At 50.0% G+C, this 549,977-nt stretch overlaps 32 protein-coding genes, 6 long non-coding RNA genes, 11 other non-coding genes and 1 pseudogene across 91 annotated transcripts; 13 read left to right on the plus strand and 37 right to left on the minus strand.

Annotated features, from left to right (window-relative positions):
* Positions 1-3,312: 3,312 nt before the first annotated feature.
* LOC131488008 (uncharacterized) lies at positions 3,313-37,684 on the minus strand. Its single transcript, XR_009250048.1, has 3 exons — positions 35,984-37,684; positions 35,108-35,259; positions 3,313-3,644 (listed from the first exon to the last, which is right to left on the minus strand). It is a non-coding gene; the product is annotated as an uncharacterized LOC131488008 (long non-coding RNA).
* Positions 37,685-48,769: 11,085 nt separating this feature from the next.
* On the minus strand, positions 48,770-60,350 carry LOC131488009 (uncharacterized). Its single transcript, XR_009250049.1, has 3 exons — positions 59,119-60,350; positions 58,925-59,045; positions 48,770-48,869 (listed from the first exon to the last, which is right to left on the minus strand). It is a non-coding gene; the product is annotated as an uncharacterized LOC131488009 (long non-coding RNA).
* Positions 60,351-69,158: 8,808 nt separating this feature from the next.
* Positions 69,159-105,561, minus strand: AHNAK (AHNAK nucleoprotein). 3 transcript variants are annotated; one of them, XM_058689294.1, is made up of 6 exons: positions 99,757-99,923; positions 89,316-89,415; positions 88,852-89,008; positions 88,287-88,474; positions 79,360-87,333; positions 69,159-78,975 (listed from the first exon to the last, which is right to left on the minus strand). In XM_058689294.1, exons 3-6 carry the CDS (start codon positions 89,006-89,008, stop codon positions 70,048-70,050), a joined length of 17,247 nt encoding a protein of 5,748 aa, XP_058545277.1. In that variant the 5' UTR covers positions 89,316-89,415; positions 99,757-99,923; the 3' UTR covers positions 69,159-70,047. The 3 variants fall into 3 exon arrangements, with proteins under 3 accessions (XP_058545277.1, XP_058545276.1, XP_058545275.1); XM_058689293.1 differs by lacking the exon at positions 99,757-99,923 and adding an exon at positions 105,543-105,561 and having other exon boundaries at positions 69,159-87,333; XM_058689292.1 differs by having other exon boundaries at positions 69,159-87,333.
* A 5,344-nt stretch (positions 105,562-110,905) lies between these two features.
* EEF1G (eukaryotic translation elongation factor 1 gamma) lies at positions 110,906-121,556 on the minus strand. Its single transcript, XM_058689297.1, has 10 exons — positions 121,408-121,556; positions 120,177-120,335; positions 119,401-119,464; positions 119,104-119,246; positions 118,413-118,556; positions 116,184-116,313; positions 115,589-115,793; positions 111,616-111,788; positions 111,402-111,526; positions 110,906-111,148 (listed from the first exon to the last, which is right to left on the minus strand). Exons 1-10 carry the CDS (start codon positions 121,417-121,419, stop codon positions 110,990-110,992), a joined length of 1,314 nt encoding a protein of 437 aa, XP_058545280.1. The 5' UTR covers positions 121,420-121,556; the 3' UTR covers positions 110,906-110,989.
* A 971-nt stretch (positions 121,557-122,527) lies between these two features.
* TUT1 (terminal uridylyl transferase 1, U6 snRNA-specific) lies at positions 122,528-133,274 on the minus strand. Its single transcript, XM_058689296.1, has 9 exons — positions 133,117-133,274; positions 131,628-131,818; positions 127,485-127,800; positions 127,207-127,307; positions 125,351-125,817; positions 124,644-124,753; positions 124,386-124,496; positions 124,135-124,227; positions 122,528-123,719 (listed from the first exon to the last, which is right to left on the minus strand). Exons 1-9 carry the CDS (start codon positions 133,196-133,198, stop codon positions 122,572-122,574), a joined length of 2,619 nt encoding a protein of 872 aa, XP_058545279.1. The 5' UTR covers positions 133,199-133,274; the 3' UTR covers positions 122,528-122,571.
* Positions 133,275-134,905: 1,631 nt separating this feature from the next.
* On the minus strand, positions 134,906-143,788 carry MTA2 (metastasis associated 1 family member 2). Of its 2 annotated transcripts, none has more exons than XM_058689302.1 (18): positions 143,114-143,788; positions 142,309-142,376; positions 141,549-141,642; positions 139,821-139,938; positions 139,617-139,680; positions 139,342-139,459; positions 138,941-139,043; positions 138,664-138,763; positions 138,337-138,525; positions 138,159-138,233; positions 137,975-138,033; positions 137,655-137,752; positions 137,396-137,535; positions 136,908-137,136; positions 136,615-136,704; positions 136,209-136,327; positions 135,951-136,099; positions 134,906-135,731 (listed from the first exon to the last, which is right to left on the minus strand). In XM_058689302.1, exons 1-18 carry the CDS (start codon positions 143,139-143,141, stop codon positions 135,566-135,568), a joined length of 2,007 nt encoding a protein of 668 aa, XP_058545285.1. In that variant the 5' UTR covers positions 143,142-143,788; the 3' UTR covers positions 134,906-135,565. The 2 variants fall into 2 exon arrangements, with proteins under 2 accessions (XP_058545285.1, XP_058545286.1); XM_058689303.1 differs by lacking the exon at positions 143,114-143,788 and adding an exon at positions 142,840-142,966.
* Positions 143,789-143,915: 127 nt separating this feature from the next.
* Positions 143,916-153,268, minus strand: EML3 (EMAP like 3). 4 transcript variants are annotated; one of them, XM_058689301.1, is made up of 22 exons: positions 152,965-153,268; positions 151,969-152,140; positions 151,643-151,894; positions 151,432-151,545; positions 150,326-150,393; positions 150,037-150,160; positions 149,641-149,811; positions 149,374-149,443; positions 149,177-149,287; positions 148,836-148,931; positions 148,295-148,450; positions 147,998-148,139; positions 147,429-147,580; positions 147,221-147,346; positions 147,006-147,137; positions 146,471-146,538; positions 145,878-145,966; positions 145,709-145,806; positions 145,492-145,579; positions 144,876-144,974; positions 144,450-144,470; positions 143,916-144,355 (listed from the first exon to the last, which is right to left on the minus strand). In XM_058689301.1, exons 1-22 carry the CDS (start codon positions 152,984-152,986, stop codon positions 143,943-143,945), a joined length of 2,784 nt encoding a protein of 927 aa, XP_058545284.1. In that variant the 5' UTR covers positions 152,987-153,268; the 3' UTR covers positions 143,916-143,942. The 4 variants fall into 4 exon arrangements, with proteins under 4 accessions (XP_058545284.1, XP_058545283.1, XP_058545281.1 ...); XM_058689300.1 differs by having other exon boundaries at positions 151,643-151,897; XM_058689298.1 differs by having other exon boundaries at positions 144,450-144,580; positions 151,643-151,897; positions 152,965-153,263.
* Positions 153,269-153,663: 395 nt separating this feature from the next.
* ROM1 (retinal outer segment membrane protein 1) lies at positions 153,664-155,662 on the plus strand. The gene is made up of 3 exons (XM_058689304.1): positions 153,664-154,394; positions 154,787-155,033; positions 155,151-155,662. Exons 1-3 carry the CDS (start codon positions 153,805-153,807, stop codon positions 155,367-155,369), a joined length of 1,056 nt encoding a protein of 351 aa, XP_058545287.1. The 5' UTR covers positions 153,664-153,804; the 3' UTR covers positions 155,370-155,662.
* A 149-nt stretch (positions 155,663-155,811) lies between these two features.
* B3GAT3 (beta-1,3-glucuronyltransferase 3) lies at positions 155,812-160,540 on the minus strand. Its single transcript, XM_058689305.1, has 5 exons — positions 160,270-160,540; positions 158,973-159,147; positions 157,174-157,534; positions 156,674-156,964; positions 155,812-156,316 (listed from the first exon to the last, which is right to left on the minus strand). Exons 1-5 carry the CDS (start codon positions 160,349-160,351, stop codon positions 156,218-156,220), a joined length of 1,008 nt encoding a protein of 335 aa, XP_058545288.1. The 5' UTR covers positions 160,352-160,540; the 3' UTR covers positions 155,812-156,217.
* Positions 160,541-162,522: 1,982 nt separating this feature from the next.
* GANAB (glucosidase II alpha subunit) lies at positions 162,523-178,228 on the minus strand. Of its 4 annotated transcripts, none has more exons than XM_058689307.1 (25): positions 178,128-178,228; positions 175,360-175,464; positions 175,107-175,215; positions 174,766-174,893; positions 170,839-171,018; positions 170,258-170,323; positions 169,384-169,453; positions 169,128-169,215; positions 168,944-169,040; positions 168,511-168,691; positions 167,757-167,910; positions 167,306-167,541; positions 167,097-167,223; positions 166,912-166,991; positions 166,539-166,682; positions 166,341-166,437; positions 165,911-166,012; positions 165,490-165,733; positions 164,597-164,661; positions 164,327-164,403; positions 164,140-164,214; positions 163,851-163,964; positions 163,617-163,729; positions 163,353-163,453; positions 162,523-163,214 (listed from the first exon to the last, which is right to left on the minus strand). In XM_058689307.1, exons 1-25 carry the CDS (start codon positions 178,163-178,165, stop codon positions 163,105-163,107), a joined length of 2,901 nt encoding a protein of 966 aa, XP_058545290.1. In that variant the 5' UTR covers positions 178,166-178,228; the 3' UTR covers positions 162,523-163,104. The 4 variants fall into 4 exon arrangements, with proteins under 4 accessions (XP_058545290.1, XP_058545291.1, XP_058545292.1 ...); XM_058689308.1 differs by having other exon boundaries at positions 169,128-169,211; positions 169,380-169,453; XM_058689309.1 differs by lacking the exon at positions 170,258-170,323.
* Positions 178,229-178,428: 200 nt separating this feature from the next.
* Positions 178,429-183,016, minus strand: INTS5 (integrator complex subunit 5). The gene is made up of 2 exons (XM_058689306.1): positions 182,879-183,016; positions 178,429-181,581 (listed from the first exon to the last, which is right to left on the minus strand). The coding sequence occupies exons 1-2, from the start codon at positions 182,956-182,958 to the stop codon at positions 178,602-178,604; spliced, it is 3,060 nt and encodes a 1,019-aa protein (XP_058545289.1). The 5' UTR covers positions 182,959-183,016; the 3' UTR covers positions 178,429-178,601.
* A 5,596-nt stretch (positions 183,017-188,612) lies between these two features.
* On the minus strand, positions 188,613-195,865 carry LBHD1 (LBH domain containing 1). 2 transcript variants are annotated; one of them, XM_058689321.1, is made up of 6 exons: positions 195,156-195,865; positions 194,917-195,076; positions 193,131-193,358; positions 190,682-190,806; positions 189,044-189,141; positions 188,613-188,959 (listed from the first exon to the last, which is right to left on the minus strand). In XM_058689321.1, the coding sequence occupies exons 1-6, from the start codon at positions 195,303-195,305 to the stop codon at positions 188,929-188,931; spliced, it is 792 nt and encodes a 263-aa protein (XP_058545304.1). In that variant the 5' UTR covers positions 195,306-195,865; the 3' UTR covers positions 188,613-188,928. The 2 variants fall into 2 exon arrangements, with proteins under 2 accessions (XP_058545304.1, XP_058545305.1); XM_058689322.1 differs by having other exon boundaries at positions 194,917-195,061; positions 195,156-195,864.
* CSKMT (citrate synthase lysine methyltransferase) lies at positions 190,805-192,632 on the plus strand. Of its 6 annotated transcripts, none has more exons than XM_058689323.1 (4): positions 191,058-191,175; positions 191,453-191,542; positions 191,636-191,777; positions 191,958-192,632. In XM_058689323.1, exons 3-4 carry the CDS (start codon positions 191,702-191,704, stop codon positions 192,611-192,613), a joined length of 732 nt encoding a protein of 243 aa, XP_058545306.1. In that variant the 5' UTR covers positions 191,058-191,175; positions 191,453-191,542; positions 191,636-191,701; the 3' UTR covers positions 192,614-192,632. The 6 variants fall into 6 exon arrangements, 4 of the variants coding, with proteins under 4 accessions (XP_058545307.1, XP_058545306.1, XP_058545309.1 ...); XM_058689326.1 differs by having other exon boundaries at positions 191,063-191,175; positions 191,636-191,768; XM_058689325.1 differs by having other exon boundaries at positions 191,152-191,167.
* LOC131488955 (small nucleolar RNA SNORA57) lies at positions 191,229-191,376 on the plus strand. Its single transcript, XR_009250332.1, has one exon. It is a non-coding gene; the product is annotated as a small nucleolar RNA SNORA57 (small nucleolar RNA).
* Positions 194,999-198,285, plus strand: LOC131488029 (ubiquinol-cytochrome-c reductase complex assembly factor 3). The gene is made up of 4 exons (XM_058689335.1): positions 194,999-195,139; positions 195,784-195,863; positions 196,066-196,691; positions 196,783-198,285. Exons 3-4 carry the CDS (start codon positions 196,572-196,574, stop codon positions 196,930-196,932), a joined length of 270 nt encoding a protein of 89 aa, XP_058545318.1. The 5' UTR covers positions 194,999-195,139; positions 195,784-195,863; positions 196,066-196,571; the 3' UTR covers positions 196,933-198,285.
* Positions 198,286-199,363: 1,078 nt separating this feature from the next.
* UBXN1 (UBX domain protein 1) lies at positions 199,364-202,061 on the minus strand. Its single transcript, XM_058689320.1, has 10 exons — positions 201,938-202,061; positions 201,743-201,830; positions 201,550-201,603; positions 201,355-201,461; positions 201,202-201,271; positions 200,771-200,962; positions 200,625-200,676; positions 200,370-200,483; positions 199,673-199,865; positions 199,364-199,506 (listed from the first exon to the last, which is right to left on the minus strand). Exons 2-10 carry the CDS (start codon positions 201,799-201,801, stop codon positions 199,457-199,459), a joined length of 891 nt encoding a protein of 296 aa, XP_058545303.1. The 5' UTR covers positions 201,802-201,830; positions 201,938-202,061; the 3' UTR covers positions 199,364-199,456.
* A 1,974-nt stretch (positions 202,062-204,035) lies between these two features.
* Positions 204,036-206,282, minus strand: LRRN4CL (LRRN4 C-terminal like). The gene is made up of 2 exons (XM_058689327.1): positions 206,097-206,282; positions 204,036-205,518 (listed from the first exon to the last, which is right to left on the minus strand). The coding sequence occupies exon 2, from the start codon at positions 205,511-205,513 to the stop codon at positions 204,791-204,793; it is 723 nt and encodes a 240-aa protein (XP_058545310.1). The 5' UTR covers positions 205,514-205,518; positions 206,097-206,282; the 3' UTR covers positions 204,036-204,790.
* Positions 206,283-206,951: 669 nt separating this feature from the next.
* BSCL2 (BSCL2 lipid droplet biogenesis associated, seipin) lies at positions 206,952-219,553 on the minus strand. Of its 7 annotated transcripts, none has more exons than XM_058689315.1 (12): positions 219,412-219,553; positions 216,984-217,189; positions 215,237-215,553; positions 213,740-213,821; positions 209,756-209,899; positions 208,592-208,726; positions 208,311-208,408; positions 208,016-208,157; positions 207,793-207,859; positions 207,539-207,628; positions 207,355-207,435; positions 206,952-207,217 (listed from the first exon to the last, which is right to left on the minus strand). In XM_058689315.1, the coding sequence occupies exons 2-12, from the start codon at positions 217,089-217,091 to the stop codon at positions 207,045-207,047; spliced, it is 1,437 nt and encodes a 478-aa protein (XP_058545298.1). In that variant the 5' UTR covers positions 217,092-217,189; positions 219,412-219,553; the 3' UTR covers positions 206,952-207,044. The 7 variants fall into 7 exon arrangements, with proteins under 7 accessions (XP_058545298.1, XP_058545299.1, XP_058545300.1 ...); XM_058689316.1 differs by lacking the exon at positions 219,412-219,553 and adding an exon at positions 219,070-219,400; XM_058689317.1 differs by lacking the exon at positions 219,412-219,553 and having other exon boundaries at positions 207,539-207,622; positions 216,984-217,122.
* On the plus strand, positions 217,100-219,129 carry GNG3 (G protein subunit gamma 3). Of its 2 annotated transcripts, XM_058689337.1 has the most exons (4): positions 217,100-217,212; positions 217,584-217,805; positions 218,229-218,328; positions 218,604-219,129. In XM_058689337.1, the coding sequence occupies exons 3-4, from the start codon at positions 218,230-218,232 to the stop codon at positions 218,730-218,732; spliced, it is 228 nt and encodes a 75-aa protein (XP_058545320.1). In that variant the 5' UTR covers positions 217,100-217,212; positions 217,584-217,805; position 218,229; the 3' UTR covers positions 218,733-219,129. The 2 variants fall into 2 exon arrangements, with proteins under 2 accessions (XP_058545320.1, XP_058545319.1); XM_058689336.1 differs by lacking the exon at positions 217,100-217,212 and having other exon boundaries at positions 217,485-217,805.
* A 2,409-nt stretch (positions 219,554-221,962) lies between the features above and the next one.
* Positions 221,963-234,798, minus strand: HNRNPUL2 (heterogeneous nuclear ribonucleoprotein U like 2). 2 transcript variants are annotated; one of them, XM_058689311.1, is made up of 14 exons: positions 233,968-234,796; positions 231,795-231,930; positions 231,428-231,504; positions 231,089-231,228; positions 230,695-230,785; positions 230,485-230,597; positions 229,766-230,029; positions 229,481-229,603; positions 228,989-229,117; positions 228,271-228,439; positions 226,380-226,580; positions 225,228-225,301; positions 224,865-224,972; positions 221,963-224,751 (listed from the first exon to the last, which is right to left on the minus strand). In XM_058689311.1, the coding sequence occupies exons 1-14, from the start codon at positions 234,506-234,508 to the stop codon at positions 224,674-224,676; spliced, it is 2,244 nt and encodes a 747-aa protein (XP_058545294.1). In that variant the 5' UTR covers positions 234,509-234,796; the 3' UTR covers positions 221,963-224,673. The 2 variants fall into 2 exon arrangements, with proteins under 2 accessions (XP_058545294.1, XP_058545295.1); XM_058689312.1 differs by lacking the exons at positions 221,963-224,751; positions 225,228-225,301 and having other exon boundaries at positions 224,898-224,972; positions 233,968-234,798.
* Positions 234,799-235,500: 702 nt separating this feature from the next.
* Positions 235,501-244,685, plus strand: TTC9C (tetratricopeptide repeat domain 9C). 7 transcript variants are annotated; one of them, XM_058689332.1, is made up of 4 exons: positions 235,501-235,630; positions 236,189-236,483; positions 239,869-240,051; positions 242,455-244,685. In XM_058689332.1, the coding sequence occupies exons 2-4, from the start codon at positions 236,246-236,248 to the stop codon at positions 242,547-242,549; spliced, it is 516 nt and encodes a 171-aa protein (XP_058545315.1). In that variant the 5' UTR covers positions 235,501-235,630; positions 236,189-236,245; the 3' UTR covers positions 242,550-244,685. The 7 variants fall into 7 exon arrangements, with proteins under 7 accessions (XP_058545315.1, XP_058545314.1, XP_058545316.1 ...); XM_058689331.1 differs by having other exon boundaries at positions 235,594-235,713; XM_058689328.1 differs by lacking the exon at positions 235,501-235,630 and adding an exon at positions 235,807-236,054.
* Positions 244,686-249,972: 5,287 nt separating this feature from the next.
* ZBTB3 (zinc finger and BTB domain containing 3) lies at positions 249,973-252,596 on the minus strand. 2 transcript variants are annotated; one of them, XM_058689340.1, is made up of 2 exons: positions 252,341-252,596; positions 249,973-251,857 (listed from the first exon to the last, which is right to left on the minus strand). In XM_058689340.1, the coding sequence occupies exon 2, from the start codon at positions 251,804-251,806 to the stop codon at positions 250,256-250,258; it is 1,551 nt and encodes a 516-aa protein (XP_058545323.1). In that variant the 5' UTR covers positions 251,807-251,857; positions 252,341-252,596; the 3' UTR covers positions 249,973-250,255. The 2 variants fall into 2 exon arrangements, with proteins under 2 accessions (XP_058545323.1, XP_058545321.1); XM_058689338.1 differs by lacking the exon at positions 252,341-252,596 and adding an exon at positions 252,163-252,332.
* Positions 252,597-261,714: 9,118 nt separating this feature from the next.
* Positions 261,715-265,360, plus strand: POLR2G (RNA polymerase II subunit G). Its single transcript, XM_058689353.1, has 8 exons — positions 261,715-261,851; positions 261,985-262,094; positions 262,979-263,138; positions 264,343-264,393; positions 264,499-264,564; positions 264,661-264,732; positions 264,925-264,958; positions 265,182-265,360. The coding sequence occupies exons 1-8, from the start codon at positions 261,840-261,842 to the stop codon at positions 265,193-265,195; spliced, it is 519 nt and encodes a 172-aa protein (XP_058545336.1). The 5' UTR covers positions 261,715-261,839; the 3' UTR covers positions 265,196-265,360.
* A 2,855-nt stretch (positions 265,361-268,215) lies between these two features.
* On the plus strand, positions 268,216-282,042 carry TAF6L (TATA-box binding protein associated factor 6 like). 5 transcript variants are annotated; one of them, XM_058689343.1, is made up of 12 exons: positions 268,216-268,538; positions 270,379-270,438; positions 272,662-272,821; positions 273,269-273,355; positions 274,741-274,891; positions 275,037-275,087; positions 275,828-275,922; positions 278,004-278,129; positions 278,274-278,494; positions 278,825-278,957; positions 280,949-281,077; positions 281,209-282,042. In XM_058689343.1, exons 1-12 carry the CDS (start codon positions 268,420-268,422, stop codon positions 281,977-281,979), a joined length of 2,103 nt encoding a protein of 700 aa, XP_058545326.1. In that variant the 5' UTR covers positions 268,216-268,419; the 3' UTR covers positions 281,980-282,042. The 5 variants fall into 5 exon arrangements, with proteins under 5 accessions (XP_058545326.1, XP_058545327.1, XP_058545324.1 ...); XM_058689344.1 differs by lacking the exon at positions 268,216-268,538 and adding an exon at positions 269,527-269,639; XM_058689341.1 differs by lacking the exon at positions 268,216-268,538 and adding an exon at positions 269,762-269,854 and having other exon boundaries at positions 272,504-272,821.
* Positions 282,043-282,071: 29 nt separating this feature from the next.
* Positions 282,072-284,304, plus strand: TMEM179B (transmembrane protein 179B). Of its 2 annotated transcripts, none has more exons than XM_058689354.1 (5): positions 282,072-282,224; positions 283,118-283,305; positions 283,388-283,522; positions 283,666-283,744; positions 283,949-284,304. In XM_058689354.1, the coding sequence occupies exons 1-5, from the start codon at positions 282,129-282,131 to the stop codon at positions 284,108-284,110; spliced, it is 660 nt and encodes a 219-aa protein (XP_058545337.1). In that variant the 5' UTR covers positions 282,072-282,128; the 3' UTR covers positions 284,111-284,304. The 2 variants fall into 2 exon arrangements, with proteins under 2 accessions (XP_058545337.1, XP_058545338.1); XM_058689355.1 differs by having other exon boundaries at positions 283,666-283,771; positions 283,949-284,079.
* TMEM223 (transmembrane protein 223) lies at positions 284,079-285,610 on the minus strand. The gene is made up of 2 exons (XM_058689356.1): positions 285,230-285,610; positions 284,079-284,828 (listed from the first exon to the last, which is right to left on the minus strand). Exons 1-2 carry the CDS (start codon positions 285,543-285,545, stop codon positions 284,536-284,538), a joined length of 609 nt encoding a protein of 202 aa, XP_058545339.1. The 5' UTR covers positions 285,546-285,610; the 3' UTR covers positions 284,079-284,535.
* A 134-nt stretch (positions 285,611-285,744) lies between these two features.
* On the minus strand, positions 285,745-296,270 carry NXF1 (nuclear RNA export factor 1). Its single transcript, XM_058689346.1, has 21 exons — positions 296,093-296,270; positions 294,081-294,264; positions 293,707-293,860; positions 293,031-293,114; positions 292,818-292,922; positions 292,641-292,721; positions 292,452-292,521; positions 292,216-292,304; positions 291,981-292,088; positions 291,739-291,848; positions 289,681-289,717; positions 289,303-289,371; positions 289,168-289,223; positions 288,925-289,032; positions 288,760-288,818; positions 288,540-288,655; positions 288,373-288,415; positions 287,712-287,784; positions 287,003-287,185; positions 286,235-286,295; positions 285,745-286,116 (listed from the first exon to the last, which is right to left on the minus strand). Exons 1-21 carry the CDS (start codon positions 296,118-296,120, stop codon positions 286,078-286,080), a joined length of 1,857 nt encoding a protein of 618 aa, XP_058545329.1. The 5' UTR covers positions 296,121-296,270; the 3' UTR covers positions 285,745-286,077.
* Positions 296,271-297,689: 1,419 nt separating this feature from the next.
* Positions 297,690-318,517, minus strand: STX5 (syntaxin 5). 4 transcript variants are annotated; one of them, XM_058689349.1, is made up of 11 exons: positions 318,383-318,517; positions 317,437-317,680; positions 316,376-316,446; positions 316,165-316,220; positions 315,980-316,050; positions 311,586-311,702; positions 311,443-311,499; positions 311,187-311,268; positions 310,380-310,486; positions 310,088-310,209; positions 297,690-298,442 (listed from the first exon to the last, which is right to left on the minus strand). In XM_058689349.1, exons 2-11 carry the CDS (start codon positions 317,659-317,661, stop codon positions 298,283-298,285), a joined length of 1,068 nt encoding a protein of 355 aa, XP_058545332.1. In that variant the 5' UTR covers positions 317,662-317,680; positions 318,383-318,517; the 3' UTR covers positions 297,690-298,282. The 4 variants fall into 4 exon arrangements, with proteins under 4 accessions (XP_058545332.1, XP_058545335.1, XP_058545334.1 ...); XM_058689352.1 differs by having other exon boundaries at positions 317,437-317,528; positions 318,383-318,500; XM_058689351.1 differs by having other exon boundaries at positions 317,437-317,595; positions 318,383-318,500.
* A 25-nt stretch (positions 318,518-318,542) lies between these two features.
* On the plus strand, positions 318,543-321,779 carry LOC131488041 (uncharacterized). 2 transcript variants are annotated; one of them, XR_009250057.1, is made up of 3 exons: positions 318,543-318,757; positions 320,319-320,582; positions 320,700-321,779. It is a non-coding gene; the product is annotated as an uncharacterized LOC131488041 (long non-coding RNA). The 2 variants fall into 2 exon arrangements; XR_009250058.1 differs by lacking the exon at positions 318,543-318,757 and adding an exon at positions 319,288-319,369.
* TEX54 (testis expressed 54) lies at positions 318,759-319,292 on the minus strand. Its single transcript, XM_058689358.1, has 2 exons — positions 319,145-319,292; positions 318,759-319,020 (listed from the first exon to the last, which is right to left on the minus strand). Exons 1-2 carry the CDS (start codon positions 319,290-319,292, stop codon positions 318,815-318,817), a joined length of 354 nt encoding a protein of 117 aa, XP_058545341.1. The 3' UTR covers positions 318,759-318,814.
* On the minus strand, positions 319,371-325,516 carry WDR74 (WD repeat domain 74). The gene is made up of 11 exons (XM_058689347.1): positions 325,060-325,516; positions 324,863-324,969; positions 324,651-324,772; positions 323,132-323,207; positions 322,191-322,337; positions 321,949-322,050; positions 320,652-320,752; positions 320,509-320,564; positions 320,033-320,178; positions 319,893-319,949; positions 319,371-319,591 (listed from the first exon to the last, which is right to left on the minus strand). Exons 1-11 carry the CDS (start codon positions 325,121-325,123, stop codon positions 319,412-319,414), a joined length of 1,158 nt encoding a protein of 385 aa, XP_058545330.1. The 5' UTR covers positions 325,124-325,516; the 3' UTR covers positions 319,371-319,411.
* Positions 325,517-326,886: 1,370 nt separating this feature from the next.
* LOC131488042 (uncharacterized) lies at positions 326,887-328,361 on the plus strand. Its single transcript, XR_009250059.1, has 2 exons — positions 326,887-327,438; positions 327,694-328,361. It is a non-coding gene; the product is annotated as an uncharacterized LOC131488042 (long non-coding RNA).
* Positions 326,890-327,080, minus strand: LOC131488990 (U2 spliceosomal RNA). Its single transcript, XR_009250366.1, has one exon. It is a non-coding gene; the product is annotated as a U2 spliceosomal RNA (small nuclear RNA).
* Positions 328,362-333,358: 4,997 nt separating the features above from the next.
* On the minus strand, positions 333,359-338,127 carry LOC131488043 (uncharacterized). Its single transcript, XR_009250060.1, has 11 exons — positions 337,707-338,127; positions 337,371-337,455; positions 337,094-337,144; positions 336,714-336,751; positions 336,472-336,520; positions 336,132-336,178; positions 335,915-335,949; positions 335,665-335,701; positions 335,230-335,272; positions 334,950-334,990; positions 333,359-333,576 (listed from the first exon to the last, which is right to left on the minus strand). It is a non-coding gene; the product is annotated as an uncharacterized LOC131488043 (long non-coding RNA).
* LOC131488950 (small nucleolar RNA SNORD22) lies at positions 335,066-335,190 on the minus strand. Its single transcript, XR_009250328.1, has one exon. It is a non-coding gene; the product is annotated as a small nucleolar RNA SNORD22 (small nucleolar RNA).
* LOC131488949 (small nucleolar RNA SNORD31) lies at positions 335,433-335,501 on the minus strand. The gene has a single exon (XR_009250327.1). It is a non-coding gene; the product is annotated as a small nucleolar RNA SNORD31 (small nucleolar RNA).
* LOC131488948 (small nucleolar RNA SNORD30) lies at positions 335,779-335,847 on the minus strand. The gene has a single exon (XR_009250326.1). It is a non-coding gene; the product is annotated as a small nucleolar RNA SNORD30 (small nucleolar RNA).
* Positions 336,022-336,087, minus strand: LOC131488944 (small nucleolar RNA SNORD29). Its single transcript, XR_009250322.1, has one exon. It is a non-coding gene; the product is annotated as a small nucleolar RNA SNORD29 (small nucleolar RNA).
* LOC131488951 (small nucleolar RNA SNORD22) lies at positions 336,299-336,425 on the minus strand. The gene has a single exon (XR_009250329.1). It is a non-coding gene; the product is annotated as a small nucleolar RNA SNORD22 (small nucleolar RNA).
* LOC131488945 (small nucleolar RNA SNORD28) lies at positions 336,821-336,895 on the minus strand. The gene has a single exon (XR_009250323.1). It is a non-coding gene; the product is annotated as a small nucleolar RNA SNORD28 (small nucleolar RNA).
* Positions 337,217-337,289, minus strand: LOC131488946 (small nucleolar RNA SNORD27). The gene has a single exon (XR_009250324.1). It is a non-coding gene; the product is annotated as a small nucleolar RNA SNORD27 (small nucleolar RNA).
* Positions 337,562-337,637, minus strand: LOC131488947 (small nucleolar RNA SNORD26). The gene has a single exon (XR_009250325.1). It is a non-coding gene; the product is annotated as a small nucleolar RNA SNORD26 (small nucleolar RNA).
* Positions 338,128-340,738: 2,611 nt separating the features above from the next.
* On the plus strand, positions 340,739-340,920 carry LOC131488996 (U2 spliceosomal RNA). The gene has a single exon (XR_009250368.1). It is a non-coding gene; the product is annotated as a U2 spliceosomal RNA (small nuclear RNA).
* A 16,855-nt stretch (positions 340,921-357,775) lies between these two features.
* SLC3A2 (solute carrier family 3 member 2) lies at positions 357,776-364,843 on the plus strand. Its single transcript, XM_058689359.1, has 9 exons — positions 357,776-358,543; positions 359,223-359,396; positions 359,999-360,093; positions 362,121-362,189; positions 362,292-362,350; positions 362,512-362,692; positions 362,806-362,949; positions 364,165-364,248; positions 364,361-364,843. The coding sequence occupies exons 1-9, from the start codon at positions 358,111-358,113 to the stop codon at positions 364,706-364,708; spliced, it is 1,587 nt and encodes a 528-aa protein (XP_058545342.1). The 5' UTR covers positions 357,776-358,110; the 3' UTR covers positions 364,709-364,843.
* Positions 364,844-380,784: 15,941 nt separating this feature from the next.
* Positions 380,785-394,724, minus strand: CHRM1 (cholinergic receptor muscarinic 1). 2 transcript variants are annotated; one of them, XM_058689360.1, is made up of 3 exons: positions 394,097-394,724; positions 393,552-393,644; positions 380,785-383,256 (listed from the first exon to the last, which is right to left on the minus strand). In XM_058689360.1, exon 3 carries the CDS (start codon positions 383,178-383,180, stop codon positions 381,798-381,800), a length of 1,383 nt encoding a protein of 460 aa, XP_058545343.1. In that variant the 5' UTR covers positions 383,181-383,256; positions 393,552-393,644; positions 394,097-394,724; the 3' UTR covers positions 380,785-381,797. The 2 variants fall into 2 exon arrangements, with proteins under 2 accessions (XP_058545343.1, XP_058545344.1); XM_058689361.1 differs by lacking the exon at positions 393,552-393,644.
* A 2,531-nt stretch (positions 394,725-397,255) lies between these two features.
* Positions 397,256-404,868, minus strand: LOC131488893 (uncharacterized). The gene is made up of 2 exons (XR_009250288.1): positions 404,630-404,868; positions 397,256-397,428 (listed from the first exon to the last, which is right to left on the minus strand). It is a non-coding gene; the product is annotated as an uncharacterized LOC131488893 (long non-coding RNA).
* A 30,929-nt stretch (positions 404,869-435,797) lies between these two features.
* Positions 435,798-443,539, minus strand: SLC22A6 (solute carrier family 22 member 6). 3 transcript variants are annotated; one of them, XM_058689362.1, is made up of 10 exons: positions 442,808-443,517; positions 442,328-442,431; positions 441,936-442,090; positions 440,521-440,689; positions 439,955-440,078; positions 439,682-439,797; positions 438,406-438,620; positions 438,197-438,305; positions 436,264-436,467; positions 435,798-436,073 (listed from the first exon to the last, which is right to left on the minus strand). In XM_058689362.1, exons 1-10 carry the CDS (start codon positions 443,174-443,176, stop codon positions 435,986-435,988), a joined length of 1,653 nt encoding a protein of 550 aa, XP_058545345.1. In that variant the 5' UTR covers positions 443,177-443,517; the 3' UTR covers positions 435,798-435,985. The 3 variants fall into 3 exon arrangements, with proteins under 3 accessions (XP_058545345.1, XP_058545347.1, XP_058545348.1); XM_058689364.1 differs by lacking the exon at positions 436,264-436,467 and having other exon boundaries at positions 442,808-443,522; XM_058689365.1 differs by lacking the exons at positions 435,798-436,073; positions 436,264-436,467; positions 438,197-438,305; positions 438,406-438,620; positions 439,682-439,797 and adding an exon at positions 438,630-439,420 and having other exon boundaries at positions 442,808-443,539.
* Positions 443,540-450,452: 6,913 nt separating this feature from the next.
* SLC22A8 (solute carrier family 22 member 8) lies at positions 450,453-460,213 on the minus strand. Its single transcript, XM_058686583.1, is given in 12 exon segments — positions 450,453-451,589; positions 451,674-451,884; positions 452,011-452,075; positions 452,077-452,117; positions 452,822-453,036; positions 453,966-454,081; positions 454,274-454,397; positions 457,088-457,256; positions 458,406-458,438; positions 458,441-458,565; positions 459,104-459,207; positions 460,181-460,213. Coding segments are annotated over 12 exon segments (1,335 nt in total). The 3' UTR covers positions 450,453-451,490.
* Positions 460,214-523,997: 63,784 nt separating this feature from the next.
* On the minus strand, positions 523,998-524,781 carry LOC131488048 (nascent polypeptide-associated complex subunit alpha-like). Its single transcript, XM_058689366.1, has one exon. It carries the CDS (start codon positions 524,747-524,749, stop codon positions 524,102-524,104), a length of 648 nt encoding a protein of 215 aa, XP_058545349.1. The 5' UTR covers positions 524,750-524,781; the 3' UTR covers positions 523,998-524,101.
* An 11,670-nt stretch (positions 524,782-536,451) lies between these two features.
* LOC131486699 (steroid transmembrane transporter SLC22A24-like) lies at positions 536,452-538,438 on the minus strand (annotated as a pseudogene).
* Between the last annotated feature and the right edge of the window lie 11,539 nt (positions 538,439-549,977).

Genomic DNA, 549,977 nt, shown 5'->3' on the forward strand with positions numbered 1-549,977 from the left:
ATCTCCCTCTCTCTGACCCTCCCCTGTTCATGCTTTGTCTCTCTCTGTCTCAAAAATAAAATAAACGTTAAAAAAAAAAATTTTTTTTAAATCCTTCTCTGCTACCGGTCACCTGTGGGATAAAGCCCAGACTCCTCACCAGGCCCGGGGGGCCCTCCTTGGAGACTGGTGCTGCCCATGGCTCTGACCTCAAGTCCCGCTGCTTTCCCCCTTCTACACTGGGGGTGCGGCAACAGACCAGGCCTGGAAATAAGGTGGCCCTTCCAGTCAGGCTGGCAGATTCACACACAGTGGCTGCAGAGAGACCAAGAGATTGTCTCTAACCACAAGAAAAGATTCTGCCACATCCTGTACTCCACCAAGGTGATGAGGGAGTCACGTGAGGGGGCAGGGCTAGAATGTGGGTGTCGTCTAGGACGTGCAAACCTAACCCGAGGTACTGTGCCCCGCTGGGTGAACAGAAAGGGCTGGCGTGCCAAAGAGGAGGGATAGGCAACGGAGCCAGAGAGACAGGTGGGTCCTGAGCAGGAAGAAGGGGCAACGGAGGAATATTCCGGCTTCTGCCGGCGACGAGCTTTGACTGGGTCATGGTCCCTTCGGCCGGGCCCTTCGTACACTCTCTGCTCACCACCCAGCCTTTGTAACTTGTCCCCAGGGGGGGAGAATATGCTTGTCTAGTCTACTAGACCTTTCTCCCAGCAAATTAATGAATATGCTTCTGGTTGCAGCTGTGGGTCGGAAGGCTGAGGGTGCAGCCTCTTCTGAGAGACGGGACCCTTTTCGTGTTGTCCCCTCAAACAGGTTCTAAGGCCGCAAAGCCATGAGAAAGACCCAGGTTCCCCTCCTCATCTGTTCCCCGGCCAGCCTCTAGGGTGTGATGGATGGAAGACAGACAAATGGAAGGAAGGGACAGCAAAAGGGGAATCGGATGCCGCCAGCCCAGAACAGAGGACCTTCCTGGCGGGCAGACCTCCTTCCTCAGGGGACACTTACCTGCGTTACTGCGTTCCTGTTTCTATCTGAAACAGGCAACCCACTCCACACTGTTCACATCTCCACACCTTTGCAGGCAGTTCTCACTGACCGAAGTCACCTGTTCCTCTCCCCCAAAGCCACCTGAAGACCCACACTCCTCCCTTCATGACCTAGGCAATATCTGGGCCATAGGATACTTAAATTCCAGTTTAACTGGGCATCCTGTATTTTTATCTGTTACATCTAGCACATGTACACTTCCTTCAAGACTCAGCTCTTGGGGGGCGCCTGGGTGGCCCAGTCGGTTAAGCGTCCAACTTGGGCTCAGGTCATGATCTCACGATTCGTGGGTTCTAGCCCCCTGTCGGGATCTGTGCTGACAGCTCAGAGCCTGAAGCCTGCTTGGGACTCTGTGTCTCCCTCTCTGCCCCTCCTCCACTCACACTCTGCCTGCCCCTCTCTCTCTCTCTCTCTCTCTCTCTCGCTCTTGCTCTCTCAATCTCTCAAAAATAAATAAACGTTAAAAAAAATTAAAAACAGGGGCGCCTGGGTGGCGCAGTCGGTTAAGCGTCCGACTTCAGCCAGGTCACGATCTCGCGGTCCGTGAGTTCGAGCCCCGCGTCAGGCTCTGGGCTGATGGCTCGGAGCCTGGAGCCTGTTTCCGATTCTGTGTCTCCCTCTCTCTCTGCCCCTCCCCCGTTCATGCTCTGTCTCTCTCTGTCCCAAAAATAAAAAAAATAAAAAAATAAAAAAAACGTTGGAAAAAAAAAAATTAAAAACAAAAACAAAAAAGAGGGGCACCTGGGTGGTTCCGTCAGTTGAGCATCCGACTTTGACTCAGGTCACGATCTCGCGGTCCGTGGGTTCGAGCCCCGCGTCGGGCTCTGGGCTGACGGCTCGGAGCCCAGAGCCTGCTTCCGATTCTGTGTCTCCCTCTCTCTCTGCCCCTCCCCAATTCGTGCTCTCTCTCCGTCTCAAAAATAAACATTAAAAAATAAAAAAAATAAAAAAGACTCACTCTTGGACTCTTCCCACCCTGCCCCTGATGCTCCCAGGCCCAGGGGTTCTCCCCACCACCGTCACATCTCATCTAGACACTGTCATACACATATCGCACTAGAGCATGTTCCCTTGTATCTGCTTTCCTCTCTGCAACATGAGCCCCAGGAGGGGCATGATCCAAATGTGTGTTCTCTTGCCAGGCATGGACGAAATGAGAAAACCCAGGTAAATAAAAGGGAAATAAATTCACTCAAATAGGAATCTGCATCCTGTAATCCAGTATAGCGGGGCCCTACTTTTGAGCCTCTAGTGAAACAGTTGAAACGAATGTGGAAGCGAAGACAGTAGGTGAAGCACGTTATAGGCAGAGAGACCCTTTTTATCCCCACCTCTCTTCTTCCAGGTGGGACCACATCAGTAACCAAGTGGTCCCTGAGAGATAACCCTGATTCCCAAAGAAGGTCTGCCATCACTCTTTGGCCAACCCATTGGAAGAATGCACACGTTCGTGGGCAGCCAGCTCTAACCAAAGTCTATGCATTCCAAAAAGTTTGAGATTCATTGTTTCCCCTTGCTCCCATCTTTCTTGCTTCCAGCAGAGATGAGATCAGCTTATGGAACTGGAATCTCTCTAAACCACAAATCTATCTGAAATGGATTCATTTCACACGTGATGGAATTTCAAGACCTGATTATTTTGCAGTTATATCAATGTTGATAAATGTCAAGTATTAACCAGATAACCAAAAATATTAGTTTTTAAGTTTGTTTTTTTTTTTTAACACTTATTTATTGTTGAGAGAGAGAGTGTGAGCAGGGAAGGGGCACAGAATGCGGAGCGGGCTCCAGGCTGTGAGCTGTTAGCACAGAGCCCGACGTGGGGCTTGAACCCACGAACCGTGAGATCGTGACCTGAGCCAAAGTCGGACACTCAACCAACCAAGCCACCCAGGTGCCCCCCAAAAATTACCTTTTGACGTCTCACACCTAGAACAAGAATTTCTGTACGTAGTCCCATAACTGGAAAGTTTGAAAAATCATATGTGTAAAGAAATGTATTGACTGACATGTTGAGAATAGCGTTTTTTATTTTTGTAGATCAATAGAGTAGAATGAGAAAGGAGGGAGAGGGGGAAAGGAGAAAGAAGAGGAAGGAGAGAATGCGCTGGGGGGTTCTCGCTAGCTGCCCATCATTTAGAGGCGGAAGTCGTGCACTGACTCTGAAAATTGACAAAAAGTAACCAGAAAGCCACCTGCCTGCGGCCAATTCTCTGGGTGATTTGTAACAAGGCCAGAGAAGGGAGTAGTGAAATCCATCAACACTGACCCAACGGAGATGCTCGATAGATGTTTATTGAGTGAATGAGTCAAAGACAAAGCCCCCGGAGCCCCGTAGTCGCCAAAGCCCACCCTGGTTACGAATGGAGAAGCACCCGATCCCCTTAAAAGTGAAGAAAGCACCAAGTGAAACTTGTGTAACAGCCCCGCGTCCAGAACTGGCTGGGGCTCTGAGAGCCACCTCGTGGAAGGTATTCCTTTAAGTGCAGGTGTTTGTTTCCTTTGGCACGGCAATATGTAATTTCCCATTTTTAGAACAATGCTCCAAAGAACAGTCACCAAAACAACTTTCAGAGGGGGCGGTTTTCTTCCTGGCCACTGCTACAGCCCTGTAAAACAACAATAACCAAGGGATATTTATTCCAAACACGGTTTGCGTCTCTCCATAAAATCAGGAGGCCGTTCCTTAGCTTTGCACAGGCTGCCGAAAGACCCTTCCGACCCCTCGGCAGAGCATCCAGCCAAACTCTTGTGTCTCTGGGAGGGGGAGACTGGGAAACGGTTCTGCTGTTGGCGCAGTTTTGGTCTTGACACACCTCCCTCCGTGTGGTTCCCAGGCGGCGAGGGTGGAAAGGAAGTTTGTAGAAAGGCTGTGTCCGTTCTTTGGGTGTCCCGTACTAAGCCTGAACCCGGAAGAGGGCAGTGTGTTCTTGGGGACGTGCAAATAGCAGACTTTGAAGGTGAGGGCCCGGGAAGGGATGAGATGCATCCCCCCCCCCCCACCCCGGTGGTGGAACCGTTGAGAAATCCCTTTCATTGGCATCCCCGCCCCAACCTTCTCTCTGCTTCATATACTCAAGAAACTGGCTCCAAGACTTCAGGAGTCCATCCCCGCTCCTCCCCATCTACTTACCCTTTCATTTCCATCCCGCTGCTTCTGCCCAGATCACATAGAACTCCTTCCCACCTGAACCTGCATGTTTCCCCTCCTCCATGGCCTCCTGGCCCAGGTCACGTTGACCTCCCCTGTGGGTCTGCACATCCCGGCTTCATCTTGTACCTTCCCTGCTCAGCAATGGTCAGCGACTCCTCTTCCTGTAGAAAACGTCTGGGTTCCCTGGCAGGGGGGGAATCTCACCTGAGCCAGTCTTCCTTTCCAACCTTATCTTCCACTAGATCCTCCATAAATCTTAGGCGTCATCTCAAAATGGCCTGCTCACCATTCCCAGACTCCACCTTTGCCCTCCGGGTACCACCTCCCTCCCCCAACCCCCAAATTTGAATGACCTTCCTGGTCCTCTCTCTGTGACAAAAATCTTACGCATTGCTGACAGTCCCACCGGCTTTAACACCTCTCTCTGCCCAGTCCAGCTGAAAATGACCTCCCTCCCCCACACCTTACTGAAGCACTGAGACTCCGCCCCATCCACAAAATGGCTCTACTTTGCGGAGATAACATTAGCGTAACTTTTTTTCAAACGTGTGCTAAATCGTTTCGAGGAGAAAGGTGCTGAGCCTCTTTAAGAGACCTAGGTAGAATCAGTTCAGTGTTGGCTTTGCCATTGCTACCCAGTCCTTTACTGGGCACTTGCTATGACCCGGGTGCTGAGCTGAGTGCTTCTTAGGTATGACCTCATTCAACCCTCGCGATGAAACTCTAAGGTTAAGTACCACAGTCGCCTTTTTACAGACAAGGAAACAAAGGCTTTGAGAAGTTAAATAACTTCCCGAGAGCCTCCCAATTTCAGAGGAGCAGGGATGGGGCCCAGGCTTGGCTCACGATATCCACTGCTGTGGCCAATGCTCAGTATTTCCTTCTCAGAGAACTTACAACCCAGAACAGTTAGGATGAGCAGGTGAATGGGAAACCACAGGTCGTCTCCCAACTAGAACAAATTCATGGGAAGTTTCCCCATTCAGTGTTTCGTTTTGTTTTGTTCTTTAGAGAGAGAGAGGGAACAAGCGCACGTGCACACAAGCAGGGGGGAGGGGCAGAGAGAGAAAAGGAAAGAGAGAATCTCAAGCAGGCCCCAGGCTCAGCCGGGAGCCCGACTCCAGGGCTCAACCCCACAACCGTGAGATCATGACCTGAGCCAAAATCAAGAGTTGGACGCTCAACCGACGGAGCCACCCAGGTCGTCCTTTTCATTTTTTCAAATCGAAGTATAACACAAATACAGTAGAGGGCAGGAGGAATGCACTTGTGACGAGCATCCTATCTCTTGGACACATGTACCCAGGAGGGGCATGACTGAGTTATGGAACAGACATATCGTTAGCTGGAACAGAATCTACCAAACACTTTTTCTCCGTGATTGTGCATTTCAACACTCCCCACAGCAAGGTGTGATAGTTCCAATGGCTCCGCATTTCAGTCACACCTGGTATTGTCACTCTTTTCTTTTTAGCCATCCTGGTGGGTGTGTAGTGATATTTCCTTGTGGTTTTGATGCGCGTTTTCCCCATGAGTAATGAATGATGTTGCTTACCTTTTTATAGTTTGTTTGGTCACCTGGATATACTATCTTATGAGTGTCTGTTAAGCCTCTTGCCCAATTTTTATGGGGTCATTGTCTTTTTCTTACTGATTTACAGTTGTTCTTTATATATCCTGAAAACAAATACTTGGTTGGATATATGTGTTACAGATTTCTTCTTCCAGGTCTGAGGCTCGCCTTTTCGTGGTTTGTTTTTTTTTTTTTTTAACGGTTTATTTATTTATTTTGAGAAAGAGAGCGAGAGAGAGAACACGGGTGGGGGGCGGGGGCAGAGAAAGAGGGAGAGAGAGAATCTTAAGCAGGCTCCATGCTCAGTCCGGAGCCGGACTCAGGGCTCGATCCCACGAACTGGGAGATCACGACCTGAGCCAAAGCCAAGAGTCGGATGCTGAACCGACTGAGCCACCCAGGCATCCTGCCTTTCCATGTTTTTAACAGTACTTCTTGACGAAGAGAGGTGGTAATTTTTCATAAAATGCTATCAATTTTCTTCTGTGGTTAGTGCTCTGGGTGTTCTGTTTTAGACATCTTTGCCCACCCCAAGGTCATGAAGACATCCTCTCTATGTTAATTTCTTTTACTCTCGCTTTCTAAGTATCTTCCCCTAGACTTGGAGACAACCAGTTGGCTGCTATTTCGATAAGGAGCACAGGTCGCATGGAAAAACGCACCATGACTGGCTCACGTATTGTTACTCACGGGATGATGTCCACCTGTCTTCGGGCCATCTAGCCCGTTATCCTAAGGCCGCCTTAGAGCATCCACAGACGCCATTACGCACTGACTGCATTGCTGTAATTCCAGAGGAGGCACCCCTAATGAGGGGAAGGGGCATCTTCCAAAATGACCTGGAAAGGAGAAGGGAGGCCATCTGTCCCCCCAACCCTGTTGACACTCTCCAGCCGGCAGCCTACTCCCACAACCCGAGCTGTGATCACTGTGCAACACATTCTTCCCATCCTAGCAACTCTCGCGGTCCCTCTTTATAAACCCTTCCCCTGAGCGTGTTCTTTTCTCCCCGGATTTGCCCTTTTATCATCATTTATTTGCCTAGCCACTTGCCATCTCTAGGGCACTTACTATGACACCTTTGCTTTCTCCTCCCTTCGCCCCTTCCTCCCCTCACGCAGGCTTATCCCAGCCTCAGTGCCTTGGATTTGGGGGCTGGAAAAGCCTGTGCGGTGGGCCCATCCATTATGCTGGAGGACACCCTCCCGGCTCTTCAGCTTCCTGGCTCTTCTGGTTCCTCCTGTTTCCTGCCCACCTTCCTTCTGTCAATCAAGAGGCCTGAGGGAACAGTGAGGGAGTGGGAGGCAAATCATAGCTTTTTCAAGCTTAAAGGAGCCTTAGATACGATCTAGTGCAACCCCCTCATTTTACAGATGAGGAAACGGATCCCGAGAGGGGAGGGAGAGGATGTGCCAGAGCCAAATATGTGGGGGAACAAAGCCAGGCCAAACAGGAAGTCCAAATTCCAGGGCTTGAGGCAGAATTTCCAGTCCCACCAGGGAACCTGGGACTGCTTCCCACAGCAACTTTCTCCCTCCAAGCCACACATCCCATTCCAGAAACAACCAGGGCTGCTCAGACAGAGCAGCAGACGCAGATCCGACAAGCCCCCAGCATGTGCACACCAGCGGTCATCCCTGAGAGTCCATTCCGGAGCCTCCAGGGGACACAGACGACCACCCATCCCAACAGGGGAGTTTCGCGATGACTAATGCCATGACCACATCTTCGTTTTAATTCTCTAATCATGAGGGAACTGATGGGCATCCCGCCTGGCGGCACCTGTTCCAACGGGGGAGTTGGAGAGCAAGAGAGATGGGTGGAGAGCGGGAGGGGCCTGGAGATCACGTCTGTCCCCGCCCCTGTCACCCAGCCTGCGGCTGAGGGGACCCCCCCGACCCAGGGCAGCCCCTAGCTGGGATCTCCCAAGTCATGGCAGCTGTTAGCACTTAACTGAGCGCTTACTATGCACTAGGCACTGTTCACACCACCTTAGATGAATTCAGTCCAACCTCGCCCAGCCTCTGAAGGACACACTGCGTTTCCCCCACGTTGAAGATGCTGACACGTTGCCGGGGGGCCTCTGGTCGAGGAGCAGGGATGCCTTCCCGAAACGTCTTTGATGGGGTCACCAGTCGGCACGAATCACCCTGCTCGTTGCATCTTGCCAACGTCAAGCTCACCCCCAACATCACCACCAGACACCCACGGAGACCACCAGGAACATACACAAAGCCCAAGATTTTAGCAGCTCCGTGATGAATATTTGCATTTTCACCGTGACGAACTTGTGTCGACAATTACTAGACATTTTGTGGGATTTCATTTATGGTAGTGACCATAATTAAAAAGATTTCTTTTTAATTAAATGTGAGGATTTTTTTTTTTTTAATAAATCTACTTCAAGAGGATGATGAAATGAACAGGGCACGGAGGGCATGTGGATGTGCAGCGAGGGTGACGGTGGCACCGGATGGACTTAAGCGTGGGCGACCCACCCGGTCTGGTCCCAGCTCAGAGGCGACCTCGCTGCTGGAGCCCTTTTGCCTCCGATTCCCACCTGCCGCCCCCACAGCACCTCCCGCAGCAAAGCCCTGCGGATCGGGAGAACCTAGTCAGCCCTCCGGCCTCCTCTGGCCCCATTCCACATGAAGGTCACTCAATTCTGGGTTCTCTCCACTTTCCGGAGAAACCCGGTGAGGCCGATAAACGTACTGAGACCCACAAACAAGAGGCCAAGTATGAAGACAGAAAGGAATGAGGAAACCCCGCCCTTTCTTTGGACCCAGTCCTGGGTCTTCTGCCTCCACAAAATTTGCACATCACTGGCTGGGGGGGTGGGGAATGTCCGCCCAGGACCCTCTGCTGAGGATCCCTCCCAGGCGCCGGGCTGTGAGCTGGCCCTGGCCAGGGCAATGCTGTCAAGGACCCAACACCACCCCCTCCTGCTGGGGTACATGGCCCAGCCTGGTGGCCCTGGAAGGTGATACAGGGAGGACTGTCCTTCCTTGGCAAATAGGGACAGTTTAAAAACAATACTCATAAATGAGATGGGGTGGGGGGGGGTGTCTAGGCGAGGGCAGAGGACTCGCTCAAAGCCCCAGGGATCTAACAGCAAACAAGAGGCTGGGATTCGTCATCCCCAGCACTCTCAGAGGACAGGAGTCAAAGGCCCTCTGCCCTTGGAGTGCCCACCATCGCATTCTCTTGGGCGCCGCCTCCCCCACAGCAGGGCGGTGCCTGGCCAAGGAAGCCGGAGCCTTGTTCAGGGCATTGTTCTCCGTCAGAAGAGGATCTCGAAAGCAGAAGGAAATTAGAAACAACCACACAATGAATACCAGATTCTCCTTTCTCCTGGCTTTGGCTGCCAGGAGAGTAAGCAGGGCTGGGCCGACAGCACACCCCACCCAGCAGTTGCTGGCCCTCCAGGATGTCCAGGCCGCGGGGAAAGGCAGGGCTTGGAGGCTGCACTGGTTCTCCACTGATTCCCACCAGGTCCGTGTTCTTTCTCCAGCTAGATGCTGATTCCTAGACACAGAGCCGCCCTCTGGGGCTTCCTTTCCCACGAGGCACAGCCGACAAGCTACGGGCACTCTATGTTTGTCGGTTGACTAACTGATACCATCTGGGCGCTTTCCTAGACGTTTTACAGGTGTAGATGGAACCCCCACAGCCACCCCACGAGGGAGACGCCACCGCTAGTCACGTTTTAGTCGTGACGAAGGGGGGGTCCAGGCGACCGAGCGCCGGGCCAGACTGATCTGACTGGGGCAGTTTTGTCGGGACTAAAATGATCCCGCTCCGCGCTTCTTACGAACATCAGCCTCCCCTACGACACCGTGAGACATGCGCAGAGCCCTCCTGGAGTCACCCCCATGTGTCAGATAAAAAGAGTGACCCGAGAGACGATGTGTCCCCTTCAGAACTTGCACCCCGAGACACAGGACACCATGGGGACGGACGCTAACGCGCTGTCGGAGGGGAGACACGCAGAGCCGATGTCAATCTTACCAACTTAGCATCTGAATGTTCCCGCTGAGATTTTTTTCTTAAAAATGCACTTTTTTTCTTCCCCCTGTTGGGGCTATTCTTCCTTTTAACATAATGTTGTGTTTTATGCTGCCTACGTAAGTAGGCACCAGCTTCAAATGTTGTGGAATATTGAGCTCATATATCTAGTCAAACTTCTGCTTGCTTTTTGCTGCCTCCATGGCTACCATGAGGATAAATAGAGGAGAAAGGTTTGGCTCTCAATCGTCCTAGCTGGGCCCTCTGCCATCATTCCCAAAAACAAAGGGGAAAAGATGCCAGCAGTGAGGGACCAGGGTGAGTGGTGAAAGAAAACACCGTCCTGTTCCAACGGGTACTGAGCAGAGTCAAAACTCCCCAGTGAGGGCTGGTGGAGGGGGCAGGAAGGCATTCCCCTAATTCCCTGTAAGGAGCATGTGCGTTATAAACCTGCGGGCAGAGGAGGGAGAAGACGAGCTGTCACCCTCCAACCCTCTGCAGATGGGGTTGCAGGCTTGGAGGACACCAGTGAACCCCAGCTTGTAAGTGGTCCGCCTGGACCTGGGACCCAAGTCCTCTGTGCCCTACTTCATGTGCCCCACCCCCTCCACCCTGCTGCCCATCCGCTGAAGGATCTGGAAGCTCTGCGTGGTCTGTTAAGTGACCTGCAGTCTCTGGACAGCATGATGGAATGACCACTCCCCTGACCGTGTGCTGTGAGGCTGTCTGAACAAGAAAACCCAAGGATCAGGCTTCGTCCTTGGACTTCCCAGTGGAGGACCACACAAATGGATTGGGTTTTGGGGGTGGAGGTTGTTTCTGTTTTTGTTTTTGTTTAGTCTGTTATATCCGATTGTTAAAACAAAAGTGCTGGAAAGGTCAAGTTCACAGGTTCACTCTCTAAATGAACCCGTTGTCCCACAAAGGAGAGTGAAGGGAATCTTCATCCCTCCTGGGCATCTTCACCATCCTGCCACCCTTCTCCCATCTCAGGAGGCATCTGAGTCTCCAGAAAAGCCTCTCTGCTCTGCCCAGTAACAGCTACCGCCTCCTGTGCACTTGACCCCATCCCTGTGCCTCTTTCAGGGACAAGGGAATCAACTACGCCATCTTGCTTCCCCCTCTCTCCCACTGGCTTCCTTGGCTCGTCCAATAAACATCTTCAAGTTTGCCCCAAACTGGGAAAACCCCCTTGTGTCTGCCTCCTGTGGCCAGAGACCGTCCCATCCTTCCTCTTACCTTTAACACCAAACTTCCCGGTGGTCTACCTTGCTCTCCGCGACTTCTCCCGCTAATTCCTAAGCCCCCACAGAGGGCAGCCCAAACCAGTGGGAGATGCTCTCTCAAGGGCCACACATGGTCTTTAAGCATCAACTCTGGCAGCCACTGCTCAATACCCATCCTGTCTGACCTCCCTGCATCAGTTACACCAACAGAAAAAAACCCTCCTTGTGAAATGTGCTTAGGGCAAGCGCTTTGCATTGTTTTCTCAAAAGCCATTCCCCTTCTCCTTAGCTGGCACGAGCCCAACTTTGTTCAAGGACAGGAAAGAGATTCTTTTATTTCAGCAAGATGGGCACCGGCCCTGGTCCAAGGGCAGGCAGGCCTGCGTCCCTTCTGACCAGTGGAATATAGAGGGACGTCGGTTGGGATCTTCTGGGGACAGCCCCTCCGCCACCCCCACCCCCCACCAATAAGAGAAAGACATGTACAACAGTAAGACAGAAGATGTCTGTCCCATGCTGCTCCTTGTTTCCTGTCTTTGAACTCAGTTGTGTGAGGATGTGATGCTGGAGGCTGACGGAAGGCCAGGAACACCTCAGCAACACCGGCCCAGAGCTTGGCCGCTGAACTTTCCGACCGTGAAAAAGTTCATCTGTGTCTAGATACCACTGGACACGTTTGCCGTTACCTGCAGCCAAAAGCATCCCCAGCCGAGTTGTCACTCTTTTCTTGGTTATTGGCATTTCCCTCCTGGCTCTCATTCTCAAGTCTCCTTGACTCCTTGGCAGGCCCTCTGCCCACCCCTTGAATATCCCTGTCCTCCATATCCATGGAGGGCCATGCTCCTGGGTGGGTGTGCCCTCTTTATCTACCTGTTGGCTAACTCCACAAATACCCACTGGCAACTTCTATGTGCTAGGCTGGCCTCCTAGATTTGACACTCTAGCAGGGGACACAATGAACAAATAGAAAGTTACAAGTTATGGGGGTGCCTGGGCGGCTCAGTCGGTTGAGTGCCTGACTCTTGATTTCAGCTCAGGTCATGATCTCACGGTTCGTGAGTTTGAGCCCTGTATCAGTCTCCATGCTGACAGCTCAGAGCCTATTTGGGGTTCTCTCTCTCTCTCTCTCAATAAATAAACTTAAAAAGAGAGAGAGAGAGAGAGAGAGAGAGAGAGTGAGTGAAGGGGAGGGGAGTCCAATGAAGCTGAGATCCTTGCAGAACCCAGTAAGCCTTAGGAAGGTGCTGGCTGTTCTGCTAAGTGCAGTTGGAAGTCATCAGGTAAGATGATTAACCATGGAATTTGTGTTCCTTAAAGATCACTGAGGCTGGAATTTGGAGCCAGAGTGGAAGCGGGGAGGCAGTGTGGACTCGCAGTCACCCCGTTGAGAGATGGGGGTGGCCTGGCCCAAGATGGCGGCAGTGCAGATGGAGAGAGCGGACGTGCTTCCCTTGTGATGTATCCCCCAGGTAGAAATTATGGGACTAGCTGCTGAGGGGGCTCCCAGGGGTGAAGAAAGGGGGAGACACCAAAGATGATCCCATATTTTCTAGCTTGAACACAGGGGAGAGTCGTACCATTGAGGGAGATGGGAAGCAGGTTCACGGGTGAGGCAGGCAGATCGTTTTTGGAGTTCTGTTTTGGAGATGTTGTGTTTGAAATGCCTGAGAGCCATCCAAGTGAAGAGAGCAAGAGACAGCTAAGTACTCCAGGCTGGAACTCAGGGAATTGGGAATTTGGAGATTATCAGCCTGGAAACGCATGTAAAGCCACGGGGATGGATGAGATCCACTGAGCACAGCATGAAAAGGGAATACAATGGCCATTTAAGTGAGAGACAGCCTTTATCTTTCCGTCTCCCTTTGTCTTCTCCTCATCATCATATCAGTTGAAACCCAGAATATTCCCCCAAACTGCCTTCCATTCCCATGGCTGTGGCCTTCCAGCCTTCACCTCATCTCCCCTGGAGATTTTCACCAGCCCCCTGGGCGGTGGTCCCTCCCATGCATCAACCATTCTGCCACCCGTGGGGTCGGTCCCTGCTCAGCTGTAGCAAAACTGAAACCAGAGGGCGTAGCAGAAAGCCTCAGAGAAGCCGTCGTGGCACGATCCCAGGTGGGAACGGGGTCACCCGGACCTGAGCTGGAGAGGCACCCGCGACAGAGAGAACGAGATGCCCAGGTCGGTGACCACACAGCAACGGGGGTGGGTGCAGGCAGACTGCGGCCTTGAACCCTGGTCAGCACCCTGCTCTGGAAGGAGTGGCTTTATTAGCTCAGTTTACTCACGCCAGCCCATGTGGTTTCCAACCCAAAGGTACCACCCAGCACCTGGCATGCCCGCAGCCACTCTCTGCAACAGATAATAGCAACAATAACAAAAACAAGAGTGACCAACGTTTCCTGAGCACTTACAACATGCCAGGCACTGTGGCAAGTGCCAACCATCCTCCCCAAGTTACGAAGACAACCCTGTGAGGGAGGTATTATAGATGAGGACTCCGAGGTTCAAGAAGGTTGAGGAGCAGTTAATAGCAAGGCCTTTGGTGTTGGATAGACATGGGTTTGTCTGCTGCTACGTGATTGGGCTTTGTGGACCCTCCCAGCCTCGTCTGCAAAGGGGGCTTAAACGAGAGAATTTGGCAAAGCACTTAGCTAATGCCTATCCCAAGACAGTGCTCAATACCGATCGTTGTGATGGCTGTTGTAATTATAAGAAAACCAAAAGCCAGCTCCTGTCATTTCCCCGTATTAACACCTCCAGTGGCTCCCACCTCCCCAAAGATTAGGACTCCCTGGCCCACCCACGCCACCCACTCCTCCCAACTGGGGCCACCCATGTCCCGAAGGCCACCCATTTCCTGAAGGCACCTTGCTGTCCGCACGAGCAGAACACCCTCCTCGCCCTTGTCCACCAGGCAGGAGACCGGAAGTTGTCAGCAGAGAGGCCCAGAACTTCCAGCCAGCCCTAGCTAGGCTCACTGGACTTACAGACCGGGACATCTCTCCCCTATTTGCATTCCGGGAGCTTAGCACAGCAGCGGCCACCCGGCGACACTGACTGAAGTAAATATCAAAAGCTCATCACATTTCCAAAAAGCAGTCATGGGGAAGGTTGGTGGAGAGGTCAGTTCGGATTCCAGGAAGAGCCAACATCTCAGCCAGCCCTTCTAGCTGTGGGCCAGCGCCACCACCTCCGTGTTCTAAGGACGGGTCTCAACCCATCTCTCCTCCACCGAAACTCGGAACAATCCTGGAGGCGAGACAATCCTGGGGGCGAGACTTCGGTTTAAATAACTTGCGTGGTTTGGGGAACACAGCCCAGGGCAAAATGTCGGGTCAGAGAAAGGTTGTTCTCTGGTCCACTGTCTCCTCCAGGGCCCTCCACAGCCCCAGACCCTCACCCTGGGCCCACCCCAGGTCCTTGCCCAGCCAACCACCTGGCAGGACAGTTGCTAGATGGCTTAGAACAATTGCTTATTTATAAGACTCTCTAGGGGATGCCTGGCTGGCTCAGTTGGGGGCCTGTACAGCTTTTGATCTCAGGGTTGTGAGTTGCAGCCCCACGTTGGGTGTATAGATTACTTAAAAATAAAATCTTAAAAAAAAAAAAAAATAAGGCTCTAGGGGCACCTGGGTGGTTCAGTCGGTTAAGCATCTAACTTCAGCTCAGGTCATGATCTCGAGGTTCCTGAGTTCGAGCCCCAAGTCAGGGTCTGTACTAACAGGTACAGAGCCTGCTTGGGATTCTCTCTCTCCCTCTCTCTCTCTGTTCCCCCCTCACAACTTGAGCTCTCTCTCTCTCTCTCAAAATAAAGAATAAAGAATAAAGAATAAATAAACTTAAAAAAAAATAAGGCTCTCTAGAAGACTAAAAGCCTTTAGTCTCAAAAATAATAATAATAATCACCTCATAGGATGGCTGTGGGCAGATCGCAAATCCCACCCCAAAGAGTGTAAGAACAGTAACAGATAACATTTCTTCCTACTTGCCCAGTATTTCACATTTATAATCTCATCTCTCTTTTTTTAAGTTTATTGATTTATTTTGAGAGAGAGAGAAAGTGTGCATGCACACGCAAGATGGGGAGAGGCAGAGACAGAGAGAGGATCCCAAGTAGGCTCCACGCTGTCAGCACAGAGCCTGACGTGGGGCTAGGACTCAGGAGCTGTGAGATCGTGACCTGAGCCGAAGTCAGATGCTTAACCAACTGAGCCACCCAGGCACCCCTCTACTCTCATCTTATCCATGTGACAGTGCTATGATGTGCATGGTTTTATTGTCCCTCTTTCTAGGAGGGGGAAACAGAGATTAATTAAGAATGGCGTGGGGCGCCTGGGTGGCTCAGTCGGTTAAGCGTCCGACTTCAGCTCAGGTCACGATCCGTGAGTTCTCGAACGGTCCGTGAGTTCGAGCCCCGCGTCGGGCTCTGGGCTGATGGCTCAGAGCCTGGAGCCTGCTTCCGATTCTGTGTCTCCCTCTCTCTCTGCCCCTCCCCCGTTCATGCTCTGTCTCTCTCTGTCTCAAAAATAAATAAACGTTAAAAAAAAAATTAAAAAAAAAAAAAAAGAATGGCTTGTAAGGTGGGGAGCCGGATTTGGAAGCAACCCCCCTTGGAGCCTGCAGTTCTGCCTACCATGCCTGTTCCAGAGGGGGCTCCGATCCCACGTGATGGTGGATTGGGGAGGTCGGTTGGAATCCTGTCGTTTCCTACCAGCTGCTTTTATTTGGAAGGTGGGGAAGGCAGGCAGGCAGTGTCAGAGCGGTCACCAGTGCCTTCACAGTCGGTCCCCGCCATGGTGCTATTTGACCTCCACCTAAGACTTCCCACGCTGAGGGGTGACAGAGATCAAAGACAGCAGGTGACTTGGACAACCCCCATCCCCGGAGTCTGAGCTCTCCCCAGGGCTCACATGATGGGACGTGTGAAGTCGTAAAAGGGGTTTCAGCAAATTTTGCAAGAATAGTAGGAAAACCCTAGGCCCGTCAGTGACCCAAAACAAAGTCAGATGTCCCAGGAGCATCCCGTCTCCAAACCCCCATCCATATCTAGGTACTGCATCCAGAAGAGCGAACAGCGTTATCCTGACATGTCGGAAGGAGTGCTTAAGATATATTACACCTGTCTCCACTTTCTCCCACGGTTCAGATCGCTCTTTCATCAAGTGATGCCTCAGAGCTGGCTGTTATCGCTCTTGTCCAGCTCGTCTCTCGGCTTCCCCGATGACCAGCGTGGCCCCAGGGCAGTTACTTATCCTCCTTCCAGGGAAAACCGCTATATTCAATGCCATTTGGGCTGAGGACGTGGAACGGGTGGTAACAATAATAAAAATAAAATCAGCCATGATTTCTGAGCACTTAATGTGTGTCAGGAACAAAGAAACAGACTCAGAAACACCCCAGGAGACCCCGCTCATCAACGGCAGAGCCGGGATTCGAACCCAGGACTTGCACCTGGCATCACACCGCTGCCTTCCAAGAAGGTTACAAGCTGGTGTTCCAGGGTGTCTCTGCTCCCCCAGAGGAGGGGGTGGCTTGAGGAGAGCCTTTAAGTAGGCGATACAGTCTGAATTCCAGACTGGATTCAGGAGCTCTGCCCCAGGAACACATCTCTGTAAGAAGACTGCATCCAGAGACCCTCTGCCGTGCACACGGTCAGAAACTCTAAGCCAGTTCCGAGGCAGCCAAATGTTTGGAAAGAATGCTATCTTCAACCTCCAGCCCGCTCAGGACGACTGTGAGCAGAGAGACTATCAAAACCCAAGCCATTTAAATAATACAAGACGTGAGTAAGAGGATCAAGGTGAGAGAGCTGGGATGTTGGTCGTGACAGCAGGAACTGCCCACCCTCACTCCAGCAACAGGCTGCTCCATCCTGGGGGGGGGGGGGTGCCTCTGGCCAAAATCAAATCCCGATGGCAGGCAAAGGGATGCTGAGTCCAGGAATCCGGGCTTTCGTGATCCACAGGGACAGATCTGCCAGGATGATGGGGATGTCCACAAAATAGCTCGGGGGGGTGGGGGGGAACCCTTGTGGCAGAGAAATGTGGGAGGGGAGAGGTGGGGGCTTGACAAGTGACCCTCACAAGCTCATCCTGGGGTTGAAATTTAGTGGACTGACACCTGCCCGCATGCTGGGCTCCAGGCCTGTCCTTAAAAAGGCTCCGAGAAGTTAAAGACCTACAGCTGGTTCTCTGCTGAAGCTCAAATTTGCACTTCAGAAGAAAATGCATGGATGCCTATACTGGACCACTTATCACATTGGCTTCTTTAAAAGGGTTTCCTGACCCCACTGAAAGCAAGCAAGAGTTTTATGGACCCTAAAGAGCTGGGCCGGGGGCCCAGGGCCCCCAACCTTGGCTTTGTTTTGTCTCCCAATTCCCAAGGATGTGATCTTCCTGTTTCTTCGAGAGCCACTGTCTGCTCTCCCTTCCATATCCCCACACTCACCTCCTCACTCCACCCATGGAGCTGACCTCAACCACACCTGCCAGGCTGGAGCCCAGGCAAACCCAGCCATCCACCATAATCCTAAATACACTGCACTTAGCAGCATGGCCCGATAGGATGGGTTGTCTGGGCGACCACAGCGCGGGCCCCCAGACAAGCTTGGGCCTCACTCTCACGTCTGGCTCCCTAGAGGGGGCCTTTTGTGTCTGACCCTCAGATATCCTGGCCCTGAGACTGGCCCTTGTTATGGGCTGAATTGTGTCCCTAAATCCGTATGTTGAAGCCCTAACCCCCATCACCTCAAAATGTGACTCTGTTTGGAGACAAGGCCTTTAAAGAGGTGATTAAGTTACAATAAGCCCATTAGGGTGGGCCCTAATCCAGCCTGATCCGTGTCTTCGTAAGAAGAGGAAACTTGCACCCACAAAGAGACACACAGGACGACCATGCATGGAGGAAAGACCGTGTGAGGACGGGGCGGGAAGGCGGCCATCGGCGAGCCAAAGAAAGAGAGCTCAGAAGCACTCAGACCTGCCGACACCAACATCTTGGGCTTCCAGCCTCCAGAACTGTGAGACGATGATTTTCTGTTGTTTAAACCATACAACCTATGGTATTTGGTTATGGGAACCTGAGCAAATGAATACAGACCTCATTCCGGGTCTTTGCCACTTTCTGTCACTAATTACAAGAAAGCTTAGGTTTCATTGTGCGTCAGGCACCGTGCTAAGCCGTCTGCAGGCTTCTCTCATTCCAGCCTCTCAACAGCACAGGGAACCTTACTCCATTTTACAAATAGGAAAACTGCCACCCAGAGAGGTCAGTGACTTCCCCAAGGTCATCCCAGCTGATAAGTGACCGACTGATACGGGATTCGACCCAAGGAGGGCGACTCCAGAGCTGGCGCTCACAGCCATCACACCCCACAACTAGGGATGCCCAGGCCACCAGCCCCTGGAAGGATGCTGCAAAGGACTGAATGTTTGTGTCCCCCACCGCCCAAATTCATCTGTTGAAACCCTACCTGCCCCCCACCACAACATGATGATATTAGGAGGTGGGGCCTTTGGGAAGTGATTAGGAATGAGGGTGAGATCCTTGTGACGGAATTAGCCCTCTTATGTAAGGGACCTCCGAGAACTCCCTCACCTTTTTCCAATGCGTAAGGGCACAGGGAGAAGTGGGCAGGCTACAACCCAGAAGAGGGCTCTCGCCAGAACCCAATTGTGCTGGCGCCCTGACCTCAGGCTTCCAGAGCTACAAAGAATACATGTCTGTGGCTGATAAGCTGCCCGGTCCATACTATCCTCTCATAGCCGCCCAAACAGACTAAGACAGCCGCCCTCAGCTCAGCTCCCAGACCAGCTTGATGAGTCAGCATGGCCAGTGGTGACCCTCGGCCCCACAGCTCCAGGCTGCCGTGGACGCTGGCCTTCCTGGAGCCCCAGCGGTGACATGTCCTTCCAAGACCCCAAGAACCTCGTGTCCCTCATCTGAAGGCCTGTGGAACTGTCGCTCTGCTCCTCTCCCCTCTGAGGGACGCCTCCGCCATTTTGTTCTGTGGCAGCAGGGACTGAGGGAACCCACCGGAACCCAGAGAATAAGCTTGCCCTTTACAGGCCATCTCGGGTCCTCTTCAAATCATCCCCATGACTAAGTGCCCTCGGGGACTCTAGCTCATCAATTCACCTTAGAAAAAGGGGCAGCTCGTAAGCAACAGAAATGACAGCTGCCCTACCAAGAACAAGAACGAGGCTGCTTTTCCTCACCCGCCCTCCATGCCGGAAGGTCAGGGCCACAGTGGGCCGTGGAGACGGTCCCCTTTAGAGGTGGTCCCCTCGCGCTTTTGCCAGAGGGTCACGCGGTGCAGCGGACAGAGCAGGGGTAGTTCTGGGACGGGAGAGTCGGCCGTCAACTGCAGGGAATGGTCATCTCTGGCAACTCACGCAAACTCCCTGCGGGCCCCCTGCCGAAAAATGCCAAGTCCACCCTCTTCATGAACAAAGCCGAGCTTTGTGAGCACTGGATTACTTGGGAGGGTGGGAGGAGGAATAAGAATCTTGGTCCTCGTGCTACTCATGTTACAGTGTCCATTATATTCTACCACACGGGAGCTGAGTTCCCTGCTGGGGCTTCTGCCCATGTTACAAGCAACATGAGGGCAGGAGCCAACCCTGTTCCCCGCATTACCCCAAGCACCGTGTGTGTCCCAAGGTGCGGTACTGATCCACCTACACCAGACTCACCTGGAAGCCTCTAAATGCGCATTCGCAGTCCCCCCCCCCCCCCCCCGCCCCAGATCTACCGGAAGAGACTCTCCAGAGTGGGGCCCAGGAATCCGCATCCACCAAGCCTTCCGGCTGATTCTGAGTCTCCCTGCCCCGCTGGGTCCTTTACTTACCCCGCTCAGGAAGTGAGCCAGGCCCTGACAGGGCAGAGCAGTAGGGGAACCGACCGTCCCCGGTGTGCCCTGTGGGGGTTCCTGGGACACGGGACAGTCCAGGGCAAGCCAGGATGGCTAGTCATTCTAGCCCCCCTTCAAAGTCACACACAAGGACAAGGAACAGGGGTTTCCGAGGTCATCTCCAAATGGCTCTTACTTGGTGTTGGAACGCGCCCCAAATGTACTCAGGGTTGAGAGTGGGCGTGGGTGATGTTCTGGGATTTCACAACACTCCCAATGAAAAAATGAAGTCAGACCAAGAGGAGCTGACTCAGGGACTCTAGAGAAGGGTCCAGCTTCCCTGGTTTGTCCCCTGCCCCAAACCTACTATCACCACCACCCTGTGCTAAAAGCAGCAAATGCCCAGAGCTCACGGTTCCCTTATGATCAGAGGGGTCACCCCTAGGTAGGAGGAGGTCAGGAGAATCATGGGGTGTCAGAACCGGAAAGTCTCCTGGAGATCAAAGAGTCCTGGTCCTTCATTTCTTGCATGAAAAAACAGGTCCAGAAAGGCCACGTGATTGGCAGGGTCACACAGCTAGTCAGCCCAAAGGTGACCCTAGCTCTCTGATGTCTTGATGTCTGCACCTCGACATTTTTCTGCTGGACAAAAAAAAAAAAAAAAAAAGACAACAGCAGGAAAAGAAACAAGAAATATGAATTCAGGAAGAGGAGGCTAGACACAGAGATGAGTTAGAGGAAAGAGTGCTTGAGGCCCATGGTGTCCTAACTCCCCAAGTTACAGATGAGGAAACTGAGGAACACAGAGCTCAAATATATTTCCCAGGGCTACACACAGGAAACCTCTCTTGCAGGTCACTTAAATCCTATCCACAGGGGGTCCCGCCAACAAATCTGAAGACGTGCTGTGTCTGAAACGAGAGACCCTCATGACAATGTCCAACAGAAAGGAGGGACCAGCGCTCCCAGGGCTAGAACTGGAGCCCTGAATCCACGGACACAGTCCTGAAGCCTTCAGCCTGGGGAGTTTCCCCAGAGAGGGTAGGGGCCACTCTGGAAAAGCAGTGGGGGTGACTTTTACTTTTCATTTTAAGCAGTTTTGAGTTATTTGGGGCTCTGGGTGGCTCAGTCGATTAAGCGTTCAACTCTCGGCTTCGACTCAGGGCACGATCTCACAGTCTGTGAATTCGAGCCCTGCATCCGTCTCTGCACTGAAAGCACGGAGCCTGCTTGGGATTGTCTCTCCTTCTCTCTGCCCCTCCTCCTCTTGTTCTCTATTTCTCTCTCAGAAGAAAACCAAACGAAACAAAAAAACAAACCAAAAAAACGCCTATAGACGGTTTTGAGTTATTTGAAATAACTGGTAAGAATTTGCTTTTGTGGTATCTTTTTAAAAAGATTAAAGGAGGGGTGCATCTGGCTGGCTCGGTTGATGGAGTGTGTGACTCTTGATCTTTGGGTTATGAGTTCGAGCCCCATGTCCGGGGTAGAGTTTACTTTAAAAATAAATAAAAATAGATAGATAGATAGATAGATAGATAGATAAAATTAAAGAGGGGAAATAAATAAAATTAAAGAGGGGATAAAAGTTCTTTAGTGGCTGGTGAGAGAGGAGCAGGAGACCAAGCCCTGAGCTTGGGAAAGCAGAGAGATGAAAATAATGGGATTTTGAAGACAGAGGCTGAGATCAAGGAAAGAAGACCAGAGGACCCCCTCGGTAACTGGAGGTAAGTTGGATTTCCTGGAGGGGAGGTGTCTGTATGGTGGTAGAATTGGACGTGAACTTGCTTTTTTAAGCACATTAAAAGTAACTAATTTAGGGGCTGGCTGGCTCAGTTGATTAAGCGTCTGACTCTCGATTTTGGCTCAGGTCATGATCTCATGGTTTGTGAGTTTGAATCCCACATCAGGCCCATAGCAGAGTCTGGAGCCTGCTTGAGGTTCTCTCTCTCTCTTCCTCTCTCTCTCTCTTTCTCTCTCTCTCTGCCCCTCCCCTGCTCGTGCTCACTCTCTTTCTCTCTCTCTCTCTCTCTCTCTCTCAAAATAAATAAAGAAACATTAAAAAAAATTTTAGGGGCACCTGGGTGGTTCAGTCGGTTAAGCAGCTAATTTCGGCTCAGGTCATGATCTCACAGCTTGTGAGTTGGAGCCCCGTGTCTGGCTCTGTGCTGACAGCTCAGAGCCTGGAGCCTGCTTTGGATTCTGTCTCTCTCTCTCTCTCTCTCTCTCTCTCTCTGCCCCTCTGCCGCTCACACTCTGCCTCTCTCTCTCTCTCAAAAATAAACATTTAAAAATTTTTTTTAATTTTTAAATAACAAGTAACAAATCTAGAGATGATAAAGCATTTCTACTTGTCATAGTCATAGGACACAGCACCTAAGGATTTAAGAGCTAATTTCTAAAAAGTATTTCGAGTTCTCCGTAATTGGGTGTTCAAAAATATTACCTCCAAGTTATAGCCCATGACAAAATGGAAACAATCTTCCAGGAATTGATGTCTCTGCGGTTGACCCAGTAAAACCCTGGCTGTGCAGAATCCTTAGGGAATGAATGAGTCACTTTATAGAGTAGAATTTCCTGAATAGCTGAAGGCGAAAACTTTAAGTGACGGACGTGTAAACTTTTAAATACAACTCTTTCCAAACCGGCCTCATCGCAGCCTGCATTCTGAAACAGAGGACCCGGGACATTATTTCTATAATCCCATTTTAAGGCGGCCCCTAGGGCTCCACACCCAGTATCTTACAACCAGAAGTTTCCCTCTTGCCACAATCCCCACCCCACACCCGTGCCTCACTCCCTCCACCCCTACTCTACACTCACTTCATCCCTGGTCCCTAGTCCAGCGCCTCATTCCTGACGGTCATCAGGAGCTTAGCCACCACGCCCAGGGGATCGGCAGTTTTCTCTGTCCCTATTATTAAAGCTGCAGAATTGAAATCTACCAAAGAAAGGCACAGAACCACACCGCAAACAATCAGAGCAATAGCCAACCTATGTGTGACACACGACACTTTCCTTCACAGAGTTTACGAAGCAGCAGGCACAGGTAGGTTTAGCCACATTTTTATGACGAAACTGAGGCTGGCAGGTTAGAGGCGCTTCAGAAGGTCACCTGCCCAAAATCCAGTACGTGGATAACTCAAATCCGGGTGTTGTAACTCCCAAATCCTTATGCTTTGCTACTTTCTGAATTACCCGCGCTGATTAAATGCCTAAAATCTGCCAAAAGAAGAGGCAGCATGAACCAAAACCGGCAATCCGGCCGGACTCCTTTAACACGAAGATCGGTGAAATCACGCCGGGCAGTAACTTTTTATTTCCGTTCGTGTTAAGCTGTTGCTTCTGCAGATCATCGTAACTGCAAATTGCAAAGAAGTATTTGGTATGAGCAAGCCACTGGGGTGTCTCGGCAGGAGAGGAGAGGAAGGGTGCCATGCTTACAAAGGGTGTGGACAACGTGACCGGGTCTGCACTACAATTATGAACAGCCCCTATGGGAAGAAATCAAAGGTCTGAGTGAAAGTGTTGCTAATCTACTCTCAGGAGAGTTGGCTGCGGCTCTGTTTTCATCTGGAAGTCCTACAGACCAGGAATGTGTTTCTGCTGACGTACCCCTTTCCACCATGTTCCAGGACAACGCAATTAGCGTCCTGTGTTCCAACAAATCGCTTGTGACAGAACGTTAGCCATTTGGAGTTTTGCAGTGTATACACCCCACTGCCGCTCTGCCTGCTATCACGTGACGTGGGTGACCACAGATCACAAGTTGCCACCCAGCACTGCCCAGAAATGCTACTCTATTTCTTAGCGAGCTCCCTTTCCCCCCTCCCAAGATGGCTGTCCTACAACTTTTCCTCTCCCTTCCAGCCTCCCTCCCTGTCTTTGCTCTCAGTTCATGATCTCAGCCCTTATGTCACCCAGAAAATAGAAGCCAAAGATTAAAGACTACCTCATCTTCCCTCCAACAAGCCCCTTGGCCTCCCAGCATCCAACTCTCCCTTCAAACCTGACCTGGTTTGCCTGGGACTGGGAGAGGGGAGTGGCCCTGGGACATGGAACTTTCTGTTTTAAAGCTTTCCCAGGACAGGGGACTTTCAGCTAAAACTGGGGAAGTCGCTCCAAATACAGATGTGCTCCCCCTGCTCCTTCCCATCAGGAGCCCACCCTCCAGGGGACACCGGATGCCATCTCCTCTCACCAGGCTACGGGCTCCGGTCCTGACCACCCTCTCTTCTGCCTCATCCCCCTCTCCCTTCCGCTGAGCATGCAGACGAGGTCTGAGATCCCTCATCTTAAAGAATAAGAAATACCTCCCTTGATCCCACTTTTCCCTCCTCCTGCCAACCCGATTCGCTGCCCTCCAGAGCGAAGTTCTATCCATACTCACCAAATCCTTTCACACCTGCTATTCTTTTATTTTTATGTTTATTTATTTATTTCTGAGAGAGAAAGAGAGAGCGCAGGGGAGGGACAGAAAGAGAGGGAGAGAGAGAAACCCAAGCAGGCTCCGTGCTGTCAGTGCACAGCCTGAAGCAGGGCTCCATCTTACGAACTGTGAGATCGTGACCTGAGCCAAAATCAAGGCCACGCAGGCGCCCCTCACACCTGCCATTCTTGGCGAACCACTTCCACTCAGGCTCCCTCCCCTTCATCCAACAAAACCTCCATGGTCAAGACCACCCACACTTGCCAAATCCAAGGTGAAGTCTGAGCTCCTATCTTACTCAACTGGTGGCGAGGGAGGGAGGTTTTTAATTTTTTATTTCCTATTGATTACAGACCAATACTGTTGAGAAAGAGAAAACAGATGGATAGCTGCAAGAATGAACCTGTGCTTGGGGGATTCGGCTATAAAAGTTGCTGAATGCCTACTCGGAGTTTCTGTAATACATCTCCCCATGAACCAGGCACTGCTCCGGATCCCATACTCTCCTGGTTTAGGGTGGGCCCTCATCCAACAATTGGGGTTCTTCTAAGAGGGCAATTTGGACAAAGAGACACAGACACGTACAGAGGAAAGATGGCCATGTGTGTGAAGAGGCAGAAATGGAATAGTATATAGTACAGCTGTAAACCAAGGAATGACAAGCCTTGTCAGCAACCACCAGAAGCCAGGAAGAGGCAAGGAAAGAGTCCTCCCTAGAACCTTCCGAGGGCACGTGGCCCGGACGACACTTTGATTCTGGGCTTCCAGCCTCCAGAACCGGGAGACAATGCATTTCTGTTATTTTAAGGCAGCCTGAGAAAGCCATGCGACCCCCAATTTGTATCTCCAGCCCAGACTGCTCCCCTGAACACCAGACCTCTGCACGACCATCTGTGCCCCTGACATCCCCCCTGATGTCTGAACTTTGGGGTTTTCTTTCCCAGATCCATTTCTCCCTGCTTCCCCCAGCTCAGTACACGGCAGGGGCATTCTGCCAGTTGTTCAGGCCAAAAATTTAGGAGTCATCCTTGATCCCTCTCTCACCACCTCCCCCACATATCCAATCCATCAGCAGTTTCTGTCAGCTCTACAGAGCAGATATTTCCTCCTTTTCTGCCAGCCATCCTCACGCCTGGCCTCACTAGAATGTTCCAAGAGGGCAAGGATTCGGTTTGTTCATTGCTATCCGTGGTGCCTGGAACATAATAGGCATTCAGTGAATACTTGTGAGATCAGTGAATGAAACAAAACTGTATTAATTCAAACACTCCCCTGATCGAGCATTTGTGATCATGTAAACAGAGGCTACTAAGCGCACTCACAGTACAAGGAAGGTAAGGAAGCATTTTAACTATGCGGTACAATAAGCAATAAGTCTACAAGCAACATGCCTGTTAATTAGGAATCATTTGCATACTCATGATGGCCCTCAGGTTTCTCTTTTAAATTTTTTTTTTCAACGTTTTTTATTTATTTTTGGGACAGAGAGAGACAGAGCATGAACGGGGGAGGGGCAGAGAGAGAGGGAGACACAGAATCGGAAACAGGCTCCAGGCTCCGAGCCATCAGCCCAGAGCCTGACGCGGGGCTCGAACTCACGGACCGCGAGATCGTGACCTGGCTGAAGTCGGACGCTTAACCGACTGCGCCACCCAGGCGCCCCATCGGGTTTCTCTTTTATTTTTTTTATTTATTTTTTTTTTAATTTTTTTTTTCAACGTTTTTTATTTATTTTTGGGACAGAGAGAGACAGAGCATGAACGGGGGAGGGGCAGAGAGAGGGAGGCACAGAAGCGGAAACAGGCTCCAGGCTCTGAGCCATCAGCCCAGAGCCTGACGCAGGGCTCGAACTCACGGACCGCGAGATCGTGACCTGGCTGAAGTCGGACGCTTAACCGACTGCGCCACCCAGGCGCCCCCAGGTTTCTCTTTTAAACGACCTGGTTCATAGGCCACCAGGGTGGCTCAGTCGGTTGAGCGTCCAACTCTTGCTGGCAGCTCAGGTCATGATCTCACGGTTCGTAGGTTCAAGCCCTGCATCGGGCTCTGTGCTGGCAGCATGGAGCCTGCTTGGGATTCTCTCTCTCTCTCTCTCTCTCTCTCACTCTCTCTCCCTCTCTCCCTCTCTCTGCCCCTCCCCTGTTCTCTCTCTCTCTCTCTCTCAAAATAAATAAACGTTTTTTTAAATGACCTGGTTTACTTGGTGGTTATACAAAGCCTAGGTCCTTCTTCACAGTCTAGTTCAATACATTTAAGTATGGCCTTCCAACTAGTATCATTGCATTTCCTTAAAAGAAAATGCATATTCTCCAATTCAAAATCTGCAGAATGTCAGAGAGCACACGCATCCTAGAAATACCCTAGCTTCTTGATGTTTCCACCACGGTTCGCCCAGCATTCCAAAAATGCATCTTGAAATACTCAAGCCTTTTGATACTGAGCAAAGCATGTTAGAAGCTGTAATTGCTTTGAAAAAGAGAGACGGCCACTCTCAGGCAACTTCCCAACACACCCTGCTAAACTTCCAGCAGTGCCTTCCTTCTGTACGCGATGTATTCAGTGACCCAAGTTTGCCATTTTAAACTGCGAAACTGACGCAAACAGTTCACTCTTTTGAAGTTCAGCTCAGCTCAGCAAACACTTCCTGAAGCCTGATCTTGGGTCAGACACAGTGCCAGTGTCAAGGGCTCAAAGATGAGTAAACAACATGTGGTCCCTACCCTCCAGAATCTTCCACTGTGGGATAATTATATTAGCTATATTAATTACCTTGGGATTATATTCACATAACCAGACTGTAGTAAAAGCTTGGTCGAGGGCTGTTTAAGGTGCTGTGTAGGTACAAGGGGTAACTCCATGAGGGTGAGAGATATCAGGCACAGAGTAGGTGGCTTGAGAGATGGCCTGAGTTCACAAAGTGGACAACGCAGGGAAAGCAGGCAGCACACCTCACTCATGTATGAGCACCAGATCACAAACCAAAATTACATGGAAAAATCTCCTAGCATTTAAAGAATAACTCCTGTAAGTAAAACTCTGATTCCCAGTCACCAAAACCACAAAAGTTAAGAGGTTCAAAACTCAGCTAATTGTCCAAATGCTTTGTCACACAGCCGCTGGATGAGGCTTCGGTGTTGATTAAAGGGTCCAATGGGTGGTCATCCCAGGTGGGCAAGGTCAACAGTTTTGTGAATGACCGCTGACTTCAGATCATCACCTCCCATAAAGCTTCATCTCTCATCTCTTTATTTGCAAGAATCCTATGCCCAGATCCTTTCAATAGACGCAGAAAATACATTTGAGAAAATACAGCATCTTTCTTGATAAAAACCCTCAAGAAAGTAGGGATAGAGACAACATACCTCAAGATCATAAAGGCCATCTATGAAAGACCCACAGCTAATATGGGTCCTCAATGGGGAAAAACTGAGAGCTTTTCCCCTAAGGTCAGGAACACGACAGGGATGTTCACTCTCACCACTGTTGTTCAACATAGTGTTGGAAGTCCTGCCTCAGCAATCAGGCAACAAAAAGAAATAAAAGAGATCCAAACTGGCAAGAAAGAAGTCAAACTTCCACGCTTCACAGACATGATACTATACATGGAAAACCTGAAAGACTCCACCAAAAAACTGCTGGAAGTGATCCATGAATTCAGCAAAGTCACAGGATACAAAATTAATGTACAGAAATAGGTTGCATTTCTATACACCAATAATGAAGCAGCAGAAGGAGAAATCAAGGAATTGATCCCATTCACAGTTGTACCAAAAACCATAAAATACCTTGGAATAAACCTAACCAAAGAGGCGAAAAATCTATACACTGAAAACTATAGAAAGCTTATGAAAGAAATTGAAGACGACACACAAGAAAATGGAAAAATATTCCATGCTCAATGAGTTGGAAGAACAAATACTGTTAAAATGTCGATACTACGAAAGCAATCTACATATTCAATGCAATCTCTAACAAAATAACACCAGCATTCTTCACAGAGCTAGAACAAGCAATCCTAAAATTTGATTGGAAACAGAAAAGACCCCCAAATAGCCAAAGCAATGTTGAAAAAAGAAAACCAGGGGCACCTGGGTGGCTCAGTCCGTTAGGCATCCGACTTTGGCTCAGGTCATGATCTCACGGTTCATGAGTTGAAGCCCCGCATGGGCTCTGTGCTAACAGCTCGGAGCCTGGAGCCTGCTTTGGATTCTGTGTCTCCTTCACTCACACTCTCTCTCTCTCTCTCTCTCTCTCTCTCTCTCTCTCTCTCTCAAAAATAAATAAAAATTAAAAAAAAAAAAAAAAAGAAAACCAGAGCTGGAGGCATCACAATTCAAGCTGTAATCATCAAAACAGTATGGTACTGGCACAAAAACAGACACACAGATCAATGGAACAGAACAGAGAACCCAGAAATGGATCTACCAATGTATGGCCAACTAATCTTCAACAAAGCAGGAAAGAATATCCAATGGAAAAAGACAGTCTCTTCAGCAAACGGTTCTGGGAAAACTGGACAGCAACGTGCAGAAAACTGGACCACTTTCTTACACCAGACACAAAAACAAACTCAAAATGGATGAAAGACCTAAAAGTAAGACAGGAAACCACCAAAATCCTACAGGATAAAACAGGCAGCAACCTCTTTGACCTCAGCCTCAGCAACTTCTTATTAGACATGTCTCCCGAGTCAAGGAAAACAAATGAACAAGGAAAACCAAAAATGAACTCATCAAGATAAAAAGCTTCTGATGGTGAAGAAAACCATCAGCAAAACTAAAGGACAGTCTGAAGAATGGGAGAAGATATTTGCAAATGACATATCAGGTAAAGGGTTAGTATCCAACATCTATAAAGAACTTATCAAACTCAACACCCAAAAAAACAAATAATCCAGTGAAGAAATGGGCAAAAGATATGAACAGACACTTTTCCAAAGACACCCAGATGGCTAACAGACACATGAAAAGATGCTCAACATCACTCATCATCCTGGAGATACAAATCAAAACCACAATGAGATACCGCCCTGAAATCTATCAGTATGGCTAAAATTAAGCAACTCCAGAAATAACAGATGTTGGTGAGGATGAGGAGAAAAGGGAATTGTTTTGCACTGTTGGTGGGAGTGCAAACTGGTGCAGCCACTCTGGAAAACAATATGGAGGTTCCTCAAAAAAATTAAAAATCGGGGTGCCTGGGTGGCTCATTCAGTTAAGCATCTAACTCTTGATTTCGGCTTAGGTCCTGATCTCATGATTCATGAGTTCAAGCCCTGCGGTGGGCTCCTCACTGTCTGTGTGGAGCCTGCTTGGGATTCTCTCTCTCTCTGCCCATCTCCTGCTTGCTCTTTCTCTCTCTCTCTCTCTCAAAATAAATAAATAAACTTAAAAATACATATGTGAAAAAAGAAAAATTATTTTAAAAAATTAAAATACGACCTAGCAATTGCACTACTAGGTATTTATCCAAAGGATACAAAAATAGTGATTTGAAGGGGCACATGCACCTCAATGCTGACAGCGGCACTATCGTGGAAAGAGCAATGTCCATCGAGTGACGAACAAATAAAGAAGATGTGGTATACATACACAATGGAATATTACTCAGTGATCAAAAAGAATGAAATCTTGCCATTTGCAACAATGTGGATGGAACTAAAGTGTACTATGCTAAGCAAAATAAGTCAGTCAGAGAAAGGTAAATATCGTGTGATTTCACTCATCTGTGGAGTATGAGAAATAAAACAGATGAACATAATGGAAGGGAAGGAAAAATAAGATGAAAACAGAGAGGAAGACAAACCGTAAGAGACTCTTAAATACAAAGAACAAACTGAGGGGTGATGGAGGGGAGGTGGGTGGGGGATGGGCTAGATGGGTGATGGGCATTAAGGAGGGCACTTGCTGGGATGAGCACTGGGTGTCATATGTAAGTGAATCGCTAAATCCTACTCCTAAAACCATTACTACGCTATATGTTAACTAGCTTGGATTCAAATAAAATCTTTAAAAAATAATTAATTAAAAAAAAAAAAAAGAATCTCATGCCCTCCCAGCTGGTACATTTCAATGGAATAAATAAACAATACAAGTTGCTGGGCTAATCCAGATCCCTCCAGAGCTAACCCTTCCTGCTGTTCAACCCAGATGCCTCCTCCACCTGTGATCACCCCTGCAAGTTAAGAGACCTTCTGATTTTATTTATACCAATATGGGAGAAGGCTCTGGGAGGGACTTTTGTCGGACAAGAGCTTCCGCCTCCTGCAGCCCCAGGGATAAAGACAGAGAGGTGTGGTTCTTGGGGGGGGGGGGGGGGGGGGGGGGGGGACGTGTTTGCTGATTGCAAACACAGTTCAAGCAGCCCAGAGCAGAGTTTCTTTCTCAGCAGCAACACTTGAAACATTTTGCACTGGATAATTCTTTGTTGTGGGAGGCTGTTCTGTGCGCCACAGGATGCTTAGCGGTATGCCTGGTGTCTGAGCTCCGGGCTGCAAGGACGAAGATACTCCAGCTGGGTGGCTCAAACTATAGAAATTTATCTCAGAGTTCTGGAAGCTGCAAGTCTGCCATCAGAGCGCCAGCAGGGTGGGTTCTAGGAAAGTCCTCTTCCTGGCTTGCCCATGGCCACTGTTTTGCTGTATCTTTATTATTCTTATTCTTATTCTTATTGAGTTTTTTCTTTTAATTCCAGTATAGTTAACATACCCTTGCTATATCCTCACAAGGCAGAGGCAAAGATCTCTGCAGCTCTTCTTATAAAGCACTAATCTCATCATGAGGGCCCCACCCTCGTGACCTCATTACCTCCCAAAGGCCCTACCTGCAAAAACCATCACATTGTCACATTGGGCTTTAGGGTTTCAACCATAATCCCAATGAACCTGGGAGAGACACACACATTCAGTCCATGACACCTATTTCTACCCACTACAGCCAGTAGGACCCCCACCCCCAGCAAGCTGTGACAACCCAAGCTGTGTCTGAAAATCATCGCATGGCCCTTGGGAGGCAATCCTTCCCCCCCCCTCCCATTTGAGAACTACTGCCTTAGAGGACAGAGCAGGGACAAAGGCAGGAAGAAGCCCAGTGGGAATTGGACACTGGGGAATATAGAGTTGGGACAGGGTGGGGACGAGGGGTGGGGCCAGGGTGCCCGTGGTATACACCACGCAGGGTGCTAGAAAGCCCTGTGATGACCCAGCCAGGGAGAGGGATTAAGGGAAGGAGGGTTCCTCCAAGCCCCTCCTTGAGAGAGGGTCACTGCACTTAGCCTGGAGGAGAAAACATTAATAAAATCAAGCTCCACACCCGCAGGGAAGAAAGGAAAGGTCTCATGAAGTTCAAAAGCAGCTTACACCTCCCGTGTTGACAAGAGAGAGAAACAATTTTCAGTAGGAAGGGGAACATTATCTTTTATTAATAAATGTGTGACCTGTGTTTGCCTGGGCCACCCCACATGGACTTAAGGTGGGGCTATTTTGACAGTGATGATGTGGGTGTCACTGACTCTTCCTCCAACAGTTATGGTGGTGGGGTCTCGGCCTCCTCCAACACCTACCACCGTTTACACAAACACACACACACACACACACACACACACACACACACACACAATTACTCTGGGAAATCCTCGCACAGCTGCTTACATGTCCTCCTAAGCAGACCCAGTCTGCTCCCACGAAGGGTCTGCCACGAATTCTACCTCAGTGTCTCCCTCCACGGAGGGCCACACCCCCACTCTTTGCCAAGTTGACCCTAGGGTCCCCACACCGGCCACCAGCCACCCTAGCTGGGTACCTCCTCCACCTGCAAGGGGGCCACCACACCGCTGGGCACTGTGCTGTCGCCCCAAGGCACTGTGCTGCTGTGACCGTGCGTGAAGGCCCAAGGCCACACTGTATTTCCTCGGTCCTCAGTGCGACAAAGACACCCCATCCTTCGTGCCCATTTGGGCAAAACGCCTCTTCCTTCTGCCTCAGACTGATGAGCACGAAGGCATCATCCTTCCATGTTCTGACTCAGCCCCCTTGTCTCCACAGGACTCAAGGGTGAGACACAGGAAGACATATTCGAGGGTCCCACCTCAGGCCGCACGTCGAACCATCTGGCAACCTCCAACAGCTGAGGCCTAAATCTTTCTTCCCTTAAAGGAATTTGTTTATCAGAAAACCCCTCCGTCCCTCAAGCAAGCCGACTTCCAGCGGCTTCCCCGCTCCCCGCAAGATATGGCAGAAATCCTGCAGAGCGGGGGAGCTCGGCTCAAGCTGTCTCAGCCACCACTCACCCACTGCCCGCTGCCCATGCTGTCCACGTCCGTACACGCGGCGCCTGGAGGTCCTGGGCCTCCTCTCGAAGTCTCTGTTGCATTACGTGGGAAAAATAATAATAAGTCAAGGAAAGTCACACCCTACCAGAAACTTCTGTGAGTTCTGACAGATATTTATTAACTGCCAGCTGCGCCAAGCACGGCTCTGAGCCCGTTACCTGAGTTCTCCCATCTAATCCCTAAGACCGACCTCTGCCGTCGGTGCTGTTTCCGTGCACGTCCTAAGAGGGGAAAGTGAGGTGCCGGGCAGACGTAGGAGGCAAAGCGGTGCGCCAGCTCTGTGCAGGGCCCTCGGGACAAGGAGGAATTAAGAGGAAAGGGGGGAGCGGAGGCAGATGGGGTGGGAGAGGGTGGAAAGGCGGAGAAAGACACCCCTGAGCTAGCTGTCTGTGGTGGAGCGTTGGGGGGGGGGGGGGGTTGCCGACCTTGCCGCTCCCACGTCCTGGGAGCGCCCTCAGGGTCACACTGCCCCGAACCCGAACCCGGGCACCTCCTCAGCAGGAAGTCTGCGCAATCTCCTGACTGAGGCAAAGGGTTGGCCCCATGTCAAACCTCTCTCTTGTGCCCACAGGCCCGCTTGCCCAGACCTGATGACCCTACTTTTTTGCCTCTAGGCCTAGGGTGGGATCTGGGCCCTGCTTCTCAAGGGCGCCCCCGCTTGGGTTGACCTTCGTGGCTCTGACACCACCACCCGCCCCTCCGGTTTTTCTCATGGCCCCACCCCAGCCTTATTGGCACCTCGCCCTGGCCTGTGACCCACAGCCTGTGGACCCTCCCTGACCTGACCGGTCCACACACCTCTCCTTCCACGGGCTTCTCTGCCCTGAGTTCCTTGGTCAACACCCTGCCCTGAGCACTACCTGCCAGAAACCAGCCGCTGCCCACCCCAGGGCCCCTCTGTCACCATCCCCCTCACCGCTCCCCCTTTCTGCCTCTCAGCCCACACCCCCTGACCCCTTCCTGCCTCACCCCATGTAAATTCAGCCCTCCAAGCCTGTGCCAGGACGCTTCTCCCACCCCTCCTCCCTGCCGCGACCAGAATTTCTCAGAGCAGTCCAGACTCCTAGGCGAGCATTACCAGGGGCCCTTGTTTAAAACGCTGCTGACAGTGACATAAGCCAGACACAAGAGGACACATGCTGTATGATTCCACTTATCGGAGGTCCCTAGTCAATCCATAGAGACAGAAAAAAGACGGGTGGGTGGCTGCCAAGGGCTGGGGGAAGGGGAGCAGGGAGTTAGTGTTTCATGGGGACAGTTTCTGTCTGGAAAGATGAAAAAGTGCTGGAGATGGATGGTGGCGATGGTTGCATGACCGTGTCAATGTCCTTAATGCCACCAAACTGTGCACTTTAAAAATGATTCAAGGGGGGCGCCTGGCTGGCTCAGTCGGTTGAGCGTCCGACTTCGGCTCAGGTCATGATCTCACAGCTCGTGAGTTCGAGCCCCGCGTCGGGCTCTGTGCTGACAGCCCGGAGCCTGGAGCCTGCTTCTGCTTCTGTGTCTCCCTCTCTCTCTGCCCCTAACCCACTCACATTCTGTCTCTGTCTCTCTCAAAAATAAATAAACATTAAAAAAAAATAAAAATAAAAAATTTTTAAAAATAAATAAATAAAAATGATTCAAGGGCCGCCTGGGTGGCTCAGGTGGTTAAGCATCCGACCCTTGGTTTTGGCTCAGGTCATGATCTCACGGTTTGTGGGTTCGAGCCCCGCATCGGGCTCTGAGCTGACAGCTCAGAGCCTGGAACCTGCTTCAGATTCTGTGTCTCTTTCTCTTGCCTCCTCCCCTGCTCCCTCTCTCTCTCTCTCTCTCTCAAAAATAAACATTTAAAAAAAATTTGTTTAGTAATAATAATAATAAATAAGGGGTGCCTGGGTGGCTCAGTCGGTTAAGCATCTAGCTCTTGGTTTCGGCTCAGGTCATGATCTCACGGTTTGTGAGGCCGAGCCCCTCATTGGGCTCCGTGCTAACGGTGCAGAGCCTGCTTGGGATTCTCTCTCTCCCTCTCTCTCTCTGCCCCACCCCGCTCACTCTATCTCTCTCAGAAGTAAATAAATAAACTTAAAAAAAAAAAAAAAACACAAAATTTTTTAATTAAAAATTAAAAAAAAAACAAAAACAAAAAGCCATGACACAGAATCTTGAGAGCCAGGCAAGGAAGCTATGTTTTTAACCAGCTCCCCAGAGGGTCTCGGGCACCCTAAGTGTGAGAACTGGGAACCATGACCCCTTCGGAGCTGTGTAGCCCGAGTCCAATCACGGGGCCTGCTGAGCCCCACCTTCCTCATCCGGAAGTGGATGCTACACCCCCCCTTCACGGGGGAGACGGCAGGGGTCTCCCTTCTTCCACCCTCACACCCCCAAAGGACTACCTCCAGGCACAGACACGTGGCAACACGCAAGGGACTCGCTGACTTCTTGGAGGCTGGGGTTATAACGTGGCGAAGGAGAGGAAGAGTCACAGAGACCAGGGGCAGGGAGCTGGGACAACGCGTACCAGGGGACCTCAGGCTTTCCTGAGGGGTGAAGGCTGTCAACATCCGGAGGGATAATGGGCTCAGGGAGCGGTCGGGGCACTCCTGGCCGAAGGAATTACACGCGCAAAGGCCCTGAGGCCTCCAATACGTGTGAAAAGAGCAGGAAGGCCGGCTGGGGAATGTATACAAGAGCAAAGGAAAACCTGGTCAGAGGGTTTCACTCAGTCTGGGTCCCCCAGAAGCAGCCTGGAATCTCAGTTGCTCTGCTCCGAGGACCTCCCCCTCTACAGGAGAGGGTGTTATCTTAAGAGCACAAAGCACTTGGTCTCTTTATCTCCTCACACTGTTCCCTGTGGTTTCTGGGGATGGCCTCTTGCCTCCCACAGCCTCGGCCAGGCGGGTCTGGTCAGCACGGCATTCCATTCTCCCAGCTGCATCTGGGGCTGGGGGGGGGCTTGGCCCTGAGGCCTCCCCAGACTAAAACTGGACCCCTCCGGTCCCTGCCGGTGCTCCCCACAGACGCTGCAGGGAGTTAGCGGCCCTCGCTGGGGCCACTGTAACCCTTTTCCAGACCCCAGGAGAGCACTGGTGGAAGAGAGCCTCTTCTTTTTTCCTTTTTTTTTCTCCTCCTTTGCTTTTCCCAAATTGGCCACCCCTGGCCGTGGTTAGAAAGCAGGAAAGTTCACACCACACAAAATCACTTGAAAAAATACACTTGAAAAAAATATGTAAATTATATTCTACTATATATAAATTATATATATATATATATATATATATATGTATATATATATATATATATATATATATATATATATATATATATTAGACCTGCCAGGCCTTGGTGCACAAGAGTTTCACTAAGGTAGACAGTGAAGATTAGAAAATATACCTACTTCACGGGTGCCTGGGTGGCTCAGCGGGTTAAGCATCCGACTTCGGCTCAGGTTATGATTTCGCAGTTCATGAGTTCAAGCCCGACCAGTTCAGAGCCTGGAGCCTGCTTCGGATTCTGTGTCTCCCTCCCTCCCTCTCTCTCTCCCTCTCTCTCTCTCTGCCCCTCCCCCACTCACACCTTGTCTGTCTCTCTCTTTCTGAAAAATAAATAAACATAAAAAAATAAACTGCACCTACTTCAGCACTTACTGTAATAAGATAGTTGGACAAATTTTAGATGGCTTTATTTCTTTTCAAGACCCCCATTCTCGGGTAGCGTGGGGTCTGTGAAGTGGTAAATGCACTAGGAAATTACCTAAATAGTTTTGCCAGGCCTGCCTTTTTGTCTCAGGTACAAGGAGGGTTGGAAGGCTGCCAGACCGCTCATGACCCGTTTACTAAGCTGTCCCCCTGACAGCCTGTCACTGTGCACAGGGGGACCTCCTGGACAGGTAGCAGGCCTCTGTCCCCTCCGCCCCAACGCTGCCCACTCCCTTCTTCCTCTGCGCGTGAAGCCCCTCGCGCGAAATCAAAGTCCTCTTTCTAGAACCGGCTCTCCAAGTGGGTGATCCAGCCCTTTGTGCAATCTTGTCCTTTCGCCTGTTTCGCTGTGAAACTATTCTTGAACGTATTCCAAAGTGGCTCCAGGGAATATTCATATCTCCACTGTTTTTCACTTCAGCAAAAAGTGATGGCGAACTTGGCTGGGGCCAGCGAGCTGGAAACCCGAGGAGAGAGCAGTAAGATGCCAGGTACCTTTCTGGTTTGATTCCAGATTTGCAGAAGGGTATCACACCCCCCTCTCCCTATTTCTAGCAGGACAGCAGTAGGGAAGCCTCGCCCAGACCCTGCTTCCCGCCAGGGGGCTCAGGCAAGCCCCAGTGGCCAGCTGTCCTGGGAAGCAAGAGCCACCGAACCCTCTCCTTGCTATGCCTGCCCCAGCCCCTTTCTAAATCCCCCAGGAGTCTGATGGTTTAGGGACGAGAGAAAATAAAGCTCAAGGGTTAAATTACATTCTTGGGTTGTGTCAAAGTTCATTCTAGGTACATCAGTTCAGAGACTAATCAAGCAGACTTGGGATTAGCAGAGGAGGGCCTGACCCTTTCTGAAGGGCCCCTGACCTCTGTCCCCAAACAGGGCCTTCCTTCCTGAGCTCTCTGCTATGCAAGGGATTCTGTAGACAGTTAAAAAAAAAAAAAAAAAAAAAAAAAAAAATTCCCCCTGGATTTGCTGCTTTCTGATCTGACCAAGTCGGAATGTGTGGCGCAGAGGAGGAACACCCCTTGCCTGGGCGAAGACAGCCTCGCACAGGAAAACAGGCCTCAGAAAATAACGTCCCTGACCTTCCCAAAAAAGCCCAGAGGCTGCCTTCCATGAGTAGCCAGAGGTAAGAGCTGGAGCCGTCGGTATAGCTGTGGGGCTGATCCTTCACCATGAGATTAAGTAGGATGAGAAAGGAAGTGTGAGGGGCGCCTGGGTGGCTCAGTCGGTTGAGCGTCCGACTTCGGCTCAGGTCATGATCTCACGGTCCGTGAGTTCGAGCCCCGCGTCGGGCTCTGGGCTGATGGCTCAGAGCCTGGAGCCTGTTTCCGATTCTGTGTCTCCCTCTCTCTCTGCCCCTCCCCCGTTCATGCTCTATCTCTCTCTGTCTCAAAAATAAATAAACGTTAAAAAAAATTAAAAAAAAAAAAAAGTGTGAGAGGCTGAACCGTACCCTCAAAAAATTCATATGGAGAAATCCTAATTTCCGGCACCCCAGAATGGGACTGTATTTCAAGACGGGTCCTTAAAGAAGAGATGAAAGTAAGGTCATCAGAGGGGGCCGAATCCAATATGACTGGTGTCCTTACTCGCAAGAGGACCTAAGCACACGGGCAGTTATAGAAGGAAGACCCTGTGGAGACCCAGGGAGAAGACCAGCATCTACCAGCCGAGGAGAGAGGCCTCAAGACACCAACCCTGCCGAGACCTTGATCTTGGACTTCAGCCTCCAGAACCGTGAGACGAGAAGTCTCTGCGGTTCGAGCCACCTGGTCAATGGCACCTCGTTCCAGAGGCCCTAGGAGGCGAATGCAGAAGACACGGCTGCAGGAAACCTCCCGCCACCGGTGTACGTGATGAGGCCAACAGAAAGATTAAAGAAAAGTGAATCTGCCTTGTATGTGGACAAGGACAGTGTGGCTACATTTCCCAGAAGGCGCAAGTGAAGCACCGCCATTTTGTTCTGCTCTAAAGGTGGTGGAGGGCAGACGCACCCCCACGCACCCCACGCTGGCGGTTCCAGTCTATCCCTTTGCTTCCATCGTCCCTCCCTGAGCCGGCCCAGATAAGACAGAAGGACAACACCTTCTACAGACTTCAGACCCACCTCCCACCTGGAGCTCTGCCCCGCATGATAAAGCCCCTCTTCTCTATAGCTCACAGGGGTTCTACTTCTCTGATCAAATCCTGACTGACACAATCAATAGGAAAAATTCTCAGTAGCCTTTTAAGACCAATAACCTGATTATGTCCTATCTGTTTAATTCTCTGTGATAGCACTTTGGGTGAGTAAGCAGTGAGCTCTCAGCCCATGGAGTCAACACTGTGCCTCCTGCCAGACTCAGAACCTCAAAGCCAGCAGAACGTGGAGCTTCTTTTCCCACCTCTGTTCCCGTCCGTGAATTCTCTCACACTGTGCTCCCTTGCTTCCAGGCCTCTTGCATCATCCTAGGCTAGACCCTCAACGCTTCATTCCTGCCTCCACACCTCCTACCCTCAGACCTGTCGCTGCCACCCAAACCTCTGCTTCTAGAAAGCCACCTTGTAACACACTTCAAAGGAGATCTCAAGACCAAACCCTCTCTGCCTAGATGTTAAGACCTTTTATCATCTGTCCCCACTCTACTGCCTCGCCATCCTCCCCACTGCTCTTCAGCACGTGCCCTCTCCCAAGTGAGGTCAGTCTCTCCTTCCCTGTTGGGGCCTGCCATGCCTACTCCATCCCTGGGCCACCTCTCAGCTTGTCCCCGTGCTGCAGGACCTCACGTGCTTCAAGGCTCCAGGCCCACCTCCTTCACAAAGCCATCAGCAAGACCATCACCAAGCCATCAGCATTCTAGAGAAATGACTCTGGAGCTGGCCAGTCTGGATCCAAACCTTGGCTCTGCCCCTCCCAGCTCTCTATCACTTTGGGCAAATTACTCGATCTTTCTGTGTCTCACACTCCTCCACTGTAAAATAGGGATACGAGTGCACCTGCGTCTTAGGGTTTTCGTGGGGATTTTTAGGTCACATAAAGCGTTTGCATCACGCCTGACGTCTAGAAAGTGCTTGATAAAGGTCAGTTCTTGTGTTATTTTTGTTTTTATTATTACCTGACCATTCTGACCATCTCCAATACTCTTTTCCCCTGAATTTCTGCACCTAGTATCATAGAGACCACATCACTCAAGCACATAATTATAGTCGATCTTGCACCGTTCGCCGCCGTTTCCCGTTCAACAAAGAGGAACAAGGACATTTTCTCTGTAATCGGAACATCAATAGGCAATAGCTTACTCATGAACGTCAAATATTCCTCATTCCTCATGTGCAGAGTAAGCCGGGGAACTTGCCCTGCCTCTTCCTGATAGCATTTAACCCCTAGGAGGCCTGGGAGGAAAAAGATGAAGACAGCTAACGGTCAGGAGCGTGAAGATACAAAGATGCCCACATCATGGTCCTGGAGCTCATCCTGGTGCATCTGACCCCCCAAAAGGTGACATTTTGAAAGACGTGGTTTTCAGATGAAGAAGAAATGCCTGGAGGGCGGCCTGCTCAGAGGCAGGGACCTCAGCCAGCATCTGCTCCTACAGAAACTGAACAGCACCCAAGTTAGGGGAGACCCGAGAGGGCCACTAGATGGCGACAGACCAGGTGGGGTGGGTCGTGGCACTCCCTCCACGGGCCTTCTGGTTTACCGGTCAGACTGCTGAAGGCTCACGAATTTGCCAGTTTGTAGTTCAAGACATTATGGGAGTTGGGGCACCCAGGTGGCTCGGACGGTTAGGCGTCTGCCTTTGGCTCAGGTCATGATCTCGAGGTTAGCGAGATCAAGCCCCACATCCGGCTGGCATCAGAGCACAGCCTACCTCAGATCTTCTGTCTCCCGCTCTAAGCCCCTTCCCTACTTGCACTCTCTCTCAAAACTTAATAAACATTTTCAAAAAATAATAATAAAGTAAAATAAAATGAAGGGATGGGTGGAACCAGAGGAAAGCTAACGAGCCACCCAGTTCTGGAATGTTCTGCCCAGTGTTTTCTGTACAGCCAGAGCAAACAAAGGCAGCCAGGGAGGGCTCTGAGAGTTTGATTTTTGCCAACACTCCCCCAAACAACCTACAGAGAGGATGCCATCTCTATCAAAATCCCAATGACATTTTTCAGAGAAATAGAAAAAACAATCGAACACTTGTACGGAACCACAAAACAGCCAAAGCAATCCTGAGAGAGGCGAACAAGGCTGGAGGCATCACACTTCCTGATTTCAAACTATATTACGAAGCTACAATAATCAAAACAGTATGGTATTGGCATAACAACAGATATATGGGTCAATGGAACAGACTAAAGAGCCCAGTAATAAGCCCATGCATTTAGGGTCAATTAATTTATAACAAAGGAGCCAGGGATATACACAATGGGGAAAGTATAGCCTCTTCAATAAATGAGAGTTTGATTTTCCCTTTCCCCATGAACAGAGCAATATTAGAAAGAAGAGAGGGAAAACAGAGCCCTACCTGTGCCTTGATGCATTTGGTACTGGAGCCCTCCCATAGAGGTCCCAAAGCTAGGGGTGAATACTGCAAGGTGGACAACCTACCCGGGTTCAAGTCCCAGCTCTGACCCTTAGAGGTAAGTCATGAGACCCCAGTTTTCTCAGCCACTGCGTAAGGCTAATAATAATTCTTCCTTAATGCACGTACTGATTGAAGGGTAAAGCCCTTGGGACAGTACCCAAACCAAAGGAGGTGCTCAAATCATTAAGCTTTTCAGCAAATGTTGACTGGTGTCTCCAAAATGACAGGCAGTGTCCCAAGGTTCTGGGGCACAGTCTCAGGAAAGACTCCACCTTATAGAGTCAACCTTTAGAAGGAAAAGAGATAATAAGAAATGACCAAATAATAATGATAGTAAGAGTCAGATTTCGGGGCACCTGGGTGGCTCAGTCAGTTGAGCAACCGACTTCGGCTCAGGTCGTGATCTCACGGTCCGTGAGGTCGAGCCCCGCGTCGGGCTGTGTGCCGACAGCTCGGAGCCCGGAGCCTGCTTCGGATTCTGTGTCTCCCTCTCTCTCTGCCCCTCCCCTGCTCGTGCTTTGTCTCTCTCTGTCTCAGAAATAAATAAACATTAAAAAATTAAAAAAAAAAGAGTCAGATTTCCTCAAAAACATAGGAAAAGAATATGAAGAGAAATCGAACAGGATAAATGGGACAGAAATCAGGGTGTGATTTTAGGTAAAGTCCTCAGAAAAGGCCATTTGGAGAAAGCAAGACTTGAATAGGCACCCGTCAAATGTAGTCATTGTTAATCCTCATTGCCAGCGCCCTGGGCTCGGTACCAACAAAGTATTTCTCTTGGTGTTCAAATGGACATTGCTGCTCGACAGACCTCACAAAACCAGATGTCTGAGCTGGAAGAGAATTTAAAGATGAAGGACTGAGACCCAGAAAGGTGAGTTGACAAACCCAGGGCTGACAAACCTCAGAGCTGACAAACCCCAGGGACAGAGGCTGTTCCAGACTCTACAGCCAAGGTTCCTGCCTCTGTTTTTGTACCCCGTTGTCTCCGGCTGACTCAGACCCTTGTGAAACAACCACCTGGAGCCTGGAAGATTTCTATCCTGGTATCGCATCTCAGCCTTCACTCTAGCTCATGGTTAATGGCGGTGTAGTCCGAATACTTCTCATTCAGACACCTTTTACAGGAAAAACAAAATGATCACAGATTTGCAGGAAGACCTCCACGAACCAACGACCGCAGTTTAAATAATTAAGAATTAGTGGCCATTGCCTCAGGTGGTCACTGGGTACCGAGAGTAGCATCCACAGACAAAAGCGAACACCTCCCGCGAACCACTTATGTGGCACTCCTTGGCAGGAAGACAGTCATCAACAGACAAAAACACAAAAGTAAGTACGCTTCCATTCTTTCTCTTTTCACAGAGGGTCATCAAAATGTGAAAACAAAATTTCAAATTGTGGCGAATCCTCGGGCCCCTGAGAAGATACCCACAAGAGCCCCGTGTGAGGAACATCACGTGTGGGACACGTCTTTGAAGGGCTGTGTATTTTAGGAGAAATCCTTGCAGCCATCAGGGACATGCATGTTAAGAACCCACTGAGGCCAAAGGGAGCGGCAAATGCTGATCGACCAGTTTCACTTCATTTTGAAGCTGCCCTGGGCCAGAAGGATGACACTGAGGCCTTGACAGCAGCAGGATCTTGTCGCCTCTGCCCCATGGTCAGAGGCACAGAAACATCAGGGGTCCGTTAAGGTGGGGACCTCAAAGCACCGCCCATTCATTCAACTGATACGAACTGAGCACACTATGTGCTAGGCACTGAGGACACCACAGGAAACCAAACAGAGCCCCCGACAACATGAAGCTTACCTTCTAGTGAGGAAGAAGGAAGCGAGCAAATTAGGGTGTTAATCTACTCCAGGGAGCAATAGGGAAATGGGTAAATGGCGGTGCTTGAGGTCAGGGGAAGGAGGGCTTGTTACTTTATGTATCAAAGAAGGCTCTCCGGTGACACTGGAGGGCAAAGAGCTGATCGAGGGAAGAACGTTCCAGGCATAGTTCATGGCAAATGCAGGAGGCCTGAGGTGAAGGAGCAAGGAAACCCTTGTGGCCGGAGCTCAATAAAAGACGAGAGCTGAGGTCAGAAGAGTGGTGAGGGCCAGCAGACCTTCGCAAGCCCTTGAGATCTGCCCCGAGTCAGAGGGAGAGCAAGGGAAGGTTGTGAGTGAGGAATGACGTTATTTGACTCACGTTTTAAAAGGCTCCAACCTGTTGCCGGGCTAAGAGGAGACCAGAGGGTTCCCGGGGCAGAAACAGGCAGAGCGGGTTGGAAACAGGTGCCATACTGTTTCTGGCAGCGTTATTCACAATAGCCAAGATGTGGAAACAACCTGAATGTCCATAATGGATGGACGAATGGATAAACAAAATGCGGCATGCATATATACACGTACAAATGGAACATTATTCAGCCTTAAAAAGAAATGAAATTCTGGGGCGCCTGGGTGGCTCAGTTGGTTGGACGTCCGACTTCGGCTCAGGTCATGATCTCGCGGTCCGTGAGTTCGAGCCCCGCGTCGGGCTCTGTGCGGACAGCTCAGAGCCTGGAGCCTGTTTCGGATTCTGTGTCTCCCTCTCTCTCTCTGACCCTCCCCCGTTCATGCTCTGTCTCTCTCTGTCTCAAAAATGAATAAATGTTAAAAAATAAATAAATAAATAAATAAATAAATAAATAAATAAATGAAATTCTGACACCTGCTACAACCTGGCTGAACCATGAAGACAGTATGCTGAGTGAAATGAAGCCAGGCACAAAAGGACAAATATTGTATGGTTCCACTGATACAAGTGACCTAAGTAGTTAATTCATAGAGGCAAAAAACGAAATGGTGGGGCACCTGGGTGGCTCTGTCAGTCGAGCGTCCGACTCTTGAGTTCAGCTCAGGTCAGGATCTCACGGTTGGTGGGTTCAAGCCTGGGATCAGGCTCTGCACTGACAGTGTGGAGCCTGCTTGGGATTCCCTCTCTCCCTCTCTCTCTACCCCCTCCCCTACTCACACACTCTGTCTCTCCTTCCAAATAAGTAAATAAATGGGAAGGGAAGGGAAGGGAAGGGAAGGGAAGGGAAGGGAAGGGAAGGGAAGGGGAAGGGGAAAGGGGGAGGGGAGGGGAGGGGAGGGAAAGAAAAGGGGAGGGGAGGGGAGGGGAGGGGAGGGGAGGGAAGGGAAGGGAAGGGAAGGGAAGGGAAGGGAAGGGAAGGGAAGGGAAAGAAAGGGAAGGGAAGGGAAGAAAAGGAGAGGAGAGGAGAGGGGAGGGGAGGGAAGAGAAGGGAAGGGGAGGGGAGGGAAGGGAGAGGAGAGGGGAGGGGAGGGGAGGGAAGGGGAGGTAAGGGGAGGAGAGGGGAGGGGAGGGGAGGGGAAGGGAGGGGAGGGGAGGGGAGGGGAGGGAAGGGAAGGGAAGGGTAGGGAAAGGAAGGGAAGGGAAAGAAAGGGAAGGGAAAGAAAGGAAAGGGAAGGGAAGAAAAGGAGAGGAGAGGAGAGGGGAGGGAAGAGAAGGGGAGGGGAGGGGAGGGAAGGGAGAGGGGAGGGGAGGGAAGGGAGAGGGGAGGGGAGGGGAGGGGAGGGGGAGGGGAGGGAGAGGGGAGGGGAGGGGAGGGGAGGGAAGGGTAGGGAAAGGAAGGGAAAGGAAAGAAAGGGAAGGGAAAGAAAGGGAAGGGAAGGGAAGAAAAGGAGAGGAGAGGAGAGGGGAGGGAAGAGAAGAGAAGGGAAGGGGAGGGGAGGGGAGGGGAGGGGAGGGAAGGGAGAGGGGAGGGGAGGGGAGGGGAGGGAAGGGAGAGGGGAGGGGAGGGGAGGGGAGGGGAGGGGAGGGAGAGGGGAGGGGAGGGGAGGGGAGGGAAAGAGAACTTTTAGAAAATAGATGGTGATCTCACGGGTTAGTCCACCGGCAAGGGTTCTATAAGATTTACAAACACAAAGGCAAATGAAAAATTATCCTAGAGTTGTCCCACGGTTAGCCATGGGCACAGGAATGTCTGCATCCATTCCATCCAGAGGCTTTGGAATTGGGAGAGGGAGAGAACTGCGGGGGCGGGGGGGGGGCAGGCAGGGCCAAAACAGAAGCTTGTTGCAGGCAGCAAGGACAATACGGAAGAGGACAGGACTACAATAAGATGCTCAGAGAGGCAGAGAGCAAAGGGGACTCGAACGCCAGGCACAGGGACAGTGAGGTACGCAAACGGTGGGGGACAGCTGATGACAGCTTTGTTGACCTAGAGCAAGTGCCCACGGTGAACAGTCCCAGGCGAGGCCGATGAAAGGGCATGATGGCAACAGCTCACACTTACTATGTGTCTAAGCACCATCTAGGGACCAAGGGGCTCAATCCACACGGTCACCATGTAAGAGGAGTCGCCCAATCATCCCACCAGGATTTCACAAATGAGGACACTGGAACTTCCCAAGCTCAGAGTTTGGGCAGGAGCAAGGATTCGACCCCAAGCAGTGCAGTCCCAGAGCAGGGCTGCACGGCTCCTGGTGCAAGACAGCGTGACCTGCGACACTGTGGCCAATTTCCCAGGCTTCCACTTGAGCCCTTAGGACACTGTGTGACCGGGGAGATGCCTCGACTGAAAAGCCCCCTGGCTGAAACCTCACAGTCGTATCTCAAAGTGCAGCAGTGGCTTTCTGGTCACACCCACTGATCTGCTTCCCGAAACGCCTTTATGACAACAGTTGACAGCCGTGTTGCCGTGAGGAAGCAAACACAAGTTGTGTGCCGTTCAAACGTGTTTTTAACTATTAAGGGAAAGGGCAGAATCCTCTGGAGGAGTTGATTTAGAGAGAGCCGGAGGCTCCTGGCAGGGGCAGAAAAGGTTCATTTCCGGCATCCCAGTGAAGTCATGTTGACACAAAACTCAGCTTCAAAGTCCATGAAAGTGCGGGACATAGAAGTTGGTTTCTTTCTACCACCACCACCCCCCCCTTTTTTTTAAGTAGACTTCACACTCAGCATGGAGCCCAACGCGGGGCTTGAACTCACGACGCTGAGATCAAGACCTGAGCTGAGATCAAGAGTCAGATGCTCAACCAACTGAGCCACCCAGGATCGTGATCCGGGGAAAGCCTGTGACACGGTCTGTCGATGAGTCCCCGACAGATATAATTGTAATCTCTCCCTCTAGTTTAGACTAAGCCACAGCAAGACAAAAAGCCACAGCAAGTTCCTCTAAGCTGCACACACTTGATCTGAATCCCTGTTCTTGGCTGCTTTAAGTCCGCCTCCTTCCGCGCCGGCTCTCGATAAATGCTCATCGAACTGAATAGATATTAAGCATCAGAGTTTAACAAGTCCTTTGAGGAAGGATCCCGAACACCTTTAAATCTCAAGACACTTCATAAATGTCGACGAAGTACACCGTACAAGCAAAAAGTGCCGCGTGGGCAAGGCAAACGCTGTGAGAAGCTCGAATTCGCTCCCAAAGGGGCAAGAGAGGACTATCCGGCCATGTGCGGCCGGAAAGCCAGCCCGAAGCTCTTGCAATCATCTCTTTTATGCGCCTGGCACGCTGTGCCGGGGACCTTCCTGGTCCCCACTGGATGTGAAGTCTGGTGGAAGCCCCGTACTGTGGGAGCCGAAACAGGGATGCCCGGGCACCATGGGAGAACACAGAGAAGGGACACCGAGCCCAGAGGCTCAGGTGGGCCTGGGTTCGTGACTCAAATGCTCAGCAAAAACAGGAAGCAGGAGGCGTGTGGAAGGGCATCGTGAACACACAGGAGCTGGCACCGGCGCAGTGACTTTGGGCACCTGTGAGCACTTTGTTCAGCTGGCGTGAAAGATGTTAGGCTGGCCTCTACTTAAAGCTCACTCCAGCCGCGGAGGGGACAGATCTGTGACAGGCAGACCAGTTAGGAGGCGACTGCAGTAAGCAATGAAAATCTAAGACGTCAGGCCTGGCGCTCGGAAAAGCAGGCTTGAACCAGCAGGCCCCACGAGGTGACCCAGAGAGAGTCTAGAGTCAGTAAAATAAAGACCCCAGGCCAGGTCCCCGGGAAGTTCTGCCATTTGCAAGCTTGCGAAAAGAGAGCCCCCAGAGGGCCTGGGAAGGGAGGGGAGAGTCCCCCCTAACCACACAGACCTCAAGACAAGAGATGTGGGTCACATGGAGGACTCAGTCGGTTGACTGAGGCTCTTGGTTTCCGCTCAGGTCTTGATCTCACGATTCGTGGGTTCGAGCCCTGCACTGCTTGGGACTCTCTCTCTGCCTCTCTCTCCCTGCCCTTCCCCAGCTCGCACTCACTCGCTCACTCTCAAAATAAATCAATCAACTTAAAAAAAAAAAATCAAGAGATGTCACTAAGCAGAGGGAGGAGAAGCCTTCCAGGAGGGGGGGGACACACGGCACCAAGTGCCCAGGGACTGAGCTGCACAGAATATAAGGATAAGCAAGAACAACTTTAGTTGGGGGGAGGGGGGAGGGCAGGGGGGCGGTGGAGGGGGGGCACTAGGGTGAGTAGGAGGCAAGGAAGAGGCACCCTTTCTAGCAGGTTGGCTCCACAGGGACAGCGCCATAGCTAGCCGGAGGGGACTGTCTTTAAACAGGGAAGGGGGCGCACTCTGCTCCAGCTGACAGGTTCCATGAAGATGTTCACATTTCAAGGAAAGCCATATAGTCCCTATTTTCGGTGAAATCTCCAGATTTTTTTTTTAATTTTTTTCTGTTTATTTATTTTTGAGAGAGAGAGAGAGAGAGAGAGAGAGAGAGAGAGAGAGAGAGCATGAACGGGGGAGGGGCAGAGAGAGAGGGAGACACAGAATCCAAAGCAGGCTCCAGGCTCCGAGCCGTCAGCCCAGAGCCCGATGCGCGGCTCGAACTCACGGACTGCGAGATCGTGACCTGAGCTGAAGTCGGACGCTTAACTGACTGAGCCACCCAGGCGCGCCATCCAGATTTTTAAATGTGCCCAGTTACCTCAAAAAAAAAAAAAAAGAAAAAAAGTGCAATTGTGGGGCGCCTGGGTGGCTCAGTCAGTTAAGCGTCCAACTCTTGGTTTCAGCTCAGGTCATGATCTCACAGTTCGTGAGTTCAAGCCCTGTATCAGGTTCTGTGCTGGCAGCATGGAGCCTGCTTGGGATTCTCTCTCTCTGCCTCTCCTTCCTCTCTCTCTCAAAATAAGTAAGTAAACTTAAAAAAAAAAAAAAGTTTAATTGTTGTGCAGGCCCAAATCATGGCTACGGCCTGGACTGAGCCAACAGCCCTTGGTCGGTCCCCTATGATCCAGGACTTCCACTCTGCAGTTACTTGTTCCTCCGTCTCGCCCTTCACGTGGGTGCCTCCCCTCCAGGAGGCCTGAGAAAATATTTCCTTTATAGTTTTTCCTTAAACCCTGGTTGATCTTCAACTAGACCTGGATAGGAACCCTTTAATCGTAAATCTCTGGCCTCGGCCCCACCCTGAACTCTTCATTTAATAGACACTGTCCTATAGGGGGCACCTGGGTGGCTCAGCAGTTTAAGCATCCCACTCTTGATTTCAGCTCAGGTCACCGTCTCATGGTTTGTGAGTTCGAGCCCCGAGTCGACCTCTGCGCGGACAGCGTGGAGCCTGCCTGGGATTCTCTCTCCCTCTCTCTCTGCCCCTCCCCACCCCCGAAAAATAGACACCGTCCTATAAGCATGTAAACAATCCCCAGCAGCCCTCCTTTCAAAGGAAGCCCTCACTGTATGTAAACTAACTGGGGGGAAAAAAGGGAGGGGGGGCGCGGAGCAAGCCTTGAGAATCCTTCTGTAGCAAGTGCATTCTCCACACGCTTTTCCAGAAGCCGAAGCGGAAGGAAGACTTGAATTCCTAGCCCCCCGGGGAGGGAGAGACTTCTGCACCACCGGGGAAGGCATGGTCCTCTGCAGGCACTCCCATGAGCCCTCTGCTGGATGGAAGGTACCCTTCCCACAGCCATTCTTTCAGGCCCCCCTCCTTCTCTCACCTGCATTGGGGATGGAGATCGAAACTGCCCTGCTCGGTTGCCAGTTTCCTCGGGCTTAGTCTGGTCCTTGCATCCCAGTGCTGAAGGCTGTGGTGTGTTCTAACAAAGGATAAGGATTATCACAGGCCACTCTTCGGATCGTCCAACCGATTAACATGTCTCAACGGGTGCCTGAAAAACCCCGAGGCCCCAACTCTGCCCCCCACCACATCCCAGCCCGGCCTCCTCCTCCCTCACTTGGACGCTCTGCCTGTCGGAGAGATGACAGAATCTTAAAGGAGTTGGCAAAAACTGAAAGACATCCTTCTGTGAAAGTCCAGTGAACCTCCTACAAGGGGGGCAACGTTATCTAGGGTTCATCAGCTCAGCAGACCGGGTCCCCGTCCACGGGGATTTAAGGTACCATGTAACTCTGAGAACAAGTTGCTGTTGAGCAAAGGGGTGGAAAGGAGGGTTGCGAGTCACCGTCCGCTGAGCATCTTCTCTCTGTCCAGCACTGAGCTTGATGCTGTGGCACAGGAGTTCCAACCAGTGGACTCCACCGGAGGACTTCCTGAAACTTTCTGTGGGAGAGCTCCAACCCTGGGTAACCATCCTGGATGGGGGCTCCCATCGGGAAGGCAGGCCCACCTGGCCACAGGATTCCCTGGCCGATGCCAGGATTCCGTCTGGCGGCAACATGGAAACCAGTCCATGGAGAACACGATTGCTGTCAAACTGGTGAATCTTCTTATTCGTGCTTCCTTTTCATAGATGGTTTATCTCCCTTGCCCCAAGCTTTCAGAGGGATGTTGGGGGCACTTAAAGGGAAGGAAGAAGGGAAGGAGGGAGGGAGGAACAAAGGAAGGAAGGAAGGAAGGAAGGAAGGAAGGAAGGAAGGAAGGAAGGAAGGAAGGAAGGGAGAAAGGGAGAAAGGGAGGGAGGGAGGAAGGAATGAAGGGAGGAAGAAAAGAAGGAAGGAATGAAGGAAAGAATGAGGGAGGAAGGAAGAAAGGGAGGGAGGCAGGAAGGAAGAAAAGAAGGAAGGAATGAAGGAAGGGAGGGAGGAAGGAAGAAAGAAAAGAAGGAAGGAATGAAGGAAGGAATGAGGGAGGAAGGAAGAAAGGGAGGGAGGCAGGAAGGAAGAAAAGAAGGAAGGAATGAAGGAAGGGAGGGAGGAAGGAAGAAAGGAAGCAAGAAAGGGAGGGAAGGAAGGGAGGGAGGGAGGGAGGGAGGGAGGGAGGGAGGAAGGTTGTAATCGTTCAATAGAAGGAAGGAAGGGAGGAAGGAAGGGAGGGAGGAAGGGAGGGAAGAAGGGAGGGAGGGAGGGAGGAACAAAGGAAGGAAGGAAGGAAGGAAGGAAGGAAGGAAGGAAGGAAGGAAGGAAGGAAGGAAGGAAAGAAGGAAAGAAGGAAAGAAAGAAGGAAGGAAGAAATATTCTTTCTGCTGAATGATAACACCAGTGGCATGAAAACTTCCAAGGCTCCTAAAACCTACACATAGATTAATCCGACTGCACCGATTCTTCTTAGTCCACAAATTTTCAAAAATTCTAATAGATTAATCGGGTGTGAATTATTTTAGAGAAACAATCTTGCCTTTTCCATATAGGGTTTGGTTGAGTGAGCATGGAGTGATTCTTTCTATTTGAATTTGTTCAGTTCTCAATTATAAAATGAGACTCAGAAGCAGTCCAAAGAACCACAGAAGAAAGGAATGTTTTTTCTTTCAGAAAGGACTGCATAGTAACGGCAAACACATCAGCCCTTACCACGTGCCAACCACAATTTAAATTGTGTGTTAACCCCTTGTGGCCGCGGTGGAGACAGTAGCTACTCTTAACTTCGTTTTACACAAGAGAAAACAGGCTCAGAGAGTGTGAGTAACTTGCCCAAGGTCACACAGTTCAGAAGTGGCAGAGGTAGGGGGAAAATGTCCAAGCCAAAGTTATTAGAATATCCAAAATAAGGAGTGATCCCTGAAGAAAGTATGGTTCTTAGCTAAATATATAGATCACCTAGCAGCGTCCTGTTGGTGTACCTCGTGGCCAAAACTTGTGCGCTTTAGAAATAACAGAGTAAGGGGCACTTGGGTGGCTCGGTGGGTTAAGTGGCCGACTTTGGCTCAGGTCATGATCTCATGGTCTGTGAGTTCGAGCCCCACGTTGGGCTCTGTGCTGACAGCTCAGAGCCCGGAGTCTGCTTTGGATTCTGTTTTTGTCTCTCAAAAATGAATAAATATTTTTTTTAAAAAAGAAAGAACAAAGTAATATTACTAAAACCAGCAAAATAAAGATCCTGTAGTAGCTGGACTGGATGAAAGGGCAGAAAAGGAATCCCGTTCCAATGCACTTTAGAAAATGGAACAATCGGGGCGCCTGGGTGGCTTAGTCGGTTAAGCGTCCGACTTCGGCTCAGGTCATGATCTCGCGGTCTGTGAGTTCGAGCCCCGCATTGGGCTCTGTGCTGACCACTCAGAGCCTTGAACCTGTTTCAGATTCTGAGTCTCCCTCTCTCTCTGACCCTCCCCCGTTCATGCTCTGTCTCTCTCTGTCTCAAAAATAAATAAACGTGAAAAAAAAAAAATTGGGGGGCGCCTGGGTGGCTCAGTCTGTTGGGCGTCCGACTTCGGCTCAGGTCACAATCTCACGGTATGTGAGTTCGAGCCCCGCGTCGGGCTCTGTGCTGACTGCTCAGAGCCTGGAGCCTGTTTCAGATTCTGTGTCTCCCTCTCTCTCTGACCCTCCCCCGTTCATGCTCTGTCTCTCTCTGTCTCAAAAATAAATAAACGTTTAAAAAAAAAAAAAAAAGAAAATGGAACAATCAAATTTTCAAGTAAATGGCTTTCTGACACAAACTTGCAAAATTAATCTGAAACCATCAAAACAAGTCACAACCCTTAAAATCCTAATAAACCAAAGGAGGAAGCCATTATTCAATGCAGCCTTATTGGAGGCTGGTTCCAACTTGGTTGAAGAGTAATAGAAAAGTCAGTAAATGATTCTTTTTTTTTTTTTTTAATGTTTCTTTTTGAGAGAGAGAGAGAAAGACAGAGCGTGAGGTGGGGAGGAGCAGAGTGAGAGGGAAACACAGAATCCAAACCATGCTCCAGGCTCCAAGCTGTCAGCACAGAAGCTGACGCAGGGCTCAAACCCACCAACCATGAGATCATGACCTGAGCCAAAGTCAGACGCTTAACCGACTGAGCCACCCAGGTGCCCCAGAGTCACTAAATGATTCCAAGCTAGATGTTGTCAGTAACAAAGAACCAGGCCTAGAGAAAACTTACAGGGGGAAGAATCATTTATAGCTGCCATTTTTATATTATCTTGAATACAGAGGTTGAGAAGAATAGAGCAAAGAACACATGGAGTCAAGGTGGGAGTAAGGGAGGGAAATAGACACGAAATTTAAATAGTGTAAAATCCCAAATGCTCTCACAGCTTTTCCTCCTTTTAAAATGCACTTCTTGGGGCGCCTGGGTGGCGCAGTCGGTCAAGCGTCCGACTTCAGCCAGGTCACGATCTCGCGGTCCGTGAGTTCGAGCCCCGCGTCAGGCTCTGGGCTGATGGCTCAGAGCCTGGAGCCTGTTTCCGATTCTGTGTCTCCCTCTCTCTCTGCCCCTCCCCCGTTCATGCTCTGTCTCTCTCTGTCCCAAAAATAAATAAAAAACGTTGAAAAAAAAATTTAAAAAAAAATAAAATAAATAAAATAAAATGCACTTCTCACGATTCGTGGGTTCAAGCCCCGCATCAGGCTCTGTGCTGACAGCTCAGAGCCTGGAGCCTGCTTCGGATTCTCTCTCTCCCTCTCTCTCTGCCCCTCCCCTGCTCTCTCTCTCTCAAAAATAAGTAAACATTGGGGCGCCTGGGTGGCGCAGTCGGTTAAGCGTCCGACTTCAGCCAGGTCACGATCTCGCGGTCCGTGAGTTCGAGCCCCGCGTCAGGCTCCGGGCTGATGGCTCGGAGCCTGGAGCCTGTTTCCGATTCTGTGTCTCCCTCTCTCTCTGCCCCTCCCCCGTTCATGCTCTGTCTCTCTCTGTCCCAAAAATAAATAAAAAAAAAAAAATGTTGAAAAGAAAAAAAAAAAAAATAAGTAAACATTAATAAAAATGCACTTCTCTGTGGAAAACATTGTCCGAGGTGATGTGTGAGCTTGGACAAGATTAAGGTGGGATCCAGCCCATGACACAGCTTCTGATGTACCCGAAGATGGCCCTGATGATAACCTCAAAGTCAAGCAAAGGACAAAACCAGCTGACGTGTTCCGAACTGATTAAAGGAGAAACCCAGAGGCAGAGAACGTACTGCCGCTTGAGACGGACCATTTGACATGTCATTCCGGGACACAGCCGCTGTGCGGCAGGAAGGGACGTGAAGGAAGGCGAGGCTGTGGCACCAAAGAACTCACTGGAGCCGCTTTGAAGACAGATTAAGCATGGAGAAGTGGAGGTCTGCACCCTCCAAGACCCCAGATTCTTGTGTTTTACATCTAAAAGTCATGGGGCAGGGTGGGTACCTGAACGGCTCAGTTGGTTAAGCGTCTGACTTTTGATTTTGGTTCATCGTGATCTCGCAGTCCATAGGATTGAGCCCCATCTCAGGCTCTGTGCGGACCGCACAAAGCTTGCTTGGGATTCTCTCTCCCTCTCTCCCTACCCCTCCCCCACTCACGCTTGCACTCTCTCTCTTTCCAAATAAATATATTTTTTAATTTTCTTAATAAATTTTTTTATGTTTATTTAGTTTTGAGAGAGAGAGAGAGAGAGAAGTGAGCAGGGAAGGGGCAGAGAGAGAGGGAGACACAGAATCAGAAGCAGGCTCCAGGCTCCAACCTGTCAGCGCAGAGCCCGACGCGGGACTTGAACTCACGGACCGCAAGGTCATGATTTGAGCCGAAGTCAGCCGCTTAACCTACGGAGCCATCAAGGTGCCCCGAAAATTTTTTTTTTTTTTTAATTTTTTTTTTCAACGTTTTTTTTTTTTTTTTTTTTTTTTTTTTTAATTTTTTTTTTCAACGTTTTTAATTTATCTTTGGGACAGAGAGAGACAGAGCATGAACGGGGGAGGGGCAGAGAGAGAGGGAGACACAGAATCGGAAACAGGCTCCAGGCTCCGAGCCATCAGCCCAGAGCCTGACGCGGGGCTCGAACTCACGGACCGCGAGATCGTGACCTGGCTGAAGTCGGACGCTTAACCGACTGCGCCACCCAGGCGCCCCTTTTTCAACGTTTTTTATTTATTTTTGGGACAGAGAGAGACAGAGCATGAACGGGGGAGGGGCACAGAGAGAGGGAGACACAGAATCGGAAACAGGCTCCAGGCTCCGAGCCATCAGCCCAGAGCCCGACGCGGGGCTCGAACTCACGGACCGCGAGATCGTGACCTGGCTGAAGTCGGACGCTTAACCGACTGCGCCACCCAGGCGCCCCTTTTTCAACGTTTTTTATTTATTTTTGGGACAGAGAGAGACAGAGCATGAACGGGGGAGGGGCACAGAGAGAGGGAGACACAGAATCGGAAACAGGCTCCAGGCTCCGAGCCATCAGCCCAGAGCCCGACGCGGGGCTCGAACTCACGGACCGCGAGATCGTGACCTGGCTGAAGTCGGACGCTTAACCGACTGCGCCACCCAGGCGCCCCCGAAAATTTTTTTAAAAATAGAAATAAATAAAGGTCATGGTGGAATATGGGGAGAAAACTGATCTGTAACTATTCCTGATTATTACTCACTCCATGTAAAATAGTTACTAAGTAACAGAATACATAGCAATTAAATAGTATTATTACTATACATGTGGTTATGTTACTAATGTGAATCACTCACAATTTCCTGGCCAAGAGGATTGAGCCGAACATTTTTATTCTAACAATGAGATAATGGCTTTTGGCCAACAGATTGGGAAAAAATAAGAGATCTCTGAAAACCAATAAGAGTATTGCGACACCTGGGTGGCTCAATGGGTTAAGCGTCTGACTCTCGGTTTCAGCTCAGGTCATAATCTCAGAGTTTGTGAGTTCAAGCTCTGTATCAGGTTCTGTGCTGGCAGCATGGAGCCTGCTTGGGATTCTGTCTCCCTCTCTCTCTGCCCTCCCCGGCTTGCTCTCTACCTCTTCTCTCTCTCTCTCAAATAAATAAATTAAATTAAAAACCAGTAAGGGTATGGAGTGGGAATGTATGTGGATACAGCCTTTTGGGAAGGCAATTTTGAGTAGCTATTAACATGGGAGGGGCACCTGGGTGGCTCAGTTGAGCGTCCGCCTCCTGATTCTGGCTCAGGTCATGATCTCACAGTTCATGGGATCGAGCCCTGCATCGGGCTCCACAGTGAGTGTGGTGCTTGCTTAGGATTTTCTCTCTCCCTCTGCCCCTCTCCCCTGCTCATAAACTCTAGCGTGCATGCGCTCGCTCTCTCTCAAAACAAACAAACAGGGGCGCCTGGGTGGCGCAGTCGGTTGAGCGTCCGACTTCAGCCAGGTCACGATCTCGCGGTCCGTGAGTTCGAGCCCCGCGTCAGGCTCTGGGCCGATGGCTCGGAGCCTGGAGCCTGTTTCCGATTCTGTGTCTCCCTCTCTCTCTGCCCCTCCCCCGTTCATGCTCTGTCTCTCTCTGTCCCCCCCAAAAAAAAAACGTTGAAAAAAACAAACAAACAAACAAACAAGATAGAAAAAAGTGAAATTTTTGTGGGGAGATGGGCAAAATAAGGAAAAAAAATTAAATCTTTGGAAATGTTCTTCGAGCCCCGCGTCGGGCTCTGGGCTGACGGCTCAGAGCCCGGAGCCTGCTTCGGATTCTGTGTCTCCTTCTCTCTCTGCCCCTCCCCTGCTCGTGCTCTGTCTCTCTCTGTCTCTCAAGACTAAATAAATGTAAAAAAAAAAAAAAAAAAGTTTTGTTTTTTTTTTAAATACCTGCCTTGATGGAGCTTGCATTCCAGTGGAATTTAGGGCAGATCCACTTTGCAGGGAGGGAGGTGACTCTGGGAGAGAGGCGCGGGCCTCGTGGCAGGGCCATGGCATCGATAGGCTCCAGTCATCTCTTCCAGGCCCGGGAAAGAGGAAGAGGAGAGAATGGTTTAAGGCCTCAGGGCAGCCCCGCAGCCCCTGGCTGGCCCCTCACTGAGCACCCTCCACGCCCGCTTCAGCCAGCTGCCCGACTTGGGGTGTCTGTAGTTGGCAGCTGCGGGGCCCCCGCCTGGAGCCTCGTGGAGGGATTGAGACCCAAGTGCGGAAAGAGGAAAGGGTGCCCCCCACCCCGCTCTGGTCTGGCTCAGGAGCTTGTAGCGCCTCGGGGTAGCAGTGAGAGGCCCTCTTCTTCAGGGGGCCCCTTACCGCGAGGATGGCTGCCTGCGACAGAGTGGTTGGAAGGAGGGATAGCCCGGGTGCGGAGAGTGGGGGAAAGGAAGCCAGAGTAGCGAGGGAAGGAGCCCTGAAGGACTGACAGGGCTCCACCGCGGCCAAAAGCAGAGAGGACATTTCCCCTCGTGCGCCATCTGGAACCAGAGCACTGCGGCCGGCAGCCCTTACGGGGCCAGGAAGCCACGTGAGAGCCTGCTGGTCCTCAGCGCCCTCAGTCGCCTTCCTCCTCCCCTCTGTCCCCACACCAGGCCCCCTGGCTTCCAGCTCTGCTTCCTGTCTACACCGAACAACACAGGGAACAGCGTAGGTGAGGTGACTCGAGAGAGGCCTGAGATTTAGAAACTGGAACTAAGCTGATTGTGGGGATCACTTTGCAACGTATATAAATATCAAGTCATTGCGTGGCACACCTAAAACTAACACAAGGTTATGTGTCAATTATATCTCAATAAAGCTAGAAAGAGAAAAAATGGAACTGAGGTGGTGGTTTATCCAAGAGACTAACAGTAGAATTTAAGGGGGGAAGGTTAAGAATGTAAGGTCTATACCCCAGAGCAACCTGCATTTCAGAGGGACAGCGAGGAGAATGTCCATGGTAAACACAAAGGAATGACTCACTAACAGTGAAATTGCAGACATCCTTGATGAGCCAGTGGGAAGACATTTCAGGCCAGGGTGGGTCTTTCCTGAGGCCTTCAAATCACACCTTATAGACACTAGGCTGCCCCACCTGAACCCTGGCCCAGCCAGCTTCCCTGTCAAGCCAGTTCACACGGGCGCTGGAAGGCTGAGATAATCTGATTGGCCAGGAGATTCATGTTTGCTGTGGAAGCCTGGCTTTGTTAATGATCAAAGTCAGGTTTCAACCTGTTCCTCCCAAACCTACGTGCAGTCCCTCATAGAGCCCGACACAGGGCATGGTGAGCAGCTTTGCAGAGCCCTCATGGTTTATAAAATCCAAGTGAGTTTTAAACTGCTCAGTAGTGGATACTGGAAATCAGGCTGGCTAAAGAACCACCTCCATCTTGTCTATTTTCCACTTAAAATTTTTGTTTAATGTTTATTTATTTTTGAGAGAGAGAGAGAGAACAAGTAGGGGAGGGGCACAGAGAGAGGGAGACACAGAATCCGAAGCAGGCTCCAGGCTCTGAGCTGTCAGCACAGAGCCCGACGTGGGGCTCGAACCCACAAACTGAGATCATGACCTGAGCCACCCAGGCCCCCCTATTTTCCACTTTAAATTAGGAGAATCAGCTGGAGCGTTCCTAACCCACCAATTCACATATCCTCTCGCCCTCAGCTGGGGAGTCCTTCCTCCCTCCAGGGCCCTGCTGTCTGTAGGTAAGGAGCCAGCACAAACACCCAGTCAGCTGCCAAAGGACAAGTCTGTGTTGGGCTGGAAATGGGATCTCTTTCTTGACAAATGGCCATCGCTAAAACACGCTGCACCACACGAAAACACACAATTGCATACCACTTCCCCAGGAGGTTTCTGATCTCAACGCCTCAAAATCTACTTCCTAGAAGGGCTTTGCCCAAACCTGAGAAAGATAAACACGTTCACCACACTCCGGCCCTGCTGTCCTCGAAGGAGGCTCCGGAAGGCGTGCGTGTGAGCGCCGTGGGCAGGGGCACCGCAAACGCTTTTGTGCGCTCACATGCCTGGACGTCACAGCCAAGTGCTTCCCGGCAAAATACACAAGGGCTTTGTCTCATTCTGCAAAGGTCTGCACTGGCAACGGGGCCACTGCCGCTGTGTTTGTCCAGCTCAAAGGGGAGAACGGCAGGGTGGGGGTGACGCCGTTTGTCGCCACAAAGAGAAGGGCAGCCCCACCTTGCTTCAGGTGGAAAACACAACTCTCCACATCCTGGCTAGGCTTTCCGGTCAAAAATTTCACTAGGAAGGAAGGGAGGGAGGGACCAGAAGGAGGAGGGGGGGGGGGTGTGCAAAAGAAGGCGCTTTCTTTGTATTACTCTCTGAGTAAAACAAAGCCTGGTCGGAACGCTCAGAATCTCATCAGAAAGACATTTTTTTCTTTTTAATTAATAAAAACAGGAGCGCCTGGGTGGCTCAGGCAGTTAAGCATCTGACTTCAGCTCAGGTCACGATCTCACGGTTCATGGGTTCGAGCCCCGCGTCGGGCTCTGTGCTGACAGCTCAGAGCCTGGAGCCTGCTTCGGATTCTGTGCCTCCCTCCCTCTCTCTCTGCCCCGCCCTGTTCTGTCCCCCGCCTCTCAAAAATAAAATAAATATTATAAAAATAAATTAATTGGGGCACCTGGGTGGCGCAGTCGGTTAAGCGTCCGACTTCAGCCAGGTCACGATCTCGCGGTCCGTGAGTTCGAGCCCCGCGTCAGGCTCTGGGCTGATGGCTCGGAGCCTGGAGCCTGTTTCCGATTCTGTGTCTCCCTCTCTCTCTGACCCTCCCCCGTTCATGCTCTGTCTCTCTCTGTCCCAAAAATAAATAAAAAACGTTGAAAAAAAAATTTAAAAAAAAAAATTAAAAAAATAAAAGAAAAAAATAAATAAATTAATTAACTTTTTAAAAATAATCATTGGGAACAGAAAAATCAAAAGTCAATTCCCAGACTCAGGCAATGAGTCACGTTTCAGATGCCAGCCACCGGTTTTGGAGCAAAGTGATCAGATTTAGGGAGCCCCTCCTCCTCGCTTCAATTCTTGGTCATCAGATCCCCGCTGCAATTCTGGTGGGGGCCATCTGGAACCTCCCCCCAGCCCCACTCCTCCTCTCCAACCAACCCCCTGCAGGCCTCATCCGCATTCAGCATCCCCCTCTGCCCTCTGCAACCACTATCTCACCTCCTGGGTCTCCAGGCTTTTCTTTTACGTCCTTTCCCACCCCAAAGAGGCAGTCCCGCACACAGGCAAGGTGTGGATTTTGAAGTTTGCTGACTGACGGGCTCCACGCTTCCCATCCTTGCTGAAGTCAAATCAGACTCATCAACAGCTCAAGGAGAACAGCTGATTTGCAAAACCCCTTAGCAGTAACTTACCAGAGAACCAGTTCTGGTGTGTGTTTCTTTTGTTGATTTTCTAGGTTTTGTTTTGTTTGTTTTTGTTACCCGAGTAGAGGCTGATGGGTTGGAGATAGGGTGGAGATCGGGGAAATACACAAGAGTGGGCAGCCGAACAACTGGAGTTCATGTTGCTAAGGGGAAGTGTATGAAGTGACAAAATAGCGATAGAAGGGCTTACTGAGTTTCTGCCGTGTGTTGTGTGCCTGGCACTGTGCCGGAGCTGTGATGCTGAACAAGCAGGCTGCATCCCTCCCTCACAGAGCTGACAGTCTGACGGGGGAGGCAGACAGACAAGCAACTCGTCACCGGTAATTTAGTATGAATAATGCTGAGAACAGGAAGCTACAGACCAGCACGAATGCACAGGCACGTGGGGGGTGTGGGGTGGGGGCGGGGGGTAGGGAAGAAGAATCCCAGGAAGAAATGCCGCCTAAACTGAAATCCAACCGATGGGGAAGAGAAACCTGCTTAAAAGTCAGGGGGCTGGAGACAGCAGGGAATGTTAAAGAGCACTGGAAACAGCTGCGTGTGGCTCAGAGGCCAGCTTGAGGCTGCCGGGGTTGACAATGGCCAGAGTGAAAAGCAGGGGAGGGCTTGGGAGACCACGGAGCCAGAACACGGAAAGGCTGAGACAGACACAGTGCTCAGAGCCACCTCCAAGACCTTTTCCTACCTGCGTGAACCTGCCTGTGGCTCAGGCCGTCTCAATAAAGCATTCCTATTCACTCTTATTTAGTGAGAGCTCATCAGATACCCGTGAACACAGAGCAAGAGTCCAGTCCATGTCTGAACAGAGTAAGCAGGAGACACGCCCCGTTCCCCATGTTTTTTCCTGTACTTGCTTCTGCAACCAGAAAAAGACTAGCAAAGGTCCTCCGTGATGACGTAACAAGGATACGGCAAGCAAGCTTCGTGGGACACACAGGATCCAACCATTTCCCCTGCAGAAATGGTCAAACACCGAAAGTGAATGTGTTTGCAGGATGTAGTGTGCAGGCTTCCCACCCAGCTTGCAGGCAAGGTCGGGGATCGCTCTCTGGGGGCAAGAACCCTAGTCATCCAAGGTGTTTATTTCCTTTCGGTAAACAGTAATGTGTAATTTCCCATTTCTAGGGACAATGATTACTTCAAACAAAGGGCAGTCACCAAAAGCAGTATTTAGGAGGGAGCGGTTTTCCTCCATAAGAGGGACTGAAGTTCAGTGGGGATTAAAAAAAAAAAAAAAAAAAAAAGCCCTTGGCTAAAAAAAGTATTAATTTGTCTCTTAGATCTGATTCAAATGCAAGTGATTTTTGGAAACCCAGGGTGTCCAAATACAGAAAGAAGAGCAAAAAGCCACCTCCTCCCCGCCCGGGGCCTCCTGGATTACCAGCTCTGACCCCCTGCCCCGAGTGGGGTGTGCTCACCTTGGCACTCCTCCTTCCCCACAGCTAAATTCCTAGAATTTATTTTCTAGGAATTTAGACAATCTGCAATGGCTGCCTCCACTCTCTCACTTGACCTCCCTAATCTGCCTGAAGGGCCCACTTGAAATTCAAGTTGTGAACTGAGCTTGCACTGTTACAAGTAGAAAATGCCCGGTCATTATTCCATCCTGTCTGTTCTCATTCCAACCCTCCCCACCGCCTGGCCACTGGACACAGAGGATAGAGGCCAGGATGGCTGCCGTGCCCCCGGGGGAAACCACACACTCAGGTGAGGATACAGAGCCCAGGCCACAGGCTGAAAAGGCCAGAGGTTGTTAAAAGCCGGGCCAGGGGCGCCTGGGTGGCTCAGTCGGTTGAGTGTCCGACTTCGGCTCAGGTCACGATCTTGCGGTCCGTGAGTTCGAGCCCCGCGTCGGGCTCTGGGCTTATGGCTCAGAGCCTGGAGCCTGCTTCCGATTCTGTGTCTCCCTCTCTCTCTGCCCCTCCCCCGTTCATGCTCTGTCTCTCTCTGTCTCAAAATAAATAAATGTTAAAAAAAAAAAAAAAAAAATTAAAAAAAAAAAAAAAAGCCGGGCCAGAGTGGAGACCTCAAGACAGGTAGGGGTCAAATGCCCCCCTATGACCCTGAAAGCTGAGCGCTCAGGGCCCCAGTGGGGAAAACAAGACCTACCTCTGCTGCTTGTGAGGCTTTGCTAAAAGGCTCTCCTGTCCCCAAATACCTGGAGCTGGCCCGCCCATCGGTCTGAAATAAACACCTTAAGGGACCCATCCCTGGAGCCCAAAAGCCCCCTTTAAAAATTTTTTTTAATGTTTATTTGTTTTTTTAAAGAGAGCGCAAGCGGGGGAGGGGCAGAGAGAGAGGGGGACAGAGGATCTGAAGCAGGCTCCTCCCTGACAGCAGCGAGCCTGAGCCCCATGCGGGCGCTCAAACTCATGAACCGTGGTGAGATCACGACCGGAACCTAAGTCGGACGCTCAACCGACAGAGCCACCCAAGCGCCCCAGCCCTCTTTTTTTTTTAATTAAATTAAATTAAATTTAATTTAACTTAATTTTATTTTATTTCATTTTTTAATATAATTTATGGTCAAGTTGGCTAACATACAGTGTATAGAGTGTGCTCTTGGCTTGGGGGATAGATTCCCGTGATTCATCACTTACATACAACCCCCAGTGCTGATCCCAACAAGTGCCCTCCTCAATGCCCATCACTCATTTTCCCCGCCCCCCTCGCCCCCACCCAAGCAACGTTCAGTTTGTTCTCTGTGTTTAAAAGTCTCTTAGGGTTTGCCTCCCTCCCTCTCTGGAACTATTTTTTCCCCTTCCCTTCCTCCACGGTCTTCTGTTAAGTTGCTCAGGTTGCACATATGAGTGGAAACATACGATATCTGTCCTTCTCTGACTGACTCATTTCACTCAGCATAATACCCTCCAGTTCCATCCACGTTGCTGCAAATGGCAGGATTTCATTCTTTCTCATTGCCAAGTAGTACTCCATTGTATATATAAACCACATCTTTTTCATCCATTCATCAGTTGATGGGCCCAGCCCTCTTCTTAAATGTAAATATCCTAAGTATTAACATCTATGGCGCAGTCACTCTCCAACACAGCATTTCTTGAGGGAAGTCTGGCCTAAGGAAAGAGCTAGCGTCCCTCCGTCCCTCGTCCCTCCTCAACTGGGTAAGGAGGCCAGCTCTCCTGGAAGCCATTGGAGGTGTGGCCTTGGCCTCCAGTACCTTCCTTCTGAACAGCCCCTCCCCAGAGTCTTCTGTCCCCAATTTCCTACCAACGGTGCCCCTCCCCCAGTCCCAGCCAGCCACCATCGCCACCTTCGCAGCAGCCCTGAGGTGGGTAAAACTCAGCCTGGCAAAAGGTCCACGGACGGAGGATGGCCTGGTGACTGGCAAATCGACAGAACGGGGTGGGGTGGCAGATACTCCCTGGATCTGGCCCTCTCCCCTCTGCTTTCCTCCCTCTCTCCCCTCTACTGCTCTGGGATGCAGAGTTGCTTTGGGAGGCTTTTACTCTCTGGACACTGGCAGGCCCCGTGAGTACAGTATGGGGCGGGGGGGGGGGGGGGGGTGGAATGGGAGTTGGAGGGCTGAAGGGTGTCATATGGTTTGGGGCTGAAGCAAAAAACAGAAGTTAGGCTGGAGTTTGGGGGACAAAGTGACATTGCATGTTTGCTGTTTTTGAAGTTCTTTTGGGGAGCCAAGAGAGGCTTATGGAGATAGGAAGCGAGGCTAAGCTGCCCCTTTGCTTGCTCCCCGTGCGTTATCTCTTCTCACCTCCCCTCTACATGCACTTTCACGCTCCCTGCTGCTCATTCCAATCTCCCTCCTCCCCTCTCTCCTCCTAGCTCTTTGCTCCTCCCAGCTGCCTTCCGGCTCCAGGCCCCCCCCCCTCCCCCGGGCCCTGCTCTTCTGTTTTCCCTATAGATTTTTGCTTCCTTCTTCCCTTGAGCCCCCATCATCTCCAGAATAAAGGGCCAATGGTCCCAGTTGGTGGGGACCTCAGTTCCCTCCCCTGGGGTGGGGTGCGGGCGGCGGGTGGATGGGGCTGCTGCGTCTCACCCTGGAAGCAGGGAGGTCCTCACAGCGCAGACTGTTAGCAAGTCTCCGGTTCTAATTGGCCACAGCCCTGGAGCCATCAGGGCCAAAGAATAAAAAAGGGAGGCTCTCTCCACAGTCGAGAATTACTCTGTTCTGCCCCCAACTCTTCTCTGAACCCCCCTCACATTGCCTGGCCCACCCTCCCCTCCACGCCCCAGAGAGGGAGGTCAGCCCCACAGGGCCCCAGCTGGCCAGAGGGCTGTGCGCAGGCCTTGGCCTGCATTCCCACTGCTGTGGGGCAGCAAGGCCAAGGCCGCTGGCTGGAGCCAGCCCAGAGGTTTCCATGCTGCCAGGACAGCGATCAGGGACAGGGAGTGGGGCTACTTATAATGCAAATGCTTTGATTATAGTTACTCCCTTGTTTATCATCAGCCTGGAAGAGGGAAGACTCCGGAGAGGAAAAGACCCTGGGTAACACTGAGCAGGAGCCGGGCTGGCAGCAGCTGAGGGGGCTGAACCACTTTGCTTGAGGCCCGGAGTCTCCCTCCTGCTTCCAAAATGGGCAAATTGATTAAGAGCCTTTTCCTTTCCTTTCTGGGCTGGACCAGAAACCAGCTAAGCTCCGTGGTCTTGAATTTCGTTCCAAGTTCCCCACCCTTCTCTTGCTCCCCCCCCCAACCTCCCCACACACTTCACCTTCCACCTCTTCCTCCTGTTCCCTTTGCTGCACTGTGTACCCCACAATCCTCCCCAGACCTTGAAACAGTTATAGACTGTTTTTAACACATCTCTCCCATAATCAGAGCAAGCAGAAAGCACGGCCTTCTCGGTCAGACCAGACCCAGTTTGAATTCTGCTACATTCTAGCTGTGTGACCCTGAACACTTTGCTTAACCTCTCGGGGCCTCTGTCTGCCTGTAAGTAAGAAAAAGAGTACCCACTTCTTGGGGTTGTTGTTAGAAGTCAAAAGAGACAAAAAGCATGTACAATCATATAGAATGCCTAACACAAAGTATTCAAGAGTAATCACTAACACATAGTTTTTCCTTTATGCCAAACACATTGCAACGCTAGGAGAGAGAGGTACCATATCATCCCTATTTTATAGAGTAGGAAACTGAGGCACAGAGAGGTTTAATCCCTTGCCCAAGATCATACGGCCAGGAAGATAGCTATTATTATTATTATTCCCCTACGAGACAATAAGCTCACTGAGGAGAGAGGCTTTGCACATATGTATCTAATATCTACTTTAGGGATGTCGTTGAAAGGTCAAGGCCCTACAAATTTCAAGAGACATCTTCCATTTCCTAAAACCTCCCCAGAAAAAGATCCCCAGTTTCCACAGGGAAACAGCAATAGCATCATGGGAAAAGGTGGGTGGGGGGGGGGGGGGGGGAAACACAATTTTTTTTAAGTCAGAAGGTTTGCATTGACCTATCGGAGTCACATATTCCCAGCTCTGTGAGTTGAGACTGATGGCTTCACCTCCCCTAACCTCACCTTTTTTTATGCCTCCTTGCCCACAGAGCTGAGAGCCCGGTGTGAGATCTCAAGTGATAAGGCACTTTGTGGACTGGAATGTCCTGTCCAAAGAGAGGGGTTTTTCATTCTTAACCCTTCCCAGCCCTTGGCCCCCTTGCTGGGAAGCGGTTCCATTAAGGCCAGGCCTCTCGAGTGTGTGGTGGAAAATAACAGAGGTTTTTTAAAGGGAACTGAAACCGCACTCCTCAGCGGAATGTTCCCCACACATTCGCTGTGGCCCATGACGGAGTCTCTACATTCAGCTTTGAGAAGCGCTTGTGGGTCCCGGCTGCCGGCCACCGCAGGGCTATTCAGAGGCTGGTAAACAGCACATGGCATTCTCCGCCTATGGCAAGCATTCATGCACCGAATTCTTTGTCCTCGTGAGGAGAGACAGAGAGCTACTCTGTGCTGCAAAACCAGAACCCCGTTTGCAAAAGCCCCGGCCGGAGAGCACGCCAAGGCTGGGGCCCACATGCCACCAAGCCCTTGTGCGCTTGCGAAATAAACTTGCCCGAACTTGGACTTCTCTCAAAAAAAAAAACTTGGGTTAACTTGTTAATTCCAAAGGGAAAGCATGGCACTGTTACCATGGAGAAGCTTGGCCATCTGCTCCTTAATCAAGAGCTCCAAGTCCTGCGGGTCCTGAGAAGCGATCCCACACCGCTTCCGTGGTATTCCTGCCCCCAGTGCATAACCCGAATCTAACCAAGAGGGAAACAAACATCATCACACAAACCCAGGCCGAGGGATGTTTCTAGAGGACAACCAGCCCCGCATATTAAAAAAATATTAATGTCGCCCCCCACCCCCTGGGTGGCTCAGTCAGTTAAGCGTCTGACTCTTGGTTTCGGCTCAGGTCATGATCTTAGGGTTCATGAACATCATCGGCTCTGCCCTGACGGTGTGGAGCCTGCTTGGGATTCTCACTCTGTCCCTGTGTCTCTGCCCCTCCCCTGCTCTCTCTCTCTCTCTCTGGCTCTCTCTCAAGAATAAATAAATTAAAACTTAAAAAAATACATGAAAATCTTTTTTAAAAAATATCAGTGTCATGAAGGGCAACGAAAAGCTGAGCACCTGTTCCAGATTGAAGAAACCAGATGGGAGAGACCAGGAGAACTGAATGTCAGGTGGGATTGTGGACATGGGTTGAAACCAAAATGGGAATAAAGACCTTGGCAAAAGGCAATGGTTGGGCAGTTAATAAAACTTACAAATGGACTGTATGTCAGATAATATTTTACCAGTGTTTTCTTTTAATTTTTTTTAATGTTTATTTATTTTTGAAGGAGAGAGACAGAGCGTGAGCAGGGTAGGGACAAAGAGAGAGGGAGACACAGAATCCAAAGCAGGCTCCAGGCTCCAAACTGTCAGCACGGAGCCTGACGCAGGGCTTGAACCCACAAACCGCAAGATCATGACCTGAGCTGAAGTCGGACACTTAACCGACTGAGCCGCCCAGGTGCCCGTTATCAATGTTAAGTTTTCTGAATTTGCTGATTGTATTGCGTTATTAAACAGGATGTCCATGCATGCTAAAGTATTTGGGAGTAAAGGGTCGTGGCGTCTGCAATTTACTCTCAAACGATCCAGCAAACCTGATGCTACTGATAACCTGTACATAGAGAGATTAAAACAAACGAGGTAACATTGGTAAAAATCTAAGTGAAAGGCATATGGATTATCCTAGGTATCGCTCTTGCAAGGTCTCTGTAGGTTTAAAGTCAAAATAAATACACTTTAAAAAAGAAAAAAAAGGAACATCGGGGGCGCCTGACTGGCTCAGTTGGAGGAGCATGCGACTGCTATCTCAGGGTCGTGGGTTTGAGCCCCGCGTTGGGGGTAGAGACTGCTTAAAAACAAATTTTTTTTTTAAGTCAAATAAATAAACGAAAACGCCCCAACCGACAAAGAAATAAAGGAACATCAGTTACATGCACAGCTGCATCTCCCAGATACTAATTCACGTCAGCTAATGTGCAAGGGCAGGGCGATGAGAGCCAGCAACATGCTAAGTCCCAGTGGAACACTGGAGACATAGCAGAAATTCACTAAAGACATAGCAGTAATTCACTAACGCTGCTATTGCTGGAAACATTTGATCCAACCTACCAACCTCACTGGAAAATTAGTTACATTATATTATAATCACACCTTGCTTTTGACCCCAAACAGTTCCACGCACCTAATTAACCTTACTTCTGAAAGGATCATAAACAGCTAGAACTGGCAGCAGCCTTCAAGAATGCAAGCCTGAGCCATGTTACAAATGAGGAAACCAAGGCTGAGAGAGGAACCTTAATGTGCCCAAGGTCGCGGCTAATCCCATTTACTCCCAGGCCAGTACTGCTTTCCAGGCTCTGTCCTGAGAACCCTGGAGTATCTTCCCCCAACTTTTGGCTATTTGCAAAACTTCACGACAAGAAGACTTGTGTTTCCCCAAGGGGGAAAAAAAATTTTTTTTTAATGTATAGGTGACATTGGGAGCCTTTTGAAAAGAGAGGGAACAAATATATTTTTTTAATGTTTATTTTTGAGAGAGAGAGAGAGAGAGAGAGGCAGAGTATGAGCAGAGGAGGGGCGGAGAGAGAGAGAGGGAGACACAGAATCCGAAGCAGGCTCCAGGCTCTGAGCTGTCAGCACAGAGCCCAACGCGGGGCTGGAACCTACAAACTGCGAGATCATGACCTGAGCCGAAGTCAGACGCTTAACCCACTGAGCCATCCAGGTGCCCCTAAGTGTGTTCGTTTAAAACAAAAATTGTCCTAGTACTTTGTGATCAAATACATCCCATGTGATGAGGGCTAGTTTCAGAAACCTCAAAATACAGAAATTCAAACTTGCCTAACAGAAAAATGAGAGGATTGGGACATTGTCCTGATTATCCTTTACCTGTATCTCCCCCTTCAGAGCCCTTCTGCCTGCCCTCTGCCTCCCGGAGGTTCTGTGCCTCCAGGAGGCTGACCCCTTCACCTGCAACACCTAGACTCACTTACCCTCCAGGGAGAGGCACCATAAGGAGGAAAGGTCATCTTCCTGTTGCCCATGACCAGCACTTTCCAGCAAATGCTACGTCCTTTGTGACCACAGCTCCTGCCGGTGGACCCTCCTCTGCCTCCAGCTCACACTGGGTTCCAAGGAACACCATGTCTTCCCCAAGCCCCTCCAGGCCCCTGGGCGATACCAGCTTCCTGCTGTCCGTGTTCCCGTCACCCCCCGTTGGCTCCTCTGTTCCTGCCCACTATTCCTTGAACAGTCCCTTTTCTAATCCTCTATGATTGAACTAATCTTCAAGTGGAATTTTGTTTCCTGTAGGGACCCTGACAGATTGAGAAATGAGTTTGCGTGAAAGCAAAACATTTACTGCCATTTGTGAGCACGTGGTGCATTTCCAAGTCATTCTATTTTTGAAATGTCCCCTTGGCCAGTCTTTCCACCCACTGTCACACTGCCTAAAGCAAGGTACGAGGTGAGGCTGTGGTCCGCGGGGCGCTCGGTGCATCTCCGAGCAAGGACCTTGGGGAGACCAGCCCAGCCCCTCCCCGGTCTCCTGATGCCACCAACCTCCTCCCCCCCTTCTGAGTGTAAGACCTCCCGAAGGACCGTGCAGGACTTTGGGGACTCCGTGAAGCATCCTCATCAGGGACTGAGAGAGGGCAGGGGCGAGTGGCAATGAAGGTTTCCAGCAGAAGAGAGGGAGAGTGGGAAATGAGAGGCGCTGGCGGGCAGGCAAAGCAAAGCCAGATGAGATGGGTCCCCCGACATGTACCTCCAGCCCCCAGCACCTCCTCCACGCTGCCCCTTCTACTGTAACTGTCACCACAGGAGGGAGGGCTCCTGTTCCGAGGCCACCGCCTCCAGCCTGGGTCTGCCGTCAAAGAGGGCGGCTGAGAGGTTTCTCACGTTTCTTTTAAATGTCTTATTTATTTTGGGGGGTGCCTGGGCGGCTCAGTCGGTTGAGCATCCGACTTCAACTCAGGTCATGATCTCGAGGTTCCTGGGTTCGAGCCCCGCATCGGGCTCTGGGCCGACAGCTTGGAGCCGGCAGCCTGTTTCGGATTCTGTGTCTCCCTCTCTCTCTACCCCTCCCCTGCTCGTGCTCTGTCCCTCTCTTGTCTCTCAAAAATCCATACATTTAAAAAGACAAAAAAATAAAAAATAAAGAGATGGCAGGCCTGTAACTCAGAGCCAGAGAGAGCCCTTTCTACCACTCCAGTAGGTCTTATTTTCCATTCCCATTGGTATCTTCTTACCCATTCAGAACCATTTCTAAATCGTGTATTCGTATCTGAGGATGGAAAGCGGGTGGGTGGGTCCTGGAGCCCGGGCGGCCAACGTGCCAAGCCTCTCTTGATTACTCGCAGCCAGCCTCACCCGGAGAACCAGGCAACGAAGACTTCCCTCAGCCACTGATGAAACGAGCTAGTCCGCTGGATGGACTGAGTCTGAACTATCAGGGCTGGGTGTGCAGACTTCATACTCCCGACACAGAATGCAAAGGCACAAGGCATCAGGGTTAATAAACAGCTTTATTTGCCTTCGACAGCATCCATTTCCTTACATTCTCCATTAATTTGCCATTAAAGTGCGGGACATTTTCTTAATCACGATAACTTTTATTAAAAGAAATCAGAACTCGTTTCAGGAATGTGGCGGTCATGAAGATAAACATCTCTCCTACGATACACAGAATGGAAGCCCCTCACGTGGAGCTGGTGGGTTGGCCAATCTGCAAACAGATTGTAATTCCCTCTCACCATGAGCACCAAACTGGCTGGGACCGCCACCCATGGGGGGTGGGGGGGAGTGGGGGTGGGGGGGAGAAGTGATGCTACAGAGGTCGAGAAACACCCACACGCCCTGCCCTGCCCTGCCCTGCCCTGCCCGCCGGCTCCTCTCGGCCCTCACTGGGTGTTTGCTGTTTGAATAGATCCAATCTTAGGAGAAATGGAGGTCTGACCCTCCCTACTGCCTTCCACCCCACCCCACCCTTACTAACAAAAGCCCCAAAAGTCATTACAATGAAAAAGTGGGTTTCCATTGCCCCAACGCTAACAATGTTCAGTAAAAATGAGGATAATAAACACAGAAGCTTGCTTAGTAAACAGGAGCTCTCAGCGTTCAATGCAAAAAAAAAACAAAAAAAAAACTGAAATCTTAAGGCAAATACTGTTGACTCTGCACATGGGCTGGACGAACTTGGAACTCTTTACCTATCTGTAAAGCGCCGGCCGTGAGCTTAAGGGCGGTTGGCTTTTCAGCGCTTGCTACTGGCAGAGGCCAGAACTTTGCATTATGCTGAGGCTGTCTTTCGGCGTGTTTCTCTTTGGAGTTTATATACAAACACACCCAAGGCTGATGTATTTTTATACATATATGTACACCCACACAGAGACCTGCTACTCCTTCTTGGAAACCACTAGCTCCACCTCGGGAAGCTGGATGCCAACCTTAGTCCCGCTGTCATTGCTAGAAGAAGAGGACAGTCGGGACTTCTTAGAGGCCAGGGACACGCCACTGCCCTGTAACTTGCCTGCCTCGTCATCGCTCCCAGTCACCTCATAATGGCCTTTGCTCTTTGACCCCAATCCACCGAAGGTACCAAATTTCAGCTTTCCGTGTTTCCCTTTGACTTTCCCGCCTTCCAGTGACACTTCCCCACCTTCAAACTCCAAAGTCCCCGTCGGGGTGGAAGGCGCAGACAGCTCCCTTTCGTCACTGAAGGAATTTGAGCGGTGGCGCGGCTTCTTGCTTTTAAACAAAGAGAATTTGCCTTTGGGCGACGATGTTTCCGCCTCTGCTTCTCCTTCCAGAGAACCGAGGCTGGCCTTGGAGCTCTTCAGGTCGCCTTTGGACCCTGAAATGGATGCTTCTGGTGAGCCAGTGACACCACCTTTCCCTTTAGGTTTGGAAAAATTGAACTTGGGCATTTTGATTTTGGACTTTTTAAGTTTTACATCGGACTCTTCCCACTCGCCCTCTCCGGCACCAGCCTGGACAGTGGCCTCCACTTTCGGGAAGTTAATATCCACCCCCACTTCTCTGCCAACCAGCTCCCGGCCAGAGAAGGTGAATTTGGGGATCTTCATTTTGGGGAATGTTACTTTTCCAGATCTGCTTTCCAAGTGGCCTGGAGACCCAGACGCACTCAGCCCAGGACCCTGGAGTCCTTCCACCTTTGGTCCTGAGAAATGAAGTCCCCCGGCAAGCTTAGGCACATCCACGTTGAGAGCGGAGGAGGCCTGGGGTCCTTTCCACTCACCCCCAGAACCTTTGACACTCATATGCCCTTCTCCCAGACTGACAGCCGGGGCGCTGACAGCCCCTGATGCATCCACACCTCCTTTGATTTTCGGGCCCTTCAAGCTGACACCGAAATCTGCCTCAGGAGATGCCATATTAAATGAAGGCCCCTTCACGCTAATGTCAGGAACAGCACCCTGGAAACCTATTCCCGAACCTTTCAGATCGCCTTTGATTTCAGGACCAGAAATGTGCCCCGTTGGCAGTTTCACATTCACACCTGACAGCTCCACATCACATCCAGAGGCCTTAACCCCAGGCATCTGGAGGTTTCCTTCGAGGCCCTGCACGCTGATGCCCGGAAGGCCTCCTCCAACAGCGGGGCCTTTCACCTCACCAGTGGCCCCGAGGCTCCCTTTTATTTTTGGTCCTTCCAAGTTCAAGGCCATGTCTGGTGCTGAGATTTGAGGGCCAGAGATCTGAGGCCCTTTCAGGTTCAGGCCTCCGAGGTTCACATCCGCACCTGGCCCCTTTAGTTCTCCGGTCACTTGTGGCCCCTTGACACTGATGTCCAAGTCGGACCCTGGTGTGGAGATGCCAAACTGGGGCAGCTTCATTTTGGGAAGTTTAATGCCACTTTCAGGTGCCTCCAAGCTGAGATCAGGGGCACCTACTGATACCTTAGGGCATTTGATGTCACCAGAGACAGCCAAGTCTCCCTGCAGGCTTGGTCCCTTCAGGGTCACGTCTGGTGCGCCAAGGCCAAGGTTTAGCGCTGTGGCATCAATCCCCGGCATTTTCACACCATCTCCTTCCATCCTCACCTTTCCGCCGACACCTCTGAGGTCAAGCCCTGGGGCATGCACCTTCACGCTGGGAACAGAGGCATCCAGGTCTCCCTTCAAACTTGGTCCTTTCAAATTCAGCTCAAGGTCAGGTCCAGAGACTTTGGGCATAGAGAGGTTCACTGAAGGCAAGTCTACTCTTGGCCCCTTCAGAGACACATCAGTTCCTTCAAGATTAACATCAGGTGCACTCAAGCCTCCTTCAAGAGAAGGCAGCTGGGCGTGGACCTCAGCTCCTCCGCCTTCCATTTTCACACCAGGGACGCCGATCTTGGGCATTGAAAACTTGGGGAACTTGATTTTCGATTCTGGACCTTGCAGATCTATGTCTGGTCCTTCCAGTCCCGCACTGGAGACATCACCCTTTAACTTTGGTCCTTTCAAGTTAACGTTCACATCGGGGGTGGAGACCTGAGGGGCAGAAATGCCGAACGACGGTGCTTTGACTTTAGCATCTGGGCCTTCAATGTCGATGTCAGGTGCATCCAAGTTTGCCTGCACCCTGGGGCCTTTGAAGTCGCCCTCTGTTTTGGGGCCGGAAACATCCATACCTGGCACCTTCAACTTCGGAGCCTTCAGCTTGAGGTCAGGACCTTCCACATTAATCCCTGAAGAAATATCCAGATCAGGTGCCTGGATTTCACCCTCTATTTTGGGGCTAGGGAGGGGGGCCTCTGCTTTAAATTTAGGTGATTTAATGTCAAATTCTACATCGGGAAAGTACATCTTTCCAAACATAGGTTTCTTGGTTTTGGGGGATTTCACATCAACTTTAAGTGTGGCATCTGGCCCCACAACGTTGACATCTACGTCAGGAGTCTTGAGACTGGCGTCAACTTCACCCCCAGGAACATTCAAATCAAATCCCTGTTTTTTGGCCTTCATTTTAGGACCACTCATGTGAATCTTAGGCATTTTAAACTTACTTTTCTTGCCCTTGCCACCAACACTGATGTCAGGAGTCTCGACGTTCAGTTCTGCCTCGGGAACAGCCACATCCAAGGAAGCTGGCTTGAGGTCAGCTTTGGGACTTTTTGCCCCAAATCCAAACTTGGGTTTCTTAAATTTGGGAATTTTAATATCTGGCCCCTCAACATTGATATCTGGGCTCTCCATGTGTACATCCAAGCTTGGAGCTTCTAAATCAACTTTGGGCCCTTTGAGGTCCAGTTCACCACCTAACGTGGGACCAGAAACCCCAATTTTGGGTGTCTTGAGATGCAAATCAACATCAGGAACAGTTACTTTAGGGGCAGATATATCCAGCGATGGCATCTTTAAATTTGGGCCGCTAAGCTTGACATCAGGGCCTTCAATATCCACACCTGGACCTTTAAGGTCTACTTCTGGGCCTTTGAAAGTACCTTCAATCTTAGGGACAGACACATCAAAATCTCCTTTGACTTTGGGTCCTTTCAAATCCAAGTCAACATCAGGCATGGAGATTTTGGGAGCTTTGATATTTATCTCTGGCATCTTGAACTTAGGGCCCTTCAGTTTTGCATCTGGACCTTCAATATTCACATCTGGAACATCAATGTCCACCTTGGGTCCAGATATGTCAATGTCAGCCTTGGGCAGGTTCACATCCACTTCTGGGCCCTCGCCTTTGAAGCCTGGCATGCTGAACTTGGGCATTTTCACCTTGGGCATCTTCAGGTGCCAGTCTGGCCCATGCACATCCACATCTGGGACGTCAATGTCCACGTTGGGCCCTTTGATGTCAACTTCCGGGCCCTTGAGGTCACCTTCCACTTTAGGCAAAGACACATCCACATCACCCTTTACCTTGGGACCTTTCAGGTGTAAGTCAATATCAGGCATGGAGATCTTGGGAGCTTTGATGTTCATCTCTGGCATCTTGAACTTAGGGCCCTTCAGTTTTGCATCTGGACCTTCAATATGCACATCTGGAACTTCCACATCCACCTTGGGTCCAGAGACATCAATGTCAGCCTTGGGCAGGTTCACATCCACTTCTGGGCCCTCGCCTTTGAAGCCTGGCATGCTGAACTTGGGCATTTTCACCTTGGGCATCTTCAGGTGCCAGTCTGGCCCATGAACATCCACATCTGGGACGTCAATGTCCACTTTCGGGCCCTTGATGTCAACTTCCGGGCCCTTGAGGTCACCTTCCACTTTGGGCAGAGACACATCCACATCGCCCTTTACCTTGGGACCCTTCAGGTTCAGGTCCACTTCAGGCATGGAGATCTTGGGGGCCTTGAGGTGCAGGTCAGGCATTTTAAACTTGGGGCCCTTCAGTTTCCCTTCTGGGCCATGAATGTCAACATCAGGAGTGTCTATGTCTAGATTAGGGCCTTTAACATCCACTTTGGGGCCTTTCAGATCTCCTTCCAGTTTAGGAATGGAAATGTCCAAATCTCCCTTTATCTTCGGTCCTTTCAAGTTCAAATCGATGTCACTCATGGAGATTTGTGGGGTTTTGAAATGGACATCAGGCATTTTAAATTTGGGACCTTTGAGTTTCCCTTCAGGACCTTCAATGTCCACCTCTGGCCCTTTTAGATCACCTTCCACCTTAGGTAATGAAAGATCCACATCCCCCTTTACCTTTGGGCCTTTCAAATTTAAGTCAAAGTCAGGCATGGAGAGCTTGGGGGCTTTAATATGCATATCTGGCATCTTAAATTTGGGCCCCTTCAATTTTCCTTCTGGGCCTTCAATGTTGACATCAGGAGTGTCAATGTCCAATTTGGGGCCCTTTATGTCTATTTCAGGGCCCTTGAGGTCACCTTCCACCTTGGGCAGAGACACATCTACATCACCCTTCATTTTGGGGCCCTTCAGATTAAAGTCAAGGTCAGGCATGGAGATTTTGGGAGCTTTGATGTTCATCTCTGGCATCTTGAACTTAGGGCCCTTCAGTTTTGCATCTGGACCTTCAATATTCACATCTGGAACATCAATGTCTACCTTGGGTCCAGATATGTCAATGTCAGCCTTGGGCAGGTTCACATCCACTTCTGGGCCCTCGCCTTTGAAGCCTGGCATGCTGAACTTGGGCATTTTCACCTTGGGCATCTTCAGGTGCCAGTCTGGCCCATGCACATCCACATCTGGGACGTCAATGTCCACGTTGGGCCCTTTGATGTCAACTTCCGGGCCCTTGAGGTCACCTTCCACTTTAGGCAAAGACACATCCACATCACCCTTTACCTTGGGACCTTTCAGGTGTAAGTCAATATCAGGCATGGAGATCTTGGGAGCTTTGATGTTCATCTCTGGCATCTTGAACTTAGGGCCCTTCAGTTTTGCATCTGGACCTTCAATATGCACATCTGGAACTTCCACATCCACCTTGGGTCCAGAGACATCAATGTCAGCCTTGGGCAGGTTCACATCCACTTCTGGGCCCTCGCCTTTGAAGCCTGGCATGCTGAACTTGGGCATTTTCACCTTGGGCATCTTCAGGTGCCAGTCTGGCCCATGAACATCCACATCTGGGACGTCAATGTCCACTTTCGGGCCCTTGATGTCAACTTCCGGGCCCTTGAGGTCACCTTCCACTTTGGGCAGAGACACATCCACATCACCCTTTACCTTGGGACCCTTCAGGTTCAGGTCCACTTCAGGCATGGAGATCTTGGGGGCCTTGAGGTGCAGGTCAGGCATTTTAAACTTGGGGCCCTTCAGCTTCCCTTCTGGGCCCTCGAGGCTCACATCTGGGGCTTCAATGTCCACCTTGGGGCCAGAGACATCAATGTCAGCCTTGGGCAGGTTCACATCCACTTCTGGGCCCTCGCCTTTGAAGCCTGGCATGCTGAACTTGGGCATTTTCACCTTGGGCATCTTCAGGTGCCAGTCTGGCCCATGAACATCCACATCTGGGACATCAACGTCCACCTTCGGCCCTTTGATGTCAACTTCAGGGCCTTTTAGGTCACCTTCTACCTTAGGCAGGGAAACATCCACATCTCCCTTTACCTTGGGACCTTTCAGGTGCAAATCAAAGTCAGGCATGGAGATCTTGGGGGCTTTGATGTTCATCTCAGGCATCTTGAACTTGGGACCTTTCAACTTTCCCTCTGGTCCCTCAATGTTAACATCAGGGCCTTCAATGTCCACCTTGGGTGCTGATACATCAATGTCAGCCTTGGGCAGGTTCACATCCACTTCTGGGCCCTCGCCTTTGAAGCCTGGCATGCTGATCTTGGGCATTTTTATCTTGGGCATCTTCAGGTGCCAGTCTGGCCCATGCACATCCACATCTGGGACATCGACGTCCACCTTGGGCCCTTTGATGTCAACTTCAGGGCCTTTTAGGTCACCTTCCACCTTAGGCAGGGAAACATCCACATCTCCTTTGACCTTAGGACCTTTCAGGTGCAAATCAAAGTCAGGCATGGAGATCTTGGGGGCTTTGATGTTCATCTCAGGCATCTTGAACTTGGGACCTTTCAACTTTCCCTCTGGTCCCTCAATGTTAACATCAGGGCCTTCGATGTCCACCTTGGGTGCTGATACATCAATGTCGGCCTTGGGCAGGTTCACGTCCACATCTGGGCCCTCTCCTTTGAAGCCTGGCATGCTGATCTTGGGCATTTTTATCTTGGGCATTTTTAGGTGCCAGTCTGGTCCATGAACATCCACATCAGGGGCATCAATGTCCACCTTGGGACCTTTGAGGTCCACTTCAGGGCCTTTCAGATCCCCTTCAAGCTTGGGAAGGGAAACGTCCACATCACCCTTCACCTTGGGGCCCTTCAGGTTTAAATCAATGTCAGGCATGGAAATCTTTGGAGTCTTTAGGTGCATCTCTGGCATCTTGAATTTGGGCCCCTTCAATTTTCCCTCTGGGCCTTCAATGTTAATATCAGGAGTGTCAATGTCCAATTTGGGGCCCTTGATGTCCATCTCAGGGCCCTTTAAGTCACCTTCTACTTTTGGCAAAGACATATCCACATCACCTTTCATTTTGGGGCCCTTTAAGTTCAGATCAAAGTCAGGCATGGAGATTTTGGGAGCTTTGATGTTCATCTCAGGCATCTTGAACTTGGGGCCCTTCAGTTTTGCATCTGGACCTTCAATATTCACATCTGGGGCATCAATGTCCACTTTGGGGCCAGAAATATCAATGTCAGCCTTAGGGAGAGTAACATCCACGTCTGGGCCCTCACCTTTGAAACCTGGCATGCTAAACTTGGGCATTTTCACCTTGGGCATTTTCAGGTGCCAGTCTGGCCCATGCACATCCACGTCAGGGACATCAACGTCCACTTTAGGGCCTCTGATATCGATCTCTGGCCCTTTCAGATCCCCTTCAACTTTGGGCAAAGAAACATCAATATCACCTTTCACCTTGGGGCCCTTCAGGTTTAAATCAATGTCAGGCATGGAGATCTTGGGAGTTTTGATATTCATGTCAGGCATCTTGAGTTTGGGACCTTTTAAGCCTCCTTCTACACCTTCCACATTGATTTCTGGGCCCTCAATGTCCATTCTGGGACCCTCTATGTTGATATCTCCTTTGGGCAGATCCACAGCCATTTCTGGCCCTTCTGCTTTTAAGCCAGGCACACCAAACTTGGGCATTTTCATTTTGGGCATTTTCAAGTTCCAATCTGGACCATGCACATCCACATCGGGTGCATCAAGATGAACTTCTGGGGCCTTAATATCCACTTTGGGTCCTTTCAAGTCACCTTCTAAATTAGGAGCTGTAACATCCAAGTCTCCTTTGACTTTAGGGCCTTTCAGATTTAATTCCACATCAGGCATAGAAACTTTAGGAGATGAAATACTCAGGAAAGGCATTTTGAACTTGGATCCTTTCACTTTTCCTTGGACCTCAACATCAGGAGCATTAATATCAACTTTTGGACCTGTCACATCAATATCCGGCTTTTTAACTTTGGCATCCACCTCAGGTGTCTGAACTTTGGAGCCCGAAAAATTAAATTTAGGAAGCTTAAAACGTGATTTCTTTGACTTGCCTTCAAGACTGAGCTTAGGACCAGAAATGTCCACTTCTGGACCCTTTACATCCAACTTGGGAGCTTTAATGTCACCTTCTAATTTGGGCCCAGAAACATCAACATCTCCCTTAAGCTTTGGGCCTTTCAAATTCAGGTCAATTTCAGGCATGGAGATCTTAGGCATGTTCACATGCATGTCTGGCATCTTCAGTTTGGGACCTTTTAATTTGCCTTCAGGGCCATGGATGTCAATATCTGGAGCATCTACATCTATCTTTGGGCCCTTGGTGTCAAGAGTAGGTCCTTTCAAATCACCTTCTACGTTTGGAAGGGAAACATCCGCCTCTCCTTTCATTTTAGGGCCTTTGAGATTAATGTCCAAATCAGGCATGGAGATCTTGGGAGCTTTGATGTTCATCTCTGGCATCTTGAATTTGGGGCCCTTCAGTTTCGCATCTGGACCTTCAATATTGACATCTGGAACATCAATATCCACCTTGGGTCCAGAGACATCAATGTCAGCCTTGGGCAGGTTCACATCCACTTCTGGGCCCTCGCCTTTGAAGCCTGGCATGCTGATCTTGGGCATTTTTATCTTGGGCATCTTCAGGTGCCAGTCTGGGCCATGCACATCCACATCTGGGACATCAACGTCGACTTTAGGGCCTTTAATATCCACTTCAGGAACTTTAATCTCACCTTCCACTTTTGGTAAAGACACATCCACATCACCCTTCACTTTAGGGCCCTTCAGGTTAAGATCAATGTCAGGCATGGAGATCTTGGGGGCTTTGATGTTCATCTCAGGCATCTTGAACTTGGGACCTTTCAACTTTCCCTCTGGTCCCTCAATGTTAACATCAGGGCCTACAATGTCCACCTTGGGTCCAGCCACATCAACATCAGCCTTGGGCAGGTTCACATCCACTTCTGGGCCCTCGCCTTTAAAGCCTGGCATGCTGAACTTGGGCATTTTCACCTTGGGCATCTTCAGGTGCCAGTCTGGGCCATGTACATCCACATCTGGGACATCAACGTCCACCTTCGGCCCTTTGATGTCAACTTCAGGGCCTTTTAGGTCACCTTCTACCTTAGGCAGGGAAACATCCACATCTCCTTTGACCTTAGGACCTTTCAGGTGCAAATCAAAGTCAGGCATGGAGATCTTGGGGGCTTTGATGTTCATCTCAGGCATCTTGAACTTAGGACCTTTCAACTTTCCCTCTGGTCCCTCAATGTTAACATCAGGGCCTTCGATGTCCACCTTGGGTGCTGATACATCAATGTCGGCCTTGGGCAGGTTCACGTCCACATCGGGGCCTTCTCCTTTGAAGCCTGGCATGCTGAACTTGGGCATTTTCACCTTGGGCATCTTCAGGTGCCAGTCTGGTCCATGCACATCCACATCTGGGACATCAACGTCCACCTTGGGGCCTTTGATGTCAACCTCAGGGGCCTTCACGTCACCTTCCACCTTAGGCAGAGACACATCCACATCTCCCTTTACTTTGGGACCTTTCAGGTGCAAATCAAAGTCAGGCATGGAGATCTTGGGAGCTTTGATGTTCATCTCTGGCATCTTGAACTTGGAGCCCTTTAATTTTGCATCTGGACCTTCGATACTGACATCTGGAACATCAATGTCCACCTTGGGTCCAGAGACATCAATGTCAGCCTTGGGCAGGTTCACATCCACTTCTGGGCCCTCACCTTTGAACCCTGGCATGCTGAACTTGGGCATTTTCATCTTGGGCATCTTCAAGTGCCAGTCTGGGCCATGAACATCCACATCTGGGACATCAATGTCCACTTTAGGGCCTTTGAGGTCAACTTCGGGGCCTTTCAGGTCTCCCTCTAACTTAGGACCTGTGACATCCACATCTCCTTTTATTTTCGGACCTGACAGATTAAGGTCAATATCTGGCATAGATATCTTAGGAGTCTTAAAATGCATTTCAGGCATCTTAAACTTTGGACTTTTCCACTTTCCTTCAGGTCCTTCAATATTCACATCAGGGCATTCAACATCCACTTTGGGTCCTGAGACATCAATGTCAGCCTTGGGCAGGTTCACATCCACTTCTGGGCCCTCGCCTTTGAAGCCTGGCATGCTGATCTTGGGCATTTTTATCTTGGGCATCTTCAGGTGCCAGTCTGGCCCATGCACATCCATATCTGGGACATCGACGTCCACCTTGGGCCCTTTGATGTCAACTTCAGGGCCTTTTAGGTCACCTTCTACCTTAGGCAGGGAAACATCCACATCTCCTTTGACCTTAGGACCTTTCAGGTGCAAATCAAAGTCAGGCATGGAGATCTTGGGGGCTTTGATGTTCATCTCAGGCATCTTGAACTTGGGACCTTTCAACTTTCCCTCTGGTCCCTCAATGTTAACATCAGGGCCTTCGATGTCCACCTTGGGTGCTGATACATCAATGTCGGCCTTGGGCAGGTTCACGTCCACATCTGGGCCCTCTCCTTTGAAGCCTGGCATGCTGAACTTGGGCATTTTCATCTTGGGCATCTTCAGGTGCCAGTCTGGGCTTTGAATATCCACATCTGGGGCATCAATGTCCACTTTGGGGCCCTTTAGGTCACCTTCCACCTTAGGTAGGGAAACATCCACATCTCCTTTGACCTTAGGACCTTTCAAGTGTAAATCTACGTCTGGCATCGAGATCTTGGGAGCTTTGATGTTCATTTCTGGCATTTTAAATTTAGGCCCTTTGATCTTTCCCTCTGGACTCTCAATGCTCATATCTGGGACTTCAATGTCAACCTTGGGTCCTGAGACATCAATGTCAGCCTTGGGAAGATTCACATCTACTTCTGGGCCCTCTGTTTTAAAACCAGGCATGCTGAACTTGGGCATTTTCATTTTGGGCATCTTCAGGTGCCAGTCTGGGCCATGAACATCAGGAGCATTTATGTCTACTTTGGGGCCCTTGATGTTCACATCTGGTACTTTAATTTTACCTTCTACCTCAGGCACAGACACATCAACATCCCCCTTGACTTTGGGTCCTTTCAAATTTAAGTCCACATCAGGCATAGAAATATTTGGGGCTTTGAAATGCATGTCAGGCATCTTGAACTTGGGACCTTTCAATTTGCCCTCTGGTCCTTCAATGTCAATATCTGGCCCACTGATGTCACCTTTGAGATCTGGCCCTTTGAGGTCACCTTCCAATTTCGGAACATCAACATCCACGTCTCCCTTTATCTTGGGACTTTTTAAGTGTAAATCAACGTCTGGCATGGAGATTTTGGGAGCTTTAAAGTGCATGTCTGGCATCTTAAATTTAGGACTTTTCCATTTTCCATCTGGACCTTCCACAGCTACGTCTGGCATGTCAACATCCAATTTGGGGCCTTTCACATCCAGTTCTGGACCCTTTAACTCTCCCTCCAGCTTTGGGCCAGAAACATCAAAGTCTCCTTTGACTTTAGGCCCTTTTAAGTTGAAATCAACATCAGGCATGGAGATCTTAGGGGCATGAAAGTGCATTTCAGGCATCTTGAACTTAGGGCCTTTCAGCTTCCCTTCTGGACCTTCAAGGCTCACATCCGGGGCTTCAATGTCCACCTTAGGTCCAGAGATGTCAATGTCAGCCTTAGGCAGGTTCACATCCACATCTGGGCCCTCGCCTTTGAAGCCAGGCATGCTGAACTTGGGCATTTTCATCTTGGGCATCTTCAGGTGCCACTCCGGGCCATGAACATCCACATCTGGGGCATCAATGTCCACTTTGGGGCCTTTGATGTCCACATCTGGCACTTTCATTTCACCTTCTATCTTGGGCACAGACACATCCACATCCCCTTTCACTTTGGGGCCTTTTAAGTGTAAATCCACATCAGGCATGGAGAGCTTGGGGGTCTTGAAGTGCATGTCTGGCATCTTAAACTTAGGGCCTTTCAACTTTGCATCAGGACATTCCAGGTCAACATCAGGCATCTCCACATCCACACTGGGGCCTTTCAAATCTCCTTCCAATTTTGGCGCAGATACATCCACATCGCCCTTCAGTTTTGGCCCCTTAAGATTCAAGTTCACATCAGGCATGGACATCTTGGGAGCCTTGAAGTGCATCTCAGGCATCTTAAACTTGGGGCCCTTCAGCTTCCCTTCTGGGCCCTCAAGGCTCACATCTGGGGCTTCAATGTCCACCTTGGGGCCAGATACGTCAATGTCAGCCTTGGGCAGGTTCACATCCACTTCTGGGCCCTCGCCTTTGAAGCCAGGCACGCTAAATTTGGGCATTTTCATCTTGGGCATTTTCAAGTTCCAGTCTGGGCCATGAACATCCACATCTGGGACATCAATGTCCACTTTGGGGCCTTTGATGTCCACATCTGGCACTTTCATTTCACCTTCTATCTTGGGCACAGACACATCCACATCCCCTTTCACTTTGGGACCTTTCAAGTGTAAGTCCACATCAGGCATGGAGAGCTTGGGAGCCTTGAAGTGCATCTCGGGCATCTTAAACTTAAGGCCTTTCAACTTTGCATCAGGACATTCCAGGTCAACATCAGGCATCTCCACATCCACACCAGGACCTTTGATATCAACCTGTGGACCTCTGAGATCACCTTCTAGTTCAGGCACGGAAGCATCTATTTCTCCTTTCACTTTGGGTCCCTTCAAATTCAAGTCCACATCTGGCATGGATATCTTAGGAGCTTTGATATTCAACTTAGGCATCTTAAATTTAGAGCCCTTTAATTTTCCTTCTGGTCCTTCAATATCCAAATCAGGAGCATCAATGTCCACTTTGGGGCCAGACACATTAATGTCAGCCTTGGGCAGGTTCACATCCACTTCTGGGCCCTCACCCTTGAAGCCAGGCATGCTGAACTTGGGCATTTTCACCTTGGGCATCTTCAGGTGCCAGTCTGGGCCATGAACATCCACATCTGGGACATCGACGTCCACTTTGGGGCCTTTGATGTCCACATCTGGCACTTTCATTTCACCTTCTATCTTGGGCACAGACACATCCACATCCCCTTTCACTTTGGGACCTTTCAAGTGTAAGTCCACATCAGGCATGGAGAGCTTGGGGGTCTTGAAGTGCATCTCAGGCATCTTAAACTTAGGGCCCTTCAGCTTTCCTTCTGGACCTTCAATGTCAATATCACCAACATCCACATCCATCTTCGGGGCCTTCATGTCAACTTCAGGACCTTTCAAGTCTCCTTCCACTTTGGGAAGGGAAACATCGACATCCATTTTCAGTTTAGGGGCTTTCAGATTAAGTCCAACATCAGGCATAGAGATTTTGTGTGTCTGTATATTCATGCTTGGCATCTTAAACTTGGGACCCTTTAGTTTCCCCTCTGGACCTTCAATATTCACATCTGGAACATCAATGTCCACCTTGGGTCCAGAGACATCAATGTCAGCCTTGGGCAGGTTCACATCCACTTCTGGGCCCTCGCCTTTGAAGCCTGGCATGCTGAACTTGGGCATTTTCACCCTGGGCATCTTCAGGTGCCAGTCTGGGCCATGAACCCCCGCATCTGGTGCATTAATGTCCACTTTGGGCCCTTTGATGTCAACATCAGGAGCTTTTATCTCTCCTTCTACCTTTGGAGTTGTAACATCATAATCTCCTTTCATTTTAGGACCTTTCAAATGCAAACCAACATCTGGCATGGATATCTTCTGAGGCTTTATATTCATTTCTGGCATCTTAAATTTAAGACCTTTTACTTTTGCATCTGGACCATCAATATTCACATCTGGAACTTCAACATCCACTTTGGGTCCTGAGACATCAATGTCAGCCTTGGGCAGGTTCACATCCACTTCTGGGCCCTCTCCTTTGAAACCTGGCATGCTGATCTTGGGCATTTTTATCTTGGGCATCTTCAGGTGCCAGTCTGGCCCATGAACATCCACATCTGGAGCACTGATGTCAACTTTGGGCCCTTTAATGTCAACATCTGGCACTTTTATTTCACCTTCTACATCAGGCACAGACACGTCCACATCTCCCTTCAGTTTTGGCCCCTTAAGATTCAAGTTCACATCAGGCATGGACATCTTGGGAGCCTTGAAGTGCATCTCAGGCATCTTAAACTTGGGGCCCTTCAGCTTCCCTTCTGGGCCCTCAAGGCTCACATCTGGGGCTTCAATGTCCACCTTGGGGCCAGATACGTCAATGTCAGCCTTGGGCAGGTTCACATCCACTTCTGGGCCCTCGCCTTTGAAGCCAGGCACGCTAAATTTGGGCATTTTCATCTTGGGCATTTTCAAGTTCCAGTCTGGGCCATGAACATCCACATCTGGGACATCAATGTCCACTTTGGGGCCTTTGATGTCCACATCTGGCACTTTCATTTCACCTTCTATCTTGGGCACAGATACATCCACATCCCCTTTCACTTTGGGACCTTTCAAGTGTAAGTCCACATCAGGCATGGAGAGCTTGGGAGCCTTGAAGTGCATCTCGGGCATCTTAAACTTAGGGCCTTTCAGCTTCCCTTCTGGACCTTCAAGGCTCACGTCCGGGGCTTCAATGTCCACCTTGGGTCCAGAGATGTCAATGTCAGCCTTGGGCAGGTTCACATCCACTTCTGGGCCCTCCCCTTTGAGGCTGGGCATGCTGAACTTGGGCATTTTCATCTTGGGCATTTTCAGGCTCCAGTCTGCACCTTGGACTTCCACATCTGGTGCTTTAATGTCTACCTTAGGTCCTTTGATGTCCACATCTGGAACTTTCATTTCACCTTCTATTTTTGGTGCAGACATATCTAGATTTCCTTTCATTTTGGGTCCTTTAAGATCCAAGTCAACATCTGGCAGAGTCCTCTTAGGAGCTTTGAAGTGCATCTCAGGCATCTTAAACTTTGGACCCTTCAACTTTCCTTCTGGTCCTTCAAGGCTCAAGTCTGGAGCACCGATATCTATCTTGGGTGCCGAAATGTCCACATCAGCCTTTGGCAGGTTCACATCCACTTCTGGGCCCTCCCCTTTGAGGCTGGGCATGGTAAATTTGGGCATCTTCATCTTGGGCATCTTTAGGTTCCATTCAGGACTATGAACGTCCACATCGGGGACACTGACGTCTACTTTTGGCCCTTTGAGTTCCCCTTCCAGCTTTGGCACTGTAACATCATATTCTCCTTTTACCCTGGGACCTTTCATATGCAAATCTACATCAGGCACAGAGATCTTTGGGGCCTTAATATTCATTTCAGGCATCTTAAACTTGGGACCCTTCAGCTTTCCTTCGGGTCCCTCAATATTCACATCTGGAACTTCAATGTCCGCTGTGGGTCCTGAGATGTCAACGTCTGTCTTGGGCAGGTTCACGTCCACTTCTGGGCCCTCTGCTTTGAAGCCAGGCATGCTGAACTTGGGCATTTTCATTTTGGGCATCTTCAGGTGCCAATCTGGGCCGTGAGCATCAACATGTGGAGCATCAATATCCACTTTGGCACTTTTAAGTTCAACATCAGGAACTTTGATCTCACCTTCAACTTTTGGCACTGTGACATCGTATTCTCCTTTTACCTTAGGGCCTTTCAGATGTAAGTCCACATCTGGCATGGAGATCTTCGGGGCTTTGATATTCATCTCGGGCATCTTGAACTTAGGTCCCTTCAATTTCCCGTCTGGTCCCTCAATGCTCACATCTGGACCACTAACATCCACCTTGTGCCCAGAAATGTCCACATCAGCCTTGGGAAGATTCACATCCACTTCTGGGCCCTCCGCTTTGAGCCCTGGAACACTGAATTTGGGCATTTTCATCTTGGGCATCTTCAGATGCCAGTCTGGGCCATGAACATCCACATCCGGGGCATCAATGTCCATTTTGGGGCCTTTCAGTTCTCCTTCAAGTTTTGGGGATGTTACATCATATTCTCCTTTTACCTTTGGGCCTTTAACATGTAAATCTACATCAGGCATGGAGATCTTTGGTGTCTTGACACTGACTTCAGGCAGCTTAATATCAGGGGCTTTAAGTTTGCCTCCCAGGCCCCCTACGTTGACATTTGGGGCCTCCACGTTGACCTTGGGCCCTGAAATACTGACATCTCCTTTGGGTAGTTTCACATCTACATCTGGGCCTTCCCCTCCAACTCCTGGAGCGTTGAACTTGGGCACTTTCAGGTTCCATTCTGGGCCATGCACTTCCACATCTGGGGCCCTGACGTCCACTTTGGGTCCTTTGATGTCAACTTGAGGGACTTTGACTTTCCCTTCTACTTTTGGGAGTACAACATCCACACCCCCTTTCACTTTAGGGGCAGTCACATTTAAGTCTACATCTGCCATAGAGATCCCATAGGTGCCTGTTTTCCCAGAAGGACTACTAAGCTTGGGTCCTGTCAAAGTCCCCTCAAGGCTAGGTGTCTCTATGTCCACTTTGGCGCCTTTCACTGCCACTTGAGGGCCCTTAACATCACCGTGCACCCCAGGCGCAGAAACCTTAATATCTCCTTTCAGTTTAGGAGACCCAAGGCTCAGATCCACATCCTGCATGGAGATTTTAGGTTTTTGAATAATCATTTCAGGAGTCTTGACTTTCGTACCCTTCACCTTCCCTTCCAGCCCCCCGGCAGCAACTTCAGGCAGACTGACGTTCCCAGAGACCCCAGGAAGAGTCACTGCACCTGTCACATCAATGCCAGCTCCCTCTCCCTTAGAACCTAATACAGAGAATTTGGGAACTTTCATCTTGGGCATATTCAGTTTGCCCCCAGGCCCGTGAATATCAACGTCAGGGGCTTGAACTTCCACATTGGAGCCAGTGATGGTGCCCTCAATCTTGGGCACAGAGACATCCACCCCGATGCTCCCCTGTGACTTGGCACCTTTCAGGCCTAGACCAGTCTCAAGTGATGGCCCAGTGATTTGGGGGCCTTTCAGCTTCCCCTCAATACTGGCAGAAGGAGCACTGACTTCGAGCTGAGGGGTCTGGATGCTCCCACCAATGGTCAGGCCTGGCTTGCCTCCCTTGTGCCCCACAGAGAATTCAGGTGCGGAAACACTCAACTCTGCCACTGGCACCTGGCCCTCAGGCGCCGTTGGGACACCAAATTTTGGCACTTTCAGAGTGGGAATTTTAATTTTCCCATTACTGCCACTCGCAAGAGATGGGTCCTGCACCTCTACTGCCCCACCCCCAAGAGAAGACGAAATGTCCACTCCTGGAACTTGGGCCCCTCCTTTGCCACCCAAGTCCAAGCCCTTCGCACTGACGCTGACGCCTGGGCTTCCCACCTTTATCCCAGGCATGGTGACCTGGAGCTTCGAGGGGCCAGCACCTTGGAGCTCTGGTACCGAAGCGGAAACGGACCCCGCTCGGATGTCCGCGACAGAGCCTGTGGTCGGAGACACTGCCCCCGAGCCCGAGGGCAGTCTGATCACTGTCTTGCCAGGGTGGGTGTCCACATCCACAGTGGAGATTTCAGTCAGTTCATGCCGTGGAATCTTGATCTTGAACTCAGGGCTGCTGATGTCGATGTCCTTGGCACCTTCACGGCCTGTCACGTCGACAGTGTAGGCCGTGACCCTTCTAGTCACTGTGATGGTGCGGCTCTGGGTCTCCCCAGGATCCCCTTCTATGCCATCCTCCGACTTCAGCCGAGGCTTGATCTTCGTGGTGTAGATGCGCCGGTACTCCTCATCATCCCCGCTCTGCAGAAAGACACGCCCGGCAGAGGTTGAAGCAGGGTCTGCCCGAGTCACAGACGCCCGGCCACAGCCCAGCCGACAACATGGCTGCCTGTTTCCCAAAGAAGCTGGGACCAGAACGGAGACCCACGGAGCCTCCTGGGGCAGAGCAAAGGGGGCTGAAGAAAGGGGCTGACGGCCACCTCATAGGAGGAAAACTAATTATTCGGGGAAACTCCGGGAAGCAAAAGCCACGGGGAGAGGAGCGGGGTAGACGGCTGCGTTGTGTGGATGGAGGATTTACAATCCATTCTAGATTCAGATGGGCCTGTCAAGGGCCGGGGGTGCCTCCTGGGTGACCATCTCTGTGTGGACTTCACCCTTTAGGCTCCCGACTCTCGACTCACTCTGGCTTACTTAATCCTCTCGACTCACTGGCTTACTTAATCAGCAGGGGGAATTCTCTCAGGGACCTCTCAAGAAAGCATTTGTTGAGACTCAGTGTGCTGGGGTTAACACTGTCACTTCGAGGACCCATTACGTGTTAAATAAAGAAGCCGGCAGAAGGAGCAAAGAAACGTCCCTCAGGCACTTTGCCGCCCAGCCTCTGACTCACAGACGAGTCCAGGCCTCTGGAAGTTGAAAACTGCTGCCTGTGAGGCACCTGTGAGGCTATTTAGAAGATTCTTACAAAACAGCTGACCTTCCTCCTGGCATCTAGGACCAGACAGCGTGAGTGGGTTCCCACGCTGTGGGGCTCTGAAGAGTCTGACGGGAGACTTTCAGGGCAACATCAGCCGCACACCAGACACAAACAGGAACACACAGACTGGCTCATCAGAGAATGCACAAGAGAGAAAGTAGGGAAAGTCACCACAAGAGAGGTCCGGCAGGCAGGCACAAGGCTCAGGAAGTGGCCAGCAGGTCGGCATGGCCAGGGGGAACTCGGGGCGCAGAAAAGCCGCCGAGGCACTCACCAGAACCACCTCGGAGCTTCGGGAGCTGAAGACTTCGTGGGTCCAGGTCTGGCCAGGCTCAGGGGAGCGGTCGCCCTTGCGGTGAAGCTTCAGGCCCACGGTGTGGTGCCCCATGGTGTTCAGCAGCTGGGTCACCTCGCCTGATTGCAGGTTGTCAAAGTAGATGGTGGCACCCACAATCTGGTCCCCTGAGCAGGGAGGAGCGAGAAGCTGGTGAGACCCCCACCCAGGGTCTCAGGGAAACAGCACACAACCACCACGCACTGGGCCCTCGAACGGACTTAATTTAATGCATGTCCGACCGCCATAATACACGTTGCACAGATGAAGAAACTGAGGCTTAGGGAGGCCAACTGATTTGTCCGAAGTGAGAGAGCTCGTGAGCAGTGGAGTGAGGACTAGGGACTACGTCTCCACCGCCCTACGTCACCGCCTGCCCCAGTGGGGGCAGAGGAGGGCAGGGCTCGGGTACCGACCACCCTGATGCCACCGGGACGGTGCCCTTCCGTCCGCCACCCTCCTCCACCCCACTCCAGCACCCAGCCCACACCCTGAAGTGACTCACCCTCCTTGACCACCCCAGTGCGGGCCGCAGGGGAGTTCTGCATCACCTCCTGCACAAAGACGCCGTCGTCCCTCTGGGCAATGGTCAGCCCATGGGAGCCGCTGCCCTGCCAGTTGGGCAGCAACAGCTCCCGGGTCGTCTCCTCCTCCTTCTCCATCTGGGGTGAGGTAAGGAAACGGGGCTCAGGACAAGTGGGGGCTCAGGGGGTATGAGGAGATGAGAAAGCCAAAGATCTCTGGTGCTGGGAGCTCCCAGGGAGTGAAGCAGCGTCTCCGAGGGGCCCGTGTCCACTGTGGAATGTTCCCAAGGCACCGCAGAGGATACGGAAAGTGCACACTGGTGGCAACCGACTTCGGAGGTAGCCAGCCCCTCATCCCTTCCACCCAGGGCCCTGCCTCCCATGCCACACAGGGTCCCTCCCCTCCCCTGCCCATCCCCTCCATCACACCCTCCCTCTCACGGACCTTTTGCAGGACTCAGTTCAGGAGCGGATGCCTTGCCAGGAGCCCGCCCCTCCTTCCTGTCTTCTCAGTCTCTCGTCGTCGGGAATCTCGGTCACAGGGCCTAGGGAAAAGCGGACAAGGACACTCGCCCTCAACAACTGGCTTGCTCGGCACCCCGACCGTAAGAGATAGTGGAGTGTTCTGCTCTCTGGGCCAGACCAAAACCTTAACCTTCCCCACTGTCATCATTCCATTCCTACGTGGCTCTCCAGCCTGGGATCACAGAGAGGGGGATTAGGGGACGCCAGACTTAGCTATCAACCCTGGCTCTGCATCTTTCCCAGCTGTGTGTGTGACCCTGGCCAAGTCACTCAACTTCCCTGAACATCCATTTCCTCATCTGTGAAAATGGAGACGATATAGGATCTCCCGGAGGGCTGGAGGAGAGAGAGCGCGTGTGTGAAAAGTTCTGGTGCACACGAGCTCCACGATACACACCGTCCTCGGTGGGTTCTTTAGAACAGCTCCAGGAGGGAAATGTTACCGTCCCCGTTTTATAGATGGAGAGACTGAGATTGCGGGGGGGAGGGGGGAGGGCAGCGCGCCCGGAGTCCACAGCGACAGCACCACTCTGCTCGGGCTCTGAGTCCGCAACTCTCTCCCCCTACACCGCATTGGGTCTGCAGCGGTCACCCCTTCTCGGGGCCTCCAGCACTGGGGGCCAGTGGCGGCCCTGAAAACAGGAACAGTGGTGCCCTCCTTCCCCTGTGACAGTGACACTGGCTCACCGGTCTAACCCAGTCCTTAGGACCAGGGGAACCCTCACCAGCTGGGAGTTCCAGGCACAGCAGCTGAGAAAAAAGAAGCCCCAAACCCCCCTGGAGCCAGCCCACGCCCGAGAGGCCTGAATACAGCTAAGCCACCTCGGGGACACGGTGAGTCAGGGCTCATCTGGTTGCCCACACCGGGCGCTGAGCCAGGGCCCCATAGGTGCGGGCACTCAGGAGCAAAGATGCCCTCTGGCCACAGGATGAGCTGTCAGCTGCAGAGGTGCCCTGGGAAGACACGAGGCGGGCCTCTGGATACAGCCATGGCCCACAGCCACCCACACAGAATGGTGGTGGCAGCGTCACCCCGAAGCATGGTCTGTGAAACCAAGTTGGGGATGCTAAAAACCACTCAGAGCCTCACCCAAAGCCCCACCCTGAAGCTGTTTACATTCAGGAATTAGTCAACCAGTCGATAAATACACGCATACTGATAGCGTCTTGTAAGTGGAACACTGTACCAGACACGGCAGAGAAGACCAGCAAGGGACGGACAGCAGAGCCCCGCGCTCCACGCCGCATTAGATCGTTACCCAACTTCCCTCGCAGCTCCTCGCCACGTTCACTGAATGCGCTCCGTGTGCCAGATGGGGAGATTTAAAAGACTCAGTTCCTGTCCCGGATATAAATTATGAGCAAGGTGCTCTGGGTGTGACCCATTTAGCCTCAGAATGTTCCAGAAGGTTTATGAGCCTTCTCGGGGATTGGGGGATGAAATATAAAAGGAAAGAAAGGGGCAAAGTGAACCTATAATTTGCCAGCTTTTTTTTTTAATATTTATTTTTGAGAGAGAGAGAGAGACAGAGACAGAGACAGAGCGTGAGTGGGGGAGGCGCAGAGAGAGAGGAAGAGACAGAATCTGAAGCAGGCTCCAGGCTCCGAGCTGTCAGCACAGAGCCCGACGCGGGGCTCAAACTCACGAACCGTGAGATCATGACCTGAGCCGAAGTCGGATTCCCGGCCGACTGAGCCACCCAGGCGCCCCTTTACCAGCTTTCTTGAAAGTGTTAAGAGTTTGCCTCTGAGGACGGGATTGTGTCTCTTGGAAACTCCTGGGCACTTAGCAGTTGTGGTGTCAGGCAGATCACAGCACGGGGGGGGGGGGGGGGGGGGGGAGTAGACAACCACAGAGACCCCAGTCCTCCACCCCCTGAACTCATACAGGCAGTATTTATGACACGGGTGCCGCCTAGGAGGCGAGCAGAGCCACTGACAGTGAGTGGCCTGTGGGCACAGGTGTGAGCTGGGGAATCACCATCCCTCCAGAGGAGCAGAAATGCCAAACAGAGGAGCCACCACAGGAAGTCACGCGGAACAGCGAAGCTGCAACTTAAAGGTGCCTTTGCCCAGCGGCCAGCCCCAGGAAGCCAGCCCTGCAGACAGGGAGCCAGGGATGGGAAAGGCTTCCAGCCTGAGGGCTTCTCTGACCTCTGAAGCCACCAACCACCTTAGCACCCCGTTCTTCCTCCTCGAGCAGGGCCCCTTTTCTCTGCCCAGCATCCTGATGCTGAGCCAGCAGCCAGCGAAGGGGGGGGGGGGGGGGGGAACACGAGCCAGCTCACCCTGGCCCACAGCTCAGCCCCACCCTCCCTCCTTCCCCAGTGAGTCACTGGGGCCGAAACAGCTCCAGACATGCAAAGGGTCACGCCTAAAACCAGATAGACAAAATGCTTCGTTGGCCAGACCCCTGGGTGACAGAGGGGCCGGGGCTCCAGTGGAGACAGGCCAGGTGTCCCCAGAAGCACAGCTCAGAGGCTCAGGAGGGACCCTCTCTGCACCTCAGGCCTGGCGGCTAATGAGGGGAGAGAGCCATCTCGAAGGTGAAGCCTCCACAGCCCATGAGAACAGGAGCCGCTTGGACCCAGGGCTGTAGGCTGGCCCTGGCAGGGCACCCACTGACTACCCAGGCTCAGGGCTCTCCTTCTGGCACAGCCAGGACCAGCACCCTCCCCTCCCACCTGCCCTGGCCCATTCAGGTGGCTGGACATAGGGATGCTAGTGTGGGATTCGAGACCACGGTGGCAAGGGTCTGTTTTTTGCATTTGAGTCCCTGCTCCCAGTCTCTCCCACACCCCTGGAGCTTGTACCAAGCCCAGATAGATGGTCCCTTCTTTTCCCACACAAGTCAGGCAACGCCAGGCTTCCCCTGGGGCGCTGAGGGCCCTGCCCTGCGGTTACCCAAAGGAGGGTCTTTGGAACTTTGGGAAATTCTGCACATTCAGCAGAGATTCCTAAGTCTTTGGAGCTGGAAGACATCTGAAAGCCATGCTATCAATATGGTAGCTGCTTTAATTTAAATTATATTTAAATTAATTTAAATTAAGGGGCGCCTGGGTGGCCCAGTCAGTTAAGTGTCCAACTCTCACGGTTTGTGAGATCGAGCATCGGACTCTGTGCTCACAGCTTGGGATTCTCTCTCTCTCGCTCTCTCTCTCTCTGCTCCTCCCCCACACTCTCTCTCCCTCTCTCTCTCCCTCAAAAATAAAAAAATAAACGTTGAAAAAATTAATTTGGGTGCCTGGGTGGCTCCGTCGGTTAAGAGTGCGACTTCGGCTTGGGTCATGATCCCGAGGTTTGTGGGTTCGAGCCCCGCACTGGGCTCTGTGCTGACAGCTCGGAGCCTGGAGCCTGCTTTCAGATTCTATGTCTCCCTCTCTCTCTGTCCCTCCCCTGCTCGTGCTCTGTCTCTCTCTCTCTCAAAATAAATTAACATTAAAAACGTATTTTAACACTATATGCTAATTAATTTCGATGTAAATTTAAAAAGTAACATAAAAATATTTTAATAAAATAACATAATTAAACTAAATTAAAATTTTAGCTCATTGCTTGCAATAGTCACATTTCAAGAGCTCAACAACCACACAAGGGTCACCACGTTAGACAGGGCAGATGTGGAACACTTCCGGCACCGCCGGAAGTCCTGTGGGACAGCACCGGCTGGTATTTACAGATGGGGAAGGCGAGGTCCAGAGAGGTGAGAACGGGAGAGTGTTGGGGCCCCAGGACCCCCCATCTGCCAGCTCCCTACCCCGAGGCCCACCTGACACTGGCTTACAGTATCCTTCGTGATGGGAGGGACTGGAGTGGAGACCCGCTAAGGCAGTGGACTGCTTGGAAGTCAGAGAGAGATAAGTCTGCTCCATCTGTAAGGCTGAGAGATCATATATCTAAGGCTGCAGGGACACACGCACCATGACGCGGGCCAGAAGCAGCGAGAGAAGAACGAGGCTGTCCTGTCAATTCAAAACTGCAAAGAGGATGTGTAGCACCTCTGTGGATTGGGGACAAGACCCTGGCGGATCCAGGTAGCGGACTCCATGCCCAGGGCAGAGGGTCTCTGCAGGGGTGACATCCAGAGGAGCGTCCTTCCCCCACTGCCCTTAGGGAACAGAGCCTCTTCCTCCCAAAAGCCAGCATGAAGTCAGCCGTGGGGTGGGGGCGGGGGGGGGGGAGTCCAGCCTAATCGCTGCTACAGCCAAAAACAGCCTTGCCACCGGCGTCAATGTCAAGATGACAGGAACCATAAGACACACACTCCCCAAGATAGGTCCATGGGCCCTGATGCCTCCATGCACCAAACCTGAAGACAAGTTGCAAACCGGAAGGAGCGCAAGTTTGAGTATCTGTCCCCCAAAGGATGGACACCGGCGGTGGCACTCCCGCCCACTGTGGGGAGGACGCTAAGAGCAGTGGACCTTCTAGCCAGCCCAGCGGCATGCGCATTAGCGATCAGATGCACCATACACACAAGGCAGGGAGAGCCATTCCCCAAGCTACGAAGAACAGAACGAAATGACTCACACCCAAGGTAGAGACCTCTACCAGAGGGAAAGTCCCAAACACTGAAAATAGGATGAGGGGGTAGGATATGCAACAAAAAAAGAGACACACCCGGTGTGTGGGGGGGGGGGGGGGGATCTACGCTCCTAAACACTAAGCAGCCAAGAGGAAGAAAAAGCTCCGCGTAGAGCAAAAACCCCCAACAGAGCAGGGGAAAGAGAATTCTGCAGAGCTCCTGGGGTGTGCCAGGTTCCGTGCTGTGGTTCCACGCCTGGGGTCTCATTCGATCCCAGTCATGGCCCTGTGTGATTAATAATTAATTGTCCTGGTTTTAGAGACGCAGCAACAGGTCCCCAGAGGTAAGATGACTGCCCCAAGGATAAGCTAGAGTTGAGATGCAAGCCTGGGTTTCTAGAACTCTGTGACTCCAAAGCAAACGGTCTTTAGCGAGCCGGAGGGATGAAGGGCACAAAAAAATACACACACAGGATGAGAAACCACAGAGAAAGATGCACGACAGAGATACACACAAAACAGAGACCTGGGCTGGAGAAGGAGGGCCACAGGGACGCCCCCAGGAAGATGGAGAGGCCTCTCTGCACATCTAGAGGGACATGAGGTGCGAGGGGCATTACCCCCAAGAGAGGGAGGGACTGAGATTACTGGAGGGGACCCAGAGACCCAGGGAGCAGCGGGAGATTCGCCCAGACAGCAGTGACACCTTTCAGGTGGCTTTCAAGGGCCAGAAGCATAGGAGGGAGGGCGAGAGGCCACCAGCCTCCTTTGCCCACACACCGGCCACCTCCTGGCCAACAGCTTGGGGACAGCAAACTCAGATGGGCAGAGACCCAGGCATCCTACAGCCCAGGATCTGAGGGGCCTTTGGGTTCCGGGGCTCATTGAGGCCATGTCCCCACAAGTCAGCAATCCTGAGCTACACAGATCCAGCCCACCTATAGACTCTCCCGGGCCCCAGCAAGCAAAGGCCAAGAGAATCGTCCCCTCTGGGGCTTGGGCAGCCTAAGACCCACTCTAGAGAAAGGCACCAGTAAGGCAAGGCAAATATTTCCACTCACTGGGAACAGACACAACAGGCAGACCCTCATCCCAGAGGCACAAGGACAAACAGGGGTGGCATCTCTCCCAGGGCCCAAGCCTCCAAATGAGCCTCCGTGTATGCAGTTGCCACGTATGGAGAGACATTCCGAGGAAAACGAGGGTACGCACACAGCGCGTGTGCACACAGACGCTCATCAGCCCTGTTCTCCACCCTTCGCAGCCCTGAGCGGGGCCACAACCCCTGCCTTCACCCTCTCCCAGCAGACACCTGGTCTGGGAAGCCCCAGGCCCTGCCCATCACGGAGGGCACCTACACCTGTTACCCCGGTGCCCGGGAGTCTGTGTCTCCCTCTACGTGTGTGCCCCTGCCCATCTCCTTGCTCCCTTGCTCTCTGGGCCACTAGCCCAGCCCACGACTCCCACCAAGGAGGAAGTTCCTCCAACCTCATCACTCGAGCCCTCTCCTCCCTGTCAGCCCCTCACCACCATGGGGGGTTTTCTGCACCTCCCCGTCCAGGGCATCCCCACTCCTACCCCACCAGCCAGCTGCCCACTGGCTTCCCCCATGACACCTTTCTCCACTTCTCTCCCGGCCATCGGCCATCGGTGCGCTGCTTCCTCCCACCCACCCCCCAACTCCCCACCGAGCTCCAAGTTCTCACTTTCAGCGGGGAGGGAGATTCCCTCTTCCTCCCCTGACCCAGAGGGACTCTCCTCCTTGTGACGGGCCTGGGGCCAGGAGCACATTATCCAGCCCAAGTGCCCACACCTGGCCACACAGCCAGGGAAGAGAGAGCCTTTACCCAGGACTGCTGGGACAAAGACACCAACTCCAAGGGTGGCACCCTCCAGGGGGCAGGGGTGGTGAAGAACAGTCCGTCTCCCCCTGGAGGAAGGTTATAGCCGGGAGGGCGCAGAAACTCCCCGACCACAGGCGAGCTCTCCGCCCAGCGGTCAGGCCACGCTAGTGCAGGGGCGCAGGGCCAGGCCGGTCGGTTGGCTCTGCAGCCAAAGAGCCGCCCCCCATCCCAGCCAGGACACGAAGCCGGGATCAGCTCCAGGCACTTCCCCTTCCCCTAGAACCTCCGCTCTGGCCCCCAGGGACAGGGCAGGATGCCCCTCCCTGACCAGCCATGTGCAGTGCCTCGTCCGGCATCACTCAGCCTTACTCCCAGAGCTATCCTCACTCTCCCGAGGGCCTCTGGATGCAAACTCCAGGGCCCAGAACCTGTCCAGGATGGAGAAACTGACTCCAGTGCTTATCTGCAGCCCCTCCAGCCCCTATGAAACCTCCACTACCCGCGCAGAGTCCCACTGCTGTCCCCTGCCCTAAAAGTCCCACAGGCAAGCAAAGTGACACATCCAGGGCCACCATGCATAGCCAGAGGGCCATCTGCTCACAGGTAATAACACACACCTCCCCACTATGACATTAGTGGTCACTGGGACTCAAGGCCACAGTGAAACCTCCATGCTTGGGACGCAAGACCTCCAGCTACAACAGCCCAGCAGTCCCACAGGCGGGAAGTGAGGCCAGGGTGAGGAAGAGGGGCTCTCTCAAAACTCCTGTGTGCATACTCATTCCTGCTAAGCCCCACTGTGGCCCATCCACGCGGCCCCCACGCCAGGCATGGAAGAAAGCGACCTTGCTCCGGAAGGCCTGGGAGCCCAGCAGGGATGGGCAGAGACCAGGGACATGCCAGCTCCCCAAGGGGCCTGGATGAAGCCCATGGGGGACAAAGAAACACCAAAAGGCCCTAGACATTGGCTCCCACCCGACTGAAACGAGCACATTCTAAACCCTCCCCAGCAGCCGCCTGCCTTCCTCTCCTCGTGCACAGGGCATGCACAGGCTTACCACCTCCAGGGAGAGAAACCTGGGGGCGCTGGGGCGGGGGGGGGGGGGGGGGGGTAGGGAGAGCCAGCAGTGGGAGGGTTCCCATGAAAAGTAGGATTAGCTCTCCTGGTATGCCTCGGTCTGTCCCCAGGCGGTTCCCAAGTTCTGAGGAAGGTTAGTGACCACACCCCAGAGCCCCACACACCCCTCCGCCCCCACAGCTTTGCCCCAACCTCTCAAACCAGCTGCTCAGGCTCTGGGTAGCATGCTCCACCAGGGCCTGCCAGCCAATTCCGAGCTGAGCCAAGGAATCCAGCCTGGCAATGCCTGGGCTCCTCCACCCAGGGCCTCCCTGTTCAGGTGATCCCGGAGACCCCCATACCATTCCCTGCCCTTGTCTGCTGCTGGCCTTCCCCCACCCCCTCCCGTCTCCACGAGTCTCCCATGGTTTACTCTCTCTTGTCCCACCTTGGGCCCTGGACCTGTAGCCTCAGGACTCTGAACCAAGTCCGGCTGGTACGAGTCCTCAGCTCTGTGGGGTTAGCTCTTCAAGGAACTGCCCAGACCAGGACCCTGAGCCATTGCTAAGGGCCTCCATGCCAGCAGCACTAAGCCCCGCACGACTTACGTGGCTCCCTATGTGTCCTTGTTCAATGACCAGTGTCTCTGCATATAATTTCCTAAGGACAAGACTTTACAGAGGGGCTTAGAACACCCCCTGATCCCCATTTCGAACCCTGCAGACCCTGTGTCCTCTGCTAGCCCAGTTTTCAAGATCCCAAGTCCTCTCCTACCCCGCCCCACCCCCACCTCCTTCCAACCACAGCTCACAGCTCAGAGCAAGGAAGTGCCCCCTAAGCCTGGGGTGCCCTTCTGCTCCCCACTCTGCACACTCTGCCTACCAAGGGTTGGCCCAACCCATCAATCCCTTTGGGCCAAGTAGAAGGAAGCTTCCCCATTCAGCTTCGGAAAGGAAGTGAGGGCCACACCCAGCTCCAGGGATTTCCCTCCTGGGGGGCAGCGGAGAGAGGAAAATGAAAGCGGACCCTGCTCCCCCGGTTTTGGGGCAGCATAGGTGTGGAGGCCTGAAAATGCCTTCCAAGGCATCTTCAATCTCTTCCTCTTTCCCGCCGCCCCCCCCCCCACCCACCGTGCCTTCACCTGTCACTACAGCCCCACACTGTCACTATGCCTCACAACATCAACCCAGCCCCTACCAGTGCCGGGCAGTGCAAGGAAGGGCAGGTGAACCCTGTCATCGGAGGCTGGATTCTAAAGAAGGAACTGTTTCGAAACCAATTATTGGGAGCCCAGCGCTGTGCTGGGGACACAGAGGTAAATATCGTAGTCCTTCTTCCTCCAAAACGCCAGGTCATTCTCCAAGGACCCCACTGCCATGGGATGATCCCACCCTGCCTTTCCACAAATCCACTACACAGAGCAGGGCTCTCAGCGGCCACCGCGCAAACTCCCTCGGGGCACCTCACCACCACCCCTCTGCAGCCACACCCAGTGAAAGGCGAGAGCACACACACCACGCACACAATTCTCCGTGGCCACGTTGTGGGTGCAGGCGCCCAACCAGAGCCCTGAGTTGCCCCCTCTGCCCACTCGGCTCCCCTCCCACGCAAGGGGGGGCACAGCCAGGCCTGCTCAGACCCCACGTGTCCCTCGCGGCCAGCTCCGCCCAGGGCTGCGCCCCCACATCCCCGGCCCTGGCACTGCAGGGGGCGCCCAGCCCAGCCAGGGGAGGGCCAGGCCCTCACACACTGCACACCCTCTCCCTGCATGGGAAAGCCTTACATAACACCGCTCTCCGAACACACCCTAAGCACTCAGCCTTTCCAACTCCGTGGCAGGACCTCGTCCCCCAACCCTCTCTCCAAGAGCGCACCGCTGGAGTGGAGGGTCCAGAGAGCGCAGCGAAGCCCTCCTCCTACGCCGGGCCCCGCTCCTGCCCCCATCTCCCACACACAGCCCCTTCCCCTCCTCCCCTTTGCCCCTCACCACTCCTCCCCGAGTTCTGGTTTGAATTAGTCAGCGGCTCCAACCACCACATTCCTCAGGCTGCTGGCGCCGAGCCAGGCGCTGGGGCGGGGGCCATCCCGCCCCGACGAGTTTGGGAGTGGGGTGGGGGAGAGCGCACCGCCCCCGAAGGGGAAGGGGCGGTCCCGAGGGCCGGGCCGCCACACCGCCCCCCCCCTCCCCGCCCACCCCAGTGCTGGAATCTCCCTAATTACGCCCCCCACCCCCACTCCCACCCTTCCCGCCGGGGGGCGCGCTGCAAACGTCCAGGCAGCGCCGCCCCGGAGGAAGCAGGGAGTCTTCTGGAGCCGGGAACGCGGAGCGGCCAGACTAGGGCGGGGCAGCTGGAGGGGGGCTGAGAAAGGGAGAGGCCGGTGGTACAGAACTGGGTGGGGCCGGGAGGACTCCGGACGCGAAGTTAGAGGCGGAGGTGTGGGGAGCGGGAAGGGACAGCGGAGGGGGCGCGGGAGCGCGGGGGCTCCGGGAGGGGCCAAGGGGCCGCGGCGGCGACCTCGGAAACTTCTCCAGTAAACACGGAATAGGAGCTACAGCAGTGCGCTGAGCCACCGCCCCAAAGAGAAGGAGGGGATGGGACAGGGGCCCCCGGACCAGGAACAGGGCTCCCTGCCGAGCAGTAGAACTAACAATCAGCCCTCGAGAGAAATAAGGACTGGAGCAAAGCGCGCCTCGGAGCGATTTTCCAACTTTGCCCAACTTGCGCCCCACCTCCGGAGGCAGAGTTCGGCTCCCAGGGCGCGACGCGACGCGTCGCCTGCCCGCGCGACCCGGGGCTGTCTAGCTTGCTCCACGCCGTTTGAATCCTCGCAGCGCGCCTGGCCCAAGAGCGCGGCCCAAACCCTGCAGCCCACCTCCCCTCGCGCGTTCGCGGAGTCCTGTTCCCGCGGCGCCGCGGTGCGCCCCGTGCCCCTACCTGCGCGCTCAGCCCCAGGGCACAGCCATAGCCCGCGCGGGGCCCCAGGTCGCGGTGCTGCGGCTGCTGCAGGCGGCGAGCCCCGGTCGGGGCGGGTCCGGCAGGGCGGGCGGTGCAGTCCCCGCGGCGGAGCTGCTCCGAGTGGCCGGGCCCCCGCGCGCGGAGGCGGCTCTTGTAACTCCGGCTCCGGCGGGCGGGTCTGCCCCGAGCAGTGGGGAGAGGGCGGGGCCGGGCGGGGCCGGACTGGGGCTGGGACTGGCGAGCGGGGGCCGACCCTACTAGGACCCGGGAGCGGGCTGCCGGGGTGGGGGTGGGGGGGCCACTGGGGGTCGCAGGGACGTGGGGGCGCCGCACGTCCGAGGGGCTGCCTTACCCTGCCCCCATCTAATGCCCCCGGCCCTGGCGCGTGCCTGGATCTACCCCCAACGTATGCAGTGTGTGGTCTCCTCGGCCAGAAACTCCTCGAAGCTCCCCAAGGCTCATCCTCCCAGCTAGAACCGCGAATCAGCTCATTTTGCGGGAGCGGCTGGGGGGGCTTGAGTGATTCGGCCGCGACCTCCAGCCTGGCGCGGACCTTTTGAGTTTTCTCTCAGCCCAGGAACCTACACTTCAAATTCCAGGCCCCTGTCTCCTCCTCACTTAGTTCCTGAGCTCCAGGCAGCCGCGCCCATTTCTCGCCTCGCCCCTTTCGGAGGGCCCCCAGCCCCTCCCCCCACAAAGCCGGTCTGAAGACGCTGGCCCCACCCCTGGAGTTAGGGTGCCCACGTGGAGTCACCAGGGCCTCACGCACCACGGTGCTGCTCCGGCCGCTGCAGCGACATGGGAGTCAGGCCGGCAGCCTCCCCCCCCTGTCTGCAGACTCCTTGCAGGCCGGAGCGCCCGCCTTTCCTCTACCTACCATTTCTTATCCGAGTCCCTCCCCCACCTCCCCACTTGGAAGGACGCTGTTTCCAGATTTACTGCGATTTCCCACAGCCACTTCTAACTCCATGAGATTTTATTAACCGCTTAATGATGGGGTGCAGGGGGGCCTTCTGGCGCTACGCAGTCCCCTTCCACCTCCCATTCTCTTCTCCCCCGACGACTCCTCTTATCCTTCCTCCTAGGCGGCCACCCACTACCCGCATCGAGGAAGCTTTCCTTTCTTCCCGAATGCTGAGGAAGGGAGACCCCAGGCTGGGGGGTCCAGGAGAAGACCTGGCTCCAGGCAGGAGCTCCCTCCTCGCTGCAAGATCATGAGTGGGCTAGGGCTGAGACCTGCGGTCCTGTCCTCTGAAATGGCAAACATGTTTACAGGCTAAAAATACCCAACAGCCAACTCTGCTGCCAGCCCTGGGGGCTGTGTCCCAGGTCCAGTTACCAGCACAGGGTACAGGCGGTGGGGGAGGGAAGACATAGCAAAGGAGCCATAGCTGTGCAGACTCATACAATGGACACGGAAAGGTGGAGACACATGTGTAGACATTCAGACAGGCATCGACATGCAAAGACAGACAAAGCAGAGACTTGGGCACTAGCATTCTCTCTATGTCTGTGTCTATGTCTACTGTCTCTAACTTGCTCCTGTGTGCAAGAACGTTCTCTCTCTCTCTCTCTCTCTCTCTCTCTCTCTCACTCACACACACATACACACACGTAGATAGGGACTCAAACCCATGGCAGAGGCAGTCCCACCACACACATCACAAACACAGCCATAGACCCAGGATTTCTAAAGAAGCACCCTCTCCATTTTGTTCTGTACACCTTCCCTAGAACCTGCCTTATTTAAATGTTTGTTTATTCTTGAGAGAGTGTGAGCGGGGGAGGGGCAGAGAGAGGGGGCAGAGGATCAGAATTCAGCTCTGCGCTGACGGGAGCCCTATGAATGGGGCTGTCAAACTCACAAACCCTGAGATCATGACCTGAGCCAAAGAGGGAGGCTCAACCGACTGAGCCACCCAGGCGCCCCCCCCCCAACCTGCCTTATTAAAAAAGAAAAGGGGGGGTGCCTGGGTGGCTCAGTTGGTAAGCGTCGGACTTCAGCTCAGATCATGATGTCACGGTTTGTGAGTTTGAGCCCCGAATCCTGCATCGGGCTCTGTGCTGACAGCTCAGAGCCTGGAACCTGCTTTGGATTCTGTGTCTCCCTCTCTCTCTGCCCCATCCCTATTCATGCTCTGTCTCTCTGTGTCTTAAAAAATAAATAAAACATTAAAAAAAAAATTTTTAAGTTTATATATATATATGTGCACACACACATACATATGTATATATGTATACAAACTTTTCAACTTTGGGATGCTTTTAAAACACAAAAACCAAGAGCTACTATATTTCCTTTACCAATGGCTTTTAATTCATATTTCATTTTCAGAAACATTTATTCGGCTTTTCAAAAATGGACCAAGAATACAGATAAAGTGGCCCGTAAAGCTCCAAGTCAGATAATCCTTGTTGACATTTTTTAAATAAAATCAATGCCTCCATCTGGTGAAGAATGTAAACAATACAGAAAGGTAGGACAATAAAAAGTAAACATCTCCTTCCTCCCCTACTCAGGCCCTCTCCCCAAAAGTAACCTAACAGTGTACCAAAGGATATCTAACTTTATGAAATGAATCATCTGGTTCCTTGAAAGTGCAAGTTTTCCCAGGACATATTTTTTTAAAAAATTTGTAATGTTTATTTTTGAGAGAGAGAGACAGAGCGTGAGTGGGGGAGGGGCAGAGAGAGAGGGAGACACAGAATCAGAAACAGGCTCCAGGCTCTGAGCTGTCAGCACAGAGCCCATCGCCGGGCTCAACCTCACAGACTGTGAGATCATGACCGAGTCGAATTCGGACGCCCAACCGGCCAACCGACTGAGCCATCCAAGCGCCTCTACCCAGGACATATTTAAATGGGAGTGGATTTACCTAGGTTTTCAGAAGGATAGCTCGGATGATTTGCCACAAAGACACAGGCCATCTGCAGAAGGGCTCTGGGAGTTTGGAGGGAGGGGCTGGAGCAGGAAAGGAACAGCGGGGGAAGGGTGCGGGTGTTGTGCCCTCACTGCAGCCTGGGCTCCGTCAGCCCCCCAGGAGTGAAAGAGCAGAGGCTAGTGTCCTGGGCTCCAGGCCAACTTATCTGCTGCATTGTTTGTTCTGGCCACCCTCTTGGTCAACACAGAAGAAGCCAGGAGGGGCTGGGTTTGGAGCAGCTATAGAGCAGGGGTTACTGTCCAGGTACTTCATTCAGAGGTAAGAGTGTCAAGATCCCTGGTGGGGGATGGTCCTGGGGACTGGCCGTTGCCCCGCTCCAAGCAGGAGTGTAGAGAATGGGGTAACCCAGACTCTTGCCCCGTACAAAGCCACGATCGTGCCTGCTGGAGCTGGGATTTCCTAGGCCAGCTTCCACAGCGCAGGGGAAGGGAAATATATTCAACAATTTTCAATGATGTGATTGGAGACACACACACTCTTTTGGAAATTTCTGCCAACCCTTCTCCTTCTGCTCACGGCTGTGGCTTCCCCCCCCCCCCCCCCCCCGCCAAAGCTACTCTAATGGTGATTGTGTCTAATGCCACAGCAGGCACTATCATGTGTTAGCTCATTTAATCCTCACATGCTCTGGGAGGAATGGTCTGAGAGGGTTAGTGATTTACCTAAAGGCACAAAACCTTCAGAAGCAGGAGTCAAAACTCCCGCTGGCATCTAAGCTCCATGAGGGCAGGGAATTTTTTGTTCTTTGCTGTCTGTCCTGCGCCTAGAGCAGAGGCTGGCATATAACAGTCAATGAAGAACACTGTGTGGAATGAATGAGTGAAGGAAGGAATGAATGAATGAACCCCACAGCCCTTGTTCTTTTCACAACAGCATCCTGAACCCCACACTTCCCTTCAAGGTCAACCTCCAGGGAGCAATCACTCCACTTACAGACCTCACGTGCAGCTACACAAACAGTTATTGTGCGTCCAACACAAGGCCAGGGGCCCACGGTGGGGGTGGTGGTGCAGGGAATGGAGAACTTGACAGGATGCAATCCCTGCCCTCAAGGTGCTCTGTCCCGAAGGAAGTGTATTCTGAGTCCCCTGCAGATCCTATGCTTTGGGAAAATCGGACATTATCTTTTCGGCCAGGTCTTTTACACGGATACCTCACCCTCCCCCGCCCCCCCCCCCCCCCCCCCCGGCACACAGATACACACACTATTTCTTTAGTTATAAGGATTCCTGCGGTGTCAACTTTGCAAAGAAAACCTGTATCTTCGGGGAGGCTTCAGATTCGTCTGTCAAATTAAGGGCTACTCAGGGACCTGGGAGGACTTGAGCCCTCCTGCTGGCACTCCCATCATCTTTCAGAGGCATCCCACACCACAGTCCTGCAGATTCACTGGCAGAGCTAGGTGAGTTCTAGGACTCGTCATCACTGGGATACCCCAGCTTCCCCAGAAGTTTTGCTCCCTCCCCGCAGGGGGTTCCCTGATGTGTACACACAGTGTGTGTGATGAACCTTGGGCTCCTCGGTTGCCAGGCGACGTGCCTCTGTTTGGTTCCTATTATGCCCATTTCCATAGCAACCACAAAGGGAGCTCTGTGGGCAGGCCCCTGGCCAGGGGATTCCCCTTCCCCTCCCTCCTCACCACAGTCCCCTTCTCTAAAATCAGTGTATTACAGGGAAGACAAGACGCCGACTGCTCAAAAAGTAATCATGGCTTTTAAACTGTGATCCCAGAAAGGAAGTGAAGTGTGCAATCTGTTTGCAGTCTCTTTGAAAGCAGACTCCCTGCCCCTCCCATGAGGGCCCTCTGGCGTGTCAGCCTTAGAAGCAGAGAAATGACTGTTACCCCTCCTTTGAGCCATCTGGGATCTCCCAGACCCCACCTCCACCCCATACACACACACCCGGAGCTTAGCATCTCTGCCAAACATCAGGCCCTTCCCTGTTCCCTTTTCACTGCTTCCCAATCTGTCTTCCCCAGAGAACAACAGACCTAGTGGGTGATTCTGGGATCCACACATTAGGTGCTCAGCAATCGTCAAACCCCAAACTCCTCACCCGCACTCAAAATCTGAAGTCAAGTATTCCGTCTCCGTTCAAATCCCAGCCTGTATTTAAACCCCGGACTTCAAATAAGGAGTTCCTGAATCACTCAGAGCAGACAGCCGGGATACCGGAAACCCGCCCATTACACTCGGTCCTAATTGAAATCTTCAGGCCAAAGCAGACCCCAAGTTAAAGCTGATTAGAGAACAAGAGACGGCAGGCAGGGCTCTGAGTGCAGACTCTGGGAGGAAAGAAGGCACAGAAAGACCGTCCAGGCAAGAGAAAGGGGACGAAGTGAGCAGGGAGAGAGGGACAGGTGGACATACCTGTCACTGCCTGATTCCAAGCACAGTCAGAGACAGCCTAGAGGGCCGGGGGACGTGTGGGTGTGCAGATGCGGGGAGAGCAAGAAGATAAAGGAAATGTGGAGCCGAGATTAACGAAAACAGTGGCAAAGCATGATTGAATAGGCTGCAGAGGAGGGAGGTGGGGGGCGGGGAGGAAAGGGGAGCTCAGAACTGAGCTGGGGACCCGGCAGGCTGACTGTAAGTAAACAGGAGCCCAGGGAGGGAGCTGGAATGAGCAGCGGCCGCCCCAGCCAGCTCCCCTCCCCAGCAGGGAGCGGGGAGGGAGGGGAACACCAGCCTCCTCTCCCCTTTTTTGGAATCTGCCTTTCCGCCACCCTTTCCAACTTCCTCTGCCTTTCCCCCAGTTTGGGGGGTTGTGGGGGGGGGGCGGGGGAAGAGACCAGCCCGGGTTTCCCTCCCTCTTCTACTTAACACTTCCCTAGTCCAGTTGAAGGAGATCAGGCTGAGCCGTGAAGGAAAGGCCTAGGCTGCCCAGAGCCTGAGTCACCACATAGTTGAGGTTCCTGTCACTCGAAGTCCCGCCTCTGCTACACCCTGTGCCCTCTGCCCGCCCCAGGACTTGGAGCACCGGGGTTGACCTGCCCTGGGACTTGCTCCACTTCTGTGCTTCTCGCTCAGCCAGGGCTGCTGGCGGCTTCGGATACCACCTTCTCTCTGCCTCCCAAACCGAGCGTGCATCCTTCTCTCCCTGCAGCTTTGGGGGGAAGCGCCCTCCTGCTCTCAGGAGCAAAAGTGACTCAGTGAGTGGCTTCGAGAGCTGTGGAAAGGCTAACATGCCCCCTTGATAAGTCACTTCCCCTCTCTGGGGTCATTTCCTCCTGGGTGAAATAAAGGGACGACCTGATGTGGTCTCCCCGGCAATCCCAATCCTGAATAAGGTACATCCTGGACGTCTGAGTCAAAGAGATAGAGTGTAAGCATTGAGGAGGATGGCAGAAAGGGGTGTGTTTGCTAACCCCTGTCCGTCCTAACCGGAGTGGGTGGCATGAGGCACAGGCACCACCACCACAGGGCAGCCAACACCCTAGGTGACTGGGTGATTCAGGCCCCACATGGAGGCGGACTGGCAGGAAAGCACCCCGCGGCTTCCCTGTGACTCAGGGGAAATGCAGAGCTCCCTGAAGAATGACTGCCCAGGGTCCCGCTATAACCAACTCCTCTCCCTTACGCCTAGAAAGCTTCCGGTTGCATTGAAGGTCCCACCGCCTTTGATGGGCGCCCTAAGCTCATCATACTGCCTCCCTGGCCTACTCTACCCCTCCTACCTGGCCTTGGCAACCCCTCTTCCCTCGGCCTTCAACCCCATAGCCCTCCCGGCCCTGCCAGGTCCCCTCATTTACCCTTTGGCTCTGCCCATCCTCACTATCCACCCCCATCCCAGTGGAGCCAGCCAGATGATTGCAAAAGGGCTGAGCCAGCGGGAGAGGCCCTCACATGACAGCTGTTCCTGCTGCGGAGGGGAGGGGGCAGCTGGAAGCAGAGGGAAGCACATTCCATGGGAGATCCGATCAGAAATAGCCCCAAACCCTGACCATCCAGCCCCTGTTCTGCACATGGCCAGCCCATTGTGTAAACAAGGTAAGGTCAGTAGGCTTTCTTTGTAATCCTGACGATATCAGGGAAACAGGGGGCAGGGGGAGGTTCCCAAAGGGGAGGGGGCCACAAGAATGAAAAGAGCCAAGGAACATCTAGAGATCCAGGGTCACCAAGGGCACTTTGGCCATTTCAGCAGGTCCCACCTGCCCATGGCGTTCTCTCTCTTATGAGACGTTCAGTGCTAGGGTCCGGCAGCGGCCATTACCACCATTCCACCCATCCCTTGGGTGCTGAAGCACTGGGACACCCCAGTAATTCCACTGGAGTAAAACAACAGCCTCCTCCGGGAGCCATGCCAGCCTGATTAGAGCAAACAGACAGGAGCAGGTGGGAGTTTCTCTAACCTTTCAGGAGTGCCTATATTTCAGCTCCCCGGCATTAGGGGAGGCAGAGAGGAGAGGGTGAGGACCCCAGAATTGCGCTCAAACACACGGAGGACCAGGCCAAGCTGGGGAGATTACCCTGCACTGTAGGTACAGCTTGGTGGGGAGAGGCAGGGAAGCCAGAGTCACCCAGGAAGACCCATTTGATTGTGTGGAGGGAAAGTTCTGGGTTCTGGGGACAAAGAGTGCTGGTTGCCATGAAAACCACAGTATTAATTTCAGAAATGACTGGGTGGAGCCTCCGAAACACTTTATTCCTCTCCCTTCAACACTCTAGACCCTTCCCCCACCTTTCAAAAGGGGAAGTGGCACATTGGGGCATGTGGGCAGCTGGTGGGATGGGCCTGACCCAGTGTGCCGAGCAGCTGTCCAGCTCCAGCTCAAACAGGACATGAAAAAAAAAGAAGACAATCTAGGTCTTTCTTGGAAGAACTTTAAAGGCCTTCGACTTTTTAATAAGTGACTTAAGCAGAAGCGCCAACAAAGCTAAAATAAATAGCTGCTTATGAGCAGTATCTACCAGTTACCAATGGGAACTACCTGAATACATACAGGCGTTCCCATTCACACTCGGGGCTCTGGCAAGATTTCATCTGCAGCAAGGGCGGGGATAGTATCATGCTGAGCGAAATAAGCCAGTCAGAGGTAGACACATAGCATACGATTTCACTCCTATGTGGCCTTTAAGAAACAAAACAAACGAGCAAACAGAAAAGAGCGATAAACCAAGAAACAGACTTCGCTACGGAGCACCAACGGATGGTCACCAGAGGAGTGGAGGGGGGGGGGCTGGGTTGACACGGGGTTTGGGAACCAAGGAGCGCCCTGGTCTGATGAGCACCCCGCGATGATGTATGGAAGTGGTGAATCACTATACTGTGCACCTGAAACGAATGGGACACTGTAGGTCAACGATACTGGAATTCAAGTGAAAGAAAAGATTTCGTCTGCGGTCAACTGCACCCTTAAGCCCCGACGACCCCTCTCTAGTTTCTCCACCTCCCTTTAGGGATGCTCTAAGGTTTCGCCCAGTAGGTGGATAAAACAGCTTCCTCGGTCCATCTTACCCTAGTTCTCCAGGAACACGCCCTGTTCTCAGCCCCGACCCACTGGCAACACCCCCTTCCCTTTCCTGCCCGGGACCTCGGCCCCCGCCGGCAGGCGCCGCACGGTGGGCGCCGGGATGCCAGTTCTAGGTGGTGCGCGGGTGGCGCGGGCCTGCTGCCCCGCGTGTCAGGAAGAGGGCCCGGCAGAGACGTCCCCCCCCCTGGCGCGCAGGCGCTCACGGGGCCGCCTCGGGCGAGCCGGGCGGGGCCGGGGCCGGGAAGAGCGGAGGAGCCGGGCCGAGCTCCAGCCTGCGCGGGGCCCTGGCCTGGATCGGGGAGGGAGGGCGAGAGTCCCGAGCCCGGGGAGCCCGGGGCTGTGCGGTGACTCAGGCCTCCCCGGGGCAGGGCGGGACCCGACCAACTCCAGATGGACCTCCCCTCTTTCCCGCCCCACATCTGCCGCTAGAAACTCCTGCTGTTAACCTCTTTCTTGCCCACCCCGGCGGGAAGGGGCCCTTCAGTTTCTTCCCGCTTTGGAGGCCAACAGCGAGAGCCACCCGAGGCCTCGACACCCTCCCTTCGAGCTGCCCACCCCACCTCCGCTTGTGGGTACTGGCCCTCCCCCAAGCGCAGGCCCGGCCTCATCCAACAACCTGGCCGCCCTTCTCTGCACCAAACCGCCAGAGTTTGGGGCACAGGAGGCAGGACGTGAGGATGAGTCACGCTTCCTGCAGTCGGAGAGAGGCTGGGTCCACCAGACCCACCCAGTCCACATGGGGTGCCAGGCCTGCGGCAGCCGGTGCTCTAACCCACCCTGCAGAACCCCCCCCCCCCCCACCCACCCTTTTCCACAGTGAGGCCCCACGCCTGGGCCTCTTCTAAGTATTCAGCTCCTGGGAAGACAGGATACCGAGGCCCCACTCCGGGGCCTCTTCTGAGTAAATATTCAGCTCCCGGGAAGACTGGGGGTACCGGGAAGCAGGGGAAGATGACACAAGTGAAGGCCCAGGAAGGTGTGGCGTGGAGGGAGTCTGACAGGTTCGGCAAGGCCCCAGCACCCAGCGCAGGGCCCAGCCCCACCAGCAACTAGCACTTGTAGATCCTAACCAAGAGCAGCCCGGGAATGCTCGGAAGCAAGACAGGTGGCAAGTTTGGATCCGACTCAAGAGGATCTGCCAGGGAGCAAACTGGAGCAAGAACCGACCCATCCTCACCCAGCTGGATTCCAGACCACAGCCCTGCTTGGCCCATTCTTCCCAGAACCCCCACTGGAGTCCAGGTCCCCAGCTAGATTACAGCCTTACCCTCTCCCAAGCTACCAGACCCTGTCTGTACCTGGAAAGATCACCTTCTTCCTCTCCCGACCTAAGCCCTTCTTTCTCCCACTAAGAAGGTGGCAGAAAAAAACCCAACAAAAAACATAAAACCATAAACTAGAGACCAAAGGTTGAGTGGCGACTGTTTCTTCATATGCCTCAAAACACGAATCCAACTAGAGCTTTCCAGCTTCCCCTGAGCTGTTAACACACAGGGAGACCCTCAAAGCTCTTCAAAAAGAGAGTAGGAACAAGAACCTCTGAAAAGGGTGGAATAAAAATTAAGCTCAAAGGAGATAAAACAGTAACCACAGGTCTGAGCAGGGTTTTCAGATGGCAATCATGACTACTCTACATTCCAGGAAGCAGCAGGTCACATTAAGAGCACGGGCGTCAGTGACACCCACTGGGTTCAAAATCCTGTCTCCGTGGGCAAGTCACTTAAATCTCCGAAGCCCACTTCCTTGTTAGAGAGTAGAAATACCCCAGGGGTGCCTGCGTGGCTGTCGGTTAAGCATCCGACTTCCTTCGGCTCAGGTGGTATCTCACGGTTCATGGGTTCGAGCCCCGTGTCAGACTGTGCCGACAGCCCAGAGGCGGGGGCCTGCTTCAGATTCTGTGTCTCCTTCTCTCTCTGCCCCTCCCTGACTTGTGCGTGCACCTGCATGTGTGCAGCCTCTCGCTCTCAAAAATAAACCAAAAAAAAAAAAAAGAACACCCCATAGATGATCCACAGCCAGGTTAGGGCCAAGAGGGCCAGTGCCTGTTGTTGAGTACTCTGTGCCTGTATTCCCACCTGTCTGAAGAATTTAAACTATGACCCTTGGATGCCACCACCTACCTACCTTCCAGGGCATCTGTGAGAAATAACGCGAAGTTCCTTGACACCGTGCACTACTGTAGGTCAGTTCTTAGTACCATTTGCAGGCACTCTCTCCCTTCACTGGGCAATCTGGTCCTCAAGAATTAGGTAGCTACTTGGGGCGCCTGGGTGGCTCAGTTACAAGTCCCACTTCGGCTCAGGTCATGATCCCCCAGTTTGGGAGTTCGAGCCCCAAGGTGAGGCTCTGTGATGATAGCATGGAGCCCGGAGCCTGCGTCAGATTCTGTCTCCCCCTCTCTGCCCCTCCCCTGCTCACACTCTCTTAAAAAAAAAAAAAATAATAATAATAATAATAATAACAATAAAGTGGCTACAAAACTCCATGTCCCTACCCACCCTAACTATACCCAGTCTTTCCCAGCTAGGCTAGCAGTCGGTCATCATGGTAGAGGCAGGGTGAATAAAGTCAAAACTGAGCAGAGGCCTCTCTTTCTGCTCTTCCGAAGACTTCTCTCCTGCAAAGGGAGGTACCGCAGGCCCATAAAATACCTGCTTTAACGTATACTAGTCCCCTTGGAAGAAGCCATCACTCACAAAGGAGGCAGGACAGGTAAGGGTTCAATGTTCAGTTTCCTTTAATGACCCCCATCTCCCTGAAGGGCAGGTGCAGGCAGCTAGGTGACGGCAAGAGATGTTCACTTGAAGATCTTGCCCTGATTGAAGGCTTTGCCCACGTGCTGGAAGGCCCCCTCCCAGGAAAAGTACTCTCGAACCAGCGTCTGGGCCTCCTCACTGCCAGGATCCAGTTTCCGCCACGTATAAGACTCGTAGTCCACCTGCCAATCTGGACTCAGCTGGGGAAAAAAAGGCCAGGTTGAGAAGCATGTGGTCAGGTTATGAGATACTGTCCCACACCTGTTCCAGCTCATGTGTTCCAGCTCAGACACATGTCATCAGCTCCTAAAACTCCTGTGACTGTGACGGCTCCTTCCCGTACATGTTCCTTGAACTCTCCTGAATGCCTACAAGGCACAGGAATAAAAGTGTGTCTCCCATACCCTTGCCCCACCCTCAAGAGACAGACTCCTCCCCTACAACTTTCCTCACCGGAAAGGCAAGCTCCTGGCCTCGGAAGACCCAGACTCCAGAAATGGAGCTGCTATTGTTGGTTCCAAAGAGGATGACACTGGCAAAGGCATTCTTCCTCAGCTTGTCCAACCGCTGGAACATTCCTGAAGGGGTGAGAGAGAACACGCTGCCTTTAGGATCACATCACCCACTACCTTGTCCTCCCTTCTTCCTAGACCCACCCTCTGCTCACCGGTGATGAGGTTGCAGCTCATGAAGGTCTGGGTGAGCTCTTCGGGGAAGCGGTACTCGGAGTACCACAGAGACCAGCCATCCTTATCAAAATGCTCCCAAAAGTACGGCAGCGCCACAGAGAGGGTGTCCTCGTTGGAGTATTTGCGCTTAAATTCGTCCAACACGAAGGTACTGAGTGGAGGGAAAAAGCAAGGTCAATGTGGAGGTCCTACTGAGGCAACCAAGGGTGGTCAGGCTAAAAAAGAAGCTAAGGGCAATTTTCACTTAAAATGTACTGGTTTAAAGAGGTCACTGGACTGGCAAACGGGTACAACCTTACGAGGGAAGAGAGCTAAAGGGGTACGAACAAGGGGTCTAGGGCACTCCTTTGCTCCCTGCCTAAATCGGCTGGGATTGAGGAGGGCGGGACCTGCTGGGGGGCGGGGCGCGCCGGAAGGAGGCAGCCCCAAGAAAGGCACAGGGAACTGCTGCCCCCTGGCGGAGACCTAGAATGAACACTCCCTTTTCTTCCTGGCAGGCCCCTGGGGGAGGGGGGGGTGCTTTCCCATTGAGTCACACTTAAAAACTGACTCACCCAACTTTCTTCCCCCACCGTTGGCCTCTTCAGGTTACATACACTACAATGTGACAGCAATGTAAGCAGTGAACATCTTCAAAGGGACTCCACCCCAGACCTTACACCCGTGGCCTTAGTCACTGCCCAGGAACAAGTCCGGATGCTGAAAAGCCCTTAGGTTCAGATTATTTTTGAAGCGATCTGGCTCAGATCTGGCACACTGAGCAGAGAAGGCTCTGCCGCTACAGAGAGGTCCCTCTTCTCACGGTAGCAGTTCTACTTCTTTTCTTTGCAGTTATAAAACCCACGATGCCAGCAAACAAGACAACTAATATTTTTATACACTTGCCACTGGTGACTTCCCAAAGATGACGTATGTAGTTCTGTGCCTTGTACAATTTATTAATTTGATACTATATCACTCTATATCTGTATCTTTTTACAAATGTTTTAATGGCTGGAGCGCCTGGGTGGCTCAGATGGTTAAGCATCTGACTTGGTTTCGACTGAGGTCATGATCTCACAGTTCGTAGGTTCGAGCCCCGCGTTAGAGTCCCGCTATCAGCACAGAGCCTCCTTGGGCTTGTCTCCCTCTCTCTGCCCCTCTTCCCGCTCGTGCTCTATCACTATCTTTCAAAATAAATACACAAAAAAATTATTTAAAAAAAAAAGCCCTTACTAAATGTTTCATTGGTCCAATTATTCACTAACATAAATAACAGTAACAAACCCTGGAGTTAGAAACCATTAAGTGGTGCGGATCTGCCCACTGTGGCCTTACAGCAAAGTAGAGGCTGGACTTCAACCCTGGGTCCTATGTTCCTTCCCAAATACCCATCAGAGGCCTCCTCTGAGGAGCTTCCATCTCAACCACCCAAAAAAGGGACCGGGGATTTTTTTCTTCACACCTTCCCAAACTGTTGGAACTTTCTAATTTGTGACCACGTTGCATCCATTTCTCAACCAAATGACCACAGGCTCTCAACAGCTCCTGGAACAAGTTGAGCTGGAAGGCCTTAAAAGGACTAGAACTAACTCGAGACAAATAGTATTCATCTTTGAAGACATAACCTTGGTGATCTTAAAAATCCAGGGGAGGGGCACCTGGGTAGCTCAGTTAAGCGTCCAACTCTCGATTTCGGCTCAGGTCACCATCTCACTGTTTGGGAGATCGAACTCTGGGGCTCCACGGGGCTGCTTGGGATTCTCGCTCTCCCTGTCTCCACCCCTACCCCGCTCGAGCTCATGCTCACGTGTGTGTGCACACACACGTGGACATGTTCCCACGCTCTCTCAACATAAAAAAAAAAAAAAAAAAAAAAAAAAAAAAATCCAGGGGAAAAATCATCTAGGTAGGCAGCCCAGTAGAGCGTCATGGCAATACAACAAATTGGTATTAACCAACATTCCCCAAAAGAAGAAATGCAAAGTTTATTAAAGATTTTCAGTTTATTGATTTGTTTTCTGCCCAGAGTATACAGACCTAATATATGTGAAAATCTCTAAAAATTAACGGTGTCTATGTTACAACAGCATATGTAATTCGGGTTAGTTATCAGAGCATACTCACACACGCCAAGCCAAAAAGCCTATTCAACTCTTGACCTGCCCCTGTGCTAAGTTCAAAGTACGTCACTTCGGTTCAAAAAGAAATACATCTGTAAAGAACAGCTGCACCCGAAACCTTCCTTGGTCTTGTATGAGCTGCTAAGCCTAAGAGCTACACTCCAAGTTTCTCCCCAAACGGGGAAACAGCAGCTCCTAACGGTGACCACCCAGCACTAGGATGCTCGTCATTTAGAAGTCTCCACGCTCCTATCGTACCCTCCAGCAGTGTGCACCTTCATGCTGGGTTAACCCATAAAAAACCATTACAGGGCGCCTGAGTGGCTCAGTCGCTTAAGTGTCCGACTCTTGATTTCGGCTCAGGTCATGATCTCACAGTCTGTGGGTTCGAGCCCCACACTGGGCTCTGCGCTGCCAGCACGGGCTGCTTGGGATTGAGTCTCTCGCTCTCCCTCTGTCCTGTCCCTCCCCCGCTAGCACTCCCACTCTCAAAATAAGTAAACATAAAAATAATAAAAGAAAGAAAAGAAAACCAGTACAAAATAAGGGAGGCTGAACCCTGTTAAACACTAACAGAACTATTGAAAGGCCAGACAGCTTCGGGAAAGGCAGAGTGAGCAGGTGAGAAAAGCAGGGAAAAACAAGAACTACATATGTGAAGTGGCTACGGACAAGACCAGTATCATAACGCTTGCAATTTTTTTGAGAGAGAGAGAGAGAGACAGAGAGAGAGAGAGAGACAGAGAGAGAGAGGACGCGCGAGCAGCATGCGTGCAAGGGGCAGGGAGCAGAGGGAGACAGAGAATCCCAAGCAGGCTCCGTGCTCAGCGAGGAGCCCAACATGGGGCTCGATCCCACGACCCTGGGATCATGACCTAAGGTGAAATCAAGAGTCAGATGCTCAGTCAACTGAGCCACCCAGGCACCTCATAAGGCCTGCAATTCTAATGAATGACCTAGGGTAGTGACTGAGAACTTGAGTTTGGAGAAGCGGGCAAGTACTAGACGTCCCACCATTTTCACCCGAAAGTTTCCTCTGACCGCATTTTCTTCCAAGAACCCCAACCTTTACTGAAACGGTTGGAAGTGGGTGGGGTGACAACCATCCCATCTATTTCTTTCTCCTTGAGGGGTTTAACTCCCCCCCAAAAAATGAACCAGACAGGCACTATGGAGCCATGGTCACCCTCCTTTTTCTCAGTAAGAATTTTTACATTGTCTGTCCATCCAAACAGTAAAAATAACGATCAAACGACACTGACCTGGTGTCAGGGCTTCAGAGCCAGCCCAGCAGGGCAGACATGAGGCTCTCTGTATCCTCTCCCTGTTAGCTCTGGGGGCTCTCAAATCTGACCGAGCATGTTCGAGACCACTTTACCTCCACATCCAATGCTGTGCCCCGTCTATTTGCCAGAAAGGGAGTTCTTATCTTTTTCCCAAATGTAAGAAACGTACTTAGAATCTGCCTTCCACTTTTAAAATGGACCCAGTTCTTGGGGCGCCTGGGTGGCTCAGTCAGTTAAGCGTCTGACTTTGGCTCAGGTCATGATCTCACGGTTCTTGAGTTCGGGCCCCGCGTCAGGCTCTGTGCTGACAGCTCAGTCTGGAACCTGCTTCGGATTCTGTGTCTCCCTCTCCCCTCCCCCGCTCCCTCTCGAAGATAAACGTTAAAAAAAATTTGTAAAATTCACCCAATTCTTGAGAATAAACTCAGAAGTTGCTTTACTTGCAAACAAACATCCTTCACTCCTGCACGGACACCCTAAAACTCTGGGCCCTTGCTGTGTAAGGGGAACACGCACAGGGACGCACTGGCCTTCCTGGGTCCCTAACTCTCCAGTATCTTTACCTCTTGGGCAAGTGAGCAAAGGGGTCCTTGGCCTTCGGCTCCGCAGCCAGCGCCTGCTCACATTCATCCATCTCCTCCTCGGGAGCAGGAGCAGCGGCCTTTTTCTCCTCTTTCCGCTCAGCCTGGGGCTTCTGCTTCTCTTCCCGAGAACCTTTCTCTTTCCTTGGGGTGTCCTTTTTAGGCTGGCTCTCTGCAAACTTTTTAGCTGGTACAGAGGAAGGGAGAGAATTCAATGTCCTGCCTCTTTCCATGTGCCTCTAAAGCCAGGCAGTGAGCAGGGTAACAGAGGAAAACTGCTGGGTGGGACTACGAAGGGGCCTAGGCCCTGCGCTGCCATCAGTTCCCCATACGTCCCCAAGCCAAGAACACAACCCTCGGCAACAAACACGCACCACTGTTGCTAGACGTTAATACAAACAAGGGAGGGTACGTATGCTTATGAAACAAGTTTCCTGAAATATCGGTCACTATGTGGGATACCCTACATTCTGTGGGTCCACATAACCCAAAAGCCTGATGGAACATCAAAGGGTTGAGACTGAATGAACCAGCCCCTGCGTCAGGTCGCACGGCTCTTCCGCCTGCTCCGACCTACCGTCAAACTGGGCCATCTTCTCACAGAGTTTCACCTCCCCCAAGACAGCTCGGAACTGGGGCTGGTTGATGCAGGTGAGGAACCAGCGGTTGGTATTAGGGAAGGCCTGGCGGAAAGACGGCTCCAGGACCTGTCAGAACAGAAGGGTGGAAACCGCGTCAGTGGAGAGAAAGGTCCTGAAGAGTGTCAAGCCAGAGACCCTTGTTTCTTTCTAGATCAAAGCTCCACCTTCCTCTCAAGCCCCCAGTTGGCAGCTCCCTAGAGTCCCCTCTTACCTGGGGGGCTACTTCCTGCTTACCTTCCTCTTTTTCACAGTACAGTCCAATTTAACGGGTGCTTGATCCCACCCCTCATTTACTACAAATCTACCTAGCACAAATGTTTACACGGCACGTTACTCCTTTTTTTTTTTTTTTTTTTTATTAAAGCTTATTTATTTTGAGAGGGAGCAAGAGAGAGGAACTAGCAGGGGAGGGGCAGAGAAAGAGGGAGTGAGGGAATCCCAAGCAGGCTCTGCACTCTCAGTGCAGAGCCTGATGGAGGGCTGGAACTCACAAACCAAACTCATGAACCAAGAGATCATGATCTGAGCAAAAACTAAGAGTCAAAATAATAATAACAGTAACAACAACAACAACAACAACAACAAAAGAAACCGAAGAGTCAGACACTTAACAAAAACTGAGCCACCCAGGCGCCCCTGGCACCTTACTTCTTTTACAAAGCCAATTCACACCAACATATTCCAATCTTCAATTCAATAATTTTTTTTTAAAAAGGGAAAGGAAGGAAGGGAAAGAAGGGAAGGAAGGTAGGTAGGTGGAGGGGGGGAGGGGAAGATGCCTGGGTGGCTCAAATGGCTGAGCAACTGACTTTGGCTGAGGTCATGATCTTCTGGTTTGTGGGTTCAAGCCCCGCATAGTTCTTGCTGACAGCTCAGAGCCTGGAGCCTGCTTTGGATCCTGTGTCTCTGTCTCTCTGCTCCTCCCCGACTCATGCCGTGTGTGTGTGTGTGTGTGTGTGTGTGTGTGTGTGTCTCTCTCTCTCTCTCTCAAAAATAAACAAAAAAAAGGTGGGGCGCCTGGGTGGCTCAATCAGTTGGGAATTGAGCTTCCCAGCTTCAGCTTCGTCTCAGGTCATGATCTCACAGTGTGTGAGTTCGAGCCCCGTGTCGGGCTCTGTGCTGACAGCTCAGAGCCTGGAGCCTGCTTCAGATCCTGTGTCTCCCTCCCTATCTCTAAGTAAAAAACATTTAAAAAATTTAAAAAAAAAAAAAAAAAAAAGTGCAGACACACAGAGCTATCAATTACTCATTTTGCCAAATAAGTAAGATTAACAAATACCATCTATGTTAACCACAGGATCCAAACTTCAGAAACTAAAGAATGTTCAATAACAAAAATAAGTAAATAAAAATCCAAAAGCAAAGAAGTATTTCAATACATCACACGGTCCCTTAAACTAAACTCAGCTTCATAAACCAACTCATTTACCATCTTGTAGCTTCCTAAGACCAGAGGGAAAGTGACCTTGGCACAGAGATAGAACACAGCAGCCAGCAGTGTTGGTTCTGCAGTGCTGGGTTCAAATCCTTCACCATCTATCAGCTACGTGCCCTTGGACCAGGTGCGAATTTCTCCTCACCCGCAGAGCAGAGCAAGACTAAGATGATGCCTGCGAGGCCCCTGGCACCGTGTCTGACACAAAGTAGGTGCTTTTTTTCTTTACAATTACCACACTACTGCTCTGGACCAGCGTCCGTCCGAGAGCTGCTGCTCGGGACCCAGCAACATGTCATTTTCTTTGACCTGATAACCTCAAGAGTAATTACTACCACCCTGGTTTTATAGCTTACAGAGAAAAAAGGACTAAATGAATTCTCAGTCGCTCTCACTCACCTCTACCTACAACTTGTAAGTAACGAAGCCAAGAACCGAACCTAATTCTGCCTCCACAAGATCTTCTTGATGAAGCGACCAGCTCTGTCTTTACAACCAAGCACAGCTGGCTTTCCCAAGAAACATGGAAACAAAACGAAACATCTTAGCTGCCACAGAGAAATCAGGACAACAGAACATTACCAGACTTCTCAGAAAGGGGAAAAGCAGCATGGTACTCAAATCTGGAATTCCTAGAGTCGAGCTGTTACCTGAAATGACTCATCAGACTCATCCCTTAATTTCTAACCCCACCTACCCTCTGCCGACCCAGATTCTTTATAAACGTCACCTGTTTATAAAGCCACAACAGAGTGCAGACAACTGTGATGTCAGCCAGTGTCACACGTTCGCCCACCAGGAAAGTCCTCGTCTTCAGGTGAGCATCCAGCAGCCCCAGAATTCGCCTCACCTCCTCCTTTGCATTCTCTGTGGCCTATTGATTTCAAACGACCAAACTTAATAGTGGGTATCCCCCCCTTCCCTGCTCCCCTCCCCCAATGATCGAACTAAGATAACTATTTTACTTACTAAGTTCTGGCTCATCCCCAACCCTTTTGCAATGGAGTCAGACTCTAGGATCATTCCAAATGTTATCAGACATTGAAGCTCTCAATGTCAAATTTCTTCATGGTGCAGTCTGGCTTAATTTCCCACTATACTGACCACAGTCCTGTATTTTTGGATTTGAGAAGGAACCTCAGAGGTCACCCGGTTTAACCACCCTCCTGCCATTGGGTATAGCTTTTCTACAGCAGAAATCTCACTCATGACAGGCACCACCTCCACTGGGTCTATGTGACAAAACAACCCGGATACCATCAACAGCCCAGTGCTCCAAACTCACACCCAAGAGATTAGGTCTTTTATCATCCGTATGTTCTTAGCATCTCCTTTCCTCAATCTATTTCATTCCTTACTCCCGACACTCAGGAGCTGATGCCATCCCTGCCCCTGGCTTCTCCCCAAGTTCCAAGGCTTACCTGCTTGTTGTGGTGCATGATGCCCAAGGTCGGGAACACCCAGGTACTGGCTGGGGGCACTATGTCGCTATCAGCAAAGCTCACCCACTGCACCACCTGGGCTGCGGCCTCAGGAGTACTTCCCCGCAGCTCCTCATTGCTCACTGCAGAGGCAGAGCACAAAGGTCAGAACTTTGGGGTCATGCCAACACCAATCCAAGTCCATGAAAATGCCTCTCCTGTCACTCCAGCTCACCCTTATCCTCTCCTACCTCCTTCATTCCAGATCTTCCCATTCCCACTCCCACCGCAAATTACCATAGTAGGCAATGGCATTGCTCTCGAACACACAGAATCCATCGTCACCCTCAAACGCTGGAACCTGGGATAAAACAGTCAAGGAGGAGTGGGATGAAAAAAAAAAATAGTAAGTAAAGTACACAGTAATTTCTCACTAGCCAATCCCAGGCCCTAGAGTTGTTTGGGATGAAAGTTCTTTTATAAGGCTGATGAGCCTTACTAAGCAACTACTGACACAAACTATTGGTATTATCTGAAACCCCGGAACCAAAAATACTTAAGTTACCTGGTATCCCTGATATCTGAACTCACATGGAAAACCCAAAGATTTAGATATTATCAAACACTTATGTAAAATCCCTCAATTAAATAGGCGAAAGACCAGAAACTAAATGTTGTCTCTTTTCTCCATATTCTTGAAAGCAGGGCGGTACTCCCCACACTACACGGATCTCTTCTCTGTTTAGTATGGTTAGCTACCCATCTCTAAAAGCCACTCGGTCAGCTCATGGCAGATACCGGATACATTTGCACTAAAAACAGTCAAAACTCATTCTCTCTCCCACGAAAAAAGAAACCTGTGAATTTTACAACAGATTACTGAACAGGCTCTGCATTATTCCCAACTATGTGCAAATACACACTTGTCTCAAAATGAAAAACTTTTTAAGTCAATGCAATGTAAAAAAAACAAATAAATCGTAATATGGAAAGCGCCCTTTCAAAGATGGGGGCCATCTTCAGGCCTCCTTGGGTTCTCAGGACCGGAGACCCCTCTCCACCGTCCTACTCACCTTGCCGGCAGGAAATTTACGGAGAAATTCAGGTGTGCGGTTGGTTTGGCCAAAGTGGAAGTGGGGTGGTGCGGAGAGCACGCGGACCTGAGCCCCGCTGTACTGAGCAGCAATGAGAGCCTTGAAGGCCCTCCAGTTTTCAGGATATGTGTACAGGGTCTGTGGGGGGAGGGGAAGATGGAGAATATTAATGACAGAAGGGTCTGAGTTCTAAATGTCACCTCCAGGGATAAATTCCCTGAGTTATTCCCAATCCGTTCAACTCCCTCTGGTAAACCAAATTCTCTTCTATGTGTCATGTGTAACCAGAGTCCTCTGAAATACCGGGGACAGAACTACACAGCAACTGCTAAATAAAGCTTGTTGACAGGCTTGACCTTCCCTAAGGACAGCCCTAGAAGCACTCTCATCCCCTCAAACGTATCTTCAAGAAACCCAGAACTTCCAGCACCCGCAGACTCCACCTGCCGACAAACAGACACTCCTCCTTTCCCTGGTTTCATTCATTGATGGCTGGCGAGTACCTGCCTACTCCACCGCCGAGCCGCTCATCCCTTTAAAGCACCATCACTGTTTATCACACACACCGACCGTTTCCAAGTTCCCTTCAGAACAGCCAGGCGAAACCGAATGGCATCCTCTCCTCTCCCAAATCAACTCGGTCTCCCCAAAAGCCCGTTCCTTCTTGTCACGCTAACGTTCCCCCCCCACCCCCGCCCGTCCCGTCCCGCAGTGAGTTCCCTGGCAGTAGCTTCTCCTTCTCTTAACGGTCCAGCTGGGCTGACTCCACCGTCCGGGGATTCCTCTCACTCTCCAACCTCCCCGATGATGAACCCTTAACCGGAGACAGCCGTACCTGCCCACAAAGACCCTCGTCTTAACCCAGTCCCTGCTGGTGCCCCACAAAACGGTCACAAAAGTTGTCAACCTGCCCGGATACCACGTCTCGAAGCGGCAGTGAACCCGAACCCTTTTCTCAGGCCCCAGACGGCCAGGATCTGACATCTCTTTTCTCCACTACCCCAGACCCTTCCACCTCTTTGGCCTCCGAGCGCCCCAGCCTCAGTTCCCCTCCGGGGCCTGGAAGCCTTGCTCTCCCAACAGTACGATCTCTAGACCCCCCACCAGTTCCCCACTCGGCTCCAGAACTCCTCTGACCCCGGAGGGCCCCACTCGGGCAGAGGATGGCGTCGGATACCGTGACCTGGATCGCCAGAGCCGGCAAACTTACCCCGGCCGCCATGGTGATTCCGCAGAGAAAGGGGGTGGGGCTCTCGGCGCTGCCGCAAAGTAAGCCGTCCGGGAGAGAAGGGGGGGAAGGGGAGAGCCGTGGAGAAACAGCAGCCGCAAAGCGAGGACGGCATAGAAGGCATACGCACGACAGTTCGGTATCCCGCGGCGCTGAATTGGGAAAAGAGAGGGGTGGGGCCTGCCGGCCTGCGCGGAAAAGCCCGCGCCTGCGCAGTGGGACTCTCGACTGGCCCGCCCCTCAGGCACGGCCAATCCGAGTCCCGACGTGGAGGTAGAAGGCGCGGAGGCTAAGCTGTGAGAATGAGCCGCAATCCAGGGCCTCCTCTGGGCGGCGACGTGGCACGGCTGCCAACTCCGCGCCGCGCGGGGTCCCAGAAGCGTTCCCCTCCAGCTCAGGAACCCGCGGTGACTTGACGGGGATCCTGCCAGCCCCCTAACATCAGGATTGTGGGACACTCACTGCAGCGGAAACAACTCCTGCGTGGATAATTCCATTTGTTCCCGCTCTGGTTTTCTAGAGAGGATGAATGTCTATCCGGAGCCCAGGTCAGAAACCCTCTGCCGAAGTGAGGTTTCCTCGTATTAAATCACCATGCGGCTCCGGGATGCAGTTACTGCAGGAACGGCTCTGGTACTGGTCCTGCAGCAGGGGAGGGCCAAGAGAGAACACAGCGGATCCCTTCCGCTCGTCACCCTTAGGGGCAGTTTACCCACGATGGGCTGCCCTTTACCCACGCTCAGGTCGGAGAATGTTTTACCCATTTTAGTAAGAGCAGGATGAATTCGGTCAAGTGAGAGAACGGTTGTAGAACCCTGAACCCCAATTTCAGGCCGTCACCATATAAATCTGGGCAGCAAGGTAAACGTGGAGCCAAACTCGGTTCTTCTCACAGCTACTGCCCCAGCCCCCCCAGCCAGCACTCCAGCTGAGTGGGCCCCAGGTGCAGGAACACACCATCATCACGGGCACTCGCAAGTTGTGACAAATGGTATGATGGAACAGGCTGACACACGTTTTGGGGTGGCCAAAGGCACCTCTGAGAAGAGGCGGTAAGGTCTGGGGAGGGGAAGTACTGGGTGGAAATTAGAGGACACTGTAGTGCTTATTAACTAGCAGCTTTATTGCCCCTTAGGGTCCCTGGCTTCACTTGAGGAGGTTTCGAAGTGCTTGAGGGAGGAAAACCTGTAAGAAATGATGGAGGTCAGGGAACAGGCCTTGAGAATCCTGCAGTGGGGTCACAGTGAGAGTCTGGCCGGCCTGGGAGGCCGACGCCACGAAGGTCAGGAGCGGCTCGGCCGCCGGCTTCTGTGCAGCACTGCCGGGTCCTCTCAGCTCCCGGGTTACCTGAGCCTCCGTTGCCAGCCACTCTGCAGCGCCGGCACCGCCTCCGTCTCTGTCCTTGGTTTGCTGCTGCAAGCGTCGCCGGGCACGCCGCCGCCCCTGCCACACTCGGTGCCACAAGGCACAGCGCCAGCTCACTAAGGAGAGGGACATCCCCTTCCCTGCCTCACCCCGAGCCCCTTCTCCTGCTGCCTCAGGTCCTTTGGGCCCCTGCTCTGCCAGTGCCGCATGGCCTGACCGCCCCTCTTCTCCAGGGGCTAGATGCTGCCCGGTCACGTGGGGCGGCTCCCCTGGCCGCCCAGGGCTATGCACGGCCCAGTCCTGCACCGTCTCCCCAACCTCTATAACCATTTCCTCCACCCCATCTTCGCTGGGGTCTCCCGTGCATCCCTGCTGCTCCTCCCGTCCCTCCTCCCAGGTTTTTTCCTGTCCATCTCGTTTCAATCTTTTGCTGGTCCCTCCCTGGGGAGACTCCTCAGGCCCACCTCCCTCTGACCGCAGTCTCTTGGTCCCCTGTTCCATATGGCATCCCAGTGCTTCCCTGAACACCTGGGCCAGGGCAGCAGTGAGCCGGGTGAAGGGAGCAGGGGGTAAGGGGATGGGCGTTGCGGACAGCAAAGCACTGGGGGAGCTGGGCTGCACAAGAGGGAGCAGCCCCCAGTCCCGACCCCGGGAGGAACGGCGCTGGTACTGCAGGCTTCGGCAGTAATTGGCGGCCGCTCGGCAACAGTTCTGTAGCCTCCCGGCCACCCGGCTGGTCACATTGGCTGCCACATTGTGACTCAGGTCAAAGGGGTCCTGGAGATTCATGGGGCCAAGGCGCAGACCCTCCCAGCGATTAGAGGGCAGGCCCCCTGCCACAGGCAGTGCCTGACCCTCCCGCAGGGACAGCAGTGAGCCACGAAGATCCCAACACGAGACGCAGGAGAAGAACTGGGCTAGCAGAGAACCTGGAAGAGGAGGAAGGCCAGGCAGAAAGGGTTACTTAGACGCCAGAACCGAGACAGGCCTGCACTAGAGGCATTCTCTTAGAAGGACTTTCTTTTCCCTTCCGAGTAGCTCAGAAGAGCGTCAGAAGCCGGGCCCCTCTAGTCTCCATAGACAAGAGGTCCAGCCTCTCTCCCCGTGCCCCCAGCAACATCCTTCCCCAGATGCTGCTCCCTCCCCTTGCTAGCAGTGTAACCTTGAGCAGGCCACTTCATTGCTCCAGTGCACGGTTTCTTCATCTGTAAAATGGCAGTAATACTAGCTGTCCCACGAGGTGGTTGTGAGAACCGTGCCTGGCAAACAGCAACTGAGCTATGTCACATCTACGTTTGTGACTAACATCATTTATTAATCCTTTACCGGGCTCCCCAAACTCACTGAGGGGCTCCTTATTGGTGCTGGGCTCCAGTCTTGAGGCATCCCTGGGGAAACTACAGTCCCAGCCATCAACCTCCACCTGTTCGCCCTCGCCTGTGAAAGTGAAAAAGGTGAGGGTCAGCCTGGAAGCAGGAAGATTTGGGGGGGATAAGCAGAGATCTCATTCCTGGGGTAACTTTAGTGCATCTAAACGAGGTAAGAGGAAAGCTGATGCTACCAACATAAAGAAGGTGGAGGCCAGGCTGCCGTACCTGCTTTCTGGGTGAGCTGGGATACAGTGGGCAACACAGGAGGGTCCCTGGTCTGAAGGAAATAGATCACGAGCAAGGTCAGGGCGTAGTTACTGAGAAGGGGGCCACTCCCTGGGTAAATAACAATTCCAGTTAGATTGGGGATGCCATCTGACACCCTCCCTGGTTTTCTCAACCCTGGTTCCTGTACCTGCCTCCCCTTCCCTCCCTTTGCCCCAACAGCAGCTTTACCCCAAGTCTGTCCTGATCCATCCTCACCTGACAGCCCTCGACCCTGAGCCCAGCAGCGGAGGGTGTACACGAGGGGCCGTACTCGCCCATCCAGCTCAGAGCAGAGACTCAGGAAACGAGAGTTATGCAGGGCCAGCCTGGAACAAAGACCAGGGTGTCAGTGCTGGGGAACCCTGCTCTCATTCCCGGCTTGCGGAACGGGGGCCAGCTGGAAGAAAGCCAAAAGAGGGTTTCCCAAGTGTCCGCTAATACACTGGTCATGCCAAAGGGTATACGAAAAGCCATCAGTGTGTCTGGGGAAACACTACATCCTCTATGCCCCTCCTGGATAGGATATTCCAGAAGCGTGTAGTTACAAGACTGCTCAAAGCCTTTCATATGCAAAGAAACGAAGGGAGGGAGAAAGAGAGGCAAGGAGAAAGAGAAGGAAAGAGGAAGTGGAGGAGAGGGAGGAAAGGGAGACCTATTTGCATTTAACTTAGCATTTCCCAAACTTATTCAACCCTGGAACTCTTTTCTGAATCCCCTAAAAACAGTATTTCAAGGAACACCCTTTACATTCGTGAAAACGGATGCCAGACAGGTTACAGATGGCAGAAGGAGGGGATGGAACCCAACAAGGATAACCTCAATGCTCAGCAAGGCAGGAGCTTTCTGCACAGGGGTTCCCTCTGCACCACCCCAGAGTGCTCAGCTGCCCTTCCCCAACCACCCCACCCCCACGACAAAGGTACCGGTTACTGAGGGAGACGTCACCGTGGAGACCTGAAGGCCGATGGCAAAACTTGACCACAGGGCGTCGGGCAGAGGGCACAGTTTGGACTCGGTACACTCCAGGGACACAGCCCCGAAGAATGGATCCCACCAACTCCAGCATGGCCACCCCGTCTGTCTTCCCCTCTTTCAGGGCCTCTGCTAGTTCCAGGGCCTTCCCCAGGTCCCCCTCTCCCCGGTCCTCCTGCAGTGGGGAGGCTGGAGGCAGGGACTGGGGAGAGGCAAGGGTCTCAGAGGCCAAAGCAGAGTCCGGAGTCTGGGGTGCCAGGGAAGAGGAAGGCGTTTCAAAGTCCAGGGCTTCCGAGTCTTGGGGAGAAGGAGGCTGTGAGTCTGGAGGGGAAGCTGGGGTACAGGCCAGGGCTTGAGGATCCAGTGGGGATGCAAGGGCTGAATCCAAAGATGGAGACTCCGGAGCCTTTGGGGCTGGCTGTAGATAGAAATGAGTTGAATGAATAGTCGCCTCTCTTGCTGTTCCCCATGTGGGCAACATTCCTCAAAATCTATCTATTACTGCTTATGAGTTAGGCCCCACTCCAAGGGTTTTATATAAATTAACTCATTTAATCCTCACAATCCCTTTTCAAAATTAAAAATAACCTGGGGCGCCTGGGTGGCTCAGTCAGTTAAGCATCCGACTCTTGATTTCGGCTCAGGTCATGATCTCATGGTTCATGAGATCAAGCCCCGCATCGGGCTCGGTGCTGGCAGTGCAGAGCCTGCTTGGGATTCTCTCTCTCCCTCTCTCTCTGCCCTCCTCTGCTTGTGCACTCTCTTTCTCAAAATGCATAAACTCAAAAATAAATCAATTTAATTACATTAAAAATAACTTTTAATGCCACATAATAAATGGTCTGTAGTCTACCAAAATGTCACGGTCATGAAAGACAAAAGAAGGCAGAGGAACGGTAAAGGAGACTGAGTAAACAACGCTAGCCTGTTGGTGGGCAACTGATGAAGGTAGAGGACAGGCTGTAGACTAAAGTCTCATAACATTTTACACCTGCACCAGGTTAACATGTCCCTACTTGCTAACTGTCCTGCCGCTACACACTAGGACGCCTTTGTGCTTCCCTGATACACACTGGACTATTATGGGATTCAATGTATGCAACTTGCTCTCAAGAGATTTTCATGGGGCGTCTGGGTGGCTTAGTCGTTAAACATCCGACTTTGGCTCAGGTCATAATCTCACAGTTTGTGAGTTCGAGCCCCACGTCAGGCTCTGTGCTCACAGCTCAGAGCTTGGAGCCTGCTTTGGATTCTGTCTCCTCCTCACTCTCTCTCTGCTGCTCCACTGCCTACGCTCTCTCTCTCTCAAATAGACTTAAAAAAAAAAAAAAAAAAACTAGTTGAAAATAACCCTTTTTGTAAAGTAGGAAGAATATGAAAACTCTGTACTTTCTGCTAAGTTTTCCTGTGAACCCAAAACTGCTCTAAAAAACAAAATCTTTTACAAAAATACTAACAACCTTTCCTATTCCAAACGCAGAAACTGCACATTAGAGATTAGAAAATATAGATAAGCAAAAACATAACCCCAAAATTACTTTATTGTATGTCCTTTTATATATTTTTTCCCCAAATAGGGTATTATATACACTGTTTTGAAATCTGATTTTTTCATGTTACAAATGCCATGTATCCTATGTCAACTCCTATTCATTCTACCTAATACCCATCCACGTTCACGTTTCTCCAATTACAATAACCCTTTCAGGTAGCTTCTGTTATCCCCATTTCACAGATGAGGAACTAAACATGAGAGAGAGAGGACCATCGCTGCTGACTCTTCCTAGCTACCTCCCTGGTCACTCACCTGGGAGTCTTCCAAGTCACCCAGATCCAGGAAGAGGTCAAGATCACAGCCATGGACATCAAAGCTGTTTATGGAAGACCCAAAAGGATGGACCACACAGCCTGGGTGCCGGGCAGAAAATAAAGGCGGGGCAACATTAGAGAGGAGTATGGGGTGGAAGGACACGGGGGCACAAAGAAGGAAGAGCAGCCGGATAAATGCCTCTAGCTGAGGGAGAAGTGGGGGTGTGGACTTGAGGGAGGGAAGAACAGGGAGACACGGGAAGGGAGAGGACTCACCAGGGAAGAACTCTGTGAAGACCTCCTGCATCAGGGCCACGACGAGGCTCCGAAGCTGCCGCTCAGCCTCGGACAACTCCCTCAGCCCCACGAGCTTCACCATTTGTGCCCCGACGTCGGGGGCCTCGGCTAGTGCTTTGGCCAGCTGGTGACTGTCAGGGGCCGCTCCTTTGGGGGATTTGGAGGCAGGGCTCTGGAACTCTTTCTGCTCCCGTGGCCGGACCCGCAGGCGGTGTCCTCCCAGGCTGTGCTGGGGCTGTGACAAGACAGCTTCTCGGGTCCCTATGTCCCCCATCTCCACGATAGCAAAAACTCCCTGGCAAATCACAACAGGGGCAGTGATCATGGTTTTGGAACCAAGAATCCAAACGCGTGATTTGACAGTGGGTGACACTCTTTGAAACTGGGACCACCCTATAAATCAGGAATACCTGCTTAATGTTTCTGAACAGGGAATATACTCAGATAAACAATTCTCAGGGCACCTGCGTGGCCCAGTCGGTTAAGCATCCGACTTCAGCTCAGGTCATGATCTCATGGTTTCATGGGCTTGAACCCCATGTAGGGCTCAGCACTGACAGTGCAGAGCCTGCTTGGGATTCTCTGTCTCCCTCTCTTTCTGCCCCTCCCCCACTCACGCATGTGCTCTCTCTCTCTCTCTCAAAATAAATAAACTTCAAAAAGAAAAAAAAAAGATGAAGGGAATGGAACGGACACTCCAGAAATTAAACCCATACCTCTATGGTCAACTGATTATTTTTTTAATTTTTTTTTTAACGTTTATTTATTTTTGAGAGAGACAGAGATAGAATGCGAGTGGGTTAGGGGCAGAGAGAGAGGGAGACACAGAATCAGAGCAGGCTCCAGACTCGGAGCTGTCAGCACAGAGCCCGACGCGGGGCTCGAACTCACGGACCGTGAGATCGTGACCTGAGCCGAAGTCGGCCGCTCAACCGACTGAGCCACCCAGGCGCCCCATAGGATCAACAGATTTTTCACAAAGTTGTCAATACCATTCAATGAGGAAAGATGAGTCTTCTCGACGTGGGGCTGGGACAACTGGATAGCCAAATGCAAAAGAATGATACTGGACCTCACACCACATACACAAAATTAATGAAGCAGTGGGACAGGGGGAGCAGCCTCACCAGCACACGGGCCTGAATCAGAGGCAAGGGGTGATGAAAACATTCTGGAAGGATGGGTGAAGAACCTCGTAAATATACTAGCAACCACTGAATTGTGTACTTCAAAAGTGTGAATTTTACCACTCATCTCACTTCTGCCCTATGCCAAACACAGCAAAAATGTGAAACAAGGAAGAAACGCGGCCACTTGGACCGGGCCAGGCCAATCTTCCAACTCTGAGGAATCACACTACTCACCAGACTGCAGTTCAACACCAAGTTTGCGATCAAAGCCCCAGCTAGGAATTAGGTGTCTCTTTGCTTGGCCTTGTCTGCACACACATTTTTCTCAAGAACTCCACTGAAGGCATCAGGGAGGACAGGATTAGCAGATTCCGAAGGCTGTCTCCTGGCTATTTTTCTCTTCTCAATACCATCACCCCAAGCTAGTGTTCCCACTTACTGAGCTTATTATACTGAGGGCTTATTACAAACCAAGCAGTTCACATGAACTATCCCTGAGCCTCACAAGGCTCCTACACAGTATACATTCTTATTTCCATTTTAGAAATTAAGAAACTAAAAAGTAACTTGTGACTGCCTCCAAGTAAGGGGCTTAATCCCCCAAATCTCCAACTTCGCGGCGATGATCTCCCTCAAGGAACTGTTGTGGAAATTAAATGAGATATTGTTTGTAAACTACTTAGCACATGATTGGTGCATGATAATTATTCAATAAAAACTTTAGTCATTATTCTGGTAATAATTAAAAGCCTCAGAAACTTGAGGTTTAAGTTCAGAAAAAGGTCATTCTTTACAACTGAAGCAAATATGAACAAAAATGAAGGCACTGAGTTTTCTGAGGAAGTAGTCTGGGGCAGACACTGCCAAGTGCTCACCCAATAAATACACCTTCTCCCTTTTTTTTTTTTTTTTTTTTTTTGGAGAGACAGAGGGTGCAAGTGAGCAAGGGGCAGAGAGAGCGCGAGAGAGAAGCAGGGCTCACCAGAAGCGGGGCTCCAGTTTCTACCCAAAGGAGGGCTGCTGTTCACCTGAAGCAGGGCTTGTGCTCACCCAATGTAGGACTCACCTGATGTGGGACTCGAACTCAGGAACTGTGAGATCATGACCTTAGCCGAAGTCAGATGCTTAACAACGGAGCCACCCGGATGCCCTCTCCATTTCTTTCTTACTAACAGAACCCTGATTCTTGTTCAAAAGGGCAAGGTGCCCAGCTAAAAAAACATTTCCCAGTCTTGCCTGTAGCTAGGGGTAACCATGGGATAGAATTCAGGCCTATGAGATATACAAAGTCTAATGAAGAGGCGTGTGGAAAATTTTTCCTAGAAAATAAAGGAAATCAGAGGAGGGAAGCCTGGGTGGCTCAGTTGGTTAAGCTTCCAACTCTTGATTTCGGATCAGGTCATGATCTCACAATTTGTAAGATCATGTCAGCACGGAGCCCACTTGCGATTTTCTCTCTCCTCTCTCTCTCTCTCTCTCTCTCTCTCAAGGTAAATTTGCAAGCATTAAAAAAATAAAAGAAAAGCAGGGGAATAAAGTCAGGCTCATATGGCACAAGCCTTTTTAAACTGTCCTTCAGTCTTTCATTCATTCATTCATTCATTCATTCATTCATTTTGAGAGAGAGAGAGAGAGAGGGAGAATCCTAAGCAGGCCCCATGCTCAGCTCAGAGCCCAAAGCAGAATTCAATCCCCATGACCCTAGGATCATGACTTGAACCAAAACCAAGAGTCGGATGTTAAACCACCAACTGAGCCACCCAGGCACCCCAGCCTGCCCCTTTTCCTTACCTGAAGATGTGCAAGCAGCATTATCACAACTAAGAAGTGAGAGCCACTTGCCAATTAATGACAGAGCAGGAAAACAGTACAGTCCTAGACTGCCCAGGTCTGGACTTCTTGTTACAAAGAACAATTAGATGCACCTGGGTGGCTCAGTCGGTTGAGCATCTGACTTTGGCTCAGGTCATGATCTCACAGTTCAGGAGTTCGAGCCCAGCATCAGGCTGTCTGTTGTCTGCTGTTGGCACAGAGCCCGCCGTGGATCCTCTATCCCCCTCTCTCTTTGCCCCTCCCCTGCTTGCACTGTCTCTCTCAAATAAACTTAAAGGAGGAGGAGGAGGAGGAGGAGGAGGAGGAGGAGGAGAAGAAGAAGAAGAAGAAGAATTATTATTATTATTATTATTATTATTATTATTATTATTAAACCCCTTTTGTTTAAGCCACTGTGGGTCCATTGCTGAACGCAATCGCTAAGGAAAACACACCCCAGCCCGTCCTAAGAGAAGACATGGGCAGTCAAAGCCATGCCTGCATAACGAGAGCACAACCTCAGAACTATAATACAATGACACAACACAGCAGTACAATACTGAACTTTTTTCAAAGGACTAACGAGAAACTGACAAAAGGTCTGCCTGGAAGACAAAAAGGACCACAAAGAACAAGCCTGTTTGTCTAGCACTGTCCAGAGAACAGGGTATTTTGGCCAGCTAACATTAGTATCTCTCACTGGAAGTTAATAAAACTGCTAGCTGTTTTATCAACCAGTCTCTTGTGGGGTTAGGACAGATCCCCCAATGGTGTGGCCTCAAAGCACCTGCTTCGTTGTAATTACGTTATTCACAAAACTGTAAGCTCTGTGCCTGCAGAGATCAGATCTATCCTATTCATGACTGAAAATGCAGCTCTATGCATGGTGCCCAGTACAAAGTCAGCAGTTAATACTTGGCAAGTCAAATGAAGATTGACTGAATAAATAAATGACCAGTAAGTCCCCCAGTGACTAACTCTGGTGAACTGATAAACCCAAGCAGGGGCTGGGGCGGGGAAGCTCACAAAGCTGGACTGGCCCAAGTACTGTGGTATCCACGAAGGACAAGCCCACCAAAGATGAGGCACCAGCTGAAACAGGGCTGCTGGTTTCTCCCTCATTTCTTTTTGTACGTGGCACACCTGACTCGTTCTTTACGCCAATAGCCATTCACTCTACCTTGTCCTTGTCCATGACGACACTAGCCACGGGTCCGAATGCCTGGAAGTACTCAGAAAGCTGCGCAGAATCCACATCCCGGGGAAAGCCACTGACAAACACACTCCGAAGACCCTGGGCCTTTCGGGCAGCTCGTAGTTCTACCAGGTGCCGGTGCTTCCGGCCTCCCAAATGGGCATCTAGGCTGGGTCCTGCAAAGATAAACATGAAACAAAAACACCCAAATCACTCTTCGGTGGACTTAAATGCATACCTAAATCCTACTAATCCTTCCAAGCCATAGGAAGTGTGATCTTTGAATAAACAAAGTCCTAGCTCTTTTCACCTTCCTGTCTTGTCCATTTGTCTATATAATGCATTCTAAGTGGTTCCCCAGAGAGCTAGCTACCACTTTTTCTTAAACCATCTCTAAGTGCTAGAGCAACACCTGCAAATTGTAAAGAAATTAACGGGAAGCTTATCCAGGTCATATACAGAGGAACTAAATAAAACAGGACCCTAGACTATTCCCTCATGAATCATCCCTAGGTATGGTATAGAGATTGAAAGTGCAAGATCTGAAGTCACACTGCCCAAGTTTAATTCTCAGCTCCAGCAAGCTGTGTGAGATCTTGGGCAAGTTACTTAACCTCTCTGTGCATCTCTGTGCACACACAAAATTAAGATATTAACAGTACCACACAGTTATTATGCCTCTAAGAGTACTTGGCAGAGTCTGGTACATGTGGACCACGGGAAAAGTTTAGCTGCTATTATTATTATTTTTTTTTTTTTATTAAATTTTGGGTCAGCTGCTTATTGTCACCAATGTATATGTGGGGCCAGGGAAGACTATCTTGGATTTCTGGCTTGCCCTAGGGGACAAAGAGTGGTAATGTCATTCACAAAGAAAAAGAATGGAAGATCTGTTTAAGGAAGATCATGATTCCGGTTTAGGAAAGATCGCGATTCCAGACTTCAAAAGTGGAATTTGAGGTTTCATGGAGTCCCCTGCGCTGTCATACAAGAATCCTGTCGATTCTGCCAAATCCACTTTCTCATCACGCATGCCCTGCTACCCTGCTACCTCACCCATCTCTGCCTTTGCCTAGCTCCTCCGTAGGGCTACCCTGAGTTAAGTGCTACTTTCTCAGTGATCCTACAGCTGTCTAAACGTATCTCTAGAGCTCTGGAATTGTCTGCATCCCTAGATGGTGAGCTCCTTCACCTCTAAATCCCCTCACCCCACCCGAGAGCCCAGCCGAGTAACAGGCACAAAGGGGGCGTCCAACAGATGACGGTGATAGAGGGAATAAGATCATGACACTTCAGTTGTAGAGATTTCGGATACTAGGGATGAGGGGCCAAAGTGGTGGGGCTTTCCCCACTCTCCAATCCCTTCGTACAGGCGGAGTGAAAACCGAGGTGAGTGACCCTACCAACCGACTTGACAAAAACTAGGACCCGAAGACGAAAACTCACGACCACCCCCTCACAAGCCACCGCTTACGGTTGGCTGTAGTAACGTGGCAGAGGCAGCAGCGGAAACCCCCACGAGGCAGCGATTGGACATCCGAATCCACTGCCGCCATCGCGACTCTCCAGTACGGACAACACACAACCACTTCTGCCACCACCGGAACTCACGCCTACAAATCGCAGCGCGCTTGGAAGCAACTTCCGCCAGTCCAATAGGAAATGACGTAGCAAGGCCAATCGCGCAGGCACACTCCTCCGGAAACTGAGTCCCTAAGGCTCCGGGTTCCGTTTCCACCCGCCTTTAAGTCTTCACCCGCTTCTGGAAAAGCCGCCCATCTTTGATACTTATCTGCATGCGGTAAGCCGATTGGTGTGCTCTGAGCCACTTAGGCGTTGATTGGCCCAAGGCTTCATGAATATTCATAGAGTGGCCACAAAAACCGGCGCCGGCGGAGGTTTGAAGCCTGAGTGCTCTATCCTTGCTGGGAGCTCGGGAGTGTGCTGTTTGTACCTTCTTTCAAGAGGCGGTTAGAGACCCGCGGCGCTGCATCATCCTCTCTCCTTATTCACCTGGCGAATAAAGGCGGAGGATGAGCCGACTTCACAAAACTCAAGGCTGCCCCTGGACTCCCAAGTTCCTTAGGGCTGTTACTCTCTCCTTCTGCCCTCTGTCCTTCCCTAAAATGGGCGTTCAGGGACCACTTCCTAGCCCTGGTTGGGGAGCTCTGCCCCTGTGGGCACCCTCTAGACTCCACTCAGCCACAGCCAGATCGCTGCGGTCCCGGTGAGTCAGGCTTTCCTTCCGCAATAGTGGGCTGCGTGAAGTGTACTCACGAGGCGCCAGAGCCACCGGCCCCCTTCAAGGCAGGCGATGGAACCTACCATGTGACAGCTGAGTGGAGACATTGGAGGGAAAAAAATGCTTCTTTCCCCAGACTGGTAGAGTGGTCAGTTCCTCCCGATACTGCCGGGGTGTAAGCTCAGAATGGAGAGAGTAAAGGAGCTGGGGAGGCCCTGGGGACAGAGAACATGACATGGAGAAGACTCTCAGATGGGCTAAGCAGTTCCTGCTGCGGCTGTCAGCGCACAGCTTCGGACTGCGGAAAGCGCCCTGGACCTGAAGCAGACGTCTCAAGATCCGAAACCTTAAGCAAAGTCTCAACTGCTGAGTCTGTTCCCCTATCTATCTCTAAAGTGTGGAAGGAACACGTACAACAGGCTTAACCTCTTACTCACTCTCCGAAGGTGCTCCTCCTTTTGGGCCCTGCTCAGGCTTGTCTCCCAAACCCAAAAAGGCAGGAGACAGCACTAGAGTGGACCTCAGGCCAAGGCAGTTACTGAGGCTGGTCTTGGGAATCCTTGAAGTGGCAACTTGTGCAAATAAACCACAGAGCTGGGTGGTAAGATACTGCAGTACCCCCCCCCCCCAAGGTAGGCTACATCTTGCCCTGGCTTCCAGCAACTCCAAAGAATTTCCTGAGAGCTAAGGGTTGGGAAATAGAAGAAAAAGCACCTTCACGCCTCCCTTCCTGTGGAAGCCACCAACCAGAGTCAGCGGATTCTGTTTTGAGTGAATCTGTACCAAGATGGAGCTCGAGTTCCAGCACCACAGGGAGCTGGGGAGCAGTTTGGGTCCCCCAAGAAAGCTAGCAGGAACAGTCTGCCTGTCCATGCTGCCTATCTCAGAAAGCTGCTCCCAGGGCAAGCATCATCTGTATCTTCTTTCTTATCCCTTTGTCCTTTATTCCAACTGAAGACACCACCCTCCCCCCCCCACCCCCCCACCCCCCATGGCAGAGAACAGCTGAGCCGGGAGAAGCTGAAGAAAACGGCTTTTTATTTGTTACTATAAGAACCAATTACAGAATCCGAGGTTAAAAAAACGGACAAAAGATCTTTATTTCTGAGAATTGGCGTACAAAAGGCAGAGGGGACAAGGCGAGGGAAGGAAAAGAGAGAGCATGGGCTGGGGCTGATGCCAGCTTAGGGGCCTCAAACTCCAATTAGGAAAGTCCGGACACCGGACAGGAAGAGAAACCCCCATTAGAAAAAAAAAAGATACAGTCATGGCAGTGCACGCCCCCCTCCCCCAACCAGGTACCACCACCTCCTATCAATTTACTCTTCCCCTCCCCCATCCCCTTTCAAAAAGGGAGGCAAAATTTTTAAAAAATTAAAAAACCCTCCCCCCCAAAACTGTCCAAGACAACTGTGGGTCCTACCCCCCAAAACAGGCTAGGTTCCCACAATGGACCAAGTTCCTGCAGTGTGTCCTCCACCACCAGGCATGGAGAAGCATGGGAAGGGGACGAGCCTCGCAAGTGGTAACACCAGAGGGCGCCCGACCCCTCCAAGGACACACACTTGCTCCCTCCCTCCCTCACTCCTCATTCCCTGTGATACTAGAGGGAAGGGAGGGTGGGTGCCCTGGGCACCCACCCTCTAGCTTTCAGCCCACCTCCCTCCCTCCCCGCAGACGCTCAATCCTCCAGGACAATAGGCTCATTGGTGCTGGCAGGATGTGACGGTGCAGATAGTGGGACCGGGGGCCGCACTGCAATCAGTGGTGGCTTCACCTTCAGGGGCAAATTGGGCCGGCGAGCAGCTCGCCGCATTTCCAGATGGGTCAGAGCCTTCCGCAGGGCCCTGGCCAGGAAAAGAAGAGTGGAATGAAGGCCAGGACCCTCAAGGTAAACCCCCTTCCCCATTCCATGCCATAGTGTGCCTTCTGGCCCATTCTTTCCTGGCACCCCCACCCCGTACCCAGTCTCCTGGAGCTGGTCTTGTTCAGAATTCCTATTATCCTTACCCACCAACCTGGGTTATCAACCTCTCAGCCCCTCCTACGGTGGGTGGGCTCCCTACCTGGTATCCTTTGTGGCCACAAACACCACAGGATTGGGAGCATCAGCCGGGTTTAGTTTCTGACGCTTGGCTGCTGGCTGTGAGCTTGAACGAATCCCTGAGGCCAGAGGCCTTCCATTGGCAGAGAAGGGGACCCCGGCTCCTGACATCTGGAGAGGAGGGGTGGGTGCAGGCAGCACAATGAGAGAGGGCTCACAGATCCCTATCAGAAATAAAAGCCCGCCCAATTGGCCTGGCCCACTCCAGCTGTCAACTCACAGTCTCATAGGCCCGTTTCACCATAATGCCCCCCAGACCCCGGTTCTGGGTCAGCTGGTTTCTGTTGATCGGTGTCTTGGTACCCCGAGGTGTTTTTGGTTTCAGAGGTGCCTGGGCCACTGCCAAGAAAAAAACAGGAAAAAACTTGGAGAAATTTCGTGTTTTCTCTTCTGTATGTAGTTTCCCTGGGCATCCCCAAAAGCAGTCTGGCAACTACCACAGGAATGTGGCCTTAGCTCACTATGGTAATATTGGACAGTCTACGAAAATCATTATTAACCTACAGGAGTACAGTTTGTTAAACTAAATCTCTTTGGACTATGATAGTAAAAGGATGACGGAGACCCTGAAACCATCTAACTGGTTCCCCATCCCATACCCACAGTCTGGTTTCCCCATCCCATACCCAAATCTTTGACAATAGTTGCCAGGGGCAGCCGCACCAGAGGGTGAATCTTCAGTGGAGTTTTCGCAGCCTTAGGAAGTCGAATGGAGCCTGGAGAGCAAAGATGACAGCTTTTGAAGGGGCTTCGCTACTCAGGCCTCTCCTGCGGCCAGGAGCCACATCTAACCTCCTATCAAACCGCTGTGGCCTGCTGTCCCTGTGGTCATTAAACCTCCAGAGAAACACTGGTCTCTGCTCTGCTTTCTGGCCAGAGCACCCAGGCCTGCCACTAGCCCCACCGCTCCTGCCCTTACACTCTGCCTTGATGGCATTGGCATTGATAGGGGCATAGGGTCGTCGGGCAGCCCTCCTCGGCTGTAACAGGTCCCTGCACATGCGTCTGGCAAGACGGGTCAGCTTTGTGGTCTGAAGCAGGAATGTTTGCCTGTTCTTAGCCAGTAGCTTGGCCCGGTTGGCGCTGGTGGTATAGGGGGAGAGACTCTGGGCTTCAGGTCGAGACAAGTGACCCCTCGAGTGTGGCTCCTGGAAGAAAGACATAGGAAAAAGAGAGAACACGGATGGGCACTGAGGCTCCCTTGTTTCCTTCATTCTCTGCAAAAAGCAGTTTATTCCCGCCTGATCTTTTTACTACCATCCCACCCACCCGTCTCCCCAGCCACCACTAAGCACCACCTCCCCAACCCCACACACATCAAACCACCTTTTAAGGTTCTGGCCTTCACCTGAAGCTCACATCACTATGCTTACTGCTCTCCCCTGCCTATTCCCCATCAGTCCTTACTGTTGTGCCCCGGGCAGCCCCCTCAAGCTGGGTCGGGGTCTTCAGTCCCCCATACTTCTTCCAGTAGATCCAGCAGGAAGCACAGAGGCGGCACTGCATGTTGGGTGGGCCCCAGGCGTACCACTGGGCAGACTGCGTGGCTGTAGGAACACGGAGAAAAGGGGGAGTTTGGGACAAATATGCCACCTGAGCCCCTTAGGTCCTTGGCCCAGAGAAGACCTCACCCCCCTCAACATCCCTGCCCCTCCCTGAAACTCACTGTGGCAGCTCTCGCAAGTCAGGCCCTTCTGGAATCCAGCCCCATTCATGCCAGGTTTCGAGCCCACAGAGATGATCTGGTTAGGATTTGGCTTAGTACTGACAGGAACAGTGTGGGGAGAAACCAGGAACCGGTCAAGAAAGAGAATCCACGTCCACCTCCTCCCGATCATTTGACCCTCTGACCCTGACTCCTGCCGTGGTCACCACCAATCACTGAGAAAAGCATTGCTGGGGGTGGGGGTGGGGGGGCGCGGGGGCGGGGAGGGTGGGGAGGGAGAAAAAGAAAACATGCCAGCCTCCCCCACCTACCACACTTACTAGGTGGGGATATAGACTTGTTTCAGTTTGCTGTCTGCTTCAGCAGCTTTCAATCTTTTCTGCAAGAAGGGGAAAAAAGGAAGAAAGAGAAGGATCAGAGCACCTCCACAGGACGATGTCATCAACTTCGAAGGCAGGGGTGAGCAGGAGGCCCCTGGTCCAGCCTGCCCAGCCCAGCCCATACCTGCTGAATATAGCGGTCTGTGGTTTTCCACATGTAGTAAAACTGGACTATGCTGGCGAGTGACTTCCAAGGCAGCTAAGGAGGCAGAGGGAAGGAAGCTGAGCTGGCATCTGGCTCCGGGTCCCCGTTCCCTCACCTGTCGTCTCTTCCACCTCTCCTCCCAGCCCCGTCCACTTACAAAATCCTGGCGAATATCATTGAAATCCTTGCCGTACTTCTCCAGGGCCTCCTCAAACAGCATGGCCTCCGAGGCCGACCACTCCTCCATCTCGTCCCGACACAGCACTGGGCCTCCCTGGGGCACCAGGGTCGACATGGCCTTAGCCAAGTCGTAGCCGTTCCTCTGCAACGTATCCATGGCATGAAACTACCGGGAAGGTGGGAAACAATACGGATGCCCTGAGACCCTCCACACCGGGCTTCTCAGAGACCCTTCCTCTGTCCCCAGGCTCTGCAGGTCCCCACAGAGCCCAGCCTGCCCGACTTCCCAGCAACCTCTGCTCACCAGCGTGATATCTCGGGAGGCAGCAGCTGCACTCATGTGCAGGCTTGGCTGCCGAATGGAGCTGCTGCAATCTAGGGCTCTTGCGAAGGTCCCCACGGCCCTAAGGGAGATATTAAGAAGTCAAGAGAGAGAGAAGAAAGCATGAGTGAGCTGAGGAACCAAGCCAGATAAGGAAAACCACGCAGGCCAAAACAACCAGTCTAGTCCAGCTCTGAGAATTCGATGCAGAGCGTCCACACCGCCCCCAGCCCGTCTTGCCCGTCCACCCACCCCTCACCGGGCCACCACGAGAAACTGATCAATCTGCCGGTCTGTGAGAGGGTTGTCCGGGTCCCAGACCTTCATCTCCATCTTCTGTTGGTTCCGATTATCAGATTCTCCTGGGGAACAGGGCAATGGCAACATCAGGGAGAGGGAAAGGAGAACAACAGGTGCCTTGACACAACAGCACCTCGCTCCCCCCGTGCCTCTGGCGTGGATTCTATCAGCCACCTCAACTCTTGGACTTTTCTTCCCGACTGTGCCCACTGGCCCCTTGCAGGTTCCCAAGGTCCCAGCTTGTCAGGGCGATGGCACAGAGCCGTGAAGGCCGTGGAGCCTATGACTCCACAACACGCCATTCACAGCGACTACGACGTTACATGACTCCGGGGCCGCACGCTCCGTCCTGTTGCTTACCCTCTGCCAGGCGATCTGGGATCTCAGCTTGGTATTTGCAACCAACTCGGATCTCCCCCTGATCGGCTAAAAGCGTCTTCTGCACGGGGTCGAACACCAGTGAGTAAAAAAAGCAGTCCTGGAGCCAGGAAGAAAAAGTAAGCGGGCGGTGGGGAGCATCCAGCATTCCCATGACAGGCGGTCTGTGGACCTGAACCTCATTCCAGTCCTACTCTCCTCCTGCCTTCTGGGCACACCCACTCCCCTCCTTCTTTCCCCCCACACCTCTTTCTCACCTCCTTTTCCAAGTATTGGCTCAAGATGTCGGTCTCATTCAAGAGGGTCACGCTGCATTTCCCCCTACAGAAGAGAGGTCCGAAAACCCTAGGTGAGCTCCTCATTCCTTCTCCACAGCACTTCCATTATGCCACCACGCCCCTCCTCTCCATCTTCTAAAGAAGTGCACACCGGCCACAGTGGCCTCCCCGATTGTCCTATACCTTATGTGGGTGGCTGGTAACGATTCAAATTGCCGAGAAAGAAAAAGCTCCCGGTGCTTCAGTTGATGTCGCTGCTGCTCTGACACCCCTGGCTGCTTTGATTCCTCCTCAAACTCCCCTGGGAGATTAAGGAGGAAGAAGTCAAGTCAGAAACTAATTCAGAAAGAAGCCACCTTGGAAACTTTGACCCGGGGAAAACACTTCCTATCCCAGCTGGCTTTTTTTCACATTCCCCAGGCATCTGCCGTTTATACCTACAGCCACCAGCTTTCCCACTGAGCCCTCTCCCCCTAGCCCTCTCCGCTGTTCCGGGCCTCCCAGCCCCCCATCACCAGTGCCTTGGGAACAGCTGCTGAGAGTACAAAGAATGCCACAGAAACCCATCCCAAACCCAGGTACCAACGCTCAGATGCCACTCATAAAGCACAAATCTGCCCACACTAGGCCCAGCAGGAACATCACACTCGTCTCTCCTGCGAAACCAGCCTGAGGTTCAGAAACCCAATATGGTGAACAACTGTCACATAAGGTTGTGTTTACTAGTTTTTCTTTTCAGAGTTCAGGAGACTCTTTGCTCTTAAACATCAGGCTACCGTAACAATCCTTTGCTGTCCACTTGACTACTAAGTTTGTGGGGCTTCCGAGGACAGTATTTCCCAAGCCAGTGCCAACACCTTCCTTCCCAGGAGCTGCGACTTGCCCTGAAACCCTGGTGAGAAGGGTTAACTTGGCTGAGTGCCACCCAAAGTGGGAGGGGGCAGGAGAGCCACAGGCCCAGGCTCATTGGTGCATTGTTCCCAACCTCAGGGAGAAGGGGGGTGGGGGTGCAGCGGGCTCCACCCCTCGCCTGTGTGCTCCGGAAACCCTGTGCGAAACCCTGTGCTAAGGCAAGGGGGGGACCACACCCCCCACCCCTTCTGATTGGACAAGGCCAAGGTCAGCCCCTGCCAGATGGGGCTGGAAACCCCAGAGGGCCAGGGAACTTGGTAGGCCTAGCTCCGTGTTAACCCCTTCGTGCTCAAAGCAGCCTGAAATAAGGCAAATAATTTAAGAAGGAGGAACAAGAGAAAGAGGAAAGAAAGCCAAAGCAGGAAAGGGAAAATCAACTAAGGAAAACAGGAGGTAATTTTTTTTAAAAAAGATAAAATCATAAAGAGAAGGAAGAGGAGGCAAAAGGCAAAGATATAAAATGAGTTGGAGAAGGACGAAAGAGGTGGGAAAGAGCAAAACGGGCAAAGATAACTTTCCGAGCTTCCTATTCTGCCCTTTCAATGTATTCTCGCTACCTCGCGACCACAAAATTAGGCTGGTTCCCTGTCCTGCAAGCTTCTCAGTACAACCTCTTCCTCTTCACCTTGACCTTTACAATCACCACCCATTGTCCCAATGTACCCAAAACCGTCCCTCAAGGGTCCTGCTTCTCTACAGCTCTTCTTCCTCCCCTATTTAAATACTATCATCTCTTTTCCACCTATCGTTCAGATACACACACTCCCACACAAGTCATATTCTGGCTTTCCTTATCATCGTCTCTCCACCCTGCTTCCAACCCCAACGTGTAAAAACAGGCCTCCCTCTGGAGACCAGGCATTTCCCACCCCCAAACTCACACCCGGGCTTTGGGCATGCTACCAGGGGAAACACCTGCAAGGACATGCCCAGACCTCAGATCATGGGAAGGGGGAGGCAGGGAGGGTGGGGGTGGGGTGGGGGTACGAAGACACTCACTGGCATTGCTATCAGCCAGGCTGTTGAGGCTACTAGAAATGTCCCTTCGCCGGAAAAGGCACACAACCTTTGCCTCCACGTTTCCATTTGCTGTCTAAGGGGGAGGAGGAAAACTGCAGTTAAAACGGGTTGTTTTAAAGTGGAAACACATGAAGAAGAAACTAAGCATGAAGTAGTTTCTAAGGGGTGTAAATAGAAAAACCCAAGAAACTATGAGGGTTTTTTTTTTTGTTTTTTTTTTTTTATAATTTTCTTTTTTTAAGAGACAGAGAGCATGAGCTGGGGAGAGGGGAGGTGGGGAGAGAGAGAGAGAGAGAGAGAATGAGAATCTCAAGCAGACTCCATGCTCAGCATGGAGCCCAACTCAAGTCTCCATCCCACAACCCTGGAATCGTGACCTGAGCCAAAACTGAGTCGGACCCTCAACCCACTGAGCCACCCAGACACCCAAAGAAATTACAAATAAAGAGACTCGCATTTAAGGACAACTTCCAAACTTTTTTCCCCTAGACTTTCCCTTTCCTTAGCCCGCAAGAGAAGGAATAGGAAAGCTCCCACCTAGCTCTCAAAAGCCTTTCCTGAATACACTGAATGAATAAATGAATGAATGAATGAATATGAATGGGCACTTAGGATTAGGGCTGGTTTTTCTCTGGATCTCTCTCTCTTCCACCTAAAGTTAGTGACCTCAGAAAAAAAAAGACCCCCTGGAGGGAGGGAGGTACCCGAAGGGGCAGGGGTGGGACTCTGCTCCACTCACCTTGTTGAGCTCCTCAATCCGTCTAACCAGGTAAGGATTGCTGGAAGAGTTCTCAAAATAGACGTAATCTGTAGGAGGGGGTGGGGAAGCACCGGGAAGATCAGAGGAGGAGATGGGAAAGCCAGAGCACCAGGGTCTGAGAGAAAAGAGGCCTGAGGGGACCAAAAGAATAAGGGTCCAGGTAGAGAGAACGCTGAAATGTGGAAGTAGAGAGACTACGAGAAAATGAGGGATTTCCCCCCCGCCACCACCACCCCTGACCACCGAGTTCTAATATCAGATCTTTCGCTCAAAAGTGAGCCTCAACGAAGAGACAAGAAGCAGGGGGTCCCCCCTGCAGTCCCCACAATTCAGCGATGGAGTTGCACCCCGGCATCGGCAATTGTTCGCTCCAGTGCCCTCGCCTTTTCGAACCCAGGCGCACAATAACGCCCCGGGGGAGAGGAAACCTCCCGGCGGTCCCGCTCAGGCGGCAGAGCGGACGCCTCGGCCCTTGGTGCCCCCTGCCTGCCCTGTCAGCTCCTTCCGCACCACTTTCCCAGGCCCCACTCCCGACCCGGGGCCCCAGACGCAGCCCCGAGAGTGCCGTCGGGGCAGCCCGCAGGCTCTCCGGGGGGCCTCGGCGCCCGGCCGCGTCGCCGTCCCCGCACCCTCGCTCTCCGTGCTCCCGGTTCCGGTTCCGGTCCGCGCTCGGGACCACGCCGCCCCGGACGCGGCTCCCCGCGCTGCCGGGTGCCGAGCCTCTCCAGCCCCGGTCCCCGACTTCTCCCGCCCCGGGCCCCGCAGCCTCTTCCCCGGTACTCACCCCCCACCCGGTACATGTTGGCCGCCATGGCCGTTCCCGCCGCCGCCTCCGGCCGCACAAAGGGGTCCGGGAGGCTCGCGGGGGCAGGGCTCGGCTCGAGGCGAAGCCCCGAGCGCGGGGCTGGCGCTTCGCGGAAGTCTCGGTCGGGCCCGCGTAGCCGGCACCTCCGCTGCCTCAGCCGTCGCGGTTCATCCCGGCCCGCGCTGTCGCCGCCGCAGCTACCGCCTCACGCCCGGGACGCCGAGGCCAGCGCCGGTCCGCTCGGCCTCTTCCGGAACAAGCTCGGCTCCCGCCGGACCGGAGCCAGGTTCTGACTCTCCCCGCCCTCGCCGAGCCCCACCAGACGTTGGGATCTGCCGGCCGCGGGGAAGGCTTGCCCTGCCCGCCTCGGGTTTCGCCTCCTTCCGGAACACCTTCGGCCGATCCGGAGAACAAGGCCCGGCGCTCGGCTCAGGTCGGAGAGCGAGACCCCAGAGATCGGCTACTTCCGGAAAAGGTTCGGCTCCCTCCGGCCAACCGCGGCCCGGCGCTCGGTTATTTCCGTTGCAGCTCGGCCCCTCCTCCGAGGGCGGGAGAGGTGTTGGGCTTAACTCTCTCCTCGCCGGAGCCCCTCAACTCCGCCTGCGGCCGCGAAAAGACTCGCGCGCCTTTGCGCTCCGCCGGGTTATTTGCAAGCGGCTTTGCCTGTTATTTGCATGAGTGGCCTACGCTCCCCTACTCCTTCCAAACTCCTCTTTTCCTTCATCGCCACCCCCACAGGGCCCCGGAGGCGCCCAGCCGCGCCCCACAAAAGGACTGGGAGGCGACTTTGCTTTTGGTTTATTGCCCCTCAGCAGGCGGCAGGAGTCAGGGCCCAGGCTGGGGCTGCCCGGCTCAGCCAGCGGGTCTCTACAGTGTGTGCGGGGGTGCCGTTCGCCCCCTCCAGGGAAACGCGCGATCGGGAATGTCTCGAAGTCGAGGAAAAGTCGGCCCCTGGTCCTGGGGGTTTCGGGTGGGCGGGGCCGCGCCGCAGGGCCGGTGGCTCCCCTCCGGCAGCGGTCAGACATCGAGAGAGGAGGCGGGGGACAGGGAGGGGGTTCGAGAGGGCGTGGCGGGCGCCGGCCCCGCGCCCCCAGCGCCCAGCACTCGCCACTGGAAGATGCTGGCGTCCTTGCCGCCCAGCGAGATGAGGTGCGAGTCGTCGTGCGTGAACCGGACGCTGGTCACGTGGCTGCCGTGGCCGCCGTACACGAGGCTCGGAGCCTGGGCGGGAAAGAAGACCGAGCTGCGGCGGCCGGGGAGCCCTGGACCCGGCGGCCCCCGCCCGCCCGGCCCCAGAGGCCCCTGGAGGCCTCACCTTGGCGCGCGCGCACGGGTACTGGAACAGGTGCACTTTGCAGAAGTCGTCGGCCACGGCCACCACTCGCTCGTTGTGGGAGCGGCACAGGGAGTTGATGTCGGTGCCATCCGAGCCGTCTGGCCACACGCCTAGCACAGCAGCCGGCCTCAGTATGGCCTCCTCCCCGCGGCCACCCACGGCCCAGGCTCCGCACCGTTTCCGGCGGTCAGGCAGCCGAGGCCGCCCACCGGCCGCGTTCCAGGCAATCCTTCCCGGTCCCGGCAGCCACCGAGGGCCAGAGGGGCCTCTCCTGGGCCGGATCTGCCGGTTTCTTGACACCCACCTCTCTGACACATGCCCAGCATTCCGAGCCCAGTGCGGGCTCCACCTTACCCCGCACACCCCACCCCACCCCACCCCGCAAGGTTCGGAGGCCCTGCTCACCGTAGACATGGAAGCCCAGCACGCAGGTGTAGGTGGCCCACTCCCGGTCTCGGCTCTCATAGCGATTCCTCAGCAGCTTGCAGCCTCCAGCCACGTCCCCTGGGGGGGAGGGAGCCCACCCAACTCAGCTCTCCCCCTGCCCTCGGTTGGCAAGACACCGACCCACCGACCGGGAAGGATAGGTTGGAAAGACTAACTTGAGGTAATGGCATGTGATCTGGTCACCTTGGTAGCCCTCAGCCCAGGGCAAAACCCAGCCCCATGCACTTCCTGAATCCTGAAGTTCTGAAGTTCCCCTAACAGCTTCTCATCAGTTCTTCCTCCCTGGCTAAGTCAATTCCTCCACACCTGCTGAGAAACTTGTCCTAAACAATCTTTTCCTAGTACGTTCCTCAACTCCCTCAAGTCCTCGTGGGGAAAGGCATGGTGTAAAACCGTGTAGGGCTTTTCAATTCACAATATTTCTCCTACCTGAACAATTCCAACTCCACTTCAGCCCCATCTCTACCTGGAGCTGCCTACATACTCTTCGTCCCCTCCCAACCAGGAGCCTCCCACCCCGAAACAAAACCCAGCCGATTACCCATTCCCCATGCTCTCCCCTACAGCCACTCACAGTAAAGGATCTCATAGTCCCCAGAATTGGACATGATGAAATTCCCATCTTTGGACCAGTCAAGGTGAGTGATGAAGCTGGAGTGACCCTGGGAGCAAGGGTCAAGAGACTAAACATGTAGCTACCATTTCCCATCCCCAGGTCCCCCTTAGTGCATGAGAGCCCTTCCAGTTTACTTGCTATGACAATGCCCCACCCTCCACCCCGGCTTCCTCACCACACAGCGGCCAAAGCGGCTGGACTTGGCACCCTCACTGGAAACGCTATAGATGTAGATCATGTTGTCATGGGAACCGATGGCCAGGTACAACCCATCTATAAAGACAGTCACTCAGAGAGGGAAGGGCCAGGGACAGGTCTGGGTCCAGGGTGGGGGTGGCTCCCACCTGGGCTGTACCGGACCACTGAGAGCTGCTCATTGCCATCAGTGACATCAGACACGATCTCCCTGGTCTCTGTGTCCAAAACCAGCCACCTGGAAGGGAGGGGGTGGAAAGCAGGTGTGAGGTTACGTAGGGGTTGGCAACGTAGGGGTTGGCAAGTTGGAGAGCGTCAGAGACGCCAACAGAAAGGCTGTGATGTAGACAGGTTGCCGCTGCATTCTTATGCCAGGAAATTGGAAGACGCTAAGGAGAGAGAAAGAGTGAGGGGCTTCTGATGCCTCTAAGAAAAGAATACAGGAACCTTATGGAGTCTGTAAGCCTGTCACTTCCCTGTGTCAGTCTCTCCCATGTCCCTCCTATCCCCCACAGCTTTTCTATCCTAAGCTGCCACTCCCAGGCTCAGAGGGGAGAGTGGTTGGGTGTGATGACAGTTGCTACAAGCAGAGCAGGGGAGGCCCGGGCTGCAGAGAAAAGCACTGAGGAACGAGAAGGTGCGGTTGGGGCTCCTGAGCCACACTCCTCCCCTGCCACCCCATTACCAGGGGCCCTTCCCAAAGCTCCTGCTTTCCCCTCCCAGGAATCCTGGCTCCTCTCACCTCCCTGTGTTCAGTCCTACGGCCACAACTGCCCCGCTGGGGTGGAAGTCAGCACAGAGACCAGTCTCCTGGGAGGGGGGAGAAGGTGAATTCAAGAAGATGCCTTTCTAGTGAAGGTTCCCAGACAGACACCTCATCATGTTGGTAACACCAAAGCCTTCTCCTCCCAAGGATGAGACAGGGAGGAGAGGAACAGTAGACCTGGGGTGGAGGCAGGGTGTCACTGGAGCCTAAACTAGGCGATACTCAACATATTTAACAACCAGAACTGAGCTAGGAGGCTGTGCCAGAGATTAACCATTTGTTGCTGGATCAAAGGGAGGTCTGGGGGTTTGGGGGGAGGGGGGAGGGGACAGTGCCTAGGGGACACTGGAGGCATCTGCACAGAAGAATGCAGATTTTGGTAGCCAACACAGCCATACCAGTACAAAGTGGCTGCCCCTGGGGAGAAGGAAGAGGGATGCTGGGGAAGGAGTGGTGTCCACAGAAGCCATGGTGGGTGTGGCACTGGGGATCCAGGGACACGGGGCTCTACCTTGAGGTCAATGCTCCAGGCCAGCGCATGGCCCTCCCCATCCCACAGGCAGAGTTGTCGGTCATGGCCACAGGTGAGAAAACGGTTCTGGAAGGGATGTGTGCAGAGCCCCCAGAGCTCATCCGTGTGACCCTGCAGCAGATCATGGGCTGTTACCTCTGCCCCTCCTCAGTAGCACTTCCCACCCTCCTCCCTGGAGCCCTTGGCCCTCCAACCTGGATTACAGGGGAGAAGCCCTGCGCCAGATCTCCCCTCAGCAATGCATTCTTCGTGGTTCCCACCAGCAGCTCGGAGCCCAGCCCCTCAGCAATGGCCCGCACAGCCCCAAAGTGTTCAGGAATCTGCAGAACGGTGGCATGAAGTCAGGGGCCCCCTGGCCATTCCTCTCCCCACTCCCTCCTTCGACCCCAGGCTAGCCCTCACCTCAGCCTCCTGGAGAGCCACCAATCCCGGCCCCCACTGGACCAGCCGGCGGTCCCGTCCGCCACCACTCAGTACAGTCCCATCCCGCCGGAGACACAGGGCAAAGATGGAACCTTCGTGAGCATGGGCCTGGGCCACAATCCCATAGGTCTCTGTTGGCAAAGTCACGAGTGGGTCATGCTGTGGGGGTACAGGGAAGTGGGGAACAGAGGCAGCCTTGGCCGTCACAACACAATAATAACTCCTAGCCGCTGAGCACCTACCGAATGTGATCTCTGATCCTCAGCTATTATTTTACCCACTTTACAGACTGAACAACTGAGGCTCAAAGAAGTGAGGTAACTTCCTAAAGGCCACGCAACTAGTGGCAAAACTGGAATCTGAACCCAGATCTGGCAGACTCCAAAGCCCCAGCCGTGTCGCCCCTACCCTTCCAGCCGGCCTTTCTAGAGGGTCCACAGAGATCTATCAATTCTCATGGTTTAAAAAAAAAAAAAAAGGAAAATCCTCTGTTTCCCACAGACCCTCTGGGGTACTAGACTTCCCAGGTGCCACCCCCAACCACATACCTTTGGCCCCACCCCTGCCTGGGGTCCTGGCATCTGAGAGGCTCCGTCCCCAGGTGAGAATGTTCCCCTCTGAGTCCCCAGTAAGAATGTCCCCATCCGGGAGGAACACAAAGCAAGGGACAAACTTGGGTTTCTTGTATTTCTAGGGGAGAGAGCAGAGATCAAAGGGAAGGCCAAAGACTGAAAGTCACAGACCCTTGCCAGCTGGGTGGTATCAGGGTCTAAGGTATTCAGACCAATACTTCCATCCCCACTCTGTCCTCCCCCCGCCCCACCCCACACCCATCCACGCCTCACCCCAAAGACACCCTGTTTCCGGGTGAGAGTCCCGTTCCCAGGAACCCCTGCTCCTCCACTCCAGTTCCAGAAGTGGACATGCGATTTCCCACTGGTGACAATGCAGCTGCTGTCGCGAGGGCTGAAGCCAACGGCCAAGACTGAGTCATTTGTACTCTGAAGGGAAGATACCAGATTCAGCCACCCCAAGCCCTGAGCACCTTCACTTGACTTGACTCTTCAGTTTGCAGCCTGACAGCCGGTCTGCTGATATCCTGAAACCCGAGGACAAGCCTTCCTTCTGGACCCAGACCCTGGTCCCCTCAGGGCACCCCTCCCTGTCACTCACGATGCCAGAACCACCCTAATGCCTAAGACATTATCCCTCGGGAAGCCAGAACTTCTGAAATCCCCGTTTACAGCCTCAGAGAGGCTAGGGGGCTTCCTCCAGGTGACCCAGCCAGAAAGGAAGTCAACGTATGGGTAAGTCTGCAGCTCTCTATACTTCACTGCCCCCAGGCCCCTAACCACGGTGCCCCGCCAGGCCACCCGGACTCCTCACCTTGATCTCAGCCAGCTTTGTGCCCCGGCTGCAGTCCCACACGGACAGCATGTGCTCATTGGAATCATCCACCACACAAAGAAAAGCACCCTGATCCTGAGAATGGGGGACACATCGGAGGGGCCGGGTGAGGGCTAGAAGTCTGTGGGTTCATGGTCATTAGGCAAGGGCTGCCATCACAAGTTGAGCGGGCAGGAGAAGGGGACACCTGCTCCTTTCTCAGGAGAACCGGCGGAGTCAGGTTCAGGAAGGCCAGAACTTCTGAGGCTTCCCGGTGAAGTGCAAGAATGAGGTTCCTGGGCAAGGAAGATGGGGGTCTAGAGGCTTTGGGGTCAGCTCACCGCAACTGAAAAGGCCAGGGCTCCCACGCCCCGCTCGAAGGCCCCCAGTCCAATCTCCTGCAGCTTCAGCAGTGTCTCTGAGTCCCAGACGTGAACCACAGGCTGCAGGGGCTGGGAGAGGAGAAGGGGTCAGGGGTATGAAGGAAAGCCAGGCTGGAATTTCATCCTGTCTGCCTGGTGTTGGGCTTTGGTCTTACCTTTCCATCTTTATCCACTCCAGCTGTCTGTCCTGAGGCTACACGAACACCATCGGGGTGGACGGCCAGACTAAGTGGGGGGAGGAGACACTCTAGGGAAGGGGGTCGGTCTCTCAAGACCCTTCAGGACACCTTCTCCATGCTTGCAGAGCAGCAAGGCAACTCTACTCTCCTGCTCCTCCACACCGACCCAGACCCTGCTCCTGCCAAGCCCACCATCCCCACGCCTAGAGCCGCCCACCCACTCCCAGGTCCCAGGCCCCTCACCATCGAACACAGTCCGTGTGGCCCCGGTAATGTCGCTGGCCGCCACCTCCAGGACCCCCTGGGCCTCCCTCGGGCCGGTACAGCACCACCACACAGGCGATAAAGTAGACCACCTCCCCAGAGCGCAGCACAAACAGATTAGAGCGGGAGTCACGACCCCTGTACCCGTAACTGGAGTGGGGATCACAGTCAAGGAAAGGGTCAGATCAAGGGCAGAGTGAGGAAGAGGGGGCAACGGAAGCCCTTCTGGCTGGCAGCACCATTGGCAGAGGGTGGTAGGGGAGGATTCAGAGGGCTCCCTGATCCCGCAGGTCCAGGGGGAAACCATAAAGAAGGGGGGGGGGGGTTCCCGAGATGGTTAAGGTGGCTCCTGGGGGATTGGAGGGGGCAGGATACACCCAGTCAAGGCTGAGGGTCTCCGGGGGTGGGCCGCTGGGCAGCTCCTCAAGGCTGCGGATGCCAGACGGGATGTACATGGTAATGGGGCGGCCGCGAAGGAACATCTTCACTGAGATGCCTTCTACAGAGAAAAGGGGGGTGTCAACCACCACCCTGCAGCCTCCCTTCCAGGAAAGCCAGAGCAGAACTCTACCCACCACACCTCACAGGTCCCCCAAAATAGCTCTCAGGGCTGTCGCCCAAACCCTAACACTGTCATCCAAGTTATTCACTCCTCTGTACGTACCCAAATTGTAGTTGCTTCTCCGAGACCCAGGGCCCCCGGGGCTGGAGAGGGGGTCTTTCCCCCCACGGCTGTTGGGAAGAGAGAAAAGCATAGGGGTGGGGGTCAGGTCCCAAGACCTAAGTGGGGAAGGGCAGGACACAAGAAAGGAGGTTACTCCAGAGACCTACAGAGTCATCTCTGCAGGCTTTTAGTTTGCATTCGGAGCATTCGGGGCCCCAGAGTAGATGGGGACTCTCGGCTGCATGTTAAGAGATGAGAAGATTCAGGCCATAAAGCTTGTAAGAGCCAGTGCGGCCGCATGACAGGGGGGAGCCCTTTCCTCTAGACTACCAGGCTTCTGGTTGACCTTTTCATTTCTCCATCGGTAAAATGGGACCAAAGTGAATCCAGAATGTACACCAGCCCTGCCTTTCAGGGATCTGGGAGGTCAGCAAGAAAGTCTTTATCTCTCAAGGGGAAAGTAACAGGTGAATTCCACAGATAGCTGTCATTAGATCAAAAACGTAGTGACTTCTCTTCTGAGAATACAGGGGAAACCGAGGACATGGCTAGAATGAACACTCAGGTGTCCTGGGGCCTGTACAGACTCTGAGACAACTATGTTCAGCCACTAGAATTTCCCCCTTGCTCTGTAGAAATAAAGCGTGGTTGGGGGGGGGGTGGTGAGGGGCAGTGGGGAGAAAACTCCAAAAATGGTCATCCAGGAAAATCGCGAGAGCTTTTTGGGACCTCTCGGAATCCTGGAAGGTATGTGGTGATATGATGGAACTGAAGTCAGGGAGAGGAGGGTTCAGATCCTAGTTCTGGCTGTGTGACCCGAGACAAATGACTTACCCTCTCTGAGCCTGCTTCCTCGCCTGGACAATGAACACCATGAGACCACCTACCCCCCCAAGGATGTCGTGGGAACTGAATGAGATGGAGGAGGTCGAGGGTTTAGCACAGTGCCGGGTACACAGCAGGCGCCCCTGGGGGGCTTGTTCCTTCCTTCGTGTTGGGCGATGAGGTCCCCCCACCCCACCCAGGGAAGTGAGGTGAGGGATGTGGAAAGTCAAGAGCCTGGGCGTGGGGTGGGGCGGGTTGGGGGTGGCGGGAGCCTCGCCCACCTCTCTGTGCTCCCTGACCGCAATAACAGGTTGGCCGAGGAAGCTGCCTTCCGGGAGAGTTTCTGCCGAGGCCGCTCTGAGGGGGATGAGGAGGAGGAAGAATTTCTCCGTGGCCTGGTAGGAGCATAGTGAGCTGGTAAAGATCGTTCCCTCTCCTCACGCTTCCCAGTCCCTCCGCCGGCCCTCCTGGCCCCTGCCACAGGACACTTACGTGTCAACGCGCTGTGGGGGCTGCACAAGCCTGAGGATCCCTGGGGGGCCAGGGGAACCACTGCTGCTGCTGCCCCCTCCTTCAGACTGGGTCCCACTAGGCTCTTCACTGCCCCCCTGTGGGGCTGGGGGCCCATTGCTCAGGCCAGGGGGTCCAGGGGACGGCTGCATCTCAACCTCTGTCTCCGTCTGGGTGCCCCGGCTCACCAAGGAGGGGCTGCACGTGGGTGGCAGTCCTGGGGGGGCTGCAGGGCTGCTGGGGAGACAGTGAGTCAACCTGATGCCCCCAGAGGCCCTCGGAAGAAGAGGGCGTGACAACCTGCCTACCTGTCCCTTGTAGGAGCTGGGGCGCCAGGGTCCTGCAGGGAGTTCGGGGGCGCCTGCAGCCGCAGCAGGCGGAGGGCTTCTGCCAGGGCCGCCTTAACCAGCTCCATCTCCTTCTCCTGCACCTGAAGCCGCCGGCTCAAGGACTGCAGGGCCTCCTGAGCAGGGCCCTCACCTGGGAAAAGGGCAAGAAGCACTCAGAATGTACCCACCACCTGAAGAAAAGGGTTGAGGGGATTCTGACTTCCCTCCGACCTTGCATTCGTCCGATAGGACTACCCCCTTCAAGCAGTCCCGGGCTTGGAGGCTGGCCCGGAGGGGAGGAGGCGGGTGGTAGAGAATCAAGGGCCTCCTTCTGGCAGGGCAGGCGAGGAGCCTGGCAAGGCTCCCTTCCTGCTGCTGTCTCAACCTCCGCAAAGACAGGGAGTACCATGGAGTACCAGGGGGAAAATATGGAGTACTGCCCAGGAACGTGGGAACCACAGAGGGAGGCGCAGCGCCGGCGCGGGATGACGGCCCACCCCAGAGCAAAGCTCAGGTCTCCAAGGCAGGCAGAGAAACTGAGAAGGGGGCGCGAAAAGAAGAGGGCGCCCCGAAGAGTACAGTCATCTGAGGGCTCACAGGACCAGGGGGAGAGATCGAGAATGACAGGAGAGGGTATCGGTGGAGACGGAGTCACAGTGAAGGTCCCAGGGTAACGGGTCAGAAGTAAAACGACCCGAAATACCATGAGAAGAGGCCCGGAATAACATAGGGGGCAGAGAAACATCGAGGGGCCCAGAATAACATGGGGAATAGGATGACGTTGAGGAAGTTCGAAATGACAGTAGGAGATCCAAATAACTAGGGAGAGCGACCTGAGGAACAGTGGAGGATGCTCAGAACCCCTGAGGCCGAGGAGCACGCGGGGACGCCGCCAGACAGCCGTCGGGCACAGGCAGCGGCCGACCGGCCGGCGCTCCGGGAAGGGGCACGCCGCCCGCCCCGCCCCGTACTCACCGGGCCCCCCGGCCCCGTCCATCCGGCCCCCGGCTTGCTCCGAGCGGCGGCGGCGGAGGAGGCTTCTAAGCCGCCGGGGCCATGGCCAGGGAGAGGGGAAGGGGAAGCACCCCGGGGCGCGCGCGCAAGGGTGCCGTGCCACCCCCCGGGGGCGCTGTCGGGCGCGGGGAAAGGGCCTGGAGGGGGCGCTGTGGAGCGGGGGCGGCAGGCTCCAGGACCCGCCGGGGCCTCGGACTCTCCCGGGGCCGCTCTCGGCTCCCGGGGGTGGGGTGGCGGGGCCGTCCGGGGCCCCAGCGCCGCGGCACAAACAGGCGCCGGACGCGGAGCCGCCAGGAAGCGCGGGAGGGGGGGCGGGACGAGGGGGGGGGGCCGGGCCGCCTGGTAACCCCTCCCTGTCCGGGCCTCGCGGCTCAGTCCCCGGGCAGGGCTAACCCGCTGACCCCCGGACCCCCTCTGGGCCTCCGCCCTCCAGGCCCTTCCGGGATCCCCGCCCCCTGAATCCCTGGGGTCCTCTCTGGTCCCGGAGTCCCTGCCCCTAGCCCCTAGGGGCAGAGCCGACCGGCCCCTCCCCACTTCCGCGAGGGGGCAGGGGCGGGGTCATGAAATGGGCCCTTAGCCCGGGGGCGGGGCTTTTCCTAAGGGGCAAGGCCAAGGCATCTCGAATTGGGGCTGGCAGGGGCCAGGGCAGCGGGTTATTAAGGATGGGGGTGGGAGGATTCCCAGGGTATTGGGGTCAGGATGGCATTAGCCCAGCTCAAGCCCGGCTGGGCTGACTCAGCACCCTGCGCCGGCCAACCCTAGTCCCTGAGAGCTCTGCTTTCCCTTGGGCAGAGATGGGAGATGGCGCCGGTGTTGCCCCTGGTGCTGCCCCTCCAGCCCCGCATCCGTCTGGCACAGGGGCTCTGGCTCCTCTCCTGGCTGCTGGCGCTGGCCGGTGGCCTCACCCTCCTCTATAGCGGGCACCTCCAGGTCCAGCTGTGGCACCTCAGCACCTTCTTGGCTCCCTCCTGCCCATTTGCTGCCCTGCCCCGGGTTGCCCTGGCAGCTGGTGCGGTGGCTTTGGGCACAGGACTGGTGGGTGCAGGGACCAGCAGGGCCAGTCTGGACGCAGCTCAGTACCCTCCCTGGCGGAAGGTCCTAGGCCCGCTGCTCGTGGTTGGCACTGCCGGGGGCGGGGGTCTTCTGGTCCTGGCCCTGGGACTGGCCCTGGCTTTACCTGGGAGTCTGGACACAGGGCTGGAGGAGGGCCTGGGGACTGCCTTGGTTCACTACAAAGACACAGAGGTGCCCGGACACTGTCATGCCAAACGGCTGTTGGATGAGCTGCAACTGAGGCACCACTGCTGCGGGCGCCACGGGTACAAGGATTGGTTTGGGGTCCAGTGGGTCAGCAGCCGTTACTTGGATCCCAATGACCAGGACGTGGTGGAGTGAGTGTCTTATTCCCCCGCCCCCCTCCTCCTGGCCTCCTTCCCCTCCTTTTCCTCCTCCCCATCCCTTGAGACCCACCTTACCCAGATAGGAAGTAAATAGAGCCTAGCGATCGAGAGACTGGGTTACAGATCTGCTATCTATCAGGTGTGTGACCCAGGGCATGTTACCAAACAGCTCTGGGCCCATTTCCTCATCTGTAGAATGGAGCTAATGGGACCGATCTTACAGACTTATTGTGAGGATAAATGAATTATGCACGCCTGGCACACAGCAAACCAGTCAGTGAAGGTCTTTTTCCTGTTTCCCTTCTCCATTCCTGTGCCCGGCAGCCTTTCCTCCAGGCCTCGACTTCCAGACGCCCTAACTCCCCTGCCCCCTCCCTTTGCAGCCGCATCCAGAGCAACGTGGAGGGCCTGTATCTGATCGACGGTGTCCCTTTCTCCTGCTGCAACCCCCACTCACCCAGACCTTGCCTGCAAAACCGGCTCTCAGACCCCCATGCCCACCCGCTCTTTGATCCCCGTCAGCCCAACCTAAACCTCTGGGCGCAAGGATGCCACGGGGTGCTGCTGGGGCACCTGCAGGGTTTGGCGAGCACGCTGGGCAGCATGCTGGCTGTCACCTTCCTGCTGCAGGTGAGTCAGCCAAGTGTCTGAGGGCTGCCTCCACCTGGGCCTCCTCGCTGCCTCCAGCTCTGGCCCCTGGGGCGGTGGACCCTCACTGACCTCTTTCCCTTTGCTTTTCCCCCACAGACTCTGGTGCTCCTGGGCCTGCGGTACCTGCAGACAGCACTGGAGGGGCTCGGAGGAGTCATCGATGGGGAGGGAGAGACCCAGGGCTACCTCTTTCCCAGCGGGCTGAAGGACATGCTGCAAACAGCGTGGCGACAGGGAGGGGTTGCTCACAGGCCGGCACCTGAGGAGACCCCACCGGAAGAGGCACCTCCTAAGGAGGGTCCACCTGAGGCCTAGTGGCCTGATGGGGAATGGGAGGGGGGAAGGGGAGGGATGGACAAACACTGAAAACCTCACAACTCCATACCAAGGCTCCAGGTGGGGGAGGGGGGGGGGTCCCTGGGATTAGAGGGGTTAAGGATAGTCACCGAGCTGGACTGGGGGCGGCAGGAAAACTAGGTGGCCGGGGCTTAGCCCCTGCGGCTGGAACCAGTGGGGAACAGAGAAAACACAGGGTGATGGGAAAGCGACACGGGAAGGGCTGGCGACTGCTCCTGGCACAGAGACTCAATAAAGCTTTTTGCACTGAAGCCACCGATCTTCCTTTCAAGGGGGTTGGGGGGCCCTGGGAGAATTGATTTCTGTCTGATAGAGAAGCCAGGGCTCCTGGGTTTCGACTCTGGGAAGGATCTTAAATGCGAGAGCCAGAATGTGTGGAATGAAGGAAACCACAGGCCCCTCCAGCTTGAGATCTTTTATTCTGGAGGTAGGAGAGGGGGTCAGCATGCTCAGGTGGGGAGGGTCCAGCCCAGCTCCTCCAGCCCCCCAGGGCATGCCCAGCCCCAGGGAGTTGCCCGGTTGCTCAGCAGCCCTCCCTCCCGAGTGCCTGTCCTTCTGCTCCGCCCCAGACAGGGCTGACCTGGCTCAATACAAGGGCTGCTTGTCCCCAGCCTGTGGGCAGTGCCACATGGCAGGCTGGGGGAGGGGCGAAGCAGCTGGGCCATGCCCTGGGGCTGAGGGGGCAGAGGGGCCACCGCCCCCGGCTCTGAGGGGTCAGGACTAGGAAAACCGGATCCTGGGCAGGCCAGGGGCCCAGTCCGCCAGGTCTGTGCCTGAGGAGGTGGTAGTCAGGGTGGGGCCTGCCATCACACCTCGACAGCTGGGTCTGAGCCTCGGCCCTGCCGCTGCAACTGCTCCTCCTGCTTCATCTTGGGCTTCTCCGTCCGCGTATGCCACACCAGAACCTGTCCCAGGAGGCTTTCGGTTAGAACTGGGCCCTCTGTGTAGAGTGGACCCACTCACCCCCTCTACACACACAGCGTTGGCTCCAAGGCGTGAATGGCAGGAGGCTTTAGTGCCTCTAAAATAGAGGCCCCTCACCGGCTCTGTGCTACGTGGGTGCCCAGGGGACCACTTTCCTTCCCTGGCTCCCAGCTTCCCCTGCAGTAGTGCTGTCGGCAAGGTTGAGTCCGGGCCCTGGAAGGTCCCTCGTGGTTCAAACACCCACCCTGTGATCCTCCTCCCCAAGGCCTGACTCCACTTTCCCCCCCATCACCTTGCCGTATCCCAAAGCCGGAGTTCTGCCCGCCTTCACCCCTTACCCGAGTGCAGTTAGCAGCTCGCGGCTCCAGGTCCTTGGGATCCACGAGGTGGCTCAGGAGACTGCTCTCCAGGTGGCCCCGGGGAGCAGTAGCATCAAACTGGGCGTTGGGCTTTGCCAACAGCAAGGGCAGGGCAACAGCGAATCCTGCCATATCCACTGGAAAGGGCCTGTTGGGCTCCCATGCCGTGTGGAAGCCCACAACCCGGCCATCCTGTACCCGAGGGCCCTCAAATCGCAGGCCGCCTACCAGCCCCACAGGCCACACTGAGACACCACGGGTCCAGCGCATCTATGAGAGGTCAGAAGAGACGAAACAGACACGGGGTGGCCCAGGGACAAGGGAGCAGCAGGAAGGACCGCTGGGGTCACTCTGGCCCACTGCTCCCCCTTCTCACACAGCAGCCTAGAGCAACACTGGTAACCAGGGCAACAGGCAAAGCTGGCCCCGCCTGGCCTCTCTCCCGATTCCCCGCCCCCCCCCCCACCTCCGGTGCTCACCTCTTCAAAGAGCTCCCGGCTGTAGGTGTTGTCATCGTCAGCAAAGTATACGACTCCCCGGGTGCCGGCTGGGGGGGGGTCCTTCTCTCCCCCGACGGCGCCCCCTCCTCTCCGGAGCCAGTCCAGGGCCCTGTTCCGTTGTTCTACACCACGGGGCCGAACCCAGCCTGGCTCACCCTCCCTGAGCCGCTGGGCCTTGGGGGTGAGGACTGCCAGGTGTGTGAAGAGGAGGCCGGAGGCCGCCAGCAGCCCAGAGACCAGTGGGGTGGGGCCTTCAGCATCCTCCACCAGCAGCCAGTGCAGCCGGGGCACCAGGCTCAGCGTCTGGGACAGCCGCACCAGCTCTGCTTTTTGCACCAGCCTGCAGGGGGAGAGATGAAGAGGAGGGCGAGGGGTGGGCACCGTTTACTCACTCCAGCCAGTATACATAGCTTCTCCTGAGCCCCTTCTAGTATCCCCCGTGGTCTTTCCCCAGCCAATATCCACACTCCTTTTCTCGCTTGTCAATTTCACACTGCATTCATTCACCTCCCCTGTTCGTACAGCCCGTGTCTGTCACTCGCCTCAACCCAAGGGCTCTGGCTGTGGGAGACTACACGTTAAGGGGCACAGGCTTTGGAATCAGACAGCTCTGGGTTTGAATGCCAGTTCTGTTACTTATTAGGTAAGGCACTGGGGGGAAATGGGTCAGATCTCCCCAAACCTGTTTCCTCTGCTATCAAATGGGATGAACAGTACTTTACAACAATGTCATCTTGAAGATTAAATTATAATGACTTTCTAAAATACCCTTAGGACCAGGTCCTCTTCCTCCTGTGCTTGGGTTTCCAGATAGAGGTATTTAGAGGAGTCCTTTGCCTCCTTCCTCTCCAGGGAATTTTCCAGAGTTTAGACAAGAAACTGGGAAGGTGTGGCCCAGGTTATTCTTCCAGGCTTCTTGATCCTTCAGAACAGCCTGTCCGTCCCAGGGTTGGTGTTGCATGTGTGTAAGGGGACGGGGTTGACAGCTGGCTGTGCCTAGACGGGTCAGCTATCTGATTCCAGGGAGGAGTTAGTAGGCTCTTTAGCGACAGACCCAAAACCATGTTCCCCAGTTGGTTTGTATCAATAATAAAGCTATGTTTAATTTAAAAAAAATTTAAAAAGTAGGAGTGCCTGGGCGGCTCAGTCGGTTGAGCGACTGACTTCGGCTCAGGTCATGATCTCACGGTTTGTGAGTTCGAGCCCCGCGTTGGGCTCTGCGCTCACAGCTCAGAGCCTGGAGCCTGCTTCGGATTCTGTGTCTCCCTCTCTCTCTCTCTGCCCTTCCCCCACTCATGCTCTGTCTCTCTCTGTCTCAGAAATAAACATTAAAAATTAAAAAAAAAAGAAAGGAGAGCCCTTAGCACAGTGCCTGGTAGAGAGTAAACACACTGTAAATCACAGCTGGCGTAACTGGTATGACATAAGGCCAAGGCCTTTTCTATTTCAATTGAGTCAGGGGTGCTCAAGCTTTCTCCCCAAAGGATCCCTGAGAGAGAGTGAACTCGGGCAAGCTCAACGTTTCTTTGAAACTATATGGCTCTATCTCAAACTTTGGCAGGAGCTGTGTATTCTATTTCCCAGTGTACCCCTGTCCATTTCAATGGAAAAACAACCATTTTCTCACACATCTTTGAGGAAAGATGTGGCTCATTTATCCTGTCACTTGGCGTGCCCTAGTTTGAGAAACACCCCCTGGCCCGGTGACTCCCCAGACTCCTCCCCAACCCCCACCTCCTGGCCAGTGCCAGGCCTCCTGGGCGTACCAGAGCCCGTACCTGGCGTAGGTGGGGGTAACAACATAGATAGTAGGCAGGGCCTCAGGTTCAGGGGGCTGGGCAGGGGCAGGGGGTGGGCGACGGAGATCAGCCTGCAGCTGGGAAATCCTCAGATCCTTCTGCCGAAGCTGTTCTGCTGCTGCCCGCAGGGGAGGGAGGCAGTCACATGGCTGGCCTGGTCCCAGGAAGCAGGGATGGGGGCAGAGAACCACACACAGCATGTTGAGCATCCCAGAGGGGCATAACCTTCTCGTTCAACTCCTAGCCAGCGCAGCCATCTCCTGACAACTTCCCCAACAGCCTCTTCTACATCCCTGGTGGTCTCAATCAGCAGCCCTCTCCAACTTCAATACATTCCATCTGTTGCAGCTTTCATTCCGATATCGAGCTGATCATCTGCCTCCATCCCTTCTACCTGCTGGTCCTTAATGTTGCCTTCTGGAGCCATAAAGAAGTCAATCTCCTGAAACAGGGCGGTCTTTTAAATACCTGAGGATCAAGCCTGGTCCCTAAATCTCCGAGTAAGAGGCAACATTCAATCTGTTCCCTTGGCTCTATAACCAAAGACTCATAAAATTCATTGATTCCGTTATTGGATAAATATTTATTGAATGCTCCTCGTTAGAAGGCACAGCCTTAGGTGCTGGGGATACAGCAGGGAGTAAAACAGACATGGTCCCTGCCTTCACGGAGCTTTCAGTTTAGTGGAGGAGGCAGACACTGAGCAAAGAAACACATTAGTAAAATCATTACAAATTGTGATAAGGGCCACGAAGGAAACATTTAAGATAGAGAATAAAAGAGAATCCAGAAAAAGAAGAGTTAATCTAGCTAAGGTGGTCAGGGAAGGCCTCTCTGAGGCGGTGACATTTGAGCTGAGACCTGAAGGATGAGAAAGAGGCGGCCAGGAAAGAGCTGGGAGAAAAGCACTGCAGCCAGAAGGAACAGGTTAAGAGCTTGAGACAGCAATGAGCGTGGGCTTTTCGAGAAACTGTCATGCAGCTTGTGTGGCCGGAGCAGAGCGAGCGAGTGGGGAAGGAAATGGGGTTGGAAAGGAGGACGGCAACAGATCATGCGGGGCCTTGCGGACTCTGGGAAGGAGTCTGCATCTCATCCGAGGTGCGGTGGGAAGCCGCGGTGCGTTCTAGAGAGGGGAGTGCGCCCGGCGGCCGCAGAGGGCTGTCGGAGGGCCGAGCCGGCTGAATGGTGTCTGCGCGGGGGCTCATCCCCAGGGCGGGATGCAAGGCGGCTGGCGCCCTCGGACGGGCCCGCCGCACCCCCGCCCCGCCCCGCTCACCGAGCTGCACCAGCGCGTAGAGGAGGCCGGCGATCGACACCAGGAAGTAGGCGAGAAACACGTTCTTCAGCTTCAGCTTCATGGCCGTGCCGCCGCCGGCGCCCGGGCAGGCGGGGTCCCGGGGACACGAGGGGTCCCCGCCCCCCACCCGCCAGCCTGCAGACCCCGCCCCTGCAGCGGCCCCGCCCCGCGTCCCGCCTTCCTCACGCTCCTCTCCACCGGCTCCCGGGAGCTGGGGCCGACAGCGCCCGCCCGAGCCCACTTCCGGTCAGTCTGCACACCGCCCCCCGGGTTAATTTCCGGTCCCACAGCCTAGTTCTGGGAACCACGGGAGTGGGTGACGTCATATCCGGCGTGTCGCGCTCGCGTGGCGGGCAGTCAGAAGCCTGGTGGGAGCGACGTTGAAACCTTCCCCTTGAACGCCAGTCCCTGTGTCTAGATTTTCTTATTTTCATTCATTCATTTATCAGTCACAGCACCCAGTAACAGTTCAACAAACACTCGTCACACGAATGAATGAAATCTGGAACTTCTCACGTGCCAGGCCTGGGCTCTGGGTGTCTGTCATGCATTCCTCACTAGAATCCTGACATAGGTGGTATTGTCCCCATTTTACAGACAAGTAACCAAAGTTGACAAAAACTGCGAAATCGCCATGATGCAGTTTGCTGCCCCTTCTAGATCTGTACTGTTTCCTCTGACCATTTCTTAAACAGGTGACAATAGGGGGCAGGGTAGGGGGGAGTAGGGAGTGGGATGCAAGGCAGTGGGCCACCTCCCAAAAAACTGGAAATAGTTCTTGATGGTTAAGCGTCCAACTTTGGCTCAAGTCGTGATCTCACAGTTGGTGGTTTGAGCCCTGCCATGGGCTCTGGGCTGACAGTGTGGCCTGCTTGGGATTCTCTCCCTCTCTCTGCCCCTGTCCCACTTACGCTCTCTCTCAAAATAAATAAAAATATGTGTATTTCTTGAGCTGAGCATTCCAAGGACACATACCCTAACTATTGATAGGCACAAGCCTTCCTGAGGAGTCATTTTCCCTGAAAAAAACAAACAAACAAAAAAAACCCCTCTAGTTTCTTATAAAATAATCTGAGACTGGTCGTCAGTCTACAAAACGGAGAGAACTATTTCCCATCACTGAAACAATGGGGAATTCCTGAGAGCATCAGACTAAATAGCTGTTTCTATTCAAGAGGGACCCCATCAGCTCTGGTCACCACTATTTTTTTTTTATTATTATTATTTATTATTTATTTTTGAGAGAGTGCAAGCAAGGGAGGGGCAGAGAGAGAGGAAGATCTCAAAGAGGCTCTGTAGTGCCAGAGCTGAGCCCGACGCGGGGCTCGAATTCACAAACCAGATAATGACCTGAGCCAAAATCAAGTCGGACCCTCAACCGAGCCGCCCAGACGCCATTAAAAAAATATTTTTAATGTTTATTTTGAGTGAAAGAGTGCGAGTGGGGGAGGGGCAGAGACAGGGAGACAGAATCTGAAGCGGGCTCCAGTCTGAGCTGTCAGCACAAGAGCCTGACACGGGGCTCAAACCCATGAACCGCAAGATCACGACCTGAGAGGAAGTCAGATGCTTAACCGAAGAAGCCACCCAGGCGCCCCTCTGGTCACCACTATTAACTAGGCCTACTAAAATCTGATGACCTTGCCGGACTCCTCTGTGAAAATACTGGCCTCTGGCAAGTTGAAGACCACTTGCACTTGCTCATTTGGCTGAACTGATGAGGCTTATGCTGAAGCTAGATGAAAATCTCAGCCCCTCAGGCTTCTTCTAAGGGTCTGTGGCTCAGGCCAGAACTAGAATCCAGACACCAACAGTTATTTATGGTTTATCTCTTTATTGTTTCTCCTTTTATCAAAACCTGTCACAGCTGGGGGCCAAGAGGAAGTAAAAAAAATTGCCACAAATATTCCCCCTTGTCCCCAGTTAGTCCTGTCCCACCCCCCGCCCAGCGCTTCGGGCCAACCCTGGGCACACATGATCATCTCCCCCCACCCTCAGCCTTCTCGGAACAATAAATACAGGTGACCGTGATTCAATGAAACCACAACTGATTTCTCCATCTTGAATGCCCCTCAAGGGGACAAAAAGGGGGCCAAAGAAGTTTACTGCCCATCCCCTCTTAAAGAAGAGTGGACACTTCTTTCCCCTAAGGGACAGGGGAGACAGAACTGCCCCTGTCAGAACTGCAGCAGCTCTAGAAGCAATCAGGGAGAGGAAAGGTTGGGGTGACAGGGAAGAGGATGTTCTCCAGCAACCTCACTCCTTTGATCCATTCATCCCTTATCAGGTAAGGGGTGGTCCCAGTGTATCAGTGGGGCATAAAAAGGGGAGCGCTGACAGAGAAGAATCAGGAGGAAAAAATAAAAGGAGGGAGAGCAGTTTGGTGGGGAGAGGAAGGGAAGGAGAAAAGGAGCCCTAAAGCTCACTGCCCTCATCTTCTTCCAAGAAACGGCATCAACACACAAGAGGTATGAATGAAGAGGGTCTGGAGGGGATTCAGGGCCCCCAAAAGAAAGGAAGAAAAGAGAAAGCAAGGGCCTCGTGGTCCCCAGGTCTTCACAGGTGAATGTGCTCCAGTTAGAGCAACAGAGTGCTGGGGGAATGGAGGGAGACGGTGTCAGTGGGGTGGGAGAGGTCGGGAGATCACAAGAGGAAGTTAGAGCCCGGGGACAGCTTCTCATCCTGCCCAGATGTTGGCAGAATCTGGGTCTTCAGATAAGAAAGGTGAAGTGTGGGGAGGGTCACACTCCAAGGCAGAAGGAAGAGGAACTCTTATCACCGCCGCACCCCTCCCACCCCCCGGCATCCCTTGGGTTATCGCAGGTGAATACTCCAGTCAGATGCCACGCTGATGCCAGGCTTGCGCAGGATCAACACAGAGGTCTCAGGGTCATGCTGGAAGGACAGGCGGCTTTCGGGAGATCCTGGTGGAAAAAAAAGAAAGTTCCACACTTATAGCAACAGGTTATGGCACAGCAACTACTTTCCTATGGGCAAGGTGTCCCTGGCCCCGCCCCTACATCCCCTCTGTCCCCACCCCAGGGGCCAGCCTTGCTCTTCACCTTTTGTCTGGAGTACCACGGCTGCTGGCTTTCCGGCCCCTATTATCACCACCCGCTCAATCCAGATGGGTGTCTCAAAGTGGCCTCTGGGGTCTGCTGAGCTAGAGGGAGCAAAAGCAAATGCCCATCAGGGAGAAAGATGTCAGAGCAGAAGGAAGGACGAGACCTTAAACAAGGTCATACGCAAGGTCATAACACAAGAGAAGAGCACAATGTGCGGTGAGCATCCCCGAGGCTACCAAGGAAGAATGGGCACTTCGTTACCTGGAGACCAGGGTGTTGCCAGAGAATGAGAACCGACGTAGCAGGAACTCATGGCGAGTCTGATAGTTGAACGTGTGCCCATCATCTAGAAACAGCTCTCCTTGGGCGGTACCCTGAGCAGGAGGTAGGATGGATGAGAGCCTGGGCCCAAGAGGGAGTGAGGGGCACTCCGCGGGGGACTGAAGCCCAGTAAGGGAGCAGAGGGCTGAGGGGGCTCCCTGTCCATGTGCTCACCTGGGGACTGAGAGCAACGAAAAGAGTGATGGGGTCATCCTTCATGCAGTCGGAAGAGCGCCGCACCCGCATCCATCGGGGGATAATGGTCCCTCCACGCTGGAACACGGGGATCTAGGGCGAGAGCAGCGCTGGGATAAAGTTGCCCCACTGTCCAATCTTGGGCCCTGCAGTGTCTCTTGCTCTTCCCCATCTGTGCCCACTTAAGTCCTAGACCCTGAAGCACACACTCTCTCCTTCTGGAAACTTACAGACAGATGGAGCTGGCAGGTGGGCTGGGCATACTCACACTGCTTAGAGTGACAGGCAGGTACAGGGTCTGGGGACCATAGTGCTTCTGGTAGCTCTGAGTGTCATACCACACCTGTGGGTGGCAGGAGAGATATTTGGTCACTCACCACACAGGGCCCCCATCCCATTTACCCTCTTTGGCCTCTACCACCTTTCCCCACCACACCCTTTCTTCCTTAACTCACCTCCCCTTGGCCAGGCAGATAGACCTGCACGCCATGAGCCCCGGAGTCTGATACGGGGTGAACCAGTAACGCATCCCCTAAGACACACCAGAATCAACTGTGAACTGAGGGGGTCGGTTCCCAGACAGGGAGCACCAGAACGCCTGCCCAGCCTCACTCACTCCTCCCTCCCTGGGCGTCTACAGCCACCCCCACCCCCCCAAACCACCACAGGTGCTCACTGCTCAGCCCTATCCCAACCCACCATCATCTGCCCTCCCCGTTTCTTACCAAGCAGGAACTGATCATCTATACTGAAGGTGGTCACATCCTGAGGATAATGCACCCACAGGGGCCTAGGGAGGAAGCAAGACAAGAAAGGAAGACACCTGCTGTCTTGGCAGATGTCAAAGATGCTGCCCCAGGAACTGGAGGAAAGAACAGCACAACCCAGGAGCTTGCAACCAGACAGCCCAACTGACCTGAAGGCCTCAGCTATGCACCCTACCCTGGGGCTAGTCACTGAACTTGCTAACCCATCTCCTTGCCTCCTCCTCCCCTGTCCCATCTTGAAACATTCTCCCCGCAACTCTCCAGTGGCCATTTTGTCGTCCTGGGTCAGGTGAAATTTTCCTCTCCCATATCATCTTCTACCTCTCCCTCCGGTTCCTTACCCTGAGACACACAAGGCTTTCTATTCCTGGAACACAACAAACTCATTGCCACTGTACAATTTCTGCACTTGCAGCCTCCTCTGTGGGAACACTCTTCCTTGAGGTCACGGGCTATCTTCTTCATTAGTCAGGCCACCTCTCACATGCCCTTCTTCTTAAGAAGGCCATTTGGAGAAATTAATTCCATATCCCTGTTCTATTTTTTCAAAGACCACTGTTGGCAATTTTCTTATTTGTATATTTGCATACGTCCGTCTGTCTTGCTCCCAAGGACAGAAGGACTCGTCTGCCTTGGTTCAGCCTCTGGGGATAGAGATGAACAACGCCTGGCAGTAATGTTTACTGCTACTCATCCCCTTTATTCTTTTCTTACTCTTGACCTTGACACCAGAGTCTCCCTCTTTTATAAGGCCCTGGTGGGTGACAAGAGAGGCCCAGAGATGGAACCCAGTCCCCACTGTCCCTCAGCCACCTCGGCCCACTCTACACAGACCCAGCTGAATGCCTTACCTCATGACAGGAATGCCTTCGCGATGAGCCTGATAGAAGAGAGTGTACCAGAAGGGCAGCAAGGAATACCGCTGGCCCAAGGCATCTCGGATTATGTCATGGTACTGAGTAGGTAAGAGCCAGGGCTCTCGCCGCCCAGTGTCCAAGTGTGCGTGTGCCCGGAAGAATGGCTGGTAGGCACCCATCTGGTACCAGCGCACAAGGAGCTCTGGCTCTGGATTTTTGAAGAAACCGCCCACATCCGCTAAGAAAGGGGAGGGAGGAAGCAGGTTGGAAAAGTGGGTGAAGGAGGGCTGCTGCCTAAGGAGCTCCCCCGGGCCCCACCCTGGACCCTCAGCTTGCTCTGTTCGCGCCTGGGTCCCGCGCCCTCTACTTGCTCCTCTCCCACCAGACCAAGACCCCCAATTCCTCCCCCTCTCACCTCCGCAGAAGGAAAGTCCCACCAGCCCCAAGCTGAGACACATAGGGATAGAGATCTTCAAATGGTCCCATTCAGCAGTGTTGTCCCCTGTCCACACAGCTCCTAAGGAAGACAGGGAGATGGAGTTTGCAGACAGTGAAGGGCTCCGCTTTTCATACAGCTGACTCCTCCGACCTGCCACGTCCGCTCTAGGGCCCCCAGGGTCCTGTTGAGGAAGGCACGGCAAAATGCACAAAAGCACTTGAAAGGGGACAGGACCCCCGATCCCTGGTTCCCTTTGAGTGCCAGGGACAGCGGGGTGGGGGATGTGGTGCGCTGTTCTCAGAGGACAGCTGTGTGGACGGACTGCTCGGAGAAGCAGGCTTTGGCACGTCACTCTTCCAATCTGGCCTTCACACCCTCTGCCACAGCTCTGTTCTCTAAGTCTTACCGAAACGCTGGGAGCCGGCGAAGAAAGCCCTGCTCAGGACAAAGGGGCGCTCTAGGCCCCCAGAGCGCAGCACAAGCCCCTCCGCAGTCGCCATGTGCTGGGTGGAGACAGAAGAGGACGGGTGGTGAGGAGCAAAAAGCCTGCCGTCATCTGGTGCGAGTTCCCCGACCCTCAGGCCCTCCTCACTCAGCCTCTTACCACATAGAAGCCATAGATGTTATGCACGTCTCGGTGCTCCCAGCCCCCATAATGTTGCGCATCCTTGAGCATGGTAACCTCAGGACCATTGAACACAGATGGTTCGTTCATATCATTCCAGACATAGAGGTTGGGAGCTGAGCCCTAAGTACACAAGGTAGAAATAGGGTCAGAAAGACAAAGGAGAGAAAGATGACAAACTATGAAAGAACTCCTAGGAATGCAAAAAGAAGCCCTTCTCAGGTCCTCCCAGGATCAAGCCTCGGGATAGATACAGGCAGCCAACCACAGCAGGGCCGGCCAGCGGAGAATGACAAGACTCACGGAGGCAGGGTGGGAAAGACAGATGCGGGGAGGGGAGGGGCTGGCGTACCTCATAATTGTCAAAGCTGAACATGTTAGCCCACCAGGCCCTCATCGTGGGATTGGTAAAGTCAGGGTAACCAGCTGCGCCTGGGACAAGTTAAGGGTGGCTGTCAACCTCCAAGGGGCCAAAGGGCTACCATCCTAACTCCCTGGTTTCGCGACAGCCTCTCCCTCAACTCTAGGCCCACCTACCTGGCCAGCACCAGCCCTCGTAGTCAGAGCCATCCCGGGTTTTGACATACAGACCCCGGTTCTGCAACTCTTCGTGTACGCGGTAGCCGGAGTCCACCTTGATGTGGGGGTCCACGATGGTCACCAGCTGCGGGCAAGGAACATGGGCGCTCAGAGCTCTCCAGGGCTGCTGTGCCTGAGAAGACTAAGCATGGCCACAGTCCTCTCACCTTCCGCCTCTTGGAGGCCAAGTGTTCGAGCATGGTAAGGGGCTGGGGGAAACGGCTGGGATCCCAGGTGAAGTACCGCTTGCCATCAGCATGCTCGATGTCCAGCCAAATGACATCACAGGGCAGGTTGTGATCATCGAAGCCCTGATCGACTTCCAGCACATCGGCCTCATCCCGATAGTTCCAGCGGCTCTGGTGGTAGCCGAGGGAGAAGAGCGGGGGCAATGCCTGGGTCCCTGCAGGCACGGGGGTCACAGTGGGGTCAGGCCCAACCCGGGGCCAATGGGAACACCCAGAAATCGAGGGAAGTTTGTCAACTAGACAGAAAGCGAAGGGTGTGGAGCCAGGAAGTAGGCTGAGGCACAGCACTTTTGAAAATGCAGTCATCCCTTTCAAGAAGACAAGGGCCAGCAAAGGAGGCTGCTGGCTGGCAGAGAGGGGACGTGCGTACCTGTGAGGCTGGCATACTGCCGGAACACGTCAGACACGGAGGGCCCAAGCAGCAGGAAGACATCAATGATGCCACTCTCTGACATCCAGCGGACATCTGTCTGTGGGGTCTCCCCAGAGCCCTGCAGGTAGTCTAGCATCTTCCCAAACAGGGTCTACAGAGGGAACCACAGACACAGGTCTAACACCTACCCTCTTCTTCCTTGACCCGGCGACAAAGCCAGTGTTCTCAGAATCCTCACACAGCTGGCTCCTAACAAGTCACTCTGGGCTGAGGAGGTGAAGGGTCACCTCCTCAGTAAGGCTTTCCCAGACCACACCATAAAAGCAGCACTGTCCCCATCCCCAGCACGTGACCACTGCATTTCTTTCCCAGCACTTACCACCACTGAACTCCCCTGCCTTGTTACATGTCTAACGTCTGTCTTCCACCCTGACAGCGAGGATCTTTCCTACCTCAATGAGCAATACATTCCCAGCACCTAGAAAAGTATCTAGTACGTGACGTGGAGTCAATAAGAAATGTACCAACAATAAGTGCAGAAAGGGCAATACCTTCCCCATTAGTATGTGTTTTCTGGAAATTACTGGGGAATTCACATGCTGCTCCCAAGGCCAAGGGCCTCTTCTCCGTTGCAGTCCCCAAACAGGTACCCCTGTGGGCCTCCCGCCAGCCTCTTTAAAGCAAATGCCCTAGCACACTCGTTTGTCTCAGGCCTGATGATGCACTCATTGCTCCCCGCCCGCACGCTCACCTTCCCTGCAGTGTTAGAAGATATGTCAACCCAGGTCTCTGCGGCATTGAGCCAGAAGATGCCCAAGTCTCGGTGAGGGCTGTGTGCCAGGAGCACAGGCACAGACCCATACAAGGCCATGGGGTTGTAGAGCTCATACTGGAATACATCCAAATTGTAGAGGCGATACGGCTCCCCACCCCTGAAGGCAGACAGACAGACTGGCCTTAGGCTGTGGCACCCACTACCTCCACCCCACAGATATAGGTGAGTAATAAGAACTCGTTCCTCTACCCTTACTTGAAGAATTTTCTGATCACCAAGGAGATCTGGCCTCAGGAAGTGGTTCATGCTTGTCTGGAATATCCAGACTGCATGGACACCATCCCACAGCCTCAACTCCCGACCTCTCTCTCCCCTCCCCTCCATGTCCTGGTGTCACCATGGGACTCACTCAGTGACCTTCAGCCGCAGGTTTTCAGCATGCTCAGGGATCCCATACACATGCTCCATGCCTGGCAGAGAGAAGTCCAAACCCACAGACGTGGGGCCTGGAAGGAAAGCAAAAACTGGGCTCCAGAGCTCCCGTTTGACAAGGAGTCCCTGCATCCCTGTCCAAGGCTCTTGCAGTCCCTCACCATATGGCTTGCTGTCAGAGTGGGTTTTGAATGTCTCCTCCCAGGCTCCTGGCTCATCTTTCTCTGCCTTCCCCTGGGTCTCCTCTGGCTGTGAGGAGGAAAGCAGACCACCTCCAATCACACACAGCTCTCTCTTCCCCAACCCTTTTCTAAATTCCGTCTCCGATGAGGAGACTGAGCTCAAATTTCCTGTGGGCCTTTCCCCTCCAGCCTCCCGGCCAGCCCTGTGCCCCAACCACCTGGCCCACCGACTTGCCTTGTCACCGTCCCCAGGCGTTTCCTCGGGCTGGTCCCCACCACCCTCAGCTGGGTCTTTTGATCCTTGCCTGGAAGGTAGGAGAGCTGTCTGCTCCAATCCAGAGGGGGCAGGGACGAGGGGCTAGTGGAAGGAGGGGTAAGGGAATAGAGAGCCAAGGGTCCAAAGGAACGAAGGCATTGGAGGAAGGGACTGAATGTTAAAGCTTGGTGAGGGACCCCAGCGAGCAGATAAATGTGCCAAGGACGGGGAGAGAAATGAGGAAGGGAGATGAGTAAATGCCACCAGGAGGGGCCTTCCACACACAGGACCAAATCCCCAGCCTCTGCCCGCTTCCAGAAGAGACAGGCAGGATGGCTCCAGTGCCTGCATTGGGAATGCCAGTGCTGGCTATGCTGCCTCCGAGACTCTGGCCCCAACTACTGTCACCGGGCCTCTTGGCCTGACACCAGGGTTTTACAAAGGCAAGTGGGTCATACCATGGTCAAGCCTCTACGGATATATGCAGGGACTCAAACAAGAGGTTCTGCCAAAGAATGCTTTCAAGGGCAGCTGGCAAGCAGCTCTACCTAGAGCCTCAGTGCGCCCCAGCTGAGAGCCAGAAACCCCAGCAACAGGCAGTATCTCTCCACCCCTTGGCAAAGCAAGAAGCTGCCTACATTCCTCAAGGACTTCCAGCATTTCATCTTCCTTCTCCCAGGGGGCTCCCAGCCAAGGGAATAGGGAAGAGTGACCAGATACCCACATACCTGGGGAAAGAAGGGTGAGGGCAGGGTGGGGCATGGGAAGGTCTGGGGCACCTTCCCTTGGGGGCCAGAGTAAAGGGCAGGTAAGGGCAGAGGAACAGATACAGTACCAGTGGCCATGGATTTACCTAGAGAAAAGGTTCTTGATCTTATCCCAAATGCTACCGAGCGTGACACTAACTTTATCCGAGAAACTGGGGCAGGAGGAGATGGGTAGGGAAGGGGGAAAGGAGGCACAAAACCAACACAAAAACAGAAACATAAAAGTGAGTTTCAGTCGACAAACTTCCAGAGATGGGGGGGTGGGGGGAAAAGAAACAAAACAAAACAAAACAAAACAAAACAAAACAAAACAAAAAAAACAAAAACAAAAAAAACAAAAAAAGGAAGAAAATAAATCTGGGAAATGTGATGGTGTGAGAGGGGAAGGAGGAAAAGGCAGACCCAGGCAGGCCTCCCAGAGGAGGTGCCCAGGGTACAGCTCAGGGACAAAACTGACTTGCCTCCTGGTCTGTACAGGAAACGGAGAAAACTGTGACCCGGGTCTGCTTCCTACCCTCCCTGAGAGTCAGCTTCTCCCAGCCCCAGCCCCCGCCCCCTACCTGGTGGTCCTGCCACCCTGTCCCCTCCCAGGGAACCAGTGCCAAACCCACCACACCCCTAGGCTCTTTTACACCAGGTCCCTTCCGGTCCCAGGCCCCGTACTCACGGGACCCTGGGGGCCCTCTGGTGCTCAAAATCCAAGAGTCCTCGGGCATTGACACTGAGCAGAAGGCTGCGGTCCTCTAGCAGGTCAAGGCGGAACGGCCGCGCCGTCAAGATGATTTTATAGGGTCCCTCAGCCACAGTAAGCTCCACGCTGTTGTCGTCACGGCCAGAGACAGAAAGCCTGGGAAAGAGATCAGAAGGGATACAAGGAAGTGCAAAGGATCAAAAGTAGTCACGACACTTCAGAAGAGAGGGGACCTGCGAAGGGCTATAGGCGTGTGGGGACAGTGCCAAGGATGGACAAATCAAAGGAATCAAGTAAGCGCTGGGCAACGGAACCAAGCATACGTAGAAGTTCCAAATGTAACAGAGGTAGCATGGCAGTTCGGTGAGGAAAGGACTATCCGATAGTGAAGGAGGAAAAACATTTTGGGAATAGGAAGAAAATGGTACTATCTATATTCCTACCTCATACTAGATACTAATATCAACTCCAGACAGGTTATGATTCTTTAACTTTTTTTTTTTTTTTAACTTTTTTTTTTTTTTCAACGTTTTTTATTTATTTTTGGGACAGAGAGAGACAGAGCATGAACGGGGGAGGGGCAGAGAGAGAGGGAGACACAGAATCGGAAACAGGCTCCAGGCTCCGAGCCATCAGCCCAGAGCCTGACGCGGGGCTCGAACTCACGGACCGCGAGATCGTGACCTGGCTGAAGTCGGACGCTTAACCGACTGCGCCACCCAGGCGCCCCTAACTTTTTTTTAAAGTAATCCCTACACCCAACGTGGGGCTTGATCTCATGACTCTGAGATCAAGAGTCACATGCTCTACTGACTGAGCTCGCCAGGCACCCCTGAGGTAAGATTTTTAGAAGATGTAAACTTGAAAAAAAAAAAATTTTCCTTTTTTCTGACTTTGAAATAGAGAATTATTTAAACATACCTTAGGGGCACCTGGGTAGCTCAGTTGGTTAAGCATCTAACCTTGGCTCAGGTCATGATCTCACAGTTCATGAGCGTGAGCACCTCACTAGGTGAGCTTGAGCCCCGCTTCAGGTGGGGTCGAGCCCTGCATTGGGCAAGCTCAAGCCCCGCTTTGGGTGACCCCCACTTCCCTCTCCCTCTTTCTCTCTCTGCCCCTCACCCGAGCCCTCTCTCGCTCAAAAAAAAAAAAAAATATATATATATATATATAAAAAATAAACACAACTTAGAGGGCACCTGGGTGGCTCAATCAGTTATGCGTCCGACTTCGGCTCAGGTCATGATCTCACAGAGCCCACTTCAGATCCTCTGTCCCCCTCTCTCTCTGCCCCTCCCCTGCTTGCACACACTCTCTCTCAAAAATAAACATTAAAAAACAGAAAACACAACTTAGAAAGTGCTAACACCAGAAAGTAAAGATTGATATGCATGACAACATTTCAAATCCAGAATTCCTGCTTATCAAATCCAAATTTTCTCATTCAGATGTCATCAAACCAAGAAAAGTTTGAAAAACTGTCCCAGTCTAGAGAAGCCTAAGGAGACTTGACAACTAAATACGTTATCCTAGGTGGGATCCTGGAAAAAGGATAAAAACTATTAGATAAACTTTTATTAGATAAAAACTAGGGAAATCTGAATAAAACATAGACTTTAGTTAGTAACAATGATATCAAGCCATCAGGGATGACAAATGTACTGCATTAATACTAACAACAGGGGAAGAGGAGTGCAGGGTATACAAGAACTCTCGTAAGATCCTTGCACTACAGATCTAAAACTATTCTAAAATAAAAAATTTTTTTCAAGACACCTTTAGGAGAGTAAAAAGATAAGCTACAAACTGGAAAAGGATAGAGCTACAATACAGGTAAGTGAGAAAGGATCAAGACTAATGAATGGGGCGCCTGGGTGACTTAGTTAAGCATCCAATTCTTGATTTCGGCTCAGGGGATGATCTCATGGCTCATGGGATCGAGCCCCGCATCAAGCTCTATGCTGACATTGTAGAGCCTGCTTAAGATTGTCCCTCTCCCTCTCTCTGTTCTCCTTCCCCACTTTCGTGCGCATACACACACACACTCTCTCTCTCAAAATAAATAAATAAGCATAAAAAGAAAAAAAAAAAATGACTAATGAATTTCTGGGGCACCCGGCTGGCTCAGTCGGTGGAGTATGTGACTCTTGATCTTGGGGTTATGAGTTTGAGCCCACCTTGGGTGCAGAGATTACTTTAAAAAAAAAAAAAAGAAAAAAAAAAAACTAATGAATTTCTACAAATCAGTGAGGATGAACAACAGGAGAATGAGCAGAACTATGAACTAGCGTTTCACAGAATTATAAACCAGAACAGACAGACACGTGCAGCGGTGCTGTCTCACTAAAAAACTGGGAAAGACAACGAAGCCAAGAAAACCACACAGCATCGTTCTACAGCCATTCTACCAACCAAAATTCAGTCCAATAGTATTAAGGGTTGCAGAAGATGTGGGTCAAAGAGGCCTTTTCTATACTGCTGGTGGAAGTGTAAATTGTCAGTTGCTCCGGCTCTACCTTGGAAAACAGTATTTCCATATTCTACAACTCTGTGGCTCCTTTCCTAGCTCTGCCCCAAAGAGAAACTCGTGCACACGGACACAGGAGACATGGACAAGAGTGCTCACGCCAACACTCTGAATAGCAGAAATACTGGGAACCACCCAAGTGCCCCTTAGTGTAGAAAGGGATCAATGAGGGGGGATATATTCATACGTTAATAGTCTACAGCAGTAAACATGAATTTCTAAAGCTACATGCAACAGAGCTACATAAAGTTACGCAAAAAATGGAAATTCCAGGGGCAGCTGGGTGGATCAGTCAGTTGAGCACCCGACTCTTGATTTTGGCTCAGGTCGTGATCTCACAGTTTGTAAGATCAAGCCCCAAGCCAGGCTCCATACTGGCAGCACGGAGCCTGCTTGGGATTCTCTCTCTCCCTTTCTTTCTGCCCCTTCTCCTGCACATGTGCGCTTGCTCCCTCTCTCCCCAAAAATAAATAAATAGATGTTAAAAAAAAAAAAAAAAAAAAAAAGGAAATTCTAGAAGCCCACATTCACTAAGTTACTTGCCCTGTAACACTCAAAACCAAACACAACTACATAATTTATGGCTTAGGCACGTAAATACAAATATGTTTGTGTACATATGTTCTTACACATACACGATACAACTGTAAGAACAAAAAAACAAGGGAATGATAAACTTGAGAATAACAATCACCTGTGGGGGTGATCAGGGGCACAGGACAGGGAGAAGTATATGGTTGGGTTGGGTAAAGGGTATACAACGTGCAGGGTTCATCATATCGAATTGTAAATTAAGTACTTAATAGAAAGCCATGCACGGGGTGCCTGGCTGGCTCCGTCAGAAAAGCGTGGGACTCTTGATCTTGGGGTCATGGTTTTGAGCCCCACATTGGGCACAGAGATTACTGAAAAAAATAAATAAGCAAACTTAAAAAAAAAGAGAGAGCCATACACGGAATACTCATAATGACAGCGTGGCATGACTCAAGAATTTGAGTAATCCTATCCCGAGTATCTGAGGAGAAAGAAAGAAAAAAAGAAAAGTGATCGGAAGGAGAGCTAAGGGAGGAACCAACCACACAGACATAATGCTGGAGGGCAAGACCTGGGGCCTTGTTTATTTCCTCTCCCATCGTCAGCACCTAGCCCGGGCCTGGCACAGAAACGGAGGCAACAGCTGTTTGCAGAATGAAAGAAGACAAAAAGCGAAAGAGAAAATACATAAAGCAGAGGGAGAAATGGAGCAAGGTTGAGGAGAGTGGCAAGATGCTAGTGAGCTGTTACCCAAAAGCAGAAAAGAAAGTCAGTCAAATAAAGTTGCATCAAGAAGGAGAAAGAGGCTGCGGAAATGGATAGGTTTCTCAGGAAAAATTTACCGAGCTGTAGGGGGATCAGTCACCAACACATCTGACACCCGGTATCGGGGCCGCCGGGGCTCCAGTTCATCAATCCTGATCCGAGTCATGTTCTTTTGAAGCCCTTGGAGCTCCAGCACCAGCAACACCTGTGGGGGCAGAGGTCTGGATGTGGGGAAGGGAGAGGGCTACACCACAGAATGCCCTCTGAACTCACTCCCTCCTGAGGGGTCTCCTCCTTATTCCTCCTAAAATCCCCAGATAGTTGGGAAAGGATGTTAGCTGGCTACAGGTTCACCTTTCCCGAATTACCCCTTAGCCATTTCTCCACCCCCACCAGACTCCTCCTTTTCTCCCCTGACCTTGGTGACCTCGTTGATCAGATGGACTGTGAGGGCATCAGGACCAAGTTGCAGAGAATCCAGCAAGGCTCGGTACGGAGAGAGGCCTGGCCGTATGCTCCGTTGCCTCCTGCCAAGCGAAATGGGAAGGTGGCAGGGTTCCCCGATGTTCCTAGGTCCCTCTACCACCTCAAGTGTCCCCAGGCTACCCAATCTGCCACAGCACCTCCCACGTTACCCCAGTTTCCATCCCACTCTCCAAGAAATATCATACTTGCAGAAGGAGCTCTCTTCACAGGTCTTAAAGTTGCTTCTATCCACAGCAAGGGTAACTCCCAGACAGACACCTAAACAAGTGAGTACCAAACCTGTCCAAGACCTGAGGAGAAAGAAGACAAAGAGGGAACGATCAGCACAAAGGTCAGAAAGGGCTCCACCTCCTGAGGTAAAGGCCCCTTCCCACCACAACCCTAAAAGGGGAGAGAGACAGAGTCTGGTTAAATAGAAAAGAAGGCAGAGTGGACATGGGGTGAAGCGTCAGGCGTGAGGAGCTGGCTCGCTCACACCCTCCCTTCAAAAGGCACAGGAAGTGGACAAAGGATCTTTGGCCTTCAGAGGCCCTGGTGTTGACTCCGGTTACATCAGCCTCTCAGAGGAAAGGAGCAGTAACAGCCAGTCCCGGGGGAAGTGGTGGTACCGTGTGAGGAAAAGAGAAACAAAGCGAGCCAGGCCTTCCCACGGGCAAGGCCTCAGGGGGAGCTAGGGTGAAAATGTTAAGGATGTACCCTCAGCTAGCCTGCTATCACGATAGAGTCCTAACATCCCCAGCACCCTAGGCATACTGGTCCTCTGATGTCTACTCCTGTATCTTCAAAATAAGTCACCACTACCACTACCTAAGCCTGAAAAACAAAAAATAACAGCTACGTGTACGGAGCCCTAATGTTCCTCCAGGGGCCTGGCTAACTGCCTATATCCCTAGTTTTCAATTTTCCCTGCAGTTTTTAAAAGTGCCAACACCTGGGTCTCGCTCCCAGCGATTCTGACCGAAGTGGCACGAAGCCGGGCGTCAGTTTTTTTAAATTTCCCAAAACAACTCTAATGGGCAACCACCATTCAAAACCACTTCTTTATACACACTACCTCTTTTTCATTTTTTTCGTTATTGTCTTTGTGAATGTAGGGTTGGGGTTTTTCCCAGATGGGAAAATTGAGGCATAATAGGTTCGATGATCCATCCAAAACTGAAAAGCTAATAAGGGGTGACATTGAGACTGAACTCAGCTCTGCCTGACTCCGGGGCCCACATACTTCACGATACACAATACAGCACACAACTTATGAAAAGTGCCTGCGTCATTAAGGACCATTACCCCAAGGTTACCACAAATTGTCACTTCCCCAATGTGCTCTCAAATGACAGAAAAGGGACTAATAGGCTTATTTGAACAAGTTAGTTTGAAAGATATGTTCGCCCATTCTGAGTAAACCCTAAACAGAGGTTCTCAAACTTTATTGTCTGTTAAGAATTACCTGCAGGACTTATTAAGTGCATATCCCGGGAGTTCGGGAATCTGCATTTTAAACATCCTTTCCAGTGACTGATGCAGGTGTTCCAAATAGGGGAGAAAACACAACACATGATTCCTTTCTTCTCAGCCTTAAAAGTTTGCAACCTACTAGCTAACAAGGTAGCTAAAGGGTAGGGCTTACTATATACATTGTATCCAGCATTAGCCTCAATATTGGCTTGAAACCTAAACTAAGGAAAATCACCAGAAAGGAAATCACCCAACACAGTAAGCCCTCCAGTTCCAGAAGCATATGCAAAGGAAGTCAGGCCACACAGAAAAGTGAGGAAAACACCAGGCACTGTGGTTTGATAGGCCAACCAGGAATAATCAGTAGCAAAACCAGCAGAAGAAATGCTACCAGAAAATTCAATAGCAAGGTTTGGGGCCCAACTCTTGAGGAGTGACTGCAGCAGGCACACTACACCACTGACCCCAGGTCTACCTGCCCAGAGCAGCAGTAATCAGACTTAAATACCCTCTGGAGTACTATCTGCACAATCTATAAAATGGGCTTGGAGAAATGCCAATGAGGATAGGATTTCTAAAAGATCTTTCAAATGTGACCTGTTGGAAGGCTCTATGTACTCAGGGATGCCTTGAACGCCCCAGAGCAAGAGGCGGTCACAAGCCAAAGTCAGGAATGAGCCACAGGGTAAGATGCACCCGTTTATTGTTTCAGATCACAGGCTTCCAGAGAGTTGAGTTTACAGTCCAATCTTTTTTTCACTGCTGGTTGACAGTACATGCCTCTCCCACCCCGGTATATCCGTTAGGTCCGGGTAAACGCTTTGTGGCGCTGGTGATTGTTTTGAACCGTTTTTGTTTTTTGGTTTTTTTGTAATATAAACTCGAGAGCGCAGACCAAACCATTCGATTGCATGTTGTGTTTGAGCACCATCACCCAGGCAGGCCGTGAAGTTAACGTGCCCAGAGACCGTGAATACCGAACAAGCCAGGGTTGGTGTCCACGTGAAGACAAGGGCAGGGCAGGGTCCGGGACTCTGGGGGGGGTAGGGCAAGAAAGGTAGTGCAAGCCGGACAGCAAGCCGCGGTGCTTCCCGGCTGAGGGGCCCGCGGGGCAGCAGGCTGCGTTCCCGGAGGCCGGGCCGCGTCTCGTCCCCCGCCCCGATGGCCCCGCGCACTGCAGGAAGGAGGCGGCAGCGTTAACCGCCGCGAGCCGCCAAGCGAGGGGGGACGGCTGCGAGCGGCCAAAGCCAAGAAGAGCAAACGGCTGCAGCCCTCTTGAGCCGCCGGGCTGGAGCGGGAAGCCCCAGAAGCAAGGGCCCCCAACGCCGCGCGGATCTACCGCGAGGAAACTGGGGGCGCCTGAGGCCGCCTCCAGAGAGGCAAAGGGTGCTCACGAGGCCGTGAGTGACAGAGTTTTAGGAGGACATACAGGAAAGAGAGCTACGGGGCTTGGGGGGCCTGGGGGCGTCCCGGGCGTGCCCCGGGATTCCGGGCTCCTCACCGCCTCCTACGCGCCGCCACTGCCGCTACCGCCGCCATCTTGTGCCGGGTTTGCTCCTTGACCCCGAGCCTCCCCTCCCCCCGCGCGCGTTGAGCCACGTATCTTAGCGCCCGCCCCTTCCGGCCTCCTGATTGGCCCGGCCAGACAACGGCCGGGCGGCTACCCCATTGGCAGACCGCACACAGTAAATGCCCGCGGAAGGCGGGGCCGGGGGCGTGGCCTGGTGGCGGGGGCGGGATTGTTCAGAGCCAGGCGCTGTCCGACTTTGCCAGCTCTTAAGCATCAGACAGAGGCACTGGACTCTGCTTTTCTCAACTCGGTAAATTTTATTTAGAAAAAAAGGCGGGGGAGGAAAAAAGTGACACCGCTCTTTAGGCCAAGGTTTAGAAGAGAAGCCTCCACCTTTCTGCAGCACCTTAGCCCCCCCTCTCTCTCACTGCTTAACGTCCCTTGGCTTCCGAATCATGAAAAAGGCTATGTCCCCTGCCGAAGGAGAGTGGACGGTGAAGGTGCCTGGAAACGGCCAGAGAAAAGCCCCAAGCGGTCAATGTTGCGGTGGAGGACACTGTGCAGAACCGTGAGATGGGGTCCACCCTCACCCCCACCCTCCCTGGAGAAGTCCCGGATGAAGCGACCACGCTCTGACTGGAAGATGAATTTCTGGGGCAATGGCCCATGCTCCCGGAGAAAGCCCCAGACACTGAGCAGCAGCAGACGCACTTCGAAAGGTGCCAGTTGGCTAAATACCTCGTGCATATTCCCCAGGGCTGGTGGCAGGAGGCTTCCCTCAGCCATGACTGCTACCAGGGTGCAGGATGCCTCCAGGTGCCAAGGGGAGTGAGCTGTATCAGGGTGGCGAGAGGCTTCCCAATGACCCAAGAGGGCGGCCAGTAGCCCCCGCAGGAGCACGGAGCAGTAGCACAGGGCTGGGGGAGCAGCTGCTACCAGCTTTAACAGCTCAAAGAGCAGAGGCTGTTCCCGGAAGCGCCGGCCAATGCGGAGATCCCGCTCCACGGTGGCCCGGGCATGCTCCTCAGGGGGCCAGGCTAGCTCAGCACCAGCTGCATCAGGACACACACTCTCCACTAACGTCACTGCCACTGCTTTGGCTGCCTCCGGGCTCAGGGTGGGAGTCCCCCAGCAGCCCCCACATTCAGTCCCCCCGGGGGCACTGCAGCAGTGCACCAGGAGGCTGAGGAGGCTCTGGGTGTTATAGATCACTTCCTGCTGATCTCGCGACTGCACAAACTTGGGTGGCTTTAGGCCACGGCCGATGACTCCAGCGTGGAAAACTGACCAAATCCCTCCAGGACCTGGCACCGCTGCAGTGTGCCGCCGGTTTGTGTCCAACAGGGAGGCAGAAGCCAAAGGAGCGGAGACAACTGAAAGAGTCTCGTTGTCCCTATCCACTTCCCCTCCAAACAGTTCTGTGTTGCCCCGATGTAAGGCTCCCTCGACTAGCAGCTGCAAGACAGCCTTGAGCCCAGCTGGAGAGGTCTGAGAGAGGCGGGTAAGAAGCTGAGAGGCCGAAGCCACACCTGGGGGGCCATGCAGCCTCAGAGAGGCAAAGAAGCGATGCACTCCAGCTCTCACCAGTCCCAGGAGTTGGGAGGGGGACAGGGCTTCTTGAGGAAAGGGACAAATGGCCAGGAGGGAGGCAGCAGCTTCAGCTACTTCCTCCTCAGGATGTAGCAGGAGAGGAGCCAGGTCAGACAAATGGGCTGACGCAGACTCCCCAAACCGGGCCCCTAGGGCTGCAGGGCCCTCACCACCCTGCTGTTCCCACCCGACTAGCAGTGCCAAGTTGCGCAGGAACCGGGCAGTGAAGGGAGGCTGCAAAGTCCCTGCATGCACCCGAGCCAGGCAGCTTCGGAAAGCCAGAGGCAGGAGGCCAGACAGACTGACCACCAGCCCCGCATATAATTGGGTGGCCAGACTCAATTCTTCAGGGCTTCGGGCCCGGCTCAGGAGATGGCCTAAGGCCTCAGGTCCACAGCTAGGCCGAGTATAGACAGAGAGCAGGCCCAGGAGCTGGTGTTGCCAGAGGAAGCGTTTCCGTTCCAACCGTAATGTCTCTCCACACAGCTCTCCAACGTGGTTTCTTAGCGCATCTAGAAAGGGCACAGGGCGGGGGGGTGGGGGCGGACCCAGCACCCCTTCCCCAGGAGACCCTCCCCGGTGATGAACGAGTTTTTGCAAGTGCAGAAGCAGCAGCTGGATCAGCCGGTCACAGGCCTCACGCACAGTGTCTGGCACAGCCAGGCCTTGGGTGGTAATGACTGAGGCAGGCATGGCTGTGTCCACCAGGAACTGCAACAGGCGGTAGGCACCTGCCCCAGAGGCCTGGCTCACCAGGTGCACAGCCAGGTTCAGCATGTTGTCCAGCTCCTCCCGGGGGAATCCCTGCAGGTGCTGCTGCAGCTGGCTCAGCACGGCTGGGGGCTTAAGGCAGTCCACCAGCTCTCCAGAGACTGTGCCCAGCAAAGCTGGTGACATGACCGCCAGCTGCAGTAGGAAGGGAACTGTGGCCTGAAGGGAGGGGTCCCCACTCCGGCCCCCAGTGCCCCCTGCCAGGCTATCATGGAACATTCGCAGAAGCTCCCGTCGGATGCTGTCTCCGTGGCGGGAGGCCAGGTGCCCTAGGATGCCTACAACTGAGGCAATCTTGGGCACCCGTTTCTCCCCAGGGATAGCAGGAGATCCAGGAAAGGGGTCTATAGAGGGGGTTTGAGAAGAGCTTCCACCACTGCCACCAGCTCCACCTCCAGCCCCACCGTGAACACAGAAATCCTTAAGGCCACAGGAGAGAACTCGGGAGATGATGGTGCCAGGAAAAGAGGAGCCAATATGGGCCACAACCCAGTCGAAGTGTGGGGAATGCTGGACAGAGGTATCCAGCAAGGCATCCACGCAGGCATCTGGGCAACTACCAATGAGAGCTGAGAGACACTGAACATAGATGTCCATTAATGTGCGGGTGGCCCGGCAGCCCATCCACAGCTGCAGCAATTCGTTGAGGGAGCCAGTGGCATGGGGCACACGCTGGTGCTGGCCCGAGTATGTGCTGCTCAGCTGCCCCATGAGGTCAATGGACCACGCGCTAATCACAGGTGCCCAGGCCTTCGGGTTGGCCCGGATAAACTCAGACAGCACCTGCTGCACTTCCTGCACCACATCTTCTAGACCAGGTCCCCCAGCAGGGACGTGGGAGGGTGGGGGTGGACGGAGGTGAGGGGGGCCAGCCACAGGGCTTTCGTCCAAGGCAGCCAGGTGGGCCCGGACGCTCTCATCAAAGACGCCTCGCAAGTGGTCAAGCACGGCGGCCCGAGCCGGTGGCAAAGAGCGGAGCAGGAGAAGGCCACAGCGAGCATGTTCCCGGGCCGAGAGTTGGTGGCCCAGGATAGGGTCCACACCAGTCAGAAAAGCCTTGATTTCCTGGGACAGCTCTTGAGCACTGAAAAGAAAGCAAGAGAAGCAGACTTAGAGTGTTGGGAGATGGTGGGCACATTACATTCCCTCTGTGAGCTTTGGGTTTTTTCCACATAAAACAGGGATAACTGTGCTTCAAAAGATAATGTAAGTGAAGCACTGATGCACCATATCAAGTTTCCACTAATCAATCACCCAATAAACGCTACCTATTTTTCTTTCAATAATAACAATAATGTCTATGTTAGATAACTCATCTCAGGTACTCTTGAAGTACTTTATATGTATTATTTCAATCCAGCCAACAGCCCGATAAGGTAGGTACTATTATGTTCCCATTTTACAGATAAAGACACCAAGGTTAAGTAATCAGACTATAAGCTCCAAGAGGGCAGTAAACATTTCTGTGCTCTTCAACACCGAATACCCTTCAACTGAGGTGCCTGGTATATGGAAAGCACTCCATTAAGTATTCGTTTAATCGAGTAAGTATACCTTGTGTGGCTACAACATCTGCTTTAAAAACACCTTTCCAACTTTACTGCCCTTCCCCCAAAACACAAGCACCCTCGTTAAGGCCTCCTAGTACCTGTTTCCTCCCATATTCTGCAAGCATCCTAAGCACACACCACTTGGACCCCACATCAACAACCACCACCTTCCCAGCATTCTCAGTGTGCCTTGGAACCACGGTATCCCCAGGGTTCATACAAGGTAATAATGTCTGCCTTCCAGCCCCTTCCCCTCCCAAAACGTATGGCTTCAGTCGTAGAGGTTCGGAAGCCAGTGTTACGGGAGGAGGCAAAGTCCCCTTCCTCTTACTGCCTTTTCTGCCAAAGACCGCATCCTCTAGGGCTCCGACTGTGCCTTGATTTCTTAAATAAATGAATAAACCACCCTAAGGTAAGGGGGAGTATCTTAGTTGCAGGACAAGGGAAAGGCTAGAGGGAAGCATTTTGTGGGCCTGGGTTCTCAGGGAGACTCCATGAAGCCAGGGGACCCTGGGTTCTCTCGGCTCTAAAAGGGGCAGGACAGCTGGGTTCCCAAGAGTTCTGATATCCCCAACTCCTGTGAGAACAAGGCCGGGATCTGGGGTAACGGGGCGCTGCGGGTTAGGGGGAGGCACGACCGAGACCTTAGAAGGGCGGGCACTGGAGCCCAGAGTTTTGGCGCGGCAGCCCCTTGAGTTCTGGGAAGACCCGACCAGGAATCTCTGAGAACCCTGACGCGAGTTCTCGAGGTAGGATCCGGGTTTCTGCCGAGAAGGCTGGGGATCGGCGCAGGGCCGCGCGGTGGGGGAAGATGCCAGGGGCTCTGACTACCTGAGCGGCGCGGGACCGTGGGTGGCCGGGGCAGGCCCGGGAGGCCCTGGGGCCCCGGGAGGGTCGCACAACGCGGACATCCCGGAGCCCTAGCCCGAGCCCGAGGCGGGAGCGGCGAAGCGCAGGTAGCGCATGCGCGCTGACGGGAACCCTGAAAGGAACCAGCGACTAGGCTTCGCAGGAAAACCAGTCCGGCGACGTCCGCGACCCTCGTATGTTGGTTCCGGACCGGAGTCGGGCTCCCCGGAGCAGGACTGCGACTGTGACAGCAAGAAGCCGACCCGCCCGCAACAAAACCATTTCCCACCCAAAGGGCCTTTGACACACAAACTAAAGCAGGCTGCGGCTATTCACACTGGATTTAATTATTTTTGTCTAAAGCCAAAAATACAAAATATTCAACTCAAGAGGTTTTTAAAAAAGGAAGCACTGGGGCGCCTGGGTGGCTCAGTCGGTTGAGCGTCCGACTTCAGCCCAGGTCACGATCTCGCGGTCCGTGAGTTCGAGCCCCGCGTCGGGCTCTGGGCTGATGGCTCGGAGCCTGGAGCCTGCTTCCGATTCTGTGTCTCCCTCTCTCTCTGCCCCTCCCCCGTTCATGCTCTGTCTCTCTCTGTCTCAAAAATAAATAAACGTAAAAAAAAATTAAAAAAAAAAAAGGAAGCACTGGGAAATATTTTAATCAACAAACAGTGACAATATTAAACGAATAAACAAGTAGATAAGTAAATAGACCGTGACAATGGAGAAAGCAGTTAAAGGAGAGAAGGGAAGGGAAAAGCGAGGCGGGAGGCGGGGGGGGGGCGGGGGGTGGGGGTGGAGAACGAAAGAAGGGAGAGAAAATTCCCGAGAGGAAAAGGAAAGAGAGGGAGGAAGAGGAAGTCCGAAATAAATTGGGTTGTAGGTGTTCTTCCAGTCACAGGCTGGCTCTACAGTCATGTTAGTCTCCGTTCTTTAGGCTTTGCTCTCTCTCCCCAACCTGCCAACTCAGGGCCCTCCCTCTCCCTTGCGGAGAGGGAGCCTGGAAACTGTATGACGAACTCCTATGCATTCATCAATAGCCCCCAAAATGGCCAGTCTGTCTAGCTTAAGCTTCAGCTCTTCCACTTACTGGCTGTGTACTCTTCTTATCCTCCCTATGCCTGCTTCCTCCTAGGGAAATGAGAATGGTAACAGTACAACTACCTCCTAGGGTGTTGCGAAAATTGAAACCAGGGAATATGTTCACTGATCCTAAATGTTGGGATTCACGAGTGAACAGTCAAGAAAGAATTCTTGAGACGTCTTCGGTGCTAAAACGGGAACAGGACCTGTGGGCAAAAAGAGCTACTATTGGTTTGTAAGGAGGCGCTGATTATAAACTTTCAGGTTGGGGAGGGGGTTAGGAAGAGCATTAGGTCTCTAAGGAATTTGGAAGAGAGGTTTCTAGGATCTTGAGGGGCTAGTTGTTGTTAGAAAAAGATCATTTACTACAACCTAGTAAACTCTTAGTGTGAGCGCCCTTAAATGTGTATTAGTGGGTCATATGTTTAGGCGATGATTGCTAACATGTATCTTGGGCAGGTAGAGATAAAGGAAGTTTCCAAAGGAATTTATTACAGGATCCTGGAGGTCCCACTAATGTCACGCTAAGGTTGTCTTTTGCCTCTTGCAACATATTAACATTGAGACAGCTAAGCTTCCAGAGGAAGGCCACTCTGCTTGTCTCAAGTACTTGTCAATAGGCTATAAGTTGTAAGGAAGTTTATTTTTTTTCCTTTTGCCTTTGTTCTCCCCATCATATACTACCTACTAGCAAGATCTGTTCTAGAACAATAAATATTTCTGCTCCTAACACTGTCTCCAACTGGGACCCAATACTTACCATCTGAGAGCCTCAACTTATGATCTGTAAAAGGAGATTTTTGGGGTGCCTGGGTGGCTCAGTCCATTGAGCGTCCAACATCGGCTCAGGTCATGATCTCACGCTTTGTGGGTTCAAGCCCTGCCTTGGGCTCTGTGCTGGCAGCTTGCTCAGAGCCTAGAGCCTGCTTCGGATTCTGTGTCTCCTTCTCTCTCTGCCCCACCCCTGCTCGCACCCTGTCTCACTGTCTCTCAAAAATAAATAAATGTAAAAAAAAAATTTAAGGAGACTTTTGAAACATGTAAGTTCTCCAGGAATAAGACTTTTATGTGGTCCTTGCTCTTAAGGATTTCATAATCCACAGGTGCCTGTTTTGGTGTTGGACAGATCTAGATTCATGTCTGCAATTTATCAGCAGTGTAGCCCTGAGCAATTGACCCAACTGTTTGAAGCCCATTTCCTTATCTGTAAAATGCGTATGTCTCCTATCTGACAGATTTTTGCAAACATCACTTAAGATCACTTATTAAAGGGCGCCTGGGTGGCTCAGCCAGTTAAGTGTCTGACTTCAGTTCAGGTCACGATCTCACAGCTCCTGAGTTAGAGACCTGCTTCCAGCTCTGTGCTGACAGTTTAGAGCCTGGAGCCTGCTTCAGATTCCGTGTCTCCCTCTCTCTCTGCCCCTCCCCTGCTCATACTCTGACTCTCTCTGTCAAAAATAAAAAAAGATTTAAAATAATTTTTTTAATTAAAAAAAGAAGATGGGGCACCTGGGTGGCTCAGTCAGTTAAGCGTCCGACTTCAGCTCAGGTCATGATCTTGTGGTTCATGAGTTTGAGCCCCATGTGAAGCTCTGTCAGCTCAGAGCCTGGAGTCTGCTTCAGATTCTGTGTCTCCCTCCCTCTCTGCCCTTCCCCCACTCATGCTCTGTCTCCCTCTCTCTCTGTGTGTCTCAAAATATTAAAAATGTCTTTCCTGAGGCACCTGGCTGGCTCAGTCAGTAGAGTGTGCAACACTTAGTCTCAGGGTCATGAGTTCAAGCCCCATATTGGATGCAGAGCCTACTTCAAAAAAACATAAATTAAAAAAAAAAATGTCTTTACTTCTCCTTCCTATGGCCTCCCCTCCTCTCTTTACTGCATCTGAATACATTTTCAAACAACCGCTTTTCCTTTCTGTGTTCAAAACTGGACATAATTCTGTTTCCCTGGAAAATTGGCTGATCCCAGTCTTAGGCCAGGGGAAGTAGCAGGTGAGATTGGAACAGATCATCATGTCAGAAAACAAGGAAGTGCTCAAATACGGATGGTGTTGTGTCGAAAGGACACAGAGACCACTTTGAAAAGGCTCCTGTTGGCCAAATGTTGGCCATGACTTCAAGCCTGTAAAAGCAATAGTCATAGATTATGACACACTGAGAAACAATCAGAATCCATAGTGATATTTTTATAGAGGAAGGGGTTTTCTTTACAGAATATATCACATGAATAATATCAGTGAATGAAGGATAAAATTAGAAAATTACCATTTTGTGCAGTAACTTACTAGGTAAAGATTATCATGGGTGCTAAAATCACGGGGTGAAAGGATTTGGGGGAATAGAGTATTCATACAATCTCAGAGTAGCAGCCCCAAAGGTTACTTATGAATTACAAAGGGAAAGTATACTTTAACAATGGAGAAATCTGACAGACACCCACTTAACCAAGTTTCTACACTTAGAAGCACTAATCGTGAGACAAATTGATGTAAGCAATGGGAAATGGATTATTCCTAAATAAATAAATAAAATTACACTGGGGTCTTCAAAAATGTCAAGTTACCTAAAGTAGGTAGAAGTGCTGTGGAATGAGGGGCACCCGGGTGGCTCAGTTGGTTGAGCGTCCAGCTTCTGCTCAGGTCACGATCTTGTGGTTCATGAGTTCAAGCCCCACGTCGGGCTTGCTACTGTCAGTGAAGAGCCTACTTCTGATCCTCTGTCCCCTTCTCTATGCCCCACCCCCACTTGCGCTCTCTCAAAAATAAACATTTAAAAAAAAAAGCACTGTTGAAGGAGACAAAAGAGATAGGACAATTAAATGAAGTTACATGATCCTTGATTAACTCCTGGATTGAGGGGGAAAACAGCTATAAAAAATATTATATTTGGCTCAGTAGGCTGAGGTCCCACTCTTCATTTCCACTCAGGTTGTAGTCACAGGGTTGTGGGATTGGGCTGTGTTGGGCCTCACTGAGTGTGGCGCCCTAGATTCTCTCTCTCTCCCTCTGCCCCTCTCCCCTGCTCACGCTCTCTCTCTCAACAACAACAACAAAAGGATATTATTGGAACAATTAAGGAAATTCAAATATGAAAAAGTCAGTATTAGCTAATGTTAAATGTCTTAGGTGTGATAAGAGTATTTTGGCTATATAAAATAATGTTCTGGGCCACCTGGGTGGCTCAGTCAGTTAAGCGGCCAATTCTTGATTTTGATTTCCTCTCAGGTCACCATCTCACAGTTGGTGAGTTTGAGTCCCAAGTGGGACTCCTTACTGACAGTGCAACGCCTGCTTGGGATTCTCTCTCTCCTCTCTGCTTCTTCCCCTGCTGGCTCTCTCTCAAAAAAAACCACAAAACACAACACTAACACAACACAACACAACACAACAAAAAAACCTTAAGAAAAAAAAAAAAGAAGGAATGTTCTCTGGGGTAAAAATCTCATCTGCAATTGACTTTCCAATGAGTCAACAAAGACACATGCGTACATATTTGCAAGTGCATACAGATAGAACTGTTGGAAAATGCTAAAAATTGGCAAATTTAAGTAGAGTGCATTTATAAAGGTTCATTGTACAGATTCTTTACTGAATTTGAAATTCAAAATATGTAGTTGGCAGAGGGGTGAGGTGGGATGGGCTGTGGCAGGGAGAAAGGAGGTGCAACGCTGGACCCAAACCCTCCCTCTTCCAAAGAAGCTTACACAGATTAAACAGGGCAGAGAGATGTTTTTCCCCCCTGTTGAACACACCTCCACACAGGCAGCTTTTCACTTTAATTAAACACCCCCAGTCCTGTCATCCAACAGAAGTTCTGAATGTTAAATGGGAAAAATAATGCTCGGTCTTCACTTTATTAAAAATATAATCCTCGGCGACTGGCTGGCTGAGTCGGTAGAGCGTGCGAGTCTTGATCTCAAGGTCATGAGTTCAAGCCCTGCGTAGAACTTACTTTAAAACAAGAATTTATTTTTTATTTACTTCAAGCCAATTTTTTTTAATGTTAATTTATTTTTGAGAAGGAGAGAGAGAGGGAGAGACAGAGAGAGAGAGAGAGAGAACAGGGGAGGGGCCAAGAGAGGTAGACACGGAATCTGAAGCAGGCTCCGGGCTCCGAGATGTCCGCACAGAGCCCACGGGGCTTGAACTCAAAAACTGTGAGTCAGATGCTTAACTGACTGAGCCACCCAAGTGTCCCCCCCCAAATTTTTTTAAATAACAGTGGATTTTTTTTTTAAGTTTACTTATTTATTTTGAGAGAGAAAGCACAAGTGATGGGGACAGAGAGAGGGAGAGAGAATTCCAAGCAGGCTCCACACTGTCAGTACTAAGCCCGATGTGGGGCTCAAACTCACAAAGGTGACATCGTGAGCTGGGCTGAAGTCAGATGCTTAACCAACTGAGCTACCTAGGTGCCGCTGACTTTTTTTTTTTTTTTTAAGTAATCTCTACACCCAGTTGGGATTCGTACTCACAACCTGAGATCTAGAGTCGCATGTTCTACTGACTGAGCCAGCCAGGCACAGAGGCTGGCTTCTCGTTGCCTTTGCTCAAGTAAGCTCCGTGGGTCCTATTTCCTGTCTCGTTTCCCCACTCACAGACCCCGCCCCGTTCCTACATTTAATCACACACATCTCAGTGAGAAGTCTAGGGCTTTATTACAAATTGAGCTGACTGTTAAGGACCCCCGTCTCCCATCTTCCTTCTCCACGCTCTTCCTCTCGACGCATTCCTACAGGGCAGCTCCCTAGGCCATTAAGGAAAAGGAATCTGAGAAGAGCGAAAAGGGGCAATGCCTTCTCCAAAGTCCTCCGAAATAACCAGAGTCCTCCTGGCTCCAGCTGAGAATCTTCCGGTGGGAGGCGTGGGGATTTAGCTCTTATCTTCGAGGTCCTCCATGTCTACATCTTGGGGGGCTTTCGTCTTCTTTTGCCGTTTGGGCTGCAGTTCACTAGTCCTGGCTTGCCTCGTGGGGGCTTCCACTGAGCAAAAGCAAAGAGGAAGCATGAAGGACCCCCAGTGAATCCAGGCTGCCCCCTCACCTCACCTCTTTGCCCCAGCCTCACCGTCCATGGCTGCTTTCTCTTTCTGGGCCAGCCGGATCTGCTGGAGGAGTTTTCTGCGCTTCTTCCCAGAGAGAGTAATGTTGGCACGTGCACTGGACCTGAAGGGTTGGTAAGAGCAAAGATGTCCAGGTTAACCGGAACCACCGCAGGCTGGTTCTGGCTATTGAAAACGCCTTTGGGGCGCCTGGGTGGCTCAGTAGGGTAAGCATCTGACTTCGGCTCGGGTCATGATCTCACAGTTTGTGAGTTCAAGCCCCACGTTGGGATCTGTGCTGACAGCTCAGAGCCTGGAGCCTGCTTCCGATTCTGTGTCTCCCTCTCTCTCTGCCCCTCCCCTGCTCTCTCTCTCTGTAAAATAAGTAAAACATGAAAAACTAAAAAAAAAAAGAAAAGAAAATGTCTTTGGACTCAAGTAGAAAGACCCTGAAAATCTAGGCTCTGAGTTAAATCTTTCCAACATTTAGCCAGTAACATGCTTAACACTACTCCCGTACATATATATAGAGTACTTAACATTAAGTGTTAAAACTTGGTATATAGCAAGAATTTGTAAGGGAAAACTATTTTTCCTTCTATCTTCAATACTTTTTAATTTAATTTTATTTTATTTTAAGTAGTCTCCACGCGCAATGTGGGGCTTGAACTCATGAACTGCAAGGATCAAGAATGGTCCGCCCTACCAAGTGAGCCGGCCAGGCGCCCCTATTTTCAATATTTCTGACACCCAGTTGGTTGAGTGTCTGACTCTTGGTTTTGACTCAGGTCACCATACCAGGATCGTGGGATGGAGCCCCGTGTGGAGCTCTGCGCTGAGCATGGAGCCTGTTTGGGATTCTCTTTCCCTCTGCCCCTCTCCTCCACTCACATTCTCTCTCTCAGAAATAAAAATATTCGGGGCGCCTGGGTGGCTCAGTCGGTTAATCGGCCGACTTCAGCTCAGGTCATGATCTCGCGGTCCGTGAGTTCGAGCCCCGCGTCGGGCTCTGTGCTGACAGCTCAGAGCCTGGAGCCTGTTTCCGATTCTGGGTCTCCCTCTCTCTCTGACCCTCCCCCGTTCATGCTCTGTCTCTCCCTGTCTCAAAAATAAATAAAATGTTAAAAAAAAAATTAAAAAATATATATTTAGGGGCAGCTGGGTGGCTCAGTTGGTTAAGCTTCCGACTTGGGCTCAGGTCATGATCTCACAGTTCGTGGGTTTGAGCCCCGCATCGGGCTCTGTGCTGACAGCTCAGAGCCTGGAGCCTGCTTCGGATTCTGTGTGTGTGTCTCTCTCTCTGCCCCTTCCCTGCTCATGCTGTCTCTCAAAAATAAATTTAAAATGTTAAAAAAATTTTTTAATAAAAAAGTTTAAGTTTACTTATAAAAATTTATGTGAAGGTACAATGTTATCTGGGGAGGTGGGTGAGTCGACAGTTCTTAGATTCTTAGTCGGGTCCGAGACCCAAAGAGGTTGTGAGCTACCAGTGTTGTCCGCACGCTAGCACGGTGTAGGCAAAAACACAGCTGACAAACGTGCCTTGTATAAAGTCAGTGCACAAGAAAAGCGGAGGTGATACCTGCTGTGGAGATCGACACGGAGGAGAAAGGGGACTCGGGGCGGGAGGGGGCGGGGCAAAGGGAAGAGAGTCTGGCACTCACGCCCGCTTCTTGAGGTGGTGCCGCGTGATCAGGCCTTCGTCTATTACAGCTCCCACTACCCGGTGCTTCAGTCGCCTCTCCCGGTTCAACACCCGTCGTCTCTTGAACAGCTTCTTCTTCAGCTCCTGAGGGGGAGGAAGATGCTAATCAGACGGAAGCCGCGCACCGCGACCCAGGACCCCGCACCCGGCGACTCCGGCCCATAGATCTCATCTCTGGCGAGATTAGAGGGCTCCAAGACGCCTGGGGAAACGAAGTCGGGGCTCCCACACAATCACCGTTCGGGGCCGGTTGATCTTTCCCCCGGGAGCCCCCATGGCTGCGCAACGACTGTGGTTCGCGGCCGGCGTTTTGGCTCTGCGCAGCGTCCGCGTAGGCCCCGCCCCTCGGCCTCCGCGAGCCAATCGCAGCCCAGGGGCGGGTACTGAGGGTATATAAAGCAGCTCGGCGGCGTTCTAGTTCTCTCCCGGGACGGCGAAAAAGTAGGTGCGTAGGTAGGTTTCGGAGCTACAAGGCTCGGCGGGGGTTCTGGGCGGGGCCTGCGCACCCTCCTTTTCTTGGCGGGGGCCGGGTGTACGGTCCCGGCCCCCGTAATGTACGGAGGCAGAGGGAAAGGGCTCTGGCCCCTCGGCGTCATGTCTTCGGTGCCCGCGGCTTCCGGTCCGCGGGTTCTATCCTCAACCGCCGGGACACCGGCTCCAAGGAGCCCAGCGGAACCGAGGTTCTGCAGACTCCTCCCTGGGGTGCTCACGACTTATCCTTTTATTTCAGGTTTGGGGAGCCGCCCCTGGAACCGGAGCTGTCGTGTCCCCCTCCTCTTTTAATTTACCGTTGCCAACAATAAAGGCCTTTCCTGCCGTAGTAAGTGTGTGTCCGCGTTTTTTCCATGGTTGTCATTAGGCTGTTCGCGTTATCCCACAAAGCGGAATTTGCAACCTTTCTCTTGGACCTCAGGCTCCTTCGGGAGTGCGGGCGACATTTCGCAGAAGGTTCTCTGGCCGACCTTGCCGGGATCTCCAGATGGCCGCGCGGCGAGCAACTCTCCACGTGGCGACCCTGGCGGCTGGGGCGCGCCGAGCTTTGTTGAGTAGGGAAGGTAGGCAGAGTGGGAGGGCAAGGCGTGTTCTTAGTGACCCTAATCCCTGAAATTGTGATTCTTCAAACCCCAGGGTATATTCCACCGGTTTGTTTTTGTTTTTTGTTTTTTTGGGTTTTTTTCAGCAATCTGATGAAACTTGGGTGCTGGGTGACACATGTGCCCCACTCGTGTCCACAGGCTCCCTGGCTGGTAACTGCCTGGCCCACCGTCGCCTCTGGGATAAGCTCCACAGCGGTCCCCGAGTGGGCAGCGTCCCCACGTTCGACTGGTTCTTTGGGTATGAGGAAGCCCAGGGGTTCCTGCTGCCGCTGCTGCAGGAGGCACGGGCTGCCTATCCACTGCGGGTGTTGGACGTGGGCTGTGGGACCTCCAGCCTATGTACAGGTCTCTACACCAAGTGTCCAATTCCTGTGGATGTGCTGGGGGTGGACTTCTCTCCTGTGGCCGTGGCCCACATGAACAGCCTCCTGGAAGGTGGCCAAGACCAAATACCCCTGTACCCTGGGCACCCTGCCTCTCGACTACAGTTCATACAGGCTGATGCCCAGAACTTGGAGCCCGTGGCTCCCTCAGGCTCCTTCCAGCTAGTGCTGGATAAGGGCACCTGGGATGCTGTTGCCCGGGGCGGTCTGCCTGGGGCTTACCAGCTTCTGTCAGAATGCCTAAGGGTCCTAAGCCCCCGGGGGACCCTGATTCAGTTCTCCGATGAGGACCCTGATGTGCGGCTACCCTGCCTGGAGCAAGGGTCCCAAGGCTGGACTGTGACTGTGCAGGAGCTAGGCCCTTTCAGGGGCATCCCCTACTTTGCTTACTTGGTTCAAGTCTCTCATTAAAGACTTTAGTTCTAGCTCTACATAATTTTTCTGTTGGGTGAGGAAAGAGGTGAAGAGAATTTTTTGCATCTTTGTATGACGGCTGGGAAGCGAGGATCTTAGGGCTGGCCTCCATATTTTCTAGCCGCGTGCACATATTTTTGAATGTCTCCATGCCCCAGTTTACACCTCGGCAAGGTAGGAATAATAATAGGTGGAGTTGGGATTACATACAATGTCAGGTGAAACATTTAGCACTTAGCAATGCCAGGCACAAGAGGAGTGCTAACTAGAGAAGGCTTCTAACCCCTACTAACTGGAATACCTATGGGCACAGATCGAGTTTCTGGGGGTTTTTTGTTTAAAGAGAGGAGTTCTTAATCCAAATCCCAGCACTGACTGACTGATGTGAGCCAGTGGCCCAACCTCCAAGCCTCAGTGTTCTCACCCTGTGAAAAGGGGAAGATTGATAGGACAGCCAGAAGGGCCTCCTAACAAACTTCACTGAAATGTTGAGGGAGAGAGAACAAATACTTACCCTCAAAGCTCCCGGGAGGCAGGAGGTGTGAATATTCCACAAAGCAGCTTCTACACACATGGGAGCCTGTTGCTGGGTTCCAGAGAGGACAGGGGTTGGAGGCTTCCTGATACTCTGTGTCCTCGGGAATCCAGGAGACCTCTTGTTCCACCTGTTCCTGCCCCCAGCTGGGTTCTGGGTTAAAGGTTCTTAACGGAGATCTGGGGTCCAGTGGGCTCCAAGTCCAGCCTCGGGGAGAGGAGAGTTGAAGAGCCCATTAAAAGTGAAAAGTATTAAAAAAAAAAAAAAACTTAAAATTCATATTATAAAAAGTGTTGCTAGATGGTTAAAAGTTTTTATACAATTATTTAAACACAATTAGGACCCCCCAAATCATTTGACTTTCTATTTGCAAGCACCAGGTCCTGCATACCTAAAGGAGGAAGAATGGATTTGAGGGAAACAACAGCAGACCTCTCTGTGTTAAAGAACTGTCTGCCTTTTTAATGTGCTAATCTCTTTGAAAAATCCAAATCTCAAAACTAAAGGGGTGGAAGCTGAGCCAGAGCCTTCTCATCTGTATCCTGGTGATAGCAGTTCCTATTCACACAGCATTATTGTAAGGCTTAAATTATGCATACCATAAATCATTCCACAGATAAAAGACAAAAAAAAAAAAAAAAAAAGTGAAAAGTATTCCTGGGGGCTTTTGGGTGGCTTAGTCGGTTAAGTGTCCTACTTCGCCTCAGGTCATGATATCAGGTCCTTGAGTTTGACCCTCACTTCAGCTCTGTGCTGACAGCTCAGAGCCCGGATCCTGCTTCAGATTGTGTCTCCCTCTCTGCCCCTCCCATGCTCACGCTCTGTCTCTCTCTCTAAAAAATAAACGTTAAATTAAAAAAAGTGAAAAGTATTCCTGATACATTACTGACTTTTTGAAAGATGAAGCAAATTAGTTTGATGTTTTTTTCTTTTGCTTATAAAAAAGTAATACAGCAATTGTAAAGAAGAGCCTGATTTCATGGCCTCAGTTTTCTCATGAGGATAAAAGGGTCTCCCCCACTGAGTTCTGAAAATCATGAGATAAAAGTGTTTAGCACAGTGCGTGGCACACTGTAAGTCCTAATAAATAAGCTTTTTTTTTTTTTTTTAATTTTTTTTTTTTAACGTTTATTTATTTTTCAGACAGAGACAGAGCATGAACGGGGGAGGGTCAGAGAGAGAGGGAGACACAGAATCTGAAACAGGCTCCAGGCTCTGAGCTGTCAGCACAGAGCCTGACACGGGGCTCGAACTCACGGACCGCGAGATCATGACCTGAGCTGAAGTTGGACGCCCAACCGACTGAGCCACCCAGGCGCCCCTAAGCTTTTATAACAGTATCAGACATGGGGGAAATTCTGGAAGAAAAGGCATCCAAAATGTAACTTCTCTCTGGGTAGTCGATTTGGGATAATTTTATTACATTCCCCCCACACACACAACAAATGATGTAAATATTTTAAAACATTTAAAACATTGTTTTAGAATATTTTAAAAACAATGTATTTTAAAATATTAAGTATATCTTAAAAATAATTAAAAGGCATCACCCATCTGACATTACAACTTCCCTCTAACGTTCAACTTTGCCAGACACTTTGACTTTTCTCTCCACCTCTATGTTATTCTTCACTGCATGAACTAAGCACCTACTGTGTGCCTGGTACTGCTTAATGCAGGGGACACAACTGAGTTTTCCATCTGGGCCCTGCCCAGAAGAATATCCAGGTCACAACGGCCCCACTGAAGCAGCCGCCTCCCTCACCTGCCTCTTCACTTTGGTCCTGGAAGAAGACCTCGGCCTCCTCTTCCTCATCAGTGAGCAGCAGCAGCTCCTCTTGTGGCCAACCCAGCTCCCCGCTCTCTTCACTCCCCTCAGAAGCTTCCACCACAATGGAGGGCAGGCGAGTCTTTTGAGAGACCACCTGAATCAGGATAAGCAGGGTGCTTGGACCAAACTGGAAGATGAGTCAGCAGCAAGACACAGGGTAGGGGAGTACTAACCTGAACATCCTGGTGACCTTCAACCCTGCCAATTTCTCCTCTGTCCATCCACAGGGGGCTGGTCAGCCTAGGACTTTCTGGGTGCTGGGAGGAGCTTGGGCTATCTCTAGGCCAAGGCCCATCCTCGCTGCTCCCTGGCACAAGGGCCATGGGTTCTAATTCTTAGAGGGCAGAGTGGTTGAACTCAAAGTGGAGTACCCCTACTCAGACACTCCACAGACTGCTCCTTTAATCCTTGGAGGCTGGCCCCTAATCACTTCTGAGAAGAGAATGACAAGCTAGGAGATTATGGGCCTTCCAGGGGAGGGGAAAATCCCAAGAGATGGGATAGGAGCTTTAGGTCTCACTCCCCGGTGTCACTGGGAAAGGCAGGAGGGTAGGAGTCAACAAGGGCATCTGGATTAAAGCCCTGGGAGTGAAGAGCTTTGCTAACAAACTTGGAATTTCCTGATTCCTTTGCTCACTGGGTCTCCCAATTTGACATGTTTCTTTGTGTCTTACTTAATGAATATTTATAGGGTGTTTACTATTTACCAGTAACTGTTTTTAAATGCTTTATATATCAACTCATTTAATTATCCTAAAACTATGAGAAAGATACTGTCATTAGCCCTATTTTCTGATGCAGAAGCCGAGGCACAAAGAACTTAAATGATTTGCCCAGAGTCACACAACTAAAAGGTGCTTTCTTCTCCAAACTAGAACTCGGTATGTTACTCCAAACCCAGAGTTTTCATGCCAGGGGTGGGGTGGGGGAGCCAAGGGTTTCCCATGATGAAAACAAAACAAAACAAAACAAAACAAAACAAAACAAAACAAAACAAATTTACTTTCAATACGTTAATTTAACAAGTAAAATAAAGAAAAATAATAACATATGTATACCTTCCACCCCCCCACCCCCCCCCAGTACATTTGGCTTTGAGTTTTTGTTCAGAAGTTGAGATTTGGAGTGGATCAATAGACTGATGTAAGTATCTGGATGTCCGGTATGTGCTGTACTGAAAAACCACAAGTTATTGTAGGAAACTACAGAGCACAGCCCTAGCCCTGTATCGACCAGGAAATTTCGGAACTGGGCAGCCGTAAAACCCACAGCAACCATGAAGACACGCACTCCGACACGCACGCTCCCTTTAGCAATCCCACTCTGGACTTCATGGCAATGGGTCCGGTGCTCGGCCCTCAAGTCCAACGCTTTTGGACGCGCTCAAGCTTCCCAGTTAAAACCAGTCTTTTAAGACCCAGGTGCTCTAGATTCGAAGGTTTCGCTGATCAGGCCCTCTAGCCCGGCCCCATCTCTATGGTTTTCTCCGTGGGCCGCTCTAGCCTGCGCGGGGAGCGGTGAGACGTCGTGGCTCGCCTTCTAGGCTGCGGGAGGCCCCGGAGAGCGCCTCGCTGGTCGCGCGGTCGGCCATGGAGACCTTGCGCAAAGCGCTGATCGTGGGTGCCCTTCTGGGCGCCGGGGCTGGCGTGGGCTCCGCGCTCTTTGTCCTCGTGGCTCCGGGAGAGCAGCGGAAGCAGGCGATGCTGAAGGTGGGGGCGACTGGAAGTCCGAGGTGGGGTGGGCGGGCGGAGAGCCCCCGGGCTGGGGGTCAGGACTGCGAACCTCCCTTCCCGCCCGCAGGAGATGCCCGAGCAAGACCCGCGGCGCAGGGAGGAGGCGGTCAGGACCAAAGAGTTAGTGCTAGCCACTCTGCAGGAGGCAGCGGCCACGCAAGAGAACGTGGCCTGGAGGAAGAACTGGATGGGCGGCGGCGGCGGGAAGTCAGCGTGAGCTGGGACTTCCATCGTGGGCACTGGGACCTTGCTCCCGCGCAAGAGTCGGAGGCGGCCTTTCTCCTCCGTACGCCCAGCGGGGAGACCCGATCGAGGATGCCGCGCCCAGGCCTCCCTGAGGCCCTGGGAGCCGCTGCAGGGTGAGCACGTCCCCTATCAAAAGATGCACTGACTGCACTTTAACATCCTACGTCGCGGGCGGGGGCGTCGGATATGGTGAACCCGAAGGAACCAATAAATCACGTTCCTCCGTCCAGTCTGTGAGCCCTGCAGTCTGGCGCCTCTAAATGTCTAGAGTGTTCTGGGGGGCCCGTGCTGGGGAAGCGGATGACTGTGGCTCCCATGTGCCCCGCAGCGACCAAAACACAATGTCATGTGGTTGTTCAAGCGTACTTTTGATAACCAAGTGACATTCTTGAAATCAGAACTAATGCTGGAAAATCCTGTAGCAATTGGTGCCCATGGAGGACACTTTGGGTTTCCTGTCCTGTGAGGTTGGAGAGGGGCTTCTAGCATTTAACATACACTATGATGCTTTCTGGGGCTATTGAACTTTTGGAGGTCAATTTGCTAGGAGTGAAAGGAGCATGCGTTCAGTAAGACAGATCTTGATGAAAGTCCTGCATGTTACAAAACCTCTTGGAGCCTCAGTCCTGTTACATAAAAGGTGGTAATTATCTTGAGGGTTGTTGGGAAAAAATTAACTTAGAAATGTAAAGTGCAGTGCTTGGCACAGAGCAGCCTTTGATATAGGTAGTGGGGTTTTTCCCCTTCCAGGTTTTCACTGTAGTAGTCTGTAATCCCCGAATCCAGTCATGGGATCTCTTGGGAATCTCTGAAGGAGCGAGATAATTTCCCTGTGGTCTGCCTCACATCCGGTGGTTCCAAAGAAGATAGCAATTGAAGGGGAGGGGGGAAAGCTTGCTTTTATTTATTATTTATGAGAGTGTGTTATTTATTTTTGAGAGAGAAAGATACGGAGTGCAAGCAGGGGAAGGGCAGAGAGAGAGGGAGACACAGAATCCAAAGCAGGCTCCAGGCTCCGAGCTGACGGCACAGAGCCCAATGCAGGGATCAAACCCACGAACTGTGAGATCATGACCTGAGCCGAAGTCAGACACTTAACCAACTGAGTCACCCAGGCTTCCTCAAGAGAGAGAGAATCGTAAGCAGCTTCCACGCTCAGCATGAAGCCCCACACAGGTTTCAAGCCTAAGAACCTGGGATCATGACCTGAGCTGAAATCAAGAGTGGGATGCTCAACGGACTGAGCCACCCAGGTACCCCTGCTTTTATTTAAATAAAGCCAGGACAATAAATAAAGCTTGGTTAACACTGAGGTGTAAACCCAGATGGTGCACTGGTGCTGTTTTCACCCGATGGATGAAGTCCTAAGCCAAATGCACTTGTTATGTGTGATCTTTGGTTTAACCGTGGCCTCTTTCTAGCAGGGGAATGAGAGGGAAAAGGTCAGCAGCTGTTTGAGGGACTACGAGGATGAGAGCAGCAGTGAGAGGCTGTGATGAAGGAACTTGGGAGGTTCAGAGCCTGAGCCCTAGAGTCAAGCTCCTCAGGTGGGTTGGTTTCCGTAAGTCACGTGCTCTCATGTCCCAGTCTCTAAAATGGGATAATTGGGGGCGCCTGGCAGGCTTGGTAGGCAGAAAGAGACCACGACATTCAGTCTCAGGGTTGTGAGTTCAAGCCTCACACTGGGTGTAGAGATTAAATAAAAACTGTTATACAAATAAAGGTGGCATAACTGTACCAACCCCAGATAATTGCCTTCGTATCTCTGTTAACACATATATTTATTTTGAGAGAGCGAGCAAGCACGAGTTGAGGAGATGCAGAGAGGGAGAGAAGATCCTAAGCAGGTTCCATGCTGTCTGCACAGAGCCTGATGTGGGGCCTGAACCCATGAACCGTGAGATCATGACCTGAGCTGAAGTCAGACGCTTAACTGACTGAGCCACCCAGGTGCCCCCCAAATTACTCTTTAATAGCTAGTACTTACTGGGAACTTATTAAGTGCCAGGGAACGACACTAAAGCACCTGTATCAGCGTTATGTAATACCCATAACAATGAGTTAACAGGTACTATCATCCTTATTTTACAGGAAGCAACTAGGCTGGCTTCAAGAAGTCAAGGGGGGGGAGGGGGTGCCAAAAAAAAAAGAGAGGCAGGCACACAAGTAAGGATCTCAGGCTTATGCACTACCTTACCCACAGGAGCAAATTGTGCTGCTCGTCGTACTCTACCCCCAACGCTTCTCTTAACTTCCCCAAAAGAAAGATCCAGAGATTGTACTCAAGTTTCTGTATGGAAACTGAAGATGAAAAATAAGGTCTGCTTTAAATGCCTTCCCTGTAACCTCTCCCTCTGCCTCAGTTTTGTCCCTCCCAGCCACTCAGGAAGGAGTCAGGCACATACAGAACTCAGAGGGTCTATTTATTAGGAAGGAGATGTCAGTGCTCTATCAAACATGAAGATGTCAGAGAGGGATGGTGGGATAAAGGCCTCTCAGCTGGGACATTTCTTGGCCACAATGAGGACAGCAGAAGGCACAAGTCCTGAAGATGGGAGGAAACAGCTTTGACCTCAAAGATCCTTGCTCTTTGCCCCCCAGAATTTCTGGCTTCATACCATCCCCCCAAAGTCTCTTCCCCTGGCATTCCTTCCTTTCTCAGGCATCCCCTCCCCTCCCCCAAGTCCTGTTTCTGATCGCACGTGTCATACCCAGCTCCTGCAGAGGCCGTTCCATGTCAGCCTCTGAGAAGGCCCGCCGGGGGAAGCCACTGAGCAACTGCACGGGGTCCTGGTCCCCTCCAGGCTCTTCTCCACGGTGGAGCTCCACATAGAGCCTCACAGCTGCCAGCTGTTCCCGTGCCCGGAACGTCTGGGTCAGTGAGGTCCCATCTGGCAGCCTGACCTAGAGGGCAAGCGTGAAACACGGTATTGTGAGCGTCAGAACTGAGTGAGGTGCTCAAGTAAGGAAAAGAAGAGTTGCAAAGTTGGCTCCTGCTTCCTGTTAGACCGGACCGGCGTAATTACTCTTCAAAGCACCTCATGAACAACCACTTATGCTGTGGTTTACTAAGCACTGAAGAGAGGCTCCCAGCTTCCTCACATTTTAACAAAGACGAGATCACCCAAAAACCTCTAGATAAACACCACGTGGTGCAAGTTGCTGTGTAATAAACGAAATGAAAACATGATCAACTAAAAAGGTAATTGCTGAGTAAGAGAGAAGTATGGATTTAAATAAGACTAGAGCAAGTGAAATGCGATATCTTTCCTAAGAGTAGAGGAGGTAGGATTTCAAAAGTCACTTACAAAGAAGGGAGAGGTTTGGCAGAGGGAACATAACTGAAAAAAGCTCTGAGCCAGGTAGACAAAGGGGTCCCAGAAGCAAGACAGGAATTAGAATCAGTACCTGTATGCGACACTGGTCATATTCCCGCTTGGTGGGAGGCTCCTGGCTGGGAGAGGAGGGAACAGGGCCTGGCTCTGTTGGTGGTGACGGCCGAGAACCCACGCTACCACCATACTGGAGGACAAAGGAAAACACTGATCAGGCTCACCCACTCTTAAAAGAAACACACTACGCCCATCCTTTTCCTCTGAAGCTAGAAAAGGGTTTCTACTAGCCTACCTACTTCATGACCCCAGTGTCTTCCCAATCACCTACCTTCTTGGCTCTCTCTGCTTTGTCTCTTTCAATCTTTTCTCGGACTCTTTGTCTGGAATGCAGACAAGAAGAAAGTAGGTCGGACACTGACAAAGCAAATCTAGATTCCTTTCTCCTCTCGTATCCAATATCCCCATCACCCAGACCTGGCTGCTAACTCTTCAGCCTTTTCCCTCCTCCGCTCTTCCGCAGCCCGGCGCATCTCATCTTCCTGTAGCCGCTGTCGGGCAGCTGATAACTCTTGCCCTTGTTTCCTGCGCTGCCGTTCCCGTTCTAATGCCTCTCGCTCCTCTCTTTCTTCCCGCTCCCGCTGCTTCTGGGCCACCAGCTCCAACATCCTGTGTGGCAGAAAGGAAAGAGCTCAAGAGAAATGGACACAGATTGGGAAGGCGAGTTCATAACGGATTCAAAATGAAATCAGGGAACACGCGTCCCAAAAGAGGTGAGGGAAACAAAGAGGAAGCCGCCAAGGAAGGACGGAGGGAGCACGGAAAGTTCCAGGTTCTTTGATCAGACTTGTGCATCATGGAAAAGTGGAAGGTGACCCTCAGAAATGTGACATTGTTCGTGACTATACCTTTTAGTCTGTTCCTGTCTCTCCTCTTCACTCAAAACGGGTTTGCCTTCTCCGGCGTTAGAGCTGGTTCCTACAAACAAGCAATCAGTGTTACTGGCCGTTCATGCTCCTCGAGCTCTCGTGAATAATCACACTGTGTCCCTCAGTCAGGACCTTCAGGGCCGCCTGGCTCCGAGGAGGTGGGTTCCCGTCCCAGGACGTGTCCAAGGGGGGTCGGTAGAGGCTCGTCTACATCGGGGTCGTCTTCGTGCTCCATCAACCTGGCAGGGGAAGTCGGGAGGGACGTTAACAATGAGGCTGCCCCTTCCGGCAGTCCCCAGTCCCCTGCCACCCGGTCTGAGCGCTCACCAGTCCATTGCAGCCTCGATGCCCTGGTTCCCCGTGAGGGCCAGAGCCTTCTCCCTGGGGGCAGAAACACCGTGAATAGCGCCCGCGAGCCATGGTGCGGGTCAGGCTGGGGCGTGGAGCCTGAGACCAGGCTGGGGGAAAGGCGCAGACAGGTCCGCGATCCCCGCGGGCCAGGGTTAGGGGGCTCCCTTACGCGCGTCCCCTAGGGAAGCCCATCTCGATGAGACTCTCCAGAGCCGTCAGCTCCGCCATGGCGCCACCACCGCCGCTTCCGCGGGGACCTGGAGGAGGGCGAGAAGGAGGGCGCAGGGAGGTCAGCGCTGGGGCGCCCCCGAGCCGCCGCACGGTGCCGCCCCCCGACGTCCCAGCCGGGCGTTCTCTTACTTACCCGGCTCTAGACCCGCCGCGGACACTGACGAGAAGAAAGCCGAGGGGAAGCGGAAGTGCCCGGATCTGTTTGGGTCACGTGGGGGCGGACGTGGACGGGTGCCGCCGAGAGCCAGAAAACACAGGCCCGGCCCGGCTCGGCTGCCCGGGCCCCGTGAGGGCGGGGAAGGGCGGTGCATCCGAGGACGCTGACGGGGGAGGCGATACCCCCTCCCCCCCCCCCCCCCCCCCCCCCCAGACTGGGACGCCGGCAGCGGTGGGGAAGAAGGGTGGTGCGGCTTTGAAACCCAAGGGCGGAATGGGGCAAGCTCTGAGCGCAACCAATTGGAAAGTTACTTGGCTTGTTGATCGGGAGCCATAGACATGTTCCTACTCTTTGACCCACTCATCCTCTCCGGGGAATTGAGCCATCCTCCGCTCGCCTGCCAGAGGGATCTTTTGCAAAAACATAACTCTGTGATCCTGTCATCACCTCCCTGCTTAAATATTCTCCATGACACTCCAGTCACTTAGAACGAAACAAGTGCTTAGTAGTCTGGCTTCCTCCGTTTTTTGTTCTTGTTGTTGTTTGTTTAGAGGCCTCTGTAAAGTGAGAATGACAACAATAAGCCCTTCCCTTAGGCACCTGGCAGGAGTGCGCTGTGTACATGTTGGTAGTGCGCAGCGTCATCTCCCACCACTTGCTGGTAATTTGTGCAGATTGCAAAACAGGCCGTCTTGCTTTTCCAGGCGCCTGCACCTACGAGTCCCTCCGCCTGGGATGTCCTGCCTCTTTGGTGGGACTGGTTAATTCCCAATTTCAGACTGGACCCCAGGTTTGCTTTCTAAGGGAATCCGGCTTTGAGCAACCCCCATCCACCTCCCAGCTCCAGTATTTACCCCCTTAAGCATTTATTCCCCTGTGTAGTCCTCGTTGATTACTTAGCCCTACACGCTAGGCCCAGGCTGTTAGATCCCTTAAGGTAAACTCACTTTGAATGTTTATAAGGAGGCAGAGTCATACTAAGTTACTAACATTGATAGTATATGCCCTGGACTTTTATAGAATTAATGTATATTTAATCATCACAACAATCTATATGATTATACTACTGCTAGTCACAGGAAACACACACAGAAAAATGTCACAAAGCTGGTCAATAGCTAAGCTAAGATCCAAACCCATGCAGTATGCATTCACTACACCACTGTGCTATGTTGCCTCTCCATAGTGGAGGGAACATCAGCTTTGGAGCTGGGCATCCTAACTCCTTACTTGTAGCCTCAAACCGTTTAGAACCTCAAATTTCTCATCTCCTCAAAGGGGACACCGTCTTTTGTAATAATGCGGTGAAGAGTAAGTAAGAATGCTTGCAAAGCACGTCTTGAGTAAGGAGAGAGTGGGTCCTCGTTATTTGTAAATGAATAAATGCTGAGGAAATACAGGAAGCAAATTAAAAAAGGGACAAAGTATTCACTACAGTGTGGCAAGTGCATTATAGATAACAAATGCATTCTAAATTTATCCTAGAGGTCCAGTAATTTTTTTTTAAATCCATAATTATATAGGACTGTGTTCTTTCATCTACTTCCAGGTCAGTACCCTATAGAAATGCAAACATGTGAGGATACACAGAGACGTCACAACAAACACTGAAGACAAATGTTCCATTAAAGGGCGACAACTTCTGTCAGTTAAGGAGCATCGTCCTATGGAAAGTTATGCAGCCTTTGAAATAACTAAGGAGGTTACAATTTGCCACAAATCATGGAACGTTGTGGAACATTATCCGTCATCCCTTTAGTGAATAAAGAAAACATTTGCACTGAACAAAGCACTGCTCTGCTAGGGGGTGATTACCTCCCGAGAAAAAGGGGAACTTTCCTTTATGTTCTTCAGTAGTGCTTGAAACTCGTAGAAATGTTATTTCAATAATTAAAAGTTATAAGACCAGCAAAAACGAGGATTGTACTCTGTAGCCATCCCAGACTTTTCTACATCCAGTTAAGTGAAAGAGAAATTCGAAAATACGCACTACTCTGGGGGGAAAAAGGACACACGACGCTGAAAAATAGGTGTGTGGAGGGAAATGAAAAGGATCATGAAAAATGCAAATGCCTTCCTTTAACATATCCTTTAATGTTGGTACAGCGGATGTGCAGTAAACACAAATTGAGGGGAAGTGGGGGACATCCCTTGGGTTTGGGGGTCCCAGACAACAGCTCAGGCAGGTCCCTCTTTCCATCCCGTGTCAGCCATTCATTTTCACCCACTTCAGACACAGGTGAATTCTGACCCCGGTGTGCCCATCTTTGATATCTAAACAAAAGGCAACAGCGGGAATAGCCTTGCCCCAAACTCCCATCCTGCAGCAGCTTGTTCTCAAAATCCCACTGAGGCCACCAATGCGCCAGAGCCCTTTTGAGGGTGTATGACAGGGGTTGCGACTGGCTAACTACAGCCAACAGATCTAATGTGGCCGGGGCCTGATTCCTCAGACCCATGAGCTAAGAATGGTTTCTCTGTTTTTACACTGTCGCATGGCTAAGGAAGTACCTATGCAATACCTTTGCTTTTGTCCTCTGGACCTGCAAAGCCAAAATCATTTACTATCTGGTCCTTTAAGTAAAAAGTTCCCAATGCCTTCTGCTCTGTTCCAAACCTTGGCCTGGAGCAGGACAGAAAGTCTGGGACCTGAACAAGCTCTCAGGATGAGCACTGAGACTCAGCTGGGGCCCGAGTGCCTGACCACCGACTCTGCTGTCCAGGCTGCTCAGGGCAGCAGTGGGAACTGCCTCCTCCCAGGGAGTCCAGGCCGAGCTCTGCTCCCTAAAAGCCTAGGCTCCCCTGGGCCTGAGAGGCCCCCAGGCTGCTTCAGAGCCCTGCTGCGGGTCGGGAGGCCACCCGGCGGCGGGGGCAGCCCCAGCGCTCTCGCAGGCAGAAATGCCAGACCAGAGCAGAGCAGCTCAGCAGGGCCAGCACTGTGCCCACCCCGATAGCCACGTGGACCAGGGTAAGCGGTCTGGGGGGCACGGCCAGCTTCCTGCAGGGCCCGAAGGGAGGGCCACCCACCTCCTCGAGGCCCTCCCCACCTGCCTGCGGCACGCTGCTTTCTCCAGCCCCATTTGCAGCCACGACGCAAACGACGTAAGCGCCCCCGGACTTCAGGCCCTTCAGTTCTGCTCTGCGGACAGTAGAGTTGAGGGGGGGACCCTTCTGGGGAGCCCCGTTGCCCTCCCATAGCAGCAGCCAGTATTGGTGGACCGGAGAGAAGGGGGCGCACCAGTGCACCACTGCGCTGCCATCCTTGGCCACCACGTGCACCTCTCCCAGGCGCGGAGGGTCGGGCGGCTGCGTGGGGCTGGAGAGCCCCGGGCACAGGCAGGCCCTGGGTCCAGCCCTCTGCAGCTCCTTGCACGGCACCTGCAGGTGACGGCAATGGTCATAGTCACAGGGGACGGCCCGCAAAGGAGGCTGTGGCCGGGGTGTCTCGTCTTTGTCCTCTTCCTTAAGGTCTTGAGGGGCCAAGGACTGCGTTCTGGGAACCAAGGAGAAGGTGACAGCCAGGAGCCACAGAAGACAGGGAGAGCCCAGCATGGGGCCTGCAAGGGAAGGAGGTGGATAGGTCAAGACTGCCCAGAGGCCATGCCTTCTAGGGCCCTTCCCTCAACAAAATCTCCGGGGACGGGGAACACAGCTGGGGGCCAGGAGGAGACCAAGAGAGAGGAGGAAAGGAGACTGACACTCTTAATTTGTCCACCAACTTCTGAACAGGCGATATGTACTTGGTTTGGGACAAAAAAAACAAGCAAACAAAAAAAACCCCAAATATAGTCTGACACATGGGTGTGTGACCAGCCATGTGTGAAGTACCAGAAACAGTTAATGAATAAGCAAAGTGCTGGAGGGGAAAAGAAGAGGAAATGATTTATTCAGCCTGGGGAAGAAAGGTGGAATATTTCCCAGCTGCCACCCAGAGAAAAGATCTAAGTAAAACAATCATCGGTGGGAGACAGACACAAAAACCCAAAAGGAGACCGAAATGAGAGAGGAGAGGGAACAGAAGGGGAAACTAAGGACCTTGGAACCCTCTCCACCTGTCAAGGGAGTTCCAGTCCCTGCCTGCTCCCCCCCGCCCCCACCTCCCACCACTCTTCCCTGGCCCCCAGCAGCCTCTCACCGGTGGGTGGGTCTTGCGGCAGCTCAAATCTTCAAGCAGACGTCTTTGGGTCTGAGGCTGAGCCCCCAGGCGCACAGGCTGCGCAGTCAGGTTTTGTCAGTGTCTTCTCTTCAATTTCAATTCTCTTTTGGCTCGAAGCTTTTATACCCTTCAACTATGATGTCACCACGTAGCCCCCCTCCCCCGGCCCCCCCTCTATCCCCGTGAATGCCAAGAAACGGGCTGGTCCCTTCAGAGGGCCTGAGTCACGGGGCCAGGGAAGGGGGTGGGGGGGAGCCACATGCAGCTGTTTCATCTGGAGGCCGGGATGCCTGGGTTCTGAAAGGGGATCGGAATGTGGAAAGCAGCCAGGAGCTGAGAATCAAAAGGCTGAAGTTATGTGGAGGGGTGAGGAGGGGAGCATGAAACTGAGGGCCACCTGGCTGGAATCAGAGAAGAAAACAGCTGTGGGCAGCATGGGGCCTGGGCTACAAAATGCTGTTTCGGTAAAAATCATACCACATCCATGGCAGTCATTTCCTGTCTTCTGCCTCCCAATGGACGGAGAAAGGGAGGGGTGCACAGGCCAGAATGATGTAGCCCAGCTCTCCAGACCCGCCCTACATGATCCCCCTCCCCAGAGGGAGATGAAAGAATCACGTGGATGGAGTGGGCAGGATAGGTTTTCTCTCCTTGGACTTCCTAGGTTTGTGAACGGGAACAGCTGTACCCAAAACAGTCCAGGGTCTGGAGGCCTTCCCCACCGGCAGCCCCCAACAAGACAACCTCCTCCAATTCGGGGTGGCAAGGAGGATGCCTGGGGAACACAGGATTTCCAATGGCCTTGAATCCATTTCAAGGAGTCAGGGAAGCAGCTGGCATGAAAATAGTTTATTGGGGGAAGCCACAGGAAAGGGAAGGGAGTCAGGTGGGAAAGGGCTGGAATGTGGGGACTCTGCCTTGTTCTCTTCAGGAACTAGAGCAGGTGGGCCGCTGTCGGAGATTGCCCACAGAGGGTTCAGAGCTGCCCAGAGTCTCCGGGGCAGGGGCAGGGGCAGGGGCAGGGGCAGGGGCAGAGGCAGGGGCAGGGGCAGGAAGGTTGGCCTCCGTCAGCAAAGCTGCATCTACCCAAGAGCCTGAACCTGGGCCAGGGGAGGGAGAAACAAAGTTAAATCGGAAATTAACCAACCAGGGGCCCTTCTCCCCCAACCAATATAATGTCCCCCCTACCCATATGCCACCCCACTCCGCCTGGGCCCCTGTGCCGAGTGCCCCTCACCATCACTGGCCTCTGGCTCCAGCTCCTCCTCTCCAGTCAAGGGCTGCTGATCGGGTTTCTCCTCCTCCGAGAGCTGACCCTCTGCAGCCACAAGGGGAACGCAGAGGTCAGACTGGAAGAGGCTGAAGGGGACACCTGAGGAGGTGTTAGGAAGGAGGATGGGAGAGCTGCGGCACCGCCATACCTGCCCCTGGCGGGTCTTCAGGGCTCTCACCGCAGTCCTCTGTGATGTCTGACAGCTGCGTTGACTCCTCCTGGCCTTGGGGCCCTGTGCCTCCAGAGCGGGGAGAGGGCAGGGGAGGGCTAGGGTGGCTGCACCCAGGCGACGCCTCCTCCAGCCTGTCCTCTGACCCTCAGCCCAGCTGTGGGGGGCCTAAAGCTTCACCCTGGATAACACGGGAGTCCCCTCTCACCCAGCTCCCCGACCGTCATGCCCACCTGGAGGGTGGGCAGAGATTCTTCGCTGCACTGCCTTCCGGGAACTGTCTCTTTTCCGGACGTTTACCTGTGGAGGAGAAGTTAGTGAGCAGCAAGCGTGTGCTTCCCGCGCAGTGATCTGGGCCCTAACACCGGAGCCCCATGACACGCCCCAGCCCGCCCCTCAGTTAAAGAAGGATCATGAAGTTGGGGGGCGGGGGGGGGAGAGGAGGTCCTTTGTGACCTGCAGAGACAAGCGGTGGCGGGGCCAGATGCCCCCCCACACCCACTGCATGTAGCTGAAGAGCACGATGACGCTGAGGAACGTGAAGTTGCTGGCGATGCCGATGAAGGCACAGGTCATCGGGAAGTTGTACAGCAAGTACCTGAGGCAGGAAGTGGGCAGCGGTTACTGGAAAGCACCAGCCTCCCCGCTTCCCAGAAATCATTTCTGGGGAAGTTCAAGGCAGTTTCCCTCCAAGACAGCCCCCAGGGGAGCTGTGGAGGCCCCCCCCCCCCCCACTCGAGCGGCTCCTCACCTGAGCCCGGTGAAGTGGGCGTGGATGCGGAGGTAGGCTCCGTACATCTGGACGCGCTTGCTGTGGATCTCGATGATCGCGCCGGTGGTCGGCACATACTGCGGAGGGCGGGGCAGCGAGCGTCAGGCCGGGGTCCTGCTGCTGTCACTCTTCCCAGCCCAATCTGAGCCCCACTTGCAGCGTCTGTGGCCGCCCCTGCTGACCGAGCCCAGAGGCTCCTCAGGTAGAACTCTGAGCTCCTGGGGAGAGCAGTCTCTAGTCTTCCTTCGCCCCCCCCTTACCGAGTTCTCTCTGTATTCCGGGTAGAGCTCCACCTCCAGGAGCTGCTTCTGCTCTGCAAAGCCAAACAGCAGGAGGCTAGAGAAGACCAGTGTGTCAAGCATCTGGAGCAGGTTTGAGCGGTAATGCAACATCACCTGCCGGAGCCAGGGCGAGGAGGGGAGAGGTTGGGGATGGGCACCCCCAGACTGCCACCGCCCTACCAACCCCTCAACCTTCCTCGGGTCCCCTGCTCCCTCATTTTCACTTCCTACCATGCCCCCACCCCCCCCCCCCAAACAAGCCTTGGCCCAATCATTCCAACTGCTTGAGTAACATCCCTCCTCTCCTCAATCCACGTCTCCATTCCAGCGCAACAAAGGTCCCTCTTCTAAGAACTTCATGGGTTAAGCCCAACACCGTCTCTGATCTTTCCCCCACGCAGTTCTACGATCCAGAATAGACCCTAAGTTCCAGTGCTCCAGCTGAAGCATTTTTCCCCGTGTAGACATTCAGAGATACGCTTCATCACGTGGCTCTGTTGACAGTTCATGTTAAGAATGGAGTCTTGGGGCCTGGGTGGCTCAGTCGGTTAAGCAGCCGACTTCAGCTCAGGTCATGATATCACGGTTCGTGAGTTTGAGCCCCGTGTCAGGCTTTGTGCTGACAGCTCAGAACCTGGAGCCTACTTCGGAGTCTGTGTCTCCCTTTCTCTCTGCCCCTCCCTTGCTTGCTCTCTCTCTCTCTCTCTCTCAAAACTAAACATTAAAAAAAAAAAAAAAAAAAGAAGAATGGAGTCTAATATTTATTGCACGCCCACCATGTGCTAAACCCTAACTGGTCTCGCTATGGGACCATTACTTTCATACCCAGTTAATAAGGCTTTGTAACCAAGGAGTTAAAGAAGTAGTCTCTCAGCTAGTAGGTTTCTGAGACAGAATGCCAGCAGACATCCGCCGGGCTCTAAAGAAGCCCATTTTGGCTCCCCTCTTCAGGCTTTGCCCCAAAGCTGGACGTGCTCATCAGATACCTGGGGTGTCTGTCTGGCTTGGTAAACTGACTCCTCTTCCCGATCCTGATGTGTCTGTGACCTCCAGAGCTAGGATGTTTTCTCCTGGAACCCTACCCAGATATTCTGCCATCCGCTGTCATCGCCACACCCTCCCAGATAGGCCACGGACACTTACGGAGCGTGAAGAAGTGGAGATGATTCGGCCACCTCTGGTGTAGCATGAAATGGTGACTAAGAACATGCCCAAGTCTTGATTCACAGGGGACTCTGGCAGCTCAAGCTCTAAGGTGACGCGGTACGGCTGTCCATACATCAGCACCTGCCCAAGGTAGCCCCCATCTCTCTTCAAAAAATTTTGTTTTTAATTGTACGGTCTCTGTTCCACCTCCCCCCATCCCTCCGAATAGGGCCACAATCTCCCTGGTTAGCGGAGTAGGCCTCTCAGGGCTCTCATCCCAGGAGGGTGCTGCCCCCTTGTGGTGGCCAGGTCCCTCCTACTTCGGAGAGCTTCGGCATCCTATGCTTTGGCTAAACCGCTCTCTGCTCTGTTCTGAGAAAGGCTGCGTCACACATTTCTTTTCCAAAAGTGAACCATCCTGTTGCCAACTGGGCCATCTGTGACTCAGGCCTCTGTCCCCGTGAGGCCATCCCCCTGGGCCCAGCCCGCCTTCACTTATATTATTAATTAACCAAGCACCAACTCCCGAGCCACCTCTCAGTCTCTGTCACTCCAGATCATCTTTGTGGCACTCTGGGTCCTTACCTGGCTTCTTTTGGTAGAACCCTGAGACTCACAGTGGGAAGGCGTCTTCATTGGGATTAACCTCAGAAAGCTAAAGATTTGCCACCAAACATACCCTAGTTTTTCCTGACCATTCCTGTACTCTTCTAACCCTTTATTCAGCTCTCACCTGCAGCATGACCTCAGGGTGCATATACAAGAATCACAGGGGCAAGAGTAAAGTTTCTGTATTTAAGGGAACGGATTTTTTTTTTTTTTTTTTTGAGAGAGCGAGCACGGGGGAGGGGCAGAAAGAGAGACAGAGAATCTGAAACAGGCTCTGTGCTGACAGCAGACAGCCTGATGTGGGGCTTGAACTCACAAACCGTGAGACCACGACCTGAGCCGAAGTCGCACACTTAATCGACTGAGCCATCCAGGGACCCCCAAGGGGAATGAATTTTAAAAAACCAAAACCAAAACCCAACCCATAGTGAATCGCCTCCAAAATCCAGATATGATTGAGGGTGTGTTGAGCACTATCACTAAGGTAAAATGTGGAAAACTACTTCTCAAAGTCCTTTTTTATACAGATTCTGCTTTTCAGAATGAAGTACTATCTGTTGGAAAAAAAAAATGGATTCCATGACATTCCTAGCCCCCAGAAGAGGCCTGATGAAGCCAGCTGCTTCACTGAATTCTTTGCAACATTATAGTACGTAGTTCTCAGGGTGGGTTGGAGGGAAATAGAGTGACTCCAAGCTTATGGGTAGGAGTTTCTTTTTGGGGTGATTCAAATGCTCTAAAATTGTGCTGGTTGCTTAAAGTCTGCATACACTAGAAACGACAGAACTATAGATTTTAAATGGGTGAATTGTATAGTATGTGAGTTATAGCTCAATAAAGCTGTTTCATATATGTTTTTATTTTTTATTATTATTATTATTTTTTTAATTTTTTTTCAACGTTTTTTATTTATTTTTGGGACAGAGAGAGACAGAGCATGAACGGGGGAGGGGCAGAGAGAGAGGGAGACACAGAATCGGAAACAGGCCCCAGGCTCCGAGCCATCAGCCCAGAGCCTGACGCGGGGCTCGAACTCACGGACCGCGAGATCGTGACCTGGCTGAAGTCGGACGCTTAACCGACTGCGCCACCCAGGCGCCCCTTTTTTATTATTTTTTTAAAGCTTATTTATTTTTGAGAGAAAGAGACACACAGAGTGTGAGTGGGGGAGGGTCAGAGAGAGAGGGAGACATAGAACCCGAAGCAGGCTCCAGGCTCTGAGCTGTCAGCACAGAGCCCGACGTGGGGCCTGAACTCACAAACGGTGAGATCAGACCCGAGCTGAAGTCAGACGCCTAACCGACTGAGCCACCCAGGAGTCCCATATAGATGTTTTTAAACTAGTAATTCCGTCTAAATAAACATCATCTCCTCCAATGGGATCGATCCACGGAATTGAATGTCAGAATCTTGAGAATGACTCCACACCTTTGTTCACACCGGTCTGCCTGATGGGCAGATTCCCCTCCTGTTCCTCCTTTCCCACCCAACAATCACCCTTCCTTAAAAGGTCTACTTTGAGCCTCTCCCTCCAATCCTTCACAACTTCTTCTGAAATGCAGAATCTGTATCTTACACTCTGCTACTTTATATAATGAACGAAATGATCAACCCGCTTTAATTACCAGGGACTACCCTGATTGGAGTCTCTGATATTGACATCCCCTCACCCTTCATCTTTCCCTTCCTTCCTCATCCAGCAGCCTCACACACAATTATTTTAGGCTCTCTGAGCCACCATGCGGATCTCCACAATGGACAGCCACACAACTGTATGCACCATTTCAGGTGCAGATGTTCTGTGGCTTTGTTTCTAATTCCTTCTCAATGTATTCCATTTATTATTATTTTGAGCCACAAAAGCACACTGAATCAATGCCTTCACAGATGACTCTGTCATGATCTCCAAACTCCTTTCCCGGCAGGATTAAAATGAGAAATCTCTGCCTTGCAATAGCAACATTCTACCTCACTACTTTGAAATCTTCCATTTGGGACCCACTCACCTGGGACCCAAGGTAAGTGTTCTTGATAGTGTATGGCTACCTGGTGGTTGACTGGAAGGAGGGAAAGGATACGCAATCTCCCAGGTTATTGTATTGTCAAACAAGTCCAGGCTAAACACCAATCCCAGGGGACCCCAGATGCTAATGCTTACACTCCTCCCTTCAGAGTGACCATTTATTTCTATCCTGTGTAAGTCAGTGTCCTCTCAAGAACCACTTTTAAAAGACACTTTCCAGGGGCGCCTGGGTGGCTCAGTCGGTTAAGCGTCCGACTTCGGCTCAGGTCATGATCTTACGGTTCGTGGGTTCGAGCCCCGCGTCGGGCTCTGTGCTGACAGCTCAGAGCCTGGAGCCTGTTTCGGATTCTGTGTCTCCTTCTCTCTGTGACCCTCCCCCGTTCATACTCTGTCTCTCTCTGTCTCAAAAATAAATAAACGTTAAAAAAATTAAAAAAAAAATAATAAAATAAAAAAATAAAATAAAAGACACTTTCCAGGGGCACCTGGGTGGCTCAGTCAAGTTGATTCTTGATTTTGGCTCAGGTCATGATTTCACGGTTCATGAGATTGAGCCCTGGGTTGGGCTCTGTGCTGAGCGTGGAGCCTGCTTGGGATTCATATTCATTCATATTCTCTCTCTCTCTCTCTCTCTCTCTCTCTCTCTCTCTCCAGATTCATATTCTCTCTCTCCTCCTCCTCCCTCCCTCCCTTTCTGTCCCTCCCTGGTTTGCTCTCTCAAAATAAATAAACATTAAATAAAGTTCTTAGTAAGTTTGACCACTGATTATTACTAATTATGTTGCTAACGACTCAAAACACTCTGGTCATCAAAAACAATGTTGATGCTCCAAAGGTCCTTTTGAAGTGTTCAGGGAGCCTACCCTTTTCAGGGCCTCCACCAGCTTGCCTAATATAAATAGATGCACCCCCATTCTGCATTTCCCAGGGATTCTGGGTTTGTTGAAGTCATACTGGCATGTGGCCATCTCCTGGCACAGTACCCTTTGTAACGGCAGGTTACACATATTTGTCAACAGTTTCATAATCTTATATACAGGCTTTCAAAACGCTTGGGTGGTTTCCATCCCAGTCCAGTGACATAGCTGATTGGTTGATTCACATTCACTGAGGTCTAAAACACATCTAATAGCTATAGCTTGTCTGAAATAATCTGAGAGAGCATCGCTAACATCTGCAGCAGGAACATCCACACGCTTCAGATTTTACTTTTTCTTTAACCTCCTTTTCCTTGAGAGCCTTCCTCTTAGTCTCCATTCCTCAATCCCTGCTCACCAGGTCTTTTTCAAGCCCTCCGATTTCAAGTCTTCAGAGCTCTAATGAAACCTCTCTTCAGCTCCCATACTCACCCGATCACGTCCACCCTTAGCCAGCGAGACATTGGCAACAGGGAAGGAGCAGAGTAAGGAGGTGGAGGAATCACAGTCAGTCCTAGATGAGAATGGGGATGATACTCTGCTAAGTTAAGAGGGTCTGCCTTACCTGTCTGTACACTTCCTTGGGCCCCTAGGGCTCCCTCTTGTCCCCCATCCCTTCTTCCAGAACAGGCACCCTTCTCTCTGTCAGAGAGAGATGGAGAAGAAATGCAGCCAGGAGATTCAAGACACCTGAATGATTCTTTCTCTTCCTGCCACCTCAGCTCATCTCTCATTAGAGTGGAAATTCTTAAGCAGGACTCCATGGACACTTCATTGAACGGTTTCAGACTCAAATGTTTCTAAAGACTCACTTGGAGAGCTTCATAAAAATGCGGATTCCTGGGTCCTAGCCCCAGAGTCTGATTTAGTAGTTCTGGTCTGGGGCCTAGTTTGAGGAAAGTCCTCCCAAGGAATCCACAGATGGTCTTAAAGAGGCTGACACACCCCTCCAACTTGTAAGCAAAATTATACATGGGTGTGCGTATGTATATATACATATATATACACACATACATATACACATATGTGTATGCATATATATATATATATATATATATATATATATATATGTACAGATGTCTGTATAAGCTTTAAGTAAGTTCTACACCCAACATGAGGCTTGAATTCATGACCCTGAGATCAAGGGTCACATGCCCTCCCGACTGAGCCAGACAGATACTCCCTTGCATACATGTTTTTATAGCAGAAAGGGCCATAGCTTTCATGAGATCCATGCCTCCTAAAAGTTTAAGCAGCTCTGACTTAGAAATTACAGTTCATGATCAGGGACTCAAGACAGGGGAGGGGGAAAATGACTTTGGACCATTGATAACAATGTCCTTGTCAGTATCTCTAGATTAGTCCTATGGCCCATGTTAAGAGAAGGGGAGAGAATTTGGTTAAGGCCCGTAAAATCAGAAGGAACTAGGCAAGTCCCAGGCAAGAAGCAGGACTCTGGGACTTTAGGTACCTAGTCACTTTGTGCTTGCATAATCTCTATTGTGCAGGATTATCAGGAGTGGGAGGAAGGCAACTTGTTGCTTTCCTAATACGTTCTTTACTGAAGGCTAGCTTAGTTCTGAGATGACTCGAGGGATGTGGTTGGCTAAGAGGTCTAGAGCGGCCCTGAGAGAGGTCTGATCCAACCCAAACAGAACAGACCCACACAGTGACAGCCTAAAAGAGGGATTTTTTTTTTCCTTCTTTTTAATCAAAGATTTCAGTAACCAGAGGTAGAGCTAGGACCTCAGAGCACTACAAACCCAGAGCTCCCTCAGCCTTGGGCTGTGGAAGGTAAGAAATCATATAAACACACTGGGCTCCAATGTTCTCCTCTGTAAATGAGGGGGTTGAACTGAAAAAGCTCTAAGGGCCCTAACAGCAATTCTCTCAAAGGATGACTCCACTTCAGGAGAAGACCCCTCTCACCTGTAGTAGAAATGCACAGGGCTGAGGTGGCTGACTGTCGGCATGTAGGAATAGTAGAAAGAGCCGTAGAGGAAGACAGACACCCAGAGCAGGAGAAGGACGGTACAGAAGAGCACCCCAAACTGCAGCAGCAGCTTGCGGGCACGACCCGCCAAGACGTGGCCCACCTCCTGGGCCCACAGCAAGGCGGGTACTGGTGGGTCATTGACCATGGCAGGGAGTGCGGAGTGTCTGGCCCCAGGTTCAAGCTTTGAGTTCTTAGCTGCTCGGTCACTTGGACGCCACCCCTGGCCATGGGATGAAGAAGCTGGTGGTTCCTGGAAAAAGACGGAGAGGGGGGAAAATGGCTCTTTCCCCAGGGATGGTGGAGACAACAAGGACAAGTTTACTGGACTGGCTTTGAGGAACCAGCGATAGCTGGACAGACACAGCATAGACTTTGTTTCATATGGCTTTTCTCCAAATGGCTACGCTTCCCAACCAATTATCCCTTCCCTTTCTTTCACTGTGCTTTCTTCACCCCCAGTGACAGAACAACTTCGCTGAATTTGTCCTCTGGACACCTGATTCTGGGACAGGGCACCTTGACACTCATCCATAGCAATATATAATATACATAAAACGAGCACCTTAAAAGGCTTTTATACACGTGATGACACGGAGTCCACACTGCGAGGTGGCTGCACGGAGAGACTGCGCGACTTGCCTAAGGTCGTACAGCCGCACTGAGAGCCAGCTGCCTAAGTGCCGTCAGAACTGTCACCCGAGTTTCTCCTCTCCCGAGCGCACAACTGCGCTCGCTCCCGGACAGGGCCGCCCTCCGCGCCGGGCCGGGAGTCCTGCAGCCAACGGCCGCTCCCCGCCACCACCCCTTCCGGCTGGCGGTGGGCGCGGCGCCCGGAGCCCCCACCGAACCGCGCCCCCAGGGAAACCAGCCCGCCCGCCGCCGCAGCTCTGCAGACTCACCAGCTCGCGGGCTGCCGGGGCAACGGCGACAAGAGACTTCCGCCTCCCGTGGAAGCCCCGCCCCCTCCCGCCGGCCGCCTTTGCGGCCCCGGGAGGCGGGACCTCACTCAGGGGAGGAGCCCGGCGCAAGGGGCGGGGTCTGCCGGGCGGCGGGTTTCCCACCTCGCGCTCCGCGCAGAGTCTCTCCCTGCGGTGGGTTACCCAAACCAAAGAGGACAAGCGCCTTCCTTCAGGCCTCAAGATTTGCCCCCACGGCATGCTATGAGTCAGCAGCATCCCCCCTCAGGCCGGCCCTCCGCCCACCTTCACCACCGGCCATTTAAACCCCGCAAAGGGGGAAAGAGGCGGTTATCCAGCTGGCGCTGATTTTTGTCGCCCACAGCTCCTTGCACCTGTAGGCGTCCTAGGCGGAGGGCACTGCCGGCTGGCCGGCTGGCCCCTATTCACAGCTGTGATAGTATTTCAGCTCCGTGTTTTGTCTCCAGCATTTGGGATCGACCTCCTCTGACCCTAACTAGACTCCCTCAGAGTCCCCACAGCGCACCAATCTAGACTAGATCTTGGCAGACGGTACCTTCTATTTTGTACATGACTCTTCACCCCGAATAACATCCCTCAGAGGGTAAGGTCAGTGTACGTCTTTGCATTCCACACAGCACCAAGCACAGCTCTGCAGGTCTGGGAAGTATTCTATCAAACCAATTCCCCCCACCCAAAACCCACCCAGGAAGCCCATCTGTTTCAATAAACACCCAATGACTCTCCCCACAATTCCCCCTACCTCTTCTTTGTCCGATTCTTTGATCTGGTATCTGCACACCTCTTTCCCCCCAGCTTCTTGTTCTTTAGGCATCTTCCTGACGTCCCTTGTCGCCCCTGGATCTTCCATTCGAATCACTTGTGGCTAGAATATGAACTGGTTGGTGATCTAGAAGCTGGTTACCTGTAGCTCATCACATTTTCCTGGGTATAGGGAATGGAGGGTCCCTGGGAAAGACAAGAAGATTCAGGTACTACATGCTATGTCAGAGCGGAGGGAGGAGGGAGGAGGGGAGGGCGACTGCCCAGCTGATGTCAGATTTTCAAATGAGCAGGGTCCCCCGCAGCCAGTACTGACTCCACTGCAGGGGATGTCACAGGTCCAGACCACCCCATTTAAAGGGGGGGGGGGGGAGGAGAGTCGGCCTGGGCCTCAGCTCCTTCCAGCTCCTTCGTAGCCCAGACTCAGAATGCCTGCAATGGGGGAAGGGCAGCTAAGAGAGACCGGTAACAGTGGGGGTGTGCGTAGGGGCTGCAGTCAGCAGCCAGGCTCCCCCATTGGCCGGGCAGTTGGTATGCTCCAGTATCCGAGCAGCTCCTTCTAGCATCCTTCATCCTTCAGGTACCAGCGTCTGGGCAGTGCTTGAGCTTCAGGAACTGGGTCCAGCCCTCGACGGACCTCTGCCCTGACCCTCCCCAGTGGCCTTCTTTGTGTCAGCTGCTTCGGCTGCTGCAGCAGATACTTTCAGCGGCAACTCCCTGCAAGGTGGGGCACCCATCTCAGGCAGGTTTTGTGCACCCCACTGACTACTCCCCAGGGCTGCCACACTGCCTGTGGCTTCAGGTGAGTAGGGAGCATCCTGCTTTTCTCCCGTTGGGGCTCAAGGGGGCAGGTGGGGGTTATGTGCCCTCCTCAACAGGGCGGGGCTCTTTCTGGTTGAGGCTTCCAGAGCTGGGAACACATGGCTGGAAGAGCCAAAAAGCCTTAAATCGTTTGTATGTTTAATGATCTGTGGCCCAGGTCGTGTGGGAATTTGGGGGGGGGGGGGGTATCTCATCTCACCTTCTCCATTTCCTTAGCCTGGGAAGACAGGGATGGGAAAGGCCCCTGGAGGATGGAGATACGAGAAACAAAATACTGGGCCACATGACCCCAGCCTTGTAAAGGCAGATGAAAAATGAACATGGGAGGGGGGGTCTTCAGATAAGATTAGGCAGCACCCACCCACCTCCATTATGCTCCGAGCTATCCCTCTCTTTTCTCCAGGATGAAAGGGGAGACCCCTGTGAACAGCACTATGAGTATTGGGCAAGCCCGCAAGATGGTGGAACAGCTTAAGATTGAAGCCAGCTTGTGCCGGATAAAGGTGGGTGGACCCTGGATCCTATTAGTTGGCCCACTTGTGCTGTAGGTCCCCAAACCTCAGGTTAAGAGAGGTTTTCTTTCCTTGACTCCCTGCCATCAGGGGAGGAGTCTCCGGTTCTGTAAGGGCAGCCGTCCCCTGGACGCTGTCGGGAATGAGGGAAGAGAATACTGTCTTAAGGAGCCCTAGAGATGGCAAAAGATAACCCACTTGGGGAGGGAGGCTGCAGCCCCTCTCAGGGGATCTGGCTAACCATTCCCCTCCTGGCTGTGTCCCAGGTGTCCAAGGCAGCAGCAGACTTGATGACTTACTGTGATGCCCACGCCTGCGAGGATCCCCTCATCACCCCTGTGCCCACTTCGGAGAACCCCTTCCGGGAGAAGAAGTTCTTCTGTGCCCTCCTCTGAGTCGCCCCGTCCCTCCCCACAAGCTCTTCACCTTTCCTTCTCCTAGGCCCTTCCTTAGGTCAGTAACTGTCGTGAGCCCCTGAGGGTCCCTGCATCCCATCCCTAGCCCTTGTCCAACCCTGTGAGGTTATCTGAAGCACAAAGCTCTCCGTCATCTATCTGTCGACCCCATTTCCTCGCCCACTTCGGCCGACCCCAAGTACCCCCTGACTAGGGGAGCCCCCTTAGCTCCGTCCCCAGAAGGGCCGTCCGACTGCCAGCGTCCTGCCGGCTTCTCTCTGTGACCCGCTCAGACAATGGAGAGAGGGATGGGCCGGGTGCTTGCTCTCAGTCTCACCTGGAGCTATCAGAAGGGTAAAGCCATTTGAAGAATAAAGTCATCCAGAGTCTCAGAGGACAGCTCCTGTGTTAGCGTTCTTGGGGAGAGGATCATCAATCTGTAGATCTGGGACTGTGTACGGCAGGTGAAAGGCTTGCCATACCCAAGGAATAGGGCTAGTCAAATCAGTTTAGACACTGTCTAGGATCGGAGACCGCCTGGATTGGGGGGATGGCGGGCGCAAGAGAGCGTCTCGAGTGGAAGAATTTAGTTACAACAGACACTCAGGGGGCCACGGAAAGCACTCACACCCCCGCGCGCGCGCGAAGGCACTGAACGTAAATGAAAGTGAAAACAGACCGAACAGGGCGGCTCTTAGGAAGGGATCTTGAGGGCAGTCGCAGACAGCAGGAACTCAGTAACGGAGGGGAGGAGCTCGGCCCCAGTTCCTGCGAAGGGGCAGGTTTTGCTTCTAAGATGGCCGCGCCCACAGTGGGCCCCTTTCCAAGATGGCCACCGCCACGGGATCCGCGCCAATATGGCGGCCCCACGTCACTGGGTTTCACCGTACAGGGCTTCCGAGCTATCCCCATACTTAAAATGGCGGCCCCAGGCATCTGGAGTTCTCAATATGGTCCCTTCTGTGTTCATCTGGTCTCAAAATGGCTGCCCCTGCCCTCGTCAACTCGATGCCCATTCCTACCCACCCCGGAGTCTCGAAGTCGACGTCCCCCCAATCCAGGTGAAGGCACACGGGTGACTATAAGCAAAGATCGTGGGACAAGGGGACCCCGGCAAGCACAGCGTAGCAGGCGCTGGGAGCGTGGATCTTGCGAGGGAATCTCGTTTCTACTGCTTGCCAAGCAGAGGATGCCTTTGGAGTGTAAACAGAAGTGTGCGGTCAATGCCCGGCGCCGTTCCTCTCAGGCGCCCTTCCTTGGTTGCCTCCTGGTGTCCCTAGGAGCTGGATAAGCCCGAAACTGTTTCAGTTTGGGCTTCCTGGTAGAGCTTACTATGTTCCCTTTTCCCTCTCAGACCCATTCGGTCACATCCGCCAGAAACAACGTCCCCGCCCCTCGTGTGCCTACCAACCTTCGTAGTGGTCCCAGCATGCTGTCTGGCCAGATGCCAAAACTAAGGCTTAAGGTCTCATGAGCGCCTCCCAGATTCAAACTTGGCGGAGGTTTAGAAGCCCAGAATGCTCTTCTAGAAAAAAGCCTTTTCCTTCCAAGGGCGAACATATGGAGGTGGGACCTGGGCCAAGGCAGGTAAGCTAACAGTCCGAGGGTGTCTGCTTCTTATGCACTATCAACATCCCCCAAATTCAGGAATACATCCTAACTGTAGGAAGCCTAGGTCATGTTTCTTGCTGGAATATACTTTGCGGGGGTGGGGAATGGGGGGGGGGTGCTGAAGGGAGGAGCCACCCTGAAGTAACAGAAGGGTGACCTGTTTTAGGGATAGCCATCACCCCCAGCTTCCCCACACCCCCACTTCCTTCACGCAGTAAGACAGTAAGCGTACAGGAATGCAGAGAGGAAACCAAGGGAATAAAGGGCATTCTACCAGGAACCGAACTTAGTCTCCTACGGATGTATCCACAGGTCCAGGGGCACCCGATGAACTTGGGGCACCTTCAGGAACAGCAGCTTTCCAGCTGCTGCTGAATTTCTGAGCCCTAACAGGCCCTGGAGGTAATCTAATTCATTACCTCATCCTACAGTGGGGACCCTACTACCCTCATTCTGTTCAGGAGTCCGCTTTAGTTTCTTCTTGGGTGTTTCATGAAAACTCCTGAAAGGATCAAGTCTATTTTAATCCCTGCATCCTGAAAGTGTCTGGCACATAGCTGGCACTCAAATATTTAATGAATGATTGTACTATATACGCTTAAGTAGCAAGCAATGCAGAGCAGTCACTAAGAACCTTGCTCTTTTTCTACTGCATCAAAGTGTTGGGCAAACTCCAGAAGAGTAAGTGAAAATTTCCACATAAGTTCAGACTTGGTAAAAAGCCAGAAGTGCTCAATAAAGGTAGTCTTGATAGGAGTTGTGTGTGTGTTGTTTTAAGCCTCTGCTTAATTTTTCTGCACAACTTTCATACTCCTCAGATTGGGGGTGATGGCTGTAGCCCTAGCTGGGGAAAAAGGGGGTTTAAGAGGTTACCAGAGACCAGACGTTAACTATAATTAACCACTAAAACTTATTAATTAGCTCTAACACTGAGTAACTTTAAATATCCCAGAGTATGGGCAAACACTGAAATCAAGGATAGCCTTTATATATATATATACACAGCTGTAGGTCCCTGGGGTCTGAACATCTGTCTCGTACAGAGGGAGGAGTTAGAGCAGGACCTGTATCTGTTACAGCACAACCGTTCCCAAACTGGGGTTGTGAGCCTGTAGGGTCTCAGCCTTAATGAGTCCTTGAACATGTATTAGAATTACAATTAGGATCAGTTAGTGCTAGTAATGCGGTGGTGCTTTTGTTAATTCAAGTGACATTCTCATTCCCCAAAATAAGCCCTAGCTAACATCTTCCATGGTATAGGAAGGCTTTTCCTCCTAAGTGGCAACTAATCATTAATAAACTTACTTGGCTCCCAAATGGAACCGGCTTTACCTTGAACCTTAAGCATTTGAGTGGTTTTAGTACAGGCCAAATGGATCATGATTTATCATGTATTTTCTTCTACTCCAGTGGCCCAGGCGCTCAGAAGCAGGCACTAAGGAGGCTAACAATCATCAAGTGAATAGTAGAATCAGAAGGGAGTAAGAGCCACGCAAGAGGAAAACCAGCCTTGGTTGGACCCAGTATGACTTGAGGAAGCAGCACCAGAAATCGGTCAATCCACCCCCCCCCATGACACACTCCACCCCAGTCAGTGCAGCCACAGGAGATAGGGTGAATTCAATCCAAATGGTTATTTATTCTAAAATTGGAAGCTACGGTGCCTACATTTTTGCCAGGATGTAATGAGAACAGGGGAGGAAAAAGTTACAGATGTAAACAATGACACAGTTACATTTTTTTTTTTTTAAACGGTAAAACCCTTTTTTACTGGCCACTTCCAAGAATGCTTTACAGGTTGTGCAAAAACATTTACAGGCTCCATGTGGTGTTTGTTTTTCTCACAAGCATTTCCATCTACAACAACTACAAAAGACGTCTGATAAAACACTAAACAAGTCTTCTAAGGAAAACAAGGCTAGGGATCCCTCTTGGTAAATCCACATTTTCCCCGTAACAAATTTTTTTTTTTTTTTTTTTTTTTCCCCACAATAAAAAGACAGAAACAAAACCCAGACATCTACAGTTGCTGCAAGGGATCTCTTGGGCTAAACCAACAAGGATGTGGCAGTTTCACTCTCCATCCATCAGAAAAACAGCGTTTTTGTTTTTTTTTTTAAAGATGACTTTCTGGTGTCAAAAATTAACAGCAGGTACCTTCCCCTGGCTCCCCCCACCCCCCCAATCGGCTTAAGCTCTTTGCCCCCCCCCCACTGCCGGCCCTGAGGGCCTAGCACACCCAAACCATGTGAGAGACTCTAAAAAGATACTATTCGCTGGAGGACTGAACATTTGAAAAGGGATGGCAACTTCTGCCTCAAAATTCAATTTTCTGTTGTGACATAATCTGGCCCTAAGGGAATTTCTTTGGGCTCCAGTTTTTGCCTCCTTGCCTTGACACTACGAGCAAAGCTCTCTCAAACTCCCTTAACGATAAAAAGTGAGCGGGTTACAGAAAGGTTCATGCAATCACTTCACTCACTGCCTCACACAGATCCATGATGGCACCACAAGAAAGCAGGCGCCAGGAGAAAGGACATTGTTAGGAGCAAGCAAACTTCCTTCGTGCCAGCACCCCTCTTCCAGCCTCAGGGTCAGAGGTACTTGTAGGGCAGAAGGGTGTATCGGGCAGGGGGTGACCAGAGGACCAGATGTGGGCCTGCCTGCCTCGGGAAGGGCTGCATGGAGGTATCAATGGAGGGAGGGAAAGGTCAAATCTCAGCACAGAATTTTCGGCAGAGAACTGCCCAGGGGAGGAAATGGACACATCGTCTGGTAAGTAACACAACGCTACCCTGGGTCTTCCCTCACTAGCAAGTGCTGCAATACATGGTGTGTGCAGAGTAAGTTCTAGGCTGACAGAATGCTGAGCAGGAAGATGAATGAAAACTGAAGCTGAATGTTGAAAGAGCATTCTCATGTCCCACCCATATTCTCGAGCCCAGCAACCTGAAGCTGTTCATCAAGAACTGGGAGGGGGTTGGTAAAGTTACAAACAAACACTATCCCAATAGAAGTCTCTCGGCGAGAGGCCTCTGTGGGGACATGCAGGGACAGCACCCCCAGACAAATCCTGTTTGAAGATGCTGGGAGGGGGCGCTCCCTCTCATGCACACATTACACGCACTCACATTCTCGCTCTTCCCCAAGTTCAGCAGCCCCACTCCGAGCTGCCTCCCACCCCCCCAACCCCGCCCCCCGCCCCCCCCCTTTCCTATTCACTCTCTACCTGTGTATCAAAAAAACCAGTAGGGCTCATGCCCTCCACACTGTATAAAATAGTTGCTATTCTCAGCACCTGGGCCTGGTAGCCCACACCACAGGATTCACCTATATACATCTCCTGCTGCAGTGAAAAGAATCCTGCTTCGTTTCTGTGTGAGCTGAAACCCTGAGAAACGCTCCTTCTCTCGCACTATAAGAGGACAGATGCTCTAACAGAGATGATTTCAGGGACTTCCCGCCTGTCTCAAGTTTGGAAGACAGAGTAGAGACTGGCAAGTCACAATCTTCCAGGCTGAGGGCTTCGATGCCCTTCTCCCCCAGGAGTCTATGGAAACTCATTAACGGGTACATGGAGGGTGCCGGCTATTCTGCCCTGCAATCACGAACGGTCCCCGTGCCTCCTTGGCCTGGGAAGCCTCCAGAACGGAGCCGCCCGACGGGTGGTCTTCCAAGCCTCAGCCAAACAGCACGAGGCACGGGAAAGGGGAGACAGGGATGCTTTGGCCTCCCAGCCCACCAGACCGGATATCCCAAGAGGGAAAGGTCAGTAAAGAAAATACAAACGGTTAGTTGGTGCAAGTGATTGAGAAGAGCCAATCGTTTATTTTCACTGCCCCGGTCACAAGTGCTCCCTCTGTCCCCACTCCTGCCTGCTCCGGGGAGAGCGCCCTCATGGGCGTCCCCGCCCTCTCCGCACCACCTCCTCCGCTCTCCCTTCCTTGGCTGCCAGTCCAGCTGCCTTAGAATGTCAGAAGGGTGACATTTTTAGTTCTTTTCCTGTCCAACCGCAGGATACAGGACAGGCAGCCCTAAGTGCCGCTTTCTGCACAAATGTTTTTTGATTACAAATATCTAACTAGGTTTGAAATGTTTTATAGAATAAGACAATATTCTTTTCAACAAACTTTTAAAAAAAATGTACAGTTTTGTCGTTTCCACCTCCCCCCTCCCCTGCCCCTGCTTGCGCACCCTCCCCCCCACCGCCCCTCCCCGGCAGCTCAGCCCCACCCGAACAGCCCCTGTTTTCCTTGGTTGTGTTTTGGGGGGGTGCCTGGCACCCCTAGAGATTCAGCTTCATGGCTGACAGGCGAGCATGACAGGGGCTTCACCGATACCCTTGGTAACCGTAGTAGTTCCTGTAGTATCGGTCTCTGTCCTGGGGGTGGTAGTAGTAATTCTGCCACTAGAAGAGAGGGGAAACCCCATCACTCAGAGCCACAGCTGGCCAAGCACGGAGAGGCAGGACACTCATTCCTCTAGTCCTGCCACCCCCGCCCCCATCCTGAGGATACTCACATCCCGATTGTACTGTCTGTAATAGTCTCTGTATCTGTTGTACTCGTAATCCCGCCCGTAGAATCGATCATAGTCTCCCCTGTATCGATCGTAGAAATTACGGTAACCCTGAGAAAGGAGAAGCGAAGACTGGTGGGCTTTGGGCGTCAGGATCCACTGCCATCCCGTTTTGAGTGAGACACACATCAGAGCTTGACATTATCAACAGACTTAATCTTCCCAGAATAAATTCTTCCAGAGGAACACATTAAATGGGCAAAACCCTAAGCCCTGAGAAAACAGCCCAAACCACTCTGCTCCCCCAAGCCAGTAGGAATGGCCATCACAACCCAGAGGGAGGAGCAGAAGGAGAGCTGCACTCACCCCTCTGTTTCCAGACTGCCCCCAGTACTGCTGCCCGTAGGCCCGGTTGTCGTAGCCTCGGCGCTGCCCGCCCACTGGAAGAGAAATGGAGAGCGCGCTCACACAGCTGGCATGGGGTCCTGGCTCCACGTCTGAGTGGAAATCAAAAAGTCGGAGCCAAAGGCAATTCTGGGGGAATAGGAAGCCTGTTTCTGTCAGGCTCACACGGTGGTAATTAAGGCACCAGCCAGGAGCTTTTTAAAGAATCTGAAGGGGGGGGGGTGGGCAGAGAAATAGAGACACAAGAAAACCAAGCCACCTTGCTTTGGAACCTGCCCAATTCCTGCAAAACATTTAAGATGGCAAAAGGATACATGGCAGAGTTAGAAACAGAAGTAAAAACTGCCATTCGTAGAATCACGGACTTTCAGTCTTGGAAGGGACCCCAGCTATCCTGTACCCCAGACCCATTACTTTATGCGAATGAAAAACAAAGTCTAAATAACAAGCTCCTTAGGGCAGAAACCTGGTATTCCCAGTGCCTGGCACACAGCAGACACTCAGAAGCTTTGCTGACTTACACACACACACACACACACACACACACACACACACATTTTTAAGGTCAAGTGAATGCACACTGTGGGGTTAACTGACAAACTAGATAGACATGCAGGAGGGAAGTGAATTCTACTACTAGCTTAACTTACTTTGGAACCCCCCCCAAATTACTGAATAATGCATTCACTTTCTGGTCTGCACAGCTGGCTTGATCCAACAGACAAAGGCAGCAAGAAAACTCGGGTTGGGAATCTAACCTCACTGCGTAAGTCCTGAGGACATACTGGAAAAGCGAAGCATGAGGTAAAGTGTGGGGCTCGTATTTAAGAACGAAAAGACACCTGCACGGGAAGCTTGCGCAAACGCTTTTCGAGGACACAAACATTTTTGTTGAAAAGTAACTCCCTTTTGCTGAAGGATTATGGAAGAAGTGCAAGAAGGTGGTTGGTGGGGAGGGAAGGACACAGGAAGCATATGTTCCTATAATATAGAAGGTACTTCCTCATTGTCTGGGACTGGACTTGGTTTCCTTAGCCTTTCCCTGTGGCTCCTGCCGTGCGCAGCACAAAGAACAGACTGAGGCAGGGGGGCTGGCAGGTCCCCGGAACTCACCATAGCCTTGGCCTCGGCTTCGGTTCTGCCGGTTGCGCTTGTTTCGGTTGTTTCGGCGGTTTGTCCGCTTCTCGGAGGGGGGCAGCAGCTTCCTTGCCTCCTCCTTGTACTTAGTGACAATGGGCTGAGCTTCCTCCTTCTCCAGCTCCCCGTAGGTCACCTCATCCATATAGTCGCATTTTTCAGGCAGAGAGAAGTTGGCTGTAAGAGGAAGGGAGAAGCTTGTGGGAGCTGAAAAGCGCATACACATGCAAGATCTCACCCCAAAAACCCCGCTGTAGGAAGAATGGGATTTTCTATGCACGTGAAGGTGCTGGGTTCATACCCACTGGCTTATCAGAAGTTTCCCCTAAACTGTAACAGTCCCAAGCAAAGGGCTACTTGCAAATTAGATTTACCAGTTCTCAAGGGATCCGTAATAAATTAACAGTGAATTGGGTGAAAGTTTCTTATCAGGACAGATGAAGGTAGCCGGAGGCTAAAAATAACTGAGGAAATTTTGGTGTTGGTTAGATAACATGCTAAGAGAGACTCCATGAGAAAGTGACCCAAACCAAAAAGCATTTACTTATCTATATGAGGAGAGAACAGGAGACAAGAGTACAAGCGGCCTCATTTACCACTTGTGCATGATGGGCCAGCACATTAGCCGGTCTCTAGACATCAAGTTCTGAGGGTGAGTCTCAGTGGAATTCAGCTCTATGGGGCTCTCTTGATCCTGAGATGAAGCCAGTCAGCCCTCAGTTTTATAAAACTGAACTAAATTCCTCCAAGGACCTGAATCAGTTATGGACTGGCATGGTTCATTCTGAGTCAACTTGGAGAATCCAGCTCTTAGATGTGTAACTAGCTCCCATGCCTGGGCACTATCAGAAGTTGAAGAGCCAGTAGCCGAGCAGACAGGTGGGATGACAGAAGCTAAAGGCAGCAAAGGGGGATAAAAATCACACTCTAGAGGGAACAAGGGAACAGCAGGAAGTGGGATCAATCAAGATGGTTAATTCTGCCTCATGGAGATGCTGCTATATAAGGCTTTGTATTATATTAAAAACTTCAGGCACACACCAAAAACCGAAACAAAGAAACAAGCCTAACGTGATATTAGAAATCAAGACATACTGGTAAGATTGTTCACTCCAAACTCCCCCCCTCCCCCTTAAGATATAAATTCAATGAAGACAAAGCTTCATTTAATTCACTATTCCCCTATGCCTAAAAGAGTACTGGACAAACAGTGAACACCCCTGAAACTTTTACTAAATGAATAATGGAATCAACAAAGCCTCAGCTTTGAGTTTTAATCACCCTGTGGTCAGTCACTACCTCACTTTTTGTATCTTCTCTGGAATGAATAAAGGAGTTACTGCTGGGGCGCCTGGGTGGCTCAGTCGGTTGAGCGTCCGACTTCGGCTCAGGTCATGATCTCACAGCTCGTGAGTTCGAGCCCCGTGTCAGGCTCTGTACTAATAGCTCAGAGCCTGGAGCCTGCTTCTGCGTCTCCCTCTCTCTCTGCCCCTAACCCACTTGCATTCTGTCTCTGTCAAAAATAAATAAACATTAAAAAAAAAAAAAATTAAAAAAAAAAGGAGTTACTGCTTCTCCAGTTACTCTCCTCATTCATTTACCTACAAGTGCTTCCTTGATTTACTCTTAATTTACCATTAGTTTACTCTTTGGATTACACTTTTATTTTTCAGGTAAGCTCTATGTCCCACCCGGGACTCGAACTCATGACCCTGAGATCAAGAGACGCATGCTCTACCGACTGAGCCAGGTAGGTGCCGCCAGATTTACACTTTAGATGGGGAGAATCGCTCCAAGTGCTAAGAGGCCTTGGAAAGGTGTGCACTGACCAAGGACAGGCTCCCTAACTTGTGTAACATTAGCCCACCTTTCATCTCCAGCATTATAGACTCAGGCACATCATCTCCCTCCACTTCCTTCCTCAACTCCAGCCTCTTCTTCCAATCTTCCTCATTAGGAACAACCACCACCACTTTTCGACAGAAAGTCTTGAACAGCAACAGCTTCCGCCGTTGGCCAGAGTTGTACACGTTACACTAGGGACAGAAAGAACAAGAGATGTTTCAGGAATAAAAATTACCACTCGTATTCAACCGAAACACTTACTGAGCATCTTTTACAAGTGAAGCAAGAAATTAGGGGTCTTATAGACACAATTTCCTCTAGTTCTTCAAACTCTATATGACAGGTATTACTCCGTTTCGCACATCAAAAAAACTGAGACTCAGAGACCAAGACTCGTCAAAGGCCACAAACCTAGTTAAGTGGTGGAGCCAGGAATCCACACAAGCTCCACCTCTCTTCCCATTGCCTCTATTATGTGTTTTATAGTCTGGTCCATATACTCTCTGGTAAAAACACGAATAAAAAGGTATCCCTGAATTCCAAAAACATTATGACTCAGTCATAGAACACAACCACTCGGTCATACTTAGGGAACCTGTTTCTGATCCTTAATTCTGTCTCCCTCTACATACGCACCCCGCTTGGACTGTAAGCCGTTTTATCAGATTAAACAGATGCCAAATCTTTCATCTTTGGACCGTCTGTAAAATCAGGTTTCTTGTCAATGTTTTCAACGATACCTGATCAAGAATGAAGTTCCTCTTTGTCCGGGAAGCAATCTGGACCAGCTTACTAAGGCACTGGGAGGCTTGCTGAACTAAAAGGTCTCTGCTTTTGGGGTCCATCTCTGGCTCCTCAAGCCCCTTCATCTGATGAGTTCAAGAGGAAGTGAAGAGAAACACAAGAAGTTATGCAGCAAGTTAAAACCCAAGAGTCACTGGTAAATGCCACCTCTTTTAATGCGATCAAAGCTTTCATAGCTAGTCATAGCATATCATTCCTATTCCTCAATGCTGTGAATGCATGCTATCCACTCCCTAAGAGTCATTTCCATCTTGATCTGGACATGTTCAAGGTTTTATCTGCTTTGAGAAATCTGACAACACAGAAAAAAAAAAAAAAAAAAAAAGCCCTAAACATATATTAAGACCAACTCCACCAGGAAAGGGTTATAGGCATTTACTTGGAACCTCCAGAGCAAATACCACAGCTCACCTCTCCCAGCAACTCACCCTCATTTGACTGATCACAGTCTCAGCTCCCAGGACATTGTATCTTTTCTCAGGGTTTTCTTTTGCGTATTTTAGTGCCCACTGGGTCTTTCCAGATCCAGGCAGTCCAACCATCAGAATCACCTACAAGTAAACAGAACCAGGAATGCCATGAAAACTAAGTGAGGGTCAGGTTCATAAAGCCCAACTTAAGAACATCATCACCTGCCCAGTCAAGTGAAGCTTTAAGAAAAGTCTTCAAGCCAACCATTCCAAAGCATAAGTTTTGCACACCGTTTGGCATACCTCACACTGATCTATTGTCTTGGGAGGGACTGCAGTGCGCACACGCTCCTCGACAGGCACAGCATGGATGAACACAAACTCTTCCGGTGGTGGGAAGAAGGGCTCCTCCTTCTGACCAAAGTTTAATTCTACAACACAATTTTTGCAGAGGACATGGGGTAGGAGGGCCCGTTCTGCCAGGGATTCCTTGTTGATCCGGAATGCCACACCTAGGTCTTCTCCATTCTTGGAAAAGGAAAGTTCTACTTCTTCAGCCTCAAAATTCTACAGTGACAACAAACAAGAGCATTCAAGACCTTACAGGAGTTGAGACTGATTAAATCTTGCAATTTAACCTTTAAAAGAAAAACAAAACAAAACAGACTGCTAAACACAACTAAGCAAACAATACATCAAATGCATAGAAGAGTGGGGTGCCTGGGTGGCTCAGCCGGTTAAGCGTCTGACTTCGGCTCAGGGCATGATCTCGTGGTTTGTGAGTTCGAGCCCCACATCGGGCTCTGTGCTGACAGCTCAGAGCCTGGAGCCTGCTTCAGATTCTGTCTCTCTCCATCTCTCAGCCCCTCCCCTGCTCATGCTCTGTGTTTAACGTTAAGTAAACGTTAAAAAAAAGTTTTTTTTAAATGCATAGAAGACAGCAGCTGTTAGGAAGCAAGTTGAATTCCCAGTGCCCTCTACTCACTTCTCGCTAAGAATCCACAACTTTTAGGAGCACTTACAGCAAAGCAGCCAATGACATCATTCTCCCCAAAACTCTGGCCAAATTCCTCAAATTGCCCATTCTCTGCCTTGAGTCCTCGCCCATCGAAACCATAAGAGAATTCATCCTCACCTAGAACAGACAGCAAATTAGTTACCTATACCCAAATTTCCCACGGAATAAACGACACGGCAGCAAACACTAACGATTCAGTTAAAAAGAACGTTACCAAGCTGTGGACGGGAAAAATCAACAGACCATCCAACTCGAAGCAGAGAAACCTCTGTGCAGCCTTCTTTCATCGGGAGATTCTGGGTTACCTGGCCAAGTCAGAAAAGGAACTCTCAGATACTCTGACCAACTCAGGAGCAAAGTCTGAGCTGGAAAGACAAGACTTTTGTATCAACTGAAAACAACTGTCACAACTCAACCTCAGAATACCAGCGATCAGTGAATTTAAACCAAAGCCACGGGGGTCAATCTGTCGGTTACCGAAGCTAAGGTTATCATTCAAGTGTGGTGCCTTTTCTGCATTAATAAAATACTGGGGGGCAGGAACCAGTACGTAGCAGTCTAATAAATAATTTAATAAACAAATGGTCTTAATGAGCTGTATACACTACCTTAGCCTCAAAGCAGACTTTCCCCTTTGTCACACCGTAAGTACTCCTTGCCCCAGACCAAAGGGTGGGGAACTTCTCTGAGAAAAGCGGCTGCCCTCCATAGCGGTCTTTGCTCACTTGAAAATGGAGATCCGAGGTATCTGTTAGGAAGAAACAATCTGTTTATTCCAAAGCCCAACACTTGAAAATCATCAACAGAACACAAATCTACCCAGGTGTCAAGAATGGATACAAAGTCTCCTATTGCTAAATCTCTTAAAATTCGCAGGCCATGAAGTTTTAATCTCCAAAACCACTTTGGGTTGGTTGAAAACCCCAACCTGTCTGCCTTATACATACACGTGTCCAGGTTCACAAGAGTTTGATCCTCCTCCTCATCTTTTGCCTCTTCTTCAGGGGGTGGTGGAGACTTTGAGCTATAGGTACGAAAGAAAAGCAAATACGGTGTATCCGAAGCCCTCTTCTTTGAGGGGTGTCTGTATCAAGTCTTAAACTATCAGTGAATATAAAATTCCAGCAGACAGCTTCTATCAGCAAACGAGAAAAGAGCAACAGGAGCTTTCAGAGTGGATTCAATCTGAAACTTACGCCTGGAAAAGTCTATTGCATTTTTAAGCCACCCCTCTTTCCACACTCTCCAGTCAACGTCAGGGAGATAACAAATCAGAGCAGACACCCCTTTCAATGAAGGGGACGTTTCCCTCACCGGCTGTGGTAAGCCTCCTCTCGGAATTCATAGTAAGCTCGGCCATGTTCATCCTTCTCATCCCGCTGTCTCTTTACCCCCCGCCGCTCACCATCTGAGCCTGCTGGTTTTGACTTTTCACTATCTTGGTCATCTCCTACAAAAAGGAGGGAAAGAAAATCAGTTTTCGTCTTGGAGCGTAGAATAAGCTCAGAACCAATAGAAACTAAAGGGGCTGAGTAGCTGTCTAATCAGAATAGCCAGGTTCTTCCCACTGTATCCACAGAACGTTTTATTTCCAAAGATCATCTTCCTGTTACTGGCTGACTATTTCATGAGAAAGAAAAGACAAGAAAAGAAAAAAGAAAAGAAAAAGACAAGACAAGACAAGAAAAGAAAAAGAAGAAGAAAAAAGAAAAGAGAAAAGAATGGAAAAGAAAAAAGGATGGACATTATGGGCTAATTACAGTCAAGCAGTTGATAAAAATTGGACAATTTTTGCATTCTAAATTTATCTGCTTAAATCAGGTCAAACTTGCAGATTTCCCCACCAATATGACATTTAAAAAAATCCTCTAAGTCTTTAAAGAATTTCATAGGTTAATTTAATTTTGACTCTTGATTGTCAGGTTTGGATGTGAACTAGGCACTTAATACACATTTTCCAACATTTTCCCACAGCTTCATGATACAGAAGCCTGAGCGTATGTGTCTTTTTTAAAGAGTTTGCCTTTCCAGCTTTACAATGCACAGCCATCCACAGCTTTTACTTGTACAGCAAACAGACTCAGGTGCATATTCACAGCTGTACTTCTATCATGGAATTTTTTTTTTTTTTTTTTTGTAACTGAAGGTTGCCAAGAGCAAACCATTAAGTCACAAGAGACCCATAAATAATACTGCATCTTTACTGCACATAATTTGGGGTAGAAAGGTGTTGTCGTATATTTAGCAACATTCTCTGCAAGAGGGAAAAAAACTGGACTTTTTCTTCAAGCTTTTGTAGTTTGCAACATTAAGGTTTTCAACAATAATTTCCTGAAAGCGGTCCTTTATCCCTCAACCTTTTTTATCTTCTATTTGGGATACACACGAAGTCAAAGGTTATGTAATGGGATTTTTGTTCCAGGACACAGAACAAACAATCTGCAACTTGCATGTGACTGTCTTAGAAAGGGTTCCAATTATACCATGATTACTTATAGCAGCCTAAAAAAATGTACTGTAAGAATTAAGGCACCCCACTACACAGCAAGACTTGGAAGCACCTCTAGTTTTCCTGCCTACTCTCACAGATAATTACGGATTTGGTCTAACCATCCAATCACTTCAAAAGAAGAGAGAGAAAGGTCACTAACTCCCTGGGCAACTCTACACACTCTCTTCCACGAGGTTATTCCGTGAACCCACCGACACCTCAATAGTTCCAATTCAGGAAGTCAGGGACCTAAAATTTAAAAATGCTTTAAGTGCACAGCCAATCCACAAATTTGTCCATCGGCAGACTCAGTGGAAAAATTAAAACTTAATCATAAGAATTCAAGCAAGGTAAAACATCTAGCCAACTGGTGTTAACTAACTTACTCTAAACGCACTAGATTAAGACTTTCCCTTCACTAGTTAACTATTAAACTCCACACCCTCAAACCACAGGCTGCTAAAGCAGGAGCAAGGTTAGATTTTCAGATTCACTGTGTGGCTCAAGCGCCAGTAACGTGATGGAGCGGACTTTGGCGAACTTAGCCTATTGCTTAATATTTTTAAGGCGGAAATACCAATAGGTAACCCAAAGGCCATAAGCCTCCAACAGTCCTGTCTGGCTGTCCCTGCAACAGCCAATTTCTCATCGCATTCCCGCTTTAGGAAAAGATAACCAATACGGCGGGAGACTGCTCCACAGGTAGCTCACAAGCAGTTCGCATGCAAAATCGCTCACTTCCATCCACCACCGCCAAGGAACCAAGTTAGGCAGGAAGCTCCCTCTTGCAGAGAGGGGGGCCGCCAGAGGCAGTCAAACCCTCCAGAAAGGTGGGTAGAGAATGAAAGCCACCTCCCCTGGGGAGAGAGTCCCACCAAAAGGCGATGGGAATCTTGCGCTTTCGGGCAAGCGAGAACAAGGAAACGGACCCCGCAGTGCATGGCTGACTGCTGGGTCGGGGCAGTTTGGAGCCGGGCTCCGCTACCAGCTCCTCACCCTGTTCCTCTGCGGCCTTGTCACCCGGAGCTTCGGATCCTGGTGTCTCGTCCCCGCTCCGCTCCTCCGGCTCGTCTTCCTCCCCCTTGCCGGTGCCCTGCTCTTCGCCACCATTTACCCCACCTGACCCGGCCGTGGCCTCCTCTGCCGGCTTCTCGGAAGCATCGGGCTCGGCCGCGGCCTCCATGGCTGCCGCCTCCGGGGGCTCCGGCGGCGGCTGCGCGGCCTGGCCCGAGGCCTGGGCAGGAGGTGGCTCTTCGTCCTCGTCCTCAAGCAGCGCCTCCTCGTCCTCCTCCTCCTCTTCTTCGTCCTCCTCCTCGTCCCCGCCCGGGCCACCGCCCGACGCGGCCACAGGCCGAGGCTCCGCCTTGCAGGCCCCGCCGGGCCCGGCCCCGCCACCGCCGGCCTCGTCCTCGAGCATCTCGGCGTCCAGCGCCTCCTGCAGCCGCTGCGCCAGATCCACCTTGAGGCCGCGCGAGTCCAGGCCCCGCCGCTGCAGCTCAGACCGCAGCTCGGTCACTTTCAGCCGCTTCACCTCCATCGCCACCGCCGCCTCCTCCGCCTCCCGCCGCCTCCTCCCCTGCGAACCGTCGACCGAGCCCGACCGCGCAGGCGCCGCCGCCGCCCGCCTCCGCCTCACGCGCCAGCACTGAGCCCGCGCGAGCGAGCGCACGCACGTACGCACGCAGGCACGAAGGCCGCGCGCAGCCTCCGCTACGTAGTGTTTGTTTCTCCCTCTCCTCCCCTCCCCCTTTCGGCTCACTGAGCCCAAAACAACGCAGCGGGGAACAGCTTTCCTTCCTGCCCCCTCGGTTCCCCTGCCGCGGGCGGGCGCGCGCCGAGGACGACCGATTTCCCTCCCCTTACCTCCCGCCCCCTCTCACCCCTGGGCCAATCGCCGCCAGTGATTCCACCGCGCAGCCGCAACGGAGCCGGAGCCGGGAAGGACTGGCTACGGCTCAAGTGCCTCGTAGCACGGCGGCGTGTGCGCGCCCGCCTTCCGTACTTCCAGCCATGGGCTCTGCGCAGACGCCTCGAGCTCCCTTCCTGCACGCCCCTCCCACCCCGTCACCACCCTTACTCCCGTCTGGCTTCCGATCGAGCTGTCGTCTAAAGTCTTGCTTGCTAGTCTTTCTTCCCTACTGGCTATACGTCCCCCAGCTTCTTGAGAGTTAAAAAAAAAAAAAAAAAAGCCCAGGAGGGATGCTGTAGCGACTTTAAAGCCGCCTAGCAATTGTCTGTTTAGTAAACAAAGGGCTTCCTCAAACTAAGGAATACAGTGACACCCTCCCCCCCACCCCGGCCCTCTTCTCTGAATCCTTTAACTTCTCTACCCAGCAACAGACGCCCGGACCTCGCCTTTTAGCTTTCTTATTGGCCAACTTGAATCGTCATCTGCAATTCTGATTGGTCATCCGTGATCGGCCGGATTCTTCCAATTGGCGAAGCTGACGGGAGATTTCCCCGCCGCCCCGCCCCGGGTTGATCTGCAGGGGGCTGTAGAGGCGGGGTAGCTTCTGCGGGATTATTTTTCCGGGGCCGCTTTTGATTGGACGGTGTGGCGCATTGCGCGCGACCCTTCAGATACCAAACTGCCGAGACGTCGGTCCCGGTCGTCTAAGTGCTTCCGCCCGTAAACCGAGGGGGAGACTTCCGTGCTTGGGTATTTGCCGAGGGTGAGGGGTTGGCCGCGGAGCTTGGTGGGCTTGTAACTGAGCTGCTCTGCGGCCGCGCCAGCTTAAGCCTGTGAGTTGGTTGCACAAACCACATTCAGCTCGGTCCCCAGCTTCTGATACCGACATAAACAAATGCTTATTTAATACGCGCAAAAAAAGACCAGGAGTGGTGGCAAGCCCCGTAGACCTCTTTTAGCAGTTGTCCCCGCCTATTCCCTTCCACTTCCGGGTCAAGAAGGTGTGTCCAAGAGAAAGGAGGAAGCAAATTCCGCCGGCATTCCCACGCCTGCCACAGTTCCTTAGCCCGGCCCTTCCTTTTTCGGGAGGGTCTCTTCACCCCGGAGTCTCCTCTTTATGAAATCACTTAATCTCTGGCTTTGCTGTTCCCACATCCTCTCCCTGATTAGTCCTGTACGTTTAAAGATTGAAAATTACTACAGAGAAGAGACAAGTAAAACTCATTCCCGGGGGGCGTCCTGGAGAAGGCTAATTTCCTGCCTTCTTAAATCGGCTATCTAAATCAGTTGTTTTGCTCCCATCTCCAGAGCTTCAATTGCTCTTTCGCGTCCCAATTCCACAAGAGCTCTGGGCGACAAAGAGTTATGGAGAAGCGCCTGCAGGAGGCTCAACTGTACAAGGAGAAAGGGAACCAACGTTACCGAGAAGGGAAGTACCGAGATGCTGTAAGTAGGTACCATCGAGCTCTGCTTCAGCTGCGGGGTCTGGATCCAAGTCTGCCCTCCCCGATACCTAATCTAGGACCTCAGGGCCCGGCCCTCACACCTGAACAAGAGAACATACTGCACACCACCCAGACAGACTGCTACAACAATCTAGCTGGTAAGAACAGGGCTGAAGGGTGGGTAGAGTATCAGGGCAGGCACATGAAAATCTGTGAACATTAGGGAAAAGCACGGGTGTGCTTTTCTGCTGTCATGTACTTATTCTGCCATGAATCGAAATACGTTTCCAATCTGTGGGCCTCTAAATGAGTTTCTATAGAGCCATGCTTCTCAAACTTAACCTGGAGAGTTTGTTAACTCAGCCCCACCCCTAGAGATTCCGATTTAATGGAGCTGAGTGGGAGAGGCACTACCGATTTGCATTTCTAACAAATTTCCAGGTGATGCTGATAGGTTTAGGGAATTTTGCACGCTCTAGAACAAACACTGAACTTATGTTTAGGGCATTGTTTCTTTAATATTTATAATAGAGGAAAGAAGGCATTTGCTCCAGCGGGTGGTGTGAGACATTATTAGATGTTTGGACAGCTTTTCTTCGTTTTTCTCCTTCCTTTAAATCAGTTCCTGGATAACTAGGATCTCCCATCTCCATATGAACTTGGGTGAAGAGATGGATGCCAGAATCTGTATCACTAGGATTGATCTACTAAAAGAAAGGAGACTTCGTATAGGTCTGTTCTGTGGCAGGCAAAATAATCATGGAGCTAATTAAATTATTTTGGAGTATATTAAAGCATTCTAATGACCCCAGCTGAGGCTATGGAAATTATTAGGGTTAGTTTTTATACTTCGTAATGGTTGTTTAAAAGTGGTTTTTTTTTTTTTGTTTTGTTTTTTTTGTTTTTTACTACAGTAGTTTTCCGCTATGGTTTGGTGAAAATCTAGCTTTTTTACAGTGTGAGTCCAGTGCTACTCTCAGATTCAGGTAACAATAGTCATTATGGTAGCTAATGTTTCAATTCATTAAGTTCAATTACTTATTGGGTACTAAGGATATAGGAGTATAATAAGGTAAAGAGTGCTGCTCTCTCGGAACATATTCAAGTAAGGGAGATGGACAATTAACAAAAGTAACATACATATTATATTGGAAGATGGCAAGTGCTGTGGAAAGGAATAAAGCAGATGGGCACAGTGAGTGCCACAGGCATGGGAATGTTCACTTTTAAAGAGAGTGATCAGCCAGTGTCTTCACTCTCCAGGTGGACCTGAAGTCAAAGCCTATGGCTTAGCCATCCATAGAGCGTCCACTTGGGAGTGCTTGGGAGATGCTCCATAAAGAACTTACTGGATTAGCCATTTTCACTTATTGAGTGCCTGTAACACGTGGGGCAGTTTATGTACAATATCTCTCATCTTCAAATTCTACAAGATACTTGTGATTATCCCCATTTTACCGATGAGGTAATGAGATCGACTCGCTGCCGAAAATCCTCCAATGGCATTTCATTAGACTTAGGGAAAAAACCCAAACTCTGACCCTCACCTTCAGGGCCTGACATGGTTTGGCTCCTCCAATACACGGAATTTGCAAAACACATTTCTACCTTCCAGCTTTATAGAATTTCTTCTTTCTCAGCTAGAATGCCCCGTCCCTTGAATGACCCTTGTCATTCAGATCTTGGGTCAAAAGTTCTTCGAGAGTCTTCGATAATCAAGCATGACTCTGGCTTCATTCACTTCATCCCAATACAGTTCTGTTTTTTTTGTTTTTTGGGTTTTGTTTTTTTTTTTTTTTTCAAAGCAATTTAGAAAATCCGTTTGTTTATTGTGTACTCCTTCTACTTGGGGACTAGGATGTGAGTGGTGTTTACTCATCAAGAGGTCTGTCTTGTTCCTCTTACCCACTGCTCCTAGCTCTCCCTAGCCTGTGGTCGGTGCTGCAGAACCAGTTGTCAGATAATGAATGAAGCTACAGTAATGGGTTAGTTAAGTATAAACCATATGACCACTTGGTGGGGATGTTGTAGAAGGGATGCAGACATAAGCCCAGGCCCTTTAATGTCCTCGGAAGCCCTGATTCTCCTTTCTTCTCAGCACCATGATTAAATAATACTATGTTTAATTCCTACAGTCATGAAATAGGGAGCACGTTTCTCTTCTTAATTATAGAAAGGCTGAGCATTGTCTCCTAAACAGATTTGGATTTCAAAGTCCCATTACGTAATCCAAGGGAATAGTGAGTAATATATCATCATTTTTAATGATGGGACGCCTAGGTGGCTCAGTCGGTTGGGCGTCTGACTTCGGCTCAGGTCATGATCTTGCAGTCTGTGGGTTCGCGCCCTGCGTTAGGCTCTGTGCTGACAGCTCAGAGCCTGGAGCCTGCTTCGGATTCTGTGTCTCCCTCTCTCTCTCTGCCCCTCCCCTGCTCATGCTCTGTCTCTCTCTGTCTCAAAAATAAATAAAAACACAGGCTCTGGGCTGATGGCTCAGAGCCTGGAGCCTGTTTCCGATTCTGTGTCTCCCTCTCTCTCTGTCCCTCCCCCGTTCATGCTCTGTCTCTCTCTGTCCCAAAAAATAAAATAAACGTTGAAAAAAAAAAAATAAAATATTAAAAAAAAAAAAAAAAAAGGGGGCGCCTGGGTGGCGCAGTCGGTTAAGCGTCCGACTTCAGCCAGGTCACGATCTCATGGTCTGTGAGTTCGAGCCCCGCGTCAGGCTCTGGGCTGATGGCTCAGAGCCTGGAGCCTGTTTCCGATTCTGTGTCTCCCTCTCTCTCTGTCCCTCCCCCGTTCATGCTCTGTCTCTCTCTGTCCCAAAAAATAAAATAAACGTTGAAAAAAAAAAAAAATAAAATATTAAAATATTAAAAAAAAAAAAAAATAAATAAATAAAAACATTAAAAAAATTTTTTTTTTAAATGACGATTTGGGAATTAGAGAGTCCTTGGTTCAAATTTCTTATTCCACCCAGAAGCTGTAGGATCTTCGACGAGTTCCTTTACGTCTCTGAGCCTTGATTTCTTTGTCCACTAAATGGAGATAGTAACACTTAACCAATTTCGTAGCATGGATGAGAAGATTAAATGAGATAAAGCACAAAGCACGGTGCTGCTATTTCCTCACACAATTGATGGCAGCCATTGTTGTTTGTAAAGCTGCAGTGTGATAATTGTGGTTAGATGGAGGGCTCAAGATGGAGAGCCTTGGGTGGAAGAGAAACAGAGAAGAAGAATTTTAAATAAATTTTAAAGTATGTTCCTGTCAGTTTTATAGCTGGGCCTAACCCACCAGTAGGCACATAATAAGCGTTCAGTAGATATTAAAGTTGATTAGAAGGCATGTAAAGCTTTTGTTCACTGTTGCATCCCCAGTGCCTAGAAGAAAGTCTGGCCCATGGTAGACCTTTGGATGTATTAGTTGGGTGAGTGAATGTTGTTGGTATCGTCCTCTGTTTGATGCAGCCTTGAGTTGGCCGCTAGAACTTCACGTAATAAGTCCCTCTTTGCTCTTCTGTCTTCTTTTCATTTGGCCTGTTAGCCTGTCTCCTTCAGATGGAGCCAGTAAACTACGAACGAGTGAAAGAATACAGTCAGAAAGTCCTGGAACGACAGCCTGATAATGCCAAGGCCTTGTATCGGGCTGGAGTGGCCTTTTTTCATCTGCAGGACTATGACCAGGCTCAGCACTACCTCCTGGCTGCTGTCAATAGGCAGCCAAAAGGTGAGAGAGAAGGGGACCGAAGTGGTAAGGACAAATGAAATTGTCCTGCTGAGGTGGTATCGGTGGAAGGGGGGATTTATTTTACTTTTTTCAATTTACTGAATTTTTAAAAAGTTTATTTATTTTGCAAGAGAGCGAGCGAGCACATGCATGCACACGAACAGGGTACAGGGCAGAGAGAGGGGGAAGGAGAAGGAGAATCCCAAGCGGGCTCCACGCTGTTAGCGCAGAGCTCGATGCGGGGCTCGATCTCATGAACTGTGAGATGATGACCTGAGCCAAAATCAAGAGCCGGGTGCTTAACTGACTGAGCCACCCAGGCGCCCCTTGAAATTTTTTCGACTAGGTAATAATATATTCATATAGTTCAAAATTCAAAAAGTCTGAAGAGGTGTTTGAGAAACTGGCCTTCTTCTATTCCTGTATTCTTGCCTCCACAAGAAAGCAATATTGTACACCCTCCAGAAGTATTATGCTTCACCAGGCATACACACCATCTCCCTTCCTTCCCCCGGTGAAAGAGATTGTAAAGCATTGTTTTTCAAGTTTCTGTTCCGAGATTGTAACTGAAATAGGATCTGTATTCCAATCAATATACTTGCTGATCCTCCTTTCTGCCAGTTCCCCAGCTGGGTCTGGCCTTTGCCTTAGCTATCATTTTATTCTTTTAGCTCCGCTAAGCCCAGGTATGACCCAGAAAAGGGGCAGGCCTACCTAGAGAGAATTTGAGACTTGGTACTTGTTTCCAAGGCAGAGATACCGCGAAGCGGATAACAGACTCACTCCTGTGTTGGTGGTTCAGCACTGAAAATTCTCTCCCATTTTGCATTCTGGCTCAGAGTGGCTGCTAGATGCTAGAGGTAGAGGGTCCCCCAGGGTAACGATGCAGCAAAAATTCTCTAAGTGATTAGGGAAGGGGGAGACACCTGGCTAGCTCAGTCGGTGGAGCAGGTGACTCTTGATCTCAGGGATGTGGGTTTCGAGCCCCCATGGTGGGTGTAGAGATTACTTAAAAATAAAACCTTTAGGGGCGCCTGGGTGGCGCAGTCGGTTAAGCGTCCGACTTCAGCCAGGTCACGATCTCGCGGTCCCGTGAGTTCGAGCCCCGCGTCAGGCTCTGGGCTGATGGCTCGGAGCCTGGAGCCTGTTTCCTATTCTGTGTCTCCCTCTCTCTCTGCCCTTCCCCCGTTCATGCTCTGTCTCTCTCTGTCCCAAAAATAAATAAAAAACGTTGGAAAAAAAAATAAATAAAATAAATAAATAAATAAAAATAAAACCTTTAAAATCTTTAAAATCAAAATGAAATAAATGAATGGGAAAGCCACTGTGAATTAATAAAGACATAAAACATGAGGCATTTGCTCGTGTTTCTTACCTTCAAGTACATGGATGAACTGCACCCATGTAGAGTATTTTAGAGGCTCTGCTGTAACAATAACTGTTTCTTCAAGCTCTTTCTCATGATCAGATTAAGAACCAGCCAGCCCTGACCGTACAGAGATTTTTCTCCCTGGACAGAGATTTTTTTTTTTTTTTTTAAATTCAAAGTGGTATTAATGAATGAGATTGACTGTTGCAAAGAATAGTTGTGATCTATTCAGATCTTAGAAAGATTTTTAAAATCAAAAGTATGTGTGGGGTTGGGGAGATGGCAGCAGGGTAGGAGGACCCTAGGCTCGCCTCGTCCCACGAATGCAGCTAGAGAACTATCAAATCATCCTTAATACCCCAGAAATCAACCTGAGGCCTGGCAGAACAAACCCCGCAACTAAAGATAGAGAAGAGGTCACATCGAAGAAGGGCCAAAATAGCATTTAAAGTCATATACCCATGCTTATGTGTATTTCTTCACAGGAAGATTCCTGGACTTTGGAGAGTAAAAAATACTCTGCATGTTTTATAGATACAAACAAACTTATTTTCCCAGAGAATATATTTATTCTGATACTTACAGAATCAGTAATAAGTAAGCTCAAATGATTCCAGATTCAGAAATCTGGTTCTCCTCAAACCCACTTTCTATAGGAAGTCCTTTGAAAGATTGGAGTCTTGATTCAAAATAATAGTGCTGGTTTTTATCGTTTATGTGGAATGTCCTTTGCGGTTATCTCTGATCTATTTTTGTAAAATAACCTCATCCCTAAAGTGGGGGGTTAAAATGCTAACTTGCATAAACCAGTGACAATAACTTGGTATTTTCCCTAAGTATTCATAATCAGTATGTTTGTTTTGAACGTTTTAAAGGGACTTGTTTATTATTTTTATCCACGCCTAAAAAATATCTGACTCTATAAAAGTCAGAAGTTGTGGCGGGGAAAGAAGTGTGTGAACAATCCTTTCCTACCACAAGGTGTGATCATGTTCTAACTGTGTCTCTAATTGCCTCCTTTGCCCTATTCTAAGACGCCAATGTCCGGCGGTACCTCCAGCTAACTCAGTCGGAACTCAGTAGCTACCATCAGAAGGAGAAGCAGCTGTACCTGGGCATGTTTGGTTAACAAAAGAAGAAAGACGCTCCTCTACTTGAACTTAGGTGAACCATTAAAGACCCATCGAGGGGAAACCTGAGCCTCAGCAAGAGAAATTAACCCCATACCTCTGACCCAGGTGGATTTCTGTTTTCTTTCTAGCTCTGCACAAACTCTTTGGCACTTAAGCAGGCTGTGTCTTTTTTTTGCCTGTCCATCTACGTATTTGTATAGCTTTCCATACGTGATATTCTTGGAGATGTTTGCTTTGAGAAATACAATCAGCTATATGTGAAATAATCCTGTCTATGGCATAGATTTTAACGATAGATGTTGTTAGATGTGCCCATATGCAGAGGAAAAAGCTCATAAGGATGAAATCATGATCACAAAGTTTTTTCTTTGGTTCCTCAGCTTCCCAAAGCCAAAGTTACATAGGCCACAACCCAGGAAATATGTTTTTTTGTGAAAATAGACAATTACAAGTTGGACCCACATGACTTAAATGATTTGAAATTAACCATTTTGATTAAATCAAATTCCTTATGTACATTCAGACCTCCGCCCCACAAAGGTATCTGGTTCCTATTTTTTCTGGTGATAATTTCTAGTCCCTGGTATTGTTCATACTCAGATCATTCATACAATATGCTTATTTATTTTTTTTCATTAAACTCTCCTATCTTAAAACCTTGAGTCAAGCATTTAAGTATTTAATAATTCTTCAGCCTCGTGCCAAAAAACCCCCCAAACCCTAAGTAAACATTTTCTTTTTTAACACGTGCATATCTATAGTATGCTCATTTCTCTAACAAAAAGGGTGGGGCGGAAGGGACAGGTTGCTGCGTCTTCTTGAAACAATACCATGAAAGAGCAGGATAAAAACATCAGTCTGTTCTTTCCCCGTCACCTTGTATTATGCAAAAGCTCAGTTCCTTACAGAGGAGGGAAATGAGGAAGAGTTCTCCTTCCCTAGTGCTTAAGCTCCCCATGGAACTTTCTGGAAGTTTTGTCAGTGCAGGCTGTGGACCCGGTACAGTCATGTCTCCGTAGGAGGTTCCATCGACCAGGAGATCCTTTGCCATTTTGTGCGCTTGTTGTGAATAATGTTCACACTGTATTATGGGTAGAGGCAGTAAGCATGTGTCGCTAGCCATTACATAAGGACAGATTTCAGAAAGAACAATAAAAACAATCCCAAGTCCTCCGTATTGCCAAGTGTGCATGAGTTTTCCATTTATCAGTAATGCCCCTTCCCAATGAGCCAGGCTCCGCTCTGCGTCTCCCATACCCCTTAAATAATACAACTTACAATAAAAAGCTTTTCTACCAAATAATCTTGTGAGTCTAAGGACAGAACTAACGAAAATAGAATATTTCATTCCTTTCCCAAGCTGCTTACATTTCTAAGCCTAGGTTGTTGACAAAATTATGTCATGGTTGCATGTTTGCTTTGGGCAAGTTTTGCTGATTTTCTTTTTCTCTTTGTTTTTTTTTTCCCCCCAAAGACTAAGCTATCTTCTGCATCAATGAGGAAAAAATAAAACTGATAATTCAAAAATTGTATTTTAGATCAGGCAGTATTCCTTCATTTGTATGTAGATAATGGACTGACCTATATTTTATTTCCTGAGTTTAAGCCTACTCCCTTGCAATTAAAAAAAAAAAAAAGCATTTAAAAACTGAAAAAAATAACAAAATAAAAACATATTTTAGGAATGTATTGCACTGATCCTTTTATTAGCACGGTTAAGAGACAAAGTGGTCAGGCTTGCATTTCATTCTTCATTTTGAAGACCAGCTTCCAGTGGAGATGTTAATGAACAGGAAAGTGGACAAAGATGGGCAGCCAGATGTGGGTGTGGAGGAGGTCTAGCAAGCCCACATCCTGAAGGAAACAGCTAGAGGGCACCTAAATGTCAGTACTCAGAAGTTTCTGGAGGAGGAGGGTGCTCACCTTACGAGTCCTTAATGGATTCCATGCAGAATTTCAGGGTGTGATTGAAGAGAAAGCATTGTAGATGTGAAGGTCCATACTTTGGCACATAACGGACAGTTGAGAGCAGTGTCTCCCGAACTCCTACCCACTACCTTTACAATTTTGCCAAAACTACATACTACCTATACTATTGTTTTCAATATTTTATTTAAATATATATTTTTAAATTTTTTTTTTAATGTTTATTTATTTTTGAGACAGAGAGAGACTAAGCATGAACAGGGGAGGGGCAGAGAGAGAAGGAGACACAGAATCAGAAGCAGGCTCCAGGCTCTGAGCCATCAGCCCAGAGCCCGACGCAGGGCTCGAACTCACAGACCGCGAGATCGTGACCTGAGCCGAAGTCGGACGCTCAACCGACTGAGCCACCCAGGCGCCCCTTAAATATATATTTTTAAAGAAAACTTGGGACAGAAGAACATGTTAATAATACCAAGGGGGTTTACTCAGCAAACTGTAGACTGTGAAACTGGTAAGACAAGTAACCCAGTTCCTTCAATAAATAAATTACAGGGAAAAGGAGAGAGGCACTTACAGATTAAAAGAGGCTTTGGGGTACCTGGTTGAGTGTCTGACTCTTGATTGTGTATCAGCTCATGATCCCAGGGTCATGAGATCAAGCCCCATGTCAGCCTCTGTACTAAGCATGGAGCCTGCTTAAGATTCTCACTCCTGGGGTGCCTGGGTGGCTCAGTCGGTTGAGTGTGGGACTCTTGATTTCAGCTCAGGTCATTCTCAGTTTCTGGGATCGAGTCCCATGTAGGGCTCTGCCACTAACAGCATGGAGCCTGCTTGAGATTCTCCCACTTTCTCTGCCCTTCCCCTGCTCATGTGCACGTTCTTACACTCTCAAAATAAATAAACTTAAAAAAAAAAAGATTCTCTCTCTCACTGTCCCTCTCCCCCCACTACCGCTCCTGTGTGCACTTACTCTCTCTAAAATTAAAAACCAGAACAAGGCTTAAGGGGCATCTGGCTGGCTCAGAAAGGCATGTGACTCCTGATCTTGGGGCCGCGAGTTCAAGCCCCACGTTAGGTGTAGAAATTATTTAAAAATGAAAATCTTAGGTGCCTGGGTGGCTCAGTTGGTTAAGCATCCAAGTCGATTTTGGCTCAAGTCATGATTTCATGGTTCGTGAGCTGGAGCCCTGAGTCAGGCTCCGCACTGAGTATGGAGCCTGCTTGGAATTCTCTCACTCCTCTGCCCCTTGCACACACACACGTTTTCTTCCTCTCAAAATAAACTGAATAAACTTAAAAAAACAAAAAAGAAAAACCTTTAAAAAGAATATTGAAATAAACTTTTTACAAAAGGCTTAAGAGGGGCGCCTGGGTGGCTCAGTCGGTTGAGCGTCCGACTTCACCTCAGATCACGATCTCACGGTTCGTGAGTTCGAGCCCCGCGTCAGGCTCTGGGCTGATGGCTCAGAGCCTGGAGCCTGCTTCCGATTCTGTGTCTCCCTCTCTCTCTGCCCCTCCCCCATTCATGCTCTGTCTCTCTCTGTCTCAAAAATAAATAAACATTAAAAAAAATTTTTTTTAAAAAGGCTTAAGAGACATCAAATAAATGTGACTCTACTTTGGATTGTGGTTTGAAAACAAAACAAAGTTTATGAGATGGGGCGCCTGACTGGCTCAGTTGTTGGAGTGTATGACTCTAGATCTCAGGGTTGTGGGGTTGAGCCCCATGTTGGGTGTAGAGATGACTTGAAGTCTTTAAGTAAGTGAATAAATAAAAGGTTATGAGACAATCAGAGAAATTTGAGTAAAAATTGTTGGGAGTGAGGGGTGCCTGGTCAGCTCAGTTGGTGGAATGTGTGACTCTTGATCTCGGGCTTATGAGTTCAAGCCCCATGTTGGGCATAGAGCTTACTGGGGGAAAGAAAAGAATTATTGTCAGGGAGAGGGAAAAAAAAAAGAATTATTGTCAGTTTTGTTGAATATGATTAATGGTATTTGGTCTTTTTTTTTTTTTTTTCAAGGGTTCTTATAGAGATGCACACTGAAATTGCTTACTAATAATTGGGGAGGGGACTTAGGAACACTTGCTATCATTTGCCAAAGGGAAAAAAACCCACAAAAGTAAATATATTTTACAGTAAAAATAGTACATGACCAGGTAAGTCATCTTTGGAAACATTGGCTTTGGAGAAATTAAAATTGAAATCCAGGGGCACTTGGCTGGTTTGGTCAGTAGAGCCTGTGACTCTTGATCTCAGCGTTGAGTTTGAGCTCCACATTGGGCATAGAGTTTACTTAAAAACAAATAAAGTCGGGGCACCTGGGTGGCTCAGTCGGTTAAGCGTCCGACTTCAGCTCAGGTCACGATCTCACGGTCCGTGAGTTCGAGCCCCGCGTCGGGCTCTGTGCTGACCGCTCAGAGCCTGGAGCCCGCTTTGGATTCTGTGTCTCCCTCTCTCTCTGCCCCTCCCCTGCTCATCCTCTGTCTCTTTCTGTCTCAAAAATAAATAAAAATATTTAAAAAAAAAAAAAAAAGTCAAAATCCAATGCAAAGGACTGAAATGGTGACTTTTGTGAAGCTAAGCTTGGCCAAAAACGTCCAGTGATTGAAGAGGCAATAGACGGCAAGTGAAACCATACACTTCTAAAATTGCCAGTCAAGAAAAGAATTGAAATCCTAAATTAGAAATATATATCTCTAAAGCTGGAGAGCAAAGGGTGGTTGAAAACTTAAGTCAGCTTATAGCTCAAAAACAAAGAACTCCTCAAGGTGAAACTTTTAATAGGTGGAGCCTGGCCCATACCCTCCTCAAATGAGGCTGATTTGGGCTCAGTAGAAGGCAGCGTTATCCAACAACTGGGGCTGTCCAATAATAGACTAGGTTTCCTTTGGGGATGGCAAGTTCTTTTTAAATTTTTTTTTTTTTCAACGTTTTTTATTTATTTTTGGGACAGAGAGAGACAGAGCATAAACGGGGGAGGGGCAGAGAGAGAGGGAGACACAGAATCGGAAACAGGCTCCAGGCTCCGAGCCATCAGCCCAGAGCCTGACGCGGGGCTCGAACTCACGGACCGCGAGATCGTGACCTGGCTGAAGTCGGACGCTTAACCGACTGCGCCACCAAGGCGCCCCTGGCAAGTTCTTTTTAAAGGTTATTTAAGTAATCTCTACACCCAAGGTGGGCCTTGAACTCACGACCCGGAGATCAAGAGTCACAAGCTCTACTACCGATTGAGCCAGACAGGTGCCCCGAGTTCTTTTTCAAGCAGGGGTTTCACAACCGGCAAAAGGAGGATCCATTGTTGGACCGGAGGTTAGATGAGCTCACCTGTGGTTCCTTGAATCCGTGGTCGAGACCATCGAGAGGAGTGGAAATGAGCAAATTCTCTATTGGTCCCACCTCTACAGACCGGCAGAAACCGTTCCTGGCGTCCAGCAGATAAAGTGAGACAAAAGACAGCTGTGGCCTTTTGTGTTGGCTGCTGCTTTGAACATCTTGCAGATTCCTAATTGCCATCGCCAATGAAAAATGCATCTCACGCTGGGAACTGAAAGCAAGTACTCCCTCTTGAGGAGAATCTCACCAAGTAACAGATCCTTTTTTAGTTAGGTAGAACGCATGGCTGAGATAGTAACAATGGTTTATGTTCTCAAGACTGTCTGGAGAAGGTCTGTACATTGTATGCACATGCAGACACAGATATTATGCCTTGCTTTTAGGAAATGATGTTCTGAGACAGCTGATTTTTTTCTCTATGTCTCTCCATATATAATCCTATATGTATAATTTTTATATAATTCACATGCCATAAAATTTACCGTTTTAAAGGCAACTCATTGTTTTCAGGCATTTTGATTTGATCTTGTTCTAGGAAAGACTTTGGAAAAGGTGCTCCACTTAGAGTAACTTACGGGGTGTGCATGTAGATCTTGCATTGTTACAACAAGGAGCCGAGGTAGGAATGTATTTGCACCAATAAACTTAGCCCCTTGGAAGACAAACTAAGAAGTTATTCCAACACAAGGAAAGTGAAAGGCATAGAATTCATCCAGCCATGAAAACGTTAAGCATCAACGTTTGCATCCCTTAATGCCCCAGAGAAGGAGCTTTTCTTTGGCCAAACCTCCTTCTTCTAACTCAAAAACAGTAGCTTGCTCGCAAGAGCAAGTGCTGGATATGACAGACAAATCCAAAAAGAAAAGAAGTTCAGAAAATTTACTTATTTTCATCTTTTCCTAAATTTCCCTTCCTGCTTTTTTGCATTCAGTTGCTTACGTGCAGAACAGAGGAGGGTTTTTCGGGAGCCCTCTTACACCATGGCCCTACTCTTCATACACACCGGGGTAGGCCCTTCTCTTACATTCCCAGAACTCCCAGAACCCACATCAACACCCCAGGCTCCTTATTTCTTTGCTGTCTTTACTGCCAGTAACGAACTGCCTGTGTGACCCCAGCTGAGTAATCTGACTTCTCTAGGCTGTCCTCGTGCCTTCTAGGTGAGGGAGTTGGACCAGAGGAATGATAAGGTTCTCTCTCCAGAGTATCTTGCTTTTAGTTTTTCCCAAGTGCCCATCCTGTCCATACCACAGGCCCTCCACCTGCCCCACAAGCCCACCACCCTGGAGCTTCGGGCTTTCTGCCTTTCAGTTCCCCATCTTCAGAGACCTCAATTCATATTATGACACACAGGCAAGAATTTCAAGTAATGGATACAGTATTTGTTGTTGAAACAGTCAGCCAAAGACTTTCTATGTTGGAAGTAGAGGTCACGTGGTAAGGGAGCAAAGCCAAACACTTAAGAGGACAAAAGAGAAAACTAGTTCTTGGTTAATAACTGTCTTCAACCATGTTCTAACTCAGCGCCGTGTGCATGGCATTTGAGGCCATGACTCAAATTCTGCTTGCCCCTTAACTTGCCCTGTGACCTTGAACAAGTTAACTTTGATTTTTGAGTCTCGAGTCGGGGCGCCTGGGTGGCTCAGTCAATTAAGCGTCCAACTTCTGCTCAGGGCATGATCTCGTGGTCCATGAGTTCGAGCCCCACATTGGGCTCTGTGCTGACAGTTCTGAGCCTGGAGCCTGCTTCAGATTTGTGTCTCCCTCTCTCTCTGTCCCTCCCCCCCCCCCCCCAAATAAACAAATATTGAGTCCCAAGTGTCCTTGTCTGTGGAAGAAGGGAGGCGGGGGAGGGGGTGCTAACACCTCGTAAAATTGATGACAACTGAGTATTTTTATGAAGTCCTCAATACAGCCCAGGACACAGGAGCTCAACTACAATAACCCATCATCCTGTAAGAGTCCCTAATTAGCACACTTCTCCTAAGTCAAGTCTATGTTGTCCTTTGCGTATCTCACTTTTTCCCTCATAAGCATCCTGACTCCTACCCCAGGTACAGATATCAGATTCCTAAAAGGTCCACAGGAAAGTTATGAAAGAATCAGGAGGCATGCGGGTTTGGGGAATAAACCAGCCAACACCAGTTCAAAGAGATACTTTCACTGCTAGCTTTATGGTCGGGGATGCAGGGTGAGAAGTGATTACACCTCAGCAAAATTCCCAGTGCCCTTGGAGAAGGGCTCATTGAGTCGCAATGCCCCATAAAGTCCTGCTGCCTGGCTGGGGAAAGGAAAAGTGGGAGGAATCCTAAGCCCAGGGCACAACGTTCCTTCTGCTCCCTGCACAACCCATCCCTCGCAGGGGAAATGAGAGGCTTCCAACCTGTGCTGCCCCCTGATGATGGCAAGAGCAGGCCTGGCCTCAGCTCCTGCTGATGTCAGTTTTTGGGGCCAAGTACAAAATCTTTGGGTGGCCCTCCGCCACCGCTGTTCTGTCTGTCTGCTGTAGGGGAGCCATGCAGGGGCTGCACCCCCAGGAGGGGGCCGGCCTCTGGATCCGGTTTGCTGCGTTTGGCCAGGTCCTCATTGTGAGCCTTGCGGATGTGGCGGTATAGGTCCCCTGACTGTGTGTAGCTGCGCAGGCAGTAGCGGCACTCATAGGGTCGCTCGCGTGTGTGCACGGTGGCGTGGCGCCGGAGTGTGTAAGAACAAGAGAAGGTCTTCCCACATGTCTTGCAAGTGGGCACATCCTCCGTGAAAACTCCAAAACTTCCCGGGGTGGCTTCATACTCAGAAGGCAGGTAAAGTGGCTCATGCAGGGCCGGGGGGGCCGGCAGCGGTGAGGTCACCAGTCCTCGGTGATACTGCCCTGGACCTGGCAGCAAATGGTAGGACAGATGAGGATCTGGGGGCAGGAAGTGGTCACTTGGTCCCACCTCCTCTAGTCCTGCCCTGGGCTCCTCAAAAGCCTCTGGCTGAGGGGGCTGTGCGCCAAACAAGGCTCCTCCAGGTGGGAAGAACCCCTCGGGACCCTGAGGCGTTTCCTCTGACACATCTGGCTCCTCATCGGAAATCACAATGGCTTCCACTTTCACCTGGACCAGCTCAGCTTCGGCTGGTGCTGGAGCCTGGGATGGAGCTGGGGCTGGGGTTGGGGCTGCCGCTGGAGCTGGAGGATAGAAGCCTTGCAATGGCGCTCCGGCACCCCTTGGTTCCACCATCCTCAAACTCTCAGCCACATCAAGGGGAGCCAGCGGCTCCACTGAAACTGCTGGAAGGCCAGAAGACAAGTAGTTTGCAGGAATGGTCTCTGTGGAGCTACTAGGGCTGGCAAGGGAGACATCAGCCACTGGTGGAGGGGGGGGGCGTAGATGTGGCGGGTCAACCTCCATGCCAGGCTGTGTCGTGTCTGCCCCACCGGACACTGGTGGCTCATCTGGAGGACAGACAGTTGGTGAGGGAGCTGCAGGGCCCTTCCATTCCCCTTTGCCCCAGTGGCCTGATGTCTCAGCAGATGCCAATGAAGGCTGGGGGCCGCGGGAGGGGTTGGACAAAAACTCCAAACTAGGGGGCTGTGAGTTGGTTTCCTCCTCCTTCTTGGTACTGTCTGCCTCTGCCAGGGCCCGGGCTTGCAGCCGCCGCTTACACACTTTAACGATGTCATTCATGTGCAAGTAGCTGGCAGCTGCCAGCACATCCTCCACGGGGGTATCCCCCCTCAGGGCCAGCTGGCCAGCGTACATAAAATCCAGAAGCAGCCCAAAGGCTGGGGCTGTGACAATTTCATTGTGGATGCACACCAGATCCCTCTTGTCCAGTTCCCGCTCCTTGTAGAAAAGCTGGAAGAATGGGCTGCAGGAGGCCAGCACAGCCCGATGGGCCAAGAACTGGGTGCTACCCACCATTACGGTGCAGTCACAAAGGAAACCCTGGGACCGCTGCTCTCGGAGGCTCTGCAGCAGCTGCTGGCTGTGTTCTGGGAACTCCATAGCACCCCACGGATGGAAAAGGACCCTAGAAAGGTCCCCACCAGTGGCTCCCTGGGAAGAAAGGACAGTAAGTTAGGGCAGGTAACCTCCCCAGCAACCTTAACGTCAATCCTGAGCTATCACTTGCCACTCCAAAGCCTCTGGCAACACCGTCCTGACCCCAAGACGCCCGCTGGAATCGCTACCCTTGTTTCTCCTAGGTCACACCCGGCGGGGGGTGGGGGGTGGGGGGTGGGGTGTCTCCTTTTAGCTCCGCCCCCTCGGCCCAACCTTAGCAGCAAGCCCCGCCCCTGTTCGCAAAGGCACCGCCCCGGAAGTCCCGCCCCCTAACCAGCCTCCGCTTCCTCGATGCCCACCCGGCGGCTTCCAGCAGCTCCTCCAACTAGGAGTCTCTTTTGCTTCCAGGCCTTCCCGGGAGATGCCTCCACGCCCCACTCCAGGAACTCCCCTGAGCCTCTCTCTCTCTCTCTCGCATTCCAGGAGCTAAGAAGTCCTAGGGTGGGAACTAGAAGAGAAAGCTGATCCTTCACCCACCAGCGAGCAGCCACCGGCGAACTCCGCCCCTTCCCACCTTCTCAGTTTTCATTGGCTCAAATTTGCCTTCCCTCGGCACGGATTGGCTCATTGTCCACTGACCATCCCCCCGCTCTGACTGGCGTCTGCAAGTGGGTGCTGGTGGCCGTTGCTCAGGCAGCTAGGCTCAGGATTGGCTGGCGCTCCTGTCCTAAACTTTTCCTCTTCGTCCCGCCTTCTTTGCCTCAGAGACCTCTTGATTGGCTGAGCTTCTCCCATCTACCTGAGGCAACAGGAGGGCGGGGACCGGCTCCATGGAGATGAGCGCGACGCCCTCTGGGCGGGGCGCGAGGCTTCGACTCCCCGCTGAGTGTTTGTGCTCAGGGCAATGGGGAAAGGGAGAACCGACTAGCTGGTGTAGTACCCAGGGGGCCTGCCTCCTGACCGGGCTCTGCCGTAACGGTGGGCATTAGCTACGTCTCTCCGAACTGCAGGTGTCTCTTGAAAGTCCCTTCTTCCCTCAAAAAAATGATAAGATGCCTTTTTGCTCCACTACCCCCAATCTGATGGTTCCAGGCTCCTGGCTCAGTAATGATGGTGTCTGAGAACTGGCAGCTGCACCAATGCTCTCCTACGATCCTTAGCCTGATCTCTAGTCAATTTACAATTAAGAGTAATTAGATTGCCTTTCTCTGTGTCTGGAGCAGCCTGGGAGGTGCTGATGGAAGGGAGGGAGTGGGCTCAAGGCCTTCAATTTTCCAGTACAGGAGAAAAAAGAGTGTGGTTTGTTTTGTTTTGTTTTGTTTTGTTAAGTAGGCTCTATGCCCCACGTAGGGCCTGAACTCAGGACACTGAGATCGAGTCGCATGCTCCACCAACTGAGCCAACCAGTTGTCCCCAAAGCATGATTACTTCTGAAGAAATTTTTTCAGGGTACTTAGGCAACCAGAAGAAAGGGCTATAGGTTGGGAGGCAATGATACCTGCCTCTTCTCTGACTAGGACAAGGTGTTTACAGGGTTACCATGGTCACCACCACACTAGGCATCTTAACTTTGTTCTGTAGCTAAGCCCTCCAATGAGACAGAACCAGAATTAGGGACATTCATCAACCTTTCATCCTTGTACTAAAGACCTGTGGGCCATACTGGCCTCAGCTTGAGACCCCATCTTTTCAAGATACCCTTCCAAGCCATACAATATTGTATAGGAATTAAAACTAACATGAGCAACATTTTCATTTTATAAAAAATATCTATATTTTCAAAACCCAAAACATGCAGTAATAATAGTAACATTGTTTTATATTTTCCCAATTTTCTTTAATGCCTTATAAACAGATGGATTCTCACATCTGCTTGTGTTTTCAAGCTAGTATGAGATATTGTTTTGATTATGTGAAGAAAATTTGACCTCACACAAGTATGAATGCATGGAATTTCCATTGCCCGTGGTGAGGAGTTTGTATTTTATTCTGAGGGTAACCGGAAGCCATTGATGAGTTTTAAGCAGAGGAGTGTTCTGATATTCTAGTTTTCATTTATTTTCTCTTTTTTTTTCATTTATTTTCTCTCTTTTTTTTCATTTATTATTATTTTTTTTTAAATAGGCTTCACACCCATTGGGGCGCCTGGGTGGCGCAGTCGGTTAAGCGTCCGACTTCAGCCAGGTCACGATCTCGTGGTCCGTGAGTTCGAGCCCCGCGTCAGGCTCTGGGCTGACGGCTCGGAGCCTGGAGCCTGTTTCCGATTCTGTGTCTCCCTCTCTCTCTGCCCCTCCCCCGTTCATGCTCTGTCTCTCTCTGTCCCAAAAATAAATAAAAAAAAAACGTTGGAAAAAAAAAAATTAAAAAAAAAAAAATAGGCTTCACACCCAGCACAGAGCCCAATGAGGGGCTTGAACCCACTACCATTAGATCAAGATCTGAGCTGAGATAAAGAGTCAAATGCTTGGGGCACCTGGATGGCTCAGTTGGTTGGACGTCTGACCTTGGCTCAGGTCATGCTCTTGCACTCCGTGAGTTTGAGCCCCATGTCAGGGTCTGTGCTGACAGCTCAGAGCCTGGAGCCTGCTTCAGATTCTGTGTCTCCCTCTCTCTCTGCCCCTCCCCCACTCATGCCCTGTCTCTCTCTCTCTCTCTCCTTCAAAAATAAATAAACATTAAAAAAAAATTTTTTTAAAGTCAAATGCTTAATCAACCAAGCCACCCAGGTGCCCCATGATTCTAGTTTTTAGAGGCTTATCCTGGCTATTCTGTGAAGTAGGGGATCAAAGTGGGAGCAGGGAAGAAGATGTGGAAATGGTCCCATAGGTGATGACGATGGTGCCCTGACAAAGGTAGTGGTGGTGTAGAAATGCTGGGTCAACAGATTTTGCTAAAAGGAGGGTAGGAAATTAAGGACAAGTAAAAAAGGAATGGGGGCACCTGGGTGACTCAGTCAGTTAAGTTTTGGACTCTTGATTTCGGCTCAGGTCGTGATCTCATGGTCGTGGGATCAAGTCCCCAGCTGAGCCCTTCATTGAGCCCTGCATTGGGCTCCACACTGGGCATGGAGCCTACTTAAGATTTTCTTTCTCCCTCTCCCTCTGACTCTCTCCCCTGTTCACACACTCTGAAAGGAAGGAAGGAAGGAAGGAAGGAAGAAAAAGGAGACAAGGATAGCCAGAATTTTGGCATGAGCAATAGTGTGGTTGACAGAACCATCGCCTAGAGGAGAGAGAGACAATGGGAAACCGAGAGTTCTGCTTCCTCTTAGCCAGTTAGACTTGTGAGCCTGAAGATCAGGGGTAATTTTGGGTCTGGAGATACATGTTTGGAATATCATCAACATACAGATGTTATTTAAAACCAAGGGACTAAAGGGATTATCCCTTGTATGGTAGAGGACTGGTAGAGTTACTAAGCAGTAAAGAACATAGGCTGGGAAGCCTAAGCAATCCTGTATTCTACAGGTTCAGAAGAGATCAAACTGAAGGTGAGTCAGAGTTTGGGCACAAAGACTGAATGCTTGCCACACTGGGGTATTGCCATGCATACTGGACCTAGATTTTCTTAAATTTTTTTTCTTAAGTAAGATATGCCTGGGGTGCCTGGGTGGCTGAGTCAGTTAAACATCTGATTCTTGATCTCAGCTCAAGTCTTGATCTCAGGGTTGTGGCACAGAAGGAAGAGCCCAGAACCTGGAAGAGGGGCAGCTGGGATGGATGATCCTTGCTTAGAGATTGCCCTCCAGCAGGACCTGGGTCTTGTGTTTGTTTTTAGGAAACAGGTGACAGACATCGTCATCTCTAAAAAGAGATAGCAAAAGGTAACTGAAATAATCCTCCAATAGACTTTCTTTGTATGCCAAATCTCAATACAGCTGATTGTTCTCCATTGCTGTTTTCTCTTTCTATTCTAGCTTATCTCTGATCTTGAAGCTTTGGAAGTAAAGGGATCAGGGCTTGGGGAAAATTTATCATGGCCAACCCATGCCTGGGGAGCTCAGAGAGATAGGAATAGGTTCATTGTGAGATGAGGTTCAATCAACCCATATTTTAAAACTCCAGTATTTGCAGAGTGCCATTTGGTGCTAGAGACTTCCTCACTGATGCAACATAGATATGTACAGGGTGCAGGGACAGACCAGGCACAGCCACTCATTGCTGACAAAATCCAAAGGCAGATAAACTTGTGGTAGGGAAACCAACATCTGGGAAGTCAGTGGATTAGCATCTCAAAGACTATCTCCAAAGCATGGAAAACATTCCCGTGTTTTCAAGAGGAGAATTCAGGGCAAAGGTGGGTGGGTGGGTAGGCAGTGAAGATCAAGTCTTGGAGTCAGTCATGGGTGGGGTTTTGCTTGCTTAGGACACTACTTATTGCTTGAGGGGGGTAATTTTGGAGTCCTTCAAGGGATGCTTTGCCTTCAGGGTCTTTCCCTAGAGCCCAGAGACAAGCTGGCATGAAAAAGCCAACTGGAAAGTTTGAGGTCAAAATGGAGGCAGCCAATGCCATCTTTTATGGGTTCTAAGAAGGGGAGTGACATGATTAGACTTGATTTTTGAATACATCACTGTGGACAAATAAGCACATAAAAAGATGCTGAACATCTTTAGTCATTAGGGAAATAGAAATTAAAACCACAGTGAGATACTACCACACAGTTACTAGAATAGCTAAATAAACAAAGCCTATTAACAATACCAAATGCTGATGAGGATATCAGAGCAACTGGAATTCTTATACCTGCTTATGCAATTATGATTTAATATTTTACCATACCACGCAGACACAATACATCAAGAGCAATGATAATAGTAAACTGTGGTGAAATAATGAGGAAGAAGAGATGAGTTGTTGTTTTTTTAAGATTCTATTTTTTTAATTTAATTTTTTAAAGTAATCTGTATACCCAATATGGGGCTCAAACACGCAACCCTGTGATCAAGAGTCCCATGTTCTACGAAATTAACCAGCCAGGCACCCCAGGAAGTGGTGAGCTTTAAGTATCTATTTCTTTTCTTTTTTTTTGTTACATTTATTTATTTATTTTTGAGAGACAGAGCACAAGTGGTGGATGGGCAGAGAGAGAAGGAGACACAGAATCCCAAGCAGGCTCTAGGTTCCGAGCTGTCAGCACAGAGCCCGATGCGGGGCTCGAACTCACAAACTGAGAGATCATGACCTGAGCCAAAGTCAGGCGCTCAACTGACTGAGCCACCCAGGCGCCCCAGTATCTATTTGTTTTTAAAGAGGGTTAGGACCTCAACACCTGGGGTGGCTCAGTTGGTTAAGCATCTGACTCTGACTCAGGTCATGATTTCACAGTTTATGAGTTCAAGCTTGGAGCCAGCTTCAGATTCTGTGTCTCCCTCTCTCTCTCTCTCTGCCCCTCCCCCAGCTCACACTCTGTCTCTCTCTCTCTCTCTCTCTCTGAAAAATAAACGTTAAAAAAATAAATAAATAAAGAGGGTGAGGACCTTTTTTTAAGAAAAGTTTTTATTTAGGGGTGCCTGAGTGGCTCAGTCGGTTGAGTGTCTGATTTTTTATCTCGGCTCAGGTCATTGATGAAGTTTTGGGGTGATGGGGGGTTCATGGGGTCTGGAGCCGATGACCAAGAAAGAATTCTTGAAGATGTCTTTGGTGCAAAAACGGTGATGTTATTAAAGCACGGGGAGGACCTGTGGGCAGGAAGAGGTGCACTGTATGTGTTGGGGTGGGGGGGATCTTTTATGGAGTTGGGGGAGATAAAGTCCAGAGGGAGTTTCCAAGGAGATTTTCACATACTTAATTAAGACTTACTGAAGGCCTAGCTACTGTCAAGCTAAGGTTGTTTTTCTTTCTGGTAAAGCATTAATATTAAGCATTAACATTAAGACAGTAGGGAGTTCCTAGACTTTAGGCTGTTGATGGGATTGCCTTTTTTCTGGTAAACTGGTGAAGACTCTTATCCTGTTTAACCATTTGTTTTTGTCCTTTCCTGTTTGGGGGTAGTCGGGAGTGTCCAAGGAATATCACCCATATCCCATGAGGAGGTGGGGGGTGCTGTTAGCCTGCATTTTGTCCTCAGCTTGCCCCACGCTCCTTTATCAGTCATGATCTCACAGTTCATGAGTTCGAGCCCCATATCCAGCTCCACACTGTCAGCGAGGAGCCTGCTTGGGATTCTCTCCCTCCCACCCCTGTCCCTCCCCTATGTACTCTCTTTCTAAAAAGTAAATAAATAAAATTAAAAATTAAAAAAAAGTTTCTATTTATTTTGAGAGAGAGTACAAAGTGAGAGAGGGGCAGGAAGAGAGGGGAGGAGAGAGAGAAAGAGAGAGGGAGAGAGAATCCCAAGCAGGCTCCACACCAATGCACGGTTTGAACTCACAAATCTCAAGATCATGACCTAAGCCGAAGTCGGATGCTTAACCCACTGAGCCATCCAAGTGCCCCTAGTTTTAAGTATCTGTTAAGAATTCTGACTCTGGGGGCGCCTGGGTGGCGCAATCGGTTAGGCGTCCGACTTCAGCCAGGTCACGATCTCGCGGTCCGTGAGTTCGAGCCCCGCGTCAGGCTCTGGGCTGATGGCTCGGAGCCTGGAGCCTGTTTCTGATTCTGTGTCTCCCTCTCTCTCTGCCCCTCCCCCGTTCATGCTCTGTCTCTCTCTGTCCCAAAAATAAATAAAAAATGTTGAAAAAAAAAATTAAAAAAAAAAAAAAAAAGAATTCTGACTCTGATTACAATGTGTTCCCCCTCAACCCCCCAGCACACACACACACACACACACACACACACACACATATATACATATCAAGTAATTCTCAGACACGGGCTGAATGTCCTACAACTCAATTTAATTCTGAATCTATCTACTTGGCAATAGTATCGGGTTCCACAGGTTAAGAGCTCAGTCTTGTAAGAGTGCTCCCTCTCCCCCGCCCCCAACTTTAGATGCCAATTGAAAGTCTAGGTTGTCACGTATGCTTCTCATCTACTAGCTATAGATTGGAGGTTATAAAGAACCCTTTGGTGCAGGTGGGTTGGAGAGATGCTGGTCCTTATCCCACCTAGTTGAAAAGTGAATCTCGCAGACAGCAGAGAGTGAGCAAAGCGATAGGGTTTATTGAGGGAAAGTACAAAGCTCTCAGGAGTGAGAGGGATGCCGACTGGGTTGCTGGGTATGATTTTTGTCTCTGACTTTTTATTGGGACTTTATCAGGAACTAGATAACAGTTTGTGAGACTCTATTCATGACACCTAGCATGGGCAGATCTGGAATGCTTTTATCCCTTTTTCCCCCAAATCTGCACACAGCTATAGCATCCCACCCGCATATGCAACCAGGGCACTGTGGACACCACCAGGAGTAGGAGGGCCAAGGGCCACTGTGGTGAGCCTTGAAGTCTAGGGCGGGGGTCCCTTGGTGGAGCCCTCCCAGCTGCAATCAGCCTCTCTTAGGGTCCCTCATCTGGCCGTGCCTACTGTTAACTCTTTTCCTACTCACCTTTTTGGGTTTGGTTAATTTGCTAGAGTGATTCACAGAACTCAATGACACATTTCACTTACTAGATTACTGGTTTATTATAAAAGGATGTATCACTCAGGAACAGCTAGGTGAAAAAGCTGCAAAGGGCAAGGTATGGAAAAGGTATGGGACTTCTATACTCTCTTAGAGTGCTACCTTCCCCATATCTCCAGGTGTTCACCAACCCAGAAGCTCTCAGAAACCCATCCTTTTCGGTTTTTAGGAGGCTTCATTATACGCGCAAACACACACACACACACACACACACACACACACAGTGGATTAAATCTTTGGCCGTAGGCCAAAGATTCAACCTCCAGCCCCTCTTCCTTCCCTGGAGGTCAGGGGGTTGAGAGTTCCAACCCTCCAATCACGAGATTGGGTACCCCAGCAACCAGCCCCTGTTATGAGATGATTTTCAAATATCACCTCATTAACATAAACTTGGGTGTGATTGAAAAGGGTTTGTTATGAATATGGAGACACCTTCATCACTCTTACCCTTTAGGAAAAGGGTTTTAGGAGCTCTGTGCCAGGAACAGAGAAGGCCACCTATGTTTTTCTTATTAGAAGTTACAGTATGACAGCTACCTTTGTTTTTTTTTTTCTAACTTTTTAAAAAGTTCATTTTGAGAGAGAGAGCACATGAGCATGAGTGAGGGAGGGGCAGATAGGGAGAGAGAAAGAATCCTAAGCAGGCTTCCCGCTGTGGGTGTGGAGCCTGATGTGGGGCTCAAACCCATGAACCCTGAGATCATGACCTGAGCCAAAATCAAGAATCAGATGCTGAACAGACTGAGCCACCCAGGCGTGCCGTTTTCTTTTCTAACTTTTTATTTGAACAATGTCAAACACACAAAAGTAGTAAGAAAAATATAAGAAACCACTATAACCCATCATCTGGCTTCAACAGTTATCAATATATTGCCCAACTTGTTTCATCTATACCTCTGCCTTTGTTTCTTTTTTTAGTATAATTCAGTTAATTGTATGTTATAATAATAAACATCATTAATTTTTTTCATTAAATGTTTAATAAAGGCTGTATTTAAAAACTGGCTTGCAAGTTTTCTGAAATATTAACAATTGGCACCTGGCTGGCTCAGGCGGTAAAGCATGGGACTCAACCTTGGGGTTGTAAGTTCCAGCCCCATGTTGGGTATAGAGATTACTTTAAAAAAAAAAAGAAAAAGAAAAAAAAGGGCTCTTGCAGCTGTTTCCAGCACACCGCTGTCCTTAGGGGAGGCTGGCTAGAAAATAAGAGAGAGGAGGAAGTCAGGACTGCTGAGGCCCATTCATATACTTCCTTGCCTGACCATGGTCAACGGGATCTGCATGGAGTCTAAGTGGCTGACTGGTGGGTTCAGCCATTCTAGGAAATGGGCAATGTCAATGGGAACTGATGTGTGACAGCTCTGAGGAAGCAGGATGTCCTTATTCTTGCAGGACGGTAGGTCAGGCTCTCTTATTTACAACACACAAAAACTTATTCGGGCAGCAGGGAGTTTGCTCAAGGAAGGCCCCAAGGACTGTCGTGGATCTAGAGTCAACTGCTGAGCCTTTCTCATGGGTCTGTGGCTCATGGTTTCTGCTTCTTTCTGTATGGACCTTTATCAGTCAGGGTCTCCACAGGGAACAGATTGCATGCTCACTCTGGCTAATTGAGGTGAGTTTAATAAAGGGACTGTCTACAAAAATGTGGGTAGAGTTGAAGGAACACACAGGGGCTCACCGGTTCTCTAAGCCGTGTGTGTGTGTGTGTGTGTGTGTGTGTGTGCGCGCGCGCGCGTGTTGGAAGGAATGGGGAAATGGGAAGGAGGAGTGCAGTGATCTGTTTTCTCACACCTGGAGGGAGCGCTGCCTTCTGGGCTCTGATTTTGGCTGCTTCATCTCCAAACTACCTGCCGGCATGGGGTGGGTGTTCCCCTCCGTTAATGTTTGGTGAACGAATGGCTGCATGAAAATCTGGAAAGCCCGAATATGCGAGTCTTGGGGTCAGACATCCTGAATTTGAATCCTGGCGGTGAGTGACCCCCGAAGTGGCCTCAACCCTCTGAGCCTGGAACCTCATCTGTCAACGGGGACAATAAATCTTGCTTGGTGGGGTTGCCGTAGAGATTAAATGAGATGAGAACAGCTACTTACTATGCTTACTATGTGAAAACAGTCTTCAAAAATTTGCTATACGAATGCACTCTGCTAAAACGCCTTATTTATGTTGTCTTTTATTAGCTAATTAATTCCGTTTAAAAGAGTTTACTGGGCACCCATTCTGGGCCAGACACTTGCTTTACCGGAGTCCGGCGGTTGGACCGCCGGTGGGCGGGGAGGAGGGGGCGGGGCCTCGCGGATTTCCGGCCCACGACGGCGATGCCCAATTGGGTCCGCGGAGAGGGCAGAGTCCCACCCACTTCGCTGGGGCAGGCCAGGAAGCAGAGTTGTTGCGGGTGTGTGTGTTTCCGGTTGGTCCAGAGGCGCCGCCGTCCCGGCAGGAGTGGATTCGGCTGCTGTCCCGTCCGCCGTGGGAAGATGTTCTACCACGTGAGCAGAGCACGGGGTGGCGGCGAGGGCAGGGTCGAGAGGAGGAGCGAAACGTGGCGCCGGGACGAAAGGTTGCTTCTCACCCCGGGTCGCTGCCGCGCCTTGCTTGGTCTCCATCCCGTTTTCCCTGCAGATCTCCCTGGAGCACGAGATCCTGTTGCACCCGCGCTACTTCGGCCCCAACCTGCTCAACACGGTAAAGCAGAAGCTCTTCACCGAGGTGGAGGGGACCTGCACCGGCAAGTGAGTGCTGCGCCCTCCGTGCCACCTGATCTGAGGCGCGTGTGGCGCCCGAGGCTTGCAACCTCTCCCCGGGTCCTACTCATCCTGCGAGGACCTGCCACCTACCCTGGGGAACCCTCTCACCCTCTCAGGCACCCCAGGCAGTCAGTTGCTTCCTTGCTTTGGGTTCCCACGGCGCCCTCTGCAAAGCTGGATCATGAGACTTCCTCACTTCAGCTGAGATTGTTCACTCATTTACTCCGCAAACGTTTCTAAAGCTTCTGCCGTCTGCCAGGTTGTGTGTTGGGCTCTGGGAACAATGCAGTGAACGAGATAGAATCAAGCCAGCTCTCATGGAGCTCACAGCCTAATCATTGTTCCTGTGTCTGTTCTCCTGTGGTTCTGCTGGTTTTCTTTCTCCCACACGACCAGGGACCTGGCCTGGCACATCTCTGGGCTCTGCACATAAGGGCCTCTCACACAGTGATGAATGGGGTGGGATGAGCCCAGGGCTATGGAGTATTTGGCCTCTCTCATCAGAATAACCACATGCAAGTTCCTGAGCCTCATCTTGTCCCTATAGAATCAAGACTGGGGACAGGCCTGGGAATGTGTGTTTTAAGAAGTTCCTCTTAGGTGATTCTAAGGCATCCCAACGATTGAGGTCTCTTGGCTCAAGGATTTCAGCCTTCTTGGACACTTATTGTGAAATTATTATGAGAGCAGTGTTTGGCATTTTGAATACTGATCAGTATCCTGTCTTCTCTTAGTCATTAAGTTCTGGGGTCGGGGTGTCCTCTACTTCCCTTTGTGCTCTTCTCCAACCCCTAGGCTCACTGACTTGTTGCAGATGGTTTTAGAGGCTCTTACACACACGGTGCCTTTCTTTTTCCCCATGCTTGTAGGTATGGCTTTGTGATTGCTGTCACCACCATTGACAATATTGGTGCTGGTGTGATCCAGCCAGGCCGAGGCTTTGTCCTTTATCCAGTTAAGTACAAGGCCATTGTGTTCCGGCCCTTTAAAGGGGAGGTCGTGGATGCTGTTGTCACTCAAGTCAACAAGGTGAGACCGTACATAGCAGAGGCAGTTGGGTGGCCGCTCAGAAGATGTGAGATGGGTTCCAACTCCTCTTGCTAACTCTGTGTCCTTGGCTGAGTCAGTCTGTGCTTCAGTTGCCTCACCTGTTAAATGGTACCGTAATCTTGTGCTGTCTCCGTCCGGGTCATGTAAGTCAGCCTGAGTAGTCAACAATAGCACAGCCTCCATTCGTGGAGTACTTACTGTGGGCCAGGTAATGTGCAAAACCTCACGATGACTGTGGTGGGTGCTTTTATCCATTTTTTTTTATTTATTTATTTATTTATTTATTTATTTATTTATTTATTTCAAATGTTTAATTTTGAGAGAGAAGGGGGAGGGGCAGGGCAATGGAGACAGGATCCAAAGTAGGCTCCGTGCTGACAGTGCAGAGCCCGATGTGGAGCTCAAACCCATGAGCCACGAGATGATGACCAGAGACGAAGTCAAGAGGTGGATGCTTAACCTACTCTACTGAGCCACCCAGGTGCCCCATCCCTTTTTATAGAACCTTAAGCTTGGAGAAGTTAAGCCTACTGGCCAAGGTCATGTGGTCAACAAGTGTTCAGATTGTGGACTGACAAGTCCCAGGCCTTGGCTCTTTACCGCACTGTTTGCTTAACTTCAAATGAAAGCTTGAGGGCCGCGTGGGTGGCCCAGTTAAGCGTCTGACTCTTGATTGCAGCTCAGGTCATGATCTCAGGGTTCATAGTTTAAGCCTGGTGTCGGGCTGTGTGCTGACAGTACAGAGCCTGCTTGGGATTCTCTCTCTATCCCTCCTTCCCTTTCTCCCTTTCTCAAAATAAATAAATAAATAAAATTAAAGGGAGCGCGCTTGGGTAGCTCAGTCAGTTAAGCATCTCACGTTGGCTCAGGTCATGATCTCACAGTTCGTGAGTCTCGCATCAGGTGAACTTGAGCCCTGCTTCGTGTGAACCCTGCCTCCCCCCCCCCCCCCCCCGCCCCGTCTCCCTCTCTGTCTCTGCCCTTTGCTCACTTGTGCCTTCTCATAAAAATGATATGAAAATAAATAAAGTGAAAGCTTAACAGAAGAGAGACCAGAAAACAAATGATACAATCCAGAGTGGTTTCAGGACATCAAGAATATTAGGAATCAGACAAAGATGAGCTTAGAAGACATGGGGGGGGGGGGGTAAAAGAAAAAGCAACATCACTCATTGCCTTTTAGGTTGGACTCTTCACAGAAATTGGACCTATGTCCTGCTTCATCTCTCGGCATGTAAGTCTGGGAATGCTGGGGGTGCCAAGGAGGAGAGACACCCATCGTGACCATCTCCAGAAGGCACCCCTGTAAAGCACTGACCCAGTCTGGCTTTCCTTTCAGTCCATCCCATCAGAGATGGAGTTTGATCCTAACTCCAACCCGCCATGTTACAAGACGATGGATGAGGTGAGGAGGGAGGAAGTCAGTGAGAGGGAGGAAGAATGAGCCCTCCAAGGGATTTCGGCGTGAGGGGTATCTGAGTATACTGTTCCTCTTCCCCAGGACATTGTGATTCAGCAGGATGATGAGATCCGCTTGAAGATCGTGGGGACCCGAGTGGACAAGAATGACATTGTGAGTCCCTTGCCTGTCTTCCTGCCTGTACCAGGCAGAGCTGGGAGCTCTTGACTTCTTACAGCTCCTGGGGATGTCATGCTCTCTTCTGCCAGGAAGAGGGGATGGGTGGGCAGAAGGCCTGGGGCTGGGCTTAGAGGATAGTTCTGTGGTTGCTAAGACTTTATGTCCTTTTCACCTTCCCTCCTGCAGTTTGCTATCGGCTCCCTGATGGACGATTACTTGGGTGAGTGCCTGATCACGCATCCGGGGCTGTTGCCTGGAGAAGGCACAGGTGTATGGGGGTGGGGGGGTGGATGTGGGACTTAATGCCCGAGTCACAGATGAAAGGAACTTTCATGCTGTCTGCTTGGAAGATGCAGGACACGTGCCCTGTGGGATGGGAAGTACATGGTAATGGCCGCCCCCAAGCTGCGAGCTTGACTGATGTGCTTTTCCTGTTCTTGCAGGGCTTGTGAGCTGAGCACCGGGGTGTGCTGCTTCATTTGGTCCTTATCTAGGAGATGTGACTGTCATGCTTCCCACGTTGTCCAGAGGCCCAGTCTGGCTGCTGTGGGGAGGCAAAGAAGGTTCCTTGTCCCCAGAGTTGCGGCTCTGCAATTCTAACCATAAAAGGTCCTTGTTCTCATGGAAGTGTTAGCTCCTTTCTTCGGTCAGAACAACTCTTTTTTAGAAAAGGCTGGGGGCCAGTTGCTCACTTGCCTCTCTTTTGGTGGCCTGATGCCTCAACTAGCCTCAGCTACCCAGGGGACCTGACTAACCCCTTGCAGAGAGCTAAAGTTGACCTCATTGAAGGAAGGGCACTAAAGTTAGGTCTTCAGGTTGCTGCAAGTGATACTGTCATTAGAGTCACTCCGAGTTCCAATCTGGTTTCAGGATATTTGGCCTTCCCGCACCCTTAAAACTAACCAAGGGTAAAGCTGGGAACTAGGGGAGAGGAGATCGTGGGTAGGGAGAGGTGAACAAGAGGACAGTGATGACACAGACGGGGGGGTGGGGGGGGGGTGACAGGTCCCAATCCTTCCTAGGATGAGTCACAAACAACAGAAGCCTTTACTTGCTAATCAGTCACTAAACTGAACCAAAGATGTGGAAGGCTTCAAAATGTCAGGGTAACACAGCAGAACTCCATGAAATGACTATAAGATTAAACAAACATGCTACCCTCCCTCACGGTATGCTCACACTCTGCTTTTGTAATATTTGTGTGCCTTGGAATGCCCTTTCCTAGCCCGTTGGGTTGCTGCCTGCTAATCTAGCAAATCTCCGTCAATTCTTTCTTTTTTTTCTTTTTTTTGAGTAAGCCTCATGCCCAGCGAAGAGCCCAACTCGAGGCTTGAACTCACGACCCTGAGTCAGATGCTTAACTGACTGAGCCACTCAGGTGCCCCTATAATTATTATATAATGCATACAAAGCAGTGATTATCAACTAGGGTGATTTTTGCCGCCAGGGGCATGTGGCAATGACATTTTTGGTTGTGACAGCTGGGTCCTGGATGGTACCGCCTTCTAGTGGGTAGAGGCCAGGGATGCCACTAAACATCCTACAATCTGTAGGATATCCCCCCGCCCCGCCCCGCCCCCGCCAGCAAATGATTATCTGGTCCCAAATGTCAATCATGTCAAGGTCTAGAAACTCCGATATGAAGCAGAATAGTGGCTGAAACACGGTAAAAAAAAATTGGCCTTTGAATGTGGTTTCCTTCTTGCCATTAGCACTCCTGGACAGATAGAAGCTCTAACATTTGCACCTCTACAGTGGACCACAAAACATGCTGTTTTGTTACTGTCTCCTGTCTCCTTTCTATTTCTATTTTTTTTTTTTTTTTACATAATCTTTACACCCAACTTGAGGCTTGAACTCCGACCCTGAGATCAAGAGTCTCGCACTTGACCGACTGACCCAGCCAGACACCCCTCATTTTTTTGTTTTTTATCAGGTAAAGAGTCAGTTGAGATCATTGTCGATTTGCACGCATCCCTCTCATTTTTGTATCTCCAGCTCTTGGCACTGGGCCAGGTTTTCCAAGCTTGTTGAATCTAGGAAAGTGTGCTGGATTAGCAATGAATTTCCCCATGGAAACCACGTTAAAGTCATGTTACCATTTCAGTATACGGTGAGTTGATTACTCAGGCTGTAGGGATTTTCCCTAGGCTGTAAACAGCATGTGTCTCACGGAGTAAAATTCTTCCCAAGTTCTCAAATGGAACCACTCATCCGTTAATTGTGTTGGGGATAATCTGGAAGTAACACCAGGCCTACAAGGAAGTGACTGATGGACAGAAGTGGCTTGTGGAACGTGAACATGTGGGTGCTGGTGAGGACGTGGGGTGTGTGTGGCACCTGCCAAGAAGGTGTGTGCTGTGTGGAGAGGGGATTAAGTGCGGGCGGTCTGGAGATGGTCTCCAGGCCTCTTCTTTTTAAGGTTTGTAACTGAAAGTTACGGCCTCTTAAAAAGGTCACAGGTAACAGGAGTATCTGCCTGGTAATGCTAATTTTTTTAAAAGATACTTTATTTTCGGGGCGTCTTGGCTCAGTTGGTTTAGCATCTGACTTTGGCTCAGATCATGATCTTGCGGTTCGTGAGTTCGAGCCCCACATCGGGCTCACTGCTGTCAGCTCGGAGCCAGCTTTGGATCCTCTGTCCCCTCTCTCTGCCCTTCTCCCACTTGTGCTCTCTCAAAAATAAAGCATTTTTTAAAATACACATTTTATTTTTGATAGCAAAAGAGCGCTTGAGCAGGGTAGGGGCAGAGAGAGGGAGACAGAGGATCCGAAGCAGGCTCTGAACTGACCGCAGACAGCCCAGTGCAGGACTTGAACTCATACTGTGAGATCATGACCTAAGCTGAAGTTGGCGACCTAACTGACTGAGCCACTCAGGTGCCTAATGCTAAATCTTTTACACACATTGCCCACAACAGTTCCACGAAGTAGATTCTGTTGGTCCACTTGATAGCTGATAAAACAGATTAGAGAGACGAAGTGTAATGCCAAGGGTACACAGCTAGTGAGTGGTGGAGCTTTGTTTTGTTTTTAAACTTGTCAGTCTGCCTTCAAAGCCATCCTAGCTCTTTTTGCCAGGCTCTAGGTGGCTGGGGAGTGAGTGGGACCCACCTTTCTCCTATCTGTGGTCATGTGGGTCTCACTACTGCTCTCGTTGGCCCCTGCCTCCACTTGAGGCTGGGGGCAAATGGGCCCCAAAGTGCTTGAATACAGCTTTACTATATCCCTCAGGCCCCTGGGCCTTCTGTCATTGTGTCATGCCTTTGAGCTTGCCAATGGCTGTCCAGACTAACACCTCAGCAAGGAGAGCTGCCAGCAGCCCAGATCCTGCTGAACTGACCTCAGACTCAGGATGGTGGAGGAGGCCCTGCCGCTTCCCTTTATGCAGAGGTGGACAGACACTCCAGTGTTCAAGCACAGTACTGACACTACAGCAGATGTCATACTGACTATAACTGGAAGAGACTCAGCAGGGTCATAGTCTCCTTAGGTGGTGTTGCCATGGCAACCTCCACCACATCCATCTGGCCTTCCCAGCTCTAGCCTGGGAGGATCTTTTTTACAGGCAGCAGCATCTTACCCTGAGAGGGAGGAAGGGCGGGGATGTGTACATTCACGCTCCTCCGCAGAAAACTCCTTTCTATAATGAATAGCCCATTGCAAACGACCTCATTTTGAATGAACATAAAGGAATTAATTCACTGTCTGCCTCCTGAGGTGTACAAGAAGGTTCAACCTCAACTCTGCCAAGTGCTTTCACAGACATCATCTCACTTAATCTACAGTAACCCTGTGAAGTGAGTATCAGTACCCCAGTTTGCACTTGGGCGAAAATATGGTTAGGTAATTTGCCCCGAAGCGACGGTAGAATTTGAACCTAGGTTGGTCTGACTCCAAATACTATCCGTAACCCACTAAACCCACTTGGTTCTGAATTGAGAGCTGTCCAAGTTTAGGAAAGCATGTGCGTGTAAAGTGGTCAAGGAAATCGAGGCAGGTTAGGGGTTATAGTTGGCTTACTGAGGAAGGGTGCCGTAATGAGCACAGCCCTAGAGTCTGTATTTTGCACGTGAGCTTGTCCCAGTGAGAAGACTCTTCTGCCCAAAGAAAATACCTAGTGGGAGCCCCATCAGTCCTGCAGGTGATGTTGGAGGGGTAAATTGAGCCCCACCAAGTGGGCAAGAAAACTAATTTACACACCAAAGTTTAAAGTTTCGCTGCAGTCACATAAATGCAAATGCTTGGAAACTCAAAGTGCAGACGAGATCAAAAGAATAGAGACGCTTTCCTTGACAATACGCTTTTAAAACATACATACACAAGGGCACTTGGGTGGCTCACTCCGTTAAACGTCTGACTGCAGCTCGGGTCATGATCTCACGATTCATGAGTTCAAGCACCGCATGGGGCTCTGCTCACGGCTTAGAGCCTGGGGCCTGCTTCAGATTCCGTGTCTCCCTCTCTCGCCCCTACCCTGCTTGAAGTCTCTCTCTCTCTCTCTCTCTCTCTCTCTCTCTCTCTCTCTCTCTCTCTCTCTCTCTCTCTCTCTCTCTCTCTCTCTCTCTCTCTCTCTCAAATAAATAAAACATAAAACACACAAAACCATTCATACCAACTCTCAAAACACCCAAGAGCTGTTGCTTTAAGAAGTCCGACTCTTCAGCCTCACGTGACCCCCTGCGCCCAGATTCTTTTACAGCCCCTTAACAGAGGCCAATCGCGAGGCGGGAAGCCTGCGGGTGGGCGGGAACTTCGCAGGACGCTCGCCGATTGGTTGTGCTCCTGGAGGGCGGGGCCTGGGCTCAGAGAGAGGGAATTAGGGTGAGCAGGGTGAGTGGGAGCTGCCTTCGCCGCCACCGCCGTCTGGGTAGCCGCCTTTGCCGCGCCAGAGCCTTCAGGTGAGCAGGCCCTCGCAGGCCCAAGGACTCTCCGTCCCGCTGTGGGCCCCGCACTGACTAGCCTTAGCGCCGGCTCCGCTGGGGGCCCGCCCCCTTCGCTGACCACGTGACCCAAGTTCGGTAACCCCTGACCTCCTCCACCCTACCCCAGCACTTCTGGATCTGGGATGAAGGGAGGCTGGGTGGGAGGATGCGCTCCCCCGACGCCCGTGGCGGTCAGTTCCCACGCCACTTTACCAGTGTGGCTAGTGGCTGGGGATGCAGAGGAGAGGAGGTTGAGGAGGGGGAGACCTTGGTCAGAGCCAGGACTTTGTGGGTCTTAATATAGGCACATAATAAGGAAAGACCTTTGCCCGTGGGCAGGACTTCATGCTCCCATTTTACAGGCAGGAAAACAGAAACTTCAGAATTATCCATTGGCGGGCCTCCAACTCCAGTCTTCGGGCTGGAAATCCAGGCCTTGTCCCTCACACAGCCTACCGCTCTGATGACTAGGAACAGGAGTTGAGTCCCTGCTGCCTACTTAGTGCTCGCTGGATGTTCTTGGACAAGTCATTTCACATTTAACCTCTCTGAGCCTTGATTTCCTTGGCTGTGAAATAGACACGATACTTACATAACATCTATCTCATTGTTACTGAGAATAAGATGAGGTATAAGCCATATAAAGCACCTAACTGTATGCCTCAGGCATAGCATGTGCTTGGGAAAAATAGCTATTCTTTATTCGGTTTTGCAGCAAGTGTTTATTCAAGGAGTATTATGTGCTGACCCTGTGCCGGACTCTGGGGATGCAAAGGTGAGCGAACTGTCATGATCCTAGCTGGGCATGGAGCTTACAATATAGTGGGGAGGTGTTATCCACACAGTTACACAATTGTATAGTTACCAACTGTGATAATCGCTTTGAAGGCCAAGTACTGGGACATTGTGGAGGTCTGAGAAGACTTCCCTGAGCAAGTGACATTTGAACTGAGATCTGAAGGAGCCACTAGGAGCTCACTAGACAAAGAGATTGGAGGTGGAGGAGGAGGAGAGTGTTTCAACTAGGGGAAAGAGAGTGTACGAATGTCCTGGGATCAGGTGTTTTGGGGGAAATGGAAAGCGGCCATGGCGGGAATGCAGAACACGAGAGGGAAAGAAGTGTTGCAGAAGTAGATGGATACGCAGGGCTTTGGAACCATGGTACAGGTTTGTTCTTTATTCCAAAGGCAATGTGGAGCCACTGGGAGAAATGCGGGAGGCCGGGTTAGGGACCTGGAAGTTTTTGGATTTAGGGACCTGGAGGTCACTGGTGACCCAGAAGCACCTGGAACTGGGCCTTGCTGCCTGTGGTGCTGATGCCTCACTTTGGCCCTCGTGGGCCTGCCCTCTCATTGTGGTGTCTGTCACTGGAATCGTCCATCAGTTGCTGTTTTTATTGGGTTCTTATTCTGCCATATCCTGTGAACGGAAGAGCAGGTTCCTGCTGTTAGACCTCTAAGCCAGACTGGGGAAGATCAGACACATGGGCAAAAGCTCAGCTACTAAAAGCCTGACAATCCCTAATGGCATTTTTTTTTTTTTTAATTTTTTTTTTTTTCAACATTTTTTATTTATTTTTGGGACAGAGAGACAGAGCATGAACGGGGGAGGGGCAGAGAGAGAGGGAGACACAGAATCGGAAACAGGCTCCAGGCTCCGAGCCATCAGCCCAGAGCCTGACGCGGGGCTCGAACTCACGGACCGCGAGATCGTGACCTGGCTGAAGTCGGACGCTTAACCGACTGCGCCACCCAGGCGCCCCCCCTAATGGCATTTGGCGAGGAAGACCTTAAAAGACAGACTGGATTTGCCTTAGCAAAGAGGAGGGGTGGGGGCTTGGAGTAGAGAGGGAGACGACCAGCCTGAGCACTGGTGGTGGAGCATAAGGCAGGCTGGAAGACTCTAGGCTGATCTTACTGGGAGGAGGGATCAGCTTGAACAGCTGGGGGGATTTGGGACCAAATACAGAATGTCAAGCTGGGAGCCGCCTGGGTGGCTCAGTCAGGTGAGCGTCACGGACTTCAGCTCAGGTCACGATCTCACGGTCAGTGAGTTTGAGCCCCTATGGGGCCCCTTGCTGGCAGTGTGGAGCCTGCTTGGGATTCTCTCTCTTTCCCTCTGCATTTCTCTCTCTCTCTCTCTCTCTCTCTCTCTCTCTCTCTCTCTCTCAATAAAGAAAGAAAGAAAAATGTCAAGCTGGGGAGTTTAGACTTTCTTTTAGAACCAGTGTGGAAGTACTAAAGATTTCTGAGCGAGGAAGTGTCAGGATACAAGTAGTTTTCATCAAGACTCAGTAGATAGTGGTGGTAGCAAGAATCAGAAGGAAGAAAACATGACTTTTTTTTTTCTTTTTTAACGTTTATTTATTTTTGAGGGGGGGCAGGCAGAGAGACGGGGACAGAGGATCCGAAGCAGGCTCTGCGCTGACAGCAGACAGCCCGATGCGGGGCTCAAACTCACACACTGTGAGATCACGACCGGACCAGAAGTCAGACACTTAAACGATTGAGCCATCCAGGTGCCCCTGAAGTTTTTATTTGTAACTAACCATGGTAACATCTTCCATCATCCCTTTGGGTGGTGTTCTGGTCCTTGGCTTTTTCATACACCGTCTCGTTTTGGCCTCATAGCCACCCTGTGAGGTAGGGAGGGCAGCGGCGATTGCCTGTGTCTTACAAGTTCGGACACCAGGGCACAAGCTGATGACCAGGGCTCTCAGTCACAGTCACTCAGGAGGTGGTAGATCATGGCTGGGACCCAGTTCTGTGAACCCCCTGAGGCCAGGCACTTTTTCAGGCATCCCTGTTGTCTGACCCAGCTCGTCTGTTTCTTGTTCTTAGCCTCAGTTTCCTTGCCTGGACACTCCGAGCCTCTGCGGCTCCTTGTTCAGGGATTCTGGAACAAGAGCAGCGAGACTGGTTCAGAAGGCCTTGAAGTCGGGCTCCTGGGCCCTGAGGGAGACTGGGTGGCTTCTCAAACCTTCTCTCCTGGCTCCCAGCTCCGTCGGGGCCATGTCCGAGCGAGAAGAGCGGCGGTTTGTGGAGATCCCTCGGGAGTCGGTCCGGCTGATGGCGGAGAGCACAGGCCTGGAGCTGAGCGATGAGGTGGCAGCTCTTCTCGCAGAGGATGTGTGTTACCGTCTCAGAGAGGCCACCCAGGTACGCCCCCCTCGCTCCCCGCACCCCTCCCAGCTCCCCTTATTCTCTCCTTGATGGCTGCCTCCCACAGGGATTTATTACACAGCTGTGTTTGCGGCACCTGCTCTGAGCTCTGAGGGACAGAGGCGGTCCTTGCCCTCTCCGGAGCTCCCCTTTCAGCCAGTGGGGCTTCTGGCAAACAAAGTGCTGGCTGGGCATCGTCCCCCCATTGCCCCTCTTCTCAACAGCCCCGCCAGGCAGGCCAGGCAAGTTCACACTCACATTCTGCGTGTGAGAAACTGGGTCCCAGAGAGGGAACGTCACACGGGGGGTGCTGTCTGCACCAGAGCAGAGCCAGATTCCGGGCTTCCTGGTGTCCTCTTTGCCTCCTCCCCAGGCTGTCTCTCTTCCCCTGGGGACTCCATACCCCCTTCTCCCTGTCCCCTGACTTTGTTCCTCCCCTCCCAGAATAGCTCTCAATTCATGAAACATACCAAACGGCGGAAGCTGACTGTCGAGGACTTCAACAGGGCCCTCCGCTGGAGCAGCGTGGAGGTGAGTTGAGCGCGGGCTGCACAGGGCTCAGGTGGCATGACCCACCCCGTGCCCAGCACAGACCTAAAGACCAAATGTGCACACAGGGGCAGCTCACAGAAACCACAGGGTAGGTGCCCGGGGGCCAGGAGGTTAGGGAAGCCTTGGAAGAACTGGGACTTGAGCCGGGCTTTAAAGGGAGGCTTGGGTTAGGCTAAGCCAAGAGAAGAGGAGACATTCTGGGTAAGGGAGGAGCCTGGGCATAAATGTGAGTATTAGACTGTCCTGCACAGTTGTTGTGGGGCAGGGACTTGAGGGAAGAAGATCATGTTTAGAAGAGAATAGTGTTGGGGTGCCTGGCTGGCTCAGGAGAGCATGTGACTTTTCTTTTTTGGTGGGGGGAGAGCACAGGCTGGGGAGGGGCAGTGAGAGGGGGACAGAGGATCCAAAGCGGGCTCTGTGCTGACAGCAGCGAGCCCGATGTGGGGCTCAAACTCACCAGCCGTGAGATCATGACCTGAAACGAAGTAGGATGCCTAACTGACTGAGCCGCTCAGGTGCCCCAGCATGCATCTCTTAATCTCAGGGTTGTGAGTTCGTTTGAGCCTCATGTTGGGCCTGGAGCTTACTTTAAAAAAAGAGGGGGAGGGCACCTGGGTGGCTTAGTTGGTTGAGCGTCTGGCTCTTAATTTCGGCTCAGGTCATGATCTCAGGGTCTTGGGAGCAAGTTATTCTGAGTGAGGAGCCTGCTTGGGATATTCTCTCTCTGTCTCTCTCTTTCCCTTTCCCTCTTTCTCTCTCCCTCCCCCCGCCGCCCCTCTCTTCCGCCCACATGCTCACACACGCACTCTCTCTAAAATAAAAAAAAAAAGTTTATTTAATTTTTTAAAAATGCTTTTTGTGTATTTTTTAGAGAGTGCAAACAGGGGAGGGGCGGGAAGTTGGGGGGCAGAGAATCTGAAGCAGGCTCTGAGCTTTCAGCACAGAGCCCGATGTAGGGCTTGAACTCACGGACCCCAAGATTGTGACCGAAGCCCAAGTCAGACGCTCAACCAACTGAGCCACCCAGGTGCCCCTACATTAAAAAAAAAAAAAAAAAAAAAAAAAAAAAAATTTATTAAAAAAATATAGTGTTTTCAAAGTTGGGTGAATGTTTGGAGGGCTGGCGGCAGGGGGTTGAGTCTCAGGGCCCGTATGGTTATGGAAGGACAGACCAGGCTCTACTCCCTGACCCCGTGAGTACCGGATGCTCCAGCCAAATTCCCGGCAATAGGCCTGAAGCCTCAGGCATCTCCCCTTTTCTCAGACTCTTGGATTTCCCTCAGACGTAGGCTCCCCGCCCCGGTCAGTAGATGGCCTCTTCCCTCCCCGGCTTCGGCCTGCCCTCCGATCCTCTCTTTGCTCAGGCCGTGTGTGGCTACGGATCCCAGGAGGCGCTGCCCCTGCGCCCTGCCAGGGAGGGCGAGCTCTACTTCCCTGAGGACCGAGAGGTGAACCTGGTGGAGCTGGCCCTGGCCACCAACATCCCTAAAGGCTGTGCCGAGACAGCTGTGAGAGGTGACCGCCGGGGTCCTACATGGGGCGGGGACAGGAACTGGGCTGTCAGAGGAGCGGTGGGCGGGGCAGAACCCCCGCATGCGCCTGCGGTGGCGCTACGAGGGGCAGAACCCCCTTAGCTGACCGGTCTGTGCTCTGGTTCTAGTTCACGTGTCCTACCTAGATGGCAAAGGGAACCTGGCGCCTCAAGGATCAGGTAAGGGGCAGTACGGGGAACGGGCTTTCCGGACTTTCCTTCCTTAGGAGCTAAGGGGGGGGGGGGGTGCTCCTGTACCTCTCTGCTTCTTTTTTTGGTTTGTTTTTAAGTTTATTTTGAGAGAGGGCGCAAGCGTGAACAGGGGAGGGGCAGAGAGAGGCGGGGGAGAGAACCTAAAGCAGGCTCCTCGCTGCCAGCGCAGAGCCCAACGCGGGGCTCGAACTCATGAACCGTGAGATCATGACCCGAGCCAAAATCGAGTTGGACAAAAAACCCGAGTTGGGCGCCTAACTGACTGAGCCACCCAGGCACCCCTGTGCCTCTGATTCTTCATCTCACGAGTATTTACTGATGCCCCGTTCTGAGTGGGCACTAGTCCCTGCCCAGAGGGCTCGGATTTGGAGCTAGGAGCCCAGACCTGGGACCAGTCATGATGCCGGGTGTTGGATGCTAGCACAGAAGTCTGGGCGACTGGGTCCCCTGAGGGCAAGTGTCCAGGAGGGACTGAGGACTGAGCAGGAACCTGCGTGGCAGAGGACAGGTGGGAGGCACAGTAGGGAGCACAGAGGTGTGGAAAGCCCGCAGGCTCAGGGCTGAGCAGGGCTGCTCCGAGGAGTTGGTGGCTGTGTGCTCTGGGAGTCCCGTGTGAACAGGCTTCTGGTGGGGAGGGGAGGGAGGGGAGCCGGCAGGTGAGGTTGGGCTGGGCTGACCCTGACCACCTCCTGCCCATCCTCCCACAGTGCCCAGCGCCGTGTCTTCGCTGACCGATGACCTTCTCAAGTACTACCAGCAAGTGACTCGAGCCGTGCTGGGGGACGATCCGCAGCTGATGAAGGTGAGCGAGTGGACCCGAATTGGGGCACAAAGTCCAGTTTTCAAATCCCCATGAAATTCGTTCTTTTTTTTTTTTTTTTTTTTTTTTTAAGTTTATTTATTTACTTAGAGCCAGTGTGAGTTGGCGGGGGCAGTGTAGAGAAAGAGGCATAGAGAAGGAATCCCAAGCAGGCTCCACATGCTCAGCGCAGAGCCCGGCACGGGGCTCGATCCCAGAAAGCAGGAGATCATGACTGAACCCGGAGCAAGAGTCAGACGCCTAACTGACTGAGCCACCCAGGCGCCCCCCACAGAGCTCTTTCAGGCCCCTACTTCCTGTCCACTGCACACACCTGATGTGGGTGGGAGCGGGGGTGCAGGGCTCTGAGGCCGCCCTCCTCCAGGACCGCCTTGCTCTGCCCACTCCAGCGGGAACCCCTGCTCTCCAGGGAACGGGCAGCTCAGCAGGGCCATGTGGGGGGACTCGGGTGGTCAGTACCCGCACACCTTGATTCCAGAGCCTGCTCTCTGGGGTGCCTGTTGACTTGGGGCCGAGTGAGGCAGCCACGTTGCGGCTCTCATTTGTGTGGGGTTGAGAGGGAGAGAAGGGAAGCCGAAGGAGCCGGGGTCAGGGTGCCCGGCCAGACCTGCTCGGAGAGACCCTGCCGCTTTAGCCTCTGGGACTCCGCAGGCTGCCTGTGGTCAGTCCTCCCGTGTCCAGAGTCAGGCGAGCGTTAGTTTGCTGGTCTGCTCCACGAGGTGGCCTCTCGGGGTTTCTGTCCTTCTTCCCATGTCTGGCTGTTGCTCCCGTTCCTTAGGAGCTTGGCTCCGGTTCCCCAGGCACCGCCGATGGGATGGGGTGCGGGGCCTGGGGGCTGAGCTCCTTTCCCACTAGTCTGCTGTCTGCTCTTGTAGTGCCTGAGCATAGGAGCTTTATCCAGAGGGGTCTGGAGGTCACAGGTAGTGGAGATTCAGGGTTAAGAGGACTTTTCTCATGTACTTAACTCTTTTTGCTGCTTATAAAAGCTGTATCAGCATGTTTATTATAGAAGTATTGTAATATAAAGGGGCACCTGGGTAGCTCAGTCAGTTAAGCATCCGACTTCGGCTCAGGTCACGATCTTGTGGTTTGTGAGTTCGAGCCCCGTGTCAGGTTCTGTGCAGACAGCTGGGAGCCTCGAGCCTGCTTCGGATTCTGTGTTTCCCTCTCTCTCTCTCTGCCCCTCCCCCATTCATTGTCTGTCTCTTGTCTCTCTGAAAAATAAATACCCGTCAAAAAAAATTTTTTTAGGGGCGCCTGGGTGGCTCAGTCGGTTAAACGTCCGACTTCGGCTCAGGTCGTGATCTCATGGTTCGTGAGTTCAAGCTCCACATCAGGCTCTGTGCTGACAGCTCGGAGCCTAGAGCCTGCTTCGGATTCTGTGTCTCCCTCTTTGCTCCTCCCCCATTCTCACTCTGTCTCTATCAAATAAAAAAACATTAAAAAAAAATTTAAAAAGATTTTAAAAGAAAGTGAAAGTTTCCCATGGAAACATGTTTTCTCCCCCCCCCAAGTTTTAACTGTAATTTCTCTAGTATAAACTAAGGTGGTATTACAGTAAACCTCTGGTTTTAGAACAAGTGCTTTTCTCAGTTAAAACCACGTTGGCCACTTAGGTTGTGGGCAGTTTCTATTATTACAGACTGTGCTGTGAGTGGGTATGTGTGTAAACGGGTAACTTTTATGGTGGGTTAAATTTATAGAAGTACACTTGAATAATCAAAGAATATGAACATTTACATTTTTTAAAAATTTATTTATTTTGAGAGAGAACATTTAAATTGTCATACATAAGAAGTAAACTGTCCTCTAAAACGTGTCAGTTTAGGGGCACCTGGGTGGCTCAGTCAGTTGAGCGCCACACTTGGGCTCAGGTCGTGATCTTGCAGTTCTGTGGGTTCGAGCCCTGCATCGGGCCCTGTGCTAACAGCTCAGAGCCTGGAGCCTGCGGTGGATTCTGTCTCTCCCTCTTTCTGTGTTTCTCCCCTGCTCGCGCTCTATGTCTCTCTCTCTCAAAAATAAATAAAGATTTAAAAAAAAAATTTTTTTTTTTTAAATGTCAGTTTCTACTTGGGGCTGGAGGACCCAGTGCAGTCTGGCCTCTTCCTTTTCAGATCGCTCTCCAGGACCTGCAGACCAACTCCAAGATCGCAGCACTCCTCCCCTACTTTGTTTACGTGGTCAGTGGGGTGAGTGACGTGGCTGGGGCAGGGTGGGGACGGTTTGTGGGGAGATAACCCAGCACCGGGTAGGGCTCGTGGCAGGCGCCGTCGCGGCGGTGGGCTCCTACCTGCACCCTCGTGTCCCCCTAAGCGACCCTCTTCTACAAACAGGTGAAATCTGTAAGCCACGATCTGGAGCAGCTGCACCGGCTCCTGCAAGTGGCTCGGAGCCTGGTTCGGAACCCACACCTCTGCCTGGGGCCCTATGTCCGCTCCCTGGTAGGGAGTGTCCTCTACTGCGTGCTGGAGCCACTGGCTGCCTCCATCAACCCTCTGAACGACCATTGGACTCTTCGGGATGGAGCTGCCCTCCTGCTCAGCCACATCTTCTGGTAGCCGCTGGGCCTAGCTGAACGAAGGGTGGGGCTGTCACAGTGCCGAGGGGTTGCGTTCGGGAGCGGGTGAGACGTCTGGCTTCGAGGCCATGCGTTGAGGGGGCAGGGAGCCTCTTCCATTAGAGCTTCCCAGTCGGTGTGCTTCGGCACGCTGGGATTCTAGAGATGGACACCCGATATCCCCAGGGTTGGGCCCTTCGGCCCTTCAGGTAGCCTTCGCTCCCCCTTAGCCTTCCTTGTCCACTTACCCCGGTGCGCCCCGACCGGAGTCCAGTTTAGGCTGCCCTGTGCCTCATTCTCCTCTCTGACTGAATGCCGCTCCCGTAGGACACACGGGGACCTTGTGAGTGGCCTTTATCAGCAGATCCTGCTCTCCCTGCAGAAGGTGTTGGCAGATCCTGTGCGGCCTCTCTGCTCTCACTACGGGGCTGTGGTGGGGCTGCATGCCCTCGGCTGGAAGGTGAGGACCCCGGCCTTTCCCACACACAGAGCCGGAAGAGCTCCCATTTGTAATCAGAAAAATAGTATTTGTGTGTCTTTTATCATGAAAATGGTATATGCTTGGGCCGCCTGGATGGCTCAATTGCTTAGGCATCTGACTCTTGATTTTGGCTCAGGTCATGGTCTCGACGGTTTGTGGGTTTGAGCCCCACATCGGGCTCCGCGCTGACAGCATGGAGCCTGTTCGGGATTCTTTCTGTCTCCCTCTCTCTCTCTCAAAATAAAAATAAATTAAAAAACTAAAAAAAAAGGTATATGCTTGCTGTTGCCATGTACTGAGCTCTTGCCTTAGGCCCCACTATTTGATAGCTTGCCTTTCTGTGTATAAATGTCTTATCCTTTCAGAAGTTCTACATGGCAGGTATTAGTATATCCCCACTTCATAAATTCCTGGCCATTCTCTGTTAATCATGTTAAGGAACCACCCCTCAATTCCTCTTGTATTCAGGGTTTGTTTTTGTTTTTTTAATGCTTATTTATTTTGAGAGAGACAGAAGGAGCCTGAGTGGGGGAGGGGAAGAGAGAGAGGGAGAGAGAGAATCCCAAGCAGGCTCAGCACGGAGCCTGATGCGGGTCTCCATCTCACAGACTGGGAGATCATGACCTGGGCCAAAATCAAGAGTTAGGTGCATAACAGACTGAGCTACACAGGCATCCCCTTGTTTGTTTTGATAAGATCTCAGACTGTCTTTGTAAATGTTGGCACTGTGTCTTTTTTTGTGGTTAGATATTTTATTTAACTACTACAGTTGTAGAATTATTTAAGCTCTTATACTTGAGTCAGCTGTCTAAGTTGTGTTTTTCTCGGAACTTGTTGATTTAACGTTTTCATTTTTTTTTTTTTTAACGTTTATTTATTTTTGAGACAGAGACAGAGCATGAACGGGGGAGGGTCAGAGAGAGGGAGACACAGAATCCGAAACAGGCTCCAGGCTCTGAGCTGTCAGCACAGAGCCCGATGCGGGGCTTGAATTCACGGACCGTGAGATCATGACCTGAGCTGAAGTCGGCCGCCTAACCGACTGAGCCACCCAGGTGCCCCGATTTAACGTTTTCAAATCCTCAGGCTGTGGATGCCTAACCAAAGAACTCTTAACGCATCAAAGCCTGTAACAGATGTCACATCCTCTGTGAAGTCTTTTTTTTTTTTTTTTTTTTTTAAATAGAATGTGCAAGGGGCGCCTGGGTGGCCCAGTCGGTTGAGCGTCCGACTTCGGCTCAGGTCACGATCTCGCGGTCCGTGAGTTCAAGCCCCGCGTCGGGCTCTGGGCTGATGGCTCAGAGCCTGGAGCCTGCTTCCGATTCTGTGTCTCCCTCTCTCTCCGCCCCTCCCCCGTTCATGCTCTCTCTCTGTCTCAAAAATAAATAAACTTAAATAGAATGTGCAAGAGTGAGAGGAGTGGGTGGAGGGAGAGGGAGGGAATGTTAAGCAGGCTTGTGACCTGAGCCAAAATCAAGAGTCCATCGCTTAACTGAGCCACCAAGGCCATCCATCCTCTGTGAAGTCTTAATTGCTTTCCTCAAAATTAATCACAGGATTAAAATCATATAATCAGAATCCAGGCCTCAGATCGGTTGTTTGTTTTTGTGCAGGTGGTCTGAACTGAGTCCCAGTGTACATTTAAGCAATAGTACTTGCCTATTGACTGTATAGGGTTAATAGTTGGCAAATTAAATTTGTCTGTTAGCAATGGGCATTACCTATATCCTCTAGCCCTTGTCATACATGTCAGTGATAACAGGGTCACTTTACGTGGTCTTTGTACCTGACCTTCATTCTCAGTGCTTAGCCGAGGCTTGGGCATACAGTGGGTTCCAAATAAACGTTGGCTGAATACGCCAAGCTGAGAATTTCCCGTCAGAGGTAAAAAAAGTACGTCTTCCATGGGCAAGGGTACTTGAGAGGCAATAAGCAACAAGGTGCTTACTGCATTCCCTTTTCCCTTCCAGGCAGTAGAACGAGTACTGTACCCGCACCTGTCCACTTACTGGACAAATCTGCAGGCTGTGCTAGATGATTACTCCGTATCTAATGCCCAAGTTAAAGCAGATGGACACAAGGTCTACGGAGCCATTCTGGTGAGCGCCTGCCCCTTCCAGTCTCCCTTCCCTGGCGTGAGCTCAGCAGCTCACCTGCCTTAACTTTGGAAAACTCGACGGGCCCAGGTGCCTCCTAGTTCTCGCCTATCCTAGTCCCTCTGCTCTTACAGGTGGCCGTGGAGAGACTGCTGAAGATGAAGGCCCAGGCGGCAGAGCCCAGCAAGGGGGGCCCAAGCGGCAGGGGGTGCCGGCGCTCGGACGACCTGCCCTGGGACAGCCTTCTCCTGCAGGAGTCTCCCTCCGGGGGCAGCGCGGAGCCAGGCTTTGGGTCTGTCGTCCCGCCGCCGCCAGGAGGCGCGGGGCCGGAGGATCCTTCCCCGTCGGTGACCCTGGCGGACATCTACCGGGAGCTGTACGCCTTCTTCGGTGACAGCTTGGCCACCCGCTTCGGCACGGGCCAGCCCGCGCCCACCACTCCGCGGCCGCCCGGGGACAAGAAGGAGCCGGCGGCCGCTCCGGACTCGGTGCGGAAGATGCCGCAGCTGACGGCCAACGCCATGGTCAGCCCGCAGGGCGACGAGAGTCCCCGGAGCGGCGGCCCCGCGTCGGCCTCCGCGCCCGCCGCCTCTGAGAGCAGGCCGCTGCCGCGCGTGCATCGGGCGCGGGGGGCGCCCCGGCAGCAGGGCCCCGGCGCCGGCACCCGCGACGTCTTCCAGAAGAGCCGTTTCGCCCCGCGCGGCGCCCCCCACTTCCGCTTCATTATTGCCGGGCGGCAGGCCGGGAGGCGATGCCGCGGGCGCCTCTTCCAGACCGCCTTCCCCGCGCCGTACGGGCCCAGCCCGGCCTCCCGCTACGTGCAGAAGCTGCCCATGATCGGCCGCACCGGCCGCCCGGCCCGCCGCTGGGCACTGTCGGACTACTCGCTGTACCTGCCGCTCTGAAGCGGCGCTGGCCCCCCAGCCCCGCCCGCCGGCCTCTGTAAATAAAGCCCCTGTCGGAAGTGACGTCTGCGCGCTCGTGGGTCGCGCCGGATGAGGCGGGGCTTGGGCGGGTGGCTCCCGCGGCGGCACTTCCTAGTGGCGAGGGCGCCATGGCGCTGCCCTGGTTGCAGCGCTTCGAGCTCTTGCTATTCACAGCTGCCTTCCTGTGCGGGGCCGTGGCGGCCGCGACGCTGACCCGGACCCAGGTGCGGGGCGGGGCCGGCCGTGGGGTCGGGTAGGCGGGGGCGGGCTGGCCGGGGCCGGCCTGGTGCGGTCGCGCTGCGCCTCGCCGGGGCGTCGGGGGAGGCCCGGCGGGCGCCCGTCTGCGGCGGAGATGCGCCGGCGCCGATCGCGCTCTCCGGCCCCGCCCGCCCACGTTGTTCTTCAAAGTCATTACCTGGCCCAGGGACGGGTTTTCCGGAGTGTCTTCCAGCACCACACGTAGCCCGGTCTGGTGGCTGCGGCTGCATCACCTTACCTTGGTTCTGAAACAGAAATCGGCCCGGGCCCTGCCTACACGTTTTAAATCAGGCACTTGTGCCGAGCTACGCCAGGAAATAAAGCATAGCGTAGCGGAGATGACCGAGCTTCCACACGATTGCAGCACGGTGTGTGAATGACAAAATACGGAGGTAGAAAATGCCCAAAGCAGGAGGGTTCCCTCCCCCCCCCCCCCGCCCCAGCCTGCAATCTTGCTAATAAACAGGCTCATTTAACCCTATAAGGCACGATTATGCCTTTTTCGTGTTTTTTTTTTTTTTTTTTTACAGATTAGGAAATATCGGAGATAGTTGAAGGTTACACAAGTTCTGGTTTTACTCTAGGCTTTCTGCAGAGGGGAGACCAGAACTTGGGAGGCATCTGTGAAGCTCACTGTCTTTTATAACCACCGCCTATTTCCTGATCCTTCTGTCCGCTGCAGGTTTGACTTCCCCAGCAGGCCCTCTCCATCAGTCTACTGGCCCAGAAACAGGAACTGACAGTGCATAAATAACTTCCTAGGGTGGCCCTCTCCTAGATTATCCCTCACACCTGCCCGGAGCCTGCACCGAGGCTCTAACCTGAAATCTAGGTAGGACTCAGCAGCTTCTCTTCACAGGGTTCCTTCAGTAGCCACTGTCCCTTGTACGGCGTGGCCGCCCTCAATGGCTCCTCCCTGGCTTTATCCCAACCCTCGGCCCCATCCCTCTGCTACTTTGTGGCCGGGGTCTCTGGCCTCCTGGCCCTCTACTGCCTCCTGCTCCTGCTCTTCTGGGTCTACAGCAGCTGCATCGAGGACTCCCACAGGTGACTGCCCTACCCTGAGAGTCAGGGGCTGAGCTCGGGGAAGGCCCATTCCAACCACAAGGCTTGTTCTCTCCCTCCTCAGAGGCCCTACAGGGCTCCGCATTGCACTGGCCATCTCTGCTATAGCCACCTTCCTGGTCTTAGTGTCTGCCTGTATCCTTCGATTCGGCACCCGTTCTCTCTGCAAATCCATCGTCTCCCTGAACATTACAATTAGGTAATGGGAGAGGGAGGGAACCCTGGCTGGGGTTGACTGCCTTCCCTTTTTGTCCCTCTCAGTTCTCCTCTCAGAGGGCATCCGGGCACAGGTATGTTTGGGGTATATCCTCCCTTTCTCACCACCATCTTTTGACCTCACAGCTGCTCTGAAGCCCAGAAAATTCCATGGACACCCCCTGGAACCGCTCTGAAGTTTTACTCCAACCTATACGATGCTGAAGTGAGGTTCTGGGACATGAAAGACTAGGTGGAAACTCAGGGGTCCACAGACTCCTATAAGCATCTGTAGTTGTCAGGGTGCCCACCAGTGAGAGGCTGGGAGGGGCTGATGGGCTTGACCTGACAGCGAGCAAATAGCTGTATGCGGGTGGAACTGGATTCGAGATGGCCACGTTCCTCACGCTCTTGTTCCTGTTTCCCACAGACCTCTTCTTGGGTGAATCTGGTATTGTGGTGTGTGGTCTTGATGCTTCAGGTGGTGCAGTGCAAGTCTGAAGCCACACCTGATCGGCCTCTGGAGCGGGGGGACCCTGAATGGAGCTCTGAGACAGATGTTCTTGTCGGGCCACGCCTTTCCCCTTCCTGAAGAGTAACCAGAAAATCCTTCCTGCAGCCAAAGACTCCATGCCCACGTGCCCACAGTCCTCTTGCCCCCACGTGGCCCTCTTTATACTGGGAGCCTGTTTTTCCCTCCACGAGGGAAACGTGACAATGGGCTCCCTCCACCTCTCTTCCTACAGCTGTTTTTGTACCAAAATATTAGATTACTTTTTTCCTTCATCTTGGTACTGAGTTCTTGGTGTTGAAAGCACTGTCGGCAGGTGGATTGGAGGACGGGAGCGAAAGCCAAACAGACGTGGAACCAAAAGTCAGAGGTACTGTCGGCTGCCTTTGGGATGACTGCTCTTTTATTTGCTGTTAATGAACCCTGGGCCCCCTTGGGTGACCCCCATCCCCGAGGTCCGGTTTTTATTCCCCTCTGGGAGGGGTGAGCCATCCGCGGTGGTCTCTTCACAAGCTGCGGTAGGCACCCACAGTGTTGTCAAAGAGTTTCGTGTTGGGGAAATGTCCAGCTTTGTCCAAGAGGAAGTAGAAGCGCCGGCCTTTGATCTTCAGAGGCAACATGGCAGGGACTTCACCCCGGTGGGCCATGCAGGATACGTGGTTCAAAGGAACGGTGAAATGGGCACCCAAGCCAAAGGGAGCGTGAGTGGTGAGGGTCACCTGCTTTCCTCCAGCCAATAGCATCACTGAACGCACAGAACGGAGGGAGAAGAGGAGACCGGCACCAAGTACCAGGGTACCTGCAGGAAGAGCAAAGTTTGGGGTGGGGCATTTTCGCGGGAGAGCTAAGCAGGAACCTCTCCGGTCCCCCCAAATTAAAACAATTGCGACGATGGTAACATTTTTTGAGCTCCTCTTCTACCCCGGGGTCTTGTGTTCCGTCATTCCTTCCCAACAACTTTAATGTCCACCCCCATTTTAAAGACAAGGAGACGGGTCCAGAGCCGTGTAACTGCTCAAGCTCGCAGAGTGAGAGGCCGACCTCACCCTAGGCCTGTCCGAGAGCTTGGCTCAAGGCCCTCCCACCTCCAGTACTGCCCGCCTCGGAGGGCCGGGAGCCCCTCACTGTCCTTGTCGGAGCAGGGAAGGTCGTGCCCAGCCACCCCACGTCCCCAAGGTGGGAAGCCAGCCCACGCCTTACCGATGGCGCCGCAGCCGAGCGCCAGGCCGTAGCGCCAGAGCATGGAGCGCAGGTCCGAGCGGCCGCGGTCCGGGAACTCCGCGTCTGGAGACAAAGGCCGGGCCGGGGGTCGGGCCAAAGCTGCCACGGCCAGGGAGGCCCAGAAGACGCCCTGGCCCGCGCAGAACAGCCCGAGGACCGCGAAGAAGCGGCCCCGTTCGTGCTCGAAGAGCAGCACGTCCCGCGGCGGGGCCGCGGCGTGCAAGGACCGGTGCACGGGCAGGGGCCGCAGCGCGAGGAGCAGCCGCACCGGCCACCGCCGCCCGGGCGCCGCCATTACTACGGCGGCGCTGCTTCTGGAGCGGGATTTCCGGCGGGCGGGCCCCGCCCCCAGCGCTCAGCTGCCCGCAGCCTGGGTCCAGCCCCGGGAGGGAGGGGAGGACGGGGGTGGGGGTGGGGCTGCCCGCCAGGCTCCGCCCCCGCGCCCCCTCCTGGCAGGGGCGGGGCAAAAACAATCTAGCACGCGTGACACAAAATACAATATCACTCTTTATCTTAAAAAGTAAGGAGGGTTCTGGGGTTAAGTACACAAAGCACCTAGGTCCTTCGGTAGTTTAGTGTCAGTTCTACAAAGTAAGCTTTGGCTTCCTGGCACCAGTGAGGCTCAATCTTCCGGAAGTCTTCCAGAAGTCTCCCAGAAGGCAGGTGAGGAGAGGGATCCGGCAGCCCATCCTCTTCGGTCACGGTCACAGTCACAGGGTGGCCTCGGTCGGTCGGGGCCAGAGAGGAGAAAACGACAGCCATGACAAGGAGACGTCAATATCCAAGGGCTATTTTACAGGGGGCTTCTTCTGGAGCATGACTACGGATCACTTCATGAACGCCACTTCTGGGATCTCGCCCTTGGCCTTAGCAAAAAAGAAAAGGTCAGCAGAGCCAGCCCCTTTCCCCCATCCCCAGCTTGCCTGACCCTCTTGAAGGCCCAGAGATCTCTGGCCTTTTTGCTACTGAATTCCCAAAACTTACCTTCAGATGAGTAAAGGCCTGGGCAGATCTGGTGTAGTCCCAGTTGTTGTCCTGGAGGCACCTGCAGTGGGGGAAGAACAGGCACCTTCATTAGAACCAAAACGCGCTCACTCTGATGGCTAGATGCCACTTCAAAACCCATTATATAGTAACACTTGCCAGTGTGTGCCAACAATTATATACATTCTTGCACTATGTATACAAATGAAAAACTTGTAACAATCCAAATGTCTATCAATGGCCTACTGGATACAAAGGATTACTAAGTAGCTGTCAAAAGGAGGAAGGTGATTTTTACAGTGATGGAGATGTGCCTGGGTGGCTCAGTCGGTTCAACTTCTGACTTCAGCTCAGGTCATGATTGCAGGGTGAGTTTGAGCCTCATGTTGGGCTCTGTGCTGACAGCTGGGAGCCTGGAGCCTGCTTCAGACTCTGTGTCTCCCCCTCTCTCTGCCCCTCCCCCGCTCATGCTCTATCCCTTTCTCTCTCTCTCTCAAAAATAAACAAGCATTTAAAATACACACACACACACACACATAGTGATAGCGAAAGATGTTCACAAGATAAACAAAAAGGTAAGTTGTAAAACAGTATATATAAAGAGACTTCATTTGGGCTTTAAATTTTGTGATGCTGATTTATGCAGAGGCCACATTTTTTTATGGACCGTATTTATAAGTTCTGGTTTTTACAATTTTAGGAACACTCATTATTCACTACCACCCCTACCTCCATTTCCCCCTACTGCTACACATGCCCAGCACTCACTTCTGGGACCACTCAAGGTTCATGCCAGACTGGGTAGAGAATGCCTGCAGCATCTCCTGCTGCTCTGGGGAGAGGGTGGGCACTGGGCTGGAGGAAGGTGTGGGTGCAGGCATGGCGAAGGCTCTCTGGATCTCATCAGGGCTGGCATTGCGCACAAACAGCTCGTCATTTACGATGCACAGCCTGTGGGACAAAAAGCACTTTAGACAGCTGGACAAACAGACCACCTCATCTTCCCAACTTTATTCCTGTTCCCATACTTGACACTCTTACACTCGACAGGTTCTTTCAGCATTCACAAAGTACCCCTCCCCCACTCTTGGTCATTACATTTTATCATTTACGACCCTTCCCATACAACCCGTGTATGCGGTTCTCTACCAAACACACTAGAATTACACATTCTCCCCCAACTCTGGACAGTTCTCATCCCCACTTATCTTCACGACAGGCCACGGAAGTAAATATACTAGTTTCCAGACGAGGAAACTTGCCCTTAGCTAGAAGTGGTGGGGCCAGGATGAAAAACCCAGCCTGGCTCCAGAGCCAAGCTCACCACCATTGTGAGAGCCTCCTCCTGATTCCCCCCAGCCTTTCTGAAATTCTGAAAACATCCTGAGGACCGGCTCCCCCATCCCCGCCCCTACCAATTCCCACATGCTGGCCATGGATTGGGACTGGGACCCCATGTGGTAAGCCAAACACTTACCCTGAATTGCTGGCAGGAACAGCGACAAATGTCCTAGTGAAGGCTCGCAAAGAATCCCGAGATTTTCCATCCACTGTAATGTTAACAACAGCAACGACCCCTTAGGATCAGCCACGCTTTGTGTTTACCAAAAGCTTCTCCCATCACGGTCTTACTTGATACGACTAACCTGAAGTAGACCAGACGGATGACTGCGTGTGTACAGGGGAGCAGAGGTGAAGAGGAATGTCGGGCCAGCGAGGACAATAACCACCCGTTAGCCCACCCACAGAACATCTGTGTGCAAGGTCCTACGGCAAGCCCTTCATTTACTCCCCACAGCACCGCTAGGGGATGGCTATTACCCCTTTTTACAAATAAAGAATCTGGAGCTCAGAGTTCATGTACATTGGCCACGGGCACACGGGACCAAGGTTGGAATGGAGCCTTGGACCTGCCTGACACCAAAGCCTGTGTCCTCCTAATCCTCAGGTTTGTCCCATATCCCAGACAGGAAAGACAGGTGGAGAGGGTAGGCCTCATGAAGATGGCTTGGGGCAGAAGAGGAGGAGGTCAGGGAAGGAGAGGGAAGGTAGCTCAGAAGCCGAGAGTGCGGACAAAAAAAAATCTAGCTGCAGGAGGGGCCCACTCTGCAAACTCCAGACTCCACCAAGATTCTCACCTTCCTTGAAGACCCCGTTGACGGAAAAACACAGCAATGTGCTCTGAAAGAGAAGCAGCGTCAGTCACCAGGTGGGCTTCCCGCCGGAGCCTAAGTCCCCCATGCCTCGTGACCGCCCCTTCCTTCCCTAAGTTCAGGCTCCGGCCAGGGAAGAAACAGGTGCTTACTGTCTGGGCGCTTATGTCTACCACAAAGGAGTTGACGTCGTGCTGAGTTTTGGGCAACTCATTGAGGAAGGCAACAACGTTGAGACGCGTGTGCTTCAGCAGGCGGAACCGCAGGGCTGTGGGGAGAACCCAAGGTTAGGGGCTGCCACACACTCCTGAGCCCTGTGACCGATTCCTTCCCACCTCCGTCCCAGGCTTTTTGCTCACATCACACACTTACTGGGGTCTTTGAGCTTCTTCACATTCCTGCTGTCCTTGAAGTACTCGGCCAGGTTGCTTCTAGGGGGATAAGTGGAAAAGGAGGCGGTGGTCAGCGTGGGATGGATGCTGGCAGGTGCTAGCCTGCATCTGCCGAGAAATGCCGGTCCCGGGCAGTGACACTCACCGGGAAGGGTTCTGGGGGGTAACAGGAATGCTGAGGGAGCAGCAGGCCCCATCATGGTAGGCGTCCAGGAGCCGCTGCCGGTCTCCAGAGTCATACACCGCATAGTACCTGCGGGAAACACAAAAGGGCAAGTCTGAATTCCCCGCTCTGGATCCACAGAACGACCCAACAGCTGCCCCGAGTGAGCGGCACTGGGGCTGGCCCACCTCTCTCCAACCTCAGGGGTCCTCCAGCAATACTCACTGCTGCAAGAAATGCAGGACCAGGTTCTTCAGGGTCTCTGTTCCAAAATAGCTTCCCTGGAAGCAAACAGGTATCAGAATCCCGTAACCAATACTCTCCTCCCCACACGAGTTCTAACTCTGCCCCACTTCTTACCTTGCAGGGCGGTAACGTCGTGGGGGCTTCAACGTCAAAGGCAATCGGAGGGGGTAACTCATGGCCATCCTGCAGAAAGGAAGTGGAAGTTGACAGCATAAACAGAGATGAAAAAGGCTGGATGAGTAATTAGATGGGAGAACTAAGAATGAGGGGGTCAGAGGACAAAGAGACATGGAAGAGATCCCAGGAGCTATGATAGGTACAACTTTTGTCTACAGGCATTTCTCTGGGAAGAAAGATTATATAACCTTTGCCAGATTCTCCAAGGGCTCCATGTCTCCAAATTCATGGTCATACAAACATACGTGAGGTGGGACCTTTTGGGTGGGAGAGGCTATGCTCGTGAGAAAAGAATTAAAAAAGCTGAGGACTTACCAGGCGTAATAATTTGGGAAATCGTTCGCGAATGGCGCTGTCAAGAACAGGACAGAAGTGAGTGATGCTTCAGAGCCACCGTGCCTCCTGAGCTGCTCTAGGAGCACATACACCAACGCCCAAGGGACAGCCCCTCCCGTCCTCACTCCCGCCAGCCTCTGAGCTCCTGGGAGAGAGGCCCCACTCCCCACCTCACCCGGGGCACCCAGAGACAACCGCCTTGAAGGCTGACCCTTTTCTCTCTGCCTGATCCGAGCGCCACGAGAACAGCGCTCCCAGCCCGGGCTTTAAGCCAGGACGTCCTTCCCCACCCTGCCCCCCTTACCTTCCACCTACTCACCTGTGCAGCCCCGGGAGGAGGGAATGGGGTGGGAGCCCAGGGGCTCCGCTGCCTCAACAGGTATCCATCAGTTCTGCCCAGTCTGGCCGTGGCCAAGACCAGAAACACCACAGGGATGGCACAGGATGTTGGGGCAGGGAGATGAGCAAGGCAGGGTTTAGGAAGAGGTGAGGCGAAGGAAGAGGAGAGGAAAGGAGAAGAAAGGAGAAGGAAGGAAAAGAAAAGAGAAGAAAGGAGAAGAAAGGAAAAGAAAGGAAAAGAAAGGAGAAGAAAGGAGAAAAAAAGAAAAGAGAAGAAAAGAGAAAAAAAGAGAAGAGAAGAGAAGAGAAGAGAAGAGAAGAGAAGAGAAGAGAAGAGAAGAGAAGAGGAGAAGAGAAGAGAAGAGAAGAGAAGAAAAGAAAATAAAAGAAAAGGGAAAAAAAAGAAGAGAGAAGGTAGGATGGGGCAGGGGAGAGATGGGGGAGACAGAGGGGGAGCAGAGAGAGAGAAAAGAAAGAGGAAGCAAAGAAAAGGCGAAAGAACTATCAGGCAAGGAGGCATTTAGAAGAACGAGGAAGGAAAAAGGGAAGAAGACACCCAACACAGCCTTTTCCTTCAGCTGCCCCTTTCCCTGTGGTCCAAGGTAGAAACGGAAAACAAATTCTTGCTGCAGCGAGAGGGCAGTTGCTGTTGTCCAGGTCTCTGCCGGCTACCTGGGTCCCGATCTGAGCTGGGCGTGGGAAACGAAGCAGCCATGGGGGCGGGAGACCTCCCTCAGAAGGTTGAGGGTTCAGGCCCCTGCAAAGTTGGGGGGGTGAGGGTCTGTGCCCCACCTCTGTTGGCCCCCAAGTTCTCTCCTGATGGCCCCTCTGCGACTGTGCCTGTCTTAGGTTGTTCCTTCCCTGAGGAATCTTACCCGTCTCTGGCTAACCAGCCATCCTCCGGGGCCAAGCAGGGTGACGTGAGGTGTGTGAGTGAGGGCGGGGCGGCGCCCCCCGAGAGGGTCAGTTCTCTGTCTCCTTGGTAGCCATTGCCCCCGTGGCCTCCACGCCCAGCACCTGCCTTGGGACGCCCTCGCCTGCTGGCGGGGCCCCGGCTCTGATCACACGGCTTGGGGAACCCAGGTTTCTTCTCCAGGGAGGGCCCAGCTCACAGCTCCGGGCAGGAGAGACACACTGCATGGCACCAGCTCCAAGGAGTCCTCCACCTCAGCACGAGTGGGAAAGCCCAGGCAACAGCCTTGGGCACGTGGACCATGAGAGGAGAGTCCCTCTTGGCATGGCAAGAGGGGCCGTCGTGAGACAAAGAAGGGAAGGCCCATCAACAGGAAGTCCCGGGGAGGGAGGGCTTTCTCAGCCCAGGAATACCGGGCTCTTAGCACAAGGCAGCTCCACGTACGGGGCATACGCAAGACACCCCCTGGTCGTGGTAGAAAAAGGGAGGTGCCCTTCCTGGAACAGTAGGGTAGGGAGATTCTAGAAAAGGCAGTGTTCAGGAAGGAAGAGGCAAGACCACAGGACAGCGAACAGGCAGTCAGGTGAGAAGGAAGGAGAGGAGACCTTGGGGCCAAGCTGGGACACACGGACAGACGAAGGGAGGAGCACGTGATCCTCCCAAAGGACAGGCGGCTCCAGCTCAGGGCTGCACAGCTCCTGCAGACGGGCGCTGGTCAGGGTGCATTAGCTCAGCCTCCCAGGGGGTGAAGGTCCCCGGGAGGGGAGACAGAGGCCACAACTGACCTGATGTAGGTGGACTGGTCTCGGAAGGTGTCACACAGCGGGTTTCCGTCGAGCCACAGCTCTTCCAGCTTCAGCCCTTTTACCTTGTCCAACTCCCTCTCGGACTTCAACTGCAGAGACGGGGACAGAGAGCGGGCAAGAGACCCCGGTAAGGAGAGGCAGCGAGAGTCCCAGCTCGGAAACTCCCTCCCGGGGGCCCCCCCTCTGCTCACCCCGCCCACAACCGGGCTCTCCTGCCTCACCTCGTTTCCGGAGAGGTTGAGGATCTTCAGGTTGGGTGCTTTCTGCACCAGGCTGGACATGTCATCCAGCCTGTACAGCCTGTTGTTGCTCAAGTTCAAGGACAACAGCTGCGGGCAGAGGAAAGTTTAGAGGAAGCGCCACCAACACAGGGTTCAGAGACGCATCTGCCTCCCAACCCCATCCTACCCACCCCACCCCGCCTCCTCCCCTCTCAAAACGGGACAAAGGCCTCACCTCGGGGATGTTCTCCTCGATGATCCGCAGGGTGGCCGCCATGCAGCTCCTGCGATTCAGGACAACATCAATGTTCTGGGCCACCAAGTCTTCAGGACACAGAAAGGAAGGAAAGGCGAGTCTGAGAGGGCTTTCCCAGGTCAGAGTTACTACCAAACCATTCTCAAACCGTCCCCGTCTGACAGATCCCCCCGCTCGGTCCCCACCTCTCTGAGCGGGACAGCTATCAGCCATACCTGGGTCTGAACGGAGGCCCTTCAGGTCAAGCGCTTGTTGGGAGCCATCATATCGTTTGCTCATGATCAGCTACAGGGGAGGGAAAATGGGCCGGTGGTCACTGGGGCTCTGTGGAGGGGGTGGGGGTGGCGGGAGTGCATGTGGGGAGTGGGGGGACTGGAGGGAAACATGACGCGAGCCTGCCTCACCTTTAGCTGCTCCACTTGTTCCGGCTTCAGCTCGTTCTGTACAGAATGGGGTGGGACAGAAGAATTGATGATGATAGAGATCTGCACGGAAGACACAGAGGGCAGGGTGAATTCCGGGGAGGCCTAAGCAGCGGGCCCAAGACCCACCCCCAGCCACGCCAGGCCCTTGACACACACCCTTCGGTTCTCCTGATCCAAAATCTTATAGTTGACGGCCTTCAACGCAGAGGCGGTACTGGCATCCTCAACAAAAAACTGGGCCCGTGTGTTTTCATAGTGAAACTGCACAAAGAGGAAACAAGAGCATGAGACTCGGGAGCCCAGGGCCCCTGGTCCAGCTGGCCCCTCGCCTTCCTTGGTGCCCAGCCAGCCACGCAGGCCTTATCTCACCTCGATGGGGGTGAAAGGGACACTGCACTTGCTCTGAATCACACTCAGGAGCCATGACTTGTCATATTTTCTGCCATAAGGAATCTAGACGAGAGGAAGAGAAGGGAACAATGTGGAACGAAGGCTGACCAGCAGCCCCAGTCTACTCCTTTCACACCTTCCACCGACCCTCACAAGGTTTCCTAAAGAAAGGGCCAGTTAAAAGTTTTTTGTTTTCTTTCTTTCTTTTTTTTTTTTAATTCAAGCCAGACACGGATTCCTTGCCCTCCTTTCTGTCCATTTAAACTTAGCATTTCTTGGGGTGCCTGGGTGGCCCAGTCAGTTAAGTGTCTAACTCTTGATTTCGGTTAAGGTCATGATTTCACTTAAGGGAACTTAAGGGACGCGAAGCCCCACACTTGGCTTGAGCCAAATGGAGACATTCAGAGGAATTACTCCATCTCCCAACCAGCTTTCATGTTTCCCTTTAGATGGTGTCCCCATCCCTGCCCCCCCAGGATCCTGCTTGTCCTACTCCTTTTCTTAACCTGCTCTTGGGTGTTCTGGAAGAAAGGAGAGACACCTGATTGTGGAGAAAACAGAGGAAGAGATTGATTTTGTCATGTGAAAAGTAGAAACCTTCATTCTGAGCCGAGCTCCCTGTCTCCCTTGCACATCCACTTCCCCAGACACTCACTGTAATCTTAAACCAGTTCTTCGAGGTCCCGTCCTGGCTGGTGCCAGCCCCTCCTCTCTCTGGAAGAGCTCTGTCTCTCCGCACGGTAACATGAATGCGGTCTCGATCATGCCAACTGTCACCTCGACGGTTGGGTCGGGCAGCATAGGGGTTGCTATGGGGAAGCAGAGAACAAAATGCCCACAAACACTAGGCATGTCTTCTCCAAGGCCTGCCCACACCGTTGTCAGGATTACAGCTAAGACTGCTCAACCAGTAAGCTGGCCCTGGCATCCCTCACTTTTCCAGGTGGAAAGAGAAATGACGTGGCCAGTAAGGGAGCTTTATCAAACAAATGGGCCGCTAAATTCAAACCAGATCAACTGGTTACTTACTATCGTACTCGGGGAACCTCCTGGGCATCACTCATCGCTACATCTCTGTCATCTTCCTCCAGGCGGGAAGACCGAATGCCAGAACCTCCTCTTCCAGACCTACGGTTCCCCTCACCATATTTCCACCGGAAGGGACCCCGGCCCTTCTTTCTTCTTTGAGGGAAACTAACACGGTCATCGTGCTCTGCGGTTAAAAGCAGAACATCAGTTAGAAAGTACATTGCTAGTCCAGCTACCTTGCTGGGGCAGTCACAGTATCCAGCACCCTGCTATCGGATGAGATACACAGTAACTACAGGGGCCACTTCCCTGCAAACTTCTGTCTGTTGAGAGAGAACCCTCTCTGTGTCATGGCGGCATGAGGGAAATGTTACTGGAAGACAGTGTAGGGCTTTAGGAAAAGGAGTCAGAAACTGGAACTAACAGAGAAGAGAAGCACAATGTGGAAGTGTGAGTGGACCCAAAGCAGAACTAGACACAACTCGGACCCCTGGGGAAATTCACCTGAAACTTGCTTTCTTAGTCTCCCAAATCTATTTAACCCCTCTCAAACTCTGGGTGGTGACCTCTCTCACATCTTCTAAAATCAACCAATTACAGTGATTACATTAGCTTTCAGTAAACAACACTTTTGCATACAGAGGACAAACGGCATACAGTTACAAAGGTGGTCAATTTAAAGGCTTTTTAAAAACTCTTGTTCTCAAACTGCCACTCTGAAGTTTTGGGAGTGAACTCTTCATTTCCTTGGCCACAAATGCTTTTTTAAAAAAATCTTTTTTTTTTTTTTAATGTTTATTTATTTTTGAGAGAGAGACCAAGGCAGAGGCAGAGCAGTACTCATGGGGGAGGGGCAGAGAGAGACAGAGACACAGAATCCGAAGCAGGCTCCAGGCTCTGAGCTGTCAGCACAGAGCCCAACAACGCAGGGCTCAAACTCACAAACTGTGAGACCATGACCTGAGCCAAAGTCGTAGGCTTAAATGACTGAGCCACCCCAGGTGCCCCCAGAAATGCCTTTTAACTCAGGAGACAACTCCTAAGACTCAGGTTCCAATGACAGCTCGGGGAGCTTAACCAAGGGTCCTTGACTGCTCTCAGGTAACATGACCTTCTGAATCCTGGTGTGTAGGAATGGCTTATTTAAAAAAAAAAAAAAAAAAAAAAAAAAAAAAAAAAAAAAAGGTCTGTGATTCCTAAAAAGATCTGCCTCTTGCTTAGTAAGGACTCTGCAAACAATGAACCCTAAGAAATGACCCTGGCGGGGGGGGGGGGGGGGGACGAATAGAAGGCACAGCTAACATTCACTGAGAACTTTCTCCAGTGTCAGGCACTATGCTCCAGGCACCTGATATGAATGATCTCATTTTAGCACATACACGGACACACTAAGAAAATAAATACTGTTACTACCTCCTTACGGGGATAGAAAGTGAGACCCGGGAATGGACTTCACTCAAGCTTAGTGAAGACAACTCAGGATTCAAACCTCGGTCTTCGTGCGCTCCTACCCACTATTCTGGACTAAAATCCAGTGTAGTGTTCGGACTAGCACAGGGAGCTGGTGTGGAGGTCTAAAACATTAAGCCAAAGCCAAGGCCGCAGGGGAGGCGGGGCAAGACAGACTGGACGAGGTGGAAAGCAGCACACGGGCAGCCGATGAACTGGGCGGGCACTGACTCACATTAAAGGAAGAGTCTGGCCGCCAAACTGAACTGACAAGCATCAACCACCTACAAAGTTCAAAGGAATCTCGCCACCCCGCCGCCAAGCCACCCGCTCCAAGCCGAAGCTCCACGCAACGCCAGGATTCCCGAGCCAACGCCTCGGGCGCTCAGCCTCGATGGAGGCCGGGCCCCCGGGTGGCCTCGCCCCCGGCCCGCGCCGCGCTCCCCCCACCGCCGCGGACACCCAGCCCCTCGCGGCCTCCCGCCCCGGGGCTGCGGCCTAGGCCGGCACCGCCCACCGGGCCCCAGATCGCCTCGCTTCCCGCCCAGAGAGCCAGCACTGACCGTTGTAGGACTTCCCCTCGTCCGCCATGGCACAGCGAGAAACAGGGCAGGTTCAGGCGCGGGCCACGACCCCGCCAAACGTCCGAACACCCAAGCACCCCAGCCTAATCGCTCCTACGCCCGGCGCCACCGCATTTATCCTGCGAACTACGTCGCGCGCCGCCGACGTCCCCCGGTGGTGGGCGGTGCCGCCGAAGGAGCGCGGCCCGCTGCGCGTGCGCACTCGGCTGGCAGCTGGGTCGGGGCGGAGCTCGCCTCTGCCTACCCCACCAGAGACCCGGGCGCCGACAGCTCGCGCAAGGTTGGGGCGGGCCCAGTCGGCCCGCGGTCTGCTTTCTTCTTTTCTTCGGGCATCAGCTAGGCCGGCACCTCTGGGGCTAGCGCCGGAGCAGATAGCAGGCTGGTGCAGCCCAGGACTCCGAGAGGAACAAGAAAGGGGGTCGCACGAAGGGCCCTCCGAGGAATGGGAGGCCCGGGCCTCGGAGCGGGAGTGATTGTTCATAGACCTCAGTACTTAAGTCTCGGCCCAACCCTTTGCCAGCTGCGGATATATACCACGCTTTCCTCATCTATAAAATGGATTATCAGGCAATAGAAAACTAGCACGTAAACCCCAAGAGGGCAGGGTCCTCGACAAATTCATGGGTGGTTTGGTTTTTTTTTTCTCTCTAACCCCTGGCTCAGTACCCTGCCTGGCACGCACCAAGAACTCAACAAACATTTGTGAAATAAATGAATTTCCGATCTCCACATCCTCCCATGAGTTGCCGAGTCAAAGGAGCATTGCACTTCCGACTTTGGCAAGCAATTGGCTTCACAACCTCCTCACCCACCACAGACGGACGTGCTGGGCCAGACTTACATTCTGTGTCAATTGGGCAGTGAGGATGCAAGCGAGACACCCGGTGAAGAGAGGCCAAGGGGACCTAGTAAAATGCCTTGGCTAGAAAAGCCATAGGTTCTCCTAGGCGACTTCCCCACCCTCCCACCCCGACCCTCGCCAAAGTTCTAGGGCCAGCTTGGTGTATGGTTATTGTTTTCCTGTAGCTTGAGCTGCTTTTGGGGTGAGATGGGCGGGGAGGGACTCCAGTAACCTCAGAAACTTGGTTGTGGGTCCTGGCCAAGAAGCATATGAACTTCCCCAGAGGGTGGATATTCCAGGCAGGCCTCCATCCTCCTGTGACTGGCTTGGATGAGGGGCTTGGAGGGGACCAAGAGCCTCAGTTGGAGCGGGGAACAGATTCTTCGCCTTTCACTCCTTGCAGCAGGCAGAGCTCCTGTGTCATCCAGCGTAAGGAAAAACGGGGCCAGCTGGTCAGAGGATGCAGCTCAAACAGGTACAAATGCTCCTAGAGATGGTCCTGGAAGTTGCTACCAAACAAGGACCCCCTCTGGGGTCCCGATTCCCCCTCCGAAGGGAAGTTTCCATGCTAATGAAATGCACTTGAGTCCTCCTCCACCTGGAGGCAGTTGTGTACATGGGACCCAAAGCCTGGCCCTTCAAGCCGTTGGCCTGGCCTTTCGGTCCCTGTACTGGGCGGTGTGCTCACTGCATAGGCCCTTCGACGCTCCCACCCAGAAATGACGACAGGGCCAGTGAGGCTGACAGTCTTGCTGTAATTGGGAGAAAACGGGCTGCAGCACATTTGGCAGAGAGAGTCACCAGCAGCCAGAGTTGGGGTTGTGCGGGCAGCCGAGGGGCTCAGGGCCCCCTGCCTCACGTGGTGAAGAAAGGAAGAAGAAAGGTCAAATTCTAACCCAGATGGGAAAGTTGGTCCCAGGGGGGCAGTTTCGCTTCCTCTCCTCACTCGCAGGAAGGTGGAGAAACGGCATCATCTCCCCTTGCTGCCAAAGTTTCCTTTGGAAGAGGCTGGGGAGTTTCTAAAAATCTCCTACCTAGTGGAGACAACCTCCTCCACAGGCGCCCAGTTGGCCTCTGCTCTCTTCCAGCCACTTCACAGCAGAGTACAAATCCAGAACCGTGTGTTTTGTGGGCCTGAGGGTGGTGAGGGGAGGACAGGGTGGCCAGAGGCAAAGGGTCAGGGGTCAGGGGCAGTGGCCATTCTCAGCAGTTCTAGGGAAACAGGGCCTTTCTCCCCAGCACCCTGCACAGGCTCAGCGGCAGCACTGGCCACCTGCCCTCCCAAAAGGGTTCCAAACCCCCACGAAGTGCCTCAGAGTAGAGAGGGTTCAGGCAAGGAAGACCACAAAGATGATGAAGAAGACAATGAGGATGAGGAAGATTTTGACCATGAGCCACCGGTTAGAGGTGACCGACTGGAAGTACTTGAGGATCTCTGAATGGGCGGCGTCAACATCCAGCTGGGCTCCCAGCACGTTCTCGTCGATCCTGGGGACAGAGCCAAAACAGGAAAGAGAAGGACACTGGATTAAAAAGAAGGCTATTATACTATAGTTACGGACATGGGAAGATAGTCACAACGTGTGGGAGTGGGAAGTACGTACATACATTGTGATCCCATTTTTGTGTATACGCACTTGTGTCCAGAGAAAGCTCTGGAAGGGTAACGTAGACAAGTCTTGGCTCTGGTTTGAAAATTAGCTCTGCAACTTATTAGCTTATGATCTTGAGCCAGTCATTCAGCCTCCCGACTCATTTTCCTCAACTGCAAAGGAGGGAAAATGAGGATACACCAATCCGGCCTCTCCGGTTGTTGTCGGCCTTAAATGAGTTAACAGAAGGTGCCCAACCCTTAGTAAGAGCCGCCAAAATGTTGGCTATTTGAATTTTTTGCTCATCAGGATTTATTGATTTTCATCTAAAAAACAGTATTGAATTTGTAACAAGGCGGGGGCGGGGGGGGGGGGGAACGTCCATAGATCATTAGAGTTAGGAAATCCCAGCTCTGAGTTAAGACAGGAAGAAAAACTGCATGATATGGACAGGAAGTCAGGGGAGAAGAAAAGCCCTGCAATTAGTCGAACATGTCTCTCCAGCACATAGAGAAGTCCTCAGACGAAGGGCCACCTCTTGAGACACCGCTGAGGAAAATAAAACATTTCCCCGCCAAACTGCATATGCAATCCTGAAAACCCAATGCAAACCCAGGTCTTTGCAAAGGGAGTCCCTGGGGGCAGAGACCTCTGTGAGCTCTGGGGACAGAAAAGGTGGAGCCTTGTAATCCAGTTGGAACATGAGAGGCTGGGCCAGTGGCTGTGAGCCCAAGGTCCTCAGAAGGTGCTCGTGAGAACTGTGAACTAATCTCTGTCCAAATACAAGAGCCCAGGGGTGCCGGCTGGCTTATTCAAAAGAGCATGTGAGTCTCGATCTTGGGGTTGTTGAGTTCAAGCCCCGTGTTAAGTGGAGAGATTACACACATGAATACATTTAAAACGAATTCAGATACAGGAGCCTGGACTGTACATGATTCCCTATTTATATCAGAGTGGCTATAACTCAATTAGTATCAGGTTTCCTATCTCTGGGCTGGAATTTCATTTCTCAGTGTGGATTCCACTGGCATACCCCAGAAAGCTCATCTTGACCATTAGGAATGGCTTTACTTAACAAAAATGGATAGTCAATGCAGTCAGGCATAAGAAAGATTTTAAACTTTTTAAATTTAATTTAATTTGTTTATTTATTTTGAGAGAGGCAGAGAGAGCGTGCACAGGGGAGGGGCAGAGAGAGAGAGGGAGAGAGAATCCCAAGCAGGCTCCACACTGTCAGTGCAGAGCCCGCCTCAGGGCCCGAGACCACAAACCACGAGATCACGACCCAAGCCGAAATCAAGCGTAGGACACCCAACCGACGGAGCCACCCAGGCACCCTTGGCCTAAGAAAGATTTTAAATGGGGATCCATGAATGAAAACTAATGGGAGAGGGTACTGGTGGTAAAAAAATTAGGTATTGGCAGGATACTCGGAGAAAGTAGGGGGGAGTAAAGATGGAAATGACGGGGGTGGAAAATAATGGCTTGGGAAGAAGGCTGAAGAAAATAGAAAGGGAACAAGTCTGCAAGGTGGGGAGGACAAAGGGGTGGATGGATGGAGGGGCAGGAAAACCCAGAGCACGAGAAGGTGTGTGTACGTTGGGGATGACAATAAAAAGGAGGTTGAATGGAAGAAAACACTAAACCTAGGGACTGGCAAGATTATTTGACCACAATTCAGAGATCTGAGATTTTAGTTTTCGGAGTGTAAGTTTCCCCAAAGCTTCCTAAGGACCAACAGAGGAGTTGGGTCATGTTCAGAGGACGCAGAAACTGCCTTTAAGGAGCTCCACATGGCCAGGTTTAGGAAATCTGACTGTAATAACAAAATAATGATGGGGCACCCGGGTGGCTCAGCTGGTTGTGTGTAACTCTGGCTCAGGTCATGATCCCATGGTTCGTGGGTTCGAGCCTCATGTCAGGCTCTGTGCTGACAGCTCAGAGTCTGGAGCCTGCTTCGGATTCTGTGTCTCCCTCTTTCTAACCCCTCTCCCGCTCACACTCTGTCTCTAAAATAAATATTAAAAAATAATAACAATGATGATGCCGGTGCCTGTGTGACTCAGTAGGTTAAGTGCCCGACTTCTGCTTAGGTCATGATCTCATGGTTCGTGAGTTCGAGCCTCACATTGGGCTCTGCACTGATGGTGCAGAGCCTGCCTGGGATAATCCTCCTCCCTTTCTCTCTACCCCCTCCCTCCCCCCCTCAAAATAAATAAACATAAAATAATAATGGTAATGGATTATCTTACATTGAGTAAAAATAATCCATTATTCCTAGTAATGTTTAAAGAGAAAAACCTCCTTTAAAAAAAAATTTTTTTAACGTTTGTTTATTTTTGAGAGAGAGAGAGAGCGCACACGAGCAGGGGAGGTGCAGAGAGAGAGGGAGACACAGAATCTGAAGCAGGCTCCAGGCTCTGAGCTGTCAAGACAGAGCCTGATGTGGGGCTCGAACCCACGAACCACAAGATCATGACCTGAGCTGAAGTCAGACACTTAACTGAGTCACCCAGGCGCCCAAGAAACCTTTAAAAAAAAAAAAAATGGGGGGAGGCACCTGTGCGGCTCAGTTAAGCGTCCGACTTCGGCTCAGATCACAATCTCACGGTTCATGAGTTTCAGCCCTACAACGGGCTCTGTGCTGACAGCTCAGAGCCTGGAGCCTGCTTCAGATGCCGTGTCTCCCTCTCTCTCTGCTCCTCCCTTGCTCACATCCTGTCTCTCTCTCTCTCAAAAACAAACATTTAAAAAAATTTTTTTAAAAATCTTTTTAATGTTTATTTGTTTTTGAGAGACAGGGAGAGAGAGACAGAGTGAGAGCGGGGGAGGGGCAGAGAGAGGGGGAGACACAGCATCTGAAGCAGGCTCCGGGCTCTGAGCTGTCAGCATAGCAGGGCTCAAACTCAGGAACTGTGAGATCATGACCCGAGCCGAAGTTAGGATGCTCAACTGACTGAACCACCCAGGCACCCTGAGAAAGCTCCTTCTTTACAGAAGGATTCCAGCTGTAAAAATGTAGCAGAGAGGAAAGAATAAGAGAATTGCCATGTTGCCATATACAATGTTACAAATGAATCAGGCAAGGACCATCATGGGCGGAAGGAGCTGCCAAGTTCACGCGGCCTCAAATCGTCACCCCATGGAAAACTTGGTGGGATGGTCACCACAGTCAACAAGTGACCAAACCTGGCATCGCCAAGAAAAGGATGACCTCACCACGTGCCTACTGATAACAATCACCTACACAGCTGGCCAAAAATCTAGAACCTAAATCCAATCGTGAGGCAACACTGGATAAATACACGTGTGGGACTTTCTGTAAGAGGCACTGGCCTCTTGAAAGGAAAGTCCGTGCCACGAGAAGCAAAGCTTCAGAAGGCAGACTAAAAGAAGCAAAACAATCAAATGCCACCTGTCAATACTGCCTGGGTCTTGAAGGGGGAAAAAAAATGCTTTTAGCATTTTAGCGACTCTTATCTAGCAGTTAAAAAAAAATTTTGTTTTAATGTTTATTTATTTTGGAGACAGAGAGAGACAGACCATGAACGGGGGAGGGTCAGAGAGAGAGGGAGACACAGAACCCGAAGCAGGCTCCACGCTGAGCTATCAGCACAGAGCCCGACGCGGGACTCGAACCCACAGACCGTGAGATCATGACCTGAGCCGAAGTTGTAGACTCCACCGACTGAGCCACCCAGGCGCCCCCTTTTCTAGCAGTTTTTAAGAACAGCTGGGGAAATTTCAGTATGCACTAAATACTGGACAGTGCTAGAGAACTGTTCGTTTTCTTAGCTATGATAATGGCATTGTGGCCGGTCAGGAGAATACCAGACCTTGGCAGATGTGTGCCAAAGTATTCAGGGATAAAAACATCATGATCTTTGCACTTACTTTCAAATGATTCAGAATAAAAAAATAAATAAATAAAAAATAAAAAAATAAAAAAGAGAGAGAGAGAAGGAAAGCAAATACGATAAAATACTAAGCGAATCTGGGTAAAAGGAACGTATAGGTGTTCATTGTACTATTCTCCCCACTTTTCTAGTTAGAAATTTCATAATTTATAAAATGGTGTGAAAAAGAAAACAAAGAGAGTAACAGATCAGCAGTTTTCATACCCTTAGAAAAAATAAGAAACACCTTTGGGGTGCCTGGGTGGTTCGGTCGGTTGGGCATTGGACTTCGGCTCGGGTCATGATCTCACAGTTTGTGAGTTCAAGCCCTGAGTTGGGCTCTGTGCTGACACCTCAGAGCCCGGAGCCTGCTTCAGATTCTGTGTCTCCCCCTCTCTCTGCCCCTCCCCTGCTCAGGCTCTGTGGCTCTCTGTCTCTCAATAATAAATAAATGTTAAAATTTTTTTTTTCTTTTTAAAGAAACACCTTTTAGGCATCCCCTAAATGAAAATTCTCATGTCTCACGTCCAGAAAGTCTAGGATGGGACCCAGGAATCCACATACTGAAGAACTTAGGACTAAATTACTTTTTTTTTTTTTTTTAAGTTGATTTCATTTATTTATTTTGAGAGAGAGAAAGAGAGATCAAGGGAGGGGCACAGAGGGAGAGAGAGAATCCCAAGCAGGTTCCACACTGTCAGCGCAGACCCTTATGTGAGGCTCGAGCTCACAAACTATGAGATCATGACCCAAGCTGAAATCAAGAGCCAGATGCCCAACCAACTGAGCCACCCATGTGCCCCTACATCGGTGGTTTCTAAAGAGGGTGCTCAAATCCAGATCTACCGGCATGCAGGAAGCAAAGAGAAGAATGTTTAGGTCTGTTTTATTATTATTATTATTATTATTATTATTATTTTAACGTTGATTTATTTTTGAGACAGAGAGGGACAGAGCATGAACGGGGGAGCGTCAGAGAGAGGGAGACACAGAATCTGAAACAGGCTCCGGGCTCCGAGCGGTCAGCACAGAGACCGACGCGGGGCTCGAACTCACAGACCGCGAGATCGTGACCCGAGCCGAAGTCGGCCGCTTAACCGACTGAGCCACCCAGGCGCCCCAAGTTTAGGTCTAGTTTAAAACTTTCCGCCTGGGTGGCGCAGTCGGTTGAGCGTCCGACTTCAGCCAGGTCACGATCTCGCGGTCCGTGAGTTCGAGCCCCGCGTCGGGCTCTGGGCTGATGGCTCGGAGCCTGGAGCCTGTTTCCGATTCTGTGTCTCCCTCTCTCTCTGCCCCTCCCCCGTTCATGCTCTGTCTCTCTCTGTCCCAAAAATAAATAAAAAACGTTGAAAAAAAAAAAATTAAAAAAAAAAAAACTTTCATCCTTTCAGGGGGCCCCTGGGTGGCTCAGTGGGTTAAGCGTCCAGCTTCAGCTCTGGTCACGATCTCACGGTTTGTGGGTTCCAGCCCCGCGTCGGACTCTGTGCTGACCGCTCGGAGCCTGGAATCTGCTTCAGATTTTGTGTCTCCCTCTCTCTCTCTGCCCCTCGCCCGCCTGCACTCTCTCAAAAATAAATAAACATTAAAAACAAAACTTAAGAGGCCCCTGGGTGGCTTAGTTGGTTGAGGCCTCCCTCATCAGGGAGGCCACAGACTCCCCCAAGTCTCTTCTGAGTGTCAGACCACACACCACATGCCACTCGGATGTCCCATCTGGCACTCGGCATGTCCAGAACAAAGCTCGTCCCTTTACCCAGCGCCAATCTACTTCATCCTGTATTCTAGCCCTGAGCACAAACTCCTTGCTGTGGCGCACCGGCCCTTTGCGACCCGGCCCCGCCCCCTCCGGTTCCCTCCCTCACCACCCCCCATGCCCTGTGCGGTAGTGCTGCATTCTTGGAATCCACCCAAGCTCTTTTTCATTTCTGAGCTGGTCCTCCCCGCCCCCCCCCTACCGCAGAGAATGGCCTTTTCTTTCCCCTTCTTCCGCTGGCATTCCTCCTCAAGACTTAGCTCGGTATTTTTTTTTTTTACTTCTAGAAAGAGGTACCTAGTCCGAGTTCCCTTATCTCCTTCACTTCCTGCCCTTCCCATGCTGAACTGTAACTGTCAGCGTATGACGCCCCGAGTGGACATGAGCTCCACGAGGACCAGGACTGTCTTTCACCGTCCTATCCCCATTTCCAGCAGGACTAGCTCGCAGCCGCGACAACAGGTGTTTGCTAAACCAACGACCAAATGAATACTAACGCTGAAAGATACTTACGACGCTGTTGCAAGGAAGACTAGAAGGTAAAGTTGCACGCGTGCTATCGTGTTAACTATTTAAAACATGTACGCGATGGACACAGAACCCCAATGCCTTTTATAATTCTGTCTCACTGGATCTACAGTAATATTCTAACATTCAAAATACATCACAGCCCAAGGAGCTGTGGAGTGTCTGTGGAACAAGCCAGTAAGGAGTTCCCGAGGTACCAGTTGAACCAAGTAAGTGTCAGTCTTTTGAAGTCTCTTGATTCTAAGACCAAGACAGCTGTACTCACAGCACCTTATAAATGGCCGGTACCATAGTTGTTGAATAAATAAACATCCTATTAACCAGTGGTTCTCAAACTTGGATGCTCATCAGAACCCTCTGAGCTTACAGGTCATGATCTCACAGTCTGTGGGTTCGAACCCCGCGTCGGGCTCTGTGCTGACAGCTCGGAGCCTGGGGCCTGCTTCGGATTCTGTGTCTCCCTCTCTCTCAAAAATAAAACATTAAAAGAAAAAATTTAAAATAAATAAATAGAAGAACCCTCTGAGCTTACATAAAAATGGGAGATTCCTGGCGGGCCACTCCACTCACATCCACGGAATCTGAATCTCCAAGTGTGAGGCCAGGGACCTATCTTCTTCACCTCTGCCTAATTAAATATGTGAGGCTGCTTAATGGATCAGCACAGGGAAACCTGCTTTATCCAAATCCGGGTGTTCACCAGTTTCATTCGACCTATACCCCAGCGTGAAAGCACTCTGCTAGGCGCCCTGGGGAATAAAGATCACCCAAGACTGCGTGCTGCTAAAAGGCCTAAGAGCAAGTGGGCAGGCACGCGGAGCCGTGTGGATTCCTCTACCTCCCACATCTCCTTCTGCCCCTCTCTCTGCCACTGGCCCCCTTGTACTGAGCTGAAGAGGCTGAAATTGTGTGAGGAACTGGGCGCGGTCTGGGTAAGTAACAGCCAGACAGTTCTGAAACTTTGTGAAAGATACAAATGTACACATTCAAGACGCCCAGCCAACCCCAAGAAAGAGAAATAAATGCAAAGAAAGTGACATCTGGACACATGCTGGTCAACTGCTGAAAAACAAAGACAAAACAAAACAAACAAAAAACCCCCAAACAACTGAAAAGTAGCCAGAGAGAAAGACATCACATAAACAGTTCATGTTACCACTGCCTTCTCATTAAGAACAAAAAAGACCAAAAGAGAGTAGAGTGATACATCTGAAGTGCTTAGAGAGAAAAACCATAAATCCAGAATTCTATAACCAGGGGAAACATCCTTCTCTATAGAATGAGGGTAGGGTCGCCTAGCTGGCTCAGCCAGTGGAGCCTGCGGCTCTTGAACTTGGGTTGTGCATTCACACTGGGCATAGAGCCTACCTTTAAAAACACAAAACAGGGGCACCTGGGTGGCCCAGTCGGTTGAGCGTCCGACTTTGGCTCAGGTCATGATCTCGCGGGTCCATGAGTTTGAGCCCCGCGTTGGACTCTGCTGACAGCTCAGAGCCTGGAACCTGCTTCAGATTCTGTGTCTCCCTCTCTCCCTGCCCCTCCCCTGCTTGTGCTCTGTCTCTCTCAAAAATAAATAAACCTTGGGGCGCCTGGGTGGCGCAGTCGGTTAAGTGTCCGACTTCAGCCAGGTCACGATCTCGCGGTCCGTGAGTTCGAGCCCCGCGTCAGGCTCTGGGCTGATGGCTCGGAGCCTGGAGCCTGTTTCCGATTCTGTGTCTCCCTCTCTCTCTGCCCCTCCCCCGTTCATGCTCTGTCTCTCTCTGTCCCAAAAAAAAAAAAAAAAAAAAAAAAAAAAAAAAAAACGTTGAAAATAAATAAATAAATAAATAAACCTTAAAAAAAAAAAAACAAAAAAACGGGGTGCCTGGGTGGCTCAGTTGGTTAAGCATCTGACTTCGGCTCAGGTCATGATCTTGCAGTTTGTGAGTTCAAGCCCCACGTCGGGCTCTGTGCTGACAGCCTGGAGCCTGCTTCTGATTCTGTGTCTCCCTCTCTCTCTGCCCCTCCCCTGTTCGCAGTCTGTCTCTCAATAATAAATAAGCATTAAAAAATTAAAATAAATAAAAATAACAACAACAACAAAAAAAAAAAACTACAAAACAGGGGCACCAGGGTGGCTCAATCGGTTAAGTGTCCTGACTTTTCAGCTCAGGTCACGATCTCATGGTCTGTGGGATCAAGCCCCGCAACAGCTCTTTGCTGACAGTGCGGAGCCTGCTTGGGATTCTCTGTCTCCCTCTCTTGGCCCCTCCCCGGCTCGTGTGTGCACACATGCTGCTATAATACTCTCTCTCTTTCAAAATAAGTAAACATTTTAAAAAAAACAAAAACAAAAGAGGGGTACCTGGGTCACTCAGTTGATTAAGCATCCAACTTCAGCTCAGGTCATGATCTCACGGTTTGAGTTCAAGCGCAGCATCGGGCTCTGCACTATTCAGAGCCTGCTTGGGATTCTCTCTGCCCCACCTCTCTCCACACACTGTCTGTCTGTCTCTCTCAAAATAAATAAATTCAAAGAAGAGAGAGAGAGAGCGAGAGAGAGACGCCTGGTTGGCTCAGTATGTTAAGCATCTGACTCTTGGTTTCAGCTCAGGTCATGATCTCACAGTTCGTAAGTTCCAGCCCTGCATTGGGCTCTGCGCTGGCGGTATGGAACCTGCATGGGATTCTCAGTCTTTCCCTCTCTCTCTCTCTCTGCCTCTCCCCTGCGTGCACGCTCTCTCTCTCAAAATAAACTTAAAAAACAGAGGGAAAGAAGGGTGCCTGGGTGGCTCAGTTGGTTGAGCGCCGACTTCAGCTCAGGTCATGATCTTACAGTTTGGGAGTTCGAGCCCCATGTCGGGCTCTGCGCTGACAGGTAGGAGCCTGGAGCCTGCTTCAGATCCTGTGTCTCCCTCTCTTTCTGTCCCTCCCCCACTCATGCTCGCTCTCTCTCTCTCTCTCAAAAACAAAAAACATTTAAAAAAAAAAAGGGGGGGGGAAAGAGAATAAAAGTGAAATAAAAAAATTTTCAGAGAAAAGGAAAGTAAAACATGCCAGCAGATCTGCACTACAAAAAATGCTACAGAAAGTTCTTCAGGTTAACGGGAAGTGATACCAGACAGAAACTGGATATCCAGGAAGGAATGGAGAGCGCTGGAAATGGTCAACAGAGAAGTAAATCGAAAGACAATTTTTTCCTTTTAATTTCTGTGAAACAAAAATCATTAATACTGGATTTGGGGATTTCGAACGTATGTAAGTGCAACAGATACGACAACTAGAGTGTAAAGGCTGGATGAGAGGGTTGCGAAGTTCTTCCATTTCACATGAAGGAGGCTGTAAAAGCTGATGATGTAATCCCTAGAGGAGCCACTTAAGAAAACAGGAAAAAGAAAAAGCAAACAGTAAAATGGTAGAAATCCAACCTTATCAAAAATTACGCTAATTTTATGGAATCACAAAAGACCCTGAATAGCCAGAGCAATCTTGAGAAAGAACAAAGCCGGAGATATCACACTCCCTGATTTCCAACTATACTACAAAACATTAGTAATCAGGGGTGCCTGGGTGGCTCAGTCGGTTAAGTGTCCAACTCATGGTATTGGCTCAAGTCATGATCTCACGGTTCATGGGTTCAAGCGCCATGTCGGGCTCCGTGCTGATGGTGCAGAGCCTGCTTGGGATTCTCTCCCTCCCTCTCTCTCTCTAGCCCTCCCCTACTTGCGCGCGCGCTCTCTCTCTCTCTCTCTCAAAATAAACAGTAAAAAAGAAAAAGAAAAAAAACCGTAGTAACTAATACCGGCACAAATGCAGACACAAAGATCAACGGAACATGAGAGAGAGCCCAGGAATACATCCACCCACGTAACATCAATTGGTCTACAACAAAGGAGATAAGACTATACAATGGGTAACTGTCAGACAATCACTTCAATAAATGGTGTTGGGAAAACTGGACAGCTCCATGCAAAAGAATGGAACTGGACCACTTTCTTACACCATACACAAAAAGAAACTCAAAACGGATTAAAGACTCGAATGTCAGACCTGAAACCATAAAAATCCTAGAAGAAAAAGAAACCACAGGTGGTAGACTCCTTGACATCACTTAGCGCGATGTGTTTTGGACCCGACGTCGCAGGCAAGGGCAACAAAAGCATAAATAACAAATGGGAGTACAACCAAACTAAAGAGCTTTTGCACAACAAAGAAAATGATCGGCAAAGTTCGTTTCTACTGCGAGGGAGAAAAGTTTGCAAGTCATATATCTGATAAGGGGCCAATATCTAAAATATAGAACGACCTTATACAACTCAACAGCAAGAACTCCATAAACGATCCAATTAAAACACGGGCAGAGTCTAAGTAGATGTTTTTCCAGCGAAGACATCCAGATGACCAACAAGCACATGAAAAGATGCTCAACATCACTCGTCAGCATGCAAACCAAAACCACAATGAGATACATGACTTCCTACCTGTCAGAATGGTTAAAAAAAACAAAAGAAAGAAAGAACAAGTGTCGGCGAGGATGTGGAGGAAAGAAACCCTTGTGCACAGTTGGTAGAAATGTAAACTGATACAGAGATCGTAGGAAACAGCAAGAAGATTCCTCAGAAAATTAAAAACAGGGGCGCTTGGGTGGCTCCGCCCGTTAAGCGTCCGACTCAACTTCAGCCCAGGTCATGATCTCACGGTTTGTGGGTTTGAGCCCCGTATTGGGATCTGTACCAATAATGCAGAGCCTGACTGGGATTCTCTCTCTCCCTCTGCCCACTACCCTCTCAAAATAAATAAATAAATAAACTAAAAAAAAAAAAAAAAGAAAGAAAAATAGAACTACCATACAATCCAGTAATTCTACTGGGCGTTTATCCAAAAAAAAACCCAACAAAAAAAGCCCTCCAAAGACCACTAACTCAAAACGATACATGCACCCCTATGTTCACTGGAGCATTATTTACAACAGCCAAGATATGGAAGAACCCTAAGAGTCCATCGATAGGCAACTACTCAGTCACTTTCTTAACACGTCATCCTGTTATAATTCTCCCTGTAGACCTTATCACTACCCGGAAATTTCTCGTCAATTCTTTTGAACAGCTGTCCTCACCTGCCCAATTGACTTCCGTTACCTATACTATGGAGACTCCACTGTCCTATTCATTGCTACACCCCCAACACCTAGAACTTCGCCAAACATGAAACAGGTGCTCAGTAAACACTTGTTGAATGGATGGACGCAGATGAACTTGGCCCTGTGGGTGGGCCAGATTTACTCTACTCTTCCAAAGGGCATCAAGCTGTCCCGGGGGAGCTTTAGGATGCCACCCTATGGAGAGGAGAAGGTCCTTCTGTCTAGAGTGGAAGAGAGAGTCTCACCTCTGAATGGTCTCTTCCTGCTCCTTAACCATGTGTGCCAACTGCTGAAAGATGGAGCCCAGCTCGACAATCGTGGACTCAATGTTCTGCATGGTGTCTGCCCGGCTCTGGATGTAGGAATCCTTCAGAGGAGAGAGAGCACACATGAGCACTGGGAGCTTCCTCAGGGTAGAGCCTGCCTCTTTAGGACCGTCCCGGCTTGCCATTCCACGCAAGGCCCATTTCAGCCCTTGCTGGTGGCCCACAGGGGAGGACAAAGGAGCATCTCCTCCCCAGTTCAGAGCCCAGGTACCTGCTCATCAATGAGCTGCAGCTGCTGGCTGGTCCGAGGGTCCATCATGTCAATGGCCACATCCCCGGAGGCACGGGACTCCGCCCCCAAAACCACAGCACTGCCCCCTACGGAGAGAAAGAAAAAGCACTTCTTAGGTTCAAAGCCCACGTGCTCTGGATATGAATCCCAGCTCTGGCACTTAATAGCCTTGTGACCCTGGACAAATCATTTAACCTCTCTGAGCCTCGGCTTCCTCAACTGTAAAATGGGGGATAGTAACAACTGCTTTCCCAGAGGGGGGTGGTGACAAGTGAGAGAGGGGCGCCTGGGTAGCTCAGTTGATTGAGCATCCAACTTTGGCGCAGGTCATGATCTCACAGTTTGTGAGTTTGAGCCCTGCATCGGGCTCGCTGCTGTCAGCACAGAGCCTACTTCAGATCCTTTGTCTCCTGCTCTCTCTGCCCCTCCCTGGCTTGTGCTCATCTCGCGCGTGCTCTCTCTCTCTCTCTCTCTCTCTCCCTCTCTCTCGCAAAAATAAACATTAAAAACAAAATTAAGTGAGAAAATGCGAATGAAGTAAGTGCACGAAAAGATTAGAAACCATCATCGTACTGCATGTGACTGACGTCAGCCCCAAACACGAGAATGTGGTAGACTGAGTGTGGATCACGAATGCCAGCAATGAGGTTTGACCTCTGAAAATCCTAGCACGTCCCTTGTCTGTTCTCCTACCCTACTGCTGCCATCACGGGATTAGAGGATGCCATCAGAGCCAGAGGAACTGGGTCTTTCCCCTCAAGGCTCCCCTCATCACCTATGACTTACCCAGGTGGTTGGGAGCAAGGGGCAGGGCTGACACAGGCGCCCGGGAGAACTGCTCCCGCCGGTTCCTCTGCTGCTTCAGGTTCTGGGGTTGGGGAAGAAATGCAAAGGTCCTGAGGCCTCTGGGAAGCAGGCATGTTAGAGAGGCCCTCTTATTGGTCCTTGACCCTGTTACCTTCACCCCTCCACTTGTTCCTGCCCCATTTCTCCCTTGGGCCCTTACCCCCAAACTCCTACCCCTCCTACAGATTTTCCTTACCTCTGTCCTCACTTCTAAAACTGATTTGAAGTCATTGGACATCGAGGCCAGTTTCGACTAGAAGAAAAGGAGAGAGAGGATCAGCCAAGGAAGACAACACCTTTCTCCCTTCTGCCTCCCCCTCTACCAACCCCAGGTCCCACCTGCAGGGAGACCACGATGGTGTTGGAATGCGTTTGCAGGTGCCGGCCGCTCTGGCTGCCCTTGGCCCTCACAAAATCCTGAAGCTGGGCAATTTGTTTGTTGAGGCTATTGATGTCCTAGGGAGAGCCAACAGAAAAACTGTTAACAAAGGGTTCCTCAGCCAATGTCTCTCCCGCATGGACGGCTCTGGCATGGAGGGAAGGGCGGAAGTTACAAATGGGAGGGAGGGTGCTTCAGAGTCAGACCAGAAGGGCCTGCTAGGATGTTCCAAGCTCTGGACTTTGCTCTGGCTCAGTCCCTGCAAAGGAGAGCCAGAAGAGGCGAAATATGGTCTCATCCATTTGTATACAAATTTTTTTTGAATGTTTATTTATTTTTCACAGAGACAGACAGAACATGAGTGGGGGAGGGGCAGAGAGAGAGGGAGACACAGAATTCTACGCAGGTTGCAGGCTTTGAGCTGTCAGCACAGGGCCCGATGCAGGGCTTGAACTCGCGGACAGCGAGATCAGGACCTGAGCCAAAGTCGGATGCTCAACCGACTGAGCCACCCAGGCACCCCTGGTCTCATCCATTTGTAAATAAATGACTTGCTTACCCTCTTTGACCTACAGCCCAACTCTACCCTGTGAGGCCAGGCACATGGCCACAGAACTGCTTCAAAGACCAAAATCTCAAGCCCAGAGCACGCTGACTGACAAAGCACCTGTGCAGTAGGCAGGAGAAGGGAAGTCAAAGTCTCCACGATGGCCCAGAAACATCAAAAAATGCCTTTTATATACAGAATTCTGTTAAAAAATTATTATTGCAGGCAGCCTGGGTGCCTCAGTTGGTTAAGCAGCGACCCTTGATCTTGGCTCAGGTCGTGATCTCACAGTTTACGGAATGGAGCCCCACGTCAGGTTCTGTGCTGACAGTGCAGAGCCTGCTTGGGATTCTCATTCTCTCTCTCTCTCTCTCTCTCTCTCTCTCTCTCTCTCTCTCCCCCCGCTGCTTTCCCACTCATACACACACTCTCAACATAAGTAAACATTAAAAAAATATTTTTATTGCAAAAGAGTGAAAGCTGTGACTTATCCAAGGTCACACATAAGGAGGTACCGTGGCACAGCCAGGCCTTCTACACCAGACCAAGGCATCCTCTGCCCCCTGATCTGGCTTGGCAAGTTACCAAGGGCCACATGAGACAAGAGAGATGAAGGAGGTGGCCACAGAGTGGCAGAGAAAGCTTGCCCAGGGGGTTGGGGGTGGGGAGCCCAGGGAGAAGAGGTCAGGAATAGTGAGTTCAAGGAATAGGCTGGAAGACAAACTGGATTAGGCAACTTCTAGAATTTCTCCAATAGGCCCCAGGTGCAACCATTCTTTTCTTTTTTTCTTTTTTTATGTTTATTTACTTATTCTGAGAGAGAGTGAGAGAGAGAGAGAGAGAGAGAGAGAGAGAGAGAGAGAGAGAATACCAAGCAGTCTCTGCACCAACACAGAGCCTGACGCGGGGCCCGAACTCACGAACCTCACAATCGTGACGTGAGCTGTAAATCAAGGGTGAGACGCTTAACCAACTAAGCCACCCAGGTGTCCCCCCGCCCTACAGCAACCATTCCTGAGACCAATGGATGATTTTCACTGCTGGCTGGCTGTCCCTTCAGAGCTGATGCACCCTCCCTAGAGTCCCGTGGCCAAAACTGCATTCCAGGTTTTCTCCCCATAAAATCTCCTCCCCCAGAGTTCTAGCTTAGAAAACGGCACCACTTCCCACCGAAGTGCCCAAGCTGGAAGCTTCTAAGTCACACATTCGTACCTCCTAAGCCCATCTATGTGCCACAACGCAGCCACACTCGGCTGATCGCTGACCAGGCACTCGGCACCTTATATTCGTTTACTGTGCGCCACACGGCACGCTACGGAGCTTATAACTTGCGCTTTGCGGTGAAACTTAACGTGGACGACAACTCCTAATCCCCCCACCTCCAACGAAAACCTGTTCCCCCTTCTTCCTCCTTTTCTGTTTTGGTAAATGGCACCGCCAGTTGCCAGCTGCCCAGACCAAATGCTGGAGAGCCGTCCTCCTCTCTTTTCCCTTGATCCACATGGAGCCTACACGGAGCCCACAGAGAACCCAGCCGATTCCAACAGATGCTCCGAATCGAGCCGCTCAGCTATTTCTCTTCTAACCCTATTCTAGACCAAACGACCACCTTTGCTCTCTCAACTATAGCCAAGAGCCTCCTAAATGACCTTCCCCTTAAAGCCCACCCGCAACAATCCGCTCTCTACACAGCAACCACAGTGAGCTTTGAACCAGAAATGGAGCAGGTCCTCCCTCTGCTGAAAATTTTCCAAGAGCTTCCACTCAAGTTAGAACACAAACCAAATTCTTTGCGCAGCTCACACCTGACTCTGTGTGGTCCAGCCCTGCCCATTTCCCCAACCTCACCCCCTCCCAGTCTCCTTCTCACTTGTTCTGCTGCAGCCACACTGGCCTCTTTCATGTTTATCAGATGCATTAAGGTGGCCCACCCTTCAGGGCCTTTCCCTTTGCTATTCCCATTTTCTGGAAAGTGCTCCCACCAGATCTTTGGATAACTGGCTTTTCCTTTACCATTCAGGTCTCAGAGTCACTTCTCACAGACTATCCTTTCCTTTCCTTTTCTTTTTAATTTTATTTTAGAGAGAGAAAGAGAGTGTGAGCAGGGGAAAGCAGAGGGAGAGGAAGAAAGAGAGGATCTTTCAAAAAAAAATTTTTTTTAATTTATTTTGAGAGAGTGGAGGAGGGGCAGAGAGGGGGCCAGAGGATCCAAAGCAGGCTCTGTGCTGACAGCAGAGAGCCTGACCCAGGGCTTGAACCCAAGAACTGTGAGATCCTGACCCGAGCCAAAATCAGATGCTCAACTGACTGAGCCACCCAGGCGCCCCAAGAAAGAGAGGATCTTAAGCAGGCTCCATGCTCAGCACAGAGCCTGACATGGGGCTCGATCTCACGATCCTGGGATCACGACCTGAGCTGAAATCAAGAGTCGGACGCTCATCCAACTGAGCCACCCAGGCGCCCCTCACAGATTATCTTATATCACCCCATCTAAAGTAGGCCCCTACCCTGAGGAACTCACTTCCCTTATGTCTTTAATGGGATTCACTACCCCGAAGTCGTCTGACAAACTCTACTTGTCGAGTTTCAGATAGGAAATCCTCAAGGGGAGGTACCCCATCTGTCTTGTTCACTGGGGAGTCCCCCAGAACCAGGCAGCTAAAACTCACTCCATCACGTGAGTGACTCCAAAAACAAACAACTGAATCCTCACATCCACCCTACGAGGTGGGTGCTGTTATCAGCCCCCTCTTATTTCCGAGGGCACTGAAGCTCAGAGTAGTCAGGCAGCTTACCCAAGGGTACACCATAACCAATGGACTGTCTGAGAACAGGCTGTGGTTCTTCAAAGCTTACGCAATAGCGCCCCAATAGTTCCTGGTATCCTCTCTCTCCTACCCTGCATGGCACCTCTTGAACACGTCTGCCCTGGCCTTTGCCACCATCATCTTTTCACTGGACAGCGGCGGCAGCCTCCTCCCTGGCCTCTCTGCCCATCCATGCTCCAGGCTGGTATTTCCCCCCCGGCGGTCATTCAGTCAACAAACACGGAGCACCTTTTCTACACCAGACGCTATTACAGGCATTTGGGATACATCTATGAGCAAGACGAAAAAACAGCAAGAAAAAACTCTCCGCTCTTGGGGCACTTATATTTTTCTCTTTTCTTCTTTTTCTTTTTTTGGTTGAGGGCTGGGATGAGGTAGATGAGAGGGAACGGAAACAATAAATTAAGTGAGTTAATGATACAGAATGTTAGAAAGCATGAAGTGCTATAAAAAGCACAGTTTGGGGCACCGGAGGACTAAACAACACGCTCAGGGTAGGCCTCCCTGGGCGAACAACATCTGAGCAAAGACATGAACTTTCTTTTATAAGCCGTGCCTCTGCACCCTGTGTCCTCTGTCTGGAATGTTCTTCCACTGCCTCTACACAAGCCTTGACACCAGTTCAGATTTCACCCACCTCTGTAACATTTTTTCCCAGCGTCCTCAGGCTGTCTCATTCATCTTTTTGAAGCTCTGTTTTGTGCCACTTGCCTTCTACTCGTTCTGAGTACGAATGTATGGGACTAGATACCCCTTACAGACGATAAGCCCTCAGGGTGGAATTCTTGCCTCAGGTGTGTGAGGCAAGGGCCCAGCAGGGCTTTGTACACAGCACATGACCAAAGAGTGTCCACTGACTCAATGGATGAGCAAGGTCTTTGGGGCTGGCTCCAGAAACTTGCTCTGGACCTCCAAGACAAGGGGAAATTGATGAAAGTGATCTGACTGGAATGCTAGCGCCCAACAGCTAGCAGCTCACCTGTTTGATGATGTAAGTTAGCTCTTCGATTTCCACTGCTTTGTCATCGAAGAGGGACTTGCGCTTTGCCACTGTAGAGACAAATGAGGCCAGGACGGGTGAGGTCAAAGACAAGGCTCAGGGAGTCCGGTTCCTTAGAGCTCTTTGGTTCACTGCCCCATCTCTGAAAGACCCCAAGAACTCACAGATCGTCAGCTTCTCCAGCTTGGCAAATGTGTTGCTGAGGTCTTTCCCGATGCGCCTGGAAGCAAGCATTAGTGAGGGCACTAGGAGAAAGAGCAGGACAGGACCTATTCCTATTCCCACATTAGCTCCCTCACAGCCAAGGCCACCAAAGGCAAGCCAACTCCTTCCCAGACACCGCACCACCCCACCACGTAACTTCTCTCAACTTACTTGGCCATGAGGGTAAATTCACTACGCTGCCGGACAGCACGCAGAGCCGGCTTGTTTGTTTGGATTCCATTCTGAAAAGCAACATCAAGAGGTGAAGCTTGAGTTCCCCCTCCCCATTTCCAGCTTTCGCTATTCCTCAGGTGCCCACTAAATTCTCTCTAGCTCTTGTACCGGACAGTCTAATCTTGTCAGTAGTTGTCACGTAGAGCTCAGATTTGAGCACAGGTGGACCCAGGTTCAAATCTCGACTCCACCACTTACTAGCTGGAGGGGTTGGGGCAAGTGACATGCACCATTCTGAATATCTATTTCCTCTTGTATAAAATGCAGTTGCTGGAATCAAGCAGCATCAGGGCTATAAAGTACTTTAGTCATATACCTGGTACGTTATAAGCACTAAATAAACGACAGGCACTATTAACATTCTGTTTCTCCAGTCAGGAAATCAAAGAGGATAACTGGAAAGCTCTTGGTGATCATACAGAAGAGCAGTAAAAATCTTTCAAATTGCAGTCACTCAGGGCCCACTTTGATTCAGAAAGTCTGGACTGAAACAAGGGAATCTAATTTTTTAAAAAGCACTGCAAAGGAATTTTGACAAAAATTACTTATCAGGAAAACTTCTTTCATTTTACAGATATAAAAACTGAGGTCCCACTAGACTTTCTGGCCCAACATTCTGTGGTCACTGAGCAAACGTATGGTAAGGACTATTCCAGAACCAGTATTCAAAGTGCCTGTCTCTGAGCTAAAGGCTCTTTCTAGAACGTGTTCCTTACCCAAACCAGAAATACTGCAGCCACCTCTCACCCTGAGATATTCCTTGCAAAGTAACAACCCTACCCTCTGGGGGATTTCTCACACAAAAAAAGTCTAGGTCCTTGCCTGTAGATAGCTGGCCCACCCCATTCCGTTTCTTAGTAGATCCTCCAGCCCCCTCCAAGCTCGATCAGCTCTCCATCGTGTCACCCCCAAAATTCAGTCCCTCAACAGTGCTGGAGCACAGCCTCTCCCAGATTTCAGTAAGGCTCGCTCCTGCCTTTCCCACTCCTGGTCCTTACCTGACGGCTCTGCAGGGACTTGCAGGCAGACAGGAACTCCTGGGTCCGATCCCGGCAAGACATGGTGTTGGGAGGGGGAGGGACCAGGGCCGCTGGGGGGGGCAGAGGGGCGATGTCGCTGCTGCTACTGCCAGCAGTTGCAGGGGACAGGACCTGTGTCTTTGAGAGACCCAGGTAGACACCCTGATCCGTGTTCTTAGACCCGTAGCGTTTCCGCGGGATCATTGAGACGCATAACCTCGGACTGTTGTGGAGGGGAGAGTGTCATTCCCTAGGCAGCTTCCTTCCCCATAAATCCTTCCCCCACCCTCCCCCCGCCCCAGCCAGCAAATCCTCGGGTCCCTTCTGCACCTGGCACGGACTTTCGCGCCCAAAGCTACCCGCCGATCCTGGGGCCGGCCCACGGCGGGCAAGGGCCCGCTCTCCGACCCAATCGGTTCCCCCTCCTCAGACTCTTCTTCCAACTTGGCTCGGGCGGCCAGAGCGCGGGCCGGGGGCCTTGAAACAGAGACAGGGCCAGAGGCAGGTCCCGTGGCCCCGAGGCTCCAGCCCGGCCTGTGCAACTGCCACAGGCCCTAACCGGGCCCTCTCGTATCCGCGGATCCCTTCGACTCCTCAGGGAGAAACGGTGACGGACCTCCTGAGGAGGACACACTTCGGTGGGCGGAAGGGGGAAAAATCTCTAGGTGTTTATTTGAAACAGGAAGTCCCACCCCCGCCCAAATCCCGCCTTCTGGGGGACTGCGACCACCGATTAGCTAATGCCGACGTCTTTCTCAACAGGGGCTTTCCTGATTGGACGACGAAGTATTCCCTCACCCCGAGCCGGGCCGGCAGGACTTGCCCGCTCGCCCCAGGTTCCCTTCCCCCTCTCCCGTCGCCGCCCCCGGAAAGCCGCTGCCCAGAGCGGACACGGTGGCCAGACCCCTTCTAGAGCGAGTCCTACCTCCTCTCTGCCGCCTGCCGCCGCCACCACTGCCACAGTCTCCCGGGTGGTCACCGCCTCCTCCCCAAGCGCTAAAGCCGCCGAAACCCGACCAAAGCCTAGAAGCCGCCACGTCACCCACACGTAACTCCACCCCCGGTGACGAGAAGGCGGTGCCACACCTTTTGGAGCACAGCAACCAGAGAGACACGCCCCCCCACCAAAACGCAAGAGCAACTCCGCCCTCCCATTGGCTACGCCGCCTGTGACCCCGCCCCTGAGGAACCAGAGCGGGGGCCCAGGGGGCTGGGCCAGCCTCAGGGGAGGGGCCTTAAAGAGCCCCGGCGGTGTCCAGTGCGCCCAGAGCGGGCAGCGGAGACAAGCAAGATAGGAAAGGTACACGTTAGAAACTTTATTCTCCGGAGGCTGGGGCAGATTGAGAGCAGGTTGGGGTCACCCCTTCTCCGGCTCCTCCAGGATCCCCTCCCGCTTGCTCTGCTGTAACGCATGCTTTTGACTCTGGACTGACTGCCTCTTGTTTGAACGAGAGCCCCGACGGCTGCACAGGGATAGCCGCCGCCACAGCACGGTGATCAGAAGGCTTTCGTTCGACTTGAGAGTCTTTTGGTCCGGCGAGTCCATATCGACCTCTTCGGTGCCTGCGGGGATGACGAGGCCACTGAGCTCTGCTCTACCCTCCCCGGTCCAACCTCCCGGGCGATCCCCTTCGGCGCAGCCCCTTCTCCCGCTCCCTGGGTCCCGCTAGTGTGTCTTGGGTCTCACCTTCGACTTCCTCCGAATCAGCCTCCTTAGCCTGCTCATCGGAGGTCTGAAAGTCCTTGTCTTGGCAGCAGCCCATGGTCCCGAGCGGCCCCGTACTCCGTGCCACCCACGCCAGCCCACCAGGCTCCGCACCTGGCTTTTGTGACATCAGCTATCCCGCTGCACCAGCGCTGGGAGCAGCCAGTCCTCTTTCCATTCTCCCATCACAAAAGGCTCAGGGTCATGGTGGGTGTTAAACTGTTTATTTACAAAGTGAGCACAGGCTCTTCAGGTGCTGGTGGATCCAGGCCGCTGCTTTTTTCTCCGTCTGGTTTGGAGAGCCCCTTGGGTCTGCTCCAAATCAGGGAGCTTCCGCTTGGCGGCTGCCTCCAAGGAGGCCCAAAGTTCATCTGTCTCTGTGTCTTGTAGGGCCGCCTTTTTGGGCTCTTGAGGCTCTTGGGGCTGATCCTGGTGAGTGGGAGAAAACTTAGGAATCAGGGGCACAGTAACAGAGGCCCGGGGAAGGAGGATCTAATTGGGAAAGCACTTTCATTTCCTGCTCCCGGACACTATTCCCATCCATGCTCCTATGTGGCCCTTTGCAGTAGCCCTGCCAGGATTACAACTGTTAACCCCCCTCAGAGAACTTAAGTAACTTGGCTGACAGGCAGACAGTTCTGGCTGTGTTCCAGCTGTTTCTTTTTTCTCTCCATGGGGAAGTGCTCACATCTGTGCCCTTGCTCCCACATTCCAAGACCCAGCTGCTTACCTCCCAGTCATCCCTGCCTGACAGGAGGAGGCAGTTCAGTTGAGACTTGAGATAAACCTGCAAAACAAGAGGGGCCATAAGGAGCTAGGGACACTGAAACGGAAACGTGGCTTGGGGCACACAAGGCAGCCAGCTCTCACCTTATGCTCTAGACCCCGTGGATTCCAGATCCTGTGCACCCTCAAGACTCTGTCCAAGCCACAGGAGGCTAGTAGGGGCTTTGAAGGGTGGCACTGTAATCCTCGGACACTGCCTGCCAGCCCCTTCAGACAGCCCAGTAGGCGCCCTGGAGGAGGAGGGGAGGCATCAGCACTAGCCGGCCAGCCAACAACCATTGTTTACCGTTTCAAGTCGCTTTATGTTTCAATATTTATACCTCAACATAAGGTGGGGACAGGAGTTGTCATTAATATCTCCATTTTACAGGTGAAGGAGCTAATGTCACAGAGAACTGAAGTAATTTGTCCGAGACCCTACAGCTTCTGGTGAACCAGGATTTGAACCCAGGCAATCGGCACCTGAATGAGGGCTCCACCATGCCACTGTACCCCCTCAGAGGGAATCTTGCCCTTCCTCCCACCTCTTCCCCTCCTGCAAGGCTCCCTAGTCCACTCACCTTGCCGAAGGTCAATTTCTGCCAGCTGCCCATGAGTGTTGCCCACGATCACTGAACTAAGGAGGAGACCAGAGGTGGGTGGGGTCAGCAGGAGCCTCCTAGAGTCCTCTCCGAGCCCCACTCTGTGTCCTCTCAACACTTACTTGCCCCCAGGAGTGAGGGTCATGGCCGTAAGTGGATACTCTCCATAGGTGGCCTCTAGGACTGGCCGACGCTGGGGAGAGGCTGGATCGTAGACACGGACCTGGAGAACACCGAAGCATCACGAGAGCACCCTCACACCACATAGCCGTCCCTGGGTTGTCCGTATCTTCACTCCCTCCTTCGTACACTGCTTTCTTACTTATGACCCACTCTTAGAGAAACTTTCTCATCTGAAACGTACCCCCCTCTTGCTCTGAGTGTTAGGGAAGAGTGGGCAGAGGAGATCTGCTTAGGGAGAGAGGTCCCCCAGGTTGGGGGGGTGACAGCATTTCCAGGGTCCGCATGTGTGGGCATTCCACCCCTCCATACTCCCATCTTGGCATGAAAAGGCAAGCCAGTCCAATTTTCAGAGAGTAATGAATTTCAGGCAGAGAAATTTAGCCTGAGCAACAGAGGAGAGAGTAAGCCCTCACAGTGTGTTTTGAACAGCGACATATCCCCAAGATCAGATTTCAGTATGCAGGAGCAAAGGAAATGGGACAAACACAGGGACCCAGTCCTGCCAGGGTCTTAGGACTTCAAATGAGGCCAGCTGTAAAGATCCCCAGTCGGGCCCGCCTGCCCTCCCTCCCTCCTATAAAGCTGAGCTGAGGGGGCGCCTGGATGGCTCAGTCGGTTGAGCGTCAGACTTTGGCTCAGGTCACAATCTCACGGTCCTTGAGTTCGAGCCCTGCGTCGGGCTCTGTGCTGACAGCTCGGAGCCTGGAGCCTGCTTCAGATTCTGTGTCTCCCTCTCTCTCTGCCCCTCCCCTGCTCATGCTCTGTCTCTCTCTGTCTCAAAAATAAATGAAAACATAAAAAAAAAAAAAAAAAAAGCCAAGGAGCCAAGGATGCAGAGGAGTGGGTCAGGCCTGGGTCCCAAAGCAAATCAGAGGCTGCATCAAGACCAGAACCCAGTTCCCCTGACACCCAACCCAGTGTCCTCTCATGACACCTGGACCGTGGGATTCTACTGTGAAAGAAGCAGAATTCTCCCTTCTTCTCTTCTCCTTTCCACATTGGAAGCGAAGGAAGGGTCACAGTTCAGAAAACTCATCCTACAATGTACCAGAAGGTCTCTGGCTCAGCCATGGGGCTGGGATGGCCGGGGGGCCGGGGAGTGGGGGGGAATGCTCCCTCTGGGAGCTCAGAGACAGAGGATGAAGGGTCGGCCTGTCCCACCAGGCAGGTTGTTTCGTTGTTTCTCTAGGAGGCTGCTTAAGCCCTGGAGGAGGTAGAGGTGGGGTAGTACCTCACCTGATGGTACCCTGTACAGGTGACAAGCTTCTGAGATTCAGGAAGGAACTGTATATCTTGATCCCAGATGGGAACCCGCAGGTCGAGCCAGTCGTTCCGTACCTGGTGGGGTGGATAGATGGGGGACAGGTTGCAGGAGGGCTCATAGGCCCTGTCCTTCAGCTCTTCATCATCATCCCCCAACTCAGTGGCCTCAGCCTCCTTGAACCTCAGCCCCAGCCCCTCCCACCACTGTCACTCACATTCTTGGCCCGGAACACAGGCTCCTCCGACCCCTGTAGGTCCCACACCTTCAAAGCATTCTCTTTCCCACCCGTGGCAACCACGTGCGGGCGTGCTGGGTCTTGGCGCATCCTGCACACCCCAGGACCCACACTCAGCTCCAGGAGCTGAAAGAGACAGGAGATGAGAGTCAGTTCCGGAGTCCTTAATCCTATTCCCCCATGGGAATGCAAGCTGGTGCAGCCACTCTGGAAAACAGTATGAAGGTTCCTCAAAAAACTAAAAATAGAACTACCCTACGACCCAGCAATTGCACTGCTAGGTATTTATCCAAGGGATACGGGTGTGCTGTTTCAAAGGGGCACATGCACCCCAATGTTTATAGCAGCACTATCAACAATAGCCAAGGTATGGAAAGAGCCCAAATGTCCACCGATGGATGAATGGATAAAGAAGATGTGGTATACAGATACAACGGAGTATTACTCGGCAATCAAAAAGAATGAAATCTTGCCGTTGGCAACGACGTGGATGGAACTGGAGGGTATTATGCTAAGTGAAATTAGTCAGTCAAAGAGAAATATCATATGACTTCACTCATATGAGGACTTTACAAGACAAAACAGATGAACATCAGGGAAGGGAAACAAAAATAATATAAAAGCAGGGAGGGGGACAAAACAGAAGAGACTCATAAATATGGAGAACAAACTGAGGGTTACTGGAGGGGTTGTGGGAGGAGGGGACGGGCTAAATGGGTCAGGGGCACTAAGGAATCTACTCCTGAAATCATTGTTGCACTATATGCTAACTAATTTGGATGTAAATTAAAAAACAACAACAACAAAACAAAACAAAGAAACAAACAAACAAACAAAAAACCCTCTTCCCCCAAAGCCCTCCCTCGGTTCCTACCCGGGCCCTCATCTTCCCCATCACTGGCAGGGCAGGGGAGCCTTACTGGGTCAGAGGATGCTTCCTTGTCATTGTTACGCCAGACCCGGACAATCCCAGAATCCACACATGTGATGAGGGTGCTGTGGGCAGAGGGAGGTTAGAGTAAACAACAACAAAAAGTAAGTAAGTATGAAAGTGTTCTCTGGGCCCTAGTCAACCCACCCCCGGATTCACATTAACTAGACTCCCTCCTCGCATGTTTGTTATTTAATATCCTCAACGGGGGATGGTTTCTCAGTTTTGTAAGTGAGGAAACTCAAGCTCTGAGAAGTGTAAAAAGATTTGCCCACACAGCTCTAAATGTCAGAACCAGAGCTGGAAAGTCAAGTGTGTGATACTCCAAAGCAGAGTGCCTTTGTGCTCGCTTCGGCAGCACATATACAAAGCAGAGTGCCTTTGCTATTATCTGGGGGCAGCCGGCCCTGCCGGTTTTTCTGAACCTTGGGTGGGTCACCAAGGGTCAGGATCAGTAGCTCTGAAAGAGCTGAGGTGGGACTGGTCTCACGTTCGGGTCTGGCCAAAGTCAAACACTAGCTTCTTCTCTCAAGTTCCCTGTTTGGCATTCCAGACACTAAATGTCAATCTCTCCCTAAAACACACACACCCTCCCATGAAGCCCAAGCAAGCCTCCCCCAGGATCTGTGTAAAGCCCGAGCCTATGTTCTTTTTCACATCTGCCCACCCTCCCCGCCTCGGTTCAGGCTGTGGTGGTGCTTGCCTGGGCTTTGGCAAGAGGTTCTCAACCACTCTTTCCAACCCATTCTCCACACCCCTCCTCGCTCAAAACCACCTGCAAAATCATAAGTGCAAATCTCTCAGTCTGACGCTGAAAGGCCTTCACATTTAATCACTACCTACCTTGCCCATCTTGTACTAAAATGAGCCCTCGGTTTCCACCCCCAAATGCTGTTTACCTTGCCTGAAATTACCATGTAGCCTGACACCAATCCTTGGCCTCAGCCCAGGCAGCAGTCTCTTTCTGAAACGCGCTTACTCCTTTCTCCTCCTGTCAAAATTCTACCCATCCTTCATGGCCCAATTCAAGTGACTCACCTACACAGGCACTTCGACTAGTCAGTTGTCACAACACCACCAAACCCACACAGCCTGTTCACAGCCTTCTCCCTCTTTGGAAGAAAGCTACCCCCAGTTACTTAACCACTAACACTTCCCTATCCTTTCCTTTGGGAACTTCACCGTATCGTTGGTGGTTGTTAGTCTCCATTTTCAAACATACTCTAAACTATTCAGTGACCTGCTCAGGGTCATCCAAAAAGCTATGGAGCCAGGAAAAATACCCTTGATGCAAACTCATGAAGGCAGGTACTGCACGTGTCTGGTTCGCCTGCAAGCCTTTGCATTTCATCCAATGCCTATTAATAAGCAGGTGTTCAATAGCACCTGGCCTGTCACTCAGCCCAGGCTGGGGTCCCTAAGGGTTGATTGCCCATTATTCGGCAGTCCCGCGAGAGCCTCCACGCTGTCCTTACGACCTGAGCGTTCAGCGAGGGGCTCGGTCTTACCCGTCGGCCTGGGCGAGGCCTCGGAACGTGCCCTCCCCGCCGGGGCAGTGCTTGTGGCCCTGGAATCTGCCCTCCTCGGTGCTGAAGTACCTCACTGTTTTGTCGGCGCAACCCATCAGGATCTGCGGGCAGAGGAGGGCAGGATGGCGACCAGAGCGAGGCTGCCGCACCGTAGATCCCCCCCAGCTCGGGACCGACCGGCGGCCGCTCACCTGAGTCTCGCCGCCCGCGCCCCAGCACAGGGCGCTCACCGCCTCCTCGCGCCGCGGCTGTCCTGCCGCCGTGAAGTTCGCCGCCTGTTTGCGCTGAAGGTTCACCCCTGCGGGAGGCGGGCGTCAGTCGCGCCGGGGTCGCGAGCGAGGGACACCCCCCCCCCCCCCACTTCCCGATGCTGGGCCCGGCCACCCACCTTTCAGGATCCCGGTCTCGGTGCCCACCCACACATGGTTCCAGCGTGCCCCAGCAGCCGCCATAACGGAACCCAGCAGCCCACGGCTCGCACTTCCGGCGCAGCGTTGCGTCACCAGCGCGCCGCGTTTGATCCGGATGAACGCTGCCTCTTGCAGTTTAAAAAGCCGGAAGAAGGGCGCTTGGCTGGCTGGGTGGAAGGAGTTCCTGACTTTTGATGTCCGGATCGTAAATTCTAAAGCCCCACGATGGGTGTAGCGATCACTTAAATAAATACAAACTTAAAAAAGAGAAGAGTAAAGATCCCCTGGTCCCCTGCCTTCTGCAGCTGGTTTTGCTTTACGAACTCTGGAGGTGCTTGTGGAGATCTGGAGAGTAACTTGACAGTTGTGTACTTGGAGTGGAAGGCGCCTCCCTGCTCCAAAGCATCGTGTAATATGTTTTCTGTACAAGACAAGAAAGGCGAGCACACCTTAGGGGGGAAAAAAAAAAAAAAAAAAAATCACTGAGGCGCAATGGCTTCAACCTCGAGCGTAAAAGCCACAAACCGACGAAGGATGAGGAAAATGAGACCGATGATCTTAAAATAGAAACCTAGAAAGTGAAGGTAGCCGCGTCGTTTTTATTTCCTCGCATTGAGGTTTGGTGATGGTAAAAAACATCAGCTCCAACTGAGAATAAAACTGCAAAATTAACAGTATTTCTCCCAGGTCCAAGCTGCTGCTGCATAAACGTAACCACCCTTCCTGTGAATGACTACAATTTTATTACAGAGATTTTGTTCTCTGAGATTAGAGTACCAGAAATTTGCCCGTTTAAAATTTTATCAGTAAGAAATAAAGCATCGCACTCTTGCCTGCATAAGGCCTCACAGAGAAGCAGCCACGATTTCCAGCTCAGCTGCAGAGCTGTGAATGAGGGTTCTGAGCACAACATTCCACACTTACGCAAACGTTATTACCAAGGTAACAAGCACGATGTCTACTTCACAGGGTACACTGGATATTGACCCCTTTGTCTCCCCTCCACAGTCCTAGTTTGTATTGAACCTATCACAACATTAAATCAAATCTAAACTCCACCTTAACCTTAAAAGTCTTTCTTTAAATTACTCCTTTATTTTGTGAGACATCCCCTTTGTTGGTGGGCGGTTTCCTCTCATTGTAAACTCGGGGATACACCTGGGTAAGTTTAGGCTAGGCTGGGCTGGGCCGGCCCCCTGGGAGTTCCCCTTTATAATCCAGGATAAAACAGAGCTAAGCAGAACCAAACTACGCACGCTCCCAAACCCTGCAAATCGTTTTGAACCCTTTAAAGAAAGCATTTTCTAAAAGTGCAAGAGAAAAAAAAAGTTGCTACTCCAGCTCCCAGACCGAGAAAGTTATTTTAGCAAATAGAAACTGCCTTGGGGAGAAGCACATCATAAACATACCAGGAAAACAATTTCTGCACGCAAAGTAAGAAACAACGGGGATTATTCTCAAGTTACTTCACTTGCTTGTATCAGAACGCTCCCCGCTGAACAACATATTATTCTTATTAACGTTAGTACACTTCACAGCACGGCCGGCAGAAAAGACACAGAACCCGAAAAAGACTCCAATTTCTGAGTTGTCAGCGCGGAGCCCACGGTGGGGAGAAAGGTGGGAAATTGGGCATGTTCGCAAATTGCATAAATCATACTTTGAGTTAAAAATCTCACACTAGTGAAAATCTTTAACGGCCCCGATAGCTTAGTAAGTTCTAGATAAACCGCCACCCTCCGAGGTCAGAGCCAAATCTCTCTTAAACGCAATGTTCTATTTTTTGGAACCGTTATTGTTCCCCCAAAAGGGGGTGCACCGTTCCTGGAAGTACTGCAATACCAGGTCGATGCGTGGAGTGGACGGAGCAAGCTCCTATTCCATCTCCTAATTCCAAAAATCCATTTAATATATTGTCCTCGGATAGAGGACGTATCAGATATTAAACTGATAAGAACAGATACTACACTTGATCTTAGCCAAAAGGCCGAGAAGCGATGCAGTTGCAGCCGCCTCCTGGCAACCCTTACCCTTACTATAGCTTTTACGATTGTGGCGATTTTTATGACATAATTATTAGGTTACCTTGAAATATGTAATATTTCTCAAATTCAACGTCTCATTATCCTTCCTTTATAATAATAGCTAGATTTTTTTTAAAAAGAGATCTTAAATAGTGGTCTTTGCTGCATTGCCTGCCTGTACACGCTCCGCTTGTTTTACATAACCCTGCCCTGCCAATGATTTTCTTTCTTGGGATTGGTCCACATACAAGTCTGGATTTCAATATGGGCGTGGTCTCTTTGCCTCCCAGACTCGGGCCTGTCTGCCCGCCTGCAGGCCGCGCGGCGCTCTCGGTGAGAGTGTGCAGGGCGTTTCGGTAGGTGGTGGCGCCCTTCCCCGGGACGTTTGTTTATCGATCCCAAGTACAGGCTTCGGAGTCCGAAGAACTGGATTGGGATCCCTGCTCGCCAGTTCCTAACTTGATGACATAAGGCCCGTTGCTTGGAATCTCCTTTTCTGTTAACTGGGGACTAATAACGCGCTTATACGGCGGTAGTGAGAACCCAGTTGAGGTTGGGCTTTGGGGCTGCATTCCCCTCTCATTCTAGGGCTCCCCTCCCTTCCGCGCCTCCTCCTTGACTGTACCATCCACCCGCAAACCACTTACATCTTGCCGTTTACGACGCATCGTCCACCGTGCGCCCTTCACACAAGGAAACAGATGCCCAGACAAAGGCGTTTTGGAGGGTCCCGATTCCTAAACCCAGGTGGAAGAGACAGGCTGAGGCCAGTGTAGATAAAATGTAAACGAAGCAGTTCTTTTGTAGGCTCAAGGCGAAGTCCGGCTGTATGAAAAGGATTGATGATCAGGCGGGAACTGAGAAAGGACTTGAGGTCCCGTTTCCTTGGAAACTATATTAATATAAATGTGGAGCGTTCTTTTTTTTTTTTTTTTTTTTTTTCTAATGTGGAACATTCTGTTGTTGGAAATCCCCTTCACTGAAGCTCTACGCCCGGGCTGGAAATAGAGGCCGTTGTCTCTGTGTCAAGGTGACTAGGTGGGGTGGGACCTTCTGTTCTCACTGACAGGCTTTCAACTAGCAAAATTTCTATAATCTATGATTTTAGAGAACAAGGTTCTCAGCATTGTGTCCCTGATGCTAATAAACAGGCAGTTTGTAAAGGTTCCCATATGTAAATCCAGAGCCTCCAGGGAGGGCTGAATTAAGGTGTGGCCGGTAGAATACTGCCCCCAATAAAGATACTCCCGTGCTAATTCTCAGAACCTCTCAATGTGTTACCTTACATGGCAAAAGGTACTTTGCAGATGTGGTTAAATTAAGAGTTGGGGGAAGGAGAGTTTATCTGGGATTATCTAGTGGATGCCTGTAATCACAAAGGTCCTCATCAGGATCCGAGGGGGGCAGGAGCCAGCGTCAGAGTGACGGAGCACCGTATAAGGTGGATGAGCCATTGCTAGCTTTGAAGATGGAAGGAGGTCATCAGATGGATGTGGGCAGCCTCTAGGAGCTGGAAAAGGCAAGGAAACAGATTCTCTTAGAGCCTCCAGAACGGAATGCAGCCCTGCGGACCCAGCTTGATTTTAGCCCACTGAGACCTGTTTTGGATATCTGACCTCCAGGACTGTAAGATAATAAGTTGTTATGTTTTAAGCCACTGAGTTTGTGGCAATTGGTTTCAACAGCAATAAAAACCAATACAGGGGCAAAAGCAACGTTCAGTTTCTTTCGATCTGAACCTTCTCCAAATTCTACTGGACCCAACCTCAGGCAAGGCCACAGTCCCCTAGCTGAGTGGGCTTCACCTTCTGCCCCAGGCTATGTACAGCCAAGTATCGCAGAACACAGATCTGGTGGCCGGTGCTTCCTCAGGTCGGTCTGCAGTCAGCAGCAGCCCTGTTCCTCTGAAGCCAAGGCAAGTGGGGAGTGGCTCCTTCACCCTCAGTCCGCTGTTACCCTGCCCCTTTCTATACAAGTGTGGGAGACTGACAGTGCAGGCACCATAAGAACTTGGAAATTAACCTTTGCTCCTGGGAGGCCATGTGTCCATTTGTTTATGCTTATGGAGCACATACTCTACAATGATAAAATCAGACAGGACCTTTGGCTTCGTGAGTTCGTGGTCTACTGGGGAAAACTGGGAGAAGGCTCCTGTGATTCTCCAGGCAAGAGCTGGAGGGGATTTGGGCAGGGTGGCTGTGATGGCAGAGGTGGAGGGAAGTGGAAGGGATCACAGAGAATCACTGGCTTTGATGACAGGCAGAGTGAGGCCAAGGGAAGAGTATTCTTTCCGTGTGCATACATTTTAAATTTGATGTCTTGGGGGTACCTGTGTGGCTCAGTTGGTTAAGCTTCTGACTTCTGCTCAGGTCATGATCTTGCTGTTTGTGGGTTCGAGCCCTGCATTGGGCTCTGTGCTGACAGCTCAGAGCCTGAGCCTGTTTCGGATTCTGCGTCTCCCTTTCTCTCTGCCCCTCCCTTGCTTGCGTTCTGTCTCTCAAAAATAAACATTGAAATAATAATAAAATAAATTTGATGTTTTGTTTTCACAAAACTGGCACACTATACATTGTCACATGCTCAAAGGCTTAAAACATCCCCCCCCATAAAATGTTTTTTTTAATTTTTTTTTTCAACGTTTTTTATTTATTTTTGGGACAGAGAGAGAGACAGAGCATGAACGGGGGAGGGGCAGAGAGAGAGGGAGACCCAGAATCGGAAACAGGCTCCAGGCTCCGAGCCATCAGCCCAGAGCCTGACGCGGGGCTCGAACTCACGGACCGTGAGATCGTGACCTGGCCGAAGTCGTACGCTTAACCGACTGCGCCACCCAGGCGCCCCCCATAAAATGTTTTAATGGTACTTTTCTTGTTGTTTATAAATTGATTAAACAATTTTAGACTTTCTATTTGTGTGTGTGTGTTCTTAAGAAATGGTATAAACTTGGGGCGCCTGGGTGGCTCAGTCGGTTGAGCGTCCGACTTCGGCCAGGTCACGATCTCGCGGTCCGTGAGTTCGAGCCCCGCGTCAGGCTCTGGGCTGATGGCTCGGAGCCTGGAGCCTGCTTCCGATTCTGTGTCTCCCTCTCTCTCTGCCCCTCCCCCGTTCATACTCTGTCTCTGTCTCAAAAATAAATAAATGTTAAAAAAAAGGGGCGCCTGGGTGGCGCAGTCGGTTAAGCGTCCGACTTCAGCCAGGTCACGATCTCGCGGTCCGTGAGTTCGAGCCCCGCGTCAGGCTCTGGGCTGATGGCTCGGAGCCTGGAGCCCGTTTCCAATTCTGTGTCTCCCTCTCTCTCTGCCCCTCCCCCGTTCATGCTCTGTCTCTGTCTGTCCCAAAAATAAATAAAAAACATTAAAAAAAAATATTAAAAAAAAGAAATGGTATAAACTTAAAAATCAGCACAATATAGAGCATGTCAAAGAACAGCCTAGTCAGTTTGAAGAATCTGATTTTAATGTAACTGCATCTCCCAACCCTTCTGAGAATCTCTTGAAGCTTTTCTCAAATGAGTTGCCTTACACACGTCTTGCATACCATTTCCTGGGGGGATTCTTTAGGGCCCCCTAAGCCCATTCATTAACAACCACAGTGCTAAAGAGACAGGAGAACCTGACTGAAGGCGTCCAAACACCTAATGAGGTCATATCAAGTTGGAGGTACAGGGGCGCCTGGGTAGCTCAGTGGGTTGAGGGTCGACTCTGGATTTCAGCTGAGGTCCTGATCTCACAGGTTCCTGAGTTCCAGCTGCGCATCAGGCTCTATACCAACAGTGCAGAGCCTGCTTGGGATTGTCTCTCTCTCTGCCCCTCTCCCCAAATAAAGAAATAAGCATTAAAAAAAAAAAAAAAAAAAAAAATGGAGGCATAGATGGGGATGGTCCTGGAAGCCCTGCTTCGGCTTGTGGCAGGGCTGTCTGAGAGCACAGTCTCCTGGACTCAGGGCTGGCTCCACTGGGCCCACTTTCCCGTGGCAACTCGGGGGTGGATTTGGACAGCTCCTGCAGCTCCTGGAAAAGAAGCACCAGTTCTCCTCTTGGCCACCAATTCCACCACCCCCTTTGCTAATTTGTGTGAACCACCCCCCCCACCCCTCGTCCCCCAGCTCTCTAGAAATTCAAATTCACACTTTCTACTGAAAGCCTCTCATCTGGTGCCTGGGCTTTTGGTGCTATGGTGACAACAGATTCCGTCTCCAGCCTGACTGGTCAGTGGTGCCAGGCACCATTCCGAGTGCTTTGTATGTGGTAACAGCCTTAAGAGAGAAGTGGTGACTGTCATGTTCCATCTTTTACAGATGGAGAAACTGAACCACTTCAGGTCACACAGCTAGTAAGTGGTGGAGACTCCAGCCTCAGGCAACTCCTATACCGTACCACGTCTGCTTGACTCCTTGGGTGTCAGGGAGGCATCTGAGACTCATGCTATCCAAAATCATTCCCTACTGTCCCCACTGGAATGTCCTTTATGCTCCCTTCACTCACCCCCACATCCACTCTGTCCACTAGTCCTGTCGCGTCTACTCCAGAATACATCCTGAGTGACTCCGTTTCATCCCATCAGCTGTTCCTTCCTTAGCCTCCAGAACTCCCCATCTTAGCTCAAATGTCACCTCCTCAGAGACGCTTTCCCTGACCACCTTCTTACCAAATCACGGATTCTTGTTCCCTGCTGGCATTTCTCACAGATCTCAGGGTGTCTTCAACTTAGCACTGTTGACATTTTGGGCTGTATGATTCATTGGAGTGGTGGAGAGGGAGCTGGCCTGTGCATCGTAGGGTCTCCCCACTGGATGCCAGTATACCACCCCCAAAGTTGTAACAACCAAAAACGTTTCCAGGGATTGTTAAATTTTTTCTGGGGGATGAAGTCACTGCTGCATGAAAACCACTGTTATTTCAAACTATCTTATGCACTCACTGTCCTATTTTCCCTTTCCCTCCCTCCTGTAAGAATGTAACTAAACAGCAATCAACAACCGCAAAAGCAAGGCCATGGCTCTTGTGATCAGTACACTGCTAGGTTTGGGACAGAGCAGCTGCTCAGTGCTGTGACCATTCATGGAGGTGGGGAGATGGGGTGTTGTGTCAGGGGGGAGCAGACCTGGGCAGGACAGGGACTCCAGGGACTGTGTCCAGTTAGATATATCAGGGAAGAAGGTCAAGGGGCAAGTGGATGTACCTGAAGCTCAGGGGAAAGGTGGTCTGAAGCATCAGGAACTCGAGGAGCCAGGCCTCAATCATTCCAGCCCTCTCCCCCGTTCCTCCATATTGTCTGTTATCTCATCTTTTAGCCAGAGTAGCCACTGACTTGGATCTTAATTTGAATTCATTTGCCAAATGGTGAGAATAGTATTCTTGGAAGGCTTGTCAACCAGACTCTTCCAGTGAATACCTTCTGGCCCCTGTACCAGCCTAGATCTAACTTTGGTTCCATCGTCTCCTTGCTGAATCCCTCGGCTGGGTTAGAGTAGAAGCAGCCTCCAGACTCCTAGAAATAGCACCCGGCCTGATGGCTAAGTACCTAGGACCTTGAATAGTAACCCTCTCCTCCCCTGGTATTCTGTGACAGGGACAAGTCGCTTCTTTGCTAGTTCCCCTTTATCCAAGGATACTTCTGGCAAAGACCTCCCACAGTAAGTACTGGGGTGAGAGGTCGTGTGCATAGTGGCTGGTCTGTAGTAAAAGCTAAACGCTTGCTGTTTTGTTTCAAGTCCACCTGACCTTAGTGGCTTTGACACAAGTGATCTGATGTTTCCTGGTCAGCACTGCAGATTCTCACTGCTTGTGGTAGCTCACTGTTTCTCCTGTGTTCCTCCCAGGCTTTTTTTTTTTTTTTTTCCCCACCAACTTTAAAAGTTGGTCTTTGTCTCTTTTCTTATGCAACCTATTTGCATCCCACTTATACATAAATATAACTATCCGCTCCCCAACAGCGCCATAGGTTTGTGGGCTTGACTGCCCACCCCTAAAGCTGGCTTGCCCAGGGCCAATTAAAAAGCAGACTTGAAAACATTAGGTATGTGTGAGGCGACAATCCATCTGAATGAGATTGTAAATTTTCAAGTACTTATTCATGTACCTTAACTCCACTTGCTAAATTTATGCTCAGAAACAATGGCACATGTAGATGGAAAGATAGATGTTTGATGTCAATTCAGGTGTTCACTGAGCATTCCTACCAGATGTCCTAAGTGAACAGAAGTTCTGGTTTCCCATGGAAAGAACAAATGGAAGACAGACACAAGCAGGATTATTCTCATCAAGTTATATTTACACCAACAGGATAAACACAATAATTGGCCAAAGTAAGCCTTTTAGCATTGACTTAAGAAAAATTTTTTTAGGGGCACCTCATTGGCTCAGTCTGTTATATGTCGAACCATTGAATCCAGCTCAGGTTATCTCAGTTTCAGAGTTCAAGTCCTGCGTTGGGCTCTGCACTGGACAGCATGAGGTCTACTTGGGATTGTCTCCCTGTCTGAAAAATGAACGTTCACAATTAAAAAAAAACAAAACAACAACTTTAGAAGTATGCTCTGCCCAAACATGGGGTTGAAACTCAGGATCCTGAGATCAAGAGTTGCATGCTCTGAGCCAGCCAGGTACCCCCTAGCAGGGACTTTTGAGTGGCACCCTGAGTTACCTACAAGAACCAGGACAATTCCAGATAAAGGGAAGAATGTAGAGACCCAGAAACTCATTAGAGGAACAGAAATTCAGGGGCTACTGGCCTGATCCTACAGAAAGCAGACTCCACTGAAATGTTGGGAATTTTATATGCAGAAAAAGGGCAGTGAAATACCAAAATCTGACAGCCAATATTTTGAGTCTGAGTGGTCCTTAATGGTGATTATGCCTTATGGCTCTTTGTGCCTTATGAACCAAGCCTGCCAAAGTTAAGGCAGAGCTAAGGATCACCCAAAGCCAGGAAACTTTTCATGCAGTGAGGCATGTATTGGGGGAAGGAAGATCTTAGAAGGCTCCTTGAACAATGCTTCCCTGAGCTAGATACCATCAGGCAAAGTGCCACATTAAATTGGATACTGCCAACTTCCCCAGGATTATTTCCTTCTATCCGGCTACATGCACAAATCACAATGAAGGTTAAACCTTTACTTAGAAAGGGTTAAACAATTATGTTAATTGCAATAACTAGGTTGTACAAAAACAGGACTTGAAAATTCCCTTTTGATAAAGAACTGAATTCCTGTACAGAATAAAGTACATTTTCTTGGTAGACAAGAAGAATGTATGTACTACACTGAGTTTACAAGGGACTACCCTTTAAACTAGTTCACACTGGAGAGCATCAGTAGCTCGGTTGGTTGAACATTATTTTTTTTTTCAACACTTTTTTTTTTTTTTTTTTAATTTTTGGGACAGAGAGAGACAGAGCATGAACGGGGGAGGGGCAGAGAGAGAGGGAGACACAGAATCCGAAGCAGGCTCCAGGCTCCGAGCCATCAGCCCAGAGCCTGACGCGGGGCTCGAACTCACGGACCGCGAGATCGTGACCTGGCTGAAGTCGGACGCTTAACTGACTGCGCCACCCAGGCGCCCCAAACATGATTCTTGATTTAGGCTCTGGTCATGTGGGTAAGCCCCACGTGGGCTCCACACTCAGTATGGAATCTGCTTAAGATTTTCTTTCCCTCTGCCTCACTTCCCCTACTTGCTTTCTAAAAAAAAAAACAAAAAAAACCCCTAGCATACCTACTTTCAGGTATACTTGTTTTTCTGTTAGCCTGCTTCAGATTCTGTGTCTCCATCTTTCTCTGCCCCTCCCCCACTCACATGTGGTCTCTCTCAAAAATAAACATTAAATAAACACCAATATTTGGACAAATACCTACCCATTATCTATGCCTTGTTCCTTCTTCAGACCTGGAAAAAAAAAAAAAAACAACTCTACGTCAAAGTGACTTTCCTTCCCTTTCCCATCTTTAGAAATCTCTTGTAATCCCTCAGACTGTTCCTTCTGGAACAAGCTTCCTCTTTTCCCCCAGCCAGTCCCAGTGGGTTCACCTTTACAGGCTCTGGGACTAGAACAGGAAGTAAGACATGTGACTGTTTCTTCACTGGGAAGTTTTAATTTGGACCATCTAGTATCTAGGTTTACCCACCTGACTTCAGACTGGAGCTGAGTGGAGAAATGGCTGAGGGTACCTGTAAAAGAATGATTGGGAATTATAGGCCTCTCAGTCATCCCCCTGGGTCCCTATTGCTTAGAGGGAAGGCACAGTTGTAAAGGTTATGTAGTATTCTGCATGCACATTTTACATAGAAACCACCAGCCAACTTACCACTTCTTACTCTAAGATAAGCTCACAGCTCAGAAAATACCTTTCAGTCACAGTGTTCAGACTGGGGCGGTATTGCATTCATCACTGGTGAGTGGGAGCTTGTCACAGATGGTTCAGGGTGTCCACAGACAAGACTGAATTAAGTCAGTAATGTCTTCTTCGAAGAGCTACCCAAAGTGTCGCCCCCTCCCCGTTAAAAACACCTAGTAAACTTTACATAATGGCTATAAATGACAGCATCACAAAGGCATTTACCTCAAATCATTCTTGGGCTCCAGAGAAGGTGCTGAACCTGAAACAAACCAGACTGGAGTCAGTAATGCTTACCTTCAGCAATAAATCGTTCCCCTTTAAAACCATCATTTCTAGGAAAATCAGATTTCCAATCTCAACAGCAAGTTATCAGCCGAACGAGATTCCATGTAAGTCATCATGTGTTTAGGCCCCAAAGGGTGTTTTTTTTGTACCCAATATGCTTCAGGTATCACGTATGGAAACTACTCACCTCCGAGCAAATGAGCAGGTTATGGGTAACCATACCTAGAGAAAGACAAAGCTGTGGGTAATGAAAAGTCCTTCCACGTGGCATCCCCCCCATTCCTACTTTTTCCAGTTTCTCAGGTGTTCACATGTTTTCATTCTGGAGTCATAGTGAGCTAGTTTTATTCATCATGGAAACTTGCCTATTTGGTGGCATGAACCACAGACATTAACCAACTAACCTGTTAACTCTGGAGGCCTTTTGGTAGTATACACGAACAAGCTGCTCCTGAAGAAGATCATGTAATTAGCCAAGCAAGTATCTAAAACAGCCAAAGCTATTCTAGCTATATAATTAATGGGTTTAAGTGAAGAAAACCCAAGCAAATACTATTGACAGGGATACGCTGTACCTCAGACAGTTCCTTATGGAACAAATTCTCATCCTCTCACCCAGTTAGCCCCAGTGGGTTCACCATTACTGGCTCTGGGGCTAGAACAGGGGTAAGACAGGATGGTTGCTCTCTTCATTGGCATTATACTCTGGGGCAAGCTGTAATCAGCAAGGTTACAAGTACTCACCATCCTTAACTCTTTCCACGAGTTCGACCCTGAGCACATCAGTGGGCGTCTAGAGAAACAGATCAAGAAACATCACTACAAGGAAAAAGAACCAGAAAGCTATACGGGCTGATCAAGTCTTTAGTCACAACGACAAGACAAATAAAAACCACACGATGGGAAAAAAAAAAAAAAAAAAAATCACCCTTTGATGGGTTCACATATATGCAAACTAAACAACAATATTGGGAGAAGCTACTCACCATAAGGTAAATCAACATATTACCACCATCAGGACGACCTGCAAAAGGAGACCAGATGGTTATCAAGAAATACTAGGCTAGAACAAAGTTTCTTTATTAATAGAAACTGCCATCAGAACTCTAACATGCTATTAATTGTTGTACCTCACAGAGGATCAGCATATCTATTCAAATCATCTGACAGTGACATATGGGTGAGGGAGAGCACACCATCTCAAGAATTAACTGTACTGTCGGGTTGCTCTCTCCCTCCACAGGAAAGTCATTCTAAGAGGAATAAGCTGCAAGAAGCAAAAAGGCAAAACTGCTCACTTTGCTCTCCTGGTTGTAGGCCAAACAGGAGAGGACACCCCAATCCCCTCATTTGGTCAAAAAATTACCTGTCTTCACCCTTGGAGGCAGCTAGATTCCTCAGGCCTGGGGAGGAGACGCTGGAAACAGAAAAGAAGGCATTATATGTACCTAAAAATAGCCATTCATAGGTCCTTGAATACTCTTGGTCCACTTCTCAGCAGGAAGATGACATCACTTTTAAGATCAGCCATATGCTTGTCTTTTTTATGTTCATCACAGAGTGGCCAGCATAATCTGAACAAGAACAAACCCCATCTAGACACAGTGCCCACCCTTAACTGCGGTAAATCACTGCATACCCACCTGGAACATCACTGGAATGCTTACTTTGCAGGGATGGGTCTTGTCCCATCCTCCAACCCGGAAGGTCTTTTGAGCTGAACCACATCTGGAAGGAAAAAAAAGGGGGGGGGGCACCTCTCACTTAGTTTCATACTTTGCAGTCGGTCTTCTTACCTCCGCGCGAAACACCCGAACATTCGCTGCGGGCTGGTGCTACTCAGAACTCTTAGGCTTTCTCCACTACTCCATCAGAAAGAGAGAGTTCAATCTTTAGTATCATCCCCGTAGCACTTCCCACAGGGCCCCCGTACACTCGACAACGGAGGAAGAGGAGGTAAAAGAGGGACACCCACTTACCCTAACAGGTCGGCTCTTTTCCACTCTAGCGTTCAGACGTGCGCCTGAGCCCTGCAGACAAGAAGACATTAAATCAACACCGGCTTTTTCACAATCGTTTTGTCCGCCGGAACTACGACTGTGTCGCATCTCGGCTGTGCAAGGCCCGTCTCTTCAGAGTTTCTTATCCTCACGGAGCTCAGTACAGGTCTGTGAAAAGGTTCTCATCACAGAGAGGGCCGCCGGCACGGCCCGCCATCGCCATCTTGTCCTTCACCAAGCGCCGCGGCTGCTTCGTGGACTCAAGGCCGTGGCCGAGCTCTTACCCCTCCCCCACCAACCAATAAATGCAATGTATTAGTGCTCAGGCAAGCCACGCTCACTTTTTATTTTTCCCTCGCTTCACCTTTTAAAAAAGATAAAGTAAACAACCCACATACTTACCTGACACCGTGAAAAAAAAATGAGGCAGATGGGTCGCAGCGAGATACTTAAATACCACCTCGCAGAGGCCCACGGGATTTATGGGCGGGACTATGGCGGGCGCACGCGCATATGGAGACAGCGCGCGAGCCTGGGGAGTTGGGGGTAGGGAATTCCAGGGAAGGCGGGAGTGCAGTGCGCACACTCAGCCTCTGTGGCGCGAAAAAAGACGCGCATGCGTCTCAGGGAGTCGCGCTGGCGCTCATTGCAGCGGGGTTCGTACCGCCGGCTCTCTAGGACGAGAACGCAGAGATCCCGGCTTTGCAACGATCTTGGGAGACGCTCCGTCCCGGTCACGACCGCCTGCTCCCACACCACTCCCTGTGCCCCCCCCTTACCCACACACACCCTAAACTGGTGTGCAGGCTCCGCCTCCCCGTGAGGTCCCCCCTGAACCTCATCGTGAAGTCTCGACCGGCGTCATCCCGGTTACACGCCTGCCTCCCGGCGCGCCTCTGCAGGCCTGGTGCGCAGGGTCCCTGCGTAGAGGGCGGCTGTGGGGTACCGGGAGCGGAAGGCCCTTTGTACGGAGCCATTTTGGGAATGTGAATCAGGCCCTCAGTGCTCCTGCTCGGCTTGGATCTTCTGACAGGGTCTGATTTTTCCCGAGCGACGGTTTTTCCCGTCCGATGTCGCTAGGAGCTTGGCTTGTAGCAGGGCCTATACATATACAGGTTATATATAAAGTAGGCTCCACTGTCCAGCGTGGGGTTCAAAGTCACGGACCCTGGGATCAAGAGCTGCGTGCTCTACCTGCTGAGCCACCCAGGTGCCCCTGAATCCCAGGTCTTTCCACAGACCAAATGAATCAGAATTTTCATGTTAACAAACTCCCTGGCTGATTTGTATATGCCATGTCCACTGTGCTTTCTCAAGACTATCTTCAGTCACTTTCTTGACCTCTCGGCAACACTACCCAGTTGATCCATTCCCTATGTCCTGAAACACTGTGTTCCCACAGTTCTTGAGACCCTGTCCTCTCCCACTGTTGACATTTCTCATAATGTCTTGTAAGGGTTAAATTGTAGTATAGGGCTAACGCTTAGTTTGAAAAATAACAGCTTTGTGTTGATACTGAAGGTTAAGAGATAACAGCCTTGCTTTATTCTTGGAAACTATGCCTCATACTCTTGTAAATTAGGCTTCACCAATTAAGGAAACAAAAGTCCAAAGAAAAGAGCATCAGAGGCAGGGTCAAGGGGATCCACTGGTTGCAACTTAGAGGCAGAAAGTCTAAAATAAACACCTCGTTAGGCAACTGTTTGTAACTCATCTGGAAACTTTCTTTGTTCTGTTCCAAGGTGATGAGAAAACGATGTGATCGGTTATAAAAACTCTGTCCCCCGGCTGTTCGGCTGTTCGGGGCGCACTCTTATCAAGAGTGTTGGTCCCGATCGGTCAGTCTTGCCTCTCATTGTAATAAAGTTTGTTGTGACTGTCACTGGTCCCCATAGCATTCCGTTTCAGGAGTCCTGTGGATGCAACAGTCTTAGTGATCTCTTGAAGTAGATAGTGTAGCCATTCCTTAAACAGTAATGTACCCCCAGTTGGGTGCCACACCCAGCTATTTTTCTCACTCTGCCTGGGCCACCTTATTCACTCCCATGATTTTAATGACCAGCATTATGCCTATGACTCCAGCCCAGGCTCTTTTTCCTGAGCTTCACAGCGGTAAGTCCAGTTGCCTTCTGGATGAACGTTATCACTTGGTTGGTCCCCAGACTCCTCAACTTTTCCAAAATGGACTTCACCTCACTATTCATTCCACCCAATTGTCCATGCCCCCCACTTCTGCTACCCTAATTCAAGCCATTCACCCTGAGGTTTTTACAAAAAATTTAACCTGCTCCCTGGGTCTGGTTTCCTCCCTTCTAATCAATCCGTTCTCCCCCTTGCAGCCAGAGTGATTTTTCTAAATAAAAAATTATGATCAAGTCTCACTTCTCAGCTCATAAAACTTCAGTACCTTTCCATCGTCTTTAGGACCCATCAGTATAGCCGTTAAGACCCCTGCTTTCCTTGCCAGCTTTTTTTTTTTTTTTTTTTACCACCACTCCCTCCCCAAGCCTGATTCACCTTGCCTCCCACTATAACTCTTTTTAATTCAAGATCATGCCCGTGTAAATCATCGTTGTATCCCTGTTGCCTGGCAGAATGCAAGACACTAAGTAGGACTCAGTATATATCAGTTTATCTCCATAAATTTTGAATGACCTTTTTCCAGCCCCAATTCATTGCCCTACATATCACAGGTGCTCCTTGCGTGCGGAGGTCCGGGAGGGTTTGCTCAGGGAGCAACTCTGCCCTCACCTGGCTACAAGAGGCACTGCCTCGCTTAACGGAGGTGGATATACAAATAACTACCGCTTTGCCAGGAATTACTAACTTCCATGGAGAAACAGTCCCAATTTGATGACAGAATTACTGGATTGTGGAGAAGCGTGACACTGGGGAGGATTAGCCTGGTCTCAGGGGAGACGAGAATGTTGAAGGTTATAAGGACAGGCTCATATGCTGTATTTGTGGACCTGAGGGAGGAAGGTTTGGGATAATAGGGAGTTGATACGGGTAGGGATTGATCTTTTGGCTAAGCTCAAGTGTGGTATCTGTTCTTATCAGTTTAACATCTGATACCTCCTGTATCTGAGGACAGTGTATTCCATTGATTTGGGGAGCGGGGGCTAGAATAAGAGCTTGCTTTGGGTACTCCATTCATCGTTTCCCTGGTCCCCGGGTGTTTAACGGGGTTGATATACTTGGGGTTGGAGCGCATTACCACCACATCAGGTCTTTGGGCTGGGGGAAAAAAGCTATCACAGTGGGAAAGACAAAGTAGGAATCTCTGAAACTGCACCGTCCCCATTCCAGCGATGACCTTTTCTCCCATTCTGTCCTTAACCCATTGCACTCCAGCTCCTGTACCCGCCCCTCCACGGAGGCCACTACTGACCTCATTCACTTAATCCCAGAAGATGCTTCCATCTTTCTTGACCTCTCTGTGGCATTTGACACTGGTGACCTCCCCCTCTTCCTGAAGTGCTCCCTACCTTTGCTTTCTGGGACCCTGCACCCCCCTGGGTTTCCTCTTCCTTCTTGACCTTTTTCACTATCTATTCCTACCCGTTCCTCAGGGTTCTGTTCCGGGTCCACTTGTTTTCTCCCTCGCTAGACTCTGCCTAGATAAACCAGCTTACCCATCACCTTGGGCCTCGTTTACCGTATGTATGCTGCCATCTCCCCCACTTCATCCCAACACAAGATCTCCTGGACTGCACACCCTGGTATCTAACTGTCTATCAGACATCTTCACTGGGATGGCCCATAAACAGCTCAGCTCAACTTGTCCGCAATGGAATTTATCATCTTTTCCTACAAATCTGTTCCTTCCCCGACGTGCCCTCTTTGACTCGATTGTCTAAGCCAGAACGTGGTCATTATCCCTGCCGCTGATACGCTGTAAATCCTCTCCGGCCAAACACTTCCGGGAACGTATTTGTATCGGAGCAAATTGGTTATTTGTTGCAGCAAGGAAGAACACACCCCGTGGGGAATCACGGGGTGTCTCAGTAAGAGGGTGTCAGAAAGAATTTACTGCAGGATTTGGGCTTGTGCTAAGTGATTTGTGGGAGATTTTAAGCAAGTGAGGCTTTACTCTGGATTTGATGTTTTCAGGAAGTGACATCATTTATTATTGGGTATCTTAATAAGTCTTACCTAGAAGGACGGAAGGATAGAATGAGACTGACTTATGATTGGTAAATAAACCATCACTCATATTAGCGAGGACAGGGAGCAGTTTGGACTTTTGCTATCTGGACGATGTTCATGCTTTTTTCTGTGCTCAGACGAATGGGATGGACTTGTTTTGCCTTGATCCACCATGATCACAGAGTGGCCTTGTCTTATGTTGATATTCTTTTTTTTTTTTTTAATTTTTTTTTTCAACGGTTTTTATTTATTTTTGGGACAGAGAGAGACAGAGCATGAACGGGGAAGGGGCAAAGAGAGAGGGAGACACACAGAATTGGAAACAGGCTCCAAGCTCCGAGCCATCAGCCCAGAGCCTGACGCGGGGCTCGAACTCACAGACCGCGAGATCGTGACCTGGCTGAAGTCGGACGCTTAACCGACTGCGCCACCCAGGCGCCCCTTATGTTGATATTCTGAAATTACGTTCAACAGGAGACCACCAAGGTCTAGGTGTGAATCCCAGGCCAGCTTCTGGATGTCAGTAGATGCTTTTCTCCTTCTCAGCACCCTAGTGTAAGCCATTCACCCCTGGATTTCTGCTACAGATTCCCAAACTGGTTCCCTGGCTTTGACTTAACTCTCTTTTTTTGTGTGTGTGTGTGTTTTTAAGTTTATTTATTCATTCTGAGAGAGAGTGTGTGTGGGAGGGGCAGAGAGAGAGAGAGAATCCCAAACAGGATCTGCACTGCCAGTGCAGAGCCCGATGTGGGGCTCAAACCCACGAACCGCGACATCATGACCAGAGCAGAAATCAATAGTTGGTTGCCTAACTGACTGAGCCACCCAAGCATCTCATGACTTCAACCCCTTATAACCCATTCTCCACATTATAGCCAGAGGGATCTTTCTAATTTTTTTTTTAATTTTTTTAACGTTTATTTTTGAGATAGAGAGAGACAGAGCATGAATGGGGGAGGGTCAGAGAGAGGGAGACACAGAATCCGAAACAGGCTCCAGGCTCTGAGCTGTCAGCACAGAGCCCGACGTGGGGCTCAAACTCACGGACCTCGAGATCATGACCTGAGCCAAAGTCGGCCGCCCAACCGACTGAGCCACCCAGGTGCCCCTGATCTTTCTAATTTTTTTTTTTAACGTTTTTTTATTTTTGAGACAGAGAGAGACACAGCATGAATGGGGGAGGGTTAGAGAGAGGGAGACACAGAATCTAAAACAGGCTCCGGGCTCTGAGCTGTCAGCACAGGGGCCCGATGCGGGGCTTGAACTCACGGACCGCGAGATTGTGACCTGAGCCGAAGTCGGCGCTCAACCGACTGAGCCACCCAGGCGCCCCTGATCTTTCTAATTTTTAAAACATGTTTTATTTTTGAGAGAGAGAGAGAGAGAGAGAGAGAGAGAGAGAGAGAGAGAAAGGGGCAAAGAGACAGGTAGACACAGAATCCGAAGCAGGCTCCACGCTCTGAGCTGTCAGCACAGATCCAAATGCGGGGGCTGAAACTTACGAACTGTAAGTCCATCATGAGCTGAATGGAGCTGGATGCTTAACTGGCTGAGCCACTCAGGCGCCACCAGAGCGATCTTTCTAAACGGAAAGTCTGATCTCAGCTCAAAATCCTCAGTGCTTCTCCTTTGCTCTTAGGTTAAAATCTGTACCTACTGACAGAGCCAACAAGGCCCGTTTTCCTTTTTCAGTTTTAATATCACTACTCATTCCCTCCCTTGCTCTACTTGACCCCTTCCCTATATAAACTCCCTGAGGTCAGAAATCGAGTCTGTATAACTTATTTTATCCCTATCGTGTAGAACAAGGCATGACACTGTAATGCATCGAGTGCCTGCCCTGTGCTATGAAGGAAGCTCCTGTAGAGGCTGTTAGGAAAAATGCAGTTGAAATGTGGGCAGCTTCCTGGCAACAGGAAGCTCTCTCAGAGGATGGAGGCTGCGTCTGCCCCCTCCTGGCAGCAAGAGGCACTGCCTCCATTCGTGGAGGAAAAGGGATCCGCAAATGAACAGGGCTCTCCTGGGATCTGGGAGTAGGGCATTCACCTCTGGGAAAAATTCAGTTTGAGGACAGAATTTCCTTATTTCCTGAACTGTGGAGAAGTATGCCAGGAGAAGCTCTCTCATAGAGGGGTGAGACTGGTTTTTGGAAGAGTTGAGGATGTGGAATTTTATAAGGGACAGCTGGGAAGCGAGTTCTGCTGGGAATCTTAATTGTAGGTTGTTTCTTTGTTTCTTGGCCCAAGATCAAGAACAGTATGTGTTCTTTAAAAAAATGGTCTTTTTAAAAAATGTTTATCTTTATTTTTGAGACAGAGAGAAACAGAGCATGAGCGGGGGAGGGGCAGAGAGAGAGGGAGACACAGAATCCGAAGCAGGCTCCAGGCTCTGAGCTGTCAACACAGAGCCCAATGTGGGGCTCAAACTTGTCAACTTCAAGATCATGACCTGAGCTGAAGTTGGATGCTCAACCGACTGAGCCACCCAGGCGCCCCATGAATAGTATGTGTTCTTATCATTTAGTATCTTGTAAACCTGTACCTGAGGATACTTCATCAAGTTTATTATTATTATTATTATTATTATATTATTATTATTATTATTATTATTATTATTATGTGGGTTTTTGGAACAGAGAGATTGAATAGGGGCTCTCTCCATCTATTCTACAAACCAACCCGATATTGCAGTACCCCCATGAGTGGTATGGTTCTCCCTTTTGGAGTCAATATCAGTTAAAATGCAGATTGTTGCATTCCACTATGTCTTTTGGTTTTTGGGAAAAAATTTTAAGATAAATCTGCTCTTTCCCCTCTTTCTTTAATGCTATATTTTTGACACATATTTTACTTGTCTTTTATGTCCTGGTTCTTTAATATTTATTTATAGTGCTCTATTTAGAGATTTTCTACAGATGATCTTGTCCCTTAGTGATAGAACATTTTTCAGGTTACCAGATATATATTGGTGTAACTGATGTGGCAGTGAAATCTTTCATATGTTGCTTTGTGCACACGTATGAGAGTTTCTCCGGGGTATGCATCTAGGAGTGACATTTCCAGATAACAGCAAGAGTATTTTCAGTTTTATAGACTGTTGCAAATTTCCCACATGTCCTGAATTGCAATTCTCTGGTATTCCTGAATAAACTCATTTTTTTTTTCTGGTAAGATAACTGACAGTTTTATTTTTATTTTTATTTTTTTAAATTTTTTTTTTTTTAACGTTTATTTATTTTTGAGACAGAGAGAGACAGAGCATGAACGGGGGAGGGTCAGAGAGAGAGGGAGACACAGAATCTGAAACAGGCTCCAGGCTCTGAGCGGTCAGCACAGAGCCTGACGCGGGGCTCGAACTCACGGGCCGCGAGATCATGACCTGAGCCGAAGTCGGCCGCTTAACCGACTGAGCCACCCAGGCGCCCCAACAGTTTTATTTTTAAGGTTAACAGTTGCTAGTATAAATGGCAACTTAAAATTTTTTTTTTCTCATTGTTTGCTACTGGTATACAGAACAGAATTGTTCTGCATCTAGTTTTTTAACTGAACTCTTAATCTAATAATTTTTAGATTCAATTGGATTTTTTTAAAGAATTTATTTTGGGGGCACCTGTGTGGCTCAGTGGGTTGAGGATCCAACTTCAGCTCAGGTCATGATCTCAACAGTTTGTGGGTTCAAGCCCCACGTCGGGCTCTGTGCTGACAGCTCAGAGCCTGGAGCCTGCTTCAGATTCTGTGTCTCCCTCTCTTTCTGTCACTCCCCCGCTTGTTCTCTCTCTCTCAAAAATAAATAAATAAATAAATAAATAAATAAATAAATAAATAAATAATTTAAAAATTACCAAAATTTATTTTTTTTATTTTTAAAGTAATCCCTACACCCAAAATGGGGCTCAAACTTACCACCTCAAGATCAAGAGTCACACACTCTTCCAACTGAGCCACCGACCGCCCCTCAATTTGGACTTTTTTGTACAGAATTTTCTATAAGTAGAGCAAAACATTTAGGTCTCATTCCCTACCCCCCAAATTGAATGTTAGTTACCTATAAAAGTATTTTGTAAATTACTGATAGTAATTTAAATTTGAGACCTGAAACCATAAAAATCCTAGAAAATAACACAGCCAGAAAGGTCTCTGACATCAGCCATAGCAACACTTTTCTAGATATGTCTCCTGAGACGGGGAATAAAAGCAAAAATAACCTATTTGGGACTTCATCGAAATAAAAAGATTCTGCACAGCAAAGGAAACAGTCAACAAAACTAAAAGGCAACCGACTAAATGGGAGAAGATCTTTGCAAATGACATATCCAAAAAGGGTTAGTATCCAAAATATATAAAGAACTTATACAGGGGCACAAGGCTGGCTCAGTTGGAAGGGCATGCGACTCTTGATCTTGGGGTCGTGAGTTTGAGCCTCACGTTGGGTATAGAGATTGCTTAAATAAATAAAACTTAAAGAGAACTTATACAAATCAACACCCCCAAAACCAAATAAACCAATTAAAAAATGGGCAGAAGAAATGAAAAGACATTTCTCCGAAGAAGACATCCAGATGGCCAAAAGACACATGAAAAGATGCTTAACATCTCATCATCAGGGAAATGAAAGTCACAACTACAGTGAGATATCACCTCATACTCATCAGAATGGCTAAAATTAATGACACAGAAAACAACAAGTGTTGGCAAGAACTTGGAAAAAAAGAACACTCATGCACTGTTGGTGGGAATGCAAACTGGTATAGCCACTAAGGAAAACAGTAAAGAGTTTCCTCAAAAAATTAAAAATAGAACTACCCTATGATCCATTAATAGCACTACTGGGTATTTATCCCCCAGAATACAAAAACACTAATTTAAAGGGATACATGCACCCATATGTTTATAGCAGCATCATTTATAATAGCCAAGTTATGGAAGCAGCTCAAGTATCCACTGATAGATGAAAGGATTAAGAAGATGTAGTATATATACACAATAGGATATTATTCAGCCATAAAAGAGAATGAAATCTTGCCGTTTGCAACAACGTGGATGGAACTAGAGCGTATTATGCTAAGTGAAATAAGTCAGTCAAAGAAAGACATATGATATCATTTCACTCATATGTGGAATTTAAGAAACAAAACAAATAAGCAAAGGGGAAAAAAGAGAGAGACAGACCAAGAAACAGACTCCTAACTATAGAGAAGAAACTGATGGTTTTCATAGGGGAGGTGGGTGGGGGGACGGGTGAAATACGTGATGGAGATTAACAAGGGCGCTTGCGATAAGTGAAAGAGCAGACCTAGGCCAGCCAACTAGTGACTACGTCCCTGACATGGCCGCAGGAAGAGGTTCCCGCTCAAACCTCAGACCACGCCTCCTCCCCTTGAGTAACTTATGTTTTCTAAGAAAGCAGGCTACCGATTGATGCGTTCTTCCGAAGTCTAAGGTGGGAGGAAGGGGAGTATGAGAGGCGTGGAAAGTGTGAGTAGAAGAGGGAGGGCTTCTCTCAGGTAGGGGCCAGAGGCAGGAGCCCTCAACCCTGTCCAGGCTTAGAATGACCTGGGAGCATTTTACCCCTCCCCAAACCAATTATTCAGAGTCTCTGGGGATGGTGTTTGGTGCTAGGTATTTATATAGCACAGCAAGGCTGACAGCCAATGGTTAATAGGTGACCAGTGAGAAACGTTCTGTATACACTGAGGCCAAACATGTTAAACAACCTCAGACACAGTGGTTCTTAAACTTCAGGTGCATCAGAATCTCCTGGAAGACTTGTTCAAACAAGTTCAAACAAGATCTGTTCGAACAAGATCGCTGAGCCCCACCCCTAGAGTTTCTGATTTAGTAGGTCTGTGACCACCAGGCCCAACCTTTGCATTTTTTTTTTAAATTTTTTTTTTAACGTTTATTTATTTTTGAGACAGAGAGAGACAGAGCATGAACAGGGGAGGGTCAGAGAGAGGGAGACACAGAATCCGAAACAGGCTCCAGGCTCTAAACTGTCAGCACAGAGCCTGACGTGGGGCTCGAACTCACGGACCACGAGATTGTGACCTGAGCCAAAGTCAGCCGCTTAACCGACTGAGCCACCCAGGCGCCCCCAACCTTTGCATTTTTTTTTTTAAATTTTTTTTTTTCAACATTTTTTATTTATTTTTGGGACAGAGAGAGACAGAGCATGAACGGGGGAGGGGCAGAGAGAGAGGGAGACACAGAATCGGAAACAGGCTCCAGGCTCCGAGCCATCGGCCCAGAGCCCGACGCGGGGCTCGAACTCACGGACCGCGAGATCGTGACCTGGCTGAAGTCGGACACTTAACCGACTGCGCCACCCAGGCGCCCCAACCCAACCTTTGCATTTTTAACAAGTTCCAGGTGACGCTGATAATTGCTGATCTGGGACCACACCTTGGCAGCCATTGGTCTATCCTTCCCCAGCCAATCAGCTGAGGCCACGGACACTTCCCCAGCCAATCGGCTAAGGCCATGATCCCTATAAAACCTTTGTGCTTTTGAACCGCACCCTCTCCAGTATCTCACACGCTGCCTCGGTGCAGGTAGGGGATTGAGCTCGAGCTAGCTCGAATAAAGGCTCTTTGCTTTTGCATCGGACTTGGCTCCATGGTGGTCTTTGGGGATCATGAATTCTGGGCATAACAATAAGCACCGGGTGACATATGGAATTGTTGAATCACTATATTGGACACCCGAAACTAAGATAAGACCATACGGTGACTATGCTGGAATTAAATTATTGATAGTACTATTTAAAAAAAAATCTTTTTTAAATGCTTATTTATTTTTGAGAGAGACAGAGACAGAATGCAAGTGGGTTGGGGCAGAGAGAGAGGGAGACACAGAATCTGAAGGAGGATCCAGGCTCTGAGCCTGACGCAGGGCTTGAACTCATGAGCTGTGAGATCATGACCTGAGCGGAAGTCAGATGCTCAACCGACTGAGCCACCCAGGCGCCCTTGATAGTACTATTTTAAAGAAACTGGGTACTCAGTTCTAATGCTGCTGTCTAATTTGAGGATGAAAGGGAATCTGTTCTAAACTTGCTAGAGGATCCATTTCTTTAAAGTTTTGAGTTTTAGTTTTCTCTGTAGTAAACACCTTATTTAATTCATTTATTTAATATAATTTATTTTTTGTGTATGTGCTGCCGAAGCGAGCCCATATAATTTATTTTTTGAAAGCAACTTTAAGTTTACAGAATAGTGGACAGGAAGAATGGAGTTCCCATATCTTCCGTTACCCTCTCTCCACCTCCCACCCTTTCCCCTATTAAAATCTTGCTTTAGTGAGATACACCTGTTATAGTTGATGAGCCCATACTGATACATTATTATTAACTAAAGACCATGGTTTACATTAAGGTTCATTCTTTGTGTTGTACATTCTGTGGGGTTTGACACATGTCTAATGACATGTATCCACCATTACAGTATTGTACAGAATAGTCTTCTGGTCCTAGAAATCCCCTGCCCTCCGCTTATTCAGCCTGCCCTCCCCCCCCCCCCCCCACTCCCAGAACTCCTCGCAACCACTGATCTTTCTACTGTCTCCATAGTGTTGGCTTTTCCAGAATGTCATATAGTTGGAATCATACAGTATGTAGATTTTTCATATTTGCTTCTTATGCATTTAAGATTAGCAATATGCATCTAAGATTCCTCCCTGTATTTTTGTGGCTTGATAGCTCAATAATGTTCCATTATCTGGATGTACCAGTTTCTTTATTCACCTAGTGAAGGACATCTTGGTCTGGTAGCTTCTGAGTTTTAGCAATGATGAATAAAGCTGCTATAAACATCCGTGTTCAGGTTTTTGTGTGGACACAATTTGTTGTACAGATCATAGAACTCAGGGAAACACTTTACTTACTATTCCCAGTTTATTAAAAAGGACGTTATAAAGGATACAAATGAATAGCCAGATGAAGAGGTACATGGGGTGATGTCTGGAAGGTTCCAAGCATAGGATCTTCAGACCCCGTGGACTTGGGGTGGGTTACCTTCCTGGTACATGTTCATCAACCTGGAAGTTCTCCAAACCCCATTGATTGGTTTCTACAGAGGTTCCATTACGCAGGCATGATCATTGGCCCTTGGTGATTAACTCAGTCTCCAGCCCCTCCCCCTGCTTGGAAGTTGGGGGATAGGACTGGAAGTTACAACCCTCTAGTCATGCCTTGATTTTTCTGGTGGCCAGTCTCTACCCCAAAGCTACCACCAAGAGTGGTCTCTTTGGAAGAGGCTTTCTTATCACCCAGGAATTCCAAGAGATTTAGGAGCTCAGTATCAGGAACTAGGGACAAAGGTTCATGCCCTTTCTTGGGCCCTCGTGTTCTCTCTCTCTGTCTCTCTGTTTTTATCATATCACAGTTACCCATTTATAAAAAAGGTGAGGTTGGCTTTTACCATAAATAAAAAATCAATTAAAGGTGGATTAAAGACTTGAATGTCAAAAACAAAACCTTACCTTCTTGCATAGAAAATGAATATCTTTCAGGCCTTGAAGTAAAGAAAGAATTTTTAGGGGTGCCTGGGTAATTCAGTCATATAAACGCGGACTTCAGCTCAGGTTATGATCTTAGGGTTTGTGAGTTTGAGCCCCACCTCGGACTCTGCACTGATAGCTCAGAGCCTGGAGCCTGCCTCAGACTCTGTCTTCCTCTCTCTCTGCCCTTGCCCCACTTGTGTTTCTCTCTCTCTCTCTCTCTCTCTCTCTCTCTCACAAATAAACAAAAAGAAAGATTCTTTAAAAAAAAATTTTTTTTTAATGTTTTTTATTTATTTTTGGGACAGACAGAGACAGAGCATGAACGGGGGAGGGGCAGAGAGAGAGGGAGACACAGAATCGGAAGCAGGCTCCAGGCTCCGAGCCATCAGCCCAGAGCCCGATGCGGGGCTCGAACTCACGGACCGCGAGATCGTGACCTGGCTGAAGTCGGACGCTTAACCGACTGCGCCACCCAGGCGCCCCAGAAAGATTCTTAAAATAACACACCAAATAATAATATTTTCCAAAACAAATAATACATTAAATTTTTTATAAAGTTTATTTATTTTGAGAGAGACAGAGAGAGTGTGGGTGGGGGAGGGGCAGAGAAAGAGGGAGAATCCCAAGCAGGCTCCACACTGTCAGCACAGAGCCCATGCAGGGCTCGAACTTGTGAAACTGTGAGATCGTGGCCTGAGCTGAAATCAAGAGTTGGATGCCTGACCGACTGAGCCACTAAGGTGCCCCAATAATACATTTTAAAATAAGACGTTAAAAGTAAAAATGTGGGCCATAAGAGAAAACACTTATTTATTTATTTATTTATTTATTTATTTATTTATTTATTTATTTATTTAAGTAGGCTCCATGCCCAATGTGGGGCTTGAACTCATGACCCTGGGATCAAGGGTCGGATGCTCCACCAACTGAGCCAGCCAGGCACCCCTATTTTTTCAATCCCAGCCATCCCACCAAAACTGATAACATTTTATTATTATTATTTTTCATTTTAGAGATAGAGAGCACATGAGGTGTGGGGGAAGAAGGGCAGAGAGGCAGGGAGAGAGAATCTTAAGCAGACTCCACACTCAGATCAGAATCCAAAGTCGAGCTCGATCCCACGACTCTGTGATCATGACCTGAGCCGCAATCAAGACTCAGACACCCAACTGACTGAGCCACTAAGGTGCCCCCAAGACTGATAACATTTTTGATGGATAACTTTTGTTCGTCAAAGGACACCTGAAGGGTGCCTGGGTAGCTCAGTCAGTTAAGCATCCCTTGAGTTGGGCTCAGGTCATGATCTCACCATTGGTGAGATTGAGCCCTGTATTGGGCTCTGTGCTGACAGCACAGAGCCTGCTTGGGACTCTTTCTCCCTCTCTCTGCCCCTCCCCTGCCCTTCCCCCTCAAAATAAATAATAAATAAACTTGAGGAAGAAGAAGGAGAAGGAGAAGAAGGTGGCATCTAAGTGCCCAGATCTTGGTTTCTAATACCATTCTCCCAATAAAAGGAACCAGGGCTCTTTGGAGATATGGCTGATTCTAGGGCTGGGGCCCTAACATACATACAAGATGAGCCTGGACCATTTTGTAGTGCCAGGAAGTAAAGACGTGCTCAAAAAAACTGTATGTGGGGGGAGGCAGGGGACAGCAGAAAGAGAAATGTATTAAAAGAGCCAACCTAAAAGAGCTCACAGCGGCCAAAGCTGTACCAGTTTGAGCAAAACCCCCAGTAATATAGTATTGAATTCTAACCCAAAGGATAAAATACATATGCACAAGTCCATACTGACAAAAAACAAATAACCAGATAAATGAGGGAGAAGAGATAAATCTCCTGTACAGAAAATCTCCAGTAATTCACGTCAATACTCCCTCCCATCCAGGAGGCAGAGCTTAATGCCAGACCTCGTGAGTGTGGCTGCACTTAAGAGATTTTCTTCCAAAGGATGTGATGATAGAAAGTTTTGAAGGTCACAGGGGCTGGAAAAATAGCAATACCCACCAGTATCGTGTGACCACAATGGTAGAAAGAGCTGATGTTGGGGGACTTCAGTCACCATTTTAAGGATAATTTAATCCCTTATTACTATGTAGCCTCTTGGATGAGATCAGTATTCTGTCTCTGATCAGCTAAATATCTGATGTCATCTGTCCAAGGATACTATGTCACAAATGCTTCTCTGTTTCTTCCATAGGTTGATCTGCTATATCTCTGATGTTACTCTTTTTTTCTACTTTTTAAAAGTTTATTTATTTATTTAGAGAGGAAGAGAGAGAGAGCACGAGAGGGGGAGGGGTAGAGAGAGAGAGAGCGAGAAAGAGAGAGAGAGAATCTCAAGCAGGCTCTGCTCTGCCAGCACAGAGTTCGATGGGGGGCTCATCCCGTCATCCCAGGAACCATGAGATCATGAACTGAGCCAAAATCAAGAGTCAGATGCTCAACCAACTGAGCCACCCAGGCGCCCCATGTTTCTCTCTTTTACTATCTGGTTGCAATGAGAGAGAAAGGCTTGCTGCTGCATTATTGTTCACTGTCTAATTTACTTAGAATCAGGTACTTTTGAGATGGCACATTTATTTCGCTTCTAAGTGATGGCTTTGGCTGTATTTCCTCTCCTCTTTCTGGCTTTTATCCCCCCTCACATTCCCCATCCTCCACTGAGACAACCCTGACGGTTCTCTTCTTTAGAAGCCAGCGTCCCTCCTGCAGGATTCGTAATAACAATATTATTCCAACGTCACTTCTTCAAATGACAGTTGCCAAGTGAGCCCCTTTGGCTGAGGGTCGGCCTCCTTCTCGGCTTTCATCTCCATAGCGCTTTGACCTCCAAATGCTCAGTTCTGTAACTTTCAGCCATCATCCATTTTTCAAATGTCTGAACTCCCCAAGGTCGATGGACATGTCAGAAGCAAAATACATGTTAATCAGCTGCTTATGTTATCGGTAAGGCTTTCGGTCAACAGTAGGCTATTAGTAGTTAAGTATTTGGGGAGTCAGAAGTTACACGCAGAGTTTTGACCGTGCCACAAATCCCTGTGCTGTTGAAGGCTCAACTGTAATCCTTATTTGTTGGGAAACATGTGACATGGACTTTTGCAACAGGGATTTAGAAAGGAATTTTCTCTGTACACTTAGCGCTCTGCGCTTCAGGGCCCAACCCTCATCTGTCTGCCTGAGCATAAAGTATTAAAGATGTGTAGCCTTGGGGCGCCTGGGTGGCGCAGTCGGTTAAGCGTCCGACTTCAGCCAGGTCACGATCTCGCGGTCCGTGAGTTTGAGCCCCGCGTCAGGCTCTGGGCTGATGGCTCGGAGCCTGGAGCCTGTTTCCGATTCTGTGTCTCCCTCTCTCTGCACCTCCCCTGTTCATGCTCTGTCTCTCTCTGTCCCAAAAATAAATAAAAAACGTTGAAGATGTGTAGCCTCACGTGGTCTCTGGATTGTTGAGCTGCCTTTTCTCTTTGCGTTGTCTCAGTCTTTTTTTCTTTTTTTTAGTTTTTTTAAGTTTATTTATTTTGAGAGAGAAAGAGAGTACGAGTGGGGAGGGGAAGAGAGACAGGGAGAGAGAGGCAGAATCCCAAGCAGGCTCCACACTGTCAGCATGGAGCCCAATGTGGGGCTTGAACGCCCGAACCGTGAGATCATCACCTGAGCTGAGATCGAGTGGTGGACGCTCAACCCGACTGAGCCATCCTGTCCCAGCCTTGTTTTGAAAGCTTAATTCTTCGTGACAAATCATATACTTTTCCAGACACCTGGCTGGCTCGGTCAGAAGAGCATGTGACTTTTGATCTCAGGGGCATGAGTTTGAACCCCACGCTGGGTATAGACATTACTTAAATAAAACTTAAAAAAATATTTTTTAATGATCTACTTTGCGTTCCTACAGTAAATATTAAGTCTTATATGTTTTTATATCAAAAGGCATTGAAGGATCTGAGGATCTCTAGCCACGTTCTGCCTCTTTGTGTACAGTCTTTCCATGTTTTCCGGTCGTCTCCTTCCCCCAGATTTATTACTTTCTTTTGGTTGAACAGTAACAAGTCTTGGTTTCCTTTTTTTTTTTTTTTTAATTTATTTATTTTTGAGACAGAGAGAGACAGAGCATGAACGGGAGAGGGTCAGAGAGAGAGAGGGAGACACAGAATCTGAAACAGGCTCCAGGCTCTGAGCAGTCAGCACAGAGCCCGACGCGGGGATCGAACTCACATACCGCGAGATCGTGACCTGAGCCGAAGTCGGACGCTTAACCGACTGAGCCACCCAGGCGCCCCTTGGTTTCCTTTTTTAAAGAATTTGGTATTTGGGGCACCTAGGTGGCTCAGTCGGTTAAGCAACCAACGCCTGATTTCACTTCAGGTCATGATCTCATGGTCATGAGTTTGAGCCCCATGTCAGGTTCTGTGCTCACAGCATGGAACCTGCTTGGAATTCTCATTCTCCTCCTCTCTCTCTCTGCCCACCCCCCCCCCAACAAATAAATAAACATTAAAAAAAAATAAAGACTTTTGTTTTTAAGTAATCACTACACCCAACCTGGGGCTCGAACTCACAACCCCGAGATCAAGAGTGGTATGCTCCACCGACTGACCCAGCCAGGTGCCCTTGTTTTCCTTTTTTATGATATAATGTGGTGTTGTTTACATTTCTTTTCACTTTTATCCCTTTATCTTCATACGCTACTTTTGTTGTTTCTAAGAAGGGAAGTATTTGGGTTCGACTGGTATAGTTCATCCACTCATTTCCAAACACTCATGAAGTGCCTACTATATGTTATGTCTGAACAGGCAGGTCCATCAGCAAATTGGACAAGGTCTCTGCCACTCGTCTTGAAGTGCAAACAGACGTTCAGAAAGGAAATGCAATAAACAAACAGGATATGTGTTGTGGCAGAGGTAGATGGAAAATAGTTCTTTGGGAGAAGTTGAGAAAAACTGTCATCTGAGCTAGGTCTTGAATGAATGGGAACTAATGAGGCCGAGTGGCAGAACAGGACGGGAAAAACACAGAATGGCATGTCCAGAGATGCAGAGGCCTGACAAAGCTGGCTGTACTGTAAGACTGGCAGGTGTTTGAAGGCTGATGTCACTGAGCGGGGGGGGGGGGGGGTGGGGGGGGGGGGGGGGGGGGGGGGGTGAGGGGGGGGGGGGGGGGGGGTGGAGGAGGCAATCGCCTGTGGAAGGCGTGGGGATCATAAATTTTGGGGGGTAAGTTGTTAGCTTCTTTACTGCACGCAGATGGAATTGGCTTCATCTGTCTGGAACCACAGGGCTGTGAGTGAGATATTAGGTTTCTAGGGGTGTAATGCTGGACAATCTCAAGGAGAGCTCTTGAACCCAGTTCTCAACCTTGAACTTCAACCCTGTTAAAGTCTGTTCAGAGCCTCTGGTTGGCACTTATCTGCCATGCCCAGGGTACCTTGGACTTATCATCTTTGCGCAGTAGTCTGAACTCCACCCTCTATCCACTCGCCTGCCTCCCTCTAAGAATTGGTTCTGGCTCTCTTAGGTGGGGGTAGTATGGGCTTTGGCATGCAGAAAGGGAATGGCAGAAGATGAGCCTTTTCACACCCTTGACTCTCCTTGGGCCCCCCTTCCTGTCTGCTGTTTCTTTAGATTTGGCTTCTGCTTTCTTCCAAACACACAGCTACCTTGGCTTCCAGCCCAGGTGGGAGAGGGAGAAAGAACTTGTTTCCTTCAGCTCCTCTCTGAAAATAATCCAGCTGGCACTGGTCAGGAACAAGTAGTTCCTGAACGTCTGCACCCCATGGTGTTGATGTCCAGCAGTCCCTGCTATGAACCTTGTCTCTGCCCCACTTAGTCTCCATCCCAGAATCTCTGTGGAGGGAAGCTGGGTGGTCTTCAAGGCCTCTGTGATGAAATTTTGGGGTGAGACGGTGGGGTGGCCTGGAGCCGACGACCAAGAAAGAATTCTTGAGGACGTCTTTGGTGCAATATAATTTTACTACAGCATGGGGACATGACCCGTGGGCAGGAAGAGCTGCACTGGGGTCATGATGGGTAACTCATTATATACCCTCACCTTGGGAGGTGGTCAGGGATAGAGTACATCTCTAAGGAATTTTGGAAGCAAGGTTTCCACGACCTTGAGGGGCTAGCTGTTGCCAGGGAAATTACTGTTTCACTTATTACCGTTTAATAAATCTCAGTCATGAGGTCCTTCAAATGTATAAGGGGGGTATAAGCTTGCAGCATGATTGCCAGCATATATCCTGGGGCAGTTGAGATAAAGGAAGTAGACTTACAGGATCCTCGTGGTTGGGATAATGTTAAACCAAGGTTCTCTTTGCCCAGCAAAGCGTCATCCTTGGGGGCAGCTGAGCTCCTAGAGGGAGATCACTCTGTCGGTCTCGGGTCTCGAGGACTTGTCATGGGCGATAGGCAGTAAGGGAATTAAATTTTTCATTTGCTTTAGTTTCCCTCATTACCATGGCCAAGCACTTAAACCCCTTTCCTTTGTTCTCTGGTAGCCAGGAGTGTCCGAGGAATATCACATGTATCCCACCTGAAGGGGGGGGTGTGTGTGTGCGGGGTGCTAGTTTATGCTTTGCCCTAAACTTGTCTCATCATCTGCGGCTGCCTCCAAGGCTTAGCATAGTGAAGTGATAAGGAGGTAAGGGAATCCTGGCACCCTGGGGAGATTGGGCCAGTCTGTCGGAGGCCCTGCAACAGTGGGGAGGAGTCTGGTCTGTTGTAAGAAAATGGTGGGTGCCTCCAATTGAGGCCCAACCTTGGAAATGTTTCCTACAGCCCATCAGGCTTTTGGCTCTTCTGTCGGATTCCTAGCTGCCCGACATCCTGGCGCCAGAAACTGGCGGTGGGGGGTTGGGGGGGTGGGGTAGGGGAAGACGGGCGGTGGGGGGTGGGGTCAGCTTCAACTCTCCTGTCCGAACAGATTCATCTTAAAACATCAGGGAGAAGACTGCATTACAGTTAACTCAATAAAATTAATACAGCAAAGTATTGTAGCGGGCACTTAATAGTTGCTGCATGATGAATTATTTGAAATGAACTCAAGATGAGTCTTGAAGGGCGAGTGGGAGTAAGCCCTGCGGGGAAGCAGAGATCCGGCGCCAAGTTCCAAAGGCTTGAGGAGACAAGGCTAGGTGGGGGAAAGGGGAGAAGCTGAGTTTGGCTGGCTCTGAGAGCGCCAGCGGCCGTGCGAAGTTGGGCCCACCACGCGGTGGTTTTGAGCCCAGGGGCAGGGGCGAACGGAGCACGGCGTGGGGGGCCAGCCTTCGACGGTGGCGAAGAGGGGCCCTAGGGACACCCGCGGTGCTGGAAGTCCCCTCCTTGTCCACTTCCTCGGGGCGGGACAAATCAGACTCCGCCCACCTGGAGGTGGCTCTGCGCTCAACCTTCTTAGCGTTCGACTAGGAGGAACTTTAGGGGTAAACAGGTTCGAGAACGGGGAATTGAGGCGCGCAGCGGTGTGGAAGCGTGTTCCGGAGCCTAGTCCCCCCACCGCCGCCCACCCGTGTTGTCTCAGAAAGAGCAATCGGGGCCGTTCCTCTTTAAGGGGGCGGGCAGGGCGGGGCTCCCCGTCTCTTTCCGGTAGGCTGCGCCCTTCCCACCGCAGACGCGAACACTGTAGCCCGAGCTGCGCGTGATCGCGAATTCTTCGGAGGCCGAGTTGGGGCGGGGAGGTCGGGGCCGGAGTCCAGCCACCGCTTGATCGCAGACTGCATCGTATCGCCGTTTCCGCAGGCATCATGAGCCAGGACACCGAGGTGGACATGAAGGAGGTGGAGCTGAACGAAATGGAGCCCGAGAAGCAGCCGATGAATGCGGCGTCCGGGGCAGCCATGGCCGTAGTCGTGGCGAGCGGCGCCGAAAAGAACGGCCTGGTTAAGATCAAGGTGGCCGACGACGAGGCAGAGGCAGCGGCCGCGGCCAAGTTCACTGGCCTGTCTAAGGAGGAGCTGCTGAAGGTGGCGGGCAGCCCCGGCTGGGTGCGCACCCGCTGGGCGCTGCTGGTGCTCTTCTGGCTCGGCTGGCTCGGCATGCTGGCGGGTGCGGTGGTCATCATTGTGCGGGCGCCGCGCTGCCGCGAGCTGCCCGCGCAGAGCTGGTGGCACAAAGGCGCCCTCTACCGCATCGGCGACCTGCTGGCCTTCCAGGGCCACGAGGAGGGCGACCTAGCGGGTGAGCTGTGGGCGCGACCCTGGGTTATCGGGCCACTGGCTCCGATCCTGTCCCCAGATTGACGCCGACGGTTGTCCACCCCATTCTGTACTCGGTCCCGCACCGTCAAGCGGGAGATGTAGCTTCTCCATTCTTTCTTTGAAGAAAACTGCCCCTACGCCCTCTTCCACGAGGATGGCTGACTCAGCGTCCTCACTTACCCTGCGAAGCCTGTAGCCGACGGTTTCTGAAGTAATGCACCGGGCACCTTGCGTCAGCTCCTCTGAGTCTCGTGATTCAGGCTCACTTCCCCCCAACACTTAGTTCCTGCCGGAGGGGAGAAGAGGGGCCATCAAGGCCCAACACTTAGTTCCCCAACACTTAGTTCCTTCGGGAGGGGAGAAGAGAAGAGGGGCGATCAAGGACCTCTCAGAGGGCCTTCACTTTAAATTTTTTTTTTTAATGTTTATTTATTTTTGACAGAGAGAGAGACAGACAGAGCAGGGGGGGAGGGGCAGAGAGAGAGGGAGACACAACCTGAAGCAGGCTCCAGGCTCAGCTGTCAGCACAGAGCCCGACCCGGGGCTCGAACTCACAGACTCTGAGATCATGACCTGAGCCGAAGTCTGACGCTCAACCGACTGAGCCACCCAGGTGCCCCTCAGAGGGCCTTCACTTTAAATCTGCTTCCCCATTTCAGGCCTGAAGAGGCACCTCGATTACCTGAGCACCCTGAAGGTGAAAGGCTTTGTGCTGGGCCCAATTCACAAGAACCAGAAAGATGACCTCGCTGGGACCAACTTGGAACAGATCAACCCTGTTCTCGGCTCCAAGGAAGATTTTGACAATCTCTTGCAATCGGCCAAGAAAAAGAGTGGGTGTCCCAGAGTTGCCAAGGAAGCAGCTGGGAAGGGCTTGGCCTTCTGGCCACAGAAAAGACAGGACAGGGTTTTTGTTTGGTTTACTCCTGTCTGGCTGAGTTTTCTAAGGCAGGTACAAGCTCCCTGCAGTTTGTTAGGCTTCAGCCTAAAATTAATTTGCCAAGTGGTGCAGAGACTTTCTACTTGGATGTGTGCGCATTCACTTACCTTCTGGGCTTCAGTGTCCTTATTTGCAAAATGTAGGCTTTTGCTGATTCAGTGTTCTTTAAACTTGTAAAGGAATGGATCCTTTTGAGAACAATATCCAAATAGAATCTTGTCTTATTTTAAGAGGATTCACTTTGGGGGTGGGGAGCCCAGGGCCCCCTAGGTTAGCCTTCTCGACTACACTACATGCCTTCTGCCCGATCAGATTTTCAGCCCGTCCACTCACATCTTTGTTTCAATGGAATAGGTTTTGCCGGGGTTCAAATCTAAGCTTTTTGTGCCAAATGATACATAGGGAGTAGTCCACCAACTTGTATTTGTTGATTTCTTCCTTTCCTGACACCTCAACGTCTTTCTCCTGACTCCCTTTATTCCTCCGTTGTTCCAGGCATCCGGGTCATTCTGGACCTCACTCCCAACTATGAGGGCCAGAACTCATGGTTCCTCCCCACTCAGATTGACACTGTGGCCGCCAAGATGAAGGTAAGTGTGTTGGTGCCCATGGCAGGTGGGAGTTGGCTGCTGGGGCTGTGTTGATCCTTCTAGCAAGCCCTTGTAAACTAGCCTGGCTCCAGCTGAGGGGCCCCTTGCTCCTTGGAGCCGAGCTTGCACACCCCTCCCACAGGCAGAGGGTAGGCCAACAATGCACCCTGGTTTTGCTTGTTCCTTTTCTGGTCACTCATTTTCCTTGTTTCCTCGACTCTGATGGTAACAGTGCCAGGAAAGGAATTTCTCAGATGGCGATCTGGGTTTGACTTTTCTTCCTTTGGGGGAGAGGAAGCTGTTTCTCTGTGGGAATCCTGCCGTGTCTGGTTTCCCAGTTCTTGTTTGATGTATTTTGGAGGGGAGCCCAGTCTGAAATTGTAAGCATTGTGGTCTTATGCGTTTGGGACCAGGCCAAGTATTTTGGATATGTGTCCTAAGTTTCTCTGTAACCACACAAGGTCTCTTTCATCTCTAATCTGTCAGTGAAGAAGCTAGGGTTCAGAGGGGCTTGAGGTGCTTAGGATTTGAAGTCTCAAGTAGTCTCATTTCTGTAACCTGCTTTCCCTGAATACAGGTATAGGCTCAAAGACTGTAAGTGGGACTTTGTCATCCAAGCTCCTAATGCCTGGGTTCTAGGACACTGGCCAGTTCAGCAGGGGTATAGAACAAAATAAAATCTCTTAAAAGTTATTGATGAGGGGATGTTTTCAGATGGTATGGCTTGAGGACTGGTAGCCTCGGGTGAAAATGGAGATAAGAGGTGAGACAGAAAGGGGAAAAGGGGTCTTGGGGGTGGGGTTCCATGTCTTGTGCCCACCAATGCCAGGACTTCAGGCCTGGGCCTGTTTTGCAGAACTGGCTTCTCTTCTCAAATCTTCATCTGAACTGCCCTGGGGCTGTGCTTTGAACTTCACTCTTTCATCTTTGGCCTTGCTCTGACCCTGCTCTCTTACACACACCCTCCCCTGGCCTCAGGACACCAGGAGAGGAGTAAGTATACTTGTCTTCTGATCTTGGCGAGAGAGAGAGAGAGAGAGAGAGAGAGAGAGAGTTGAGCCCGCAAGCAAGCACGTGAGCAGGGGAAGGGGCAGAGAGAGAGGGAGACAGAGGACAAGAAGTGAGGTTCTGTGCTGACAGCAGCGAGTCTGATGTGGGGCTCGAACCCTTGCACCGTGAGATCATGACCTGAGCCAAAGTCCGATGCTCAATGGACTGAGCCACCCAGGCACTCCTAAGTGAAGTTATGTTTATCAACATACTTTTTCTCTTGGGCCTTTTCTATATCAAAGGAGAAGCTGTGTGATTTTGTAATGGGGAGGAATACAGAAGTGAAATGCTATAACTTTAAGAATCAGTGATGGTGAGAGGCGCCTGGCTGGCTCAGTTAAGCATCTGACTCTTGGTTTGGACTCTGGTCACGACCTCACTGTTTGTGAGTTCGAGCCCCACATCAGGCTCCGCACTGACAGTGTGAAGCCTGCTTGGGATTCTCTCCCTCTCTCTGCCCCTTCCCTGCTCATGTGTGTTCTCTCTCTCTCTCTCTCTCTCTCAAAATAAATAAATAAACTTAAAAAAAAAAAAAAAGAATCAGTGATGGTGTAGAATGGGAGGGAGCTGAAGGCTGATGGTTAAGTGAGGCCAGTCAAGGCAGGTGACTCTTCCAAGGTCATAGGGAAGTGCGTGGTAGGTGAGGTTTAGCATGGGCTGGATTTTCTTTTTTTTTTTTTAATTTTTTTTTTTCAACGTTTTTTTTTTATTTATTTTTGGGACAGAGAGAGACAGAGCATGAATGGGGGAGGGGCAGAGAGAGAGGGAGACACAGAATCGGAAACAGGCTCCAGGCTCTGAGCTGTCCGCACAGAGCCCGACGCGGGGCTCGAACTCACGGACTGCGAGATCGTGACCTGGCTGAAGTCGGACGCTTAACCGACTGCGCCACCCAGGCGCCCCTAGGGCTGGATTTTCTAAGCCTTTTCATCAGAGTGTTGAAGCCCTTCCTCTGTTGTTTTGCCCCCTCCCTATAGGATGCTCTGAGTTTTTGGCTGCAGGCTGGTGTGGATGGGTTCCAGGTTCGGGACGTGGAGAATCTGACGGTGAGTTTCTTTCCATGTGAGAGAGAGCCTGGGTGAGAGCAGAGGGGCTCGTCAGGGCTTGTTGGCGTTCTCTGTTCCTTGACTTTGTTTCTTTTCTTCTAGGATGCGTCTTTGTTGTTGGCTGAATGGCAGAACATCACCAAGAGCTTCAGCGAAGACAGGTAGGTGCCAGACCTCCCCTGCCAACTCAGCTTCATGGTGGGAACCCCCCAGTAGAGTGCCAGACCCAAGGAATGGGCGATTTCCTAGCCCAAAGAACTTTCTTCACTTTCGTTCTTTGCTTGTTCTTTACCAACCTTGTCCCCTGCCTTGCCCTCTGCAGGCTCTTGATTGCAGGGACTGAGTCCTCTGACCTTCAGCAGATTCTGAGCCTCCTTGGATCCACTAAGGACCTGTTGTTGACTAGCTCATACCTGTCAGACTCCATTTCCACCGGGAAGCATGTAGAATTCTTGGTCACCCAGTATTTGAATGCCACTGACAGTCGCTGGTGCAGCTGGAGCGTGAGTACCACAGTCGGGGGACGAGGCGGGGGAGGAGGCCTTTTTGAGGAAAGGTGTGGGCAGACGGAGGCAGAGACGGCCTTTGGGGCTCACCAGTGCATCCATCCCTGCAGTTGTCTCAGGCGGGGCTCCTGACTTCCTTCGTGCCGGCTCATCTTCTCCGCCTTTACCACCTGCTGCTCTTCACCCTGCCAGGGACCCCGGTTTTCAGCTACGGAGATGAGATCGGCTTGGAGGCCGCCGCCCTGCCTGGCCAGGTATGGCTTGCTGCCTCCCTGGCGCAGTGGGGGAGGTTGTGTTCCCCCATCACGATGCTTCTGTGGATGGCAGCAGGTAGACGTGAGCCTTGGGGGGGACTGCCTTTGACTCCTGGTCAGCCACGGTAGCCGCGTGGCCTCGGCAACTTATTTCACGGCCCTAGTCTTGATCACGTCTTCTGGGGCCCTGCATTTCCTGGAGGGAAGTTGGGATTCAATGAGAGCATATTTGAAGATGCGATGCCTGGTACCTGGTAGGTGTTCCATATGGGAGCCATCCGCTGGTTGGTTGGTTCGTTCGTTCATTCTCATTCATGTGTTCAGTGGGCAGCAGGTAGGTATTCAGCTGGGCCTTGTGCCCTCCAGCAACTCCTAGTTTAGTGGGGGACCCAGAAGAGTAAGAGACATGCATGGTAGCCAGTGCTGAGATGGGGTAAGAGCACGAGCACGAAGGTGCTCACTTAGCTCTAGCCGCAGGGTTAGAGGTTGACACCCAAGCTGATATTTACAGAACTGGTCGTGCGGTTATTCCACGGTTTTCTGGAGTAATTCCTATATGCCATGCACAGAGGACACAGCAATGCACAGAAGAGCTGGAGGTGGGGAAGTTAGATAATAAGCAAAGAGAATAAAGATGCCCAATGCTGGGGCGCCTGGATGGCTTAGTCTAGGTTAAGCACCCGACTTCGGCTCAGGTCACGATCTCACGGATTGTGAGTTGGAGCCCCGCGTCCGGCCCTGTGCTGACAGCTCAGAGCCTGCAGCCTGCTTTGGATTCTGTGGCTCCCTGTCTCTCTGCACCTCCCTCACTTGTGCTGTGCCTCTCTCTCTCTCAAGAATAAGTAAATGTTAAAAAAAAAAAAAAAATTTAAAGATGCTCAGTGCTGCTAAGTGCTGTGCAAAAGAGAGCAGGGTCAGGGGCCTAGAGAACAGGGGATGGGGGATGTTTGCCATCGTGTGGCCACAGAAGATCTAGTGAGACACCTGAGCTGGGGAGTGGGGGGCAGTGAGGGAGCTAACCCTGTGGCTGGGAGAAAAGCCCTCCACGCTGACGCGATAGTGCGGGCGGGGACCTGACTCGGGGGCCGGCCTTGCTTATCCAGTAGAAGTTAGGCCAGCGTCGGGGGGAGGCTCTCCACGGATGGGGCTGGGAACAGAAGGCGAAGGGAGAGCAGGCCCAGGCCTTTCCCAAATCCTGTTTTCCTGGCTTTTCAGCCTGTGAAGGCTCCAATCATGCCCTGGGATGAATCCAGCTTCCCCAACACCTCAGAACCTGGAAGTAACAACATGACTGTAAAGGTAAGGGTTTGGGGTGGGCCAGACCTGCTTGGCCGAGGGTGGGCAGGTGGCGTGTAGGAGGTTGCGCCCAGGGGTGTCCTTTATCCTTTCTTGCTGTGACCACCACTTGCAGGGCCAGAATGAAGACCCTGGCTCCCTCCTTTCTCTCTTCCGGCGACTGAGTGATCAGCGAGGCAAGGAGCGCTCCCTGCTGCACGGGGATTTCCGTGTACTCTCCTCCGGGCCCGACCTCTTCGCCTACGTCCGCCAGTGGGACCAGAACGAGCGCTTCTTGGTAGTGCTCAACTTCGGGGGTGTCGGCCAACCAGCCAGGTTGCCGGCCACTGCCAGCCTGCCAACCAAGGTCAATCTGCTGCTCAGCACCCACCTGGGCCGTGAGGAGGGGGCCTCTCTTGAGCTGGGGCACCTAAACGTGGAGCCCCATGAGGGGCTGTTGCTTCGTTTCCCCTATGTGGCCTAACAGGACCCATTACCCCTCCCCTCCCCAGGCCCTTTGGGTCCTGGTTTCTTTTCTTTTCTTTTTTTTTTTTACGGTCACAGATTACAGTTGAGAGGTGTTTTCTGGCTTCAAATAAAAGTCACTCCTGCCTGGTGAGGTCTTGTCTTCCCTTACTCGGTCACAGCAGGAATCTACCCCCTCCTCCGTGCACGCATGCGCGCACACACACAAAGACAGTGATCAGGGCTAGAGAGTTCCATGCACCTGCTCCAGCCCAGAGAGGGAGGGGCCTTCCAGGCTCATAACAACAAGGAGGTATGAGGGCCAGGGCTAGCGTCTGGGTCAGGGTCCTCTCCTGGAGGTCTTCGGTCTTACTGACTCTTTCCTTATCCCCCTCAGCAGTGGTCTCCAGCCAAGGGTGGTCAGGTTTCCTGTTTTTTGCAGACTTGGCCTCTCAGGGAGAAGGAGTGGGAGCCGGGTGGCCTGTTTCGTAAGAGATGCTTCTAAAGGGTACTAGAGGGCATTCATTCAACAAGAATCTGTTGTGCACTCAGCATGTGACAGGAATCGTTTTAGGTCCTGGGGTCACAGGAGAGGACGAAGTACAAGATCCCTCTCTTCTAGTCTTCTAGGGCTTCTAGTCTAGTGAGGGAATGGAGAAGAAATAAGGTGAATACAATTTCGAGTGCCGTGGGTATAGTGATGGTGTTCCAAGAGGACACAGTGAGGCAGGAAGAGAGGCAGGGGCTTGGGGTGGAAGGGAACTGGAGGAGGGGGGAGGGGAGACCTCACCAAGTGGATGCCATGTGAACGAAAGGCCTGAAGTAAGGGGGGTCGTTGGCGGGGGACTGGCAGGGGGGAAGGGGAGGCTCCAAGTGTGAAGCTTCCAATGGATTGTTCTCTCACAGTGGGGTCCTGGACCTGAGACCCCCTGGTTTGTAACACACGGTGTGGCCAACCAGGGAAGCTCGTCCGAGGCTTGGTGTCCAGAGTTCCTGGGTGTGCCCATAACCGGGTGCCCATGTGCCTGACCTTTACTCTCCAAGTTCCCCCAGAGGGCATGTGTCCCAAAGCACTCCTTGCAAATCACATTGTTTGACAGATGTCTGAAGTCCTCAGACAGGACATTCCAGAAGCCTAGAGATCACCTCCCAGGAGCTGAGGGCAAAGGCCAGACTTGGAAGGTAAGACTAACTCTGAGTAATGGGAGGGAGCTGGAAGGCCGTGAGCAGCATGGGTGGGCTGATGGGTTTTCGCTGACTCGCTGTCCCCCTAGCAGGGAGGCTAGTTAGGGTGGCTGTTAATGGCTGTAGCTTAACAGACTTAGCAGGATAACAGCAGTGGAGGTGTTTGGGTCCTGGACTTGTTCTGCAGGTAAACCCACTGGATTTTGTGTTGAATCTTTCTGTTGTAGTCATGATTCTCAGACTGGCCTCACAGACCTGGGGGTGAAGTCTGGCCCCCATGGCTTTCTTATGGAAAGAACACTGGTTCCTGCAGGATGGGGCTTGGGTCAGGCCTGAGCCTCTAAGGGGGTCTTGGTGTAGGGTCAAGAGACTAGATGGAAATTTTTCCTATGCGGGGCTCGAACCCATGAACCGTGAGATCATGATCTGAGCCAACGTCAGACATTTCACCAACTAAGCCACCCAGGTGCCCCGACTTTCACTTTTTATTTTTTTTATTTTTATTTTATTTATTTATTTTTTTTTAAATTCAATTTTTTTTATTTTTTTATTTTTTAATATATGAAATTTACTGTCAAATTGGTTTCCATACAACACCCAATGCTCATCCCAAAAGGTGCCCTCCTCAATACCCATCACCCACCCTGCCCTCCCTCCCACCCCCCATCAACCCTCAGTTTGTTCTCAGTTTTTAACAGTCTCTTATGCTTTGGCTCTCTCCCACTCTAACCTCTTTTTTTTTTTTTTTTCCCTTCCCCTCCCCCATGGGTTTCTGTTACGTTTCTCAGGATCCACATAAGAGTGAAACCATATGGTATCTGTCTTTCTCTGTATGGCTTATTTCACTTAGCATCACACTCTCCAGTTCCATCCGACTTTCACTTTTTAAAAAGCTCTTTCCCTGCAATGGAGTATTACTTGGCAATCAAAAAGAATGAAATCTTGCCATTTACAACTACGTGGATGGAACTGGAGGGTATTATGCTAAGTGAAATTAGTCAGTCAAAGAGAAATATCATATGACTTCACTCATATGAGGACTTTACGAGACAAAACAGATGAACATCAGGGAAGGGAAACAAAAATAATATAAAATCAGGGAGGGGGACAAAACGTAAGAGATTCTTAAATAGGGAGAACAAACAGAGGGTTACTGGAGGGGTTGTGGGAGGGGGGATGGGCTAAATGGGGAAGGGGCATTAAGGAATCTACTCCTGAAATCATTGTTGCACTATACGCTAACTAATTTGGATGTAAATTTAAAAAATAAAATTTAAAAAATAAAAATAAAAAACCCTTTCCCCATTCATACAGGGGTACTCATAAGCCTAGGGGGGCACTCAATAGAGAAGAGTCAGGATGATTATAAGATTTTCTTCTGGAGCAACTGGGAGACTGAATTTGCCTTTACTGAGGTGGGCAAGGCTGCAGGTTTAATTTTATAGATATTATAAAATTTACCATGTTAACTGTTTTTAGGTGCAGTTCAGTGGCATTAAGTATATTTACATTATGGGGCGCTTGGGTGGCTCAATCAGTTCAGCGTCCAACTCTTTTTTTTTTAATTTTTTTTTTTTTTTATGTTTATTTATTTTTGAGACAGAGAGAGACAGAGCATGAACGGGGGAGGGGCAGAGAGAGAGGGAGACACAGAATCTGAAGCAGGCTCCAGGCTCTGAGCCATCAGCCCAGAGCCCGACGCGGGGCTCGAACTCGCGGACCGCGAGATCGTGACCTGAGCTGAAGTCGGACGCTTATCCGACTGAGCCACCCAGGCGCCCCCAGTGTCCAACTCTTGATTTCGGCTCAGGTCATGATTTCACGGTTGGAAAGTTTGAACCCCGCATCGGGCTCTGTGCTGATAGCACAGAACCTGCTTGGGATTCTCTCTCTCTCTGCCCCTCCCCCACTCGTGATCTCTCTCGCTCTCTCTCTCTCTCTCTCTCTTTCAAAAAGAAAAAAAAAAGAAACTTAAATCTATATTCACGTTGTCTGATCATCCCCACCATCTACCCTCAGAACTTTTTTGTCTTCCCAAACTACTGAGACTGTACCCATCAAATACTAGCTCCCTCCCTCCATATTTTTTATTTATTTATGAGAGAATGCAAGCAGGGGAGGGGCAGAGAGAGAGGAGACAGAATCTGAAGCAGGCTCCGTGCTGACAGCAGAGAGTCTGATGTGGGGCTCGAACTCACGAACCGTGAGATCATGACCTGAGCCGAAGTCGGACACTCAACCGACTGAGCCACCCAGGCACCCCTCTCCATATTTGTTTTTAAAATAGCAAATGAATAAACCAAAAGTCAAATGCAGACACTGAAACCCCCAGAGATCCTGGGTGAGGTCCTTCTTGGTTAAGACTCGGACCTCTGTGCTGCGGGAGAGCCGACGAGGTCAACGTGTGGGTCCTCTGAATCTGCAGGCTGTACCATTGAGGACCTCAGCTTTTACTTCCCACGTTAAAGAAGGAAGGAAACAGAGGCAGATGCGGTCACAGAAGCTGTCTCGTTAGCCCCTCAACTACTCCATGAAGGAGGGACTCGCACCCCTATTATCATAGCTGAGGCAAGTGGCCAGAATGCCTGTCCCAAGTTGCCAGCTGGGCTCACCGGAGGTAGAGGGAGCCAGAGTTAGATGCGCCTCTGCTGTTTCCTTCCTTCATTGAATACAGTTTCTGATTCCTGCTCTGCTCCTGGTACCATTCTCAACTTCCTGGAGTCAGGGTGAACAGGACCCTGCCCTCACGTGGCTCCCAGCCTCCACAAAGGACCAAGTGCTTGGGATTTTAAGCACTGGGGGCTGGCTCTTAAGGGCTAAGGGCACTTTTAAATGAGATCATCCGGGGGCTTCTGGGTGGCTCAGTCAGTTACGTGTCCGACTTCGGCTCAGGTCATGATCTCACGGTCCGTGAGTTCGAGCCCCGCGTCGGGCTCTGTGCTGACAGCTCGGAGCCTGGAGCCTGCTTCGGATTCTGTGTCTTCTCCTGTCTCTGCCCTTCCCATGCTCATGCTCTGTCTCTCAATAATAAACATGAAAAAAAAAATAAAAATAAACCAGATCATCGGTTTAACAAGATTTCCCTTTTTGTTTTCTTTGAAGTCACTGTGATGCACACGTGAGGACGTTGTGGATCTGATTTACAGAGGAGGCCGAGGGCTCTGAAGTAAAGGGCCCCTCTAGGGCCGAAGTGAACTAGGCTCCGTGGAGGACAGAGGAAGAGTTTAACCCAGGGGAGGTCAGGAAAAGCTTCTTCAGGTCTTCATTTGAACTGAGACAGAGGCATTCGTGTGACACACTTGAGGGACAGGGGCACCCGGGCAGAGGGGACATTATGTATAGCCACTCAGTTAGACAGCACGGTGAGCGTGAGGACGAGACACCATGGTGTCGTACATTTGGAAATGGTGAGAGCCAATCAGGCTGAAGCTTGAAGGGCTTTAACAGCCGTGCTCAAGTTGTCTATACTCTGTAGGAAGAAGATTGGTCCCACTCATCCTCTGGGAAAATCTCTCACATTCCACTGAATTGGCATCTCCAAGGGGGTGAGCCTGGGAGTTTTTTTTTTTTTTTTTTTTTTTTAAATGTTTATTTATTTTTGACGGAGAGAGAGGGACAGAGAGGGAGAGAGAGGGAGTATGAGCGGGGGACGGGCAGAGAGAGAGGGAGACACAGAATCCGAAGCAGGCTCCGGGCTCTGAGCTGTCAGCACAGGGCCCGACATGGGGCTTGAACCCACAGACCGCGAGATCATGACACGAGCCGAGGTCGGATGCTCAACCGACTGAGCCACCCAGGCATCCCTGGGAGTTGGTTTTTAACCAGCTTTCTGAAATGATTCCCACAGCAGTTTGGGAATCACCAGATCAATGTTTTCCAAACGTGCTGAGTTATGCCTGAGGACAAAGATTGGTGGGGGGGAATGTCCCCGGTTTTTTCCTGGGTGTCCTGTTTCAGCAGGTCTGGGAGAGGACACCAGATCTTTGTAAGAAGCTCAGAGAAAAATGAGAAAAGAACACTGCTCTCACTGGATAGAGAAGTGCTCGGTAGGGAGTGACATGGTCAGGTCTGAGTTCCAGAAAGCTCCCTCTGGCTCTGCTGTTGTAGAAGGAGTTGAGGGTAGCCAGGACCCCTCTAGGAGGCTGTCGGAACAGCCCAGGAAGATGTGGAAATTAATGAGCCAGAGGCTGTGTGGTTGGAGAGGAGGGGATGGCTTGGAGAGATGTTTCAAGAGAAGAAGTTCCAGGATTTCACAAATGCCTGGGAGGGACGGACTCGGAGGGAGAAGGAAGCTGTGTGGTGACTCCTGAGTTTCTAGCCTAGGTGGCTGGGGAGCAGGCTGGGGCCCTCAAGCCGGATGGAGGAGGCAGGGAGAGAGGCAGCTGTGGACGGGGAAGCTGGAAGGGGGTCACTTCCATGTAGATGTGCTGGGTGTAGGTGCCCTTGGACTGCACCAAGGGCAGGTGGAGTTTTCCAGCAGGGGATGGTCTGCAGCCTAGCAGAGGAATGGAGGCAGGGCTGCATCTTGTGAGTGTGAAGGATGCCCCGATGAGCTTGTGGGGTGAGAAGGGCAGAAGGAAGAGCTTGGATACCCAAGGACTGGCACCATTTACGGGACAGACATGGAGGAGGGACCCGCAGAAGGGAGCAGATCCCTGGGGGTGGGGACAGGGAGGCAAGAAGAAGAGACCTGGTTTGTGTCCCTTAGAGCAGGGCTGTCCCAGCTGGCCTTGAGTTTGGTGGCATCTCTGGCGGTCTTCTCCGGAGCACTTCCAGGGGACGATGGAGGAATGAAATTTTTTACTTCTAAGGGTGGGAGGGATTTCTACAGGTTTCTAGATGGTATCAGTCGGAGTTCTTGGTTTTCTTAAGCAGCGAAAAGAATTTATTGAAAGGCCGTCAAGAACTACCAGGAGGGGGCAGGACCAGACTTGGAAAATGGGCAGGAAGCCCAAGTGCCAAGCAGCAGGAAGTACAATTGTCTTTTAACTGGAACAGCCTGGGAGGCCGCCACCAAGGGGACACACTGCCAATGTGCGTGTGGTCGGACACGGAGCTGTGGGCTGTGGGCACGTTAGCAGGACACCCTGCTCCGGCATCGGTGCCACGACGTGGGCTGGGGGCTCGAACCTGGGAGTCGTGTGTACGGCTGGCTTGCAGAGCCACAGAATGACAGGAGGGGGCCCGCGGGGTAAGTGTAGAGAGGGAAGAGAAGAGGATGCCAGCCCTTCCCCGGTCAGAGGGGTGGGCAACAGAGACTGAGAGCGAGGGGCAATGAGGTAGGTGGGAGGGTGTGCCATGGAGACCAAGGTGACGGGCCAATGCTGGATCCAGTGCTGCCAGTGGTAGTACTGGGGGGGAGGGCAGGGGGGGAGGGGATGGAGGCTTGGCTGCCCGGTTTATCAGCATGGAGGTCTTTGGTGACCTTGGCAAGGCTGGGGCAAGGGCCAACTGGAAGGGGCTTAGGAGGGTCAGAAGAGACAGGTTGGAGTCAGTGCCCAGAGAGAGCAGAGCAGCTCAGGAAGGGAGAACCGAGGCAGTAGCTGGAGGAAGAAGGGGCCTGAAATCTTTGGTGTCTAAGATGGGAACAGTGACAGCACACTTGCTTAAGTCGAGAGGGGAGAGAGGACGCACGCTGGGTGGGTGCCTCTGCTGGAGGGAGAGGGGACAGGGTCTAGGGTAAGGACGGGGGAAATGGGCTGGAGTGCAGCAGCATCATGCGGGCGACGCACAGACGAGGACAGAATTGCTGGGTAGATGTGGTGAGAGCTTGTGGAATTCTGCCCACAGATGGCTTTTTATTTTCTCAGTAAAACAGGAAATGAGGTCATCGGCTGAGAGTGAGAACCGCGGGGCCTGGGGGTGGGGGTGGAGGTTTGAGAAGAGGGGAGAAAATATGAATAAACACCCAGGCTCCTCCCATTCAGTGTCTGGGGCCCAATGGCAACCACTGCACCTACATGTTAGACATGCAGGGTCTCAGGCCCTACCCCGGACCTTTGGAATCAGAATCTGAATCTGCATTTATTCATTCATTTATCTACTTACTTACTTACGCTTATTTATTTTTGAGAGAGAGAGAGAGAGAGCACCAGCAGAGGAGGGACACACAGAAAGAGGGGAACCCGAAGCAGGCTTCAGGTTCTGAGCTGACAGCAGAGAGCCCAATGTGGGGCTCGAACCCACGAACCATGAGATCATGACCTGAGCTGAAGTCGGACGCTTAATCGACTGAGCCACCCAGATGCCCCTGAACCTGCATTTAAAAATTTTTTTATTGGGGCGACTGGGTGGCTCAGTCGGTTAAGCGTCCGACTTCAGCTCAGGTCACCATCTCGAGGTCCGTGAGTTCGAGCCCCGCGTCGGGCTCTGGGCTGATGGCTCGGAGCCTGGAGCCTGCTTCCGATTCTGGGTCTCCCTCTCTCTGCCCCTCCCCCGTTCATGCTCTGTCTCTCTCTGTCTCAAAAATAAATAAACGTTAAAACAAAATTAAAAATAAAATAAAAAATTTTTAATTTATTTTGATGGTGCACCTGCATGGCTCAGTTAAGTATCTGACTCTTGATTTCGGCTCAGGTCATGATCTCCCGGTTGGTGAGTTCGAGTCCCATGCCAGGCTCTGCGCTGACAGCGTGGGACCTGCTTGGGATTCTCTCTCTTCCTCCCTCCCTCTCTAAATAAATAAATAAATAAATAAATAACTTTTTATTTTTTTTTAATATTTATTTATTTTTGAGAGAGAGAGAGAGAGAGACAGAGAGAGAGAGACAGAGGATCCCAAGCAGGCTCCCTGCTCTCAGTGGAGAGCCCGACGCAGGGCTCAAACTCACAAACCTGTGAGATCGTGACCTGAGCTGAAATCAAGAGTCCCGCGCTTAACTGACAGCCACCCAGGTGCCCCTGAGTTTGCATTTTAGATTCCAGGTGACTCATGCACACTCAAGTTGGACAGGGCCCGCTGTAGGCGAATGGTAAAGTCACTGCTTGAAGGAAACGTAGATGGACGGCCAGGCGGTGTGAACAACCGGCTTCAGACCTGCCTTTGTTTCTTTTGGTGCTAACTAATGGAATTTCAGCACTTGGCCTTAAAAATTCCAGATCCCCCCTAACTGGTGGTGCCCAAAACAAAACAAATAAAAAAGTCCTCCCCAAACCATCAAAAACCCCTCCAAAAAAACAATACGCCCCCCCACTTCCATATAAGGAGAACACGTTCCCTTTTTTTTCTGAAGCCACAGAAATGAAAGCAGATTCTTTCCCCGAATCATGAAACCATCCTTGCAAATGTTATTGCTAACAACGGAATCTTGTCAGACAATCAAATTTAAGAGGCGGTTGCTTTGTCCTGTGACAGCAACCTTTAACTTTTAAAATCTTGCGATGCTGATCGCTTGTCTTCCTTAAGAATGTGTTGCCCTGGCAATACTATTTAAATTCACATCTCTGTTTTCTAGAAGGTATAAATACCTGTGAGTTTTTTTGTTAAGCCAGAGGGGGAGCAGCCCCACATCCCTCTCCTCCCACGTGCAGGGGGTGAAATAATCCCCCCTGCGACTGAGACTGCAAGGTTTTCTTAAACAAAGAGTTGGAGAGTCTTGTCTCATTCAAATGAACACGCGGGAGGGAAGGACACCTGTTGTGAGTGTGGAGGGGAGGGGGCATGAGGAGAGGTGAGAGCTGAGGGCACCTTTGGGAATAAGGCCAGGCAGTTGACTGAGGACAAGCAGAAGAATACGTGGATGGCATAATGATGCCCATTAGCTGAGGTCAGGAGTCCTGCGTTTTTTCTGGTGCCAGTCTGTGAGGTAGCAGGATTTCCCCCCCAGCTGTGCTCGAATGTCCCCATGTGTGGGATCAGGGAAGCTGGATGGTGGGGTTGATCTGAGTGGTGCATTTGCAGTGGAAGCCAGGGGCCAGGGGTCTGCGGATACTTGTGGTGTGGATGAAAGCCGGCATGGTTCAGGCTTCTCAGGGGAGGACGGTTGATGGTGGGGGGAAGGTTCTCAGTGGGGGAGTAAGGACAAGGGAGTGTAAACAGCAGTTGAGGACTCTGGGATAGAAGTGAGGTCCCTGGGGCCGAGGAGATCATGATGCTGGCACTGCTAAGTTGAATGAGTTGCTCAGCCAGGGTGGCAGCCAGGGTGAAGAGGAGAGCATGGGCACAGATCATTTGGGGATGGACTCTTTGCTCTACCCCTGTCTAAACCTCAGTTTAGACTCAGTTTCCTCACAACACTATGACACCAAATGTGTTTATTTATTTTTTTCTCATGCCAACCAATTCTCCTACAATTCAATTCAATTCAATTCAATTCAATTCAATTCATTCAATTCAATGCTGGCACCTGTCTACTGGAGTCCGCATCAGATCCCACAGGTTAAGGGCTCATTCCCACAAGACTGCCCTCATTTGAGATGCCAGTTGCAAGGCTCGGGTTGTCACTGGCACTTCTGACCAAGGGATTATCAATTCAAAGAGTCCCTCTAACATCCTCCTCCGGTTCTATAATTCTCTAGGACGACTCACAGAACTCAGGACAGTGCTTTTTTTACTATTAACAGTTTACTATTATAAAGGATACAACTCAGGGACAACTAACTAGAAGAGATGAATGGAGCAAGTTTTGGGGGAGGGAAGGTATACATGGACCTCCCATGCCCTCTCCAGGTGCAATGGCCTCCCGGCACCTTGACGTGCTCATGACCTGGAAGCTCTCTGTTCTCTGTCATTTAAGGGATTATATGGAGGTGCCATTATGCAGGCATGACTGATCAAGGTCATGATCTCACAGCTGGTGAGTTTGAGCCCTGTGTCGGGCTCTGTGCTGCCAGCTCGGAGCCTGGAGCCTGCTTTGGCTTCTGTGTCTCCCTCTCTCTCTCCACCCCTCCCGCACTCACATTCTGTCTCTGTCTCTCTCAAAAATAAATAAACATTAAAAAAAAAATCACAGATAGAGACAATGACATCCATCTTGAGGGATTTTCAAGATCCAAAGAGAGTGTTGTCTGCCTGTCAGAGCAGGGAGAATACTGATAGAAATCTGAAAGGAGTCCGTGAAACTGATGGGCTTCCTGTCTAGTTCTCAGTTGTCTAAGGCAGCAAAAATATAATGTAATAATGATCTCTTATTGTCCACTGTATCGCAATGTGCCCAGGACTTTACTGATCCTAAGGGGCCATGGTCTTATGTTCTAAGTCCCTGGATTTGACTGGGCAGAGGCAGAGGAGCATGGGAAAGGGACAGTGAAGACCATGGGGTGGGGGGAGTTGGGGGGGGAGTGGGGGAGGGAGGGTGGAGAAGGAAAGCAATGTTTGCTGAGTGCTTCATATATGACAGGCCCAGCATGATCATCTCCTTTTTATCAGTGAGGAAACTGACCTTGGAATAATGAAATGATTTGTTCCAATTCACAAACTCTGGCTCCTAAAGTCTTGGCCTTACTCCCAAATTTCTCTTGTGGTTTCCCAAGTGATAGGGATGTTAAGAGCATCTTTATTCTTAGCATTTGGTCTTTGATCCCAGTTCCTGACACAGAACTCCTAAATCCTTCAGCATTTCCTGGGTGATTTCTAATGCGATGACTCTTGATAGACTGCCAGATAGCTTCAGGGTGGGGGCTTAGAAGCTCAGAACTTTCCGTGCCTGTCTCATCCTCCGGGGAGGAGAGAGGAGCTAGAGATTGAGTTAATAATCGATCGCAATTACATGGTGAAGCCTCCATGAAAGTCCCTACAGTATGGGGTCTGAGAGGGCTTCCCAGTTGGTAAACACATTCATGTGCTGGCTGGGTGGTACATCCCAACTCCATGGGAACAGAAGCTTCTGTGCTCGAGCCCCTTCAGGACCTTGCTGCTCATCTGTTCATTCTCCTTTATTATATCCTCTACTATATAACCAGTATGTGTATTTGTCTGACTTCTGTGAACAATTTTTGTGTGTGTGAACAAATTATTGAACAAAAAAAACCCAAGAATATTGAACCTGAGGAGGGGATCGTGGGAATTCCCAATTTGTAGCCACATCGGACATAAGTATGGGTAACCTCAGGACCCACTACTTGAGATTGGCTCCTGCCGGGGGGGGGGGGGCGGGGGGTGGGAATCTCATGGCACTGAGCCCTTAACCAGTGGGATCTGATGTTAACTATAGGTAGTATCAGAATCAATTGTTGGGGGGTGCCTGGGTGGCTTAGTCGGTTGAACGTCTGACACTTGGTTTCGGCTCAGGTCATGATCTCACAGTTCATGAGATTGAGCTCCGTGCTAGGCTCCGTGCTGAGAGCGTGGAGCCTGATTGAGGTTCTCTCTCCCTCTCTCTCCCTCCTCTGCACGCGCTCTCTTTCTCTCAAAATAAACAAATAAACTTAAAAAAAAAAAAAAGAATAGATGGTCGGACACCTGGCTAATGTTGGAGAATTGGCTGGTGTAGGAAGGAAAACCCCCACCCATTTGATGTCAGAAATTTTGTGAGTAGAGTGTAAAGGAAACAGAACTTTTCCCTTTTAGCAGCGCAAGAAAATTCCAAGCAGAGAAACTTGGAGGGAGTGAAAAGCAGGGATGAGTGGGCTTGGGGTCTGTGTGAGGACCAGGAGAATTTCAGGGGCTGTCTAGGGTCTAGGGGGTGAGGGGTCACAGAAGAGGCTTAAAAAGGAAGTAGGGCTGAATGGAAGGCTATCGGAGGCTGAGCGGCTTGCATTTTTATCTCACGCTATTGGCTAGCTGTTAGCAAGGGATTGGCCCAGCATCAGTTCTATGTTTTGGCAAAATCACTTTGGCTGAAACATGGAGAATGAATGGGAATGGGATCGATTAAGTCAGGGGTTGGCAAACTACAGCTGGTTGGCATGTTTTTGTACCCATTGTAAGTTAAGAATGGGTTTTTCATTTTTAAATGGTAAAAAAAAGATACAAAAATCAAGAGGAATAATATTTTGTGACACATGAACATTATGTGCAATTCAAATCTCAGTGGAATTTAAATAAAGTTTTATTGGAACACAGCCATGCTCATTTGCTTATGTATTGTTTATGGCTGCTTTTGCCTAACAACAGAAGAATTGAATAGTTGGGACAGAGACTATAATACATAAGTATCTACATAATATCCTTAATTTTGCCTCTTGGTCCACAGAGCCTAAAACATTTACTATCTGGCGCTTTATAGAGAAAGTTTGTTAACCCCTGAATTAAAGGACTCTTGCACGAGGATGCTGACAGTGGGGATGGAGAGCACTGGCTGAATTTGGGAACTGTTTGGGAGCTGGACTGACCAACTGGGTACAAGGAATGAAAAGGAGGAGTCCAAGATGACTCCCAGATTTCTGGATTGAGCGCTGCATGGGTGGTGATGGCCAGGAACTCTAGGAGAGGGGGGAATGGAGGAAGTAGAGGGGCCAGAAGGGAGAGTGACAGTAATTTTCAGGCCTCTTTTGTGTGATAGTCTGATTCCCGGAGTTGGGCAGTTTGTGTGTGTTACAAGGGTGCTAAGAACAAGGACATCATCTCCAAGTTTTTAGCATTTGAGGCTGGTGTGGGGCACTTGGCATTCAAAAGCGTTTTGTGCTGTAAAGGTGTGCAGGCATAGCTGTCTGAATGTCCGGTTGGGTCAGCATCTGTTCTGTAAAATCAGAGCCAGCCTCCAAGAAAGGAAACTGAGGCTTCCTAAAGGCACTGCGAGAACGTGGGGCTGCTCTGGTTGCGGAGTCTCCTGCTTGCCTGGTGAAGCTGGTGTAGAGGAGAGAGGTCGGGCCTGCCTCCACAGGTTTAGCGTGGTCGCCAAGCGAACTTATCCTTCCGGGGCCCTGGGTTCCTGCCGAGGTGTGGGGGCAGTTACCGAGGTGGCCAAGACCATCATTGGCCCCCGTGGTCCTGTTCTCTGGGAAGCAGCCAGGCAGGTTCTAAGCGCCGTGATTCTCGGCAGGGCTATTCCCTCGGTTGCCCGCAGATGGCGCTAAAGTAACACGACGGGAAGGCGGGGTGGCCGGGAGGGGGCAGTGGCGGGAGGGGTGGGGAGGCGGGGGAGAGTCCTGCCCCTTCCCCGGGCCTGCTCCAACCTGGTAGGGGAGGAGGTGACATTCACAGAGCCACCTCATTCTTTCTCTACTTCCCGTTCACGTATGATAGCCTTGTTTCTGGGGCCAAGAAGGACTCCCTCCGCGGTGTGTGTGTGTGTGTGTGTGTGTGTGTGTGTGTATGTGTGTGCGCGCGCGCAATGTTTGGGGTGGACTGATGCCATGTCCAGCCACTGAGCCTCCCGTCAGGCTCAAGTCATTTCCTCCACCTTCTGGCAGCTGGGTCTGAAGGAATCTTGCTTCAGAAGCTTGCAGGGCCCAGGCCCCATTTCTGGGATGATGCCTTCCAGGACTGCACACCCTCCTCCGACCCAGGCTTGCCCCATGATACTCCTTTCTTCAAGCCCGGTTTCTTCCCCCTGGCTGGGGGGTGGGGTGGGGGAAGGGACTCTGGACTCTGTGAAACCCCTGCTGCAGGTGGAGGGAAAGGTGTGGGTCTGGAAGCACTTGGTTTCCGGCCTTTACCTGAGAACAGCCTCATCCTGGGGTAACACTGCTCACAGAGCCGTGGAGATGCTTTCTTTTTAGTCTGTCTCGGCCTCTTCACTCTTCAGCGAGGAACTCATTCCCCTTTCAGAGATGAGGACACTGAAAATAAGAGGGTTGCCTGGGGTTGTGTGGTGAGGGGGGGCATGGGCAGGTAGGACCTGTGCCTGGGATAAAGGATGGAGTATGAACTGCTAACCCCATTCCTAATGCAAATACCAGCTCTGTCCTCCCACTCTTGGCTCCCAGTAGGAGCTCAGGCCAATCGGATTCCAGGGTTTTCCCAACACCACTCAGGCTTCCCGGGTCTCTCCACCACCAGGACTTTAGTTCCAGTGCCTTCAGCACAGGGCAGGGCATTTAACCCTAAAGGGGGTTCAGGGCCATTAGGGAGCAGTGGCGAGGGAGGGGTGCTCCCAGAGTCTAGAGCTGACGCCCAGAAACCTATGCTGGAGGGAGAGGGGTCTAGGGTCAGTGTCCTGGGGCCACTCTCCACGGTGCTGTGCTCCTGTCAGCTCCTGGCCAGCCTGTCCCATCCACCTTTTCTGTGCATTGCCCCTGCCCATAGTGTTGGCAGCTTCTTTTCCAAATTCTTCAGGGGGCACCTGGGTGGCTCAGTGGGTTAAACATCCGACTTCGGCTCAGGTCATGATCTTGTGACTCATGAGTTCGAACTCCGCTTCGGACTCTGTGCTGACAGCTCAGAGCCTGGAGCCTGCCTCGGATTCTGTGTCTCCCTCTCTCTCTGCCCCTCCCCCACTCGCATTCTTTCTCTTTCTTTCTCTCTCTCTCTCTCTCAAAAATAAATAAACATTAAAAATAATTAAAGAAAAAAAAAAGGGCTTCGGGAAGTCCCGACAGCTGTGTGTGGGGTGAACTTTCATTCCCTCTCTGCAAGCGTTTAGCCCCCCCCCCCAGGACCTCATTCCTCTGGCTAACATTCCTCCAACTTCAGCCTGCATCAGAACACCCGGAAGGCTCAATGAAGCACATGGCTAGAGTTTCTGATTCAGTAAATCTGGGGTGACCCTGAGAACCTCTAGTTCTAACAAGGTCCTGGGTGATACTAATGTTACCGGTCAGGACTACTGTGCCTTCAAGGATTAACTCAGGGGGTCTGGGTTGTCCAAACCCTGGCCATTCCAAAGGAGGTTTGGCCCTTAGCTGGCTCCTGGGAGATCACCCCTAAGCCCTTGGAATATTCTGCCTGATAAACGTGTCTTTGCTTACCTACGGGCTTTGGGCCTGGGGTATCAGATTAACCTCTGGAGGGGCTGGAGACTAAGTAACTGGAGTCAGCCATGCTTACATGAGCAGTTTCCAGTAGAAATATTGGACACCAAGGCTCAGGTAGGCTTTCTGGCAAGCAAAACTTCATGCATGTTGTCACATGTGGGCGAATTAAGTGCTGTCCCCATGACTCCACTGGGAGAGGACAACTGGAAGCTTGTCTCTTTTGGATTCAGCCCTATGTACGATTAGCTTTTGCTGATTTTAATTTATATCATTAAAAAAAAAAGATTTTAAGTAATCTCTATAGCCATTGTGGGGCTCGAATTCCCAACCCCAAGATCAAGAGCCAAATGCTTCTCCAACTGAGCCAGCGAGGCGCCCCTAATTTATATCCTTTTTACTATAATAAATTATAACCATGAGTGTAACAGCTTTGCTGAGTTCTGGGTATCTTTCTAGTGAATCCTTGAACCTAAGGGTGGTCTTGAGGACCCCCAGTGGTAACCAGACTTTGAGAACCACTACTCTATGCTGTGGGACTAACCTCTCTGCGCTTCCTTTGTTTTAAGCTTTAGGGCTCCCCTAATCAATGAAATGCGTTAGAACCTGGCCTGAGGGTCACCTTTATGGAGTGCTTTGGCCTGGCGCCCCATCTCCATAGTCCAGGGGTCAGGAGGCTGTGAATTGCCTGGAAGCCTGAGTGTTGCTTGGTAGGGTAACCCTGAATCGTCCTCCTGGGTCACTGGGCCTTGGTCTCCCCATCTATAAATGGGGCTTTGGAGCAGTTCCGCTCTCCCTGGGTGTAACAGGGCCCCCGGAGCAGCCACATATGGCAAAGCTGATAAAAAATATGCTGGGCTATGGGCAAGGGCAGTTTATTTCACCTGGCCTCCCTACTTCCGGTATCCAGGCCTGCCCATTACAGCCCTACTCACCTGAGCCGGGGACCCCGGGGTGCTGGGGCCCACAGGTTTCAGTAGATCCAGCCACTCAGTGCTGCCCCCTCCTGGGACCACCCTCAGGACAGTGGCCCACACTCCATGATCCTTGGGCCCTCCCTGTCCCATTCTGCCCTGGTCTAAGACCAGGCCCTGGATCCACACAGGGAAGTAGGCCCCATTGCGCCCACTAGTCACGTGGCTTTATTCACAGACTCAGCACTTGCTGAGGATGGAAGGAAAGAACATTTGGGGTCAGGCTGGGCCTGGAGATAAGGGCGGCTGGGAGGCCATGCATGGTTGGACTGGGAGCTCACAGGAGAGGACCCGTGGGCCGGGCCAGGCCTGTGCGGGGCAGGCCGGAGGCAGGCAGCATGCGGGAGGCCTGGCTAGAGCTGCACGGAGCAGATCCATCCAGGTGGTGGCTGTGAGCCAGGGAGGGAGGGACTGAGGGCATAGGTGTGGGGCTGGACAGCAGGGACCCCTGCCCCTCACTCCCAGGGAAACTACATAGTGGGACAATCAGGACTCCCGATGCCTGGTCCCGTGGCTGCCTTGGGACTTGGTGTGTGACTAGCCCATCTGGTCTCTTCTGGTGTCATTGTCCTGCTGATGCTTAGACATTTGCCTTGGGGTGACCCACATAGGGACACTCTGGGGACATTTTCAGGGAGGCTGGACAATCCCGGAGAGTGTGCCTAGGGCCCCGGCAGAGTGGGCTGTGCCTGGGGAGGGGAGGGGGATCCCTGCTCCCTGAGAGGCAAGCTTGCCATCGCCCCAGGGGGTGCCGGCTCCCACAATCTGGGCCAGCCCCCTGGGGCCAGAGATGACTGAAATGTAAACCTTCTTTCTCCTGACCCGCCCCACTGGCTCCCTAACAGACTTCCTGCCTGAAGGCAAACAAGGGATCCAAAGCCTGGAGCCTCCTCCCCCAGCCTTCTTCCTGGTGAAGAGCCTATTCCCACCCGGCAGGGAACAGAAAAACCAGTTCCCCGGGTTCATTCCCTGGCTGGAAAGAGCTAAGTCTGGAAAGGTGGCAGGGTCTCTCTGGGCTGTTCAGGAAGGTGACCTAGGGGCCTGCGAAGCCCAGCCCGGCGAGGGCTGAGCAGGCCCTGGGTCTGAGGTCGCAGCCCCTGCCCGCTTTCCACCCGGCTCTCCCGGGGACTGGGGTGGCGGGGTGCAGGTGAGGGGCCATCAGCATTGGCGGGACGGGGTGCGGTGCACGGAACCGGGGCGCTTGGGGATCTTGCGCCAGCGACGCTTGTCCCAGCGGCAGAGCAGCAGCAGGCGGAAGGTGTCCCGGAAGGCTTTGTTGCAGAGTGCGTAGCACATGGGGTTGATGGTGCTGTTGACATAGCACAGCCAGTAGCCCAGCTCCCACAGGGTCTCGGGAACGCAGTTCTTGCAGAAGGTGGATACCAGCACCATGATGTTGTATGGTGTCCAGGTGAGGATGAAGGCCAGCAGAATGGCACTCAGGGTCCGAGCCGCCTTCTTCTCCTTGACCAACGAGAAGGTCTTCCTCTTGGCCAGCTGCTCCTTCCCGCGGGGCTTCTGGCCCTTGCCTGCTCGCTCACGCCCCTTCCGGGTGGGCCTCTTGACCGTATTGGGGGAGCTCCGGGGGGGCTGCTTGGCGGGGGCCTGCGCCTCGGGGTCCACCATGGGCATCTTGATCACCACCTCGGAGCCAGGCTCCTCACCCTCCGAGGATGTGAGGGACTCCATGGAGCCTTCGTCCTCTTCCTCTTCTTCCTTCCAGCTGTAGGCCTGCAGCAGCCTGGGGGCCCGGCAGCAGCGACAGCAGCGCCCCGGAGGGGTCTCCGGTGAGCCCTCAGTCCCCCGCTGGGACCGCTCTGAGCTGCTGCTGCTGCCGCCCCCCTTACCGGGCGTCTCAGAGCCCTGCAGGGCCGCCAGCTCCCGGGCCCGGTTCTCCGTCTCCCGGTAGATGCGCCAGTAGAGCGTGCACATGACCGTGACGGGGAGGTAGAAGGCGGCCATGGCTGTGCCAAAGGTGATGATGGGCTGGGAGAGGAATTGGATGTAGCACTGGCCGGCCAGCACCGTCCGCTCCCCTACCAGGTACTGCCAGAAGAGGATGGCTGGGGCCCAGAGGATGAAGGAAACCAGCCAGGCCAGGCCGATCATCAGGGCCGCCCGGCGGGGCGTGCGCTTGGCTCGATAGCTCAGGGGCCGGGTCACGGAGAAGTAGCGGTCGAAACTGATGAGCAGCAGGTTCATGACGGAGGCATTGCTAGCCACGTAGTCCAGGGCCAGCCAGAGGTCGCAGGCCAGTGTGCCCAGAGCCCAGTGGCCCATGAGCAGGTACGTGGTATAGAGATTCATGGAGAAGGTACCGATGATGAGGTCAGCACAGGCCAGGCTGAGCAGGAAGTAGTTGTTGACGGTCTTGAGCTCAGTGTTGACCTTGAAGGAGATGAGGACCAGCAGGTTGCCCGTCACTGTGGCCAGTGACAGGAGGCCCGTGGTGATCCCAATGAAGGCCACTTGCCAGGGACCCTTTCCCGGTGCCAGAACCGTGATGTTGGGGCTGACGGCGGGTGGGGCCGAGGTATTCATGGTGGCCGGGTGGGGCTGGGCGGGCGGCCCCTTTCTCTAGTCACACTACAGGGCTTCCTCAGGGGGAGGTCATCACCTGAAAAGAGAGGACATGGCCTTCGGTTGGGCTGCCGGTCGTCTCTGACAGCTCGGGGTGCAAGGTGCCGGGAACACAGCCTCTGCCTCCTCAGATCTTTAGGCGAGACAGCCTCCCCTTTTCCCACCAGTGGCCCCACACAGTCATTTATAACGCACCTTCCCAGCCATGACTGGATGTGCCAGCGGCACTGGGGGGAGGGGGCTGGGAATCCAGAGATCAGAGTCCCCCTTCAGACTCTGAGCCTCGATTTTCTCCTCGGGAAATTGCTGCTAATTCTTGTCTTGCTTAACTCACGTGGCAGGAGTTGGGAGACTCGCTTTGTATACACCACTGCCAAATTTTCAAAGCACTTCACTCAATTTTATTAAAGCTCTCATTTACCAGGGAGTTACTACCAGCCAGACACAGCACTAAGTGCTTCATTGAATTACCTAATTTAACTGTCGTACATCTCTGGGACGCAGGTCTCTTATGATCCCCATTTCACTGAGGCAACCGTGGCTCTGAGCAGCTACATAAACCTGGCCCCCAGTGACAGAGGAGGTGAGTCTGATTAAGACCTGCTTCTCTTTCTTACTCTGAGCATGTGGAGCGTCAGTGGGATTCTTCCATCGAATAAGATGGGAAGGCGAGGGAGGAAGATAAGGGGAAAGAGGTGTATGTTAGTGTGTCTGCAGGTTTCCCTGTGCGCGCATGTGTGTCTGTGTGTGTGCGTGTGACAGAGATAGAGAAAGAGAGAGAGAGAGAGAAGGAAGGCAGTGTTTGAAGCTGGATCAGATCCTCCATGAGGGCAGCCGGGTAAGTTGTGCTGGGCCCGACTGCTCGCCTGGTGGTAAAAAGCCTGGAGTGAAAGCAGGCAGCGGGGACGAAGGCCTCAGCTCCCAGGTAGGCAGGGGTCTGGCCCCAGCTGAGGTGTGGGAGGCCCCTTCTATTTCCCTGCTCTGTTCCTGAGTCCAAACTGAGTGGGGAACGGCAAGGGCAAAGGGAAGATCCCCCACATTTTTCTTGAGCCTGGAGTCCAGCCCAGGCACCAAAGGTGGGTAAAGGGAAAACCCTTTCTCAGCAACCTACTGGCTGGGAAGGAGGCCCCCGCAGCTCAGCCGTGGCCTTGCTGCTGTATGTTTTGGCTGGTTCCTTCCTGTTCTGGGGCTCAGGTGTCCATCTGTCCATCGAAGAGCTGGGGTCTCCTCCCACCTGCAGCTGTGGCCTCAGGGACCGTATCATTGGAAAAACTCCAGGGTACCTGGGTGGGTCAGTTGGTTAAGCGTCTGACTTCGGCTCAGGTCACCATCTCTTGGTTTGTGGGTTCGCGCCCTGCACCAGCCTCTCTGCTGTCAGCGCGGAGCCTGCTTCGGATCCCATCTCCCTCTCTTTCTCCACCCCTCCCCTGCGCATGCGCTCCGTCCTTCTCTCAAAAATAAACAAACATTAAAAAAAAAACAAAGAAAAGAAAAATTCCAAGGGAGAGATGTTGGGCAAGGGCCCACCAAGCCCTGGTGCTCCTCAGGACCTGGTCTGTGACAGAGAGACTAGTGTGCTGTGCCTGTGAGGAGGTTGATCCATGATAGGTGGCCTTGTGTGTGGGGGGGCTGTGACAGTGAGGTCATCTCCACTGGTCACGGTAAACCGGTGTGTGAGAGGGACTCTCAGGATGGCAGTCTGGAGTGTGACAGAATGAGTGAGAAGGACTGGCTGTCAGTGCGTGCTTGTGTGTCGGGGGCAGTGTCCCCATCAGGGGGACATGGAACATCACAGTGGGAGGGCCTGGACTCTGGAGCTCGATGGCCTGCCTTTGAACCCAGGTAACACCATTTACTGGGTCTGTGATCCCTGCGAGTGGTATCATTGCTAGGTGCCTCGGTTTTTTCAGCTGAAAACCGGGAATGACATCAGCCAATGGGAATGACTAGCCACCAAAGCGAGGAATTATTGTGAGGCTTAAAGTCCCCAGATGCAGAATGCATGGAATAGGCCTAGCACACGGTAGGCACTAGATGCCTGTGGACTCTTAGCATGTGCACCCATGAGGGCTCCCCCCATGAACGTCTGCTTCTTTGATTAAACATCTCTTGGGGCACCTGGCTGGCTCAGTCAGTAGAACATGCGACTCTTGATCTTGGGGTCATGAGTTTGAGCCCCACGTTGGGCATAGAGATTACTTAAATAAATAAACAAATTCTAGGGGCGCCTTAATGGCTCCATCAGTTAGCATCCAACTCTTGGTTTTGGCTCAAGTCATGATCGCACAGTTCGTGGGATCGAGCCCTGAGTTAGGTTATGTGCTGACAGCACAGAGCCTGATAAGATTTTCTCTCTCTCTCTCTCTCTCTGGCTGCCCGTCCCCGCCTTTCTGTCTCTCTCAAAATAAATAAATAAACTGAAAAAAATTTTAAAAAATTCTAATACTATGACAGCAGCAACTGATAATGATAGTGACCATTGCTGTTTAGTGCTCCCCGAGGGGCAGTCCCTGCTCAAAGTGCTCATGTGCATTATTGCATTTAATCTTAACAGGGAACCTATGGCCCGGGGATTGTTCTTCTCTCCATTTCACAGATGAAGAAATTGAGGCTGAGAGAAGCAAGAGAACTGGTACAAGATCACACAGGCAGGAACCAAGATTTGAGCCTAAGCAGCTTGTTCCAATGAAACATTATTTATAAAAACTGATGACTGGGGGCACCTGGGTGGTGTGTCAGTTGAGTGTCTGACTTCAGCTCAGGCCACGATCTCGTGGTTCGTGAGTTCAAGCCCTGTGTCGGGATCTCTGCTGACAGCTCAGAGCCTGGAGCCTGCTTCGGATTCTGTGTCTCCTTCTCTCTCGGCCCCACCCCCACTTGTATTCTGTCTCTCTTTCTCTCAAAAATAAAGAAAACATTAAAAAAAAAACAAAACTGATGGCTGGCCTGGAGGTCACAGTTTGCCAATTAAAAAATTTTCTTTTTTAATGTTTATTTTAGAGAGAGACAGAGAATGCGAGTGGGTTAGGGGCAGAGAGAGGGAGACACAGAATTCGAATCGGGCTCCAGGCTCCGAGCTGTCAGCACAGAGGCCGACGCGGGGCTCGAACTCACGAGCTGTGAGATCATGACCTGAGCCGAAGTCAGACGCTCAACCGACTGAGCCACCCAGGTGCCCCTCCAATTAAAATTTTATTCTTTGGGGTGCCTGGGTGGCGCAGTCGGTTAAGCGTCCGACTTCAGCCAGGTCACGATCTCGCGGTCTGTGAGTTCGAGCCCCGCGTCAGGCTCTGGGCTGATGGCTCAGAGCCTGGAGCCTGTTTCCGATTCTGTGTCTCCCTCTCTCTCTGCCCCTTCCCCGTTCATGCTCTGTCTCTCTCTGTCCCAAAAATAAATAAAAAACGTTGAAAAAAAATTAAAAAAAAAAATAAAATTTTATTCTTTAAATTTTATGTATGTATGTATGTATTTATTTATTTATCTCTACATCCAACATGGGGCTCAAACTCACAATCCTGAGATCAAGAGTCGTATGCTCTACTGACTGAGGTGGCAAGGAGCCCTGCCAATTTGAATTTTATTTTATTTTATTTTACTTTACTTTATTTTATTTTTTTAAGAAAGCTTTACGCCCAAGGTGAAGCTTGAACTCATGACCCTGGGATCAAGAGTTGGACGCTGTACCGACTGAGACAGCCAAGCGCCCCTTGAATTAAAAAAAAATTTTTGTTTAATGTTTATTTTTGAGAAAGGGAGAGAGAGAGACAGAGCGCGAGTGAGGAGGGGCAGAGAAAAAAGGGAGACACAGAATCTGAAGCAGGCTCCAGGCTCTGAGCTGTCAGCACAGAGCCCGACGCGGGGCTAGAACTCACGGACCGTGAGATCATGACCTGAGTGGGAGTCGGACGCTTAGACGACTGAGCCCCCCAGGTGCTCCTGAATTTTAAAAGTACTCTGCTAAAATATTATTTGTCTTGCTTACTGAGTCCTGCTGCACCTTTTTCCTGTACCCAAAGTCAGGTGCTGGGCTGAAGGCCGGGATAGGACTGTGCACGCAGGGGCTTTCCCTGGTAAGGTGCTGGTGGATGTCACCTGGCAGGTTGCCCTGTGCAACTCCTGTCCCTCTGATCTGAACTCGGTGCTATTTAGTTCCCATTGCACAAATGGAGCAACTGAGGCCCAGAGAAAAGGGGAAAGAAGGCATTGTGTAGCCCAAAGTCTCCTGGCTCCTAGCCTGAGTGCTGCCTCCCTTCCCCGACCCCTCAAACTCCGGTGCTTTGGGGCAGCGATGTAGCCCCCACTGGTGCCCTGGGCCACTACCTGAAAAGGCTGAGTCAGACAAGAGGAGCTTGCTGGCCTCAGAGGCTGTACCTCAGAGCTGCAGGGGCCTCCCGTCTGCCTGGGCACGGTGCAGCCTTCAACACTGTGACAAGCCCTCCACTGTGTTGGATTTGGTCCTACACCACAGCAGGTCTAGCCCTGGGGGGAGCTGAGACAATTTTGCCTTGGTTGCAAAATCTGAGGTGCCCCCAGACTCATTGATCAAGAAAACAATATTTTAATACAATATTTAAAGGCCTGGGGCGCCTGGATGGCTCAGTCGGTTAAGCATCTGACTTTGGTTCAGGTCATGATCTCGCAGTTTGTGGGTGCTAGCCCCACGTTGGGCTCTGTGCTGACAGCTCAGAGCCTGGAGCCTGTTTCAGATTCTGTGTCTTCTTCTCTCTCTGCCCCTCCCCCACTTATGCTCTGTCTCTCAAAAATAAATAAATGTAAAAAGAAAATTAAAAAAAAAGAAAAAGAAATTGGTGGAAAAACCCATCATGAACAAAATTTGATATGATTTTTATTTTGTTTAAATTTTATTTTTATTTTTTATTATTTTTTAATGTTTATTTAAAAAATTTTTTTAAAGTTTATTTTTGAGAGAGGGAGAGAGACACACAGACAGAGTGCGAGTGGGGGAGGGGCAGAGAGAGAGGGAGACACAGAATCCAAAGCAGGCTCCAGGCCCGGAGCTGTCAGCACAGAGCCCAACGTGGGGCTCGAACTCATGAACTGCGAGATCATGACCTGAACCGAAGTCAGATGCTTAACCAGCTGAGCCACCCAGGCACCCCACTGTTTATTTATATTTGAGAGAGAGAGAGTGAGCTGGGGAGGGGCAGAGAGAGACAGAGAGAGAGAGAGAGAGAGAGAGAGACAGAGAGAGAGACAGAGGATCTCAAGCAGGCTCTGAGCTGTGTGCACAGAGCCCAATGTGGGGCTTGAACTTGCAAACAGGGAGATCATGTCCTTAACCACCTGAACCACCGAGGTGCCCCTGAGCCAAATTTTAAACAAAGGCAGGATCTAACCCTGCACTTACACAAAACAATCCTATCACCCGTGACTCACCCCAATCCTGGCCTTGGTTCCAATGAAACTTTATTTACAAAAACAGACGGCCAGCCTCTGGGCTGTAGTTTGTTGCTTTTTTTTTTTGCCATTTGAATTTTTAAAATGTTACATTACAATATTATTTACCTTGATTAGTGAGTTATTTTGTGTGTCCTCCCTCAAAACTGTCTCTCTCTAGCCATCTGATCACTAGCAATCATTTAACCTTTCTTTCCCTGGCCACCCTGCATCTGCCAGCTGATGGGGCTGACAGCATCCAAAGTGCCTCTCTGTTATTACTCCTGATTCCTCATTCTGAGCCACAGCCCAGCCACCTCTTGCTGTGCCCTTTGGCCTTCCAGATCCAGGCATAGCCCCTCTCTCAGCCCCAGATTACTCATTTGTTTTTTCTCTTTCTTTCTTTTTAAATTTATTATTTATTTAAAAAATTTATGTTTACTTACTTATTTTGAGAGAGAGAGAGAGAGAGAGAGCACAAGCGGAGGAGGGGCAGAGAAAGAGGGAGACCCAAGCAGCAGGTGCACCGTCAGCGCTTAGCCCAGTGCGGGGCTTGAACTCACGGAGTGCAAGATCATGACCCGAGCCGAGATCAAGAGTTGGGTGCTTAACCGACTGAGTTACCCAGGCGCCCCTAGTTTTTATTGTTTAAAGTAAGCTCTATGCCCAACGTAGGGCTCGAATTCACAAGCCTGAAATCAAGAATCACATGCTCCACCAGCCAGGTGTCCCTCACAGTGCTCATTTGCACAGTAGAGGAGCTGAACCCGCCTGGCATGTGGGGAGATTTTACAGGGTCCTGAAATCGACATCTCAAGACTCTGATCAGACAGGACCCATGTCCTTGAGTGGAGGCTGTAGAGGCTGAAGGCTCACTTAGGTTCTCCCAGTTGGGGCTGGAATCACATTTACTTGTGGCTGAAACATGGCAACCTCTGACCCTCACAAGCTCTTGTTAAAGCTAGCTATAGCTTTGATGAGTTTTTTTTTTTTTTTTTTTTTTTTATTTATTTTTGGGACAGAGAGAGACAGAGCATGAACGGGGGAGGGGCAGAGAGAGAGGGAGACACAGAATCGGAAACAGGCTCCAGGCTCTGAGCCGTCAGCCCAGAGCCCGACGCGGGGCTCGAACTCACGGACCGCGAGATCGTGACCTGGCTGAAGTCGGACGCTTAACCGACTGCGCCACCCAGGCGCCCCTTGCTTTGATGAGTTTTAAAAACGCTTTCATGATGGGGGAACTATGAGAAATGATCCTTAGAAGTGAGGAGGCTGGCTGGCAGTCCCGCTCCTTAATGGCTGGAAGTCCCTCCCACCTGCTCATTTTAATAGCCACATTGATGGGGCACCTGGCTGGCTCAGCTGCAGGAGCCTGTGACTCCTGATCTTTGGGTCGTGAGTTCAGGCCCCATATTGGATGTAGAGAGCACTTAAATAAATTAAAAAAACTTAAGAAAAAATAGCCACACTGATAGACCACCATAATTAATCACCTCTTGCATGCCAGGCACTTGATGTATGATATCATTTCCTTTAATCCATAGGGCACCCCGGCGAGGGTTCTTATCCCTATTTCACAGATGAAGACACTGAGGTTCAGGGGACTAAGTGACTTGCTGATGGTCTCACAGGAAGCAGTGGAGCTGGGATTCTGCCCCTTGACCTGTGGGCTCCAGGGCCTGGATTCTTTCCACTTAGTGGACTCCTCTACGCCCCACTTACCAACTGGAGGGCCTAAGGCCTCCCATCTGGGACAACTGGGGGAAGGTGAAGGGTAGCAGTTCTGGGGGACTAGACCCCGATTCTTGCCACTCCCTGGATCTTCTGAGCCCCTGGGCCCAAGAGCAGAGCCGTCAATAACTCTGCCTTTCCTACAATCAGAAGCAAGGGTCTGCCCCCAAACCTCTCTTGGACAGTGATTTGCTCAAGAGAACATTCCTGGAGGCCTCCTCCAATCCCTGCTGTGTGATCTTGGGGAAGTCACTTCCCACCCCGGTCATCTGTAGGATGACTGTTTGTGTGCGAGGGTGTGTGCATTGCTGAGTGAGAATAGGAAATGGTGGGGGTGAGTCTGTAGCTTTGTGGAGATGGGTTGGGACTCATCCTCTGAGGGTGTCATGTCTGGGGCACCAGAAGGGGGCAAGGAAGCAGGGAGGTGCTTTTTTCTCAGGACCATGGCCTCCTGATAAAGGTTGTTGGGAACTTTTAATAATATTATTAATATTATCATAGCAACTGATATTTGCTGACTGCTTACCATATACCAGACATGGCTCTAAAGATTATATTCAGGATTTAATTGACCTGTTACAACTCCCTGTGAAGCAGGTTTTATTATCCTCAATTTGCAGAAGGGGCAACCAAGGCTCTGAGACTGTAAGGACCTTACAGCTCATCAACGATGCAACCAGGATTTAGACCCAGGCAGTCTGCTTCCAAGACTAACCTCTTGGACCCCTGCCTACTCTAAACTGCCCTTGTGGGAATCGTGAACTCGAAAGCCTCCTCGCCCACCTTGACTGGCTTGGCCACAGTCTGAGTCAGTGAGGGAATCAGGCCTTCCTTTAGAATCTAGCCGTGTGTGTGTGTGTGTGTGTGTGTGTGTGTGTGTGTGTGTGTGACAGTGTCTGTTGTCCATCTGCGTGATGTATGATGACAGCGCTGTGGGAAGGGGGAGGTCTAGCCATCGCTCTCAGAGAGGCAGGGTAGCGGGTGTGTCTGCCTCATTCGCTGCTTTATCCCAGTGCTTGGCACACGGAGTTGCTCAACAAATATGTGTGGAATAAATACATGAATACGTATATAAGGTCCTTCTGTTTGACTTCAGGCTCAGGGGCATGAGGATGAATCCACAGCGGTCAGGCTCCAGAGCACGGGCCCATCATCTGTAAAATGGACGAAGGGATCCCTGATGCACCTGCTGCGAGGAAGCAGCGTGAGGTGACAGGACAGGCACGGCTGTGGGTTGGGGCCTGTTAATGTTGGGAGAGGAAAAAGTCAGCCTGGGCTCAAAGAGTTAAGGGATGAGGTCAGAGCCTCTAGAACAGCTGCCCAGACTGTTGACCGCCAGAGCCTTGGACCAATCCCCAGGGGCTGGGGATCTGGCTGGCGAGAGGAAAGGGGAGGTCAGGAGCGATTGATGGGGAGAGGGATTCCTGAACACTTGGGCTTCCTGACTCTTACCACTGGCCAAGCTGTAGAGAAGGGGAGACAGAGAATGAGAGGGTGCTAGGGAAGAGATTCAGGAGGGAGGCATGAAGCCATCTTGTGATTCTGGGCCGGGAAGCTGGCAGAGCCCTGACTGGAGAGAACGGGTAATACTGGGGAGAAGGAGACACGAGGTGGGGCCTGTGGGGCTGGGCTTCTGGGATTTCACATGTGCTGTGAAGAGGGTTCCTTCTGGCTAGATCTCCTGACCGGTCCCTTCTGCTGGAGAAGCCAGCCTGTCAGAGGTGGCTCTCTTCCCCTGGGTTAACTTTTCTCTGAAGGTAGCTCTCGACCCGTTACAGGTGCACAGATCCCTACTTCTGATGCCTGGCCTCGGGAATCAGGGGTAAACAAATACAATTTACCACATTTTCAGGCTCAACAGTCACTGGAGTGCCAAATGGTCCTGGGGAGGGCAGCAGCCATCAGTTAAATGCTCATAAATGCGCTGCTGAGCCGGAAGAGGAGCGTCAGCCCTGGAACCACTGCCAAATACACTCATTGCTGATGGACTTTAACCAGTTGCCCGACTTTAGCCAAACCATGGCCAGAGCCAGACAGTCAGCAGGCTGGGCCCTCGACGTCACTTTGCCAAGGTAGCATCAGAAGTGCTCCACCCCTCATCACTTGCCCCCTGCTCTTCAATCCTTGCGTTCTCCTCCCCATTTCCTTTCTTCTCTCTCCCTCCCTCCCCCATCCTTCTAAGCATCACCATGGCATCACAGCAGAGCAGAAACCCAGCGAGATATTCACCCACCTCTCCCCGCCCGCCCTCCCCTCCAGAGCCCAAGCTCCTGCCTCATAGAGCTTGCTGCTTCCCCACCCCGTCGTCTTGCTCAGGGAGTGGGAGTGCAGTGCTGCGCTGAGGGCAAGGAAAAGGGGTCCCGGCCCAAGAGGACCCCTACATATCCTTTCTGTGACCATAAGCATGTCCCTTCTCCTTTCTCAGCCTCAGTCTCTCTGTCTGTTCCAATGGGGAGGCTCCTTTTTAGGGCTGACGTGACCTCTGCCTAAACCCTTCTTGACACTCTGGACTCCTCTCTGCACTTTGGGATCTGGTTCTCAGATCTCCAGGCCCCAGAGTCACATCTTCTGCAGCCCCATCTCGCCAGCCCCTCCCCTGCCTGCTGTATCGCAGCGGTGATCACGGTGTGCCTAGTGGCTGAGGTCAGGGGCAGAGAGCTAACTCTTATCTGACAGCTCAGTGAGCAGCTGATTACTCAAGGACAGGAGACTGTCCGGCTGTAGGAGACAATCAGACTCCTTCCGGCCAGTTGGATGGAGGGGGAGGGTGGTGTTGGGTCAGCCTGGGTGGAGCTGTGGGTATGTTTTGTGGCAGGAGGTGAACCCTTCTCAGTAGCACCGATAACCCCTGAGCAGCACTTGTCTGAATGGCCCAGGGAGAGCTGACCACCCCCTCCGCAGGGGTGAGTCTGCAAGAATCAGAGCTCGTGGCCTCCAGCCCATCACTACATTGTGGAGTCTGGGGGTCCTGGGATGGGTGCCTGCATGGGTGCCCATTAGTATTCATGCATTACCAGGACACGGGACTGAGACCTGCTCCTATGGGAGCCCAAGATACCGTGGACACAGAGAGGGCCCTCTGGGCCCTTGCACACGTCAGGGCCACGTTCTCTGGCTGGAATGGCCTTCCATGTGCCCATCTGTTCCCCCAGAGCCCTGGGGCTCTTGGTCTGGTCTCCTGCTAGCTTCTGGCCTAACACCCACCTTGGCATCCAGCTTGTCCGTGTGGCCAGCAACCTGGTTCAGTCCATCTTGGGGGGGCTGAAGGTGGATGGGGGTGGTGGGATTCAGGGTTCCCTGAGGGAGAAGAGGAGGAGGTTCTGGGACTTGGCACCCCAATGTCGGGGGTGGGGGTCAACCTCCCGCGGGATGCTGGTGGCAAGGACTGCCCTCTGGTCCCCTGACCTTTCCACTCTGTCCCTGGGATTCTGGGGCCTCTGCCCGCTACATGGTAGCCTAATCCCTCTGGGCTCCGGGTCCAGTTTCCTAAGGGGGGGTCTCCATCTCCTCTGCCAGCTGAACCCCAGAAAAACATCAGGTGTATCTGCTCAAAGCCAGGAGACGGGGTGTTTGGAGTCGCCAAGGTCCAATGCTACACAGCCCCCGTGGCCTCTAGACCCCTCCTTGGCCCCCTCCGCTCTCTGGGGTTCACCCCCATTTCCCCCTAGCCCCGGCTTTGCTCCTAGGACCCTGCTTTTCCCGCCCCCACCTCAGTGGAACCCTTCCCAAACCCTCCCAAATGTACTCACCATGGGACTGGAGAGGGGTCTGTAGGGTCCTCAGCCCCACTGCCTCCCCGGGGGCCGGCGGCGTCTCCAGGGACCCAAACACCTGGCTCCCGGGGGGAGCTGCGCCCTGTGCTGGCAGCCGGAGAGGCACAGCCAGTGATTGGCATGTCCCACCCCCTGGCACGCCAGCCTGGGGGGGGGGAGGGAGGAGAGGAAAGAGAGGGAGGGAGGAAAGGGAGAAAAGGAAGGGAGGGGGAGCTGGAGGGAAGCCTCAGGCAGCGTCTGGGGTTGGACTAGGCTCCTGGAGGGTGCCCCCCTCCTCCACTAGGGCACCTCATTCGAGCCCCGAGAGGGAGGGCGTAGGACACGGGGAAAAGGAGCCCAGGAAGGCTAAAAGTCCAGAACGGGAGAGAAGGCGGATACAGGGAGACAAACACCCACACCCACTGCACACAGACTCAGCGGCACACACACACACACACACACACACACACACACACCCTCACAAAGGCACACTGTTTCCCGGGGCTCCTTCCCCCACGCAACACTCGAGCCCCCAACCTGTGTGCACCCTGCCCCGACACACACTCCCCGGCATTCACATGCCTGCTTCCCTCACACACTCGCCCTGCCCCCTGCACATGCCCACGCGCCCACCCACCCACCCACCCAGCCCCACACCCTGCTCTTCCTCCCTGCTGCGAAGGAGCTAGATTCCTTCTGTTTGGAAATGACACATTGGGCCTCACGTGAGAGGCTCCAACTTGGAACAGACCCAGAGGGCTGGCGCACCGCCCCAGGGGCTGGGCAGACGTGGCCGCGTGCTGGGCTGCGTGCTTCTGCGTCTGTCCACGCTGCACGGCCCGGGTGTGAGGGTATATGGGGGTCTGGATGGCAGGGATGGAGGGGGGCTGTGTGCCCACTGCACGTGCTGCTGAGTGCCCCCCACGTGAGTGTCCCCGAATACCACGCAACCTGTCTAAATGCAGGTGTCGCCCTGTTGGTCTGGAACCCGGACGCGTGTGTACACGTGTATCTGTATTCGGTGTGTGTCTGAGTGTTGCCCAACTGTGGAACTTGCTAATTCTGACAAGTGAGGCAGCCTCTACCTCCCTGCCTGCTCCACCCCCAGCTTCCACTTGGAAGACAGACAGACAGACAGGCAGACAGACAGCTCTCCTCCCAGCTTGTCAAACTCTGTCTCCCCTGACTCCCACTCAGGGCTCACAGGTGCGTACCCAAAGTGACAAACTTGCCCTCCCCCTGCCCCGCCTCCCTTAGCGCCACTGCTTGGTCAGTACCCTCCCCCCTTTTGAGATTTCTGTGTTAGAGATAGAAGCCCTGGGGGCCCTTTGCCATAGAGACCTGGGTTCTGCCCGGGCCTCACCTGGCCCTAGAGACCTCCTGGGGAGCTGACCGCAGAGAAGAGCCGGGGAGACTTCTGTGGGGCTGCTGTGTCCCTTGTCCCACTGGGCCATGCTGAAGCCCTGGGGCAGAAGGTGGGAAGGATAGGGATCATCTACTGTTCCCATTATGCAGATGAGAAAACTGAAGAGCAGAGGTGTGCTTAACACATGGTGGACAAGTGTTTGGACTCAGGTCCCTTGGCTCTAAGCCAGGGGCTTGGGACCTGCCCCACTGCTTACCCACCCGCACATTTCCCCACTAAGCACCCCCTCTCAATCCTGATGCCCTGAAGGTTAACTTGGGGCTTCCTCCTCCAGCTGGAGCCCAGTTGCCAATGGAGCCAGATGGAACAAATCCGGAGTCCCTGGGGCTTGGCCAGCAGCCACGGGACGCCAGTGGTGGGCACACGTGGCAGGTACATGTGTGTGTGTGTGGGGTCTCTGCTTCTCCAAGCCCGCTAGAGCAAGCATCCAGCCCACCTCCCTTCTGAAGTCGAGGAGGCACTGCAGCTTAGAGAGGAAGGAATCTGCGCCCCCCACCCCCTCCCACCCCGGGGTCGGCCAGAGGGTCAGCAGTGGGGTCAGAACTTCACCGGTCCCTGTCCGTGGGCGCGGACTCCGGCTGCCCCCTGCTGGGCTGTCCTCGGCTTGCGGCTGCGGCCGGTGCGCGCGGTGGGGCGGCGGGTACTTGTGCGCGTACACGTGGCTGAGTGTGGGGGTGTTAGGCCTCCACGCTCCACATCCATTTCCGAGTCTGAATCAGGCTCTCTCCTTGCCCCCTCCCCCCAATCTCCTTGGTCTCCCTTTTCTCTTCTCCCACCGCCTCTGCACACGTCCCTTTAGAAATAAAAACACTTATTTTGTAGGCGGGAGAGGAGGGTGTCCAGCGCTCCCCTGCCTCTTCTCGAATGCCCCTCTCGGTCCCAGGCGGTTTCCTCCTCAAGTCCGCGAAGCCAGGGGGTTGATGCCCCCCTCCCCCCCTCCCCCCCACCCCCGACTGTATGACTCTTTTCCGTCCAGACTTGGCTAGGTCCCCTTACCAGATGGGGAAACTGAGGCAGGAAGGGAGGTAGGGCCAGGAGAAGCTCTCCCACCCGGCTCTCTCACCGCCCCCGCACCCGCGCCGGATTTAGCCGCAGGGAGGCTGGGAACATTGTCTTTATTTTAAGCCGCCGAGTGAGGCACGAACGCGGCTGCTCGCGACAAAGGGCTTGGCTAAGCAGCGGCAGGCGGCGCACGTGGGGGTCCAGCCCCACCCCCGCTCGACCCCCCAGCGGCCCCGGGAGCGGCCCGGCCTGACCTCAGCCGGTTCTGCCTTCTCTCTGGCGGGTTGGGACTCCGGCTGGCGCAGGACACCTGGGTCTCGGCTCCCCGCCGGTGGCTATTTTTGGTCCCTTTGGCTGAGGATTCACTCCTCCCGGCCACCGAGGGAACGCGGGGTTGTCCGCGCGGGGCTGGGCCCCTCGTTCAGCCCCCTCGCGTGGAGGAGGAGAGAAGCTGTCCTGGGTGCGAATCCAGCCCTGCCTCTTCCCAGCTGAACCGCTCTGAGCAAGTCGGCGTCCTTCTTGAGGTCCCCGTCATGGGGGTTAGAGATACCTCCCCGACGGGGGCTGTTTGACCAGGTTAAACGTGACACTGTGGATTGCTTCACGTGAAAGCCATTCTCGTCGTTATTTATAACTCGTATTGAGCACTTACTACGTGCCCGGCGCTGTTAAACGCTCCACATTCATTAACTGTTTTTTTTTTTGTTGTTGTTGTTGTTTTTTTCTCCCTCACAACAGCTCCCAGAGGGAGTGTATTATTATTCCCATTTTACAGATGAGTAGATTTACAAGCAGCGTGCAATCCCAGGGCTCTGTGCAAGGGTGCGGTCAGTGCGTCTGGGGCCATCCTGGGGCTGGCTGGGGTCCCGGTGGCAACGTGCGGGCTCCAATTCCAGCAGACCTGTTGTGGGACAGAATTTTTTTAAGGCAGGGCATCCTGGCTGAGGGCCCCTGTTGAGGGGGTGGGGAAAGGAAGTGAGCCCGCCCTGGGAGGGTGTGCTGGTGAAGGTCAGACTCTCACCCTGGGCTTTGAACCCAAGTCAGAAGCTCAAACCTGGATAAACTTGCCACTTTTTAGTGTTGCTTCCACTGTCCTGGGAGGAGGCGGGACTGAGCGATCCTTCCCCCCAAACCTATGAAGCCAAGCTGGTTGGTCCTCAGTGCCCTTGGGAATGGGCGTGGGTTGGTGGTCTCGCCCGCTGTGGAGGTGGCCTCTATTCAGAACGGGGTGGGGGGGGAGGCAGCTGGTGGTCCTGAGGGCACCCCTCCTTGCCCACCCCCACCGCTGCTTTAGGACTTCAGCTTCCTTATGCCCCTTTCCTCGCCTCCCCAACGGGTGGGGGCGGGGGGGGGGGGAGGAGCTCCGGGAGAGACTAATTCTCAGATCAAAGAAGAAACTAAAATCCAGGGCGGGGCTGCAGATAAATCAGGCCTAGTAAGGGGCCCCAGAGTCCCTGACACCGGAGGGCTCGGGAGAATGTGGTCACAACAAAAGACATCATCATGGGACAGGAAATCGAGGTTTTCCGATCCGGTTCCGCAGTTCAGGCCTCCTACAAACAATCTCTCTCCATTTACGCGGCGCTTCACCTCCGAGGCTGGGCTCTGTTCAGGGACCCTCAGGGGGGAAGGGCGGAGGGCCCCTGGGCAGCCCTGCTCCACCTGCCCGGAGGCCTCGAGGTCGGCTTCTGAAGAATGGATGGGTTCAGGGTGGCCCAGACCACGGTTCCTTGCGCGGCCTGGACCTGAGCAGAGCGTCCCCTGGTCCTTCTAGCACGTGAGGTGACAGGGGTCGGGCAAGGTTGTTGGATGCTGGGGACCGAGGCCACCCATCCTGGATGAGTCTGTGAATCTTGGTTGCACGGGAGGCGCAGCGAGGAGCAGCGTTCCCGTTGGGCGTCCCTAAGCGTTCTCTATTCCCTCCTATAAGGACAGGACCTCAGAGTCCAGGCCACTTGCTGCCGTCTAGGATTTGGACGCATCGTGGGGTTGCGGCCCAGACGGAGGGAAGGGGCGCTCTCCCCAGCGTTATGGGGGTCCTTGCTTCCCACTCAAATCTCTATGGCCAAAAAATGGCTGGGAAAATCTGATTCACGGCGTCGACTTTGCTTTGCTTGGTCAGTGGACACCGGCTCCCCAAGTTTTCTGCCACTTGACATATGCACCCTGGCCCTGGACTTGACCGGATGTGAAACTGCTGGAGAGAAGTGGTGCAGAGCTTTGGGCGGGCACCCCGAGCTAGATCTCCAAGGCTTCTCTCCAGCCCTCCAAAGCTGAGTCTACGCGCCCCTGTGAGTGACCCGGGTGAGGCAGGACAGATTCCAGGGTCCCCTGCCCCTGGCCGGGCTAAGTTTGCTGCCTTGCCTCGTAGCACCTCTCCCCGCGACTTCCGTGACCGTGTACCTTGTTCCCACCCAGTCGGAGACTGAAGCTCGGAGCCCAAGGTGGCGTGGTGTGGGACGGAGCAGGTCGAGTGGAGCCTAAGCCCTCTGGCTCTCCCATTCACCTCTCCGCGAGACCCTCGTCCCCCCTGTGGGCTCAGCAAGTACGTCAGCGGGCAGGGTGGTTCCCCGCCGTCCTCTGTCCGGGCACCAACTAACCAGGGCGTTCCGGTGGTACCCACCGCCCTCCGTACTTCCCCGCGCCCTCTGGTGGCCGGGCTCTGGCCGGGGGGGGGTGGGGGGGGTGGGGGGGGTGGGGGGGTGGGGGGGGGTGCAGGGCGAGAGGTTGGACAGGGCAGGGCGGGGCGGCGGTGTGCCTGGCGCCGGGAGTCCGTTTTCCTGCGCAGGGAGAGGAATAATAGTACCTCTTTCATGCCCTACAGTGCTGGCCCTTCGTTGGCAGGGGTGGGTGAGGGACGGCACAGATCCAGATCTCAGAAGGAAGCCGGAGTTGGCTAGGCTGGACTGCCGCCCTTGACACTGGCTGTCGCAGTCAGGAGCGCTTTACGCGCGCTTTTCTCATTTAAGCCTCAACAACCCCGAGGTGCAGGCGCTGTGATGATTTCCATTTTACAGATAGAAAACTGAGGCCCAGAGAAGTCAGGTTAACTCAGTCTGCTCTCTGGACTCCTTCACAGTTTGCAGATTTTGGCCCCAGTTTGGAGCCTTAGTTGAGAACCCTGTGGGCCATTTATAAAGAAGGAGGGGCATCCCAGGAATTTGCTAAGCCAGTGTCTCCCCCAGCTCTTCATTCCACTGTCCCATGTATTTAACAAACACGTAGCTCTGTTCTCAAAGTTTTACATGTTTTAACTAATTTAATTTTTGTAATAACCCAACGAAGTAGATAGAATTATTATCCCCATTTCATGGATAAGGACTCTGAGGTACTGAGAGGTTCCGTAGTCTGAGGTCGCATGGCTAGTAGGTGACAGAGCTGGGCCTGTTGACTTCAATCAGTGCTTTGTCTCTATCCTATAAAGGCCCCCCAAATGTCCATATCAATGAATCCACGCAGCCTTCCCGTTCTCCTCCGCCCCACCCCCGCATCCTGGACTGTGGGGCAATCTTTCTGCCAGAATCTAGGGCCCCCCCTGCCTCGCCCCCTTGGCGCCTCCTGTCAGCCCCAGCCGCTGAAGGCCTAACGAGGGCAGGGATTGATGATTTGGGGCGACCTCGGAGGCCGCCTGTTTACTCCGCCTGTCCGCACACGCTGTGATTAACAGTGCACAATCGAGTTAGGGCCAGAGATCCGAGGCTGAGGCTTGGGGAGGGGGAGGGGCCTCCGGGCTAGAGCCCCCTCTCCCTGGGCCATCAGGGATTGGCCTGAAGTTGGAGCCCCTGGGGAGGTCCGAGGGTGCTGTGCCCTGCCAGTGGGGCTAGGAAGTATGTGGCCCTCTGGAGCTGCGGACAAACCTTCGCTGCCCTTCTAGCCCTTTTCACTGAGTACTGGAGGCTCAGAAAGGGAGGGGCTGGGTGCATATTAGAAGGAAGCGCTAACAGAAAATGGCTGCATTACTGGGAGGGAGGGAGGAAGCCAGGCCGGATCTGGGATTTGGAAGGTGGGAAGCAGCCCTGCTTGGGCCTCAAGTTGCTTACTTCTGGGGTGGGTATGTTTTTCTCTTAGGCCTGTTGCTCTCTTCCTTGAGCACACATCTAGCCTGCTCCAGCTTTCAGAGCAGGCTAGACATGCTTCCACCATGGAAGTGGGTCTGCACACCACCTGGGGTGAGGGAAGACAGGGGTAAAAGCCCAGACCCAGCTCAGCCCTTCTCATGGGGAGCCTTTGCTCCCCTACATTCCAGGGAGAGGCTTCCAGGGTTTTAAACCAGTAGTTGCTATTTAAAAACCACACAGTGCAGCCTATAGTATGTCCTACTTCCTCCAGATTGATAAGGCAGCCCCATCCTAAGGGAATAGTGTGGAGTCTATGCCCAGCACTGTGTTAAAGACAGGAAGGGAACAGGAGAAACCAGAGTCCAGAAGACAGGGGGTTGATGAACTAGTTGAGATAAGATGATCTTGGGAAAGCTACCAGGGCAGACCAGAGCCCATGAACTTCCTGGGGATAGGGAAAAAGGTGAAGAAAAGTACAGGGATGGTCAGTGGGAGCTGGCTCCATTGGGGGGGGGGGGTTATAGGCCAGGCTGGGGAGGATAATCTGGATCTGGAGTTTATGTAGTATGTCAAGACACCAGACTGTTTGAGTCAAGTTGGAGGCCCAGTCTAGAATCTTGTGTGAGGGAAGATGTCATGGCCTTCCTCCCAGCCTCAGTTTACCCATCTATAAATACGATGGGGACAGAGGTGTAGATGGACTAGGTGGTCCCCAAAGACTCTCCCAGCTCTGGTGTTCTTTGCAGGTGGGACACCTGGGGTTCAACTCACTTCTGCCTTTCCTGGCCTTGAGACCTTGGGCAGATCAGCGAGCTTTGGTTTCCCAGAAGTAAAACAGGCGATTAGGTTAGCCTAGTATTCCTCAGAGTCTATCTTGCAAGACATTAGTAGATGTAAGTTATGAGAAAAAGAGACCTCCGTGATAAAATGGGAAATTAATTCGGTTTTCTTTATTGCAGGAACCTATCAGAACCTTTAAATGGCAAATATACACCGACAATCTCTGAGAGGCAGAGAAAACGTGCAGGTTTCTCCAACTTATTTCACCACGGAAGTTTTTTTACATGAGCCTTTTTCTGGTTCCCAAAGGAACCATCTGGACTCTCCTGGCAGGGGTCAATGTGATGGCCACCCATAGCCCTGGATGTGGTTACCTGGTTCCCAATCCTGGGCCCCAGCCCTAAGTTTCCCCAGCCCAGCCTCTGGCCTCCAGTCCTCAGTCAACAGGCCTCATTCCCTAGCTTACGATGCAGCCTCTGGCCCCAAGTCTCCTGGCTCCCTGCTCCAGACCGTCTACCTTGAACCTCATCTTTAAGTCACGGCCCCATTTCCCACCCATGGCTCCCAGCCTTCCTCTCCAAAGCTGTTTTGGAGACTTTGGGTTCTACAGGGTTAACGGGTAACACCTTCCCTGTCCCCAGCTGTCCCCTATCCCCAGCTGCATCTGCAACCCATTTGGTCTTTGGGCCAGAGCCACAGTCAAAGGAGAGCCAGGGCCCCAGGGGAGTGATTACACATATCACATATTGGTAGGTTGAGGGGTTGCACTCCACAGTGTTTGCATTAAAATCCCCCTCCCCCTGCACAAGCCTGGTCCAAGGAGAGGGAACCCCTTGGAGGCAAAAGTATAGATTATGAACTAGAACATTCTAGTCAGGTAAATGGGTGGGAGGTGGGAAGTAGAGATAAGGGCAGAGGTCAGGAGGAGACTGCCGGGGGGGGGGGGGGGGGCGGTGTGTGTGTGTATGGAATGATAAGCCTGACTCAGCGGGTGATCCTAGGATGAGGCTGGGGACAAGGGCCAGTCCCAGGGTGAAAGGAGCCATTTTACAGATGTAGAAGCAGAGGCCCTGTGACTTCCTGAAGGCTAGCCAGCCATCCGATGGCTAGTGCCCACACCCACGTTGTCTCCTTGTATTATGATCTCGGTTAACAGTTTTCAAAGTGCGGGGCACCGGGGTAGCTCTGTCGGATAAGCTTCCGACTTTGGCTCAGGTCAAGATCTCGCAGTTTGTGAGTTCGAGCCCCATGTCGGGCTCTGTGCTGACAACATGGAGCCTGGTTCAGATTCTCTCCCTCTCTCTCTGCCCCTCCCCTGTTTGCACTCTCTCTCTCTCTTTCATAAACAAACAAACAGACGTTAAAAAAAAAAACAAACAAACCAGTTCTCAAGGTGCTTTCTCTCCATACTTCCTCCTAGAAATACTTTCTAGATGCCCCTGGGGCCACTCCCTCTCTTGGTTCTCCTCCTTCCTCCCGGCTCAGTTTCCTTTGCTGATCTGCATCTTCTCACCGTCTAAACTTTGGAGTGTCTGGGCTCAGTCCTTGGACCTTCACACCCACTCCCAGGTGAATGTATGCCACTCACCACACTGATGATTCCCAAATTTACGTCTCCAGCCCAGCCTCTCTTCTGAACTTGTATATCCAATATTTTTTCATCTTTAAAATGGGCGTGATAATAGCTCTACTTCGTTGGGCTGTCAGGCAGATTAAATGAGTTAAGGCATGTGACGTGTCGCGATGGTGCCTGGCTCGGTTTGAACATGATGCCTGGGGCTGTGATTATTGTTGTCACTGTCACCATTGCTGCCTGCCAGCTCCACTTGGGAAATCTAGAATCATCTCAGACACGATTCATCTCAAACCCCAAACCCGATCTCTGTGCAAACCTTGCCTGTCTCAGCTGATGGCAACTGTGTCCGGCTGGTGGCCTGGGCCCCAAATCTTGTAGTCATCCTTGCTTCTGTTCTCTCTCTCACATCCCAAATCACATTGATCAGAAACTCCTGTTGTCTCTTCCTTAAATATATCCAGGGTGCAGCCACTGTGGTCTTGGCCAGTGTCATCTCAGACCTGGATTACTGCCTCCACGCTGGTCTCCCCACTTTCACCCAGCCTCCTCTACAATCTGTTCTCAGCACAGCCTTCAGAAAGTTCCTTTTGACAGGGAAGTCAAACCATGTTCCTTCTCTGTTCAAAATGCTCGGACAACTCTTTCTCAGAGTAAAGCTCCAGGCCTTACAATGACCTACAAGATCCCGTGTGATCAGCCTCTGTTCCTCCCTCGACCTCATTTTCTACCACCGCCCCCTCACTACTCTGCTCCAGCCACAGTGGCCTTGCTGTTTCTGGAACATGCCAAACACTTTCCTGCCTCAAGGATTTGGCACCACTGTGATCTTTGCCTGGGTAATAATAAACACACCGGCAGGTCTCTACAGGACAGAGATGATGATTGTAAAAAGGGCTTGGGGCAGTGGGCACAGAGAGAGGAGCCCAGAGACCATGGCAGGGCCAGATGAAAGCCCCTGAATGTTCCTTGAGCAGTGAGCAGACAAGAAAGGAGTGTGTGCAGGGCGGGGCTGGAACTAGGGTGAAGCAGTGAAGCGTTTGCCTCAGGTGTGAAATTTAAGGGGGTGCCAAAAAAGTTAGTAATCAGGACACGTACTCTTTTATTTGTTAACGTTTATTTATTTTTGAGAAAGAGAGAGAGAGAGAGAGAGAGAACGTGCACAAACAGGGGAGGGGCAGAGAGAGGGGGACAAGGATCCCAGGTGGGATTGGAGCTGACAGCAGGGAGCCTGACGCCGGGCTCAAACCCACCAACTGCAAGATCATGACCTGAGCTGAAGTCGGACACTTAACTGACTGAGCCACCCGGGCGCCCCATAATATTTTATTTTTTTTAAATTTTATTTTGAGAAAGAGACAGAGAGAGAGAATCCCAAGAATGACTCAGGACTCAATCTCTTGACCGTGAGATCATGACCTGAGCCCAAATCAAGAGCTTAACCGGCTGAGCCACCCAGGCGCCCCGGGATATGTAATATTTTAATGCAACATTAAAAAAATAATGCAAAAACAAACTCCGCAATGGACAAAATATCAAGTAAATACTTAAGTCGAGTTTTAAGTAAAGACGCGTGGGCACACCACTGCGCTTGGTGGTGGTGCCCACTGGGCCTGGAGGCACGAGGCACGCGCCGTCCGAAGAGGGGCGGAGCATGGGGGCAGAAACAGTTTGGGGCAGGGGTCACTCACGTGGCTTCCTCAGGTAAGGATGGTGCCCTAGGAGTCATCCGACCAGCAGGGGAGGAAGTGGAGAATCTCAGGGAGAAGGCCGGGTAGGTAGGTAGGTACCTGTGTGCCCAGCTGAGGTGGGACCAGGTGATGGGGCCTTGAGACCCACCCTGGGCACGGGTCTCAGGGCAGCGCCAAGGGCGAGAGGCGGAGCCAGAGTCGGAGAAACGCGGGGCTCTGAAAGCGGGGCGGACAGAATCAGGGGGCGGGGTCAGAAGTTGAGAGGCGGGGCCAAGGCTCAGGGGCAATCCCGGCAGGGAATAGGGCGGGTCTAAAACAGACACTTGGACCAATGGAGTTGGGGGGGGGGGGGCTGCGCGCTGGCCCTGCGGGGGCACGTTTGTTCCGCCCCAGCAGAGCCAGGTGCACGTCATGCCCTCCTTCCTCCTCCCTTTCTCGGAGCTGGGACTATGTGTGCTTGTCTTTGAATACTTCTGGAGCTGGGCTTCTTGGGCCGGGGTAGCGTCCCATGAGCCCAGGAAGGGGCCAGAGCAGGCCTTAGGTGGGCAGATGCGCAGATGCGCTTTGCTTTCCTCGTTGGGCTGCCAACAGCCTGCATCCCCCCTGCTCCCACCTCTCTGCAGCCATTGTCAGAGCTCCTCATGGCCTCCACCTGCCCAGGCTCGGAACTGGTACCAGGACCAGGAAGTCTCCGTGCTGATCTGGACTGCAGATCATGCCATCCCCCATCTCTCCCTCACGTGGTCTCCCCGTGCCACCGGTGCTAGCCCTGGCCAGCCCAGGCGAGGCAGGCGGGGGCCGAGGGGGAGAGAGTCACCAGATCTCAGTGACTCCCCTGGCTGTGCTTTGCCTTCCCGGAACTCGTCACTGCCAGCCAGCTCAGGGCTCGCTGGAGGCAGATCACAGAAGAGCTCAGGAGTCCAGCGGGGAAGCTTAGGTTAGTCAAACTTTCTGAACAAGAGCCCAATATGAGGGAGCACAAGCTACTGTAGCCAGGGCCTGGCCGGGGGAGCAGACTTGCTGCATCAGCACTGACCTTCCCCTTTGTCTTTTCTTCTTTGTTTCCAAATGGTTGCACCTGTCTCAGGAAAGGAAAGAGTTTCACAGCCTCCTGAGTGACTCCCTTCATTGCCACCCCTTCTCCACTTCCAGGAAGGACTGAATGGCCAGGTGTAAGTTGGGAGGGGGTGGGCAAGATTCATGTGGTTTTTCACTGTAACTATAAGAAAAGTCTTGAGGGGAGCAGAGAAAAATGGAGAGGAAGGTGAGGGTATGGTGTGTGTGTGTGTGCGCACGGTGCAGTCCACTGAGAAGTCAACTGTCTGGGTTCAAGTATAGGCTCCATTGCTTTTTTTTTTTTTTTAAGTTTATTTATTTATTTTGAGAGCAGGGGAAGGGCAGAGAGAGAGGGAGAGAGAACCCCAAGCAGGCTCTATACCATCAGTGCAGAGCCTGATGTGGGGCTTGAACCCACAAACCGTGAGAGCATGACCTGAGCCCAAACCAAGAGTCAGATGCTCAACCGACTGAGCCACCCAGGTACCCCATGTATTTCATAATTTTTGATGCTACTGTAAATAGTATTTAAAAAATTTTTTTAATGTTTATTTCTGAATGAGAGAGAGAGTGCGAGCAAGAGAGGGGCGGAGAGAGAGGGAGACGCTGAATCCAAAGCAGGCTCCAGGCTCTGAGCTGTCAGCACAGAGCCTGATGACGCAGGGCACGAACCCACGAACCGTGAGATCATGACCTGAGCAAAGACCAAGAGCTGGACACTTAACCGACTGAGCCACCCGGGCACCCCAATAGTATTGTCTTTTAAATTTCAATTTCCATTTGTTTATTGCTAGCGTACAGAAATGCAATTCTTTGAAAATATTGTCTATAACTTAGGGCTTTGCTAAGCTCATGTTTTTGTTGTGGTGGCATTTGTATATGCTCCAGTGGATTTCCTGCATAGATGATCAGGTTTTTTGGAACCAATGGCTGGCCAATGTGGAGTGGCCACTGTGGGTGTGCCAGAGGGCAACAGTGGGGGAAGTTGGGCATAGTTACTTTTAATGAACTGGGCTTAGGTGGTCTGGGTAGGAGCAGGGGGCCCACGGGAAGTGTCTTTGGAACCACAAGTCCAGGAGAGGTCCCTCCTGCCCCTCCCCCACAGCTGTCATTTCTCCATCCCTCGTCTTGGTGTCACTATCCATGAGATGCAGGGGTTCCTAACTTTACTTTCTGCCCCTTCTCAGTCCTTAGGAGGTCTGGAGTGAGACCAGCTTCTCCTTCCGCCCCAATTTCCCTTTCCACCTATGGGGGAAGGAGAAGCAGGGTTTCGGAGAGCCATTAGGGGATTCTTTTTAGGTGTCTGTGCTCAGCTGTCCCACTTTATGTCCAAACCACCCACTGTTTCCAAGAGCCGAGAGTCCCAGAAAGGATTCCAGGGGACTCAGTCTGTGAGAACAGGACCCAGGCAGCCCAGGAGGGAAGAGACCTGGATTCTGGCCTTAGTGCCACCAGAGTCCAGTTGAATGGCTCCAGGTGACCTCTTCCCCAAGTCTGGCCTTTTTTTGTTTGTTTGTTTTAAGTTTATTTATTTTGAGAAAGAGAGAGAGAGAGACAGCACAAGTGGGGGAAGGGCAGAGAGAGAAGGAGAGAGAGAATCCCAAGCAGGCTCTGCACTGACAGTGCAGAGCCTGTTGTAGGGCTTGAACTCAGGAACTTGGAGATCATGACTTGAGCCAGGATCAAGAGTTGGATGCTTAAAGGACGAACCCACCCAGGTGCCCCAAGGTGTCTGATCCTTTGTCAGACAAGGCTGGATCAAGGAGCTCTGAGCTCCTTGTGGCTCTGAGGGTGGGGAGGCTAGGGGAGGGTGCAGCTACCTTCTCCCCAGGTCCTGTACTGTGTTGGGCAGAGGCTGGCCCAGAGTGTCTGGGAGGGAGGCAGCGAGGGTAGAACTCAGCACTCATGTCCACTGGCGGGCTCAGGATGCTGCCTATGTTGGCCAAGGTCATTGTCATGCTCAGACCCCTCTGCCTGTTGGTAGGATGAACACCTTGGGAGGCCGCTGGGCTTCTGGGAGCCCTCACCCTGCCAGTTACCAGTGCTTCCTTTTTTCGCATTCCCTACTGGTAAATGCTTACATTTACCTTGGCTGAAAGGGAAGTGGGAAGCAGATGGTTTCAGAACCAGGAAGCCTGAGTTCTGGTCCCAATCGAAACCTGCTTTGTAACTGTGAACAAGTTCCCAGCCAACCTTTGCCCTGCGCTCCAGACTATATGTCCAACTTACTACTTGAAATCTTCATTTGGATGTCTGAAAGTCCCTTCCAATTTTACATGGCCAAGGAACTCTTCTTTTCTGTCTTCAAGTCTGCTCCTGTCCCAGATTTCCCCATCCTGGCACACGGCATGTCTAACCACACCACTGCTCAAGTTCAAGTATCTTGATGTCTCCTGTTCCCTTATTTCCCTACATCCAACATATGAATTTGGACGTTCTTCCTCTGAAACACATTCGGAGTCACACTCTCTTTCTCTCTCCATCTCCATAAACATTACCCGCCAGTCCACTCCAAGCCACTTTCACCTTTGCTGGGACTGTTGCACTAAGCATCCATTTCTGCTGTTGGCCCTGGCCCTCTATCCCCAGCCTATTGTCCACAGGAAGCCAAAGTGATCTTTAATTATTTTGTTTTCTTTTTAAGGTTTCAATTCCAGTTAGTTAACATACAGTGTTCTATTACTTTTGGGCGTACAAGTAGTGATTCCACACTTCCATACATCAACTGGTGCTCATTATGACAGGTGGCTCCTTAATCCCCATCACCTATTTCACCCATCCCCCCACCCCAAAGTGATCTTTGAAAGTCATAGCTCAGATCATTTCACATTCTGCTTAAAACCATCCAGTGATTTCTCATTGTGCTAGAATAAAATCTGACCTCCTTACAAATCCCTACATGATGGGTCCCTGGCTTCCTTGGTTCTTATCTTCTAACTTGTCCCTTTGCTTTCTCATTAAGGCCTTCGGACTTACTGTTTTCCTTTAATTTTTACTGGGGAGACCTACCCGATCGCCCTGATCTTCTTACCTAAAGCAGCTACCTAGTCACTTTCTTTTTCCTACACTTTTCTTTGACCTCAGGTACAAAGAGACTTCAGTTCACGACCCTCTATTATCATTTATCCTGGCAAAACCCCCTTATGTTCCACCCTTACATGTTTATTCCTCTTTATCTCCATGACCCAGTCCTACCCCTCCCTGCCAGTCACCTATTCTATTGTGTTTGATGTGTACTCTTTTATTTGTATATGTTCTTGTAAAACGCGTATTGTTTTGTGTGCAAATATTTTAATTGACCTCATTGGTATAGGTAGCAGATCTCCTTCAATTTCTCATTTCATTCAGCATCTGTTTTGAAGATACTTCCATGCTGACATGTGTTTGCCTGCTGTGTAGTACTCCATAGTCTGTATCGCTGCATGGTTTACCTAAACATCTAGATTGCTGCTACTACCCATGACCTCAAGCGACACTGCAATGAAGGTCCTTGTACCTGAACCCTTAGGGGCCTTTGTGAGAAGTTTTCGGAGATACAGGCCCAGGAAGGGAACTGCTGGGTCATTGTGTGTGTGTGTGTGTGTGTGTGTGTGTGTACGTGTACGTGTGCGCACACGCACGTGCGTGTTGTCAGTTGCCCTGGAGAATGGTGGCACAGCTTTCACTCCCCCCAGTGGTGCACGTGGGCCATTTGGGGATATAGGGGTCCTGTATTCCTTCAAGGCCACCAGCACTTGGCGCTATCCAGCTTTATTTTTGGGACAGAGAGAGAGCATGAACGGGGGAGGGGCAAAGAGAGAGGGAGACACAGAATCGGAAACAGGCTCCAGGCTCCGAGCCATCAGCCCAGAGCCTGACGCGGGGCTCGAACTCACGGACCGCGAGATCGTGACCTGGCTGAAGTCGGACACTTAACCGACTGCACCACCCAGGCGCCCCGCTATCCAGCTTTTTAATGTTACCAGTTTTAATGTGTGCAAAGTGATGATCTCATGCTTCATGTGGTTAACCTTTTGGATTTCATTGTCTTTATTTTTCGGAAGTATTTTTTTAAATGTTTATTTATTTTTGGAAATTATTTTTTAAATGTTTATTTAGTTTGAGAGAGAAAGAGAGCGAGCAGGGGAGGGGCAGAGAGAGAATGGGAGAGAGAGAATCCCAAGCAGGCTCTGGGCTGTTGGCATGGAGCCCTACTCGGGGCTTGATCTCTTGAACCATGAGATCATGTCTTGGGCTGAAATCAAGAGCTGGGGGCTAAACCTACTGAGTCATCCAGGTGCCTTGGACTTCATTGTCTTTAAAATACCTAATTAATATTTTTTTTGCTCATGTTTCTACTAAAGTTCCTTCTTTTTCTTGTTGACTTGTAAGAATTTCGTGTATATTATTAATATTCTTTCTTTAAATTTTTTTAAACATTTTATGTTTTTTTTAAAATTTTTTTAAATTTTTTTAATTTTTTTTTTCAACGTTTTTTATTTATTTCTGGGACAGAGAGAGACAGAGCATGAATGGGGGAGGGGCAGAGAGAGAGGGAGACACAGAATCGGAAACAGGCTCCAGGCTCCGAGCCATCAGCCCAGAGCCTGACGCGGGGCTCGAACTCACAGACTGCGAGATCGTGACCTGGCTGAAGTCGGACGCTCAACCGACTGCGCCACCCAGGCGCCCCAAAACATTTTATGTTTTGAGAGACAGAGAGAGACAGAGCGCAAGCAGGGAAGGGGCAGAGAGAGAGAGGGAGATACAGAATCTGAAGCAGGCTCCAGGCTCTGAGCTGTCAGCACAGAGCCTGTTATGGGGCTTGAACCTTCAAACTCGAGAGCATGACCTGAGCCGAAGTTGGACAATCAAATAAGCCACGCAGATGCCCCTTAATATCCTTAACATTTGAATTTTGTCAGTGTTAAATGTTGCAAATGTCTTCTTTCAGTCTGTCATTTGCTTTTTAAATTTGTCCATTGTGTCCTTCAACAAGCAGAAGTCCTTTTCAATATAATCATATTGATATTGTTGCATATATTTCTGTCTCTGTCTTTCTCCTTCTGTCTCTCTCTCTAAGCCCTCTCTTCAATTCTGTTTGTCTCTTCTCGAACCAAGAAGTTCATACACATACTATGGCTTTGTGGTATGTCTTAGTAGATGGTATAGTTAATCTCTCCTCTTTGCTTTTGTGTTTCAAAATTCACTTAGCAATTATAGTCTCTTTTCTTCCACATACATTTAGAGTAAGTTTTTAGAGTTCCTAAAAAAATAATTGAACTGAAATTCTGATTAGATTTCATTGAATTTCTATAAATTAATTACTTTGGGGATGATGAGCATCTTTATAAAATAATATTTAAACAAGAGCGTAGAGTCTCCATTTACTAAGATAATCTTAATATATATATATGTATATATATATATATATATTTTTTTTTTTAGAGAGTGAGAGAGTGTGAGTAGGGGAGAGGGGCAGAGAGAAAAAGAGAGAGACAGAGAGAGAGAGAGAGAGAGAGAGACAGAGAGAGAGAGAGTCTCAAGCAGGCTCCTTGCTCATCTTGGAGCCCGACTTGGGGTTTGACTCCACGACCCTGGGATCATGACTTAAGCTGAAATTGAGAGTTGGATGCTCAACTGACTGAGCCACCCAGGCTCCCCTAATCTTCATGATCTTAAAAGAGTTTCAAAAATTTTCTCCATGGAAGTCTTGGGTGTCCTATGCCAATTCCCTAATGATATCTAGCTTTTGGCATTATTCCTAATGGTTTCTTAATTTTCAAAGATTTTCTGGATTATTACTTCTAGGTTATTGCTATTGATATTTTGGTAATTTGATTTTGCATCCAGCATCTTTGTTGAACTGTTTTATCAGTATAAAATTTTTTTTTAATGTTTATTCATTTTTGAGAGACAGAGAGAGACAGAGCACGAGCAGGGAAGGGGCAGAGAGAGGGAGACACAGAATCGGAAGCAGGCTCCAGGCTCTGAGCTGTCAGCACAGAGCCCAACGCGGGGCTCGAACTCATGAACTGCGAGATCATGACCTGAGCCGAAGTCAGGCGCTCAGCCGACTGAGCCACCCAGGTGCCCCTGTTTTATCAGTTTTAATTATTTGTTGATTTTATTGGTTTATTTAGGTAGATGATCATGTTCTTTCTAAATAAACAGTTTTCTTTTAAATTTCTTCTCTTTTTTTCCTAGTACATCAGTGTTGGCCAAGACCCCCAGGACTATGTTAAACAGTTGATTCTGAGGTCAAAGAGAAGGCACACAACTTTTCCCATTCTGTATAGTGCTTGTCTCGATGTTTACCTCTCTGGGTTCCTGATTTCCCTTACTTAGATGGTTGGCCTCGTTTCCCCTGGCTCTTATTCCAGCTCTTTGGTATTTTTAAGGATATTTTAAAATACTTTATACTTTTTGGGGCTTATTTTCAGTGTTACTTCGTTATTTTAATGGAAATAGAAGTCCTTTTTTCTAATTGATTTCCAGAAGTTCGTTATAAATGCTGGATACAAATCCTCGCAAATACCTTCTTTTACTCATTTTGCATTATTTATAGTGAAACAGATGGCCAGAATCGAAAAAAAATTCAAAGCAGAAAAATTTATTAATGTTCCTGTTTTGGTTAGCCCTTTTTATGTCTTGAGAAATCCTTTCCTCTTCGGCAGGAATTAATTTTTGTTTCAGATTGAAATATCAGCTGCATTTTATTTATTTCCTGTATGGATGAGTAGATGTCCTGAGACCACTTACTGAATGGTCCATGTTTTATCCAATCATCTGCAATGCCTCCTCTGCAGGTTTCTCCTGTATGTGGGTCCGTTTCTGAACCCTGCTATTCTTTTCCGCTGGACAATTTGTTTTTTCCTGCTCCATCATCATTTACATAATCCATTACAGTTTTATAATGAGAGTTGATAATATGTCTTGATTTCTGGCAGGGCAAATCCTTCTACTTCACTCTTTGCTAAAAACTACCTTAGTTATTTGTGGCCAATTGCACTTCTATATATATTTTAGAGTGTGCTTGCCAGGTTTTGGAAAATATCCATAGGAATTTTTTAAAAGATTTTATTTTTTTAAAGTAATATCTATACCCAGTGTGAGACTTGAACTCACAAGCCAGAGAGCAAGAGTTGCATATTCTAGGACTATGCCAGCCAGGTGCCCCTCCTTTGGAATTTTGATCAGAATTCCATTGAATTTATAAATCAATATTGGCATGACTGACATTTTTACATCATCTTATATCAATTATGAGTTGATATATTATGAGATTTCCTATCCATGTACATAGTATATTTATTTAAATTTTTAAAAATACCTTTAAGTATAATTAAAAATTTTTCTCTGTATAGGAGTTAGAAAAATAAATTTTGGGGACGCCCGGGTGGTTCAGTCGGTTAAGCATTGGACTCTTGATTTTGGCTCAGATCATGATCTTCTCCTGGGAGCCTGCATTGGGCTCTGTGATGATCGTGCAGAGCCTGCTTGGGATTCTCTCTCTTCCTTTCTCTCTGCCCCTCCCCTGATCACATGCATGCTCTCTCTCTCTTTCACTCTCTCAAAAATAAATAAATAAACATTAAAAAAATAAACTTTCTAACTAAGTTTTACTAGAGTGGAGAATGCAATTGATTTTTATTTATTGACCTTGTATCCAGCCACCTTGCCAAACTTTACTATCTCTAATAATTTCAGATTTATATAAAGGCAACTATATCCTCTGTAAATAGTAACAGTATTGATTTGTCCTTTCCAGTCTTAGTTCTGCTGTTATTCTGACACTGACCACACTCTCTAGGATAATATTAATTAGAGGAAGAGACAGCAGGTGCATTGGTCTTGTTCCCAAGTTTAAAGGAGACGCTTCTAATGTTTCACCATTAAGAATGATCTTTGCTGTGGACTTCTGGTGGATGTTCCATATCAAGTTAAATTTCTTTCTATTACTTGTTTTACTAGGACTTTTAAATGCATGTTAATTTTTATTAAAGTTTCTACCTTTATTGGGACTATAATCTATTAATATGGTGATATTAATATAATTTCTAAGGTTAAACTACCTTTGATTTCCTGAGATTAACTGTCCATGGTCATAATGTATTTTTTTAATACACCACTGGGTTCATTTTTCTAACATTTTATTTAGGATTTTTATTTCTTTAAAATTTTTAAAAATGTTTATTTATTTTTTAGAGACAGAGTGTGAGCAGGGGAGGGGCAGAGAGAGGAGATCGAGAATCCAGAGCAGGCTCCGGGCTCTGAGTTGTCAGCATAGAGCCCAACACGGGGCTTGAATCCATGAACTGTGAGATCTTGACCTGAACTGAAGTCGGACGCTCAACCAACTGAGCCAACCAGGTGCCCCTAAGATTTTTATTTCTTTTCTTCTTCTTCTTTTTTTTAAATGTTCATTTATTTTTGAGAGAGAGAGAGATGGAGTGTGAGCAGGGGAGGGGCAGAGAGAGAGGGAGACATAGAATCTGAAGCAGGTTCCAGGCCCTGAGCTGTCAGCACAGGGCCCGATGCAGGGCTCGAACTCATGAAATGTGAGATCATGACCTGAGCCGAAGTCAGACGCTTAACCGACTAAGCCACCCAGGTGCCCTAGGTGGCTGGCATCTTAGGGAGGCTCGTTGCCGCTGTCCAGGGTCCTGACACATCCCAGAGCATTTCCGTGGAGGGGCACACACCCTCTCATCACAATCACACCTGAGTATTGGGAGTCTGGTTGCTGCTGTCCAGGGTCCTGACACATCCCAGCGCACCTTGGTGGAGGGGCCCACAACCCCTCATCACAATCACTGCAGCGTGTGTAAAACAACTCAGGTGACTGAGTCTCAGGCAAGTCCTGTTGATTATAAGGTAAGCTAGAAACTTATTAATTTATTTTTTTTAAAGAGAGAGAGCGAATGGGAGAGGGGCAGAGAGAGAGAGAGGGAGACAGAATCTGAAGCAGTCTCCAGGCTCTGAGCTGTCAGCAAAGAGCCCGACGCGGGGCTTGAACTCAGGAGCTGTGAGATCATGACCTGAGCTGAAGTTGGACGCTCAACTGACTGAGCCACCCAGGCGCCCCGAAACTTATTATCATTATTTTTTTAGAGAGAGAGCGAGAGATCAAGAGAGCAGAAAAGAGGGGGGCGGGGAGAGAGAGAGAGAGAGAGAGAGAGAGAGAGAGAGAGAGAGAGAGAATCTTAAGTAGGCTTCACACCCTGCGCAGAACCCAACACAGGGCTCAATCCCATGACTGTGAGATCATGACCTGAGCTGAAATCCAGAGTTGGACGCTCGACCAACCGAGCCACCCAGGCACCCCTAGAAACCCAATTTTTAACAAACTCCCAAGGCTTGGAAACTGATGCTATGAGGTGTGGCTGGTACTTTGGCTGTCAGCCTATGTTGTCTCCTGTCAGACCTCTCCCAAGAGATAGTGATCTTTAAATTATTTTGAAAAATCTTTGCAAATTTATGCTTTTGCAAAATGGATATGAATGTGGCTTATCTTTTATGAAGGATAAAGCTGATTTTGAGTACCTTTGATCTGATATAACATTTCTACTAATAAAGAATATTATTCTTTAGACCAACACCTCCATTTTATAGATGGAAAAACCAAGTCTTAGAGAGGTTGTGTAACTTTCCCATGGACTCACAATAAGTTGTATATCTGACACTTGTTCCTAGCTCTTACTGATTCTTAGGTCTGTTTTTATTCTGTGACACTCACATACAAGGCAGAAATAGTGAGAAGTGACTTCTTCAGGGTGTCAGGAAACCTAGATTCCTGTCCTTCTTTTGCTACTTACTAGTTATATGATTGTACTTTTTTCTTTTAAAAAAAGTAAACATTATTTCCTTGTTACAATTATAAAAATAACAAATTATCACAAAAGTTCAAAAGTGTGGTAATGAAAAGTGAAAGCTTCTCTTCTTTCCAACTCCACTCTTCAGAATTAATAACTGACAGCTTTCTTGGGTTCCTTCTAAACAGTTTGAACATGTTATTTACCATCCTCAAACCTGAGTTTTCTCATTGGTAAAATTCAGATAATGGTACTACTTGTGTTGGCTTTACAAGCATATTTTGAGGAGTAATTGAAATGAAGTGAGGCATGGAAAGTGTTGATGGACTGTTGTATGATTCCTATGGACTTTCCAGACATGGTCAGGCTTGGGTGGATCAGTCGTTTGTCCTTCCTTGGATTGTCAGCGATGCCTCCATGTCCAGCGCAGAGAGCTCTTTGCTCCTGATCCAGCGTTATCCACCACTGACCTGTCTGGCAATGTCCCAAACATCAAACTTGCAACCAGCATTCCTGCCATGAAAATGGATTGGCTCAGGTGGTGCAAGGTCTTGTGTGTGCACATGAGGTCCCACTGTGAGGAAGGAAGAGCTGGGTCAAGGAAAGCTGGACTGGCCACAGGGAATCCTCGCTACCGCTCTCCTGTGGGGCTGAGGATCTTGAATTGGGACTAACCCATAAGGGACACTTCCATCCTCCTGACACGCAATGTTTCTCACCACCGTCTCCTGGGGAGATTGATTCGAGTTATCTCAAAACATGTGAAAGATGCCTTTTGGGGTGCCAGCTTAGACTACTCCCCTTTCCTTGAGCACTAACCCTTCACCCTCATGAGCTCCTGTCACTCTCTGGGCACAGCTGAAGAAACCTGACCCAGGAGCTGGGCTGAGCTGGGAAGAGGGGAAGAGGGGAGAGGGAAGAGGGAAGAGGAGAGAGGGGGAAATTCTAGTCAGAGAGAAGTCAGGGAGAGAGCTTAGTCAGTGCCAGAGAAGTAGAGATGAAGACTTCCCTTCAGCTACCTCATCCCAGTCACTCAAAAGGTTGGGCTCGAGTTCTTGGCCTTGGGTTCTGTGAAATACTTTTGCATCCTTCCATTAACTTTCCATAAACAAATTTGAGAGAGCTGTGGTTATTTGCAACCCTGAAATAAACAGCAATCGAATACTGTAACTGATAGTTTAAATTTTATTGCTCTTTTTAATGAATATAAGAAAAAGTTGTCATTTTGAAAGTACTTGTGTTCTAGGGGGAGTAAAATAGCCTGCAAAAAAATCATACGGCTGACAGGTGTGCCATTACAATTAAGTAAAAATAATAAATATATGTGGCATTTCCTTTACAGTTAGGAGCTAATTTTTATACACTTTTGACTGGATTTAAAACTGTCATTTCTTTTGTTAACAGAAAAAAGGAAAAGGGGCTGGGATGATCAGGAAAATTAGGGAATGCCCCCTAAGATGTGTTAATATACACACAAATGAATTCATCTTTCAAGTGTAGTTACTTGATAATTTTGATTTGGTTGGAGACAAATCCCTATTTGTGAATGTAATTATTACTTTTGCCATAGATACACACACTCATATGTTGTAAAATTTGGGATGTCAGCATTTGAATACTCTTTCCCCACAGCAATGGAGTTTATTGCTGTTTTATTCATATAACTGCTATTCTATAATTCTATGTGTTTTCTGATATAGTTTTATTTGAAAAAGATTATGGGGCTGCCTCAGGCTGGGAATTAATTTTTAACAATACTTTGGGGCACCTAGGTGGCTCAGTTAGTTGGGTGTCTGACTCTTGATTTCAGCTCAGGTCGTGATCCTAGGGTTGTGGGATCGAGCTCCGCATTAGGCTCTGTGCTGAGAGTGCAGAGCCTGCTTGGGATTCTCTGTCTCTCTTCCTCTCTCTTTCTGCCCCTCCTCCCCCTAAAGTAAAATTAAAAAAACCCTCCAAAACCCCAATACTTTAATGGAAAGACCTGAATGGAATATGACTGTGGAAATGCATGTGGGACGTACTGTGGAGATGCATGTGGGACATACTCTGGTGTGTGGGTTAAGGATATTATAGACAGGAGCCAAGGAATGGAAGGATAAGAAGCAAGAGGGTGCAGGAAAGAGGTCAGAAGTCAGAGAAGTGTGATGAGAACAAGATCTGTATGCAGTTTAGTGATGAAATCTATATGTAGTCCAGCTTAGAAATTGATCCATGAATACGGGATACTCAGAAACTATCTCTTTGCCTCTGGTCCTGCTCGAAGGTCCTTGTCATCTGCAAAAGCACCAGTTGCATGATGGTTATACCACCTGAGGGTTAGTATTGGCTTTTACCATCTGTGTTCTCTTCCTGTGCACCGGAAAACCCAGATATCAAATATTGCTGTGTTCTCCCAGGCTTCATGTGTACTTTATCACTAACAGGAAACAATGTCCTGGAAAAAACATTTTGGATTTGAGGGAGACTAAGAGAATTGATGCCGAGGAAGGCTCTGCACTGCTAACTTGATAAAGGCTCTGATAAATGACAGATGCTATGATACTGGCCTCAGGGGAGAGAAAAGGAGAAAAAGAGAAAACAAATGGCTGTGGGGGACCAGGAAGCAGAAAGGTAAAACGGTGGCTGTTCACATCTGCAGAACAGGAATGAACAAGGAGAGTCAAGCTGGGTCATTCATAATAAGTCATGCCCTCCCTGTCGTACAGTCATTGGATCAAAGGGGAGGCACATGACTCAAGCCAGCCAATAAGTCTTTTCTAGAAATTTTTTAAGGTTGGAACTGAGAGGAGGCGTCTGGGTGGCTCAGTCAATTAAGAGTCCCACTCTTGGTTTTGGCTCAGGTCATGATCTCATGGTCTTGTGAGTTTGAGCCCCACGTTGGGTTCTGGGCTGGCAGCGTGGAGCCTTTTTCGTATTCTCTTTCCCTTTCTCTCTGCCCCTCTCCCACTCATGCTGTTTCTGTCTCTCTCAAGATAAATAAATAAACTTAAAAAAAAAGTTGGAGTGGAGGAAGTCAGCTCGTGAGGAAGCTGACTTAGGAGTGAGCCCAAAATGGTCAGTGGCCACCTTGTGAAGGGTCTTGTGGATTGTGGACATACCCAGAATGCAAAGAGAAGCATAGGCTAGAGACAGCAAGGGTCCTGATGACTTCCATGTCCTCAGTTCTCATTATCCCTAGCACCAGCTCCACCCTTGCCTATCTGTGGTTACGGGAGACTTTATATACTCTTTTAATGCTCAAATGAGCTTGAGTTAAACTATAGCGACTTACAAACAAGGATTCTGACTACCATAGCTCAGATGGAATCTGCTAGTTATTGCCCAGGACATTTAATTCAGAAGAAAATAAGGAGAAGAGCTCAGGCAGGATTTTATTATAACCTATACCCAGCATCTTTTTTTTTTTTTTTTTTTTTGTTATATTTATTTATCTTTTGCTTTGCTTTCAGAGTGCTGAAGAATCCCCTTGGGTTATCGGGTCATTCCAGGGGACAAGCTGGGACTTGTTTCTTTCAGGTGACCTATGCTATTGTGCCTTACAGATACAGCTATGTGGCCTGGGTGGAGTGTTTTCACCGCAATTAGGCTGCTTGCTTAAGCAACTCCTGTTAACGTGTGAGCCATTTCATTTGCTTTACAACTCAGAAGGTTCGGCTTCACACTGTAAACTGCCTATTATCCTAATGAAACGTTCTCTTGTGCAGGCACAAGCTTTGACATTACTGGCTCAAAGAAGAGGTATGCTGGTTGTGCTTTTGAAATAGGACTTTTAGTGCCCCATGCTGTTGTGTGGTGGTGGATGATGGTCCCATCCTTAGCATCTATTGGAAGAGGATTGTATTAGCCTTGGCATCTGCGTACATCTCTGGGAATGAAGAACTATATGAGTCTGACTTTGTCAGCCAATGAAACCAAAAAATGATAAAGAGATTACCACCAAGTCTCCATTTTGAAGGAAATGCAAGGTGCTCACTTACTCAAATTCTTTGTCCTACATGGCAAGAAATACGAGCTTTGGATCAAACTGCCTCCTCTTTTGAACAGAAGAGCAAGAGGTAGGTTGATAGATCCTAGAGTACTGTCAAGTTTGGGAAGAGGAATGTGGAGTTTTAAGAAGGGAAATGGGGAAGCAGAATCGGAAAGATTGATAACATATAAATTAAGAGGGGGTGGACATGAATGTCTTAGAACTTGGGTTGAGGCTGGCAAATAATGAAGAAAAGACCCCCCGCTCTGCATGGGGGTGGGTGGCATATGATCCCTGCATGCCTCAGAGGGAGGAGGACTAACCATGCTTGGTCACCTTCTGCTTCTGTGTCTTGGGTCCGCCTAATGGGAGCATGGCTTAACTTGGATCAATTCAGGCAGATGCTGCATTAGGTAAATTTGGGGACTATGCCCTACCAGGGCCCCTTCTTAGCGCATCTTCTCTGCACAGCCCTGACTAATAAGCAGTGGGCTGTGTAATTCCACTATATTGCCCCTTGGCATGATGATTAGATGAAGTGTGGACACCTGAGCCAGTTGTGGGGTAAGAGGAGGTTCACCAGCGTGTTGCACTGAGCCAATCAGAGCCTTTGCTAAGAATTTGAGTTAAGATGCACACAAGCATTCTGGTTGGTGGTGGGTCCTAAATCTGAGAGATAATGGAGTAGATATAGGGCTGGTGGTCATCTTGCAAGATGAACACATAGACGAAATGTGGTGAGAAGGAAAGAGTAATGGAGTAAGTGTATAGAGATGCCTCTGGTGCTCTAATTCCTGGCTCCAGTTTCCCTGAGGCCCAGACACATTTTGTTTCTTGTCCCTGGATTCCCTAAAATCTCTGTATTGTTACAGTAACGCTCCTTTTTCCCATGAGCTGATTTGAGAGATCTTCTCTTCCTTGCAACCCAAAGACCATTGACTAGAACAGATGTTTAAGGGCATAATCAATGTGATAGCTACAAAGTACAGAATTCAGCTGGGTGAACCACTTAGCAGGCCAGGGTAACGCTACAATTGTGTGTGTGTGTGTGTGTGTGTGTGTGTGTGTGTGTGTGTGTGTTTGAGGGGCATTAAGTCAGTAGAGATGAAATGACCCCTCATAACTCTGTTCTCTTTCCCAACTTAGTTTCTTGGCTGCTTTCCATCTCCTGGCCTCAGCTGCTGAGAGCTATTTCTAGATGAAGTCAGTAAACTGTTTTTGTCTCTAGGACTCTGACCCCCAAATTCCCTACTCAGGTATACTCCCTTTTCCTTCTACCACTCACACACCTCCTTTCTCTCTTCCTCTGTATCCCCTCCCTGCCTCCCTACCCTGTAGAATTTTCCAATCCCCCAGGGAAACCAAAACAGAATATCAAACTTGCAGCGCAGTGTCTCCCTCTGGTGGGGGCAGAGGGGGTAAAGAGCAGCTTCCTGTGAAAGCTTCCATAATTTCCTCTACCAGAAAGTCTGCAAATCCAACCACTGTTGTCTTACCATATTTTGGGCAAAGGTCTTCATAGCTCCAGTGTTTTCCCACATTTAGACAAACTTGGGTTAGGGTCAAAAAGTCTGTATCTGTGTGTGGGGTTGCTAAAATGGAAACATAGGGGTTTGAAGGGAAGTAGGGGACCCAGGTTTCCTCATCTCAGTCATGATGGTGGGAGGGAAGGTGCTATTGTCATAGATCCAGCCACCGATGCAAGGCTCTGTGGCCCTTTTGCTTGCTATTGGCTTCTGTGCCATTGGGAAAGGGTAGTCCCCAGTGGGGGACAATGAAGGGGAGGCAGGGTGTTGTGGGAGGCCATCGGGAGCATGGAGAGGACCACTAGAGTGACCTGGATATGCTGGAAGCTCCCGACACCCTCCACCTGCTGCAGGAGGTTGTTGAAGACCATGGGCAGGACCTAGCAAGAGCAGCTGGGCTGAGGCCTCCTGCTCCCTCAACCTGTTTTCTGTCTTTCCATTCAGAGGGAGGAGAGGGAGTGCCCTTTGTCTCTTCAGCTCACCAATTCTTCTGTCTCCTGTAGCCCTAGGCCTCCTGATGGCCAGCTATAGTTTTTATAACTTTTTTCTAAGGCGCCAAGTTAAACTGTGACTTCGCAGTAGGGCATTCAATTATTAAGACTCAACAGGTTGGGGCACCTGGCTGGCTCAGTTGGTAGAGCATCTAACTCTCGATCTTAGGGTCTTGAGTTCAAGCCCAATACTGGGCATGGGGCTTACTTAAAAAAAAAGATTCGACAGGTTAATTGTTGTCCAAAGCCTTCTAAAGGGTAGGTAAAGTTGGATCAGGTGGAAGAAACTGCCTTCCTTGTGAAGGAGGGATATGTGCAGTGCCCCATCATTTGGCTTTTTGAGTCTCCCCAGCTCCAAGCCAGGGCCACAGCTTAACCTTCCCTCAAAAAGTAAACCCTTTTCAGAGGTATATATCAGCAGGGTCTCTTTTCTCATTATAATATATTCTTCAAGCCACCCCCAAATTTTCTCCTTCCCAGAATTATAACAGATAAAATCAAGGAAATGTCTACCATAGTCTATCCCATTAGCTGATTAAACATCCTCAAATCCTTTTTTAAAGAAGATTTATTTATTTATTTATTTATTTATTTATTTGATTTCAATATATCTTTTTTTATATATTAAATATAATTTATTGTCAAATTGGTTTCCGTACAACACCCAGTGTTCATCCCAACAGGTGCCCTCCTCAATGCCCATCACCCACTTTCCCCTCTCCCCCACCCCCCATCAACCCTCAGTTTGTTCTCAGTATTTTTTTTTTTTTTTTAATTTTTTTTTCAACATTTTTTTTTATTTTATTTTTGGGACAGAGAGAGACAGAGCATGAACGGGGGAGGGGCAGAGAGAGAGGGAGACACAGAATCGGAAACAGGCTCCAGGCTCTGAGCCATCGGCCCAGAGCCTGACGCGGGGCTCGAACTCATGGACCGCGAGATCGTGACCTGGCTGAAGTCGGACGCTTAACCGACTGCGCCACCCAGGCGCCCCTGTTCTCAGTATTTACGAGTCTCTTATGGTTTGCCTCCCTCCCTCTCTGTAACTTTTTTCCCCTTCCCCTCCCCCATGGTCTTCTGTTAAGTTTCTCAGGATCCACATATGAGTAAAAACATATGGTATCTGTCTTTCTCTGCCTGACTTATTTCACTTAGCATAATACTTTCCAGTTCCATCCATGTTGCTGCAAATAGCCAGATTTCAATCTTTCTCATTGCCAAGTAGTATTCCACTGTATATATAAACCACAATTTCTTTATCCATTCGTTAGTTGAGGGACATTTAGCCTCTTTCCATAATTTGGCTATTATTGAAAGTGCTGCTATAAACATTGGGGTACATGTGCCCCTAGGCATTAGCACTCCTGTATCCCTTGGGTAAATTCCTAGCAGTGCTATTGCTGGGTCATAGGGTAGATCTATTTTTAATTTTTTGAGGAACCTCCACACTATTTTCAAGAGCGGCTGCACCAGTTTGCATTCCCACCAACAATGCAAGAGAGTTCCCGCTTCTCCACATCTTTGCCAGCATCTATTGTCTCCTGAGTTGTTCATTTTAGCCACTGTGACCGGTGTGAGGTGGTATCTCAGTGTGGTTTTGATTTATATTTCCCTGATGAGGAGTGACGTTGAGCATCTTTTCATGTGTCAGATTTTATTTTTTTAAAACGTAATCTCTACACCCAAGGTGGGGCTTGAACTCACAACCCCGAGATCAAGAGTTGTACATTCCACTGACTGAGCCAGCCAGGCCCCCTACTAAAATCCTTTCTTTTTTTAAAATAAAGTCTATTGAAGTTTAGTATATACAATAAAATCCGTCGTGTTTGAGGGCACATTTTCACAAGTTCTGACAAACTTATACACTCATATAACCACTATATAGAACGTTTCCATCATGTCCCCCTCCCCCATGTCCTGGTGACATATCTTTACTTAGCCTTGGACAACAGATTTGTTTTTTCTAGAATTTCAGATGAATACCATACAGTGCATATTCTTTTGTGTCTGGCTTCTTTCGGTCAGCCAAATGTTTCTGAGATTTATCCACTTTGTAGTATACCAATAGTTCATTCTTTCTTATTGCCATTATGTGGGTATACCACAATTTGTTTATTCATTTACCTGTTAATGAACATTTGGGCTGTTTCCTGTTTTTGACTGTTCCAAATAAAGTGTCGGTGAACACCTGTGTCCAATATGTGGACATATGTTTTAATTTCTCTTGGGTAAATGCCTAGAGGTGGGGTTGCTGGGTTATTCAGTTAGTGTGTGATTAACTTTATCGGAAGCTGCAAGTTGTTTCCCAAAGTGTTTTCAAGTTTTATGTTTCCACCAGCAATGAATGAGAGTTCCAGTTACTTCACATTCTTTCCAGTGCTGGGTATGGTCCACCTTTGGAATTTTAGCCATTTGGGTGGATGTGTAATGCTATCTCATGGTTTATATTTTCTAGATTACAAATGATGATAAGCATCTTTTCATTTGCTTATTGGCCATTCCATTGGCCATCTTCTTTTTGCCCATTTTGAATTCGAGTGTTTGACTTCTTTATATTGAGTTGCAGAGTTCTCTATATACACTGTAGATTTGTGGAACTCTATATTTATTTGCATACTCTTTCCTCTCCAGAAGTTTATGCTGCAAATTCTAGCTGCGTTGGTCACTCTGCACTTCTGTTTTGTCCCCCTCAGCTCCATGATATCAGCAGACTTTCTTTGGATTCCATTTCTCTACATAGCAGTCCAGACATTGCCCCAGGGGAAGAAAGCCTGAGTAATGATAAATAGGTCTCACATTATTTGTTTCCCTTTTCAAGAAATTACAGTCCTGTACCACCTGTTGTCCAATGTCTGAAAATGATTTCCCTCATTTTCTTTAGTTTTTTGGTTGTTTATGGTGGGAGACTTATTTTGGACCTTGCTATTTCCTCATGCCTGGAATATTTTCTTTTCCATCCTTAATGCTTGCAAGACAACAATGTTCTTAGTGTAATTGGAAGTGGGCTTTATCCCTCCCGAAAGGAAGATGCTAGGTAGGAGGTACGGGAGAAACTTCCATTCTCCTGACTTTTTGTTTCCTTGTGGAATAAGAAGTGAGTTATCTGACTGGCAAGTCTGAGAGAAGGAACAGGGCATTTCTGGGTATTTTTCTTCTTCTTCTCTTTTGAGGTCTCCCTGCCTTCAGAGAGCATGCGTTTTGATTGCTTTTGACTCCAGAGTGAGGTATTTGACTGCTGTCCGTCTCTCAATAGGCTTCATACTTTGGAGCAGAAAAGATAGTTTTTTTTTAAATTTTAAAGTATTTATTCATTTTGAGAGAGAGAGAGAGAGTGAGCCAGAGAGCAGGGGAGGAGCAGAGAGAGAATCCCAAGCAGGCTCTGCACTGTCAACATGGAGCCCCACATGGGGATCAAATTCACAAACCATAAGATCATGACCTGAGCCAAAATCAAGAGTAGGACACCCAGCCGACTGAGCCACTCAGGCACCCCAAGACAGGTGTTTTGATAGTTTATTTCGTTCAACCCCAAGTTCAGGATTTCTGAGTAATATCTTCTTATTTTATTTTTATTTTTTAAATGTTTATTCATTTGAGAGAGAGAGAGAGAGAGAGAGAGAGAAGTAGTGGGGAAGGGGCAGAGAGTGAGGGAAACACAGAATCTGAAGCAGACTCCAGGCTCTGAGCTGTCAGCACAGAGCCCGATGTGGGGCTCGAACTCACCAACTATGAGATCATGACCTGAGCCGAAGTTGGACATTTAACCCACTGAGGTACACAGGCACCACCCTGAGTAATGTCTTCTTCTTTTTTTTTTTTTTAATTTTTTTTTTTAACGTTTATTTATTTTTGAGACAGAGAGACAGAGCATGAATGGGGGAGGGTCAGAGAGAGAGGGAGACACAGAATCTGAAACAGGCTTCAGGCTCTAAGCTGTCAGCACAGAGCCCGACGCGGGGCTCGAACTCACGGACCGCGAGATCATGACCCGAGCCGAAGTCGGCCGCTTAACCAACTGAGCCACCCAGGCGCCCCAGTAATGTCTTCTTTAATTCTGTTGTCATCCTATCTTCATGGATGTATAGAAATCAGAAGATACTGGTTTTTATTTTTTCAATTGTTTCTATTTATAGAAACGTATTGGCAAGAAGCCATGAAGACTATAATATCAGTTGTTGGGACTTCTGCTTTCAGCCAAAGAGTAACAGAACCTGGATTTACTCTCCTGCCTTAAACTAATAAAAAGCCTGTAAAATTATTTACAACAACTGTTTTAGACATAAGACAACAGGAAGCACAGGACAGTTATCCCTTGAGAGGAGAGAAACAAACAAAATGAACCTTATGAATTTGTTCAGTGGTGAACATTTCAAGGCTATAGAACATTGGGGATAGGGAGGAAAGTAGGTGTTCTCTCAGAGTTGAAGAAATAGATTTAGGAGTTTGGATAGCTTGTAGGAAACCATGTAAGCCAGAAGATAATGGAGAAATATTTTTAAAGAACTGAAAGAAAAAAACTTGTCAACCTAGGGGCGCCTGGGTGGCGCAGTCGGTTAAGCGTCCGACTTCAGCCAGGTCACGATCTCACGGTCTGTGAGTTCAAGTCCCGCGTCAGGCTCTGGGCTGATGGCTTGGAGCCTGGAGCCTGTTTCCGATTCTGTGTCTCCCTCTCTCTCTGCCCCTCCCCCGTTCATGCTCTGTCTCTCTCTGTCCCAAAAATTAAAAAAAAAAACAACAAAAAACTTGTCAGCCTAAAATTCAATACCTAGGAAAAATATCCTTCACGTCCAAAGGCAGAATCATGGCTTTTTCAGGCATACAAAAGTTGAAGGAATTTAGCAGCGGCAGACCTCCATTCTAAGAAATGTTAAACGAAATTAAATAGTAATTAAAAACCACCCTGAAAAGAAAATTCCAGGCACCTGTGACTTCATGGACTAATTTTGTGAAACATTTTAAGGGAGGAAGTAATACCAAGTTCTACACTTATACGAAGTTGAAGAGTAGAAAATACTCCATAACTCATTCTATGAGGCAGTATTACCTTGTGTCTTTGCTCAGGCTGCTATAACAAAATACCATAAACTTATTTATGGTATTTATTTTTGTGTGGCTTATTAACAGCAGAAATCTATTTCTCACAGTTCTATAGGCTAGAAGTCTGAGATCATGGTGCCAGCATGGTTCGGCTCTGGTGAGAATCTTTCCCAGGTTGTAGATAGCTAACTTCTCATTGTGTCCTCACATGGCAGAAAGAGAGAGCTAGCTCTCTGGCCTCTTTTTATAAGGGCACTAATCACATTCATGAGGGTGCCACTCTTGTGAACTAATTATCTTTCAAAGGCCCACCTCTAAATACTATCATATTGGGGATCAGATTTCAACGAATGAGTTTTGGAGGGATACAAATATTCAATCATAACACTTTGATCTTAAAACTAGGCAAAAACAGGGGTGTCTGGGTGGCTCAGTTGGTTAAGTGTCCAACTTCAGCTCAGGTCATGATCTCGTAGTTTGTGAGTTTGAGCCCTGTGTGGGGCTCTGTGCTAACAGCTCAGAAGCCTGCTTTAGATTCTGTGTCTCCTCCTCTCTCTGCCCCTCCCATGCTCATGCTCTGTCTCTCTCTGTATTTCAATAATAAATGAATGTTAAAATTTTTTTTAAAAAAATTAGGGATGCCTGGATGGCTCAGTTGGTTAGGTGTCTGACTCTTGATTTCGGCTCAGATCATGATCTCATGGTTCAGTTCCTGAGTTTGAGCCCTGAGTCGAGCTCTGAGCTTAGCGTTGAGCCTGCTTGAGATTCTCTGTCTCTGTCTGTCTTTCTCTGTCTGTCCCTTCCCCACTCTCACTCTCTCAAAAATAAACAAACGTTAAAAAAATTGTTTAAAAAAACAGGCAAAAACATTACAGTAAAACAAAACTAGAGACCAGTATCCCTTATGAACATAAATGCAAAATTCTTTAATTTATTTTTTTTGTTTGAAGCTTTAATTTAAATTCCGGTTAGTTAACATATAGTGTAATGTTAGTTTCAGAAGTAGAATTTAGTGGCTCATATAACACCCAGAGCTCATCACAAGTGTCCTCCTTAATCCTTATCACCTATTTAACCCATCCCCCCACCCCTTCCCTCCAGCAACCCTCAGTTTGTTCTTTATAGTTAAGAGTCTGTTTTATAGTTTCCCTCTCTCTTTTTCTCCCCCTATGTTCATCTGTTTTCTCTCTCTTTCTTTCCTTCCTTCTTTCTTTCTTTCTTCCTTTCAGAGAGAGAGAGAGAGAGAGAGAGAGAGAAAGCACAAGCGTGTGTGAGTGAGTGGGGAAGGGGCAGAGGGAGAGGTAGAGGGAGAAAGAAAGAATCTCAAGCAGGCTCCTTGATGCAGGGCTCAATCTTACAACTGTGAGATCAGGACCCGAACTGAAATCAAGAGTTTGATGCTTTGTGTCTTAAATTCCATATATGAGTGAAATCATATCGTATTTGTCTTTCTCTGATTGACTTATTTTGCTTAGCATAATACACTTTAGCTTCATCCACATTGTTGCAAATGGGAAGATTTCATTCTTTTTTATGGCTGAATAATATCACACACACACACACACACACACACACACACACACACTTTGAATCAGTTTTTTTGTGTCCTTTGGGTAAATACCTAGTAGTGTGATTGCTGGATAGTAGGATCTAACTGTAAATAATCAATTAATGTAATTCATCATGTAAATAGACTAAAAAAACCTGTATGATCATTTCGATAGATGCAGAAAGAGCATTTGACAAAATTCAACATCCACAACATCTCAGCAAACTAGGAATAAAAGAGAACTTCTTCAAAATGATAAACGACACTTGTGGGAAAACTATAGCTACCATCATACTTAATTGTGAAAGACTAAATGTTTTCCTTCTAAGTTCAGGAAAAAAACAAGAATATTCACTCCTACCACTTTTGTTCAACATTGTATTGGAATGTAATAATGTAAGTAAAATAAATGAAAGATTTCCAGAAAGGAAAGAAGATGGAAATCTGCCTTTATTTGCAGACAATATGATTGTTTTTACCGAAAATCCTAGGGAATTTACAAAAGGAGCTACTGGGACTAACGTGTTCTTAGCAGATTTTCAGGATGCAAAGTCAGTATACAAAAATCAAGTGTAGGGGCGCCTGGGTGGCGCAGTCGGTTAAGCGTCCGACTTCAGCCAGGTCACGATCTCGCGGTCCGTGAGTTCGAGCCCCGCGTCGGGCTCTGGGCTGATGGCTCGGAGCCTGGAGCCTGTTTCCGATTCTGTGTCTCCCTCTCTCTCTGCCCCTCCCCTGTTCATGCTCTGTCTCTCTCTGTCCCAAAAATAAATAAAAAACGTTGAAAAAAAATTAAAAAAAAAATCAAGTGTATATCCATATGGTAGCAATGGACAATTGAAATAAAATATCATTAATAATTGCATAAAATGCTTAGGGATAAATTTGATAAAATATGTGCGAGGCCTAGACATTGAAAATTACAAAACATTGCTGAAAGAAGTTAAAGATCTAAATAAATGGAGAACTATATCATGGATTGGAACATTTAATATCGTTAAGATAGCGGGATGCCTGGGTGGCTCAGTTGGTTGAGCGTCTGACTTCGGCTCAGGTCATGATCTCATGGTCTGTGAGTTTGAGCCCCGCGTTGGGCTCTGTGCTGACAGCTCAGAGCCTGGAGCCTGCTTCGGATTCTGTGTCTCCCTCTCTCACTGCCCCTCCCCCGCTCATGCTCTGTCTCTCTCTCTCTGTCAAAAATAAATAAACATTAAAAAAAATATATTGTTAAGATAGCAATTATTTCCGGGGTGCCTGGGTAGCTCAATCATTAAGAGTCTGACTCTTGATTTTGGCTCAGGTCATGATCTCACTGTTTGTGAGATCAAGCCTTGCATTGGGCTCTGTGCTGACAACGTGGAGCCTGCTTGGGATCCTCTCTCTCCCTCTCTCTCTGCTCCTTCCTCGCTTTTGCGATCTCTCTCTCCCTCTCTCTCAAAATAAATAAACATTAAAAAAAGATGTCAATTATTTCCAATATGATCTCTGGATTTTATGTAATACAAACCAAAATTGCAGCAGTTTTTTGGGGCAGAAATTTACAAGTTCATTTTAAAATTTATATGGAAATGCAAAGGCTCTAGACTAGCCAAGGCAACTTTGAAAGAGCTAAACAGAGTTAAAGGATCTACACTATCTGTGTTCAAGACTAATTATAAAGTCACAATAATCAAGACAGTGTGGTATTCATGTAAAGACAAATAAATAGATCAGTGGTATGGAATAGAAAGTCCAAAAATAGAGCCACACACAGGGCCATTTGATCTCTGACCAAGATGTCTAGACAATTAATTGATGAAAAAAAATCTTTGAACAAATGCTGCTGGAACAGTTGGATATCTATATGCAAAAGGCAATGCATCACAACCCTCTTTCCTCACATTATTTACAAAGATACCTCAAAATGGAACATAGGCATAAATGTAAGAGTAAAAACTATAACATTTATATAAGAAAACTTAAGAGGAAATTTTAGTGTCCTTCAGTTTGGCAAATATTTTAAAAATAAGGCACAAAAAAGCATGAACTATAAAAGAAAAAAACAGTAAATTGGTCTTCATCAAAAATTTAAAATTTTTGCTATTCAAAAGTCACTGTTATAAAAATGAAAAAGCAAGCTATAAACTTGGAGAAAATATTTGCAAAACACATAACTGGCAAAGGATTTGTTTCTAGAATATATTAAAAAAATCTTTCAACTCAATCATAAGAAATCAAACAATTAAATTCAAAACATGCAACATTTTTGAAGATACTTTACCAAAGAAGAGATCTAAATGGAAATAAGTACCTGAAAAGTTGTTTAACATCATTAGTCATTAGGGAAGTGCAAATAAAAAGTATAATAATGTACTACCACACATTCACTACTGTGGCTAAAATTTAAAGTATAGATCATACCAAGTTTTGGCAAGATGTGGAGCCACTGGAACTCTTATATACTGCTGGTAGGAATGTGAAATGTTACAACCACTTCGGAAAATTGGTTATTCTTAGGACTGCCTGGGTCATGATTCCAAGGATGTGGGATCAAATCCTGCATTGGGCTCCATGCTGAGTGTGGATCCTACTTAAGATTCTCCCTCTCTCAGGGTACCTGGGTGCCTCAGTCGGTTAAACGTCCGACTTCAGCCCAGGTCATGATCTCATGGTTTATGGGTTCGAGCCCTGTGTTGGACTGTGTGCTGACAGCTCAGAGTCTGGAGCCTGCTTTGGATTCTGTGTCTCCCTTTCTCTCTGCCCCTCCCCTGCTCATTCTCTCCCCCCTCTCAAAAATAAATAAACATTAAAAAAAAGCTTCTCCTTCTCTCTTCCTCTACCCCTCTCCACTGCTTGCGTGCTCTCTCTCTCTCAAATTAAAAAAAAAAAAGTTAAACAAATGCCTTATATACTACCTACCATTCCATTTTTTGATATTTGTCAAGAGAAATGGAAGCCTATGTCCACACAAAGAAAGGGCATGAGGAAACTTTCTAAAAAAAGTTTATTTATTTTGGGAGAGAGAGAGCATAAGCAGGGGAAGGGCAGAGAGAGAGAGAGAGAGAGAGAGAGAGAGAGAGAGAGAGAGAGAATCCCAAGCAGATTAGCTCCATGCTGTCAGCTCAGACCCCGAATGCAGGAGTTCAACTCACGAACAGTGAGGTCATGACCTGAGCTGAAATCAAGAGTCAGACACTTAACAGACTGAGCCACCCAGGTGCCCCACGAGTAAACTTTTGGTAGTGATGGATATGTTTATTATCTTGATTGTGTTGATAGTTTCATGGGTGTATGCATCTGTTAAAACTCATCAAAATGTACACCATAAATATGAGCAACTAATTATTATATTTCAATAAAGTTGTAAAAAATATATTAATTAAGATGTCTTTTTTTTTTTTTAAAGTAGCCTCCACACTCAGCATGGAGCCCAACCTGGGACTTGAACTAACCACCCTGAGATCAAGATCTGAGCTGAGAGGCGCCTAGGTGGCTCAGTTGGTTGAACGTTGACTTCGGCTCGGGTCATGATCTCACAGCTGGTGAGCTTGAGCCCTGTGTCCAGCTCTGTGCTGACGGCTCAGAACCTGAAGCCTGCTTCAGATTCTGTGTCTACCTCTCTCTCTGCCCCTCCCCTGCTCATTCTCTCTCAAAAATAAATAAAAACATTAAAAAAATTTTAATATCTGAGCTGAAATCAAGAGTTAAACACTTAACTGACTGAACCACCCAGGGGCCAGTTGATATCTTTTTTTATTTTATTAAAAAAAATTTTTTTTCCAGTTGCTATCTTTAACTGTAGATCACAGAAAAATCAATTCCCAATGGCTTAAAGAGGAAGGAGGATTTACATTTAAATTCCTACACTTAACAATTAGAGTAGAGGTAGGTGACTTCAAGATTGGTTAAGTCAGTGGCTCAATGACATCATCAAACCTCAAGTTAGTTTCATCTTTCCACAACGTCACTCTCAACTGTTGCCTTAATCCTTGCTCTGGTTTCCCTGCTGGGTCACAAGATGGCTGCCACAGTTCCGAACATCCCATCCAGACCCAACATTGTCTACCATCTAAATCTAAACCCTGACCAATTGAGGCACTAACAGACTGTTTGGTTTCTTCTATGTGTGTGGCTCAAATGGAACTTGACTCCTGGGTATAGGCTTCTCTTGGGGAAAGAGTTTAGAAGAAGCAGGAACAGAGCTCACTAGAGCTGGTCAGGGAAACTGAGCCTCAATTTCGTCTAGCTTATGACTCCAGCTTTTTGCAATAGAGTCAGCTACAGTTCTATGACTACAACGTGAGCTATGACTACATCTCAGAGAACATCATTAGATGGTTTTCTTGAAAGAGGAGGAACAATGGGGCAATGGGATCCATCCAGTGCTTTTCTTTTGCTTCCTATCCCTGGGACAAAAATCTTTCCCATAATTTTAAATTCATATAAAAGTGAGTTGGGAGTTTAACAGAGAGCAGTCTAGGAGTTCCAAACTTAGTAGCTACAAGGACTGTATGGTATTATAAATGTGTGATTCTGACCAGGTATAGGACAATAGGGAGTGGTGAGGCCTATGGTGATCTAGACAGTAAAACCCTATCTCCACCAAAAAAATCACTCATGAGAAAACAAAACCTCTATGGGCCAGTTTGACACCCTGCAGGCGTCTGAGAATAAGGGATGTGCATTAGTTTCCAACTGCTCTTGCAACAAGTCACAGACTTGGTGGATTAAAGCAGCACAAATCAATTTTCTTATAGTTCTAGAAATCATAAGTCTAAAATCGATGTATTGGCAAGGCTTTGTTTCTTCTGGAGGCTTCAGAGGAGAAGCCATGTCCTTGTCTTTCTCAGCTTGTCTTTCTTGGCTTGTTGTTCCTTCTTGTACCACTCCAAACTTTGGTTTCTGTTGTCAGATCTCCTATTACCTACTCTGGTCTCCTGCCTCCCTCTCCTATGATCACATTAGGCCAACCCAGATAATCCAGGATAATCTCCCCATCTCAAAATCCTTAGCTTTTTTAAAAAGTTTAAGCCCAAATTGGTTAACATATAGGGTACTAATGATTTCAGGAATAGAATGTAGTGATTCATCGCTTACAGTGCTCATCCCAACAAGTGCCCTCTTTAATGCCCATCACCCATTTAGCCCATCCCCCCACACAACACCCTGCCAGCAACCTCAGTTTGTTCTCTGTATTTAAGAGTCTCTTATGGTTTTTCCCCTTCTCGGTTTTTATCTTCTTTTTGCTTCCCTTCCCCTCTGTCCATCCGTTTTGTTTCTTAAATTCCACATATGGGTAAAATCATATATTTGTCTTTCTCTGACTGACTTATTTCGCTTAGCATAATACCCTCCAGTTCCGTCCATGTAGTTGCAAATGGCAAGATTTCATTCTTTTTGATTGCCGAGTGATACTCCATTGTATATATATACCACATCTTCTTTATCCATTCATCCGTCGATGGACATTTGGGCTCTTCCCGTACTTTGGCTATTGTTGATAGTGTTGCTATAAACATTGGAGCACATGTGCCCCTTTGAATCAGTATTTTTGTATCCTTTGGATAAATACCTAGCAGTGCAATCCTGGGTCATAGGGTAGTTCTATTTTTAATTTTTGGAGGAACCTCCATACCGTGTTCCAGAGTGGGTGCCCCAGTTTGCATTCCCACCAGCAGTGCAAAAGCGTTCCTCTTTCTCCACGTCCTCACCAACATCTGTTGTTAATGTTAGCCATTCTGACAGGCGTGAGGTGGTATCTCATTGTGGTTTTGCTTTGTATTTCCCTGTCAAGATCCTCAGCTTAATGGCACCTGCAAAGTCCCTTTTACCGTGTAAGGTAACATATTCGCGGGTTTCAGGTATTAGAATGCGGACACCTTTGGAGGTCCATTATTCAGCTTTCCACATGATATGAAAGCCGAACTGATTGGGCATCTATTCTCTAAGGGGTCATGAAAACTCTTGGGAAAGGAAAGAAGTGAAGGGGCTTGGTGTGGGCCGACGCCTGGGTTGCAGAGGTGGGTCCTGGGGTACAAGCGTGGAGCCCAAGGAAGGTGGCTTCTGGTGAGCCGTCTACCAGGGCCATGCAGTTGAGAAACCTCCTGAGTGTACCCTCCTGGCCAGGGAGTGCTCAGAGCTGCAGATAGAGAAACTGAGGGTGGCCACAAAGGTCCTACAAATCCTGGCCGATGATAGGACCTTATGGTCAAAACTAGGGACAACATCTGAGGCCACTGAAGTGAGGCGTGACAGTATAAAAACTCAGGCTCAGGGCCACTGTGAGAGGATGGGATGTGAGCCAGTGTTCTACAGATGACTCCTTGAGGAGACAGGCCAGAAGTCGCCTGCTAGTGACTTAAAAATGGAAGGAAGGTAAGGTTCCGTCTGGCCAAAGGTATGGGGTGAGCACAGGAAGTTCCTGGCCAGCAGCTGGGGAAATGGATTCCGTGCAGCTGGTGTGTGCCGTCCCAGGGCTTTGTGGCTTCTTCAGGGCAGCTCTGGGTTACCTCCCCTCTCCAGGTTGCCCTGACTCAGCTAGAGCCCTGTGTCTTACCTGGAAGACAATGTGTACAACTTCAGAGGTGTGGACTTTCCCCGAGGGATGGGGAGGGGCTGAGTCAGCTGCAGGGGAATGAGTGATGGGCAATGTACCAGGGGGACAAACATGACTGAGAAGGCACATTTGCAAGAGGGGATGGCTGGTGCCCTGACCCTTGCCACCGGGGGGCGCTAATAAGGCTGTCTTTCCCACGGCCGGGACTTCCTTGAAATGAGCTCCCTTGCCGACACAGGGGATCGGATAGCCTCCTCTTTTCCTGACTGTGACCCCTAAACTGCCTTCCATCCCTCCTTTTGCATGGTTCTGACCAGGATTCTTTTCCTCCTCCCCCTCATCCTTCTCTCTCCTTTCAGTCCAGGAGGGAGGGGAAGAAGCCAAGTCTTGGGGGTGCAAGAGGCCAAAGCCTCAGTGCCTCATAGCCCTGGGCAGTGGAGGGGGTCAGGCGCATGCGTTCCAGAGGTGGATTGTCTGTGTTCTAATCCTGACTCCACAATTTACTAGCTGTGTGAATTTGGGCAAGTGACTTAACCACTCTGTGCCCATTTCTCAAATGGGGGATAAAAATAGTACTTATCTCTAGAAAGTTACTGGGAAGATTAAACGAGTCAGTATATGCAAAGTGCTTAGGGCAGTGCCTGGCATCAAAGTGGCACTTGGTGCTGGCTCTCTCTGGCTCGGTTCTACCCTCCCCCTTCCCTCCTCCCTTGTCTCCCCTTCCTGCCTGCAGGAGGCAGTACAGCGAAGAAAATCCGCAAAGGGTAGTGGGAAGGCTTAGGGTGGCTAGTGGACGGAACCTCCAGCTGCAAGGCAGGAAGTGACAAGCTGGTTTTGAGTTTGGACCCTGCTGGGATCTGGAGGATCAGGGGCCAGCGTCTGTGGTCCTTTTTCTCCCTCTTTGCTGCAGGAGATTCCCATTTGCCCTCACAGAGGGGGAGGAGCCTGAAACAAAGCCTCTGATTGGCTGCTTCCATTCGGTCCCTTGTCAATTTCCAAACTGGGAGGGGGGGGAAGGGGAGGAGCATAAGATATTAAAAACTCATAGGAGTATTTGAATAGGGTAGAGAAGGAGGGAGGGAAGAGGGTGGAAAGTAGGGGCAGGGGAGGGTTTATGAAATACTGGAGGTTGAGGGGCAGGGATTGGACGGTATAAACTTTTGGGCCACTGGCTGATGTGGAGTGACTATGACATTTGAGACGACAGAGACCAAAGGAGATGCACACGGACCTTTTAATGACGTGGTCTTGGTGGAGTCTATTCACGGAGGGAGACCCCTGGGAGGTGCTTCCCTGAACCACAGCCTGGACACTTGGGCTGCCATTTCCCCTCCTCCAGTGGGTGGCTCAGGACCCGTGGGACCCTCACTTCCTTTTAGGCTCTGTGAGGTCCCTTCTCAGTGCTCAGAGTCCATTCTCTCGTGCGGAAGCCTGGAGCGGGACCATTTGCTTCTGCTGATCTTGCTGCTGCCGTCTTGGCTTTCCTCTCCTCCTGGGGGGGCAGGAGAGTGGTGTCCTGGGTATGCAGCCTCCAGGCCAGGGCCAGGAGCCGGGGGCTTCCGGGGAGTTCTCTACTCAGCTGTGCCCGGCACCATCTCTCTGCCCCAAACATCTACTGCTTCCAGGAGCCGGAAGCCCCAGGAGTCTAGGGTGCGTGACCTGGGGTAAGTCCCTGCTCCCACCTGCTTTCCATGTCCTGCACCGTGTCTGGCAGTGGCTGGCCCAGGGTCTCTGGCAGGAGGGCAGTGACAGCACTGGCAGCCACAGGGACCGCACCGTAGATGAAGAGAGGCACGGAGGGGTAGATTTCAGCAGTCATGCCCACCAGTGGGCTCACGATGCTGCCCACTCGGGCCATAGTGCTGCCCATTCCCAAGCCTGTCTGCCTGTGGGGCCCAAGGTGGGGTGGTGTCAGTCACTGTTCTGGCACGAATGCTGAGGTGCGGGGGTCAGGGCAGCTCAGGCTGAGGCCTCCTGGTCCCTCGTCTCTTCCCCCATTTGATTGACAAGCCAATTTGCCGTTCGTTTTGGAGATCTTTTTAAAAACTAATTATTTCTTTATTAATAATTTTATTTATTTCTTTATTGGAGCCCCACATGGGGCCTGAACTCACAACCCCGAGATCAAGAGTCGCATGTCCTACTGACTGAGCCAGCCAGGCATCCCTGTTTTGGAGATTTAAAAAAAACCACAACAGACAACCATAAAAACCAAAAACAGGTGGGGAAAGGCTCTGGCCAAAGAATCAGGAGAATGAATTTCACCTCAGCCCTTAACCTGCTGTGTGACCTTAGGAAGAGTCCCTTTTCATCTCTGGGCCTCAGTTTCCTGAGCTGTCAAATCAGACAGTTCAGTTAGGCCGGTGGCGCTCAGATCACTGGGGCGGGGTGGGGGGGGGGTGGATTTTGAGTTATAGTTGCTCTGGAGCAAACCGTCCTATGGGATTAGAATCCCCAGGGGAGAGGAGCTGGAGACTGCACATTGAGACTATGTTCAGAACGTTCTCTCTGAAAGCAGAGGTTAAAAACATTGACTCAGGAGACAAAGTGCTTGAGTTCAAATCCAAGCTTCCCCACTTACAAGCTGTGTGACCTTGGGCAAATCACCTAACCTTTCTGTGGCTCACTTTTCTCGCTCGTAAAATGGGAATAGCCATAGCACCTGCCCTATAGGCTTGCTCTGCGGACGAAATGAGTCGATATTTGTCAAAAAGGTTAAGACGGTGCCTGGCACATAGTGAGTGCTTTCTACTGTGGCTCGTTCCCCTGAAGTCCCATGCAGGCACAGGACGGTGACCATGACCCTGCTGGCTCCGAGTAGCCTAGGGCAGCCCGGCCTTTCTTTGACCTCTCGCGAATTTTGCATCCCGTTTTTTTTTTTTTTTTTTTTTTTTTTTAATTTTTATTTTTGGGACAGAGAGAGACAGAGCATGAACGGGGGAGGGGCAGAGAGAGAGGGAGACACAGAATCGGAAACAGGCTCCAGGCTCCGAGCCATCAGCCCAGAGCCTGACGCGGGGCTCGAACTCACGGACCGCGAGATCGTGACCTGGCTGAAGTCGGACGCTTAACCGACTGCGCCACCCAGGCGCCCCTGCATCCCGTTCTTAAAACAGACACGTGTTTCTTGTTTCTTAAGGCAAAAATGCCCGGCCCCGCTCCCCAATTGTGGCACTCAGAAAGCAGTGCTACGTGTATCCGTACGGCTACCAAGCGCCACCCTTATTAAATGTCGCCCTTGTGATAAGAAAGAACTCTCCTGTTTGGTCTTTGGTTTCAGATGGACCACTTGGTTTATAGATGAAATTAAGAATTGGTGGCAGCTTCTAACTTGTGCCTTGGAGATCAAGGTGGAGCTTCACTCGATTGCCCCGTGAGATGTGACTTCTTGCCTGTCTGCTCTGCCCTGCTCCTTGGGAGAGCTTTTCCTTGGATCGGGTAAGGGCTTAGTGGCCAGGGACACCTCGTTAGCCATGGAGCGTGTACCGAGTGGCTGATACATGCCCTGCCTGGATGAGTGCTGTGAGGGGCCTTGGGCCATGGCATTCCGGATGGTCCTCTGGGGTCTGACCTATGCGCGAGGGAAAGTCTTGTCCCGAGACCCGTCCCACTCACCGGATCACCGTGGGGTACAGCTCCCCAGTGTACAGGAAGATGCAGTTGAAGGAGGTAGCCAGGCAGCCTTTCCCCAGAACGGCAAGGGAGGTTCGGACCGTGGACTGATCTGGCGAGAAAGGAGGGAGTCAGTGGGAGCTCGGGAGTAGGGGCTGAGAATCTGGGGATAGGGCTAGAGATGAAGGGCCAAGGTACTCTTGGGTGCTCACCCTGGGGTATCACCCCATTGACCAGGATGCAGATGCCTGCCAGCAGCAGGGAGGCCATCTGGGCAGGCCGGCGGCCCAGAGAGTTGATGACAAGGAAGCCCACAAGCTTGGCAGGCAGGTCCACAGCACCAAAAATCACCTGGATCAGGTAGATGCTGACCCCAAAGCCCTGCAGGTCCATAACCAGCCCATAGTAGGCAAAACTAGTGGCAAACCTGGTGGGGAGGGGGGGAGGGGTATGGAGTTTGTCAGGAAGGCATAAAAGAGGGGGTGCTCATTCAAAATGGGGGCGAGCCACACTGGGTGCCCTGCTTAAGAAGCTGGAATGTGCCTTGGCTGATATTTCGTCAGACATTTAGTATGTATTTCGTGGAAGTGGGGGGTAGTTCTCCAATACCCCAGCTTTCTCAATCTTCTGCTAACTAGAGTCCCCGGGTTATTAGGGGGTTTTGGCTTAGTCATCGTGTAAGATTTACTTAGTTTTAGTCTTTATCTTATCTGTTGCTACTGGCCCAAGGGCAGGTGGACTTTCAAGCCGTATCTTTCAGGGTCAAGGTGTTGGGGGGAGGTCAGAGCTTTTCAGACCTGTGCATGGTTCTGGGATGGGTGCTTCTTAAGAAGTCAAGAGCCCACGAAATGAAGCTTGGGTGATTGGATAGGACCTGCAACCGGGAGTAAATCCCAAACTGGAACCAGAGAATTCGTCGATGGAAACGTGGAGCGTGCTTCTAACTATCATGGGATTGCTGTTGGCGGCATCAGGAAGGTAGCACATTGGAGGAGTAATGGGGAACGTTGCAACGGGAAAGGAACATTTTTGGCTGGTATCGGCCTTGGCCAGAGTGTTACTTTTGGAGACGAGTTTTAGGCATCTTATTGCCCACGTTTGTGTCTCTGGCAGGCACTGCTGGGCCAGGAAAGTCTCCAAATGTTTTGTAAGCCAGACGGGTCTTTGCCTTTGTGGTATAATTCTGTGGACTCTGGGGGTGACCACTCCTGATGAGGTGTTTCCATACTGGAACAGAGTTGGTAAAAGGGGAAGACGGAGAGGTGGATGGCCAGTGTGGGGACCAGGGGTGAACTGAGGCTGGAGGTCATCTCGTTCTTTAAGACTGTCCCTGGTGGAGGCTTGCTGCCCCTCACAGCAGGTGTGCTGACTTTTCCTCCCTTTTGCCTGGCTTCTTCCACTCATTACATCCACTCTCTCTCCCCAGCCAGCCTTTCGTCTCTCAGGCTGTCTCTCTATCTCTTTGCCACTAGGTCTGTCTGGGCCTACCACAGCATGGAGAGGCAGAGGAAGAGGTGGCGAAGGGCGGGGCAGCGCAGCAACTCCAGGGCGGATGCCTGGCCTTTGCCCATGGTCAGCTCCTTCTGCAGACTGGCCCGGAGTACCTGCCAGGATGGGCAGGGCTCAGGGCCTGGACTCCTCCAGAAGCTCCTCCCAGCCTAACCCCTTACTCAGGGAAGCCCTCTGGGACCTGAGTTCAGGGTTTGAGGGTGGAATCCTGGTAGGGTGTCACAGGAGGTCTTGTGGGGGGGGGGGTCTTACCTCCATACTTAGCTTGGTCCCCTCTTCCCGCTTCCCATTGATCCAGGCCACTCTCTGCAGGGTCTTCAAGGTGAGGTCTAGCCTCCCAGAGGAGGAGTGCCAGCGGGCAGACTCGATGAAGAACCTGGGAGCCGGGGTGAGGACAGGGGTCAAGGTGGCTTCAGTTCCAGTCTGCTGGGGTGGGGGGCAGGGGGTGGGCTTCCCAGGGGCCTGCAGTGGGATTTCTTTTAAGGCTGGGAACCCAGAGGTTTGGCCAGATCCCTTCCGCTAAGACCACAAAGCAGTGTCCAGCTCGGTGATGACTCATTCCCCGACTCAGGAGCTCAGCTTTTGGGCGCCGTGTAACGAGAGCAGGCTGGAGAGCCGGGGGAAGCCGGAGGAAGCCGGGGGAAGCTGAAGAACCAGATCCCCAGGGCAGGTCCTTCCTTGCACAGCCTCAGAGGCACTGGTCTAGGTGTGACCTTCTCTGATTCTGTGGGGTAGCATGTGTGAGATCTGGGGGATGTCTTGTCCCTTGCAGCCCTCTGGGCTCCTTTGCAGCCCTGCCCACCCGGGGCCCCACACACCAGGAGTAGATGAAGAAGGCGAAGAAAGGCACGGAGACCAGCAGCTGCAGGGGGCGCCAGTGGGGCACAGCATAAGCCACACCGGCCAGGAGGAACTGGCCCAGGCTGTAGACGTAGCCTATCAGGGTGCCCACACAAGCCCGCGTGTGGATGGGCATCCACTCCAAACCTGGAAAGAGGGTTAGAACAGAGTGGTGCATCTGGCTGGGCTGCGGGTGGATGGAGACCTCCCGGGGGCGGGACAGGCAGAGACCCCCCCCTCCACCCAAACTTTGATCTGTCCCAAGGCTCAGTGGAAGACACATCTAATGAGGGTGGGTTCCTTGATGGGGGGCGTGGGGGACTTTCGGCGGACGTAGGAATGAGGAGATGGGTTTAGAATCCCTAGGAATTGTTCCCTCCACCCCGCTGCTGGGGTTTGCTGCCCCCCGACCTACTGTCCTGGCGAGGGCCCCTTTTCCCTTCAGAGCGTCTCTGACCATTCAGTGCTCTCTCAACAGCAGCCTCTCCTCTGGCTTTCCCCAGCCTGGGCCGATTCAGCGGCCAGAGCAGCTCGGAGGAGACAGCGGCTTTTCTCCATCTGGGAGGGTCAAGGGGGGAGTCGGACCACCTCTCTGCTGGGGTCTGAAGAGGCCCAGCCTTGTTCCTTGTGGGCTCCTGATTCGGCTGCTGGGCCAATGACTTGGAAACAGACTGGATTTGGGGGCTGAATTTTCTAGGTGTCCTGCCCTGGCCCCACCCGGCTTAATTCCTGTAGTCCAGAGGACCTCCAATCCATAGATTCCTTTCTGGGCTCGAGGGATGCCCTTGGGCAAATCCTTTCCCTTCTCTCCAGTCTCAGGTTCCTTATCTGAGAACCAGGGGGAAGGGAGTGACCTATCGGACGGAGGGAGCACATTGATGGTTCATGGACAGACCACGCTCAGTCCATTAAATGGGTTTGGTCTACACGATGCTGGCTTGACCTATGTTAAAAATATTGGAATTAATTTCCAACATTAAAAAATGGGGCTATTTTTGCGTTAATAAAGAGGAGGGAGTGAGATCTGACAGCCCTGAACCTTCTGGCTAGAGCAGCTGAGTGGCCCTGGCCCCTCCGGATGGGGATGCGACTCTCCTTTGGGTACAGTCCTCACTGTTCCCTAATCCCTCTTGTACCCAGTCTGCTTCAGTCATTCATGGGAACCTCCTGGCCCTAGAAAATGGAGTTTGCGATTGTGTCTGAATGAGAGGTCAGGAGTTCGAGAGGAAGGCTGTTATGTTGGCCACCCAAAAGAGGGCAGGGAGGATTCAGGAGTGGGAACGGCAGGACCGGGGTGGGGGGAGCCGGGAGAGGAAGCTGGAAAGTGGCTGCTGGGTTGGGTGGTCAGAGGTGAGTGGGTGGGGACCCGCCCTGCCCTCCCAGCATCCCTCACTCAGTGTCATGCAGTTGAGGGCGACGCTAGCCAGCGACATGCCCGAGAGGAGCCGGAAGGCACAGTAGACAGGGAAGTTGGGAGCGAAGGCTGCACAGGTGCCTGACACGGCTGTCTGCAGGTAGTTCAAGATCAGCACCTTCCGGCGGCCCAGCCTGTGGGGGGAAGGAGGGGAGAACAGCAGTAGGGGTCCTGAGGATTGATGGTGCCAGGCTGGGTAGGGAGAGGAGCGTTTGCCTTGGTCTTTTGAGGACCTGTGCGGTATCACGAGGCTGGCCCCGTAGGTCCTCAAACCAGCCCCTGGGTGGTAAGGCCGACTTCCCACTTGGTTCCCGTGAACCCAGCCGAGGCCCGGGGCCCAGCCCGGCCCCTTGGCTCTACCCAGGACTGACCTGTCTGCCAGGTACCCAAACACCATGGCTCCAAGAAGCACCCCTACCATGTACAAGGACTGGGCCAGCTGGCGTAAGGCCCTGTTAGAGCACACGAGGTCCCACTGTGGGGAGAGGGGGCAAGGGTCAGGCAGAGACGAGCCTGGGCTGCAAGGCTCCCCTTCCCGTCCCTTGGGCTGGCCCTCTGAGACCTGCGTCAGCCCCTTCCCTGACACTCCCCGTCCCCGTTTGCTTCCCCAGACCCGGTAGCTGAGCGACTTCCCTGGACTCTGATATCCCCCTTTTCTACAAAGGCCCCCATCTTGAACCTCTTTCTTTATCTTCCCATCTTGGTCTCTGGAAAATCTGAGACAGGTGTGTGCGTGTGTGTGCGTGTGTGTGTGTGCGCGCGTGCACGCAGGAGCATCTGTCTGTCTGTCTCAGTCGGGAAGGCAAGTCTGGTTGTCACAGAGAGCAGGGGGGGGTCCCGGGTTTCCTCACCTCAGTCACGATGGTGGAGGGGAAGGTGCTGTTGTCATAGATCCAGCCGTTGGTGCAGGGCTCTGTGGCCCCCGTGCTGTTGGCGTCTGTGCTGTTGGGAAAGGGTGGTCCCCGCCGGGGGACGGTGAAGCGGAGGCAGGACTCGGGCTGCCCCTGTCCGTCCCGGGGCAGCCAGGCCTCCAGCCCCCCGTCCTGGCTGAAGTTGGCCTCGGCGGGCGGGCGGCAGTGGTGGGTGGGGATGGCCGCGGTGAAGTTCTGCAGTGTGTTGTGGGAGGCCATCAGGAGCAGGGGGAGGACCACCAGAGTGACCTGGATCTGCTGGAAGCGGCCGACACCCCCCACCTGCTGCAGGAGGTCGTTGAAGGCCATGGGGCCAGGCCCGGCCGAACGGCTGGGGGCTGAGGACTTCCGCCTAGCACCTCTGTCCGTGCGTCTGTGTGCCTGCTGTCCTTAGCTGGAGGAGAGAAGCTGCCGCCGCTTCTGTGGCTGACTTGTTCCTAGAGCCGAATCTGAGCTGGCTCTGTGGGGGGACAGGAACCCGGCTGGCGGCCCCTCCTTCCTTCTCTCACTCCCTGTGTTCTGTCCCTCCCTTTCCCTCGAGCCTCCCCTCACTTGGGGGTGGGGTGCTTTGCTCTCAGGGTCTGCAGAAGCCCTGACCCCTACATGGACAGGATTTAATCCTTGGCCTGGAGGGAATGAGTTAACGTGTGACTTGGTATCAGAAGGATTAACCCCCTGAGTATCCTTATGTCAGTGGAAATTCTCCAAGTGGGTATAAAGGGCAGGAGAGTGGACCGGGGCGGGAGTGGTGAGAGGGGATGGACTGGGAGGGCCTGTCTAGGCACCTGGGGGGTGGCAGGGGCCAGGTGGGACCTTACTGTCTTCCTTTTAGGGAGAAGACTGGGCTCTGGGAAGTGTGGTGGCCTCTTGAGGGGACTTTTTTCCTTTTTAGTGGACACAATCCAAGCAGTCTGTCTTAGGGAAGAGTTGCCAGAGAAAACACAGGACTCCCAGTTTCAGATCAACGCATGCATCTTATTTTAGTGTAAGTATATCCCTAATATTACATGGGACATACGTATACTAAAAAAAAGTCATTCATTGATCTGAAATTCAGATTTAACTGGGCATCCTGTATTTGTTAATTTTTTAAAAGTTTATTTATTTATTTTGTGTGTGAGAGAGAAAGAGAGAGCGAGCAGGGGAGGGGCAGAGAGACAAGGAGAGGGAGAATCCCAAGCAAGTCCCGCATTATCAGCTCGGAGCCCTACACCAGGCTTGAACTCACGAGCCATACGAGATCATGACCTGAGCCGAAATCAAGAGTCGGATGCTTAACCGACTGAGCCACCTGGGTGCCCCTGGGCGTCCTGTTTCTTATATGCTAAAACTGGCAACTCCAGTCTTTGGTCTCCTGGGGACAGCTCATATCTTATGGGACCACGGCTTTGTTAAGCTGGAAGAGACTATAGAGGTCAGAGGCTATTTTTGAAGAAGGGGGACCGAAGACCAACATCACGCATGAGGTAGATCGATTCTTCTAGTGTTTCAGCTTTTACCTTCTGGCTTATCCCGATTCAAAATTTTCCCTTTGTCTTGTTCTCTCTGTCCATAGTTTTTATTTTTATTTTTTCAGTGAACATGAACTTATGTTATTTGTGGCCACGACTCTAAGATAATCACTCGATTTCCTCCAACAGTTTGCCTTCCGAGTCATTCAGGATCAGGGCGGTGCTGAGTTCTGATTGGATGGGCTTCTATGAGATCTGATGGGTTGGATCATGGGTTGGAAATGTCAATAAAGCGGGTTGCAACTTCTTGCTTTTAAGTTGCATAGTACAGAGTATATACAACATGGACTCTGGAGTCAGTTTACTTGGATCTAAATCCTTATTTCACATTTACTGGTTGTATAGACAGGGCAGGTTGCTAAAATCCTGTATTATCTCAGTATTCTTGTTTGCAAGATGGGTATAATAGTCATGTTTGCCTCATTGGGTTACTGGAGGGTTAAACGTGTGAATACAGCTACAGATCTTTTTTTTTTTTTATTTTTTTAAATGTTTGTTCATTTTTGAAAGAGAGAGACAGAGCACAAGCAGGGGTGGTGCGGAGAGAGAGGGGGACACGGAATCTGAAGCAGGCTCCAGGCTCCGAGCTGTCAGCACAGAGCCTGACGTGGGGCTCGAACTCACGAACGGTGAGATCATGACCTGAGCCGAAGCGGGACGCTCAACCGACTGAGCCACCCAGGCGCCCCAATACAGCTAAAGATCTTAAAGTAGCCACTGCCCTGCAGCTCAGTGAGAATGAGCTGTTCTTATTATCTGTTTCTGGTAAAAAGGTGAGACACTTGGGATGCCTGGGTGGCTCAGTCAGTTAAGTGCAAGGACTTGATCTCAGCTTAGGTCATGATCTCGAGGTTCATGAGTTCAAGCCCTACGTTGGGCTCTGAGCTGGCAGCACAGAATCTGCTCGGGATTCTCTCTCTCTATCCCTCCCCTGCTTGTTCTCACTCTCTCTCTCTCAAAATACATAAGCTTTATTTAAAAAGTTAAAAAAAAAAAGGTGAGACTGTTATATTGATTTTAGAGAGAAAATAGGCCTAAGCACATCTTACCCTAAGAACAGTGATCCCCCACTGGGCGTGATTTTGCCCCCCACCCCCCACCCCCGCCTCCGGGAGACATTTGGCAATGTCAGGAGATGTTTTTGGTTGTCATAGCGCCAGGGATGCAGCTGAACATCCTACAATGCATAGGACAGCACGCCCCCCCCCCCCCCCCCCCCAATCAAGAATCTTCTGGACCACAAATGTCACTAGTGCTAAGTTTGGGAAACCCTACCTTAAAAGATGTCTCAGACTTATTTTGAAGAGTGACCAATCCCTTACCCGCTTGGCCGAGGATATTCCAGTCACACTGAAGACTCCTACCAAAATATTTCTAAGAATGCCCATGCTCTTATTTGAGTAGGGAAAATCTTTGCGAGGTGGGGAGGAAAACTGCTCCCCCACCCTCTGCTTGAGCACAGCAGAGTAGCCTGGGCTCCAAAGCGCTGCAGCCCTTTCCCTTCCTGGGCATACATAGCCAATTTTACCACTGGAGTAGCCACATCAGGACCCCGATCTTCCTATGTCCAGGCCAACAACACTCTTCTCCGCCATGTTCTAACCCGATTGTTGGTTTGAGCTTCCGTGCCGGACCCTTGCCTTTGCGGTGTGTTTCCATTTGGGGTTTCTGGCTGTCCCTCCCTGTTATCTGCCTCCTACTGTCTGTCCATCCACCACACTTCATCATTTGGCATATGTCTGAACACCATGGATGCCTAGGGTTCCAGGGTTTTATGGGAGGTAGCCAGGCCCTGTCCGAATTAGTTGATGCAAAGGGCCGGGAAGGGAAGGGGCGTTTCTCAGTTCTTACAGGCATAAACTTCCAAGTCTTGGTGTTGAGGGGAAGCAGTGTTATTTCTGACTTCTCTTGTAAGGACTCAAGGTGCCCGGCTATCGTTGTGCGGTTTACGCAAACTGTAAACTGTATTAAGTCGGGGGGCTGTTTATTGTCTGTTGAGGCACTGGCTCCATGAAGTCTTAGACTGCTTCAAACCTACTCTGTCTAACTTCAGAGCCAGGTTGTTTCCCGCTGTTTTAGAGGTGTGCCCAATTAAAGGGGTCTTAGGGATCATCTAGTTTCATTATGTACAGAAGAGAATAGGGGAGTCCCAGAGAGGGATGTAACTCAGCCCAGCCTCCCTCCTCCCACCCAGTGTTGGTTCTGGGCTGGGACCCGGTGGGTGTCCAGATGCCTGACAACATTCTCCAGGCCAAGGTATATAAGAGCCTTGTGGCCTGGGGATGTGAGGACAGCTGGACAAACAGCTTGGGGGCTCTGGGGCCAATCTCGTGTCAGGACTTGGTGCCCTCGTGGGGGAGTAGGGAGAGAGTTGAGGGCAGCAGGGGAGATGGTGGGGCCCCTCCAAGCAACCTCCTTTTCTGAGTGTGTGCCCAACCCTGCCTTTGAGAAGAGCTCCCTCCCTCGTGCCTGACCAGCTCCAGCGAGGCTGAGCCTGGAAAAGCCTCAATTGGAGACTTCAGGGACTCCTGGAAATTGTGGTTGGCTCCTGGGATCATCTGGCTAGCACAGGGATTTCCTACCAGCCTCCCAGACCGTGGAGAGTTTCCGGTTGGAAATGCTCCCCTGGCAGATGATTTGCAGAACTGAGAACTATCCTTTAGGGACACTCTATGTCATTAAGTACTCAGAGTTGCATTCGCTGGATTGAGTGGAATGTGGACTTAAGTTCTGGCCATGCTCACTGAGAAGGGCTCAAATCCGAGACTTCCGATTGGCCGAGAGCCACATGCCATCAGAGATGAATGCTGTCACTCAGATGAAAACTTCTCGATGCATAGGTAGGGGCACCAAGGCCCAGAGTAAGCAAGGGATTTGTCCTGGATCACCCAGCAAGGAAATCTAGAACTCACTTCCGTTGTTCTTGTGACCATGCTAGCTGCCATCACATAGCTCAGATTTGCTGCCACATCTGGATTTTATATAATTTTATCCTGTTAAATTTTAAATAAATGGGATTTAAGGTGCGTGGCTACCCATGACTTTGATTTTTACCGTTTTGTGAGACTTTTCCAATAAATGATTTACAGGTCAGAGAAAATATCCTTGCTCAGATCATGTGTTCTAAATGTGAGTTTGAAATGAGTGGCCTGGGCAGAAGTCTGGCAAACTCTGAGTGCCTGCTGGGCACCTAGCAACGTTCTGAGCAAGGAGCCAAATTGTGAGTTTTATATCTCATGGCCTGGCTACCCGGGCCAACGAACGGTGCAGAAATTAGAAATTCATCCGAAACTGCCATCTGAAGGCTGGACAGGGGGCGAGCAACCAATGAGGTGGCTCGGCATGAGGATTCTGCCCGAGAGGGGTGCCCCATATTGGATGACCATTCACTGAGCCAGCTGAAGGCTGAGCTCAGGGACTGAGAGCAGGGAGGAGGGAAAGCAGGAGGAGCTGGTGTTGTAGAGGAAGAAACAGAGATGGAGAAAGGGTGCAGTCCAGATGGGGGGATTGGGGAACGGCAAGAGGAATGGGCCGTGTACATCCTGACCAGTATCCCAGTTCACCAGGAGTCCTGACCACATGAGTAGGAAATGTCTTCCTCGGCGTCTTCGCTCCCCTTCTTGTGTGTCCCTGAAACAGCACGGGAGGGGTTATGGCCAGGGCATCCTGGGTACCATCCTGAATTCTGGACAACTGAAAGAGGCTACTTTTCAGGGTGCACGGTGGAGGGTGCTTAAACTGAAGCCATTGAGGCAGGGTGGGACCTGAGCATGACGGGCCTTGTAGCCGAGTTTAGACTTCATCCCAGTGGGAAGTCACTGAAAAGTTGAAGCAGTAGTATAATATGATCTCTTTCGTGCTTATTAAGCTCTCTTTCAAATATCTAAGTACGGATTTGAGAATAATTAACTCTGTGCCTGACAGTCGAAGCCCTGGAGTGTTCTGGGTTGTCTAACACGGCAGCCTCTAGCCACTGCTGAGCACTTGAACTGAGCCCGTCCAAACTGACAAATGCTATTAGGGTAAAATATACACCAGATTTTGAAAACTTAATACAAATTACAGGCTATAAGATATCTTATCGATAGCTTTTACATTGATTTCATGTTGAAATGGTAATATAGGATATTTTTGGTTAAATAAAAACATTATATATATATATAATTAAATACATTATATATACATTATATATATATAATTAAAATTATTTTTACCTTTTTAAACTAAAAAATAGCTAGGAATTAAAATAACCAGGAATTTTTAATTTTTAATTTTTTTTAGACAGAATGCGAGTGGGGGAGAGGGGCAGAGAAAGAGAGAGAGAGAGAGAGAGAGAGAGAGAGAGAGAGAATCATTTTTTTAAAAAATTTTTTTAACATTTTATTTATTTTTGAGACAGGGAGAGACAGAGCATGAACAGGGGAGGGTCAGAGAGAGGGAGACACAGAATCTGAAACAGGCTCCAGGCTCTGAGCTGTCAGCACAGAGCCCGACGCGGGGCTCGAACTCACGGACCGTGAGATCATGACCTGAGCTGAAGTCAGACGCTTAACCGACTGAGCCACCCAGGCGCCCCAGAGAGAGAGAATCTTAAGCAGATTCCATGCTCAGTGCAGAGCCTGAGGAGGGGCTCAATCCCACGACCCTGGGATCATGACCTGAGCTGAAATCACGAGTCAGATGCTCAACCAACTGAGCCACCCAGGTGCTCCAACGACGAGGAATTTTTGAATTGCGTAAATGGCTTGCATTACGTTTCCACTGGAAAATGCTGGTAAAGAATATTTGAGGAAGGGGTTCTAGGAAAGAATTCTGGGGAACGTCAGTGTTTAAAAGATGATAGAGGGAGAGAGAAGCTGCTTTTGGAATTGTTTCGTTTGGAAACCCTTGAGTTTAGCTTAAACAAAACAAAAGCTATTCAGAAAATTCAGGATATTTTATAGAACTCAGGGTCAGAAAGCACATCCAGGACTGAGGAAGACCTGGGACTTGGAATCCACTAAGGATAGACTCAAACAGGGGCGCCTGGGTGGCTCAGTTGGCTGAACATCCAGCTTGATTTCAGCACAGGTCATGATCTCACGGTTTGTGAGTTTGAGTCCCACATCGGGCTCCGCACTGTTGGTGTGGAGCCTGCTTGAAATTCTCTCTCTCCTCCCTGCTCTCTGTCAAAAATAAATAAACATTTGGGGCGCCTGGGTGGCTCAGTCGGTTAGGCATCCAACTTCGGCTCAGGTCATGATCTCGCGGCTCGTGAGTTCGAGCCCCGCATCGGGCTCTGTGCTGACAGCTCAGAGTCTGGAGCCTGCTTCGTAATCTGTGTCTCCCTCTCTCTCTCTCTGATCCTCCCCCACTCACGCTCTGTCTCTCTCTCTCAAGAATTAATAAACATTAAAAAAATAAATAAATAAATAAATAAACATTAAAGAAAAAAAAGGAATCAATGCAAATAGTCTCACCAAGTCTTTTTGTCTGGGCCCCTGTATCTCTTCTCCTTTTCTCTGTGCACTTGCTTTGTTCTTTGTCTGCAACTGGCTTCCTCTGATCTACTTGCATCTGGGTCAGAGTGCAGTCTGAAGATGTACAGGTTTCGAAGGTGCAAGCCAGGGCGGCACCCAGCCCCTTTCCAAAGTTTAGCTGCGGAAGGGGAGAGACAGACAGTGTGGCCCCTGGAGGGAGATATGGCTCCAAGGAGGGCTGGTTGGCTTGGTTGGTTTTTGGTAAGATAGGAGAGGCGGGGGCTTATTTAACCGGTGATGAGAAAGAGCCGGAAGAGAGCGAATGGGTGGAGATCCCAGGGGGGGGGGGGGGGAAGGCTGCCTGCTGGATGGGCTGGATGCGGAGCCCCAGTTGGGAGGAATGACCTTCTGCTGTGCTTGGCGGGAACTCGGGGAGCATGGGGTGATATCAACAGCCTTCAGCTGTGTCTGCGGTTTTCCCACTTAAATAGGAGACGGAACTGTCCGGTGGCATGGGCCTGCGACACCGATCAGAGACCTGCGGCGAGCAGGTCTGGTGGATGGGGACTGGGGGAGCGCGGGCTTCCGTCCGCAGCTGCTCTGGGCTGGTCCGGTCCTCTGCCCACACTCACGCTGGGACACGTACGCGCACACACTCATTTCTAAGCCCAGGACTTGCAGCGGACTGCAGCGTCCTCACCCATGTTCAATGTTGGTGCTCTAACTTCCGGTGTGCTGGTAATTGCAGGTGGGGGCCTTTGGAAGGTGATTAGGGATAGATGAGGTCACGAGGGTGGGGCATCACGTTGGGATTCGCATCCTCATAAGAAGGGACAACAGAGACCTTGCTTCCTCTCACTCTCTCCCCAGGCCAAGTGAGGACAGAATGAGAAGGCAGCCGCCTACAAGCCCGGAAGCGGGCTCCCATCAGGAACTGAGGCTGCCAGCACCTCGATCGTCGCGGACCTCCCAGCTTCCGGAAGTGGTAGGAAGACTCGTTTGTGGTTTAAGCGATGCACCTGCGGCGTGTCGTTGCAGCGTCTCGAGTAGGCTTGGCCTATACATGCCTCAGTCCCCCACGTGTGCACACAGGTTCACGTCAGCCCAGCTTGCCTGTACCTGTGTGTCCACACCCACGTGTTACACACAAGTACGGATGCAGGGGAGAGCAGTGCGCATGTCCACGTGGTGGCCTGTCCCCTTCTCCCTTCCACGCCCATTCCTGAGCCGCAAGCATGGCTTGAGTTCTTCATTGCCATTTATTGGACCCTCCCATGGAAGAAAGGGGTGGGGAGCAAGAAGAGGAAGCTGTCTTTGTTAGGACTGAACCAGGGAGCCCAGGGGACCTCAGAGGAAGGGGACTGGGACAATGGGGGAAGGTGGCCAGTGGGGAAGGGCTGGGCTGAAGGAGGGTGAGGGCAAGGGTGGGGTGTGGGAAGGCCTGTGGCCGAATCTTTGAACTGGCCAGGGCTGGGGGCTCCGGTGTGGTGAAGATGCCCTCAACCAAGCTTTCAGAAGACTGTGTTCAGGAGCATGGATGTGCTCAACACCACCCCCCCCCCCCCACGGCCACCCCCCAAAGGTGTCCTCAGAGCCCAGAGGCAGGCAAGGACCTGGCAAGGATTAGTTTCTGGAGGGCAGGGAAAGGGGGGCTCAGTTGCCCTCAGCTGGGGTCCAGGCCTGGTCCAGAGGGATCCTCTGGGATGTTTTTTCCATTTCTGGTTCCCGCTTTGGTTCCTTTGCCACCAGGACCTAGGGAAAGAGATCTCAGGAAAAGCCCCCGGTCTGGACCTGCTTCCCCAGCTAGGAGTTCCAGGGGGACCAGAAGCAAGGGACTGACCAGGTTTCCACGTCTTCAATAGTCTCTGGCAAGGGCTGATTGAGGGTCTCAGGCAGGAAGAGGGCAGCCCTGCCTCCCAGGAAGGTGATGGTCCCAAATATGACTTTGGGGATGAAGGGCTGCCACTCCCCTGTGATCTTCACCAGCGGGGCCATCATGCTTCCCATGTGGGTCCCCAAGTTGCCAATGCTCATGCCTGTTTGCCGGGGAGAGTTCAGAGTAGGGATTGGCAGCCTGTGTGTGGGGCCCCTGGGCAGGGGGCTAGAGGATGCTGCGATCCCACCTGACCCTGTATCTTTTGGCTCGGCCAGCCCCAAGCCCTGCACCTACCGAATGACCGTGGGGTACGGCTCGCTCGAATAGAGGAAGAGGCAGCTGAAGGAGCTGGACAAGCATCCCCTTCCCAAACACAGCCAGGGCTGTCCTCAGGGTCTGCGAGTCTGCAGACGGAAGAAAATGTGATGGGCCTCGGACTCAGGAGCACCTGAGTGCTGAGTGTTCTCACTCTTCAGCCGACTTTGTCTCCCTTTTTGCTTTGGCTGCTGGAAAGCTCAGGTCTAAATATAAAGCTGAGTAATGGTCCCTCGGCTATTTCTAGTGCTTTACAGGCTGTCTTGCCGCCTTTGTGTTTTTCCCCGGCTCTGGTTCCCTCCTCCCATATTTTGTTGTATATATTCTTGTCCTAAAATATCTCAAGTTCCTTTGGAAGGATATGGGCGTATCAACACACAAACATCTATATAGAAGTGGCTTTTCCAAGGTCTCAGTGGAGTAGGTGATGGGGGCTTCCCTGAGCACTGAACCCTGTTGTTTTCCCATGCCAGCTTGTCCTCTGTAGCGGCGAGGGCTTGCCAGATCCCTGAGCAATTCCTCGTACTGTCCAGACACCGCCACACTTTACCCAGTTTGAGTCAGATCTAGAAAGGAGCTTCGATATCATCTAGCCCAACTGAGTTATTTTCTAGATGGGAGACCTGAGCCCCAGAGAGTGCAGGGACCTGGTTAAGGTAACACAGAGATTTAGAGGTAGAGTCTGCAGATTTGGAGTCCCTGGCACCCCACTTCCCAGCCCGTGGCAGCCCGTGACGTCCACGGACATGCTGGCCCTCTTTCAGAGGGTTCTGAAGTAGCTCCAGCTTCTTGCCCGAGGGCACAAAGATGAGAGCCAGGATGCACCCTCCTGCCAGGAGTAGACCACTGGCCAGGGTGCTGTGTTGGCCCAGATGGTTTATGGAGAGGAAGTGGATGAACTTGGCCGGGAAGTCAAGCCCACCAAAGATGAGCTGGAGGAAGTAGAGGTTGACTCCAAATTCTGCCACACTCATAGCCAAACTGTAGTGGGCAAAACCAGTAGAAAACCTGAGGGCCAGAGAGGGATGGATTGGCACCAGCAGCCAGACGGGGGTCTCTCCCCCCACCGGTCATTGGGTCACCAGGATGACGAACGGTTTCGTTTCTTATCCCAACTGCAGCTGATTGGTAAGGGCTGATCGAGTGCTGTTTTGAGCTCTCTGGGATTCTGCCTGGGCTCAGCGCCAGGATTGATTGGTTATGCCTGACGTGGGTGTGATCTAGGGTGTGGGGGCAAAGATGTCCCATAATTGCCTCCAGAGAATATCAGGACTGGCAGGACTCTGGGAGACCAAAGGAGGTAGTAAATGATCGTCCCTTCGTCGGGTAAGCGTTTAACATCTAGAATGGGAGAGGTGAGAGTCAAGCTGTGCACATGGGTCCGATGCCTCCCCTTTCCCTCTGGGGCTCATGGCATCCCCTTTGAAGTTCCTGGACAAATTGGACCCTATTCACGTAGGGATGGAGAAGGGCCTCAGAGCCAGGTCACAGAAAGGGCTTTGAAGGAGCCGCAGATCGTCAGACAGAAAGAGAAGACTAAGGAGAAATATGATTTCTGTCTTCAAGCTCTGGTGGCCAGTCTTGCTCTGTGGGGTCCCAGAGGGCAGAGCTGGACCGGTGAAGGCAGTGACAGAGAGGCATAGAATGGGGAAATTGCCATGGCACGATGTGAGCTGAGAGCCGTGAAGGGGTTTGGAGCATTTGCCTTGTGGACGGGGTGGGCGTGACCCAACAGGGAGGCAGACCCTGATGGCTGGACCTGGGTGTGTGACAGGGACATGAGCAGATTTCCAGGGTTGGGGCTGGGCTGGGGCAGCCAGGGAAGGGGGTCTCTGGACTCCTGGGCCTTCCCCTTAGGTGAAGCCACCACAGGCCTTGTTCATTACCCTTGTTTGGCAGAGGTGCTAGGGTGTGGGTAGGGACGGGTGGTGGGTTACCAAGCCAGGGAAAGACAGAAGGTCACACGGCACAGGTCGGGTGTCCGGAAGAGGTCAGCTACGCTGTACTTGGCCTTGGCCAAGGAGATCTCCTTCTGCGGGGTGCGTTTGAGCTCCTTGGGGAAGAGGTAAGGGAAGGGTGCCATTAGTGACCAGCTGGTGGGCAGGAGGAAGGAGAGAGGGAGGTGCAGGCCTGGTGCCTCTAGAGAAGTTTGGTTGGGACATTCAATGTGATGTTAGCTCGTGAGCAGGGAAACAGAGGCAAAGGAGGGTTCCTGCTCCATGCCATAATCCCTCTCGGTTCTCACCTCCACGGTGAGTTTTTCTTCCTTTTCCTTTTTGCCATTGAGGGCAGCAACCTGCCAGAGTATTTTCAGAGCCTTTGAGAACTTTCCAGACAGGACCATCCAACGTACAGACTCTGGTATCCACCTGGGTTCCAGAATCAACTCACAGTGGCTCCCCCCCATGCCAGAAGCTTTTTCTTTTTCTTTTTCTTTTTCTTTTTCTTTTTCTTTTTCTTTTTCTTTTCCTTTTCTTTTCTTTTTTTTTTTTTAGGCACTGGAAAAACATCAACAGCCAGGGCCAAGGGGTAGGAGGTCCAGAAACCCAAGCTGTTTCGCTGCAGATTTCATGGAATTTAAACTTGGCCAAGCTTTGCACCTGGACTGGCTGCAGCCAGCACAAATTCTGGGATTCTCTTTTCCCCCTTCCAGAAGAGCCTTTCCTCTGCCCCCCTACCTGGGCCACTTGTTATTGCTGGGTGTTTTCCTTAGCCAGGATCCTTGGGCCTAGGCCAAGGCAGGTGGGTCCCGGGGAAGGGACAGCATGTTCAAGGCTAGACAGCTGGAGGGTCCTGGACATCCACCTCCCTGTTCTTCTCTGGGTCGCATTCCAGGGTGAAGAAGGGGGCAGGGAGACAGTCCTGGGGCAGCTTGGGAAGGTGGCTCAGGGTAGGGTGGGAGCCTAGGAAATGGATTTGAGGACCCTTGGATTCTGCCTGCAAAGGAGGGATTCTGCTGTAGCATAAGCACCGCATGGGGTCTTGAGATTGGCAGGTGGGCAGACAACCTCACTGTCCCCACCTCCGGGCTGTACTTTTGGGGGTTGGTTTGCACTGAGCAGACCCTGAGTGTCAGTAAGAGAAGACGAGCGGAGGCAGAGGTGTGGGGAGATGTGAGGAATGATGTTTTAAAAACATCTGGTCTCAGGGGGAGGCACCTGGGTGGCTCAGTTGGTTGGGCCTCCGGCTTTGGCTCAGGTCATGATCTCACAGTCCGTCAGTTCAAGCCCCACATCGGGCTCTGTGCCGACAGCTTGAAGCCTGAATCCTGCTTCGGATTCTGTGTCTCCCTCTCTCTCTGCCCCTCCCCGACTCACACTCTGTCTCTCTCTCAAAATAAAATAAAAACATAAATTTTTTTTTTTTTTTTTTTTTTTTTAAAGTCTGGCCTGGGGACGCCTGGGTGGCTCGGTCGGTTAAGCGTCCGACTCTTGATTTCGACTCGGGCCATGATCTCACAATCGTGGCGCCCGGCGTGGAGCCCGCTTAAGATTCTCTCTCTCCTTCTCCTTCTGCCACCACCCGCCCCCTGGCTCCCCCCTGCAACAAAAAAAAGTCTGGTCTGAGGTGGGATCAGCTGTGGTTGTGGCCTCCACAGGCACCTAGGACCCGGCTCCAGCAAGGTCCTGGGGGAGCAGATACTGATCAACCTGCCTCAGACCATCGGCCCAGCTGACAGCGGTGGCCTCTCGGGCTCAGTACTACCCTGTCTTGTTTCTGCCCTGGTGGCCTCCATGGCTCTTCTCTGAGCAAAGTCCTGCTCCCAAACACCACAGCCAGGACCTAGACTCCATTCTCCTCGCCCCGAGAATAGTAACCGTGGCCTCCAATCAGTGAGCCTTCCTGTGAACCAGGCCCACGTAACCCTGGGTGACAGGCATTATTATCTCCAGTTTGCCTAGGAAAATCTTGAGGCTCAGAGTGGGTGAGGCTTGCCCCAAGTCACAGAGCGAGGAGGCCTGAACTCTCGACTGTATCCTGCTGACCATCTGCCCTTATTTTGCCTCCCCTACTCTCTGCTCCTTCTCTGCTCCCATCCCAGGCTGTGGACATGCCCTGGCTCCGCCCTGGACCCTCTGCCCACCCCTCTCTTTCCGCAAGATTGTCCCGCCCCCTCCAGGAGATTCTATTCTCATTTTCAAATGGAAACCCATATCAGTTCTGTGTCTTTTTGTGTAACCCTAGGGGATTGTTTCACTTCTCTGAGCCTCAGTTTCCTCGTCTGTAAAACAGGACAGTCACGTCTCCTTCACACAGAGATGCCGTGAGGATCGGGATGACATAGGGCGATGCCTAGAACAGGGCCTTGCATGCAGTAAGTGCTCAATAAAGGGTCACTCCAAGATGTCATCTCTTTTCCTGAACTCATTCATCATTTCCTGTTCTTTGGCCCCAACTGCATGTCGGAGACTCAGTTCCTGTCTTCAACGTGTTCTTAGGTTTGACTTACTGATAGTGAGCTCTTGACCTCTTTGGCGTCTCTGACCCAGACACCCCAATTCTCCCGGGTCCCAGGTTTAAGCTTTCCTTTCCATAGAAGAATCTGTAAAACCCCAAGTCCAAGACGGTCCCCAACTCTGTGGATTTTTTCCTTCAAAATGCCTCTCAGACTTGTCCCTGAGGCTCCTCTCGCCCACACGGTCATGTCCCCTCGGTCTCTCATCCCCTCCCGCTTGGGTTGGTCCTTGTGTGCTGTTGTGTCACACACAGGAGCTTGGTCAGGACTTTCTGTACCACAAACATGTCTAGAGGCATTCTCTGTCCCTCACACGAAGTTGAGGCTACTCTTCTTTCTGTGCCCTCTATGGCCTGGCACCATACCGTCCATCTCAACGTACCCCCTTCCTCCACCGCAGGCAGCCCCTGGATGCCCTCCAGACACCAGCCCATGCAGCATGCCTTTGTGCATTAATTCCTCCTCCTCCTCCCTGCAATGCCCTTCCTGACTCTGGGACAGGGGTGTCCTGGGACAGAGTCAGCCGGCTTGGTCAAGTGTGGGCTCCCTCTGTTTGGCCCTGGCAGGCATAAAGAAGGAGATGAAGAGGTGGGGGCCACATACCATGACGACAGGAAGAAGGCGAAGAAGGGAATGGACACGGTTAACTGTAGCCAGAGCCACTGGCGGATGGCATAGGCAAGATCCGTCAGAAAGAACGGACCGCCGGTATAGAAGTAACCAAGTAAAGTTGATATGATGGCCCGCGTCTGGATGGACACACGCTCGGCACCTGCAGGAGGATCCCAAGGACCAGATTAGAATCCTGCTGGGCCTTGGGCACCTCCCTGTGAAGGGGCACCAGCTCCTGCCCACCCCCTATCAGCTGCTTGATCTGACTCTGATCCTAAGGGTTCATCCCTCCGATTTTACAGATGCTGTGACTGAGGCTCAAGAAGGCAGGACTCGGGGCACTGGTGGCCCAGTCAGTTAAGCGTCTGACTTCAGCTCAGGTCATATCTCGAGGTTCGTGGGTTCGAGCCCCGTGCCAGGCTCTGTGCTGACAGCGCAGAGCCTGGAGCCTGCTTCGGATTCTGTGTCTCCCTCTCTCTCTCTGCCCCTCCTCTGCTCATACGCTGCCTCTCTCTCTCTCAGAAATAAATAAACATTAAAAAAAAAAAAAAAAGAAGGCAGGACTCAAACTTAGGTCTGTCTGACTTCTAAGATCACACTCTTCTTTTTTTTTTCTTTAATTTTTTAAATGTTTATTCATTTTTGAGAGAGAGAAAGAGAGAGAGAACGAACGAGCCAGGGAGGGGCAGAGAGAGAGACACACACAGAATCCGAAGCAGACTCCAGGCTCTGAGCTGTCAGCACAGAGCCCAGCATAGGGCTCAAACCCCACAAACCATGAGATGATGACCTAAGCTAAAGTTGGACGCTTAACCGATTGAGCCACCCAGGTGCCCCCCCGCCTTTAAAAAAAAATTTTTTTTTTTTTTTAAGTAATCTCTACACCCAACGTGAGGCTCGAACTTACAACTTTGAGATCAAGAGTTGCAGGCTCTCCTGACTGAGCCAGCCAGGCGCTCCCCCGAGCCCACACCCTCGACTGCCTCTCCAGAGGCAAATGACTTCCCCTGTTTTGCCTCAATGTCCTTATCTATAAAACTAGGACCACAGTGTCACCTACTTGTGGGCGTGGACTGAATGGGTCAGGTGCCTGCCAGAGTGTCAGGCCCAGGGGGAGTCCTCCGTATTGATAGTTGCTGTTATGCTGGGGGTGGGGTGGGGGTGGGGGCTCTGAGATCCTGGGAGGAGCAGCACTTTACTTGACCAAGGTCATAGGGAGCCTGTGTTGAGCCCGGCCCGGACTCCACTCTCTTGGCTTCGGGCTGGGCCCACCCCCCCAACACCTGTTCCCCCTTCCCGTGTGGCTCACTCAAGATAACGGGGCTCAGGGCCATGCCTGTGTGCTGCAGCCACTCAGGAAGCTGAAGATCATGTCGACGTGGAGGTTGGGGCTGAAGGCTGCACAGGAACCACTGGCCGCCAGCAGCAGGTAGCTGCTGGTCAGGGTCAGTTTGCGGCCAAACCGGTAGCTCAAGGAGAGCAAGGGCTGAGTTAGCCGAGGCGAGCTAGCTGAGACAGTGACTCTGCAGGTCTCAGGGCAAAGGGTTGGATGCCTCCCCTCCCCCCTCCCCTCCCAAAGGGCCAGGCAGGGCATGGAACTCCCTCTTCAGACAGAACCTTACTGGTAACTGCTATTTTGGGGGGACAGGTTTGCAATTCCACGTTTGAGTTAATGAGTGATCGCCTCTACCCCCTGCTTGGTGGCCTGAACAGAGGTCAAAGGACTTCTTGTCTCCAAACAGTCCACGTGCCCCCTCTCCACTGCCACACAGCCATTACATGGTGTCTGAGGACCTTGAGGGTTTCCCCCAGGGTCTGAAGAGGTAGGGAGACGCAAGCTGCAAGGGCTTTGGGGCAGAGAGAAGGCTGTGGCCTGGAAGGGCTTGGGACGTGCCCGAGGTCACACGGGAGGGACCATGATTCCTGTCTCCCCCAGCTTTCTTTGGCTCTTCGGGGGTGCGTGGGTGGTCAGACTGAGGTGGGATGTCCCCATAGGCAGTGTCTCACTTGTCAGATAGATTTCCCGGCACGATCCCCCCAATAACCGTGCCTGGCACGAAGAGAGACTGGGCCACCTCCTTGAGTTTGCTGGAGACGCCCGCGAAGTCCCACTTCACAAGAGAAAGGTGGTCCAGCCTGACTCGGGCCAGACCAGCCATCCCAGCCCCCCTCAGCCTGTGCCCCACGGCGCCCGCCCACACCTGACTTCCCTGAGCCTGGCCCCCTCATCCCAAGAGTTATTTCTGCTTTCAGCCTGGCCTAGGCTTTGGGGTCCCTAACCCATGATGTGTGATGATAATTTCTCTCCCAGCATGTGTGGCCTGTCGGAAGCTTCTAGAGTCTACTTGGCTGTCGCAGTCGCACCCGGGTCTGCTCTCAACATCTTCCCTCATCCCCTCCAAGCTTGCCCTCACCCCGTGGCTCCCTGCCTGTCTCTGCTTCACCTTACACACCCAAGGTCAGTGCTCATCCGCACCCTAGATCTCTCCCTCTCCTCCATGGGGACAGCGTTCTGTTGTTGCCATTGTGCTCTGTCCCGCATCCTCTGTCTCTGTCTCTCAAGTTCTCTCCTTCTTAGAAACTCTATCTCCTCCATATCCACTTCATTTCGACCTTCCCTTCAAAGCCCAATCTCTTGAATGAGAAGCTCTACTTGCTATCACCCCGTCCCCATATCTCAGTTCTGCCCCCACCACTCCGCTGGAACTGTGCTCGCCAGAGCCACCCGTGATGTATTTTTCACCAAGCCCAATGGAACCTTCTGTAGCCTGACGTGCCCTGACCTTTGGAGGCCCTTGATGTTGCTAACGCTGACCCCTCTCTCCACCTGGTTTCCTCACCCTATTCACCCCTCCTCCTTCCCCTCATGGGCTCCTTTCTCTCTACCCCTTCCAGATTCTCCAGGGCTCTTCCTGGATTTTCCTTTTTATCCGCTCTCCCCAGGAAATGTCACCTGCTCCTATGGCTTCCATTTCTGTTTTATGAGGAAGACTCCAATCCATATCTTCAGCCCAACCTCTCTTCTGGCCTCGAGACAGTAGATTCAGTTGCCTTCTTGGAAATTCTACCTGGGTGGTGTCTCACGGTCACCTCAATGAGACTTGTCACCCGCTCCATGCCGGGTCACAGTCTCAGTGGCTGGGAACCCTCCTTTGCCTCATCCCTCTCCGCTATACCGTCGTTCCATCCTGGAATCTTCTATTTCCACCACTACTGTCTTCGTGCAAGAGTAATGATAGCAGCCAGTTTTTATGGCGGGCTTAAAATGCACCAGGCACCACCGTCCCTAAATACGCACTTTCCATGTTTTAACATCTTCAGTCCTCACAACAACCTTATGGTGGGGCATTACTGCCATTATCATCCCCGTTCTACAGATGAGGAAACTGAGGCCCAGAAGTGATTACTGCATTGATCTTCAGACAGGCCTTGCAGCCTTTGATTTCCGTTCCTCCTCACCATTCTTCCCCTGCTAACCAGAATGACTTTCTAAAACCACTCAGTGAGGTTCCTGTCTTGCCTAAGGCACGCACTGGCTCCCTCCTGCCCCGTGGATAAAGAGAAAGCTCTATTAACACAGATTTACAAAGCCCTCATGCTCTGGCCCCTGCCTACCTGTCTGGGCTAATCTCCTGCTAATCCCCAACACGCACCCTTTGTCCAGCTATCCTGAATTACTTGTGTAATGAAGTGGAGAATGTCATTGGCCAAAAATGCCTCACAAGAATGTTTTGGACGTGAAATAGTGTGGGGGAAGAACCACACATCCCAGGGAGCCCTTTCCATTTTCCTCTGCTGGAAGTGAGGGGGATGGGGCTGGACGAAGACCCCAGGTCCGCAGGACGTCTCCACGGGGCCCAGCATGGCCAGCAAACCCAGCGGGTTCTTCTGGCCGAGAAGGGAGCCTGTGCAGTACTTGTGGGTGACGTAGGAGGGAAAAGGGTAAAGGAGGAAGTGAGGGGGTGTGAGGAGGGGCCAGTGGGTGTCTAGAGAGACTTTTGGTACTTCGTGGCATGCTGTGGAAAGCTCCTTTAGGAAAATCTAAAGGGAAGACCTACTGTCCCCCTAAATCCATGCACTGCCCCACCCCCCTTCCATAGTAAACAGTACATTTCCCAGGTGACCCAGTAGTTGAGTGGGGCCATGCAGTTCTTGACAATGGAAGGTGAGTGGAAGAAGACATGCTTGTTACTTCCATCTCATTTGATTAAGAGAGAATCTTTGGCCTGGACTTGCGTGTTTTCTCCCTTCCTGTCTCCTGACCATGAGAGCAACTCTGGGAGCTGCGTGTCGAAGATGGCAAAGCCGCTATCCCTCTGGGTCCCTGAACGATCCTATGGAGCAGAGCCACCCCCCCCCCCCCAACCTGTAATTCCCAGCTCAGAGCCATTGCATGAGAAGAAGAACCACTTCTATATGGTATAAGCCATTGAATTATTGTTGGCTCTTTTGTTATGGCAATGTAGCCCATCCTAATACATCCCACAAGAAGTGGAAAATGGAAATTCGATTTCCCCTCCCCCCAACCTCCAGGTTATTTAGTGCCTTAAGAAACCATTCTGTCTTGGGGCACCCGGGTGGCTCAGTCAGTGAAGTGTCGGACTCTTGATTTTGGCTCAGGTCGTGATCTTGCAGTGCCTGAGTTTGAGCCCCACATCAGACTCTGCACTGACAGTGTAGAGCCTGCTTGGGGTTCTCTTTCCCTCCCTCTCTGCACCTCCCCTGCTTGTGTTCTCTCTCTCTCTCTCTCAAAATAAATAAATACATAAACATTAAAAAAAAAAAAAAAGAAAGCATTCTGTTTAGACCACGAGAGGGTCAATGTCAGACCCATTTGGATTAGCTTAAGGCTGTCTGCCCTTCTCCACTGAGACCAGATCTGCTGAGTCTTGGTTTCTACCATGGTACTTGTGGTCACCGTAGGCATCAGCATAACTGTCACAAGATAGTTTCTACCCGAAAATTGAAGTAATTTACAGGAAATACCATTCCTAAAATGGACTTTGAGTCATGTTTAAAACATGCCCTGGGGCGCCTGCCTGGCTCAGTTGGTTAAGCATCCTACTCTTGATCTCAGCTCAGGTCTTGATCTCCGGGTCATGAGTTCAAGCCCCATACTGGGCTCCATGCTCGGTGTGGAGCCTACTTAAAAAAAATGATTGAAACATGTCCAAATCCTTCCAAATGGCCCACAAGTCCCTGCAGAATCTGCTCCCAGATTTATCCCTGTTATCTCTCTGCTCTCATTTTCTGCTACTATCTCCCCATATACTCCACTGTACTTGGTCTTCTTCTTCTTCTTCTTCTTCTTCTTCTTCTTCTTCTTCTTCTTCTTCTTCTTCTTCTTCTTTTTAACTTTTTAGTGTTTATTTTTCAGAGACAGGGAGAGACAGAGCATGGGCAGGGGAGGAGCAGAGAGAGAGGGAGACACAGAATCCAAAGCAGGCTCCGGGCAGTCAGCACAGAGCCCGACGTGGGGCTCGAACTCACGGACCGCGAGATCACGCCCTGAGCTGAAGTCAGCCGCTTAACCGAGTGAGCCACGCAGGCGCCCCAAGATCAGCATCTTGATGAGGGTAGAACGTCTAGTCTGTTTTGCTCTGACGGTACTCCCATTGCCTAGCACCGTGCCTGGCATTCAGTAAATGCTCGTGGGATTGAAGGAGTGAGCCTTCCACAGAAAGAACAGAGAAATGGAGAACCTTAGTGGTTAAGACATACTGATGCCTAATGAGAGGTCATGGGGTTCGCACTCCAGATACTAGTGGGAGGCTGTTCACTTCACCACAATGGGCGTATGTCAGGATGGAGAGGGCCTAGGCTGTGTACGTAGGATCTATAACCGCGTGTGAGCACGAGGAGCTGGAAAAACTTCACAGTCGGACTGGAGAAACCTCTACGGCAAAGTGTCTACTAACTAGGGAATGGTAACATGAAGGTTTAAAGCTCAGAAGAAGGTGCTTTGTGGTAAGCTATGAAAAACATCTTGGACTTCAAATGACTCTAAGTTGACCCCAGAGACTTCATGGCTAATAAAGCTCATCAGAACGGATGATAAAAATGTGGCCCTGCAGGTCAGTGCAAATCCACGGGGCTCAGACCTGAGATATGCAATCACAATGGTTTGAATTGTGTCCCCCCCGCAAAAAAAGATAGGTTGAAATACTAACCCCAGTACCTCAGCATGTGACCTTATTTGACAAACAGCATTGTGGCAGATAAAATTAGTTAAGATGAGGTCATACTGGGGTAGGTATGGGCCCTTAACCCAACAGGACTGGCGTTCTTGTAAAAAGAGAAGATACAGACACGTAGGGAGAACATCATGTGACCATGGTGGCAGAGACTGGAGTGACGCATGTGTAAGCCAAGGATCACGGTCAGCCACCAGAAACTGGAAGAGGCAAGAAAGTATTCCTTCCTAGAGCCTTGGGAGAGGGCATCCCTGCACCTTGATTTTGGACTTCTAGTCTCCATTATAGAAATTCTAGGAAACAGATACACTGTGTGATTCTTCTTGGATGTTTGAAAGACCTGTGGGCTTGGTGGGTGGTAATAGGAGGGAGATTGGGAGTGGAAAGTCATGGCAGTGAGAGAACCAGAACCAGAGAGAATTGGAGAGATTAAAACACAAAGTTTTCTGATGTTTGTTTTTGAGAGAGACAGCACGAATGGGAGAGGGGCAGAGAGAGAGGGAGACACAGAATCTGAAGCAGGCGCCAGGCTCTGTCAGCACAGAACCTGACGCGGGGCTTGAACTCATGAACTGCAAGATCACGACCCCAGCTGAAGTCGGATACTTAACCAACTGGGCCACCCAGGTGCCCTAAGAATTGGAATGATTTTTAAAGGCATCCTGGATGGGCATTAAGGAGGGCATTTGTAATGATGAGCACTGGGTGGCGTATGTAACTGACGAATCGTTGAATTCTACTCCTGAAACCAACACTGCACTTAACTAACTAGAATTTAAATAAAAATCTGAAAAGAAAAAAAAAAAATAAAGGCATTCTGGAATTTGGGGGTGGGGGGGAAAGGAAAGATACTTAGAGACATTTTTGGCATGCTTCTGTGTGGTGAGCTGTGCAAAACCCTTGAGGAGGCCTTGTTAAGAAAACCTATAGCTGAAGATTCGATTGTTCTTCAAGGTGTTGAGAGAGCGTGATTTATTGCTCCTTCGACTTTGACTCCAGACATAGGCTGGGCCACGTGGGGTCTGCCGCTTTAGTCGGGTTACGCTATTGCCGGATTCCGTAACAGCCCCCTGTTGTGTGTTCCTCTCTGCTTTTGTATTTGCTATCATCTCCTTATTCTAGAAATGTTGTCAGTCGTTCAGGCCCTAGGCACAGAACAGGAAAGTTCAAGGCCCAGAGGGGAATCACAGGGGTCTGGGGGGGAAGGGCCTGTTCGTCCAAGCCAACTCGGGCCTCTAAGGGCTGCAGGGTGGGTTTTAGGACCCTCAGACGGGTGAGCTGGGCACCCACAGGGCTGAGATTCAGTGATGTGGGAGCTGTGGGCTACGGCCATCCGGAGCCCTCAATCCATGCTCCCCACACTCTCCAGACTTGAAAGAAAGGCCATTGTTTCCTCTTAATGTCCTAGTAAAGCTCTTTCTGAAAAATTCCAGCCTTGTCTCTGCTGAACTCAGAGAAAGGAATGTGTGGTCACCCCTGCCAGGAAAGCTTAGGGGATCAGAGGGGGAGGGGAACTTCCCTGGACCCTGGACCCTGTGCTGTGCTCTCTCACGTCACTGTCACCCACCATCTGTGCCTTCTCTGGGGGTGGGGAGGGGGGAAGCTCCTTATTATCCTGTTATACAGCTGAGGTGGAGAGGGGAGCTGACTCCCCAGGTCACTGGCTCTGGGGGGTGGAGGTGGGACCTGCATTCAGGCTTGCTGTTCCCATGAGAGGAGGGCTAGGTGGAAGCTGGGGAGTGTGACAAAGCCATAGGGCCCAGGTGAGCTGGGAAGAGCCATGACAGCTGACTCCCCTGTTACTGGGGGTCCCCCTATTCTTCTGGTGGGGACAACCCTCTTAGTTCTCAGGACATGTCTTTTTTTTTTAAGTTTATTTATTTATTTTGAAAGAGACAGAGCATATGAGTGGGGGAGGGACAGAGAGAGAGAGAGAGAGAGAATCCCAAACAGGCACTGTCAGCACAGAGCCCAACGCGGGGCTCAAACTCACGAAACTGAAATCACGACCTGAGCCAAAATCAAGAGTCAGATGCTTAACCTGAGCTGCCCAGACGTCCCTCAGGGCATGTCTATTCACCATAACTGTGACAACAGCAGCCACAGCAGCCACAGCAGCCACTGACATTAGCTGAAGGCTCCCCAGGGGCTGTGCCCTGTGTAATGCTTTCCTTGAATGGTCACACTTGGCTCTTTTCCTCCCTTTTACGGATGAGGAAACCAAGACTTCTGGCCTCATGACATTCCTAGTGAAGGGCAGAGTGAGGATGTGAACTCTGTTGCTGGATCCTGGCTCACGATCACATGCTGTCCATCTGCGGGAAGGGCCCCTTGCAGAAGTTAACTAGGGTCACGTGGACTGAGGCGGTTGCCAGATGCTCCGCCTTTCTGACCACCGGCTGCTGGGGTGGGGGCGGGGCGCCACCTGCAGACCCTGCCTCCCCTCTGGAGACCCACCTGTAAGGTGAGGCCCAGCCATCGCTTTGCCTCTGGGGACCTGAATCCCGCTCCACCCCACCCCAAGCAGGTGGAGCATGAATTTGCCACAATCAGAAAAATTGCTGTGTTCATGTTACTGTCTGGCTGGGTCTGGCCACTGACACTTGCCTGGCTGGGCAGGGACCCCTTCTCTGGGCTCTCACAGCTGAGAATTCAGGGAGCCAGGCATGAGCCACACCTGACCCGGAAAAGGGTACGGTACCTTGAGGGCTGGTGAACCCCGTGTTTGCTGGGACGCAGATTCCCATGCCCCCAGGTGCTGGAATGGAGTCTGGGAACTTGGCCAGCCCACACTGGTGAAGTGATGCTTGACCAGGTACAAGACCTGCAACCTTTGCTCCTGGCCAGGCTCCCTGGAGTCTGAGGTGCACCCTGGGGAGGAAGCAATGTCTGAGTCACTCCTGCCAGGCTCTGACGGGGCATGGCTTTCATTCAGCGTTATCTGAGCACTTACTATGCGCCTAGCCTGGTGCCGGTAAAGATGGGTTAGAAAAACACCTTCCCCACCCTGGGGGAAAGTTGGATCTGTGAACAACAGCCTCCTGGGGCCACAGCGGACACAGAGATTGTGGGTGGGCTCATGCAGTCCTAAGGAGCCTGCCTGCCTGGGTTCGACTCCCAGCTCCACCATTTATGAAATGTGGGACCTGTCCCTTGGTTTCCCCATCTGTAAAAACGGGACAATAAAGATGTGAACCTCAGCGTTGTTACAAGGATTAAATGAGTGCATGTGAGCAAAGTTCTTAGAAGCTTCTGGCATGGGGTGAGCACACAGTAATTGATGATTGTTATCTATGGCTCCCTGAAGGACTGTCACCTCTCCAGCTAGGTTCTGTGTCCCTGGAGGATGTGGATGGTGACTCTCACTCCTCTCTGACTTCCCAGGGACCCGGTGTACAGCAAGTCACCCGGACATCTGGAAACTTCTTTACAGGTATCGAGGTACCTTTGACTTCCTCCCCATCTCTCACCGTCACGTCCATTCGGTCTCCAAGTTCTCCAGATTCTGACTCCCCAAACTCTCTGGTGTCTATTCCAATGGTCCCTTCTGTTTATCAGCTTTCCCCTGGATCCCTGTGTCAACCTGCTAACTGGTCTGTCTGCCCCTGGACTAAAACTCTCCACGAGCCACTCCCTGCCCTGCAGTCAGAGTGACCATTCTTACGGGGTGATCTGAGCGTACCACTCTCCTGCTCAACACCACTCGATGGCTCCCTAGTGTCTGGGGACAGACGCTACACTTTCGTCTAGCATCCAAGCCAGGCCCTCCTCTTCTCCAGCCCCATATCTGGTGACCTCCATTCCCCATTGCTTGCCCCTCCAGCCTTCCTCTGTCTCTCGAAGAGGGATGTTTTGTTCTCATCCTGCTCCTGTGGCTGTGCATTTGACTCCACTGGTGTTTTGGCCTGGGGCACACCTGCTTACCTACTCTCTCCTTCCTCACACCCAGTGTGGCACTGCTAACTCCAGTTGGGCCCCCCTCCGGGCTGATTAGATGTCCCTATGCTGGGCTCCCAGAGCACTCAGAGTGCATAGAGCTCATACCCACTTGCTCCACAAATACTTCAGAATGCCTCCTCTGTGTCAGTCACTGTTCTAGCTGCCGGGGATACAGCAAAGCAGCTGGAAATCCCAGCGTCAGGGAGCTTGCGTGTCACGGTCAGTGGTCCTTGAGGGGTGGGTCTGTCTCCTCACTACAGATGGGCTCCTGGAGGGCAAGCAGGGAGCAGGTGCACTTTGACTCTGTGTCCTCAACATCACGCATGTAGTTGTTAGTAAATGTTGGATGCATTTCATGAGCTTGGCACTGGGGAGAAAGAGCAAGGGCGACAGGGAGGAAATACAATCCAGGGGATAGGAGAGTTGGCAAGTGTAACAGGTAGGCGCACAGCTCTGGAGCCGGGTGCCGGTGTTTAGATTCCTGAATCTGCCGCGTCCTAGTGGTGCGAACTTGAACAAGCTCCGCAACCCCCATGCGTCAGTTCTCCCGTTCTAATGCTAACTACCTTATAGGGTTGTCAGCAAGGTGAAAGGTGTTAATATTTATAAAGCCCTTAGAACAGTGCCTGGCACATAGTTAAGTGCTTTATAGATAAATAAATATTTATTAAACACATGAAAAGCGGTTATGCAGACTATGAACGTAGATAGTCTTGGCTTCAAATCCTACCTCTGCCCGGTCCTAAGCGTATGCAATCCTGGGAAAGTTGTGGAACCAGGCTGCGCGTGAGTTTCCTTGTACGTGAACTGGAGACACTATAATACTTCCCGCTCTAGAACTCGGTCTCCTGGGATTCCAAGACTCACTCTCTCTCTCTCTCTCTCTCTCTCTCTCATCCCCCCCCCCCCCAACACAGCACACCTCCAGCAGGACTGGCTCAGAGTAAAGACTTTGAAATGCACCTCTCCTAACGAGGCAAAAGCAACATCCTGCCCTTGAGGGGCTCCTGGTCCCTGAGGGGAGAATGAAAACACTGGTCTCTGTTCATTGTTCAGATGCTATGCCCTCCAGGAAGGCTCCCTAGAATCCTGTGGTTCCTCCCTCTTTTGAACTGCCATAAACATGTATCCCCCTGTGCCTCTTATGGGTGTTAGCTTTAAATTCCAGTTCTAAAACTGACCAGTTGTGTGATACTGGACCTTCACTCCCCTTCTCTGAGTTTTCATTGTTTTGATCTGTAAAAGGAGGTAAAAATCACCTTCAACAAGGGGCACCTGGGTGGCTCAGTCGGTAACGCGGACTTGGGCTCAGGTCCTGATCTCACCTATTGTGAGTTTGAGCCCCGCATGGGGCTCTCTCCTCTGTCCCCCTCTCTCTCTGCCCCTCTCCCTGCCCCCCGAAAAAAGAAATAAACATTAAAAAAAATCACCTTCAACAGAACATCATGGTGAAAATCACAATGCCTGCAAAGCCTGCCTGTTTGTAGAGCCTCAATAAAGGATCTCGTTTCCCGTTTCTCCCTCCTCCTTTCTTCCTACCATGGTCTCCCGGCTGGCCCGTCAGTTCATTCGAGAGCCTGATTTTCCTCTGTGATTCCAGCAGGTGGCAGGGGGAAGACTCAGGGAATAAGTAAAGGGCTGGATGAATGGCAGTAACTGGGAGCAGATGAGATGATTTGGGGGTCTGCTCAGGCATTTTCAACCTTCCGCACGGTCCGCTCCCTCCTCCACACTCCCTCCCATCTTGGGACCTTTGCACAAGATGCGATTTTCCTCCCGTCCCTCGCTGCCTGGCTAACTCTTGCTGGACATTCTTAGCTTCAAAGTCACTTCCTCAGGGAAGCTTTCTCCAGGGCCTGTCCCCCAGTCCCCACACCCAGCCCTAAGGGACGGGTCCATAGTCTGAGGTCACAGCCCTAAGTCCTTTGAAGTTGTAATTTCTTTCAGTGCTACTTTGATTAACTGATGTTACCCCCCAGGGCTGCGGACCCTTTGGTAGCAGGCACAGGGCAGTTTTGTATCCTCAGACCTTAGTGCTGTCCCTGCCGCAGAAGGGGCTGCCTGTTGGAGACACGCTTGCCCTCTGAATGGGAAGAAACGACACTTTTTGGTTTGCGTGCTTCGGCACCCAGGTCCTTCCTCTCTGCCTGCCCAGCGCCCTGTCCTCCCAGTGCCCTGACTAGAGCCTCGCCTGTTCTCCCATCCCTGAGCATGGCAGGTGTGGGTTGTGCGCTGTGGGTGGAGGAAGGAGGGTCGCCCGTGGACATGCCTCAGTGACAATGGAGTCCGTGGTGCTGGGGTCATAGGCCCAGTTGTCCACGCATGGCTCGGTGCCCCCCTTGGGTGTCGTTGGGCAGGCTGGCGTTGGGCGGATATGTGAAACGGAGGCAGGTCTCGGGCTTCCCATCCGGGCCCTTGGGGAGCACCCAGGGCCCCGTGGAGGCGTTGGGGGGTGGGCAACAGTGGTGGGCAGGCGTGGTCGCTGTGAAGGTCTGCAGCGGGTTTGGTTGGCTGGGCCCAGGATGGGGAGGCCAACAAGACCGGGTTCAGGAACTGGAAGGGGCCCTTGCTGCCCATGTGGTCCATGAGCTCGGGGAAGGCCACGGCGCTGGGCAGCACGAACCAGAGCTGCGGCGAGGCGCCTGGCCAGGGAGAGGGAAGTGTGCGTATGGGCTCTGTGTGGGTGTGTGGGTAGGTGTGGAAGCACAGGGAGAGGGCGTGCCAGGTGCGAGCACAAGCGTGTGGAACCGTGTGTGTATAAATGTGTAATGATGTGGGGTTCGGGGGTGTGTGTCCACAGATTTACACGTGGCTACAGGAGGACATACCCAGGGGCATGTAGAGGCCTGGGGCCACATGTGTGGCGTGTGTCCAGAGGTGTGGGCACAGGGGTGTCTGTAGGGATGGGTGTCTCAAGGTCGGAGTGTAAGGCGTAGCTGTGTGAGCTTGGGTGCGTCTGTGTGTGTGTTTGTGTGTGTGTGTGTGTGTGTGTGTTCGTGGCTGTGATTATCCCTGTGCTCAGCCACGTGGTCACACATGCTGCATGCACAGGGCAGTGCCGGCCACACAGCTGGGGCCAAGGGGCCTGGTCGTGGACATTGGCAACACGGGCCTGATGGTGGTGGGGGGGGGGGCAGCGAGGTTAGGTGGGGAAGTCCCTGGTCGCCCTGAGCAGACACACAGGGTCAGCAGAGCCCAGGTTGCTTCCTGGGAAGGTCTCCCCAAGCCCAGAGCCTCTTGGCTTTTGGCTGTCCTCCTGGGGCTGGGTCCACCATAGGGGGGCAACGGAAAGGGCCCAGGCAGGTCCCAAAGGGAAAAGGGACTTGGCCAGTCATAGTAAGGAAACAAGACCTGACTTTGGAGGCTTCTCAGGGGTCTATGGTGGCCAGAGCTTGGGGCGGGGGCGGGGGGGGGGGGTGTCTCCATTCTTCCTCGCTTGGTAGCTGGGCCTGGCTCCCTCCTGTGGGGCTGGTGGTTGAATGTGGCTGAAGTTCTTTGTCTGTCCCAGGGTCTGACAGCTGCTGTGGCTGGGCAGCTCAGCCCCAGGAGCTGTATTTGAGCCTTCCCCAGGGAGACTTATATAAGGCGAAAGTTGTTTCCTAGGCGAATGTTTCACTTTCTTTTGAGAATTAGTGGTAGTGGCAGGAAGAATGCTGTGGACCCACCAAGCCCAGCTTTCCCCCCCCCCCCCCCCCGAAGGCTCAGGGCTCCCATCCGCTGGGCTCCCCCAGGTGGCAGGGACTCCCCTGTCTGAGTCTCAAGCTCAGGGGAACAGCCCCCTTTCATCTCTGCTCTCTACCTTCCTTTTGGGGACAAATTACTGTCCCTAGCGTTTTGTTCTTTTCTCCGAATTATTTTAATTATATAATGATGTTTTTCTTGCATACAACACAGGGAATACAAAGAGGCCAAAGACAAAACAAAATATCCAGCCTTCACCTGAGAGCCAACCCTTTGTGTGTTCTGAGGTATGTTCTTCTAGATCTTTCCTCATCAGTCACTGTGGTCTCACCCCCATTTTTTTTTCTTTCTTTTTTTTTTTTTTTAGCAGCCAACACGAGGCTCATTTAACCATACAGCAGCCCTGTTACTATTCTAAGTATTGCACATTAGGAGACTAAGGAACAGAGAGGTTAAACAACTTGCTTATGGTCTCCCAGCCAGGAAGTGGCAGGTCAGGGGCAGTGGAACCAACATTTTCTGCAAAGTCTGTTGGGACACTGTCCTGCACCGTCCCTCCCTTAGCAAGGTCACCTTGGCTGGCTGTCCACATCACTCCTGCCTGCCTTTAGCTCTCTGGTTCTACCTCCAAGGGCTCTGGGGAGCTGCCCCACCCTGTCTGCTCTGGGGGCTAGTGAGGGGCCCACGTCAGGGTCCCCTTCTTGGCTGGGGCGGGGGCTTCCTCTTCTCCCCCGCAGCCCCCCTCTCCACCAAGGTAGGCATCTAGCTCCCCGGCTCAGGCTGCTCAGGCTGGCCCCCACCCCCTGAAGTCTCTGCCAGCCTCACCACCACCCCCTCCAGGGCAGGGTCAGGCCCGCAGCTCTGCTTCCCACCTGGGCCCAGCAGTAATTGACATTCTCAGAGTGGCCCGAGGCAGGGCGAGATCCGGAGTCATCAAAGGAAGATTAAATTATGCTCCGAAGCAGCCAAGGGGTTGTTTTAGGAAGGTTTTCGACTGTGAGGCTTGCAGAGAGCTGAGCCGCCTCTCCGAGCACCCCTGCTCTGGGCTTTCGCCCTCCGAGAGATTTTCCGGTTCCTAATTGGGCCTGGGTTATCCGTCTGTTTCTGTCCTAGTGCAATGTTGTTTAAAGGAGCCTGGTGACTTCCCACGGAGGCCGCTGGAGGTGAGCCGGAGTATAGATGTGCAAGCCCAGCCAGGGGCGGCCCCAGCCCCCAGTGGATGTGCTTGGATTCATGCTATCTGAACCGTGGGCGTTCTCTTAGCCAGGGCCCCCCCAGGGGTTGTGTCCTGTACTTGCTGAATGACCTTGGGCAAATCACCTCCCTCTGGGCCTCTTGTCACTCTTCATTAGTTAGGTGGCTTAAAACACACACACACACACACACACACACACACACACCCCAGAAAGCTTTTATTCAAACAATATATTGGGGTTGTAAGATCAATACATATAGCAGATACTAGAGGAGGTGGTCTGGCTAAAGTGCAAAGGTGGAGAGAGCAGCCCCTTCATAACCCCCTCCAGCCCCAGCTCGTCCTTCCTTTTGGCACCTTCTGCCCCAGGCTGTCTCTTTCTTCCTTTAAAAATTTTTTTTAGGGGCGCCTGGGTGGCTCAGTCGGTTAAGCGGCCGACTTCGGCTCAGGTCATGATCTCGCGGTCCGTGAGTTCGAGCCCCGTGTCGGGCTCTGTGCTGACAGCTCGGAGCCTGGAGCCTGTTTCAGATTCTGTGTCTCCCTCTCTCTGACCCTCCCCCATTCATGCTCTGTCTCTCTCTGTCTCAAAAATAAAATAAATGTTAAAAAAAATTAAAAAAAAAATGTTTATTTATTTTTGAGAGCAAGAGGAGGAGGGGCAGAGGGAGAGGGAGACACAGAATCCGAAGCAGGCTCCAGGCTCTGAGCTGTTAGCACAGAGCCCGGCATGGGGCTCGAACTCACAAACCATGAGATCATGACCTGAGCTGAAGTCGGACGCTTAACTGACTGAGCCACCCAGGTGCCCCAGGTTGTCTCTTTCTGAGGTATCTCCATTATCTTACAGGGCCCATCACTTCTTCCTTGAAGTGACACTACATTGAACGTATTGAAATTAACTTGTTTTAAAGAGATGTGGCATTGGGAAATCTTACATGCTAAATGCATTTTTAGCTTGGGTTATGGAAATGCAGTTTCTTCCTTCTTCCTCCCCCCCCCCCCTTCCCTCTCCTTTCCCTTTTCTCTTTCATGCTTTCATCTTTTGTTGGAACCTTTCCAGAGTGTCCTTTCAGGGACGCTGGGCTCAGCCAGTGTTCCCTGTTCTTGCTGCGTCCCAGCACAGACATGTGTCTTCAGCTGGAAGGGCCCAGGGAATCCTCGAGTCCAACATCCTCACCTTACCCGCAGGGAGCCAGAGGTTCGGCCAAGGAAGGAACACACGCCTGTCCTCAGCGTCCCTGGAGGCTCTGCACGGCACAGTTTTTCTAAATCCGTGATTCGCTGAAGCAGAGGACACGCCATGACAGGTAAAACAGGGCAGGTCTTATTCTGCAGGAGCAGTGGAGGGACTGGGTGTCCTGGCCAATTACAGGGGTCACAGTGAACTTTCTGTGGGCCATCCACTCTCCTACCTACTCATTTGTTTGTCTGTTCATCTCTCCATCCATCCATCCATCCATCCATCCATCCATCCATCCATCCATCTGTCCGTCCAACTGTCCGTCTATCCACCCTTCCATCCGTCCAATGTGCTTCATGCTTTGTATGCATGAGGCCGGCCCCATGCTAGGAGCTATTATGCCTGCCTGACCCTCCAGTCTGCCTGTCAGAGAAAACAGCAGCCCAGAAACAATTACAGCACAAAGGAGATTGGCCTCAGTGCCACAGGAGAGGTTCACGCAGTTCTTGCGGTTTTCAGAGAGGGAAAGAATGACGAGGTTTGATAGATCAGACTCTGGTGGGTTGCCCAGAGAAGGTGGTGTTAACACTGGATTTGGACCATCAGGAGGCAGAATCGGGAGGGACCTGCAGACCCAGGGGCGCGAGTGCAGGCATGTTTGGGGAAATGGGAGGGAAGTTGGATAAATAGCGTGGAGGGACCCTTTCTTCCCAACCCAGGTGGTGGCCTTGGCCTCAGGGGCTGGGACATGGCTGTGATAGTCTCAGAGGGGCTGATGATTCCCCCTGAGGCTGTGGCTCCCCAGTGGAGTCATGCTCAAGTCCTGCCTAAATTCACTTTGTGCGGTCTGGGTCTCTTGCCGCTTGCAAAGGTTCCATCCAGTTGAGTGGCCATTCGAGCCCCTCTTGGTGTCGCTGCCTGTCTGCCTGCTCACCACCTGCTCACAGGTTCAAGTCAGAAGCTGCGGCATATGTGGGGCCTGTCAGGCGCTCAGACTATGGCCCTGGGCGGGGATGGTGAGATGTTTAGTCAATTCCCAAGGGCCAAGAGCTATTCCTAAGTCTTCCCCACCGGTTTAGGGGCTCCAGATTCAGTCCCCGTCATTGCGTGGTTCTAACAGAATAGCAGTATACCTGCACAAGGGATTGTCCTCTGCCCTCAGACTCTAACCGACCCCTCCTTCCCCTCCATTTATTCTCAAATTTCCTTCCCAGGAACAGGGGAGTCCAGGAAAGGGGGGGTCCTACATGCCTGAATTTGAATCTTGACTACACCACTTGCTAGCTGTTTGGCCTTGGGCAGGTGACATCACCTGGTTAAGCCTTAGTTTCCCCCACTTGTAAAATGGGGATTAATACCTACCTTAGAGGGTTGTTGGGATTTTAAATAAAGCATATAACCCCCCGAGCACAGTGCCTAGCACACAGCACTTAATTTGAGGGCCAGCCCTGGGACTCCTGGGTGGGCCCAGTCGGTTAAGCGTCTGACTCTTGATTTCGGCTCAGGTCATGATCTCACGGCTCGCCAGTTCGAAACCCATGTCGGGCTCTGCGCTGGCAGTGCGGAGCCTGCTTGGCATTCTTTCTGCCCCTCCCCTGCTGAGGCTCGCTTGAGCACTCCCAGTTCTGTTTAAAACTTGTGTGACTTGTCATACATTTCTGCCCAGAGCCGCACATACGCAATCACGGGGGGCTTAGTTGGCTTGTGCTCCATATCTGGCCTTGGGATCAGAATTGGCCCTTCTGTTCCTGACACCAAGAGGAACTTATGGACCGCACATTCCTCCTGGAGCCAGACCAGGCTGCCCACCGCCCCCCCACCCCCACCCCTTTCCCGGGAGGGATCCGGGAGGGCAGAGGAATAAACAAATGCCCAGGCTCCTAAGATTGTGAGATATGACAAGAGAAAAAAATGCAGCCTGCTCAGGACTGCACTTGGGCAAACTTAATGACTAACCTTAGATCGACTGTGACTAACCAAGGCTGTCCTTAGGCACCCAGAGTAGGTCCTGGTCCAGCCAATCACTGCCGAGCCCATCAGGTTGCCAGGCAGGCTGGGCCTCAGCTGTCACCCCGTGTAGGAAAGCACACGGACACAGGTCCCAGGATGGCTGAGGGCCGGTACTCTAGCAGCTGGAGCCCCCAGCCCAGGGAAGGCCAGGAATGGCGCTCTCCAGTAGTTCTGAGGGAATGGCCGGGAGAGTGGCCCATCAGGAATTGTAAGTCACACCTCCAGGGCGTGCCTGAGTTTCAGAGCCCATCTGCCACCTGAACGCAGCCCAGAGAATGGCTTTATGTGGATCTGGAAATGCCCACGCTAGAGAACGGCTCTAAGAACTCGAGGGAGGGGACCTCCTAGCTACGGGCCGATGCGACAGATGTCTCAGTCCCCATGTCCCCGGCACTGCTCTCTGCTCATTCCATGTTTTCAACCAGGGTGGGCCAACTCAGATGCCCACGGGGCCAGGTGATGTGAATGAGGGGCGTGGGTTAGGTGCTGGCCACAGTGAGTGGCCGGGTGCACGGGGAAGCGCAGGGCGCATGTCCAGTCTGAAGGGGGCAGTGGTGCTCAGCACCGGCTGGTGTTGCCATGGGAATATGCAGGCTTGGGGTTGCCAGAGCTTCAGATATTTTAAAAATAGCTTGAAATCTGGACTTTGTGAAATTTTCCAATTGTGTAGGCGACCCCTCCTCCCACCTTCTGGAATCCCTTTGTCTTTTCTGCTTCCCCCACCTAGAGGAGCCGCAAACTCCATCAAGTGGCTCCTTGTAGAACAAGGTAGGATTTCCTCGGCTTTGTCCTCACACTTCCTCCTTGCTGGTGCTCGGGATTTGGTGAGCAGGGCCTTTGCGTGTTTGCTCATTCGGCAAACGTTATGCAGCACCTGCTTTGGGCTGGGCCTTGTGCAGAAAGGAGTCGGGTACGGGGGAAGTGAGGAAGACACAGAGTGAGGCTTTGGGGGCCCACAGAGCCCCCTGGAGGGAGCGTGGAGGAGGCAGGCATCCATGGAGCCAGGTGTCAGTCACCCTGAGGGCACGGTCCCGTGTGTTTGCCTGCCTGGGCTTCATCTCAGAGCGGTGGTTTCCCTCTCTGAAATCAACCCTGACTGGGGGGTGGAAGGGTGGGTTTGGCTCTCACGCCCTTTTATCATCTTAACCCTTGCTCTTCCCAAGGCCAGCCCCTCTCAGCTCCTCCGATGTCACCTCCTCAGAGAGGTCTTCCGGGACATGCTAGCTTGAGTAGGGCCCCCAACTCTAGGAACACCTTCTCTACCAGGCTCCGTGCTCTTTATGGCATTTGTCACTGCCTGGAATTGCGTCCTTTCTTGTCCTCCGCCTCTTCCGCCCCCAACCCTGAGGCCACGAGGGCAGGGCCTGGCTCTGACCTATTTGCGGCGCTGACCGGGCTTATGGTAGGAGCTGGCCAAGTTCACGGTCGGCAGGTGGGCTCTGTCCACGAGCCCCTGATCTCTTTCTAGGAAGCAGTCTCAGCGGAGGGAGCACTCGGCCCTGGAGCCCACTGGCCGGGCCCTAGTTTTCCCACCCGCAAAATGGGCCCAACGATAATAGTTCTAACTTTACGGGGCTGTCAGGAGGGCGGGTGCATGTGGTTCTGTGAGGTGGTAAGTCTGAGCCCTGTCCTGGGGTGTGGTGTCCCTGGGTCCTGGCTGGGAGCTCGGAGCTCATGTCACAACCCTCCCCCCCACCCACCTCAGCTCCCATGCCAGCAGTACATTTATTCATTCCACTTGCCTTGTTTCCTGCCCACAGGCCTGCTCTGCAGTTGGTTTCCCTGAGCTGGGCAGAAACACTGAGTGAAAAAGATGGGCTGAGACTCCGGGAGCAGACGGTGCGGGAGACAAGAAGCCACAGATGCCGGGGGGGGTGGGGGTGGGGTGGAGGGGGGATGTTTGGATCTTGAGAAATCCCAAAGCAACTGCCCTCTCTGGGTCCTTGGGCTCCAAGTCTCCCCCCCGGCCCCCTCAGCCCCAGGGAGGGACAATGGCAGATGAATCTTCACTGTGGTGCAGGCAAAGGGCTTCTGCATGTAGAGGACTTGGCAGTGGGGACGGGTTTGATGGCCACAGATGCTAACAAGCAGATATATAGCTACTTGGGCAGGGGATGGAGCCTGGGGCTGGGGGTGAAGGTGGGGGAACGGTCAGGTGGTTCACGTTCAGGTGCGTTGTATCTGCTGAACCCACAGGGGTGTGGAATCACAGATGGCTGCCTGTCTGGGGGACGGGGGCTTGGGTGGCCTACCCCGGGGCTCCCGGTTTCATGTTAGTTTCATCAGTGCGGTTGATGAAATCCAGACAGTAAAGTTTACCAGCTCTGCAGAGAACTCAAAGCTGAGATAGAGGGTGTCTAAGTAGGAGGACAGGCTCGGAATCCAAAGGGATTGGAGGGTTGGATGCTGAGCCTGTCACTTTCTAGCTATGCCACTTCAGACAAGTGACATAAACTTTCTGAACCTTGGTTTCCCCATCTGCAACATGGGGGCAATGTCCCCTATACCCTAGTGCCATGAGCATCAGCGATACAACCTGCAGGCAGCACCCAGTTCAGTGCTGGGCACATAGCAGGCCCTCACTGATGGCTGCGGCTGTGATTAATGGCCGTGAGAGCTCCTTCGGGGCAGGGGACTTGTCTTTCAGTGCCTGGTACGGCGTGGGCACTGAACAAATGTTTGTCAGATGAGTGAACGCGATGAAATTTGACGGGGATAAATGTCAGTTCCCGGACTCAGATCCAAAGACCCAGCTACACATGGATGCGGTGGGGGGAGGAATGGCTTAGCAACAAACGGTACAGGAGGGGAAAGTCGAAGGATTTAAGCAGACAGAAATTTTGGTCACCGTGAGGTGGCTGCCAAAACCAGGCAGGGCAAACTCAGGTGGCATTATTAGAGGTCCAGTGCTCAGAAGGAGGGAGGCCGTGGCGGTCAGCCTCCAGAGCCACGTACCCTTCGACACTCCCGCTGTGGAGAGGCCTAAAGACCGCCCGTCAGGAGGTGTGGTTGGAGAAATCAGGGCACTGAGCCTGGAGAAGAGAAGTGCACAGGACCACGTGGCGGCGCTCAGAGCTGGTCCCTTCCACTTGCGTGGACAATCGGTGCATGGCTCCAAGCCTCAGTTTCCTCATCTGTAAAATGTACCCACTGCGCAGGCCGGAGCTCACTTGGCTGCTGCTGGAGAAGAGCAGGGATGGGAATCCGAGCCTCGCTGGACTCATCCTCTCTCCCCTCCCATCACTCCCCCCATGACCCACTGAGCTCCTCAGTACCAGGGTTGTTCACACTGGAGGACAGCTGCCCTGGAGGCTGTGGGTGGCCAGCACCTGTCTCCTTTGTGCTGTTGGAGAAGATTACAGGGGCAGCCCCTCCCATCCTGACCTCCCCACTTTCCTCCATTTGAGGCTGATCTTGTAGTGCAGCCACTTTACCCGCAGCCAGCTTTCCTCTCATCTGCACGTTCTGGGTGTACGATTGTGTGTGCAAAAGCCTGGGGCTCCACACTCCTCTGCCTGCAAACCGCCTGCCTGGGGTTCCCTGTGCGCCCTCCGGTGGCCACAGGGAGCACGGCGCTGGGCTCTGTGGAAGGTCTTGGAGCAGAGCCAACCAGAATAACGTTGCAACTCCGACATCCTGGTAAAAATCCTGGACCCCCATCCACACGTGGCTGGGTAAATACAACGCGGTACACACACACTATGGAATACAATTCAGCCTTAAAAAGGAATGAAATTCCCATACATGCTGCAACACGAGTGAGCCTTGAAAACAGGCTTAGTGAAATCAGCCAGACACAAAACAACAAATACTGTAGGATTCCACTTACAGGTCGTATCTAGAATCGGCAAATTCAGACATATAAAGAGCAGAGTAGAGGTAACCAGGGACTGGGGGCGGGGGGGGGGGTAGGGAGGGAGCTACTGTTTTATTTCTTTATTTAAATTCAAGTTAGTTAACATACAGTGTAGAACTGGTCCAGGAATAGAACCCAGTGTTTCATCACGGGAGTTAATGGCACGGAGCTTCTGTGTGAGATGATGAGAAAGTTCTGGGAATGGACGGGTGGTGATGGTCACACAACATGGTGAATGTACTTAATGCCACTGGAGTGTACGCTTGAAAGTGGCTGCAATGGTAAATTTATGTTATATATATTTTTACCACAATTAAAAAAAAAATCCCAGAAAAAATCCTGGACCTGCCCTTAGATGCTGCATGACCTTGGTTAAGTCACTTCACTTCTCTGAGCCTCAGTTTCCTCAACTTTAAAATGGGGGGGGGGGCTTATGGCCTACCTCCCTGCCACCACCTTATCCAAGCCACGATCCTCCCTTGCCTGTAGAATTGGAAACAGCCTCCTTGATGGTTTCCGGGTTTCCCTCTTGGCCCTCCCACCCAAGTCTTTTTCAACTAACCTGCAGAATATCTAAAACTACAAGCCAGATCAAGTCGCCTGCCTGCTTAAAATTCTCCCCAAACTCCTCCCCTTGGCCAATGAGACTTGGATCCTGACCACTGCTTTTCTCTCACTACTTCCTGTCCCCTGCTTCTCTCCGAGCTGTCACTCCAGGCTCCTTTCTACCTCCAGGCCTCTGGCCCTTGCTGATTACTCTGTCTTGAACACTGATAGATCCCCCGATTGTCTTGTTTTGTTGACTTCTTGTCCTTGGGGTCTTAGCCCATATGTGACATCACTCTGAACCACCCACTCCAAGGCTGCCTCGCCTCCTACTCTTATCACCTGTATCCTGCTTTGGTTTCTTTCTTCATAGCACCACCGGTCATTACCTGAAACTGTCTTATCTTCTTTACAGAACTGTTCAACTGGCTGGACTTTGTAGGGTGCAGGAAATCATTCGGTTTTCCTCACCCCACTGCTCTAGCACTTTCTCTGTTGCTTCTCTCTTCCCCTGCTCCTTGGAAATATTTCAGGGGCACCTGGCTGGCTCAGTAGAGCATGCGACTCTTGATCTCGGGGTTGTGAGTTCGAGCCCCATACTGGGTGTAGAGATTACATTTATTAAAAATAAAATCTTAAAAAAAAAAGAAAATGTTTCAGCTAAGTGTAGCTTTATCCATTTCCTTCAGGTATTAGATCATTTTCAAATTCTGGCATCAAAAATCAGATTCTTTTAGGAGGTGTACATTGAAGGATTTAGGAGTGAAATGCTGTGATGTCTGAAGCTTGCTTTCGAACGGTTCAGTCAAACCATGCACACACACACACACACACACACACACAAACACACCCCGTCAACAATTTTTGGGTGAGCATATGGGTGTTTATTGCACTATTCTTTCAACTTTTCTGTGTGTTTGAAAATTCTTATAAAAAAAGTTGGGCAAAAAAGAAACTATTTTTGGCAAGTTAAAAAATAAGCCTAGTCGTATCTCAATAAAAATATTTCTCCTCCATCCAATATTAGCTTCTCCAATGCAAGCTGGCGGGGTTCGCAGCAGTAGGGAAGGGAGAAGAAGGGTGTGTGGTCACGGAAGTCTCTCTGATTCCCCCCCCCCCCCACCCCCCCGCCTGGGTAGGCAGTTGTTTTCAGGCTCTGTCAGGGTCCAGAGGGGAGTAAGGGTGACAGCAAAAGGGTAGCGCTCCTTGATGATGCTGTTGTCACACGAAGGAGACTGGTAGGCGTGCCCCTCAGGGCTCAGCCTGCAATGTTCCTGACGTGGGGAATGTCTGATCCAGGGGGACACTCAAACCCTCCGCCGCGCTCTGGACACAGCCTCCTGGCCCTGAGAGTCTGTGGCTCAGTCGGCGCCTAGGGCAAGGGTGTGGGGATGATGTGCCAGGGTCCTCTCCGGCACCTTACGTCCTCTACGGTGGTGCTCCCGAGTCCCCCTTGCATGGCTGGAGGGGTGGTGGTTTTGGGGGTGTGTTTGTGTTAACACCACCTCCTTCCTCCTCCTGGGCTGACACCTCCCTGGAAAGAAATTCTAACTCGGAACAGTCTCTCTTGAACTCTGGTGGGGTGAAGGCTTGCTTTTGTTATCTCTCAGTGGCCCTGGGGCCTCGGCAGAGAGCCCTGAGGGCAGGAAAGTTCTATTAGAGGTGCTGTCCCCTCTAGTTCTTGAAGTTTCTGCAGAAGACTGGCACACACCAGGGAACTTTATTACTACGATTTGCAATAGTAATAATTATTATTGGTTGAAGGTGGAGCTGGACAGAGCCTGGACTGTGGTAGGTCAGGAGGCAGGCAGGACACACAGATTGCGGGTTCGCAGCAAAGAAGCCAGGCGGGCTCAGATCCCTGGCCTTGCCCCAGGCTCAGCCTCATTTGCACCCCTGCAAAACCAGCCAGGCCCAGCCTTTTTTTTTTTTTTTTTTTTAGGTTGTGTCTGGCCTTTACTAGCGCCCACCCCGGGCCCAGCGCCCAAATGTTTGGCATTGGACTTATAGAGGACAGGAGGCCCTTGGTCACATTATGGTTCTGGACACCTCTCCTACCCCTCACTTTCTTCTCCTGGCTGAGGGCTTGCGGCCCCTGGGTCCGTGGTCAACCCCGTGAGCACGAGAGAGGGTTTAGGTGGGGTGAGGGCAGAAGGCGGGGCTGCGAAGCCAACTGTGGGGTGATGTCTGGCATGTCATTAGCTGCATCGGCTCTAGACAGAGTAGGGACTGCAAGGTCAAGCAATTTCTGCCGGCTGTGCTCTGCATGTATGCGCGCGCGCGGACACATGCAGGCGCACTAAGCTGGGTGTGCGCGCGTGCGCATGCGCAGTGAGAGGGGTAGTTTTCCATGCTGCGGGAACCCGAACTACAAATCAGGCGCTAAAAAAGAAATTAAGGTTTATTGTATCGGTCAGTTGTCTCCTAAAACTCAGTGGCTTACAGTCGCCATGATTTAGTTTTGCTTCCGCTCCTGCAGTTTGCCTGGGGGTCACCTGGACCCCGGCTTCACTTTTGCTGGGTTTTGTTGGCTCCACTTGGAAAAGAAAAGGGTCCAGAAAACAAAGGGTAAGCAAAGAGTGAGTGAGAGTAGGCGTGCACGCATATTTGTGCATGTGTGTGTGTGAGCATGCGTGCGCACGGCCTTGGTGTATGCACGTGCCCATGGGTGCCTGTGTGTGTGCTTGCACAATGTGTGGGTGTCTGTGCCTGTGGAATCTGCTCCTGCGGTGGGGCAGGCAGAGGTGGTGGTTTTCAGGGGTAATGAGTGTTTACCACGGGTGTGTAAGGGCAAATACAAATTTAAAAAAAAGTTTTGTTTTTTTTTTTAAGTTTATTTATTTTGAGCGAGAGAAAGAGAGAGAGAGAATCCCAGGCAGGCTCCCTGATGTCAGCGCAGAGCCAGATGCAGGGCTGGAACTCATCGGAACCCAGGTCATGACCTGGGCTGAAATCAACCAGGCGGCCCCCCCGCCCCCAAAACAAAAGAAGTTTAATTCTCCCTATTGAAACAAAGGGAAGAGACTGTCTCCCTCCCTGTTCTTAGAGCATTCAGTTGAGAAACCTGGTAAGTTCTGCCTCTTTGAAATGTACCTAAATCTTCTCAAAAGCTAAATAAGCCTCTTGTCGGCTTTACCTCCCAGGAATGTTTCCCTAAGGACCTGGAAGCCATCTCTTTGAAATGGAATCGTGGAGGAAGCAGCGCCCCATCTTCCCCTTTCTGTGGGAGAGGAGCAGCCTGACCAGCTGGTGCTTGGTTCCAAGTTGCAAACCTGCTTCCTGTCATAAAGATAAGAGGAAAGTATTTTTCTTTTGCAGAAAGGCAATTAGGAAACACAGGTGGCCACCATAATTGCTAGGCAAATTTAGCATGAACTGTGGTGACACACAGCGCTGTCGAGTCCTCTTGCTGGAGGACTGGTCGTGGCTTATCTTGAGAACGTGTACCTAATGGGCTGTCTGCCTGGCCATTTAGCCTCTTCGGCCATCGTTTCTGGAGGCAGCCTCTCGCAGAAGGCGGCGAGGGGCTCCTCGCCCAGGGAAAGGGGGCGCCTTCTGAAGGATCACAGCGGCGGCTGCGGACCTCGGCGTGGTTCGGGGCCCGCCAGGCGACTGACTCCCGCCGGGCTGGGGCCCAGGACAGCAGCCCCGGGCGGGGGGGATCGCTGCTGCTGGGCGGTGGGGGGGCGCCCACGCCTCCGCGAGGAGCCTCGCCGCCCCGCAGCCCTGCGCGCCTCCCTATGGGCCCAGGATGGCTCGACAGCGACGCCGTGTGGCCGCGAGAGGCTCCAGCGGCGGGACTGCTGCTTCTCTACCTGTCCGCTCGGGGAGGCCAGACTGACCACCCGCCCTGCAGACAGCTTCAGCCTCTGGAGGGAAAGGAGGCAGATGGGGGCTTGATCGACCGATTGGGAAAAATAGTAGCTACCATCTAACACCTCCTGAACACACCAACGAGTTATGGTGCGGCAGGCATCCCTGGTCCCCACTTGGGTGGAGGGATGGGGTAGGGAGGGTCTTGGGTTTAGCATCAAGGTGCCTTTTCCCCACATTACTTGATAATAAAGCATGGACTGTTCAGTGCTGTGTCTCTTAGGCTTTGTCAGAATGTCCCTGAAACGAAATGGCGGCCTCAAAGCAGCCGCAGCAAAGCGTCTCACACCCAAACGGCTGTGTCACAGGGTCAGGCACTTGAGAGGTGCCACCGGGCATCATTCGTGGGGCTTGTGCTCCAGGAAGCATCTTTCACACAGAGAGTTAGTGAAGGGGTGTCCCTGATTGTCAAGGTTGCTGAGAACACAGGCGAGTGAGGGCTGGACCCACCCATGGGGAGAGGGTGGTTCTGATGTGCCCTCGGGGTCTGGATCTGGAGGGCAGGTGTTCCTGGCACATGGGTGGTTCATGGGTAATTCCTTGTGTACTAATTCCTGCTGATGAGCATATGTTGGGAAGCTTGCTGCGACTGCTCGGGTTCAGTGGGAAAGAGTGGTTGATTGATTACTGAATGAGTTTGCTTTCACTGTTTAATGAATTTCCACAAACTTAGTGACTTAAAGCCACGCAAATTTAGTCTGTTATAGTTCTGGAGGCTAGAAGTCCAAAAGGGTCTCACTGGGCTTAAATCAAGGTATTGGCAGGGCTGCATTCCTTCTAGAAGCTCTAGAGGAGAATGTGTTCCCTTGCGTTTTCCAGCTTCTAGAGGCTGCCCACATTCCTTGGCTTGTGGTCCCTTCCAGCAATCACATTGCTCTGACTTCTCCCATCATATTATCTTCTCTGACTCCCCCAGCTCCCTCTTGAAAGGACCCTTGTGATTACATTGGGCCCACCCAGATAATCCAGGATTATTTCAATCTTGCAATTATCTTGCAATCTCAAGACTGGCCACATCCCTTTTGCCCTGTAAGGTAACATATTCACAGGTTTCCGGGATTAGGGTGTAGATTCTACTGGGAGTGGGGGGGTGGGGAGGAGGAACACTATTCTGTCCACCACAGTTTCCAATGTCTGCTTCTTAGTTTGAGTTCTCTCATAAACATATGGATCCCGAGACAAAGCTTTCAGCAAGTGGTTTTTTAGGACGCGGTCCCAGGACACACAGTAGGGCAGTGGGCGTGTGCGACAGGGAAGGGAGGGGGCCGCCCCTGTGGGCAGCTGGAGCTGAATCCCACTGAGGAACTGCAGGGGGCAGCATGGAGCACGGGTCTCTGAGTTATCCCTGCACCCAGGCTGAGGCAGCTGGGGTGTTTTTACCCGAATGCTATCGGCCATGGGTCAAGGGATGTTGTGCAAGGAGTTAATTCCCTTGCACTCGTAGCCTGCCATGCTTGGGGGACAGCGGGCTCCGGTGGCCAGAGAAAACCGGTTGATAAGGAGATACAGGCAAGAGGAAGTCAGGCCATCAACTACCAAAATGGCAAAGGCCAATGGGATGTGGTCGGGGCGTTGACAGTTTCTGCCAGTCAGCCATGGGTATGGGAGGAGGGTGTGGTAGCAGCAGAGCAAGGGGCTATCCCTGTATTCATAGGACTCCTGCAGGGACATGTGACCAGGGCCAAGAGTTAGTCAATCCGCCTGCTTTGCTCAACAGGTGGGAAGGTGAGTGGGTGTAGACTACTATCCCCTCCCACCACCTGTTCACAGTCACCATCTCATCTGACCTCCTGTGAAATAGACATTCCTGGGGCGCCTGGGTGGCTCAGTCGGTTAAGCGTCCGACTTCGGCTCGGGTCACGATCTCGCGGTCCGTGAGTTCGAGCCCCGCTTCGGGCTCTGGGCTGACAGCTCGGAGCCTGGAGCCTGTTTCCGATTCTGTGTCTCCCTCTCTCTCTGCCCCTCCCCCGCTCCTGCTCTGTCTCTCTCTGTCTCAAAATAAATAAACGTTAAAAAAAAAATTAAAAAAAAAAAAAGAAATAGAGATTCCTGATGTGACCTTGGCTCACTTGGAAGTCAGGGTGCAAAGTTTCTCTTCTGGCGCCCAGTGGAGACGGCAGGAGTGGCCGTGAGCATTGTGGGAGAAGGGTGAAGAGGGGGTGGGGGAGCCAGTGGGCACTCACTGAGCCCCGGCTACTCCATCCAAGCCCTCTGCACTCCAAACACCAGCTCTGACTTGTATCATCATTTAGGAAAACCTTTTCTTGCGAAATTATTCAAACATATACTAAGATGACGCAGCTTCAACATTTATCAACATTTGGCAAATTTTGTCTCACCTATATCCTCTCCTCCCACTCTCATTTCTTTGCATTATTTAAAACGACAATTTCACAGTACCAGCATAGGGAGGATATGGTCTGAAATTATAGAAGAATCCTTTAAATGAGAGACTTTTAGATTAAGTGGGAATATTTACTGTCTTATTTTTTTCTCCTTTCTCTCAGATGCAAACTTTGTCATAAATCGGTGTTTGAGAACCACTTATCAAACCCATTGTCCTAAGTGCATGGATGAGGGGACCAAGACCCAGAGGTGGAGGGACTTGGCCAGAGAGGAAGGGCAGGACAGAGGGAGTCCTCTCGGAGCATAGGCTCTGGCCTATGCGCTGGTGGGAGGCCCCTTCGCTGGTCTGGCTCATTTCACCTCCAGGAGCCTCTCCAGCTCACAGGAAGCAAGCCGGCTTGGGCTGCCAAAGAGCAGCAAAAGAGGAAAGCCCTATGAGCAAGTACTTTCCAACTTCTACTCGCGTCGTGATTGGCAATATCTCTTTGACCAAAGCAAGTCATACAGACAAGGGGGTGGAGCCACAGACTCCCCTTTCTTCCTTCTCCCCTCCTCCCTTCTCCTTCGCTTTCTCCTCCTCCTCCTCCTTCTCCTTCTCCTTCCCCTTCCCCTCCTTCTCCTTTTTCTTCCTCTTCTCCTCCTCCTCCTTCTCCTTCTTCTTCTCCTCCTCCTCCCTCTTCTCCTTCTCCTCCCTCTTCTCCTTCTCCTTCCTCTCCTCCTCTTCCTCCTCCCTCTCCTCCTCTTCCTCTTCCTCCTCCTCTTCTTCTTCTTCTTCTTCTTCTTCTTCTTCTTCTTCTTCTTCTTCTTCTTCTTCTTCTCCTCCTCCTCCTCCTCCTCCTCCTCCTCCTCCTCCTCTTCCTCCTCCTCCTCCCTCTTCTCCTTCTCCTCCTTCCTCTCCTCCTCCTCCTCCCTCTCCTCCCTCTCCTCCTCCTCCTCCCTCTCCTCCCTCTCCTCCTCCTCCTCCTCCTCCTTCTTCTTCTTCTTCTTCTTCTTCTTCTTCTTCTTCTTCTCCTCCTCCTCCTCCTCCTTCTCCTCCTCCTCCTTCCTCTTCTCCTTCTCCTCCTCCCTCTCCTCCTCCTCCTCCTCCTCCTCCTTCTTCTTCTTCTTCTTCTTCTTCTTCTTCTTCTTCTTCTTCTTCTTCTCCTCCTCCTTCTTCTTCTTCTCCTTCCTCTTCCTCCTCCCCTCCTCCCTCCCCTCCTCCTACTTCTTCTTCTCCTTCTTTTCCTCCTCTCTCTCCTCCCTCTCCTCCTCCTTCTTTTCTTTTCTCCTTCTTCTTCTTCTTCTTCTTCTTCTTCTTCTTCTTCTTCTTCTTCTTCTTCTTCTTCTCTTCCTCCTCCCCTTCCTCCCCCCTCCCTCTCTCCCTCCTCCTCCTTCCTCCTCCTCTTCTTCTTCTTCTCCTTTTTTTAATTTTATTTTTTATTTTTTAAAATTTACATCCAAATTAGTTAGCATATAGTGCAACAATGATTTCAGGAGTAGATGCCTTAATGCTCCTTACCCATTTAGCCCATCCCCCCTCCCACAACCCCTCCAGCAACCCTCTGTTTATTCTCCATATTTATGAGTCTCTTCTGTTTTGTCCCCCTCCCTGTTCTTATGTTACTTTGTTTCCCTTCCCTTATGTTCATCTGTTTTGTCTCTTAAAGTCCTCATATGAATGAAGTCATATGATTTTTGTCTTTCTCTGAATGACTAATTTCACTTAGCATAATACCCTCCAGTTCCATCCACATAGTTGCAAATGGCAAGATTTCATTCTTTTTTATTGCTGAGTAATACTCCATTATATATATATATATATATATATATATATATATATATATATATACCACATCTTCTTTATCCATTCATCCATCAATGGACATTTGGGCTCTTTCCATACTTTGGCTATTGTCGATAGCGCTGCTATAAACATGGGGGTGCACGTGTCCCTTCGAAACAGCATACGTGTATCCCTTGGATAAATGCCTAGTAGTTCCATTGCTGGGTTGTAGGGTAGTTCTATTTTTAGTTTTTTGAGGCACCTCCATACTGTTTTCCAGAGTGGCTGCACCAGCCTGCATTGCCACCAACAATGCAAAAGAGACCCTCCTTCACCACATCCTCGGCAACATCTGTTGTTGCCTGAGTTGTTGATGGTAGCCATTCTGACAGGTGTGGGGTGGTATCTCATTGTGGTTTTAATTTGTATTTCCCTGATGATGAGTGATGTGGAGCATTCTTTCATGTGTCGGTTGGTCATCTGGATGTCTTCTTTGGAGAAGCGTCTGTTCATGTCTTTGGCCCATTTCTTCACTGGATTATTTGTTTTTTGGCTGTTGAGTTTGAGAAGTTCTTTATAGATTTTGGATACTAACCCTTTAAATGATATGCCATTTGCAAATATTTTCTCCTATTCTGTCGGTTGCCTTTTAGTTTTGCTGATCGTTTCCTTTGCTGTGCAGAAGATTTTTATTTGGATGAGGTCCCAGTAGTTCATTTTTGCTTTTGTTTCCCTTGCCTCTGGAGATGTGTTGAGTAAGAAGTTGCTGCGGCCAAGATCGAAGAGGTTTTTGCCTGCTTTCTCCTTGAGGATTTTGATGGCTTCCTGTCTTATGTTTAGGTCTTTCATCCATTTTGAGTTTATTTTTGTGTCTGGTGTAAGAAAGTGGTCCAGGTTCATTGTTCTGCATGTTGCTGTCCAGTTTTCCCAGCATCACTTGCTGAAGAGACTGTCTTTATTCCATTGGATATGCTTTCCTGCTTTGCCGAAGATCAGTTGGCCATACATTTGTGGGTCCATTTCTGGGTTCTCTATTCTGTTCCATTGATCTGAGTGTCTGTTCTTGTGCCAGTACCATACTGTCTTGATGATTACAGCTTTGTAGTATAGCTTGAAGTCTGGGATTGTGATGCCTCCTGCTTTGGTTTCCTTTTTCAAGATTGCTTTGTCTCTTTGGGGTCTTTCCTGGTTCCATACAAATTTGAGGATTATTTGTTCTAGCTCTGTGAAGAATACCAGTGTTACTTTGATAGGGATTGCATTGAATATGGAGATTGCTTTTGGTAGTATCGACATTTTAACAATATTTGTTCTTCCTATCCAGGAGCATGGACTCTTTTGCCATTTCTTTGTGTCTTCTTCAATTTCTTTCATAAGCTTTCTATAGTTTTCAGCGTATAGATTTTTCACCTCTTTGGTTAGATTTATTCCTAGGTATTTTATGGTTTTTTGTACAACTGTAAATGGGATCGATTCCTTGATTTCTCCTTCTGTCACTTCATTGTTGGTGTATAGGAATGCAACTTATTTCTGTGCATTGGTTTTATATCCTGCAACTTTGCTGAATTCATGAATCAGTTCTAGCAATTTTTTGGTGGAATCTTTTGGGTTTTCCATATAGAGTGTCATGTCATCTGCAAAGAGTGAAAGTTTGACTTTCTCCTGGAAAATTTGGATGCTTTTATTTCTTTGTGTTGTCTGATTGCAGAGACTAAGACTTCCAATACTATGTTACAGTGGCAAGAGTGGACATCCCTGTCTTGTTCCTGACCTTAGGGGGAACGCTCTCAGTTTTTCCCCATTGAGGTTGATATTAGTGTTGGGTTGTTCATATATGGCTTTTATGATCTCGAGGTATGCTCCTTCTATCCCTACTTTCTTGAGGGTTCTTATCAAGAAACGATGCTGTATTTTGTCAAATGCCTTCTTTGCATCTATTGAGAGGATCTTATGGTTCTTGTCCTTTCTTTTATTGATATGATGAATCACGTTAATTGTTTTGCGGATATTGAACCAGCCCTGTGTCCCAGGTATAAATCCCACTTGGTTGTGGTGAGTAATTTTTTTAATGTATTGTTGGATCTGGTTGGCTAATATCTTGTTGAGGATTTTTGCATACATCTTCATCAGGGAAATTGGCCTATAGTTCTCCTTTTTAGTGGGGTCTCTGTCTGGTTTTGGAATCAAGGTAATGGTGGCTTCATAGAAAGGGTTTGGAAGTTTTCCTTCCATTTCTATTTTTTGGAACACCTTCAAGAGAATAGGTGTTAACTCTTCCTTAAATGTTTCGTAGAATTCCCCTGGAAAGCCGTCTGGCCCTGGACTCTTGTTTTTTGGCATATTTTTTATTACCAATTCGATTTCCTTACTGGTTATGGGTCTGTTCAAATTTTCTATTTCTTCCTGTTTCAGTTTTGGTAGTTTATATGTTTCTAGGAATTTGTCCATTTCTTCCAGATTACACATTTTATTGGCATATAATTGCTCATAATAGTCTCTTATTATTGTTTTTATTTCTGTTGTGTTGGTTGTGATCTCTCCTCTTTCATTCTTGATTTTATATTTTTGGTCCTTTCCTTTTTCTTCTTGATCAAACTGGCTAGAGGTTTATCAATTTTGTTAATTCTTTCAAAGAATCAGCTTCTGGTTTCATTGATCTGTTCTGCTGTTTTTTTGGTTTCGATAGCATTAATTTATGCTCTAATCTTTATTATTTCCTGTCTTCTGCTGGTTTGGGGTTTTATTTGCTGTTCTTTTTTCAGCTCCTTAAGGTGTAAGGTTAGGTTGTGTATTTGAGATCTTTCTTCCTTCTTTAGGAAGGCCTGGATTGCTATATACTTCCCTCTTATGACTGCCTTTGCTGCATCCCAGAGGTTTTGGGTTGTGGTGTTATCACTTTCATTGACTTCCATATACTTTTTAATTTCCTCTTTAATTTCTTGGTTAGCCCGTTCATCCTTTAGTAGGATGTTCTTCAGTCTCCAAGTATTCGTTACCTTTCCAAATTTTTTCTTGTGGTTGGTTTCGAGTTTCATAGTGTTGTGGTCTTAAAATATGCACGGTGTGATCTCGATCTTTTTGTACTTACTTAGGGCTTATTTGTGTCCCAGTATATGGTCTATTCTGGAGAACGTTCCATGTGCACTGGAGAAGAATGTATATTCTGCTGCTTTAGGATGAAATGTTCTGAATATATCTGTTAAGTCCATCTGGTCCAGTGTGTCATTCAAAGCCATTGTTTCCTTGTTGCTTTTTTGATTAGATGATCTGTCCATTGCTGTGAGTAGGGTGTTGAAGTCTCCTACTATCATAGTATTATTATCGATGAGTTTCTTTATGTTTGTGATTGATTTATATATTTGGGTTCTCTCACATTTGGTGCATAAATGTTTACAATTTTTAGGTCTTCTTGGTGGATGGACCCCTTGAGTATGATATAATGCCCTTCTGCATCTCTTGATACAGTCTTTTTTTTTTTTTTTTTTTAATTTTTTTTTTCAACGCTTTTTATTTATTTTTGGGACAGAGAGAGACAGAGCATGAACGGGGGAGGGGCAGAGAGAGAGGGAGACACAGAATCGGAAACAGGCTCCAGGCTCTGAGCCATCAGCCCAGAGCCTGACGCGGGGCTCGAACTCACGGACCGCGAGATCGTGACCTGGCTGAAGTCGGACGCTTAACCGACTGCGCCACCCAGGCGCCCCCAGTCTTTATTTTAAAGTCTAAATTGTCTGATATAAGTATGGCTACCCCAGCTTTCTTTTGTTGGTTGGTGCATTTAATCCATTTACATTCAGTGTTATTATAGAAAGATACGGGTTTAGAGTCATTGTGATGTCTGTATGTTTTATGCTTGTAGTGATGTCTCTAGTACTTTGTCTTACAGGATCCCCCTTAGGATCTCTTGTAGGGCTGGTTTAGTGGTGACAAATTCCTTCAGTTTTTGTTTGTTTGGGAAGACCTTTATCTCTCCTTCTATTCTAAATGACAGACTTGCTGGATAAAGGATTCTCGGCTGCATATTTTTTCTGTTTAGCACACTGAAGATATCGTGCCAATCCTTTCTGGCCTACCAAGTTTCAAAAGAGAGATCAGTCACGAGTCTTATAGGTCTCCCTTTATATGTGAGGGCACGTTTATCCCTAGCTGCTTTCAGAATTTTCTCTTTATCCTTGTATTTTGCCAGTTTCACTATGATATGTCGTGCAGAAGATCGATTCAAGTTACATCTGAAGGGAGTTCTCTGTGCCTCTTGGATTTCAATGCCTTTTTCCTTCCCCAGATCAGGGAAGCTCTCAGCTATTATTTCTTCAAGCATACCTTCAGCACCTTTCCCTCTGTCTTCCTTCTCTGGAATACCAATTATGTGTAGATTATTTCTCTTTAGTGCATCACTTAGTTGTCTAATTTTCCCCTCATACTCCTGGATTTTTTTTATCTCTCTTTTTCTCAGCTTCCTCTTTTTCCATAATTTTATCTTCTAGTTCACCTATTCTCTCCTCTGCCTCTTCAATCTGAGCCATCGTCGTTTCCATTTTGTTTTGCATTTCGTTTAAAGCGTTTTTCAGCTCCTCGTGACTGTTCCTTAGTCCCTTGATCTCTGTAGCAAGAGATTCTCTGCTGTCCTCTATACTGTTTTCAAGCCCAGCGATTAATTTTATGACTATTATTCTAAATTCACTTTCTGTTATATTATTTAAATCCTTTTTGATCAGTTCATTAGCTGTTGTTATTTCCTGGAGATTCTTCTGAGGGGAATTCTTCCGTTTGGTCATTTTGGATAGTCCCTGGAGTGGTGAAGGCCTGCGGGGCACTTCCCCCGTGCTGTGGTGTATAACTGGAGTTGGTGGGCGGGGCCGCAGTCTGACCCGATGTCTGCCCCCAGCCCACTGATGGGGACACAGTCAGACTGGTGTGTGCCCTCTCTTCCCCTCTCCTAGGGGCGGGATTCCCTGTGGGGTGGCGTGGCCCGTCTGGGCTACTTGCACACTGCCAGGCTTGTGGTGCTGGGGATCTGGCGTATCAGCTGGGGTGGGTAGGGAAGGTGCACGGGGGCAGGAGGGGCAGGCTTAGTTCGCTTCTCCTTAGGTGATCCGCTTCAGGAGGGGCCCTGTGGCAGCGGGAGGGGGTCAGATCCGCTGCCGGAGGTTTGGCTCCGCAGAAGCACAGAGTTGGGTGTTTGTGCGGAGCGAGCAAGTTCCCTGGCAGGGACCGGTTCCCTTTGGGATTTTGGCTGGGGGATGGGCGGGGGAGATGGCGCTGGCGAGCGCCTTTGTTCCCCGCCAAGCTGAGCTCTGTCGTCTGGGGGGCTCAGCAGCTCTCCCTCCCGTTGTCCTCCAGCCCTCCCGTTCTCCGAGCAGAGCTGTTAGCTTATAACCTTCCAGACGTCAAGTCCCGCTTGCTGTCGGAACACAGTCCACCCGGCCCCTCCGCTTTTGCCAGCCAGACTCAGGGGCTCCGCTTGGCCGGCGAGCCGCCCCTCCGCCCCGGCTCCCTCCCGCCAGTCCATGGGGCGTGCACCGCCTCGCCGCCCTTCCTCCCCTCTTCCGTGGGCCTCTCGTCGGCGCTTGGCTCCGGAGACTCCGTTCTGCTAATCCTCTGGCGGTTTTCTGGGTTCTTTAGGCAGGTGTAGGTGGAATCTAAGTGATCGGCAGGACGCGCCGTGAGCCCAGCGTCCTCCTAAGCCGCCGTCTTCCTTTTCTTCCTCTTTTGTTGACCATTAGCGTGATAGATGGTTCTCCATCCCCTTACTTTCAATCTGAAGGTGTCTTTAGGTCTAAAGTGGGTCTCTTGTAAACAGCACATAGATGGATCTTGTTTTCTTATCCATTCTGTTACCCTATGTCTTTTGATTGGAATATTTAGTCCATTGACATTTAGAGTGAGTACTGAAAGATATGAATTCATTGCCATTATGATGCTTGTAGAGTTGGAGTTTCTGGTCATGTTCACTGGTCCTTTCTAATCTTTTGTTGCTTTGGGTGTATATATACATCTTTTCTCCCCTCAGAAAGTCCCCTTAACATTTCTTGCAGGGCTGGTTTAGTGGCCACGAACTCCTTTAATTTTTGTTTGTCTGGGAAACTTTTTATCTCTCCTTCTATTTTGAATGACAGCCTTGCTGGATAAAGAATTCTTGGCTGCATATTTTTCTGATTCATCACACTGAATATATCCCACCACTCCTTTCTGGCCTGCCAAGTTTCTGTGAAAAGGTCTGCTGCCAACCCGATCTGTCTTCCCTTGTAGGTTAGGGACTTTTTTGCCCTTGCTGCTTTCATGATTCTCTCCTTGCCTGAGTATTTTGTGAATTTGACTATGACATGCGTTGTTGATGGTTGGTTTTTGTTCAGTCTAATGGGGATCCTCTGTGCTTCCTGGATTTTGATGTCTGTGTCTTTCCCCAGGTTAAGTAAGTTTTCTGCTATGATTTGCTCACATAACCCTTCTACCCCCATGTCTCTCTCTTCCTCTTCTGGGAACCCTGTGATTCTGATGTTGTTCCTTTTTAATGAGTCACTGATTTCTCTAATTCTTAAATCGTGCTCTTTTACCTTGATCTCACTCTTTTCATCTGCTTCGTTATTCTCTGTAAGTTTGTCTTCTATATCGCTGATTCTCTGTTCTGTCTCATCCATCCTTGCTGCTGCATCCATCAGATATTGCAGCTCAGTTATAGCATTTTTAATTTCATTCTGGCTGTTTTTTACTTCTTTTATCTCTGCAGAAAGGGGTTCTAATCTATTTTTGACTCCAGCTAGTATTCTTATTATTGTGATTCTAAATTCTGGTTCAGACATCTTGCTTGTATCTGTGTCGGTTAAATCCCTGGCTGTCATTTCTTCATGCTCTTTCTTTTGGGGTGAATTCCTTCGTTTTGTCATGTTGAAGGGAGGAAAGGAATTAATGAGGTAGACAAATTTAAATTAAAAAAATTAAGATTGAAAAAATATTAAAATTAAAAGTTAAAAACACACACACACACACACACACACAGAAATCGAATAGATGATGCTAGATGCTAGGTGTGTTTTGGTCTGGGTGTTGAAAGTGGTTTGACAGATTAGAGAAAAATAGGGGGGAGGGGAGAAAAAAAGAAAAAAAAAGAAAATCGTTTGAGAATTTGAAAAATGAATACACTGGAGTAGACTAAGATGAGATGATGGGGGTAAATTAGAATTTGAAAAAATATACACAAAAGTAAAGAATATAGTAGAAAAAAATTAAAGAAAAACATTTTTCATAAAAATTAAGAATAAATATGATTTTTTCATTTTCTGTATTTAAGAAAAAGAAAAGAAACGAAAAAGAGAAGGAAGAAAAAAGAAAAAAGAAAAGAAAAAAGAAAGAAATCGTTTGAAAATTTGAAAAAGTGAATACACTGTAGTAGGCTAAAATAAACTGATGGGAGTAAGATAGAATTTGAAAAAATTTACATAAAAGCAAAAAATATAGTAATAAAAATTAAATAAAAATATTTTAAAAAGAAATTGAAAGTAAAAATGAAGATTTTCTCTTTCTGCATTCAAGAAAAAGAAAAGAAACGAAAAAGAGAAAAAAAGAAAAAGAAAGAAAAAAAGGAAATTGAAAATTTGAAAAGGTGAGTACACTGAAGTAGACTAAAATAAAAGGATGGAAGTAAAATAGAATTTGAAAAAATTTACACAAAAGTAAAAATATACTAATAAAAATTAAAGACAGATTTTTAATAAAAATTGAAAATAAAAATGAATTTTTTCTCTTTCTTTATTCAAGAAAAAGAAAAGAATTGTAAGAGAAAAGGGAAAAAGAAAAAAAAAAGAAAAAAAAGTTGAATAGATGAATCTGCTATCAGATTGAAGTAGGACTGAAATTGCTTCGTTTTCCCCTAGAGGTCAGTCTACATAGGTCTTTATAGTCGATAAATTCAGCCGGCGGTGAGGTTTGTGTTCTTGAAGAGCGAAGGTGGCCCAGTTGGGCAGGGCTCGGTGTAACAGCTCTGCTCTCCACTAGATGGCGCTGCTAGACTCCTAGGGTGGATTGTTGCGGTGCTCGTAGGTGCGTATGCGCATGCGTGGGAGCGGTGAAAATGGCGCCACCCAGCTACCGAGTCTGTTTTCCCGGATCAGCAATCGCGCACCCGTCCTCTGTCTTCAGCTCTCGTCCACTCCCCGCTTTTTCCCTCTCCGTGACCAGGCCCCAGGCAGACCTCTCTCCTGAGTTTTGTCTCAGATGCGGCTGTTTTCCCCAACCCCTTACTTCCGAAGGACCGCGGCTTTGACCGGTTCTGCCCCTCTGTGGGAGGGTCTCACCGAGCAATGGCTGAATGAGCAGTGGCCGAATGTCGGCTGCACCCAGAAATGCCCGCTGGACCTTGCTGTTGCTAGTGCCCCGAGATTGCGGCCGGGTGCCAGCCCGCCCCCCAAAAAGTTCGCGAGACAGCGTAGCAGCAGCATTTCAGGAATTATGGAAAATTACTGGCACCAGGCTTCACCCTCAACGACCTTGTTCCAGCACCAGCAAATGTGGCCACCTTCCGGGGTCTGCTGGGACCAGGTGGCTTCAACAGTCTCTACCAAATGTCCTTCCAGCAGTGGAACCGCTTCTCCCCGTGTGGCCCGAGAACCTCCCGGACCCCACTCTGCTCCTGGGGATTCGCCCTTCCCACCAGAGCACCGCCAGGTATGGAGCTGCGGAGTTGCAGCCTTTGTGCTCCCCTTGTTTACAGTCTTAATGGAATTTAAACCCTCTCCTTTCTCCTTTCTCCCTTTTTAGTTTAGTCCCTGCGGCTGTTTCCAATTTTCCACTTTCTCTCCAGCTGCTTTTGGGGAGGGGTGCTTTTCCCGTATGCTTCCCTGCCTCCCCAGTCTCCATCCTCTCTCCACCTGCAAAAGGGGTTCCCTACCTTTCGCGGCTTCTCGCTCCCCAAGTTCAGCTCTCCATGCCATAAACCTCCTGAATTCTGTGGTTCAGGTTGTGCAGATTCTTCTTCTCCTTCTCCCCTCCCCCTCCTCCTCCTCCTCCTTCTCCTTCTCCTTCTTCTCTTCCTCCTCCCCTTCCTCCCCCTCCCCCTCTCCCTCCTCCTCCTTCCTCCTCTTCTTCCTCCTCCTCTTCTTTTTTTCTCCTCCTCCACCTCCTCCTCCTTCTCCTACCCCTCTTCCTCCTCCTCCTCTTCTTCTCCCTTTTCTCTTCTTCTTCTTCTTCTTCTTCTTCTTCTTCTTCTTCTTCTTCAATTACCAGTTTATTTCAAGGGATATTAAAGGATACAAATTAACAGATGAAGAGATACATAGGACAAGGCACACAATGAGGGAGCTTCTGTCCTCATGGCGTTTGGGTTTTACTATGGTGGCCTGTAGAAACATTCTATTCCCCAATCTGGAGGTCAGACTCCACTTCTCATCAGGAAGATCATGTGTCATTACAAGGCCATAGTTGTGAGGGGGGCAGGGGTAAGGATTTGCGGCATAAGGATATTCACAGTGTCTTAGTCTGCTGGGACTGCTATAACAAAATATCATAGGCAGACTGATTTAAGCAAGAGAAATTTATTTCTCACAGTTTTGGAGGCTGGGAAGTCTAATATCAAGGTGCTGGCAGATTCAGTGTCTGGTGAGGACCTGCTTCCTGGCGTGTAGACAGCTGCCTTCTCACTTTGGGCTTACATGGACTTTCTTCAGTGTGTGCATAGAGAGAGGCCAGATCTTCCTATTTTCCTCTTCATATAAGGACATTAATCTCATCAGGAGGATCCCCCTCTCGTGACTGAATCTAAACTGAATTCTCTCCCGAAGGACCCGCTTTCAAATACCATCACAGTGGGAGTTAGGGCTTCAAACATAGGAGTTTGGGAGAATTCAAACAGTAGCTCGTAACATACAGATACCAAAGAGAACATCTGTCTGTGGGAATGGAGTGGTGGATTACTTTCCTGAGGCTGCTGTTGCAAATTACCACAAACCGCATGGCTTACACCAATAGAAATTTACGCTCTGACAGTTTTGAAGTCCAGGAGTCTGAAAGCGAGGTCTCGGCAGGGCCAAGCTGCCTCTGGAGCACCAGGGCAGAATGAGTTCTCTGCTTCTCCTTCCTGGTGGCTCCTGGCATTCGCCAACTTGTGGCCACATCACTCCCATCTTGTTCTCCATGGTCTTATTGTCCCCTCCTCTGCTGTAGTGAAATTCCCCTGTCTGGCTCTTATAAGGACACTTGTTATTGAATTTAGGGCCCGCTTGCATAATCTAGACAAGTCCTTCCTCTCAAAACCCTTAACTTAATCACATCTTTTTCCTATGAGGGAATAGTCACTCTTACCACATAAGGTAATATTCACAGGTTTCAAGGGTTAGGATGGAGACATGTCTTTTTAGGGGCCATTTAGTTCACTACAAGTAGGTTTTGGAAAACTAGATTTATCTCGGTCAGTTTTTTTTTTTTTTTTGACATGAAAGACTGATTGCATTATTATTATTATTATTATTATTTTAATGTTTACTTTTGAGAGAGAGAGAGAGCGCAAGTGGGGGAAGGGTAGAGAGAGAGGGAGACACAGAATCCGAAGCAGGCTCTAGGCTCTGAGCTGTCAACACAGAGCCTGACGTGAGGCTCGAACCCACAAACGTGAGATCATGACCTCCCATGATTGAAGTCGGACGCTTAACCGACTGAGCCACACAGGCGCCTGACGCTCAATTTTGTGAAGGTGGAAAGAGAGGGTATGGGTGGGTGAGTGAGTACGTGCTAGATTTCAGGGGGGAGGTTTGTCGTGAAGCCACTGGAAGGCTATTATGAACGTGATTCGGGAACTTTCTCTAATGGAGGAAAGCACACAGACTCCAAGTGCATCCTCGTTTTACTGAAATTGGCCTTGTTGCTCAGTACATCTTATATCATGAGGAAAAAAAGTCCACACTTCAATCTCCAACATACATATTCCAGATCCTTCCACAAACTCAGATTTCTGTGGAACATACTCTATTGGTTACGTACTACTGTGTAACAAATTGCCCCCAAGCTTAGTGGTTTAACCAACCCATATTTATTAGCTCACAGTTTCTTTGGGTCAGGATTCTGGACCTGGCTTCCCTGGGTGCCTTGGGCTCAAGCTCTGTTAGGAAAATTCAGCCAAGCTGGGGCTAGGGCTAGGGTCTTATCTGAAGGCTGTGTTGGGGGCAGGGGATCTGATTCCATGTGGTTGTTGTCAGGCCTCAGTCCCTCACCATGTGGAACTCTCCTCAGAGCTACTTTACAATATGGCAGCTGGCTTCCTCCAGAGTGAGTGATGAGGGAGGGAGAGAGCAAGAGAGAGAGAGACTGACTCAAGATGGAAGCCATAGCCTTTTTCTAATCTAATCTCAGAAATGACAGTTTATCACTTTTATTGCTTTCCATGTGTTAGAAGCCACTCAATGAGTGCGACCCACCCTTAAGGACAGACTACACAAGAGTTTGAATACTGGGAGGCGGGAATCATTGGAGGCATCTTAGGAGATGCTTTCTACAGTCTCCAAAATTTAAGAGACATAGGGCATGGAATGAATCTCATTACCTTTACTGTTAATAGTGGATTGTTTCCTAATTTATGATAAAAAACCCAAACACTTGTTTGTGTCCCCGAATCACCAATTAGACGGACATCAAATCCCTCAGCAGGATTTTGAGTGAGGTTGAATTATCTTCCCCTCCCTTCAGTTTTTCTAGATGAGGAAGGGCTTAGAGAAGTTAAAAGTGTTTCTGAAGTGAACAGCAGCCGGTAAGCCTGCGTTCAAAGCCAGATCTGCTCAGTCCCACACTCTAGAGGTGCCCTTTCTATCAGGCCAAGATGCTCCTTGAGGTGAAAGTGGATTTTATGAGGAACACTCCGCTGCCTATTGGTCGGCGGCTTCTTTGTCACTCAGTTGACTCTGTATCCGTTTCCTGGGGCTGTTGCAACAAAGTACCACAAGCTGTGTGGTTCGGAACATCAGCAATTGTCTCACACTTCCGGAGGCTCGAAATCCAAAATGGAGGAGGTGCCAGCAGGATTGGTTTCTTCTGAAGGTTCTTAGGGAGAGTCTGTTCTATGCCTCTCTTTATGCCTGCAGTGGCCCCAGGCATTCCTTGGCTTCTAGATGCGTCATTCCAATCTTCCACCCTCACACCATATTCTCCTCGTGTGTCTGTGTCTTCTTGTGGGGACCCCGCTTGGACTGGGTTAGGCCCCATCCTATTCCAGTCTGACCTCATCTGCGATGACCCTGTCCCCAAACAAAGTCACATTCTGGGGTAACGGGGAATAGGACGTCAACATATCTTTTTCGTGGGGAGACACAATTCAACCCGTAACAGACTCCCAATGAACTGAAAAGGGTAGAATTTAGGACATTTAGACTAGTTAGAAAAATGACCTTCATTGTACCTGATTAAAGCAGGTATTTGAAATTGCTCATTCAGCTTGATGGTTTTAAAACCTTGACTCTGGGGCTTGCCTGACAGGTTGAAAGTGGCTCCAGTTTTAGCCATAGGTGGCATTTAATTGGGCCACTGCTCACGGCAGTCACTCCACAGGGACTCTTCTTTGCCCTCAGGTATGGGACAAGGGTCAAGAGGCTGGAGGGGCATTTCCTTCAGCAAATGTTCCTGTCACGGAATACCTAGCTGTTGACTGGGGTTGGGAGGAGAGGGTGTCCGGAGAACATCTGGAGAGAGCTTATTCCAAGGCATCTTTAAAGCCTCTTGGGCAGTAGCCTTTTTGGTTGAGGGACAGACACCCCTTATGTGAGTGGAGTATGCTGGAACATTGTGGAAGCTGGCTCATCTTATTCTGCTCCAGGCCAGGGACCATAGACCATATAGACATGTGTACCAAAAAATAAGCCAGGGGGCCTGAGTGGCTCAGTCAGTTGAACACCCAACCCTTGATTTTGGCTCAGGTCATAATTCCAGGGTCATGAGTTTGAGCCCTGCGTCAGGCTCTGTGCTGAACGGGGAGACTGCGTAAGATTCTCTCTCTCTCTCCCTCTGCCCCTCCACTACTTGTGTGCTCTCTCTGTCTGTCAAAACAAACAAACAAACAAACAAACAAACAAACAAACAAACAAACATAAAACAAATAAGACAGTCCCAGGAGTGCCTGGATGGCTCAGCTGGTTAAGCGTCTGACTCCTGATTTCAGCTCAGGTCATGATCTCAAGGTTCATGGAGCCTAGCCCCACGTCGGGGTCTGCACTGACAGCGCGGAGCCTGCTTGGGATTCTCTCTCCCTCTCCCCCCACCACTCACTCTCTCTCGCTCTCTCTCAAAATAAATAAACATCAAAAAAATATATATATAAGCCAGTCCCAGAAGAAAGCTTCTTACCTGGCTTTGCCCACTCTTGGATTAAGAATGATGTTGGGTTTGGGTGGCATCCATTTGGTCTAATCACCTGGACGGTTTTTTAAGTTGGGGTTTTGTTCGGAAAACAAGAGGATATATTGAGAGTGATGGGGGCCCTGGTCTGAAATGACAACTATATATAAACCCTGGATTTCTCCTCCTTTACCTCAACTCTTTCTCTTCATGGAATCCACCAGCAATCTTGTTGGCTTCAACTCCGAAGTGAAGCCCAGTCCTGTGTCTCCTGTCCTTCTTAATTCAAGTCACCTTCTTCCTCCCCTAGACCTCTGCATTAATCTTCCGATGGTCTTTCTGCCTCCCCCATGGTCCATTTTCCACTTGTTCCCCCACAGTCCATTTTCCACCTAGAAGCCAGAGCGGTGTCTTAGGAACCTCAGTCCAAGCCTGTGGCTCCTACATTATAACCTCCACTCGATTCCCTTGATGTTTCAGCTCCTACACAATCTGGCCCCTGTTTACCTTCACCCGACACCGTTTGTATTCTTTTCTTTCTTACTTGTGTCTATGGAAAATGAAAAAAAAATGTTTAGAGTTTCTTCTTCTTTTTTTTAGTTTATTTATTTTGAGAGAGACAGAGAGAATGCCAGCGGGGGAGGGGCAGAGAGCGAAAATCCCAAGTAGGCTCTTTGAGGTCAGTGCACAGAGCATGATGTGGGCCTCGAACTCATGAACCGTGAGATCATGACCTGAGCTGAAATTAAGAGTCGGACGCTTAACCAAATGAGCCACCCAGGCGGCCCCCACCAAAACGTTTAGAATTTCTAAAAAAAAAAAAAAAAAAAGGAAGAGATTTGTTCAAGCTCCCTGGGATATATAATCTTTGCAAAGAAGAGAAATCTCTGGAGAAGGAACGTGTGACACACGGTTACGGATTTTGTTGTTGTTACCTCAGGAGTTACAAATCGTCATGAGGAAGGATATTTCAGAAAATTACAAACTTTATCTTATGTTTTTAGTATGTGCAGGGTTGCAGGCTTCGGAGGCATGGGAATAGAGGTTAGGGAAACATTTACTCTTCAATTTGAAATGTTTCTTTTAGGTTATTTGCTAATGAAGCAGATGTACAACGTTGGTGAAGTCACTGTGACCTTGGTGAAAGCATAACTTCCTTGGGAGCCCAGGAGCAGGGCACACAAACATCAAAAGTTGAAAATTTCCTTTGTCACTTGTTACAATCTGTTCCTTTCCCTGTCCCTGTCCCTGTCCCCCCTCCTCCCGTCAGAACGTGAATCTGAGAGCAAGTATCTTATCTGTGTGTTGATCCTGAGACACAGAACTGTGCTGGTGCTTTGTAGGTGCTCAGCCAACATGTTTCCAACGCACACGACATAAAGGAATTTAGGTGAGGACCCATGGAAATTCTGTGCTCAGTTCTGACATCGACTTATGGTGCTTTTTACTGAAGAGCTGGTGAGACTCCCGAGCCAGGTGGTAGAGGGCGTGATCAGGATTTCTTCTAGGTTCTGCCGATACCCTTTTAGGTATCCCGACAAGGTTCCTGTTCCACACTGACCGACGGTGCCTTTTCATACACCACCCTCTGCTTTGCCTCAGCAGCTACCGAACAATTACGTCAAGTACCAGATCGTTCCACCAGAGGGCAGTAGAGCACAATGTTAAGAGTTTGCGAACTGGGGGCGCAGAGCCTGCTTGGAATTCTAGCTCCCTCTTTCTGCCCCTACCCCACTCATTGTCTGTCTGTCTGTCTCTCTCTCTCTCTCTCTCTCTCAAAATAAATAAATAAACTTAGAAAAAAAAGTTTGTGATCTGGAGGCAGCTCTTGTTTGGATCTCTTCCCTTCCAGGTGGGGTTCTAGAATGCTGGGGAATGAATCATTTTGGATCATCAGCCTGGCGATGGTGGAAGAGCAAGATGGAACCCATGGCATTTTAACATTATAGCACGTATAACATGATAGTTCAGAATTAGAGGTTTTTCTGTTTTGTTTTGTTTTTTTGTTTTGGAGGTGAGCAGCCTAGGTTCAAAAGTGGAAGGAGAGGAGACAGCGCATCTCTTCTCTTTAAAGACCACCTAGAGGTTATGTACCTCATTTCTACTCACATCCCATTGTCCAGAAAACACTGCTGCTATGGCTTTTTATGGCCACACTTTTTTGCAAGACAGGCTGTGAAATGTAGCCTTTTTTTTTTTTTTTTCTGAGTGGCCACAATTCTGGATTATGGAAGAAGGGGAAAAATGAATATCAGAGGTTAACTGGCAGTTTTGACCACAAATTCTCAAACCAGCTGAGGTTAAAGGAGCAGCCTGGGTTATAAATGGACTGAGTCAGAGCAGGGGACTTCCAAGGTGATTCAGATCCAAGCCACTGGTCGTTAGGCTTAGCTTTCTTCTTTGTTTGTAGTTCAGCTTAATTTGTTACATCAGGTAGATTTTTGGATTTTACAACCTGGATCCTCCCCCGGTGATATATATATATTTTTCCAAATCCTTTTTGCCTGGTGTCCTGTCATGATGATTATGCTGTACTCATCCTTTAGCATTATTTACATTTTTTGTTTGCCTTCTTAGCATCTTATTGTATTTAGTGGAATCATATGGGAGTTTCATCTCCCAGGACATGAGTGATGAAGTCTGAGTGGTCAGCTCTCTTTTTTTACATTTGGCTGATTAATCACTTTGGAACACACTGTTGAACCCCAATCTTTTTTTTCTTTGTTTATCTTTGTTTTGTCTATTATTATTTTTTTTAACGTTCATTTATCTTTGAGAGACAGAGAGAGACAGAGCATGAATGGGGGAGGGGCAGAGAGAGAGGGAGACACAGAATCGGAAGCAGGCTCCGGGCTCTGAGTTGTCAGCACAGAGCCGGACTCAAGGCTCTGATCCACAAACCGTGAGATCATGACCTGAGCCGAAACTAAGTTGGATGCTTAACCGACTGAGTCATGCAGGCACCCCTACCTTTTTTTTTTTTTTTTTAGAGTTTATTTATTTTTGAGAGAGAGAGGATGAGCAGGGGAGGGGCAGAGAGAGAGAGAGAGGGAGAGAGAGAATCTCAAGCAGGCTCCCCGCTGTCAGTGCAGAGCCTGATGCGGGGCTCAGTCTCATGATCTGTGATGTCATGACCTGAGCCAAAACCAAGAGTTAGACGCTTAAGCGAGTGAACTATCCAGGTGCCCCTACTTGATTTACCTTTGATGATGATTCGACTTTCCTTTCTTCATATACTCTTTCCAGACTATGTGGCTTATTTCCTTCTCTACTAACATTAATGAAAAAAATGCATATTAGTTACTTACAGACAGGAAGACACTAACTAGAAGAAATGAAAGGCTCAAATATATACTCTTCTACTTGTTAAAAATCAACAACAACTAATCATGCCCCCTCCCCCTTTTTGTATTTGAATCCCCCCACCTCTCTCCCTCTTTGTATTAACCTTTCTCTTTGGAATGTTTGTTTGTTTATGTGTTATTTTAACACATACGTTCAAAAATTGAATTTTTTTCTCAATTAACCATCTTTCCACTTTATTCTTTTCATCCCATCCCTCTTTCTCCTCTTCCTCCTTGTATTTCTCCTTGAGCTGAAATTATTTCAACACTGCAAAAAGCAGTCCCTGTAAACTGGTGTCTTGGTTCTTTCAACGTGGCCCTAGTATTTTGACAACATCATTGCTTTCTGGAAACTGCAGGTTTATCCTGGATTTTTCCTGTTTCCAAACTTAATATGAACTGTTTTAAATAAGCCTTGGGTCCCTTCATGATCAAATTGTGGGGAATAAGCTTAGGAACTCCCTGAGCTTTCGCACTGATGGGTTAACAAGGCAGGTAGGAATAGGAAACCTCAGGATGAAAGCATCCAAGATTAGGTAAACAAGTTTAGGTAAACAAGGCAAAGCACTCCCAGTATACAACAAAGGCATGGGAATAGGAAACTTTAGAATGAAAGCATCCAAAATTATGTAAACCAGATCAGCTATTCAGGGTGGGAATGCCCCCCAACTTAGTACAATAGCAGAAAGCTGCTATTTCACAGGAAGGAAGGACCACAATAGGCAAACAGGTAAACAGGGCTATAGATCACAGCAGGGTGAAGTTGCCTGGAATGGAGCTAATTAGCAAAAGAAAGGTGTGTTGTTGACCCTGAGGTAGCTTGCTCTGTCTTGTCCCCTAAGCTAGCTAAGATAAACAGACGAGGTGCCCTATGCCTGCCGTAAACAACCCACTGCCCCTTGCCAGGATTTCGTTTTGTATTGACCCAAACCCCTAACACCACATACCTTCAAAACCCCCTTTCCCTCAAACCCCTGAGTTACTGTTCACGGTTTCGTTGTCTCTTTGTGTATGCCCATCACTCCAGTAAAGTCTTCTGATCCTAATAAAAACAGAGCAAGGACCCTTACTTGGGGCTCTTGTCTCCTTCCAGACATTAGCTTCTCTTGCATTTTAATCCTGCGTCCACTCCCTTGCTGGACAAGAGAGAACTCCAGACCCAGAGTCTACGGCAATTAAAATCTGGGGTTAGGAAGTTTGCACGAGTGTTCACGATAGGCAAAAATGCCATTGTTGTTGGGCTATTTTTTGTGATAAAGCTGGAAAAGATACTCCTTTTTTAACTTTAGGAACTCATGTAGTATTTATGTTTTGGGTTATGCCCATAAAAGGTCAGTTGTTCTAAACACTCGATGGACAATTCTATATCTTGCTATTGGAAATAACATTGCAATGAATCCAAGGGTCCAGATGATTCTTCAATATCTGATAGTAACTTCATTTCCTTTGGATATATACCCAGAGGTAGGATTGCTGGATTATATGGCAGTTTCATTTTTAATTTTTGGAAAACCTTTATTCCATTTTCTATAGTGGCTGCTCCAAGTTACATTCCTACCAAGAGTGCACAAGGGTCACCTTTTCTCCATATCCTTGCCAACAATTACTTCTCGACTTTTGATGAAAGTCTTTCTAACAGGGGTGAGGCGATATCTCATTGTGGTTTCAAATTGTATTCGAATTGCATTATGGAATTGTATTTCCATAAGGATGAGTGATGTTGAGCATCTCCTCATGTGTCTGTTGGCCATCTGGATATCTTCTTTGGGAAAATGTCTACTTGTTTCTGTGGGGCTTGAATTCACAACCCTGAGATCAAGACCTGAGCTGAAATGGAGAGTTGGACGCTTAGCTGACTGAGCCACCCAGGTGCCCCATTCCTCTGCCTTTTTAAAAAAAATTTTTTGATGTTTATTTATTTCTGAGAGAGAGACAGACGGGGGGGGGGGGGAGGGGGGACAGAGAGAGAGGGAGACACAGAATCCAAAGCAGGCTCCAGGCTCCAAGCTGGCAGCACAGAGCCCAGCATGGGGCTCAAACCCACGAACAGTGAGATCACGACCCGAGCTGAAGTCAGACACTTAACTGACTGAACCACCCAGGCACCCCTCCTCTGCCTATTTTTTAATTGGATTTTTTCTCTTTGCTATGTATTTTAGATAGTAACCCCTTATCTGATACATGATTTAAAAATATTGTTTCCCAGTCTGTAGGCTGTCTTTTCATTTTGTCGACTCTTCTTTTCCTGCACAGAAGCTTTTTAGGTTGACATAGTCTCACCACATAGTGATGACAGTTACACAACATTGTGAATGTACTTCATGCCACTAAATATGCACTTTTAAATGACTAAAGTGGCTATACCTACTTCACAACAATTAAAAAAAATTACTACACAAACACACATTAATAAATCACATTATAGGGGCCTAGAAACAATGAGCTTGGCTTAAGATGTTTATCCTGTCCCAACAAAATGAGATCTGCAAAAATATTCAGATGTTGGAATTTGTCAGACGCATGAGAAGAGTAAATATATATTTATCTATACCTAACAAAGTAAAAACAAGATTAAAAATATTTGCAGGGATAAGAAAACTATTAGACAACGTAACTGCGAAAAAAGTAGGGCTTTCCAAAATGAAAACTACAAATGACGTCTTTGGCAGCAAATTGGATTCAGTTTTCTCTGAGATCTTAGAGAAAAATAATGAGTGGTATAAAGAATACAAGAAGAGGGGCGCCTGGGTGGCTCAGTCGGTTGAGCGTCCGACTTCAGCTCAGGTCACGATCTCGCGGTCCGTGAGTTCGAGCCCCGCGTCGGGCTCTGGGCTGACGGCTCGGAGCCCGGAGCCTGCTTCCGATTCTGTGTCTCCCTCTCTCTCTGACCCTCCCCCGTTCATGCTCTGTCTCTCTCTGTCCCAAAAATAAATAAAAAACGTTGAAAAAAAAATTTTTTTAAAAAAGAATACAAGAAGGAAAACTGTATTAGTTCAGTTGACTCCAGCAATTCTTTTAAAAAACTTTTTAAATGTTTTTATTTTATTTTTGAGAGAGAGAGAGAGGGAGAGAGAGAAAGAGACAGAGCACAAGCAGGGGAGGGCCAGAGAGAGAGGGAGACAGAATCTGAAGCAGGCTCCAGGCTCTGAGCCATCAGCACAGGGCCCCACGCAGGGCTTGTACTCAAAAGCTCATGACCTGAGCCAAAGTCAGACACTTAACCAACTGAGCCACCCAGGTGCCCTTGACTCCAGCAATTCTAACAAAAAACCTTTCAAGTTCAAGAGATTTAATATTATAATTATAATTATAATTTTTCTTGTTCACTCAAAAAGTTAGAGTAAGTTAGACAGCTTTCCTTGGTAGCTCTCCTCGGGTAAAGATCTGGACTTCTTTCTGCGAATGACTTTGACATCTTAGAGTCTTTTTCTTTCTTCCAGACAGGTGTGTGTGTGTGTGTGTGTGTGTGTGTGTGTGCGCGCACACACACACGCACGCACATGCAAGCAAATGTGCTTTTTCAATAAGTAAACTGAAAAATAGTCTGGGGTTATAATAGATACTATTAATATAATTTAGAATTAATTTTATCTTCTACATTTATTTAAATAGGTTTTAGGGCATCCAAACTAGACATAAAGATTTCAGAAATGATGTCTGGAATTCTTGCCTTATAACACTAGAGAAATCACTTGGCTGATATTAATAGTAAAAAAATTGTCTCTAAATGATGAAAATAAAGTTTCGAGATGCTGTTTTCTCTCCATTCATTGCAGGTGTGGATAGAATTAATTCTCAACCAATGAAAAGACAAATTGGATGTAATCATTTTAGATTTTTCTTTCTTAGCACTGGTTTTCAAAATACTTGGGACATCTGGCTATGTGCTATGTAAGAATTTTGTTTAGATAATTTCAATGAAGATCCAGTTAAAATAATCCTGAAATGAATTTGCAAAATTACTATCATTATCATGCTCCTTGTTAACTTGTGTTTCAACATCAGCTTCTCCAGTGCTTTCTCTACTTGACCATCAGTCAATTATGCGTATAAATTAAACAATATGTGATTAAGGATAAACAAATTAAAATTCCAAACAGTCCAAAACATCACCGTCGCTGGCAAATTCAGCTGAGTGAGAATCCACGAAGTTGGGAACACACTTACCAGATCTTGACCAATTGCTGTACTTTATCATGCAGAATTCTCTTTGTCCCATTTATTTAAAAAAAATTTTTTTTTACGTTTATTTATTTTTGAGACAGAGAGAGACAGAGCATGAACGGGGGAGGGTCAGAGAGAGAGGGAGACACAGAATCTGAAACAGGCTGCAGGCTCTGAGCACAGAGCCCGATGCGGGGCTCGAACTCACGGACTGCGAGCTCATGACCTGAGCTGAAGTCAGACGCCCAACCGACTGAGCCACCCAGGCACCCCTGTCTTTGTCCCATTAAAAAAAAACAAATACTGGGTGCCTGGGTGGCTCAGTCGCTTGGGTGTCTGACTTCAGCTCAGGTCACGATTTCACAGTTCGTGAGTTTGTGCCCCATGTCAGGTCTGTGCTGACAGCTCAGAGCCTGGAGCCTGCTTCAGATTCTGTGTCTTCCTCTCTCTCTGCCCCTCCCCTGCTTGCACTCTGTCTCTCTGTCTCTCTGTCTCTCTCTGTCTCTCAAAAATAAATAAACATTAAAAGAATAGAAAAGACAAATACTTTAAAACTATTGTGTTAATCAAGGCGGTGGAAAATTAAAACAGATTTCCAGTTTTATATTATTAGTTTATTTATTTTAATATAATTTATTGTCGACTTAGCTAACATACAGTGTGTGCAGTGTCCTCTTGGCTTTGGGAGTAGATTCCCATGATTCATCGTTTACATACAACACCCAGTGCTCGTGCCAACAAGTGCCCTCCTCAATGCCCATCACCCATTTCCCGCCCCCGCCCCCTCCCCCTGTTTTCCAGATTTGTTTTTATTTATTTATTTATTTATTTATTTATTTATTTTTGTTTGTTTATTTTTCCAGATTTAGATAGGATCTGAAACTAGCATGTCCTATTGGGATCATTCCTCAAGCCCAACCCTAAAGGTGCCAGAGGAGTCAGAGAGAGAGATTCATGGGTAGACTCCAATAAAACCCGAGAGAAACGCTAGAGGAGGCTAGATGGTTGGATCACAGAGTGCGGGTGTGTAAACCGGCAGGCGGGTGCATGAGCAGATTCTCCCCGAGAAGGAGACACCTCAGATATATTATTCCCCATCCTCATATTACTTAAGGTGGATCATTTCCCTCTCTCCTACTATCTTATCCCTACTTCCCACCTCTTTATCGAGATGTCATTGACATAAAACGTTGTGTAAGTTTAAGGTGTACAATGTGATGATTTGACGTACGTAAATGTCGTTAAATGGTTTACCTCAATAAGGTTAATTAACATATTCTTCACGTCACATAATTACTGTTGTGTAATTATTATTGTTCCAACGAGAACATTACAACTATACCCTCATGGCGATTTTCAAGTGTACAATACGGTGTTGTCAACTGTAGTCACCAAGATGCACCTTAGATCCTGGAATTTATTGTGTAACTAGAGGTTGGTACCCTTTGACCAACATCTCTCCATTTCATCCAATCCCTCCCCGCTACCGGCCACCACCTTCTGCTCTCTGTTTCTATGAGTTTGGTGTTTGTTTTTTTGTTTGTTTATTTATTTATCTATGAGGAGAGGGAGGGAGTGTGTGTGCACACCCAAGTGGGGGAGAGAGGCGGAAGGAGAGGGAGAGAAAGAATCTTTACAAAAAATTTTTTTTTGTGTTTATTTATTTTTGAGAGAGAGGGAGAGACAGAGCGTGAGCAGGGGAGGGGCAGAGAGAGAGGGAGACACAGAATCCGAAGCAGGCTCCGGGCTCTGAGCTGTCGGCACAGAGCCTGACGCGGGGCTCGAACCCACAGACCGTGAGATCATGATCTGAGCTGAAGTCGGACGCTTAACTGACTGAGCCACCCAGGGGCCCCAGTGGGAGAGAAAGAATCTTAAGCAGGCTCCACACCCCACATGGAGTTCGAGCCCATGACCCTGGGATCATGACTTGAGCTAAAATCACAAATGGGATGCTTAACTGACTGAGCCACCCAGGCACCCAGGCACTTAGATTCCAAGTATAAGTGATATTATATAGTATTTATATTTCTTTCTCTGTGACTTACGTCAGTTGGCATAAGGCTCTCAAGGTCCATTCTATTGTCACAAATGGCAGGATTTCTTCCTTTTTTATAGTTAAATAATATTCCATCACACACACACACACACACACACACACACACACACACTATATTTTCTTTATCCATTCACCCATCAGTGGACACCTAGGTTGTTTCCATTTGTTGGCTATGGTGAGTAATACTGCAGTAACATGAGAATACAGATGTCTCTTGAAGATAGTGATTTGATCTTCTTTGGTTCTATACCTGGAAGTGGGATTTTGCTGGATCATATAGTAGTTCCATTTTACATTTTTTGAGGAGCTTTCATACTATTTTCTATAAGTGGCTGTACCAATTTACATGACCACAAATAGTGCATAAGTGTTCCCTTTTCTCCACAACCTTGCCAGCATTTATTTTATTTATCGAAAAAATTTTTTAAATGTTTATTTATTTTTGAGAGAGTGAGAAAGAGAGCATGAGTGAGGGAAGGGCAAAGAGAGAGGGGGACAGAGGATCTGAAGCAGGCTCTGTGGACAGCAGAGAGCCTGATGTGGGGCTCAAACTCATGAACTGTGAAGTCATGACCTGAACTGAAGTTGGAGCTTAACTGACTGAGCCACCCAGATGCCCCCTGGCCAGCACTTATTATCTTTTGTCTTTTTGAAAATAGCCATTCCAAGCAGGTATGAGTGATATCTCATTGTGGCTTTGAGTTTCCCTGGTGACTAGTGATATTGAACATTTTTTCATATACTTGTTGGCCACATGTGTGTTTTCTTTGGAAAAATGTCTATTTGGATCCTCTGGTCAGTTTTTAATTGGATTGTTGTTGTTTGCTATTGAGTTGTATGAGTTCCTTGTATATTTTGGATACTAAACCCTTATTCGGTGTATGGTTTTCAAATATCTTCTTCCAACATGAATAGACATTTTTAAAAGTTTATTTATTTTGAGAGACACAGGAGCATGTGGCAGGGGGGAGGCGCAGAGAAAGAGGGAGAATCTCAAGCAGGCTCCACACTGTCAGTGTAGAGGCTGGTGCTGGGCTCGAACTCATGAACTGTGAGATCATGACCTGCGCCGAAGTCCAGGGCCAGATGCTCAACCGACTGCAACCAACTGAACCACCCAGGAGCCCCTGAATAGACATTTTCCCAAAGAAAACATCCAGATGGCTAACAGATACATGAGGAGATGCTTGACATCACTCATCATCAGGGAAATACAAATCCAAATCACAATGAGATACCACCTCACACCTGTCAGAATGACTAAAATTAACAACACAAGAAATAGCGGGTGTTGGTGAGGGTGTGGAGAAAAAGAAACTCTCTTGCGCTGTTGGTGGGAACGCAAACTGGTGCAGCCACTGTGGAAAACAGTATGGAGGTTCCTCAAAAAGTGAAAAGTAGAACTACCATACAATCCAGCAATTGTACTATTTATGAAAAGGATACGAAAATACAGATTCAAAGGGGTACATGCATTTTTTATGAGCACTGGGTGTCGTATGTAAGTGATGAACCACTGAATCCTACTCCTGAAACCAATATTACACCATATGTTAACCAACTAGAATTTAAATAAAAATTTGAAAAGAAAATATACAGACACAAACTCCAAATAGCTTCTTCCAGTCTGTAGGTTGCCTTTTCATTTTATTGATAGTTTCTTCTGCTGTTTAGAAGCTTTATAGTTGGGTAGACTCCCACTTGTTGCTTTTTTTCTTTTATTGTTTGTGCTTTCAGTATCATATCCAAAGACCATTGTCAAGTAGCTTTCCTTCCCCCTGTTTTCTTCGAGCTAATGTAACCAAATAGAGATAGGTCATGCTGGGTTAGGGTAGACCCTAATCCAATGACTGGTGTCCTTCTGAGAAGAGAGAAATTTGGGACACAGAAGCACATAGGGAAAATACCATGTGATGATGGTATTTTCTACAAGCTAAAAGAAACCCAAGAATTGTCAGAAACAGCCAGAGGCAATGAATGATTCTCCCTTAGACACTTCAGATGGGGTATGGCCCTGCTGACACCTTGAACTTGGACTTCCAGTCTCTGAAATTGTGAGGGGATAAACTTCTGTGGTTTTAAGCCACCAAGTTTGTAGTACTTTATTATGGTAGTTGTAGGAAACCAGCACCACCTTTTCTCTTTCCCTAGCTCCAGCTCAGGTCACTCTTTCTCGGCCTCCCACACTCTAAACATACTGACCTGTGCCAGCTCTTCAAAGGCCCAGGCTCTCTCCCGTCTATGAAGCCTCAAACAACCTGCTTCTCTTAGCTGAGTAACGTTTCCATCAATGATTACCCCACCAACTCTCAATACTTCAAGAACTGATAAATATCTTTCAAGTGTCAGTTTAAACACACATTTTTCCAGGAAGCCATCCCGATCTCGGGAGATTATATTAGGAACCCTGCTACGTTATCATTTTACATTCTGTTTGTCACATAGCACCGTGATTCTCAGCGTTGGCATGTTTCAATTTCCTCGGTAAATTTCAAAAAAAAAAAAAAAATCCAAACCCTCGAGCCCATGCCTAGTTTCTTATTTAACTGACCTCACTTGTTGATGTTGGTGAAGATCCCATTCAGACGAAGGAGGTGTCACTGGAGGTGAAGAAATGGTGACACTTCTCTAGCCTCAGCTTTGTGTTCTGCGTGATCAAGATTCACATGAAGGCCTTTGGGATCCAGATCCCAGCGTCATTAGCAAAGGGTGTCATGCTTTAGGGTGTGGATCTGGCAGCAGTAACCAGGAATGTCTTTAGTGAAGTTCTCCAGTGGAATGAGAATATATCGTGTTTGAAGTAATAAGGAAGCCATCCGAAGGATTGGGGAATTCCCTTGATTCAGGCGCTCTTCAAAGGACATTGAAGTTGAGGGGCATTGGAGTGGCTCGGTTGGTTAAGCGTCTGACTTTGGCTCAGGTCATGATCTCATGATTTGTGGGTTGTCTGTGCTGACAGCTCAGAGCCTGGAGCCTGCCTGGGATTCTGTGTCTCCCTCTATCTCTGCCCCTCCCCTGCTTGCACTCTGTCTCTCTCTCAAATATAAATAAACATAAATAAATAAATAAATAAATAAATAAATAAATAAATAAAAGAATTGAGCTTAATCCTGCGCATCAGAGGCTCTCATTCCTTAGTTTCATAATAGTCACCTCTGGGACAAGTTATGTAATGAAGATTCTGTTCAGTAAATTATTCTGAGGTGGGAGGTTCAAAGCTTAAACTTGAAGTGTCACTTGCTCTTTAGGCGGTGGATTGGCAAATGTTTCCTGTAAGGTGTAGCAAATGCACTTTTACATAGTAAGCGGTTTAGGGTTTATAGGCCAACAGGCAAAATTGAAGATATTATATAGGTATTATATTATATAGAAATTATATAACAAAAGATAAACAAATTCCCAATTTTTTGTGTGTTTTGAAAAAATGTTTACTTATTTATTTTGAGAGAGAGAGCACACGAGCCAGGGAGGGACAGGGAGAGAGAGAGGGAGAGAGAGAGAGAAGAGAGAATCCTAAGCAGGCGCTGTGCTGTCAGCACCGAGCTTGATGTGGGGCTTGAACTCATGAACCGTGAGATCACGACCTGAACTGAAATCAAGAGTCAGGCGCTTAACTGACTGAGCCACCCAGGTGCCCCCCCCCCCAAATGTTTTGATTGACAAAGTTCAAAATATAATAATAGTAATTGAGTACAAGTGTTTGCAAAGCAAGTCTGTCAATGAGAAGAATGGGATTCTCTCTTTTTTTGAGATAACATTTCATTTAATTAGGGTTCAAAGTGAGTTTTACCTATCATCAAAATCAATTGCAAATGTTATTTATTAATGATGATTTGTAATGAGATTTTGTATATTTCATCTTGAAATACACTGCTAAATACTGATATTAATCCGTGGGCATATGATAGTTGAACGTGTATTACTTGAAAGGCATTTACAGAATTCTATCCAAGCATTCTCTTGATATTAGATTAGGTGGAAACTCCTCAGCTCCTCAGTGAAATGGATATTTAAACATAGGAATTGCCTCAGCACTTGCAACGAGGTGTGAAAAATGCAGTTAAGCTGTAATTTGAACTCGGAAAATACATTTGCTGCAAATTTGTGTGGAAATATGGTTCTCGCTTCTTGCTTTAATGTTTGGCAACACAAGAAGTGTATAAAACAGACTGACATGTGATTCAACCAATGTTAGTTGTTGTTAGAGTGATTCCACTTTAAAATTTTTGAAAAAAGTTTAGTTATTTATTTTGAGAGAGAGAGAGAGAGAGAGTGTGTGTGTGTGTGTGTGTGTGTGTGTGTGTGAGCCGGGGAGGGGCAGAGAGAGAGAGAGGGAGACAGAGAGAGAGGGAGACAGAGAGAGAATCCTAAGCAGGCTCTGCACTGTCATTGCTGAGCCCTTTTAAAAGTTTATTTACTGGGGTGTCTGGGTGGCTCAGTTGGTTAAACATCTGACTTGGGCTCAGGTCATGACCTTGTGGTTCATGGGCTCAAGCCCTGCATTGGACTCTGTGCTGACAGCTCGGAGCCTGCTTCAGACTCTGTGTCTCCTTCTCTCTCTGCCCCTCCCCTACTCACACTCTGTCTCTCTCTCAAAAATAAATAAACATCACAAATTTTTTTAAAAATTATTTATTAATTAATTTAATTTAATTAAAAAAATTTTTTTTAACATTTATTTATTTTTGAGACAGAGAGAGACAGAGCATGAATGGGGGGGGGGGGTCGGGCAGAGAGAGGGAGACACAGAATCGGAAACAGGCTCCAGGCTCTGAGCCGTCAGCCCAGAGCCCGACGCGGGGCTCGAACTCACGGACCACGAGATCGTGACCTGAGCTGAAGTCGGACGCTTAACCGACTGAGCCACCCAGGCGCTCCTATTTATTTAATTTTAACTTGTTTTTTTTTTTTTTTTTTTAATTTTTTTTTTTCAACGTTTTTTATTTATTTTTGGGACAGAGAGAGACAGAGCATGAACGGGGGAGGGGCAGAGAGAGAGGGAGACACAGAATCGGAAACAGGCTCCAGGCTCCGAGCTGTCAGCACAGAGCCCGACGCGGGGCTCGAACTCACGGACCGCGAGATCGTGACCTGGCTGAAGTCGGCCGCTTAACCGACTGCGCCACCCAGGCGCCCCACTTGTTTTGTTTTTTATTTTTTTAAAATTTACATCCAAATTAGTTAGCATATAGTGCAACAATGATTTCAGGAGTAGATTCTTTACTGCCCCTGACCCATTTAGCCCATTCCCTCTCCCACAACCCCTCTAGTAACCCTCAGTTTGTTCTCCATATTTATGAGTCTCTTCTGTTTTGTCCCTCTCCCTGTTTTTATATTATTTTTGTTTCCCTTCCTTTATGTTCATCTGTTTTGTCTCTTAAAGTCCTCATATGAGTGAAGTCGTATGATATTTGTCTTTCTCTGACTAATTTCGCTTAGCATAATACCCTCCAGTTCCATCCACATAGTTGCAAATGGCAAGATTTCATTCTCTTTGACTGCCGAGTAATACTCCATTGTATCTATATAGCACATCTTCCTTATCCATTCATCTGGCGATGGATATTTGGACTCTTTCCATACTTTGGCTATTATTGATAGTGCTGCTATAGGGGCACCTGGGTGGCTCAGTCGGTTAAGCGTCCAACTTCGGTTCAGGTCACGATATCACGCTCCATGAGTTCGAGCCCTGCGTCAGGCTCTGTGCTGACAGCTCAGAGCCTGGAGCCTGCTTCCGATTCTGTGTCTCCCTCTCTCTCTGACCCTCCCCCATTCATGCTCTGTCTCTCTCTGTCTCAAAAATAAATAAACATTAAAAAAAATGATAGTACTGCTATAAACATGGGGGTGCATGTGTCCCTTTGAAACAGCACACCTGTATCCTTTGGATAAATGCCTAGTAGTGCCATTGCTGGGTTGTAGGGTAGTTCTATTTTTAGTTTTTTGAGGAACCTCCATACTGTTTTCCAGAGTGGCTGCACCAGCTTGCATTCCCAACAAAAAATTTTTTTAAAAAAAGAAATGGGGGGCGCCTTGGTGGCTCAGTCGGTTGAGCGTCCGACTTCAGTTCAGGTCATGATCTCATGGTTCATGAGTTCGGGCCCCGCATCGGGCTCTGTGCTGACAGCTCAGAGCCTGGAGCCTGCTTCTGATTCTGTGTCTCCCTCTCTCTCTGCCCCCCTGCCCCACACACGCTGTCTCTCTCTGCCACTCAAAAATAAAGAAAACTAATAAAATTAAAAAAAAAATTAAAAAAGAAATGGGCAGAAGACCTGAATAGACACTTTTCCAAAGAAGACATTCAGATAGCTAACAGACACACGAAAAGATGCTCAACATCACTCATCATGAGGGAAATACAAATGTTTTTCCCTTAATTCAGAGAAATTTCCTTGGCCCTAAGCTCAAAAAAGTGTAATAAAAATTTATCACGGCTAAAGGTGTGGTTAAATCAGCACGTGGTGGAGAAAGTGTAATTCGACAACACACAACATTTTCAAATATTTTCTGCAAAATTCCTGTTGATGAGCAATAGAATTACCCACCATAAGCTTTAAATACCTTACATTTTCACTGGCTTTGTAAATTTGTCCAATTAATTTTCTTGGTGACCCGCACATAATTTTGCCAACATCCGTGTAGAACATCTTGGCCTACTGCCCTTCATATTGTATTGAATTCGTGGTTTATCTCTTTGTTTAAAACTCTTCTTGCCTTAGCTGTTGCGTGATGGGCAGAGGCTGGAAGAATTTTGAGGAGCATGATACGAAAAGCCTAATTTGCCTTGAGTATTAGTTGAAAGATGGCTGTTAATACTTCTGGTGAGGACTCAAAGAGGTGAAGAACACGGTGGGAAAAACCAGCATCATCTTAGAGAACTCCTACGTTGTCATAGAAACATAGAAAATGTTTTTATATATTTTTGAGAGACAGAGAGAGAGCGAGCGAGAGAGAGAGAGCACAAGTGGGAGTGGGGCAGAGAGAGAGGGAGACACAGAATCCGAAGCTCCAGGCTCTGAGCTGTCAGCACAGAGCCTGGTGTGGGTCTCTGAACCCATGAAACGCGTGATCATGACCTCAGTCAAAGCCAGAGGCTTAACTGACTGAGCCACCCAGGCGCCCCAGAAGTAATTTCAGTTTTATACAAACTCTCACAGAGGGAAAGACACTTTGAAACCAATTCTGTAAGGCCAGAATTACTCTGATACAAAAACAAGATGACAATATTGTAAGAAAAGGAAACTACAGAGCCATACCCTCATGAATATAGACGCAGAATATCTCAATATAATTTAAGAAAACAACATCCAACATTGTATAAAAATAATATATGGAGGTTATCCCATAATTACAAAGGCGCTTTAACATTTGAAAATGAATCGCTATAATTTTCTCTATTAGGACACCGAAAAAGAAAAAAAAAAGATCATTTCAACATATCTGGCAAATTGCATCTGTTCTTGATAAAAACTTTTGTCATTGTAGGAACAAAAGGGAATTCTTCAAACAGGTAAAGGGAACCTTATAGAAATTTTTCAAATATCACAGCAACATGCGGAAGAATGAAACTAGACCACTTTCTTACAGCATTCACAAAAATAAACTCAAAATGGATGAAGGACCTGAATGTGAGACAGGAAAACATCAAAACCCTAGGGGAGAAAGCAGGAAAAGACCTCTCTGACCTCAGCCATAGCAATTTCTTACTTGACACATCCCCAAAGGCAAGGGAATTAAAAGCAAAAATGAACTACTGGGACCTCATTAAGATAAAAAGCTTCCGCACAGCAAAGGAAACAATCAACAAAACTAAAAGGCAACCGACAGAATGGGAAAAGATATTTGCAAATGACATAGTGGACAAAGGGCTAGTATCCAAAATCTATAAAGAATTCACCAAACTCCACACCTGAAAAACAAATAATCCAGTGAAGAAATGGGCAGAAGACATGAATAGACACTTTTCTAAAGAAGACATCCAGATGGCCAACAGGCACATGAAACGATGCTCAACGTCACTCCTCATCAGGGAAATACAAATCAAAACCACACTGAGATATCACCTCACACTGGTCAGAGTGGCTAAAATGAACAAATCAGGAGACCAAAGATGCTGGAGAGGATGTGGGGAAACGGGAACCCTCTTGCACTGTTGGTGGGAATGCAAACTGGTGCAGCCGCTCTGGAAAACAGTGGAGGTTCCCTCCCAAATTAAAAATAGACCTACCCTATGACCCAGCAGTAGCACTGCTAAGAATTTACCCGAGGGCTACAGGAGTGCTGATGCATAGGGGCACTTGTACCCCAATGTTTATAGCAGCACTTTCAACAATAGCCAACTTATGGAAAGAGCCTAAATGTCCATCAAGTGACGAATGGATAAAGAAGACGTGGTTTATATATACAATGGAATACTACTTGGCAATGGGAAAGAATGAAATATGGCCATTTGTAGCAATGTGGATGGAACTGGAAAGTATTATGCTAAGTGAAATAAGTCAGGCAGAGAAAAACAGATACCATATGTTCTCACTCATATGTGGATCCTGAGAAACTTAACAGAAGACCAGGGTGGAAGGGAAGGGAGAAAAAAGTTACAGAGAGGGAAGGAGGCAAACCATAAGAGACTCTTAAATACTGAGAACAAACTGAAGTTGATGGGGGAGAGGGGGAAGTAGGTGATTGGCATTGAGGAGGGCACCTGTTGGGATGAGCACTGGGTGTTGCATGGAAACCAATTTGACAATAAATTATATGTATATATATATATATATATATATATATATATATATATATATATAAAATGTATAAATATATAAAAATATATAAATACATAATTATATTATATAATTATAAATAAATAATAAATAAATAAAAGAAAATTTCCAAATATCATCGTTCATACTGAAATACTGAATGCTTTTCCCACAAAGATCAGGAATAAGACAAAGATTTCCACTCTCACTTCCATATTGTGTTGGTGTATCTCACCAGGGCAACAAGGCAAAGAAAAGAAAGGTCATCTAGAATAAAAAGGAAACTATTAGTGGGTGAGCAGAACCAGCACAGTAGGTTGTATGAGCTCAATAAATGTTTGCTGAGTGAATAAAATTGTACTGGGTTTTTGGTAAGAATGTCACACTATTTTTTTAAGCCTCTTTATCACCCGCTTCACTTTATGCTTCTCCAGCGTCACCTGAGTATCCATTTCCCTGTGCTTCACCCATTCTCGGAATGAACTGCACATTTAAAAGTCTCTGCAGCTTTGGCGAATGAAAGTTGACATTTCATTTTGGTGTATATTTCTTTGATCACTATTAAATATGAGCCTCTTTTCATAGGATTGTTATTCACGTGGTTTTTCCGCCCTGGAAATTATTTGTTCTTGCTCTTTGCTCGCTTCTTGTGTTGAAGTAGAATCTTATTTATAATGATATTTTATTAAATATGTACCCATGCATATCCATTCACATTTTAGAATCATTTATCACGCTAATTGCCCTTTAACACTTGATAGTATTTATAATATTTTTAAATGATTCATGTTGATTTTTTAAAATACAAAGCCAGGGGTGCCTAGGTGGTTCAGTTGGTTAAGCGTCCGAGTTCAGCTCAGGTCATGATCTCATGGTTTGTGGGTTTGAGCCCTGGGGTCGGGCTCCATGCTGACAGCTCAGAACCTGGACCCTGCTTCAGATTCTGTGTCTGCCTCTCTCTCTGCCCCTCCCCTGCTCGCACTCTGTCTCTCTTTCAAAAATAAATAAACGTTAAAAAAACTTTTAAGTGTGGCTGGCCAAAAGACAAATGGTTGGTTATAATTTTAGACAAATTGTTAGGTGTAGTTGGCTTTCAACAATAGCCAGATGTATCTTGCATGTGTTGAAGACAATGATGTGTCTGATTCACTCCTTGCTGACATTTGTTCTGTGAAAGCCTAAGTCTTGCTAACAACTTTTTGTCAGACTCAGTTCTAAAAGCCCTCATTCTGACTTCAGGGAATAATCCCTTGGCTTTGAGTGGAAAATGCCATTATTTTCACATGGGGTAGTTCAGATCAGTGTAATCCCTCAGGAATGGAGGGAAAACCACCTCTCCCCAAATTCTTCCCTCTCTCACCTTGGGGTAAAGAGGTGTTGACCAGAACAGAAATTCTGCCCCCCCCCACACCCCCCTAGGAACATGAACAATATCTGGCTTATCCGATGTCCCATATGATTTGTTGTCAAAAGAGAAGCATATCTGGATGTGAGGGCAAGAGCTCTAAAGAGAATCTGGAGCAAGAAAATATTGTTCCCAAAATGCTGTAGGTTGAGTATCAGGCCATAAAAGGGTACAGCGAGTGCCAATTTCCAGTGAATAAAAGGAGTAGACATACTTCATAAGTTTTGAGCCTAAGAGACGTTCCCTAAGATTTCTAAGACAGCCTTAACAATTGATGACAGTATTGGTCCAGATGATTTATGGTCTGTTAAAGAAAATGGCTCATCCTGTTTTATAGAACTTTTAAAAAATCTGGAAGTTATTTTACCAGCAAAAATGGGTTTGCTTGGGGCACCTTGGTGGCTCAGTCGGTTGAGCAAACGACTTGAGCTCAGGTCATGATCTCATGGTTTGTGAGTTCGAGCCCTGCGTCAGGCTCTGTGCTGACAGCTCAGAGCCTGGAGCCTGCTTCTGATTCTGTGTCTCCCTCTCTCTCTGCCCCCACCCCCCCAACTCATGCTCTGTCTCTCTCTGTCTCAGAAATAAACATTAAAAAAAAGTTTTTAAAAATGGGTTTGCTCAAGAATAGCAGCGAATTGCAATCTGGGACAAGCAGGCTATTAGCTAAACCATAGGGATGTCCAATAAAGAAAAGAGAGGAATGCTATTTTAAGGACAAGAAGGAGGAAGTTGAGAAAGGTTGTTTAGAATCAAGTCCACTGAAGAAAACAAGAGTTCAGGGTGATGATGGTTTTTCATTGACTGAGTTGCAGGGGTGGCCAATTTATTATAGAAAATGCAATGTACATCTTTCACTGTTGGAGCCTGTAATTGGTGATTCTTTCCTGTTGACAGTTCTTCCTGTAATTGACACTGAGTGGTATAGCTCCCCCTTGTACCCTCCCCTTCTAGCATCCTGAGTCGACATTTGTAAGGGTTCCCTTTATTAATTTTCACAGGACTTTTATTTTTAGGGCAGTGATCTTAACATAAAATTATCATGGAACATGATGTTAAATTGGGCTGTTTATGGTTATGGTTTATACTGAGGCCCCGAGAAAAGAGATGGTAAATACCTACATATTCTAGTGAAAGTTATAAAACCACCCATGCAGGGGCGCCTGGGTGGCGCAGTCGGTTAAGCGTCCGACTTCAGCCAGGTCACGATCTCGCGGTCTGTGAGTTCGAGCCCCGCGTCAGGCTCTGGGCTGATGGCTCGGAGCCTGGAGCCTGTTTCCGATTCTGTGTCTCCCTCTCTCTCTGCCCCTCCCCCGTTCATGCTCTGTCTCTCTCTGTCCCAAAAATAAATAAAAAACGTTGAAAAAAAAAATTTAAAACCACCCATGCAGAAGAAAGTAATATGAAATCTGAGCTCATCACTCAACTGGATGGTATAAAGTGCTGAGAATGATAGGGCTAGATGTCGAAAGTTAGGAAATGATTTCTTTGCAGAAGTTCAGCATTGTGTGAATCTTTTTCCTTTGCTCTCCAGCGTGGAGGTCTGAGTGAGTGAAGCTTCAAGGACACTGTAGGGGAGAGCCTGATGTGTGTTTCCTGGATTGAGGAGTACAGTGGCACGACATTTCTAAGAAATCTAAGAGCTGGAAGCAATTGGCTATTAACCTGAAGCGTCAGAACTGAGGTAAAGAGACTGGCATCTAACGATATTTCCAGTAACAGATGCAAGGATACATGAATTTGCTAATAGATTAGGTTCTGGAAGGCAGAGCTGGTCTGGAGTCATTTTAATTCTTGTGTGGGAAGAGGGAGGAGGAAAGGGAGCTGCAGTGGGCAAAGTGATCGATAATAGGGCAATACATGGCCAGATTTGCAGGGCCTGGAGGCAAGGAGCCAGAGGAAAATGCATTTCTTGTATGGTAGGAGATAGGGTAAAATGCCAAATGGTTCCAGTGGAAAGCTTTAGAGAACTTACGTAGGGTACTCCAAGGAAAGGAATCTGCTTTGATCATCTATCACGTCCAGCTCCGGACACTTACCAACACTCACACCCATCCTTCCTATCGACTTTTCTTTCCCAAGTTCTGTGTAGGTGGAATTCAGAACCCTGGCCCATAAATTAGGGGGACGAAGAGGAAGCACAGCACAACTAAATAGAGAAATAGTCAACAGTATCTTTTCCCCGTTGCCTTATCAACCCTTAACACTTCCAAGGCAGGTTCGAACTAGGGAGGCAGAGAAGCTATAACTGAATGAAGGCCTCAGGTTTAATTTTTGTTCTTGGCTGGGATATAGTAGTTACTAAAATGAAGCTATTCTTGTGAGTGAAAGGATGGGGGATTTTTTATTACTGTTTGTGGCTCGTCGGAGGTTTCATCCAGGGAAAGAACCACAGAACAGGTGTAAGAAGAAGAGTGAGGAGCGATGAGGCAGGGATTTTTCTTTTTTTTCAACGTTTTTTATTTATTTTTTGGGACAGAGAGAGACAGAGCATGAACGGGGGAGGGTCAGAGAGAGGGAGACACAGAATCGGAAACAGGCTCCAGGCTGCGAGCCATCAGCCCAGAGCCTGACGCGGGGCTCGAACTCACGGACCGTGAGATCGTGACCTGGCTGAAGTCGGACGCTTAACCGACTGCGCCACCCAGGCGCCCCGGGATTTTTCTTTTTTAATGTTTAATGCTCTTTATTAAAAAAAAAATTATTTATTTATTTTTGAGAGACTGGGGGAGGGACAGCGAGATGGGGTGAGAGAGAATCCCAAGCAGGCTCTGAGCTTATTTTTATTATTTTTATTTTTTATTTTTTATTTTTTAATTTTTTAAAATTTACATCCATATTAGTTAGGATATAGTGCAACAATGATTTCAGGAGTAGATTCCTTAATGCCTCTGACCCATTTGGCCCATCCCCCCTCCCACAACCCCTCCAGCAACCCTCTGTTCTCCATATTTAAGAGTCTCTTCCATTTTGTACCCCCCCCCCCCATTTTTATATTCTTTTTGCTTCCCTTCCCTTATGTTCATCTGTTTTGTCTCTTAAAGTCCTCATATGAGTGAAGTGATATGATATTTGTCTTTCTCTAACTGACTAATTTCACTTAGCATAATACCCTCCAGTTCCATCCATGTAGTTGCAAATGGCAAGATTTCATTCTTTTTGATTGCCGAGTAATACTCTACTGTGTGTGTGTGTGTGTGTGTGTGTGTGTGTATATATATATATACAGTAAAGTATTTTTAAAAAATTTTAAAAAGTATTTATTTATTTATTTATTTTTTCATCCAACAAGAAGCCATAACTTTATTAATGATAGAAACAGTACAAATTTCAAACCAAGCTGCAGTTATTCTTTTGAAACACCAAAAAAGGGTCCTCGTTTTCAGACGGTTACATTGTTAATTCCATAATAGCATTTACAATATCATTACTGTTGTTCTTCAGGGCTCGAACTGCCTTTGCTCTTGATACATTTGCTTGTGACATGACCAGTTCTATGTCCTTAACCTCTACACCTGTTTCATCAACCTCTTCCTCTTCACTCTCTTCTTGTACAGTTGGAGTCTGTGTATTTTCTTGAATGTTTGAGACAGCTTCACCTTGAACTTTGAATTTCTCAGCAGCTGCTAGTTGTGCCTGCTGAGATAAATCCTCGATCTTGGCTTCCCCAAAAACTATGTAGGTATCTGAAGCTGGGCTCTTGTAGACATCTGGTTTTGTGATGACAAAGAGGATATTCTTAGATTTCCGGATAGTGACTCTTGTAACCCCTGTAACCTGTCGAAGACCTAGTTTGGACATAGCCTTCCGTGCCTTCTTTTCACTCCGGCTCTGTTTTGCTTTACTGACTGGTTCTTCATCGATTTCAGCTGCTGCTGCCAGCTGGGCTTGTTGGGTGGTGGCCTGTGTGGAATCCTGTTCCTCAAGCTCTGGTACTGATTCATCACTGTCCGATTCTGTTCCAGACCCTGTGTCAGCCTGGGGCTGTGGCAACTCCTGCTCTGTAGCAGGGATGGTTTCTGTGGCTTCACCAGGCATTTTGTGCGGGGAACGCGGAACCAAGATGGCGGCAGAAAGAGAGCGAGCGAGAGCGTGACCCTAAAAAAGTATTTAAAAAATACTCTACTGTATATATATATATATATATATATATATATATATATATATATATATACAGATAAAGAAGATATATACCACATCTTCTTTATCCATTCATCTGTTGATGGACATTTGGGCTCATTCCATACTTTGGCTATTGTCGATAGTGCTGCTATAAACATGGGGGTGCATGTGCCCCTTCGAAACAGCATACCTGTATCCCTTGGATAAATACCTAGTAGTTCCATTGCTGGGTCATAGGGTAGTTCTATTTTTAATTTTTTTTGAGGAAGCTCCATACTGTGTTCCAGAGTGGCTGCACCAGTTGGCATTCCCACCAGCAGTGCAAAAGAGATCCTCCTTCTCCTCATCCTTGCCAACATCTGTTGTTGCCTGAGTTGTTAATGTTAGCCATTGTGACATGTGTGAGGTGGTATCTCATTGTGGTTTTGGTTTGTATTTCCCTGATGATGGGTGATGTGGAGCATTTTTTCATGTGTTGGTTGGCCACCTGGATGTCTTCTTTGGAGAAGCGTCTATTCATGTCTTTGGCCCATTTCCTCACTGGATTATTTGTTTTTTGGGTGTTGAGTTTGAGAAGTTCTTTATAGATTTTGGATACTAACCCTTTAAGTGATATGTCATTTGCAAATATCTTCTCCCATTCCGTCGGTTGCCTTTTAGTTTTGCTGATTGTTTCCTTCACTGTGCAGAAGCTTTTTATTTTGATGAGGTCCTAATAGTTCATTTTTGCATGTTTCCCTTACCTCTGGTGATGTGTTGAATAAGAAGTTGCTGCGGCCAAGGTCAAAAGGTTTTTGCCTGCTTTCTCCTTGAGGATTTTGATGGCTTCCTGTCTTATGTTTAGGTCTTTCATCCATTTTGAGTTTATTTTTGTGTATGGTGTAAGGAAGTGGTCCAGATTCATTTTTTTTTCATGTTGTTGTCCAGTTTTCCCAGCACCACTTGCTGAAGAGACTGTCTTTATTCCATTGGATATTCTTTCCTGCCTTGTCAAAGATTAGTTGGCCATATGTTTGTGAGTCCATTTCTGGGTTCTCTATTCTGTTCCATGGATCTGAGTGTCTGTTTTTGTGCCACTACCGTATTATCTTGAAGATTACAGCTTTGTAGCACCGCTTGGAGTCTGGGATTGTGATGTCTCCTGCTTTGGTTTTCTTTTTCAAGATAGCTTTGGCAATTTGGGGTCTTTCCTGGTTCATACAAATTTTAGGATTGTTTGTTCTAGCTCTGTGAAGAATGCTGGTGTTATTTTCATAGGGATTGCGAACCAGGTAAGATTATTTAGGAAGAAAAATAAGATGTGGAATATTACAAAAGTGGACACATTTTGAAATTTAGAGTAAACGTTTAATAAGTGAAACATTGCACTAGAGCCCTGGGGGAAGAATTATATTTATCAAGAGCAGAAATCACGGATGTCACTCTCCCTATTTGTTGATATGAGACTGTTGTCAAAGCTCTCTCATCAATCTATTGCCAGAAGACCTCTTAATGCCATGGGAAACCATATAAAAGAAGCTGACATATGGGACGTTGTCACAAATGTTTCTTATAAAATACATGCGTTTAGGACAGTGGATTTGTGTGTTGTGTTTAGAGAGTTGATAAGTGAAGTCAAGAGATCAGTACTTGGTCCCCTGTGTAGAGCACCATGACCCACATTTGATTCGGCTCCAGCCATTTTCCCAGGTAGCCCCAGTGCTGAGTTGTCCTGAGTCAAACTGGCTTACGCCTGCTCCAGCTCCAGTTAGTCACCCCAAACCACCAGGCTCACATAGTCTACGCTGGGGATTTTCCCACACAGGGACACTCTTTCAAACCTGGGAAATGTAGCTGTTTTGTCTAATTCATAGAAACAAATACAGGAAGTCAACCAAAATGAGGAGACAGAGGAATACGCTGCAATGAACGAGTAAGACAAAACGTTAGAAAAATAACTAAATGAAATGGAAATAAGCAATCTGCTTCATAAAAAATTCATGGCAGTGGTCATAAAGATGCTCACCAGACTTCAGAGAAGAGTGGATAAACTTAGTGAGAGCTTCAATAAGGAGATAGAAAATATAAAAAAGAAGTGAGGATAGTCGAAGAATACAATAACTGAAGTGAAAAGTACACTAGAGAGAATCAACAGCAGATTAGAGGATGCAGAAGAATGGGTCAGTGAAATGGAAGACAGGGTAATGGAAAGTGTTCAAGCTGAACAGCGACAATAAAAATGAATTTTATTTTCAACGTTTTTTTTTTTATTTTATTTTTTATTTTTGGGACAGAGAGAGACATAGCATGAACGGGGGAGGGGCAGAGAGAGAGGGAGACACAGAACCGGAAACAGGCTCCAGGCTCCGAGCCATCAGCCCAGAGCCTGACGCGGGGCTCGAACTCACGGACCGCGAGATCGTGACCTGGCTGAAGTCGGACGCTTAACCGACTGCGCCACCCAGGCGCCCCCAAAAAAAAATGAATTTTAAAAAGTGGTGATAAGTTAAGGAACCTCTGGGACAACATCAAGTGTACTAACATTTGCAGGCTATTAGGGATCTCAGAAGGAGAACAGAGAAAGAAAGGGTGAGAAAACTTATTTGAAGAAATAATAGCTGAAAATTTTCCTAATCTGGGGAAGGAAACGGATTTCCAGGTGCAGGAGGCACAGAGATGGCCCAAACAAGATGACCTCAAGGAGGTCCACACTAAGACACATAATAATGAAAATGTCAAAATTGAAACATAAACAAAGAACCTTAAGAGGCAAGAGAAAAGCAACTTGTTATGCACAGGAAGCCCATAAGGCTATCAACTGATTTTTCAGAAATTTTGCAGGCCAGAGGGGAGTGGTATGATATATTCAAAGTGCTGAAAGAAAACAACCTACAACAAAGAATACTCTACCTGGCAGAATTATTCATAATTGAAGGAGAGATAAAGTATTTCCCAAACAAATAACAGTTAAAGGGGCTCATCACCATTAAACTGGCCTTATAAGAAATGTTAAGTGGACTTCTTAAGGTAGAAAAGAAAAAACCATAACTAAAAGTGAGAAAATTATAAAAGAAAAAATTCCATGGGTAAAAACAAACATAGTAAAGTAGTAGGTTAATTACTTATATAGCTAGTATGCAGGTTAAACCATAAAAGTAGCAAAATCAATTATATCTAAGAAATTAGTTAAGGGATTCATAAACTAAAAGGATGTAGAATATTACATTATATACATAAAGCATGGAGAGGGAGAGTAAAAATGTAACACTTTAAGAATGGGTTTGAACTTAAGTGATCATCTATTTAATATAGACTGCTATACTTAGGATCTTATATACGAATTTCATAGTAATCAAGAAGCAAAACCTATAATAGAGACACACAAAAAAGAGAGAAAGGAATCCAAGCATAACATAAAAGGAGTAACATAACATGAATCACAAGGGAAGAGAGCAAGAGAAGAACAGAGAACTGCAAAAACATCTGGAAAACAATTAACAAAATGGCAACTTGTACATACCTATCAACAACTACTTTAAATGTAAATGGTCTAACTGCTCCAATCAAATGCATAGGGTAGAAGAATAGAAAACAATAATAATAGACTCATCCATTTCTGCCTACAAGAGACTCACTTCAGACTTAAAGACACATACAGATTAAAAGTGAAGGGATGGAAAAAGATATTCCATGCAAATGGAAGCAGAAAAAAAAAGCTGGAGCAGCAATACTTAGGCAAAATAGACTTTATTTATTTATTTATTTTTTAATTTTTTAAAAATCTGTTTATTATTTTTTTTAAATTTTTTTAACGTTTATTTATTTTTGAGACAGGGAGAGACAGCATGAACGGGGGAGGGTCAGAGAGAGAGGGAGACACAGAATCTGAAACAGGCTCCAGGCTCTGAGCTGTCAGCACAGAGCCTGACGTGGGGCTCGAACTCACGGACTGCGAGATCACGACCTGAGCCGAAGTCGGACGCCTAACCGACTGAGCCACCCAGGCGCCCCGGCAAAATAGACTTTAAAACAAAGGCTGCAACAAGAGACAAAAAAGGCATTACATAACGATAAAGGGATCAATCCAATAATAGGATATAACATTGTAAATATCTATGCATCCAACATAGGAGTGCCTAAATATATAAAGCAAATATTAACAAATATAAAGGGAAAAATTAAAAATAATATGATAGTAGCAGGGGACTTTAATATCCCACTTATATCAATGGATAGATCATCCAGGCAAAAATCAACAAGGAAAGGGTGCTTTTGAACAACACATTGGGCCAGACAGATATAACAGACATACAGAACATTCCATCCCCAAACAACGTAATACACATTCTTTTCAAGTACACATGAAACATTCTCCAAGATAGATCACAAGTTAGGCTATGAAACAAATCTCAATAAATGTAAGAAGATTGAAATGAAATTAAGCAATTTTTCCAATCACAATGGTATGAAACTAAAAATCAATTATAAGAAAAAAAACCTGGGAAAAACGCAAACACCTAGAGGTTAAACAACATGCTACTACGCAGCCAATAGGTCAAGGAGGAAATCAAAAAAGAAATAAAAAAACAACAACCTGGAAACAAATGGGAAAATGGAAACACAACATTTCAAAATCTTTGGGATGCAGCAAAAGCAGTTCTAAGAGGGGTGTTTATAGCAATACAGGTGTACCCCAAGAAACAAAAATCTCAAGTAAACAAAGTAACCTTCCACCTAAATGAACTAAAAAGAACAAAAAAGGGGCGCCTGGGTGGCTCAGTCAGTTAAGCATCTGACTTCCGCTCAGGTCATGAGATCGATCCCCGTGTTGGGCTCCAATCTTGCTTAAGACTCTCTCTATCCTTCTCCCTCTGCCCCTTCTCCCCTCAAAAAAAAAAAAAAAAAAAAAAAAAGAAAAGAGCATAGGCCCATAAAACCATTTTCCCAGAGAAGACATAGAGATGGCCAAGAGACACACGAAAAAATGCTCAACGTCAGTAATTATCAGGGAGGTGGAAATCAAAACCACAATGAGATATCACCTCACACTAGTCAGAATGGCCAGCGTCAAAAAGACAAGAAATAACAAGTAGTGATGAGGATGTGGAGAAAAGGGAACTCTTGTGCACTGTCGGTGGGAATATAAATTGGTGCTGCCGCCATGGAAAACCCTGTTGAGTTATTTTTCACTCAGAAAAATGAAACTATATTGCACACCTGAAACTAATAAAACACTTTATGTTATCTAACTGGAATTAAAATAAAACTCGAAAAATCACAAAAAAATTAAAAATAGAAATACCATATGATCCAGTAATTCTACTTCTGGGTATTTACCCAAAGTAAACGAAAACACTAATTTGAAAAGGTATAGACACCCCTATGTTTATAGTAACATTATTTACAATAGCCAAGGTATGGAAGCAGCCCGTGTTCGTTGATTGATCGAATGGATAAAGAGGATTACACACACACACACACACACACACACACACACACACACACACTGGAATATTAGCCATAAAAAAGAAGGAGACCTTGCTGTTTGTGACAACATGGATGGACCTACATGGTATAATGTTAAGTTAAATAAGTCAAAAAGAAAAAGACAAATGCCATAAGATTTCACTTATATGTGGAATCTTAAAAACAAAACAAATGAACGAATAAGTAAAAAACAAATATAAATCAGAAAACTAGAGACTAAACTGGGGTTGCCAGAGGGGAGTTCGGTGAGGGATGGATGAAATAGGTGAAGAGATTAAGAGGTACAAACTTCCAGGTTGAAATAAGCCAAGAGGATGAAAAATACAGCATGGGGGAATATACTCCATAATATTGCAATAATTTTGTAAGGTGACTGATGGTAACTACATTTATTGTGGTGAGCATTTCATATTGTATACAATTGTCAAATCACCCTATTGTACAGCTGAAACTAACATTATATTGTATGTCAACTATACTTAAAAAAAAAAGACCTAAGAAAAAGAGATTTGTACTTGAGTCTGAATTATCAGGGTAAAGACCAAACTTATTTGAAAGGAATATGGGGTTCCAAAACATCAAGGTTGCAGATAGACTGCACAAGAGCCGTTCAGCTTTGTCTGGGTTTAAAGGCCTTGAGGAGTATGTTTTAGCTCAAGCAGAAGACAGCACAGAAACCATTTGTTTCAGTGCAGGGACTGATAGAAAGTTCCCAGTGGAGAGAGAGAGAATATGGAATTTAAAAAAAAAGGATAAACAAAAAGAAGGGAATTCTGTATGTCAGGGAGTGGCAGGAAAAGGGTTCGTTCTGGAGTCGATGTGGACAAAATTACATGAGCTGATACAAAATTCCTGGTAGTATTAACAGATGGACAAGCATTAGTTTTGGATATCTTCTCTGAAACAGTTGATACTTTAGTGTATTTCAGTCATTATAAGTCTTGTAAAATGCTTGAAATGTTTGTATATATTTGACTATTTTTACAATATATATTTTACTATTGTGTCTGTGTCAGAGAACTTGTAATAGAATAGAATTGTTTTTTAAAAAAGAGCTATGATTGAGGGAGGTAAACCATAAGAGACTCTTAAATACAGAGAACAAACTGAGGGTTGACGGAGGTGGGGAGAATGGGTGATGGGCATTAAGGAGGGTACTTGCTGGGATGAGCACTGGGTGTTATATGTAAGTGATGAATCACTGGGTTCTCCTCCTGAAGCCAAGACTACACTGTATGCTAACTAACTTAAGAATAAAAATAAATAAAAAATTTAAAAAAAAGTAAAAAGAGCTATGATTGAGGACATGATGGAAAGGCAATCATTGAAAAACTGACAAAGAAAAATACGGTAACTATATATAACAAGACTCTAAATATCCTAAATAGATTCTCATGGTTCTGGTTGCCAGAGGATCAAAGGGAGGAATGACTAGGTAGAGCACAGGTCATTTTTAGAGAGATGCTCAATGGTGGATGCATAACATTCTACATTTGCCCCTAAGGCCATACAACACAAAGACTGTGCCCACTAAACTATGAACTTAATAATGTATCGATATTGACCAATCCATTGTAACAAATGGGCACATGTTGGGATGAGCACCGGGTATTGTATGGAAGTGATGAACCCCTAAATTCTACTCCTGAAACTAATATTACACTACATGTGAACTAACTGGAATTTACATAAAAACTTGCAATACAAAAATTGCAATACACCTACCACATTTATACAAGACATTAACAATACGGGCAAGTGTGAGGGAGGGGGAAATTAGAATCTTCTACTTTTTCCTCAGTATTTCTGTGAAACTAAACTTGCTCTAAAAATTAAAGCCTGGTTGTGAAGAAAAGTTCTCATGGTAAAGGGACATATATCAAGGTTAGAGATAGGCGTGGTGTTAGGAATGTTGTGGGAATCAGGGAGTCTATCACTGGGAAAGAGAATAGGGTAAAAGGTGGAGCTCACCACAGAAAGCTATGGAGTAGTGAGAAGCAACAGACCGTGTATACACACAGGAATGCACGCAGATCTCAAAAACCTATTGGTGAAAAGTAAAAAGTGAGAAAGAGATTGGATAAATAACATGATGCCTTTTATGTACATTAAGACACCTGCATACCCCATGATAGTACACATTTATGATAACATATACAAATAAAGAGATAACTAATTAGGAAGCACATGAGAATGGTCTCTATGGTGAAGGATGGGAATGAAGACAAATGTGAATACATATATTCAATTTTAGTATATGTGCTACCTAAGTGAGCACAAATACATATATTCAGATATGCATATAAGAAAGAAGTCTTGGGGTGCCTGGGTGGCTCAGTTGGTTGGGCGTCGATCTTGCAGTTCGTGAGTTCAAGCCCTGCGTTGGGCTCTGAGCTGACAGCTCGGAGCCTGGGGCCTGTTTCGGATTCTGTGTCTCCCTCCCTCTGCCCCTTCCCCACTCATGCTCTGTCTGTCTCTGTCTCTCAAAAATGAATAAGTGTTAAAAAAATTAAAAAAAAAATTAAAAGTAAAAAAAATGGTGATCACATCGTGAGTTATTGCTGTAGGCGGGGTTGAATCTACTTGATATCTAGCTGCATTTCTTTCCTGAGTTACCTCTTCCACTCTCATAATTATAAAAATATTTATATGCTAATAACATCCAAGTGAATACCCAGCCTTGACCTCTTCTGTGACCTTAATATCCACAAAAGCACATATCTGCCTGAACCTCCGTATGCATGTCTGTTAGGGAACTCCAACTCAGGAAGTCAAAACACACATCTTGGGGCGCCTGGGTGGCTCAGTCGGTTAAGCGTCCGGCTTGGGCTCAGGTCACGGTCTCGTGGTCCGTGAGTTCGAGCCCCGCGTCGGGCTCTGTGCTGATGGCTCAGAGCCTGGAGCCTGCTTCCGATTCTGTGTCTCCCTCTCTCTCTGCCCCTCCCCTGTTCATGCTCTGTCTCTGTCTCAAAAATAAACGTTAAAAAAAAATTAAAAAAAAAAACAACACACATCTTGATTATCTTCCCAAATTTGCTTCTATCCTAGTGTTCTCCCACCTTGCATACTGGCATCAGAATTTACTCATTTGTTCAGGCCAGAGCCTATATTCCCTTGGATACATCGATTTCTCTCACTAGAAGCTCTCCAATAGTAAAAAAAAAAAAAAAAAAAAAAAACCAAAAAAAAAAAAAAACCCACAAAAAAACAACCCTGCCCTCCCCCCCCCAAAACCAACAATAATCGAAACCACTACCAAGTTTTATTGCCTCTACCTCTAAAACATTTCCCCAGTCCAGCTACATCTTATCGTCTTCATGGACACCTCTTAAATTACTCCCCTGCCATTTCTTTTCTGGACGATTTCAATAGTCTCCCGAATGGTTCCTGCTACCCCTCAGTGGAGAAGTGTGACTTTTAAAAGGCCATATTATCAAATTTCCCTTGAAAAAATAAAGGCTGGGATATAGAACAGGAGTAAACAAGGAGTTAGGGAAGAGATCTTTGAGGAGGTAATAGTTGAATTTGAGAAATTAGAAGGTATAGGATGAGCAATGTAGAGGGAAGAGAGTATTTGGGGCAGAAGAAATGGCAAGCGTAAAAACTATGAGGAGGTAACCAGCTTGATGTTCTGAAGATGAGCAGGGAACGGGAGAAGGTGGTAGGAGATGAGGTGGGAAAGGGATGCAGGGGCCAGATCTCATGCCTGGCAGGGCTTGCTAAGAAACTTGGATTTTAGGGGCACATGGGTGGCTCAGTTAAGCATCCGACTCTTGATTTCGGCTCAGGTCATGATCTCATGGTTTGTGGGATCACAGGCAGTGTGGAGCCTGCTTGCAATTCTCTCTCCCCCTCATCTGCCCCTCCCCTGCTCTCTCTTTCTTTCTCTCAAAATAAATAACCATAAAAAAAAAAAGAAACTTGGATTTTATTTTAAGTACACTGGAATATCATTGGAGCATCACGGGGGTCCTGGGGTAAGAGAGACAGAAAGAAGTTCAAGCTTGAAAAGCCCGGTAAATGGATGAAATGTGTAACATTAACAATAGTCAAATACTTGCGGGTGGTGCCTTTTAAAGGCAGGAGCTACACATTCTCAGAAGTTTTCTAACAGAAACCGGATGGTTCTTAATCAGAAGTGCTGGCTGCTTTTCATCTGACAGGGAGCAGAACTCAATAACTTCAAAGTTCCTTTGAATATCTTCTAAATTATCCTTTCCCATTTAACATCTGGTAAGATGATCTGAGCCATAGGTATTGAAATCAACCCTCTTACAACTGGTCTTCTGGCTGCCACTGTTATCTCTTACTCAATTATCCTTCCAACCCAACTGTCGCATCCCCGTTATTATTATATCTCTTATTAAACATTTCGTGGGGGTTAGCTGGAGTCTGAACACTGGGGAAAGTGGTACACACTGGCTCAGAGGCTGGACTCTGATCCGAAGATCTACATGGGTAATGTTTAACGGTGATCAACTCAAAGGTCACAATTTTTAGTTAACACTACCAAGTGGCATCACACTGATGGGCGGATGTTCAGGGGCATATAAAGTTCCCTTAGTGCTCTCATGGGTGACAGCAATGGTTGACCGCCTCCTTCAAAAGGAGCTCTGCCAAGATGTAGGAGGTCCCAAACTTCTCATTTCCCCAAGCCATGTCCTCCTGGGTTCCTAATATTATTTACCTTACATGGTTACAAATATTATGTATTAAAGCTATTTCACGGAGAGCAGCACCCAGGTGACAGGTGCAATATCTTACCATCCCATCGGTGCCACATTGCTACACAACCCACAGATTGTGTAAAGATCATTACTTGTTGCACATGAATACCTGCATTGTAGGTATGCAGTGATGACCAGTCTGGCAGCATTCAAAACCATTTATCTTACTGGTCTAGGTAGTTGAGAACATTTTCAAGGCCAATTAATAATAATAATAGTAATAATAATTCACAAATTTGCGCTTTCAAACATGTTGGTACTTTCTGCCTCAACACCTCATCCTCTCCCTGCATTCAAATAACTCCTAGACATAAACCTTGTGTCCTGGCATCAGCTTTGAAAATCCCTCCCCGAAACTTCTTTCAATCTGAGTTAGATGCCTTTCTCTGACCTCCTTTAGGCAATACAAGGAACACATTTATCACACCACACTATAATTTATTAAGTACTCTTATTAGGTTGTGGCTTTCTGGAGTCAGAGATAGAGGTCGGCACATAGCACAATGCAGAACCTACAGTGAGATCTCAGTAAAGGTTTCTTTTTTAAATTTCAATGTTAGTTAACATACAGTGCAATATTGGTTTCAGGAGTAGAATTCAGAGATTCATCATTTACATACAACACCCAGTGCTCATCCCAACGAATGCTCATCCCTCCTTATTACCCATCACCTATCTAGTCCATCTTCCACCCACCTCCCTCCATCAACCCTCAGTTTGTTCTCTATCATAAAGAGACTCTTGTGGTTTGTTTCCCTCCCTTCTCTTTATCTCCCTGCTCCTTCCCTGTGGGGGGCCGGGCCCCGGTGTCAGGCTGAGACCGGGTGGAGCAAAGGCTCCCTGTTGACTCGGCCAACCTGGTGGTTCTCCCTCCCATTCATGTGGGAGGCCGGGACACAGTGCCAGGCTGAGACTGGGTTGAGCAAGGGTTCCCTGTCGACTCAGCCAACCCGGTGGTTCCCCCTCCCATTCCCCCACTTTCAAGGGCATACGAAAGCCTTGTCAAGGCTGAGAAAGTTAATTCCTGAAGCCTGTGGTCTGCAGGTGTTGGCAGTAATGCTACCTCCCTTTTTTCTATCCCGGGTCAAATAGAAACAAACATGGGAACTGTGTTTTGCTAGCAATCTATCAACAAAGTCTTGTGACCTGTTCAGAAAGTTCACAAGGTACACAGAACTAAATGTTTTGGCTGGCAGTGATCATGTGAAACCTGTTTATTCTTAGAATGACCTGATCCATAAGAGTCTTATATTATAAAAGATTGTGTACAGCAACAATAAAGCTGTCACTTGGGCCATCAGGCCAGGGGACCCTCCTGTTCCCAAACTGTCTTCTCTTCTCTCTTTTTTTTCTTACATTCCCCTACCCTCAGGACCCTGATCTTGGTGTTTGTTGTGCCGGTCGCAACACTTCCCTAGAATAAACTTAACTCAGTGCCCCAGCTATAAATAGGAATTGGGCCACTGATTTTCATGACTGAGATTCACATATCAGTTCCCACTGGAAGAGGAGGAAAGCAGCACAGCAGTTTTAGAAGAGTTTAAACCCTTTAGTAGACATTGACTCCAAACTCTTACATGTGATGGATGGGATTCTCTCCCTTGTGGTCCTGCCTTTGTTTCCAACCACTCTCCTCTGGTGTCTCACAGCTATAATACTGAGCTTGCTTCAACACTTGAAATGAGGCTGGTTCACTCTCTTGTGCCTCATATCCTCTGAATCATTTGCATCCATGTGCCTGTATATCTCTATTCATTTTCCTCTTAGACCACCAATTCCCTTTGTTGCATTAACTTATACACATTTTTCAGGTATTGTGTCCAACACAATTTTTTCAAGAAACCTACTCTCATCCCATAGGTAATACAGAAGCCCTGCCTTGGACTTCACTTAGCAATCTACATTCACCTTTATGGTAACTCTTATCTTTGGCCACACATCAAATCACTTGAGAAAGCTTAAAAAGTGCTGATGCCTGGATCCTTTGCCCAGAAGTTCTGATTTGCTGGAAATCAGTTTTCAATGAGTATTGAGAACCAATGATATAGCGTAACATTACTTACATTTCTTTTTAATGTTTATTTATTTTTGAAAGAGAGGGAGAGAGGGAGAGATAGAGAGAGAGGGAGACACAAAATCTGAAGCAGGCTCCAGGCTCTGAGCTGTCAGCCCAGAGCCCAACGTGGGGCTGCAGCCCATGGACCGTGAGATCATGACCTGGGCTGAAGTCCGGTGCTTATCTGGCTGAGCCACCCAGGCTCCTATAGCATAACATTACTTTTTAAATTATAGGTCTCTCTCACTAGATTGAATGATGTAATAGCAGGCACGTGTTTAGATTGTTCACTAACCTCAATACCAATACTCTTGACTGTCATAGTATAGATAAGCAATTACTATCTGCTGAAGGAATGAAGAAAAGTCTGGCTGCAGTGTCCACGTTGGGACTAAATGTATAAAGCAAGTCTATTTTTTGTGTAGTTCTTTTTAAAATTTATTTTTAATCATTTTTAATCTTTATTTTTAAATTTAAATTTTTTTTCAACGTTTTTTATTTATTTTTGGGACAGAGAGAGACAGAGCATGAACGGGGGAGGGGCAGAGAGAGAGGGAGACACAGAATCGGAAACAGGCTCCAGGCTCCGAGCCATCAGCCCAGAGCCTGACGTGGGGCTCGAACTCACGGACCGCGAGATCGTGACCTGGCTGAAGTCGGACGCTTAACCGACTGCGCCACCCAGGCGCCCCAATCTTTATTTATTTTTGAGAGAGAGACAGAGAGTGAGCAGGGGAGGAGCGGAGAGAGAGGGAGACACAGAATCCAAAGCAGGCTCCAGGACCTGAGCTGCCCACATAGAGCCCAACGTGGGGCTCGAACTCATCAACCGTGAGATCATGACCTGAGCCAAAGTCAGACGCTCAACCGACTGAGCCACCCAGGCGCTCCAATTTTTTGTGTATTTCTAAACACTTTGATCATATAAGTGGAAGATTTAAATGGGACTTCTTACCTCAATTACAATGGTGACAGGGAATAAGCTTTGGTCATACACCCAGCCTTCCACACAGGGCTCTATGTCTGGCCCACTCATGTTGCAGAAGGTACCATTCAGGTGAAGGAACTGCCCCTGGGGATGGATGAAGCGATGGCATTTTCTGGCTTTGTGTTTGAGTCCAGTGGGATGGAGATTCTCAGGAGTACCTCTTGGCTGAAGATCCCAGTGCTGTTAGCAGAGACCGTGTCATTGTGAAGGATGTGGACCCAGCAGCAGTGACCAGGGATGGCTGCAGTGAAGTTCTCCAATAAACTATGAGTTTTCACTACGAGGCTGGAGATACAAAGGAAAATTATCTGAAGGATCTGGAATCTCCCCACGCCTCCAACTTGATCCAGGAGGCACTGAAGGGCCATGGAGGCTGAAGAACCGATCTGTAAGAGATGGCACAATGACTTTACTGAAATAAGTTCAAAGGGAGAAAATATTTCCTTTCGCTATGTCACACTAAGTGCATATATTTTTTGATGATTATTTATTTTGAAAGAGAGAGAGAGTGTGTGTGTGTGCGCACACATGAATGAAGGAGGGGCAGAGAGAGAGGGAGAGAGAATTCCAAGCAGGCTCCCTGCTGTTAGCACGGAGCTGGACATGGGCCTTGAAGCCAGGAACCATGAGATCATGACCTGAGTTGAAATCAAGAGTCAGAAGCTCAACCGACTGAGCCACCCAGGTGCCCCCACACTAAGTGCATATGGATCCTGACCCCACTTTCTCCTTAGTGGGCCCTGCCTGACCGACACAGAAGAGTGGTGGGAGGTTTTACCCCAAGTCTTTTGAGGCAGCTAGATAGTTTCCATAAAGCCACAGATACATGTATCTGGCAAAGAGACTTAGCTGTTGACAACTAAACTTGCTTAAAAGACTACTCAGTGAATGATCTTGACCTTACAGGCTCCTGGGAAGTCAGCAGAGTTTAGATGGAAATATCCCTGTTTGGCATATAACCTAAAACACACCTGTTCAATCATCTAGTATTTTCAGAAAAGGGATGTATGGAGGCCCAAGGGTGAACTTCTTTGTGTGATATTCCTGTGTAAAGAGCAGAGAGCAGGGATTTGTCTTGATTAGAACTGCATTTTTATTAAAGATTAAAGAAAACCATCCTTAGTTAAATCAAAGCAAAGTGGAATGTTGTGAACGAATGTTAACTTTTGGTAACTGAAGTCCTGCTACAGTTTAAATCACACCGTAACAGCGGTTTTAAGATTTTTGAAATGAGGAAATTTCAAAATGGAGGAAGGAAATTGTATTTTTTCTGTAATAGTTTGTTTTCCCAGAGTTACTGAGTCATCCGAATAGCATTTTGGACTAACTTTCTTTGCTATTGCTGTAAATAAACAAATGTCATGTGTTTATATGTATTTGTATATTATATTTTTATTTATAAGTTTCTAAGTGAAACATGAGGTCAGTGTTTCAAGGTCTTATAATCCAGTTAATAAGAGATAGATACATAAATAATTACACTGCAATGTCGTAAGATAATTATAAGAGAAATACACAATGTGCTGTGGAAAAATGAAAAAGACAATGTTTCATGATTCCCAGGGAGACGCCATGGGCCAAGGAAATGGTCTTTATAGAAATGAACTTTTAACTACTCTTGAAGGAAGATTCTTGAGACAATAAAGCAGTGGGTGAACAATTGAAAAAAAAACAGTTTATAACCAAGAGAATAATAAGCATATAATCATAGGAAAAGGTAAATAATATTTGTGCACTTATAAGATATTCAAAAGATGGAATCTACAGGATATATAGGGCAATAATGGGAGAAGGTAGGTTGATTTTTAAAAATCTTTAGAATTTATTCTGCAGACTAGAGTTTCTTATTCTTCTTTAAAAAATTTTAAAGTTTTTATTTAAAATCCAGTTAGTTAACATACAGTGTAATATTAGTGGCAGGTGCATGATATAGTGATTCAACAGTTCCATGCATCACCTGGTGCTTACCATGACAAGTGCCCTCCTTAATCCCCATCACCTATTTGCCCATCCCCCTGCCCACCTCTCCTCTGGTAACCGTCCGTTTGTTCTCTATAGTTAAGAGTCTATTTCTTGGTTTGCCTCTCTCTCTCTTTTTTCCCTTTGCTCATTTGTTTTGTTTCTTAAATTCCACAGATGAGTGAGATGATATGGTATTTGTCTTTCTCTGACTTATTTTGCCTAACACAATACTCTCTAGCTCTACCCATGTCATTGCAAATGGCAAGATTTCATGCTTTTTTGTGGCTGAGTAATATTTCATTATATGTATAATATGTAATATTCCATTATTTATATTTATATCTATATCTATCTATATATATATATCATGCCATATATATATATATATATATATATATATATATATATATATGCCACATATTTATCCATTCATCAGTCAATGGACACTTGAGCTGTTTCCATGATTTGGCTGTTGTAGATAATGCTGCTATAAACATCGGGGTGCATGTATCCCTTTAAGTTAGTATTTTTGTATTCTTTGGGTAAATAGTCAGTAGTGCAATTGCTGGATTGTAGGGTAGTTTTATTTTTAGTTTCTTGAGGAACTTCCATACTGTTTTCCAGAGTGGCTGCACCAGTTTGCCTTCCCACCAACAGTGGGAGTCCCCTTTCCCACTGGGAAAGAGGGCTCCCCTTTCTCCACATCCTTGCCAACACCTGTTGTTTCTTGTGTTGTTGATTTTAGCCATTCTGACAGGTGTGAGGTGATATCTCATTGAAGTTTTGGGTTATATTTCCCTGATGATCAGTGATGTTGAACACCTTCTCATATGTCTGTTGCCCATCTGGATGTCTTCTTTGGAGAAATGTTTATTCATCTCTTCTGCCTATTTTTAATTGATTATTTGTTTTTTGGGTGTTGAGCTTGATAAGTTCTTTATAGGCTTTAGATACTAACCCTTTATCAGACATGTCATTTGCAAACATCTTCTCCCATTCCATCAGTTGCCTTTTAGTTCTGTTGATTGTTTCCTTTGATGTGCAGAAGCTTTTTATTTTGATGAAGTCCCAATAGTTTATTTGTTTATTTAATTTATTTTGTTTCCATTGCCTCAGGAGACATATCTAGAGAGAAGTTGCTACAGCTGATGTCAAAGAGGTCACTGCCTGTGTTCTCTAAGATTTCAATGGTTTCCTGTCTCTCATTTAGGTCTTACATCCATTTTGAGTCTATTTTTGTGTATGGTGAAAGAGAGTGGTCCAGTTCCATTCTTCTGGATATTGCTGTCCAGTATTCCCAATACTATTTGTTGAAGGGACTTGTCTTCTTCCCTTTGGATATTCTTTCCTGCTTTGTTGAAGGTTAATTGACCATATAGTTGTGGGTTCCTTTCTAGGTTTTCTATTCTGTTCCATTGACCTGTGTGTCTATTTTTGTGCCAGTACCATACTGTTTTGATCGCCACAGCTTTGTAATATAACTTGAAGTCCAGAATGTGATATCTCCAGCTTTGCTTTTCTTTTTCAAGGTGGTTTTGGCTATTCAGAGTCTTATTCTTGAATTTCAAATTCATCACTTGTGGGACACCTTAGAAAGTGGATCTATGTCCAGCCTGCAGAGATTCCTTTTCAGGAAATGACTTAAATGGAACAATTACAAAGATGAAATTTCTTGAATCATTGGGTGCTATTCGTAAAGCTTTTGAAAGAGATATCTGGGGCGCCTGGGTGGCTCGGTCGGTTAAGTGTCCGACTTCGGCTCAGGTCATGATCTCACGGTCCGTGGGTTCCAGCCCCGCGTCGGGCTCTGTGCTGACAGCTCAGAGCCTGGAGCCTGTTTCAGATTCTGTGTCTCCCTCTCTCTGTGACCCTCCCCCGTTCATGCTCTGTCTCTCTCTATCTCAAAAATAAATAAACATTAAAAAAAAAAAAAAGAAAGAGAGATATCTTAGTCTTCTAGGGCTACCATAACAAAATTACACAGACTGGGTGGCTTGAACAACAGAAAGTATTTTGTTTCAGTTCTGTTGTTAGAAACAACAGAAAGTTAGAAACTAGAAATCAACAAGAAAGATAAAGCTGGTTCTATTTGTTTTTCTTTTGTTCTTTTTTAAGTTTTTAATTTAAATTCCAGTTAATTAACATACAGTATAATATTAGTTTCAGGTGTACAATTTAGTGATTCAACACTTCCATACAATACCCAGTGCTCATCATGACTAGTGCACTCCTTAATTCCCATCACCTACTTCACCCATCCCCCCACCCTGACTCTAGCAAGTATGAAGCTATTATATCAGAGATCCTCTGTTTCTCTACCTATAAAATGGAAATAGTATAACTTGCCTTATCTCTCAAAGTATTTATGAGGACCAAATCAGATCTGAAAGCACAGCATAAATATTAAAATATCACATACAAAACAAACTTGTATAGGAATGTTCATAGCAGCATTATTCATAATAGCCAAAAAGTGAAAATAACTAACTCAAAGATCCATCAATCAGTGAATGGATAAACAAAAACAACATAGCTATATTTAGCCATAAAAAGGAATGAAATACTGATGCATGTTACAATGTGGATGAACCTTCAAAACTTTATACTAAGTGATAGAAGCCAGAAACAAAAAGCCACCTTATATGATTCCACGTATATGAAATGTCCAGAGCAGATGAATCCACAAGGAAATCATATTAGTGGTTTCAGGGCAGGGGGTGAAGGGGATAGGGAGGATTAGGGAGTCACTGCTGATGGGGACAAGGCTGATGAAAATGTTTTGAAATTAAGATCATGGAGATGGCTGCATGACTCTGTGAATATACTAGAAACCACCGAACTGTACACTTTAAAAGGATCAGTTTATAGTACATGAATTATATTTCTATTTTAGAAATTCCACAATAAAAATACGTTATACAAATATTAAAGAAAAAAGAAAGCTGGAAAGTTTAAAAGCACGTAGAAACTAAACAACATACTCCCGAACAACCAATGGGCCAAAGAAGAAATCAAAAGGAAAGTAAAAACAATCTTGAAACAAACAGAAATGAAAACACAACACACCAAAATCTATGGATGCTGCAAATCAGTTCTTAGAGAAGTTTAAAGAAATGCAAGCATCTATTAAAAAACAGAAAAGTCTCGAGCAACCTAATTTTACATCACAAAGAACTAGAAAAAGAAGAACAAATTAAGCCACAGTTTGTTATAGAAGGAAGGATACAATAGAGCAGAATGGAAATAAATGAAATAGAGACTAGAAAAACAATAGAAAAGGGATGAGCACTGGGTGTTGTATGTAAGTGATGAATCACAGGAATCTACCCTCGATATCAAGAGCACACTGTATACACTGTATGTTAGCTAACTTGACAATAAATTATATTTAAAAAAAAAGAAAAAAGGAAAACAATAGAAAAGATCAAGATCAATGACTAAGAGCTGGGTTTTTTTGGAAAATGTGAACAAACTGACAAACCTTTTGCTAGACTACTCAGAAAAAAAAGAAGACTAACACACAGAAATGAAAGAGGAGGCATTTCAACAGATACTACATGAAAACATAGGATCAGGAGACTGCTGTGAACAATTATATGCCAATAAATTAGATAACCTAGAAGAATGGGTAGATTCTAAGAAGCATACAGTCTACTAAGACTGAATGAAAGAAATAGAAAACTTGAACAGACCAATAATGAATAGAAGGATTGAATCAGTAATCAAAAATTTCCCAATACAGAAAAGCCCAGGACCAGATGACTTTACTGGTGAATTCTACCAAAAACTTGAAGAAGAATTAATGCCAATCCTTCTCAAACTCTTCAAAACATTGACGACAAGGGAACGCTCCCAAACTCATTTTATGAGACCAGCAGTACCCTGATACTAAAGCCAAATAAGGACACTGCAAGAAAACAATAGACCAATACCCTTGATGAATATAGATGTAAAAATTCTTAGCAAAATAGTAGTAAACAAAATTCAACAACACATCAAAGGATTATATTCCATGACCAAGTGGGATGCTAGGATGGTTCAACATAAACAAAACATTAAATATGATATACCACATTAATAAAATAAATGATAAAAATTATAGGACACCCTCAATAGATGTAGACAAAATATTTGACAAAATTCAACACGGTTTCATGATAAAAAAACCCCAACAAATTGGGTATAGAAGGAACATACCTCCACATAATACAGGTCATATGTGAAACACCCACAGCTAACATCATAGTCAACAGTAAAAGGCTAAAAACAAACTCTTCTTCTAAGGTCAGGAACAAGACAAAGTGCCTACTCTCAACACTCTGATTCAATATAATACAGGAAATCCTAGATAGAGCATTCAGGCAAGATAAATAAATAAAAGGAATTCAAATTGGAAAGGAAGAAGTAAAGTTGTTATCTGCAAATGATATAATCTTATATATAGGAAATCCTAAAACTCAACCAAAGAATTTTGGAACTAATCAAGGAATTCAATAGTCCACCCACAGGTATTAGTGGCATTTCCATACACTAACAATGAATTATATGAAGAAAAAAAAATCCCATTCATATTAAAATAAAAAACAATAAATATTTAGGAATTAGTTTAACCAAGGAAGAGAAAGATCTGTACAATGAAAAATATAAGACACTGATGAAAGAAATTAAAGAAGACACAAATAAATAGAATGATACTACTTGTTGACGAATAGGAAAAATTAACATTTTTTTTTTAATTTTTTTTCAATGTTTTTTATTTATTTTTGGGACAGAGAGACACAGAGCATGAACAGGGGAGGGGCAGAGAGAGAGGGAGACACAGAATCGGAAACAGGCTCCAGGCTCCGAGCCGTCAGCACAGAGCCCGACGCGGGGCTCGAACTCACAGACGCGAGATCGTGACCTGGCTGAAGTCGGCCACTTAACCGACTGCGCCACCCAGGCGCCCCCAAAAATTAACATTTTTAAATGTCCATACTATCTAAAGCCATCTACAGATTTAATGCAATCCCTACTAAATTCCAATGGCATTTTTCACAGAAATAGAAAATACAATCTTATAATTCATATGGAACCACAAAGGACCCTAAATAGCCAAAGAAATTCTGAGAAAGAAGAACAAAGCTGGAGGCATCACACTTCCTGATATCAAGCTATATTACAAAGAGTAATTAAAATATCATGGTACTGGCACAAAAGTAGACACACAGTAAAGTGGAATAGAATAGAGTCTCCAGACATAAGTGCCCACATATATGGTCAACTAATATTTGACAAGAAAACCAAGAATGCTCAATGGTGGAAGAAAGTCTCTTCAACAAATGGTGGTAAATAACCAAATGCAGAAAAATGAATGGGCCCATATACCACTCACCAAAATTAACCCAAAATGGAGGAAAGACTTAAATATAAGGCCCAATAAATGAAAACTCTTAGAAGAAATCATAGAGAAGAAGCTCCTTGACATAGGCCTTGGCAATGATTATTTGGATATGACAACAAAAGCACAAACACATAAGCAAAAATAAACAAGTAAGAGTACTCAAACTAACAATCTTCCTCATAACAAAAGAAACAATCAACAAAATGAAAAAGCAAAAACCTACGGAATAGGAGAAAATATTTGCAAACGATATATTGGATAAGACATTAATATCCAAAATATGTAGAGAACTCATATAACTCAGTAACAAACAAAAACAGATTTAAAAACGGGCAAATGAACTAAACAGAGATTTTTTTTTTTTCAACGTTTTTTATTTATTTTTGGGACAGAGAGAGACAGAGCATGAACGGGGGAGGGGCAGAGAGAGAGGGAGACACAGAATCGGAAACAGGCTCCAGGCTCCGAGCCATCAGCCCAGAGCCTGACGCGGGGCTCGAACTCACGGACTGCGAGATCGTGACCTGGCTGAAGTCGGACGCTTAACCGACTGCGCCACCCAGGCGCCCCAGAGATTTTTTTTTTAAAGATACCCCACATAACCAACAAATACTGAAAAGATGCTCAATGTCACTAATTACCACGGAAATGCAAATCAAAGCCACTGTGGGATATCACCTCACACTTGTTAGAATAGCTAAGATCAAGAAGGCAAGCTGTAAGTGCTGACGAGGTGGTGGAGAAAAGGGAACGCTTGTACACTGTTGATGGCCATGTGAATTAGTGCAGCTACCATGGAAAACAATATGGAGGTTTCTCAAAAAGTTAAACATAGAACTACCATATGATCCAGCAATCCCACTTGTGGGTATATATCCAAAAGAAATGAAATCAAGATGTTGAAAAGATGTTTGCACTCTCATGTTTATTGCAGCATGATTCAAAATAGCCAAGATGTGGAAAACCCTAAGTGTTCGTTGATGGATGAATGGGTAAAGAAGATTTGGTATATATATCAGTGGGATATTATTCAGCCATGAGAAAGAAGAAAATTATGCCAATTGAGACAACATGTTGAACTTTGGGGGCACTATATTATGTGATATGTCAGAGAGAGGGTGATAGATATTGTATATAACTTGTATGTCAAATCTAAAAAAGCCAAACTTTTAGAAACTGAGAGTAGAATGGTGGTTATCAGGATCTGGGCAGTGGGGGAATTGGTGAGCTGTTTAAGGATACAAACTTGCAAGCAGTAGATAAATAAGTTCTGGAGTTCTAATGCATACCCAAGTGATTATAGCAAATATTGTATTATAGATTTTAACCTTGGTAAAGGACTGGATTTTAAACGTCCTCAACACAAAAAAGTAATTATAATTTTGTGACACAAATGAGGTGTTAGCTAAGGTTATGATGGTAATCATTTTGCAACATACAAATGGTATTGTGATGCCTCCAGCTTTGGTTTTCTTTTTCAAGATTGCTTCGGCAATTTGGGGTCTTTCCTGGTTCCGTACAAATTTTAGGATTGTTCTAGCTCTGTGAAGAATGCTGGTGTTACTTTGATAGGGATTGCATTGAATATATAGATTGCTGTGGGTAGTTTTGACATTTTAACAATATTTGTTCTTCATATCCAGGAGCATGGAATCTTTTTCCACTTCTTTGTGTCTTCTTCAATTTCTTTCATAAGCTTTCTATAGTTTTCAGTGTATAGGTTTTTCACCTCTTTGGTTAGATTTATTCCTAGGTATTTTATGGGTTTTGATCCAATTGTAAATGGGATCGATTCCTTGATTTCTCTTTCTGTTGCCTCATTATTGGTGTCTAGGAATGCAACCGATTTCTGTGCATTGATTTTATATCCTGCAACTTTGCTGAATTCGTGGATCAGATCTAGCAGTTTTTTGGTGGAATCCTTTGGGTTCTCCATATAGAGTATCATGTCATCTGCAAAGAGTGAAAGTTTGGCCTCCTCCTGGCCAGTTTGGATGCCTTTCATTTCTTTGTGTTATCTTATTGCAGAGGCTAAGACTTCCGATACTATGTGGAACAACAGTGGCGAGAGTGGACATCCCTGTCTTGTTCCTGACCTTAGGGGGAAAGCTCTCAGTTTTCCCCATTGAGGATGATATTAATGTTGGGTCTTTCATATATGGCTTTTATGATCTCGAGGTATGCTCCTTCTATCCCTACTTTCTTGAGGGTTTTTATCAAGAAAGGATGCTGTATTTTGTCAAAAGCTTTCTCTGCATCTATTGAGAGGATCATGTGGTTCTTGTCCTTTCCTTTAATGATGTGATGAATCACATTGATTCTTTTGTGGATATTGATCCAGCCCTGCATCCCAGGTATAAGTCCCACTTGGTCATGGTGAATAATTTTTTTATTGTATTGTTGGATCCGCTTGGCTAATATCTTGTGGAATTTTGCATCCATGTTCATCAGGGAAATTGGTCTATAGTTCCACTTTTTACTGGGGTCTTTTTCTGGTTTTGGAATCAAGGTAAGCTGGCTTCATAGAAAGAGTGTGGAAGTTTTCTTCCATTTCCATTTTTTTGGAACAGCTTCAAGAGAATAGGTGTTAACTCATCTTTAAATGTTTCATAGGATTCCTCTGGAAAGCCATCTGGCCCTGGACTGTTTTTTGGGAGACTTTTGATTACTAATTTGATTCTTTACTGGTTATGGGTCTGTTCAAAATTTCTATTTCTTCCTGTTTCAGTTTTGGTAGTGTATGTTTCTAGGAATTTGTCTATTTCTTCCAGATTGCCCATTTTATTGGCATATAATTGCTTGTAATATTCTCTTATTATTGTTTGCATTTCTGCTGTGTTGGTTGTAATAGCTCCTCTTTCATTCTTGATTTTATTTATTTGGGTCCTTTCCTTTTTCTTTTTGATCAAACTGGCTAGGGGTTTATCAATTTTGTTAATTCTTTCAAAGAATCAGCGCCTGGTTTCATTGATCTGTTCTACTGTATTGTTGTTGTTGTTTGTTTGTTTTATTTTGTTTTGTTTCAATAGCATTGATTTCTGCTTTAATCTTTATTACTTCCTGTCTTCTGCTGTTTTTGGGTTTTATTTGCTGTTCTTTTTCCAGTTCTTTAAGGTGTAAGGTTAGGTTGTGTATCTGAGAACTTTCTTCCTTCTTTAGAAAGGCCTGGATTGCTGTATACTTCCCTCCTATGACTGCCTTTGCTGCATCCCAGAGAATTTGGGCTGTGATGTTATCATTTTCATTGGATTCCATGTACTTAAAAAAATTTTTTTTAATGTTTATTTATTTTTGAAGGAGAGAGAGACAGAGTATGAGTGGGGAAAGGGCAGAGAGAGAGAGGGAGACACAGAATCTGAAGCAGGTTCCAGGCTCTGAGCTGTCAGCACAGAGCCCAACGTGGGGCTCAAGCTCACAAACTGTGAGATCATGACCTGAGCCAAAGTTAGATGCTTAACTGACTGAACCGCCCAGGCACCCCCATGTACTTTTTAATTTACTCTTTAACTTCTTGGTTAGCCCATTCATTCTTTAGTAGGATGGTCTTTAGTTTCCAAGTATTTGTTATGTTTCCACAATTTTTCTTGTGGTTGATTTTGAGTTGCATAGCATTGTGGTCTGAAAATATGCATGGTATGATCTCGATCTTTTTGTACTTGGCGAGGGCTGATTTGTGTCCCAGTATGTGAAATATTCTGGAGAATGTTCCATGCGCACTGGAAAGCAATGTGTATTCTACTGTTTTAGGATGAAATGTTCTGAGTATATCTGTTAAGTCCATCTGGTCCAGTGTGTCATTCAAAGTCACTGTTTCCTTGTTGATTATCTGTTTAGATTATCTGCCCATTGCTGTAAGTGGAGTGTTGAAGTCCCCTACTATTATGGTATTATTATCAATGAGTTTCTTTATGTTTATGATTAATCAATTTATATATTTGGGTGCTCTCACATTTGGAGCATGAATGTTTACAATTGTTAGGTCTTCCAACAGACACATGAAAAGATGCTCAACTTCGCTCCTCATCAGGGAAAAACAAATCAAAACCACACTCAGATATCACCTCACGCCAGTCAGAGTGGCCAAAATGAACAAATCAGGAGACTATAGATGCTGGAGAGGATGTGGAGAAACGGGAACCCTCTTGCCCTGTTGGTGGGAATGCAAATTGGTGCAGCCACTCTGGAAAACAGTGTAGAGGTTCCTCAAAAAATTAAAAATAGACCTACCCTATGATCAGCAATAGCACTGCTAGGAATTTACCCAAGGGATACAGGAGTACTGATGCATAGGGGCACTTGTACCCCAATGTTCATAGCAGCACGTTCAACAATAGCCAAATGATGGAAAGAGCCTAAATGTCCATCAACTGATGAATGGATAAAGAAATTGTGGTTTATATACACAATGGAGTACTACGTGGCAATGAGAAAGAACGAAATATGGCCCTTTGTAGCAACGTGGATGGAACTGGAGAGTGTGATGCTAAGTGAAATAAGCCATACGGAGAAAGACAGATACCATATGGTTTCACTCTTATGTGGATCCTGAGAAACTTAACAGA

Source organism: Neofelis nebulosa, chromosome 10, assembly GCF_028018385.1.
Source record: "Neofelis nebulosa isolate mNeoNeb1 chromosome 10, mNeoNeb1.pri, whole genome shotgun sequence".
Classification (NCBI taxonomy): domain Eukaryota; kingdom Metazoa; phylum Chordata; class Mammalia; order Carnivora; family Felidae; genus Neofelis; species Neofelis nebulosa.

What these genes read in the sequence shown, in the direction of transcription:
- AHNAK (XM_058689293.1), bottom strand. Translation starts at nt 89,008, where the DNA reads ATGGAGAAGGAGGAGGAGACGACCCGGGAGCTGTTGCTGCCCAACTGG. An exon ending in CACTGGGGTGGTCAAGGAGG is followed by an intron (nt 88,475 to 88,851) that starts GTGAGTCACTTC and finishes CTCCCTGCTCAG; the next exon opens with GGGACCAGATTGTGGGTGCC. An exon ending in GAAGCTCCGAGGTGGTTCTG is followed by an intron (nt 87,334 to 88,286) that starts GTGAGTGCCTCG and finishes GTCTTTCTGCAG; the next exon opens with AGCGGGGATGATGAGGAGTA.
- EEF1G (XM_058689297.1), bottom strand. An exon ending in TTTGCTCACTTGCCCAAGAG is followed by an intron (nt 111,789 to 115,588) that starts GTAAAGATACTG and finishes CCCTCCACTCAG; the next exon opens with TACCTTCGTGTTGGACGAAT. An exon ending in GAGCTGCAACCTCATCACCG is followed by an intron (nt 111,527 to 111,615) that starts GTGAGCAGAGGG and finishes TCACCCCTTCAG; the next exon opens with GAATGTTCCAGCGGTTGGAC.
- TUT1 (XM_058689296.1), bottom strand. Translation starts at nt 133,198, where the DNA reads ATGGCGGCAGTGGATTCGGATGTCCAATCGCTGCCTCGTGGGGGTTTC. An exon ending in GTGACTTGGAAGACTCCCAG is followed by an intron (nt 125,818 to 127,206) that starts GTGAGTGACCAG and finishes TTCTATCTACAG; the next exon opens with CCAGCCCCAAAGGCTCCGGA. An exon ending in CACCAATAAGGAGCCCCTCA is followed by an intron (nt 123,720 to 124,134) that starts GTGAGTTTGGGG and finishes CTCCTCTTCCAG; the next exon opens with GTTCTCTGCTAGCCCAGTTC.
- MTA2 (XM_058689302.1), bottom strand. Translation starts at nt 143,141, where the DNA reads ATGGCGGCCAACATGTACCGGGTGGGGG. An exon ending in ATGATATTCGCCAGGATTTT is followed by an intron (nt 138,234 to 138,336) that starts GTAAGTGGACGG and finishes CTGCCTCCTTAG; the next exon opens with CTGCCTTGGAAGTCACTCGC. An exon ending in CAGACCGCTATATTCAGCAG is followed by an intron (nt 138,034 to 138,158) that starts GTATGGGCTGGG and finishes CCCTTCTTGCAG; the next exon opens with AAAAGATTGAAAGCTGCTGA.
- EML3 (XM_058689300.1), bottom strand. Translation starts at nt 152,986, where the DNA reads ATGGACGGGGCCGGGGGGCCCG. An exon ending in CGGTCAGGGAGCACAGAGAG is followed by an intron (nt 150,394 to 151,431) that starts GTGGGCGAGGCT and finishes TCTTCCCAACAG; the next exon opens with CCGTGGGGGGAAAGACCCCC. An exon ending in GTAGGACTGAACACAGGGAG is followed by an intron (nt 145,967 to 146,470) that starts GTGAGAGGAGCC and finishes CCTCCCTTCCAG; the next exon opens with GTGGCTGGTTTTGGACACAG.
- ROM1 (XM_058689304.1), top strand. Translation starts at nt 153,805, where the DNA reads ATGGCGCCGGTGTTGCCCCTGGTGCTGCCCCTCCAGCCCCGCATCCGT. An exon ending in AATGACCAGGACGTGGTGGA is followed by an intron (nt 154,395 to 154,786) that starts GTGAGTGTCTTA and finishes CTCCCTTTGCAG; the next exon opens with CCGCATCCAGAGCAACGTGG. An exon ending in CTGTCACCTTCCTGCTGCAG is followed by an intron (nt 155,034 to 155,150) that starts GTGAGTCAGCCA and finishes TTTCCCCCACAG; the next exon opens with ACTCTGGTGCTCCTGGGCCT.
- B3GAT3 (XM_058689305.1), bottom strand. Translation starts at nt 160,351, where the DNA reads ATGAAGCTGAAGCTGAAGAACGTGTTTCTCGCCTACTTCCTGGTGTCG. An exon ending in GCCGGGAGCTCTTTGAAGAG is followed by an intron (nt 156,965 to 157,173) that starts GTGAGCACCGGA and finishes GACCTCTCATAG; the next exon opens with ATGCGCTGGACCCGTGGTGT. An exon ending in GAGCTGCTAACTGCACTCGG is followed by an intron (nt 156,317 to 156,673) that starts GTAAGGGGTGAA and finishes CTCCTGGGACAG; the next exon opens with GTTCTGGTGTGGCATACGCG.
- GANAB (XM_058689307.1), bottom strand. Translation starts at nt 178,165, where the DNA reads ATGGCGGCGGTAGCGGCAGTGGCGGCGCGTAGGAGGCG. An exon ending in ACTGATCCCCCTACAGCTCG is followed by an intron (nt 171,019 to 174,765) that starts GTAAATTTTTCC and finishes TCTCTTTCCCAG; the next exon opens with GCTTTCTGTCTCTGGCCGTG. An exon ending in AGATGATCAGTTCCTGCTTG is followed by an intron (nt 164,404 to 164,596) that starts GTAAGAAACGGG and finishes GGTGTGTCTTAG; the next exon opens with GGGATGCGTTACTGGTTCAC.
- INTS5 (XM_058689306.1), bottom strand. Translation starts at nt 182,958, where the DNA reads ATGTCCGCGTTGTGCGACCCTCCCGGGGCCCCAGGGCCTCCCGGGCCT. An exon ending in CACGGTCCCGCGCCGCTCAG is followed by an intron (nt 181,582 to 182,878) that starts GTAGTCAGAGCC and finishes CTTTCTTTTCAG; the next exon opens with TGCTCAAGAGCTGTCCCAGG.
- CSKMT (XM_058689324.1), top strand. Translation starts at nt 191,702, where the DNA reads ATGGCCGCGCGGCGAGCAACTCTCCACGTGGCGACCCTGGCGGCTGGG. An exon ending in AGCTTTGTTGAGTAGGGAAG is followed by an intron (nt 191,778 to 191,957) that starts GTAGGCAGAGTG and finishes TCGTGTCCACAG; the next exon opens with GCTCCCTGGCTGGTAACTGC.
- LBHD1 (XM_058689321.1), bottom strand. Translation starts at nt 195,305, where the DNA reads ATGGCCCTTGTGCCAGGGAGCAGCGAGGATGGGCCTTGGCCTAGAGAT. An exon ending in GGACCAAAGTGAAGAGGCAG is followed by an intron (nt 193,359 to 194,916) that starts GTGAGGGAGGCG and finishes CCTCTCCCCGAG; the next exon opens with GCTGGACTTGGAGCCCACTG. An exon ending in GCCTCCCGGGAGCTTTGAGG is followed by an intron (nt 190,807 to 193,130) that starts GTAAGTATTTGT and finishes CCTCCCCCTCAG; the next exon opens with GAGCTGAAGAAGAAGCTGTT.
- LOC131488029 (XM_058689335.1), top strand. Translation starts at nt 196,572, where the DNA reads ATGGAGACCTTGCGCAAAGCGCTGATCGTGGGTGCCCTTCTGGGCGCC. An exon ending in GGAAGCAGGCGATGCTGAAG is followed by an intron (nt 196,692 to 196,782) that starts GTGGGGGCGACT and finishes TCCCGCCCGCAG; the next exon opens with GAGATGCCCGAGCAAGACCC.
- UBXN1 (XM_058689320.1), bottom strand. Translation starts at nt 201,801, where the DNA reads ATGGCGGAGCTGACGGCTCTGGAGAGTCTCATCGAGATGGGCTTCCCT. An exon ending in GGCTTCCCTAGGGGACGCGC is followed by an intron (nt 201,604 to 201,742) that starts GTAAGGGAGCCC and finishes TTCTGCCCCCAG; the next exon opens with GGAGAAGGCTCTGGCCCTCA. An exon ending in GGAGCCAGGCGGCCCTGAAG is followed by an intron (nt 201,272 to 201,354) that starts GTCCTGACTGAG and finishes GCTTGTTTGTAG; the next exon opens with GAACCAGCTCTAACGCCGGA.
- LRRN4CL (XM_058689327.1), bottom strand. Translation starts at nt 205,513, where the DNA reads ATGCTGGGCTCTCCCTGTCTTCTGTGGCTCCTGGCTGTCACCTTCTCC.
- BSCL2 (XM_058689315.1), bottom strand. Translation starts at nt 217,091, where the DNA reads ATGGAAGATCCAGGGGCGACAAGGGACGTCAGGAAGATGCCTAAAGAA. An exon ending in CCTGTGCATTTCTACTACAG is followed by an intron (nt 213,822 to 215,236) that starts GTGAGAGGGGTC and finishes ATTCTCATCTAG; the next exon opens with GACTGACTGTGATTCCTCCA. An exon ending in GCCCACTTCACCGGGCTCAG is followed by an intron (nt 208,158 to 208,310) that starts GTGAGGAGCCGC and finishes TTCCTGCCTCAG; the next exon opens with GTACTTGCTGTACAACTTCC.
- GNG3 (XM_058689337.1), top strand. Translation starts at nt 218,230, where the DNA reads ATGAAAGGGGAGACCCCTGTGAACAGCACTATGAGTATTGGGCAAGCC. An exon ending in CCAGCTTGTGCCGGATAAAG is followed by an intron (nt 218,329 to 218,603) that starts GTGGGTGGACCC and finishes GCTGTGTCCCAG; the next exon opens with GTGTCCAAGGCAGCAGCAGA.
- HNRNPUL2 (XM_058689311.1), bottom strand. Translation starts at nt 234,508, where the DNA reads ATGGAGGTGAAGCGGCTGAAAGTGACCGAGCTGCGGTCTGAGCTGCAG. An exon ending in AGACAATAGATCAGTGTGAG is followed by an intron (nt 229,604 to 229,765) that starts GTATGCCAAACG and finishes GTTTACTTGTAG; the next exon opens with GTGATTCTGATGGTTGGACT. An exon ending in GGAACTTCATTCTTGATCAG is followed by an intron (nt 228,440 to 228,988) that starts GTATCGTTGAAA and finishes TTCTGTCCCTAG; the next exon opens with TGTAACGTGTACAACTCTGG.
- TTC9C (XM_058689328.1), top strand. Translation starts at nt 235,998, where the DNA reads ATGAAATCACTTAATCTCTGGCTTTGCTGTTCCCACATCCTCTCCCTG. An exon ending in CTGCTACAACAATCTAGCTG is followed by an intron (nt 236,484 to 239,868) that starts GTAAGAACAGGG and finishes TTGGCCTGTTAG; the next exon opens with CCTGTCTCCTTCAGATGGAG. An exon ending in TGTCAATAGGCAGCCAAAAG is followed by an intron (nt 240,052 to 242,454) that starts GTGAGAGAGAAG and finishes CCCTATTCTAAG; the next exon opens with ACGCCAATGTCCGGCGGTAC.
- ZBTB3 (XM_058689340.1), bottom strand. Translation starts at nt 251,806, where the DNA reads ATGGAGTTCCCAGAACACAGCCAGCAGCTGCTGCAGAGCCTCCGAGAG.
- POLR2G (XM_058689353.1), top strand. An exon ending in TTGTCACTCAAGTCAACAAG is followed by an intron (nt 263,139 to 264,342) that starts GTGAGACCGTAC and finishes ATTGCCTTTTAG; the next exon opens with GTTGGACTCTTCACAGAAAT. An exon ending in GTTACAAGACGATGGATGAG is followed by an intron (nt 264,565 to 264,660) that starts GTGAGGAGGGAG and finishes CCTCTTCCCCAG; the next exon opens with GACATTGTGATTCAGCAGGA.
- TAF6L (XM_058689341.1), top strand. Translation starts at nt 269,807, where the DNA reads ATGAAGGGAGGCTGGGTGGGAGGATGCGCTCCCCCGACGCCCGTGGCG. An exon ending in CTCCCCCGACGCCCGTGGCG is followed by an intron (nt 269,855 to 270,378) that starts GTCAGTTCCCAC and finishes TCGGTTTTGCAG; the next exon opens with CAAGTGTTTATTCAAGGAGT. An exon ending in TCCGCTGGAGCAGCGTGGAG is followed by an intron (nt 273,356 to 274,740) that starts GTGAGTTGAGCG and finishes CTCTTTGCTCAG; the next exon opens with GCCGTGTGTGGCTACGGATC.
- TMEM179B (XM_058689354.1), top strand. Translation starts at nt 282,129, where the DNA reads ATGGCGCTGCCCTGGTTGCAGCGCTTCGAGCTCTTGCTATTCACAGCT. An exon ending in CGACGCTGACCCGGACCCAG is followed by an intron (nt 282,225 to 283,117) that starts GTGCGGGGCGGG and finishes TTCTCTTCACAG; the next exon opens with GGTTCCTTCAGTAGCCACTG. An exon ending in CCAACCTATACGATGCTGAA is followed by an intron (nt 283,745 to 283,948) that starts GTGAGGTTCTGG and finishes TGTTTCCCACAG; the next exon opens with ACCTCTTCTTGGGTGAATCT.
- TMEM223 (XM_058689356.1), bottom strand. Translation starts at nt 285,545, where the DNA reads ATGGCGGCGCCCGGGCGGCGGTGGCCGGTGCGGCTGCTCCTCGCGCTG. An exon ending in GCTCGGCTGCGGCGCCATCG is followed by an intron (nt 284,829 to 285,229) that starts GTAAGGCGTGGG and finishes CTCTTCCTGCAG; the next exon opens with GTACCCTGGTACTTGGTGCC.
- NXF1 (XM_058689346.1), bottom strand. Translation starts at nt 296,120, where the DNA reads ATGGCGGACGAGGGGAAGTCCTACAACG. An exon ending in GGGCCTCCGTTCAGACCCAG is followed by an intron (nt 292,305 to 292,451) that starts GTATGGCTGATA and finishes TGTGTCCTGAAG; the next exon opens with ACTTGGTGGCCCAGAACATT. An exon ending in GACCAGTCCACCTACATCAG is followed by an intron (nt 289,718 to 291,738) that starts GTCAGTTGTGGC and finishes TGTTCTTGACAG; the next exon opens with CGCCATTCGCGAACGATTTC.
- STX5 (XM_058689349.1), bottom strand. Translation starts at nt 317,661, where the DNA reads ATGATCCCGCGGAAACGCTACGGGTCTAAGAACACGGATCAGGGTGTC. An exon ending in CCATCGTGGTCTCCCTGCAG is followed by an intron (nt 311,500 to 311,585) that starts GTGGGACCTGGG and finishes CTTTTCTTCTAG; the next exon opens with TCGAAACTGGCCTCGATGTC. An exon ending in CAGGAAGAGACCATTCAGAG is followed by an intron (nt 298,443 to 310,087) that starts GTGAGACTCTCT and finishes CTCTGTCCCCAG; the next exon opens with GATCGACGAGAACGTGCTGG.
- TEX54 (XM_058689358.1), bottom strand. Translation starts at nt 319,292, where the DNA reads ATGTCACAAAAGCCAGGTGCGGAGCCTGGTGGGCTGGCGTGGGTGGCA. An exon ending in TGATTCGGAGGAAGTCGAAG is followed by an intron (nt 319,021 to 319,144) that starts GTGAGACCCAAG and finishes TCATCCCCGCAG; the next exon opens with GCACCGAAGAGGTCGATATG.
- WDR74 (XM_058689347.1), bottom strand. Translation starts at nt 325,123, where the DNA reads ATGGCGGCTGCTGGGGCACGCTGGAACCATGTGTGGGTGGGCACCGAG. An exon ending in GGCCTCGCCCAGGCCGACGG is followed by an intron (nt 323,208 to 324,650) that starts GTAAGACCGAGC and finishes CTCTGCCCACAG; the next exon opens with CACCCTCATCACATGTGTGG. An exon ending in CTGTGTTCCGGGCCAAGAAT is followed by an intron (nt 322,051 to 322,190) that starts GTGAGTGACAGT and finishes CCACCCCACCAG; the next exon opens with GTACGGAACGACTGGCTCGA.
- SLC3A2 (XM_058689359.1), top strand. Translation starts at nt 358,111, where the DNA reads ATGAGCCAGGACACCGAGGTGGACATGAAGGAGGTGGAGCTGAACGAA. An exon ending in GGGACGTGGAGAATCTGACG is followed by an intron (nt 362,190 to 362,291) that starts GTGAGTTTCTTT and finishes CTTTTCTTCTAG; the next exon opens with GATGCGTCTTTGTTGTTGGC. An exon ending in GTCGCTGGTGCAGCTGGAGC is followed by an intron (nt 362,693 to 362,805) that starts GTGAGTACCACA and finishes CCATCCCTGCAG; the next exon opens with TTGTCTCAGGCGGGGCTCCT.
- CHRM1 (XM_058689361.1), bottom strand. Translation starts at nt 383,180, where the DNA reads ATGAATACCTCGGCCCCACCCGCCGTCAGCCCCAACATCACGGTTCTG.
- SLC22A6 (XM_058689362.1), bottom strand. Translation starts at nt 443,176, where the DNA reads ATGGCCTTCAACGACCTCCTGCAGCAGGTGGGGGGTGTCGGCCGCTTC. An exon ending in CAATGGGGTGATACCCCAGG is followed by an intron (nt 438,306 to 438,405) that starts GTGAGCACCCAA and finishes CTTTCTCGCCAG; the next exon opens with ATCAGTCCACGGTCCGAACC. An exon ending in CTGTACCCCACGGTGATCCG is followed by an intron (nt 436,468 to 438,196) that starts GTGAGTGGGACG and finishes TGGGCCCCACAG; the next exon opens with GCAGACAGGCTTGGGAATGG.
- LOC131488048 (XM_058689366.1), bottom strand. Translation starts at nt 524,749, where the DNA reads ATGCCTGGTGAAGCCACAGAAACCATCCCTGCTACAGAGCAGGAGTTG.